This window comes from Pezoporus wallicus, unplaced genomic scaffold, assembly GCF_028554395.1.
Source record: "Pezoporus wallicus isolate ANWC-B61680 ecotype Strahan unplaced genomic scaffold, APGP_CSIRO_Pwel_v1 contig_4322, whole genome shotgun sequence".
NCBI lineage: Eukaryota > Metazoa > Chordata > Aves > Psittaciformes > Psittacidae > Pezoporus > Pezoporus wallicus.
The window spans coordinates 2,238,277-2,814,992 of record NW_026637224.1 but is presented as its reverse complement, the minus strand read 5'-3'; the positions used below and the strand labels follow the sequence as shown (position 1 = coordinate 2,814,992).

The 576,716-nt window shown below is 39.5% G+C and overlaps 6 protein-coding genes and 1 long non-coding RNA gene across 8 annotated transcripts; 4 read left to right on the top strand and 3 right to left on the bottom strand.

Moving 5' to 3' along the window:
* Positions 1 to 62,186: 62,186 nt before the first annotated feature.
* On the top strand, positions 62,187 to 75,137 carry ARRDC3 (arrestin domain containing 3). The gene is made up of 8 exons (XM_057404317.1): positions 62,187 to 62,585; positions 65,715 to 65,796; positions 68,251 to 68,398; positions 69,594 to 69,696; positions 70,019 to 70,275; positions 70,694 to 70,856; positions 71,663 to 71,817; positions 73,229 to 75,137. The coding sequence occupies exons 1-8, from the start codon at positions 62,306 to 62,308 to the stop codon at positions 73,283 to 73,285; spliced, it is 1,245 nt and encodes a 414-aa protein (XP_057260300.1). The 5' UTR covers positions 62,187 to 62,305; the 3' UTR covers positions 73,286 to 75,137.
* Positions 75,138 to 151,099: 75,962 nt separating this feature from the next.
* ADGRV1 (adhesion G protein-coupled receptor V1) lies at positions 151,100 to 431,187 on the bottom strand. Its single transcript, XM_057404316.1, has 90 exons — positions 431,052 to 431,187; positions 419,966 to 420,150; positions 418,129 to 418,278; positions 417,185 to 417,280; positions 416,028 to 416,132; positions 414,781 to 414,894; positions 411,266 to 411,831; positions 409,716 to 409,986; positions 408,633 to 408,962; positions 405,299 to 405,475; positions 403,561 to 403,784; positions 395,237 to 395,363; positions 394,963 to 395,148; positions 393,903 to 394,083; positions 392,862 to 393,025; positions 392,096 to 392,219; positions 391,462 to 391,728; positions 388,938 to 389,064; positions 387,272 to 387,489; positions 385,381 to 386,124; positions 384,004 to 384,377; positions 382,121 to 382,297; positions 380,265 to 380,445; positions 379,441 to 379,643; positions 378,670 to 378,799; positions 377,244 to 377,324; positions 375,608 to 375,747; positions 374,575 to 375,184; positions 373,364 to 373,579; positions 372,620 to 372,835; positions 371,223 to 371,467; positions 370,842 to 371,023; positions 369,311 to 370,122; positions 367,972 to 368,181; positions 364,897 to 365,027; positions 364,524 to 364,623; positions 363,335 to 363,514; positions 362,073 to 362,236; positions 361,510 to 361,603; positions 358,894 to 358,972; positions 357,982 to 358,120; positions 357,175 to 357,316; positions 356,518 to 356,780; positions 354,760 to 354,935; positions 353,700 to 353,824; positions 352,232 to 352,398; positions 352,006 to 352,149; positions 351,363 to 351,470; positions 350,626 to 350,878; positions 349,767 to 349,889; positions 349,435 to 349,657; positions 348,778 to 348,982; positions 347,594 to 347,740; positions 345,566 to 345,821; positions 343,259 to 343,467; positions 342,394 to 342,567; positions 341,780 to 341,962; positions 340,840 to 341,019; positions 340,039 to 340,203; positions 338,580 to 338,697; positions 337,917 to 338,040; positions 336,575 to 336,713; positions 336,252 to 336,437; positions 335,705 to 335,937; positions 335,078 to 335,226; positions 334,777 to 334,978; positions 334,063 to 334,282; positions 332,718 to 332,957; positions 331,606 to 331,755; positions 330,315 to 330,788; positions 329,452 to 329,595; positions 328,022 to 328,193; positions 327,542 to 327,677; positions 325,435 to 326,279; positions 322,931 to 323,048; positions 321,984 to 322,155; positions 319,220 to 319,462; positions 312,205 to 312,612; positions 310,814 to 310,998; positions 309,395 to 309,644; positions 309,082 to 309,221; positions 307,406 to 307,566; positions 304,726 to 304,826; positions 237,516 to 237,632; positions 229,865 to 230,043; positions 201,882 to 202,039; positions 189,862 to 189,983; positions 160,084 to 160,275; positions 159,123 to 159,300; positions 151,100 to 151,561 (listed from the first exon to the last, which is right to left on the bottom strand). Exons 1-90 carry the CDS (start codon positions 431,071 to 431,073, stop codon positions 151,443 to 151,445), a joined length of 18,660 nt encoding a protein of 6,219 aa, XP_057260299.1. The 5' UTR covers positions 431,074 to 431,187; the 3' UTR covers positions 151,100 to 151,442.
* Positions 431,188 to 451,786: 20,599 nt separating this feature from the next.
* Positions 451,787 to 455,802, top strand: LYSMD3 (LysM domain containing 3). The gene is made up of 2 exons (XM_057404315.1): positions 451,787 to 452,075; positions 454,954 to 455,802. The coding sequence occupies exons 1-2, from the start codon at positions 451,812 to 451,814 to the stop codon at positions 455,560 to 455,562; spliced, it is 873 nt and encodes a 290-aa protein (XP_057260298.1). The 5' UTR covers positions 451,787 to 451,811; the 3' UTR covers positions 455,563 to 455,802.
* A 5,374-nt stretch (positions 455,803 to 461,176) lies between these two features.
* POLR3G (RNA polymerase III subunit G) lies at positions 461,177 to 474,186 on the bottom strand. Its single transcript, XM_057404313.1, is given in 13 exon segments — positions 461,177 to 461,662; positions 462,135 to 462,213; positions 462,215 to 462,258; positions 462,437 to 462,520; positions 463,089 to 463,159; positions 466,169 to 466,202; positions 466,204 to 466,277; positions 466,781 to 466,831; positions 467,520 to 467,576; positions 471,589 to 471,718; positions 473,187 to 473,238; positions 473,240 to 473,265; positions 473,794 to 474,186. Coding segments are annotated over 13 exon segments (909 nt in total). The 5' UTR covers positions 473,914 to 474,186; the 3' UTR covers positions 461,177 to 461,575.
* A 3,979-nt stretch (positions 474,187 to 478,165) lies between these two features.
* Positions 478,166 to 485,139, top strand: MBLAC2 (metallo-beta-lactamase domain containing 2). 2 transcript variants are annotated; one of them, XM_057404311.1, is made up of 3 exons: positions 478,166 to 478,627; positions 481,770 to 481,993; positions 483,767 to 485,139. In XM_057404311.1, the coding sequence occupies exons 1-3, from the start codon at positions 478,183 to 478,185 to the stop codon at positions 483,821 to 483,823; spliced, it is 726 nt and encodes a 241-aa protein (XP_057260294.1). In that variant the 5' UTR covers positions 478,166 to 478,182; the 3' UTR covers positions 483,824 to 485,139. The 2 variants fall into 2 exon arrangements, with proteins under 2 accessions (XP_057260294.1, XP_057260293.1); XM_057404310.1 differs by lacking the exon at positions 483,767 to 485,139 and having other exon boundaries at positions 481,770 to 483,551.
* A 2,846-nt stretch (positions 485,140 to 487,985) lies between these two features.
* Positions 487,986 to 499,355, top strand: CETN3 (centrin 3). The gene is made up of 5 exons (XM_057404312.1): positions 487,986 to 488,036; positions 489,481 to 489,616; positions 491,979 to 492,093; positions 494,708 to 494,899; positions 499,181 to 499,355. The coding sequence occupies exons 1-5, from the start codon at positions 488,017 to 488,019 to the stop codon at positions 499,222 to 499,224; spliced, it is 507 nt and encodes a 168-aa protein (XP_057260295.1). The 5' UTR covers positions 487,986 to 488,016; the 3' UTR covers positions 499,225 to 499,355.
* Positions 499,356 to 560,882: 61,527 nt separating this feature from the next.
* LOC130596547 (uncharacterized) lies at positions 560,883 to 564,101 on the bottom strand. Its single transcript, XR_008971547.1, has 2 exons — positions 564,002 to 564,101; positions 560,883 to 561,309 (listed from the first exon to the last, which is right to left on the bottom strand). It is a non-coding gene; the product is annotated as an uncharacterized LOC130596547 (long non-coding RNA).
* Between the last annotated feature and the right edge of the window lie 12,615 nt (positions 564,102 to 576,716).

The window sequence follows — 576,716 nt, the reverse complement described above, 5'->3', positions numbered from 1 at the left end:
TAGCTTCTGATGCAGGGAAAAAGATATTCATTCAGTGAAGAACTGGAAAGAAAAATACACACCAACACCCTGCATTTCACCAGTTCCTAAATGAATTAATGGCAGAGACTAGAACACAAAGGTCAGTAATCTTGTAAGCCAAAGTTACTAGCCTTCAGTTGGGAAAAAGAGGAAAAAGAAAAGAGAAAATGAAAATCACGTGAGGCACTTAATCTTGCTGAAAACATCTCTTGACTGGGGATTGTGTGTATCAGTCTAGTAAATCTAACCACTATAAGCTAGGTATGTAGAAAAAAGGTTTGCTTTCTATTAGCTTATGAAGTCAGCAGTGTGAGTCTGCAAAGTGAACTGCTAGAGAATCCATCTGTGAACCCACTCTTAATAAATATATAACACAAGCTTTTCAGGAACATTCTAATCTTGGAAACAGAAGACAAATTTCTTACATTTTAAGTTTTATGCTTTTCTGCAGAATTTCTTCTAATGTTAAAAAGAACTTCAGCTATTTTGTCCGATGCTGAATTATCACAATTCCAACCTTCCAGGAATCATGCAGTCTGTTCTCTGCAAGAAAACAGTTTCTCTGTGTTTTTCTGTATTTTCTTTTCTGTATTCTCTGCCTTATTGTCAAAATAATTTGAATTATAGACATTTGGAGTTCTTGCAGCTTCCTTTGCCCTCTTCCATTTTTTTTTCTTTTTCACTCTTGCTAAATCTAACCTTTCTTAGGCTGGCATGGAGAGTAAACTGAAGTCCTGCAGTCTTTGGATCACCAGTAATATCCTAGCACTGAAGATATTCACATTTAATTGTGAATCGGAAATACAGCCACTGCTAAAATAGCAGCTCTAATATTCCTTACTGAATCTATCATGGTACTTGGTTGCTGGCCATTTAGTGCTTCCAACACCAAGTGAAGAATTGCTGTGTCATTTCCCGCAAAGGAGAGATTTTGTGTCCAGGCTGCTATTCTACGAACATTAACAGCAGCAACATGTGGAAACTGTTCCAGATTACACTCCCCGGTCACTCCAAGAACAACCAGACAGTCCTCAAATATGAAACTCCTTGATGAGGAGATCAGACTAACTTAACTTTGATAAAATCTCTATATTGCAGTTTCTTCAAAGAGAGTAAAACAGGGTCATTACATTCAGAAAACACTCAGAAAAAGGATAATAAATGCTGTATTTTTTTAACTTCTAATCCGTCAAAGGTGTGATTACAAGCAGAAGAGAGAAGTGAAATTCACGAGGGATTCTGCTTCACACCTTCTTATTCCTGGGGTTTATTATTTTTTGTTGAAGTCCCAGAAAGGATTCTAAAAGTGTGTGGTTTTGGGGAGCCATCCCCCACAAAAGCACACACCTCCATAGTTCATTACATCGCACATTGAAATCCATTAATCTGAAATCTGCAAAATTTACCTTATTTAAACTTTTATGAACTCAATTGTACTGCCTATGAATTATGACAATCTCAAAGAGAAATAGCAGCATCTTCTCCCCCACCCCCCCCTTCCATCAATCTCCCACCTACTCCTTGAAGGAGGGTAAATGGTGAAATTACTAAGCAGTCAGGACTTTAAAATTTTCATTTAAATACTCTGGAGCATAACAGCATTGCTCAACTAAAGGAGGGTTTCTAAGTGAGAAATAGATTACAGTTTCCACAGGACTCTTCAGGCAGATGCTCAGCTCAAAGGTAGCCAGTTCTCAAGTCACTCTCCAGGCAGCCTGGCTACCCTCACAATGCTGGGCTTCCCATGCTGTCAGTGGACTGGAACAGCTGCGCCAGTTTATGGTCAGAAAGTCACACCCTCTGCAAGAATGGAAGAAGAATTTATATATCTTGATAACAGACACTTTCAAACTTCTTCCAGTCAGCAGCTGTAATTTCCCTTGTAGCTTCAAATAGCTTTAGTAGATACCATGGAGCAAATGTGCTCTAGCAGAACTACCCAACAGGTTTCTGTAGCTCAAGGAATTGAAGGGAGCTGAGTTTTCTGTGGATCCCAGTTCACTGAAGTCAGAGGTGTCATCAAAAGCAGCCTGCACCCAGGACTTCGAGTTGCCAAAGGAAACTCCTCACCATTTCCCCAGAAGCACAAGCAAATGCATGCATGCAGTTCCAATAATCGATTCCTGTGATGCAAATTGTTTTGTTTCCTTGTTTTACCTTATTGTGCTTGAATAGCTAGCCCATAGGCAGGACTAAGTAACATCTGTTCAAGGTCTCCTTGCTTCAGAGATACCTAAAACTAATCGACAAGGCTCCTCTAAAAAATGTAATAGCACTGTTTTTTTTCCTTTGTTTGCTTGATTTATTTCTGCTACAGAATAGCCTGGTCCATTTTTAGGCGAGGTGACAAAACCCAAAATGAGTATATTACACCACCAGACTCATGTCTCTCAAGGAGAAAATGATGTGCAAATGCATGCAAAGCCTCTTTGGCTTTTGATAACAAGTGGACTTCTCCCTCAGTTCTCTGGGTAAGTGCTACTAATTTCATTGAGAAAATATACAAGGCTAGTACAAATAATTATTTTGACGCAATTGGAGGGGTGGGGGAATGGTGTCTTCCCACCATTCCTCATTTTCCACTCTTAATATTTTTGCTCTCTCGCTCTTCATTCTTCTCCATGATTTCATTTCAGGCCTTGTTCAACTATTTTAACTAGGGATGATTGTTCACTGTCACTAAAAGAATGCAAAACTTCCTGTGACATGACGTTTTTTGCAGTTCCTTAAAATTTCTGCACTGCTTTAATTCAGAACACGATGAAGTATATTTACTGAAGACAGTAAAGTCACAACTTGCAGAATTACTGCAGATCCCCACTGAGTTACATATTCTTAGAAGCAAAAGAAATACTTAAATAAAATTATTTGGGTAATTTTGTAATCTTTAGTAGAGACTATTACTTGCCAAACTAGAGTAATCAAGCTAAACTATTGCCAATTATTTTCCCCATCAATAAACTTAATTTTATATAGCACAAGTTGTATATATTAAAATAGCAAAGAATTTTGAAAATGTTCAAGTAACATTATGAAACAGGGACAGTACTAGAATGTATATGGATAATATACACATTTTTCTTCAACAGAAAACTAAAGGTTGGATTTTCTATTAAGTTCTCCTCTGCAGCTTATCTATATTATAATGCTTTTTGCCAGAACAGTTTAGAATATATTTATTAGCACTAATTTCACCCCAAAATTATGGAGGTTGGAGATTGGAAGTAATGTTAATTTTGTTCAAAAAATTATCTGGTCCTCCAGGTTGAGCTTAGTTGTTGTGTAGCAGTCTAAATCAGAGACTCTGAAATCAGGTCTAAATCAGTCTTATGGATTATCAAAGAGCTGGAAGAGGACCAGCATTTATTTCCATACATTTCACTTTCACCCATGGGCTGAAAGATAACTTGGTTTTTGCAAATGTTGGGCAGAATTCTCCAATAAGAAGGGAAGGATCAAGTACCCTGGGGATCAAGCATGCTTTATATCCATGGCTCCTTACCTGGCAGGAAGGAAGGGTAGGAACACAACACAAAAAATATGGGCACAAATTTCCCTGGAATTGCAGTGAGAACAAAACATAGATAAACTGCTAATCTTCTTCACTGCAATTTACAAAAAGGCAGGAAAAGGCTATTAAATAAAGCAGAATTCAGTTCATATCAGAACTGAATACAGTCAAAATGATTTCTGCTGTAAATCCATGTCAGGGTCTTGACATCAGAGTCCTGGATGTAACACTTCACAGGTCCCACATTGCTTCTGATGAGGTGTTGTATGCATAAGCACACCATAACTAGATCATATTTGGATTTCTTGTGCCCTGCCCTTATAACTTCCAAGTTTCCAGGATTCTGAATGAAAGGACAGGTGACTGGAAGAGCTTGATTTAACAGCAAACAACCTGAATGGGAAATTGTTTAGTTGCTCTAGCTGGAGAAAAACTTCCCTGATCAAAGGGTCGGGTTAGATTTTCATTGACATCTCTGTCTGTCTTCCATTCATATAACGCACTCATCATAGTTCACATAAAATTATCCCATTCCATCAGAAGATCATATTCCTACCCAGATGGCAGTACTTATTCAGACTGCACAGTTTCAAGAAAGCAGATGGGAAGAGAGGCTCTTAAACCTCTGGAATTATCCCATATACTGTATGCCACAACTGGCAAAAAAAAATGGAAATGAAAGGGTGAGGCAATGGCCAAATAATGGAGAGCCCAAGACAAGTGAATTACAGCCAAAGAATGACTGAGCTAATATAAAATCACCCCAAAATTTAAAAGAAAGTTATTTACAAGCCCTGCACTTCTTTATTTGTATTAAAAAAGCAATGCCATATTCTATAATGTTTGACATGATCAGGAAATGAGGAAGAATAAGGATCTTTAGCTGATTCACAAGACTGTTTACTCACAGATAGCAAGACACTTTACAAACATAAGCAGTCAGGGGTTTCTTCCCAATTTTCTAAAATATCAATCTATTAAAATCAAAATGTTCAGTGAGAACACGTTGGTTGTTGCTAGATCCCAGTAAAACTCAGAAGAATTGGCCCTGGCATTCCTCCAGCCTGTCCATCTGGCCTCATGGCAACCTGTCAGGCAGGCTGCTGCAGAAAAGATGCGACCAAGCTCTTTGCCCCTCAGCACCCCAGGAGCATTGCACAGCACAGGAACCCAAAATCCTTGGGCTTCTAGCTGGCAGGTGACTGGAGATGACCCAGGAAGCCCCAGAAATACTCTCAGTGTTTCACAGTGAAATGTCACTCTGACCTTCTCTAAGGAAAATGTCAGAATTTTCATTACATGGAAAATTTCAAAATGTCATTTTTGTTGTGGTTTTGAACACTACTATTTTTAATTTCCAGAGGATAGGGACTCCAGTGTCTGCTTTAGCTCTAGTCAGTACACATTATTCTTTCTAGAGAAATCTAGCTCTTCTGACTTATTGTCTAGTGTTTAATGACTTTTCTAAACTAATGAGTGAATCAGAAGTCAAGCATACAATTCCCACTTTTATGCTAAAAAAGTTGTCCACCCCTCACGCTTCCTTTGTTTTCAAAATAATTTCCTGCATTTTTCCTAACATTTCCTAACTGTTAGCTTTCCTAACAGTTTCAGAGGAAGAAAATTCTAGTAACAGTTCAAAACTTTTCCACTAAAATTTTCGTAACACTAAAGGAGTTATATAGCAACCATTCCCTCTGCTCGTGGTTAGAAAATGCATCTCATTGCTGGTGTCATTCCAGTTTGTAACCAAAACACCATGCTCAAACTGCATTAAACATATTTAACTAAGCTTAAATTTCTGAGATGCAAAATTATTCAGTTGCCAGATTCAGGAAAGAAAGCAAGTTGAGAAGAAACAGAAAATTATTATTTGACCTCTGTGGCCACATACACGCTATCTACTTGATGCAGTCTTGTCTTGAGAGATACAGCATCTTAGCCACCAGACCTGATATACAAGACAAGGACAGCTTAGTGCCTGAAGAATGTTAATTCATGAAGTGACTGCCACGTTATCATTTGCTGACATACCTCCAGCAGGACTATGCTATTTCAGCATTCACAGTTCCTCCAGTTAATATTCTTTGACATCCATGCTGAACAGATGTTATTACTGAGGTTATCTGTAGTTCTGTCTTCTCTGCTGATTAAATGGGAAGGTTTGGAAGGATGAGCACTTTAGGCAACAGCAGCACTTGTTTTTTGTCTACTCAGGCCTTAAGCAGTTTTATTCCTCATCATCTCATTTCCATGTTTCTTCTCTAGCAGCTACTGGCTTAATATAAAAGGGAAGCTATGAACATCATTTTGCCCCTTCCCTTTTTCTTCAGTCTATAGCCTCAAAAATTGCTGTGACTCTTCAGGGTTTTTTTACCCTTCTCCATTTAAGCTATTCTTCTCATCCCATCCAGTATCACCACTGGCATCGAGATAATAGACAAAGCAGGGACCACATACTATTCTTAATAACTGTGGATGAGGTCATGTTCATGTGATAGAAGAAACAGTGGAAGAGGAATTGACAAGGGAAAGATGTGAAAGATTGCTGGGGGTAGACAAAAGACCACCAGAATGAGACTAACAGTACAAGGAAGTGTTTTGTCTCTGCTCTGATATACACTTTCTGAAGCAGAACAAGAGAAAACCTGTCTTTTTGAACTGTAACTAACAATAGCATCAAGCCCTAACTTCCAAACCACAGAAGATGGAGACACAGAAGACAGTTTTGCAAAATATAATTGTAGGGTTTTGAGTCTAGTTTGCACGTATCAATCATAAAAAGGCACAAGTAAACAGTCAAAAAGGCTCATAAATGCAAATCATTTGCACGTTCACCTACTCGATCTGCAGCAGGTACTTGATCTACTGCAAATGCAATGCAATTCTTATTTACAGCTTTCTTCTTGCTTCTGAAATTTCTTTAAAAAAAAATAAAATGTACCACATGTCTCAAATTACAGAAAACTAGGTTCAGCAGCAACACCACAGCTTGAACGGACTCTTAGAGAAGAATGAAAGCATCGATTTTTACTGCAACCTGTCAAATATATACTACTGAGGCATATGTGTTTCTCTTCCTTTCTTTCTGTGCTAACAATTTGATCAACAAGAAAAACTAGCAGGCTTTCTCTACCTAATCCCCCTCTTCAAGCTCTGAAAGGACTATCATAGAAGGCACTAGAATTCACTGAAATTTCTAGCTTCTTGTTACCACAAAGATAATGATTTTTGATCCTGTTAATTTCCAACAAGATTCCTGAGACTTGAAACCCTCCCATAACCTCATTTTGGTATGCATGCTCTCAGGTATCCAGTAACCAAATGCTTTCTAATTGAGATTGCTCAGTACTGCTGGTGTTCATTCTGTTCTGCAAATTTCAGTGTTTTATTTGCCCACTGTAGAAGCAGAATATATTTTGATTACATAGCATTTGAGCCGACGTCTGCTGGAGTTCAGAGGATACTGCCTGGTTTATCTCTCAGAATCTGCCTTTTCCTCCCAAAGTCTAGGTTAGGGCTGTACTTCTGCCAAATGTAACTTACATCTCAAGGGTATCTAACAAAAAGTGAAGGATTATGTCATGTTCATATTAAAGGCAAAACCTTTCTTTTCTCATGAGCAGAAGAAATGCATAGCTGGGATGCTTAAGTGAAGAAATAAAGCATCTTTAATAAGCAAAACATGAAGTTAGGAAAATACAGATTTTTTAAAAATGTGTGATGTTATCTACAGTTTTATTTCCAAAAAAATATTGATTTGTATGAGAATTAAAAACAGATCCAGCAGAAGACATTCAGAGATCCTATTCCCTAATTTGGGTATCAGCTTCATTCCTGCCTTTCAGGATATACATGCATACACTGATCACAATATAAATGTTACACTGGTTCTTATTGTAGTGGTTTAAGCCCAGCCAGTAACTCAGAACTATGCAGCCACTCACTCACTCCTCTCTTTCTTCCTCCATCCTCTCCTGGAAGGATGAGGAGGAAAATCGAAAGAATGTAACTCCCACAGGTTAAAAGCAGTCCAGTAACTAAGGTATAACACAAACCCACTACTGCTACCACCAATAATAATAATGATAAGGGAAATAACAAGGGGAGAGAATACAACTGCTCACTACCTGCCGAATGAGACCCAGCCCGACCCAGCAGTGATCTAGCCCTTCCAGGTAACTGCCCCCAGTTTATATAGTGGGTATGAAGTGCTGTGGTATGGAATACCTCTTCAGTTAGTTTGGGTCAGGTGTCCTGTCTCTGCTTCCTCCCAACCTCCCCTCCTCCCTGGCAGAGCACGAGACTGAAAAAGTGTTTGGTTGGAGTAAACATTACTGAGCAGCAACTAAAAACACTGGTGTTATCAGCACTGTTCCCAGGCTGAAAGTCAAAACCACAGCACTGCACCAGCTACTAAGAAGGAGAAAAATGACTGCTACTGTTGAACCCAGGACATTATGTATTTCTCATTAATAAATAACTAATGAGAATTAGTTTTCCTTAATTATGTGCTATGAAATAAACAGATCTTTAAAAATGTAGGCAGCAAAAAAAGCTGTTTCACAAAACCATAAACAAGCCTAGCCTATGATTAACCTCACAGCCAACTAAGTGCAAAAATTGATCACTCGACCTGCACGTTAAACCTAGCCAGAAAAAGAAAGAAGGGAAAATGCTGTGGTTTGAGTCACCTTTTTTTCCCCTCTGTGCTAGAAATACCATGAATGCAAAATAGTCTGGATTTTGGGGGTTTTTGTGTTGTTTTTTTCTTGCATCTGGCCTCTAAAATTGATTTTTCTTTTCTTTCTTTCTCACAGTTAAATATATATGTACATTAACAACTTTTATTAGAAAATAACTGAGAAAGGACATCTCAATCCTTCTTTTTCAAGCCCGGCTGTAAGGCTTATCCCTAATACTATCTGCTTGTGCAAGAAGCCTGGCAGACCTAGACACCACTGATGCAATGCCAGAAATAAAAGTGCACTAACACTATATTTTCAATTGTATATTCCCATTTTTGCTTTTACTTTACGAGCTGCATAATGATTTTTTGGTACCTGCCAGCATTGCACAGACAACGGCATTCAACAGCTCTTTAACACCTGCAGTCTTAGCAAGCCGAATTGAGAAATACCAAGCACTGCTGGTGATATGACGTCTACTCCATTAATATAAGTGCTTCTTTAAGTTGCCCTAATTACTTCTGATCAGAAACATATTATTTTTTTTATTGCCTGGCGCTGTGGGAAGGAGTGCCTGCAGCAGCTTGGCTCCCCGTGGTGTGAGAGGGTAGAAGCACTACCTGTCCCCAGCTTTACCCTGCACATCAAGGGTTCACAGTAAAACAGTCCTGACACTGTCCTCTCAAAGACCCAGCAGCTGAAACAGCCTTAACAAGGCTTTAACACAGCAAGCATGGCCCATAAACTATCACCAGCTGCAGGCTGGGGAGGTGAGCCAGAGCAAGATGGGGGAAGGAAGGGAAAACGGGAGAGGGAGAAAGAAAAAGAAGGGAGGTTGAGAAAAAGTGGCTGTTTCACAGATGGAGGAGTCTCAGCAGGTTCTTTTAACCTCTTCTCTGAATTCACCTCATACTGGCATGGCAAGGTGTTCTGAGCTAAGAGTTAGCCATGTCTTACACCTGTACGTCTCGCATAGCCTGGTCTGGTTCTTCTGCTGGTCCCACCGAACCGCACCATACTTCTTTAGCAACAACAAACACACTTAAAACAACACTAGAGAAAGTAGAGCTTATTTGCCTCAATTACAGGTGGCTAGCAGCCTGAGAGCAAAGAGAGAGAAGCAAGTGGAAATATGCCAGCCCCTGCACAATCCCATTAGTGTTTTATGAGTCTAATACATTAAAAAGTATGCTTCTAGTGTAATCCAAATTTACAGTTGGTCTACCTGCAATATATTAATTGAGATAGATTTACTTCATAGTGATTCTGCCTTTGGGACTTTTTGGGCTATATCTCTGCCCTAATCAGAAACTCTTTAAAAACGGAACCTTAACTTCATTTTACATTCAGCTAAGCATATACCATTCTCCACACAGCAGTGAGCAACACAGGATAGTTGCTACAGTGCCCAAAAACATAGTTCAGTGATAGCTGTACCACTGAACTTCAAGGACAACTCACACAGAAGCTAGAGCTGCTTGAACAGTGGCAGACGATGTTATCAAGACTCAGAGAGTTGATATTTAAATCACAGAATTACAGACTGTTTTGGGTTGGAAAAGATCTTAAAGCTCACCAAGTTCTAAGCCCCTGCCACAGGCAGGGACACCTTCCACTAGACGAGGTTGCTCCAAGCCCCATCCAACCTGGCCTTGCACACTGCCAGGGATGGGGCAGCCACAGCTTCTCTGGGCAACCTGTGCCAGGGCCTCAGCACCCTCACAGGGAAGAATTTCTGCCTAAGATCACACCTCAATCTCCCCTCTGTCAGTTTAATTGGCTTATGAAAGTATTGAGAGCTATCATAATAAACATTAAGGTAAAGATTTCTGGAAGGGGATAAAGCCTTGGGTTTCAGGACACATATTTTAGCTTGAGAGAGCAATTTCATAATGCACTCTGATACAAACGATTCTAGGTTCTGCCTTGTCCAGTATCTGCACCCTAACAAAGGCTCCTCTGATACACTCAGGCAATGACAAAAAAACAACCCAAATCCCTTCTCTTTTGAGCTAAAAACTTTTGCATGAATAACAAGCCAAAGAGCTCCAACGTTTTTCTTTTGAGGGGCAAGACAAAGGAAGAGAAGGAGGTGTTCACCCATGAAGTCTTCAAACGAGATGGGAATGGAGCTGTATCCTTATGTGTTACAACTTGGCTCACCCACTGTGTGAGCACAGCTGAATTATTTGTACGCATTATCTCTCATTCTCTGATCAGTTGTCTGGCTGGTGAGCAAAGACAATACCTTGTGCTAGAGGCTAATCAGTAACCCCAATTAATAAAGAACAAATAGCCAAAATGAAAAATTCAATAAAGAGCCTATAGGCATAGAAGATTATGTCCAAACTCTTCTATGTGAAGTTATGAATGAGCAGATATTGGTGGCAGTGTGATAGTGTGGCAATGATGGTCTAAAGAGAAGAAAACCAGGTTTGTAAGGGGATTCGTCCTAAGGATTTGGTAAGTTTGGAAATAATGTGCCAGCCTTGAGGCTTGAACTTTATCAGACATCATGCAGTAAAATCCATGCTGCGTAGACATTAATAGTAATTTTACTTATTTAGTGATTATAATACTGGTTAATCAGCTTGAAAGAAAACTAGTTAGCACTTGCACCATAGATAGATGTTAGCAAGGGAAGAGATCATGAAAATATATATCAGAAGCTATGAACTCAAGGTTTTCATTTGCTCACACATTGTTAGCTTCCACTTGAGTTTGAAATTTCAGCTTCCAGGCTTAGGTCTTTTTTGAAGATACTTTACATGTCTTAAATGAGGCTCAGAACTGAGCAACCAGTTCTGGGAGAGTGCTATGAAACATTTTAAAGACGCATTTTTTCACTCATAACTGGGTGTCCCTACCTTTACAACCCTGTCCTGCGTCATGTGTTCACCGTGATGCCTACTGATTATTCAGTTTCAAGCACCTAAATTGAATGAAGACATTTGGTGAATTCCTGATGTATGCATAGACTCCATGGTTAACAAGGAATAATGAAGTCTTTGAGAGAGGAAACCAGAATCAACTTATAATGGAAACTAGTAAGCAGAGGAGATTGAATTCACAGTTAGGCTGTAAGACATTACTCAAACCAGCTGAACTGGAAAACATAACTTTGCAGTATTTAACTGCAGCCATAGTCAGATCTAACCACAGTGGCAAAAATTCTTAGGCAGGCAGCAGTCTGTCACTGCAAGTCCTTTTCGCCTTGTCCCTGAACTTATGAGAAAAACAAAGAGTCTGAAAGTACACATGCACTTTTTAAAAGAGATGTGTGGTTAGGATGGGAAGAGTTCAGCTGACAAAGACAGAAGAATAAAGGGACAAAACAGGTAAGAAAAAGTAACCAAAAAAATGGCACTCAGAGGAAACACAGAACAGGAGTAAGACAGGAAAAGAAAAGCAAGGGGGGGGAGGAAGAAGAAGGGAGAGAGTAGCTGGATGAACCATGGAAAAAGGTGGGCAGAGTAAAATGTTTAACACAACAGAGTGAAGAGGAACACGACAGAAAAGAGAATCCAGCTGAAAAAAAAATCAAAGTCTAAAGGTCATGTTGCATCCAGCAACAGAACATGGGGGAAAAAGGAGAGAAAAGAAAAGTAGAAAAGAGTGGAAGGGTCTTTTAAAATACTGAAAATGTGCATAAAGAGTGAGTGAGAGTGAATTTTGGTGACGGAAGTGTAGATAGAAAAGATACATGAAAGCATGGCAAATGAAAAGTACAGAATATATGGGGAAAATTAACCAAAACAAAAGAAACCAAACAAAAATAAATAAAATAATGAAACAAAATACAAAATAGAAATAAAAATATATTAGCAAAGAGATAAATAAAATTAAGAATAAAATCATAATAAAAAAAAACAACAACATGGTACAAGCTGAAGACAATTTATTTTTACTTTTGGTAAAATACTATAAATTAAGTTTAAAAAATGGCAAAGCCCCAAATCTTCTCTTTGTCTGTATTGAACACAACATTAAATAAAGGCACTTGTTTCCCATAATTAGTAATTTTGATTTTACCTGAAGAAGTTCTCAGGGACCTAAAAAAAGTAGTATCTTTATAACAGATTTAAACAAATATCTTCTACAAGAATGCTGTTTTGTTGCACTTGCCACCTCCCAGAATTCATCAGTTTCAGGACAGAAGAGTTTCCATCACGGCTTCATGCTGTGGTAGGCATCAACCACCCACAGCTGAACCACACTGCAGGGACAAGGTTGCTCCATCCCCGGCCATGAGGTACAGCAGTGACACCAGCCCTGTCCTGTAGTGACACCAGCAACAGCAGTCCTGTCCAGCAGTGACATCAGTGACATCAGCCCCCTCCTGAGAACATCAGTCCTGTCCAGCAGTGACACCAGTGACACCAACCTTATCCTGGGGTACACCAGTGACACCAGCCCGGTCCTGCAGTGACACCATCCCCTGTCCTGCAGTGACACCAGTGACACCGGCCCTGTCCTGGGGAACACCAGTAGTACGAGATCGGTCCTGCAGTGACACCACAGCGACATCAGCCCTGGTCCTGCAGTGACACCCAGCGTCCAGCCGCGGGAGAGCCTGCTCGGAGCATCCCGCTGCCCTCCAGAGGTCTTTCCCACCGTTGTCAGATCCTGCCAGAGTGGTTTTCCTCCTTGGAAAAAGCACAGAGTGCCAGTGAGGATCGGGATAGAGCTTTCTAAAAAATGGTTACATAAAAAGTAACGTCAGAACTGCAAACTGGCACAGGCAATGCACCGAGACCAAATGCAATCTGTGCAACAGCATGAGCAGAACAAAGGGAACTTAAATAATCAAAAACAGGCAACCTGGTCTGGTGAAAGGTGTCCCTGCCCAGGTCAGGGGGTTGGACCTGGAGGAGCTTTAAGGTCCCTTCCAGACCATTTTGTGATTCTTGATTCTATGAAAATTTACGGAGAATAAGTTCATGAATAAAAGACCTAAATTTTTCCCCATTTAAATCCTTGGATGAACTGTCATTGGTTGTAGTGACAACTGGCCTCATTTCTTTTTTTTTTTTCTTTTTGTTTTTCTTAATGTGATTCTGCATAAAATGGTTGGGAATAGAAGAAACAGCTTCATGACAGCCCATTATAGAAAAGACATTATTTGTAGAACAATGGCATGGTTTGGGTTGGAAAGCACATTAAAGCTCATCCAGTTCTAATCCCCTGCCACGGGCAGAGATACCTTCCACTAGACCAGGTTGCTTCAAGCCCTGTCCAACCTGGCCTTGGATACTGCCAGGGATGGGGCAGCCACAGCCTCTCTACGCAACCAGTGCCAGGGCCTCACCATCCTCACAGGGAAGAACATCCTTATATCTAACCAGAACTTCCTCTGTTTCAGTTTGAACTCATCACCCCTTGTCCTATGACTATAGTCCTTGATGAAATTTTATTTTTAACTTTAGATATTTCTTCCTTCACACTGTTGATGGGATAAATGTGCTGTATAAATACAGAATGCACTGGTCACAATAGGCAAAGTACAGCCTACTTTATAATGCTCAAAACAAATTCTTGGTAAAGGATCTCAAATACCTCAAGTACAGCCCTCCAAAGACAGGCCTGTAACAACCTAGGAGAAATTTAGTGGAAAAAACACTTTTAATCAGATTGCATAGGAGGGAAGGAAGGCTCCTACAAAACAAGACAGCTTTCCAGCCTCCTGCTTTCCTCCACCTACAAGAAATGCTGGCCCCCTAAAACTACTTGCAAAAATAAAAGTATCCGGAGGAGCAGCTGTCATTTTAAACCTTACAGCTTCTACAGGAAATTTGAACATTCCTCCCCCCCTCTGTACATTGAGAAACTCAGTAGTTTCAATTATGAGGTGTCCTTATTGTTTCCCCTTTTAATGAAGTGTACATCTATCTGCGTCAACTGAATGTGAAAGGAAAGAAAAAAATCGTATAAGAGAGGAGCTCACTTTTGGCTGGAGTTGCCACAGATTTAGGCTGTTGAGGTATCTTAAGAAGGCCTTAATAATCTGCCACAATTCACAAACTCTTAGTTTTTTAAGAAGACGGCTACCCAGCTCTTCTGTGTTTAGCAGATGCGATTTGCAAGGGCTTTATTCATGCACAACAGTCTGCAACCTTTGATGTCAAAGAAGCTGTGGAGTGGCTGACTGCAAGCTGCAGAGGGTCACAGATCTCTGCTCCGCACCCAGCCTTATCTATTCATCAGAAATTCATCCAGGCCATGGAAACTTTCTATTTTCCATGCACAGGCCTCAGAAAGCCAAATAGCATGGGAAATTTAATGTAAGTCAGTCTCACATTCCCTGACCATGAATGTGAAAAAAAATAATAATCCTCTGCAGCTAAATACTTTTGTAGTGATTTGGTATAAAAGGCAATGGTCTGTCACTTATATCCTGCACTAAACCAGTAACGAAATCTTGAAAGGGAAGGCAGGAGAGGAGGGGGAATCACCACCACAATGAAGCCAAAATTAGGCTGTTGCTTTCATGCCCCAAACCAATTTGGGAGTTAGCATAATTGAATGCACAGTGTTTTTCTCAGTAGCACAGGATATATGCAGACCTTGCAAAGGCAGGTGTGACAGCAGACATTTTCAGCAGCATCTGCAGAGCTTTGCCCTTGCATTGTGACATTACAATGCATTCCCACCACTGACCAGAGCTCTGCAATGATTCTATATCCCAGTTGTATTCACCTTGTCTCACTGCGCTAACTCCATCATAATAATATTATAAGGCAACAAGGCCTTGAGGGTCTCCATCGGAGACACAAAACCAGCACTTGCCTACTACGGCTCTTCTTGCTTTGCAAGCTCCTTGGGATAGGCAGTCTGGTAAAGGGTAAGAGCCACAGCTGACAAATATGGGTGTTACAGTCGTCTTCCAGCCACAAATGTAGATGGGAAATAAAATAACAATAGGCAAAAAAGTTTTAACTTATCAGCGGGAGGAAATAGGAGCACATGGGCAGGGATAAGGCTCCATGACTGCTGCTTCAGAAAGCACACATGAATTATGACTGTCCTTAGCATCCATGGCACCACTTATGTCTATAAATGGTCATCAAAAATGACAGCAATGAGGCCTTGTAAATATTATGCACTTCATACTCTGAGAAATAAACATGCTGAAAATGTGCTTCATGAAAAAATAGTGTATTTTTATCCTTTTGATTTAAAAGACAGCAAAAGATTGTTACTCTTGTGACATATGGGATATCAGATTCTAATGAAAAATCTAAATGTAAAAAAAATCCACAGCAAAGATCAGAAACATTTATCAGAAGAGTTCATGTTTCTGATAAATATTCAAGTGTGAAAGGCAGAACCACTGAGAACAGTAAATACTTTATAGCTGGCACTTTGTCAAAACTATAAGTGGCTCTGCCTTTGAATTTTATATCATCAGTAAATTTACAGTCGTTTGATAAGTGGCACAAGACAAGAATTACTTCTTTCTAAATCTAAACCAAGTAATAAATCTAACATCAGGATTCCTGTTATTGTCTGTTATTGTCTGATGACAATGCCTTTTACCTTCATTGTCTTGACAGAAATATGATATGTAAAATTGTAATGTCACATCACTCACTATGATTTAACACTATCTGCCCATACCATTTTAATCAATCAAAATTGTCGCTTTTTAGTGTAATGATTTTCTGGTGGATTCCCTGTGTTTAATATGATATATATGTCTTCTCAGCAGTTGATTTACTATTTCATTTCAGAGGCTAACAGCTCAGAAGGCCATTCTTGCCTCCTTCAGACACCACCGGAATTAGCAAACAAGCATCATTGTAGGTACTACCAGAGAACTAATTGTTATGGAAAGCAACTGGAAGACACAAAAGTATTTTTACCACAAAATAAAGGTGTCTGGGACAGGGAAAAGAAAGATGAGTAAATATTGTGAAATAAAGGAATTGGAGGAAAAATCTTCACTAAAGATAATACAGCACAAGCAGGAGCAGTTGTTCCATCTTCTGTATACTGAGATGGGCACAGGCATCCCTAATTGGATAACGCAATTGCTGAGCTTCACAATTTGCTTTTAAAGCAATCTGGACAGCACGGCAGGTTTCTCTAAGGAAATAAGCTCTTTTCATTTTGTTTCTCTGCATATTATATAGTCTTTTTATTTATTATTCACAGAAAACTACAGTGTTTATTTCATTGACAATTGTAAGAAAAACAGTCTGTGCCTGTAAAGCTCTTTTAAACACTATCCAATATATGATTTGAATAACTGACCTACTTTAAAACATGTCTTTGCATTAGGCTGCAGCAAAGCATGGATGCTTAGGGCTATCAGACATACTAAAACAACAAGCTTTACATGCAAATTTTGCTTTCACATTCTCTTGCAGTGTACTAAAAAATCTATGCTCTCTTAAATGGAAAAATGCACATGCCTGGGTAATGAAGAAATGGGTGGAAATAGATTTCAAGATAGGTTTCAAAGCAACAGGTTTATTCTAAGGAGCGGAAGGTATCCCTGCACATGGCAGAGAGGTTGGAACTAGATGACATTTAAGGTCCCTTCTAACCAAAAAATTCTACGAGTTTGCTATTCTATGATTCTCTGTCAGTTAATGTTTGACAATTCATAAGATGTAAAGCGGCAAAATCACTCCAAACTGAATAAACATATCACAAAAAAAAAAAAAAAAAAGAAGAGACAACAAAAACCTTGCTTTGATTGAGGAGTTTAGAGGTCTCATCCTGTCAATTTTCATTCCTGCTAACTAGCATTTACATGAAAAACTGCTGAAGTAAATAAGTTCTGCAAGCATAAACCTGTACCCCTGAGCAGGTCAAAGACTGATAACCCAAATTTTCAAGACTGAATGCATGTGGCTCTGGAACAGCAGAAGGATTACACCGCCACCACTAGACTGTCAGCCCAAGGGGAAATGCACTCTAGAGTGCTGCACACCTACCTTCTTTGAGGGACAAACGTGGGTTGGTCTCCCACATTTGCTGTTGGCAATTTTAAAATCAACAGTTTTGGGGAGGTTTAGACTGGATATCAGGAAGAGTTTTTTCACCAAAAAGTCCAGTCAGGCATTGGAACAGGCTGCCCAGGGCAGTGGTGGAGCCACTGTCCCTGGAAGTGTTCAAAAACCGTGTAGACAAGGCCCTCAGTGACATGGCTTAGCGATGGGCTTGGCAGTGCTGGGGTAATGGTTGGACTTGACGATTTTAAAGGTCTCTTCCAACCTGGTTGATTCTATGATTCTGTGCTGTTGTTCCGTCAAGCAAGGGGCTGAGGGGCCACCTGGTCTTTCTACAAAAGCTAAAAGGGCCTTCCATAGACCAATTGAGATGAATTATTTCTATTCTTCAGGAACAATAAGCCCAATCTCAGTAACAGATAAAGAAACAAAGGTAAGACAAACGGTCTTAAAATAGTATTCACAGGGAAAAGTGACATGGCACATTTAAGTTGCACCACAGATCATGTAGCTAACTGAGAAGACATGAAAGCTCTTTCTTCAGTTTGGAAACAGGTACATACTCAATATCCTATTGAGAATGAGAGAAATTAAACATATTTTTTCCTGTGAAAGAGCAAAAATACTTGGGAATTTTTTCCCACATCACTCATTTTTCACAGTAAGAAAACATGTAAAATAATTTCCCTTTTCAGTGCACTTCTTATTCCGTAAATTCTTGTTCTTCTAAACATCTGATGTAAGTTACTTAACTTAGGACACATGATTTTTTAGAACAATAACTGAAAAAAACCCAACATTGAGAGCTGCCATGAAAGAGGAGAGTCACAGCTGTGTTTTACTGTGCAATGCAGAAATTCATCTACAATGACAGTGTTTGGAGACCACAGAATTCCTTCATAATCCCTACTTGAGTTTTTTTATCCCCATAGGGAATCACAACCAAACTGATAAAGGCTAGTGGCAGGTTACCAAAATCATATTTTCCCTTGCAGGAAAACTCTGCTAAGAACTTCTTAGGTCTTAGTCCACCTCTTTTATGGGAAAACAGCATCCATCTTCCAGCACAAACAGAGATTTCATTAAATAATATTATGTTTTGCCTTTATTTTTTAACTGTCCTTAAAATAATCTGTGTCAATGGTATATCTTACAGCTGTTTAACTGCTTCCTCTGGCCCTTGCAAATACCCTTGTAAATACAAATTCACCTTTTTCATATGTATTTAATGCCTCTTGCAACAAAGATTTATATGAGGGAGGAAGTCATATTCAGCTTCAAAATGGCTCAGATGTGAGAGGCTAAAGTAAATAAAGTGGTAGGGCAATAGAAAAGGAAAATAATCATAGAATTGTAGAATGAAAGGGGCCTTAAAGCTCATCCAGTTTCAACCCTCTGCCAATGGCAGGGACACCTTCCACTAGACCAGGTTGTTCCAAGCCCCACCAACCTGCCTTTGAGCACTGCCAGGGATGGGGCAGCCACAGCTTCTCTGGGCAGCCTGTGCCAGCACCTCACAACCCTCAAGGTGGAATAATAATAGCAAATACTAGGAAAATGACTGGAATTTGAAAAGAAATAAACTTCAAATGTTGAGAATTCTGAACTGGTTTTGTAGCCAAGCATTCAGTCATGGGATAATTCACAGCTTCTGCAAGAAGTATAATTTGTACCTGGACTGCCCTGAGGTTACAGGGTTTTCCTGTGAAGCACACCCCAACTTGCAGCACATTACTGCCTTTTGCACTCATCAAGCGACAAGTGATAGGTCAAGAGGAAACGGCCTCAAGCTACACCAGGGGAGGTTGAGATCGGATATTAAGAACAATTTCTTCACAGAGAGGTTGGTCAGGCATTGGAACAGGCTGTCCAGGGCAGTGTTCACAAACCGTATAGATGAAGCCCCTAGTGACATGGTTTAGTGGTGGTCTTGGCAGTGCTGGGTAATAGTTGGACTCTATGACCTTAAAGGCCTTTTCTAACCCAGTTGGTTCTATGATTCTATGATCAGAACATACTGCTATGTTGTTGCATATACGATTATATTATCATATTATAATATTGCTATCTGATGTTCAATAGCTTGGTCATATGTCCCTGGAAAAACAGATCTGGAAGAAAAGACAAGCTATAACATAAGCCTGGAGAGTATCTTCTTCATAAATTCTTTGCTTTTCTTGTCCTTTAGATTGACAGTATTTCAAAATAGGAACTGCTTTATGCCTATTGCTCCATACATAGCCTATATTTTTAGCTATCCATCATACAGCAATAAAAAAAATAATAGTTGCAACTTAAGTTATGAAGAACCTTTTTAAGTGATCAGGTTAGTCTCTTATTTTCTGTAGTCGACTTACTTCATCTTCCTCCAAAGTCTTTCGTACATCTGCAGTCTTAGTTGTGGCAGAAGTTTGGTCTGGTACAGCAATTCCTGCCATAAATCACATGTTGTATCTGAGGCACAATTACCAGATCTGACTAGGGAATGCAGAAGCCAATCTCTTCTCCCTTGACCCTGGGGATAAATTTACTGCCTGTATCACTCAGTTTTTGCTCAAGAAAGGTGTCTACTGCAAATTTTTAATTAATACATTTCTGGACTAATGCAGCTTCTAAAACCACGTATCCTACAGCTTGATGTATTGCAATTAGTCTGTAGCACTCAAAACTAAATACACCTATGATGCCATTCAGCACAATGCCCTCTGTCTGTGGAGGACATACTCCCATGTCACAATTTCCAAACCACCATTGACTATTTAAAGGGGTTAAGATACTACATGTCATATTCAAGCTTTCCTTAATTTTATGCAAGGCACGGTTTCAAGTCTGAAATGTGTTGTGATAATTTAACTCTTCTTCCTTATTATCTCATTGTTATACTCTTTTTTTGTTATTACTCTTAGTATACTTTCCTTTGGAAATACTTGCTTTGGAAGAGGAGTTTGGCCTAATTTGCAGGCATCTTGCATAGCCTTGTTCAGCCATAACCCCCTGAAACAAAAAATATACATCAGGAGAAAAGTAGAAGATCGTTTCTTCAGGAAGTGGATAATATTTTTATTACATAAAAAAAGCTCCAAAAGCAGTAGATTTGGATTCCATGTTAATAAACCTTTGGATCTTTGCCCTTATGAAGAGCTCAAATAGGCTTAGTCTCTCTGCCTTTTTTTATAATTCTTTGATCCAAGGGTTTTTCTTACACAGTACATAACAAAAGTACTTAAAAATGGCTAATGCAATTAAAAGTGTTAGGGCAGATCAACCTGACAACCCATACACAAGCTGACATACTCATATTAGTGGAAAATAGGATTTTTAAATGATCTGCTAGATCTATTCTTTATGTCCACAACAAAACAGATTGTGTTCTGTATTACCTGTGGCTGGTACAGAGATTCTCTCTTGCTATCTGAATTGAGCAATGCCATCTTAAGTGTTAGAAGATGAAGCCATAGTAATTAACCCAAAAGTTCTGCTCCTGTATTTGAAATATAATTAGGGCAGGGGAAGACTCACATAACTGTCTGTCCAGAGTGTCAGCTTTGAGGTGAAGGAGTCCTGTCCCTTGAAAGATTGCTGTTTGTCCTGGGTTCAGCAGTAGCAGTCATGTTTCTCCTCCTTGGCAGCTGGTGCAGTGCTGTGTTTTCGCTTTCTGCTCGGGAACAGAGCTGATAACAAGGACGTTTTGGTTTGGCCAAGGACTTTGTGAGCCTCATGCTCTGCCAGGGAGGAGGGGAAGCCAGGAGGAAGCAGATTCAGGACACCTGACCCAAACTGACCAAAGAGGTATTCCATACCACAGCACGTCATGCCCAGGAAGTAACTGGGAGTTACCCGGAAGGGCTAAGGCACTGCGGGGTTAGACAAGGCATTGGTTGGTGCTCGGGCGGGCGGGGTGGGGTGAGTTACTGGTCAGCTGGTGCTGAGGTGGTGTATTCTCTTCCCTTATTTCCCTTATCGTTATCATTATTGGTGGTAGCAGTAGTGATCTGTGTTATACCTTAGTTACTAAACTGTTCTTATCTCAACCCGTGGGAGTTGCATTCAATTTTCAATTCTCCTCTCCGTCCCTCCGAGAGTAGGGGGAGGGCAAGAAGGGGGGGAGTGAGTGAACAAGCTGCATGGCTGGGTTTAAACCGCAACACTTATGAATGCAAAATACTTAGCACTTACTCGTATTCGGCATGGGGCACCCCATATGGAAAAATGAAAAGCTACAAGTTTTAAATACTGGATTTTATCCAATATCCAAAGCCGTCTTAAGCACTTTAATTAAGTAGGTGACCATAAAGTCACATAAATTTCAACATTAGATAATGGACAATGCCTATGTTCAGAATCAGATGCATAGGGATGCATCTGATAAGGGACTGAGAAATCTGTTGAAAAAGTATGGGTTTATGGAAGATGATCTCTATCCATACACCAGTGTCGCTCTAATATATATGAATATTTGAAACCAGCAAAGGCAACAAATTCTTTAGTCTAACACTTATTCTATGTTTTAGGAATTACCATAGTCCTTCAATTCTCCTTAAGAAAGTATAAAGATGCTGCTACAGGGGTTAGGTTCACCATTGACACCTCTTTTTCCTTGACCATCCCATCCCTGTCTTTCCCACCTACCCTACACACATGAAAAGTCATGTGTCTCCAGCAAGGTCCCCAGATCATGGCACCAAATGTGCTACACATACTGCATTCAGGGTAATCAGGGAGTCCTACAAGAACTCAGTATGGCTCCCAGAGTTATGAACTGTGCTGGAGCAATAAGAAAAAAAGATTAAAAATATTTTTTTAAAACATCAGGACATTTAAGTCCCATTCATTTCAGTTATTTTGAAGGGTGGGAAAAGCATGTTTGTGTTAAAAACATATTTGAATCATGTCTTGAAAACAATGCCACTCTGTTTTCCATATCACTTGTGTTTCTGAGAAAATCAAAAGGTACATCCTATCTGTTGCCACACACTGTGATTCCTGTCCCCTCCTCAATCAGGGGATGATGCCCCACATGATAGAAACACTCTCAAAGAATTGTTTCTGAAATGGTGGCACATGCTAGCTGTAAGAAGTAGGTTTGTTATTTTTTTTTTCCAGCAATAGAAAAACATTTTATCATAATACAATAAAGCTTTGCCACTGACAAACTAATGAAAAGCATCCAAAGTAATTCCCCATATTCCTCAAGCTAATTTCCTTGTGTAAAAGATGAATTGTAGAATGAATCCTAGAGAGGTTTGGGTTGGAAGGGACCTTAAAGCTCATCCAGCTCCAACCCCCTGCCACGGGAAGGAGCACCTTCTACTAGACCAGATTGCTCCAAGTCTCGTCCAAACTGGCCTTGAGCACTGCCAGGGATGGGGCAGCCACAGCTTCTCTGGGCAATCTGTGCCAGGGCCTCAGCACCCTCACAGGGAAGAACTTCTGCCTAAGAGCTCATCTCAGTCTCCCCTCTGTCAGGTTAAAGCCATTCCCCTTGTCCTGTGTCTACAGGCCTTTGTCCAAAACCCGTTTAGGCACTGGGAGCTGCTCTAAGGTCTTTGTGGAGCCTTCTCTTCTCCAGGCTGAACAAGCCCAGTTCTCTCAGCCTGTCTCCAGAGCAAAGCAGAGCTCAATCCCTCAAGCATCTGCATGGCCTCCTCTAAATCTATAGTTCAATATAAATTTTCATATAGTTCAGTAGAAAAATGTATAGGATTTTTTTTTTTAAAGAAGTGTTTGCTTTGGCTATGAAAACTAAAAATGCAGTAACATAAAACCAGAAAATAGCGTAAGCTTATATGCTGCAACCTTCCAGGCTGAGACATCTGTCAGTTGAGACTGATGGTGCATTGTGATCAAAATCAATGGCTAAAACACCCAGAATGGTAATGGCAATTTCCAGTGGCAATTTTCAGCAATGTTCATTGTTGAACCAGGCTCAGCTCCTTCTGGAGTCCATGGAAGTTTTACTAAAGATATTAGAAAAAGTGTATTTGGACAACTATTCAATACTTGGGAAATGCTGACCAGAAATGACACCTTATTTTGAAGGTTAGCAGTATTGGGAGTACAACCTGAAAATGCTGAAAGTCCTGTAACAAAACCAGAAGTGTGACAAACTATTGTGCTAATCACATATGTTACAATCTTGACCTTATAATAATTAAAAATTGATGTTTAGAGTGTAATACAGCTGTGCAACCATATTTAAACCTACTGATTTCATAGAAAGAAGAAAGTTGTATGAAAAGGTCACAGTCTAATATTATGACTGTATATTTACTTTTTATTCCCACAGTGAAAATGTCTAATTTTCAAAAGAGCAAACCAATAATTACTTCTTAGGAAAGTATTTTCATCAATATCTAATTTCTTAGTATTGATTATTATTTAGACATTTAAAATGTAACCTACAGCACCAACAATATGTTTATCATACCATTCTTCTTACTCGTGCTTGTATTAAAGATATTGTTTAAAAGCAATGGGCTAAAATGCCAAACAGTGTATTCATTATAATATAAATAAATGTTGTTTAGCCATATCAAAAATAGAACTTAATTAGCAAGTAATTTAAACACTCAACAGTTAAAGATATGTTGGTGAAACAATGCAGATTTCTGTTACAAAACGCATTTAGACCTTGATTGGATTAGACATTATGAATTCCAATTTCTGTTTCAGGGTTACGGATACGTACATTACAGATCAGGGAAAGAGTCAGGATTGTTTTTTATTCTGTTTCTTGTTTGTTGGTTCGCTTTGTTTAGTTTTTTTTTCTTTGGGTGGCAAGGCATCTGCCTCCTTAAAGACAAACTTTCAAAAAATTCTGAATAGGAGTTTAATTGAGAGGTTCCTTGAGTATCTCATTTCAAATTACTGGCCTCCCACTATTATACAACTTACTTGTTGTATAATTACATCATTATGTTGTGTGGTAGGTACTCAGAAATTTAGGATCACAAACACAGCTCAGTGAATGAAGCTGAAGGTTCAAGCAAGTAAGAAACCTTCAGGTTGATTTTTTCTCTGAATTTGTGTCTCTGGTGTAAATACTGGGCTGGAAACTCTGCATGAATACTTGGCAAACCAACATGATGAAGAAATCCAAATGGATATGAGGATAGCTTTGTAATTATTACTTCTGAATATTGACCTCAAAATGTGGACAGATGCGCTATTATAAAAAAAAAAAAAAAAGCAAAAAAAAACAAGAACAAAAACAAACTTGGTTTTTAAATGTTAGAGGCCAAAGTGAATTAGTTTAAATGCTGAAAGTTCTCACAAAATCATCACCACCCTGTTTTCTAAGTAAACCATGGCATTGTCCTTGAACTACACAAATCACCTATAGCATTTTCTGGATGCCTTTTGAGACTTGAGTTTACTTCTTACCATTCAATAGACAAAGACCAGAAAGACTATTGCTCATCTATTGTCTCGGAAGACTGCAGAAAGCATTTGGTTTATATGCTTGTATGCACCTCAGCAACCAGTTAAGAAAAATCTGTCTCCCAAATTTTATCTTCATTGATTCCCTTGTTGATCCTGAAGCTATGAAAAGAATGTCCTCAGAGGAGACTCCTCAGATGAGAAATTTCCAGAGCAAGTATGCACACTCCTGCTCTACGGAATAGTGCCAGAAGTTTACATTAGGAATATAGAAAGGAATACGCGTTCAGAAGTGTATGAAGTTGATATACAAATACAAAAATTGTTTGAAGTTCTACCATCTTAAACTAACAGGCAAAAAAGTTCTGGTGTTTTAAAATATTTTTCAGTTGTTACAAATGATTATTGAACTTTCTTCTGCCGCTGAATACCTTCAAGCTTTATTTCTACCTACAGATATAATTAACAGCATTAGTCAGCAATACTGTTTTGTACACTCTGTTTAGGTACAAATTCTACGCCAGAGAAAAATTAATGAGATCAACTCTTTAGCAAGAGACATGCAAAAACAACAGTTTCCATTTCCTAAGAGGGGAGTAGAAAAAGCAGAGATTGCACAGTAAGAGTCTATCTCTAATTGAACGCTGCATATCTTACTCAGTTTTATTTTCTTGTTCTTTCTTCTAGAAATGGATGGTACACAGATTTAAAAAAAAATAAAAATAAATCTTTATATTAAACACAAAGGCAAGGGTTACTTAGTTTTCAAAGGTGCCAGAAATTCAAAAGCTGCATGTTCTTATGGGTATGCTGCGTTTGTGGTGAGGTTAGCAGGACAGGTGTTACATCAACTCTTCAAAGCCAATTTCTAAGCTGTAAACAAACATTCATTTCTCTAAATAAACAGATAGAATAGTTTGGATTGTAAGGGTGTATATACAAAACCAAACATGACTTATGATCACAGGTGATGTTTTACAACATTTTGTATTGAAGTAGAATAGAAAGTAAGTTCTACCTTTTATTTTAGTGATATTTGTGCTTTCTGAAACATGCCAGCCTAACTGCATATCTTTATCCAGAGAAAAGGTAAGAAAGAGGTGTACAGAGTAAGTCATAGCACAGGTGGGTGAACACAGGGGAACAAATGAACCTAAGATTCAGTTAAGATAAATTAGAACCTCTTCTGCAGTTAATCAATAGCTTTGAAGCCTGCCAACTATTCTGATGATAGAATAGTTTAACTTTTAACACTGATACACAAACAGGAACTTAAATCAATAAGCAATTCATAAAGCCACTAAAAAGTAATGAACTATGGATGCTGCTAAGTATGTCTTGAAATAGTAGCTTGAAAGGCTCACATGATCAGGCTAGGAGTCTACAGAGTCAAGTATCTGTCCTCTGTTTTTTTAACTATGTAGCCTATTTTCACTACTGACCCTATTTTAACTATTCAAGTTAGGTCCTCTGTGTAGACATAAAACACTTTTTGGTGTTTTTTTTTTTGTTTGTTTGTTTTTTCTTTTAAAAAAAAAGGAACCTTGAGTCCTATTAATTTACTAAATCATGAATAAACCCAAAGAGGACACAGACAATGTGCCATGCGGAGGGCAAGGCAGAAGGGAGTGTTTAACTTCAAAGCTGAAGGGAAGTCTTTCCATTTACATAAGGTCATATCTTTTAAATCATGGCTTTTCTAATTCTTCCTAAATTTGCACTCTACAAAGGTGGCTTTTGGTTTGGAACAATATTCAGTAGACAGACAGACAGACCAGAGTATGGGGAAAACAGATTTTACATGAGGGAGAGGTCAGGCAGTTAAACCAAAGCAGAAAGCAATTCCAGTGCCTTGCAGACTGTACTATTTATGCAAAAAATTCAAAACTGGAATCTATTTCTCTGCTGCTGGGCAGGTGGGAACCCTGCAGATCAGCTGCTTTATTCATAGTTTTTCAAGAATTCAAGAAATCAAGAATTTTCACTAGGCATCAGCGAGAGATGAAGACTGCAATAAAAACATTGGCATTAACTGCAAAGGTTAGTTAAATATTTCTGCACCAGTAACAACAGTCCACACAAAGTGCTTGTCTGGTCTTCACCAGCTATACACAAAGATATTTAATGCTATAAAATGCTCCACACAATCACAGCCAGTCAGGGAAAATTCCACATTAATGTACAGGAATTTTTATTACAGGTGAATGAGCACGACTACTGAGTTTTGCAAGATGCCCAAAATTTGCTGCGAGTTCATGAAAGGACTCAAGGTTCACAAAAAGAACCAGTCAAGTTATTACAAGTAAATAGTAATTCTGTTTGGTTGCAAAGCTAACCATTCTTCATAGAATCATAGAATCACAGACTGGTTTAGGTTGTCCTATCCTGTCCTATCCTAGCCTCTCCTCTCCTATTCTGCTCCTTCTATCCTATTTTGCTCCTTTTCTCTCCTCTCCTCTCTTCTTCCCTCTCTTCTCTCTTTTCTCTCATTAATTAGCAATGAGACATAAACACATTCCTACAGCATTTTGCAAACATAATTTTATTTCTTTTGCTCTTGGTTGCTCCCAATACATACCTGGCCAGCTAAAACAGATATTTCTATCTGGCATACAGAAATCAAAAGAAAGAAAAGAAAAATAAGGGGTTTAATTTATAAAAAATACTAATAAACACCACATATTGTAGATGGATATCCTACTTCAGCTATAAACAGTGTCATATTTATAAATGGCAAGAACTGACCAAAGCCAATGGAAAATAGGAAATCTCTGTGAAAATAAAAGTAATGGGTAAGATTCAGACGCAGCTGAAAAGGCCAGTCACTCTCTAATACAAACAAATGCTGGCTCATCTATCTTGCTCCATCTGCACAGCTTTCTACAGTAACATTTCCATTTCTTCTCATGTTGTTTACATAACAAAATCTGGCTGAAAAGGGAAAAGGTACCGCTTGTGTTAGGAATAGAAAAGCAACTCTCCTCCTCCACATCACCCTCCCAGACATAAGTCTAACACAGTGAATTATAGGACAGAACAATTGGCAGAACAATTTATATTTCTGAAAACCTATGCAGATCCAAGGTCTTCTGAGACTAAGTCTTTCTGCCTATCCATGTCCCTAAGTATAAGATTTTAACAGGACTTTTAAACAGATGCTAAAGTGAAATATTTGTTTAGGAAGCACAGACAAGGTTATCTGAGCAGGTCTTCTGAGAAAAGGCTCCTCTGGAAGTTGGGAACTTTGAGCAAGACACAGAGTCACAGAATAGTTTGGGCTGGAACAGACTTTTAAAAACCATCTAGTCCAATCCCACTACCATAAGCAGGGACATATTCAATTAGATCAGGATGCTCAGAGCCCTATGCAATATGATGATCACTCTCTTGTTGAAAAATCAGTTCCCTAAGCAGAAAAGATGGTTTGTGGTGGATTTGTCTTGACACTGGGTTTGCCTGAGGTCTAGCAGGTGTTAAGTTCATCTGGAAATGGAGGGCCAATGAAACCCAGTGAAACCCCTTCCCCTCTTCACAGCTGCCTACTGAATCTGTAGATCTCTTCCTTGTTTCTCTGGAGATGTCTGAAGTACCCAAATATCATTATGGAAGGAAAGAAAAAAATGGGGGAAACTGGTACATGAAATTTTGCTATATAAGCTTTAATCCTTAAAGAACAGTACTAGTGATGTTTCCTGTTTCTCACCAGTTTTGATAGATTCATTTTATAAGCATTTCAACACGATAACCAACTCCTGTGTAGGCTTACATTCTCGATTTCATGAAAGGATATCAATACCAGTTGTGCTGTGCTAAGAAAGTAAGTATACAGATAAATATAGGATTATTTTTTTTTAATACTTGTAATTTAATTGCATGAGCCTAAATATGACAAAGAAATAACAGCCAGTCCCATATATATGCAGATTTACCGGTGGCACTGTAAGTGGATTCAGACATATAAAATTAGTGAAATGAAAGAAAAGTATTTAAGTGTGTGAGAAAATTAGTGAACAAATCTTATTTGACAGTGTCTTATCTCAGAAGGAAGAATTAATAGCAGTGGTTGAGGCCTTTGAAGCCTATCAGGGGCAAAAAACTGAGGAGTGTCCTCAAACACAGTGAGCAGACTGATGCGGGAAAGCAACAGTACTCCACCCAAAAGCACCAACCAAAACTGAGTCTTACTTGTGCAGATATTACAATGAAATATTATTTATAATCATGCTTTTAACATGAGTTTCATTAAATCAAGTTCTCTGATATTTTGGATCAGTGCTATTACAGCTCCAAAGGTGCAATATACATGAGCCAGCAATGTGTTCTTGATGCAAAGAAGGCTAGTGGCATCCTGGAAAGTATTCAAAGGAGATGATACTTACCTTCTGCTCAGCACTGGCAAGGCCACACCTGGAGTCCTGTGTCCAGTTCTGGGCTTCCCAATACAAGGGAAACATGGACAAACTTGGACAAAATCCAATGAAGAGTCACCAAGATGAGTAAGGGCTGGAGCATCTCTCCTATGAGGAAAGGCTGAGAGAGATGGGACTGTTCAACCTAAAGAAAAGGCGGCACTGGAGGATCTTATCCAACCACCTGAAGGGAGGATACACAGAGGAGGGTGCCAGGCGGTGCCCTGTAGCAGCACCAGAAGGCATGGGCACAAATTGAAACACAGGAGACTCCATATGAACATCAGGAAACACTTTTTCACTGATGCACTGGCACAGGCTGCCCATAGAGGTTGTGAAGTCTCCATCCTTAGAAATACTCAAAAGCCAACTGGACACAGTACTGTGCAACTGGTTCTATGTGTCCCTGCTTAAACAGGGGGGTTGGAAAAGATAACCTCAGAGGTCCCTTCCAACCTTAACCATCTTGTGATTCTGTGATTCATTGAAAGGTAGTCAGCCTCAGTTTTAACATTTATTTGTAATCAACCAACAAAAAATACCTCAGAGGGAAGCCAATGGCTTCTTGCTCTAAAGGAGCAGGTGGAAAAAGAAGGAACTTGCAGGAAAATCCTACGTTTGCTTTAAGTGGTGATGGCAACATAGACGTCTCTTCCAGTTAATGACCCATCAAATAATTTGTCAAAGCATAATCTCACCTAAAAATCATAAGACAGTAAATTCTTCTGCTATTATTTCAGCAAGCCAAATGCCTGTATGTGGGATACAAGAATATTATTATGTAAGTACTGAGTCTCCAAAGACTATAGTCATAAAATAATAATTCCTTTGAGAAAAGTATCTTTATAAGTACATTTGATAGAAAATATATGCATCTTCTGAGAAGAAATCTAATGCACTGACATCAGACCTGAACTTTACTGTATACCTTATAATAATAGACTTAATCAATTTAAATGTTTCTTGCTATGTAACAACAAGCTGAAAAGTCATATTACAATACTCAATGATCTGAGTATGCTTGTGTATTTTTACATGCTATCTTATTCTATCCCTCAGATATTTATCTTACATCAGTCAGTTTGATTACATTATGTGCAGAACACAAGGAAAGAGTCACAAATATTCAAACATTCATTTCAATACAATGCACATTGGGAGAGGTATTTGTATTATTTTCTCAGAATCACAGAATCCCAAGGATTGGAAGGGACCTCAAAAGATCATCTAGTCCAACCCCCCTGCAAGAGCAGGGTAACCTAGAGTATATCACACAGGAACTTGTCCAAGCGGGCCTTGAATATCTCCAATGTAGGAGACTCCACAACCCCCCTGGGCAACCTGTTCCAGTGATCTGTCACTCTCACAGTAAAGAAATTTTTCCTGATATTCACACGGAACCTCCTATGCTTCTCCATTGCCCCTTGTCCTATCACTGGACATCGCTGAAAAAAACCTAGCTCCATCATCCTGACACTCACCCTTTACATATCTGTAAACATTGATGAGGTCACACCTCAGTCTCCTCCAAGCTAAAGAGACCCAGCTCCCTCAGCCTCTCCTCATAAGGGAGATGCTCCACTCCCTTAATCGTCTTTGTGGCTCTGCACTGGACTCTTTCAAGCAATTCCCTGTCCTTCTTGAACTGAGGGGCCCAGAACTGGACACAATATTCCAGATGTGACCTCACAAAGGCAGAGTAGAGGGGGAGGAGAACCTCTCTTGACCTACTAACCACACCCTTTCTAATGCACCCTGGGATGCCATTGGCCTTCTTGGCCACAAGGGCACATTGCTGGCTCATGATCATCCTCCTATCCACCAGGACCCCCAGGTCCCTTTCCCCTTCACTACTGTCCAGCAGGTCAGCCCCCAACCTGTACTGGTACATGGGGTTGTTCTTCCCCAGATGCAAGACTCTACACTTGCCCTTGTTGAATTTCATCAAGTTTCTCCCCACCCAACCCCCCGGCCTGTCCAGGTCTCACTGAATGGCAACACAGCCCTCTGGTGTGTCAGCCAATTCTCCCACTTTAGTATCATCAGCAAACTTGCTGAGGGTACATTCAGTTCCCTCATCCAAGTTGTTGATGAAAATATTAAACAGCACTGGACCCAGCACTGACCCCTGAGGGACTCCACTAGTCACAGACCTCCAGCTAGATTCTGCCCCATTAACCACAACTCTCTGCCTTCTTCCTTTCAACCAGTTCTTAAGCCACCTCACTACCTGATTATCAAGCCCACACTTCCTTAGCTTATCTATGAGGATGCTGTGGGAGACAGTATCAAATGCCTTACTGAAATCAAGAAAAACCACATCTACCACTCTACCATCATCCAGCCACCTAGTTACTCCCTCATAGAAGGCTATAAGGTTGGTCAAACATGACTTCCCCTTGGTAAAACCATGTTGGCTGCTCTTAATGACCCCCTCATCCTTGATATGTCTAGAGACGGCGTCAAGAATAAATTGTTCCATCACCTTTCCAGGGATGGAGGTAAGGCTGACTGGTGTATAATTACCTGGGAATGCCACAGTTCTTTCAATTATAGCTGTTATGAATTTATGTGTCTCATTATAAAGTCATTCTGGTGGAGTTTGGGGATTAAGAACTGTAGTCACTAGCTGTCTTTTCAGAGGAGAACAACTGTGACCTAAAAAAGGCAAGTTGTAAATAATAATTTCATTTTTAATATGTATTCAATGTTTTATTTACAAGCAATTCTTCTACTTATCTATTAACCAGTCTCTTGAATTTGACTGTTTGCAAAAGATTGACCTAATCCTGATTGTCTTGCGCTTGAATAAATCATGATATCATGCTGGGAACTTGGCAAGTACATCAATGATTTTACATCTGGCATCATGCACAAGTTACATGTTGAGAGAATGAAAAAATTTCTATTTCTTTACCTTGCCTCATTAGTCATCATGTGGTGATATGTGCGTTACCAAGTGCATGCAGCCCGCAGCTCCCATGACAGTTAGAAATCCAACAGTCTCATAAAATTCATGAATTACTCACTGCAGTACTGATCATCTTGTGCAAAACCTAATAAGATTAACAGCTTTGATGAAAAGTGTATTTATAGATCAATATATGCACCATCATAGAGAATATTAACCTACAGTATTTTAGAGGAACCTGTGGAAGAAACAATTAATGTAGGGGTAACCTTTAAGTGTTAAGAGTACTCTGTCAATCCTAAAATAATTGCACAGAAGGCAGCAACAGTCTTTGCAAGTCTGTGTCCACAGATGTAGTCATTTGGTAAACTGAGTTAGATGGATTTGATGAAGTTGTCTTTAAATTCACAGAACAAGCCTTTTTATTTTAACTAGAGACTCAGAGTCTTGAGTTACTGAAAAGCTAAAGGTTACATTTCAAGCTGCAAGTCAAAAGGATTGTAACAGATTATTAGTTGCAAACGGCATGGTTAACTGAGAAATTTCCAGCCTGCACTGTTAATTTTTACATCTACTGTATAAGTCAAAAGATTTGTAAGCACATGTGAGTGTTGTCAACTTATGCTACTGAGGCCTGAAAGATGTTTTGCAACACTACTTCTCCTGTTCTATTTGAAAACTGACGGCATAAAACAGATCGTTTCAGGCCACGCTTTAGTAAGACTAATATTTATAAAACAGTAGTAGTTATTCACATACTTCAACATTTTTCATTGCAGTTCATGTACTAAGTCATCTAGTCTCTTGAAAACTTACTAGACAAAATCCTGTGTTCACTGAAATCAATACTTTTCCATGCTTTCCCACAAGCTGTGTCATTTAAGTACATTACATCAGCTCCGCTGAGAAGTAAATTTTTACCAATTATTGTAAAAAATAGAGGAAAGAATTTAATCAATTCATGTAACTTCATAATTAAAAATACAGCAGTTGCAGGCTCAACAGAATGGTCTCAGCTATGCTCAGTATACTTACTTTTTTTAATTACTTGATCTGTGAATTTTTCACATACTGATATTGATTAAGCTTTGCTGTTGAGTTTCAACTGGTAATGGAGTAGCTTCGGCTTTTCTCTGCATAAGCAAGCACTTTCTAGATGAGTACATGCAAGGATGATGAACTCAAGATGCAGTTCCTATAACTGTTTGCGCATGTGACTGATACTTGCTTCTCTCTGACTCTTGCTAACAAGTCTCACAGCATCTACTGAAAGAAAATATAAAAGAAGAGTGGAGTGAGTTTTAACATGCACATAAATGTTTCTCTGGGATTTAGGGGAGGCAGCTTTTCATGGGAGTGTTGTTTTATTTGGGGGTTTCTTTGTGGGGTTTTTTGTATTATTCACTGAAATCTGCCTGCAAAGAAAGCAAACAGACAAAAGGCCAGATCCTAAGAATGATCCTGGCACAAGGAACCTCCATGACACTCTGCTAATTTGCATCTGCTAAAGAGCCACAGCCCAACAGAGTTTGGGTCATAATTTGTGAATAAGAGGTATGAAAGGGCTGTCAACTGGCAATGGGTGAGGAGAGGATGATTTCCCAGGCTGTTGGGATTGCTGTGTTGAAATTCTGCAATATCAAAGTTTGAGACAAATTCTTCTCTCTCTTTTTGCTTACCCCCTATGCTCTCTGCTAATTCACCTTTGCTAGGGACTGTTTATCATGGCTGCTAATAAAATAGCCCAGAAGACTCATGTTTTAAGCTTTAGTAAAATAAACTACAGACTGTCAAATATTTCCTCCTTTTGCTTCTTTCCTGTCTCTCCTTTCTGGGCTGAACAACCAAACAACCCCAATATTCTAACTGCCGTCACTACTTGAAAGTAAACATGTCAAACATTACTTTAGGTGTTTAAATAGAGTCGTTTTAGGATCCAGGTTCAAAATTCATATTTTTTTTATAAATATAATCAGCATGCTCAACCAAATGAAAATTAAAAATCAGATTTTTTTTTTTCCCCCCAAAACCAGAGCATATTCAAACCATACAATATTGTGGAATTGCTTCTTTTTCTCCTTAAAATGAAATAATATGAACACATAAAAATATGTATAATCTATTTTCAAGTATACTTAACATTTTTATCAGTAGCACTTATTTTCTTCCTAGCTAACACTAAAAAAAGACCAAAAAAAACCCCTTTTCTCATGATGCCCGTGACAACTTACTAATGTGTGCTGTCCACCAATTGTGAGAGAGGGCATTTTTATTCCAAAATTAAGGACTAGGTTACCTAATTCTTCTGTTCTTCTATCTAAAATGAGTTGTACAAATAGTTTAAGGGGCTTTTCATAAGATAGCTGCTCTTCATTAACATAATGCCAGATCTAAATCTATCTGTGCATTGTATGGCCATTTCAGGTTAAAGAAATACTCATTGTGATAATTGACAATAACCACTACCAGTAATAAGGAAAAAGAGTAATTTATAAACCTTACTTTTAATATTCTTGTGGCACTTAATTCAGCCATCAGTATTAAAATCCAGACAACATCTGTGGGAACTCAGAGTGCTCAGCAACCAGAATAAGTACTCAGTAAATTGCTAGATGGAGCCCTAATCCTGCCCATAATCCTTTATGGGTAAAGGAAAACCTAATTATAGTGAGATTATTTTTTTTTCCCCAAGGTTTTATTTACTGCAAAGCAAGATCACACCATTGATCTCAAACTATAATACAATCAAACTCAAGAATGAACTGAAAACTTCCTCATAGTTCTGATATTCTGAAAGTCTTTTACGAATTATGAGTTAAGAAGAGATAAAGAACACTTACAGCTCTTTCAGGAATTAAAAAAAAAAAAAGTGATATTATCGCAAAATTAGACTGTGTAACTGTGACTGGTGAGCTAGCTCAGTGTCTCAGCCACTAGTTGAATGCAGGAATGGAGTTTGCTACAGGCAGCTGAACTTAAACCATGCACAGGATTGATGTTGCATCTATGACCAGTTACACTCTGTGCCATGCAAATTCAACCCAGGAGCTTTGCGGTGCTTGAGCAGCAAGTTTTCCACCTGGTCTCACATGTAAGTCCCCACCAGATGGAGTTAGGAGTTATGCAAAGCTTGTCTCAGTTTGGAGTCGAATTTGCGATGGTTAAGATAAAATCCACTTTATTGCTGGATAAACCAGACATGTAATCATGCTCCCAGATGTGTGTGTCAAAATGAAGCCTGTTCTTCACACTTTTAGCTAGCGCAGTGAAAGAAAGCTTTGGTGGAATATGAAGCACCTTGTCATGGTGCAGCCAAATTTCAGAGAGTATGAATATCAGCTGTCTCATCTGAGCTAACAGAAGCTCACATTTACTTTAATAGATAAACAAGATATAAAAATAAGGGTTAAATCTATTTTCCATAGAAGTAGAAGAAGTTACATATGCAATATTTTTGTTTTATTTGCAAACATTAACAAATAAACTGAGGCCTTGGTTCAGTTACGTTCTTAATCATATGGGTAGTCCCACTGCAATCAAAATGGGAGAAAAACATAGAGACAAGCCATAAAACCAGTAGGTTTTTTTGCACTTACTGACTTAGCAGCAGTGCAGAATTCCCTTACTGAAACTATTATCAGAGCCTTCTTTTCAAAACTTGAAAGAATAACAGTCTTTGGGAGAAAAGCAGTCCAAATGGATAACAGATTTTAAAACCAGATGTTTTTATGCTCTTGCTAACCAGTTTGTCTCCTTACACGAGGCTGACAGTTGTTTGTTGTTTTTTTAAAAAAAATTTATGCACACTGCTACATTTTTATTCTCCTATACTATTCCCCAATTTAATTACATAAATCAAAGTTGAATTATATACAAGTAAAATTCTCCTTAAAATACCTTTTCTTTTCAGTCTTTGAATAATTAAGATGTTTGAGAACACAAATTTAAATATCTGGAGAAAAAATCATGTAAACCTGAGGAATAAAATTTAAAAGGAAACACAAAATAACCAGCCACATGATACCAGTTTTTATCAGCTGAGAGAAGAAATCTTGTTTTGTAGATCACATCACATCTCTTCTAAACAAGTTCTACAAATTAACCTAGTTGTTGGGGTTTAAGTTTCTCATTTTCTATGGAACCACACACATTCACTATATGCATGCTGACCAGGCTGAAGAATGTTGCATGGTAATAACAGGAATGAACCCTTTAAAGGTGAGGCCAAGGTACCAATATCCAGTCCTGACACCCTGTCCATATGAGGCTGTGAAAAAGCACCTGAAAAATATGGAAACCCAAGATATTCTCATGCATCTTACGCTTCTTGAATCATGTATCTACAGCATTAGCTAGGAATTTGGGGGGAATTTTTGGGAATCACAATATGAATTAAATGTGAAAATATGTATTCTCAACCAGCAGGGATGACCACCATCTTTACCACCAGCCTCTTTGCAACCCACTTCTCAACCCATTTCTCCTGCTTCTAAAAAGCATGAGAGTTACTGTAATGAAAGAGTCAACAACATTTCAAAACAAATCCCTTTACAGACTTTAATCTGAGGAAAAGAGATTCAAGGTCTGGTGCCAGTGGTAGGAGATAATCTTGTAGGGGTAGCAGGAAGAAAGTGCCTGAGCTGTAGATAAAAGAGGAACTCCTGCCGCGGAACATTATACAAGTGCTGAAGATGCTGGAAGGATGCCAGAGCTCCCTGGTGATGCAGGCTGGAGATACAAGGTACACAGCCACCATCCCGCCGAGTGGCAAAGGAAAGCAGTCACAGAATTCGATCAAGCACAGCTACAGTAAGTGCCAGTAGGGGCCTTTCATCTTTAGAGCTGTCAGAAAACACGGGCATTCACAGAGAGTCCTCGCCGCGCTGAACCATCCTTTGTTTACCAAGAGTGATGATGACTGAGCCGGGGTCGAAGTATGGGGAAAAGACATAACAGGACAATGCCTTCTTTTCTATAAATCACCCACTTTAATAGCAATGCTTAGCCCATGCAAAACAATCCCACAGCCAAAGCTGACACACTGTGTCACCATCCACTCTGTTAAGAGCTGCTTGCTATAATTTATAGGAAAATGAAGATGTGGGGAAAGGAAAACAGTTAGAGAACTGTACTGAATGAAGGAGCAATTTGTCACTGTCTAATGCAGGTAAAAGGAAAATAGAGTATGTAAAATAAGTTTGCAGATAAGCAAATTCATAAGTACTATGATAAAAAAAATGGAAGCAAGTGACAACGAATTTTTATTGGTAATGGTTTGCTTGCTAACTGTTCAAAAGTCTTTCTGCAGTAACCTTGTGCTAGGCAACACCTCAGAAAAGACAAAAAAGCATGGAAGAAGTAACACCCTTTGGAAATCTTGGCAGATTGATAGCATTCAGAGTTTGTGTTCCAAACTTGAAAGAACTGTTTATGCAGAAAAGTACTGTGCAGATAAGATAAGGCTTAGATTTGGAGATGGGGTGGGGCTGTCAGCAGACAGGTATGCTGGTGAATATGGGAAGATGCTCCTTACACTTATCTTTCCAGAAAATAAATATGCGTTGAACAGAACTCCTTGACCACTTTTTTAAAATAAGATTATTTTATGTGTGATTTGTTTCTTGACTAAAAAAAAAAAAACAAAAACACACTTTAAAAAAAAACAAACACAAAAAAATTAATTACGTTATCTGCTTATTCACCATCATAGTGTTTACGTAGGCCATGCACTACAATCAGGAACTGTATGTACCTTCATTACTCCATTTTTTTATTACCATGCCAGTAGTAATCAACAGTACTTACAGCTCCAGCAAGAGCTTTAGCTCTGTCAGAAACAGCATACAAATGGAAAAGATGCAATACTAAAATATGCATGAACTATGCATGAACATGATATGGGAAAGTTTTTATATTGATTTTAAAATCACATTCATGTACAACGCTGTAAAATCCATTTAGACTCAAACACCTCATTGTCTCAGGCCATTGTGGGGTAGCTGTTGAAGCCTATTAACTCCACTTGAGCACAAGCAGCCATTCTCTGGGCAGTTCATTAAAATCCATCCTTTCTCAAGCTCAAAGGGACTTCTAACTGTTTGGTTCCCATGGGAAATATTAAAAGAAAAGAAAACCCCACACACAAAAAAATCATAGCACGTCACGACAGTTAATAATAGCTACAAATGAAGTAATTTTAAATAGTTTACATTAACTTGATGGGATAAATATTCTGAGTACTCAAGACCCTTAGGGAGAAGTGTTACAGGGATAAGCCATAGTGTGAAAGTGCTGTTTGAGTGCTGAATACCAATTATTTGTGATTTACTGTAATTTACTTTTAAACCCAGGAGCTTACCCAAAAGCAGTTGGTGTATGTTTTAAATGATGCATCAAGGACTTGAGATGTGAAATATCCAGGAACAGGTAGACAATGTTCTAGCTGCTTCCAACCACCATATGACAAAAAAATTATAGGGAAAATGTGGGGAATGAGGCACTGAGAATGATGTGTACGTAGACTACTCTGCATTCGGGAAGCTGCAGTACCGCAAATTAATATACTACATAACCTACCTTTGAGCAAGTTTACTCTTGCAAAGAGCTAATATTCAGGTGGAGTGGGAGCCCACACAGTCACACACATTACATGGCTGCTACACACAGGCAAGAAGCTGAATTTTGTCATTTTTAATGAGCTGACTAATCAGGGTTGGTCAGAAAACAGACTTTCTGCTCTGGAGAACATGCCTGTGCTTGGACCTCTTGAGGTCACTGCATCTTCTTGGCCTTATGACACCTTTCTCATATCAGGAGCCTCCTTCTCCAGCCAACTTCTTGACCAAGGAACTCCGGCATAACCATTTTGCCCACTCTTTTGGAGAGCAGATGATAGTTCCCAGTGGTACTCAGCACACCCAGCTTCAGTCACCCAAACATTAATTATGCTGCCCAAGTGAGCTGTCATAGGCACCCAACACCAGCAGTGGCAAGAGGCAGGTATCAGGAGGAAGTGATGCACTGCAGCTCCTGATAGTAAGACAGAATGAAAGCATGTCTCTCTCCATTAATCACAAAGGTGAGTGACTGGGTGCTAATTACCTGACATGTAGTTGGCTAACTGATTTGAAATTAGGTGAGATGAAAGCACAACCACAGGGTTCTGTGGCGGAGGAAAGACAATCCGGCTTTTAGAAAGGAGGATATAATTTATTTAGAACAAACATACTCATTATGTAACAATTGTCATAGTTCTGTGCTCCAAATGGAAGCTCCTACCCATGAAAAGTCCATATCTTTTCTGTCACCATGTTACAAGAAAACAAACCTTTGACCAGGTACAGGAATTAAGAGTACTGTGGAAATAACTAGTGAGAAATTTCCAGAGCTCTGCTGCCCAAGGCCTGCTAAAGGAACATGACTTCAACAGTGGCCACATTTCAACAATACCATTCAATCTTCAAGGAGCAGCTGAAGGACGCTCTTAGTCATACATTTTTGTTTTAGGCAGTCCTGCAAGGAGCAGGGAGTAAGACTTGATGATCCTTATGGGTCCCTTCCACCCTAAGGTATTCTGTGATTCTATGGATCTTACAACAGGTCATTTGCAGGATGATACAGGTAATGTCCTTTGCAGGTGCAGACCAAAGTCTATAATACTATTAATTCCTCCTATATATGTATATATAAAATACAGTGCTACAATATATATATGCTGTGGTTGGTGACAGCCAGCATAGCTTCACTAAGGGGAAATCCTGCCTGACCAACTTGGTGGCCTTCTATGATGGGGCTATGGAACTGATGGACGGGGGTTAGAGCAGTTGGTATCATCTACCTGGACTTGTGTAAAGCATTTGACACTGTCCCGTACAACATCCTTGTCTCTAAACTGGAGAGACATCAATTTGATAGGTGGACCACTCGGTGGACAAAGAACTGGCTGGATGGCCACATGCAAAGAGTTGTGGTCAATGGCTCAGCTGGAGATCAGTAATGAGTGGTGTCCCTCAGGGATCGGTGTTGGGACCGGTCTTGTTCAACATTTTCATCGCTGACATGGACAGTGGGATTGAGTGTGCCCTCAGCAAGTTTGCCGATGACACCAAGCTGTGTGGTTCGGTTGATACGCTGGAGGGAAGGAATGCCATCCAGAGGGACCTTGACACGCTTGTGAGGTGTGCTGATGCCAACCTTATGAAATTTAACCATGCCAAGGGCAACGTCCTACACCTAGGTCGGAGCAAGCCCAGACACAGCTACAGGTTGGGAAGAGAAGAGATTCAGAGCAGCCCCGAGGAGAAGAATTCAGGGTGCTGGTCAATGAGAAAATGAACATGAGCCAGCAGTGTGCGCTCACAGCCCAGAAAGCCAACTCTATCCTGAGCTGCGTCAAAAGGAGCGTGACCAGCAGGTCAAAGGAGGTGATCCTGCCCCTCTACTCTGCTCTCATGAGACCCCACTTGGAGTATTCTGTACAGTTCTGGTGTCCTCAACTTAAAAAGGACATGGAACTGTTGGAACAAGTAAAGAGGAGGGCCACGAGGATGATCAGGGGACTGGAGCACCTCCCGTATGAAGACGGGCAGAGAAATTTGGGGCTGTTCAGCCTGGGGAAGAGAAGGCTGCATGGACCAGTCTGATATGTTAGACATGAAGTGAAGCAATTTGGAAAGGACCTGAGGCCTGGGTAAGCAAGCCAAACCAAGCCATCAATCTGTCTGGAGAAGGGAGGGCCACAAAGGCAGGGGCTGGAGCACACTAACCATGAGTAAAGGCTAATGAAACTGGAGCTGTATAGCCTGGAGAAGTCTTGAGGGCATCTAACTGCCATCTTCCACAGCCCAAAGCAGAGTTACAAAGAAGGTGGATCCTTCTCAGAAGTGCACAGTAAAAAGGACAAGAGGCAACAGTCACAAGTTACAGCAGAAGGAATTCAAGTTGTACATAAGGAAAAAAGCTCTTTCCCTTGTGAGTGGTTAAGCACTGCAACAGGTTGTCCAGGGTGGCTGCAGTGTCCTCATCCCCAGACATATTCAAAACTAGACAAAGCCCTGGGCAACCTGATCTACTGTTGAAGCAGAAAAGTAGGTTGGATTCCATAATTCCAAGTGGTCCCTTCCAAGCTGTATCTTTTTATTATGATTATTTATTTCTGTTGTCATTATTTCAAGAAGTTAGCACTTTGTCAGACCTCCAGTCAGTTCTATTTCACATATTTTTCCACTGCTAAGCAGTTTTGTCTAAAATGAAAGATACTTTCCTGTGTTCCACAATCTTCACTTCCCATCTGGTTTCAACAGACTGTGTCATTAGTACTTCCTCACATTTTGAAACAAGGGAAACAAAATTCAGTTGTGAGAGGAAAAATCTCCTTTCTTAACACACTATCTTGCCAATAACAGAGGAGTCTCCACCCTCTCAACTCACCAGAAGCCTCATCTGGAGGAGCAGACAGCAATTCTTTAGTTTCATAGCTGCCCATGACAAAATGTCCCTCTCAATGTTACTCCCAGGCTATGTAACATTGGACAGTAGGATTTTACAACTATTTTTGTGTGTTCTGACTAATTTTATAGAAATAGTGGAGGAAGAGAGGTTTGGTAGAGCATTTCTAACTTTCACTGCAACAGAGAAGTTAAACCTCTTCCCCACCAGATTAATTGTAAAATGTCAAAAATACATTTTAAAGTTTCATAAATTTCCCTACCTCTTTTAACTTTTAAGATAGAAATTTGAGCAGATTTTTAATCTGTTCTAATTCAACCAATAGGCTAGAAGTTCTCTCATTCCACAATTTTCCTGAAAATTTTCTATTCTAGGCACTAGCAAATACATTTTTCCCTACACAAATGGTAACTCAGACACATATATGCACACCTATAGGAAGTAAATACATCTTCAATATGGGGAAAACTCACCTAACTCTAAAAAAAAAAGTCCTAATACATTTATAAAAATATATTTTTTACAATTTCACTATTTTCCCAATTTTTTTTCTTTTCAAAATAGCATTTTCATTTAAAAGAATTATATTCAGCTATGATATATTTCTCCCACAGAAAGAAAAGTTATTCTTGGTATTACAATGGATGCTGATTCTCATATTCACAATACAGTTTTGCTGCTATGGATGCAAAAGTGTACTCGCATCACTCCACATTCCACTGCTTCTGAAATAGTGCATGCCCTACAATGTCCCTCTGAAATATTGAACTCTTTTATAAAAAAAAAAAAGCCACAAATGAAACCAAGTTTAATAACTTCTTGTGAAAAAAAAAAACAACACAGTTGTTATTAAATTCTTATATAAGCCATTTTAACCCTGCTATGATCTCTTTACTGTTATCCTGCAGCAGATAGTTTTGTCACCTACAGTAAAAACAGTTTCTCAGTAAAACTGTTCCTTCAACAGGAGTAGCACTGGGAAAGTATTTCATAACACCTCCTGCTATCCAACAATTTTTTTTTCTATCATCTCAGGCTGTAAGTGCCACAAACTGAAGATTTTATATAAACTTATGCTCAATCTTCCCACCTCACTTCAGGCTACCACCCATTCCTGCCTGCTTCCTCAGGCAGCCAGTTTTAATACAATTGCTGTTTGAGTTTTTGGTTCATACCCATGTTTTCCAATTCCTGAAGAAAGGATGGAATCAGGAAGTTTCCTCTGGTCAACAGGGTCAACCAGGGCCACTGCATCTCACCACACTGCTGTTTTGCAACCTCTTTAAAAGGCAAAGCTTCTGACATCCCTGCTTAGGTAACACTCTCGGAGACACCAGCAATATAGATGGACATAGAACAGTATGAGTGAGTCAACATACCATATTTGTTCTCCTCACTGAGGCTTACAAGAGGTTTGCTTAGAAATAGCAAGTAGTGTCCTACACAGTCTGCACAAAGTACGTCTGCTGGCATTAATGCTCCTACAAACACTCTACCAGCAGGCTGGTGGTGGCTGAGCCAGTTCCTCTGCTGAGCAGCAGCATGACTTCAAGCTATCAAAGATTACAGCAGCATGCAGTTCTCACTCTCAGCCCGATGCTAAGCAGAATGAAAAAGGGTACTAGTTTAGCCCCATTGTGGGGGAAAAACACACTGCCATAGACCTACAGTATGGAGGTCTGAGGTAAACATCTAGCTTCTTATTAAGGACCAATAGTGCATTAACACTTTATGCATTACATACATTGCGATACCCAGTGGAGGACTGATTTTTCTTTCACTTAATGGGTCACTTCAAGCATCAGCTCCACTATTTATATAATACGTTACACAAAGTTTCTTTGACCTACCTGATGTGGGAGGAGACTCCACAACTTAAAGATGCTCGCTCCTTATTAGTGACCATAAGAGAGAGGAGGGGACAATTATTCTTCCCTGTGTTGTGCTGGCCCACTCCTCCTCACTGAATATTCCTTCTTGGTCTGTGATCAATTTTTGGTCACCTTTGCTGTAATTTGGCTTACCTTCTAGGGAAATTTTCCCATCAGGAATTAAAGCTCCTTCAATTGTTCTCTCACCTTTTGCTGCTTCTTTTGCCTCTCTATCTGTCAGTTCATTTCCTTCTTCTAATTCTGAGCTCACTTTCTGGTGTGCCTTGATGTGCATAATTGCTACCTTCTCAGGAAATTGGATCACTTCCAACAGTCTCACTATTTCTTGAGTACGTTTGATGCTTTTCCCTTGCGAGTTCAACAGTCCCCTTTCTTTCCAAATGGCTTCATGCACATGTACAACCCCAAATGCATATCCTGAGTCTGTATAGATGTTTATATTTCTAAGGCTCTAGTCAGTGCAGTCAGCTCTGCTTTTTGTGCAGAGGTGTTTATAGGCAAAGGTCCAGGCTCTATTACCTCTCTGCAGGTGGTAACTGCATACCCAGCATGCCATTTTCCACTGATGACATAGCTGCTCCCATCATTAAACTAGGTTTCCATGTCATCTAAAGGGGTATCTCAGATCTAGACAACTGGAATATGTGGCCTCAATAGTCTCCAGGCAGTCGTGGTGTACTGGTTTTCCTTTGTTTCCACTGAGGACTCTGCTGTGAGTCCTAAGGCTGGTGCCAACATCAAGGCATTTTTTTAATTGGTGGAAGGCTCGAGTGGCTTCCTTTGTCCACTAAAGATTCTTGTCTTTTATGATTAGTGCATATAGAGGCTTAACAATTAGTCCATGATTGTAGATCCACAATCTTCACTATCCTGTCATGCTGCCCAGGCCACACAGGCCTCTTCTGTCTGGGTAGCTATTAGGATGTTGTCCATGTACTGCAATAGCTTCCCTTTTTCCGGTGGGGCTTCCCAGTACTCTAAGTCTTTTGAAAGTTGTTCTCCAAATAGGGTGGGACTGTTTGTAAATCCCTGAGGCAGCACCATCCACGTAAGCTGGGTTTTGCGCCCACTCTTAGGGCTTTCCCATTCAAATGCAAAGATTTTCTGTCTGGTTTCGTGGAGAGGGAGGCAAAAGAAAACATCCTTCAAATCTAGAACTGTAAACCAAGTTAGCTCTGGTGTTAAGCATGTTAGTAAAGTATATGGATTTGCTACCACAGGGTAAAGATCCTCAGTTATTTTGTTAATAGCCCATAAGTCCTGTACTACCAGGTATGACCCATCAGGTTTACAAACAGGTAAAATAGGAGTGTTAAAATCAGATTTGCACTCTTTTAGCAGTCCTAGCTATAGGAAATTTTAAATTATTGGACAAATTAGTTCCCTATCTTCCTTTTTTAGGGGGTATTGTTCAATCCTGACTGGCTGTTTTCCCTCCTTGAGCTTAATCTGTATCGGGGGTGCATTTTTGGCTTTTCCAGGTACAATCATGGCCCATACTCCTGGGAAAACCTGATCCAGTATATCTTCCCTGACTTCTTGCTCGACATGATTAGTAACCAAAACTAAGCTTAACATCTCTATATACTATTGGTCATTTATTTTTAAAGTGATCTCGCCTCTTTTGAAAGTGATGGTCACTACTAAGTGTTCTAACAAATCTTTCCCCAAGAGAGCTTTTGGGGAGTTAGGCATATACAAAATCTTATCAATGCCCCATTGTTTTCCCAATTGATATTTCAATGGTTTACTTTCCCTTTCTCTCCCAGTGCTCCTTGGATGCAATTATAAAAATAATATGAGGGCACCTACACACAAGTTTTATGATATTCTCAGGCGGTTCAGTAAAATAATATCTTTGGGTTCTGCAGATCAACTCCCCTGTTGTTAAATCATAGTTTCGGTTCCAGCAAAATTTATACTGTCCTAGTATCCACATCAGGTTCTACTGTTCAAAAGTTATTATGCACCCATATGTGAGGCTACAGTCCTCTGGTACTGAGTGTAAAGTCCAGCTCTCAAGAGTAGGACTACAGATATTAGAGGTTATACTTCTCTTATACAGCCACTGGGGTGCAGACAGGGAACTCTTCTTAACCCCCCCCCATTAGCCACGGTTTACTTTTGTCTACTCCTCCCCCACTGCTTAAACACTGTAATCTTTAACACTAACGATAGACATATACAAGCACAAATAGACAGAACACAAGACAGACTTCATAGCTATGCCACATCTCAGTCACACAAAACACTTTCACACCCACACAGGATCCCACAGACACACTCTACACAGTGGTTCCACTTACCCTTCTCCTGCTTCTTACACAGTCATTAGCAGGTCAGTCCTAGCTCCCAAAACCTGGGATGCAGCAGAGACCCAGGACTCACCTGGTCCATGGCCACTTTATTGGCCAACGAGTCCTTGGACTCACCTGATCCACTCCCAGTATCGCTAGGGGCCGCTCTATTGGTTGACGAGTCCCCAACCCCAGACTTGCCGCTCTATCGGCTGATGAGTACTTGGACTCACCCAATCCACCCTCAGGATTGCTAGCAGCTGCTCTATCGGTTGACAAGTCCCCAGCCTACTGCTTGTAAGCCCTACCTGCCAAGGGGAACTACACTGTGTGCCAGACGTCTCTGCGCGCCTTACGAGCAGCCCCAGGCCACACATATGACTTATAGGTCCCCTAAATTACAAACCTAAATTCTAAGCATACCATTTTCCACAGCCAGCACAGGTTGTTGTCTGTCCCCACAGTGAGCGGACGAGAAGCAGAGCTCCTCCAGGCAAGCGGCCTGGGCCGCCTAGGATGTCCACCCCTCACTCCATCCTGCAGCTGAACAGAGGTCTCCTGCCTGGCTCACCAAATTGGTGCACAGGTAGACTCCACAGCTCGTTAAAGTTGTAAAGGAGGTATGCTTTATTCAGCGCTGAGGCGCATGGGGGATAGCTCCTCCAAAGGCATGGAGGAGCTCCTCAGCACTGTTCTCCTTCATATTCATTCTCTAAACTATTACATATTCATGAAGTTACATAACACACCTATACATATTCATGACCTATCCCCGCTTCATATTATAATGAGGTAAAAGGTCCTTGCTTGCGTAGTGTCTCCTGGTGGTCATGGGCGAAGGTCTCAAAATGAAGGAAACAAGTCTTCCCTGAATTTTTATTCTCTAGTTGTTGCGCATGTTCCCTGATGATTTAGTCACTGTTCAAACCGCAAAGCTGATTTCAGCCAGTTTAAGGGTCCAGAGAACAGGAGTTACTGTTCCTTCCTCCTATCAATAGCCTTGGTCCTCCCACCCTGTTCCGGCAAGCACGACAAGTGTTGAGCACACATTTGTTGAGTAAGCATGAGTAAGCAGTAGCATGTGGCTTTACCCTACCCCCAGTACATTGGTTAACCCTTCGCATCATACCTACTCTGATAATCTTCTATCTCATACCTTTTATCCCTTTTATCCCCTTTTTTATCCTTTTTATTCCCTCCCCTAATGACTCATTACAATTACTCATTTCTCCCTTAGGGCAGGATCTGGAAACAAAAGTGTAGAGCATAACGCTCAAGTCTGACATTCAGGTAGTCAGTATGACTCCTGGTTTTGGCCAGGACACATTTCAGGTAAGAACTGAAGCGCAAGAGCATTTTACTGACTTCTGTATTTTCAATGAAAAGTGATCATCTTCAGTGTGAATGTGAAAGGACCATAACCATCAACAGCACCACAGCTTTCTCTAAAAGTAAAAAAAAAGAAATAGGAGCCCAAAAGTGTTCCACCAGGCAACATAAAGAGATTCTTCATAAGGGTGAAAAAGATTGACAGTGCCCTACGCAAGTAAGTCTTGAAAGGCAAATCAACCTCACCAAATGCCACAGTGAGGGACACAAAGTAAAATCAGTCTGGAAGAGGTGTTTCTGGGAATAATCCTATATCCAACTGCCACCAATTTCACCTGCTCAGCTAAGCTTGCTGCTTTGGAGACATTGCTCTGGGAAGTAACAGATTACCTTTTTTTAAGCATGGAGGGGCATAAAGCCAGGCTTTAAAAACAGTAATGCTCACAACAATCAGAGAAATGCAGACACCCTGTTTGACACCCTCTTTATGACTAGAATGGAATGGCATAAGAGGAAATTCATTGTACAGCACAATTTTTGGTAATGCAGTGTGATAGGAAGGAGTATGATTTAAAAAAAAAAAAAAATAGCAGGAAGATGCCTGTTTCAAAATGTTTCATTGTTTTGGCACTGAATGATTAGAGAACACCAAGATAGGTATTTTTAAAGGATTTGATTTCATAACAGTATCAGATCTAATGGATTATTTTTTTCCAGTTCCTAAAGAAACATGAATGACAATCTAGAGGACAAACTGTGGTAAATGAGGCTTAAAGTACCAAACAGTGCAGACAGTAGCAGAAATAAAGGCAAGAGTTTGCATGCAGGAAAATGGCAGACAGTAACCTCACCGTCAGTGCTGGGAGATAACAACCCAATAAAAACAGCATCACAAACCAAAGAAAGAGCATAGCAAGGACTGTGGACACAGCATCAGCAGAATAACCAAAGCGAAAATTACTAATGGGGTAGTCAAGGCTTTCTTCAATTGCTTTGATGCATTTCAGGTAACACATGCCCACATCCCACATTAGAGATAGACTGCTAATGGCAACACCAGCACTGCACCTCTGCCCAAAGCTTTGCATGCCACTGTGCTTTACTGCAGACATCTGCAGCGGCTACTAGAGGGAGGGAAAAGCCTCTGTGCTCCCCAGCTCCAAACACAAGGCAAACTTTGTGCTCAAGTTTCTGTTTTGTTTGTACTATCCAAACAGAGACACATGTCGTGGGGCAGGCATAAGGAACTCAAAACCATACAAATTACACTTTAAACCTACTTTTATATTTGTCACCTTGAAAGGGGTCTTCCCCTTTGTTTCCCTTCTTACTGTCAGGATGCTTACCTTGCTGGTAGATCAGGGATCATGTTAAATATCCTTCCAAAAGTTTGTGTCCATAGAAAGGAACACAACGTTTTTTGCATTGAAATGAACATCCTTTCCTCTCCTGTCCAAAATACACTTCATAAAACCTGATCAGGATGCTGATCCAAACATTTTCCTGAAGGATTTTCTCTTACCAACACATGGAATAAATATGGCGGACCAGAGAGAAACTGTTAATGACTGCTTTTAACAAGCTATAAAAAAAAAAAAAACAAACACAAACATAAACATTACACAAGAGTAGCACTTGTTTCTGCCTATGCAGAATGAAACTGAAATATCATTTACACTGAAACTTACATTTCTGATAAAAGTACAACCATGTTGTAAATGACACAAAGTAAAATGCATGAATACATCAATGAGATCAACAAATAACACCTATTATTAGCATTTGAGTGTAGCAGACAGGATAGCAACTGAACATGTGGAAGTAGAAATGCAAGCTGAGTTTAAGGAATACTGAAACTTGTCATATACATCCTCATATGAAAAGCAACTAATTCAAACACCACCTCGAGATCTCAAGTACCTTCTTTCCTTTAATGACTGCTGAAATTTTCTTTTGGCCCATATGTCACAATCCTAGAGAACTGCAAATATGCAATGCTGCATAGCAGTATTCCGATTACCACTGAGGTCAACAGGACTTTCATGCTGCATTTGGACATATCTCCTCATCATACAGTATTTAAATCCTGGTATTAGTATATGGTATTCTATATAATATTAGAGTAATTCCTAAACTCAGTTAAAATTGTTTACACAGCTGCTGATTTTATATTTTCTTTCTGAAATTATATGAGTATACCAGCACACATAAGGACAATTCGGCAGAACTCTGTCTGAAATGCAGAGAAGCAGCCACCAGATGGCAATAAAACCCAGCTAATGAACAAAGTTCTGGCTTTACACGATGTTCAAAGTTGCTTTTAACTGTTGCCTTCCTTTCTTAGCACTAGTGGACATGCAGAAAAAATCCACTCACGTAATCCAAGTGCTATTCACAAATTTGGCACTTTACAGAAGCCACATGAGGGTCACCAACAAACTCTGAAGGGGACCTTGGTCTTGAAGGTCTGAGAGTTGTTTGGCCTTAATAAATGAAAATACGTTACAGCAACATTTTTCTGTCCATTATTTAGCTGTCAACACTACCCTTCCCTGCACTGCAGCACTTAATAAGGCCCTTAATGTCCCCTTAATCAGCCCCTACTTAATGTTACCGCTCTACTGCCTTCTTTGAGTTACTCTTCCCCAAAGATAGTAATAGCTGTTTCAAAGATAAAAAATACCGACGACTTCATATGTTATACAGTAGCAAGCTCCTTCCTTGACTGATTTATTTAAGTAGAAAAGTTGCAAAAATCTCTAAGCTGTTGCTGAAAGGCAAATCAACACCCTCTTTCAGTGAAGCGTTGCATCTTTGGGTAACTTCTTCTGTGTACCAGCCACAGTCAATCCAAGAAGTGTATATGTGTGCCCCTTCAGCACAGTGCAGGGAGTTTTTCTTGGTCAAGTTCTCAGCAAGGCCCATGGGTCATTTTCCTTCTTCAGTGGTTGTTTTTAAAGCTTACTCATGCTGGTTGAAAAGGCAGTAGGTAGCAAACCTGTGACTGAGATTTAGCCACAAGGGTGTCAGAAATTCAGTGTAACACTGCTGCACATGGTCCTCCTGAGGAATTTCAAAGGGGAGGCATTTTAGTTCCTGTCTTCAGTGTGAAGGTGATTTTAAGTATCCCCAGCAGGGCAATGAAATAACAATTAACAGTCCCAGCAGAGCACCATCTTCAAGCCTGCTCAGATGAACTCTTTTTCTCAGTGCAATTTTGCCATCCTGCTGAAGAGAACTATTCTTTTGCAATCTTCACTGGGCACAAGATTAAATTGTAAACACTTCAACAGATATGCATTAACAATTTACCTGTAGAATGAGGTTACCCATCTTTACAGAAACTTCAGGGAAAAAAAAAAGAAAAAGTCAAGCTGCAACACTGTCATTGATCTGAACATATGAATGTCATTACAAGTACTGTCACCTAATATTTCACTTCTTTGTAATTTACACGTTCTGTATTCTATTGTGTTGGTTATTTCAGCGAAATGTACATGACTGCACCTGGAAGAAAGCTTTAAACTGCTGTAGCAAGAGGAAAGCCTGAAAAATTTCTTCCATTTCTTACTGACCCTGTCAGGGGAGAAAACACTTCACGTTACCAGCTTCAGCGTATGAGTTCATCTAGATCATCTCAGGTATTCATAAATATGCTTTTCATTTAACTAGAGCATTCTTCAGATTAAAAAAAAAAAACAAAAAAACCAACCCAAATTATCACTTACTTTCCTACTTCCCCCAGCATTGAAGTGAAAAAGTATGGGCAACTACAACTGAGCAAGAAATTCACACTCCAGTAAAATGAATTAATTTGCCAATGATGGTGGTTCCCAGAAAATGAGAGAGAAACTCTAAATACACATTTGACTTCATGCTTAGCTCCAGAATTGAATCCAGGCACTGCTGCCAGATCCAAACACAGTATGTATGGAGAATTAAGCACCTGACAATGAAACTTATAAGAACGTTATGCTGAATCCACATCTATGGTATCTGTGGTGGCCTACAAACAGTCCTGAGGACACAGATTAGTCTTACTTAGCTGAACAACTGCTGAATTGGGTGGCTGGGAAACAAATCCACTTGCTTGGGATCCACAGCCTGGAGAGAGGAAAACTTCAGAAAAAAAAGGTGCATTTTCTGGCATGTCAGGTTGCATGAAAAAATAAGTTGCACACACATCGTGCCACGTAAATGAAATAGTGTAGATTTTCCTGCACAAATTGCATTTGGTACAATTTTACTTCTCTATCCCTATCCCCCTCCTGCTTTCATATTCCCTTTATATGAAAAAAAAAAAAAAACAAAAAACAACCCCAAAACAAAAAGGAAACACACACACACACACATATATATATATATGTATATATATATATATATATAACAAAACAAAGAACTATAAAGGCCAGTCACCTTTTAAAACCAGAGTACCTCAGAGAAACTTGGAAGTAATACTGTCAACAACAGCCTGGAGACATGCAGACATTTCAGGTACATTTCAGGTACCTACAGCATTTCAGGTGCATTTCAGGAGTCACTTGTGGAGACCCACATCGCTCCAGAGTGGTGTCTGACCTCATGAGAATGCAGCACAGTGCCAGGGGCTACTTCCAATGGGAGAATGCAGCATGACAAAGGGCTGTCATCTGCCAGACATTTGCATCAAGCAGAGCAGAGAAGAGAAGCAGCCTCGACTTAAACTGACCATAACAAATGTGACACACAGGGGCCCACAGACATACCTGTACTATGATCAGAATGCCATCAAAGACTAATTGTCAGATGTTTTCAGGGTGTATCCCTTAAGGCTGGTAGCCACAAATGCTTAGTTTCTGAATGCTGACCAGCTGATCTTATTCCAGCTGATCGTGACCAGCTGGAACAAGAGGAAAACCAAGATGAAGTCTGGCAAAAATGAGCCATGCAAAACTTTATCATAAACCTTTGCGGTACCTCTAAAACAGAGTGTCAGGCAGAAATTGGGCACTGATTTTTCCATGATCACAATTTTGCCTAAGCAAAATTCCTAAATTTTTTCTTCCATTAAAACTTCTGTCCTGCAGAACACAAGATGCACAAGGTGTTACATTGAAAGGGACCTTAAAGGTCATTCAGTTCCAAAGCCCTGTCACGAGCAGGGACACCTTCCACTAGACCAGGTTGCCCCAAGCCCCATCCAGCCTGGCCTTGGACACTGCCAATGATGGGGCAGCCACAGCTTCTGTAGGCAGCTTGTGCCAGGGCCTTACCACCCTCACAGGGAAGAGCCTAAGATCTCACCTCAATCTCCCTTCTTTCAGGTTAAAGCCATTCCCCCTTGTCCTGTTCCTAAAGGCCTTTGGCCAAAGCCCCTCTCCAGCTTTCTTGTAGCCCCTTTAGGTACTGGAAGCTGCTCTATGTTTTCCCCTTAAGGAGCCTTCTCTTCCTCAGGCTGAACCAGCCCAGCTCTCTCAGCCTGTCTCCAGAGCAGAGCTGCTCCAGCCCTCGTAGCATCTCCGTGGCCTCCTCTGGACTCACTCCAACAGCTCCATGTCTCTCTTGTGGTGTTGCCCCAAAGCTGGACACAGGACTGCAGGGGGGTCTCCCCAGGGCACAGTAGAGCGGGAGAATCCCCTCCCTCGACATGCTGCTCATGCTCTGGGGATGCAGCCCAGCACGAGGGGTTCTGGGCTCAAGCACACACTGAATCAGTGTCATGGGGAGTTTTTGTCAACCAACATCACCAAGTCCTTCTCCTCAAGGCTGTTCTCTATCCATTCTCCAACCAGCCTGTATTTGTGCTTGGGATTGCCCTGACCCAGGTGTAGGACCTTGCCCAGTGCTCAGCAGACCACCTTGCATCACTACCCTCTTGCACTGTTCTCTTCTGTCTGAGCATCTTCACACGCTGAGGTTCCAGCACAAAGCCACATACGTCTGTCATTCCCACAGCTGTCTCCCCCTGTCAGTCTGGTTTCGGTGTGGGTATGAAGGCTGACTTGCAGTGCAGAGCACACTCTATTTCTTCACACTTGGAAAGACTCCCTGCAGAACTGCTGAGCCAACAAAGGGTACACAGAGTCCATGTTTCACTTCTTAACAGCACTTGCCAGCAAAGAGGAGACAGGCATCACTTTCACATTGCTTATGGGGTCAGGAATAAAGACAGTAGCGTGGTTTTAACCACTAACCTAACAGCCTAACCAATTCCCTAACAGCGATAACCATCACTCTTGTTGCTGAAATGCTTGTCTCAGTAATAAAGTCAGATTGGATGCGTTTATTGGTTTAGCTTAGAAAGTTGAAGCAAAATAGATGGTGTAAAACAGAACTCAGCTCGCTTCGGGGCCACTTTCTTGTTAAAATTACTGCCTTACTAAAGGTTTGAAACAAAGCAAAGGAAAAGCTGGTGTGCTGAAAGCTGCTCTGTTCTTTGTCCAGCATATAAACCAGTCTGCAAATAGAAGATATTCCTTCTCCTACAATCCTTGCTTATGAAAAACTGTAACAGCTTATTTTTGGAGATAAAATCACAGTATATACTTCTCTATTCTGAAATACAAAGCTGGCAGGTGTTCTTTGATGAACCAAAAGAAAGGGGAATAAAAATCTTTTTAGTTTTCTTACAGATCTCTAGTCCAAATATTTTTAAATTCTTTCTTCTGCTTTTGCTGAATATTGGGAAAGATCCTGTAACAAAATCAAAAATCCTGTGGGCATTTTATAGCCACATCTATTACAGGATTTCTCTGCAAACTGTTAGCAAAAAGAGATGTACATAGAAAGAGAGGATGCAAAAGAAGTATGAATGAGATAATGGAGGAGCATGGTCTTTAGCACCACCACAATCAAAGGGTGAAGGCAAGCCCTGCTTCCCTTCTAAACAAGGGGAAAAAAAAAAAAGAAATAAAAGACAAAAAAAAGAAAAGAAATACAAGGGAGAGTTTGTCAGTTTCAGGAAATGGTTTGTTAAGTAAGGTCTAATCTTTATCTCCTTATAGAGGGTAGAATATCCCCTTGCCTTGAAAGAGCCTCTGAGAGGGCAGCGACGTTGCTGCCCACCAGGCGCAGGGAGGAACAAGCAGGTCGTGTTGCTGACCCTGTTGCTGGTGTCCCAGACTGCTGACCAATATGGTCGCCTCCAGAAAGAGAGCTTGCAGTAAGAAGACTGCAGCAACTCAGACAGAGACCCCGTCCCAAACCGTGGCTGTTCAGGTCTCTGGATGCAGGGAGTGCCAGAGCCTGCTGCTGCCAGGGGAGGGAGGACAGCATTCCACCTGCGTGAGTGTGAGCAGGTAGAAGATCTGCTTAGCCTGGTGGCAAAACTTAAGGAGGAGGTTGAGATGCTGAGGACCATCAGGGAGTGTGAAAGGGAGATCGACTGGTGGAGTAACTCCCTGGCGTGCCAGTCGGAACGGTTCCAGGGAGATACCCCCCAAAAGGGGAAGGACCCCCTGACTTCTCACACAGAGGGGGATGGCCCGAGACACCCCCTGCCCTGTAGTTGTTGCGCAGAGGTAGGGGACCAAAAAGACGACGAGGATTGGAAGCGAGTTCCAGTTCGGCGTCATGGGAAACCCTCCCCCCTTCCTGCCCTGCTTCCCCAGGTGTCCCTCCGTAATAGGTTCGAGGCCCTGGATCTTGAAGGAGAGGTAGGTGAGAATGTGGTGCAAGGCCCGCCTACAAGGCCACATAGGAAAAGGCGGTTGACTTTGCACCTCAAGACTGCCTCTGATAAGAAAGAAAGAAGGGTTATTGTAGTAGGCGATTCCCTTCTGAGAGGAACAGAGGGCCCGATATGCAGAGTTGACCCTCATCATAGGAAGTGTGTAGTCCGCCTGGAGCCCAGATCAGGGATATCACTAGGGCACTCCCCAGCCTGGTGCACCCGACGGACTACTACCCGCTGCTGGTCTTCCAGACAGGTGGGGGGGAAGCTGCTTCCCGCAGTCTGAGGGGGATGAAGAAAGACTACAGGGCCTTGGGGCGGATGGTGAAAGAGTCTGGGGCTCAAATGATCTTCTCCTCACTCCTTCCATCTTCCACTGATGATGTGGGAAGGAATGGGAAGATTCAGTCCATAAACGATTGGCTTCGAGACTGGTGCTGCAGGCAGGGCTTTGGATTCTTTGATAACAGCTGGTTTTATACGGCACCAGTCTGGACAATGACAAGTGCGAAAGGTTTATCTCACAGAAGCAAAAGGATGCTGGGACATGAATTAGCAGGGCTCATTTGGAGAGCTTTAAACTAGATTCGAAGGGGGATGGGGTTGTAGCTGGGCTTGCCCCAGTGGGGCAGCACTCCAGAATTGATGAAGACTGGGAGGCCACCTATAATCCTAGGGTGAAATCGGTGTGCTCAACTCGCTCCCTGGAATGTCTGTACACCAACACGCAGCATGGGAAATAAGCAGGAGGAGTTAGAAACCTGTGTTAAGTCAGGAGACTGTGATCTGGTGGCAATTACAGAGACGTGGTGGGACAGCTCACATGACTGGAATATAGTCATGGAGGGCTATGTCCTTTTCAGGAAAGACAGGCCAGCCAGGTGGGGTGGTGGGGTTGCTCTTTATGTGCGGGAGCAACTACAATGCACTGAGTCCTGTCCAGGGACAGATGACGAGCGAGTTGAGAGTCTGTGGGTGAGAATTAAGGGGCAGGCTGGCAGGGGCGATACTATTGTGGGTGTCTGTTACAGGCCACCAGATCAGGGTGAGGAAGTTGACGAGGCCTTCTACAGGCAGCTGAGAGCGGCCTCACAGTCACAGGCCATGGTCGTCGTGGGGGATTTTAACTTCCCTGATGCTTGCTGGAAGGACCACTCGGCAACCCAGCCACAGTCCAGGAGGTTCCTCCAGCGTGTGGATGATAACTTCCTCCTGCAAATGGTGGATGAGCCGACCAGGAGAGGAGCGCTGCTGGATCTCATCCTCACTAACAAGGAGGGTCTGGTCGAAGCGGTAAGGGTTGAGGGCTGCCTTGGTTGCAGAGACCACGAGATGGTGGAATTCAGGATCTTGTGTGGTAGGACCAGTAGAATAGCAAGTAGAATTGCAACCCTGGACTTTAGCTGGGCAAACTTTGGCCTTTTCAAGCAATTGCTAGGGGAAATCCCATGGGCAAGGCTGTTTGAAGGTAAAGGGGCCCAAGATAGTTGGCTGGCATTCAAGGATTGCTTTTTCCGAGCTCAAGATCGGAGCATCCCGACACGTAGGAAGTCAAGGAAGAGGGCCAGGAGACCTGCGTGGCTGAATAGGGAATTGCTGGGTATGCTCAAGTGGAAGAGGAGAGTTTACAGGTCATGGAAGGAGGGGCTGGCCACTTGGGAGGAATATAAGGCTGCTGCTAGAGGATGTAGGAAGGCAGCTAGGATGACTAAGGCCTCCTTAGAATTAAACCTGGGGAGAAGGGTCAAGGACAGCAAAAAGAGCTTTTTCAAATACATGGCAGATAAAACTAACACCAGAGGTAATGTAGGCCCACTGATGAATGGGATGGGTGCCCTGGTGACAGAAGATACAGAGATGGCAGAGTTACTGAATGCCTTCTTTGTCTCTGTCTACTCTGCCAGAGGCAGTCCTGAAGAGCTCTGTACCCCTGAGACCTTAGATGAAGTCAGGTCAACGGAGCGGTTTGCCTTAGTCGATGAGGAATGGGTTAGAGACCAGTTGAGCAACCTGGACATCCATAAATCCATGGGTTCAGATGGGATGCACCCGCGGGTGCTGAGGGAACTTGCGGAAGTCATTGCTAGACCACTCTCCATCATCTTTACCAAGTCTTGGGAAACGGGAGAGGTGCCTGAGGTCTGGAGGAAAGCAAATGTCACTCCAGTCTTCAAAAAGGGCAAGAAGGAGGACCCGGGTAACTATAGACCAGTCAGCCTCACCTCCATCCCTGGGAAAGTGATGGAACACCTTATCCTTGGTGCCATCTTAAGGCATATCAAGGATAAGAGGGTTATTAGGGGCAGTCAACATGGCTTCACCAAGGGGAAATCATGTTTGACCAATCTCTTAGCCTTTTATGAGGAAATAACACGGTGGATGGATGATGGCAGAGTGGTGGATGTGGTCTACTTTGACTTCAGCAAAGCATTTGACACAGTCTCCCACAGCATCCTCACAGCTAAATTGAGGAAGTGTGGTCTGGATGATCAGGTAGTGAGGTGGACTGCAAACTGGCTGAACGAGAGAAGCCAGAGAGTTGTAGTCTATGGGGCTGAGTCTAGTTGGAGGCCTGTAACTAGTGGAGTGCCTCAAGGGTCAGTACTGGGACCAGTATTATTTAATATATTCATCAACGATTTAGATGAGGGAATTGAGTGTACTATCAGCAAGTTTGCTGATGACACTAAGCTGGGAGGAGTGGCTGACACGTCAGAAGGCTGTGCTGCCATCCAGCGAGACCTGGACAGGCTGGAGAGTTGGGCAGGGAATAACTTGATGAAATATAACAAGGGAAAGTGTAGAGTCCTGCATCTGGGCAGGAACAACCCCAGGTTCCAGTATAGGCTGGGGAACGACCTGTTAGAGAGCAGTGTAGGGGAGAGGGACCTGGGGGTCCTAGTGGACAACATGATGACCATGAGCCAACACTGTGCCCTTGTGGCCAAGAAGGCCAATGGCATCCTGGGGTGTATTAGAAGGGGGTGGTTAGTAGGTCGAGAGAGGTCCTCCTTCCCCTCTACTCTGCCCTGGTGAGACCGCATCTGGAATATTGTGTCCAGTTCTAGGCCCCTCAGTTCAAGAAGGACAGGGACCTGCTGGAGAGAGTCCAGCGCAGGGCAACGAAGATGATTAAGGGAGTGGAGCATCTCCCTTATGAGGAAAGACTGAGGGAGCTGGGTCTCTATAGTTTGGAGGAGACTGAGGGGTGACCTTATTAGTGTATATAAATATATAAAGGGGGAGTGTCACGAGGATGGAGCCAGGCTCTACTCAGTGGCAAACAATGATAGGACAAGGGGTAATGGGTACAAACTGGAACACAAGAGGTTCCACTTAAACTTGAGAAGAAACTTCTTCTCAGTGAGGGTGACAGAGCACTGGAACAGGCTGCCCAGGGAGGTTGTGGAGTCTCCTTCCCTGGAGACATTCAAAACTCACCTGGACACATTCCTGTGTAACATTATCTAGGTGTTCCTGCTCCGGCAGGGGGATTGGACTAGATGATATTTCGAGGTCCCTTCCAATCTCTAGCATACTGTGATACTGTGAATATTGCTCTCTTCCTCGGAGCTACCGACTACAGCAATAAATAGAGCATCACCTTCATGGTTTTCATCAGCCAAAGAAAAAAAAAAAAGAAAGAAAATATATATTATTTTTTAAACTTTATGTGGACTTCTACGTGGAGCCTATCATGTACAAGGACTGAGAAAGGTTACTGGAGGCTCCTCACAAACAATAACTACTCTGTGTACAAACTAAGTCTTCATGGCCTATTGTTGATCTAAGATTATAAGACTTGATCATCTTTAATTCAACTTTTAAAATCCCATTTCAGGATCTATTAAAACTTTTAATATGTAACTAAAGGATGGTCCATTTGGAAAAATAAAAACTCCTGAAAACTAGCCAGTATTTACAGTTAACTAAACATCTGAAAATAACTGCTGAATAACTCAGTTACACTTCATAGCATGTTAGCTGTTTAAATAAAAGCAGGATTCATTTTTTTAAGAAAATACTTGATTTTGACAAGCAGTCTTCACCTTTTACTTCTTAAAAGTGAAGGCAGTTCACCCCCTTTGCCACAAGATGGCACGAAACATATAAATGATGAGGACGACACAAAAATGAATAGCATACTATGAGAGACATTGAAAAGGAAAGCTGCCGAGAAGGAGCTTATGTGTGACTTTCTGGCAGGATGTGGGAAATGCATGAATATATAATTCTGCAGAACTGTCTATCTAAAGTTTAGTATTTACCACACAGGCTAATTTGGTGCTCCAGATTTAATTTACATATAAACTCACATAATGGTGTGATGATCTAGAAGATGACTGGAAGCAAGCTGGTGTGGGACCAGAAAGAAGAGCAGCAAAGAGATAGTGGGTGGCATGTCTCGTGGGAAAATAATCTAGAACAAGGGAAATGGCTTTAACCTGACGGAAGGGAGATTGACATGAGATCGTAGGAAGAAATTCTTCCCTGTGAGGGTGCTGAGGCCCTGGAACAGGTTGCCCAGAGAAGCTGTGGCAACAGAATCCCTGGCAGTGTCCAAGGCCATGTTGGACGGGGCTTGGAGCAACCTGCTCTAGTGGAAGGTGTCCCTGTCATTGGCAGGGGGTTGGAACTGGATGAGATTTAAGGTCCCTTCCAACCCAAAGCAGTCTCTGATTCTATGAACCTGGCTATAAGGAGGTGGTGGGCTGGCAGGGAAAAGGGCGGAACAGCAGGCACCCACACAGTCTGAACTGCTCTCAGTTAAACACAGGGGTGTGAGATGGGTGAGAGGGTAAGAGACTGGTAGGAGAGCAACTACAAGTGGGCAAAAGATATTTAAAACGAGAGGGCTTCTGTATTACACAAGAGACCAATATAACAATTCGTGTGCTGTTCTGGTGAACTTGAAACTCTATTCTGAACTCACCAGGTCTAAACCTGTCTGCTAGAGAGGAGCTTCTTACCTTGCCTGAGTCTCAGACTTTAAGTTACCATATGAAACCCTGCCAGATTCATAACAAAATTCTGTGACTCAGGACTTTATAGCTGTGCCCATGATAACCAACAAGATGCAAGACAGGAAGTGCTAGTCCCAGTCCATTCTCTTTGTCCAAAGGACACAAAGCTGAAGTGCTGCAGGAAGGACACTCATGTTTCATGGAAGAGATAACAGAGATTAATTAAAAAAACAAAACAAAACAAAACAAAACAACAGAGGAAAGTTTTCTGCCAGAGGCTCTAGGAAAAAGAGGGTAATTGTTTCATACAAGAACAGAGCTCAGCTCAGCTGCTTGGGTGCACAGCAGAGTGAACATGAAATTGCCTTTCTTTTGTTTGCTTGGGTTTCTTTCCCACCAAGATTTGTAAATGGGATTTGAAATTAGTCTTGAAATCTGGGTCAACTTTAATGTAAATAATTACATCTGATTACTCAGGATATTTTGTAATTAGCTTAGAAAAACAGCATAGCAATATATGCAAATCAGAGAGTTTCACAGATTGTGTGATTTTGTATTGCATAGGTACCTAAATGTCCCACTGATTTCAGCAGACTCATTTTTATGTTTTTGGAAAAACACTCAAGAAGGCTCAACCCTGCCTCCAGTCTTCTGAAGTTGTTCCAAACTCCAGCTATCTCCTTGTTGCACTATCTCACAATTACAGTAGTTCTCAAGATGTCCAGTAGGAGCCAGGCTACCATCCACTGCATTTCCCTCCAAACAGCAGGAACAGGAAAGAGCTGTCTGCTGCTCAGTCTGCTGCATGGTCAGACTTGTAAGTGTCTGCAAAGCAGCAAAACCTAAAATCCTAGAAGATGACCCACAAGCTTGCAGATGGTGTGATGTTCAGCAACCTGCTTGCATGGAACACTTGGTGCACATCCCTCATCCCAACAGCAGCTGTGGTAGCCTCAAGTTGTCTATACAGAAATTGACTGTGCAAAAAGGACAGGAATCCTAGTGACAGAGGAGGCAAGTTAGGGCTACAACGTCTGCAGATGATTCACAGGGGAAGGTCTACAGCAGCTTATTTGATCTTTCTCCTGAGTTTGCGCCAACACAAGCAGTACACAAAGCACATCACATGTATCAGAAAGTAAATGAACACACGCTGTAACCTGATTATGTGCAAATTATAGAATAGTTTGGGTCGAAAGGGACCTTCAAAAGGTCATCTAGTCCAACCCCCCTGCAATGAGCAGGGACATCTTCAACTAGATCAGTTTGCCCAGAACCACATACAACCTAGCCTTGAATGTCACCATGGATGGCGCATCCACCAAATCTTTGGTAAAGGTAACCTTCCTTGAAGGGTCATAGAATGGTTTAGGTTGGAAGGAACCTTAAAGCTCATCCAGTTGCAACCCCTTGCCACAGGCAGGGTCACCTTCCAGTACACCAGGTTGCTCCAACCCCTGTTCAACCTGGCTTTGAACACTGCCAAGGATGGGGCATCCACAGCCTCTCTGGGCAACCTGTGCCAGTGACGAACATGCAATTAAACATATGAATGAAACCAACTGCATCTAAAGATGTGACAGCAATAGCAAAAGCATTAGCAGGAGAGGAACTGAAACGCCTCTGCTTCTCTTATCTTTTTGCAGTTTGATTCGATTCTCTTAAGGGTCTTTTCCAACAAATTCTATGATCTAAGTATGAACTCATACCACAAGATGGTGCAAAAACATAAAAAAAAAAAGTCCTACCAGACTCCCAGGCCACAGTCTTCGGTTGTGAAAAAGCATGAGAACCTCCACCAGGTGTCAGGTCAAGTGAAACACGACTATTTTTGAGAAAACCTGTAAATAAGGGAATATACTTTTGGAATAAGTTACTTAGCAGTGCAAACTCTCAAAGCACTGCAGCTAGAGAGGGGGGATGGTTACCCCCCACTATCCCATCTCATGAAAACTTGGTGTCAGTGGGGAGGGCTGGAGAATTACCAATGCAGCATTAAGTAACTGAATGGAGTTCACCCAAAAAATGGCACCTTGGGGGCAGGTAGGGAAAATAAGCTGGTGAAGGGCCTGGAGCACAAAGCTGATGAGGAACGGCTGAGGGAACTCTCAGAGTTTAGTCTGGAGAAGGCTCAAGGGGGGATCTCATCACTTTCCAGAACTACCTGAAAGGAGGATGGAGCCAGGAGGTGACTGGTCTCTTCTACCAAGGTACAAGTGACAGGACAAGAGGAAACAGCCTCAGACTGCACCACGGGAGGTTTAGGTTGGGTACTAGGCACAATTTCTTCACAGAAAGGGTGGTCAGTCACTGAAACAGGCTGTCGAGGGCAGCGGTGGTCACCCTCCCTGAAGTGTTCACAAGCCGTGCAGGTGGAGCCCCTAATGACGTGGTTTAGTGGTGGACTTAGCAGTGCTGGGATATTTGGACTCGATTATCTTAAAGGTCTTTTCCAACCCAGATGGTTCTGTGAAACAGCAGTGAAAAAGACTTCCGCACTCACACCCAGAACTGATATAATTTAGCAGCACAGCTCCCCAACAACTCCACCCCACCGCAACTGCTGGGCTGTCCCCGCCTCAAGAGGGAGGCAGCTGGCGGTGCGGCGCATGCGCGGCAGGGCTTGTTTGTCAGAAGGCTTATAAGGCGGGTGCGGCGGCGGTGGTAGTGCCTTTGTGGGGTGCGGGCACCGGCGGTGGAGGTACGCCCCGCGCCGGGGTCCACGGCGTCCTCATGCGCGGGCAGTAGAGCACGGGCCGCCCTTCCCCTGAGGCGGTCCTACTCGCCTCTTTATCTTTTTCTCCCTTTTTTACAGTCTATTTTTGTACTCTTTGCTATTAAAAAAAACATGGTGCTGGGAAAGGTGAAGAGTTTGACAATAAGCTTTGACTGTCTGAATGACAGCAATGTCCCCGTGTACTCCAGCGGGGATACAGTCTCAGGAAGGGTCAGTTTAGAAGTGACTGGGGAAATCCGAGTGAAATCGCTCAAAATCCATGCAAGGGGACACGCGAAGGTGCGCTGGACCGAGTCGCGGAATGCTGGATCCAACACTGCCTACACGCAGAACTACACGGAGGAAGTGGAGTATTTCAACCATAAGGACACTCTGGTCGGCCAGGAGAGAGGTGAGCGCTGTCCTGCATAAGCAGTGGGGTCTGTAAATTGGCATATTATTTGTTAGTTATATATGTATACTTACTGTATATATTTTTGTATCGCCTGTGCTTGTCCTTCTCATTTTATGCTAATGAGCCAGTAGCCTTACCGGGGTAATTAATGTTGGAGCTGCCTCTGTAAAGTGCCTGCAAACCAGACTTTGTGGAGCTACCTGCCCTTAAACGACGGAGGCAGTTAGTAACACCTTATATTTATTACCTTTTTAAACACGCTATTTTAATTTTTTTTTAGCCTAGTGAGACTATCAGCATGCCCCTCCGTGGTGAAAGCAGCTCTTAAACAATCCCAGACAGGCAGTAACCGTCTTGTGGGCGGCCTTGGAAAAACAAAAGCACAAAACCAAAGAGTTTCTGACGTATCGGGGTTCAGATTTTCGGGCCAATAATGTGATTATCTATAGTTAAAACTGCTTATTTGCAGATAAAAAATTCCCTGTGGCATATTTTAATACACGTGTAATGGGGAGGGCGGGGGGATTACTCCAGTAAATCGCTTTCCTTCCCCCTTTCTATATATATTCCCTCGGGGGATAGAGGTACGGGGGGAGGGAGTGGGGGGCACCCTGATGTACAGATTTGCTCTGATGGGTAGAAGACGATGGGGTGGGGGTTTGCGTTACGGAGTATCCCTCCCAAAACCGGCAGCTGAGTGCCCCCGCGGGGTTCCTCCGGCCGAGGGGTGCCCCCCCGCCCGCGGGGTGCGGGCCCGGGGGTTGTTTTTTTCACGAAGTTCGCAGCCTTTGTTCGAAGCGGTTCAATCCTGTTTGGGACCGGAGGGGGGGGTCCGTCCGCCCGCCCGCCCGCTCCGCACAGATTGGCCGCACGCGTCAGGTGGTGGCGATGACTTAATTCCCCAGCACAGGAAAATAATGTTAAAGCCGGTTATGTAATTGTGGTGCCGCTCCTGCCGTCTTCTTGCTCCTTAAATATTGCAGCTATGGGATATTTCCCTTCCCTTTGAAGGGAAAAAAAAATGCGATTTTTTTTTAGAGAACTCCGGCTGCACCTAGCCCATTTTCAACCATTTGGGAAACCAACGCTGTTTTAACACCTTTTCACTATTTTCACCTCAGGAACGAAGTCGCTTGTGCTTCTTCCCCTCCTCCGCCTCAGGACTGCTCGCGCGAGCGAAACTTTACCCACCTCCGGGTCGCGGGTGACAGGACCGTGCGGGTACGCACAAGCCTCCCGCAGCGGGGGGACCAAACCCGCTAGTTGAGAGGGGTGTGTTTGCAGGGCGGCATGCCCTAGAGGGGGAACGTTTTCTGGGGATCGAGGAGGAGGTAGGGGACGGGGCCGCGGGGCCCGGCGTCCGCCGCAGACTTCCAATGACTGCTCCTGGGAGCCGTTCCCTTGAGCTGGCAGCACAGGCCCTGCCCCCCGCCCGTGCTCTGATTGGCCGGCCGCGGTTTGTTGGCCTGTTGCTAGGGCGATGCCAGCCTCTGATTGGCGGGGCGAGGGAGCAGGTTCCCCTGCCCGCAGCGGGGCGGGGCGCGGCGGGCAGGGGGCGCTCCCCTGAGGGAAGCCCCTCTCTGTGGGCGGCGCGGCCGGTGAAGTCGCTTCGCTTGTACTTGGTAGTCGGGGGGTGGGGGGTTCTTGGCAGAAGGGGCGAGCAGTGTTCCGCCTTCCTTCTCTCTCTGTGCCGGCAGGGGACGGAGCTGGCTGAGCGAATGTGGCGCGTGTAACGTATACCGTATGTATATGAGCGGCTGGCTGGGATCCGCTCGCGCCGGTTTAGGCCGGTCGGCTCCTGCTCCAGCCTGGCCCCTGATTGACAGCTCAGCACTTGTTTACCACAGCGTGGCCGCCCGGCACGGCGGGACTGCTGAGCTGGCGGGGTGGGGAGGGGGGGGGCAGGACGGGGCTGCGCTGAGGGGAGGAGAGCTGAGGGCCGCGATGGGACCACCCCAAAACCAACCGAGAGCACCCCAAAAAAAACACTGCACACCCCCACGCCAACACACAGCTGCCTCGTCCTTTTCCTGACATTCGTTTCGTGGCGCTGCGCGCTGAAGGTTCATTTGTCTCGGCAGCCTGTTGGTGCGGGTTTTCCTTAATTTTAGGGTTATTTCTCTTTAAAGATCTCTCCGTGTTTGCGGTGCGCTGCAGGAGGGGGGGAGCATTGGCGTTCTCTGTAGGACAGTGGGAACTTAAAAATTATTCTGTGTGTCTCCATTAACGCTTCAGACCATTAAATATAAGTGGTTGCCTTTTGTGCTGTCTCGATGCATCCACCTTGTATTATTCCATCCCTTTTTATGTGGGGTCGCTCAGTTATTTTTCTCTCAACTTTCATTTTGGTGCAGTCAGCGTTTTTCTGGCTTTGTGGTGATCACACAGAATAAACTGCAAATATATTGCCGTGCTCAAAAGCATACAAGAAATTGTGGCTATAAATGAAGGTCAGCTTTCTTGAAGGACCCAGAAAATATCTGGATCTTAATACCTGAAAAATTTAGCTCTGGACTAATCGGGCAGCTCAGCCATTTTTTTGTGCCATTGAATTTGTCTGGTACTTTGCGGGTGGTGGTTGAACACCCGTTGGATTTTTCCCCCCCCCTTTCCACTTCTTTTTTTGGTGATCAATTTGTGGGCACTCTGGCCGGCCAGGAGATAAAAGGAGGCTGAATTTCCAAACGTGATCTTGTGCAGCAAGCTTCATGCAGATCTCTTAATTCTGTTAAAGAGACATCCCTATATCATTTTAACTAGGAGTAACAGTCGAAGGCATGATTTCCATTCCAGATATTGCAGGCAGGCATTGAAATGGCAGCAGTTGAAACTGTCACTGTTTGGAAGCAGGATTATAAATTAATGCATATAAATATGAAGGAATATGAATTAATGGGAATTAATCTTTAGTGAACCTGGCAGTCTTGCATACCCTTCTGTAAGTGAGGTTTGTCCCCACATCCAGCAGTTAATATGAATGGGCCAAAGACCCTTGTTTCTGGGACACCATGTTCTTAAGTGCTATAATAAGTGTGTAAATCTCTTTTATTCTGGAAGAGAAGAGCATGTAAGATCTAAAATGTGTGCAGGTAGAATAGCATGTTGGGGTTTTTTTCCCCCTTCTAGATGATGACAATTCAGAAGAAGGCCTTCACACCATCCATTCAGGAAGGCACGAATATGCATTCAGCTTCGAGCTTCCACAGACGTAAGTGCCCGCATGCAGTCCTGAGGCCCTGCTGCCCACCCTCCTGAGCAAAACTCCTGCTGTGGGTGGAGGGGAAACCTTTTCAATGGTAGTAGGAATTGTGCGCTGACATGCAGTGGAGGACATAATCTCATTAAACTGAAGAGGTTGCTTTTAAACTGGTAATACACTTCCTTTAAGTTCTTAATTTGCACAAAATGTGAGTTCATTGCTGCTCAGTTGGTCACTTTCTTTTGACGAAATCCTGCTACCTTAATAGCTCTTCCAATATTTTATTCCTTTCCAAGAGGAGGGAGAGGAAATTTCAACTTTCACTGGAGTACTGCAGAGTGGCTGAGATGCCTTCTAACCTAACTGTTTACTGGCACTGTACAGACCAGCAGAACTAGAAATGAGATCACAGGTGAACTGTTTGAGCTCAGTCTGGAACAGATGTGGCAAGTTTTACTTGGTTTGAACAAAAGGAGAGGTGGTTCTTGTTTAAATAGGGTCTGTGTACCCAGGCTGGCCTTTATGCAGAAGGCCTGGAACAGAAATAAGCAGAAGGATGGGTGGATGAAGAAAGAAAAATGTCCTGTGCTTAATCCCATTACTCTCAAAAAGCAAAGGTGAAGCGAGAGTAAGAACAGGAGTGCTAAAAGGTTGTCCCACGTGTACCCTGCACACACACCCCCCAGCCTGTAACGTGTGACACTGACATACATGAATTAAAGTTTTGTAGTTGGGGAGCCCCCAGTATGCAAATCATCGAAAAATACAGGTTGCAATAAAATTAACTGCAGAAAAATAGATGGGGTCTCAATGTGGGTGGAAAAAAAGGAGCTGTCTGCTGTAAAAGGCAAGTGGTGAAATCAAAATTGAAAAAAAATTAGTAGTGTTGTATGTGAAATAGCTCTGTACCTAATGTTAAAGCGATAAACAATCTGTTAGAGGTTCTGGTTAGCAGAACCTGCAGATGAGTAAACACTTCTACAGGTCAGTTCGAAGTGGACAGTGCAGGACTTTAAAGTAAACCTTACTGGAAAAGTGAAGACCTGTATATGTGGATAATTTTAAAGGCAATTTAGTATTCTGTGGAAATATGGCTAATACTGATACTCTGTTGAGTTGGAAGGGTCTTTAAATACAAGAAAGCAAAACATGCTTTATACGAATGTGAAATGCTTAGCTTGAAGTGGATAGCTAGCAAAATACTGCCACTGTTGGTCAAAGCTCACCTTTAAGTGACCTGAAGGATTGTGAAAATAGCTGTTGATAATAATACTTGAAAAAGACAAAGGCTGGCATTAGAAGCCTGAAGTTTGACACTGCCTGCCTACTTGCTAGTTTGTGTACTTCCAAAATTTTCTTAAACCACAGAGCAGCCATGGCAACAAAGACAACAAACACTTGGCCTATAGAATATGGGGCCAGGTGAAACATTGAATACAGATTAGAAAAATCCTTTATTTGGATTCTTAAGGGGGTGAGTAAAGGTTTCCGGTGTGCAATTCAAGAAGTTGCACCTGTAACTGAAAGAATCATTCTAGTAAAGTACTAGCATGGCCAGTATTACTCCCTGTGGAGAGTATGGAAGCTTTGCAGATAACTTCTTTTTTGTTTATATATTAGAGTGTAAAACATAGTAAAATCTACTTGCATAGAATGAGAAAAGTTACAGAGAGCTACTGTTGATTAGAGGCAACTGGACTATAAAGATACTTTGTTGTTTATGATGTTACAGGAAAAAAAAAAAAATTGTGATGCTGAAAGGCTTGGAGATCCTTTCTACATGGTTTCTGCTCCAGCTCCCAGAAAAGGACTTTCCTCTGCTAAAGCAGAATAGTCTTGATGATCTGGTGTATATATATCATTATATACATACATGCACATCCTTCTATTATATAAATGTTTCAAGCTGGTCTTATAGGGTAGAGGAGAGTTAGAAGGTATTCAAAATAGCCTTTCTCTTCAGAACTCGAAATATTTACAGTGAAGCAAACTATAAAAGTGCTGACTTGGAGCCAAAATTAACCTGACACTGAGATTCAAACCAGGTAAACAATACCCTGATTTACAAAATACAATATTGAAAACAGTAATTGGTTGATACTAATACTGCTTTTCAGTTGGTAGTCATAATATGGCCTTAAAAGGGCAAACTCTAGATGAGAAAGCGGCCTCTTAAGTTTAAAGGAAAAGTGTACTGTCCTGGCATTTTGTAGTACAATTCCTTGATCAATCCCTAAAATCTATGCAAAACCATAGAAGGATGAATTGGAGATGACTTTTTTCTCCCATCTTTTAATCTTTGATTTTTTCCAAGATATGGAAACTTGGCAAATGAGTTATGCTGCATTAAATACTACAGTGTATTAAAAATGCAATTCTGCATACTAATCCCTGGTCTGATCAACTGTATCATTATTAGACAGAAAAGACTTTACTCAATTTTGACCTTTGTGTCTTGCACAGACCACTTGCTACCTCATTCGAAGGCAGACATGGCAGTGTGCGCTATTGGGTGAAAGCCGAATTGCATAGGCCTTGGTTTCTACCAGTAAAATTAAAGAAGGAATTTACAGTCTTTGAACATATAGATATCAACACTCCTTCATTACTGGTAAGAATTGACAGAATTATTCTTGGTTTCTGGCATAAAAATAAGTATAATTACTGAAACAATATACACATCTAATTTTACATAACATTTATTCGCTGCTTTAGCTACAGCTGATCTTTTAAGTATTATTACATCATTTCAGCAACTCTGTCACTACTGGTATTTTGCAAGCTATGTTTTCCTGTACTTAAAGAGTTGCTTCACTTCTAAAATGTGTAATACGGCTTTGTCAAATTAAATTTACAATATTAAATTGTAAAATGTCACTAAGAATGAAAACTGATAACTGTTCCTCTTTGATTTTGCATAAAGTATAATCTCTGGAAGGAGCAGTGAAACTTAATATTACAGTGAGATTGCTAACTTAAAAATGCAAAGTAAAAAATATACTGGCATGCATAATTCATAATTTCCATATAGATAGCTTTCTACCAGTGGGGAGAAATAATCACAACTCTGTATAATCTTTTTCTGAAATGACATTTCTTTAATTTTAGTATCACAATTGCTTTCAGTGAGGATTTGATTTCAATCTGGCCTGAAATTCCTTACACGCACACGCACCGACGCATACCCCATTTCCAAATTATAATCTGTGGAGGGGAGGGAAATCTCAAAGTCCATTGAAATAGGTTTCTTGTATGTATGGGTGAAAAATCAGACTTGTAAAGGGACATTGGCCTTGCACAAATTCCATTAAAATCAAAGGACTCCCATTTGACTTTAATGGGGTTTGGATCAAGTCCTAAATCCTGATACTGTGTAAAATAGCAGACTCTTTAATACAGATGAAATGGGGTCATTCTGAAACAGAGGAAATGGCAGGAGTTGAGGTTACAGTACTTTAGTTACTGTTTCTGAAATAGTGTAGATGTTCTATTTTACTGCAAAATTAAAAGCTCTGTCAACACTGCATTGGGATATATAGGCTTTATAGTCTTCAGTTATACAGTAGTTTTAACTGTAGCATGAAATGTAGCAGAAAAGGCAGTGTTAATAAGGAATAGAGTTGGACTAAAAATAGGATGTTCGGATGTTCATGGTGCCTTTTAAATTGCTTGAGCTTTTTTTTGCCTCTAAACTATCAATGCTTATCAAAATCCATAAGCAGTACATTCCGAAAATCGCTTATGTTGATTAGAATGAAGAGATTTGTGGAACTTGTAATTAAATAGGCAATGTTCTTTTCTTACAGTCACCCCAAGCAGGCACAAAAGAAAAGACTCTCTGTTGTTGGTTTTGTACCTCAGGCCCAATATCCTTAAGTGCCAAAATTGAAAGGAAGGGCTACACACCAGGTATGTAACAGAAGTAATTATAGGAAATGTTTTGCCTTCCCTTTAAAATGACACTTTGTACTTGCTGCTTTTATATAAGGGAAATACTTAAACTATTTATTAATTTTGTAAACTAATGCTATCTGTGTCTCCAGATTGTTGAGAAACGTACGGTTCTGTTAGATCTTTTCGATTAGCTTGGGCTGATCCTATTAGCATCAATAGATGCTTTTCAAAGTATAGCATTGGTAGCAGTATCCAAGCACATTCTATAACAATACACAGAATGTGGCAATTATGCCTTGTAGATATAAAAAGGGCATGAAATTCTGTTTTATTTTAGGTGAATCGATTCAGATCTTTGCTGAGATTGAGAACTGCTCTTCCCGTGTGGTGGTGCCAAAGGCAGCCATTTACCAAACACAGGCATTTTATGCCAAAGGGAAAATGAAGGAAGTCAAACAGCTTGTTGCTAACCTTCGTGGGGAATCCTTGTCATCTGGCAAAACAGAAACCTGGAATGGCAAACAACTGAAAATTCCACCTGTTTCCCCTTCAATCCTTGACTGTAGTATAATCCGTGTGGAGTACTCGCTGATGGTATGTTGGATGATCTGTTTCACTTGAGCATGAGTAGTTTCCTTGTGAACTGCTAACAGAGCATTCTGTGCTAACCAGTTATTAAACAAGTACATCTCCTGATGTTAGTGTCCTGATGACTTCTGTACATAAATTCAGTTTAAATCCTGCATGTTCTTAAACAGTTGTGGTATGCCAGCTAAATTAGTGTTTTATGAGTAGGCAAAATTTCCATGAGAGGCTCATATTAAGAATCCTGAGCTGCTTTTGACTCTGAGAGCTTTTTGTCCTCATAGGGATATTGGACCTAGAATAGACAATAAGAAACTTAAGTTCCTTTTGGAAATTTCCATGGACAGATAACTTGGTCTAATAATTCTGAAGGGCTCGTATGAGCATACATTTTAATCCTGCACCTCTTCTTGGTTTTGATTTTTAGGTATATGTTGATATTCCAGGCGCCATGGATTTATTTCTTAACTTACCACTGGTCATTGGTACCATTCCTCTACATCCGTTTGGCAGCAGAACATCGAGTGTGAGCAGCCAGTGTAGCATGAACATGAACTGGCTTGGTCTGACACTGCCTGAAAGACCAGAAGGTAAGGTGGCAATAGAAATCCCAATCAATTTGCTAGTTTGTTTCAGTTTTTTGTCTGCTTTATTTATTGCTGTCATGAAGACAGACCCAGATTACATCCTTCATAATAAAGGCCACAGGAAGTCCCATGTGGATGTTTCCTTGCCATCTGCTTGTCCTCTGTGTAAGAGTAGACTTCCCTCTATGCCTTCCTTTCTCAGGGACAAGCAGTGAATTAACAGGTGCTTGGAAGGTGGCACAAGTGGAAGCACAGGATGCCTTTGTACATGTACAGAATTAATTCTGCCTCTAGTATCCCAATTGCATCCTTGGTTAAAAGGCATTGTAACCTGTCAGAATAGCAGCTTGTGGTGTCCTTTGCCAGCCTTAGTAAGTCAAGGATTTTTAGAAAGATAACGTAATTCTTTTCAGTGGGTAAGTCTCTCCTGTCAAAGGAGAAACTGTCTCTCCTTCTCTCTGTTTTCACATAATGAATAAATATCCCTTTTTATATATGAATCACAGGCACAGTTTTTTGGAGACTGCGAGAATGTAACGTTTTATCCTCCGTACCTGTACAGAAATTCAGTTTTCTGAGTATGCTTCAATTTTTAAGGGGATAATTGAGCCACAGTAAGCAGTGTAAGTTAGTCTGCTCTTGGATTTAAGCATAATCTTAAACATTTCATGTTCAATAACTGTTAAAAAGTCACTGAAGTCATTTACCTGCCTGCCTGTGCATTTTACAATGATAGACGTTTTACTGTGTTGCGTATTTTGACATGCATAAGAACTTAATTCAAACTGTGTGTTACCTTTTCCCTGCAGCACCTCCTAGCTATGCAGAAGTGGTCACGGAGGAACAGAGGCAGTCCAGCCTTGCACCCGTAGGTGCTTGTGATGACTTTGAGAGAGCGCTTCCAGGACCATTGTTTGCATATATCCAGGAATTCCGTTTTCTGCCTCCACCCCTCTATTCAGAAGTAGGTGCATCAGAATGTGATTTGCTGTTATTTTTCTGATTTCTCTATGGTGGAATAAATGTAGGAAGTCTCCTCCTTCCTAAAATCAAGAGAAACTACTAAAAGGATGATCAGGGGATAAGGCAGCATTTCTTTTTTTTTTTTTTTTTTTTTTTAGCAAAGTGCCCGGTGAGTTCTAGCAGCAGTTCTTGGGATCCTTCACAATATTAAAATTTTGTAGAAATTTCCAAATGGTTGCGTGCCCTGTTAGCAACTTCATTAAAACCCTGTGTTACACATATATTACATTGCATTGGTGAGCACATTTTGGATCTGTAAATGCACAACGTGTTTTTCAGTTCTACTTTCTGAAACAGCTGTGGGGTGGATTTGCTTCTGTGAATGCTGTGCTTTCAGAAGTTCCATGTAGAGAAATTGCAAGAGTATTTTTCTGTTGAGGGTTTCTGAGGATACACAGCTCAACACTTTTGGCTGTGTTTTTAGTTCTGTGAAAGCCCCTCAGTAACTGTGACATAACTTCAAAAGGTTTCCACGTTAATGCATCTCAGGAAAAAGCAGGGGTGCAGGACCAAAAGTAAAATAGTGTCTTTCGGCTAAATTGTGCCTGAATTCCCCCACTATTTTTTTTCTTTGTTTTGTTTTTTTTTTTCTCCACTTGAAACACTACTCTAATGTTGACTGGGCAGAGAGTGGCATCATTTCTGTATGCTGGAGACCTCTTTGAGGACTCTCCTATGGCTGAAACCTAGCATACAACTCAAGTTGTTTCCATTTTAGGTACTTAAAGAATTGGAAACTTTCTTTGTCCTCAAAAAATGGTTGTATAAAATTTACTGATCAGAACAGTCCACTTAAACTATTCTTACAAACCAGTTTTGGAGACCTAAGTTAGTAAGTTGTTCTTCTTGTTCCTTTTACAGAAAGGAAGGAGAGGAAAGGTATAGAACACATGAACTTCTGAGACATTTTATGGTGCTTAAGGATTATAATTTCAAATTAGAATGACTTTTTACTGATAACTGTCTTCTGAGGCAAAGCATCTTCTGAAATCAATGGAATAATTTTAAGTTACATTTTTAGTGATGAGCGATGTCTTAGTGTACAGTAAATAATTCAAGACTTCTTTGCTACTAAAGTAGGTTTTACAAGTATTTTATTAGTTTTTTGTGCTTATCCCTAAATTACTATCAACTCCTATTTTAAAATTTTTCTCTGTACTTCCATTCAAAGTTTTGTCTAACTGACAAGAGGTTTATCAGTTGCTTTTGAAGAATTTTTGGATTGGGAATGCCATTTATCACTGTGATTGTCTTAATCCCACCAAAACTGACAAGTTTGTGTTTGGATTGGTTTTCTTTCTAGCAGTTAACTCTAAAAATGCCTTGTTGTTGCTCCCCCCACTTTTTTTTAGATTGATCCAAATCCAGATCAGCCCACAAATGACAGACCATCCTGCCCCTCTCGTTGAAGGAATCCACAAAGAGCAGACTTGACTTGGGTTTTGAATCGCACCTGCTGTGTTGAAGGTCAAGGCGTCATAGTGGAGATACCCTTTCAGAGGAAGTGGGTTTGCCCTTGCCTGTATGGTGAATAAATGGAAACAACCTGTGATCATGCTTTAAAGCCTACAGTAACATTGTAGGACTGCTCCACATGCTTGAAGACCTGTTTTTTTTTTTCTTCCTTTTTTCTCTTCCCCCCCTTCTACCCCTCCTTTCTTCTTCTTAAATACTGGCACATACTAGGAGCAGCCTTACTAACTAATCTACAGTCATGTGTGTCAAAACACTCAAACCACATTGTAAGAGAGGAATGGCTTCCTCTTACAACTTGGAAATTTGCACATGCTCATTGCTTACATTGTGCGGTTCAGTGTCACTACAGCTTTTTCTCATTTATGCTGGACTGTTGTTAACCCCTCTTTTCTTTGTGGTCCGCACAGTAAGGAGCAAAGGAAAGCTTTGACAAAAAAGACAAAAAAAAAAGAAAGCAACAGACTTCAACAAATGCACTGACTTTTCTTTTTTTTTTTATTTAATGTAGCCTGGACTTTACCTGCATATGCACATGCTCAGAATTGTCCTAGTAGGCTGATCATATATCACCTCTTCAGCTTGGATCCTATTGTGGATTTATTTACAAACATCAAATGCCTTCAAGCCAATCCTTCTTGCTGTATGTTTTGCAGCCTACTGTAGTAGATAAGCAACAGATGTGGGGCTGGGGTGGGCGGGTGGAGAGTTAATAGAAAGAAACTAATAGACTTCATCAAGATTGTATACCTTCTTGATAACTTTTAACAATTTGTTGCCTTTCTACTATAAACCGCAAAGCAGCATTTTGTTACAGACTGCCTAAAAATCACTTAATCTCAGGTGAACTCATCACTTGCCAAACTGTTGGAATTGCTATTTGTTTTGTTAAGTTGCACTGTTACTACTTTCTTTTCTTTCTTTTTTTGGTGTGGGGTTTTTTTGTTTGGGTTGTTGTTTTTTTTTTTGTGTTCTGTTTTTGTTCTTTATTCAAGATGGGGATCTGGAATAGGGACATACACAAAAGTTAGAAAACCCACCCTCATTCCCATTTCTCTTTCTGAACCATGAAAAAAGATGTTGAAGTTGCGAAGGTTTAAAAAATAAGGACACAGATGAAAGCAACACCAGCAAGTACCAGCGCAGCCCCCAGAGTTTTAAAAGGAAATAGTCGTACACTGTCTAGGGTTCATAGACAGCTCGGTATTTCAAGTAGTAGGGATGGGAAGGGAAAGTAAATTTATTTTTATATATAGTTATCTAATCACCAAAAATTCTATATGTAATGAGTCTCTAGTAGAAAGTATATTTCAAACTGCAGGAAAAGCTTGGACTATGCTAAGAGCTCAGTTTGTGCACTTTGTATTATCTTTAGGGTTCATGATACTGTAAGAATAGTAAGGCTAGAAGTATAATTAAACTGGGCAAGATCAGTGTTACCAGCCATACTCGGAAATGAGTTACCTAGAATTGCTTCCCTTTCTTTTTCTGTGGTACTCTCAAGAAAAAGAATTTTCGTGTATATTCATTCACAATGCAAGAAATCATAGGGAAAGAGAACTTGCCCTTGAGTGTGCCCGAGGAAGGAGAGAGTGCCATGGAGCCATTAGATTTGCAACACAAATACTGGCACTTAAGTGCCAGAGATCTACAACAAAAGTCAACTTTCCTTTTCAGAAGTTGTGTAACACAGACCACTGACAAAGGGATGGGCTTCTGGTCTTGACTACTTAAAAAAATCAAGATGTCATCTGTCAAAGTAGCTCTCTCCTTGTGCAATAAAACAGCTCAGAAAGGAGAGGGGAGGCTGGTGTTGCTGTGTGGTGCTCATTCTTAAAAACCTCTGCCTTGTTTTTTAAGACTTCATAAATGCAACAAAATAGGCTTTTCCATAAGTGGCCTTCATGAGAACATGAATGACAATTCATGTTTCAAATTTGACAACAGGGTGATAAAATACAAATGAGTCGCGTTTTAAGTGATTCAGTTAAAAAGGCTTTGGGCTTTGAGTAAGAGTGTTGGGCGAGAAGAAAATTGGGTGATGTCTTGCATGTTACTAGGCCAATTTTGTGAATGTCCCCTTCTTCTATCCTCTTCAGCCAGACAGTTTAAAAGCTGATGGGATTGTTGGCATTAAAGGGCATTTGGTGGTTTTACTTCCTTTTTGTTTTTTTGTTACTTTAACAGACTAGGGAACAATTGCTGATATACATAGCATTAAAGTACTTGCCACAGTGTAATAGAAGATTGACTATTGAAGCAGGATTGAGCAATATAGTAATTGACATGGCATCACAGCCTTTGTGATAAGAGTGAAAAATTCTGTAAGCTTATAAAATCAAGACTTCTCAGTTCAAATTACATTTTAGTTATTCAGAGGCATTATTCTTGCACAGGTATTGGTCAGTTCTCAGCGTTACAAAATATGAGGTTCATAGTTGTAGCCCAGTATTTGATAGAGAATTCTGATCTGAACTAGGAAAAAATAAGTAAAATCCAAACATTAGAGAAACAAAGTGCAATATTAAATGTTTGCTTTATAGATTATATTCTGTGCCTGTTTGTACTTCTTTTTTGTTTTGTTTTTAGTTTTGGTGCTGAATATGTCCTTGTAGACTCTGTTCCAAGAAAACAATGTGTGGAAAACAGTTTAATTTTTCTTGTTGCTCTTCCTTGTGGAAAATAAACTTTTTTTTTTTTTTTAAAAAAAAAGCCTCTGATGAATGTCATAACGTATAAAATAACAACTGCAAGGATCACACAACACACGAACTTACTCCAGGAACACATGCACTGACCGTCTCAAACTACACAGGGAGAAGCTCCTAGAGCTAAGCAAAACTAAGCCTGTATTACCATGTAGGGCTGGGATGGGGCTCTGTGAAGGGCATAGGGGAAGGGGAGCACCTTCACAAGTCTGGTTTGCAGCTGGGACCCTGCATGTGGGGTGGATCAGGTACCCATGGGCATTCATTTGCTCAGAACACCCGACCAGATGTTTGAAGGTACCTGATCCATGACCTGCTTGTTGGAGCTCAGGTGTTTGGGAAGCTCCCCAGCTGCAAGGTGCTGCCATGGAATGTCTCTTCCTCATGCCACATGCAGTTGAATCCTGGCCAAAGTAGATTGTCGTCACCTTGGGTGTCACTTGTGTCGTTTGACCTAAGAGAAGGTTCAGCAGGCAAGCAGCCAGTGGCTGAGGAGGCATGTTCTCTCGAACTGTGATCATGCTGCTGGGAACCTATGTGTCCCTGTGGTTTGAGACCCTCAGTTCAGTGGTGTGGCTGTTGGTGGGGACAGCCCAAACACCTGATCTGACATAACACTGTAGGACCTCCCTCTCTGAAACATTACATTTCTACTTAATTTTGAGTTTTAACTTTTAATGGTGGAGAGTCTAGGCACCCTTTTTAGGCCTTTTCCCTTGTTTAACCATGTTTTTGCCTGAGTTCTGGTTCAGACCCGTAAGAAACCAAGAGTTATGTCTCTCATTTTGCTCATGTACTTTGAGGTCTTTCGTAGCTGTATGACAATGAGAATGTATTCTTTTTTCCCAATGCCAGCACAACCCTTTCCAGTAACCAAGTTTCTAAAGTGGTGTGGCATTGCTGGAATTTAAATTAACATCAGCATCTGATGCACCTGATGTAGACACACTTCTAGCAGTTCTATGCAAGTTTTCTTGAAATACCTCTACTTGGCAATTAAGCTTATCTTGATTGCATTTGTTTATATGTATTTATATGTTTAACATTATGTTAGAGTTGGAAATTACCAGTTTTATTGAGGTTAGATTTGCTTTTTTTCGAATGCAAATGTTTCTGAATATTACCCGTGAACGCATACAAGTCTGTGCTACACCAGGGTGTAAAGGTAACAGCTCGCCCACATCAACTGTCCATAAAAATGTACAGGAGAGTGGCGAGTTGCAATGCTTGAGCTTCTGAGAGACATAATGCCAAGCTGCAAGACTGATCAGCACCTTTTCTGCCAATTATCTAATGCATGTACCTAGTGCTTTTTAATCCCTTTCTAGATCTAAGCCTTTCTGTGTTTTACAGAAGCAAGCCACTGGCTCGCCATCACCTCTAGCCACCTCAGCTTCCCACAAGCAGGAAGCCCAGGCACAGGACTGAGTGTCTACAGAAGCAGCGTGTGAACCTGGGCATCCACCGAACAGCAGCTTCCCACAAGAACACATCTTCGTTCAGGTGAATGCTGCTACAGCTCCTGGGACTTGAGGTACATGACTGTGGGCAACTCTACATAGAGTCAAGTGCCCAGCATGGGTTTTCAGTAGGGTGGTATTGCAGGAGAATGACTTTCTGGGGACGTTGAGTCCAGACTTCCCACATGGCACAGGTTTTGAGCAGAGACCCCCTTCAGAGGTCCACAGAAACTTGGGGAGATGGCAGGAGTTGTGCTATATGGCTGTTACCTATTTCAGGTCCTAGATTCTGTTTTTTTTTTACTAAAAGCCACTTGCAAAGGCACATTGTCAGGCACATTCCACCTGCCCTCCAGACCATATCCTGGAAACAGGAGATGAGTAACCTATTTTTCCTCCACCTAGCTACAGCATGCTATTTTTAGAACTGGAACTCCATATCTCCTGACCTAGTGGACATGAGGACAGAGCTGTAGCTTCTGAGTAGAGGCCAGGTGCTGCTATGAAATCTGAGTTTGACAGTGTACCTTTCATCTAATCCATCTCCAGATTCAGAGTTCAGAAGGGCACTGCGTTTAGAGTTTGCTTTGGGCACCATGCTGTAACAAATGTTTATCATATTTGCATGAAAGACAATGACCTAGAGCAGAGGTGAACATTTTGGATTCAACAAAAATTTAGTTGTTCAGGAGATAAGATGGAGATAAGAATATGCAATTAAAAAAATAAAAAGCACATCCATAAACTAATAACAAAGTCCAAAACCTGGCACTATGTATTAATTCTCTGCCACTCCAGCACTACGATGTCTTACAGAAGAAAACCAAATTCTCCCTCAGACAGTGCATTCCATCTACCATAAGCAGCTCCCTGCAGGGTCTACTGCTGAAGGCGGTGGAGGGACCAGCCAAAGGATCTGTGGCCCCCATCACTTCTGTACATCACCACAAGGGACTCTCCCCTTCCATATCATGTCTTGCCAGGATAAAGCGTGCCTTCGACTCATTGCCAGCTCTCCACCAAGTGGTCAATGATGGGGACACTGCAACCTGTCAGCTGCTTATTTTTTGGGGGAGAAAATTACTGCAAAACCGAATACGTGCTGTAAGCAGCACATTTTTCTTTGTTAGGATTGTGAAGAGAATAGATAACCATAATAACTCCAGCTCCAATATCTAACACTACTTCAGTATTAAATATGTGGTATAAACAAAGAGAAACCTGCATCAGTCTTTTACAGCTATTTAATTGTCTCCCGCAAATTAAACTAAATGGTCCTCTTACCTATCTTTTTAACAGGCTAAGACAGGAACGACAGTTCTACTGCTGCTCATTATTTTTTTTTAGTACATTAGACACCATGTATTGGGACAGAGCTGCACACCTCTAAAGCAATAAAGCAAATCATCAGTTGTAGCACATAAAGCTATCCACCTAAACAAAACAAATGAAGAAAACCATATGTGGCTTTTGCAGAAGCAGAACAGTGTAGTTTAACTTTCAAACCACAAATCTATCCTTACTTTTCTGATTTTCCCATCTTTTTTCCCGTGGTAATTCAAAGTTGCTCAAAGGAAGTAACAGTCTTCTCTTAATCTCTTTGCTGTCTTCCTTTTCCTGTATTTTATTCAAACTTTTTAATGTTTCAAAACACCCTTCTGCTTTTTGTGCTTGTGTTTGCTCTTACATCCTATGCCACCAATAAAGCCTCACCTAAAGCTGGATTACCTCAAAGAAAATCTTTCATCTACCCTTTTCATAGAATCATAGAATAGTAGGGTTGGAAAGGACCTTAAGATCATCAAGTTCCAGCACCCCTGCCATGGCCAGGGACACCTCACACTAAACCCTATCACCCAAGGCTCTGTCCAACCTAGTCTTGAACACTGCCAGGGATGGAGCATTCACAACCTCCCTGGGCACCCTATTCCAGTGCCTCACCACCCTAACAGAATTTCCTCCTTACATCCAATCTAACCTTCCCCTGTTTAAGTTTTAAACCATTACCCCTTGTCCTATCACTACAGTCCCTAGTGAAGAGTCCCTCCCCAGCATCCTTATAGGCCCACCTTCCGAAACTGGAAGGCTGCTATGAGGTCTCCACACAGCCTTCTCTTCTCCAGGCTGAACAGCCCCAACTTTCTCATCCTATCTTCATGCAGGAGGTGCTCCAGTCCCCTGATCATCCTCGTGGCTCTCCTTTGGACTCATTCCAACAGTTCCATGTCCTTTTTATGTTGAGGACACCAGAACTGCACAGAATGCTCCAATTTAGAGAAAAGGATGTTGTGTGGGACAGTGTAAAACACTTTACACAAGTCCAGATAGATGACATCAACTGCTCTACCTCTGTCCATCAGTTCCCTAGCCCCATCATAGAAGGCCACCAAATTGGTCAGGCAAGATTTCCCCTTAGTGAAGCCGTGCTGGCTGTCACCAAGCACCTTGTTGTTTTTCATGTGCCTTAGCATGCCTTCCAGGAGAATCTCCTCCAAGATATTGCCAGGCACAGAGGTGAGACTGACTGGTCTGTAATTCCCTGGGTCATCTATTTTCCCCTTCTTGAAAATGGGGGTTATATTTCCCTTTTTCCAGTCGTTGGAAACTTCACCTGACTGCCATGATTTTTCAAATATGATGGACAGTGGCTTAGCCACTTCATTTGCCAGCTCCTGCAGGACCCGCAGATGGATTTTATCAAGACCCATGGACTTGTGCATGTTCAGATTTTTAAGGTGGTCTCAGACCAGATCCTCTCCTAGAGTGGGCCCAAGGTCTCCATTCTCACAGTCCCTGCATCTGCCTTCCAAGACTTGGATGGTGCAGTCAGAGCCTTTGCCAGTGAAGACCGAGGCAAAGAAGTCATTCAGAACCTCAGCCTTCTCCAAATCCTGTGTAGCTAGTTCTTTCAAGAGCTTCCTGAGGGGGCCTACATCCTCACTAGTCTGTTTCTTATTTGCTATGTACCTGTAAAATCCCTTCCTGTTATCCTTAATATCCCTAGCCAAGTTTAATTCTAACTGGGCCTTGGCTTTCCTAACCTGGTCTCGAGCTTCATGGACAACATCCCTGTATTCTTCCCAGGCTGCCTGTCCTTGATTCCACTTTTTCTAAACCTCTTTTTTTCATTTGAATTTTCCTCAGCAGCTCCTTATCCACCCAGGGAGGTCTCCTGGCCCTCCTGCTGCACTTCCTTCTAGTTGGGATGCAACACTCCTGAGCTTGTAGCAGGTGATCCTTGAATATCAACCAAGAGTCTTGGGCCCGCCCTGCCCTCTAGGGCTATATCCCATGGAACCTTCCTAAGCAGGTTCCTGAAGAGGCCAAAGTCTGTTCTTGTGAAGTCCAGGGCAGTGAGCTTGCTGCACGCTCTTCTCACTGTCCTGAGGATCTTGCATTCGACCATCTCGTGATCGCTGCATCCAAGGTTGCCCTGGAGTGTCACATTTCCATCCAGCCCTTCCCTGTTGGTGAGCATGAAGTCAAGCATGGCACCTCTCCTTGTCGGCTCCTCTATTACTTGCAGAAGGAAGTTGTCTTCCACACAATCGAGGAACCTCCTGGATTGCTTGTGCCGGGCCATACCGTCCTTCCAACAGATGTCAGGGTGGTTGAAGTCACCCATGAGAACAAGGGCCTGTGATCGTGAGGCTTTTCCTATCTGTCTATGGAGTGCTTCATCCGCAGGTTTTCCTTGATCAGGCAGTCTGTAACAGATCCCCACAGTAATGTCTCCCATAGCTATATTCCCTTTAACCCTGACCCACAAACTCACTGTGGACTGCTCACCTGTCCCCAGATAGAGTTCCATACTCTTCAGTCTATCCCTAACATAAAGGGCAGCTCCCCCACCCCAACTCCCAGGCCTGTCTTTTCTAAAGAGCCTGTAACCTTCCATTCCAGCACTCCACTCATAGGAGCCATCCCACCATGTTTCTGCGATGCCTATTACATCATACCCCTGTAGATGTGCACACATCTGTAATTCCTCTTGTTTGTTCCCCATGCTACAGGCATTTGTATAGAGGCATCTGAGCCGAGCTCCAACTGAAGCCGGCTCATTGGCTGGAATGCCTGGAATATATCTACATTGCTCCGAGCATCTATTATAGGTGCTGGCAACTGACTGGGTGTGTTGGGATGGAATAATGCCCCCCTCCCCACAACACATCTAGTTTAAAGCCTCCTTGACCAGTCTGGCAAGCCTCCTACCAAAACTGCTCTTTCCTTCTTTATCAGAGCAGCTCCAGCAGCCCCCACTAGACCTGGCCTACAAACTTGGGTCCTGTGTTCAAGACACCCAAACCCCTGACTATGATACCACCCTTTTAACCAGTTATTGGCTAATCCTCCTAGCTTTTTTTAGGTCCTCCCCTGTATCCTGGAGAACTGACGAAAAGACTATCTGAGCTCCAGAGCTCCTAACCACCTCCCCCAGGGCTCTGTAGTCCTTCTTTATGTTCCTCTGGCTACTACTATCTATATCCCTAGCACCCACATGTATCACCAGAAGTGGGTAATAGTCTGTGGGACTTAACTAGAGCAGGCAGCCTCTCTGCCACATCCCTGATCCGTGCCCCCGGTAGGCAACACACCTTCCTTTAGACAGGGTCAGGCCGACACACGAGTGCTTCTGTACCTTTTTGACCTGAAATGCCTTCCCAGAGTACACTTGAAAAGTCAATATACATTTTCTCCCCCAAATCCTCTTTTTTATTAAAATGAGGAGGAGTGATTAGATAGAAGACTTGTGTCTTCCTAGTGTAAAACTTTATTTCACGGTGTGGCCTAGCCAATATGCAGTTGCAATATGGGAGCTGTTTTAAGGTATTTTAGCACCATTGCCCTGAGTTATCTTACAATGAACATAACTTACCTTGAAAGAGACTTTATTGCAGATTAAAAGCACACACAGGAACAGCTAATATTGAAGTACACCTCAGTAAACTCGTACCTATCCTACCACTGTATCACAATTACTCCTCCACTCCACCCCCCAGAAAAATTAATTAAGCTTTAAATGTCTTATAAACATCATTTTCATTTAGATAAGATATGGAAGTCCTGCTCTAATGAAGGCTTTATTACCCTACACTCCTGCTGATCATTTTTGCTTACTATACACTATTAGAAAGTTATTTTAAAATACATTAATTTCTCTGGCATACATTTGGTGGTGGTGGTCTATGATTTTGCATGCCTTTATACTAACGAGGCTAGGCTTCTGGCAGTACCAGAAGAAACAAGAAAAAAATACAACTTAGGGTTGAAACAGAGTATATGCATTTATTTGCTGCTGCAAAAGGCAAGCTTTCCTGTACTAAACCTTACTTTCTTGGCAACTAGTTAATAAATACAGAATACTCCAGCAAGCTGTTTCTTTCTCCTTGGCTCACTGTGAGCAGATCCAAAGGGGAAGAAGTTGCTATTATTACAAGTGAAGAGCTGCTCAGGGAGGAGGAAGAAACCCAAAATTTGCACTGGCAACCAGCCACCCTACCCAGAGGATCCAAGCAGCCACTGAGAAAGAAGCCAGACATCTCAACCTGATGAACACATGGATATCTTTAGCTCAGTAGTGCAATCTGCAGTTTCTAAGTGCATTGCAATAGGAAAAGTCCCTTGCTGAATGTAAGCAAGAGCCCTCCACAAACCTCTGATCGAGCAAATTCCCCTTAACCTGCATCACCTGCATGCATCCACAGGAATAACGTGTGCACGCACCCCAAACATGCACACATACGGATCGAGTAGGCTGTGGGTGAGGAACAGCTTTGATTTATGTGATCCAGAAGGCTTGTTGACTGGTTACACAAAACAGAGATCTTGCAAGTTCAGACAAGGACATTTTGGACTTGGACAAGCTGTTGTGTTTTCCAACTTTGTAAGAAGATGTTCTGTTTCTGCAGCCCATAGATCTTTCTCAATATGGTGACAGTTTTAATAAGGGGTTTTAAAATGCTGGTTTAGGATTATTCTAGGATGCTCTGAATTGTACCCGGGAACCGCACTAAATACTTTTATCCAGCCCTCGTGCAAAACAAGTTGTTGACAGGAGGAGCAAGTGCTTTGGTGACCTTTAGGAAGTTTCATAGGTTTTAACCTAGGGCCCCAAGAAGCATTAGGACTAACATTACAAGAAGATAAAGAGAGAAAAAAAGGCAACTAAGAGCACTGAAGCTTGTTGAAAAATAGAAACTACTGGTATTCGGCTGTGGCAGTAGCATGTGCCATCAACGCAGCCAGTGCGATGTGGCAAGGAACCTCATCAGAGTGCTGTCTACTTCATTCTCCTGTACTGGGCACTGGTGAGGCTTCACCTTGAATCCTGTGTTCAGTTCTGGGCCCCTCACTACAAGAGAGACATTGAAGTTCTGCAGCAGGTCCAGGGAGCTGGTGAAGGACCTGGAGCACAAGGGTAATGGGGAATGGCTGAGGAAACTGGGGATGTTTAGTCTGGAGAAGCTCAGGGGGAACCTTATCCCTCTCTACAGCTACCTGAAAGGAGGATGGAACCAGGAGGTGGCTGGTCTCTTCTCCCAAGGAACAAGTGTGATAGGACAAGAGGAAACAGTCTCAAGCTTCACCAGGGGAGATTTAGACTGGACATTAGGAAAAATTTCTTCACAAGAGAGATCAGGCATTGGAACATGCTGCCCAGTCCACTAGTGTAGTCACCGCCCCTGGAAGCGTTCTCAAATCATATAGGTGAAGCCCCAAGTGACATGGTTTAGTGGTGGCCTTGGCAACCCTGGTGTAATGGTTGGACTTGATGATCTTAAAGGTCTTTTCCAACATGGTTGGTTTGGTTCTAGGATCCTATGATTTTCTCCAAAGCAATGGGTGCTGTTACTTGCTTTCAGTTCAGTCCCATGTCACTGGGCACTGCTGAACACAACCCTGAGCAGCAAAAGATTTGTAGTGCAGACAGGGCCACTCCTGGGATGATGCTAACTGCAACACACAAGTCATGGGCTAGTACAGAACACACTACTCCAGGCAGCAAAACACTAACAGGGGTGCGACAGGAACACCGTGTTTCGTCAGCAGACTCCAGTGACTGTCCCCTGGAAACTGGGGTATCGAAAGTGCACCCTCATTGTCAGCAAGGGCTGGCTGACTCTCAGGAGCAGCTGCAATGAAAACCAGCCCCTTGGCTCCCTGTAGAGCATCTGTGAAAGGTACTGCTGGCACCAGCCTGCTCGCCCCATCCAGGGCAACGAAAGGACCGTGTCACCGTGTTCTCTGAGAGGACCAGATCTGTCGACACTGACATGGGCTTTATATTCTTGGCTTCTCCTACAGAATTCACAGCTGACACCAGTTATTTCTAGAAGTTCTTTCCCTCTAAAAGGAAAAAACCGGGGGGGGGGGGGGGGGGGGATGGTTGCAATTGTTTAAATAAATAACGTGTAACCAACTGGTCTTATTAAAGAAACAAATAATAGGCTCAGCCTTTTCACATCTTGTGTGCTTATATAGATTATCATAAGCCCAGTTTTTCACAGTTACTTTTATGAAAACATTTTACTAATACATGGTGGTGCATATAGCTAGCTTTTTTCTTTTTTTTTTTGGGTGGAGGCTCATATTCCATAAACACAGTACATACAAAAGGCAAAAATGGTCATCAAAAGTAGGATTTGTGGTTCACTGACTTTGTTTACTGAGTTAAAAAGCTAAAATTTCTTCCATTCTGTTGATTTCCTTGTAGTTCACTGACTTAATTTACTTTTGGCTCTTATACTCAGTTTCTTCTAGCTGTGATTCATGACTACTATATTACAAAACCTACAGAAAAAGAGATTTTCAGATTCCCCAATCATTTATTTCTCTGGAAGAAAATGGATTGTGGAGTGCTTTACCCAAACCACACAGGGTCAGCACAAAGAAAGACAACCAGAAAAAGGCACCTCAGGGAGAAAGACTGGACACTGATCTATGAAGCAGGTTGTGTTTTCCCCTCCACCAGCATCTAAACAGTCACTGGGAATACACCTAGATATTTTGAATGTTGCATGTCTGTTAAATAAATCAAAGATCCAGATGTAGAATCTGGCAATGAGAACATTCTGCTGGGACTTTCAACCGATAAGCTAGTGAGTAGGACACAGAAAAGCATAAAATATTGTGGGTTTTAATCAGATATGGTTATTTCAGGCAGCTGTGATATTTACAGGAAAACTGACGTTTATTTCTTTCAGTTCATCAAACTGGTATTTCAAATACTTTTTTTTTTTTTAAAGTAAGTTTCTAAGAGGAGACTTCTCTCTCAAATCACAGAGAACAATCATCAAAAATGTGGCATCATTCAGAACATCACCTCCATGGAATAGCACGGAGGAAATTGTTTAAAGATCTGTAAAGGTAATGAAATTTAAGATAGTACTTAACTGAAAAGACTTGCAGTATCCTTCAGAAAGGCTTATTATAAAATTAAGAGACACAGCCTAACTCATTCAGGTTGCAAAATGCAAATTACTGGGTGCATGCTTGTGTTTCAGTTTTGACCCAAGCCTGAGAATTCTGCAACCAAAACTGCAGAAAGCTCTGGCAGACTCACAAGCTCCACGGATCCATCATGGTGTACCTACAACTGCTCTACACTAACCACTGCATGTCTGGTATCTCCCAGCTTGACAGCACACCAATTACGTCATTGGGCACATAGATGCATTTCATAAATGCTCTCCCATGTTCAAAGGAACTTTATTTCATTAGTCATGCATTAGGTTAACATTAAGAGGGTTTGGGTTTTTATAAAAGCAAAACAAACTAAACAATTACTGAAAAATATGCTATATTGCAGAGTTTTGTTGAAGTCTCTGCCAGCCAGCCTGTGCTGATTTTTCTGATACCCTTATTGTCTAAGAGATACTGCTCTAATTTAGACTGCTCTCTAAAGCAACTGGTGCTCCACCAGTAAGTTATTTGTCCTGTCACCCTAGAATGGCAGCAGAGGTGTCCCCCACTCCTAGAGAAGAATTGGATAAAGAAGAGTATGTTGGTAAATTCAGCTAAATCATAAGCATCAGGGAGAATTGCCAGTTTGGAGACCCATTGGTTGAAATTCCATTCACCAGCATTTCTCTGACAATGCTATGCACAAAAATGCTATGATGTTTCCCTGAAAGAGACTGCCAAAGAAAAGAAAGCAGGTACCCTGTATGCTCCACATTCAAGTGTTCAAAGTGCTGCAATTATCTGACAAGTTACCTAAAAAAGTGGCCACAGACCCATTTGACAACTAAATCTTACTGCTTACAATGAAATTGTTATGTTTATAGTATAACATTTTGCTGCCTTTCTCTTCAGAGCCATGAACAGGGTGTGTATTAGCCATGTCTTAGAAAGACATTTCAAAGCACTATCCTGATACCTCTTAATGACTACAGAAGGAAAGGTTAACTATAGTGAACTCTTATAACATAGTATAACCTCACCTCTTTAACCTAATATAAACTACAGTTATGGTCTTGCATTTAATAGAATCACATTGATGTGCATCTTCTCTTTTCATGCATTCTTGGGGTCAAGGTTTTAAGAACTAAGAACTTAAAACATAGTTTTAAGAACTATGCTATCTGTTGGAAACCTGCTTTTCAACAATAATATTTGTTTAAGAAAGCCTTTAGTTATTACTGAGAATATTCAGTATGTGCTGGAGTTCATAAATATGCACACATAAGCAGGAGATAGAAATCAAAATCTCTAACTTGCTCTCTGAATTTACTCCTGGTGACCTGTGTCGTTGGGGAATGGACTTAGAACCAATCCTTATAGCCACATATACAGTTTAAATGGCACTGTCTAATCTAACTGCTGCAGCTATGTGCTAGGTCATCTATCAAATGTTTAGCCTTAATCATTTTTACTAAGTAGAGCATCTAAGCATACACTTTTTTGTGTGAATCCAGAATAATTCTTATGCCCTAAAAGCCTCAGTATGAAGGAAACTCAACATTTGAAAACCATCTTAGTGATCTCATTTTACAGTCTTTATAATAATATATTAAGTATGGTGAAGATGCTTTCCTACTTTCATATACTTTTTCCACTATGATCTCAGTAGAGTCTTCAGACTTTCAAAGCTGAGCAAGCTTAGAAACTTTAAATAGCAATATATTCCACATACTTTCCATCTCCCACATCTTATAGTATGACCATAAAGTGTTAAGTGAAGTCTCAGATAATTTGGGATTTGAATGAGGTTTCATGCAAGTGAATCATAAAACACAAGCAGCACTTTCTGCAAAGAAAAGGAAAGGGATTCTTTTCCAGTGAGATCTATCCAAATGATTTCCTTCATTATGGTTTTTCAAGTCCATGTGCTTCCTTTTAAGTAAAGGAAATCTAGGCAATTGCTATAATCAGCAACACATTCCAGCTATTCTAGTCTAAAAGACTATATCAAACAACTTGTCAAAAAAAACAAAACAAAACTAAGGCAGATTTAATTTCAAGATTAGAAAATAAGATGTTTTTCAAGCAAACAACAGGACAGATACCAGCAATTTACTTTCCATATTTAAAATGCTTTTGCTTCTTCCCCCATTAATGAGTATGGTAGAAAACCCTCTGAAGGCTTAAAACTAAAACTTACTTTCTTACAAAATACTGGTTTACACTGTATATTTTTTTTAATTTTTTAATGTCCATTGAAGCTCTGTCTAGTAAAACATAGGATTTAGAGCTCAGGTTACATAACTGCATATGAAATTTCCTAGTTTCCTGGCTTTATATATGTGCGTGTCACTTGGATAGACACTGAAAAATAGAATTGCCAGATCAGTCTGTTGTTGCAGAGTTTCTTATTGGCATGAACCATTTCAAATTCTTAGGTGTGTATAAAAGAAATGCAAGATGATTCTGGAAACAAACACCATGGATTCAAAGGTCCCTTTATGTTCTTCACTGCTTTCCAAAGGCCGAAACTGTATTTGGGAAGTTACGCACCATAATTCTCAGAGCCCATGGAATGCATCAATTTTCTCACTTCTGTTTTCTTCACACACATTCAATCCATACATTTGAATAGTTTTCAAAAGCCACAATTATTAAATTAATAATATTTATTTTAGGTTAAATGTAGAAATAAGCATAAACCTTGACAAAAAAAAAAAAGTACATTAAAATGAAAGGCCTTGTAAATGACACATGCCTATTTTTGACTTACAAAGCATTCAGGCTTGGAATATTATTTGAATGTAGGAGCAGGAAGACAGCTGGTGTATGCATACCAGAACATACCACTGCTGCCTGAATGACTGTGTTTGTTGTTAAAGACTAGGACAATGCCGGGACATCTCTGAAGGGTTAAACCCTGCAGAACTTGCTCTGACAAAGAGCTGCCCCTTGCAGCCCAGGCCCAACTTTCATGCTGTTCCAACAAATTTTGTTCCTAGCCTACTGTAAACAGGAAATCAGAGTGGGCAAGCCAGGAAAGAAACACGAAATCCTCCATTAAACGTGCTGTGTAATGAGTCAATGAGACGTGCTGGAACAGAGGGCTTACTTAACAGAAGCTGAGTCATGTTCTTGCAAACCAGTGCCTGGATTCCACCCCACCCCCACCCCACCCCAATCTCCCTCCGCATCTGGGTTGTTTTTTTTGTTGTTGTTTCTGAGTCATCCCAGTCAGCCCTGACATATCCCTCCACCGCCTGGCTGATCGAGAGCAGCTGCTCATAGCAATTGTCTTGGTAGCACGGAAGACTGAACTTCTCACAACTTCTCAGAAGCATGAAGGCGAAAGGGAAGGGGAGCACAAAACAATGACATCTAAAAAACATTGACAGTCATTTTCATTAAGCAAAAGCTCTTCTATCATAGGCTGTGTAATTTTTTTTAAGGAGAAGAAGCAGGACAAATTAACCACGAGTGCAACAGGGCATTAGACGCTGCTGTTACAAAGCCTACACCAAGACTGAGGCAATGAATTCATTAACCCACCCTCCAAGCCTTCAAAGATCAACAGTGGACTTATCCTCACATTGCACATGGGGAGCAAGTGACACATCCCAAACTCATTCCACTGCCTGGAGGAGAAATCATAAGTATTTAGTTGTTAAAACTCTGAGCGTTGTCCGGCAAATGTCCCAAAGCTCCAGGCTGCTGATGGAAAGGGGATGGCACAGGCTGCAGGCTGGATTCTGCTGCTAAAACAAACATGGCAGAGCAACTTCACAGCTGGAAAGCAGGTTTTTTTCTTGAATGCAATGATATGACAGGCTGAGAGAGCTGGGCTTGTTCAGCCTGGAGAAGAGAAGGATCCTTAAGGGGAGACCTTAGAGCAGCTCCAGTGCCCAAAAAGGGGCTACAAGAAAGCTGGAGAGGGGCTTTGGACAAGGGCCTGTAGGGACAGGACAAGGGGGAATGGCTTTAACCTGACAGAGGGGAGACTGAGGTGAGCTCTTAGGCAGAAGTTCTTCCCTGTGAGGGTTGTGAGGCCCTGACACAGGGTGCCCAGAGAAGCTGTGGCTGCCCCATCCCTGGCAGTGTTCAAGACCAGGTTGGATGAGGCTTCCAGCAACTTAGTCTAGTGGAAGGTGTCTCTGCCTGTGGCAGAGGGTTGGAACTGGATGAATAAAAGTGGGAATTTATGCACAAGTAGTGGTGAGATTGTGCTGCTTGGGAGAAATATCCGGCAACAGCTAGGTGGTAGAACAGAAAGAAAGACATGGAAAAGGCAATGAGAAAATCCAAGGAGTTGGTCCAGCTTTATCTTGCTTTCTTAGATTAAATTCTGCCACCCATTTATTTTCCAATAAAATGAAAAGGAATTATATTCCTTACCACTGTGAATTTTCTCAGAAAGTAGTGGCAAGTAGTAAACAATTCATATTTTCTTTGTTTGGCTTCCCTCACCTGTGACTGCCTCAGGAAGCTTTCTTTTTCAACTTCCCTTAAAGCTGGTGCTGCACAAGGGAAATGCATCCATCAGTTCTAGCTGGAGCCCTCAGCCACAAGGACAGCAATTTAATTAGTATACAGAATTCTGTTAATCTTCGTTATGACTTGGTTTGATGGGTCATCAGCATCCTCCAGTGAAATGATTTACATACACCGGGGAGCAGCACCACTATATCTGCCCAGAGCTGGGTCATACACCAGCTATCCTGTTTAATAAGGCCCAGATTATTCCTTAGTAAAGGCTCCTGTCTAGGAAAAGCTCAACTTCCAATTAGATTTTTGACCACCTAGCACTTCTAGATGGTCAGTGTGCAGTGAGTCCACCTTCCCTTCAAATACTGCTCAAACCCTCATGCTGCACCACTGTGTGGGGAAAAAAGCCAACACAGCACATCACTGTTCCCCTTGTTTCTTTTTAGGCTTGTTTTGTAAGCAGCAGACATTTTAAGGACAGTGTTCAAGGTCAGGTTGGACAGAGCCTTGGAAGACATGGCCTAGTGTGAGCTGTCACTGTCCATGGCAGTGGGTTGGAAATGTATGATCTCAAGGTCCTTTCCAGCCCAAACTATTCTATGATTCAGTTATTGTTTCTGAAACCTCTCTTAGATAAGGAATACATTTTCAGTGGCACTTATTCTCAAACCCCAATTGTGAGGCTGGGTCTGACCCTCCTAACCGTTAAAAGGGCTCAATGAAGAAGGGTGGGAAGGAGACTAAAGGAATGAAGAGGATAAGAAGGCTGCATCAGACTGAGAGTGGAGGTAGCTGTGGGGTTAACCCAGCCCCAGGAACTCCTTCTGGGAGCTTGTTCCTCTTTCTCTAGCAAGAGGTGCCCATGTATGTGATTTCATCATGTGCCTGCTGGTGCTTCCACAAAAGCTCCAGACCTGGGAGTGAGACAACATAACTATTCCCATGAGAGCCTTGGGGATTTGACTGCAGCAAGTTTCTATCCACTTTTTTGGGGGGGGAGAAAAGCTTGAAACCTGAAAGGTTAAACAAACAAAAAAACTCTCAAAACTCAAGCCACAAAGAAAAGACAAAAAAAAAAACAAAAACAAAACAAAACAAAAAAAAAACTACACCTGGAATTGCTTTTCGAGTCTTACTACAAAAAAAAATCCAGAACAACATTTAGCTCACTGCTCTCCATGAAACTCATATCCTATGCAGTGTATGCCAGTGCACTCATGTGCTCCGATCTGTTTTATTTTGACCTCCATGTTCCCAACAAGCATCTGCCCTGTCCCAGCCCTGCAACAAGACCATGTTCTTGTATGAATTCAGGAGATGCAACCAGGTGAAGAGAACCCAGAATTTTACCCCATAGTGAGTTCATCATTAAGGCTGTAGAACTTGCCAAAAATATTTAATTGATGCTGTCAATTGCCATTAATTTTCTCCGATAATGGACAAATACAGAGTATAGCACATGCTAACCACAGCTTTACATGCTGATGACTCTCCACCTCCACTCCCAGAGTGGGGAAATGGGGAAAATAATCAGTTTGGCACTTACTACACTCCCTGTTCATGAACATATTCCCTTGGGTACTTGACAAATGTTATCTTTCTTTTCATCCTTGTATTTGTCTTCTCTTATACTATAAATAACCTTGCAAGCAATAAAATTCCTTATCTCTTAGGTAAATAAAGCTTAGGCCATTTTATAACCTCCACAATGAAATTTTTCTTTTAAAGGGAAACTTCAATGCAAAAGTAGATATTCATTTTCGTTAAGGTCTCTATGGGATTCACAGTTTCATAACCCTCCTTGTCGTGAAGCCAGCCAAAAAAAGCCAGGACATTCACTGTCATCAGCTGCAACAGGGCTCCTGACATTGTGTGTGTTGGCTTTTTCTGCTCTCCTCCTACCTTTCCATTTTATTCTGAGCCATACAGAGGGAGGGAAATATATTTGTAACACGAAATCAGTGCACAATGGCCAAATGAGTAAAAGGCAGGGACAAACGTGAGGATTCATTTATTTTGGATCCACTCCCATGCTAAGGGAAGAAGTGATGAGGAGTTTGGTGAGTTCAGCATGAAAAAGTGAAGGTGAGAAGGTGCAGAGAAGAAGGAAGAATGCAGTGAGGCAGGGATGGAAAGGAAGGCTCGGACTTTTTTCCTCCTTCATCCTAGGTATTACCTTGAAAGCAAGCAACCTCCTTCCAGCCCTCATGTGCACCTATGTTCACAAAAAGCCCTGATGAAGATACTGAGGAATTACAGGGCAAAATAAAATCTCAGTCACAGCATCAGGATTTGGCCCTACCTTTTAAGATGGCAACTTAAATGAACTTGTCAGTAGCACCAATGAATTAGTCAGTACCATTTTTGGGATTACAATCTGTATCGTTAATTATCCCAATATGCAAGCGAGGAAGTAAATTAACCACAAGGCAGTTCACTTCTGCCCTACTCAGCAAAAGGGAAAAAATTGGTTACTGAATGAAATAGTAGAAAGAATACAGGGAAAGTGGAGGAGAAAGCTTTCTTTAACTTGGTGGTAATAATAGGTGATTTAGTTATCTACAGCTCATTACTGTGTAAAAAGCTTCAGATAGTGCATTTATCCAAATGATCATAACTCTTTCTTCCCCTCCACCCTGTTTAAAAATAACCACTCAGTGGCTAACAAGCAGTTCTCTTGAAAGCAAATTCTCCCACAAGAGAAAAAGGTCTCCAAAAGTATTATATGAAAAACCTACACACTAATAGTAGGTTGTCATTGCATGGACCCATATGTGCTGGGGAGTGCACTATAGTTAGTTCCCAAAGATGCTGAGCTGGTGAGGAATATTTAGGAGGCCTTAAAAAATTAATAATATGCAATATCAATCCCCAAAATACGGAACTAGAAAAATCCTAAAGAAAGCCAGGAAGACTAATTTTTGTCATTTAATGATCGATACACTGCAGTTAATAAAAAGGCTGAAACTGCACTTCATTAAATCTTAGCTAGCACATCCTTATGTTAGGAAAAATCCAGCAACTATCACCATTACGAATTCTCAGTCATCTATTTTCTTGGCTGAACAGTAATTCCTCTATTAGCACAAAATAATTCATACTTCATTATCACTCATTTCATTACTATCCCAGTCCCTCACAGCATTAAGGAATGTACAAAATGTAAGTGAGGTGACTTACCTGAAATTGCAAAAGTTTAAAATCTTTCTAATACTGTATGTGTTAGTCCAGACATGAAAAATATTATAAAGGAGTACAGTTCTTTCTTGAACAGTGTATGGTTGGGTACACCAAGGAAAGACACGAGGAAAAACTCCACAATTCCCTTATCATCTCTGGGTCAGGCTCATGGGAACACTTACCCTCTCACAGAAAATGCTCTCTTGATTTTAAGGATTTATATATATGTACATGGGCAAATCTGGAGAGGTCAGCTCAACTCAGTTAAAATAAACTTTATTGTGAATTAGTGATTGCCTTTCTGTAGTAGCTGACATGAGTGGTGAAACATGCCAGTGCTGCCTGCAGCCCTACTAATGCAGTTTGAGGGTGTGACTACCTTGGAAAGTCCTATAAAGAGGAAATACAGACCCGGATATAAGGACAGCACTAAAAATAGCCTTTTAATAACAAGCAGTCTTTTCCACCCTTGGCTTCTGCTATGATTCAGTCATTACTCAGAAGAGAGAGAGCATCTAGTGAATGAATCACCAGGCTATATCCTGCAGCAATTTTGTGTTCCCTAGTGGTCTTCCATAGAAGAAATGATGAGTCCCAGCCTCTGAAAGCCAGAGAGATCCAGCTGGCAGCAACACTGCCAGAGGAAAATGAGTAAATGAAACAAAGGCAAGGCCACACATGACAACCACTTACGTTCCCCAGCCTTGGCTACACATAATCATGTGCCTCCATGCAACATGTGTAAGTAGTCACACTGTAGTCAATTAGGTTATTCATGTGGAGAAAGTAACTTTTATTTAAATCTTTAGAAAACAGAATGCTTGGTAAAGGGCATCCTTTAGCAACAGAGAAACATATTGGCTAAAATGAGTTACTCATGGAAAAATTCTGTTAACTTTCAGTTGTTCAGTTCACTTTCCACTAGCACAGTCTGATGTGAAATAAAAAAGTGCTGCAACTTGAGTCAGATCACAACTATTTCAAGTGTACTGTCAATCTAAGCATAGCGTTTTACAAAAACTATCTTGAAAATATCCTTTAATCTCAGTAATGGATTTTTTTTTTTTTTTTCTAAAAGCCAGGCAAATTAACAGGAATCTGAGACTGCCAAATTGCAGCACATCTGGTGAAGGTTTAAGGTGTGAAGGGATGCCTTATTTTTCATGACTGAAAATCATGAAGAAGAGGACATAAATTCAGATTTTGCTTTCCTCATCCCAAACAAAACTTCTACTGGGGAGGAAAAGGGGAAAAAAAAAACCCTAACCTACATGAAAAGCTTCATGTGATACTGTCTTTATGTTATCAGCATTAGCAGACTGTTTTCTTGATGTGTAGACATCATAATAGAGTTATTGCAGCTCTTTCTTTCAAGCAGCAACATATGAAACTGTCAATCAAGAAAATTCAGATACTTCCCTTTAAAACAGGTGTACACACACACAGATATAGGTACACATACATATATACATATGCACATACACATACATTAACAAATACATACACACAGTATATACATACAAATTACATACTAAAAATGCAAATACATATGCATACACATACATTAACAAATACATACACACAGTATATACATACAAATTACATACTAAAAATACAAATACATATGCATAGCCTCATAAAGAAAACCTAGAACAGTGTGTTTTATGTAATATTCAGCTTTATACCAGAAACATTATCAAATGGAATTTTAACATAAGGAATAAAGTAATTTTTCATGATAGGTGAAAGTTATCAAGATCTCTGTTGTTCAACATACTCATAAGCAATTTAGATAAAAGAATCAGTGGTGACATGATAGCAACCTCTGATAACACAAAGCTATTCGGGAGAGTCAGAATGAAGCCAATTATGAAGTTCTACAGGAAGATATCTTGGTATTGCATCCCTGAGCAACAAAATGGCAGATGAAATTCTATGTGACAAGTGCGACTTTGATACTCAGGAAGAAAATTATTCTAATTTCACACACCAAGTCACTTATCTGCTTGTGGGTAGACCTCCGAGGACACCAGGTAACAGACCAGGCAGCATATGCTCCTGAAGTCTTGAAACGTAGGAGCCTATGCAGTCTCCCTGGCATTGTGTTGCATATTTGAAGCATATAGGGGATGTCTTTTGACAGGACATAAGAATATATTTTTCAGCTTGTGCATGATCATTTCTTCCTTGAGCAGCCTGTGATCACTGGTCACATCCTTGACATATAATGGTTAATAATTTTTCCCATTCTTAGACTCTTTCTTAAATGTCAACTTTCTCACACTCACTATGATTTCTTCAGATGTTATGAAACCTCCTGAGGCTGAGAGGAAAGGCAATGATGCAACCTCCCTCTGCCAAATGAAATTTCACAATTTGTTCTTCAATGTTTGCTCTGACTTCAAAAAATATACACTATGTATTTCTACATCCATCTTAAATGGAACTTAACATTACTGAGAACCAAGTTACAAAGCCTAAGAAAATATTCTCTGAAGGGATAGGGTGGAGGAGTTTGCTGAGTCTCTGCCAGCTGCTCTCCATTTTGTTTCATCCTGTGTTTATCCTTGGTAGAGATATTAACTACAACATCCAACCAACCATCACTTTGAACCAACAGGAGAGTAAAGGTCCATTGAGTCTAAACTCATTCCTCCCCTGTCTTATTGAGGATAATAAACTCAACAAGCACTGGGGCAGGAATGAAGAAAGGGGCACTCACAGCCAAGGAAGCAGCTATCATCTTTCTCTAGCTCTCAATCTGTGCACATAGACAACCAAAGAAAGATAATGGATGGATGTTAGCCATCTGACAGCATGGCATTAAACACCATGTAACACCACTTTAATCATACTTTCACCCTGTTTTCACAGTAGGTTTCTCCTATTTGCCTTTCTTCTGTAGTTCATTTGGAAGCCAAAATAGCTGGAAAGTACATTGGATGTATGACCAAATAGTGAACAAATATACAGCACTGACAGGTTTTTTTGAAGGAAAGTTACTTCTTGGCCCTGAGACTGCAGAGAGGATGGCTATGTTTGAAGGACATGATATACGTCATGGTTACAATACCTATCCCTATCCCATGCAAGAGAACACCCACAGCTCCATTGGTGGCAGCTGAGGGGGAATGACCACAGCTATGAACACCCAGACAAGAAACTCCAAGTTCCCACAAAATAAAAATGAGCAACACCCACAGATGCCACTTCCCAGGCCAAAATTTTGTAATAATGTCATGAAGTTGTGGCATAAAACATCACAATGGCTTTGCCTTCCTAAAGAGGGTAATTCCTCAAGGAGGAAGCTGGTATGGATATTTATGGATATTTAAATTTAATTAACACTTGTGTAGTCATTAAATGTTCTGTTTTACAGATGCCCTTCCTAAGAATTAAGTATTTTTGCTAAGTACTTCATCAAAAGTCCTGCTGTCCTTACTGATCTCAGTAGAAGGGTCAGACTGTCAAAACCAAGAATTTTTTGCACAGAGTGATACAGAATCATAGAATAGTTAGGGTTGGAAAAGACCTTAAGATCATCAAGTTCCAACACCCCTGCCGTGGGCAGGGACACCTCACACTAAACCATATCACCCAAGGCTCTGTCCAACCTCGCCTTGAACACTGCCAGGGATGGAGCATTCCCAACCTCCATGGGAAACCCATTCCAGTGCCTCACCACCCTACCAGGAGAGATTTTACTCCTTATATCCAATCTAAACTTCCCCTGTTTAAGTTTTAACCCGTTACCCCTCGTCCTATCACTACAGTCCCTAATGAAGAGATCCTCCACAGCATCCCTGTAGGCCCCCTTCAGATACTGGAAGGCTGCTATGAGGTCTCCATGCAGCCTTCTCTTCTCCAGGATGAACAGCCCCAACTTTCTCAGCCTTATCTTCATACGAGAGGTGCTCCAGTGCCCTGATCATCCTCGTGGCCATCCTTTGGACTCATTCCAACAGTTCCATGTCCTTTTTATGTTGAGGACACCAGAACTGCACACAATACTCCAAATGAGGTCTCACAAGAGCAGAGTAGAGGGGCAGGATCACCTCCTTCAACCTGTTGGTCACGCTCCTTTTGATGCAGCCCAGGATATGGTTGGCTTTCCGGGCTGCAAGCGCACACTGCCTGCTCATGTTCATTTTTTCATCAACCAACACCCCCAAGTCCTTCTCTGCAGGGCTGCTCTGAATCTCTTCTCTGCCCAACCTGTAGCTGTGCCTGGGATTGCCCCCACCCAGGTGTAGGACCTTGCACTTGTCATGGTTAAACTTCATAAGGTTGGCATCAGCCCACCTCACAAGCATGTCAAGGTCCCTCTGGATGGCATTCCTTCCCTCCAGCGTATCAACCGAACCACACAGCTTGGTGTCATCGACAAACTTGCTCAGGGCACACTCAATCCCACTGTCCATGTCACCAACAAAGATGTTGGACAAGACTGGTCCCAACACCGATCCCTGAGGGACACCACTTGTTACTGGTCTCCAGCTGGACATGGAGCCATTGACCACAACTCTTTGCGTGCGGCCATCCAGACAGTTCTTTATCCACTGAGTGTGTGAAGATAGCAAACAATTTTTGACCCTAAGGTAACTGAAGCATCTGCATAACTACCAGTTCAACCAAGGAACTGAAGAGAAATATGTCAGGCAGACATTTTTCCACTGCTCATTTCATTCATTATTCCCCATCATAAAACTTTTCAGGAAATTAAAAAGATACCAAGGCTAAAATACAAATTGGATTTACTCAGTTTAAAGGAGATCACTAACACAATAGGAACCTCAAAGCAGAAGCTGTCTGGTAATGAAGTGTAAACTGTAATTGAAACACTGAATAATACAGATTGAAAGGGATCTCTGGAGGTCCTAAGTCAAATCCCATGCTCTATTAGCTAATATCTTAGAGCTACATGGCTATTTTTCCCCATATATGCTGAATCTCTTGCCTTTGACAACTGCTCCTGTAGTCTATAACTAATCCTTAGTATTGCCAGCAGCGAAAGTCCCATTACCTTCTTCTAAAGTAGTATTGTGTTACAAAAAAAACCCTTGATCTGTCTGTATCTGAGGTACCTATTACTGCATCATCCTAGCCAGAGGCTTTAACACTAAGTTTTTGATTGAAGATACCTTGTGATGTTGTTGGGAACGGATTTCTGAATAGAAGCCATGGATATCACAAGGTATATCTTTGTTTTGCAATGCAAGACTTCAAAATAAATAATTGTGCAAAAAGAAAAAACTTGCACATATCACAGCATACACTGGCTATCTAGTTTGTTAGGCAGTCCAGTTACTGAATCTGGTCCCCTTCAGTGAATTTACATCTGGCTTCCTCAGAGTGAAGAGGTTAACATCTGTTCCAGCGCTTTTATTTATTTAGAATTTTCTTGCTGATAAATGTAGGGTTGGAGCAGATGTTTGCACCAGCTGAAAAAATGAAAACAAAAACAAAACATATTTTGCAAAGTACAAGACGTGGACATGTGGATGCTTATTCAAAGTTTCTGTGAAACAACCAAATATACCCTATACCCTAACCTATCATTCTCCAGACTGGAGGTGACATTTTTCCTTATTTCCAATGAAATTCAGTTCATTAATCAAACTCTTTACAAGTCAGGGCTCTTTGGCTTCTCCCCTCAGCTTCTGCAAACCACCAGAAGACTTTGAATGGTATGTAATTCATACTAGAAGTTACTTTTTTAATGAAAACTTATTCCATGTAGCCCACCCAAAACCCAAATGGTAACAGCTTTCAATTACTGTTGACATAAATTGGATATGAAACAGATGTGGAAAGCCTAATGTAAATGTGAATACTGGTTTGCCTGAAATAGAGTTTAATATTTACTGTAGGAGGTATCCTTTACCAGCAAAGCTTTCCTGTCACACTCCCAACAGTATTATGAATTCCTGCTCAAGGAATGCATAGGAATATTGACTTTAATGTAAGCTACTATATGTCACTCATTTCTGCCCGGCTTTATTAAATTAAACCAGCACTTCACTTTACAATGACAATTTTTTTTCCTTCAGGTCTAATCACAGTTTCTTGTGCTGTTTCTGAGATTTGTCACCCTGTCAGCAGTGGTTTCTAATGTTTCTCCCTTCCACAGACTCACCAGTCTTGCTCCCGTCCTTGCATTTGTTACCTGATGCCAAGGAAATCTCCTGGGCCGTGTCCTGGCTTCAGCAGTAGCAGGGTTAAACACACTCTCTGTGTGTCTGTTTTCAGGTGTGGTACACATTGGTTTAGCTTTCTGCTTCCACAGAGGAGTCTAAATGTTCCTTAGACCTATCCTTGATGATAACATGGGGTTACACATACCAGGCACCTTAACATTTTATCTACAATGTCAGCATAACTCTGTGTTGAATATTAACTTTATCATGTTTCCATTCCAAGTTTCTCTGCTGAACGTATTTCCAAAATAATTGCGGCCATTATATTTTCTAGGTCAAATAATTGCAATATGGCAACGTCCTTGCTGAATATTCATCGCAGTTTGACAGCCAGTTAACTTTCACTTCCACAGCTTGCATTCACTTAGATAAGTGCATGACTGAAAACCAAACAACTGGTCAGAAGTTCAATTTCCAAAATTTCAGGTTTAGGGCGTTTTATGTTTTTTGGTTTTTACTTGTTCAAAGCTTTGTTTCTACAGATAGAAACAAAGACAGTCATAGACAGTCATAGACTGTCTGTCCTGGCCCACTCAGGGACATATGGAACCCCCAGGATGAGGATGCTGCCAGGTCTTCAAGACCTACCCCCAATTCACAAAATCATTTTACCCAGATCAGCTCCCTGGTATTGTTGACTGAGCCTGCAAGGTCTTGTTCTCAGCTTGAAGATATTGCTCCACTTAGGTGTTACACAACAGCTTATGAACATCACATGTACTAAATCAGTTCTAAAGTTTCAGGGAAAATAAAAGGGCAAAACTCTACTGCTGTCATTGGGAAAAGCAGAAACGCAGCAGGGTGGAGACATGAGTCTACTGGAATGCGATCATCCAGACTTCAAACTCTAGCAATCCTTGACTTTTTTCCAAGGAAGTTCTTCCGTTTCAGCTCTGTCAACTTTCTAATAGACTTCTGAAAGAACTCACATCCTGAAAGAGGGGGAGGAGAGAGAAAGAGAATGGTAAAAGGCAGAGGCAGGCATAAAAGCACAAAGGAACAGGGGAAGAAAGCACAAACAAGTAGACAGATATATAAAAATCCCAGAGTTGTGGAGAGGAAGTACACAGAGAGAGGCTGACCATCGAAAGAGTAAAAGATGTGAGTTAAATTTTTGGCAATAAGTGTGAGATCTGTCCCTGGAGTTCAGGGTAAGTAGCAAGTGGCACACAGAGAGACTGGGAGGGGAAAAGCAGAGGAACTCAAGAAGCCCTTGGCTATGCACTATGAGTCAGTCCTCTAGAAATAACAGCATGTAGCCCTCCAGTGCATATAAGTTAGACTTTTTGCATAGGACTCTCATAAAATTATGCAGAGCTTTGAAAAGAATAGCTAGTTTCCATTTGGTAGTACATCTTGGTACTTATAATACAATCCTAGCAGAATAAATCTTTCTGCTCTCCACTGACAATGTTGGACTAAAGAAATTGTCAGCTTCATATGTACTAAAATACTTTAAAATACTTCCTTCAGAGCAAAATTGTAACTGAATGCAGCATATATTTTCTATTTGATCAGCTTAAACACAACATTTCTAAAAGGCTAGCAAAAAATAATAATAAAGAGATGAAGAGTGTTGTGAATTTAAAATGTAAAGTACTCGCATTAGTGAGGTCTTAACTCCCTTAACAGTTCTGATCTAACTGAATTTCCACTGAAGCAAAGAGTATTTGAAGGTCCTTGCTGCCTCATTAGAGAGACATATAATTTTACGAGCTTGGGGTCATTATTAGATTGGCCTTACCTTGTTCTAAACACAAGTTTACTACACAAATACATTAAGAAAGAACATAAAGCCACCACTACATAGCACATAGAAAAAACATGAAAGAATGCACTAGTTCAACACAGAGCAGGTCAGAAATAATTCAGTATTATCGAGTTATTCAAGCCCTCCTAAAAGGACGCCCCTGTTACCCAAAGTCTATCCTCAATCATGTTTTCTGAAAGAGCCTCTTTTCTGACAGCCTTCCCAAAAGAGCTGCTGGAAACAGTTGCCTCCCCCCCACCCCGTTTCTATGCCGCATAAACTGGCGAAAGCAGTTCACAGTCGGTTTGGAGAGCACAAAGTGATTGCTATGTTTATGAAATCCTATTCCTGTTAGTCAAGGAAATGAATTTGACTCACCGGCTTGTTTATGAATTTTGCTTTATGCAAGCTACTGCCGACCTCAAACTGCTGACCTGCCAGCCCTGCTCAGAACTTCTGCTCAGAGGGGATTTACACAAGTTTCTGTCTGCAAAGCATTTCTGTTTCTTCAGAGGTAGTGTTTTTCCAGTCTTGAAATATAGTGAAAGTGGGTGACAGACATATGCACATATGGTACAGCCCTGTAACCACAGCAAAGCAGCGCAGCACATCACGTCTGTAATACTCTTAGCTCATTTACCCTGAGAGAGGATACATGTACTCTCTCAGAGCACTCCCTTCCCATGCCAGTCCTTGCCAGAAAATATGCAACAACAGAATTGCGTCTTTAAATTCAAGAGTGACTCCACAGACTTCCAATTTAATCAGTGCCTTAAAGAGAACAATAAAATTAGTCTTTCATATCCGGGCCTGAAGAGCTAGAAGGTGGACACCCAAGGATTCTGAAGGAATTACCATTATTGTTTTGAAACAATCTGAGGACTCAGCATTGGAAGAATAATAAAGTTAGCTTACAGGAGAAAATAGGGGAAAAAATAGTTTAATCACTTGCAGAAATCTTGGGTTAAATGTTTCTTCTATGGCCTTTACTTTCCACTTGATATACACTGGAAAACTTTAATAAGGATTATCCCCTCTCCTTTCCAGGGGTACACAACACATGACTGAGGTTCATGTTCAGGCTATTGTTCTATGTCCCTTTCTTTTAGCAGAGCTTAGCTTGGAAACTGAGGCTAGAAGTTAAAACCAGCAGAACCCATACAAAACAAAATTCAGCATGAGCCACAGATATTTCTTTTTAGTTCAGCTACCCCAAGGGAAGTCAGAGAAGAGGAGAAACCACCCTATATCTTCTGTACACAGAGTTGACTGATGAAGATGTGATAACAAAATTGCACATCTGATGTACAGCTATATAGCTTGTGTATACATGAAAACTTAGACACCATTTGGGTTTGAACCCATTTGCAAATGCTTACTTCTGGGAATTTTAGCTTTAGGTAAGCATAATGTCACCACAGACTGTTGGATAGTATAAAAACAAAGAAACAACAACAAAAAATAAATCAGCAATTGTCAGCTTTATTTGTTTTTTTTGGGATCTGAAATTCTGCTTTCTTTTTCAAAGAATAGAACCTAATTATACTTTTTCTTTCTTCACAAAAGGGGTGTCCTGCATGTGCTGCCAAAAGACATTTAAACTTAAACAAACCTTCTCCTCACCCTCCATATACCAGGCTTCTCTCATTTGTACTTTTCCTTCTGCTTGTTATTTCTATGGGGATAGAAAGACAGTGATGAGCTTCATACTCTTTTGCACAGAGGCATCCCACTTACTCTTCTTCCTCATGCTGGCACTGGCACTCAGATGACCTTACAGTAAAACAACTCAGGGAGTTGAGTTAAACTGGCAAAAAAACAAGCACAGAAAAATAGCCTTTTGCCAGTGTAGCTTACCCACTGGCAGCAGAGGCAAGAACCACAGCACCGTGGCTAACATTCAGCAGGTCAGCTCAAGGGGCATTGCCTGATGACACCCTAAGCCCAGTTACATCGGACCCGTTTGTTGTGTAACATTCATTTTCTGGGACTTACAAGCTTTGATCATGATAGAAATACCCCAAGCACAGCCCCGTTCCTGGCGGCTGCCAGCGGCAGTAAATATAGAACGAATCCAGCCTGCTCACGGTTCATATTGAGGAACTGTGTCAACAGCCTGTGATCTGAGGAATGTTTTCTGGACCACTGTCAAGTTCCTGAAGGACAGTGCAAAAACCAGGTCACAGTGTGCCAGGCTGTCCTTTTCCCAGCTGTTGAATAAAAGGGAAAGAGAGAGCAGGAATTCATTCTGTGTTCTTCTGAACTAACTGCATCCACTGATGCTGGTGCTGCACAGATATTCTCCAGCTGCAAAAAAGGGGGTCATGAGGTCTGCATTGTCCCAGCCTGAGATGACTTTTTGTCAATACCTCCCCTATTGCGAGCTTGGACGGACTTTTAGTGCGATAAGAAACCCAAACGATAAAATGAAACAGCCAAAGAGCACCCTCACACTGCTTGTTCTCTCATTCTTATGAATGACTTAATGTCATTCATGCCATAATTTTTCCCTTCTTTTAGTCCTGTATAGGTCTCTATTGTTACTCTACTTTCAGCTACTGCCTACAGCCTTCTCTGTCCCCATCATCATCAGATGAGCAAGATGCTTTTGTCAGCCTCCTTGCCTTTAGAATAGTCATAGAATCATAGAATACCAGATTAGAAGGGACCTCGAGGATCATCTGGTCCAACCTTTCTTGGCAAAGCATGACCTAGACTAGATGTCCCAGCACCCTGTCCAGCCAGATCTTAGTAGTGTTCAAGGTTGGGGAATCCACCACTTCCCTGGGGAGATTATTCCAATGGCTGATCTTATGATGAAAAATTTCCATCTTGTGTCCAGTCAGAATCTTCCCAGGAGTAACTTGTGCCCATCACCCCTCATCTTTTCCATGTGACTCCTTGTGAAAAGGGAGTCTTCATCTTCTTTGCAGCCACCCTTTACTGGAACATGGTGATAAGTTCTCCCCTGAGCCTTTTTTCCTAAACCCAGCTCCCTCACACTACCTCCTAGTGCTTGGATCATCACTTTGGCCCTTCACTGGACCCTCTCCAGCCCATCCACATCTTTTCTGTATAGCATGGACCAAAACTGAACACAGTTTTCCAGGTGTGGCCTGACAAGCACTGAGTAGAGTCTTCATTCCCCTTCTTCCCCTCCCCTTAAAACCAATTTTGTCTGAAGCTGCCATGGCAAGTTCATCAACATTTCTGCTGAGAAACTGTTGACACATCTTTCAAGTGCTGGGATCTGAAAGTACCTATCATATCCGCAATCTCTAATGAAGCAGTGAAGTCCTTGGGGAATGATTACAGTTGGAGGACAAAGGCAAGGACAGACAAGTGGGGTCATCTAGGCCTAAGAGGATGATCAGGCCTTGAAGAAGGATGCATTCCTGGTTGGAGATAAGAGAAAAGCTGGAATGGAATAAAAAGCCCAGCAGTTAAGAAGGGGCTGGAAGTTACCGACTATGAACATCCAAGAATACTTGAATCCTTGCAGAAGCAGATTAACACTCACCTGCAGAGAAATTTCACTGAAGAAATGCTATTTTAATGAAAGACATCTGCAGAGATTTTAAGGCAAAAAATAAAATGGTAAACCAGCCATTTCCAAATATTAAATCCTGACTAACTTTAAAAAAGTTAGAGAGAAATTGAATACCCTGACTTTAAATTTCTATTTTTTTATTCCATCAGTCTAAAACAACTAACAATTTTTTAGCTCAAAAAAATTGTGCAACATGAATTCAAAGTGAGACATTCCTTGTTATTGTCTTAGCACCCCCACCAAAAAAAAAAAAAAAGAAAAATAAAGATTAACAACAGGCATATCTAACACAGTGCACACTTTCCTTGTGAATCAGACAGACTGAAATACATCCTCACTGGTGATGCAAGCTAATAACAGAATTAGAGACATGCTGAAGAGCATAGCTGAAGATCTGACCATATCCATGGAAGACTGGATTCACATCCTTTAAACAGTTTTTACCTAAGATTGTCTGCAATACATGAAATTCACAAATTAGGTGATCATAGAATCACAGAACCATAGAATGGTTTGGATTGGAAAGGACCTCAAAGCTCATCCAGTTCCAACCCCCTGCCACAGGCAGGGACACCTTCCACTAGACCAGGTTCCTCTAAGCCCCATCCAACCTGGCCGTGACCACTGCCAGGGATGGGGCAGCCACAGCTTCTCTGGGCAACCTGTGCCAGGGCCTCACCACCCTCACAGGGAAAAACTTCTGCCTAAGATCCCTTCCAACCCAAATCTTTATATGAATCTCTGATTATATGATTAAGTCAAAGTTTCTGCTATTGCTAATTCAGTCAGTGATAGCAAACTGGTTTTACAATGAGAAAGGGAACCATGAGATGTGCAAACACTGCTGTACATAAAATGGATGGTCAGGAACTTCCCCATATTAAGCCAAAGGGATTTGGGTTACTTAGCTAATATTGCAAACAAGCATATTCTGACTGCCAGGTTATGCTCCAGATGTAACCAGAAATCCTGAATTTAATTTGGAGTCTTGTGTGAAGCTGGGCATGGACCGGGATTTTATTGACTGTTTCTGCAATCCATACAAATGAAAAGGTAGGTCTCCAGCAGGTCTCACCTTTAAGTCAGCAGACTGATACTACACTTTAAGTCTTCCATGCACACTAAGTATTCACTTTCTACTAGAAGTAATTCTTCCATTTAAAGCCAGGAATTTTTGAAAACAGCAGAGCAGCTGTATGAATTTTTTTTTTTTTTGCATCTTGGGGAGGGAGGTTTGTTTTTGTTTGGGTGGGGAGGAATTTGTTTGGGTGGGTTTTTTGTTGAGTTTTATTTTGGTTTGTTTGGGCTTATATTTTTCCTGTTTGTTTGGTTTTGACGTAATGCTGGGAGCAGAGGAAACACATTGCTTGCAAATATCCTCCATCTCTCCAGCTAGTAGGAAACCAGTGGTCTAGCCACGGGATGTGGCAGTGGCTTCCCACGGCAGCTGGAATGTATAGGAGCTACTGAGGGCATAGCAGTGATACAGTGATGACTCAGGGGATGTCCCTGATTGTGGGGCACTGGTGGGACCTCTGACAGTCCCAAACCCTCTCCAGTATAGCCATTGCACTGGCTTTATAATGTCACTATTTCATTATTTTGCATTTTTAATATTTTACTTTACTATTTTATTATTTAATGGTTTATTATTTCACTATTTTACTGGTTTACGTCAACAGTTTATTATTCCATTATTCCATTTTATTAATATAGTATCTTTATTATTGCTATTGTTATTGTTATGTTATGCTAGTTCTGCCATTATTATAATTATTTTCATTATTATCATCATTATCATTATTATTATTATTCCTCTTGAAGATTTACGAAAAGAGATGAAATGCCCATACATTTGCACCAACCAAAAGAACAGGCAAGCAGCCTCCACAGCAGCCAGCATCTCCATCTATCCATACTACAGAAAATAGAAAGAAATTAAAAAAAAAATAAATCTCATGCCTAGTTCTCTTTTCATTTGCCTCACTGTAAGCTCCAGAGTTATAAGGTTATCATTGCTGTACATCACAAAATTAGTGTCAGGGCAAAATCAGCACAGCGGTGACGCAAATCAAGTCTGCACTTGGCAAGGGCTGCTGGTACTGAGTGGCAAAATTAAGCAAAAAAGGACATTTTAGTTTGATAACCAAGATGCATTTATTCACTTTAGATTGCCATCAAAGTAGATAATATTTCTGGTGTTCTCATTTTTGAAATATCTCTAGTATTTCCCTGAACATGATAAGGGAACACTTATCATACAAATTACATTTAGACATTTAAATAACTTGCACAGAATTTAACAAGATGTTTCACAGTAGCTCAGTTTCTTAATCTGAGAAGAGACTGCCTTAAGAAAGGCTGAGAATCCCCAAGTGTAGGTGCTAAATGCCTTACTGCTATGGAAATGTTGATGCCTGAAGAATGCTGGCCTGAATTTTCTGGGGCAGATAAAACTTCCCACAGTTCCTGGATCTGCACTTCCACTTTAACAGTGTTAAAAGTTACTTGAATTCTCGTTTGGTGATTTCTCTATCTATGCAATGGAGTTAACACTGCAGTGTTAACACGAGCTGAGAAGTGCCTTACAAAACATCAACTGCCAACATCTTCCTGGGATGACTGGAAGGCCAACTCATTTAAAGGTCATGTCAGTATGTTATTAAAATATAATCACAGCACTGGTTCATGTACTTGCAGCCACATTCTTTTGAAGTCATTGTTTCAGTGTTGGAATGGGAGTTGTTTGTTGTTGCTCCACCTGCTTCATCTGGCAGATGTATGATTTAGAGGACCCATGAAGGAGGAGGAAGGGACAGAAGAGTTGAGCAGGCAAAGGAGGTGCATCAGTTATCCCAAGAACTTCCAAAGACTTTAAAAGAGGACCATAGCCATCATTTGTTTTTTTTCACAGCCATCCCTCTCCCAGCAGCAGATCATAGAATCATAGATTTGTTTAGGTTGGAAAAGATCATCAAGTCCAACCATTAACCCAGCACTGCCAAGTCCAACACTAAACCGTATCCCAAAGCACTACATTTACATGTCTTTTAAATACCTCCAGGGATGGTAATGCCACCACCTCCCTGGGCAGCCTATGCCGATACTTGATAATCCTTCTGGGGAAGATGCCCTATTGCAGCTTGAGGCTATTTCCTCTTGTCCTATCACTTGTTACTTGGGAAAAGACTCTGGCACCCAAGATGAAGCCGCTGTTAGAATCATAGAATCCTAGAGCAGTTTGGGTTTGAAAAGACCTTGAGCTCATGCAGTTCAAGCCTCCTGTCATGGCCAGGGACGCCTTCCACTAGACCAGGTTGCTCCAAGCCACATCCAACCTGGCCTTGAGCACTGCCAGGGATGGGGCAGCCACAGCTTCTCTGGGCAACCTGTGCCAGGGCCTCACCACCCTCACAATAAAGAACTTCCTCCTTATATCTAAGCTGAACTTCCCCTGTTTAAGTTTGGATCCATTACCCTTGTCTTGTTGCTACTGTTCCTGATGAAGAGTCCCACTCCAGCAGCCTTGTAGGCCCCCTTCAGGTATTGGAAGGCTGCTATGAGGTCTTCATGCAGAGATCTGTGAAGCTGGAATACATCTCCAGTTCTCTCAGCTTCATAGATCTTCAGACAAAGTGCAGATAGAGGCTCACCTGATGGGTATACATCTCTGTACACTGGATCATGTGTGTGCAGGAGGGAGGAGAAGGGAGAACACACCTACATGGTAAGGCAATGAGGCATGCAGTCAACAGACCTGTGGGTGTGAAGCATCCTCCTCCCTGTTGCAGGGCAATAGCTGAGGAGCAGCTGCTCAGATGAACCTGAGGTCTGAGGCCCTTCCGTAAGGAGGGCTCCATGACACCATTTTGAAATGGCAGCAGCTGCCTTTTCTTCATGCGGTAGGAGAACCGTTGGTCCACTGCGAGGTTTGTAGGCTCATCAGAAACAGGACTGCTATGGAGGTAAGTTGTCTTCCCCCAGCAGGTGTCTTACAGTGGCTTGGTCAGTGGGTGAGCAGCACCCTAAATTCCTTCCTGATAAAAATCCCATTTCTCCCATTCCCCAAACCACCCTAAAAGGTACCTGTGAACCTGTCTAGGAGATTAGAAAAAAAAAAAGGAGCACTGCAATTTCCTAATGTACGGCCATTTCCTCAAAGGGAAACATACCTACATCTCAAACCTTTCAGCTATAGAGCATTTAGCAACCCATTTTCTGAGTTCACAAACTACATCCCTAACATGTACCCCCACACGAATGAAATCAAGGCCGAACAAAATGTCTTATTCAAGCTCCTAAAAACCAGATAAGACTGGTTAGACAGTGTTTACTTTCTGGGACTCAGAGACTGAGTCACTCTCTCTTCCTGTGCTGCCTTTGTGTTAGATCAGGACGTATGAAGATCATTGCCAGAAATCATCACTACTGGGAAGCTAAATATTTTATTGTTACTTTTTTGGACTCACGTGGCCTTCATTATAAAATAGCTACAGAGAAAGAACAAAAAATCACTAAACAAAACAAACAACAAAAAAGCTACAGACAAGTCTCTGTAGCTCATGGAAAAACTTCAAGTGAGACAGCCGTTGCATAAGGCTTCTGGTGTTGCCTCAGGGTACTCTGACAAAAAGTTGCCCTCTTTCTCTCTCCTCCTTATGGGATGGTTGCAACAGCCCACGTGCAATGCTTTGGCACAGGGGGAGGGCTGGAGGCAAGCCTGTGCAGCAGAAACAAACCACCTTTTCTCCAAGAAAAATAGATATAAGAAGTGATACAACCACTATCCTGTTAGCTCTCACTAGCCCATCCACCATGAAGCCCAGGAGAAGGATGCTTATGAGCTGGAGCAGGGAAAAAGGGTTTTCCCACCCTAAAGCTGTAACTGAGTTACACACCTTCCCCATTCACTGCCTGGAAGGGAAGCTCCATGTCTCTGCACGGAGGAGCCTAGGATGGTTTTGATCGGGAGTGATGCTCATCACTGGAACTGCACTGAAGCAGGACATGCATGTTTTCTTTTAGAATAGCCAACTGAGAATTTGGAGTTTTACAGAGTATATTTGTGTTTTCATTGCTTCAGCTAAGAAACACACCAGTTTACAGGATGTCATGAGTCTACAGGACTTGCAATTTAACCTGTTCTTTTAAAATGAGATCTTCCACAAGACTTTGTTTTATTCAAAATTCTTGAGACTGTAATAACATTTTGGCATCACTGGTGTAACAAATGACCTTGCAAGATGGAAACAGTATTGCTCCTTCTTATTTTCTTCTCAGGATGAAAATGCAAGCACTGAATTACCAAATCCATGCTCTATATCCCACATCTAAAGGCAAATGGCTGCTCTGACATTTCTGTCCATCCAGAGCTATGCTTGACAGATCTGGTTGTTTCTTTTTCTGAAAATCATACAGTTTGGCCAGACATTCTGACTTTTTCTCCAAATAGCAGGGTAGCTTCTCAAAAAGATATTATTGAAAGAAAAGAAACAATAGAGATCAGGAAAAACATCTTACCATACCCGGATTCATATGTTCCCTTCTGCATCCTCATTTTAAAACCGGTGAGGTTTTGAATCCAATATAACAACTGCACTTTTCTGCCCAAAATTTATTCTGTAGACAAGCCTTATTGTAACTCTGAGTTTATACCTCAGAGGAATTATTTACTTGCTAATATTAATTATTAATATTAATATGAAATTATGCATTTCAGTTTGTACTTTTGGCTTTTACACTGAAGCTGGATATGTATATGGTCTCCATATAAAAGGATCTTTTTTGGCTAGAACATACCGAAAACTCCAATAAGAATGCATCTAATTGAAACTGCCTCTCAAATTATTAAAAAAAAAAATTAAAAAAGTGTTATTTTATCTTGAATTGTTAAATTGTTTCCCATGTCTTTCTGGAATACCAAAGCCTTTGGATACTGATCTGATCAATATTGACCAAGTGATTTTGGTGGAGGGGATAGGTGAATATGCTATGTCATTGTAACTATCACTTTTATCAATAACCCCAAAGAAACTCTAAGAAATTTGAGCTTTGTTTTCTGCACACTCCACAAAGCCCAAACACCACACCAAAAAATTGCTGGTTTGGATACAAATTGCTAAAGAAAGTATTATATCAACCAATGTACTTAGTTTCAGATTAATTTCAAGAGAAAAGCTAACCATGCCGCTTAGATTACTAAACCATTTCAGTTTTCTGAAACAACCTTTATGACTTGATGTTCTGTTCTGCTGAAGTATTTTATGCTGGTGAAACGGAGAGAGCAGAGTTTAGTGGGTTTAGGAATTAAGGTATGCAAAAGGACACTATGGGAATTAAAGGCTATGCTGATGAGAGAACAGAACATGTGCGTAGCCTAGTCATGGTAGTCAATGCACTTAGCAAAAAACCTTTAAAGTTTTGTATTTTCTAGCCTTATCTTGTTAGGTGCCTCTTGGATCATGCTCCCTGAGCCAGCTGTAGAGAGGAAAACTGAACTACGGATTTAGGTGCCAAGCAGTTGAGCCCTACCTGATGTCTCTTGCACATGCTTAGCGTTCAAGCTGGAAATCTGAAGGCCACAAGGTTAAAGCCATAACATTGAGCTTGGTAAAAATCCGGCTCCCATTTTGGACCTGGCGCTTTCTCAGAGGTGCTGGTTTGCCAAAATAACTCCCTTCACCTTTAGAGAGTGAAGTGGTCCTCTCTGGATACTCCTGTATTCCTGGCTTAGCGGTGCTGAGCATGCTGATAACACACTGTACACAAAAAATTAATAGCATCGATACATTTCCAGCCTTATAAGTAAATATGATCCAGTGTTCCACTCTTCCAGGGTTACTTGATGAACCTTCCATCCCCACATGCACTCACTATAAGTCTTAGTTTTGAGGGCTGCTAAATTCCCACGCCTGAGAGCGGCCCTTTATTTCTCCCATGACAGCGCATGCCATGGAGCTTCCTGCACCCTCCTGTCCTTTGCACCAAGCTGGTTGCCAGCAGAGTTATACAACAGAGAGAGTATTAGCTGAAAGTGGGAAAAGCTTCAATTACCTAAATAGCTGAAGGTCTAAAAATAGTTTCCCAGCAGAAGCTAATACAGCCACCACCAGGATCTTGGCTCTGGCTTCTAGAGAAGTGCTGAGTTACACTGTGCTTTCATGAATCTGCAGAAAGAGTTTACTTTAAACCAGTAAAGTACCCACAACAAGTCTTAATTAATTTCTTTGTATTACATAAGGCAATTACATTTATTAAAGCGTTATAGCTACTAGATTGGGTTATTCAACTGCAGTGTTTAACTGCAGAAGTCTTTGAAATAATACTTCAATGTTAGGTCAGACCTTCACCCCAAGTCTGCTCCCTTTAACTTCTCAAATAGGAAAACCAGCAGGTAGGTTAAAATATAACTAGCAGAAAGACAAGAATTCTTATCAGTGGGGCGTAGTGGAAAAAAAAGCAGCCCAAAGTAAATCTCATCAGTCCCACGATGATGAAAATGTAACGCAGCAGCTGCTTGCTTGGAAACAGTCTCTCAACACGTTTTTATTTCACAGCACTGAATTAATCTTTTCCAGAGCACATGAGAACAGGAGTTCTCCTTGCAGATAGGGTAGATTTTTCTCCCCTTCTGCTACATCTCAATGGCTGCTGTAACATTGCCTACAACCATGCCATGGACACAGTGAGATGGGAGAGGGAAAGTACGTCCAGAGCTCTGAAAAACTTTATAAGGAAGAAGCAAAGTTATGCACTTTAGGTCTGATTATACCCACTAATGAAAAGCAAAATTTTAAATTAGTATCAGAACATTTGCTTGCAAGGTGCATAATTAACCTCTGAAGCTCAAAATGCCATTGGATTTAAGAGCTCAGCTGGAGGTAAGAATGATTATGTATTTATGTTTATAATGCAGACATTTATAGATACATGATGGAAAGGAAGAGAGCTGCCCTCACACTGCAGATTTATGCATATGAACAAGGTTTTGCCAGTAAGATTGAGTCAGTAGAAAACCTGATGTCATTAAATCAGTTAAAATCCCAGGTTATGGCTCTTTGGACATATCATTTTGGTAAATTACTCCGGTATAATCACAGTTTCTTTGCACTTTAAGTTGAAAAATTTTTCACTAGTGAAGTAAGTGCTGTGACAGGGTAATGTCTTAAAAACCATTTCTAGCAATGCTTCTGTAAGGATGATGCTAAAGGTAGACAATGAAGTTTACATGCAAAGAAGCATACTAGAAAGCAAACAAAAGATACCACATTTTCTCTAAACCACAATGATTTTTTATAAACTATCTCAGTTCTTAAAGGGATTTTTTTTTAATATGACTGAACTAAATCAAATTTGAGTGTAGGAATGGAAAAAGTAACTTCACCAGACTATTTCCAGCGCTTCTGGGTTAAGAAACATCAATAAAAGTCAGGGAAGAATGTATGCTGATATTCTCTCAAACATTCAGATATTCTTCACAATTTTTTTTAGCATTTTCTGACAAAGGAAAGCAGAATAAAAATATTATCACCAAATAATTTGCTTTGGCATACTTAGATGAGCTTATTTTCCTCTTGGGATATAGTACAGCAATTTCAAATGGACACTGTAGATGCTACAGCTTTGTAGAAGAATGTTGAAATAAATTTAAGGTTTTTCTAATAATTTCAATTACATTTTATGTATTGTAATTATGTGAAATAATAATAATATTGTAATATTAGCATGTTGCAACATGCTTATAAGTCCACAGCAATTTCTCAGGTGTCTTGTTACCATGGCATTTAAAACTAAAAGACAGATGTGCAAAAATGCTACACAGCAAAATGAATATTCTAAAATGTTCTATGAAAACAGAAGTCTCTTCTCTTAATTACTTATGGAAGGAAAGTTTTTGTGTAACTGCATGTATAACTCTGGAAATCAGGGTCATAAGATGCAAATTTACTAGTGGTAATGGTTTTCTTGAATTCTTCAAATCTATCCTACTTTAGATTGACTAAAGAAAATGGGGTTCAACTTTTATTTTTTACATATACATGCTCACAAAACCTTATCTCTTCCCATTTCCTCTACAAGTGATTTCTTTTATGTGTCAAGACTCTTGCACTAAATGTATTTCAGGAGATAAAGTTTGTTACTTTAATTCTTTAGGAAAGCAAGAAAGGACTACTGCTAAGAATAAGCATGAATGACAAATGTCTACGGCTCTTTATGGCAGCTAGGATAACACTAAAGGGAAGCAGAATCCTTGCAATGTCAGCTTTTGCATCAACACTGTTTGCATTCTCAATAGTTCTTTTTTAGTAGTGTGCTCATTTTCACATATGCATGCTCTGGAACAAGAAAAATCTGATAAACCGCATTTTAAGTCTGTAGAGGAAAGACTACCTTGAGAGAAATATATGCAGACATAAACAGCAGAATCCTGTTGCTTCCCAATGAAACTAGTTCACATTTATCTGTTCATCTGCAGAGACAGCAAACACCCAGAATTATTAGAGAGATGAATAAAGTGCAGAAAATATTCATAAAATGTTCATAATTACAGATTAAGCAAGTTTTCATTCCCATTTTTTGTGCCTTTTAGACCAAAAAGGTAAAATTGAAAAATTGAAAAAGTCTTGCCACTAAGATGCTGAATCATCTACATATGGATAATTGATCTAAAGTGAACAATTGCATGATAAATTAAAGCATAATTTAAGGAATAATGAACTTCTTGCTAAACCAAATGAACTTTCTGCTAAACCAAAGCATGCTGTTTTTAAAAGGAGAAACAGTAAACAAAAAGACTGCTTTTCCCAATCTGTCAATGCTTAATTCAGCAGCTGTATGTACTTTGACATCCACATCACAATATTTCATTCTGTTCTGCACATGAATAAAGTGTGTATGCTTGAGTTTTGGCTGCCATCTACAGTCCTTTGGTTGGGTACCTGTGGTCAGACTGGAAACCACAAAATGAAATAAAATGCCTATTATGCATGAGAGTGGAACAGAAAACTTTGAAAGGACACAATCTTACCTAAACTCCAGGCTCATTTTGCAGATGTCTCCTAGCTCCGGTCCCAGTATACATCCCTGCATTGAGGCTGGCAAGTCAATTTGAACCTTGATTAAAATTTCCCTGACTACTGGTCAATGTCACAGACCAAAAGATATGAAGAAACTGGGTGAGGGCACCTTCCAACCTTGTGACTGAAGCAGGATCAATCAGACATGTCATGCCCGAAGAGCATTTGCCTAAACCATTCTTCACAATTACAACATGCCAACGGTGCTCCTGCAAAATATTTCCTTATTCCTAAGGAAAAACCCTATCTAGTAACCCAAGCTTCCTTTTTGCAAGTTAAACTTTCTGCTGTCTGTTGATCATTAGCATGGGAGAACTTTTGGGGTTTGTCTTCTGCAAGTTTTTTTTTTTTCTTAATGTATTAGGAGGCTTACTTTCTCTTGGTTAGGCAAACATGTAAATAATTTTTATCTTTCCTCTAGAGATCTTTTATTCTAGATCTTTGACAAGATTCTCTCCAGGTTATTTTTCCTTCATGCATGGTACCTAAAACATCTCACTGCCATGAAAACCTTGCAGCACTGAAGGATGAAGAAGAAAGGTTATTTCACCTTGCTCTCACAGGCTATCTTGTAGTTTCACTCCCAGAAGAGTGTTTATTTTCTCACCCAAACAACATTGTTCACTCATCAACCTGTGGACCACAGCCGTTCCTCTTTACAAAATGTTGCTGCCTTGGTTGCTCTTAATTCTGTGCTTGAAAAGATGATGGCTGCTGAGGTGCAGTGGTCTACACTTGTCCTTTCTGGCTTGTAGTTGCCAACTTGTCAAGACCAATCTTTATGCTAAGCCTGTCTACACATTCTCATTCTCTTCCAGCTTAATGTTGCCTCTAAATTTAATGACTGTACTTTTATTTCATCATCCAATCATTAATACGAAGTATTGATGAGTGCCACACACATCATATTCATTGACTTTCAGCCACTGAATTCTGAGTATAGTTGTTCAACTAGTATTGCACCAAGTATTGCACCAAGCCCTCAGAACATGCAGATAATCATGCTTCTTTGCCAAGATGGTGTCAGGTGAAAAAATATAACGTTTTGGACTAAAAACAGAGTATGTAACATCTGCTCTTTGTATCTGTAGAGAAAGAAATCCTTATTTTCAAAGGAGGAAATTAAATTGGTCAGGCAAGGTTTGTTCTTGATAAATCTATGTTGGCTATTTCTCAACACCTTGTTTTCTTCCAGATACCCGGATACTTGCTAACTCTACTGTATTTGTCCAACATTTCTGAAGAATTTTCTAGTAAACAAGGAAACAGTTTGCCACCCAAACCTTTTCTTCCTCCTTAAAAATGAAATAAAGTAGGCAGCAGGTTTCTCCCTTTTTTCACCTTTTCCTCATTCTGCCCATTCTCCACAGGTTTTCAAAAGTAGCTGCAAATGCCACAGAGATGTCAAGATCTACCCCAATAGAGTCCACAAGCAGTGCTGTCTTGAATTTCAGGATCCTTCAGTTTCATCAAAAGAAGCGTGACCAGCAGGTCGAAGGAGGTGATCCTGCCCCTCTACTCTGCTCTTGTGAGACCTCATTTGGAGTATTGTGTGCAGTTCTGGTGTCCTCAACATAAAAAGGACATGGAACTGTTGGAACAAGTCCAGAGGAGGGCCACGAGGATGATCAGGGGACTGGAGCACCTCCCGTATGAAGACAGGCTGTTCAGCCTGGAGAAGAGAAGGCTGGGTGGAGACCTCATAGCAGCCTTCCAGTATCTGAAGGGGCCCTATAGGGATGCGGGGCAGGGACTCTTCATTAGGGACTGTAGTGACAGGACAAGGGGCAACGGGTTAAAAATTAAACAGGGGAAGTTTAGGTTGGATATAAGAAGGAAATTCTGTTAGGGTGATGAGGCACTGGAATGGGTTGCCCAGGGAGGTTGTGAATGCTCCATCCCTGGCAGTGTTCAAGACCAGGTTGGACGAGGCCTTGGGTGATATGATTTAGCGTAAGGTGTCCCTGCCCACAGCAGGGGGGTTGGAATTAGATGATCTTAATGTCCTTTCCAACCCTAACGATTCTATGATTCTATGATTCATTTGGTTGACAGTAAACATGGTCAGTTTTCTTACCTCAGGATGGACTCTGCCCTCCAAAATAAAGCTGCTGGTGAGTGCATTGCATACTACATTGACCCATGCTGGAGCCTGCTGGCTTGCACAGTCCTTGTCTGTGTAAACACACTCATTTTCCTTGTGTCACTCGGCAGCAGCAGCCATATAATCAAAGCACACTGCAATGCTACAAAGCAAATCTCACATTCCTCTTCCTCTGGCTAGGCAGAAGAGTCTGCCTCTCTTTTGGAAATTTGTAGCTATACAGTTCATGTAAATGGATAAATACCATGAGAATATTGCATCCTTTTCCAGAATCCACCCTTTAAAAAAGCTTGAGGGAGAAAACAATATGAAGGGCCAGCTCTTCAGACTTTCCCATGAAGCATGTTTTATTAAGTAATTGTACAATTTTTTTTTATTTTTTTTTTTTTCTGTTTAGAGTTCACACTGTTATTCATGGGGATGAATAGGAATTAAATAAAAATAGGATGACCAGTTCCTACAGGAGAGAAGTCTATGGTAACTCACACTGTTTGGTAACATTCAGGGCCAGAGATAATATCTGCTCCAATCCTCTCCCCAGTATCACTCTGTTCAAAATTTCTTCTTTAACAATGTTTGCAAGAAGTTGATTATGAATTCAATAGAAAAACACTGGTGTTTTCTTTTCATGCCATCTTCTACCTCTACTTGCTGTCCTGGGAAAATAATTTAACACAAAATTAAATGCACTGGAACCAGTTAGAAGTGAACATAAAATATTTTGAATGAAGGAGGACTTTGTTCCTCCAAAGCTTTCTCATGCAACCAAATGAAATAAATCTCTGCTTCTCCAAGTCCTTTTTTCCTCTGTTCAGTCTGTCTCCACTACAATGATGACTATTTTCCAGCTGTGTTCTCACATGAGTTCTGCCTACCCAGACTTTCCACATCGATGAGGAGCCCAATTTCCACAAGACTGAGAGAAATGGTTTGGCTGAGAAAGCAAGCAGCTCTCTGTATAATAACAGTGCTTACAACTAATCAAGGAATTCACTCTTTTCAAATGATGCTGAATGGGAAAACCTGATCCAACTGCAGTAAACCTAAGCCAGCTGCTAGCAGGAATAAGTGTTTTAAGAGGAAGAGGAGATAAAAGAGGAAGGAGACACACACACAGCAAATACATACAGATCCTCTTGAAGGAGAGACAGAGGCATCTCCAAACTGATTTGACTATTCGTGCAAAGCTCAGTAGAAGACAAAATGGAAAAGCTGGCAGGAGAGCAGAAACCAGCTATGTTCAGAACTTACTACACTCATAAATGGAATGATTATCATACATATTTAATACATATATTTGTCTTATTAAAAAGCAAGAGAATAAAAAATTACCCTCTTTGATGGACAGCATATCATTTCACCATGTTTCTTGATTTTGTGAACAGCTGTTGCGTAAATACCTGTTTACAGGATGTCTGCAAAATTACTTGGAGTCATTCAGCTATGCAAGCTGTTTGGAAAATAATTGGTACATCCTACTGCTGTACATGGGCACTTAACTCTGTTCTGTATTTCAGATGTAATATAAAGGCATTGGCCAATATCTTGATATGCTACTTGAGTCATTGCATAATATGAAAAAACCCAACAAACACCAAAACCAATTCCAAACCCAATGAAAAAAGCTGTGACCCAGATTTATTCTTTTTTTCCAAAAATGATCAATTGCATCATAATATACTAAGTGTCTCCTTTTGATACACTAAATGAATTATGTTAAAATGTCTTTTTTCTGAATTCTTTGGAGGGAAGTTAAGAATTAAGTTTATATTAATTACAATTAACTTCATTTATATTGTCTAATCCTGGTCTTTGTTCAGAATCAGACAATCATCACCATCTGCTTTTGAGCAGAGGAGTCTGATGGAAAAGAAATGCAATAATTAGCTGTTCTTGCCCTCATACCTCCAAGGGAAGGACCATGGTCTTCTCACAGATGCATATCATCCTGGGCTCCTTGGCATGTTCCAGGCTTGCTCTTGACCTCACAGCCTCATGAGATCAAATCCAGGATTCCATGTGTTTCTTTTGAAGTCCAAACGAAGGCAGAACATGCTGGCAGAAAATTGGATGCTGATTTTGTTTGTGATGGAATTTGTTGTGTCTTCCTCAGTTACATCCAGCACTTTTTGTGCTTTCTGTGCTTTCTGTACAGCTGTCAGTGCACAGAAAGCAGTTAGCTTTTCACCATTCAATCACTAAACTTTATAAAATTGTTTTTAAGTAGTAGCAATCTAGGCAATCACTATTGCCTCTCACTGTTCCTTCTAGGAAAATCAGATTTTTTTCTTCTTTTAGTGAGGATTTATTCTTTATTTTTTATAGATACACATTTATATGCCACATGCCTAGCAGTGTTCAAGGCCAGGTTTGACAGGGCTTAGAGCAACCTGGTCTAGTGGAAGGTGTCCCTGCCCTTGGACAGGGGGTGGAATTGAATGATCTTTAAGGCCCCTTCCAGTCCAAACCATTCTGTGATTCTATGATTCCATGGGGACGGCTGCCAAGTTAACTCTTCCAAAACCAAATCCCTGGCTGTGAACAGCGGGAACAGGACTCATGTGAGTTATACACAAACTAAGGAAGAGAGAAGAGGCCTATCAGTCCAGGAGGTTATGTCAGCCACTCCAAATAAGCAGCGAGGTCAAGACCTGGCTGTTTGCAGTTGGAGTTTCACTGATTAGATCTCCCCTCTTCACCAGCCTGCTATCAGCAACACTTGCAGAGAGGAGGGACCACTTCACCCAGACATCACCATCACATTTCCTTAGAGGGAGAGCATCAATGCAGAAAGCAGCCGGTGTTAAACTCCAGATGTCTGAAGGACTTCTTATGCCTATCTTTTATGGGCAGAGTCTAGTAACACCCTCCTGCCTCCATCCTGATAAAGGGCAGAGAATAGTTCTTGCCTGCAGCATGGGCTCAGACAGAGTAAACTCAGACAGCATTAGTCACCTTTCTTGATAAAATTCCACAGGATCAAGACTGTTCTTTATCCCAATCCCTCACCTTCAAAGTAAACACATCTGGCTTCTTACTGAAACATATATCTCCTATCTGAGCTATTCTTTGTCCAGAAGTAAAGCCAACAAGAACCAGAACATAGCTGTGTCTGGAAAAACATTTATTTGTCCCACCCATTGTTGTCTCAAGGATGGTACTAGCCTGATCCTAGCTGATGCAAGAATAGTACCTCTATAAAGTGGTAACAAGCAAATAAAATAATTAAGAAAACCATGGTACACTGTTACAGGGAATAGAGCTCATCAGGCTTCTGATGAATTAGTGCTTAGCAGCTTTTTGAAAACAAAAGTTATTTCACCTTAAGTCACCCTCAGTCATCCTACTGTTAGCTCAAGGTGTAGGGACAGAACTATCTAGAACTCTATTTTCTAGCCAGCACTGGGTTTCTCCCATGCACGTCTACATTTTTAGGTGTGAAACAGTGACTCTAACTTAACAGAATTCTGAGCAAACTCCCTAAAGAAAAGGAGAAATAGTTCAAAATACACTGGCCTTTGAGCCCTGCTTGCATAAGGTACATACTGACACTAGTTTCTGAACACTGGCAATGTAACCAAAGCACAGAAAGGCAAAAGCAGCTATTTTGACTCAGAGTTTGGGAGGCAGCAAATCATTTATCTGAGCAAGAAAGAGAAAGCAATCTCATGTGCTGAAGCAGCGGAGAGATGCTCAGTGTTTTCTTCTCTATTTCTTAAATAGACAGTTTAAGAAGGTATTAGATCATCATTAACCTTCCGTATAGGCTTGCCAAAAATGATGAAACAATGAAAAGGAGGGGTTAGAGTCCACATGCATGTAACTTTATAGCTCCTCAGTACCTGAATGATGACTGATCTCATATAAACAGAAGAAATATCAAAGTACCTTTATAATAAGGCATTTGTTTTAACTAAGGAGTCGAATGCTGCTCTGTGGTTTCTTGGTTAGATAAGCTAGATCTCCCATCCCACTAATTGACAATCATGTCAGTTTTTCCATTCAAGTGACTTAATGGAAATTTGAATACCACACATGCTTGCTTGCCTAAAGTTTGCTTAGCTTTGCATGATTGCAAAGCATTTGTACATTTAGTCTATAGTATATTGATTTTTCTTGTTAAGCTTTGCTATTCAAAGTTAGCACAGTCTAGCAAGAAAACAGCCTGATCATCTCCAAGGTCCAAATACCTCACAAACTTCATTAGCTTCATGGTGAACTGAAGGTGTTTGAATCCTCCAAGGGAAGGAAAATCAGGACAGATGTCATTTGCCAAATCCCAACTCTCAAGGTTCTGGCAACAAAATGTGTCAGAAGTGTTAAAGAGAAAACCATCTTTGTACCTTCAAAAAGTCTTCTGTTTGTCAGAAAATTGGAAGTAATGAGATTGTTCCTGACCATTAAGAGGTATGTGAAGGCTGGATTTTCTTTTCAGATAAAGTTTCCAGGGATGTGGTTGCATCTGGATAATCTCCTGGCAATATCTGAGGAGTATTACAGCCTGGAAAAAATATATAGACACTTACACAGGTATGGATAATTTAGGCATTGGCTAAAATAATTTTTTATCTCTTCTGTGAGTTCTATAAGGAAAGCGAATCTCTTACTTGGAAAAAGATTTCTTTCCACAGAGCATCAAAAAAAGAGGGGAAAAAGCAATTTGTTCCCACTTACATTTAGCACCAGTGGTCCCTGTTCAGTAGTGGAACTTGTATGACTAAACTTTAAAGTACTGGAGCAGAGTGGTATGCCCTTGTATCCCAGCAATTTCAGCTCTTTGTGATTTCCATCTTAAAGTTTGGTGGGGTTGTCTGTCTCTGGGTAAGTAATAAAGTCTGCAACAGAAATACCCTTTACTAATTATCTTCTTCAAATAGTCATCAAAGCCAAAGGGTTTTAGGAGACATATGGGAAAGTTTTGAACATAAATTTACCATATACTGGCAGTAAACATATATTAAGACTTGCTGCATATATGCTGCATAAAATATAAGATCAACATAATATTTGAATTTAAATTCCTTAGTTTTGGTAAAGAAAAAAAAAAACCCTCCTTTTCTGCCTTAAACTTCCTGGATCATCTTCAGCATGATGAATTAAATCTGAATAATATGTAGAGTGAATCAGGGACAGAAAAGTTTGTGGTCCACAATAGAAAATAACAAAAGTAATTTCTTGTGGAGCAGCACCATGTGGCCAGCTTGCTGTTTCATTTCCATCAGACTAATTTGGGCACCCAGATTAAAACTGCTTTATATATCAAATGAGTGACATCTCCTCCCAGTTAAGTTTTCCAGAGCTTTATTCATTAATCTTTTGGGAGAGCACACTCTAACTCCACAGATACTGAGCAGGTTGCCACCCTGAAATTCACGCCAAAGGGTTAATAACTTTCCTGGCTGCACCAGACTGGGAGTAGGTCAGAAGTGGCTATCCCATGCTCAGCGAACGCAGGGGGAGAGAGGCCTATTATAGCAGACATTTTGAAAAAGAAATACATCTTGTGTTTTAAGCTCCAACAAAACAACAGAAGCACTGACTGAGATAGGGGCTTGGCAGACACTTGCAAAAATGTTTTATTGTTGATAATAATTTCACATTGTTGACTAAGATGAGAGTTGCCATCTATTTAAACTATTTAAATGAAGGTTAAACAGGTTTGGTCAGTGCATAGTTTCTATGGGCTGTTCTAGATTAATCCATTCTTTTCTTCCCCTGCCTCCTCCCCTAGCCTCAAAAAAAACCCACAACCTGCCCCCAAGAAAAAAAACAAAATATCCCACACTAACAGTTTTAGCAGTTTGGGAAAAAGGTGGCATTTTCTAAGCTCCTGAGGACAGATTTTACTCTCCAAGCTGGGAAAAATGCAACACGACTTCGCTGTTATTTTGGCAAAATATCATAGTTGTTAAGAATAAAATTTAGCTCCTGATGGTTTGTGTTTCTGAAAGAAAATTTTTACCTTTTGGTCTTGTTTATTCTTAAAAAGATAAAAGGGAGTTGAGGCTTCTTTCAAAAAGTTGGCTATTAAAAAGCAAATTTGAGAGCTGGATTTTCATACGCCATTTCTGTTAAAAGTGTGGGATTCAACAGTAAACTCTGGCCCTAAATAAAAGAATAAATGTGTTTACCGTGGTCCTAGTCTGATACCAACTTAATAACCCTAGGCCCTTACAGCAGTTTATGATTCTGTGGCACAATTCTATTTGGAGTGAAAAATAATAATATGTATCAATCTAAAAGTTTGTCTACTGATCTGAAACCCACACTCATGACTTAACCCTGTAAGCCTTGATCTGTGCTGATCTCCATCATCGTAGTGCCTGTCCTGATCTCCATCACGGTAGTGTCTATCCATATCACTGAAGGCTGTTCTGCGATCTTCAGTGTTCAGGGGGGAAAATACTTGAACATGCAGAACATAAGATCCTGTCCTAGCACAGAAAACAAGTTTTGTTTTGACATTGACACCCATTAGAAAGTATATGGAAGAAGGACCAGTTGTTGGTTTGGACAAAACATCAGGCTGATATGCAACAAGGGTGCTGGTGTGTAGACAAAAAGCTGTATGTGACTCAGCATCGAAATCTGATAAGAAATGGGACTGAAGGTTTCTCCAAACACAAACAAAAAGCCCCCAAAGGCCTGTGAACAAGCACTCTGGCTGCTAAACGCCCTCCTGCCTACAGCACAGTGGAAGCCAGTAGTGGTATATATTTAAATACAGAAACCGGTTTTGAAGTCATGTGAAGGCTTGATATAGATTATCTATATCACAGTAGAAACTAATTAAGTGTAGGCAATTGATGCAAAGAAACAAGAGAGTAATTGTGCCACTGCAGCTCACCAGGAAGCGACAAGGTAATGACTATTTTAACAAATTCACACTCTTCAGTGAACCTTAAAAAAGCAATCAAAAACAGTTGTTTCCTCGGGCTTTGAGAACATCAACAAAAAAATTGGTAGTGTATATTTGCTGAGGAATTTCCCCATCTCTCCACTTCCTTCAAGAAAAGTGTTAACCCTGCATACAAAATTGCACCCCCATTCTCTGAAAGTTGCCTATGCAATCTGACAGCTTCTGTATCTCTGAGGAAGTGCAATTCAAAACACAATCAGATGTCACTGTGTCAGCCAACCTACTTCTGCATTTTGTGTGCAGATGACACAGCTTTTTCTCCGAGTGAATCCCTCACTTGCCTTTCCATAGTGGGATCGGGCCATGTACTTGCTCCCTTTGGTGGAAGCCTGGTCATAGGAGGCAGGAAGAGGCCATCTTTTGGAGGATCACTGAATTCCTGGAGTACAGATTTCTCGGGTAAAAAAACCCTTACAAATATATGTATATATACATATATCTATATCTATATCTATATCTATATATAGATATATAAAATAAATGCATATTATATATAAACAGATTTTATATATATTCATATGTATTTATATGATGCACATATATATTGTGTATATATGTGCATGTTTATATATATATTTATTTATATATGATATATATAGAGCATATCTTTGTATATGGCCCAGAGAGAGTGAATGTTTCAGTCAGATGAATTCAGCTGCCCTCTAAGGCTGATGCTGACAAACACGAAGGCTGTCCAAGGAAGCTGTGGCTGTGCCATCTCTGGCAGTGTTCAGGGCCGGGTTGGACAGGGCTTGGAGCAACCTGCTCTAGTGAAATGTGTCCCTGCCTGTTTAGGGGTGCTGGAACTGGATGAGCTTTAAGGTCCCTTTTAACCCAAACCATTCTATGATTCCATGATTCCTTCAGCATAATGACAAATACAGAGGCTGACAGCCAAAAACTGTGCCACCACCAGTCCACGCCTGGAGTCCAAGGAGAAGGATAGTGTCAGCAGGAGGAGTTCCCATTCAACCATTATGAGCTCTTAGCAAGCAGAGGTTAAACTTTTTCAGGTTCATACTTCCCTTCTTGAAGAGAGAAAAAAAAGCAAGAAAAGTGCCATGGCTCATGCTGCAGATGAGGGTAGTGCCACCAGCCCTTAAAAGGACTTTGGAACAGAGCTAAGAGCTTGGCAAGGAGTATTAGCATATTTAAGGCACTCTTGCATGACATTACGACTGCATTACCACAGAGCAGACACCTCCAGATGCCGAGAGACATCCACGCAGCATTGGATGCTACTGAGAGCCTACAGATCACTGAGCACCCTGGAAAATCTTTTCAGACTGTACTGAAATGTAGTAGTTTGGCTGTGTTGATGTTGCTCTGGGAGATGTTCTCTCATATGCTACCCATCACAAATTTATTCTAAGGTGATATGCATTGCTATTGAACTAGAATGCAGGGGACACCTATTTCACATGGGATGGTTTGGAAGCCATTACAATTAAGAGTGTTGCATTAGACAAATAGAATCATAGAATCAACCAGGTTGGAAAAGATCTTTAAGATCTTCAAATCCAGCACTGACAAGGCCACCACTAAACCATGTCACTAAGGGCCTGCTCTACACTGTTTGTGAACACCTCCAAAGACTGTGGCTCCATCACTCCCCTGGGCAGCCTGTTCCGATGCCTGAACACCCTCAATGTGAAAATAATTGTTCCTATCCAGTCTGAACCTCCCCTGGTGCAGCTTGAGGCCATTTCCTCTTGTCCTATCACTTACTCCTTGGGAGCAAGGAACCTCTCTCCATCCTTCTTTCAGGTAGTTGATAGATAAAGTCCCCCCTGAGCCTTCTCTTCTCCAGACTAAATACCCCTCCGGTCCCTCGGCCATTTCTCATCACATGTGTACTCCAGTCCCTTCACCAGCTCCATTGCTCTTTGCTGGACCAGCTCCAGCAGATTTTCAAGGTTGCTTTATAATAAAATGAAGCATTATCCTTGGAGCTAGCAAGAGTTTAAAGATGCTAGGGCATAGTCACAGAGTGCTAGCCTCCTCAGGCCTTCACTCAAAAATGAGCACGGGGTCTTGGAAAATAAAATTACAACTAAATTACAAACCGTTTCATGTGCAAACTCATTAGACATATTGTATTCAACACCATAACACACTATGTCTGTTCCCAACACGTCTTTACAGTCACTCTGTACATGGTGTGCGTATTGACAGCTAGCAGAAACAACACAAAGGGTCAGGATTTGGGTGGGCAGGTGTATATACACAAACAAGGAGATGATTTTTCTGTCTAGCAAAGTCAGGGCTGATGGGAAGAAAGGCCAAGAAGAGCTATGTAATGCAAATCCAGTGGATAAGGCTAAAATATTAGGCAGAGCACTTTACAACAAAATTCTTTCTCTGGTCTTGTTTAAATTCTCAGGCTGCCTGTGGGCTCTGAATTTCTCCTTTTTTTTTTTTTTTGTTTTTTTTTTTCAGTGGCAGGATAACCTATTAACATTTGGTTTTGCTACTTAACCCATTTTTTGAGAATAGTACTGCCTCATAAGTCTTCTTAAATATTTCTTTTCAGGTACCTTACAAAAATTTCCCAAACTCTTTTCCCACCCTTTCCCATGAATGCCATTATCAGTTTTGCTCATGTAGCCTAAGGAGAGCAAAATTGCCTACTCTTTCTTCTCTTCCATGATACACTAACAGCTACAGCAGTGTCTCAGCCCTTCAGCAGTACAAACACTGAATGCCCTGAGACACTGGATACTTAAAAGACTTCACAACTTACGAAGTATCTGTTTATGGTACAAACTGAAATGGCTTCTAACAAGTCCAGCTTGTCTCTGACAGATAACTTTGTAAAACTGAGCAAGAGTCTGAAGTGGGAAAATAAAACACTGTCTTCATTCACAATATATTCAGGGAGAATCTTTAAAATTTAGAATTTTAGATGTTACTTAGTGAATTCTTGTTCTGCAGTAAGGAGTTTGCCTTGTGTATGATGAAGTTGGTTGAAGTAGTCTGGTCCAACAGCCGGTGTGAGCAGAGGTCTGTTTGTAGGTAGTTGTTCATTAATTGACCTTTCTAGCTACATAAGTGTGTATTCACCCAATGCAAACACATTTTCATCTAAGGATTGCTCATCAACACTTTACTTTGGCTTGTTACTTGTGTGAATGCAACTGTCAAATAAATTCTGTCAAATAATTAAAAATAATTATTTTTTAATTTATAAACGCAGACATTAGCACATTATTTGGCTTTTGCAAGTAATAAACTTTTCAGTTTCAGAAAACAATATTTAGTAGCCTGAATTCAGACAAACAACAAATGTGCTCCATGCATATAGTAGCAAAATGAAGGTCCCTTTCAACCATTTAAAGACCAATGCTATCATTTGGCCAGCTCTAGTGTAAAATTTATCTGTAATTCTAGACTAACCACCTTCTAGTGCGACTTTGCTCTCATTTAAGTCATTATCAAAACTGTTCTGCTGGCTCAGATTAGGCCCTGAAATCTTGCACATTTCTTTACTCAGCTGTAAAGTCAATGTGCTTCACTCCCACCACAGTAAGTCAAGTCCTGCTGCCTCAGGACCTACTACTACATATACACATGACTGTGCGGTTAACTTTGCAAATTAAGCTATTCACTGTAACTTAGAGTTGTACATCTGATTTAAAAAAATAAAAGAGAAAGAAATAACACTGACTCAGGAGGAGCTTGTTTAATTTGCTTATTAATGGCCATATGGTTGACTGAGTGCTTATTTCCTATTGGGCAGTAAGCTAACTTCTTGCAGTAACAAAACAATTCACGGAAGATTTCTTAATAACTTTTTTTTCATTTCTTTTTTTTTAAAAAAGGCCAAAATTGCTGCACACCCTGAGATTTGAACTAGACTAAAGATGTTTTTCCTGGTGCCTAAGGTTTGTTTTTTTTTTTTTTTAAATAATGCAATCTTTTAATTTAAAACCACACACACATAAACACATATAATGTGATGAATGAGTGAACAGTATGTACCCAAGAGATCTGCCAAATATGCATATATATTTATAACACACATACACACACTGAATTATAGATATAATAGTTTACCATAAAAAAATTTCAATTCAGCTATTCTAAAACTGAATAGATGTGTGTGAGTGCATACTATTATAACTAGAACCATAAACATTCCTACACAAGTAACAGAGAGTAAGAAGAATTTTGCTGTAGTAAAAGCCCACCATGTACACTGTGACAAAGCCTATCATCAAAGGCAAAGAATATAATTTACTCATTCACTATGTTTATGTAAAAACAAAGTGTGGGACAGTGTGTGTGGGGAAGGCCAAAGAATTCTCAAATTAGAAATTTTCAGTAGCTGAAATTTTATTTCCATTCTTTTTTAAAGCTAGAGTCAAACAAATAAATGAGCAAAGGCAGAATCATGGAATCACAGAACAGTTTGGGTTGGAAGTGACCTTTAAAGGTCATCTGGCCCAACCCACCTGCAATGAACAGGGGCATCTTCAACTAGATTAGGTTGAATCCTTCTTTTGGATCAAACACAATACATGACTAAACATAAACAATTTCCTTCATGACACACATAGAAGGAGGTTAAATTGTAAGAACCAACATTTCGCATTAGTTGAATTTTCAAAAAACAGAAAAAAATGCGCTGGGATGGAACTGCACATGGTGATGTAGGAATAGACTCCACAACTCATTAAAGTTGTAAAGTAGGTATGCGTTTATTCAGCTGAAGGCCTATGGGGGATTACTTGTCCAAAGGCATGCGCGCCTCAGTGTTGTTTTCCTCTACATTTATCCTTTAAAGTACTACATATGCATTAGGTTACCCAATACGCCTATACATATTTATGTCCTATCCCCGCTTCGTATTATAATGAGCTCAAAGGTCTTCTCTTCATGCGCAGTGCCTCCTGGTGGTCATGGGTAGGGGTCTTCAGATGAAGTAAACGAGCCTTCCTCGGACCTGAATTTTTCACCCTTGGTCCTCACGCATGCTCTTTAGGAGCCTGGATGAGTCTGGTCTATGTCCAAATGGTTTTTGCTGAAACTTAAGTAACTGCTTTCCTTATTAGGAGGTTATGTTTTGGTACTGCCTGGTAAAGCACGATAGGTATTTGCTGAGCGATATATTTGTTAAGTAAGCTATGTAACTTAAGTAATACCCCCTTCTACAACCTCCCTGTACAATTTACTTAACCCTCTTGTACAGCCTCCCTGTACATTTCACCTAATCTCCTTGTACAATAGTCCACATCAATGGTATCTCCAGCCCCTCAGAGATGGCTTTCTTCCTGTCTCCAAAAGCAGAGAGAGCTCTCCTTCTTTCCCCGAAACTTTAGATTTTAATAAATACATTTTAAATCATCTGCTAATGTTAATAAGCATGGGTTTGCATCAAAGACTTTTTGCCTACACGCACACACACGCAGATGCATATGTGGTTTCTGTTGAGCTGCTTTAACATCCCAGACCCCCAGAGCTTCATTCTCTGCTTGTCTGAAGGGTCTCATCAGATCTGTCACACAGTTAAGAAGCATCTGTAGCCACACTGATAGGTAGTTTCGCCCTTGTGGCTTTTGCTGACCAGCATAGGAACTAATGGATGTATTTCCAGACATTCACATGCACAAATAACTAAATTAGGAGTTTTTCTAAGGTGGACTAACCTCTTTACACAGAGGAGCACCTGGTGTGCAGGCGCAGGGAAGTAACTGAGCTTGTGCCAGGTCATGATCACGGAATCATAATCATAGAATCATAGAATGAATTAGGTTGGAAAGGACGTTGAAGCTCATCCAGTTCTAAACCCCTGCCATGGGCAGAGACACCTTCCACTAAAACAGGTTGCTCCGAGCCCAATCCAGCCTGGCCTTGAACACTGCCATATCTTCTCTGGGAAACCTGTGCCAGGGCCCCACCAGTGTCAGTTTGTCCCTTGGAGGACTAGGGAAGACTCCTGTTGAACACTCACACTTTGGTTTGTCTAACAGGTAGTTTGCACAAGCCCCATTTTTGAAACTCCCTAGGCAAACTACCTTTGCACTCTTCTGTGTTTTGAGAACTTCATTACATGGTGTGAGCTCCTGACTGCAGCGTTCTGCAGTTTAAAATGCAACAATGAACCTGCAATTGCAATGGCCCCTCTGTGTTTGCTGCATCAGTTGATGGCATTTCTAGTCCCAGCCATGCTCACAGACCTCTTCTCTGACACAAAAGTTAGGTAAGGATTTATAGATAAGTGTTTTTTCTTGATGTCAGGGAATTTTATTAGAGTAGTAAGAACTGACTGAGCCGTTTGGGTTGTTAATATGAAGTTTAAAGCTCCTCCTCATCCCAAGTGTTTTTCCAAAAGCAACTGAATAAACTTGAGAGGGACATTATCACCAGACAAGTAGAACATATCCTGCTGCTGCTAATGGGAAAATTAAGTGACTCAATAAATAATAATGCAAGATATAAGTTTGTCTTGACCCAGTGAGCCATCAGAGAAATCAAAGAACATATTCACTAAACTCTATAAATAATACAGTCTTTCCCTCCAACTGTTCCTTTCTAGAAGAACAGAGCTTTTTCTTTCTTTAGTAAGGTTTAATCTTTACTTTTTATACATAAATTCTGTACCTCATGTTGATAATTAGAACAGTAAGGAAGTCCTCAATAAACAATGCTCTGAAACAATTTTTTCCAGAAATATTGTTGTTATTCTTCCCTGTGGTTTGCATTTGCTTAGGTTTTTTTCCTTGAAATGTCTAAACAATATAAGCATTCCTGGAAAGTATTTATATTCTTCTTTTGCGCACTTCCTCCTTTTAAGTGTCTCACTGGTGACTTGGGAGTTTCCCAGGGCTAGCATGCCAGTCTGCATGCAGCAACAGCCATGGTGTTTACACAAACACGGTCCAGACACGTCTCGGCCACTGTGTCAGCTTTTCTGCGGCCCTCGATACTGATGCTTGTTCGCATGTCCCATTCATCTCTCCTACAGCCTTGCTTCACAATACAGTCTCCTTCAAGGATGACTTCTCAAGCATGGAAGACGCTTGATATGGTTGGCAGCCCTGGATTATCTGATTCTTTACCATACAAGGTCTATCTGTCATGCTAAGTAAGATACTTAGCATTGTTAGATGATCATACATTTGTACTGGGCACTGGTGAGGCTGCATCTCGAATCCTGTGGCCTCAGGGTTCAAGTTCTGGGCTCCTTACTAGAAGAGAGACATAGAGGTGCTGGAGTGGATCCAGAGAAGGGCAACATCGCTGGTGGAGGGCCTGGAGCACAAGTGTGATGAGGAGAGGCTGAGGGAACTGCGGGGTTTAGTTTGGAGAAGGCTGGGGTGGTGGGTGGGGTGGGGGGGCTTATTGCTGTCTACAACTACTTGAAAAGAAGATGGAGCCAGGTACAGGGAGTGTCAGACTCTTCTTTGAGCTAACAAGTGATAGGATAAGAGGAAACGGCCTCAAGCTGCACCAGGGGAGGTTTAGATTGGGCATTAGGAAGAATGCTTTCATTGAAAGGCTTGTCAGCACTGGAACAGGCTGCCCAAGGCAGTGGTGGAGTCACCATCCTTGGAGGAGTTTGAAAGATATGTAAATGTGGCACGTGGGGACCTGGTTCATGGTGGACTTAGCAGTGTTAGGTTAGTGGTTGGACTCAATGATCTTTTCCAGCCCAAATGATTTTATGATTCTCTTTACTTTTTTTGGCATGACAAACACCGAAGATCCTGAGCTATCCCACAGGGAGCATTTTAGGGCCCCTGCACAGTAATGGCAGTTAAACCATTTCGGGAGAGGGGAAAGAAACAAAAGGGTTTAGAGGCTTGAGAATCACAAAAAAAAAATCCCTTCTAAATATCAGCCCTTTCTAAACCCTTTCTAACCGTTAGGTGATTCGGAGAAAACTCCAGGAACAAACTTGCCAGTAGAGTTTCAAGTTGACAAGCAGGTATTCTTTATTGCGGCGCCGGGAGACACGGGGATAGCTCCTCCTAACGTGTGTCCCCGAATTACTATACAGGTCATCTTTATATGGTCACTGAGCATATTACATCATTTTCCAAAAAGTTTACGGCATGCATACAAAAATGTGGTGGCCTTTAAGGGTCGTTTACTTTTCCCAAGAAGCTTAATTAACATTACAGACATAGCGATCATCCTGGCCTTCTGTTTATCAGTTAGTTTAACTGCTCTCATCCTGGACATTTGCTAGTCCCGGATACTCCCTAGTAGATGCTTACACCAGCTTAATGGGTTTATTAACACCCCAAACATAGCAATCATCCTGTCCTTTTACTTACCCTGGACATCTGCTAGTCCCCGATACTCCCCATCCCAGGTCCTGTCCTTCTATTCTGCTTTTCTCACACCTTTTGTACTGAGGTCCAGAGGGCCTGAAACTGTGTCAACTACCTTCAAGCACCGCAGTTATTTTCCATTACAAAGCCATCAAACCTTACATTACTTAGAACTGATTAAATTTTGTACTTTTGTGACTCCTTGTCTCACCAGGAATGTTATTCCAGAGAGTTTGTCCTGCCCTCTTGTAGCTTTAGGAATCCAGTGCTGATGATTTCCTTGACTGTTAATAAAACAACAACAACAAACAAACAAACAAACAAAAAAAAGTTAAAGCAGTGAAGAACCACTGCCAGAAAGCAGCTAATTTAGAGCAAAGAAGAGAGGAAAAAACCTCTGAGCCGTGTTTGCAGTGGCTTCAGAAACATGAGTTTGGGAATATTGATGAAAATATCAGTAATTAGTCGTTAAAAAGAAATGCCTTCTGGCTGGCCAAAATTTAGGCCACATCTAACTTTTGTCGAATGGTTGCAATTATTTATTGCAAAAAACATTTTTATTATTATTTACATTGATTATTTACTTTCTAGCATATGTGCACCAATTTATGTTCAAACATTAACAGGATTAGTTGAATAGAGCATAATATTTTAAAACCCTGATGTTAGATGTCACATTATCAGATTGCTTCACTCAGTATATTTTACTGAAATAGAGCACATTAGAATACTTTTGTGATTATGAATGACTTACTAATGAATAGGCCTAACCAAACTCTTGAATTATAGTTAACAAATTGTTTTGAATTACTTAACCAGTCTGTGGCTTCCTGCTGTTTGTTTTCCACAGTGTGGCAGAAAAGAGGTCAAGGTATGCAGTACAATTATGATTTATTGATTTATACTGTGGAAGGGTAACAGTCTTCTTGGCAAGACTTTACTTTTTTAGTAGCTTAAAAAAAGCTATTAAGCAATGACTAATATTATTATAGCTCTAATTTAACATGATTAAATGGTTGGATTTTATTTGGCAGTGGCTGGTACAGTTTGAGAATCAAGGAATCACTTAATTGCTAGGGTGATGGGTGTCTTGGAAAGCCTAATGGGGGCAGATAGGAAGTTTCATTACTTTTGTTTCAATGTGAACTTAGAAGTGTTGGGTGTTGGAGTTTTCTTTCCATATGAAAATTTATCACATGGAATAATTGATATTTTTGTAGGGAAAAAAAAAGGTTAAAAACACCCATTCATCCGTTTCAAATTAACATGCATTTAAACCCTTAATCTCCTAGCATGCACGACATGCTAATGCTTATGGTATGCTTTACACAAATTTATCCCAAACATTACTGAGACTGCAAAGAAGTGGTAAGGGAGTCTGTATTCCTGGAAAGACCGTGACATCCATTTCAGCAACTGTCTGCTTTTAGTGGCTTTCCTCGGTCATGGCAAGTTGTTCATCCAGCAGGCATCTGCTCTTGATGGAATCCTTCAGGAGGAGCATTTAAGCAGACAAGAATAGGAGAACAGCGCAGCATCCTACTGAAAGCCTAGACGAATCACACTGTCTTGCAACAGCTTTGCATAAGGGGCTGTCAAGGTGTCTTGCTCCCCATCATCGTCATCATCACACTCTTGTGGCACCGTGGCCCCTCCCACAAATCAGACACTTTTCAAAGTGAAACATCTGCAGCCGAATGGAAACTGCAACCAGTTGTCATGTGCTGTGCCTGGACATGCAGCAGGTTCTGACTAAATCCCATCAGACACATATGGAAAGTGCAAGCCAAGTTCTTGTGGGTTGTTTGTTTTGCAAATATTCAATGTTCAATATTCAGGCTAGTTTCCATGGGAAAAACATTCCCTTTTCGTCAAACGCATAGACAACCTCTCTCTTCCTATTCGATCACAAAATCCAAACAAATATTATTACATTACCTCCAAGCAAAAATACAACCTTGATCTTTAGATGATGTTAAAGACCCTGTATTTGTGTAGGATGAAATGCAGCAATGTTCAGTGCTTACTTCAACAAGGATATAGCTGTGTATGAAAGCAAAAACAAGTTAAAAAAAAAAAGACACAACTACACACAAAAAATGGGAACTTAGCATGTTGTCTACCTTTCCTTTCCTTTCCTTTCCTTTCCTTTCCTTTCCTTTCCTTTCCTTTCCTTTCCTTTCCTTTCCTTTCCTTTCCTTTCCTTTCCTTTCCTTTCCTTTCCTTTCCTTTCCTTTCCTTTCCTTTCCTTTCCTTTCCTTTCCTTTCCTTTCCTTTCCTTTCCTTTCCTTTCCCCTTCGCCTTTCCCTTTCCCCTTTCCCTTTCCCCTTTCCCTTTCCCTTTCCCTTTCCCTTTCCCTTTCCCTTTCTCACTTCCTTCTCCTTTAACATGGAGAATCACGTTTGGTTTTAATCAAGGTCAGGTGTTCCGGATTATACTGGTCTTGTGTAAAGACAGTGCACTAGAGCAGCATTTAATCAGACACTAAGAATATGTGTATCTATCTTTGGTTATCTTTCCAGCTTCTTGATGAATAGAAAAACTGTTGGTTTGTATTACTGATAATTTTCACCATTTTTATACAAACTGACAACACTAGTACTCTGGACCTTGAGACAAGGAGGCACAAAAGTACAAAATGCAATCAGTTCTAAGTAATGTAAAGTCTGATGGCTTTGTAATGGAAAATAACTGCGGTGCTTGGAGGTAGTTGGCATAGTTTCAGGCCCTCAGGACCTCAGTACAAAAGGTGTGAGAAAAGCAGAATAGAAGGACAGGACCTGGGATGGGGAGTATCCCGGACTAGCAAATGTCCAGGATGAGAGCAGTTAAACTAACTGATAAGTAGAAAGCCAGGATGATCGCTATGTCTGTAATGTTAATTAAGCTTGTTGGGAAAAGTAAACGACCCTTAAAGACCACCACATTTTTGTATGCGTGCTGGAAACTTTTTGGAAAATGATGTAATATGCTCAGTGACCATATAAAGATGACCTGTATAGCAATTCGGGGACACACGTTAGGAGGAGCTATCCCCCGCGTCTCCCGGCGCCGCAATAAAGAATACCTGCTTGTCAACTTGAAACTCTACTGGCAAGTTTGTTCCTGGAGTTTTCTCAGAATCAGTTTGGCACCCCAGATGGGACCCTCTCTGTTCGCCTGCAGGACCCGCTGAGGACAGGGCTCCCTAGGCCCCGCGGGAGTTTTTCCCGGAGGGACCCCTCGACTCATTCGGATCACTGCAGGAGCAGACAAGGGCCATCTCATAAAAGGTATTCTTTTCTTTTATATATGGTCTTTAAGATGCAGGGTGCATCTCGGTTTGGTAAGCGTACGCATGGTGTGGAAGCCTTCCGTAAATCGATAGGAAATCTCATGGGTAAAGGCGTATACCCGGCTGCTAGCGTCCGTTTGGTATACACCCACAAGAAGCAGGGGGCGTCTTGTGGTTTGGGTCCTGCAGGACACAGTGGGCTGTCTTGTAGAAAAGGTTTGGGTTTTACCGGTATACAATAACAAGAAGCAGAGGGCATCTTGTGGATTGGGTCCAACAAGACACACGTTAGGAGGAGCTATCCCCGTGTCTCCCGGCGCCGCAATAAAGAATACCTGCTTGTCAACTTGAAACTCTGCTGGCAAGTTTGTTCCTGGAGTTTTCTCCGAATCAACCTCTTGCCTGAACAAGGCAGAAGCTTTAGTTTTTCGGAACTAAAGAAAAGTAGCATCTCTGGAAGAAGCTGAAGTCCAAATCAACCGAACTAGAAGGCTCAAATGAGCTTGTCCTTCCTGCCATGGGCAACTGAATCGGGCAGCAACACTGGGCAACTACAGCAGGCAAAGAGCAGGCTCTAACTTACCATCCCCCACCACAGTTCCTTGCAACACACATGCTACCTATCTTTGACTTGCCTCACACACACAATTGTCCCGGGTGAATCAGAGCCTACATACCTTCTTGATAGCAAAATCTCCCTGCAGCGCAAGAAAAAGTAGGCAAACACTGAAAAGAAAGTGCTGTTATAGGGGAAACCTTACCAGGCTGTTCTGTAAAAAAACAAAGGAAGAGAGAAAAGTGCCCAGATCATGACTTGTTCCACCTCTCCCAGTCCTCAGGGGTGTTTTTCTGAGCTTTAGGATCATGCTGTAGGGATGATCTTCCAGAGAACTATTGCTGGCATCCAGATGGCATACCTAGGTGGGACATTGCAGTGCCCATGCTTTGGGTTTCCTGAGCATGAAGATCTTGAAGAACTATTTGCACTTGATTAACCTTCCTTTATGTCTTCTGTTTGTGCTGTCTCATGGATCATAATTCCAGCTATGTTCTGAAAGAAAAGCAGTTCATTGTCTGAACCCCCAGGGCATGACTAGCACTTTGGGAAAGGGCCTTGGAAAATGGTCTGGCACAAGGTAAGAGTGGTAGAGGACATGGGAAGCTCCGGATCTGGGATCTTGAGGCCCAGCAGACAAGGAAGAGGGAGCAGGCTAGCTTGCTGGTATCCGGGGAACTTCCCAGGTCTCAGTGTTAGCCCGCATCAAGGCTGAATTGCACGATGTGGATCGCCTGGGCTCATGGCAGCCCAGCCTACAGCCCAGGATCAGCAAAGTTTGACCTGCTTCCTTGTAAACAGAACCTAGAGAGTATGTGTGAGTGCAGCTACCATGTATTTGCTTAGCTGGATTACATACTCAATAAAGGTCATTTAAAGTCGTGATAAGAAGCTCATCTCTGCAGCTTGGTTAATTTGTCTCTGAGGCCGTAAAAATAGCTATGTTTGATTCCAAGAGGCTGTTGCAGGCATGTTTTTGTTTCTGGATTGAACTTTAACTGGTTTCCAGGAACGCCACAAGGGCAGTCAAGAGCATGAAGCTCCTGCGTTATGGCTCAACGGCTGCGAGTGAACTGGCTCTGCCACATGCATCTGCTTTGCCAGTGCAGGTGGTACCTTTGTCCACCAGAGCCCATCTGAGCTGAGGCATCCCAAGTTCTCCCCTGCCAAGTAAGAGACCAAGGGTATGCCAACACACAGGACTGCAGGCTGAGCACAGGCTCAAGCATCAACACAAATAGTCAGGTAAAGTCTTCTAAAGCTGGGGTGTCAGGCGTTGCATTCTGCTGCCTCTGCTGGGCTTGCATGCAGCCTAGTGTCACGCTGAACTGGATAATACTGCATGCCAGGATTTTATGGGAGATCTGGAGATTCAATTTCTCTACCTGCAAACCAAAAATAGCATATATGCTTACAGCACAACTCATCTAAGACCTGATTTTCACTCCTGCAAATGCAAAATATAAATTCTAGCAAGTGAAATCTAATGTTAAGAAATACAGTCTGAGACCCACTGGATCAGAATCTGACCTTGAGAACCAGTAGAGTGGTCAATGCTGACTGTACCCTGCCAGTACAAATGAAAAAACTCACCCCAGGCAAAATCCTGCAGTTGGTAATGATCAAGCTAAGACAATGACACCCACTGTTTCTAATCTGTTTTCTGTGTTTTTGGTTTTGGCTCAGAACAGGTTTTACCAGGTAGACACTCCTCTTCACTTAATGGGATTAAACACCCCCCATCCTTTCCTGCTCTGCCCTTTTTCTATAGAAATGTAAACATGCAAACATCTCACTTTCAGATCTCCCCTCCCAAACCCAGCAAGTATTATTTCTTTAAAATCTTTCTTTAATATATAAAATACTGAGTTATTTACAGTACAAAAGCTCTCTTCAGCAAAAGGAATTATGAATGCTTTTCTTTCCCTCTGTCCCAGAAAAAATAGAAACAATGGACCTAATTTTGACCAAAACATGTATTGATGTATTGCCACCAGGAATATAAAATGCATATAAGACACACACATAAAAAAGGGCTTTAATTAGTTTCAACAAAACAATTTTCCTTCTAGAGTAGACATCAGATTAATATAAGTAACAAGCAGTTCAATTAAGTTAGAACTAATGAATTCTGAACGCTTGTGGTCTACAGGCACTAACTTTGTGTTTTATGATCTAGATGTTAACTTACTTCATATAATATATGAAACTTCCTGTTGTTGGCTAGTACTTCTGCAAAAAAAGGAGTAATTCTAACAATACTTCTGAAAGTATTTGAACACATCCAGAGAAGATATGAATAGAAATGCACACCCAGTTTCTCTGCTAATTCACATAGTTTCAGAAAGCTATGATATATTTTAATTGTGTTAGCCTCAGTTTTATCAGGAGCAGAAAAATCTCAGCTTCTGCTTCCTTTGCAAGAAAAGACTTTTTTTCATGAACATTCAAGGCTTCTTTTCTCTGTTAGGAAAGCAAGATGATACTGTTTTTCCATTTACTTTCTCCTCTAGAGCATGCAGCTTTCAAAAACAAGGTCTGTGTCCCCGGGGTCGGATGGCATAACTGTGTACACTGTCTCTGAAGATTTAGCTGTCCATCTCCTGAGGCTATGTGGGATTCTTTTCCATGCTCTCAGGATTATCTTTGATATTAATCTCCCAGTGTTTGTAATGAGCTATTCCATTTGCAAGTCAGAAGGCTTGTTAAGTAGCTGCCTGGCATTTGCCCTGCTCGTTCTTGCATTCTACGGCAGAGCATGATTTTTAAGGTGGGCAGACTGTGTCCCAGCTGGTAATACAGCAGTGGTCCACACCACTCCCATGGGTCAGGTCTTACTCTAATCTTTAGTCCATTAAATACCAGGATTAGAGGTCTTCTAATGTGCAGCAGAGGTCTTCTGCCAGCGCTGAATTGAAGGAGTTGATACACTCTTAACTCTGAAAAGCCCCTCAGCATTGTTCTTAGACTGAAGCCAAAACATAGCATTGTACCAGCTACTAGGAAAAAAAATAACTCTACCCTAGCCGAAACCAGGATGGTATCCACCCCTTATTCTATGCCATTCATGTCATGCCAGGTCCCATGCTTAGCACTATCACATTTCCTGTCTTTTGATATATAAATAAAGCAAAAGACAGGACATGTGTATGTGTGTGTACACATATATATATGTGTGTGTGCATATATATATGTGTATGTGTATGGATATGGATATGCACATATATATATGTGTATGTGTGTATATATATATATGCATGTATATCTATATGTGTGTGTATATATGTAAGTGTATGTACATACACACACACACACACACACACAGAGACACATGCAGAGATAGCATTTTCTTAGTCTGTTGACAATCCCTACAAAACTTCACTGAGTTCATTCAGTCCGTAATTTGGGGTTCCTTCTGTCATAACAGTCTCTCAGGGCAAGAAAGATGAATGGTGTGTGGTGTTGAATTAGTGCATGTTAAAGCCGGTTCTGATTCCATCATTGCTGCGCTTGCCTAGTTTTATTGAAGTTCCTTTTGCATTAATGTGGTGGTCAAAACGGAGTCAGGTTCAGATCCTCAAATCCAGAGAGGTGACAGGTGCTGTGAGGTGACCAGTGCAGTCACTGGCATACATCTGCCATGGAAGTGATCATGCTAAGTATTATACAGCATCATACAGTTCAATTCATTGGCTATTTTCACTCAAAATCAAAGCCCCTTGAGGTACACACTGGATTTCCCCACCACAGGTGGGTTTGCCTTTGCCCAAGGAAGGACTAACTCTGACTGTCTTCCCCAGCAAATTCTTTATGTGTACCACAGGAACTTTATCCCCTTCTACAGCATGTAAAAGGTCTAATGGGGCTGGGCAAGCCCTGTTGTCAGATTCCTTCATGTTGACCAACGAGGTGGCTTTTGGTGTGTATCCCAATGTCTGAAAGTCCCACCACCCATTGCTCTCAGTGTAGTTTTTAGAGCCCATTGTATGTTTGATTTTCCCATAGGCTGGTGCATGCTAGGGGATGTGATATACCCACTCAATGCCATGCTCTTTGGCCCAAGTATCTATAAGTTTGTTCTGGAAATGAGTACCATTGCTTGACTCAGTTCTCTCTGGTGTGCTGTGTTGCCACAAGATTTGCTTCTCAAGGTCTAGGACAGTGCTTGAAGTAGTGGCATGGGGCACAGCACATGTTTGTTCTGTACAGGAGAAACTGCTGAAGTCATGGATTGGTGCTTTGGTTCAGCCACAGTGTCTGTTGTTGGAGTCAGAGTAGCTGCAGTCTGTTGCTTTGCCATCAGATCCAGAGACCTTTCCCGCTTGATGATACAGGATAGTGCTGAGCAGGGCTCAGGAGACACGGGCCAGGCCCCAGCACTTTGCAGTGATATGTGCCTTTCTGGTATTGCCAGGTTGACAGCATGCTTTTTCTAACTATTTGACTGGCTTTTCCACACTAGCAACAGGGCCAGGCTGGTTCAACAGCCCGAGAATATTCAAAATTTCCAAAATTCTCAAATGCTGACGTAAATAGCCTGGTGGGGAACGTGTGGGAGGATGTCTTCTCCATAGGTTGGCCCTCTGAGGAGAAAAGGCAAAAGGTATCATTATTAATAGTTCCCATTACAGGGCTCCCAAAGTATACAGGTGATGGCAATGCTGAGTACATGTACCAGCTTAGTTTCATGACTAGCAATTCTATCCTATAACAAGCCACTATTTTATAGTTCAACAAAATGAGAACTTTAGCCCAGGCCAAGGATGACCAGCAACTATTAAAGCAGCAAAATCAATGCTTATACCAAATTTGTAATGACACACTCTAGTCAGATTTATCAGTATCTCAACCCATCATGCCCCACAGTGCGCAACAAAGGAATGTTGTAGCTTAAACCCAGCCAGCAACTAATTACCAGGTGGGATGGGGAGGAGAATCAAGATAATGCAAAGCCCACAGGTTGAGATAAGAACAGTTTCATAACTAAAGTATAGTATAACATCATATACAGTTGAGCCTGAGAGGAAGCTGGACTGCTTGCCCCCGACCCAAACTGTGCAGGGGCCTCAAGCATCCATTGTAATTCAAACAAAAGAAGAAGGGCATTAACCCAGGAAGCTGGGAACTAATAACAAAAAAATACAACAAAAAAAAGAGGAAGAGGACAATTTAAAGCAAAGGGCTTCCTCCTAAATCTGATGTCACCACCCAGAACCACTCTGCAATTCTGCAGGGAGCTAATGAGGAAACACACTTGCGCCATGAACATCCGGCTGATGCGCCAGTAAAGAGGATCACTACTGGTGCTGCCAGGAAAAAGCCGGGGGTTGTAGTAGTAGGGGACTCTTACTTTGAAAGGCACAGAGGCACTCATCTGTCGGCGGGTCCCAGTCTCAAGGGAGGTGTGTTGCCTACCGGGGGCTCAGATCAGGGGTGTTGCAGAGAGGCTGCCTGCTCTAGTAAGTCCCACTGACTATTACCCACTTCTAGTGATACATGTGGGTGCTAGTGATACAGATAGTAGTACCCAGAGAACATAAGGACTACAGAGACCTGGGAGAGCTTGTTAGGGGCTCCGGAGCTCAGATGGTCTTTTCATCAATTCTCCAGGATACAGGGGAGGACCTTAAAAAGGCAAGGTGGATTGGCCAGGTTAATAAATGGTTAGAACAGTGGTGCCATAGTCAAGGGTTTGGGTATCTAGAACATGGAGGTCAATTTGGGAGGGCAGGTCTACTGAAGGCTGATGGAGGTACGTCTATAATTTTGGTAGGTGGCTTGCCAGACTGGTAAAGGATTCTTTAAACTAGATGTGTTGGGGGTGGGGGGCATCATTCCATACCAAAACACCCAGTCAGTTGCCAGAACCTATAATAAATGCTCAGAGAGGTGCAGAGATTATTTCAGCCACTCCAGCCAATGAGCCAGCTTCATTTGGAGCTCAGCTCAGATGCCTCTATAGAAACACCCTTAGTATGGGTAATAAAAAAGAGAAATTAGAGATGTGTGCACGTCTACGGGAATTGATATCATTGACATCACAGAAACATGGTGGGATGGCTCCTATGAGTGGAGTGTTGGAATGGAAGGTTACAGGCTCTTTAGAAAAGACAGGCCTGGGAGTTGGGGTGGGGGAGTTGCTCTTTATGTTGATGATAGGCTGGAGAGTATGGAACTCTGTCTGGGGACAGGTGATCAGGCCGGCTGATGAAGAGGACTCTGTGGATGAAGCACTCTATAGACAGATAGGAAAAGCCTCATGCTCACAGGCCCTTGTTCTCATGGGTGACTTCAACCACCCTGATATCTGTTGGAAGGACGGTATGGCCCGGCACAAGCAATCCAGGAGGTTCCTCAATTGCGTGGAAAACAACTTCCTTCTGCAAGTAACAGAGGAGCCGACAAGGAGAGGTGCCATGCTTGACTTCGTGCTCACCAACAGGGAACAGCTGGTGGGAAATGTGACACTCCAGGGCAACCTTGGATGCAGCGATCACGAGATGGTCGAATGCAAGATCCTCAGGACAGTGAGAAGAGCGTGCAGCAAGCTCACTGCCCTGGACTTCACAAGAACAGACTTTGGCCTCTTCAGGAACCTGCTTAGGAAGGTTCCATGGGATATAGCCCTAGAGGGGAGGGGGGCCCAAGACTCTTGGTTGATGTTCAAGGATCACCTGCTACAAGCCCAGGAGTGTTGCATCCCAACTAGAAGGAAGTGCAGAAGGAGGGCCAGGAGACCTCCTTGGATGCATAAGGAGCTGCTGAGAAAACTCCAAGGGAAAAAAAGAGGCTTATAAAAGATGGAAGCAAGGACAGGCAGCCTGGGAAGAATACAGGGATGTTGTCCATGAAGCTAGGGACCAGGTTAGGAAAGTTAAGGCCCAGTTAGAATTAAATCTAGCAAGGAATATGAAAATAACAAGAAGGGATTCTGTAGGTACATAAGAAAATAAAAGAAAGACTAGGGACAATGTGGGCCCTCTCTGGAAGCTATCAGGAGAACTGCCTACACTGGATTTGGAGAAGGTTGAAGTCCTTAATGACTTCTTTGCCCCAGTTTCCACTGACAAATGCCCTAACCACAGCGCCCATGTCTTGGAAGGCAGATGCAGGGACTGTGAGAATGAAGACCTTGGGCCCACTGTAGGAGAGGATCTGGTTCAAGACCATCTTAAGAATCTGAATGTGCACAAGTCCATGGGACCCAATGAAATCCATCCACAGGTCCTGAAGGAGCTGGCAAATGAAGTTGCTCAGCCACTGTCCATCATATTTGAAAAATCATGGCAGTCAGGTGAAGTTCCTGACGTCTGGCAAAAGGGAAATATAACCCCCATTTTCGAGAAGGGGAAAATGGATGACCCGGGGAATTACAGACCAGTCAGTCTCACCTCTGTGCCTGGCAACATCTTGGAGCAGATTCTCCTGGAAGGCATGCTAAGGCACATGAAAATCAACAAGGTGCTTGGTGACAGCCAGCATGGCTTCACTAAGGGGAAATCCTCCCTGACCAATCTGGTGGCCTTCTATGATGGGGCTGTGGAACTGATGGACAGGGGTAGAGCAGTTGATGTCATCTACCTGGACTTGTGCAAAGCATTCAATACTGTCCTGCACGACATCCTTGTCTCTAAACTGGAGAGACATCAATTTGATGGATGGACCCCTCGGTGGATAAAGAACTGGATGGATGGCCGCACGCAAAGGGTTGTGGTCAATGGCTCAATGTCCAACTGGAGACCAGTAACGAGTGGTGTCCCTCAGGGATCGGTGCTGGGACCGGTCTTGTTCAACATCTTTGTCGGTGACATGGACAGTGGGGTTGAGTGCGCCCTCAGCAAGTTTGCCAATGACACCAAGCTGTGTGGTTCGGTTGATCCGCTGGAGGGAAGGAATGCCATCCAGAGGGACCTTGACACGCTTGTGAGGTGGGCTGATGTCAACCTTATGAAGTTTAACCATGCCAAGTGTAAGGTCCCACACCTGGGTGGGGGCAATCCCAGGCACAGCTACAGGTTGGGCAGAGAATAGATTCAGAGCAGCCCTGAGGAGAAGGATTTGGGGGTGCTGGTTGATGAGAAAATGAACATGAGCAGGCAGTGTGAGCTTGCAGCCCAGAAAGCCAACCGTATCCTGGGCTGCATCAAAAGGATTGTGACCAGCAGGTTGAAGGAGGTGATCCTGCCCCTCTACTCTGCTCTTGTGAGACCTCACCTGGAGTGTTGTGTGCAGTTCTGGTGTCCTCAACATAAAAAGGACAAGGAACTGTTGGAACAAGTAAAGAGGAGGGCCACGAGGATGATCAGGGGACTGGAGCACCTCCTGTATGAAGACAGGCTGAGAATGTTGGGGCTGTTCAGCCTGGAGATGAGAAGGCTGTGTGGAGACCTCATAGCAGCCTTCCAGTATCGGAAGGTGGGCCTATAGGGATGCTGGGGAGGGACTCTTCACTGGGGACTGTAGTGATAGGACAAGGGGTAATGGGTTAAAACTTAAACAGGGAAGTTTAGGTTGGATATAAGGAAGAAGTTATTTCCTGGTGGGGTGGTGAGGCACTGGAATGGGTTGCCCAGGGAAGTTGTGAATGCTCCATCCCTGGCAGTGTTCAAGGCCAGGTGGCATGGTTTAGTGTGAGGTGTCCCTGCCCATGGCAGTGGGGTTGGAACTAGATGATCTTAGGTCCTTTCCAACCCTAACTTTTCTATGATTCTATGATTCTAATATTAACACTAAAGGTACTACTCATAATGAAAAATAACAAGGAAAGTGATATAAAATTAAAAGGGAAAAGAAACCAATAAACACCAGTGATGCACAATACAATTGCTCAACACTTGCTGACCGATACCCAGGCAATCCCAAGCAGTGATCAGCCCCTTCTGGCTCACTCTCCCAGTTTGTACAGTGAGCATGACATACTGTGGTATGGAATACTCCTTTGGCTATTTTGGGTCAGGTGTCCTGACTCTGCTTCCTCCCTGCTTCTTGTGCTCCTCCTCATTGTCAGAGCATGAGACTTGATGCTCACAGTGATGCACAGGGTAAGTGCTACTGAGGAACAATCCATCAGTGTGTTACCAGCATTGTTCTCAGAATAAAGCCAAAACTCAGCACTGCACAGCTACTCAGAAGAAAATTAACTCTATCCTAGCTGAAACCAGGGCAGCCCCTTAGCACTGTAAAACAAAATTTTCTCTCAAGATGAAAGAACCAAAAAGCTGTAGGCAACTGGTCCTTGGAGGAGGACTGCAGTGCTTGGCTCAGTGCCCAGAGCTGCCCAGAAGGCAGAGCAGCATGGTTATGGAAGCAGTACGAAGTGACTGGGTGATGGGAAACCAGAAAAAAAATAAGGCAACTAGCATTCAGAAGTTTTTCTTCTTTGCTTTTGCTCTACAGCTGTGCTTTACATTTTTTTTCTGCCAGAAGTACTACTGTCCCTTTCCATGGAACTGCCCAGAGCACATGTAAGGGATGGCAGAATCTATAGATGCTTTTATACAGTAGGCAGCTGATTGCAGCAGTGCTCACAAACTAGAGCCAGGTTTCAGACCCTCTGCAGCCCCACCAAATTCAAACTCATCTCTTAAACCTGGACACTAGCCTTATGATCAGAGTGGAGAGTTTCCACAGCCTGCACACAGCTGTGCCTCAGTGAAGTCAAGGTTTCAGCATTCACTGGGACATAAAACCTAAGAGAAACCACAAGGGAGCATGCATGTCTCAAAACATGCAGAGAGTTCTGGTTAAAATGCCTATTCCAGCTTTATTAAATATATAACAGACAGTAGCTGGATACATGAATCATGTGGGTGGAGACATGACTGTGTTTTGCCATCCAAATAACCATAGTAGGTATAGCTCTGTGGATGGTCTCAAGCGGTTTTTGCTGGAGTAGGACATTACTTCTTAGGACTTTATCTAGCAGAAAGTATGTGGTGATTGCAGACCAACAAAGATTAAGAAGGAAACCAGTTCCTTCTTAAACAAGAGAAAAGCAGAAAGATCTTAGGTGGTGTTATGTCCTTACAAAGGCCCAGCTGAGGAAAGAGGAGCACAAGCCTATTTGCTATTGAGGCAAATGCTATTAGAAGGAATAAGTGAACAAAAAGCCTCTTTGGGAAGGAATGTGGGCTTGCAGAAGTGACTGAGGTGTTGGACAAGCAGGAGATCAGGGAGAAGAGTCAGTCCTTCAGCACAAGAAATGCAGTCAGTAGTAGAGTATTGTTAGATTGCTGCTGCAAAGGAGTGTTGAACACAATATCTATGGCATGGAGAACAGGTATGAACAGGACTCATTCTGGGGATGAACACCAGAGAACAAGCCCCATTTGATCTTCTAGTGCAGATGATTGTCTGTGTGTTGCAGCAGAGGTGTTACCATCCTGCAGGAAGGACCACCATGCACACACTTGTTGAGGAGCAACTATCTTACTTTATGAGGATTCAACAAGGATTTTGAATTTACTCACTATCTGTTATTTTCCTGCCCTGTATTCTCCTGCCCTGTTCCAGTGTTCAGGATCTGTGGCTGTCCCAAAGAAAAATAAATATGTCCCTGCATGCATGTGGAGTAGATATCCATCTGGTTCTTGCCAGACAGGAAAATCTTTGTTTCTCTTCTTCCCCACCATGGAGAACAGACAGACCCAAGGCAGCAGCATCATGGTGTATAGAGAGGCTGCAGGTGGTGCATCACATGCTTGTGCATTGCAGGAGGCTGACAGCAAAGGCTGATTTCAGGCATCCCCTTTTCTTGCACTCTTGTTGGCAACTGCATATCCCTTGCCTGGATGCATGACTCTTTCCAGTTAGGAAACTGGGAAATCATACGCTTAGCTTCAGTTCAGGAATTGCAAAGCAGGAGCCAAGAAGTTTCCAGGGAAACCTGTTTCACAACCTGGACTGCAAAGTTTTGGCTTCCAGATTGAAACTGAATTCCCTTTTATTATATTAAGTTCTTATGTCCTGCAATTATTTTCCTATCTGTGTGTACACAGTGACACATACCTGTCACTACTTTGAGCCATCAACGTGTAGGCCAGATGCTGCTATTTACTCTGCATGAAGAGTAGAGCCACACTGAGGATGACAGCTTTTGGAAGTTATAGCATCAGTGCATAAAATCACTGTGCTCAGATTGGAGGTACTGCAGCACAGGAGTGACCTTCAAAGCCTACTTGCCGAGTCGGGGAAAATCCTGACAAAAATCTTTCCCTGCACTTTTGATGCCAGTCATTCCTATGAGATATTTTATGAGGGGTTTTGAGGCTACCATTTAAGCCAGTTTACACAACTGTCTTCTCAGATTCAGCACATCATTAGTTCCAGGGATTTCATTCAATAATGTGTATTACATTGCAATTATTTCCATGTATCTATTGCATACAAGAGTGTTATATTGTAATTATTTCAATGTATTTATTGCATAGAAGATGATTTTGAATGTTCAAATGAAAAATGGATTTTTTTTCTGTGAAAATTAGCAGAATAACATATTGAATTGAGCAGATGAGCCTGAACTTGCATATTCTATTTTATCTTCATTACCTGTTACTGCCAGTAGAAGTAACAATTCTGAAGGAACAAATTCTGCTGCCAGCAAACTGGGCACACATTCTGACTTCTTACTGGTTTGCACCAGCGCTGGTGAAGCAGAATCTACAATAGTAGGTTGGGGTGTACAGTACAGGCTGAGCTACAGTGAAATATGACTGAAGGCAGGATATGCCTGAACTTCAGCAATTTTCTAGTCAAACCTCTGCCTTATAAGTCATTTTACCATGATTTGATGTTGATCACATAGGCACTTCATTGCTGTAAAGCTCTCAATATGATTTAACCCTTTGCAGGTCAAAGATCTCACTGTGCAGTTCTCAGCAGCATGATGAATTTGCACATAGGATATTGGAGTACTAAGCATTTGCATGGTAGAGACAGAACAAGGGTATATTGGGGGTTTCAACTAGGTTCTAATGAAAAAACTCTGACTATTTCTACTCAAGTCCCTGACATGAACTGACTTATTTTGGATATGCACTAAGAAAAGTTAAATCAGAATCTTCCACAGTGTCTTTCTCTGAATCACCAAAAAAATGTCTGTTGAACTTAGCATTGTTCATCATTTGTGCACTTGAACATGAAGTAACTTCAGACATCTTTTAAAAAGTGATTCTAATTATGCTGGCATACAAGTGGCAATAAACTTCTGAAACCCATCCATTCATTTACATGATATATATACTCAAGTAGCTCTACCTGAAGCTTTTCTGGGAAAGGAGTCTCCTTCATGCAGAGATCTACAAAGTGTTACATCCATATTAATCACAGCTCCTTCTACCCTTCAAAACATGGGGAGAATGGCCTCTTGTGCAGGAACAATGGCTCCTTTTATAGGGAAAAAAACAGGCAGCAAGCTTCCTGGTGTTCTTCACTATAGGGGACCAAAGCAAAGTGCTGAATGAGTTAGTCACCTCAGCATGGCAGGCCCTGTGGTAGCACTTGGTTTGAAAACTGTTTAGCTGTGGATTCATTCCTCTCACAGAAATGAAGAAATGTTTATACTCTTTACTGCATTTTAAATAATGCCTGAGACCAGGGAACTGCAGGAGGCATTCAGTCTGGTTAGGTTGAGTCCAGCCATCTGTAAAGGTACTTACTCCTCCTGTCCACATGTGGCTATTGGGCACATCTGCCCTGCTCCTGTCTCAGTCTTTTGACTGCTCAAGCAACAGCAAAAAGGAGCTGAGAGAGACCCCTGCTATTAAAACACTGAATTTCCTACAGACAAAGTATTTTCTTAAAAAAAAAAAAAAAAGTAATGTTCTAGAACAATAAAAAAAATCACCTCATTATCTTAAACCATGTGAGCACCACATAGAGATTTAAAACTCAACAAATGCTGGCAGCGGACCTCATCCTACCAATCTGCTCTGAAAATGCTGATGAATTTACAGTAAATCCCTAACAGGGCCAGTTGTGCAACTAGCTGAAGTGACACAAAGTATTAACATTTATGATGGTGAGTCAAAATCAAACAAACATCCTTCTTTTATAAGCTTTCTCACAGCAGGTAGTGGCATGTACTGCAACTAATGAAACATCTATTACTGCCCTTACTCTCACAACTGAGCAAGTGTTGCAATCATTCCGCAGGGCCAGGCTTCACATTAGGGTTTTAGAGAAGAGTCAGATAAGAAGTAACAGCAATGGACAATGCTCACCTCTGTTCATTTAAGGGGAACGAAATAAAACAAAAAAAAAATTCTTCAAGAGCCAGGTTTCCTGTGTAGAAAACAAAAACAAATAGTACTATATTCCAAAGTGTCCCAAACTAATTTTAACTGCAGACTGAGACTTATTTCAATGATACTTGCACTTCATTTAGGTGCCCAGAAAGTCCTTTTTCAGCAGGTGTAGGTATAGGCAGAAAAGTGAATTATAAAATATGCTTAGATGGTTCACCTTTATATAAAGCTGCCCACTGTGCTTCAGAGGCACTGCACACAATTTTAAAAGCTGTCCCTTCTGCACATAGGCGTTGGTCTCCCTGACTGCCCTGTGCTTCTCTATGTTGCCCACAGTGAAGCAAGGCTCATTCCCTTTCCTCCTCAGCCCCTGTAAGCTTTGCTATTAACCACAAAGACTTGACCCTCTTTTCTCTCTGCAGCATAAACAGAGTCAACAGAATCCCTGGCAAATTCCAAGAAACTTAAGACTCAATTCAGCAGAACATGTACTAATTAAATATAGACGTACTCTCATCTCCCATCAATTCAAATGGTACTTGAAAAGCACTTGTTTAAGTGCTCTGCTGACTAGAATTAGTTTTCTCTGTCTGTGAATGCTTTTGCAGCATTAGACCTTAAAGACTATGTCTGCTTTGGATACGAGTGATGACGGTAAGCTATACCAGCTATTAGAGAACTGGGACACAGAAGTAGGGTTTGTTTGTTGGTTTGTTTTTGGCTTGGCACTTTTATTTTTTTTTTTCCCCAGCTCAACAAGTAATAAGATACAGCAAAACTTGTATCAAACTATAGCAAAATTCATGGGGAGATTTCCATAAGAAGTTTTCTTCTAAAGGGAAAGGGTGCTGCTCAGAGCTTGCCTGGCATTAAGCCTTGAGGCAGGTTCCTGAAGAAGGTATGAAAGGCTTACGTTCTCATTGACTGTATTTCTATATTATGCTCATAAACGTTCAGAGGAAAATTCCCTTGGCCTTCTGCTTTAATGTGTTTTCATTCCAGAGTGTCTGTGCAGAAGCAGAGTTAATGATTCCTACAAGATCAGCCTGCTTCCCCCTCTCAGGTCTGAAATGCTTCCTCTGTGTATGTATTTCTTGCTCATTTATAACCCCAGATTACTGATCTAACTCGTTTGTAATGCAATACTTGTACCCTTCAGTCAGAAAAGGGATATCTGTGTGGCACGCAGAGAGATTATTAGAAAATTAAACTCCCTGGAATTCCTCCTTACTTGTGACTGTGAGAAAAGTGAGAGGTTTAATGTTATGAAACCAGCAAGGTAAGGCAGTCAACAGTATGCCAGTGGTTTCACTCTTGTCCCTCATCTCCCCTCTGTTTCTTTCAGATCACTGCATATTTTATCATGTCACAATTCAAATTTCAAGCTCTCTGGCTCAAGACTCTGTCTTTATTTGAATTTGTAAATTTCACAGATTTGCGTACTCAAAGAAACAGTGAGATCAGTTCAGTTTAGGAAACTTTGAGCAACTGTGTAACTAAAAAGCTTTCCTACCCACCAATGTGCATCATCTTCCAGCTGTATATTTCAGCAAGCAGAAGTAACAAAGTTGTTTGTATCAAACGGACTATTGTTTTTATTAATCAGTGTTATACATAAAGGTTAATAAAAAAAGCTATAGTTTGAAATATGCTATCTAGCTACAAGATACAAATCTAGGCTAATTGCTGTGGTATCTATTGATGCTCAGCCACTGTAAAAAAGTTACAGTTTATTTTCTGATATACAAAACCTCAAGCAAACATTCCTTGTTAAATGCTCAGTAAAGCTCACAGCATTCTACTACACAGTTTCATATATAGTGTTTTAGTGCAAAAGGAAGTACAAATATAAAAATACTGAGGCTTGAATTAAAAAAAAAAAAGACAAAAGAACCCAAGCAAGCTGTGGAGTTAGAGGTGGGTGTCTGCTATGGGTATTCTTCTAAGCTCTACGATCTGGGAGTTAGCCATGCTGCCACCATCCTGGCTGCCATGACAAGATTCATTATCGCTGACACTCAGACCTGCACCTGAAACAGCAACACAAAGAAAGCAAATTAAAAAGTGAGAATGAAATCCTGATGCCGAAATGGTGACAGTGTGTCCTGCTCTGCTCTATTCTGGTTGTTGACATACTCCCTACCCCACAACAATGTGGCAAGCTTCTTCTTACTAGCCTATAGTTCTGAATCCACAGATTGTAACATTATCTGACATAGTCTTGTACCATACAGATACACTTTTTCATAATTCCACTGTCAGTCTCTGTCTCAGTAAATGGTACAATAGCTATTCAAAGGTTGTCTTGAAATCACAAAAGCATAAATCAAGGCCTGGCTTAGGCTGGGTTCATGATCTGGCTGTTACAGTCTGGTATTTCCAAGGACTTCTTCATGAAAAATTGATTTTTAATGATACAATTTCCCTGTTAAACTATAATTCCAGTTGGTTTAATAGGATTGCAATTTCAACATGAAAAAAGACACTGACTAAATATTCCTAAACCCACATTTGGCATAGGCTGGTGTATTGTGTTTTTCTTCTGCTGTGAGAGAATACTAGATTTTGGCCCATGGAAACTTCCAAAACATGTCTGGAAGAGACCTCAGGCCACCTCCTCCATCCTTCTGTCACAGGAGTTCTGCTAGCTTGTTGCTTCCTTGTTGTTCTGGGGAGGCTGGGGTTTATTTGTGGGGGAGTTTCAAGTTAAATAACATGTAGATACATAATTCTGCACCAGATTTTATGAAGTATGTACTTTTTCAGACTACTTTTTCAAAGAATATCAGTTGCAACCATAAACTTTAATGCATTTTCAGCTTCTCTCTTTGAGTTGTAGAGCAAATCCTAAAAAATACATGGGTATTATTAGGGTTTAGTGCATCTAGGCTTTAAATTTCTTGAGAAGTACACACCAGTGTGATTAGGCATGGTGATTTCAAGACAAATTTCAGGTCTAGGGAGATGTCACTTACAAATGACTAGGTAAGTTGTTGATGTCATTTCTGTAAGGTCAAAACCCTGAAAGAGCAATTAAATTTGGCTCGTGTAGCTTATTCATTTTTATCTATCTAATATGCCTTACACATAAAATATAAACGATTGAAACATGAGTACAATAGAGAAGATAAATAGAACTGCTGTATTTACCATTTAGGGATAGAAGAACAAGGTAATAACCTTGAAGCAAATACTTTGAATAAAGAAACAAAACAAACTTCTTATAGAGCATCATTAACATTGGAATTTGCTCAAAACATTTATTTAGGGTGAAGAAGGTACAAATTTCAAAGTGAGAAAAAATACACTACTGAAAAATATTTAAAGTCAGATCATATAAACATGATCATTCTGGGTTCAGATTTTAAGGTGAACACTGACTGATGGGATTAGTAAGACATTTGTCTTACCGGTGGTTATACTGCAGTTATTGAGGTGGAGCTTTCTTAAAGAATCTCATGCTGGTCATTACAAAAAGAAAGATACAGATGCTGGTCTAATATGCTATTACATACAGCATATGTACGTATATTCTTTAATGTCATTTACATACTCGCTTTGTGCAAAGTAAGAGGAGATTTTTTTTGTTACAGAGGTTCTTATTAGGAACTTGTTAAACCACTGAAGTGGGCTACTCTGGGTTTACAAGGGCCTTGTTCTGCTGCTGATACAAAGGCAAGCTACGTAAGTGCTGATCCTTTTTAGGAATGAGAGCTGAAATGTAACCAGGATACCAGCTTACCAAACAGCTGGCAGACTGAGAAAGGTACAACTGTTTATATGATGGAGTTTCATAGAGCTCATTATTAACTCAATTTAAACTTAATCTGATCACAAAAAGCATGTAGTCTCCTGGAGACGTTAGCACTGGATGGTAGCTACGTACACAGCAGGAGTATTACTTTTCCCCGATTTATGAAGAAACTATTTTAAGAAAAAGTCGCAGGAAAATGAGGCCTTTCTTCCCTTCTTTTTGCATCAAAGGACTAGTTAGAAACCGGAAAGTTCTCTTATCTCACTTTGCAAACCCAGCAAGATCCCCCCAGTGACATCTACTGGTGGAAGGATTTCATGCGAGCATTCCTACACGCCCCTGAACTCCAGCTGTTAACATTTGTTTGCTCAGATATATCTCAAACTTTCACTAAAACATTTTAAGGATTTTGTAATTACTGTACTCAGATCTCTGGGGAGACTTTATTTTGTAAACACTTCCATCTTGCTCTCTGAATCAATCGTTTATATTTTATGTGTAAGGCATATTAGATAAAAAAGAATCAGCTACACGAGCCAAATTTAATTGCACTTTCAGAGTTTTGACCTTACAGAAATGACATCAACAGACATCCAGACTTCTATTAATGAAGTTCAGATTGGACAAAAAAATGCTTCTTGGATATTATTCAGTCACGTTCAATGGACAAGAAGTAGAATATTTGTGAGTGTTCACAAATGAGAAGTTGAATGAGGATGCAAACTGTCTACTTTCCCTTCCTTTTTTTGAAGGTGAGCCCTTCAAAATGAAAATAACACAGGTTGATAAGGCAGAGCACGAATCTAGTACTTTGCTACTGTCTACAATTTATCTGCCTTGTGACTGACCATCTCCAGGATGTTGCACCGAAAACCTTCCAAAATTTGAAATTTCAAATGTTTCCTCTAGTTCAGGGTGCCCAGAATGAGATGCTTAATTTTTAAATGAGATTCCCAGTGTTCAAAAATACTGGCTTTGGAACCCTAGCTAAATTAGACTGAAAACTATGAGTCGGTTTATATAGCATCATTACTGTAATAGCTGCATTTGTGTGTGGGAAGGGTAATTTACACAGTAGATTTTCCCAGGTTTTCTCCATGTAGAATATTTATTTAGGATTTATTCATGTATGACTCTATTAAACGCAAAAATACACTGAGATGTGGATATAGCAGTATCCTCCATTAATACTATTTAATGTATATTTGAAAAATACCATGTGTTAGGCTGGTATTTTCCACTCTAACCCATAAATATCTCCACAAACATCTTCCTACAAGGGTGGGCCACTAGTCAGTAGTGGAGGGGTTCGGACTTCTCCAAAGGCTTTGTTGCGTCTTCCATTCACATCTCACCCAAAGGAATGAATTGGTTCAGTTTTGTGCATCAAAGAGGAAGGGAGGAGAGGAGCATCTGTAGTAGATGAGAATATGGATGAAAGCTCAGAGACCAGTAAAGCTAGTGTGCATTTATGGTATTTATGCTTTGGAGCAAAGCTGATGGACTGAAGCTGAATCTGCTTTGGGACAGATTCCATCTATTTTTATTCTGTTGGCTGCGTTTTTAACTCCCCAGATCTAACCAGAGTCCTTCGGGAATTCTGTTATATTGGACTTTAGCCTTAATGATGGTAATATGCAACTCGGTGACAATCTGGAAGGTAATGGTCTTATTAAAGTGTCTATCAACACAAACCTTGCACAAGAAATTTGCGGAAAAATGAGATCTAGTCCAAAATAACAGCACTTTTGAAGATAATTAGCACAATTAACAAAAAATTTTTATTAACTAGTTGACCTCAGTACAAGCTAAGCCTTTGATTCATTAAAAAAGCCATAAATTAAATGTAATAAAATGAATAATTTAAGGTAAATTAAAAAATGTAAATAAAAAAAAGTTTTTATTTTAGATAATACATATTATATGTTTATATAATTTATATTTTATTTTTATTTAAGCACATAAAATAGACAGGATATCCCTAAATTATTTTTTCCTACCATAATTGTTCTATAATTTCCTCACATAAACTGCATTTGAGCTGGCTGGCCTCCCAGAAGATATCCACAGTATAAGAGATGAGGTGGTATAGTGGGCATAGTGAATCCTAACTATGTATTTCTGTATAACATGAACATATTAGATGGAAAGGAAGAACTAAGTTATTAGGCATTCAGAGGCTATGACTTTATCATAGAAGAAGTCCAGCTTTTGGATTGCACCAAACAAAAAATTAACTGGCCATGTGATGCAAAGTTTGCAGAAAGCTAGCATAAAAGCTGTCTAAGAAACAGCACACTGTTGTCCACCTAATTTGCTAGAAAAGCAGTTGCATGCCTTCATCTGACCCAGTCCATATTTCAGGTTAATCTGTAATTAGGCCCATGATTAATGATTATGGAACCAAGGGCTAAGTGCATAGTTCTACAGCACGTTTCTTTAGCAATAAGGCCAAGTGTGCCAACGTATCCATTTGTAGAGCTGTGCGGCAAACTGCAAGCTCCTAAATCATTGCAAGTTAAAGTTGTGCTGTGTGGGTTTGTCTGATTTTCTTTAATTTACATCAATCATCCTTCACTTCTACTGCTGAAAGTGGTCAGCTGCAGTGCAAGCGTGAGGCAGGAGGAGAGGAATGGGATTTTAGTTCTGTGGTGGGCTATACTCTCATTCTCACTGATCCTGGCTGCCAGATTAAACCCTGTGGCTACAAATTAAAATAACCTCGAGACAGCTCCAAACTATGTACTCAGAAAGAACAGATGAAGTGCAAAGAGGCATAAAGACATTTTTGCATATTCCTCTGCTAATCAGTGTTGATCCTCAGCCAACCTTCAGAGTAGGAGCTAAGGCTGAGTTTGGTTACAGATTGATAGTTTTAGGGAACAACAGATAGTAGAGCTTTCTGCTTCTGTTAATCAGAGGTAAACTCAAGCAATGGCAGAGCAAGCGTTTCTCTTCTTCCTCTATAGGCCAAAGACACAACATTTAGGAGTGACAAAAACAGCTCATGTGGTGCAAAGTACCTTTCCCCTGCTCTCCCAGGGGCTTGTCTACTTCAGATAAGGAATTCTGAGCCTGCTGAAATAAAGCTTGGTCCAAAAAGGTTGAGAAGCGCTACTTAACAGCAAATGACAGACAAAAGCAAGGCAGCAAAAAGGCATCTCAGCTGCTCATACATTTTAGCCTGTTTAGAGGAGAAGTGCTTGTCTTCCAGTTGCTGATGACCACTGCTTCCTTAGAGCTGGAGCTGGGTCTCAAAGGGCATTAAGCAAACGAAGAGTGAGACAGAGGGGAAGAGGAAGGAGAGGGAGAGGGAGAGGGAGAGGATGAGGGAGAGGAAAAGCCCTAGCCTGACTTGTTGCAGTTTCATACAAGCATGGGTAAAGATGCAAGGGAGGAAGAAGAAATGTGCTGCCAGGAGGGACCCAGGAGACAGGTTCCTTTCAATGCCTGCTAGATTAATGGCATCACAGAATTCCCAACAGACCGAAGCTCAGTGAATACTTTTGCAGAATAAGCCTGTACTGCCAGAGGAGAAATCCCACTTTCATTGTTCCCAAGCACCTTGACTCCTTAGCCATGCACTGTACTAGGCTGAAGAGCAAAAATAGTAACACAAATATGATTTTTAGTTGCAGATAAGCTCATGGTTTTTGGTTTAAAGTATGTGTTAAGCTGCAGCTTGTATGTAAGGCAATTGCTGATAAGCATTTACTTTGGTAGTTTAAGATACTCTAACCTCAACACTGCCTCTTCAGTTTGGCTTGTTCAAATGTTGCTTGAGGGGCTGGAACCAGATAGAACAACTAGTTTGGCTTAGAAATCATCTTATTTTGCTGCTCCAATGCTTCTGGGGACACAGTTCGGGCAAATAAATCTATGTTGGGGCAAAATGGCCAGGTGCTACTTGAATCTATAATGCAAACAAAAGTATTTTTCCCCAACTGTGACCTAAAATCTCTGCTTCAAACCACAGTAATACAAAAGATTCATAAGAACAAATGTTAATGAACAATAAAATATTAATAAAGAAGACAATAATAAAATTCAGGCAAAATAATCAAAAGCAAAAAAGTTGTAGACTTACTGTCTTAGAAGGTCTGAAAACAAATTAACTAAGGGTGGAGCTTGAAGATTTATTAAAATATCATGAAATGCTAAATTGTGATGGATTACATTAACCACAAGTTTTAACTACTGCTGTTGCCTAGCTTGCTCTTCATGATTTAAGACTCATTCTTCCGCAGTGTGTAGAGTTTACTGCTGAAAACAGGCCAACTGATGTTAAGTGAACTGCTTAAGAAGTTAACATTGTGTGCAATGGTGGGAGTGTTAGATATGAATGGGTTCATATCTTACTATCTGTGAATTATCTGGTTTCCTTCAAATTATTCAGGAAATAGTAACAAAGTAAAAGCTACCTTCTTAGGTACTTAGAAAAAAAGGTTTGCAATTCTAAGCTCGTGCACCTAGATTTGAGAGTTTTGACCAAATCTTTAAATAAATAACAAAGTAGAAGTAGTCTGCAGAACATGCAGGAAAATTGATGGGTATAATACAATCTTTATAAAAATTCATATTTCTTAGCAGTAAACCAGTTATTAATAAATCAATTATATTCCTAATTAGAAGAGTTTTCTGCAATGGAAATTGGCTTAAAGGATAAACTATTATGAATATACTAAATAAAGCTACCCCTTCATTAGCAGCATTCACAGTTTTCCAACTAGCTTTACTGCTTTCTTTGGTGTCACTGAAGCCAACAAACTTCTTAAATTATTGGTGCCAGCGTACCTAACCTGCTATTGTCACCAGCACTTTGCTGCTGTCTCTTGTGAAGCTCAATGGTATCCTCAGAGATCATTCAGGCGACCTCCTACTACCAAGCCTGTCTATTTGTATTTCACCCAGTGCCTAAAGGTCAGCTTGGGTTAGCATCTGCCAGGTCTTATCAGCCGGCGCTCCTCTGCCTTTGTGGTCATCTTATCAGATATCCCCATGTTGACCTATCTTTGACCCAGGTGTCACTTCATTTCTTCTGCCTGTGGCCACATCTTGGCCATCTATTTATATCACTATTCAAATAACCTTAAGATTTCTTGGTGGAGTGGGTGAGAAGGCAGAAAAGCAATATATAACTGAGGGCAAAACCTGGGATTTTGAAGACTTGAACTCTAAGGGTATTGAGGGTAATCCGATTACAAGCGTTTTGTTTTGCAGGCATAGTTTGAATGACCTGGAGTGGTCTCCCCTGTTTCTGTTCTCCAGCAGCATAGCGAGCTCATCGCAGTTGGCTCTTGTGTTTGGGCAAAAATCTGTCTTGTTTATCTTTCAAGTGTGCCCCATTTTTCAGGACCAACTGTATTTCATGTAAATATTTTGTCTTACACTTCCTGGGAGAATCAGTATTTATGAAGTTATGCTGTTTCCCATAGATATACATATATAAAAAATAAAGATAGGCATTGTATGTACCCTGTATGTCAATGTGAATAAGAAAAGAAGACAAGAGAGCCAGTGTCTGAAAGTAGCAAGATAGCCATTTAAGCACTTGTGAGAAAATGTCAGAGCCTCCAATCTGCTGCTACTTTCTGTAGGTATGCTTGTCTTCATGATTCAAAATGCATTTTCACAGCCCATTTCTCTGTTATTTTAGATAGCCCTCACAGTATTTGTCATGGAATAGCATTCCAAGGCAAAACAATTTTATTTCAGATTTTCACTGGCAATCAAATTCCATTAATGGATCTCATTAATTGGATCTCATGGCACAATGACACCACTGAGGTGAAAAACAGCAAAACAACCTTTAAGGAACAAGGAGGAGAGTCACCCACCAGTCTTTAAAGCAAATATTAGGTCATCAAACTCCTGTGATTCCTCATCAGCAACCAATGAGCTGACACTAAATCCTCCAGAAGGGTGGAAAACATTGCCATTTTGCGGACTTTGTTTAAAGGCAGCACTAGCCTGACCAGCAGGCTGCAAGGATGCCCTCTCCCAATCTGCAGGCACCTGCAAAGTTTAAAAAGACACAGAAATGCAGTAATCATCAAAACTACAGTATAGAAATTGGAAACTATGACTTGAGCCAAACTGAAGACCATGAGAGTTTGAAAACAGCTATTCTGTCACATCTATAAGAAACAGGTAGCTTTTTTAAAAAATAAACAATATATTTTATATATATATATCCCAACTACATGTCATTTAACTTTGCTTTTATTATGCCTCTCTTCTCTTCTCTTCTCTTCTCTTCTCTTCTCTTCTCTTCTCTTCTCTTCTCTTCTCTTCTCTTCTCTTCTCTTCTCTTCTCTTCTCTTCTCTTCTCTTCTCTCTCTTTTCTCTTCTCTTCTCTTCTCTTCTTGTTCTCTCTTCCATTCCCGTTTATTCTAATTTTATTCTATTCTATTAAATTTTCCATATACTTTGCACAGCATGACTTTGAAAAATTTAAACTCACCTAAGGCCTATAGTAAGTGGAAAGAGTTAACTTGATATATTGATATTTCATGATCCACTTCTGAAAACTTTAACCAGCCTTTATAACAAACTGAAGACTTAAGTAGAAAAAGAGAAATTCTCTAGATGTGATTTACTAGGGAATTGTAAATTCCAAGAATATCACCATAGCTAAAGATAACAATTTTTATGGTAAAAAACTTAAAAAATCCCCCCTCCCCAAAGCCAATCTAAAATGACTAGCAACTTATTCCTGTCTATTACACTTCAGTACTGCCACTTAAAATATCTAGGTATATTTTAATACACAAGGTAATGACTACAGAGCACTGTTACCTCTTCCATAGCACTGATGAGGTTCTGAGTGGACTTGCTGATCTCTCCACCTGCAGCCGGCAGGCCACTGCCATGTGTGAAAAAAGCTGACGCTGGTGTTGTATGCCCATTCATATCTACAGAATAACTTGCTTTCACCGGACAGCAAAGTTGGTTGTGCAGTATAAAATATACCACAAAGACATAAAGACCCTGAAACAGAGAGAGAAAAAGAACATCAGCATTTGAAATGCAGGGAGCTTAGGTCAGAGTTTGAACAGAGTCATGGCAAGGTCCTATATACTGTAGCAGATGCTTTCCCTTACACCAGCAGTCTGTGCTTCAAAGGGCTGTAGCCTATAGAAATTTATGAAAAATAAGAGAAGATGCACTGCCTATCAAAAATCTGGAAGCTAAAAGTTGATATCCTGAGGACTCTAGCTAAACACACACACACACACACACACACACACACAACCATAAAAACAACCAAAAAGTCATTGAAACTGATTATTTGCTTGAAGCCACACAGTTGCAAAGCAAAGCCAAGATCCCAAGAACAGCAAAACCATCTTGAATTTCACAGTTGTCATAATAGTGAAAATGTGGTCAAGGGCTGCCTTTACAATAGGATTTGGCTGCTCTCACCTAGCCACAGTTCCTTATTTCCTTACTAACCTGCTGGCTTTTTGCGTTCTTGCCCCAATTTCAATCTCGTGCAAGCTTCACTGCTGCCGTCAGACACCAAGTTGCAGCTGTAAATTAGATTCTCTATGATATTGACAAATTCAGCACTGCCTTTCACTTGTGATCACTACAAAGGCTCTGAGATATGCTTCTGCAGTTCTCCTTTAAAACTTGTTAATTTTGACCTTCAGACTTAGCCAAGAACAGTATTATAACCATGTCTTTTGTTTGCAAAGAAACCCAGTGACTGAACTTCTGAGTATGAAATCTGACTTTCTCAAATTCTTAAGTTACATTGAGGGAAAATAATCCATTTCAACCGACAAATCAACCAGGTAAATAGTTACTAAAGGGGTTAACCAGAAAAGTACAGAAGGCAGCTTCTGGATTCTTCCTGATTGCTGAAATACAATTACATTTGCAATGTATTCTGTATTTCCTATTGTCTTCAAGACCCCTGAAACCAATTGTACTAAACAAAAGAATTTATGGGAAAGGTACCCATTGGCATGAAAGTAATAACTGCTATTATAAATAGAAAATAGTTTCACCTGATTATATTTATGAATTCCTCATGGAAGGAATTTTGAAAATATATGGAGACTGCAAATACCCAAGAGGTACGTTCATTTCCATCCCTATAAAAAAGGCAACAGCACTTTATGAGCTACAGATTCATAATTTCTAATGCCAAAATGATATGGCAAAAATGCCTGGTCCAAAGTGACACAGAAGTTAAAAGGATTTCAATCTCATCTGGTCGAATACTGGAAATAACCCTCATGCAGCTTCTAAAAAGCCACATGTGCATTCTTTTCTTTAACAGCAAAAGAGCAAACAAAAGTGGAGAACCAACTATTTTCCAGATTATTGTTTTTTGCCATAAGGACCCAGGCAGTTAAGCAACAGAGCTCTCTGTGATACATGTAAGTAAATACATTCCAAAAATCTGATGCAAACACATATTCCACTTAAGAAACACTAAAGAGGAACCAAAATGTCCTTTCATTCTGTAAACAAATCCAAGGACTCTGATGTAGGTCAAGCATAATGGGACCAGAAAATGGATTTCTTTTAATTTGTTTAATGGATACGAAAAGTATAAAAAACCCAAGAAGGACAGATAACAGTGACCACACTGAATTCAGAGCAGCTTCTGGCATTTTGGTCTCTGAGGACAAAGCCACAAAAGCTGCAGGCTTGCTTCAGGTGGTTTTATATTTAAAAACCCCCTCCAACATTAGCTGACAATACTGCACAGCCCTGTCTTTCAGAGTCACTGGTATGTGATGATCATGATTATGTCATTGTCCTGAGCAGCCCCACGTGTGGGAACTCACTCTTCTAGAACAAATAAACATGGAGTAAAGTACCAGAATTCTCTCCTTAACCCAGCCTGATCTAATTGTGTGGTTTGGACAGTGTTTAAGGAACTGTTGCTGTACCAGAACCACAGATAGGCATGTCAACACCTCAGGCACCCTCCCTGCTGCTTCTTCCTGCTTCTGCTCTTTGCTATCATCCAGAGACACAGACCCACGTTCTGGGCAGCAGGAGCCAGCACCCCTGAGATACACTGCCTCCTGTGACACTCCTGCTGCAGCCCTCGTTTTCTCGAGGCTGAGAATGAACTTCAGTATGAGAAGTTTAAAGAACTCCCATGTACTGATGCAGACAGGTGATGAGGCAGCTCCTCTGGCCCTCCTATAACAAGCACACAGACTCGGGGATTATCTGACTGTGTAAGCTAGGAGGAAGCAGAGGCTGAGTTAGCTAACAGAAAAAAAAAAACAAACCAACTCGTTTTTCTTCTCCAACTCTTGTGAAACATTAGGGCAATGCCTTATAAACTGAAGTTTAAACCTAGCAATCCCCAATACTCCTAAGCACTATACATTTATACAGATACTGTGTTGCTGGCTAGATTTCTTGTTTAGACAAACAATGAAACCTTCTTTGACCTATATTCCTATTCAAATCTTGACACTCAAGAAGATATACTTTGTAGAGGTGATTTCCTGTGTGGTTTTATTTGAAGTATCAAAAGACATTTGTGGTCTTATTCTCCCTGTGTCTTTATTAGAAACCGCTGCTATTGAATTTTGAGAAATCAAAACAAGGCAAATGGCCCTGCCCAAACCACACCGAGGTCTAAGGATAAAAGACATGAAGATACCATGGATCAAGTCATGGGAACAGATTGCCCAGAGAAGCTGTGGCTGCCCCATCCCTGGCAGTGCTCAAGGCCAAGTTGGACGGGGCTTGGAGCAACCTGTTCTAGTGGAAGGTGTCCCTGCCTGTGGCAGGGTCTTGGAACTGGGTGCACTTTAAGACCCATTCCAACCCAAACCAGTCTGGGATTCTATGATTCTATGATATGATCTTTGCTTATTTTAGTACCAGCAAGTACCAGGCTATTTACTCTGAAAGAACACAGGCAAGATGCAGATACTTGGGTTGTGTCAGCAACCACAGCTTTCAGTCTCAGTGTTTTTTTCAAAAGCACTAGTTTGAGAATTGACTTGAACCTCATCACACTTTTGACACCCATTATGTTCTTTGTCTTTTTCACTGCTACCTTTAATACTGTAAAAATCATCTTAAAGTACTATGAAAATAAGGCTGTTGGCATTGTAATATGTTTCACTGTGTTTATCATATAAACAACTTAGGCCAAGCTGGCACCAGTTTGCTTTTTCGGAGACACACAGACATTGTCTTTGCCAGCTGGACCCAGTATGAAATGCAGAGAACAGTAGAATAGTCAAGCTCTGTTGACACATCTACCAGTCTTGCAGGATGTTCATAGAAGAAACTTACTCCAAAGGGACCAAAAGAAGATAGGTCTGGGTGTGGACATTAGCTAACATCAGCAATGACATCTCTGTTAAAAATGTGGTAAATACAGACTTTGTATTCTTAAGAAGTTTGCATTTAAAAAAAAGAAAAAAAGCCTCAAAACAACTAAACTCCCAAAACCCAAACCCCAAAACTTCAGCCTAGTACCAATATCCTCTGCTGTTGCATAGAGCTTCAGAGCCATCTTCATCAGCACATAAGCATGTACAAGGAAGCCAAAAGAAACTATTGATCTCAGAGTGAAACAACTGCTAACCTCAGAGCTTGACCTGGGCCCTAAGGAAGAAGATTGAACAACTAAGCTGAAGAACTATGACTCTAGAGGATGTAACTATTATATTAGCTAACTTCTGTAAACTACGCCCACAGGGCTACTTAGAAAACATTCAATCCTGTGTCATTTATGGTTACATGATGGTAGTATTAATACAGTGTCACAGTAAAAGATAAGAGGAAAAATTGTTACTAACACATTTCTCATACAGGAAGATGAAAACTACTTCAAGCAGACAATCAGGCTGTCCCAAAGGAGGGAGCACAGACAGGCAACTTACAGTTCTTCTCAGATGTGGTGACTGTCTGAAAAATGTTTACAAGATATTGTCAGTAAAGACTGATGGTAATTTTACCAATATATACTGATGGAAGACAATTAAGCTTCTGTTATTTCACCTCAGCAAGCTGGCCTATACATCTGATCTTTTGCAGAGTTATGTCAGGGGAAAAAATACCCAGAAAAAACACAGCTTCAACAGTCTGAAGGAAAGCTCACATGCAAAAGAGTCCACTGTGACCTTTTCAGCCACTGAGGTAGGAACAGCCTCAATGCTGCTGTAAATTATACCGATACATCAGCAATCCTCTTTCAGATTTTCGATGGATACTTGACCAACCCGATTGATTGACTTTAACTGGTCCCATGGATAAGGGGAGAGTGGTCAGTAACAGCTGCTGTGAGCTTTGCAAGTCTTTCAGCAAGGTCTCCCACAGCATGTGGGTACCCAAGCTAGAACATTGTCGTCTAGATGGGTAGAGCACCAGATGGGTAAGAAATTGAACAAGTGAACGGCCACCAAGATGGTCAGGGGCTCAAGCACATACCCTGTTAGGACAGGCAGAAGGAATTGGGCTTTTCAGCATTGAATCACAGAATCACAGCATGGTTTGGGTTGGAAGGGAACCTTAAAGCTCATCCAGTTCTAACCCCCTGCCACCGGCAAAGATACCTTCCACTAGACCAGGTTGCTCCAAGCCCCATCCAACCCAGCCTTGAGCACTGCCAGGGATGGGGCAGCCACAGCTTCTCTGGACAACCTGTGCCAGGGCCTCACCATCCTCACAGGGAAGAACTTCTGCCTGAGATCTCATCTCAATCTCCCCTCTGTTAGGTTAAAGTCATCCCCTCTTGTCCTGTCCCTACTTGCTCTTATAAAAGGATACTTAACATGAGGGTAAGTAAGCACTGGAACAACTTGCCCAAAGAGACTGTGGGAAGTTCTCTATTGAAGAAGGGAGGTTTTTTCTGGTATATTTTATAATCTGTGGGAGGGTTTTGTGCATGCATGGGTGTGAGGGAGATTCTCATACACAACAGCTTGATTTATTTATTCTGTGGTGTGACAGCTGCAGGAAACTACTAAATTAACTTCCACAGCTGTCAGTGAAAGGACAAAATACATTTTACACTTCATAAGATCACATGCAGACCAGAAGGACTCATCCATAGAAAGCCTTCATTGCACATTTGATGTTCGTAGTCCCTCTGCCTCTTTATATTCTAATTCCACATGTTCCAACTCACTGTGCTGATACCACAGTATGTCTGAATTTGGAAATATAGGTAACTGCTAATAGTAGTGAGAGAGGATACAACAGACTCTAGGCATCATCAAACCTCTTTATTGTCTCCCTTTTACACACTGAGAAAAAAACCAAGATGCCTACTGTATCCCACAATTTTAAATTGGTCTTGTAAGTGGAAGGATTTTAATTGCTCTAACAGACACAAACACACTAAGTCATTAGATTTAAAATATAAGAAAAACCAAAACAGCCTAAAATAAGTTATACTTCTCACAAAAGTATTTTCATCCATGCCTAAGATACTGTACCCTGAATTTGCAGAACTATATTTTCAAGGAGAAGTGGATTCAGATAGCATCATCTATTTTAGAGCAATGGTATTTTTATTTATAAAATTATTTTAGCAGGACTTCTGGTGAAGAAAAGTAATTTAAACACTCCATTTAAATAGATCCTCCTACTGCTTCAGGGTTTCAACATTAAGTAAAATTCAGTGTACTCGACAGAGGCACTCTTTGAGTCCCAATTTTTACTTGATAACTATCATCATGTGACCGTGTCACCAAGTTATTTTTTCAAAAGTCAACATCTTAAGTGAAATCAAGGCTTGTGAAGAAAGATGCTATCTTGTGTTACACCAAAAAAAGACCTCTGTGTCCAGGACTGGACCATTCTGGTCTTTAGATGGCCATGGTTACAACATCACTATTACTTCTAAAGTTATACGCAAACACCTGCCTCACCCAAAAGGGTTGTCTTCATTCAGATCAGCTTTTGAGACTAGCTGTCTGTAGCCACTGCAGCAGAATTTCTGCTTGCTGTTTAATGCTTCTGTTAGTTTCACTCTATATTTTTTAATCTTATCAGGGTGAGATTTCTTCTTATTCTCTGTCTGGACCATACTAATTTACTGTTGGCAGCCTGTCCTAGAAAGCCCTTGGGTTGTCAATTTAATGATCAGGCTGTCGATGGCTACGGAATGCTCCTGCTCCTGGTGGTGTATGCCTTAATGCCACAGCTGACTTCCTTTGAACTTCCCTGGGGATTTCACTAATTTACTGGAAGTTCTTATGCTATAGACTTCTCTTTTCTCACGTAATTTTCCATCACTGGCCAGCTAAAGTCTGCTGTGGATTTACAACACTTTGCATAACAAGTGCCTACTGCTTTGGAGAAAATTACTGGTCTGATTAATCCAGATAATTTGCATGTTTCACCATGTTCAAGACACTAGTATCTACATAGCAAAAACTGAGTCACAATGTTAAAGGAATCATATTCAGGAAATTATAATCAGGGACATTGTACAATGCATGATATATATCTGATACTGTCATCTTTCCTAATCATTTTTGGAAGAAAATTAGCCATGGAACCAAATGTGCACACACATAATGGCATTGATAATGTTAACCAAGTGACACACATAAAATACCTAATTTTCTACTTCCTTCTGCAAGTTTCCTATTTTCAGAGATAATTATGATAAATTGCAGGCACAGTGTGTGCATGTCTAGATACCAAAAAGCAGAATTTAATGCACATTTTATTTTTCTGTATCTCCTTCAACCATATTCTCCTTTGAGAACAGCTTGAAGATACTTTATTGGTGTCATGATGACAGAAGTATATCAGTCACATGATACTACATCCTAAGCCATCATTTAACATCTCCCACTCATAGCACTCCAGAAATATTAACCTTTGAAATGTAAATCAGATCCTTCTGTTTAAATCTAACTTTTTCTTAGCATTCAGTGACTGTTGTAAAAGCCATGTCCTTAGCAGTGCAATCCTGCCAACTGGTGATTACATTTAATAATGTGACCTTGGACCTGCTGTGTATCATCAAGGATTTGACTGTTTATTTGCCATTGGGTACCAGTTTTGATGAAGCTATTATAATTCTTATCAGTCACATGTTTTTCTTACCACATATCACTTATCACAGTGAATTGGGAACATTCACTGCTTATCTACACTTTGTTTCCTGAGATATTTACTCTCCATTTTGCTCTGCAGGAAAAGATTTGTACCAGTTACAGCTGAAGTTACAAAAATTCACATCAAAAGAAAAAGACAACAATAAATGTAACTGAGGACTGCAAAAGTCATACCATCTTGGTAGGCAATATCATAAGACTACTTGTTGAACCAACCAATTGCCATTAGATACACATACACATATGCCCACATACACATACATGCACAGAAGCCACCATAAAATATGAAGAAAAAATAATAATTCATATATCTATCATTAAATTAAGAATGTATTTACAAGTTTGCACTATAGTTATTTCAAGTGCTTTCTTTTTTGTAAAGTTATCGTTCCACAGATAAACATGTTATGGATATATTCTGTAATAATGCTAAAAGTATGTGCTTTCAGCATTATGAATGCATTGTCCTAATACTAGCATAACACCTGAAACTTAGTCTAAACCACCAACTTTCTCTTTATGCAGAGCCAGTTATGCCAAGACTTTGCTGAATCTTGCAGTTTCCAGCCAAAGCCATAAATTCCTTTCCAGCAAACTGCTTTCAGCCCAAATTTAGTCAAAACTTGGCTCAGGCTTACCTGAAAGGTTCACAGATTTTGGCAAATCTTTAACAAGCAGATTTTCTAAGATAGTCAGAATTCACTATAAATATTTTGCACAGCTCTTAGCACACTTACAGCTACTCCCACGCAACATCCATTTGTACCTCCAATTTCAACCCTGCAAGTGGTGGAGAAGGTTTTGGAGTGGGTTTTTTTCATTGTTGTTTGTTCTAAGAGGACAGATTCAAATTTTAAAAGAGGTTTTCAGCTTGAAGATACACTGAAAATACAGAGTTCAGACAAACTTTCCAGATGTGCACACTGGGCTAGAATAAAATTCTGTTACTTATTTAATGTAGTCATCCTGGAAATATTAAGAAAGCCCTATTTTTGTATTTCAGCTTAGCTGAGGAAGAAACAAACACTGAGTCAGAGACCAAAGATATAAACAGTGGGACAGGCGTGATGTGTGCAGGATAAACATGGGAGAGCCAACATGCAGAAGCAGCTTGCAATTCACCTCCACATTTCTGGCTACAGTCCCTCATTACAGAGCCCTGAAAGATTCAGCAAATCATAGCAACCACACATGGTTGCAGGAGGCTGAGAACAGCCAGGAGCAGACAAAGTAGACTAGCATCCCACTGTTGCCATGCTGCCTCATTTCTGAGCCCATGGCTTTTTCTCCCTCTGCCTTTTTTTTTTTTCTTTCCTGCACAGGCAACAGAAACTGGGGACAGCACCCCTTCAGGTTCTCTTTGATTAGATTCTTCTTGTACTTTGTCCTGTGTGGAGGACCACTCTGTAACCACAGACTGCCAGATCCAATGAAAAAATGACTATTTGCCCACAGATGAACCTTACAATAAAAAAAATAAAAAAAAAGGAAAGATCAAAAGCTTTCAGAATGTTCTTTCACATATTTTTCAACTGCATTGACTATAAAAACCTAGAAATATCATAGGTCATGAATTTGCACACATGGCTTATCAAATTTTGCAAACATTTACTCTCATACTTGCTTTCCAAGGTAAACATTTATAACCCTACATTTCTGCTCACACCTTACAATCTAAGCCTAGTACTGTTTTCATTTCTTTCTCCAACAGACAACAAATAGGGGATGTTAAAGCCGTTGTTACCTCTGCCCCTAGGTCAAGAAGTCCCCTGACTAACAGTGTTAGAGCAGTTAATTCTCCAGTTATATCTGAAAGCTAGCATAGGAAAGCAATACTCCAGAGGGAAGTTATCAATTGAAGAAATTACACTCAGGGACCACAGAAACTGGCATCAATGAATACAGGTCAATCTTTCCCATATGAAAAGTCAAAGAGAGGGCTATTCCTGAAGCATGTTAAAGCATTCTTTTTATCATTATTTTTTATTAAAGCAGTAACTTCCACTTATGTATACCACTGACAAATATGTTTTTTTTTGCTACTTTGTGATATCTGACTGAGAAAACTGGTAGACCATTTATTTAGCAGCATTTTGTTGCAGTGCCATAGAACAGTACAGCTGTAACTGACTGGTGCAACTCCAGAAGCCATACCTTCTGCTTGGGTATTTTAGGGCAGGCTGGTCAGAATAAGATGTTTGTATATTCCAGCACCCTCTTACTGTAGGGAATAGCTTTTGGGGATGTTGCTATCAGTTAGAGACAAAAGCCATGCAGTTCTGTAAAGAACCAAAGTCTCACCATTTTCAGCCTCCCCTGAGTTAAAACTGACGCCAGCAGGTACCTTATAATGAATTTTTATACTTTTTATGCCCAGAATAACAGATTAGATTAGGTTGCAATGCATGGTACTGCAAGAATTTTTGCCAGAGAGCTCTGATGGTCTCAGAAGTAACAGTCTTGTTTAGCAGGCTTTGTGATTAAATGATAATCACAGGAACCTCTCAGTAGTTTACACTCCCTACTCACCTGAATGAAAATTACTGTAGATATTTACTGCCTTTCCACAGTTTTAGAGACAGCAGAAAGCAAGCCTTATTTATAAAGCAGGAAGTTAACACTTTTTTTGGTTAGGGATGCTCCTCAAAGAAAGGGAAATGTGGGCAAAAATGAGGACAAGGACTAGACGCCCTTTCATATCTGACAGGTAGGTGAACAAGAGTAGATGGGGTATATTTGGCTCTGCCATTGAAATCATTCACTTTCTTGCTTAAGACGGCAAGCTGATTTGCTCCCTCAATCCTTGCCCCAGCCTGTGCAAGGAGGGAAAGCTGTGGTTAAATAAATAGTACCTCTAGAGTTAATGAGATCTCTTTTCATAGAGAGCGCTACTCAAAGTAAAATTAAAAACAAACTCACATTACATATGGACATGACGTCAGCCTTGTATTAGAAACTTTTATTTTGATTATTTACTTTTTTCCCCCGCACTGGTAGCTCTAAAGCTTTCTAGAATTTGCATTTCTGGGTTACAATTTTCTGTTTTTTACTGGAAAAATTAATGGCACAAAAAACTGTATCGGTCTTTCTAAACAGACTGAGACAGAAATGCCACCACTAACTGGGCGGGGGGGGGGGGACGGACGGGAAAAAAAGAACCCAAATAAAAAAAAATAAGGGGATATTTGCACAAAATAGAAAGGCAATTAATGATCCTTGAGGCAATTCCATTGTCTGACTCTAAACAGGGACTCAGTACTTCTGAGACAAGAACACCACTTGGGAGAATAATGACTTTGTAGTATTTAGATATTTTCCTATGATTCTGCTTATATTCTGCCTAAACTGAATGTCAAAGCATACCAATGTAATATCAAAGGATATACATACACACATATATATTTCAAAACTAAGCAACTGGAACCATTTGATTTCCATGCCTTGGCATACTTACTGAACTTTGCAGGAATACAGCTCTACCCTTTGTCAGCAACAGATAGTGTAAGTCATGAAACATGTGTCAAATTGTCGGTTCTTCTTGTACTTGGAAAACGAGAAGTTACTTTCCCTCTTGGAAGTTCTCTAGTGGATGACTGCCAGAAGTGACCTCAGATATGTTTGCAGCATTAAACAGAAGGATTTGAACATGACCTGCTCTGTGAACCATTCCTGATATCTGGGGAGTATTTCTCAAGAGGAAAAAATGATAGCAGCTGATGAAGGATGGACTTTCACATAATTGGCAAAGCAATAAGCACCTCAGCTGCTGTTCTGGGTTTTATTTTAGCTTAGTTTCCCCTATTATTTAGCACAAAGTATATGTCTTTTTGAGGTCTCCCTCTTTGTATGAGGGCTGCAGATCACTCTCTGTTCTTTTCCAGCTCCCTTGTATGGTAATAACTGCTGTTTCTGCAGTATCATGTTTTCTCATTGCAAAACCACTGAAAGTGTTTGACAGAGCCGTCTATGCTGTGTGGTGAAGCACGATGTAAAGCAAACACAGACAGCTGCCAACTGCAGAGCTGTGCGGTGGGTTGAGAAGAGATGGACTGGAAGAAGATCTTCACTGTTTCAGACTGTTTTCACCTTACTACTTTTTGACTTTTCTTCCTTTGCACTTTCCTGTCCCCAGTGCAGCAGAGCAGCTACCAGTTCTGCCATTATCCCTGCGCCAGTCAGCCCTGGGAGAAAGAGCCTGATGCTCCCTGCCTGCACAACAACAGGAAGCGTTGGTTCTTCCTGCAGAGCATATGGAGGGCAGCTCCACCAACCTGGAGGTATTTACAGGTCAGACCAGGTTGGGAACACTGACCTAATTAGGCTCCCACCTCCAGACTGTGCATGTTCTGGTGGTTGTAACAGCATTTTGGCAGAAGTTAGCAGAAAAGATGGGCTGATAAATGAGTAATGAAAACCCTGATGAGAGGTAAAAGCAATCTCCTGAGGGAACAAGCAGGAAATTCTGTAGCAAGACAGGGAAACTTTGCCAGGAAGGTGGATTTTGAAGCAATTTATTTTAAGCAGGTAAAACATAAAACCTATAAAACCCAGTTCTACAGGCAAGTACTGGAAGTCTCATAGCCTGTTGTGGCAGTGCCGTGTCACATAACTAGTAATTATAATAATGAATATAATTTAATGAACATGTAAGTCCATAGGGTAGTGTTCACAGTCCCATTCCAGCAAGGACAGGGGAAATGGTAACAAACTGAGAGTGCTTCTGCTTTCTCTGCTGCTAGGTCACACACAGCGTTCCTCCACCGCCTCCACCAGGACAGCGGTTCTTGCACCCTGCTCACTCAGAAAAGTTCAGTTTAATGTAATATAATGACACACCTAAAACTTGACAATCCAGTTTCTCCAAGTGCTGTCAGTGGAAAACTGTAGCTTCCTGTCTCCACATACCCAGTTTCTGCCTGTCACTCCATTCTTTCCTTTACTAGACTTTCAAAGCTACAAACAGCCTGTGAGGGCTTTGTTAAGGTGGTTTCTGTCTTATCTAAGACATAACACATATTTTCTGGGTAACAGAAATACAGACTAATTTGTGTCTGCCCATAACTACCTGTAATTATATAACTATATACCTATAAACATAATTTAATATAAACTAAGCAGAAAATTTAATAAACTAAGCACAGTCAGCAAGTAAGGCAAGTTTTCCAGTGTAGATGAACTTCTGTCTTGGGCTTTAGATAACTGCTGCACACAGACCTACCTCTGAGTTCACATATAAAGCTACTCAAAGCACATGTATTCAATTACTTGTAACTGCACTCACAGTCTTAGGTTAAGCTAGGCTTACTAGATGTAAGACTAGATGTCAAACTAAATGTAGCATTACCTTACCAGGTGTACAATTTTGTGGCAAAGATAATAAGGGGTTTTTATTCTATTAAAAAGTGTAAAGACAAAACAAAGATTATACCTTCCAATATAAATTAAGGCATCAAAATACATTTTCTTTGTGTCATTATTTAGCTCTATGTCACCTTCACTGCAGAAATTGAATGAATTAAGGCTAAACTGAATTTTTTACTTTGAAAGGAATCTAGCAGGAAAATAATAAAAGTACCAGTAGTAGCAATCTCCCCAAACTTCACAGAAACAACAGAGAAAGAATTATAGGTTATGATTTCATCTATTAGTATAGCACATACATCACTAGAACTTGCAAAGAAAATGCAACTATAAAATCCAGGATAAGCATAAAAAGAAGACAAGTTGCTAGTAAAAAAATCACCAAACCATAAAATGCTTGGTAATACATTGGCCTATAAAAGGATGTCACTCATGCATGGCATTTTTATGCTTGCTAAATGGACTCTTGGCGAGTGTAATAATTAATTACTATTAATTCAGAGAAAATTGGCAAAATCTGTTCCAAGATTCTATTTATGCATAGTTTCTAAAGGGTTGCTAAGTCATTAATGTACAATATGGACATAACTATTGACTATTATATTTTGCAGGTGTTAGTAAATGCAGTATTTATAGTATGGCTGTTGTCATAATTATATTCCAACCTGCTGGACATTAACAGACTTTGTGCAACAGAGCACTTACTGCTATTTAGTAAACCTTAATCGTGCATATGAAAATTAAGTTTTAATCCAAAACTGAATTTAACGTAAAACAAAACATGATGTAAACAAATGACCGATCCAAAGGCCATGAAGGATGTGGGTACCTACAGTCATCATCTGAGCAGTGGGTCAACAGCAGCATAGCAGAGTAAGAAACACTGAGCTCAAGCTTGCAAGCTTTTCCTCTCATCACTGTGTTCCCTTGGGTCTGCATTTGTGTTGACACTATTAACTTACTCTTGGCTCCAAAGCAGATGTGGTTTATGTCCCTTTGGGATTATCTGTGTCATATCATATAGCAGATGCATTTCAAATGGCAGCCCAAAAATCCAGCACTTGTGCTTTCAGGATGCACTTTTTTCTTTTTTTTTTTTTTGATAAAGAAAATAAATAAATGTCCTTACATTTTCTGAGCATTTCTGCATTGTGCTAAAAGGAAGGTTTCACTTTCCATGAAAAGACTGGGTTTTTATGTTCTTCGTAGGTTATTAAAATAGAGATTTTATCCAGTTTGCCAATGAAAGCGTCCCATAGGATGTGATATGGGTATAATTTCACTGTTTAATAGCGGAGAATACAGTAATCTTACACGTTGCTTTTTTCTGGGATTATTTTTGTCCTTTTGTATTCTTGGGGTCAGCAATGAAGACAGCAGCAGAAGCATAGGCCTATGGAATTAACTTCTAATCCTCTGGCTCAGCACTGCTGGCGATGGGATTATTCAGTGGGATAGGATGAAGTATCCTACAAAACACATCTAAACTGCAAGTCTTTTTCAACCCCAAAGTCTTTGAGTACTGACATGATGACTGATTCCTTTTTCTTATTAAAAAAAAAAAAAATGACTGAACCATTTAACACCTACTTAAGCACCTTTTTGAAAAGCTGCATGATACAGCACAACTTAGGTTTTATGTGTGTTAAGCCAATAAAGACAATCTTTTGATTCACTAGATGGCTCAATCCATACAAGTCACACACAGAAATCACATTCTTGGCAGAAAGCTATAATCATGACCCCAGGATTTATCTATTTTTTATTTTTGCATTGTTTGTATTGGTACTGTGCAAGGAGAAATTCCCAGGCAATTTTGGTATCACCTAGGGTTAAGCACTGCGTTATTTTCTCCAGTCCATGCCTGGTGTTTTAGCTGTTACAAGTCCTTTTCACAAACTAAGACAAGCTATACCAGCAAAGTGGCTAAACAGTTTATGCTAATGCTCTTTACCAATAGAAAGGAGGGTGGCAATCTGAAGCAGTCCAAAAAGAGATGTTTCCAGGAAGAGGAGGGTCTTTATTTAGACTATGCTGAAAATCATTCATCCCACAGCTCCTTCTGCTCTCCAGTGTTACAGGGATTTAATGAACTAGTAGTACTAAATTTGGATTCCATTTAAAAAATACAATCCATTTGAAAAATCCAGTACTTGTGGCCATGCAGACTAAGAGCCTGGCAGTAATGTGAATTAATAAACTAAGCACAAACCTGAAATGTATGAGACATTAAATTTGCTTCCTATTTAACAAGTGTGCTGGCTCTACACAAGCCATTTATCTTCCCATGGCTTTTATTCCAGCCATTTATAAAACAGTGGTGATAATATTCATCTCAGAAAGATGCTCTGAAGATGATTGACAGGCTGGGAATTCAGGCTGCTGCAGAGCAGACATGATCACTTACAGGCCAGCTGAAATATAAAGAAAGTCATTAATAATGTATTTTCAGTTTTTCATATATTACAACAATCTACTCTACTGTGGTAATTTTCATGAGAAGAAAATGACTGTGAATGCTTTGAAATATCTTTACAATATATGAACTCAAAATTTATATTACCTTCATGAAAACAATGCCTTTCTGAAGTTTTTCTGTATCTTCTGTGTTTTCAAATTTCTACAAATACACCAGATAAGATCCATGTTCTTCTAAAAATACATTTTCTGAGCAGCAAAATTATCAAATTTTTTGTTACTTTAATTATTTCTAAAATTTTGTTAGGGCTACCTTAGACATACTTTCTCAGTTGGTTTTCAAATCTCCTAAAGGAAAGTGGGACAGTTACACTGTTTTTCAAGGAACTGGGATAACAACTTCAGCACACACAGCTAGATCTTGGATAAATTACTCTTTAGACTATTTATTCACTGATTCTTAAGAAAAACTATAAGGGCTCCAAGAATCATTTCATGACTCCATGGAATCACTACATCCTATACTACTGTAGCCTTTGTGGACATAGGATATCTACACTGTACTTATTTGTAAAGCAAAGCTCCTGTGGAAATGTGGATACAAATGATTCATTTCTGCTTTTGAGATCACCCATTTCTCAGTGAAAAATAAAAAAAAAAAAAGGTTTTGAGATAGGCAAAGAAATATTGGAATGTGTGCTAGGCAACTTTCTGTTTTCAAGGTATGCAATCCCTTTATTTAAAACCTACACAGAAGGGGACTAAGGAGCAGGTGTGTAAGGACAGGGTGTCTTTGGGACTAAATTGCAGAAGAGTTTCAATGACAGAACTGGATTCCTGCCATAGGAAGAAAGGGAGAAGCTTCACTCCTCGTTGCAAAGCTCTCTACAGCACTAAACTTCAATGTGGGTTTAGAGTATAGAAACAATCTTTATTCCTCCTTGACCCAGCTCAAAGGTACCTCATGTACTTGAGGTTTATTTCAACTTATTTCCATTTTTTCTTCTCCTCCCACCATGCAGCACTTTTAATAGAGCACTGCTAGTGATGATTTGTATGGACAGTTAAATGTCCAACCTGCTCACCTTCTTGCTGACCTCGTATTATAGAATCATAGACTGGTTTAGGTTGGAAAGGACATTGAAGCTCACCCAGTTCCAAACCCCTGCCACAGGCAGGGACACCTTCCACTAGACCAGGTTGCTCCAAGCCCCATTCAACCCAGCCTTGAGCACTGCCAGGGATGGGGCAGCCACAGCTTCTCTGGGCAACCTGTGCCAGGGTCTCACCACCCTCACAGGGAAGAATTTCTGCCTCAACGGCTAGAAAAGCTTGTGGCCTGCCTGTCATGCTGACCTGTTGTCTAATTGCCTGCTTGTACTCTGTGTCCATTTCATCTTTCACATTTAAGTTTATAGACAAGTTAGGGCACAGAACATCTTTTTGTCCTCTGTATACTATTCAATACAATGGAAGTCTGGCTCATTCATGAACTACATTCCAGAGAACTACAGTTAATATACAATCATAGTTTCTGAATCTATGTAATTGCTAGGCATTAGCATCTACTGAGAAACAAGTTTAACAGGTACCAAGCTAAAGGAGGTAGTCCTAACCTGAGCTTCTCTCTCAAGACTTTATCATGTTCATCAGCTTAAGATGTTCATCAGTAAAAAATACTGTAATAAGGAAAGGACAAAGCACTCTTTATCAGTAAAGGCCACCCTGAAAATTAGCAGTTCCTAAGATGACTTTTAGTTATTTTCACTTTTCTTATCTGTTGTTTTTTTGTTGGCTTTATAGAACACAAAGACGTTTCTATTTAATAAAACAATACAGTATAAATAACTTTAATACTGAAATGTTATACTAACTGAAAGTAAAGCGAAAGCAGGAACCTCACATGTATCTGGTGATGCATGCTCTGGAATCACATTTCTGTCTTTACTGACCACATAAAAAACCTTTTGAAACCAGTGTACTAATTTAGGTGCATAGAGGTGGGGAGGGTGAGTAAACCTGTCTTGTTCATTGATGAAAATGAAACGACAGAACTGGAAATAGACCTATCAGCACACATTCCCTTTATGAAGTAAAAATTCCTGTCACATAGGTTGGCCTATTCAGCTAATAATAGGTGGTTACACAAAAGCTAGTGTGAAAATAACCAAGCTTTGCAAGAAAGCAGCAGTCTTCATGGTGAGAATCACTGTTTCCCTGCCACCTTTTAGAAGTCAGGAATGAGAGAAAGGTCCTCCAAGAGCTGCTCTGCTTCACCCAGAAAGGAATCACTCTGCCTGTTAAAAGGCCATTTTTCTTTACCCTGGAACTCAAAAGATTAATCCTCGGGTGTGCTGGGGCATAACGAATACTGAACTTTCCAAATCCTCTACTGGGTGTGAAGGCTGTCTGAGCACATCTTAAGGTAAGTGTTACCATTTTCAGTCTGCTTCCCTGTTACACATTTGTTGAAGCACAGCCATGGCATTAGGAAGGCTCCAGTAGGCCATGTGTTTTATTCACACAAAGAAAATCAGATGATACACCTACCAAAACAAAGTCTTGTTTCAAGTTTTCTTACTTTTTACAAAGGCATGCAGTGACAGGACAAGGGGGAACAGTTTTGACTTGACTGAGGGGAGACTAAGATGAGATCTTAGGAAGAAGTTTTTCCCTGTAAGGGTGGGTTTATGGTTCTCTTCACCCTCCCTTAAGAAAATTTAAAAAGAACAAATTAAAAATATCAGTGTGGTTCCCCATTTTGCTGTTGAGGATCTAATACGTCTTTACCACTAAAACTTTTCATGAATGTTACAACAGCAAAGCAACATGTCTGAAGATTTAAACAAATAATGAGCAGTACGAGCAGATTTGGTGCTTTTTTAAAATCCAGTTGAACTTTGTTGACACAATGGCAAAAAAGCAACACTTGACATTTGCCTCAAAATAGAGAAAACATAATTTAGCAATTTTGATCCAAATGTGGTTAGCTCCAGCTTCACATTTGCTCAGCTCTTTCCAGACACAAATAATGCACAGTCCTCACATGCATTAGAAGGCGTCTTGAGAGAGTTGATATTAAGTGCTTATATTCAGATCTCACATTTAACTGTCAACATGTTTGTTTTGACATATTCTGCTGAGAAAAAAAATCTGCCTCAAAAATTCAATACAGAAAAGCATTGTCGACATTACACTTAAATACTTTCAAACAAACCGACTTTGGAATGGATTTACAACAGTACAGTTAACTTGTTCCTTAAATTCATGATACTTTGGTTAACAGAAGGAAATACTCAAAATTTCTTTCATGTTATGAGATCACAGCCACACTCTGCATGTCTCAGCAGGTTAACTGTTTAAGCTTGCCCATACAAATTGCAGGTGGCAGAGCACTGTGCTAGTAAATGAACTTTGAAAGTGATGTTCAATGCCTTCTGCATGCCCTCACACCACCTTGCCTCCCGGGCAGAACCATGGTGTTGGAACTCAGAGTTTGTTCTAAGTTAGGGCCAACTCCAAAAAGGGACTGAAGTCTCTAAAAAATGCCTATTGAGTGACAGGATACATTATTTAGTGTGCACCATGACACAAGTGTGATTGTACAGCTGATGATCAAGGCCAGTACACACAGCCAGTAGTGGATTGCTGACATATGAATTACTCTTGGGCTTCTGAAACAAGATTTTCAAATCCCTGATCACCAATAATACTCTTTTTCCTACTCTTACTATACATAGAATTAATCTTTTGGACTGGTAGGCTCAGAAACGTTCACAGGATCCCAAATAATGCATCACCAGTTCACAGTGGCATTTGTGTTGCTGTGGGGTGCAAAATCAGCATTGTGTTTCCTTCTTTCAAGCCTGTATCATACTGTACTTTGTATTTTTCCTGAGAAAGCAATACACACCATTCTCAGCTATATATGACTCACTTAGCAACTTATAGCAGAAATTGTTTCGCCATTAGTATCCTACTGCATAACTCTGTATTTAATGTGGTCAGATCTCATATAATTCCTATCAAGTCATTCCACAGACTGAAAATCATCCATGTCATTATGTAGGATACATCAGTTGTCTGAACCACCATAACCCCTAATTTGTGTAATCAAAAGGTATATTGACATTTTTTCTGTTATGGTTGTAATGAAAATTCAATGTAGTATTGAGATGCAATATTACTATTTTTTTTATTTTTCCCATTTTATTTTTACTGTGTTTTTCCCTTTAGTCTTAATCCCCCAATTTTGTCATGGCACTGTACCAAAACCTCCATAAGAGATTTGCTGTATTTCCTTTATCTGGATTAGCAGATAATGCCTTGAACTAGTATGCCTAACTTCACTACATCCAAATTAGATTTCTTCTTCTAAATATCTGACCTTTAATTGTAAAACTGTTGTCTCAATAACAGGCTTCTAGTTGACAAAATCAAAATATGGTTAGTATATAAGATATAACTGAACCTATGTAGTGGCACAGAAAGGTTTTGCTGTATAGATGACTCCCAGTTTTATTTCAAGGATTCTTTTCTTACTCTATTCCATAATATTTTTGAGTAAAAAGGAAACTATATTTCAATCACTGTTTCAAGGAGTCATTGTTTATTTTGGCAAACTACCCCCTTTAGGCCTAATATGACCTGAGAGTCCTCAACAACACTTCTTTACAAGAAAGCACTTTAAAAAAAAATCCGCCCAACAGTTTCTTTTAGGATAACTCTGTTCTAGTTTGGACACTTCTATTCATTATTCCCTAGGCTAGCAAAATCATTATCAATTGTACTTAAAGAATTGCTCTGACCTCACTGGAAAATACGCTTTTGCAGTTTATGCACCTGTACAAGAATTTATTTATTATTTTTAAAGTACTGTAGGAAAAAGCTGCCAAGGATTGGTCTCACTGATGTTTTCAAGATGATCTTAACTCTGTCTTGCCCACAGTAAAAGAATATTTCACTATATGAGAAAACTTATTAGGTGCTCTGTTTTTTTTACTGTTTGGAACTTGTACTTAACTTACACTGGTTCCTGTATGCAATAACATTTTTACCTACATGAGAGAAGCTCCTTCATGCATTATTCTATAATGACCATATTCCCAGTCTTGTACACATTTTTCATACCCCTTCCTGTCCTCTTCTCTTATCAATTCAACAAATCATCCTATAAATTAAGGTGGTCCTTTAATTCATATTCCTTCAACAATTATCAACTGGATGACATTCCAAAAATCTAAACAATTTCCAACAATGGTACCTGTCTAAAATATATTATATGTCAAGGATAAAATAAGATACAAAGAGGAACTTTAAGTTGTATATTATACTTCAGAAAAAAATCAGTGAGGGCAGTTTTTGCTGAATTCTTGTTATTTCAATAATGCTTCAGAATGAAAACTTATCATGGTTTCTGCTAAAACCACATTCATTAATATGTTAAGTAATAATGAAATTATGAGAGATAATAGCAGTAATACCATTCACTGTTTCTGAAGGAGTTGTTTGAAGTAGTTGCTGAAGCTGTATAGAAAGTACGAGAATAATCTTTAATTTTTTTGAATACAAGTTTTGCAAGGCCCCAAACAAGGACTCATCTGTAGTTGTTATGAAGGAGAAAACATCCTTCTTATTCTGGTGAAACATCAGGCTTGTACAATATAAAGGGTTTTTGTGAAGGAAATGTGTGGGTGGAGGAAAAGGAATGGTTCTTTTCCTGGAGGCTATTAAAACTTCACATGCATTTATTTCCTAGAAACATTCAGCTCAGCATTCATAACATAATGTTGAGCAAGAAGACATGCATGCAGAGAGACTGCTTCCTAGTACTGAAACATGAGAAACTGAATCCCCTGCTCTGAAGTAGTTCCTAAAAATGGCTAATATTTTACCTAAACTTTCTTGCTATATAATTTCCAAGTCTTTGGGTTTTATCATTAGCTCTGTGGTACTTCATGCTTTCCTAAAAATTCATGACCTCAGTGCCCTGTGGCTAGTTTTCCCCACAAATGGGTTGAGAATTGAGCTTCCCGCATGTCACATCATAGAAGCGCAGGAAAACTGGGTGGATAGGACGTCTGAAGGTCATTCAGTCCACTCAGAGGGTCAGCCCACAGATCACGTCAGTATTGATTTGTCTAGCTGAACTATAAAACCCCACAACAGTAAAGATCCGAAACCTCTCTTAGCAACTGTTGCAGTTCTGTACTACTGAATTATTACCTCCTTCTGAATTACTTTTCCTATTTAGAGAACCACAGACTGGTTTGGGTTGGAAGGGACCTTAAAGCTCACCCAGTTACAAACCCCTGCCATGGGCAGGGACACCTTCCACCAGACCGGGTTGCTCCAAGCCCCATATAAACTGGCCTTGAGCACTGCCAGGGGTGGGGCAGCCCCAGCTTTTCTGGCAACTTCATAGTCTCACCATCCTCATATTGAAAATATTCTTCCTAATATCAAACCTAGATCTACCCTTTATTTTAAAGCCATAATGTCCAATCTGAATCTCCCACACCACAAATTTGTGGCCATGCACTGTTGGTATTACCTGGCACTACCAAGAGAGTACAGGGGAAGAAAATGACATCACCATTGTTTTAACTACCTTTCAAATATTAGCATGCTGCTATTACATTTTCCATTAATGTCCTCCTCACCTGACTAAATAAACTTAGCTCTGTGATTGATTTTTCACAGGCCATGTGTTCCAGGCTTCCAACTACCATAGTATCTCTCTTGGACCATCACTAGCTTCTCAACACGCCTCATGAAATGGAAACTCCAAAACTGAATGGATTATTCAATGTGTGGCTTCAGCCCTGAGTAAACGGGCATGATAACTCAATCCACTGGCCAAATACCTCCTAGTGCAGCATGGTATGTGCTTTATCTGTGTCCTGGGCTCAGCAGCAGCAGTCATTTTTTTCCTTCTCAGTAGCTGGTGCAGTGCTGTGTTTTTGACTTTCAGCCTGGGAACAACGCTGGTAACACCGATGGTTTTAGTTGCTGCTCAGTAATGTTTACTCTGACCGAGGGTTTTCTGAGTCTCATGCTCTGCCAGGGAGGAGAGGAAGCTGGGATGAAGCAGAGAAAGGACACCTGACCCAAACTAGCCAAAGGGGTATTCTATACCACAGCACATCATGCCCAGTATAGAAACTGGGGGGAGCTACCTGGAAGGCCCAGATGGCTGCTCGCATCCGGCTGGGTATCATTCGGCAGGTAGTGAGCAGTTGTATTCTCTCCCCTTGTTATTTCCCTTATCGTTATTACTGTTGGTGGTAGCAGTAGTGGGTTTGTGTTATACGTTACTGGACTGTTCTTATCTCAACCCCTGGGAGTTACATTCTTTCAGTTCTCCTTCCCATCCCTCTGGGAGCAGAGGGAAGAATAAGGAAGGGAGTGAGCGAGCAGCTGCATAGTTCTGAGTTACCAGCTGGGCTTAAACCACAACAACCTGATTTCTAAGATGAGTTCAACTTTCCCTAGTTACTGTCAGCCACAAATTTTCCTGTGTTCTTAAAATTTGAGAGTAATCTTATCTTTTACCTTGCCTCCACGTTTATCCTCAGTCGCCATGATGTTCAAAAGCAGGCTCACAAATACATGGCCAGATCTTTCAGCACTTTTGGATGAATCCCTTTCAGTCCCATGTACTTTGCTTTTAGGGCAATGTACAAATTCTTTGAGCTGTGTTTTACTGTGTTTAGTTTATGCACTGAGCTGACAGAAGAGTGTTTGCTGTTGCTTCTACTATTTTGACATGAACGAGCATATGTACTTTTCTTGCTATTCTGCCTGTAGTTCACCTTAGCCTGGCAACACTATGATGACTTCATTTTCTTTTGCTGGGCTTATCTGTAGTGTAGAATCACATCTCTGCAAAATCCTTAGGCAGCCTTTTGCAGTTCACCACATTTACTCACATCTCATATCTGTTTACTACTTGATTTTGTTTGGTTTTGTGTGGCTTCAGTCATCAGAATTGCTGTATGGTATCATCTAGTCCATCTCTGACTCCTTAGGAGGAGACACTTTAGGAGATGCCATAAGAAACAGGAAGTGAACCTATTTATAGCACTCGCCTTCTCAGTGTCTATGTCTCAGGGTTAAACAGTATGTTCTAGGAAAAAGCATATCTTTCATTTGCAACTGGTACTGGCATGATCTTTACAAACTGTATGCTTTTGTTTATTTTCTTTACTGCACTAATATAATATGCTTACAAAACTGCATGGGTTTGGTCTCTTCTTGCTTTCTCAATATGCTGTATTTTTTAACCTCTTTTTTCTTCTAAAACTGTGGCATATTAATTTCTCTTGCTATATTAATTTTCTGTTACTCCATAAACATGGTATTCCTCATTATAATGTGGTTCATTTGGTTTTTTTTTTTGCCACTATATCTCCTAATTTTCTTCTGCATTTTATCTCCTTGGCTAGTTCTTGCTCCTGTTTTAGTTTGCCTCTGCTATTTTAATTAATTTTAGTGAATTATGTCTACTCCAACCAATGCCAGGTTTTGATATGCTTCTGTTCACTCACTTTCGGTACACCCACATTTCTTGTTAAACACACTACAGGCTTTTCAAATGCTTTCTCTAATGCTCCTGAATCTTCTCATCCTGTAATCTACTACAAATATGCTGTCATTAAAATTCATAATATTAGGCATATCGGCCATTTTGCACAGTTTGGAAAATGCACAGTCCACTCTTGCTTCCCGATGTTTCCTGTGTTTCTTGGCAAGATGTATTTTACATGTAGACATGTAATAAAATACCACCTGTCATTATGTGGGCATGAGTCATCCTGGTGTGCTCAAATACTCTTATGTGCATCAGACAAAACCACCACACAAGATCCTTCCGAACACTGTCCTTAATAATGGGCTACCTCCCAGTTTTTATTTATTTTTCTCCTATTTAAAGTTGCTGAAAAAGTTTTGATACTCTTGCAGGTAATGTTTTGGTATTTCATAACAGCAAGGCTTTGATTCAAAATTACTTATTAAAAAAGATAAATGATTTATTGCTGGTGCTAGGGTGTGGTGGAGCACAGGGTACAGAAAACCAGCACAGCAGTAACTATACAGTATCTACTACCTTGTAGTTTTCAGCCTAAATGATAAGATAGAGGGTTGGGGTGTGCAGTGCAGTTTGCTGGAAATATAGTGGAAGAATAATCAAGATTATATTAAGCAAGTCAGCTGCAGGGAAGACCCTGAGATTGGTCTGAAGCCTCATTCCAACCCCTCTGCAAACACCTGGAAGAGATCCACCCATGAACTTTGGATACATCAAACTGAAATATGCTGCTGATAATAACTACACAAACCAGAAACACCCCCCTCACTGCATGAAAAACATAGCAACTGTTTTGGATGAGCATGGCATATGCACAACAACTTGTGAAATCCTCACCTCTAGAGAGAAGTACATAAGACAGCAGGTTATACTTTCACTCCTGACCCCAGCAAACACCTTGTGAATAAATTCATAAAGGCAATCACAAGTAAAAAAAAAAAAAAAAAGAAAAAGAGGTGAATGTTCCTCTTAGTTTTGAAGTGAAAACATAAGGAGCCTAGGGATTTCACATAGAATCACAAAGTGGTTTGGGTTGGAAGGGACCTTGAAGCTCATCCAGTTCCAAACCCCTGCCATGGGCAGGGACACCTTCCACTAAATCAGGTTGCTCCAAGCCCCATCCAACCTGCCCTCGAGCACTGCCAGGGATGGGGCAGCCACAACTTCTCTGGGCAACCTGTGCCAGGGCCTCAGCACCCTCACAGGGAAGAACTGCCTAAGAGCTCACCTCAGTCTCCCCTCTGTCAGGTTAAAGCCATTCCCCATTGTCCTGTCACTACATGTCCTTGAGAGCATGGGGCATGCTTCTGCAACACAGATGCTGCCTGGGTAGGCTAATCAAGAGCATACTGCCAGGGAACCCAAAACATCCGCTATCCCAAACATACTTCTCCTTTTCTTTTTATGCTTTTCTAAATTTAGTTTTTATTTTGTAAATCATCTACTGTCCCCCAATACAGCACTTTGCATGTTTATTCCTGAAGTTACAGGAAAAGGCTTACTTTCCCCTCCATTCACTAGAACAGCTTATTCTATAAACCCATCTATGATGGGAACTGTTTCCCACAGGAAGTGCTCAGAAACAATTTGTCCTTAGTAGATGATTTCTCTATCAAGTTCATTTCCTAGGAAACGTATTTCATAAGGCTAAGCAACCAAACTGAATAACATGTAGTGTCCTTCCAATCTCCTAAGCTGAATCCATTTGGATATCCAGCACATTTTAAGACGTTACGTTCTGCTTCATTACACAGTCTGTATTTCCTGAGCAGCGGGGAAGCAGCTTTCTCATAAACTATTTCATGTTCTCTTCTCCTGTTGGGGAAAACCTCTTAATGAACACCAGCTTTCCAGCTGAAACAGGGCATGTTGTATAATAGAAAAGCCCATCAACAAATACTCAAACCACCTTTTATTGCAAAAAACCAGCCTCATTGTAACAAGCACTATCAATTCTGAGAGCCGATAAAGACATAATGTGTAGAATGAGATACCAACAGCATGTACTAAGATATCTAGATCCTCTCAAATCATTATTTTTAAAATCTGTTACCCACTGCTAAGTCCCATTTTCCTATCCCAAACAGCTGGGCTGAGATTAAAGCTTCAAAGGACACTGGAGATGGTTAACTGCGTCATGGATGAACCTGACTCTGCATGCTGACATTTTCTCTAAAGAAGACAATTTTCTGCACCTAATTATCTGATGAAAATCATAGATTAAGGAACTTTACTGACTCTACACCTTGTTCCGTCCCTGGTTTTCTTTGCATGCTGCAATCTAGTTGCCTGAATCATACATAATTTTTTCCGTTTCCTGATTGGATAAATGGTAACGTTATACCAGGAGAACATATATGGGGTCATTATGTAAAATGTGGGGGTGTTCCAGGAAATATTTTTTAAACTTGTTTTATTTTAGAGATTTACGAAACACTGAAGCAATCACATACTGAAACAAACAAACAAATATAAAACCTGTTGTACTGTGAAAAAGCTAGTCTTTTTTTTTTTTGTAACTGTTCTCAGGGTTTCCAACACAAAAAAGGTATCTTTTCCTTTTAAATATTTAGTAACTTTATAGTTCAAAAAATAATTTCCAATATATAGTAATAAATACTTGATACTGTCTAATATTTCCTATGTAGATGGGTTCTATCTGATTATATTTTATGTCTGAAAACTCCAGCAAAGAATAAAAGATGGGTTTAAAACATGAAGTCTGAAGTTCCTGACCTCCTCACTGTGGAAGGAAAAGTTTTTGTTTACTATTGCTTGAGTTTTAGCTCCAGATCTCCATGTTTTAATTTAAAATATTATCCAGGAAGACAGTATATATTTGAATGGGGTTTTATGTCTTTCAATAAAGGAAAATTTATTTTATATTTGAGGTTTTACAGATTATCTAGGGTTAGGAATAACAAAAATAACATTTCTCATTTTGATGTGGCAGATTGATATGGATGTAATTTGAATGCAGATGCTGCAGTATTTTCTGCAGTCCTATTGATATCTACAGTTATTCCCCAGATATGACCATCTATTACTGATAGGTTCGCAAGAAATCAAATTAATTGATCCCAGCACAAAAGAGATGACATCCAGTGGTGGAGCAGTTGCTTGTGTTGGAAAAGAGTTAAAGGAAGAATTCTGGGCGATTTGGCATCACCACCAGTATGAAACTAAGGCTGTGCTCCATGAATGGTATTGCACATCAATGACAACAACAAAAGCCAAGCTGGCCAGTGGAGGGCAAAGCTTAATTTTTAATTTCCTAGCTTCTCATAAGATTTCAAACGAAGTTTTTGAATATATATTTTCCAGATTTCTGATTGAGGTGGGGATGCAACTGGGGACATGCCTCTGAAAGATTAGAAATGCACTTAACAATAGAGATTAATTGACCTTTGTGCACAGCCTGCTTCAGCATACAGCCTACAGAAGATTATAGCTTTTGATATTGAAAGTTATTTATGTCAGGTCCTTGAGTACAAGAATAGTATATATGAAAATATGTATTCTTTTCTTTAAGCAACCTGCTCTAGTAGAAGGTGCCCCTGCCCATGCCAGAAGATTAGAATTAGATGAGCTTTAAGGCCCCTTCCAAAACCATTCTGTGATTTTTTCAATTGCATGAAATCATGGTGGAAATATTTCTGAAATTATAATACCCCCAAAAAAAAAGTTCAGCAGATGCACAGAAGAGTTATATACTACCTCTGCAAGTCTTACTGGCCTTTAACTTTTTTATGGACAAGCAATGTTGGTAAGAGACCAGTCAAAAATCAAAGAATAGGCAATAAAAGAAAAAAAACCAAAACAACAAAATCCCTAAAGTTCAAAGATTTGAGTGCATGAATGGAAACAAAACTACAGAGAAAGCTTTGAATTTAACCAACTGAAAAACTTCACACAGATTGAGAAATATTTCTGTTATAATCTCACTTTTCATGGAATCATGGAAGGGATTGGGTTGGAAGGGACCTTAAAGCTCATCTAGCTCCAACCCCTGCCACAGGCAGGGACACCTTCCACTAGACCAGGTTGCTCCAAGCCCTGTCCAACCTGGCCTTGAACACTGCCAGGGATGGGGCAGCCACAGCTTTTAGCTGGATCTTTATGAAATCCTAACTTTGGAGTTATTCAGTGGTATGTCTCTAATAGCAGTCATGACTTAAACATTTTTCTAGGAATTTTATTTTATCTGTGTTTTCATGTTACCTGCCATCATACTGGACCACTAGTGCAATAAATCCCCACAAACCTTGTGGGCCTCATATTTTATTCAATTGACTTTCAACAACTTATTTTACTTCTTGATAGTATTACATGAATTGGTGTCTTGAAACTGGCAACATTAATTAAAACAACAATAGTTCTATGGCTTTGAACTTCACTTGAATTTCAACCTATAGATATCCGAGTAATAGAAAGTCTCTCCTGGCAGTTCCACAGAAGGGTCAACATTCTGGCCAAGAATGATATTTTCAGAGTACTCATATCCCTCTTCTCTAAATATGCACTGGCAATAAAGTAGTTTTATTTTAAAGCAAATATCCATGCATACTGCAGTACTCTGACACTGTTTTACCTCTGATAGAAAATCTCAACTATAATGAATTACCCTTTAAAAACATTTATATTGGAGATATAGCTATGTAACACAAACCCAGACCAGGTTGTAGTAATAATTCCTTTCAGGGAGATATTTAGGAAGTACATATAAATATATATCTATATACACGTTTGTGTGTATATATATATACAAGTGTATAGACACAAATATCACCACACATTTGTGCTTTATATCAGTGAATTAGGCTTCACTATAAGGCTGCAGTAGTTGCAGTTGTAGTGCTAAAACTCGCATGGGGATTTGCAGGCACTCTGAGATTTTGCAGGGGGAGAGGAAAGAGAGGTGATGTGCTTTGGTACTACTGCCAGTCCTGCAGCACTGTGGCAGCCTCACTGCAAAGAAGTAATTTTATGTCTATGGTGCAGACCATTAATAGAGTAAATCTATTCACCTAAACTCACAGAAAAAAAAACTAATTTGAGCCAGTATATGCAGAATAGTTAAATAACAACATATACTGAATAATCAAATGTATTACAAGCAGAATAATTGACTTTTTTTTTCTCAGTTTAAAAAAAAAGCTAAGTCTGAGATGCACATGTTAAAAATATTAGACTGCTGCTTAAGAAAGCTCCCAACTTTTGAATTAAATTCTAAAATAAATCTGCTTTGTGAAAATTCACAAATAATTACTTTTTGTTTTATTCAGTATTTTTTTTAAATATTGGAAAATAATACATGGTATCACAGATATTTCTGTTATAACTATGGCAGAGGAATTTGCACACCACAGATTTGGATATATATTTTTAAAATTTCTCTTAATTTCACTGTTTTCAGACATCATTTTCCAATCCATGATATAGTAACCTGCATTCTGTAAACAATTCTGCAGTGTGCAGTGTAGCATTGAATGCAGTGTAATGCAAGTACTGAGTTCAGTGGAAGCACTTACATGTGTAAAATTTTGCAAAGGTCTATTTAATTTTATAACTAAATAATCAACATCCAGTTGTCTGTATTTGACTTTTTCAATGAAAACATATTTTTTTTTATTCTTTTTTAATGCTTTACCAATATGTATGCTGCATGAGAAAAGCTAACCCCCAAGGCTCACCTCTCATAATAAAAATGTCAGTCCTAGGGTTGTATAATTTTAAATCTCTGTGGTTTGTTGATTTTTCTGTTTTGTTTTTATTTGTTTTTTTTTATTAGAGTTAACACAGAAAATTGAAATACCCAGTGTTTTTGCAAAAGCTGCAGTTTACTCAGTAACACATTACATTCAGAAGCAAGCAATTTTCTTCCCCAGTGTATTAGCTATGAAATTAAATCTATGCAATTATACTGCTATTGTTTCAAAACAATGCATCCCTTGCCTTAATATGCATTCTATGCTCATTTGAGAAATAAACAGACTACTTAAGCTAACGTTTCCAGTGTCACAGTGCATTTCTGGATGTTGCTCAGCTGGTGAAGCTGAAATCTCTAGTGTTTTGTGAGCAGTGGAGACAAATCCCCAGCTCTGCAAGAGGACTGAAGGGGAAGTCGCCAACTCTTACTTGCAGGCTGTTGAAGATGATGAAGAAGACTAACATCCAGAGATGCCGGTAAGCCATGTGCAGTCCTCCCCACAGCCAAGTGACGGAAATCAGGGCAAAGAGGTACAGAACCAAGGGGACCTCTGAAAAACACAAACACAACATTTCACCCTGGGAAAAGCACTTTTTGAAGCATTACTGACACAGGACCTGGTTTCGCCATCTCTGTCCAACCTTGGAGTTTGTTCTCCAACTATGGGCAGCCCTTCCCCTGCCCCAGATTCTTCAATATGAGAGTGGCGAGACTATGAGGTTGCCCAGGGAAGCTGTGGCTGCCCCATCCCTGGCAGTGTTCAAGGCCAGGTTGTACAGGGCTTGGAGCAACCTGGTCTAGTGGAAGGTGTCCCTGCCTGTGGCAGGGGGTTGGAACTGGATGAGCTTTAAGGTCCCTTCAAACCTAAACCAGCCTGTGATTCTGTGATATAAATCCACTCCAGTTTGGCCATTTGTAAATAGCGCTGTTTCTGTGCATACGGGATTGCTAGCTTTCTCTCAGTGAATGGGAGCCCTGGGTACCTGGGGAACTCTAGCAAGACTTGAGGTATGAGGACCTGAGGTACCCATTGTGTGGGTATTGGTGCCTTAGCACAGCATCAGACCTAAAGGAGATCAAAAGGATCTGTACCGATCAGTACATACAAAACCGGCCCTTTGGAAGACCAGTTCCTTATGATGAGAAAGCTGGAGGCCAGACTGGATAACCTTAGTTGACAATCAATGTCTATCAAGCACCTGAATCACTTCTTCCATGGCAAGGAGAGGTCTGGCCAAAATTTACTACAGGTCTGAGACTTTCTGACTTCCCAGGGATCCCTGATCCCAAACATTACTCTTAATAATACATGTGTATTTTTCAGAGCAGCATGAGGGGAAGAAGATTAAGACTACATACTTCTGTTATTTATCTGGGAAGAACTTGATTTTGTTAGATGAACAGAACAGTAATGCAATGTATTTGTCACATCACACTCCAGAGCCACTAGTATCCCTTGCACACAAAGCACCTGTCTCAAAATGCCATGTGCAAAATGGAAAAATTCCTTGTGTCACCAGTGGATGTTGAAACAACCTTTACTTTAACAGCTACTAATATACATGAACAACATCACAATGCTTTTACAATAATTAAAAATGCAAAGCCCACTAAAATACCAGGTAGCACAATAAGAAGTAAAGCACAAAGTACTTCTCTTTATCCTACATTCCATACATTAATGAATGCTTATTAGATGTGTAATTACAATGTTCACAAAAAAGAAAAAAAACAGCAAGGAACTGGCTGTTTTTAAGTTTCTAAGGTTGTAATAATGGAACGAATATAAATTTTAAAAAACCCAACCCATACATCAAAAAATGCTGCTTTTTGTAAATGTAATTCTAATGGCAAATTCAGTAATTATCTGTAGAGAAACTCGTTAATTTATTTGTGCATTGATATCAATGGAATGGTATCAGCTTTTGTTTAAATCTCAAAATAATGCAAAATATTTATCTGCCTATGAAATTCAGCTGATATAATGGAGTAGCAATTAATGATCACCTATTAAATTCTAAATGCTGTACACAGACCAAAGTGAACAATGAAGTATTGTCTCCTGTAGCTCAAATAATGATTTGGCTTTGTATTAGTTTGCGGTTCAGTTCAACTCAGATGGGGGCAGGTGAGAGAAGAAAGCAAATTGTGGGAGGACAAACTGCAGGCAGCAGAACATGCCAGAAGCTAACACACCATGATTTCTGCTTTTAGTGCATAAACATTACCTAAGAAAAAAATACCATGATATAAATCATAACCTAGCACCTCAAGAATGTTGCAGCCATAGATTGCTGTTTACATGAAGCTGAAGAAAATGGACCAATATGGTATACAGATCATATACTTTTGATATACAATGATCTGACTTTATTATCTTCAAATGTGTGTGAGAGGAAAATCTGATAAATTCAGTGCCATCTCACCAGAATAAAACTACCACAGGTAAAACCAGAATCAAGCTTACTGAATCTAACAAGACTTCTGTGGAGTGTATCTTAGGTAATGTTCATAAAAATTTATGTAATGAATGTCACTTGTACAACCATGTCAGATTATAGATGCATGCTACCAAGAAAAAGTCTGAAGATACCTGCTTTTTGCTGTATGCTGAACACTGGTACAGTTTACAATTCTGCTTTTATCTTTCTCAGTAAGAATTGCTTTATTGTCAGTATGTAAAGGGTTAGTGCAGGATTGAAACTTTGGCAGTATTTAAAGTCTCAGCTGTTTGAATTCTCATCTATTTTGTTCAAACAATTTGTTCTATTTTGATCAAACAAAATCTCAATGACTAGAACAAACATAACAGAATATCAGCAACAATTTCTTTTAAATCTGTAAAAAGAGCACTGCATAAAGGAAAAGGGTGCCAATAAATAGCCTTGAAATAAACCAGAATAGACAGTCTAGTTATCTGTGGTTTCCTTTATATGGAAAGAAAACCAACAACCCCCTCTCAAACTCCAACTCCGAAAAAAGTTTTTTCTGGGCAGATGAACCTTTACTGACGTGACTTTTAGTCTAAATCCAGTGCAAGCTGCTGCCTTTAGACTACTTGAGTAAACCTTAGCAGATCAAAGACTGCCATGGAATAGTTCCCTCAGTACCAGTGTGATGTAGCTGAGACATAGTCAAGCAGCTCTGTTGGGTATTATATATTCAAACCATCTGAGTCCACATTTTTTTTTTACACCATTACCACACCTTTTTTTTAACACTAGGAATGATGAAAGATTTTATTTAAGCAACAATCAGTCCACTCACTGCTTAAATATATATATGTATGTATGCATCCACATATCGCCATCCTCACTATTCCTCTCCCTGAAATATCTTCCCTTTTCCCCAAATACAAGCTGAAGAAACATTGGCAGAGTTTATAACTCAGTACAGGTAAATGCAGCTCATGCAACTCTAGTTGCAGTTTTCAGGTTTGAAAACTCACCATAGTCAAGCTTGGCATTTGACTAGGCGAAATTACATGCATTCAATTTAACCAAACAACTATGTGCCCACTGTTTCTCATTTCTCCTCCATTGCTGAGAAAACATTACTATTACTAATTCATCTATAAAATTTATTTTTATGCAATACTTACTGTTCTGAGGGCTGCAGTACATTGCAATCAGTTTTTATGGGTGGCAAACCTGTAGTTTTAGTACAGTAGGGGAGTTCTTAGAGTAAACACAAAGGTTTTTTTCAGTGATTTACATAGAAAAAACGCTGGTGAGAACTTGAATAAGAGACTGCAATATTTTCGTTTGGATTATATTACAAAATTAATGAAATGAAAAAGTATTAAAATGATAGAAAAATTCAATTACCTCAGTGCGAACCTAAAAGGAGCTGTTAAGGGGTATGAAACAATATCTATCTGGCCTTCTCAACAAGGGCCAGAAAAGCTGGCCAGATGTGGTACTTCTCCCAGCAAATGTTCCATTTACAGCTCAGGAGGTTCCTAAACCAGTTTCTTTCTCTTTAGCAATCTTCAAAGGACTTCTCTTTCATGAAATCATGTTGAACCAATTTTGGTGAACTAGGATAATGCAGAGTATCCAGTGGCAAGGAACTCCACAGGAACAGCTGAAGATTCAGGTCATAAAATGCCAGACTGCTCAACTGAAACAGCTGTCAGCCTCATGCTTGTTATATGGTTTCCTTGTAACAGAAGCAAGAACAAGAAATAAAAGCAAACAAACCCCCCAGAACTTTGCCAAACAGCTATGCTTTCATCTACAGTGGTTTGAAATCTGTAACAAAATAAACCCACACAATTTTATATTTCTTCAATAAACCTCACCAAGAAAACAAAGGGTATAAGTGACAGTTTTAAGTTTTATCTGCTGCACTGTAAGACATCTGTCCTGACCTATGCAGCTAAATGATCTGATGATGAGGCTTATGTGTCTATACCTACTGCAACCTAAGCAGGCTGCAGCAGCTTACTGAGGTCCACAAAGAAGTTCACTACCATAAGACTGTGGTTCAGACACCCTCTGCATGACTTCAGAAATGAAGTCACATCTAAGAGGGTTGAGGAGCTGTTGGACTGAGTGATAGATGCTGCGAGGGCTGGAGCAGCTCTGCTCTGGAGACAGGCTGAGAGAGCTGGGCTGGTTCAGCCTGGTGAAGAGAAGGATCCTTAAGGGGAGACCTTAGAGCAGCTGCCAGTGCCTAAACGGAGAAACCTCTAGAGGGGCTTTGGACAAGGGCCTGTAGAGACAGGACAAGGGGGAATGGCTTTAACCTGACAGAGGGGAGATTGAGATGAGCTCTTAGGCAGAAGTTCTTCCCTGTGAGGGTGGTGAGACTATAAGGTTGCCCAGAGAAGCTGTGGCTGCCCCATCCCTGGCAGTGTTCAAGGGCAGGTTGGACTGGGCTTGGAGCAACCTGGTCTAGTGGAAGGTGTCCCTGCCTGTGGCAGGGGGTTGGAACTGGATGAGCTTTAAGGTTCCTTTCAGCACAAATTTGTGCTGAAGGAAAGTCAAAAAAATAAGCAATTAAATAATACAGCTTTAATGATCCTTTGAGTTTACCTCTAAATATTTATTACATGCCTTCCCCTTAGGTTGTTAAACTGATAATGCAACTTTAATTGTTTTTAATTGTTCTTGGACAGGCATAAAGACCTACTGCAAACCCTGAAAGATCTCTACAAACATTTTTCCTAAGTGATTGGGAAGAAGGTATAGCTTCACAGAATTTCACAGATTGGTGGGACACCTAAATTAGTAAAACATTTACAGTCTAGTCTATTGGTTAGGAACTCATGGGTTTAAACTTAGCAATAGAACTACAAAAATGCCCCCCCCCCAATTTTCGTTTTTAATAAATTTGAAAAACAGTGCTCCAAATCCTGATGGCTATGTATTCAGTCGCTTTTCACAACTGCTGTAGAAAAAGAGTTTGATAACAGGATTTTGTGGCCAAAAGAAAAAGTCTAACAGATTTCCCCATAGAGTTCAAAGAAGAAAATATCACCACCACCACCACTGACATGCAATCAACCTGTGACTCATGACAAAACTTCTGATTCCAGACTGGAATTTTAAGGATGTGTGTAATTTAACAGTAGGTGATACTGAAGGTCGGACAGCATGTCCATGAAGGTAGGTGCATGTCCATGAAATCTAGTTGGACAAAATTGTTCCTAATTTATAAAAATAATGAGCAACAAACCTGTTAAAATATTATTTCTGGTTCATTTATAATTTTTTTATTTGCTGCTCCCTGTGGCAAGGAAGAGCTTGAAATAAAAAAAAAAAAAAAAACTCCTAAAAGAGAAGCATACCTCCCAATAAGCATGAATACTACACCACAACAACAAAATCTTTTTTTTTTTTTTTGGCAAACTTTCTCATACAACTTTATGGTATAATCAAATGAAAGACCAGGCGTCTTAGTATGGCTTATGCTATTATGGTTATACAGGGAACGTGGCAAATCCCATAACAACAGCAAAAAAAAAAAAAAAAAGATAGAAAAATTGGAAACTACTTATTCCATGTAATAAAATTATTTAGAAGTATTATGCAGAATATTAAATGAGTGCTAACTTCACAACTGCACAGGCATAACTCATGCAAATCAACTTCCTTCTGCAGATTTCTTTAATGGAAGAAAGCTAATTGTAGCATGTGAAGTGAAGAGCAAACAATCTGAACTACATGAGGGAGATGATGCACTTAAGTTACTATGTTATTCAGAGCTTTCTTCTTTATTTCTGCTTGTAATTTTATTTTTGAATTCTTTCTTAGCTGCATTTGTAAAAATCTAGGAGGCAAATATTTGATTTTCTCCTAATTGCAAAAAAGAAAAGGCCCTGGAGCACTATCAGACTAAATTATTGTATCCAGTGTGTGACTGTGATAAATACTGTGAATACTGTACATAACTTTAAGTTCAGAGGTAGCCAACATCTGGTTCTCGATTTCTAGATGCATATTGTCATCTCAAGATGAAAACACTCCTGCAATTCACTGTTCCTTTGATTCTCTGAGGTACACGATATGTATCTTATAATTTGAGATAAAGATTTTAACATATAGCTCACAGGATAAGGAAGACAAGTAACCACAGGTTTAGGTATACACTCTCACTTAGAATCAAAAGCCCTGTCCTCAGCATTGTTTCCTGAGCACAGAAGCATGGTTGGAATGTCTTGTGCTTGTATTTTGTAAGGCTTATTTGTTTCTTGAGAAGATCAGATGGTGGTAGGTACAGGTGGACCATCCAACATGTTGTGTCATGATCAGGAATTGCATACTGCTAAGACAATAAAAATATTAAAGAAATTTATATGAAGGAACACGCAAGAAGGTAGTTAAAATTTTACAGCTAAATATCTAAGGCGTTCTTCATGAAGTTCTACTTTGGCAACATAAGATTTTAATCTTTAAGTTAATTCTGGCACATATACAATGATGAGATCAGAATCAGGTAAATTCTACTGCATATTTAAGTGCAAAGCACAAAACTTATGTTTATATTTAAAACTTATGTTTATGTTGAAGAACTTACATGTTTTTCATCAAATGGAAGTAATCTATTCACAAAGATATTATCAGAAAAAATGCAGCTGATTTTTCAATTCAAAATTTTTCATTATATTTTCAAACCTTTTTGTGAAATTATGAAAGATTAAGCAAACGGAAAATAAAGTAATGTATATTGGATTGCTGTCTCCAATTTTTAAATTTGCATATTAGGACTCTCAAGAAAAAACAATCATCTCTTTTGTTATTTCAGCCAAACACAACCATCCTGCTTTACACCACCTGATTTCTTTCAAAAGCAGTCTTTAGTTCACCCAGAGGCTGTTTAACCAATGCACTCTTCTGACTTGGCCCCTTTCAAGACTATCTTTTGAGAAGAGAGTTTGTATAAATAGCAGAAGAATCAGTCAATGAAACATATATGAGGAAAGGCTGGCAAACTGAATCAGTTCATCACTTCAAATTGAAGTCTCTTCTAGCAAACTATGAAAATATTTGAAAACGTTTATGAGGGGTAGAGCTGACATTCTTTGTAAATCAACTTCCACACTATTTTCCAACAGTCACTTTTGAAGAGGAAATGCTGCCTGCCCTAAGAGATAATTGATTCTTGCCTCTCCCGTTGCACTTTCTTCTAGCCTTATACTATCAAAGGAAATTCTCTTAACTGAGCAAGCGGTATCAATCACAACTATTTAAGAAAACCATGACTAGTATAACAGCAATTCTGGAGCAGTTAAAAAGACTGTGAGAGTGCAATCTCACATATTTGGTGGTCCAGACAGAGCAATGAGAAGCGTATATGTTGCCCAAATTAGGATTTGGAAATTCTATTTATTTGTGTTTATTCTCCACTACAACCTTATTTTAATCATATTCTTTTAAAGTGATATCCCAAACATAAGAAAAGAGTATGATAAGCTCTCTGGTAAGACCACAGCCAAATGAATTAACTATTAATAAAAGGAAAAAATTGCAAAAATGCTAGCTGTCCTTTTTTAAAAGCCTGGAAACCACCAGGACAGTGTATGGGAGATGTGACTCGGGTCAGGAGTACGTAGGGTAAATGCAGAGAACTAGGAAGAATACACGCGTGCCAGAGAAAGAGGTACAACTAATAAATTAGTACCTGTATATAAATATATGCAAAAAAAACCCAATTGTATCCTATAGTTTTCTGAGAAATTATTTAACTATGTATACAAAGACCTTTTTGCAGTTACCAAGGGGCAATTTTTTCTTTTAGATATGTATGGTGAAAACTGGCATTATTACTCTACTTTTAGTAACTAAACTACTTTGGAGACCACTTCAGTGTGGTTAATAAAAAACTCTCTGCTTCTACAGACAAAACAAAATAGTAAAACACTGTAGTGCTACCTATCTTCTGGAAGATGCTTTCAGAGTCAACAATAGCAGAAAAAGAGGGTAAAAAAAAAAATTACCTGATTTTTAACTTAGCCACTTACATATTTGATTTATTTAAAAAAAAAAAAACAACAAACAAACCAACAAAACAACTGTACACTCTACAAATGAGGATAAACTTTACTGTTTCTACTCCTATTAAATTTCTATTAAGGCTAGTAATAGCCTTCCTCAAGGAGAGATCACAAATCAGCATTACCAGTTATAGTTTAAGAGGCTTTTCCTACAACCTATGAAATGATCAAAAGAATGTAAACTCAGAAGCCAGATATCAATTTTTTTTTCTTTCAGGTCTGCACATCCAACCCCTTTTTCTGTTTTATGGTAATATGCAAGCCAATGACCTTGCTATTTTATTTCTCTTGGCAGCTTTCAGTAATGTTTTTAATGAATTACTGAAGAATCCACATGCGGTCATCTGTATCATACTGGAACTTTAGCTATCTTTTGAGTGGAACTTGCCCCTGTTTCAGTGCAGTCTGGATCACTCCATGGCAGATGGTAGGGCTGTGTTACTTGTGCTGCTGCTTTGGCCATTCTGGCCACCACCATTCTGCTTCCCTGCATTGCTACCAGTGCCAGATGCAGTCACAGCCTTCTGGACTGCATGTGTAAATGTTTATCCCAACGTTTGAAAGTCCCACCACCCATTGTTCTCAGCGTAGTTTTTAACAGCCCATTGTACCGTTCAATTTTCCCAGAGGCTGGTGGATGGTAGTGGATGTGATATCCTTACAAAGACTTGGAGGGTGCCAGAATGCAGCCCAGGCACCTTATGCCGGAACAACAGGCACAAGTTGCTGGTCTGAGCCATATGTCCCAACGGCAGGATAAGACGCTACTCTTCCTTCTTTGACTTTGGGGCCAGGGATGGTAAAATGTGTATCCCAGTGTTTGAAAGTCCCACCACCCATTGTTCTCAGTGTAGTTTTTAACAGCCCATTGTACCATTTGATTTTCCCAGAGGCTGGTGCATGGTAGGGGATATGATATCGGTGAGAACCTGGGATGGGTCAGTGAAAAGACAGCTTTCCCAGAAAGGGAATAAGTAGTACTAGTTTAAATATTCACATGCAAACAGGTGTTTGTATGAATATCTATGTATAAATAATAATCACATGCCTATAAAAGCTACTTTTTCTTTCCTGCAATACTCTGCACCCTGGAATTTAAACAAACAGGTATCCACAGTAACTAGCAAAAGGATATTTAAAAATATTTTTGTCTATGTTTCATCTCTCTACACTTGATATGTCAGAATTGCTTACACTGTCATTCAGCTGGAATTTTATTCTCGTTCAGGAAAGGGTAAGTACAGGAAAGTAGACAGCTTTCCAAAGCAGTGATTTGGGTTTTTTTTTCATTACATACTGTGCTGATCAAAGTGGGGAAGGTTTGGGCACTGAACCTCAGGCTTTAAGCTGGGAAAGGTTTTTCTTGCTGTAGGAATTCATTGTTGTGAGTGAGTGAACAGGAAATAAATCAATATGCAGATGACAGCCAGAGAAATAAGCCACTAAGCATAGATAACGGTTGCTTGGTAGCTCCATCCTTCTTCTAGTTTTGGATGAAACAGAGAAAACCTGGCATATTCACTACCATAACAAAACAGCAAAATAATGGGTGCCTGTGCAACTTCTGGAGGCGACGCTGCCAAAAGTCTTCCCTACCCCATAGGACCTTGTAAGTGACATTGAAGCCAGAACTCACTAGGGATGTGATCCTCTCTGTTGCAGAAGCAAGATATCATCATGTCACGACTGCAGGCAACTTTGCCTTTATGAAAGACATTGTTTCCCAGAGCATTCTCTGAGGCTTTTGCAATAACACTACCAAAGCAAAAGCAGGTCCCACTGAGCTTGTAAGAACATGGAGTCAGTGGAGTGAACTTCTCCAAAAAGTGGGTCATATAGTAGCATTCAAACTTTCCAAGTAGTAAAGATTCAAAATTTAAAAGTGGTAATAGGTTTTACCACTGCAAACTCCTTTGAATATGTCTTTAAAAGCACAATATATCAATAAAACATTAAAAATAATGTAAATGCACTACCATCATCTCAAATTTCAGGAGGAAAATATTCAGTCAGAAAGTCAAAGGCCTGTAGTTAGCAGCTAGTACCAAGCTGTGTAATAAGAGACAACATTAGAAACTACATAAATCACCAGCTCTTTTTCCAGAAGCTTACACTTTAAACAGAGCTACACAGAGAGTCCTCATATAACCCCAGGCACCGTAAACCCCAGCACACAGTACTCCATCTCTAAACCAGCCTCTCTCCAACTTGCTCTCACCCACACGGCATGACGTACTTGCATTTCTGCTTGCAAAAGCCTCCTCCTAGCAAAACTCCAGCTTGCCATGCAGGCACATGAGTAGTAAAAGTTACTACCTGCTTCTTTAAAAAAAAATCAAAAAAACCACAAAACTATTACAGACATTTTACAGAACCCAGATTTTTTTATTTTTCCTTCTGCATTCTCTATCCCATGCCTGCACTCTACCAGAGAAAGAAAACACTATGAATCCTATGTTAAATCAAAGTTTTGGTTCAACCCCATTATTTCATATCTTTATGTCACATAGCTAGAATTCATGTTAGTACTTTCTGCTGTTTTGCATGCCAACTTTATTTATGGTATTTTTTCAACATTCAGTATTTTTCTTTCATTGGTTTAACTGCTCTGAGACTAAACTTTAACTTTAACATATAAATCATAGAATCATAGAATCATAGAATAGTTAGGGCTGGAAAGGACCTTAAGATCATCTAGTTTCAACCCCCCTGCTGTGGGCAGGGACACCTTACGCTAAATTATATCACCCAAGGCCTCGTCCAAACTGGTCTTGAACACTGCCAGGGATGGAGCATATGGAATCCCAATCCTTAGAGAGACTAAAACAAAATGTTATTTATAAATAAATAAAATGTATTATCAAGATTGAATAAGGAGCTAACTTTGCAATTGCTCCAGGCAGTCTCCTTTATATCAGAGAGATATGAAAAAGTAAAGTGCAATTAAGGTCTTGGGTATCAAAAGCTGTGTTTATCAGACCTTATGCAAATTCATACAGCTCTTAGTCAAGATGACATATTGTCACTAATATAGAAATTAATACTTTTAAGAACTATCCAGATGATACTTTCATTTTCTCATAAATGAATATATGTCTCATAAATATATTTTCATAATATATTCTCATATATTATTATATTTTCTCATACAGAAATAAGATTTTATAACCCAAACATTATAAATATATTTGCACTTGTTTATAAAACTCAGATTTTTTCCCAAAACACAATGAAAACAAAAGAAATATTCTGTGCTTCCCACAGAGAGTCCTATTATTATGCCATTGGTCTAAACTGCTGCAACTATATTTTGGGGACATTATTGTACTTGAAATTGTTCTGACAGAGGAGACCAATTTCCTGTTTTGCACAAGACAGATCTTTTTTTCTCAAGCACGTTTCAGTTGTGTGTGGTGCTGGGACGTTTCAAAACAGAGCCATTAACTCCGAATACTCCAAGACGCAGTCTGTGCATTAATGTGCAGCCAGCAAGTATGCTGTAAAACACCAGCACCAGGATCTGTGCCGATCCCCTGAGGACAAGCAGAGAAGTAGAGAGTGTGCTCATATTGCTGTCATGTATGCTCCTGACCCTCCAGAGCTCCCCTGGGATGGGGCTGTTCCGTACCCCCACCAAAACCAGCACACAATGCTCCAAGCAAGGCTGTGCTGTGTGTTATCACTTTTCTCTTTACTAGACTAGACATAACCAGTGATAATGACTTCTTGGTTTAGGTTTAACACATTCTCATCCTCCTAAGACAATTAAGAATCTGCATAACTTTCATCATTAAAATACTTTCACAGATTTCAAAGTTGATGCCTAATATTAAACAAATATGTAGGCTCCTATTGAACTGTGGCTTCTAGTGGTGTTTTCTGAACTGGTGAGAACAGTCAGTCTTGAAAGTCTCACTTGTCTGCATAAGGGTAGCCAACCAATCATACCTGCAGCATTTGTTCTTCCTCTGAAAATATCATCGTACGCTTTCCATTGGGGGGTCACCTGGTAGGCGTGGATGAACACCACAAAAACCACTACCAAGCACATTAATGGCACTAGAGCAGCAGTGAAGAGGGCAGCGTAGGCATTTGGAATGAAGCACCTGATGGAAAAATAAATGAAAAACATTGCTATTAATAAACATAAGAGACACCTTGAATGTCCATGAGCGAAATTTCAAAACCAAATGTTTTTGAAGAAGGATATGCTCTCCAAACCACAAATTCTTTAATTCTGTTATCAGAGTAACCTTGATAGGATGCACTGGGTTCTTTTGGTTCTTATCTCTTCGTTATATCTTAAGGAATATAACATTTGCACCTTAAAAGTATGCATGTTATAGTTTAGCCTAATCACTGTTGGAGAGATTTAAACTGTTGCAATGGAACAAATTATGTTTTAACAAACTCCATGCATGTTATATTCATTTAATGTGATCAACTCTTAACCCACCAAAGTCTAAAAAGCCATTATGCAGCTTTCTATATTTAGCTCCTGAAACCACAAATTAACATTTCAGAAATACATCTTAAAAATAAATCAACAAGTCTTAAAGGCAAGATAACTATTCCTCCTCAAGTTGTCAGAAATAATGTCACTCACACACTGAACCCAAATGATTCCTCCCTCTCATTTTTTTTCAATTGTCTTGTCTCTCCTTACCCTTTTCATTTATTAAAGTTAGAATTATTTATAAGAGTTATTCCTGAAAAAGAGTCAAATTATGCATATAAGATGATGACTTGAAGGTATGGAGAAGATAGTTAAAAAGAGCTGTCGATAGCATGCAAGATCACGGTTTTCTGTGAACTCCCTCGAGATCAGTTTGTGCTTTACAGCCACTGACCTATTCTAGAGATGATGCACAACAGAGCAGCCCAAGGGACAGCTTGGGAGTCAGTATGTCTAGAGAGTATGTGGTCACTGATATTCCTATTAAGAGGGTGTAACTTAACCAGCCCTTCTGTTTGTCAGGTCAGCTCTGCTAAATAAGCTTAGAGTCAATGCTGGGAAGTGCTCAAGGCCAGGCTGGATGGGGCTTGGAGCAACCTGCTCAAGTCTAGTGGAAGGCATCCCTGCCCATGGCAGGATGTTGCAATTAGATGGTCTTTAAGGTCCTTTCCAACATGTACCATTCCATGATTCTATGATTGTATGACAACATACAACTGAGAAGAGCCTGGGTACATGTTTCACTGATACACCTGGCATACCTTCAGGGTTTGCTTAGATGGACATGCATACTAAGTCCAGAAAGTCAAGATTACATTCTCTGTCAGCTCTTCCAGAATGTCACTTGGGCATAATCAATGAATCCCAAAATCATTTCCAGCAGAATGTAGATAATTTCTGCAACTCTCTGCAGGAGCTACAGGCTCTGTCAGACACCAAGCTGAGGTACCACCAGATAACATCACCGCACAAGTAATAGAGAAATAGAGAAGGCCAGGCTGGACAGAGCTGAGAACAACCTGGTCTAGTGGAAGGTGTCCCTGCCCATGGCAGGGGGGTGGAACTAAATGAGCTTTAAGGTCCCTTCCAATGCAAACCAGCCTATGATTCTATGACTCTCTACTGCATAACTGGTGTTCTTTTCACAGAATCACAAAATGGATGAGATAGGAAGAGGCTGCTGGAGATCATTTTGTTTGAACCTCCTTCTCAAACACAAACCTAGTGGCCCAGGACTGGGTCTAGATGTTTTTTTTAGTATCTCCAAGGATGGAGACTTCATGGCCTTTCTGGGCAAACTGTTCAAGTGCTCAGTCACCTTCACAGTGAAACCACTGTCTGGGTCTGTCCTCTCTGCACCCTCCCTTCAGGTGTTTATACTCATTAATAAGATCCTCTAGAGGTTCTCCAGGTTGAACAGTCCCATCTCTCTCAGCTTTTCCTCGTAGGATTGATGCTCCAGCCCTTACTCATCTTCCTAGCCCTTTGTTGAACTCTGTCCAGTCAGTCCATGTCTCTCCTGTACTGGGGAGCCCTAAACTGGCCCCAGGACTCCAGCTATGGCCTTACCAGCGCTGAGCAGAGGGTAAGGATCACCTCCACTGACCTGCTGGCAACATGTTCGTTTCCTGAACACAGCATCTGATTCATTTCACCCTTTTAATTTTTAATATTTCTTAGGTATGAAAGTTATTTTTCTTCTTGAGTGGGTCCAACTAGCATTAAGACATGAAAGCACATTGCCATAACCTATCTGCTTTTATGATCAAAATGAAGCCAAGAATCTTAGGACAAGTATAATCTCCTATGAAATCATATTTATGTTCTAAATTCTGTATTTTTTTTTAATTTGATGCATTTTTGTATTTCAGAGAACATGTATCTTCTTCAAAAACATCTGAACATCTCAGAAGTTTTCTATGAACATTATATTGTTAAACAAAAGCAGCGTAAAAATGAAACCCCACAAAGATGGATCAATTTTGCTAATACCCCTAAGCACTCTCTATCAAAAAGACACTGAAAAGTTTTGTATAAATGAAGTACACAAAGACATATTAACAATTTTTTTCTTGAAAGCAATGATGAGCAATTCAATGATGACCACTGCTTTCTGTAAGTTTTATTCACATATAGTAGTGTGATAACACATGTTGAAAGATATGTTTTATGCTGGAAATCATATGGGACATCATTATAGGGACCAACTGAAAATACTTATTATACTTGACACTAGGGGCACATATGTATTGTTCTGTTACCATTACACGTTTGTCACATGGAATTACTGTGTGTCTCATGTTCCTAGCATTGGATGGGAAGAAAAATGTCACAAAACATCAACTAAGTTGCTGTTTCAGAATACAACCACTCTACAGAAAAAGGCCTAGAAAGACTGATGGGGAAACTGGAATGATCCATGAAATTACAAACCTTACTTGTTTAAAGAAGAGCATTATCTCCTGCAGGATAGCCTTCAAGCAAATTCTTTTTTCTCTTTTTAAATGGGCACCCTTTGTAAAGTAAGTATTTAATCCATGAAAGATGGAGCTATTGTGCACAATGAAGTATTTTTTTCTTTCTTTCTTGGGTAAGTAACTGTAAGGTTTTTGTTTTGAACCTGAGTAACAGCAGAAAAAAAAATCACCAAGCTTACAGCTAACATACACACCTTCTGCAATGGGCACAAGAAAAATAAAAACACTGCTAGCTTCTTCAAAGACTGTCATTTTATTACAAAGTTTCTGTGACTTCCTATTAACCAAATTAACAACTGACAAGATGTATACTGGAACTATTTGCTAGTGCCATTGCATAATTAATAATATAAAAAGAAAAAGAAGGAAAAAAAAAAAAGGCAAAAATAACCAAGCAACATTATTAAGGAAATAAGGACTATTAAAAAAAATCAGGAAGTTATAAAATCAAAGAACTGGCATATTGTGTTCCCTACTGAGCAAGAAAGATTTAAAAAAAATCAATGTATTAAAGACAGCTTCATTCCATCATTGCTATGTCTTGAATTCTAAGGACAAGCTCCTCGAAATGCATCTCGAAATTATGAAAAGTTAAGTTTGACCAAAAAATTGGAGGTGATCTTGCCTATTAAATACCCAGTGTTCTCATTAAGTTTTGTCAGCAAAAATCTTTTGACTTTTAACAAGTGACAGTACAAGAGGAAACAGCCTCAAGCTGCATCAGGGGAGATTTAAGTTGGATATTAGGAAAAGTTTTTTCGTTGAGAGGGTGTTCAGGCATTGGGACAGGCTGCCCAGGGACGTGGTGAAGTCACCATCCCTCGAAGCGTTCGCAAACAGTGTAGAACAGGCCCTTAATGACATAGTTCAGTGCTAGCCTTGGCAGAGCTGGGGTAAACGCTGAACTTGATCTTAAAGGTCTTTTCCGACCTAGCTGATTCTGTGACTTACTTTTCATGTGAATATCTCTCCAGAGCTAGACCTAGATTATTATTATTATTAATTTTATTATTAATATTAATATTACTACTATTGTTCTTGCACTTTTTTATTTATTATTTATTTTCATTTTCATTATAATCATTTAATCCTGCACAGAAGGCTCTACGACTCTTGAGCTTCTCCCATGTTTTAGGCACAGCTGTTTGGTGGGCAGCCCAGCACAGAGAACAGGAACTGTGGCACCATGTGAATTTCCTCATATTGCACATTACATCAGCAAAGTAAAAGGCAAAGGTCAGACACCTGAATTTGCACTTACATTTGTACTTCATCATCTCCACACAGAGAAACAAATGTATGTATCTAAAATAATCTAACAAAAAGCAAAGCCTGAATTGCTTATTCATGCTTCCTCAGCAAATTCTTCACAAAGTAGACAGACACTGCTTTAAATTAAAATATGCAAATTGGGTTATAATCTACATACACTTCTACATATTCATATATTCTGGCCTTCCATAAAAAGCAGCTCACTCTCTTCCAGATTTTAGCTTTGTTACATTATCCTTGAGTTAGTATTTCATATTTCTCCTTAGAATGCACAACAATTTTCTGCTAACTGCAGTGAAGGCCAGACAATGGGAACAGATAATTACTTGCTAAAAAGTTGCTAATCTGACAAATTATCTGCAAAAAATTGCATATGACATGTATCTAACCAACAAACCAAAACATCAAATGTCTTTCTTTAATGAATTTATCCTATATAATGATATTTATTATCTGCATCTGATGTTTTGGGCAGCATAATAGTTTTACCATCTACCTGCTTTTGAGAACATTATAGGTATTTATTAGGTGGAAACTCTGGGCTTTTAATTTTGACACAGTTGTTAAGCATTACCCTAAGAACATATGGGTTCTTGTGTTACATCTCAGACTCACCAATAAACTCAGTTCTCTGATATATGTTCATTTGCACATTCAGCTGACAAACTGCTCCTTTGTGGACCTACATCTAGTGCAATAATTCTTACAGGAATTTATGCTGCTCCCTCTGGTCCCTTCTTCGAATTTTGTGCCTGTTTTAGAAGACTGCTGCTCTTCATATCAAATCCCTTTGTACAAACCCAAAGCAGTAAGCATCCAGGTATTGCTGTAGCATTTTATTTCTCTTAGCACTAATTTAGAGGCGCTGATCGAGGTACACTTCACACACAGTTCAGGACTGCCAACATTTTATGCACATGGCCATCTACCACAATTTAACAGCAGTCATATTTCATAAATACATTACGCAAGAAGACTGATGTTTGTTCTGTGTTTTATCTTCCACTCCCCTGACAGGGAAAGAAACATATGGACCATTTTATGTTATGAGTTGGTGGGGTTTGTTTGTTTGTCTTTTTTTTTTTTTTTTTTTAAGGCATTTATATTTCTACTGTGCTATCAGGAGACCCTCCCCCTGCAGTCCTGCATCCAGCTCTGGGGTAACAACACAAGAGGGTCACGGAGCTGTTGGAGTGAGCGAGTCCAGAGGAGGCCATGGAGATGCTACAAGGGCTGGAGCAGCTCTGCTCTGGAGACAGGCTGAGAGAGCTGGGCTTGTTCAGCCTGGAGAAGAGAAGGATCCTTAAGGGGAGACCTTAGAGCAGCTGCCAGTGCCCAAAGAGGCTACAAGAAAGCTGGAAAGGACCTTTGGACAAGGGCATGTAGGGACAGGACAAGGGAGAATGGCTTTAACCTGACAGAGGGTGGATTGAGATGAGCTCTTAGGCAGAAGTTCTTCCCTGTGAGGGTGGTGAGGCCCTGGCACAGGTTGCCCAGAGAAGCTGTGGCTGCCCCATCCCTGGCAGTGTTCAAGGGCAGGTTGGATGGGGCTTGGAGCAACCTGGTCTAGTTGCTAGGAAGGTGCCCCTGCCTGTGGCAAGGGTTTGGAAGCAGGTGAGCTTTAAGGTCCCTTCCAACACAAACCATTCAGTGATTCTATGATTCTATGGATTGATGTGAAGAAAACCATCTTGAAAAGGTATGCTAAGCTTAAAATGGGTAACATTTCAGATGACAGTCACTAGTTCCTGAAGAAATTCAACTCACATTCCCAATGGAGAAATTTCTGTTTCTTGAGTAGATAAGATTCTAGACATATCCACAAGATTATACAGAAATTTCCAGTGCCAAAGGCACATGCTTTTAGATCCATAATTTCATTCTACTTCGTGCAGTTTTCTAGACACTAGTAATAGAGCATGCAACACCCTGAAAACACAGACTTAACACTTATAAATCAGTGGAAGACTGAACTAAAGGCAGGGGCCCAACCAGATATGTTTAATGTCCGCCTTGCACAATGGAAGGTAGTGTAGCATTTATTTGGATGTTTTCTGGGGCTTTACTGCACAGATAGGAAATATACAACCTATATAAAAGACAGCTACATGTGTAACAGATGCTTTCTTGATACTTTGATAACACTGCAGCAAGTGTTGGCCTGCGATGGTATCAAGGATACAGCTACAGGATGGTTCAACATACAACATTTAAAAACGTTTTTGAAGTACCACCAGAAATGACTCACTGCCCATTTGAACCTTTTACTGAAGGAATTTGTACTGCGGCTTACAACTAAACAGCTTTTCTCCCCATGAAAAAGGAGGCTGCTCCTAGAGGATGTAGGAAGGCAGCTAGGATGACTAAGGCCTCCTTAGAATTAAATCTGGCGAGAGTGGTCAAGGGCAGCAGAAAGAGCTTTTTCAAATACATGGCAGATAAAACTAACACCAGAGGTAATGTAGGCCCACTGATGAACGGGATGGGTGCCCTGGTGACAGAAGATACAGAGATGGCAGAGTTACTGAATGCCTTCTTTGTCTCTGTCTACTCTGCCAGAGGCAGTCCTGAAGAGCCCTGTACCCCTGAGACCTTAGATGAAGTCAGGTCAACGGAGCGGTTTGCCTTAGTCGACGAGGAATGGGTTAGAGATCAGTTGAGCAATCTGGACATCCATAAATCCATGGGTCCAGATGGGATGCACCCGCGGGTGCTGAGGGAACTTGCGGAAGTCATTGCTAGACCACTTTCCATCATCTTTACCAAGTCTTGGGAAACGGGAGAGGTGCCTGAGGACTGGAGGAAAGCAAATGTCACTCCAGTCTTCAAAAAGGGCAAGGAGGACCCAGGTAACTATAGACCGGTCAGCCTCACCTCCATCCCTGGGAAAGTGATGGAACACCTTATCCTTGGTGCCATCTTAAGGCATATCAAGGATAAGACGGTTATGAGGGGCAGTCAACATGGCTTCACCAAGGGGAGATCATGTTTGACCAATCTCTTAGCCTTTTATGAGGAAATAACACGGTGGATGGATGATGGCAGAGCGGTGGATGTGGTCTACCTTGACTTCAGCAAAGCATTTGACACAGTCTCCCACAGCATCCTCACAGCTAAATTGAGGAAGTGTGGTCTGGATGATCAGGTAGTGAGGTGGACTGCGAACTGGCTGAACGAGAGAAGCCAGAGAGTTGTAGTCTATGGGGCGGAGTCTAGTTGGAGGCCTGTAACTAGTGGAGTGCCTCAAGGGTCAGTACTGGGACCTCTATAATTTAATATATTCATCAACGATTTAGATGAGGGAATTGAGTGTACTATCAGCAAGTTTGCTGATGACACGCCAGCTGATGACACATCAGCAAGTAAGCTGGGAGGAGTGGCTGACACGCCAGAAGGCTGTGCTGCCATCCAGCGAGACCTGGACAGGCTGGAGAGTTGGGCAGGGAATAACTTGATGAAATATAACAAGGGAAAGTGTAGAGTCCTGCATCTGGGCAGGAACAACCCCAGGTTCCAGTACAGGTTGGGGAACGACCTGTTAGAGAGCAGTGTAGGGGAGAGGGACCTGGGGGTCCTAGTGGACGACAGGATGACCATGAGCCAACGCTGTGCCCTTGTGGCCAAGAAGGCCAATGGCATCCTGGGGTGTATTAGAAGGGCGGTGGTTAGTAGGTCGAGAGAGGTCCTCTTTCCCCTCTACTCTGCCCTGGTGAGACCGCATCTGGAATATTGTGTCCAGTTCTGGGCCCCTCAGTTCAAGAAGGACAGGGAGCTGCTGGAGAGAGTCCAGCGCAGGGCAACGAAGAAGATTAAGGGAGTGGAGCATCTCCCTTATGAGGAAAGACTGAGGGAGCTGGGTCTCTATAGTTTGGAGGAGACTGAGGGGTGACCTTATTAGTGTATATAAATATATAAAGGGGGAGTGTCACGAGGATGGAGCCAGGCTCTACTCAGTGGCAAACAATGATAGGACAAGGGGTAATGGGTACAAACTGGAACACAAGAGGTTCCACTTAAACTTGAGAAGAAACTTCTTCTCAGTGAGGGTGACTGAACACTGGAACAGGCTGCCCAGGGAGGTTGTGGAGTCTCCTTCTCTGGAGACATTCAAAACCCGCCTGGACACATTCCTGTGTAACCTTATCTAGGTGTTCCTGCTCCGGCAGGGGGATTGGACTAGATGATCTTTTGAGGTTCCTTCCAATCTCTAGCATACTATGATACTGTGATACTGTGAAAAGTTCCCTATACTGCAACATATGACATTACTGCCTGATGTCCATCTAGCCTGATAAAGGGCACAAAACTTCCCCAAGAAACCTGCTTCAATGCTTCACACCACTCACCTCTAGAGAGCATTTCCTAGGGTTAAACTTAACTCTTAGTGCAATGTACACACTGCAAAATTTCTTTATCTACTCTTAAATTACTGCAATTTTCCCCTCCAAACTTCTTTTCACTGTCCTAGATCTTTCAGTCTTTCTGAGCATATTTTATATTGAAGACTTTTGCTGCTCTCATTGTTTACACCACTTTGTTAATGTATTGATTCAATCACGAGATCCAGCACCTCTGGTAGCATTTCATCTCAGTACTTCTCAGTGAATCTGAATACTTAGCAGTCAGAACTTCCTTCTGACTACACCAGAAGGAAGTTATGTGTCCTTAAGACTAAGTTACTTTATATATAGACCAATACCATGTCTGCCTTTTGTGCCATAGCACAAAGTTGTTGACTTATGCTCATATTATCATTTACAATAGCACAAGAGCTTTTTGCGAAGAATTGGTAAACAGCCAATAGTCATTCCCAATCCTATTTTTGCATAGCTAATGATTCTTGGCAAGACACAATTCTTTGTACGTGTCTCCACTGAAAACCATATTACTTTTTCAGAGAGATCTGAGATACCAGTAACATTATGAATTATAATTGACATTCAATGTACTTCTTTCCCAGCTTTGTACTGTGGTAAATTTGAATGGAAACTCCCTTTTCCCAGGCTTGTATTATATGAAGCAAATCTAATATTTTCCACTTCATTAGTAACCAAGGAAGAAGTTGAGCAATATTTGAAGGGTATTTTAAAGTCATGATTCCTTGAGAAGTTTCAAATAAGAATTCAGAAAAATTTACCAGAGAACATAGTCTACGGATAGTTTTTTTTATGTCTTGGAATACATAGGGAAATTTGAGATGACTATATATGTACCAACATTGCTCTGAATGTCAGAAGCTAAACAAATATTGGACATGATGAAACATTCAGCCCATAAAGAATTAAAAAGCAAAAATCAAAATGCTTTTCTGGACAATGGATCACAACACTTACTTAAACTTCATTTCATTCTTTCATGAGGTTACAGGTCTGGTTTATAAAAGCACTTGGAAACTTTTGACACTATTTGAATTACACAGTAGGATGCAATACAAGGAAAGCAAATACAAACCTACTACAGACCTACCACAGTCACTGGCTAATTCTTAATTCTGAAGAAAAGAACATGGAAATTACTGGTGATCACATTTAATCAGAAAATGATTTGTAACTTTATGCTGTTCCAAAGAGGCACATGTCATACTTGGATGTATAAGCAGCAGTATATGCTGCCACACATAGGAAGCAACTGTTCTGCTCTAGTCAGCATTACAAATATCACGTTGGCACGCTGTGTCTGGCCTTGGCATTTTTAAAAAACATGAATTAAATGATGAAAGTTCACAGGAGAGCTGTGAAGGCTACCACAGGTTTTATAAATGTGCTCCACTCTGGACAGACTGAAAAAAAATGGTTTGGTTGGCTTGTTTTCTTGTTTCTAAAGGGAAGGGACAAGTACTGACAAACTACAAATAGACAAAGGAAGAGGCAACCTAGGAGTAGGCAAAAAGCAAAAGCAGGATACTTTCTTCATGTTGTAATATATTTTTCTTGCTAGAAAACATAAACCAAGGGGCTCAAACTATTCCAAGACTGGCCACCAGAGTAGTCACAGAAGGGATTAGCTGTATTTAGCAGAACCACAAGGATCAGAGCTAGGTCCCTTAAAAGTGGACACAGACACAAACTAGCAAGGTACTTTCAAGCTCACCAATTGGCTTGAAAAAAGGGAAATACCTAAAGCAAATGCCTTACAATGAAAGATGTTAGGCAGCTCTTGTTCTTGAACTGTTCTTTCCAATGAAGCCCTTACATTTCAGTACTAGTGCAGACAAAGCTTTCTCTTCTGGTGAGCACTTGTTAAACATTTCCTAGGCCATCCACAGAGCCAAACCCAGAACAAGAAAAAGAGGAGATGAGCTGAGCTTTCTTTTTTCACTACTGATAATTTCTCAATTCTATTTCTTTTCTTTTTTTCACTCACCTTGCCTTTCCTTTCTCCCAACACCTGCAAATTATGCCCCTGCACAGGATACCTGCACACATCCAGAGAACATGCCTAGCATGTATTTTATTTACATCCTATTTCCCTCTTTTCTAGGATGTTGGCTGACAAAGCCTCTGATGATAAGAAAACTCATTTATATCCATAACTGACTAAAATATTGCACAATCCACAAACTGCATAGTACGAAAAGCAATCTTTACAATGCCCAAGGATGAAAACCACGGGCATAGTTCCAGTCTAACAATGCAGTGTTTACTTCATCCAGTACCCAAAATAACATTTACCAAAAACTTAACATTCATGGCTATCCTGGTACTGCATCCTGGTCTGGCTAAACAGTCTCTCCGAAGATTTGCCTAAGACACAAACAATAGAATTCTAAAACAACCCATCAGCAAAGGTTGTTCTTTTTCCTTTTGTAAAAGGCAATATAGTAGGCATGGAAGTATCCCTAGCAGTACATTCTTTTTCCTAAGCCTTCAGAAAGCAACCACCGTTTCACGTGTGTGCTGAGTAACAGCATGGCATGCAAAGGATAGTACTGAGTAATGCTTCTATCATCTATACTTATTATATATTAAGCACAGGCCATAAAATTGCAATTTCCAATTTGCAGCATAGAAAGAAAACTTAGCAATGTAAAATAATTTTTACAGGGCTTTTGAGGATGTTAGTGCCAGGTCAAAATGTAGAATATAGGGGATTACAGCTGCCAGGACAGCTCCTAAAGAAACATGTCCCTCTGTCCCTGTGGATGCATTTACATTTAAATATAGCTTGAAACAATATTTTTCAACCAAATATTGGTCCATTGTTGGCACAATGTGTCTGATCAGGTAAGTGAAAAGGAAAAACAAGGATCTAGGAAAAATTCAGTCAATACTGACTTAATGCAGGCCACCAACACTGGCGAATGAAGATCTAGAGATCTATGGTCAAGCATGGGCTCTTAAGATCCAAAATGCCTAACTCTCTTTTGTATTGCTCCAGCTAGTTATTTTCAAAACCATGTCTAGGCAGAGGGAGACCGAGTCAAAAAAGTAATTTCTGATGAAACATGAGATTAGACTCCTTCCATTTTTTACAGTCTATCAACGCTATTTCAGCCCTACTCCAGGCCTTAGGGCTCTGTGGTTAGTTGACCTTGGCTGGACACCAGACGCCTACTCTGTAACTCTCCTCCTCAGTGGGATGGAGAGGGAGTAGAAAATAAGGAGGAAAAAACCTAATAGGTTAAAATAAAGGCATTTAATAAAGTAAAAGCAAAGGCTGCATATAGAAACAAAGGGGAAAAACAGATTTATTCTCTACTTCCCATTAGCAGGTGATGTCCAGCAACTTCCCAAGAAGTAAGGCTTCAGTACATATAGTGGTTGGTCCAGAACACAAACTCTGTGATAATGAATGCTCCTCCTTCCCTTCCCCATTAAGCTGTTTTTGCTGAGCAGATGTCATATGGTATGGAATACCCCTTTGATCAGTTGGGGCATCCTGGTTGTGTCCCCTCCCAACATCTTGCCAAACCCCAGCCTGCTGGTGAGGGGGAATGCGGGAGAGACAGCCTTGATGCTATGCAGCACTACTCAGCAGTAGCCAAAACACTGCTGTGTTATCAGCACCTTGCTAGCTATAAATACACAGCACAGTTCTATGAGGCTGCAGTGGGGAAAATTCATCTCAGCCAGACCCAATACAGCTACCACAAATGCCTGCCTGCCACCTGTGATGACACACCACTCATACCCTCAGTGTTTTTGTTTTAAAAATACTCCCCTGGTTGCTGTCAATGCAGCTCTCATGTTGTTTCAAATACATTGAATTAAAAAAAGAAAACCAACAAAAAACAAACCCAAAAAACCAAAAACACATAAAGCACTACATTTTAATGCTACGAAGCCTCTGCAGAGAACACAGCAGATATAGGACCAAGTGCTGTGTAGGGAGAGAGTTTGAACAGGTAAATAAGAACCAGTCTGTGCCACTTAACCTTCGGACAGTATTAGTCCTTGCAGCTCTGTTATTTGACATGAATGTTTGGCATTTGAGGTGTCATTTTAGGATTTAAAAGTCATTTTAGCATTTAAAAGTTTTCAAAAGTGACAAGCAGCAACCTCTTCAATTCCACATGGCCTAGTGAAGTTGCTAATTTTAGGTGCTAGCAGATACCTCACACTTGGAGGAAAGCAGGCCCCATTGTAGTGTTTCAAGTTGGTCATAAAAACTGACACACCAGAATTTTTATTTCTTTGTCTTGTCTTACAATGAGAAGATCAAACTTATACAGAAAATCCAATGATGATTAGAAGAATGTATCTCCTTACAGTCGTATTACAGTTTATATGTAAACTAAAATCAGCCAGTAATGTATATTGCAATATTAAGATAACACTGTGGTAGTCATATTTCAGTAGTTAACCTAAGAAATTATACATATTAAGGCCTAAATATAAACTGGTCTTTCTGCAAATTTGGATGTTGTAATTTCCCGGCCAAGAAGAGTGAATGCTCATGCCTGTGCTGTTTCAGAAGCTGAGAGCAGTGTATGAGCATCTCTGCCTGCAGCCAAAATCTCCAGTAACTATAGAAAATAAGTTATAATAAAGTACTGCAGCTGCATAATGACCTGCATTAAAAGGCCATGGCAGCTGAATCTAAGCATTAATGGTCAGATGCACTCTGAATTTCTAATGTTTCACTATTCATAGTAATGTCTAAAATCTCTTTTTAGATGTTAGAAATTTCTGCATTTCTAACTTCTTATTATTCATAATAACCTCTGGCCCATGGCAAGGTTTAAAAGCAGAAGTGACATAGCTTGGGTAAGTTGTAAGCAACCACAGGGGTATCATGACTCAGGAAGACACAGTATGTCCCCTCTCTTGAGTCAGTGCTTCAGAAACTTTCATATGAGCACACTGAGAAAGGACCTTCCATCCAACTAGGTTGAGTTTTTCTACAGGACTGAGTAGAGAAGAACAATTTCACACCAGTAAGCATAAATTACAGCCTCCTCAGGGTACTCTAAATTACACTTGGCAGGCCAGAGAGGTTGCTCAGGCAGTGGAGGCAGTAGAGGGCAACTGAAATGTGGCATGGCTCTATATTTTGATTACTCTCCAATATGCAAGACTTTATTTTGGCAAGAGGTTCCTCTCATGAAAAAGATTATTTATTTATTTATTTACTTACTTATTTATTATTTGCTCTGCCTCAAAAAAGGAGCTCAGAATGACAAACAGTACATTGAGATGAGATCTTAGGCAGTTCTTCCCTGTGAGGGTGGTGAGACACTGACACAGGTTGCCCAGAGAAGCTGTGGCTGCCCCATCCCTGGCAGTGTTCAAGGCCAGGTTGGATGGGGCTTGGAGCAACCTGGTCTAGTGGAAGATGTTGTTGTGACAGGGTTGAAACTGAATCAGCTTTAATGTCCCTTCCAAAACAAACCAGTCCATGATCATATGAAACAAACAAAACTCTACATAATGCAAAAGCCTCTGTTAACATTTACACCTGGAGATTCTCTGGCTGTGTTGTTTCTGGTGAGAAATGAGATATGGTTTAAAAAAAAACCCTCAGTAATATAGGGAAGGGTTGCCTGCAGCTCACTTATCAACAGGAACATTTGTTTATATTAGAGTTCTTCATTTATCAGTAACAGCACCAACATGAGCTTATGATGGAAGTTCAGCAAAAACTATTGTTTATGTTTAAAAGAAAAGAGAGAAATCTTTATAAATGCTGATGCATTTTGTTACATTTCTAATTTGTTTTACCATTTTCTTAGCTTTCCTAAATGTCCTATCTTCAGGTAGAAAGCCTTATTTTTAGCAAATTTACTTTTTAAATTACAGAAAGGTTTTGTTGTTTTTTTTTTTTGGTTGTTGTTTGGTTGGTTTATTCTGTTTTTCCAGAATTGGAAGCAACAGGAACTGACATTTAAATAGGTTCAAATACACGTCATGCAGAAAGAAGTATAAATTTACAACTGTTCTGTCTGTCATATTAAATTTCAGAAGTACTTTACACATAACAGATAGCATGATGTGTTCCTGCCCATGGCAGAGATTTGGAAATAGATGAACTTAAGGTCCTTTCCAACCTAAACCATTCTATGATTCTATGATTCAATATGAGTTACAGGGAACCCACTAATATTAGAAAACATTTTGCTTCACAAACTGTAACTCCAACAGAGTGCCAGTGTTCTAAAAATCATCATAAACCTCTTCATTTCAATGCATGCAGTAATTAGGACCCATTGCTTGCAGTTAGGGCACAATTCTCACAGCTGCCTATATGTTTTTATGGAAAGAAATAGGCAAAATAGTTCTAGTAAGAACATGTATATATATATATACCACTTCAAAATCTGAAACTGTCTAGTTAGAAATTTCCAGAGTGCAATGAATACTTTTCCGAGATTTTTTTCTAATAAAACCAGAATTCTATCTAGTTTATAATGCTGTATGACAACTCAATTTACAAAAATCAGAGTTCAGCTTAGAATTTGATACAGGCCACATGATTTAGCCAACATGGGTTAAGCATACAGTTTGCTTGTAAGTCAATTAAAAAAAAAAAAACCCACACCAAAAAAAACCCCACAACAACAACAAAAAAACCCAAAACGAGTGGCAGAGATTTTCCAAAGAAGATAAGAGAGGTGCTGGGCAACCACATCCTGACAGGGCAATGTCAGCGGGATGTGGGCTGTGCCATGCCTCTTTGAAAGCTCCAGTAACACCCTTTGACTCAGTGATAAATCAGTGCTGCTTTCACCTTTACCACAGTGCTAGTGATTGGAGTTACCTGCTCAAAATATGAATCAGATATACCAGACAGTCTCTCCTGGTCATTTTCAAAGAATCAGAGGATGGTTTGTGTTGGAAGGGAACCTTAAAGCTCACCCAGCTCCAACCCCCTGCCACAGGCAGGGACACTTTCCACTAGACCAGGTTGCTCCAAGCCCCGCCCAACCTGGCCTTGAGCACTGCCAGGGATGGGGCAGCCACAGCTTCTCTGGGCAACCTGTGCCAGGGCCTCAGCACTGTCACAGAGAAGAGCTTCTAAGAGCTCATCTCAATCTCTCCTCTGTCACGTTAAAGCCATTCCCCTTGTCCTGTCCCTACAGGCCCTTGTGCAAAGCCCCTCTCCAGGTTCCTTGCAGCCCTATTAGGCACTGGCAGCTGCTCTAAGGTCTCCCTGGAGCCTTCTCTACTCTACCGAAACAGCCCAGCTCCCTAAGCATGCCAAACCCTTCTTTGGAGTTTTCAGGGTGGTTCCCCCTCACAGCAGAAACAGCTCTCAGCACAGTGCGTGCAGGGCAGAAGCTAGCAGTGTTACTGCTCTGGAGGAAGTACTGGTTTCTTTCCTCACCAGCGCTGTGAAAAACATAAACTTGTGAGCCTGCAGAGGGATGTCTGCACGCCTATGCCCCTTATCAAAAGCTGTGCTCTGTTTGGCGTGTGGCAGAAGCAGGCTTTAAGATAAGCTGCTGCTTGCAACCACGCATCCTGAAGCCAACACAGCTCACCAGGCAAGACAAGGCACCTAGCAATGACCTGGCACAGCCCCTTAGCAAACACTGAGCCTCTGCCCTAAAATTACCTGTCTGGCTGGTGCTGTATGTCCACATTACACTTCTGAACACCTTCACAAGAATTCTTATTTTTTTATGATGTGCAAGTTCTTCATAACCCTGTGGCGATGGTGTTCCAAAAGCTGTTTCACAGGTTATCCTACAATTAGATGTGGTCTTGATCCTTGGTGACTTCTACACACTTTGGTGTCAAAATGTAAAAGATGCTTGGCTCAGCATCTTACCTAAGAGATGGGGTGCAAGAACTGGAATCAGGGGGAAGGGGAGGTAAGCTCTTTTCACCCTGCAATTTCAGCAAAACGGTTGATTGAGAAAGTATATACCTATGGAATTCTTTTGGATAAAAATTAGGCGAGTGATTTCCCTACAGCTGCAGCAGGTTCCACCATGATACTACTTTTGCTTTTGTTTAATCACTTTCCCTCTGTTGGGAAGGTTTTAGAGGAAAATAGGAAGTTCTCTGGAAAACTTTAAAAGCAAGTAGGGTTTTTTCTCTGGAACAACATCTGCTCATGGGTCCAAGCAAGCAAATATCAGAAGAACCATAAAAGCTGCCCCAAAGAGTTCAGTATAGATGAGAAACAAGTCACTCCCTTGTATCAGTATATTTGGAGACTTCTGTAGTTAAATGCTGCTGATCAAAGCACAGCACAGCTAAACTGGCCTCCTTTGATACAGTGCTATACTTGACCTCTGCCACCTTACCGGTATGATGGGAAAATGACCAACCCAAGAAATCCCTTCCTGCCCACACCCCTGCTTTTGTGGTGTGAATGCAAATGAAAGCTGTGTTTGTGTCTGATGAATTTAGATCAATTTATACCTCATGCATATTAGCTCAGGGGCAGGTCCTTACCTTTTAGTTCATATATAGAATTCAACATGGGAAAATTTATTCTTTTACTGGTTGTAAGTTTGAAATTAAATACAAAATGTTTAATAACAGCTTTTCCCAATTTCATAGATAATATGGCAGTCAACCCTCTGGCACTATTTAATTTTCTTTCAGTTTCTTTCCTCTATACAGCAAAAGAAAACAGAGAGTGAGGGGAAGAGGAGACGAAGGAGAGGAAAAAAAGGTAATGAAAACTGAATTGGACCATTTTGGTTAAACTCAGAAAGCAGAGGAACTTACAATTGCCAGAAATCAAGCCAAGGCTTGATTGGTTTTGTTCATATTTGGACAGACTGTCCCAGCAATCTTTTGAAAGTCAACATCAGTGGGAATTACTGCTGGAAATCTGACCCGATCACCTTTACTCCCATGTAAAAATTCATTATGAGTAGCACTGTGTTCATTAATGGATTTACTCTCAGAGTAACTATCAACAATAGAAAACAGTGGGTAAAATCCAGTCCACCACAAACAAAGAATGAAGAAGTGCCAAGATGCTGTTTTGAAGCAGCAAAGAACAGAAGATTCTGTTTGAGTCAGCATGAGCAGCAAAAGTCAATAAACCAGACTTATTGCAAAACAAAGCAAAGAACTGTTTCCTTGTTTTTCTCTAGTGCTGCTATTACTGTAGAGTAAACAGCTCAGGAAAGGGGAAAAGTAAAATGCCTAAGCAATGCTCCTCTATAATGCATGTGTCATCTGCTGCTTTAGAATATGGACCACTGTGTTTCAGTCTTCTCATTATACCATCCTCTGGAAATTTCTTTGAATAATTTTATACCTACTTTTTTGCTTTTTTGCTTTTTCCTCCTGTGAAAGTAAATACTAGCAAAGCACCAGTTATGAAAGGAGAAGCAGCAAGGACTTAGCAGAAGCACTGCATTAATACAGCTTGGGCTTCTAGGCACTGGAAGCTCTAGAGTCCCCAGGCAGGTCATCCCAGAAGACTTGTAGCCTTCAGCATTTGACCAGGAAAAAAAGCTGGTGAAAATCTGCTTGGAATCTCTTAGAGCAGGGCTCTTGCTAAAACACTGAAATTTTAAAATTATATGAGCTATGTGTCTGATTTCTGTTAATAATGCTCTTGTTTACATCTAAGATTTCTTCCTTATGTGTGTCAGCTAGCACCAATGGTTTTGAAACGATTATTGGGGGGGGGGTATTACTACTTAATATTTGTTACATTTTCTCATATGCAAGACAATTTTCCCTGTACTAGCTTTTAGGGTAGACACTACCAATTTGCTCACTTTTCCCATCCACTCTTTAACCCAAGGATTTTAGTACAAATCTAGCTGAAAAAGGACATGTTTCCACATGCAAACTCTCAAACATAAACGAAGCATATCTTCACAGTTCTTCCCTTTGGCATGAAGAATAATAAAATGTCATGCAAAGTTTTGGGGTTTTTTCTTCGTGATTAACAGCAGTATTTAGTATGTAAACTTTTTTAATATGTACGCTTTGTTGCAACATAATAAATGTGCAGGATAAGCACACACAACCACTTGCAACTTCTCTATCAGACATGCTGGTTCTAGATAAGCCACACTGATGAATAAATTTAGTACAACTACTACAAATCAATCTGCTAAAGCTGCACTCCTTTTCCTCAGAGGTATCTTAGCATTTAGAAGTATCATTCATCAGTGAGATATGCTTTTAATTACTGGTGCTGTTACTAGCGCAGGCAAGTTTGCCTTCCAAATCACAGCTCCCTGGTCTAAGTACTGTCAGTGTCCGTGGACTTAACTAAAATGTGAGCACAAAATTGACCTATTGCAGAATAATCCTCTGGTGAAGTTAAAAAACAAACAAACTTTTTTTCCTACTTTTTAGGAAGATCAGATACAAGAGGTTAGATATATAAACTTATTATAAACAGCACGTCAGTGTCAATGAAGTAGTTGGAGTCAGCTGCTGGTATTGATCTCACGATTGCTTATTTTAGCATTTCCTGCTATAATATAGCATATCAGATGAAGACTTTTATAAACTGTTGGAAAATAGATAAACTGAGAAGGAGCTTTTTTTTAGTAGCAGTAGGCAGTATTCTGCTAATTAAAGATGATAAAGTAGGAGGGACTATCTTGCTATTTCTTACGCAGTCTGAAAGGAAATATGAAGCTTTTAAAAGCTGTCAGTGGCAGGGATGAAAGCCTTCCTCCTTCAGACATTCTCTGTTACTCTTGCTGTAGTACTACACAGGCTTCAGAGAAGTCTCTGTGGAGTTTTGCTTGAGCACAAAAATCCTGTCATCTGACTGAACCTGCTTGAAGGATCAGGCCCCAGAGCCGTTTGTGGGTGCAGCTTTCACCTATCAAAACCTATCCTTGCAACCCTTTAAAACTACCTTTGGTTGTCAGAATTTAGGAGTGGCTGGGAATTTTACATTAATAACAAGTATGTATCTCTAGTCGCTTTTCAAAATTCCACCACCAAAAATTAAACCAGCCGGAGTTTATCTTTCTTTATTTTAATGCTTTAAAAGCATAACACAGTGGTTATGCCTGTCTTTGATGTGCTAACATTTGCTTAACATGAACAGCAAATATTTACCAAGATACAAAAAGCATTCAACCCCCTGCCCCCAACTATCTTCCTCCACTAAACACATATGTTGGTAATGAGGGATAAATAAAAGGTAATTAAAGCCATCACATTTAGCAGTGTTTTTAAATAATCCTTAGCAGTGGGTAGCACATTAGGCAGCTTCATTTGAAATAATGAAGGAGTTCAGAAAATAAAGCACGATGACAGAATACAAAAAGACCAAACTTCGTATTCTCTTAACTGTTGCTATAGATCAGGGAAGTAGGGCAATTTGGCCAGTCTACATACATATATATGTACATAGGGATGTATGTATTGTGTAGTCATAACCCATGGGCCTCTGGTTCATCAGAAATGTTTCTCCCACACTAGCGCTGAGCTCAGCATGGGCTAATTTACCCTGCTGAGACAGGCAAAACAGTGAATGGTGAGAAATCAGCTGGTGAAAAATGCAGGCTTTCCCCCCCCCGCTGCTTCTTCTGAGTGGTTCATGCAGCATTCAGCCTTGCATCCAGATGTGCAAGCATCTGAGCTCTAGCACTGAGCTCTAGCAATGGTGGCTTGCAGAAGCTCTGAAATCCTAGAGGGTTTGCCAGTGAAGTGCAGAGGAAGGAGGTGGATAAATTGGGATAACAGGAAGCACAGGCTGGAGAGAGAGAGGACAATGCAGAGAGACACTTCCAAGCCCACACAGATTATAAAGCAAGGCTCAGGGGTTAGGGGATAGGAATTCCACAACCACTTGTGGTACAAACCTCTTTCTCTTAGCACATCTGATGGCTCAGTTAAATCCCTGAATGCTTATTCTAACTATTCCTGCCTGTGAAAGTCTGATGTTTCACCATGTTCTTCTAAGACTCAGGAATAAATTCAGTGCTTTTGAAGTAATCTGAGTAGGGGAACATGAGACTTAATCCAAACACTTGCACAGAAATTAGCTCGCTCAAGCTAAAAAATTCCTATTATTGATAGTAGCACAAGTCCTTGGGTTTAAGAAAGCAGAGCTCCATTTTAGGGAACAGCTAGCAAGCCAGGGATCTGTGCCCAGAATGTGTTCCAGCAGTGAGACACATGTGACTTGGTGAGACCCAAAGCAGCATCCAGTATTTCATCTGACCAGATTAAGTGTTGGTGCACCAGTCTGGCAAGTGTTTGGTTAGAGAGAAAGCATGGCTCTATCTGTAACAAATAATTAAGTTTTATGGGATCCTCCTTGTAAGTGCAGGCAGTAGATAATTAGAAGTTGCAGGGTTCTTGCCCTTGAAATAAACCTTAAGAAAAAAAAAAGTAGTGTCTGGAAAACTGCTTCAGGAAGTTTTTTGCCTTATAACAGCATCAAAATGAATTAAACTTAGAGATGTACTTAGGCAACTCATCATGAACTATGATGTCTTATGTTTTCTGTTTAGTTTGGGCCCTGAGCCCAGGCTGTCCCCATCCTCCTACCTATCTCTGTGAGTTCAAACTTATATCCCTGTAAGTTCAAACACATTTAAGATATCTTTGATGAGCCTTATTTTTCAAACTTCCAGTCCTGGCAAGACTTCAAAGTAAACATTTCTCATTGTACCTGACTTTTATGCACTGCCTGTAACACCAAATATACAAGCAAGGCATAACCACTTATAGGTTTGTGCTTCTTTCAAGCCTTCCAGTTCTTCACTACACTCAAAAGTGATGTGAACCCTGCTACCCTACTAGCATTTGTGCTTTACCACACAAGAGTATCTTTGGAAGGTAGAATGTACTTTTGTGCACTGTGTTACGCAAACCAACAAGTAAGACAATACCTTAGAGAATTAGTTGTCTCCATGCTCTACTTTATGACTAGTTGAAACCCAGGAGGGCCTTACATGTTCAAAGAAACTAAGCAGGCAGACAGCAACTGCACTGCTTGTTGTGTCTGAAATCAAGGTCTGACTCCCTCTCAGAGTAAGAACCTTTGCCTTGGGCTGGACTGTAGAGGAGATGACAGAAATGTCTTGGGGGGGGGGTGTCTAGAAAGGAATTTTGCTGTACAAACTTTTTTCATTATTTATCATCATAGCAGATGATATGATACAAAGAAAATATATTTGTGAGAAAAATTATCTTACCCTTTTTCTGCTGGGAGGTGTTATCACTATCACTGAACCTAAATACAGGGATACTTCTGCAATTCTAAAGTTTTGTAATGGTACATGTGGTTATTCTCTGCTCAGATCGATTGCCACAGGGGATGTTAAAGAGGAAAATAAATGAGTCAGGTGGGACCTGCTGAGGGGGCAGATCATTCTTCCTTTGGGCAAATAAATGATACTGCTCTTAAAAGAGACACCTTTAAAATCTGGAGGGATTGGCAGAGGGAAAGAGCTCTTAGAAGTGCAAGGAGCAGATAGCCAAAAGAAATGTACTTGGAACTAGAGGAAACTATACTTTGTTTCAATTAAAAAAGGTAGGCTAAAGCATGACAAAAGCTTTGGAATTTGATTTTAAGCTGAACTCTTCTTTTATTGTAAACTCATCTGTTCATAAGTTTTTCTTTCTCAAGAAGAAAAATTATTCTCAAACGGATAAGGGTGTTAAATAGTTCCTCTAAAGAAACGCAAATTATGTGTTTAGTTTATAATCCTGAAAGAGACAATCAGATAGAAGATAAGAAACCAACCAGGACAAAGGGAAAACAAAGGTTATCCTGAAGCTTTTACTTATGGCATAAACAGAGTCATGGTGAGCTTTCAATGTAATAACAAATTACAAAAGGAAGTACTTTTTTAAAACACTGTACCTAAGAGGTAGAATTTATATTTTTGGAAGATATTTCAGACAGTTATTGCAGGGATTGGAAAATTGTATGTGTGACACAAAATCTCAGAAATACATTAGGTTAATATACTTTTCTTTGGAGTGATTTTACACTGTCTAGTTCAATGCTTAATTCAAACTTTAGTTATTAGCAGGTTGAAAAAAGCTGACACCTCTTATCACTAAAACCCTCTAATGCCTCAGCCATCATGGCAATTCTTAAGCAAGGATGTACAGTTTAGAGCATGGTTTCCAGAGAAATACTTGAAATTCAGAGACACATTAGAAATTTCATTTACAAACACTGACAATCTTTCATGTAAGCCTTTTACCATAACACAGAAAGTAGGCAAATGCCTATGCAAGACCCTTCTACAAGCCAGCTGCACACAGAGAATGACTCTACTTTGAAGTTTCATGACATGACTTAGCCAATGATTATAACACACAGAAATTAAGCAGAGGTACAGTCATGGACACCTGTATCTGAAATAACTTAATAGTTTTTATAAAAGAAGACAAGAGAAATAATGCATATTTTTAAGAGATCAAATTTTACTACTTTCCTTAGTAAAGGTATTGTATCAGATACTCATATAAACCCCATGTTCTTTACAGATACACAGATGGACCATTATTCCTGCATTCAAACAGACCCTATGCAAATGCCTATCTCATTACTTCTTTCATTCAAGGTATGTCAATATGCCTTTCGTCAGCAACTCTTCTGGTCCTGTTCAGCCTTTTACCTCTTCAGTTTAGTGATGGGAGAATTAGCAAAGGGAGGAGTAAAAAAGCCCTTTGTTGGCAGTTAGCTCTTTCATGCGTCACTGAGCTGTGATCTGAAAAAAATTATGCTACTTGTTGGCATACTGATACCAACAAATTCACCAGATTTACTGCAGAAAAAATCATGTAATGCCAAAAAGTGCATTTTTCACACCATACATAAACTCCCCTCATTTTGAAAATAACCAGCAATATGTATACTACTGTTGCCATCATACCAGCCTGTTAGTTTTATACTGTGACATGTTATGGGAGTTATGTACAAAATATGTACATTTGTGTGTAGAAGTTGTCATAACTGAAAGAAGTCTCTGTCATAATACTTCTTTTGAAGCACAAAATTCAACATGGCTCAAATCATTTTTTGTTCAGTACAAGTACAAAATGAAGTTCTTTAAGCATAGCTATCCTGTTGCCTACGAATTGTGCACACGGGATTCTGGTTAGGAATAAAACAGTTGGTCAGACTCCACACTAATGCAAAAATGAGTTGCCTGAAGGAGTGATCACTTAAGGAGAGCGCTAAGATAACAGGCTTCACTGCTTTTATTACTTCAACCATTCTCACTGCTCTCACATGAAATGAACTCCTTAGCAGCACACCATTGTTGTCAAAGTATTTCTGACACTGTTTGTGAAGTTACTATGTGATGACCTTGACTTTGGAAATCTTGTTACTTTTTCCAGTACTATATCCTGTTTTGGAGTAAACAAACTGAGTGATGTAGTTCAATCTGTTCTCATTTCCACATTCTGGCTTTGAAAGTCCTTTTTTGTATAATTCTGAGCCACTTTTAAAGTGCTCTTCAAATTATGAATTAGCATCAGTGATATATAAGAAAATCCTTGCAGATAACTCCATACAGTGTTCACATTTACTGAGCTGGAATAAGCTGCGCACTTACTGAACTTGGGATGATTCCTGGCATTTGCTCACTTTAATAAGATGTTGGAAAAGTTTTATATTTAATTAGGGCAAATGAGTTGGACTGAATAATTTTCCTCTACTTAATAATTTTATCATAACCTAGGGAATTCTTATTTTTTTAAGAATAAGACATGGACACAAACTGTTAAACTGTGGTACTGCATAATGATACCATTAACCCACCATCTGATTGCAATCAGAAGACTTGATTATGCCACACACATTTCTTGTGTTTACTATGCACAGAAGGCATTTTAACATGAAGATAAATACAATACTTGCTTGCCATGTTCTGCAAAAAATTACCTATGTGTATGGAATGGCACAGAGCTATGCAGCACTCCCTTCTGTAGTGTGAATATCAGAAATGGTCTTCCATTGTGGACTTTGGATACTCTTCTGAGTTCAGAGCTGGTGTCTATTATTCTGGGACTAAACCTTGGCTAACACAGCTAGACAGCTTACAGTAGCCAGTGTAGCTCGTTTAGATCTAAATCAGATCGCTGTTTATCGTGCATTGTACATATATATGTATATAGTACATATGCTTAGTAAGGTTCCATTCCATGGAATATAGCCCTAGAGGGCAGGGGGGCCCAAGACTCTTGGTTGATATTCAAGGATCACCTGCTACAAGCCCAGGAGTGTTGCATCCCAACTAGAAGGAAATGCAGCAGGAGGGCCAGGAGACCTCCTTGGATGAATAAGGAGCTGCTGAGGAAACTCCAAGGGAAAAAGGAGGCTTATAAAAGGTGGAAGCAAGGACAGGCAACCTGGGAAGAATAGAGGGATGCTGTCTGGGAAGCTAGGGACTAGGTTAGGAAAGTTAAGGCACAGATAGAATTAAATCTATCAAGGAATATGAAAAATAACAGGAAGGGATTCTGTAGGTACATAAGAAAATAAAAAAAAGACTAGGGACAACATAAGCCCTCTCCAGAAGCTATCAGGAGAACTGCCTACACTGGATTTGGAGAAGGCTGAAGTCCTTAATGACTTCTTTGCCTCAGTTTCCACTGACAAATGCCCTAACCACAGTGCCCATGTCTTGGAAGGCAGATGCAGGGACTGTGAGAATGAAGACCTCAGGCCCACTGTAGGGTAGGATCAGGTCTGAGACCACCTTAAGAATCTGAATGTGCACAAGTCCATGGGACCTGATGAAATCCATCCACAGGTCCTGAAGGAGCTGGCAAATGAAGTTGTTAAGCCACTGGCCATCATATTTGAAGAAATCATGGCAGTCAAGTGAAGTTCCCAATGACTGGAAAAAGGGAAATACAACCCCCATTTTCAAGAAGGGGAAAATGGATGACCCGGGGAATTACAGACCAGTCAGTCTCACCTCTGTGCCTGGTAAAATCTTGGAGCAGATTCTCCTGGAAGGCATGCTAAGACACATGAAAAACAAGAATGGGCTTGGTGACAGCCAGCATGGCTTCACTCAGTGGAAATCCTGCCTGACCAATTTGGTGGCCTTCTGTGATGGGGCTGTGAAACTTATGGACAAGGGTAGAGCAGCTGATGTCATCTACCTGGACTTGTGCAAAGAGTTCTACACTGTCTGCAAAGCGTTCGACACTGTCCCATACGACATCTTTGTCTCTAAATTGGAGAGAAATCAATTTGACAGGTGGACCACTCAGTGGATAAAGAACTGGCTGGATGGCCACATACAAAGAGTTGTGGTCAATGGCTCAATGTCCAGCTGGAGACCAGTAACGAGTGGTGTCCCTCAGGGATCGGTGTTGGGACCGGTCTTGTTCAACATCTTTGTCAGTGACATGGACAGAGGGATTGAGTGCACCCTCAGCAAGTTTGCCAATGACACCAAGCTGTGTGGTTCGGTTGATCCGCTGGAGGGAAGGAATGCCATCCAGAGGGACCTTGACACGCTTGTGAGGTGGGCTGATGTCAACCTTATGAAGTTCAACTATGCCAAGTGCAAGGTCCTACACCTGGGTTGGAGCAATCCCAGGCACAGCTACAGGTTGGGCAGAGAAGAGATTCAGACCAGCCCTGGGCAGAAGGACCTGGGGGGGGTTAGTCAGTGAGAAACTGAACATGAACCCACTTCAGTGTGTGCTTGCAGCCCAGAAAGCCAACCATATCCTGGGCTGCATCAAAAGAAGCATGACCAGCAGGTCGAAGGAAGTGATCCTGCCCCTCTGCTCTGCTCGCGTGAGACCTCACTTGGAGTATTGTGTACAGTTTTGGTGTCCTCAACATAAAAAGGACATAGAACTGTTGGAACAAGCCCAGAGGAGGCCCACGAGGATGATCAGGGGACTGGAGCACCTCCTGTATGAAGACAGGCTGAGGAAGTTGGGGCTGTTCAGCATGGAGAAGAGAAGGCTGCGTGGAGACCTTCATAGCAGCCTTCTAGTATCTGAAGGGGGCCTATAGGGATGATATGGAGGGACTCTTCATTAGGGACTGTAGCGGTAGGACAAGGGGTAATGGGTTCAAACTTAAAACAGGGGAAGTTTAGATTGGATATAAGGAAGAAGTTCTTTACTGTTAGGGTGGTGAGGCACTGGAATGGGTTGCCCAAGGCATCTGTGAATGTGCCATCCCTGAAAGTGTTCAAGACCAGGCTGGACAGAGCCTTGGGTGACATGGTTTAGTGTGAGGTGTCCCTGCCCATGGCAGGGGGGTTGGAACTAGATGATCTTAAGGTCCTTTCCAACCCTAACTATTCTATGATTCTATAATCCTTTATGTGTGCATAAAAGTAGTATCTGTAAGTCCACATATATATGTGTATACTCAAATAGATACTGAATTCCAGTAACTACTTCTCACAGTAATTCCTTTCGTATGACAAAAAAAACACTACTGAATTATGTTCAGCTATAACAGAATTCTATAATATAATATCCTCCTGGTGTGGGTCTACTCTGCAGTCACCCTCAAAAGAAGAATTTGTTCATTCTTCTATTATGTTAGAAAGAAATAATGAAGAATTTTCATTTAAAAGTGTTTATATGCTTTCCCATAAAATCATACAGCATTTAATTATAACATAAAGTAAATAAGCATAATAGCCTCGTATCGTAGAATAACTGTTATCATAGATTTGCCAGAAAGGGGCCAGAGCAAAAGAGGTAGGGAAGGAGAACATAAATATTTATCTATTTATGTTCCCACTCAAACATCTCAGGTTCTATGAAGATGTATTGTTTCAATTGGAACAGTCTTCTGAGGTTATGTATAGCTTTCAAAGGGCTGTGTTAATTATTGGCATTATATCAGTGCTCAAATTTGGAACAGTTTGGAATGTAATATATTCAGTACTCCAAGAGAAACCCTTCAGAAAATATATTTGACATGTTACTATAGTAACATTGTTTAGCAAAGAATATATTTTGCCAACCTGAGAGACAGAGGATTTAGGCTTGGTTTGGTGTGGTGTTTTTTTAAGCACTGGAATTACACGGAAGAAAAACATGCTTCTTCTGCTCACTTCTGCAGCAGTAGCCACTTCTATCCTTTATCCTGGAATTGCAGAGTCTTAGCAAAGAATAAATAATTTACCCACAAAGCAGACACCCTGGAGATGGCACTGCCAATGCTCAGCTCGGGATGGAACTGTGGAGAAACTGGAGCAAAGCCCAAGTGCAGCATTGCATATGGGTGACATTCTTGCTTTATCTCCACCAAACAAGGAATCCTCTCCCCTTACTGCATTTGCCTGTATCTCTATCCCCTTTTCTACATGGAAGCAAATTAGGTATATAACAATATGGAGAGCACAATAGCTAGACCATGCTTTTTTAAGAAAAACTTACAGATCACTGTAGACAAGGCCGTAAATCTGTGCTGTGCTGTGATGATAGATTCCTCTCAGGATGATTAAAAGCAGGATCACAACAAAAGCTGGAAGCCCCCAGCTCAAAAGGAAGTAAAGCAGATAGCGCCGCTCTGTGTGCTCATCATTCATCACCAGGACGTACCAGAAATTAACAGCCTAGAGGACAATGCAGAATATCAATGAGTAGACTTTGTGGGTGATTACCTATCCCCCCCAAAAAATCCCACCCTGGAAGTCATAATACAGCATATTTCTGTCCCAACATATGTGTGTATATATATATATATATATATACACATTTTTCAACATAAATATTCTCCATTTATTAAGTAATCAGAAAAGACTGATTATAAAGGAAGTATGCCTATTTATGTAACTGGTTTGAAATTAGATTATCAGAGAAAATGGGACACCCTGTTTAGTAGAAAATATTATTTCTGTAGTGCAAAAATAGCTTTGTGGTGTAAAAGTAGCTTTTTTCTTGGATTTCCATACCTTCCATACCTTCACAGAAAAGACTGACATATAATATTGCTTTTTTTCTTGGATTTCCATACCTTCCATACCTTCACAGAAAAGACTGACATATAATATTGCTAAATCTGGTCTGTATTAAATCTTCTTATACTACTATTTGGCTCTGCATATCTTCTTGTAGAAAATGCCCAATCTCTGGCAGTGTCCAAGGCCAGGCTGGATGGGGCTTTGAGCAACCTGGTCTAGTAGAGGATGTCCCTGCCTGAGGCAGGGGGTTCGAACTGGATGAGCTTCAAGGTCTCTTCAAACCCAAACCAGTCTGAGACTCTGTGATTCTATTAGATGCACTAACCTCCTTCAACGGTTCTGCTGTGGTCTGGTTCTGGGCTCACTGGTAAAACAAAGACACAGACCCCAGCAAAGGGCCATGAAAGTAAGTGATTAATAGAGCGGAGGGTCTCTCCGAGGAAGAGAGGCTGAGAAAGTTGTGGCTGTTCAACCTGGAGAATATGAGGCCCAGGGGTAACTTATCCACGTGTATAAATGTCTGATGGAAGGGACTGACAAAGAAGGAGCCAGATTCTCCTCAGTGGGGCCCAGTGACAGCACAGGAGGCAATGGGCACAATTAATACATATGAAATTCCATCTGACCAGATGAAAAAGCCTTCTTCCTGTGAAGGTGGTCAGATGCTGGGCTCTCCAGAGAGGTTGTGGAGTCTCTATCCTTAGAGATAATCAAAACGTAACTCAGCACGGTTGTGGGCAACGTGCCCAAGCTGACCCTACTTAATACAGGGTGTTGGACTAGACAGTCCCAAGATGCCCCTTGCAACTTCAATGATTCTGTTTAATATTTGTATAAGAGTTTGAGGAAAAATGTAAATAAGTGAATGTAAATTCACATGCATCTCTACAACAAACAGTGTCTTCTTATGACCAACTTATCATCAAACAGCATAACTAAGACTTTAAAACCATATAGGAATCAAAATTAAAAAGTGGAATAGGTGAAATCTCTTTATGTATTTGTATGATTAAGGAAACCCTTCAAATAAAACAATATGTTTAAGAGATTTGCTTGGATCTTTGCATTTACTTTAAGAGGATAATAGGAGAAACACTTTTCTAGGTGTTATGCATTTTTACTATGTTACAACTTTCTAATAAACACCAAAACTATACATAATAAAAATATTTTGCAAACTATTTCTTTATTTAATCCACTTCAAACATTTCACCAGCTACAGCTTTGCATGCTATGTAGTTATTTATGGCCTTTTTTATGGGGCAAGTAAGGGATTAGTTTTGTCTTTTTTGGCCTAGAGGGCATCTAATTCAAGCTCGTGCTTGTGGCTTGTCTCTACAGTCAATGGAGAGAAGACAGACATCTTCAGGCACTCACTGATCCTTACCCAATCATATGCACCTCTCTCCACTATGTAGACAGCGATTTAATATAATAATGTTGATTTATGTTCTTAGTTTGTAGCTGTCTATTGTTACGAAAGGTATAATCCATTCATGGTGCCAATTGCAAAATTATTATTTGCAATAATCATATTTTGCATAATCTCCTATCCTTTGTGAAATTGCAGATTTACCTCAGCCAAGGCTTTGTCTACCAGTTTGCTCAGAAAAAACTGAATTTTCACAATCAAGTACTTAATTAGTGGTTTGTGGATTCCTTATGTAAGTAAGAAAGTTAATTACAGCTAAAGGGTTTTTTTTTATTTATATAACATGAACATACAATACCTTCTACCATGCATCAGAAAGCACATTGCATATGCTAAGAACTTGTTAAACAAAAATATATATTAGTTTAGTGTGTTAAATGATCCCTTATGGAATGACATTTTATAAATACATCCAGGGTATTTAATGATATACTAATTGTTATGACCTTTTTTATTTTCATTTGGTGATTGGTGTTATGTGAACAAAGGCAAAGTTTGTTTTCCTTAAAAAAAAATACCAGGAAAATCTTAATATATGATTGCAATTGCCCTGTATGTGTTGAGAGAACACACTAGAACTATTAATTCCATTATTCGACATTCACAGGAAGAAAACTAAACAGATTCAAAAGGTAGTTAAGAAAAAATATCCACCATATGTGGAAAGATTTGGTTGTTATTTTATGAAGTCCTTTTCTCTCTTAATTTTTACATGGGCTTGAAAACCTATCCAAGATTCTGTTTGTCACCTTATGTCAAGAAATGTTCTTCAAATTACATGTCCTTGCAGTGCTGACTGGGCTGTGCTTAACTGCAAGCATTTCCAGACAGCAAAAGCCTTGAACTGATTTATGCCATTATGTTCAGAGATTGTTGGTTCAACTAATTCTGACAACCTGGTGAACACTGCTCTCAGTCATCCAACTAAGACTGCTTTCCAAGAAATCGTACCTTACATCCTTGCTCAGGGTTTGCTTAGCCACGTTTACCTATCTCACCTCATTTATCACAGAACACTTTAACAGCAGTGCTGCTGCAAAGCTATAAGTGGGTTTGGATAGTTCACCATGTCCTGCACAGTAACATTTCTGGTTTGATAATTGTAATTTCTTGTCTTCAAACCATTTTGATGAAGCAAAATTTAATCAATGAAATATAAATAGTAGAGATAATTTTAGCAAATCCTTCACTGTTGCCAGGTTGCAACAATAACTACTTCTACAGAAGAATAAAGCATACAGTCCATTTCCCAGCTGCCCAGGTGGAAGAACAATTGTGCAAGTTGTTTTTCTTCTGATGTAGATTGCAAATTAATTACAAATTCAAATAACACTCTAATGAGACAATGCAAACTTCATTGAAATTTCTGTCTTTTAGAATGAGGCAATTAATTGCAATCACCTTCCCAAAAGTAAGAGTGCTTTTGTTTATTTCTTTATTCATTCATTTATCTTTAGTAATAATCTGTGGATATCCAGTAAGTATCTGCTGCAAAATATTTTGAATAACGTCTTTCCTGTCTCAGTGGGAAAACTATTTCCCTGCTTTCTTCTTTTAAGAATGGTCACAGCTTTCCTTTTCAGAATGTTTGCATGCTTTTATATAATTCCTTTTTCAAAGCTATTAAAAAAATCATTCTTAAAAATAAGCATTAAACTCATTATAAGCTAAGTGCTTGTCTTATAAGTCTGCAATAAATTTGACAGAAAATTTAAGGTGCCAGTAAATCCACAGAGGGGGAGGATTCAGATATAGGTGATAGCAAGCTCATGACCTTCACTATGATTTGCTTATTGAACTGCCACTTTTGGTGTTGACTTACTCCAATGTAGCAACAGTTCAAAAAATTATGAGTCCACCTTTTCCCATAATTTTATGTCAGAATTAGCAGTTGAGTACTACACAATTATTTTTTCTTTAAAAATTCTTCTTCAAATTTTTAACTTCTTTTTTCTTAAACATTTTTTTTTCTGTAACAAGTTAAAAAATGCTAAAAGAAGAAAATTATTTTTTCTGATAACTGGTTGTCATAGTGTAGGTTTATCATGGAAAAAGGAACACAGTACAGAAAGACATCTGTACTGTGTGCTCCTAAGATAAAAGCATAGACTACATATGAAATAAAGCCTTATGCTGTAGCAATGTACATATGTATGAAAGGACATTTGTCAAGAAGAAGATTTCTGAATTTCAGATATAAGACAAGTATTTCAGACTAAGCTGTCTTTGTGGGCACAAAGAGTCATTTGCATCTTGGTTACACAGATACTTCTGCAGTCAAGAAAGCCTCATCCTTAAAAAACTGGGTAATATCAACATTTTGCAACTTACAAAAATCTCCATATAAAAGCCAAGAAACAAGACTATGCCATACAGAGAGATAGGAATAATCAAGAAAGGTTGAGTTAATGTGGCCTCTGTTCTGACTCTGAAAATGGACCAGGTGACCCCTGAGGTCCTTTGCATTTCTGCGTTTCAGTCAGTAGGTGGGTAGAAGCTATGTGTGTAGTACAAATACTGATATCAAGTGTAAGCCCACAAATACAAGAAACTAAAAATGAAAAATTATTAGAATATGAAGCTATATAGTTGTTTTAACCACTAATAAAATACGATCAAATGCTATGTATAATTACTATAGCTAGCAATATGCAGAAGATAGAAAAAATAGGACAAAAAGGAAAGGAAGTTGTCCTAGAGTCTAGAAAGTTGAAGATCTTTGATCTAGTCTACAGAACTGAATTTGCATAGCTCCAAATGTAGTGTTAAATCTGTGATTTCTTATAGACTTTCGTTGACTGGAAACATTGCTCCACTACCAAAAAGCGCTTTTAGTCACTTAAAATTGGTTTGGATTTTCTGGATGTTTCAGTTCCACATATCTGCACATACCTGCATGCAGCTGGCACTTCATTTTCACATCTACACACTCCCGTATGAAGAGATCAAGGCCGACACTAGCACATTTGTATAAAATGAGTCAGTGCTCAAGCACATGCCCTACACTGTGCAGCCTCCCAGAGGGCAGAGTGACCTACATGGGGGATGCAGAATCTGCTTACATATTTTTCCTGATCCCAGACAGAGGTATTTAAGTCCCATTTTAAGTATAAATACATTGATAATTCTGCCTTTCAGATCAAGTCATGTGTAATAAGTGTACCGTACTGAGAAATACGACCATTCATTTCCCAGGAATTTAAATCTGACATTTAGACCCAGACTTCTCACATCAGTCTGGTTTTCCCCTGAATCCACCAGCTTTGCTAATACTATCATGGGGACCATTTCAAGCACAGAGATGTCCCAGCACTCTTTTACTGCCCTGGCATTGCTTCCTCACTGTGCAATGATAACTACAATTTCAGGATCTTTTCTCAGTCAAAGGGAGTAAATTGTAGTTGAGGGCTGGGTTGATCTACATTTCAGATTATTTCTTTCCTTTTGGATCTTTCAAACTTCAGGAATTATTCACAGCTGAAGATCTACACCTACAAAAAAGGACATCCCCTTCATTCTAAGTTTTACTCCTGGAAGCTCTTGTCAGCTTATCATTCAGCATTCTATAAAGTATTCCCTCTATGGCACCTTTGTCCCCTCAGATCTGCATGAAGAGTCTTCATGACTAACACAAGCCTGAGGCTCCACTAAATGCAATGGTGACACAAATTCTTAGGACCTGGCCAAAGTCTATTCCAACAAAAATAACAATGGATTTCAACTGCAACCAAAAAAATTACCAACTTTAAACAGTCATACTTTATTTGTTTGTTCTGTCATTCTAACTGATTAATCCTTAGAAGAGCAAGCAATTGAAACAGGAATCCTTTTGCAACTTAACATAATGTAACACACTTAGGATGGGATGATGAAACACTATAAAACACCGAGAAGTCAAAACATGATATACCCCAGTAAACCTGCAACTTAAAAGTATTACTTTGTCTGTCCAAAATAGTGAATTCGCAAGAAACATGATGTGACTTAGGAATGAGGTGAAGGAGCAGCTGTGAAGACGAATATTATTTACTGTTCAAAATATAACCTAGGTTTGTTAACCTGTAAGAATATCATAAACTAAGCTAGGAAAAGAAGTACAGCAGAAATATTTCTGTACTGAGACAGTAGAAAACAACATCCACTGGAAAGAATATTTAGCCTTGCTAAGTGTATAATTTCAGGAAAATGAGAATTAGTATCACTAAAGACAGAGGAGTTTAGATGTCCATCATTACAAGCAGTTGCAGCAGCAGTGTACATGACAGACTACCTACTTGTAGCTTGCTGAGACAATAGGCACATTGGAGCTTTTTAAGAGAAGCTGCTAGGGCTCTCAGAAAAGTGAGCCTGACAAAACCTCAGGAAAATGACAGATACTACATGAATGTCACTGAGGGTGAAAGCTGTGTTTAGATATAGCCTAATTTGCAATTCTCAGTTTGGTCTCACAACTTGCATATTGGATGATTGTCTAGAGCTGAATATACAAAGCTGTATGCAAAAAATAAGGGTGCTATGGATAAATCCTATTAAAATAATAGACAAAAAAAAAACCAAAATGGCATAATCCACACATTAGTGCTAAATATACATTTCTACACGAGTGTGTGATAATGTATTTTCTGCATAACCTCAGAGCCTGTTATTTTGACTAATTTACAATTGGTAATAGTCCATAACAAATTGTTCATGGTGTCCGACATTAATTCAATTGTGTTTACACCATGTTTTAGAATGTATCAAAAGAACAATGAAGCTAGTAAGAAGTCTGGAGAACAAGTGTGATGAGAAATGGCTGAGGAGATTGGGATTTTTTAGGCTCAAGAAAAGTTGGCTTAGGGGAAACCTGATTGCTCTCTACAGCTACCTGAAAGGAGGTTATAGTGAGGCTGCGGTGGGTCAGTCTCTTCTCCCAGGTAACAAGTAATAGGACAAGAGGAAATGGCCTCAAGCTGTGCCAAGAGAGGTTTAGACTGGACATTAGGAACAATTCCTCCACTGAAAGTGTCATAAGCTATTGAAACAAGCTTCCCAGGGAAGTGGTGGAATCACTCTCTCTGGAGGTGTTTAAAAAGACATGTATATGTGGTGCTTAGGGACATGGTTTAGTGGTGGACTTGGCAGTGCTGGGTTAACAGTTGGACTCGATGATCTTAAAGATCTTTTCCAACCTAAATGATTCTATAAATCTATGCAAATTCTGGCAATATTCATAATGTATGTACTCCTTATTTTAATGCAAAATTATGAAGGTATGTTTCTTATATTCTGTGATTCTAATGACTAAAATGTTATTGACTCGAAATATTACAGTGTAGTTTACACTTAATATTCACCTCTAGGAGACTGTTTCAAAAGACCAAGTGAAAGATGCTTAGAGAATCTATTAACTCTAATAAAAATAGTTCTTCATTATTTTTAGACAGTAGTTTTTACAGCTTACTTTAACAAGTGAGAAGTGGGAATTCTTACATAGTTGTAATAGACATTAGTGGGAAAAGTCTATGGTTCAAATATTTACCCTTGCAGATGTAACACTCTAGTTTTAATAAGGACCATCTAATGTTTTGCCTCTCTAGTAGCATTAGATTCAGAAATACATATACTATGCTATAACAGAAACACAGTCTAAGCATCAGCTATTTTTTATAGAGGTTTTGGAAAAGGGTTTAAAAAAGACAAAGAGACCAACCTGAATAAGCATCCAGCTGAACTGGCAGAGGTAAAGGTAATGTGTAATAGATGCAAGGGCAGAGCAGCTTTCCTCTGAGAGATGTTGGCTTATGTAAGCAGAGGCCAGAAATGAAATCTGCAAGGAAAAAAATAATATGCCCATATTGGAATTAAACAAAATTAATTTAATAATAATAATGAGGGAGAAAAAAGTATTTTCCATTTGGAAGTAAAACATACACTCAGTTACCATTCCAGAGATACCTTGGACATTTAATATTTACCCAAAAGAAGTGACCTTTTAACACCATCAGCCACAAAACTAGCTTTAAACTTTTTGCACTCTAGTATCCATTACATCCATACCTGAAAAGACTATAGAGAGACTTCATGTTTATTAATATTGCTTCCCAGACTAATTGCCATGCAACATTAGACACCAGTTTTCCAACTGAGTGGGTATTTTCCTCCATAAAACAAAAAGACAATATCATCTGATCTCAGTAAGGCAAGAAAATTTATCAAGTAATCAGACTCAAGAGGCATTTCCTGTCTTCAGACTGTCAGATATGTAGCAATATTACACTCCATCACATAAGATAGCAACACTGAACAAAAGCGAGTAAGAATTTCTTCTGTTGCCTAAGACCAGACCAGGATTTCACACTCACAAGGCAGGTATAAGTTCTTTTGCAGAGACATGCCCAATGTCAAAGGACTATTCCTTGGCTGGTTAAGCAGCCAATGCATTGTCTAAGGAACAAAGGTATCCTGACTCTGACTGTAATGAACGCTGCTAAACAATTTCAAAATCGGATTTAAAATTAAAACACAACTCAGAAGCTTTTAGCTCTGTCTTCTGTGAACTTCTTTACAGAGTACAGTCTACAAGCAGAGTACAGTCTACAAGCAGACTTCAAAAAAAAAATTGAAGTGTTCACATAAAGAAATGCTCAGTTTACCTACTGAACACCTGCAGTAACTGATGATTTTTTTCTTTCCTTTACAAGGAATACTACTTTGACCAACAGCACATTGACTTGTTAGTCAATAGAGAATATTATCTCACAATGAAATGGAAGAATAAGAATCAGCAACTAGATGACAACTGGACTAAAATCAATTATGAGATGCATTTCATTATCTAAAGGAAAAAAAAAAGCAATTTTATTATTTTAAGTGGTGTTCATCAGTCTTCTGCTGTGAACTGGAATCCAACCACGGCCACATAACTATTCAATTATTAAAAGATTAACACACAGTTTAATATTTTCTTCTACTTGTCAAATTCTGACGCTGCTAACACAAATGCTATTGTCTGGAGTGGGTTAAACGCAATTGAAATGTGTGTGCAATAGCTGGCTTCCATGAGGGATAAACACAAGAAGTATTTGTGTAAACAGCTCCGTAGCACCAGCTAGCTCAAACAGCACCATCAGTATTTTTCCTGAAACTTGAGCAAATGCTTCTACTTACAACAGGAAAAAAACAGCGTTCATCTGGGTGGACAGGCTCTACCACTTTTTGTTATCTGAAGGCCCATGTATGTGCCAACAACAGACTGTTAGGCTAGACAAAGAAGGGATGAAAACACAAAAGCAGACTGACTGAATCCTGGAAACATGGTTTTGCACCTTCTGGACTGAATATTGGCTTTATTACATATGTAATCAAATTATATATATTTCTCATTATTATAACATATATATATAAAATAATATATATTATTCTCATTGTTATAATTGCTCATGTTTTAAGAATTTTTGTTTTTAAACAAAAAATGTATCTTGTTATGGCAACAGTTTTCCAACCAAAACAATGCAAAAAGTCCAAATATTTGCTAAAAATGCATACTTTTCATGGATACCATCTTTTGTTGAAGTAAATCAGCAATACAGCTGAAGTAATCCTTCGGCTAACGATTCATTGAATATAGTGGCATTACAGTGTTTTAGACAAAAGAGAAGGCTAATGATTTAAAAGATGCAAAGACACATAGAATCATAGAATGATTTGGGTTCGAAAGGAATTTCAGATCATCTAGTTTGAACCATGGCAGGGGGCTTCTGTACTTTGCTTCGTTTTTAACTGTAGGGGGCAATCTATAGACTGATTAGGAGGGTGAATCCCTGGCACAGGTTGTCGAGAGAAGCTGTGGCTGCCCCATCCTGGCCCAGTTCAAGGCCAGCTTGGATGGGGCTCGGATCAACCTGGTCTAGTAGAAGGTGTCCCTGCCCATGGCAGGGGGTTGGAACTGGATGAGCTTTAACGTCCCTTACAATCCAACCATTCTATGGTTCTATGATTCTATGATCTTCTGTAATAATGAACTTCTTACTTTAATAAGCAAAACGCATACCATATATTGTAATAAGTTGTTCCTTTTTGGAACATTAAAAAATACATATTAGATGCATTCCTTTTGATACCAATTGTTCAGAGCTCTTTTTACAGAGATAGCATGAAATTAAATACCCCTTTTTCAAACAATCTGTATAACCCGCCATTCTGTTCTATGCCAAGGTTATAACGTAATGCTTCTTCCTGGTAAGACTTGACCAAAATGGTTTATCTAAGGGATAACTAGTGACTGAAGTTATTTAAGTAGCAGGCTGTTACTCTTGATAATTTGTGATAGTTCTGTGCCACATTCAAAATTACAGTGATAGCCTATCAGTCACAGGTTCCTCTTGACAAATTGAAAAAATGAAAGTTAAAAACTAAATTACAATAAATCAATGCACTTCTCCTAAAGAGCAAAAAGGTCTTTGACAGAGTTCCCACCTGACAGTCATTTACTCAGTTAATTAATCAAAGGATACTGCAATCCCTTTGTAACTCTAAGACAATTGCCTAGCAGTTACTTGAAGGAAATTAGCACCTGGGTATTCAACCTAAGCCATCAGCACCAAACTATAAATTAATAAAACCAGGTGATTCACAAAACTGTACATTCCTGTATGACGAAGAGTAATTTTGTACCACATTTTCCAAGCAGCAGGCTGTCTCAGAACATCACTCCTCTGCTATTTAAGAGCTGCCTCCTATTTTCCAGACTGCACTTATTCGTGTTTAATTTATATCTATTTTTTCTTCTTTTGGAAGCCTCTCAGGTTAAACAGGATTTCCTCCTCCTTGAGGTTTGCACTATCATGAATTCACGGAAAGCAGCAGCATTCTTCCCCAGGCTTCATTTTTCAAGGTTAAATAAGCCAACCACTGCACAGCACCGGACTCTGTAGCGAAGCCTAAACTGGGCTGGACAGCAAAAGCAGTTTAGTTCCAGGAATACAGCATCACAGCATCTGCCAAGATGAATTTATCTTGTTTCTCCAAGTAATCCTATGTAGTGCATTGTGAAATGTGTACTCATAAGCGCAAAAACCTATCTTTGTGCAAAAGTCTTTGCAGCTTGTGCATCAAATTCATCATCTTCCCCTATACTGATGCCACTTTGATTCTGTCCTTCATGAACATATTTACCTGAGGTTGGATGGAGAAGAGCTGCAGAGGTTTGTAACATTCTCATCTGGTAGTTTTCTTATCTCCATATATCTCATGCAAAGACTTTTACTGATAAAAGGTAATATCTCAGCGATCATCTGGTACAAACAGTTTTTCTTCTCATTTTCAACTCACTACTTCTTGTCCCAGACTTAAAGCTTTGCTGTTAGCCTACAAGTTACAACTTTTCACCATGTTCTCATGTTCTTGGAAATATGCCTGTATTTCACTCTTCAGTCTTCCAAGATATCCATATCTTCCTACCTGCTACCCCACTATCATTTTGAAGGGTCAGTCCTTCTCTTTCTGCTGTCAGCGCATTTTGCCTGGCACATTATTTTCTGTTCCACAAACAGAACAATGCTTTAGGATCAGTGAAATACCTCTCTTCATAAACCACTCTCCCAAAGCTGTCATTTCCCATTAGTCTGTCTCTTTCCACATCCCAGCTCCTCAACTAATCCTCCTCCATTTTGATTTTAACAATTATGTGACATACCATCCATTTTAATGCATTTATCTCACCAAAGAAAGCTATCAGACTAGCCTGGCACAATCTAAGTATAAACACACAGGAGTATTATTCTCCACTTCATTTACTACTCTGCCTTGGGTAGAATTTTTTCTGTCTGAGACTGAATTGAACGGTCTGAAGTTGCCAGGATTTTTTTTTTTTTGTTATATATATATATCATACTTAAAAGTTCGCTGATTACACTGAGCTGTGTGGTTCAGTTGACTTTTGGGAGGAAGGGATGAGATCCAGAGGGATCTGGACAGGCTGGAGAGGTGGGACCATGTGAACCTCATGAAGTTTAACAAAGCTAAGTGCAAAGTCATGCACCTGGGTCAGGACAATCCCAAGCACAAACACAGACTGGGAGAGACTGGATGGAGCAGCCCTGAGGAGAAGGACTTGGGGGTGTTGGTTGACAAGCAGCTCCCCATGACCCAGCTTCAGTGTGCGCTTGAGCCCAGAACCCCTCCATGTGCTTGGGCTGCATCCGCAGAGCTTGAGCAGCATGTCGAGGGAGGGGATTCTGCTCCTCTGCTGCAGCTCTGGAGAAACACCCCTCCCCCGCCCCCCTTCCCCCCTCCGGACGTCCTGCGTCCAGCTCCAGGGCAGCAACACATGAGGGGTGTGGAGCTGTTGGAATGAGTCCAGAGGAGGCCATGGAGAGGCTGTGAGGGCTGGAGCAGCTCTGCTCTGGAGACAGGCTGAGAGAGCTGGGCTGGTTCAGCCTGGAGAAGAGAAGGATCCTTAAGGGGAGACCTTAGAGCAGCTCCAGTGCCTGAAGGGGCTACAGGAAACCTGGAGAGGGGCTTTGGACAAGGGCCTGTGGGGACAGGACATGGGGTCATGGCTTTAACCTAAAAAAGAATAGATTTAGATTAGATATTAGGAAGCTCTTCCCTGTGAGAGTAGTGAGGCATTTATGGCATGATAAAGGCCAATGATTCCAACGATCCACTGATAAAGGCCAATTCCAATTGAAAATATCAGCAGCACTTCAATTACTTCTGGGTTTAAGACTGCATCTAATCTTACACCAAATGTTTTGAACTTGTTTGGAAAATACTGTATTAAAATGGTTAACAAACATTGTGGCATTCCTTCAGAAAGGTTCTACAGAACTCCAGTGAAACTGGTAAATACTGAAAGAATTGTTTTACAAAGACCTGAGTATATCTGATGCAATATAAGCTACACCACTAGTAGTAAAACACTAGAAATACACCATGCAAAAATAGAACATGTTTTAGAATAGAATCATAGAATGGTTGGGTTGGAAAGGACCTTAGATTATCCAGCCCCATGCCATGGGCAGGGACACCTCACACTAGACCATGTCACCCAAGGCTGTGTCCAAACTGGCCTTGAACACTGGCTGATGTTGTTGGCAACCTGTTCCAGTGCCTCACGACCCTCACAGTAAAGAAATTCTTCCTTATATCTAATGTGAACTTCCCCTGTTTAAGTTTTAACCCGTTACCCCTTGTCCTGTCACCACAGTCCCTAATGAAGAGTCCCTCCACAGCATCCCTATAGGCTCCCTTCAGATACTGGAAGGCTGCTGTGACGTCTCCACGCAGCCTTCTCTTCTCCAGGCTGAACAGCCCCAACTTTCCCAGCCTATCTTCATACAGGAGGTTCTCCAGCCCCCTGATCATCAGTGTGGCCCTCCTCTGGACTTGCTCCAACAGCTCCACATCCTTTTTCCGAGGAGGACACCAGAACTGTACACAGTACTCCAAGTGAGGTCTCATGAGAGCAGAGTAGAAAACAACAACTGATACTGCAAAACTCCCTAAGTAATAAGTAAAATTAAGGGTAAAAGTAAAATAATAAAGTCATAAAGTAAAATCAAAACCTGATTTATAATTTTCAGAATTGCAAAAATGTTTTCACCGGGGGAGGATAAGTCTGAGAGCAATATTCTTGTCCTCTTGCAAGAAGTACCATAAAAGGCAGCCTGTTGTGGTAGTTGAAATAAAAAGAATACACTTTGTTATGATCAAGAGAAAAAGCTGTGGAGAAGGCTAATCAACCCAGGCAGACATATAAGCACCAAGCAGCAGAACAACAGACATTTAGCTCTGTCAGTGTGCGCAGTTAGTGCTTTGAGCATCTGCCCAAAGCAGTTTCACTTTTCCATCGGAGAGGAAGCAGCTTTGCCTCCTGCACTGAGAAAAAGGTCCTTTCCCAGAACCAGTAAGCAACTTCCCTGGAACACCTCAGAGCATGCCAGTGAGGAGCATGTCAGTATACTCGTGTCGTATTTTTGTAATTCCCATAAATCCCTCTTTCACAGTATGACTTGCAAGTGTTTAGACACTATCTTCTTCTAGACAGAAGTCTTCACGTATGTCTTCTAGAATTGGATCTTAATGCTGGTAATTTCATTTCTTTTCACACTAAACATTTGTTGTCTTTTATAAATGTCATTATTTTTGTTTTAACAAATAAAAATTTATTTCTTTGCTCCGGGTAGGAACAGACTGTCTTCCTTATAGAGCCTGTTTACATGCATTCATATTAAAAAAGAAAACAAAACAAAGAGCCCAAATGCATGCTACACGTCATTATATCAACCCAATCTCAAAAAAGTAGTAGTATCAAAGGCATACTTTACAGTGCTGCTCCTTTTGTTGGACTTAATTGCAGTGAACAATAACATAAGAAAATAAACACATTAAAAACTCCCATGTCCTGACCGAACTGCTCTCTTCTGCTTTGAATTTACTTTATATGGATAAAAAAAGGAGTTCCCTCTTTGAACACAGGGACACTGCTTAATACTAGTGCATATGAATCGTACATTTTGTTACTTCTTGGTAGGTCAGGACAGCACTGATGTGAGCCAAGTGTTCCTCTCATGTTTTGTGCTCCGTTATTAAATGGCAGGACCAAAAATACCAACAAAGGATGTACAAATAATTGCAGAGATTTATAGACACTAGCAAAAATTCTAAGCCACTCTTCCTGGAAAAAGTAACAGTACAACATGGATCATGTTTTGGAGCACAGAAGAAAAGGTTATACAATTTGGATAATTCAAAACACAGTGTTAAACAGGGTCAAAAGAAAAATTCTGTAACTAACTTTTAATTTCATATTTATTCTGTAATAGTGATGCTAAAGTAAGCAGTTAAAGTTCTATTTCTGAATTTACACAGACACTAAATAACTTCACAAATCACTAAACTGTTTTAGAAATTACCATACTTCAGAGAGGAGTGCCTTATAACTGACACACCAAAAAACAATACATCTGGGTTTAGCTTTATTTATGGCTTCAGTTAAGCCAGTGAACATACATACTAAAAAATAAGCACCTTATGAACAACTACTCCAAGGTCTTACTCTATAATTTTCAGGAATTGTGTATTTTAGAGGTATCTTTGTGTGTATGAATTATTTACTCAAAATATATTGTTCATCTATCACTGTAAAACAGCACTTTAAGAAAAGCTAAACAGCCAGCTAAAATAAAATCACTTGAAATACTGACAGTATATTTACAACAGTGACTCATGGTGCTTTTGTATAAAGATGTTTACACTTTATTACGCAGCAGCAGAACAGGCAAGCATTGTAAGCAGTGATTAGGCACCAGCAACCATATGTTACTCATTCCCTTCCCTGAGTCGAGCAGGATGGTAGTTAGTTTCATGCTGGGTTCACTCCCATTTTTAGGGCTCAGGGACTTTTCTAGCTTCTCTGAGCAAGGCAGCAGGCACTCTGAGGGTGCAGGGTCCGAGGCAGGAGAGGGAGAGGCACCATGATGTGCAGCAATGCAGCCCACAGCTGGCCAAGCAGCAGGAATTAGCTGTCAGGGAAAGGCTGAGGTAGCCTGCACCTCCACAAAAATATTCTGACACAAGCACCCAGCTGCATGGTCTCCTCTAACACAGTTTCTCCTCTGTTCCAACCATGCTGTCCCTTACAAAGAATGTGTCCATAGAATCCCAGACTGGTTTGGGTTGGAAGAGAACCCAAAGCTCATCCAGTTCTAGCCCCTGCCATGGGTAGGGACACCTTCTACCAGAGGAAGTTGCTCCAAGCCCCATCTAACCTGGCCTTGAAAACTGCCAGGGATGGGGCAGCCACAGCTTCTCTGGGCAATCTGTGCCAGGGCCTCACCACCCTCACAGGGAAGAACTTCTGCTTAAGAGCTCATCTCAATCTCCCCTCTGTCAGGTTAAAGCCATTCCCCTTTGTCCTGTTCCTACAGGCCCTTGTCCAAAGGTCCTTTCCAGGTTTCTTGTAGCCCCTTTAGGCACTGGAAGCTGCTCTAAGGTCTCCCCGTAAGAAGCCTTCTCTTCTCCAGGCTGAACAAGCCCAGCTGTCTCAGCCTGTCCCCGGAGCAGAGCTGCTCCAGCCCTTGTAGCATCTCCATGGCCTCCTCTGGGCTCGCTCACTCCAACAGCTCCATGTCCCTCTTGTACTGGGGGCCCCAGAACTGCAAGGATTGGGTCTCACAAGAGCACAGTAGAGGGGGAAAATCCCCTGAGAAGTGATACTTGATTTTTAATACTGAAAAATAAGTACTAACAGGCTCTTAGCAACTCCTAACCTATTTAGTTTTATATACATATTCAGAACAATTTATCTGGCATATTACCCTGCAAAGACAGTTCATATTATCACCTCCGTTTAGATCTGGGACAAAGATGCATGTTGCTTTGTCACTCCTTATACAACATGACCCATACCTCCTGAGACCCAATGCTAGATCCTCAATAACACCACACTTTTGCTATAATGATGCAAATAGAAGATGAAAAAGCCTTTTTGTAAAACCATCAAAAATTATATCTAGAATCTTTTCCAGTTTCAAGCACCCAGACACAGCTCGGGGCTGTCTGAATTGGATTCTGATTTGGCAGACCCAAAACAAGCTCTTCTGATGGATGCTGACCTTTTGTGATGGGATCTGCTTTTTGTTGGCTCTAGAAGTTTAAGTGTGATCTATACAGACTTAGGGAGTTCACTGGGAAAAACTGTTAATAAAATATGACTTTTCCTCATTTATGTATAGTTCTTCTTAAAATTCAGGTGTAAGCTTTCTGCAGTAAGTGCACACAGATTTGACAGCATGACCATTTATTACCTCTAAACTGAATTTATTACTCTATCCAGGGTCAGTGGTATGTGGTGCTGGGAAAGTAAAATTACTGCACAGAAAACACATCTGTTAACTCCAGATGCTTTATTTAAATAGCTAGAAATGGTCAACGCCCCATGCCTATCAGTGTTTAAGAAGCATTTGGACAATGCCCTTAAAAATATGCTGTAACTATTAGCCCTAAAGTGAACAGGCAGTTGGACTAGATGATTGTTGCAGGTCCCTTCCAACTGTAACTAGTCTATTTATTCTATTCTAGAAATAACCTGAAAATGAGAAAGATAAAATCACTCGCAGCTCTCTTGCCACCTGCATGCCTACAGGAAATTCTCCTGTGGGAATGACAATACAGGGTAGGGCAGACTTACCATAAATTGGGGTCAGGATGCTGTCAGGGTACCCCCTTGGTTGCTATTTTAAGTATGGTAGCAGAGGTCTCCCATGCTTCTCTATATGGCTAGCGGCTAGCCAACTGTGAAGGATAACTTTTTATCTATATTCTTAGAAAAAAAATAATCAAGATGTAATAATTACAGAGCCATGGTGTATCTTCTGGTTTCACTGTGCTTCAGTAGGCAATCTCAGCTGTGAGACCAGTCCCCTTATACTGGTCTGGAGATCCTCTTGAGGGGCTTTTACTTTTCAGTTAAAACGCACTAGGTTAAGCAAAGACCTCCTAGTTCAACTGTTAATGGTAATCTGAGTCAAGTTTACAGAATTAGTGGCTGCGTAATCAGCTCAAAAAGCAGGTACACTAAAAATATAACCTCAAGCAGAAGTGATAATAAATAGTTATGCTTTTCACTCATACCTCTGCTGGATAGACAGTGTGCTGTCTAGTCTCAAGAAAAAAAACAGAGGTTTATGTACAGAAATCAGGATCTTCACAAGCCTATGGGATCTGTCTTAATTTATTAGAAAAGCTGTTCTAAAATGAAGTTTCATGTGATATAAAAGAATATATAATTTAAGCAATTCAAGTCTTGACAGCTTTTAACATATGAAGAAAATTCACTTAACACAACCCAGGCCCTCTTCAACAAGGGCTCACAGGTAAGTTTCTGAGCTCTACCATTATTTGTAACCCGTGATATTAAAGAAATGCTGGACTTACTTAAATATTTGTGGCAATCTTTGATCCAGATTCCTTCTAAATGTCGAAATACAGCCTAGAGAATGCTGAGTTCAGTGATCAGTATTATCCATTGTGATATAGGTATCTTTACTGCTGCTTTCTCTGTGCAAAAGGCTTCATAATTACAGAGCAGAAGGTTTCCCTCCCTAACAAAAATAGAACACAAAACCTTTGGATCCTGTTGTGTTAATGGAAAGATTGAGTTTTGAACCCACAATAATCAATGTGAATTAGTAAATTGCACAGGCTATCAGAAGCAGTAAAGATTTAAGGTGATTCCACTGGAAGACAAGACTTTTCAAATGCCTGTAATAAAGCCATCTAGAGCACGCCAGCTAGATTATTAAATAGCATTAAATGATCTTTTAGTAGCCATTGTTTATCTATTCTGTACAGACTCACCTCGTCTGTAAACACGCGGGGAATGAACTGGGTCACTAGTGCTCTGAGCAATAACTTAGATTAAAAACAGGCAAACAAAGAAAAATGCATTAAATATGCCAGAAAGATAAGGATCCCAGAACTGTGACTAATCTAAAGTAATAACATATGTGAGGTAATAAATAAAATTTTTAGTACACAAACAGACTCGTAACAATAAGCTCCAGTGTGTGGTTCAAGTAATTATACAACTTAGAAGCTGTATCCTGCTGCCACAGACTTTGTTCAAGGGTACAGACTGTATCGCTTTTTCAGACTCAAACACAGAAACTTCCTTATCTAGCTAGAATCTGTGCTCTGTGGCTCTGCCAATACGTGAAAATGAACTGCAGAGCGAGTCACTTACTCCTAAAATAACTGCTATTCTAACTGTCTTCATGCAAAAATGATTTAAAATAAACTGATGTTTATTCTGGAATAGAGCATCTGCATATGAAACTAGTCTGAAAAATTACTCTTTACTGTCTACTTCATTATTCTGATATTTAGTGACTAGAAGTTCAAGTAAACTCTGGAGAATATAATGATTTCTGTAATAGTTTTTCATAGTTTCTCATGTATCATGAGAATGCAGACCACATTAACTTCTTTGTCTAAAGTAAGTGGGCTTGCAGATAGTAGTCAAAACCCAGACTTGGCAAAATTTCTGAAGATAGAAAATGATTCATGTTTAATTCTTGAAAATGACCACTCAGATGTTATTAAAGAGACTTCTGTTAAAACAGTAATGTAGACATAGATTTCTGTATTTAAAAACAATAAATACTGTCTGCACTGTATCTATAGGTTATACAGTCATGGCCAAGGTTGGTCTAAGTAGGTTCATATGGTGTAATTTCTGTTTCTTAGTCAGGATTTCCTAACAAATGCTGAAGGAATCTGACCATGCAGTTCTACACTGTCAAAAAGTCAGCTGCTTTTCACGTGTTCATGTCTTAATTACTCAGAATTTGAAACATTAGTTTGGTAAACTAGTACCAGGGGACCCTGGGAATGAAGCACTTAAACATATTCCGTGCTTTGGGCATCATTTTGATCATACTTGTACTTATTATCACACTTACTAACTTCCAGTTCCTGATGCACATTTATGGAACAGCAAGATCAGTCTGGCTGCCCCTTTAATCAAAGCACAAATAGAAAGGAGGTTTGCTTTCTATGTTTTTCATTTTCCCATCAATATGTGAAATTATTTGTGTAGTTTAAGAAAAAGATGGGAAGAAACCTGGAATGTGAGGCAGTCTTTTCACTTCACAACATTTCAGATATTTCTAAACCATTACTACTATAAAAATCCTCAAACTGTGCATCAGAATTAAAGAGATATTTAATCTCTCATACCCAAAGTATAGCAAATGACCACTGATTTGCACTCACCATAACCAGGTGCAGCTAAATTTTAAGCACTGTAGGTGTTCTGAAGCTACAATAGGTAAAACAAGTTATAATTTTAAAATGCTGGAACTGGAAAGGTGTACTTGTATTCTCTCATTTATACACACTTCTCTCACTAATTCTAACAGTTTTAATGTTGTTATAATAGCTTTAGGTTTTGCTATGCGTAATGGACACAGGATTGACTGGTGATTCATACCTCTCTTGACAGAAGCTGTGGGCCACAGGCCAATCTTTTTTTATCTCAGCTTGTACGAGTCCCCTTGGTCCAAAAGTTTTCAAACTGCATCCCTGATCTTTTACTGAAAACAGACAAAATATCTGAAACACCTCTGCTCTTACTTGAACAGGAACAGAAACACACTGGTAACTCATTTTCCAGGGAATCTATTGACTAGATTAGATCTAGCAGGCAACACACACATTAAATTTAATGCACTAAAGGAAGATTTCCTGCACTAATGGAAATCTTCAGCATTCAAACAGAAAAGTTGGGTTTAAAATATACTTGACTAAAGCAAAAAGGCCTTTCTGTGCCTGGATTACAAGAGGTGTGGGACAAAGTAATACTGCAAATCTCTTGGGAATAATGGCCTCTGGAAAAAGAGCCTAAACCTATGGCTTCAGCATGGATTTCTCAAAGCATCATACTGGTATGAATGAGGCAGCTCACAGCTACCAGGGAAATTTCAAGCTCTCACCTGAATGGGGCAAAAACCCCTATTGTATCAGTATGAAGCCGAAATCATGATTTGGGTCTATTTCAACATCCTCATGTTGTAGGAACGTATAGGAAGTTGTATTATTTAGGAATGTAATTTTAAAATGAAAATTCAGGCTGCAGAGTAGCCATATCCAAATTTTACAGCCTACTGCAAGGATTCACCCTCAGTGGTAGGCAGGTAACAATGGGTCTGCACATCTTTCCCAGCCGTGGCAATCCAACTGGCTGGGCAAATAAGGCCACCTACAGAGAGACCATTACATCAGCTGTGAGCAGCTTCAAGACTTTTACGATTGCTGGGCATCGGTACGGAGGCTGCAGTTACTGCTTACATGTGACTGCAGAGATAGGATGCTGCATGTGAGAAAGACTGCACAGAGCAGTCAAAAGGCAACCACAGGAAAACCAGATTTGTGATAACATGCAGCAGGATCTGAGCCCATACTTTTGTCTTGTTGTGGATTTTTTTTAAAAAAGAACACCTCCCTGAAACAAAGCTGTTATGTGATAAATTGAAAATTATTCCTGTTTTTTTATGTACTGCTTATTTGATCCTCAAGATTTTTTCACTATGATATATCAAACTTTATGGCTTCACAGGAAGAAATATTTAGATACCTCATCTTCAATAACTTTTTAGGATGCTGTTTATTAGATGAAAAAATTATGTCATAAAACCTTAATGTTTTGTGGAGAGATGATGGTCTCTGGCAATGTTTATTCACCCAAATCGCTTCCTTTCTTGCAATAAAAAGTGTTCTTATAGAAAGCATGAAACACAAAATGAGAGTGTAGGAAAGATAGGAGTTAAAACAAAGCACAATATTAAATGCAAGCACAATTGAGAGAACATGGAAAGTGAATGTTAATGTGAGACACCAAGTCTTCTCCCAAAATAGTTTTTTCTCCTTTGTTCTATACACATCTTTCAATACCTAAAGGGGGGCTACCAGAAATCTGGAGAGTGACTTTTTACAATGGGTTTAGACATTAAGAAGAAGTTCTTCCCTGTGACGGTGGTGAGGCCCTGGCACAGGTTGCCCAGAGAAGCTGTGGCTGCCCCATCCCTGGCAGTGTTCAAGGTGAGGCTGGATGGGGCTTGGAGCAACCTGGTCTAGTGGAAGGTGTCACTGCCTGTGGCAGGGGGTTGGAACTGGATGAGCTTTAAGGTCCCTTCTGACACAAATCATTCTATGATTCTAAGATGAACTTCTGGCCTTGATGCAGATTCCACTTATTTTGCCAACAAGAAGCAATAACACCTCTGAAGGGAAGTGGAGGATGAGATTTATACTAATTACAAGATAGAGAGTGAACAAGATTCCTAATCTCAAATTCTTGTTTTACTTTTTTCCTTGTAAAGGGTGAACACTGAGTGACTTCTGTCATCTGATTCTGTCAGCTCATCTTAAAGCAACACAGGACAACATTCAAAAACTCTCCAGGAACTCCAATGGTCTGTTCCACTGCCTAAGGTGGTACCAACCCTCTCCCACTGACTGCAATGCCAGTGACGATGTGGCCAAATGAGAACTTCAATGGGCTCAGTGATGGGTCCCCACTGGTGTGGGGATATTCTGCAGACAGGGATGAGATGCCTCTTCCAGCAAGTGTGGCCCCATACCCAGCACCTCCTCTCCTTGGGTTTTGTTCCCAGCAAAGCACAACCCCACCCCCAGTCACTTACATTTAATCCACTGAAACTGAGTTTTTAATAAATCTAATTATGTGATCCCCTGACCTTCCCTATGAGAAAAGCAAAGCCCATTCCTAATAGGGAAGTAATTTTTGAACAACTCTCTCTTTCATTGTGTCAGACTGAAACCATAAAAAGTAACTGGAAACATTTCAAATTCATTTCCAAATGAACCTCTTTGCACAAAAATTGCTATTAGACCAGAAAGTATTTCACAGCTGATCAAGATGCTATGGGGGTTTTAGGCTTAAAAATGTTTCCTAATGTAGCTTCTGGACCAGTAAAGAAAGCTTGTAGTAATGATGATTCTTTTTTTGTCTGGTTTTTGATGCTAGTTAAATCCAGACTTTTCTATGTACCACTAGCTGACTGACAAATCAAGCTGCAAGAATAGTAACTCTTCTGTGACTTTGAAGGATGTATGCTGTATAATGCAGTGTGATGGAGAATTATCTTCAAATAATAACTCAGATACAGCATTGAGAGTGAGGGGATATCACAGAATCACAGAATCCCAAGGGTTGGAAGGGACCTCAAAAGATCATCTAGTCCAACCCCCCTGCAAGAGCAGGGTAACCTAGAGTACATCACACAGGAACTTGTCTAGGCGGGCCTTGAATATCTCCAATGTAGGAGACTCCACAACCCTCCTAGGCAACCTGTTCCAGTGCTCTGTCACTCTTATCCATAGCTTAATGTTTTTTTTCTGGGATCATTTTAAACACTGAATGTGTTCCTGCCACTCAGAGCACAGAAACCAATTTTCTCGTGGTAGGACAGAGTAAAACAACTGCAGATTTCTTTAGAAAGGTTTTTTGTAAGCTGATAGATGCATTTCTCTGCTGAGGTGACTGCAGCTCCTCTGCAGCTCTGTAAAGCCAGAAGTGTTTGTGTTTATCAGGCCCAAAATGATGAATATTTCTCATGGATGTGTGGTGATTCTGCATGCAAGAAAAGCCAAGACAGAAAACAGAGTTCTGAAAAACAGCTTTGAAGAACTTACTCTTAAATCACATATGCAAGGAAAACAGGCCAAGCAGAATGGCTCTGTGTATGGGTGTATATATAAGGAAGCAAACGCCCTCTCTGGTTAACTAATAGTTCTAAAGCAGTTAATCCCACATTTACTTTTAATATGTGAACAAAAGCACTTTTTTGCAGCCTCTTTTTTTTTCTAGGAACATGGCATTCTCCTCCTTATCTCTTATTGCAACACAAGCCAAACACGAAGTTTGTTTGTCTTAAAACAGTCATACATCTCAAACCTTCCCTCTCTAGAGATCATTTCTGTATTTAGTTTCAACATTTTGCTTGTTCCTACAGAAAAAGGGATGTTTTTGCTGCTACCAAGTGCTTCAAATGCTTCTTATGCTTGACTCTACTAATAATAGCAATGTTCTCCTCAGAACCCTCCCATGTGTTAAATTAATCAACACTAGAAGGTCAAACATGAATAAAGTAGCTTATGCCCATTAACTGAAATGACCTCATCACCACCAGTTTTGCTTTTCTGTTTCTTCTTAATATGTTCATGGAGTCAATTACTATCACTGAATTATCTTCTGAATGCCAAATCTGTACTGGTTCCATGCCATTTCCATACTGCATTTGTGGATGAGCTTGCTTGTGCTTGGCTCTCGACAAAAAAGCAAAACTGGATTTTGTAATTTCAAAGAAAACAACTTAATTTCCTTAGTTTGTTGGTTAACCTCATGTGTACAGGCATATTCCGGCACCCTTTCCCTCTGCATCTCCCCATTCTACTACCCACATCCAGAGGCTATGATTGCAAATAGCTCAACCATGTGTCCCCAGACCCTTTGCTGCAGTGAGGACAGACTTCGTGCTGTGTGTGACCATTACTCAACATTGCTTAATATCAGTTTTAATTTGCATTGTATCTTGAACACAGATGTGACTTCATCTGCCTTATGCTTTAAGTCAGCTAAATATGAGGTAGCTCCAGATCAAAAGCTGTAGATTTTGGCTAACACTATGTAGTATTTGAGAAACTAAATCTTGCTGAGAGGCTGAGCCCTCCATCAGTTAGAATACAAAGCCACTCTAACTGCAGCTTACCAGTTTTGTTCAGAGCTGGCCTGAGTCCAGCTTGAAGCAAGAGAAGTGTATACTTACGTCTGCCAGGAAACAACAACACAGGCATACCCTCGCTCTCCAAGGCCTGATTAATAAAACGTCACTGAATAAGATTAAGTTCATACGCTTCATTGTTTTGCATTGTCCTGCCACTCAGATGGAGTTCAAGGCAAAGTATCAGGTGGAAAAGTAGGGTTCTTCTAAAATTTTCCAGCAATTGAAGGCTGCTGTAATGGCCCCTTTGTGTCACTGACACAATTCACAGTGAAGCAAAGCCATTTGGTGAGGTAGTAAAAAACCATGTGAGTGGAGGACCACCACCCCCTTCCCCAGTTCTTCATCACTAAAAATGTTGGCATATTAGAAGACTTACCAAGTTTCTCCAACTGTGCTATCTGCTGTAATAAAAAATATTATCTTGTCCTACAAATTTTGCTGTGAGCACACTGCACCTGCAGCAGCATTACTACCTGAATCATACTCTTATTTAACGTATCCTTATGAAAACATATAGCTCTCCTTTCTGTTTGAGTGGATGAAGTGTGCAGCATAAAAATACAGAATCAGGCAAATGGACTAAAACCCCAGTGTACAGCCTATACCAGGATGATCCTTTCCTACACAGACCCATATTCCTCACTGCAGATTTTTCCTCTGCTTTCCTGTGTGATATATGCACAGCCGGCAGCCAAGCTTAGAATCTTATCTGGAAGCAATGGGAATGCAATCAAAAAGTTTAAACTCTTCACTCCACATGATCAGTCATTTCCACCATTTCTTATTACAAAGTATAAACTGATACATGAAATAAAGGATCATTTTCCTACGATTTACCATAATTTTGTCTTGAGTGCAAATGTAAAACCTAAAGGTTACAAAACTTAGTATCTATGCAGAACAAATAAGCCCAAAATTCTGCTAATACTTTTTTTCTCCTCACAGTATCAAGCCTGTTTACTTAATAATTTGTTTGCTGGTATCTGTAACATACTGCAGATATTGTGACTGCTCAACATGCAGCATTAATTCAAAATACTTTAGAGACAGCAGTATAGGAATCCCTTTCATTCCCCCCTCTGGTAAATTAATTGTAAAGAAAATCCACAGAGAATAGGTACAAACCCCCCACATGAATGGATTTGAAGAACTTGTGAGCATTCACGTTGGAGCGTGGGTGAAGACTGCCTCTCAGTGGGCATGTCTGTTCACTTCGAAAGTCACTAAGTTGAAATCCCCCATCGTCATACATGTTCAAGTGGTTTTGTCACTGTCCAAACTGAACAGGTCTGAAAGGAGACTGTCATCAAGTACTTCCCCAGAAATACAGCAATTCACATGATTTACTATGCTTTTGTGTGCTATTATGCTTATCATCACTGGAATTCCTATACTGAAAATACAGGAGGCCTTTCTGGGAATAAAAAGGACTTTTATTTTCAGCTGCACACATTAAAAGTGACCTGTTCTGCATATAAAAATACTTTTTAGCTAATTTTATAACTTCTGGTCTTTATTTCTTTGTCAGAAAAGATGGCTGTCAACAGAGGTGTTGACAAAGGTCCCAAACTTAGCATTTTACCAAGACTATCAATTCATTTCGCTCTCATCAAACAGCAACAGGGGCAAACAGTACTGCTCTGCTCTCAAAATCCCAAATTTGCAGCAAGTCTCTTTAAAAATAATTAGAGAACATTGACCAGAAATTGGAAAACTAAAATTAAAAAAATAACACCCCTCAGGAATTAATAACTAAACAAAAAACAGAAGGCAATAATTTCTTTAATACTCTGATAGTGAGTATGTGAAAAAAAAAGACAATTCTGAAGAGATTATGATGAGCTAAAGCAACTGCTTATTACCTTTGGCAGTATATTCTACTACTTGACAGAACAATATATTTTATTTCATGTTGAAGTAAGCAGTTCAACCATAAAACAGAAATGGAAATAAGTACACCTTTATAAACACATTGGCATTGGTCCTGTGTTAATCTTTGTCTCTGAATTTTGATTTTTGTTAGTCATAATTTTATTACACTAACCTCTCTGTTCCAGAAATGTAGAGACTTGCAAACCTTGCATTGCCCTCAATTTCATAAAACTTCCTACTCTCTGGAAGCAATTTTGCAAGTATTTACCTACATTCAAAGCAGCTTTTGGTCTTATATTTAAACAACATGGCAGAACACATCAAACAAAACAAGTACCAGTGTTAGCTTTGGGCTCTGACTAAATGATGCAAGAAGAGTTGGTTGACATAGAGGAGGGAGAGGGAAAGAGGCATTAAGAAGGAGATTAGGGGTGAAATAAAGATGCAGAGGATCAGAGGAATGGTAAACTGAGAGTTTGCAAAGAAACCTTTTTAGAAAGCCTGAATCAGAGCAGAGGTGGAGAGGAAAAGTCATGGTTTAAGCCCCTCAGGAAGATAAAATCTTGGAAGCCCACCTGCTTTCTGTAAGACCAGCTCTTTCTAGGCTCAAGTCTTGTGACTACAAGGAACGCCTTTGATATGGAGTCTGCTTACATTCTTTGCACAGGACTGACATAACCAGTTTATGAATCAGCATTTACAAAGAGGTTAACAAGCCACAGAACTAAAGAAGAACATATTTTTATCATGCACGCACACTAGGACATTGTTGTGGAGTGAAATCTCAAGCTTTATGCTCTAAGAGCTGTCAAACACGCTCCCATTTCTTCTAAAACCTCTTTCCTCTGGGCCTGAACTGACCCTAACAAAGGAATTCAGCCAGACTGGTGAGGCATGAGTCACAGGGGAAGCTGACTAGAACATGAGCATTCTTTGGCTTCCCCTTTTCTCTCCCCTTTCCCACCATCTTCGCTGACTTAAAATTCTCAATTTCTATTCTTACTGATATCCAGCCTAACAATCAGGATATTTTATTAAAAATTGTCTTCATGGACGGAATTGTCTTCTACATGGAAGAATAAAAACACCAGCTGGAAATACAGAAGGGGTTACAAAGAAAGAAGACAGAAGCAACTTCAAATGACACTGAGAATTACTACTGCTCATGTTTTGAGGAGCCACACAAAAAAGATTACCTAGCCCTTAAAATCCATGGCAGTGCTCAGAAGGAGTACAAACAAATGTAACAAGTTAGTATTTTGGAGTCGTGACAGTTAATTTTCATGTGCAAATTAACCCAGAACAGAGTTTATTACTAAACTGATGAAGAGAAAAAGCTCATTTTCAATGTGACAGAGGGTTCAAAACTCTGTTGCAGTTTAGTTAAAAAGTGTAAGAGACCTTCTTCCCCCCCCAAAAATATTCATTAATTATTAGCTGAGCGATAAGTTAAAGTTTAATTCCCAACAATGCTCTTCCACTCTGGCAGAATAATGTTGCAGGACAGCTAAAAGAAAACATTGCCATGCTGACTGCAGCAGTGAGTCTGCACTTGGCACTTATGCTCAGCAGGGACGCGCCAGTCTTTGTATGTAGGGATTGAAAGTATTACACTTGAGAATCTTCAGTGCTTTCTGTAGGAATGAACTGCCAGGTATCAGCCAAATTGAATAGTCTCCACTTGTCTTAAAAGATTTCTGCCAGATAATCACATGAATGAATGAAATGTGATGAAATGCATTTTAAAACTTTAAGCATAGAGGTAATGTTTTAGCTTTATCCAGATGGTATATTTAAATGTTTTCCACATTATTTGCATCACCACAGAGAATTAATTCACACTTGCAGGCTCATTTCTGAGTCTTGAGATGTAATAAATCTGTCACAAGCACCTCCACACAAATACCTTGCATGCTTACATAAACATTCATTTCCTTTCCTTTTGAATTTTGATGTCCTTTTATTTGTTAAAGTAAAGAAGAAGTTATAAAGACCAGTTAAAGGACCTTGGTGGTATTTGCAAGCAGAAGGTGGAAATGACAAGATTATTTACTGCCAGTGGAGAGAGGTTTACTTTGAGCGTAGTGCCTACATGTTCAGTCAGAAAAAGTACAAGTTTTGTCTATTGTTAATAGTACACTGAACTTTTGAAAGTCACACTTAGGCAAGAATATATATTAGCCACCTAATACAAAAATTGTCAGCACTAATTTGTCCATGATCTCATACTGATCTCTCACAGGCCGGGACAGGATGAGGGGGAATGGCTTTAAGCTGACAGAGGGTAGATTTAGATTAGACATTAGGAAGAAATTCTTAAATTAGGAAGTGAAGTGGCAATGGCAAATGGTGTCAGCAATGCAACACAAGAGTTTATCCCATCTACAAATTCAAGTATGCTTGACATTCCTGAAAGGATTTGCATGCAAGTATGATTAGTTTATAAATATACTAAAAATTTAAATATCACTTTTTCATATGGATCTACAAAATATATCACATAGGTCTGATGCTTTTTACACAAGCCGATATAAACAGCAGCTTCCTGATCCCCATTTTCCCCTGACCAGTGCTTTCTATGACAGGTAAGAAATGGTCACTACTCACCAAAGAACAGAGTTGTTTGGTGTGGCAGTGACCACAACCCTCCTAGTTTTGACCTCTGTGGCGCTATTCAATGTACAAATAAGACTTAAATAATAAATTTTCACAAAACTTCATTTCATCCCTGTCCTCAACCTAGTAAATTATAACTGTTCTTCTTTTTTAAGAAAGGAGAAGTGGGAGAGCTCATTTTGCATTCAGCATTAACTAAACATTCACAGTTTCTAATGATTGTATGTGGAGTTCATACACAAAATGCTTTCCAGATTAATCTGGCAACAATTTTCACAATTTTGTACATTCTCATATTGGCATTTAATTTGTTTGGAGAGAGGAGACTATGGCTGTTCCACCCATAAACTACCTCAAGACTTCACTGCTGAGAATGAAAATATGTTTACTTCTTAACATACATAAATTTACTGAAGTAGTTTGTATTTTGGGGGAGGTTTTTTTCATTCCAGCGTATAAGAGACTATCTGCAAAATTCTGTTTGTGAACACAAAATAATGCTCCTTAGAAGTTATTTCCTCCTCCCCTTTTTGCCCCTTTTTACTTTTCTAGATAATAGGAAAGTTACGAGTGTAACCACACAAACCGATCTTGCCTGTTTCTGTTCCAGCTGCTAACAAAAAGGAAAAGCCTTATTTTTGTTACCAGTGGAAAGAGAGTTGAAACTTCTGGCTCCAGCATAATTGTTTATAGCTCCTAAAGGTGTTCAATTACTCGCTTCACTCCTTTGTATATGTGTACATTCAAACAAAAGGAGATATTTATATGTAACTGCAGTGTAATGTTGGCATTGCAATGGCTACTATAGAAAGGACCGTTCCAACTTTATGGTTTCAACCATTCTCAAGGGAGAGATTTTTCAGGAAAATAATTTATTGTTCTAGTGTGGTTAATGGCATTGTTAATTTATAGAAAGGCATCATCAATAGTTTAAGAACTTTTTACTTACCCTGGTCAATCAGTAACAGATAAACCATGTTATGAGGGGGAATTGTGTAAGTGATTAATTCCAAATCTCACATAAACTTCTAAGTAGCACATGGAAAATTACAAAGCGTCTGCCCTGTGATAAGTATTTAGGATCCTATCTGCCATGGAAAAATCAAGGAAAATACAAAGAGAGGACTCTGCAGACAGGCAAGATTTTAAACACTTTGAAGTAAAATGTTTTGAGAAACACAAAAAATAATAATTATATTTACATTTAACTATATAAAATGTAACAGTGGCTACTATCACTTAAGGAACTTTTCTTAAACATTAACATCTTAACAATGAATATATAGCATTGATTTAAAAATAGACAAGAAGAATACCGCTTGCCCAAATACCAACCCAAATAACCCTTCACAGAATTGAATTCGAGCAAGTTACTCTCAGGCAGTGGAACTGCTTTTTAACAGAAAATTCAATAAAGAATTTGAACTGTTGTCAGTGGGCAAGTTTAAGGCAGAATCCTCAGAGGATTTTCAAAGGGAATCCTAATAGCTAGAGGACTAAACTTCTGGAAAAGCAGCTCAGAATGTAGTATAGATCTTAACTTTGGTTAGTGTCTCAAAGAGAAAATGGGACTGTAGAACTGGTAGACAAAATTTAGATTTTTTTACTAAGAATATCCTTCTGTTGTGATTCTTTTCACTTTGGAGTAAACAGATTACTGGACTGTGACTGAAGGGACCTAAGTTTAAATCCTGGCTCTGCCCTGTCCTAATGTAAGGACTCGCAGAAGAGTAAGGTTGCTTCTCTGCTTCTCACTTTCTCCATCTATAAAGTAGAAATTTTAAATGTCTTTTTTTGAGTACTTTTCAATGGGCTATGGAAAATGACACATCTTGTATGCTGTTGCTGTGCTTTTTTCTAAAACCACCTGTCACTTGAAAAAGTAAGAGACAAGTTGTTACGCTTGAGCCATGCAGCTGCATGTCAGACCTTTACTGACCTAAGGCTACAAAGATTAATAAGTAATACCACAATTATGAATGGTGGTTAAACAGCAATCTAGATCCTAAAGCCAAAATATACAGTTCTCTTTCATGTATATAAACTTGCCCCAAATTAAACAAACTAGCTTCAAAGGTCTACAAGACCAGAACTGAACTCTGTCACCTTTGCAGGCCACTTTATTTGAGAACACTGTCCTTGATGTGTTAAAGTTCACTTCACACTGTTTGTTATTAAACATTAAATCTGATTCTGTGGAAAAAAAAATCTTTTTCTGGAATATTACACCCTGTGCCAGAAGCTTACAATTTACAACTCTACTGACACCATTTGAAACAGCAGCCTATAAAAGACTTAGTGTAGTATTTTCTACTGGTGTTTTCACTTCTGTTTTTCCTACCATAGCAATCAGAAGACACCAGAGCCCTTCCACACTGGGAGGGTTTCATGTGCCAACCTTAGCTTCATCAAATTATTTGACTCAGGAGATACCAAGCTGGCTGAAATTTTTCATGCCAACACATATGATAATTTTTTGCCTTGAGGAGTTTTGACTCTCTTTACTATAGTCCCCTAGATATCCCTGCAAAAAGTCTATGCTGACACAGCAATATCAATAAAAAGATATAAATATAATCAGTCATGGCCACTATGAGAGATTAACATTAAATTGCAGCAGAAGCTACTTGTGGAAGCTTTAGTGGTGGAAGACACTGAAAGGACCTCATCCCAGAACTTCCTAGTACACCTCTGGAACTACCCATTACAGAATTCTCAGTTCATTTTAAAGTGGCAAGTGTACAATAGAGTAGGGATTGATAAGGGGAGCAGAACAAACGCTCACACGTTACAAGGAAAGGATCTCAGAGAGAAAATGACACATTTTTGTGGCCAATGTTGTCCACACTGGTACACCTGCCTTATGGGTTCCTCTTGCTGAGTAGTATCAGCAGTCTATAAGGCTTAAGCTTGGCTGTCTCGTTTCATTGCTGTTTGGCTCTCTACAGGTCTGCAGAGTAAGGATGTTGAATTTTTTTTATCTTTCTTTTGCACTCATGAGAAAAGGACCTTAAGAAACCACAGTATACATGATCTTTTAGTAGCTGATCTAGGTGAAATAAACTTCTGAGATCCTTCCATAAAGACTTCCTATAGAGCTTGCCAGGTCTAGATTTCCAGTGGCTGCTCTAGATCAAGAAAAGAAAATGTTTCAGTTCTACCCATTGGAAATGTTGACTGAAATTAAAATTCTGAGCTCAATACTTCTATTTTGTTATAACATGACCTGAAAAGGAGATAATGATTAACTCAAATTTTTCCAGAGAGACCTGCAGTTAAGCTAGAAATGTCTTCTGGAGGAAATTAAGTTAAGCTGATGTTAATCTGCAGAATGGTCATTCAAGGGCAACAAAGCAGCTGTGTCACGTATCTGAGACAAAAGCTGTTGTGCCCTGATGCTGTTTACATGGCTAAATCCTATTAGCAGACAGATTCTCATTATTCCACAACAAAAGAAAAGGCACAGTGAACAGAAGCTCCTCCATCTAAAAATCCATGGTACTGTATTTTGGGTTGAGTGGCCAGAAGTTTCTAAGCAAAATTTGAGTTATTATCCAATTATGGCCTTTATTATTAAGCCAAAGACACTGTCTCCTGCTTCTCCCCATGTTTCAGTAATTCCTTTTTCGCTACCAGGTTGATTCACAGAAAGATTGTTTTTTTTTCCAAGAAAACACTCATATATTATATCCTTATCTGATTTTTAATCTCTGCTATCCCATCTGGGTTTTAATCTTTGCTGTGAATCTCTACTTCATTTCTTTAAAATCTCTGTACAATTTACTTCTGATTTATTGTTGTGCTTTATATTCCTTCTTCATATTCCTTTTGGAAACATAAGCCAGGACCACACAGGAGATACACATAAGGTAGTATCTCCCAACTACACAGGAAGGACTGAAGACATATTCTTGCAAGAGAAGTCAAAATGAGATTCTCTATGTGCCTTGTGAACAAGTGCCTACATTTCTGCTGATTTCCAATAGAAAAGTTATTTTTTGGTATTTGAAGTCTGTAAAAAAAAAGAACAAAAAACAAAAAACAAAACCAAACTTGAATAATGCTTATCATTCAGGGAGCCAAGGAAAAATATCATCATGGGCATACAATGTGCTTTGCTATCGAACACGGTATTCCCAGCTGTTTACTAAACCACTTATTCCACACTGCTTCTGTTTCCTGGGAAACACAGTAAGAATGAACAAAAAGTAGACCTCAGCATGAACCCTGGAAAGACACAAAGGTGACTTGCCCATGCACTCAACACGTGATTGCTGAATGAGAATGTTGGCACATACCTATATTTACTGACAATGAAAAAAAGTTAATGAAGCCAATGCACAACTTCCAACTTCTCTGCCTGTGAATGATGACTTAAGATGCTCTTTTTAATACTTTTTGTTTGTCCTTTTAAAAACTGAACTATTCCAGGCCACAGTATTTACTCCATGCCCCATTTTTATCCCGCTCTGGAGTGTCTGCAATGAAAGTATGACAAAAAGGTTAGCCTCTACACTGCCTGTTTGACCTACTCAGAGATTAGATAACTTTTTTGCTAAAGGACAAACCATTACTGTTATGCAAAATGACAATGTTCTAATGGTACTTTGCTTTGTTTGTGAAAAGGCCCAGTAACAAGTGTATATCACATATAGCACCAGGGAACACGCTTAGTAGTGATGGCCTGAACACGCTTGTGTTTCATTTGCAGATCCCTGTTTGTATCTGCCCAAACATGGAAAAAAATTCTTGCTAACTCTCTCTATTTAGTCCATAAGACTCTGGATTTAGACAGATTAGGGTTTATCAAAGACACCAGAGACAGCACTGCAAAACCAAAATCATCAGAAATAGATGACAACAAAATAATGCTATAAAAGGGGCTGTATAAACTACATTTAGTCTACTAAATAGAGTGCATTTGCCTACTGTCATTACACCCCAAAGTGTAACGCTTTAGGGGTGTACTGACTCAAAAAGCAAAGACAGAAAATGACTTTCCATGGTGGATAGTTCAAATTAGGTTCACAACTGCAAAACAGCAATGTTACAATATATTGTCTCCTTTGTAGTTAAAAGTGCACCTTCCCAGAAAGATCAGATTTTTCTCATTAGTGAAAAACAAGCTGAAACATAATGCTGTTAAAAGTTTAGTACTTCTGCTTGCCACAGTCACTAACACACCTAATCCTCAACAATGGATTTCATTTACTACTTCTGATTAGAGAAACAGAGCACTACTGACAATCATTCCCACTTCTGTAAAATTCTATATGCAGGGATTTTCCATCAGTAAAATATTTAATCAGAAACTCTTATTTATGAAAATCAATACTTAAGCTATATCTGGCAAGAAAAAAAAAAAGAAATGTATCCAAAGATAAATTAATCCCCCCTGTGAAACAGTTAACAAACTAGTAGTTAGGATGCTCAGCTAGAACACATCAGACAAAGGTACAAACATCTTGCTCTTTCCCAGTAAGTGGCACTAATTCATCTGAGGTGAATACACTAATAACAAGGTACAGAACACTATGGAGAGGGGAACAATTTAACCTCAGAGATGAAGAGAAGAATACAACATCAGTTGTACTGTGGTCACTGAATAACAAAAAAAAATAAATTCCTAAGACAAATGCAAAGTAAAAAGTCAATACAAAGGGAGCAACATTTAACTGACGGAATGACAATTATTTGTGGGGTTCTCATGAGCAACTGCTTTAAAGAACTTTTCTAAACTTCAGCTTAACTTTAAATGCTTTCCTTTAAATAATTAAGTAACTTTGCTTTGAACTTCAGCTGGTCATGTCATGATTCAGCTCATTTGCAGTATTTTACATGACATTTTTAAAGCCAAACTGCCACTGTGAAGCTGTAATTATTTCAGTCCTTGAGTATAACGTGTTTCTCAAGTCACCTAAGGCCAGATTTTCAATGTCTCATTCCCCTGTGTGAGTCATCCCACTGGGTTCAGTAGCAAAATCTGCGTGACTAATCTCCTACCAGTATGAGTACGAAGAGCTTAAATTGGCCTTCACTGTTTTATTTATTTGGGATATATATATATGAATTTATGTGTATTTTGCTATCCTTAAATTTATGAATATAATACTGTGGGAAGAACTTAAATGAAATGTGTGGGATTGGGCTACAGAAAGGAGAAAAGTTGCAATGATCTTGTTTAGAGTCCAGTCTCGAAATGGCAAGCCACCTGCTGCTTGATAATACCTCCACCGGAAACTCCCTGTTTCAAACAGATTTCAGCAATTCTGCTCGGACTGCAATAACGTACAATTTTATTACACTGCTTTTTGAAACAACATCAAGTGCAGTAACCTTGAAAGTTACCTTCTGTGAAGCAAATCTGACACACATCTAGATATCAGAGTTATATGCTTCTTTACTTTGTTCTGCCTGCAGGAAAAAAAAAAAGTCTCCAAACTGATTTAATCAAAGAGCCAAAGTATTGCTAGGAACACCTTGGTGCATCTTGGCTTCCCAGCTGGTAAATGGCATTTCATAGACTGGCAGGGCTTTATGAGAGCCTTCTGCTTGCTGTGGCAGGCTGCAGAGTATGATCTTAAGGTGACACATGTTCTAAATCTAATTTTAATCATCAGCTATTTCTATCTACTATCAAAATGAGTGGTGGTAGACTTATCATGCTAAGTCAGCTTTTTAAAGAGCTCTGCAACAGATGAACGGATTAATTTTGGTATTGCTCTTTAGATATATATGTATATTGGGCTGGAGTGTAACTGTTCAAAAAGCTAGACTCCATGGTTTGCAAACAGCTATTGATTTGCAGGTCTTAGTGTCACATGTTCCAACACTCCCTCTACTAAAAACCTAAATCCATTTATACAAAATCTGCTTTGAGAAACTGTAAACTTTGCAGGAAAAGCATGGGCACAATTCAGTTTTAACATTTTTGTATTTAAATTACTTTGCAGTAACATTCATACATGAAGACAAATTTTCTTAAGGATATAATTTATCTGAACTATTTGTATTGATGGATCTCTGTCTCCTCTTTTTGACGAGCTTGGGAGATGAATTCAAAGAATTCACTTACTCAATCTAATAGAAATTTCAGGAAGCAAACTCAGCAACCATTTTTGACAAGATCCTTCCTTCGTAGGACCACCAAAAAAATGCCATGCCTTTCCTGGATTTTTACAGTTTCCAGAAAGAAATCACAAACAGAAGCATATTCTACTTTCAGTCTTGAGCAAGACCAACTAACACATCAAGAAATAATGAAACCACCATATTCATATTTTTCTCAAGAACACTTGATAAATCTAATCAGCTTTTTGCTACATATGCCAGGAAAATGGAGTATGTGCCCTTCATTGGGCAAAGAATCCTACACAGATTTTTCTTCACTCTGAAAGAGAAAAGCCAGCCTAAAGCTTAGCTGTTCACTAGATAGCAGTGTGCAAGACAGGTTGCTTGTAGCCACTGCACAGGGCAACAGAAATTTCAGATTGGCAGCAGATAAATGTGTCCTGTATTTAGATAACTCTGTTCATAAATATAACAAAAAATTGGAGAACCTCTATACATGCAGAAGGGAAATTGTGAATTCTATCAAATCAAAAGCCTGAAGCACAGTAGATTTAGGAAGTACTCTGGTTATTAGAAGTAGAAACTTTAGGAGGCTACCTTCAAACAACTTTTTGAACACTCTGGGATGGCATTCCCAAGTATTTCTATTTATTTTTTTGCTGACACGATTTGCTTCAGTGACATCTGCATGTGTTCTCTTCCTGCCAACAGCAAAAACTCCTGGCCTACGCAATGAATGCACAAAAAACCTGCTAGGTCTTCATAACTGGCTAGATTCCATTGTTTTCAAGCCAGAACCACAATAAAATCCTTGCTTCTGATATGTGGTATACCCATCAGTTGGTAAGCGCACGGGATTTACAGTAAGTTGATTGCCAGTACAGCAAAAAGAATCAGGCCCAACAAGGTACAAGGAAATGGTGGTAAAAGATCCCCTCTATGGGGGCAGAACAGGAAATGTGCACCAAAGCACAGCTTTTTGGAACAGACAGCTGTGGAACTGGAGCTAAGGAGAAGCACTGAAGCAGACTGGGCAAAGTCTAGAGGAAAATGACTTCTTGTCCCTGAACTGCACTTAGACCACTGCAGGCTGTTTTGGAAAATACCATTTTATAACTTCAGAATTTTTATACTGAAAATGCAATCAACATGAAGTTGGTATCCTTGCAATTAAAGCTGGATACATAGAAGCCTTTGGCTAATTAAAGCATCTCCCTTTATACAAGTTTTATACTGTTTGCTTAAAACTAGTTCAACAAATAGCTATTCACTTTAAGGTTATTCTTTAATCTAGAAACACTTTAAAATGTTTTACTTTAGTACCTTACATAAGCATTCTATGAACTAGAATGAGTAGTATTTCCTCCTTCAGATAGGCTTATTGAGAAGCTAATGCAGAGCAAACACCAACCTGAAAACTTCTCTCTCCAGGTCTGGCTCTTTCAAGGATTTCCTCTCCTAGCACTGTACCTACATTCCACCATTCAAATAAGCTATTCTTCCATCTGCTTCCACTGAAATGGGAAAATGAACTGCCAATACCGCAGTGAGCCAGCAGGACCCAATTAGCATCTCTGTAAGCTTTCTACCTGTTACCACCTGGGAAAGTCAGGAAAAGAAGGCAGCTGCACCCATACTTACTTGGGCTATTTCTTGTTTCTTATTTCTTTTGTAACCAGTTTACCAGAGAGGAAAACAAAGTTAATGGACCCAGAATTCCCATAATTGTACTAGGGCTAATGAGTCAGAAAGACTGCATCTAGTTACCTGTAACTCATCCACTCCACCTCATTCTGACAAATACTCAATAGTAAATAATCAACCTAAAGGTGTTTTCTTTTTTTGTTGTTGGGTCATTTTCTGGTTTTGTTTTATTTTTCTTTGTTTTGTTCTTTAATTGTAGGCATGACTAAGACTTTGTATTTAATATCCAGCAATAAAAACATCAAAGTTCGGGAACCGAAGACTTTTGGCCTCAATTGCCAGTTCTGTTTTCTCTGTTCCTTTCTACATTCTCTAACAGTTTAGCTAGCCCAATATTTCTACTCTATGCTTTCTATTACTAAAAAAGATAAACTCAATTTGCTAAGTATTCTCTATGATAGACTCGTCCATGTTCTGAGAAGTTTTTTTCCTCAGATGACCTCAACAGGTCCATTCCAATGTAAATTATTTTCTGATTCTATGATCATATCCCAGTATCGTGTCTAATTTATGACAAAAAAAAGTCTGTTTACTCATCTTCCTTACATATGAGAATGTGTAACTGAAAGGAAGAAAATAAGAAAAGACATCACTCATGGAACAGAATGTGAGAGATACATAATAAGAGAAGAAAAAAAGAATATATGGAGAACTAGGGCTGCATAATGCTGTTCCTAAAAACTCAAAGACAAGAAATATGGGGTCCGTGAGACCCAGAGGAGTGACTCAAAGTACTTTTTTTTTACCTACATGACATGGCATACATAAGATAATATTTTTTTGCAAGAAGAGCTTGATAGACAGGATGCAAGCTCATGCAGATGAGCTCTGGGAAACAAATAAAATAGAAGAGTGTATATGAAGGATTTGGGGCATAATTAACGAATGGATCCTTAGAATGTTAGAAAGAAAACACTTGATCACAGCCTAGATATGCATGACAAGGAGATGGAAGATTTCACAGTAAATCCCAGGTTATACAGCTCACATACAAAGGCTGACAAATAGCAATAAAGATTGGAAGATAAACTTTTAAAAACTGGGTTCCTTAAGCTGAGACAATGTCAGTTAATTCAAGAAACGATTTGGCAGTAATAGGTGAAAACAAACTGGTTTACATAAGTCTGCAGTTATCCACAATCAAAAATACTTACGACATCTACACTGAAATGATATTGTGAATGTTGTTTTCATACTGTGAATTTTTGCCTTACATTAAAAATCCATGCAACATTGCTAATGAGAAAGTGCCATATTTCCCCTAGGCAAATGAATATATACAGTTTTAAGGAACGCCATGCTTGTTCATGGTATATCTAAAAAGACTATCAGCTGGCTGCTGCTAGTACACTCTTACAGTCTGGTTTTTATAACTTCAGCTACAGAATGAAGCCATTTGGCAAGCTGTGTGGTAAATGACAGCAAAGTAATATTTGCCAAACAGTCTCTGTGATGACCTCATTATGACAATGTACCACAATATATGTGTTTTAAAAAGTTTCTAAGAATTGCAGAGATGGGCTTCGAACAGGTAAGAAGCAGGTTGTATTAACCACAGCTTAATGTCTTAGCAACTTAATTGCTGAGCAAATCCCAATCAGAACAACTATTGTGTTCATTATTTAAGAAAGCAAAGATCCATCATAATTAATGTCTAAAGTGATTGAGATACCTCAAATTTTAGTGAAAATGGTAGTATTTCTGATGTTTTCAGAGGAGTATCTCAGACCAAAAAATATAATCATGCCTCTTATAAATCTGTTGAAGGAGGACATGGCCTAGAATAAAAAACAAGGAAGAACAAGAGGAATATTATTAAGTGATCATCCCTCCGTACTGGGCACTGGTGAGGCCACACCTCGAATCCTGTGTTCAGTTCTGGGTCCCTCACTATGGGGGAGACATTGAGGTGCTGGAGTGGGTCCAGAGAAGGGCAGTGAAGCTGGTGAAGGGCAATGGAGCACAAGTGTGATGGGGAACAGTTAAGGGACCTGGGGGGCTTAATCTGGAGAAGAGAAGGCTCAGGGGGAACCTTATCGCTCTCTACAACTGCCTGAAAGGAGAATGGAGCCAGGAGGTGGCTGGTCTCTGCTCCCAGGGAACAAGGCATAGGACAAGAGGAAACAGCATCAAGCTGCACCAGGGGAGATTTACATTGGATATGAGGAATAATTTCTTCACAAAGAGGGTGTTCAGGCATTGGAACAGGCTGCCCAGCGTAGTTGTGGTGTCACCGTCCCTGGAGTGGTAGCCTTAGCAGTGGTGGGGTAACGGTTGGACTCGATAATCTTAAAGGTCTTTTCCAACCTAGCTGATCCTATGTTTCTATGATTCTATATTCATTTGCATGAGAAGAAAACGTTGGGTTGCTTGGCTTTTTTGCTCATTTTCCCCACAGCATTTCATTTTTCAGTAACTTAATTTTCTTTCTAACAAAGTACATTTTAGAACAGAAAATTAATTAAGTGTATTTTCTTTTATATATTGTTTGCTTTTATAGCACAGGGTAACAATCTTATTCTTGATCTTTTATGTTAATATCTGTTCACCGTTTTTTACAAAACTGAAAGTTATCAAAAAAAGCAAGCAAAGAACAAAGCATGAATTTTAATAGCATTCACAATGCTTTTTAATGGCCTAAAAGAATTAAACAGCTACACCTAGTCTACAAAATTCAATGGTCTTCATATCTATCCTATCATGTTCCTACTGGTTTGAGTACAAACAGGAAGAGATGACCCAGGATCTTCTCTCCAGCTCAGAGAACAAAACCTCAACTTTGGCTTCTCAGGTGTATTTTGTTTGTATTTTTTTGTTGTTGCTTAAAGCTTTCTAGAGTTCGTTATTTAATCGCTGATGTGTTAGAGATGAAGCTGGTTCTGATTTTATATATATAAAAAAGTAGCTGCTGAAATGCTTGGATGTAGTTCGTTTAATACAAAACGTATTAAACATGTTTTTTAACAGTTTGCTGTTATTTTGGTGGAGGGAGTTGAGGAGAGTTGGCAACAGCTGAATTATGGCTAAAGGTAGCCTTCATTAATGTGCAGAGGAAACTAGAAACTGAAATCCCCACTGCAAATTAACTGAGATGATCAATTTAAACAGAAAAAAGCAAGTATATATAAAAAACAAAAGCTCCAGAATCTCAAGGTATCTCAATATGCTGTATATGTAAGAAACTTACAGAATGTGTTATATAATTAATAACATTTTATAAACTGTGGAAGCTATTATAGCTCATCATTCAGACTGTTGCCAAACATTCTCAAAACTACACTTGATTACTCTCTTTAATATTCATCAGAGTGTGGAAAGGCAGTCTTTTAAATGCAAATAAAGCTCTGTGCTATAAAGCAAGCACAGTTAAGGTGCCAGTCTGAGGTCTAGGAGTTCAGTGAACTCTCAATATTGCCATAAATGCCTTGAATGATCCTAAGCAGGTAATGTAATATTAAAAACCTAAAATCCTAATTGCAGTCCTAAATTGTAGCTGCCCGCATCTCACAGTGGGTCCCTGCCTTGAACTAGGAATCTGACCTCTCTGTCAGACAGGTTATCTCCAACCAGAGATGCTACAAACAGCTCTCCAAGGTGGACAATCAAGAGACAAGTCAACAAGAACATGTTTCGGTGCACAGAAGGCCACGCTGAGGTGGGTCTCGGTCCCATCACTGCCACAGTCTGCCGTGCACCTACTCTACTGCCCCCAGCAGTTTGAACACGGCCTACATGGAACATTAGCTCCCATCAACAGGGAACACAGACAGGAGAAACCTTCATGAAAACCTGTCTCAGAAATCAGGCTTGCAGTTCAGAGGGAGGTGTTAATATTTAATTAGGGTTTGTAGCCAGAAAATTTCTTCTGGACTTTGGCAAGAGACTTACCATTTTCTTCTAAAAAATACAAACACTTCAGGTGGTAACAATGCTCTTCTTCTATACAACAGGTCACTGGTTGTAAGACGCACCTAAGAAGTGACTTCCATGCCTTCCTCAACCTGTGGGTTGGTGTGAGGGACAGACCCACATGTCTAATAACTTTGGAACATGAGACTCTTGTGCAGTCTTTCGAGCAGAAATCAGAACTGAGATCTTTCCTCTTCTAAATAGCTGCTCCAATCATCTAGCCACAGAATCATGCTCCCTCTTGCTCGCTCCTGCTCCCTCTTGCTCCCTCGCTTTGACCTAAGGAATTCTGATATATTTTTTTCAAGCTGGAATAGCATCAGACGGTGAAGTGGAGGGAGCCTCCCACCGAGACTGGCCTACAGCCTGGTAGTCACGTCCCAAGATGAAATGAACCATCTTTACTCAGGCTGAGAACAGGGCATGCCAAAACATTTCACATTAGGGTGTGTAGTTTATGTGGGACTGTATCTCCATATTAAAGTTTCACTCTTAGGAAACTGACTGTAGCTGACTGTCAAGAACATTCACAAATCCTTACATGGACAAATGCTCCAGTGGTTCTGCTTTAAAAATAGCCCCATTTTCCACAAATGTATTAGCATACAACCTCTATTTGGTTTTCACAAGTTAAAACCAGATTCATATCTCTGGGAGAAAAAGGGAGAGCTTTATACACAGGGACAGTACGCACTTTTTCAGCATGGACACTGTATATAAAATATTGCTAGGAGAGAGCAATGGAAAACCTTCCCAGCCAGTCCAATCATACTCTGCCAAGGTCACTGTACTATGTACTGTATTGATGTTTCACAAGGCTGTGACTTGAATCCAGACATTATAAAGTGAACCTCTTCATTGATAGGCACATGGGCAAGAGGCAGGAGAAATCAAACCGGCACCAGTTCCAATAGCAGCACTGGGACATTAGCATCTTCAGTGCTGTATTTTCCACATACTCCAAGCTTGTTTGATAAAAACGCAGGAATGCAGCATGTTGACAAAGTCCTCCTACAACAGTGCTACTGAGAATGGAAAGAGAGGTAAGTTGAGAACTGGCACATTCTGTCTATGGCAAACATGGCTGAAATACTAGCTCATGTGGCAACAGCCTGAGTAAATAAGAGCTTGGTATGCTAAATCCTAGTGATGTTGGCTGGTGAATACTGCTTGAGGTTTAAGGTGTGGCAACTTTTCTTTACAGACTCTTTACAGGCTCATTGGCACACACACACTGAGCCTTATTACCTCTCATTTACTGAAGCTAGCACACCTTGGGGTGTTTTTTTCAGTTTTTTGTTATTGTTTTTATGGAAAGAAGAACTGAATCATAAGTAGACAAGATGGGAGATGTGAAGTCTAAGGCATATAAATTTAAAAGTCATGAAAAAAGAAACCAAAGTCAAAATCAGATCACTGTATCTCAGCAGTGCATATGAAGTGAAAAACTCAATGAGAAGATGTCTGAATCTGAGATGGGAAAGAAAGATAAAACATAAAAAAAAAAATATGTTTGTAAGTTCCTCTTTGAACTAGATCTCCAGCATGCCCTGTTACGGATAACAAAAATTTTTATATCCGTCATCCATTTTGGTATATTAACACAACATGCTTCAGTGCAGTACAAACTTTCTTTCCAGGCTTGCCTCCTTCTAATTTTCTTCTAAGATGACTGCTATATTATCCAACCTGGACATCTCTGCCAAACAACCCCCCCCCAGTCTCCTCACAGTAACAATACGTATGCAAAGAATGCAACAGAAAAATGCACTTCAAATTCCCTGGCAGAATAAACACCTGATAATAGCAAGCACATGGATAATTTTTAAGCTTCTTTGACATCTGTGGGTCACAAAAAACAGTTAATAAAAAGACAGACTTTTATGTAGAACTCATGGAAAAAAAACACTTTTTTTTTTGCTGAAAAGAAAAAAGATGACAAATCCAAATTAGGATTTAATCTAAAGAGGATCTTAAGTGCTTTCAGAGTGCAAATGAGAGAAAATAATGAGAAACCTTCAACAGAAGTAACAGTTCAAGATATTCAACTGCCTGCTGAGCCATTCTCCGCTATCCCAGAGGGCACCTCAACCAACAAGTCTCTGCTCACACCACACAGGATTCATAGCAGTCTTTCTAGATTAGGCTTTTCATTTTTTAATAACTTCCAGTAAAGCAAGGTTAGTCTCTCTCTCTCCTTCTCTATGACTTGGTCAGAAGTAAATCCAAGGTTATCATTTTGAAAATAAAACAGTAAGTCTTCAGCAAATGTCTCAGCAACAATAATTTTTAGTGAAGATGTATACCAGGAAATTAAGAAAAAATACTGAGGGGTTTTTTTCCTCCCTCAAATACACTGAAGGGTTATTGTTAATTTAATTCCTAAGTCAATTTTATATTCAATGTTTATCGAGCAATTATGGAATTATTTGCAGGTTTCAGAAGTAATGAGAAAAATCTGCATATATCATGTCTGCTATTTTTGCTAAACTTTGTTTTGGTAAACAAGTTTGCAAAACAGGATGCAGAAGTATATCAACCACATCGTAATAAATAACCGAAGAATAAAAACATCACTCTGCAACCTTTACTTTACATCCATTAAACCAAAGCAATGTAAAGGTTAAAATACTAGCGGAGGAAAAAAAAACCAACAAAAAACTGGAGAGTCAGGGAGATTTTCCTCTTCAGGCAGAAACAGACCTTGAAAAAACAAAAAGAACCCCTTTCATTACTCATCTTTAAGGCACAGTTGAGTGAGAGTCAGGGAAAAGATTTCATAAACTTTGGGCAGAGGGAAATCAAGGTAATAGTGACAGGGCTAACCAAATTACAGTAGTATTTGAAATAATACCATAAATATAAAGAGTAAAAGGAGTGTGTGGCCTTTACTCACAAATGACAGGTTTCTTTACTGAAGCAGAAACTTTATTTCTGGGAATTGCAATGTGCATGTCCAAAAGCAGCTGGCAAAAGTCTGGTGAAAAATGTTTTTGAAATTACTTCAAGAAACTGGTATTTGGGTAATTTTTTTCCACTGATACAGATGAAATTTAATCACATATACAATATTAATGAATTTATGAGGATGATTTTTGGTTCTTTTTTTCTAGGCATACACATAAACCACACTTACAGTTTTCATTATAATTTTACTTGGAATCCTGTTTACTTCCAGAAAGTAAATGTAATGTACTTGACACCAACAAGATAATCCTTACTCTGTCAGCAATAGTTGCTTAGGACAAGTATTTCAGTGCTGTTACAGTTGTGCGTTTATAAACAAAACCTTACTATGATGCTTCTCTCCTTCCTAAAAGGAAGGGAACAAAAAGTGATATAAAAGCAATCACTCACTACCTCCTACAAGCAGACAGATGCCCTGCCAGGGTACAAGCAAAACTCCAACCCGCCATCCCTCAGTTTTTGTTCCTAATTATGATGTTCCATGGTACGGAATATCCCTTTGGTCAGTTCAGGTCAGCTATGCTGGCTGTGTCTCCTCCCAGCTTTTGCCTATCAGCAGGCCTCTTGCTGTGCAGGCAGAGTGGGAAAAATAGAAAGCCTCAACTCTGTGCAAGAAGTGATCAGCAACAGCCAAAACACTGGTCTATTATCAGCACTGGACTATAGAGGCTGCTGTCAAAGAAACTAACTTCATCTTTATCACAACCAGTACAGTATGCTAAAAAGAAAACTAACAGAATACACATTGGAAGTATACCTCTTACCTGAGCTGCACAAGCACACACATAAAATTACAGAGACCTTTGTATGATAATGGTAAAAACTCTGCTTTGTAAAAAAAACCTCATAGATAAGAACACATTAGATATATATGTATATATATATAATATCACTGTATATTAAATTGAGAAGTAGCCCAGTTTAGTAGACATCAGGCTCAACAGTTTAGAAATCACAAAGTCCTGACACTGGCACTTTCATAAGTACATGGGTTTTAATTCTTTCTAAGCTGCTTTTATTTGCAAATATGATCATATGTTACCGAAAGATAACATTTACCTAGGAGAGGGCATTAGAGCCTTTCTAAGTATTGAATTGTCCAATCTGGTTACTTAATTAATGATGTAAGTTGCTTTATGCTATTTCTGTTAGCAACAGAAAAACAAGTTGGGGTGCTTCTGTGGACAACGAAAATCGAAGTCAGAGGTTGGTGTAGAACAAGTAAAAACCACAAGCAGATGAGACTGAGTAGAAGTGCATATACTGCACCACACTGCTAATCTGAATGTTACAGATTGAGTCAAAGTGTATTAATGATCCATGCGCATTTGCAACAGCAACTAGCACATGGGTCCTTGACAAAATCAACAGCCATTACGTCCCAACAGCGCAGTGTAGCAGTCTGCACAAATACTGCATGGTGTTCGGAAGAGGAACATTTGCATCAGATTTAGATGGAAACAAATAAGCCTTGTCTCTGGGTGGAACTAATTAGGTTGAGTTGAATGCTACATGAACATAGCTGTCCAGTCTGCAAGTCTAAACCATGTTCAATTAGTGGTAACTTAGAGCTCTCTGTATTTTGCTTGTTACAATGCATAGCATAAAGGGCCCCCTAGGCAGATTTAGGAACACAATTCCACTTGCCAGCCTTTAAAAGGGGAAGCTAAGGTAAGATCTGATCATGTGCTGCAGAACTCTCCCTGGGAAGAAAACTAGTGAGTAGTGATTACTCCATTAACAAACCAACAAAATTCAAGTCCATAAAACTGAAAAAAAACAAACAAACAAACAAACAAACAAAAAAAGCAAACACAGCTCAGACATTAGGTATGAGGACTTACTTTAAAGGAATTGCCTTGCTACACCTCAGATAAAATTGTAGGCTTAGACTACATACTCTATTTGACCCTATTTTTGAAGCAAGGTTTATGTACCTATAAAGTTTAGATAAAGATTATTTTAAATCAGTCATCTGGAAAAACATGCAATGACATTATTTAAGTAATCAATACCATACCTGGTTAATCAAAGAACTAAATTAACAAAATCGGCATGTTAGATTTTTTAAGACTTCAACATGGTTCATAATCAAAAGCAAGCAGGCTAATAAATGAAAACACAGTATTAATTAATAATTAATTCCAAGTATTAAGTATAAAAATACCTTTGCCGTTCTACACCTCTTCTTATGTTTAACTTTACAGCTTCTAAAAAAGAACTGAAAACCGTATCAATTCTGTTAAAAACTTTTTAATTGCCTCATGGTTTCCCACTAAAAAATGTGATAGTCAACAGAGAAAATTCTCTGAAGACAGAAATCACCTAAATGTAGACAATTTAAGGGAAAGATGATTGTTCCTCTCTCTCCAAGCTACTAATGCTTATTAATTCCAAATCTCTGATTCTGGTCAATTTTCAGGTCTCCTCAAAATACCAACCCTCTCCCTCCTGCTATTGCTTCAGTATCTCAATTTAGACAACACATAGGCCTAATGTTCTCTCATCAGAGCTAAAGGTATTCAAAACATGCCTGAACTGTGCACACTGCATTCATCTACACAATTACAGCAGACCAATAGGACAATTCAAAGCAGCAGACTTGTTTACCATGAAACAGAATTGTTTTGGACCTGAATTGTATCCCACTGTGATGTTTCACGGTAAAGGCAGAAACAAGTTTCTCATGTTCACCACCACAGAGAAGGCTTATGTAACTGAGCATATTAAAGAAGTCCCACAACATGGAAGAATAAAGTGAGTACAGTACCCAACAAAACTGGTGAACATTATTTGAAGAGTTAACAAGGGCTACTGGTTCAATAAAAAGGAGAGAGCTCATTAGCTTAGCTAAACCCAAAAAGTTTATGTTGGAACTAGTGTGGGGAGTGACAGAAGTTGCAGGGGGGTATCAAAAGGAGGAAAACTTTTATGAGGAAGCAGCAGAAAACCAAACAGCATCCAATATTCAGTCAGAGCTAAGGACCAGATAGGAAAAGATCATTAATAGTCATGATTAGTGAAGGAGTGAAGTGGGCTTAGACTGCTGAAGAAAGACAGAATGAAGAAATCAAGCAAATACAGAATTTCAGTGTAGCAAGGGTGGGAAGCAGAAGAGGATGGAGAGATGGTTATGATGAGCACAAATGTGATATAAGCATCATATGATTGTTTGGCATCATACGATTGATAAGCATGAGCTGATTAAGACAGAAAAGCAAGCTAAATTCCACTAACTACTGTGGAAGGAAACATACTGGTGTCTCTGTTTATGAAACAAATTTTCTCTAACCTGAAAGAGTAGTAATGCCTCTGTGATTTGAATCAATGTAGGACAATTCAAAAGAAAAGGGTCTATGCCTCATGAATCCGGAAGGCCTACAAAAGGCTAAGTAACTAGATTAACTATGTAACCAGACTCATAAGAGATCATAAAATAAGTAGGAGATTACATTTCTTCAATATAAATCCATTTTGGAACACACATGAAATACTTTGAGCAGTTGGTGTTGCAAAAAACAAAAAGAAAACCAAGTCTTCTGTACAGGTGAGATTTCAGGAATGAGAAAACCCAGGAAGGGACCAGAAGTACACAACCAGCAGGTTCACAAATTTGCTAATGCTTTTATATAAAATATTAAAAAAATATAAATAAAATAATATTTAAATATGCACAATTTCTGTAGTCCAGAATTTTGTATTTATTTTTCTGCTGTATGTCGCACCAGTCCTTGTTTTCAGTTGTCTTCTATTGTGTCTCAGATAGTTCAGTCTAGCTTTTCTGGTCTAGCTAGTCTCTGTCTTTTGCTCTCTCTTTTCTCTGTAATTGTACACATGTATGTATCTCTCCATCTCATATATCTGTATATCCACATATATATATTTATATCCCCACATACGTGCGTACCGATGCATGTATACAAAGATAGGTGAGTTTTACACACACTTCAAAATATGTAGAGTTTTATAGACTTTATACTGGTATACTTTATTTTTCACTAACACAGTGATCCCTGGCAAGTGATATTAATTTACTGAAGATACTCAAAACACCCTTAAGATTAGATCCAATGTCAGCGCACTGTAATCAGATTTTACCAGTTCTGAAAGAGATCCCAGAATTTGATTCTTCCATCCTTATATACTTATTCCTAAGCAGGCCTGACGAAATGAATTCCTGAGCCGAGCAGCTCGAGAGAGGACGCCTTCAACACCTGAGCGGGGGAAGCTCAGCGTCCAGGAGCCTCAACTCAGAGCGGCGTGAGCCACAGAGGCAGCCTCAAGTCCTCCACAGGACCTGCCCAGGAGCCGGCAGCTCAGCTTAAGCGAGCAGGGACTCACACCGGGGGGAGCCAGGAGGGGCGGCACCAGCCCTGACTGGTTAAAAACCTGCCCCAGGGAGCGGGAGCGAGTGGGGCGTTGTGCTGCAGTTGGCGCCGGAGGGGTGGATGGCATTGGTGAGTGCTCGCGCCGGGGCCAGGGCTCGGTCTGCGAGCTCTGCAGTGACCGCCCCGGCGGTGGCAGCATCGTTACCAGACAGAGTCGATGAGAGGGGAGGCTTCCGTGCAGACCTCCACTGGTCTGGTGAGGGGAGGGTGCACAATGGGCAGGGCTGCACTCGGTGCTCCCTGGTGGAGGTCCTCCTGCAACACGGGCTGAGCTGCGGGATGTCGTTAATAGACTGCGAGATGTCAGGGAAGCTGAGAGGAAGCAGGAATGCTTGCTCCATGCCCAAACTGTGCAGGGGCCTCAAGCATCCATCGAAACTCAAACAGGAAAGAAGAAAGGCATTAACCCAGGAAGCTGAGAACTAATAACAAAAAAAAAAAAAAGGGGGGGGGGGGAAAGACAATTTAAAGCAAAGGGCTTCCTCCTAAACCTGATGTTCCCACTAAGAACCACTTCACAGTTCTGCAGGGAGCTAATGAGGAAACACACTTGCCCCATGAACAACCGGCTGATGCACTGCTAAAGAAGATCAATACTGGTGCTGCCAGGAAAAAGCAGAGGGTCACAGTAGCAGGGGACTCTACTTTGAAAGGCACAGAGGCACTCATCTGTCAGCCTGACCCAGTCTCAAGGGAGGTGTGTTGCCTACTGGGGGCATGGATCAGGGGTGTTGCAGAGAGGCTGCCTGCTCTAGTAAGTCCCACTGACTATTACCCACTTCTAGTGATACATGTGGGTGCTAGTGATACAGATAGTAGTGCCCAGAGAACATAAGGACTACAGAGCCCTGGGAGAGCTTGTTAGGGGCTCTGGAGCTCAGATTGTCTCTTCCTCAGTTCTCCAGGATAAAGGGGAGGACCTTAAAAAAGTGAGGCAGATTGGCCAGGTTAATAAACGGTTAGAACAGTGGTGCCATAGTCAAGGGTTTGGGTATCTAGAACATGGGAGTCAATTTGGGAGGCCAGGTCTACGGGAGGCTGATGGAGCTGGTCCCCCAGGCAAAAGAGCGGTTTTGGTAGGTGGCTTGCCAGACTGGTCAAGAAAGCTTTAAACTAGATGTGTTGGGGGAGGGGGCATTATTCCATACCAATACACCCAGTCAGTTGCCAGCACCTATAATAAATGCTCAGAGAGGTGCAGAGATATTTCAGCCACTCCAGCCAATGAGCCAGCTTCATTTGGAGCTCAGCTCAGATGCCTCTATAGAAACACCCTTAGTATGGGTAATAAAAAAGAGAAATTAGAGATGTGTGCATGTCTACAGGGATTGATATCATTGACATCACAGAAACATGGTGAGATGGCTCCTATGAGTGGAGTGTTGGAATGGAAGGCTACAGGCTCTTTAGAAAAGACAGGCCCAGTAGACAGGGAGACGGAGTTTCATCTATGTCAGTGATAGGCTGGAGAGTATGGAACCCTGTCTGGGGATAGGTGATCAGTTAACAGAGAGTTTGTGGGTGAGGGTCAGAGGGAGAACAACAGTGGAGGACATTACTGTGGGGATCTGATCTTGATCCGCCTGATCAAGAGGACTCTGTGCATGAAAGACTCTACAGACAGATAGGAACAGCCTCATGCTCGCAGGCCCTTGTCCTAGTGGAGGGCTTCAACCACCCTGATACCTAGTGGAGGGACGATATGGCCTGGCATGAGCAATCCAGGAGGTTCCCTGATTGTGTGGAAGACAACTTCCTTCTGAAGGAGCTGGTGAATGAAGTTGCTAAGCCACTGGCCATCATATTTGAAAAATCATGGCAGTCAAGTGAAGTTTCTGATGACTGGAAAAAGGGAAATACAACCCCCATTTTCAAGAAGGGGAAAATGGATGACCAGTCAGTCTCACCTCTGTGCCTGGCAAAATCTTGGAGCAGATTCTCCTGGAAGGCATGCTAAGACACATGAAAAACAAGAATGTGCTTGGTGACAGCCAGCATGGCTTCATTAAGGGGAAATCTGCCTGACCAATTTGGTGGCCTTCTATGATGGGGCTAGGGAACTGATGGAGACGGGTAGAGCAGTTGATGTCATCTACCTGGACTTGTGCAAAGCGTTTGACACTGTCCCACACGACATCCTCATCTCTAAAATGGAGGACATCAATTTGATGGATGGACCACTCAGTGGATAAAGAACTGGCTGGATGGCCACACCCAAGGAGCTGCGGTCAACAGGCCAATCCAGTAAAACAGTAATGAGTGGTGTCCCTCAGGGATCAGTGTTGGGACCAGTCTTGTTCAACATCTTTGTTGGTGACATGGACAGTGGGATTGAGTGAGCCCTCAGCAAGTTTGCCGATGACACCAAGCTGTGTGGTTTGGTTGATATGCTGGAGGGAAGGAATGCCATCCAGAGGGACCTTGACATGCTTGTGAGGTGGGCTGATGCCAACCTCATGAAATTTAACTATGCCAAGTGCAAGGTCCTACACCAGGGTGGGTGCAATCCCATTCACAGCTACAGGTTGGGCAGAGAAGAGATTCAGAGCAGCCCTGCAGAGAAGGACTTGGGGGTGTTGGTTGATGAGAAAATGAACATGAGCAGGGTTCAGTGTGCGCTTGCAGCCCAGAAAGCCAACCGTATCCTGGGCTGCATCAAAAGAAACCAGCAGGTCGAAGGAGGTGATCCTGCCCCTCTACTCTGCTCTTGTGAGTCCTCACTTGGAGTATTATGTGCAGTTCTGGTGTCCTCAACATAAAAAGGACATGGAACTGTTGGAACAAGTCCAGAGGAGGGCCACGAGGATGATCAGGGGGCTGGAGCACCTCCCCTGTGAAGACAGGCAGAGAAAGTGGAGCTGTTCAGCCTGGAGAAGAGGAGGCTGCATGGAGACCTCATCTGTATCTGAAGGGGGCCTATAGGGATGACAGGGAAGGACTCTTCATTAGGGACTGTAGTGGTAGGACAAGGGGTAATGGGTAAAAACTTAAACAGGGGAAGTTTAGATTGGATATAAGGAAGAAGTTCTTTACTGTGAGGGTGGTGAGGCACTGGAATGGGTTGTCCAGGGAAGCTGTGAATGCTCCATCCCTGGCAATATTCAGAGCCAGGCTGGACAGAGCCTTGGGTGACATGGTTTAGTGTGAGGTGTCCCTGCCTATGGCAGGGGGGCTGGAACTAGGTGATCTTAAGGTCCTTTCCAACCCTGACTATTCTATGATTCTATCATACAGTAATTTCAAAGAGGACAATGGAACCCGATGAAACTTGTTTTCAGGTTGTTGTATCATCTGAAAGCTACATAATTTTCACTTTCATCAAAGGTTTAAATCCCAGATGTACTGTCTAGATAAAAAAGTTTCAAATTCATAGGGACTGTAGGAAATCTTAACACTGGCTGAATGGAAAAATACAAGATTACAAAACCCCCCACAGTAATTCTTTAATGAAGGTTTTAAATGAACATGAACCTATTAAATAATGTCACATTTAATGAGTACTTAAATAATATCATTAATAATGGAGTAATTGGACCTCTTTACAGAAATAAAATCTATTTAACACGGTCATCATTTCCGTCAATACAAATTATTGAATTGTGTCTTCTTATTCTTATTATTTTTTAAACATAAGTAAGCCAGAAATAATGAGTGAGAGCAACTTTTCCAGGAACTGCATTTAATTTCTGTTCTGTTAAAAATCCCCACACAGTCTCTCTGTGATTATATCAGGTGGAGATACAAAATTACTATTGTGCTTACTGTTGTCTTGGAAATGCCTGCAGCTTGTCCAGCTGACTCAAGCAGGGTGGAATGATATGGAATTTCACAGCAATTATCATCCCAAAGAAGAAATCTATAATGACTTTTTGCCATGTATATATTCACATTCACATATGGCTTTATCATATGTAGTTTCATATATTGTTATCAATAAAATTAATATTCATCATCTAATCTTCAAACAGAGTCATAGCTTACACACTACAATGCCTCTTAGACCAATGTCAAACCAACCAAAATTATCCTTTTTTTATTGTTTTGTTCAGTCAAGGGAAAGAGATTACTTTTGTGAACTAATGCTTTTTAGAGCAATGATGTTGTAATAAATTCTAGAATTTGAATTCACAATGTAATGATGAAAAACTCAACAGCTATGAAAAACAAATGTGTCAATTTCAGTATCTAAATTAGTAACTTTCGGTTAGTCTAAGAACTAACCTTTTTTACTAAATAAGTTTCTTATACATATATTTGACCCCTTAATTTGTTATATAAGGTTTAAATTACTAATCCAAGATGGCTAGACCATCTTCAGATGTCTCATTAAAAAATGGGTTGGCTTTTTACATAACTGACAACAAGAAGCATTGATATTTCTCCCTGTGTATAGTTTTATTCTTATAAAATTTTGGAGGCTACCTTAATTTCCTCATTCGTACTCTGAATTAAAAAAACAAAAAACAAACAAAAAAAGCAGGATATATTTGCTATTGCTAGACATCTCTCTGACTATTGCTCCTTTCTATTTGTATGCTTTAATATTCCAAATGAGATTCTGCTTTGGTTTTAATACTAGCAGGACAAACACCACTAAAGAGAAGTGGAGAAACTCCCCCATGAATCATAGAATCATAGAATAGTTACGGTTGGAAAAAACCTTAAGATCATCTAGTTCCAACCCCCCTGCCATGGGCAGGGACACCTCACACTAAACCATGTCACCCAAGGCTCTATCCAACTGGACTTGAACACTGCCAGGGATGGAGCATTCACAGCTTCCCTGGGCAACCCATTCCAGTTCCTCACCACCCTCACAGTAAAGAACTTCTTCCTTATATCTAATCTAAACCTCCCCTGTTTAAGGTTGAACCCGTTACCCCTTGTCCTATCACTACAGTCCCTAATGAAGAGTCCTTCCCTGTCATCCTTACAGGCCCCCTTCAGATACTGAAAGGTTGCTATGAGGTGTCCACACCACCTTCTCCAGGCTGAATAGCCCCAACTTTCTTAGTGCAAAATTCAACTTAACGAACACAATCTCCCTATAGCCAAGAAAAAGTGATAGATTTCCCCACAAAGCAGTTCAAAGCAGGACTCTAACTCAACTGCTCTGATGCTAAAGAAGACTGCTCACACAGGAAGGGAGCTTGCAGAGAAAGTCGGCCTTTGGGCCAACACTTACATTGGCTGGAATCGCTGCTCAAAAGGTAAAACTTCTGCGACATCTCTAAGAAAAACAGAAGATGCAGGGCAGAAAGTCTATGCTGACACAGGTTACTGTACACTGTTAGTACTTTGAGGCTGTAGAGTTTTTCAGAGATAAAATTTGTGTTTAATTATGGGAAAATGAATTTTGTTCTCATATTGTGTTTTATCAATTACTAACCATACTGGTAACCTTTTGTTGTTGTTTGTAACATATTTGCAAGAGAAAATGTTGGCTTTGGTCTCTGTGAGAAGTTACTGACAATCTGAATAGGACGGTTGACCCTGCAGACTTCAGACCACATTTCAGCAGCATATAGCAGGTGTAACTTGGCAGTAGCAAACTGAAGCCAGGAGTAAATCAAACAGAACTGAGTTATGGCAGGGCTGGATTGCTTTCTTTTTTGTAGTTTCTCACAAAACTGTTTGGAGCCTGTTTCCCATTTAGCTCAGGAGCAGCCAGTTCTAACAGAACCTTCAGTTATCCTGTATATGCTTGGATTTATTAGAAGTCTTTTTTTGTTGTTATTCTTGATCCTATAATAATTTCAAAACAATGTATAAAGCACAGGATCATTTTTTTCCACTTGTTTGCTTTTAAAGGTTTGTTTGTTTTTTTTTTTTTTTAGTAAAGGGAGTATTTTTCCTGCATCATGGTGCATTGCTTCTCTTCACTTTTCTATGTAAAATAAAGACAATATTTTGACCATAATAGGCTTTAAAAGCTTGATATAGGTGAGCTAGCTAACTATCCAGTGCATCTTCATTTTACATGAAGCAGAACACAATTGACAGCAATTAACCTTAGAGTACAGTGCTTGATCTCAATCCATATTCTAAATCAAAATTACTTTTGAGAGGAAAAAGTGATCATATCAATAGAGACCATGTGAAAAAGACAGAGATTAGAAAATTAAATGAGTAGAGATTAGACTTCTAAAGGATTCTGTGGGAGACATGAAGTAGTCCTGCAGTTGGTCAAACCTGGTATGCAAGTAGAACCTGTAGCACAGCACTTCAGCACTCTGTCTTCAGCAGGTAATGGTGACAAGTATGAGTCTCTCAGATACCACTACACAGTTACTCTGCGCAGCTTATTTGGGTGCAAGAGAAAGTCTGGTTTCATTGTTCCACTTGAATTGCTTGAAAACAGTTTAGAAAGCATATTAAAAACTTACTGTGTCTAGTAACTTCATTTTTATATTCTATAAAACTGTTACGTTAAAAACACGTATCTCTGAAACCAAAGTGAGGAAGACTGAATCTTAGCATCACCCAGAATTACGTATCATATGATAAAATACCTGCACTGGAACCGTTGAAATTAACCGAATAAATGTATTTTGTAAAATTCAGCAAGCAGCAGTATGATCTGCCAAGCTAAACCGTCAGAGTATCTTAATTCATGCCTCCAAGTATAATCATTAAATGTAGCATTTTGAAAAATAAATGGTGGTTGGCATTATTCAGACTATTAAGAGCATTTGCACTATTGTTTAATTATAATCCATTTTAATGGAAGGCTTTTGATTTATAATTTGTGACAGTCAGAGTTATTTATGCAAAAACTCTCCAAATCCTGTTTTGAATTTCAAATCCATCAAAAATCACTAGAAATGCAAGAAAGAAGCCATTTCTAAATATGGTTTGATCAGAATGAAATATAAACTGCACGGTTCTCTGTAGATGCTCTTATTTGAAGAGGGGTCTTTGAGCGAGAAGTTGGAGTACATGATCTCTAGAGGCTCTTCAATCCTAATTATTCTGTGATTTTGTTCTATGATTTGTCTATTAATGACCAATTAATTGCTACTGTGACACACATCTACTCAGCAGCTGATTTGGGTCAAAGTTTCTCTCTGTTAAGTCACCTCAAATGTTACTAAGCACTGCACTGATAGAAGGAATTTTATGTCTATCTATCTAGGTAGGAATCTTCTATGATATCTGTCTATCACTACATGATAGAAGGAATCTTCATGGACAGATTTGTTGTTGTAACAAAAACCAGCAAAAAACACAGAGGAGAAATGGCAAGAAACTTGGGGATTCACAACTTTCATCATGGAAGTCTGAAAACAAGAATAACCAAGAAAAAAAGACAGGCCAAAATCTTATCACATAGCCAAAGTGGATTGAGAATCAGTAAGTGCTATACTGATGATCTATAACAACATAAGAAAGTCTGCCAAAGCAAAAACACCTCTGAACCCCTAAAATAAGCAAGTAGTAGGCTTGCTCTGTGCACTTAGAAAGAAACCTCAGTACATTGAGGAAAGGCAAACTATGAAGACAGAGGACATAATTATTTTTCAAATTCTAAAGGAGATCTACAGAACTTTTTCTAACAGACTTCCAGGCTTGCTAAAACTCCAATGAAAAGCTATATTAAAAGCACACTTATTCCTTAATCTACTCCATACCTTTGGCTTTACACATACTAAAGTTAGGAGGGCTATTTTAGCACTTACAGTAAAAATAGGTAAAAATAGACAATAGCAAATAATATGTTCTCCCAGAATTTCTCTGACTACACAGGTTTTAAAAAAATGAAGGAAAATAATCTAGAAAAGAACATGAAAAATTCTACACAGACCAGCAAAGCTCTGTAATCTGATCTATGATATGGTTGTATTATTAACACTGATGGATGGCCATTACAATACCTACAGTCCAAATAGTTGGGTGAGGGGTGGGGGGGTGGTGTGTGCAGGTTTTGACTGGGGTAGAGTTAATTTTCTCCAGAGTAGCTGGCATGGGGATCTGGTTTGGATTTACACTGGAAACAGTGCTGATCACACAGGGATGTTTTCATTACTGCCGATCAGTGCTCACACAGAGCCAAGGCCTTTTCTGCTCCTCACCCCATCCCACCAGCAGGCAAGCTGGGGATGAACAAGGAGTTGGGAAAGACACAGCCAGAACAGCTGATCCCATTGACCCACAGGATATCCCAGACCATAGGACATCATGCTCTGCATTTAGAGCTTGTGGAGAAGAAGGAAGTCTGGAGTAGCGGTATTTGCCTTCCCAAGTACCCATTACACATGATAGAGCCCTGCTGTCCTAGGTATGGCTGAGCACCTGCCTGACCATGGGAAGTGGTGAACGGATTCCTTGCTCTGCTTTGCTTGTGCACCTGGCTTTTGCTTTACCCATTTAACTGTCTTTATCTCAACCCACAAGCTTTCTCACTTTTACTCTTCTAATTCTCTCCTCTATCTCATTGTCAGGGAGCAGGCAAGTGGCTGTGTTATGCTTAATTGCTGGCTGGGGTCAAACCACAACAGGGAGGTAACATGTTAATATCACATAGAAAAAAACAAAACAACTACATAGGCCCAGTCCAAGTTTATCAATACCTGTAGGATAACCTAGGCTTTGTAGAAAACCCATTTGCTTTTCGAATACTGCTGAGCTGTTCAGTGGGACAGTAAACTTATCTCTCCTCTTGTTAAATTTTCCATGTTATCATTCTCAAAAAAATTTAAAGAACAAACATTTCAGGGCAGGGCCTACCCCTCAGGCTACTACTGTAATTGTAGAGTCAGTTCAGGGTAAATATTCAACTCCATCTGACTGAAAGTTAGCAAACCAGAGCTCAGCAGTGGGATTAGGCTTGGAACTGAATTTCAAGCATATGACAACACTAAACACATCCTGAAAGTGGACTACATAAAGTGTATCATTCTTGAATTTAAGATTTGCATTGGTTTTATCAGCACAATAATTCCAAAAGGAACTGTAAAAATAAACAAGCCATACCTGGAGAGGGGCTTTGGACAAGGGCCTGTAGGGACAGGACAAGGGGGAATGGCTTTAACCTGACAGAGGGGAGATTGAGATGAGCTCTTAGGCAGAAGTTCTTCCCTGTGAGGGTGGTGAGGCCCTGGCACAGGTTGCCCAGAGAAGCTGTGGCTGCCCCATCCCTGGCAGTGTTCAAGGCCAGGTTGGATGGGGCTTGGAGCAACCTGGTCTAGTGGAAGGTGTCCCTGCCTGTGGCAGGGGGCTGGAACTGGATGAGCTTTAAGGTGTATTCTAACACAAACCAGTCTGGGATTCTGTGATTCTATAAATGTTAGCAGAGTCCTTTAAAATATTGTAACATTTTGAAGATAATGTGTCAGAATTTCAGAGGTTAGAAAATAAACTGAATCTTTTTTCCTTTGATAAGAAAATTATATATTGGAACCTGACATTTATCAGGCTCACTAATGGTAACTCTGCACCCCAGCATTTCCGAAGAAAGGTGCTTTTTCTTGGGGTGAAAGGACACCTGCCATTGTGAAAGCTGGAGGAAAGAATGACATATGCCTTTGGGCACACTGCTTTAGATCAGCAAGATGAAACGTGTTTCTGCCTTGTGAATGGTCTGGATATAAAGATAAAACCTGAAAGACTAAAGCATTAGCAAATGCCTTGAAAGTTACCACAGCTCTATGTGTGTGGATAAGTGTCACATACTGCAGCAGCACATTCAAACTGATGGTTGTGAACACTTATCTTCAGATAGGTGTCTTATCACATTTTATTATTTTACAGTGCGTGCTTTCTTTGCCTCTAAACAAGTCTGAGCTTAGGAAAATCTTATTATAAATCTGAAGAAAAATCTTCCAGGCAACAAGAGGGTGAGGGTTTGGTGGGAAATTCCCGGTGACTCCTGCTCCTGGCCAGAGCCAAGCTCTGCTGCAGGCTTGGTCCACAGTTATCACTGGATTTCAAATGAGTAACTTCTTATTTGTACTTGTGATTAAAATACCCATTTTTCATTCATGCTTCTAAACAGAAGATCAGCATAGCCTTACATTTACTTTTTATGTCAGGAATGATCTATTAGTAAAATGAAGATCAAGTTCACCTCTGATTTTATCCGTTTAGTAGCACTGAGCATACAGGCACAGAACAAAGAAAGCTTACAATCTAAATGCTAGAAGCCTCAAAGCTACATTAATTTAAAAGTATTAAATAAACACAACCAAGGATGCATTATGGAGGAAAAAGTTCACATAGGTAGGGGAAGATAAATGTGACCTCTAAGTCACTAATTTGTAGGATTTTATAACACAGAAGGTGGCTGAAGAGCTAATGCTTTACACTTAACTAATCACATGGGGAAAAACATTTCATCCAACTTCCTTATTTGCTTCTATTCCACCCCTTTTCTAGCAAAAGCACATTTACACAAGGCTTTAAGAAACCAGTCCAATGTTAACAAAACACATTTTAACAATTGATAGCATTTATGATGAAATATATCCTGAAAGCTTTTTTTCCTCAAAGTTGGGAAACTGTGACACCCAAATTAATAATTATCTTGAAGTGATAAGTGACTGTCATGTCTGATCTCAGCTAAAATTTAGTAATGAACTGCAAAGTATTAATGCTGTATATTGGCCTGCATAAAGTAGAAGGCAAAGTACATGTTTATACAAAATATAAAGATAAATATATGAACATCACTTTAGCCTGCCCCATGTCAAGTGTAAGATTCTACTTATCACGATTAATTAATGACTTGGCAATCATTCAGATGGTGGTTTAAGAGCACATTAACCACCCCTCTACCCAAAATTCTGCTCCGAGGTAACAGACTGCAAGGATCTGTACCAATTAAAGAGTATGATTTAGTGTGCAGGCAGATTTTGTAATAGAGCTCAGTTCTTTATCTCTCATGGACATCTGTTGAAAATGTTCATGTAATTGTATTTGAAGTACACAACTGTATCTTGATCACATATTATACTCAAGCACAGTTTGCAGTATTTTAGAAATAACTTCAGGAGTAACAAACAGCTGTAACTATAAGCCACATCTAAGCATGAATTTACGCAGGACACTTCTGTATCTACACTTTTCAACTATGTCTTTCTCTATTTGCCTGTCACATATTTTGTGCTGAATCATGCACACCTGTGAAAGACAAAATACCCATTAGAGGACTGAATACGTTCACGGGAGACACACTATGACTGCTTGGTCTCTCCCCTACTTTGTTCTCATTTTGGGAACACATTAAAGAGCAGGTCACCTATCATGAACCAGGGATTCACTTTTTGTTTCAGAAATTTTTGCCACCTCAAAAAGATAAATTATTCCCTAACTACTTTCAAGGTTGGCTTTTCTTGAACCTGGACACTGTAGAGCACAATCACCCTCAAAGTACACATAAGGACACCTGTTTGACCTAACAAAACATAGTGAAAATACAAAATGCTGACATGACATACATGGAAGAATAAAAGCATAACCAAAATGAACAGTCTGTCTTGCCTTTGTGTTATGACCTGCTTGTTTGACTCTTAGAAATGCACGTCATTTTATATAGGCAGTTTCTCTACAACAACAGTAGAAACTTACCATGTGAACTCAATCATATCCACCAGTGTATAAAATTCTACTTTAGCCTGATGACTAGACTATCAAAAACTATACAAAGAGTTGTGGTCAATGGCTCAATGTCCGGCTGGAGACCAGTAACAAGAGAAGGACTTGGGGGTGTTGGTTGATGAGAAAATGAACATGAGCTGGCAGTGTGCGCTTGCAGCCCAGAAAGCCAACCGTATCCTGGGCTGCATCAAAAGAAGAGTGACCAGCAGGTCGAAGGAGGTGATCCTGCCCCTCTGCTCTGCTCTTGTGAGACCTCACCTGGAGTATTGTGTGCAGTTCTCGTGTCCTCAACATAAAAAGGACATGGAACTGTTGGAACAAGTCCAGAGAAGGGCCACAAGGATGATCAGGGGGCTGGAGCACCTCCCCTGTGAAGACAGGCAGAGAAAGTCAGAGCTGTTCAGCCTGGAGAAGAGAAGGCTGTGTGGAGAGACCTCATAGCAGCCTTCCAGTATCTGAAGGGGACCTATAGGGATGCTGGAGAGGGACTCTTCATTAGAGACTGTAGTGACAGGACAAGGGGTAACAGGTTAAAACTTAAACAGGGGAAGTTTAGGTTGTATATAAGGAGGAAATTCTTTCCTGTTAGGGTGGTGAGGCACTGGAATAGGTTGCCGAGGGAGGTTGTGAATGCTCCATCCCTGGCAGTGTTCAAGACCAGGTTGGACGAGGCCTTGGGTGATATGATTTAGCGTAAGATGTCCCTGCCCATGGCAGGGAGGTTGGAACTAGATGATCTTATGGTCCTTTACAACCCTAAAGATTCTATGATACTATGATTCTATGATTCTGCAATCATGATTAAACTGGTATTTATTAAAACCTTATTCACTTATTTTCAAATGCAATCAGGAACACAGTGCACCTAAAACTACAGTTGCAGTATTACTCTGACAAGGTCAGGCTCTGGTTTCATTTATACCAATAATTTCTCTAATTAAATCTTGAAAGAGACTTCTTGACCTACTTTGTATGGAACATCAGCTCCCTGGAAGATAAGTAGGTGATCATGGTAAACCTAGCAAAGGTGGAAACAGAAAGACCCTTTAAAAATATTCCTGCATATATTCTTGCACATGGAAGTAAGCAAATAAAGTGACAGTGGTGGAGTAAAACCAGAAGCTAAACATTGAATGGTTAGTACAATTTTAATTAGCTATAAAGGAAAACTATTGAGGCATTATTGTTCATGAAAGCCTATGGATTTCTTCCTCCAGTAGATAAGCTGTTTTGGAAACTTGACATTAAGACTGCACAGCTGTTTTTATGAATTTATGGGTAACTGCAAGGCTTGAATTTATGGGTAACTGCAACCTCTGAGGTTCTTCTCTCAGTAAAGATAGGGCTGAGGAAAGCCTTAGGTAGAGAAGTGAGCAATGGGAGATTTGCTACTTAGAAGTAATAGATATCTGCCCTTTTATTATGGCAGAATGGCACATGTGAGTAGACAGAACAAAGGCAGAGGAAGAAAAGAGGCAGCAAATGGGAGTTTAAATTAATTAATAGTTGAACAATGAAAAGCATGAAGCAGAAAGAGGCAGCAGTATAACCTGGTTCACAGTAAGATATAGAGAAAAGCAACGAATAGGCAACTTGGGAATGTTGCTATCTGTTCCTCTCTGTGTGTGGTCCCAAACTGTTTGTGTTGTTGGGAAAAAATAGGGTAAAACAAAAAAAAAAAAAAAAATGAGCTGGAAGGCATTAACTGAGAGAAATCTCACACTCTTATAATTTAAAGTGATAAACAGAACATTTGACTGCTTGCAATGAGGATAGGAGGTGTGAGATAATATAGCAGCATTCTAACATATGTTATAGTACTGCTCATATAGCTGAGTTTTGGCAAACACCAGGAAATAATCTACAAGAGGATACTAACAGCCTGTGCATTAACATTACATGGTGAATCAACATCAGAAAAGTGAACACGGGTTGTAAAGTAACATTATTCCTATGAAAAGCAACAGTATAAATATAAATAAATGGGTACTGCTGTAGTGTTACCAATGAGAGACCAAAGTTCTATATTGGTGGAAGGAAAAATGTGACATAAAATTTAAATTACATTAAGTATTTCAGATTTATTTCTTACAGGCTCCATCACCTGGCCATGGCTACTGAAGCACTTCTTGCCCTTTTTCCATGGAATAGAGGTATTTCAGCTGGTTATACATCTCCACACTCCTTGACTGAGACCTTAAAGATCCACTCTTACAGCATCTGCACTGCCTTTATTTTTGCCTGAGCTTTAGCTTTATGTTTCTGCAGATGGTGTCATGTTTATATCACGCTTCTCAGAGCGACAGCAATTTGCTATCTGATGAAACTCCAGAGGCAAAATGGGACCCTCTACTGGAAAAAGGAGAAATATACTACAATAAGGTTCAGGGTAACGAAATGCTGCTTTTTTTTATGTAACAGTCTTTCCTCACTGTTGTATTATGCTTAATACTTATCTGATGGTCAAGTGTCCCACTGCTTGAGATAAGGATTTCTTGACCCTCAGATTATATAGGACCTCATACACCTTATCATACACCTGAGGATACCTTACATATACATCTTTAAAATGTGTGCATATATATATGTATATGAAATAACAAAACAGCTTATAAAGTCACTGAAACCTTGAGATAAATGATTATTTCTTCTACTACCCATCCCTGATTAGCTTCACCTTTGTCTAACTGATTCTTCTCGGATATCATGGACTCACAAGTAGTAGTGTAATTTAATAGAGATAGGTCCTTAGAGCATTACTGATCATAAAATTTTACTGCTGTACTAGAAAAGCATTCAATTTAGATTAGTCTACTATGAAATTGTCTTTTATGTAAACTAATCCCCAAATAGTTTGACTTTTTACTAGGTTGAAACTGCTTCTGAAAGAAGTTGCATGAGCTTAACCCCATGCTCTGGGATTGAATTGGGCTCTGAATTGGTGGGAATTACTGAAATTAGCTAATAAATAACTAATTCAATATGAAACCTACTGACATAGTCACTGGAAGAAAAAGTTTATCTGCTAATTCTTCTTGCAAAGGTAACAAAGAAAATCGGAGAGACTCCAAGAAATCATTACATGTTGTATTATTACACTGGAACGTGTTATCAGCAGGACTAGGGTATGTGCATCACATGCCCTGTGTCAATGTGACTGTAAACCAGCTGACATTTATTAACTGTGATCACACAAATGTCACATAAGGAATTCGTGAAAGCAGCTTGCCCTCATAAACATCCTTGCTGATGCAGCTTTCCTTTCTGACATCCCCAACAAGTGCTTTAGCTAGTTGTGCTGTACAGAACTGTAATTTTAACAGAAATACAGCATTTTAAACTGAATTTGCTACATTTTTTATAAAATGAAAATTAATCATAAATGCAAAGTTGCTGGAAAACATAACTGTCATTCTTATGTTTGATCAACCAAGTACATCATATGGTATCAACTGAAATCTAATGCTGCCTCTTGAGTGTGACCCCATCCTCTATAGAATTAAGCAGGACTGCCAAGAGTATTTACTTATTTATTCCTGTGAGATCAAATGATTACCAGATTTGTCTTCCCCTATTAGGAAATATGGCATCAAAAGGCTTAGATGGAAAATCTGTCCATGCTATATGGAAACTACTTTTCCCAGGATGAATGGAATATTCCACAGTTGACTTAACACAAGATGTGCAGGAACAGAAAGATTGCATAACGTCTTTAAGAAATCCCACCTAGGGAGCTAATGGCTGAATACTCATTTGAGAAAGGTTGTGGTCGCTTTAGTGACATCAAATAATCCAAAGTAGAAAGGATATCCAGTTTTATTTAATAAGTTCTAATATTCCTCTAACAGAAGTGGAAATCTTTTCCACTTACCACATTGTAAGTAATACACGCAGAATCTCTCCTTCTCTAAATGAGGATGTTTAAACATTATCCCAAAGACAGGAACACCAACATTAAGGGTGGAAGAACACTACCTGCTACTCATCATTCCTCTTACTGAAACATTTCATATTGGAGAATAACAGGATAAACCATATTAACATGGGGCTGAATTTCTAGATCACTCCAGTTCAATTTTGTTTCTGCTGTGCCCTTTCAAACCCTATGGGTTCCTCAGCTTCATGAAGGGCTGATAGTAGCACATTCAGCATTATTTACTGCTGTCAGTATACAGCAAGGAAATTAGAGCAAGGAAATCTCAGGCCTAGTTGTCCTCAAAGACAGTTAGGTTTTATAAAGCAAATTCCCCCACCTTTCATACATGAAAATATTTGTTGTTTCCTATCCCATGAGTTTCATATTTTATACGGACACAGAGTTTAGTGAAGCTCTGAACCAGGCTTCTTCAGAAACAGCCCTTTAATTAGTATTTCCCATCAGCTGACTAAAACGTGTGGGTAATCCCCCCATAAGGGAGGACTAAACTGACATGAAGGTTTCTCTCTGTTGCCAGGAGAAAGGCCACTCAGCCACTCACTGGCATGGGCTGCCCTGTGGTGGATGGTACAGAGGATTGCTCTGCCCACCACATCCTGGAACAGGCTCTGCTGTGGAGACAGTGTTCTCCCAGGAGAATGGATAATTGGTACATAAACTCTGAATAATCCTGAAAGATACAGCAAGGCCGTGAGAGGCCCAAGGAAGCTTAAGCAAGCAAGATAAGAAGAAGCTGGAATTCACCAAGTTAATGAGAACTGTGGACTGTTGGCAAGCTTTCGAGGTCAAGTTCCCACACCTGTGCTTAACCAATTATATGTTAGTCACTAAGGGTCTTCAAGACATGTATCCAATCATAATATGCCAAATCACTGTAAGTGCATGTAAGAAATAGTATTTAAGGGGTTAAGGCTTTGTAATAAACAGCTTTTGTCTGATCATATTGATCTCTGACTGAGTCCATATATTTTCTGCGGCAAATGGCGCCCGAACAGGGACCCCCCATATTTTTCATATTGAAAGTAAGGAATTAAAGCGCGTGGCACTGAAGAAAGTGGAAAACGCAGAGCTGCAGGGACGTCAGCAGGGTTCGATCCGGCAGGACCAGGATCGGGAGGTAGTCGTCTCGGAACGGAGCCTAGTGAGCCCCAAAGACACTGTGCAGTGCAAATAAGGTAACAGCCGATGGGGTCTGGAAGAGGGTTAGGACGGGGAATCAATTAAGTAAAGAAAAAATGGTCATTCTTAAGCTCTTCCAGCATATCCTCTCAGTGAGAGGGATAGAATATGACAATAATCTGTTAAAAAGATTGTTGCTCTGGAGTAAAGAAAAAGAGCTGATCAAGGGGGTTAATGAAGCTTTTGATCTCGGAAAAAAATTGGGGCATGCCTGTGGGATCAAGTTACTTGTGGGTTTAAAGAGGCGAAGACTCTTGCTGCCCCCCGGTTACTACTAAAAGGGACTCCAGCCACAATGAAGGCTGAGAACTTGGCGGCAAAATCCATTTTTACAGCTCTCTCTGACTCGCCTTCACAACAGCAGGGCTTGGCACCTACGTTAGATTCAGCATCCGGTGCTACAGCCATGGTAGTGTTGTCTGCTTCAGGCATAAAACATTCTGGCCAAAAACTGGCGCGCAGTACAGTACGAAAGTTTGAGGACCCTGCGCCTTTCCCCTATCCTGTGTCAACAATGCCTTTACCGGCAGTAGCTCCAGCTGATACTCGGGAGTCAGTAGCGGCTACTGAGCAACTGAAACAAACTGATGTTAACCCTTTTCGTGCTGCTACTGCCCCTGAACTTAGTCCCCAAGAATTTTTGCCGGGGTGGGAGTCTCCTGAGGAGGAGAGTGTAACTCCTTCACAGCTCCTGCGTTTTAAAAGTGGGTTTGAGGAGCTTGCTGCAAGAGCTGCAGATGAGAATTCAGAGTGTAATCCTCATCACCCTTTGCACGGTGTTTCATCTGAAATGTTATTGGGAAAGGGACAATTTCATCCTGATGGAGTACAAGCTTGTATGAAAATTGAAGTTTTACAGCAAGCATAGCAATTGGCTTTAGCTGCTCTGAAAGCTGTGCTGGAAGCGGGAAAACCTAATCCTTCATATACATCAGTAAAGCAGGGACCTACTGAGCCCTATATGCAATTTATTGACAGATTGACAGAGGCTATCGAAAAGAATATTGATCTGGCATCTAATGCTAAAGAATTCATGCTTATGTCTCTGGCTATGGAAAATGCTAACCCAGCTTGTAAGCCTATTTTGCAGGTTTTGCCAAAATCTGCTGGTCTTCAAGAAATGATGGATGCATGTTCTAAAGTGGGCACAGCAGAGGAAAAGGCTGGATACATGGCTACTGCCTTCGCCGCTGCTGTTAAACCCCTTCTACAACAAGGTCAGGGTGATTGTGGGGGTACTAAAGGACAAGCTATTATTGAACAAACACATCAAACTTTGAAACAACTGCTGGAAAAACAAAAAACAGGGGAAGAAGGACATACACCAGTAGCAAGGATACAGAAAGCTGTATATGTTATGAATTTTGTGCAATTGACAGGAGACTTTAATGACCCCCCTGCTATAATACATGGTCAGGCATTAGGTTCAGGTTATATGACTAAAACTCTGGGTATTTTGGTCCAGTACAAGGATTTGGAAACCAGCATTTGGAAAGGTCCTGTGAAAGCAAAACTAAGTGGTTGAGGTTATATATGTGTAATTACAGATTCCAGTCTGCGGTGGGTGCCGGCTCTATGGGTGAAACCCTGGAAAGAGCCAGCACCACCCCAGGACAACCCCCTTGTCAATGATTGAATTAAGTGAAATTTCAGCTTAGGACTTCCGTTTTATGGATGTTTTCAGTCCTTCTTAAAGTGAAGGGAGCAACCTTTTTTACGTTAAAGAAAAAAAAAAAAAACCACACAAAAAAACAAAACAAAAAAAACCACCATCCACCACCCCCCACCCACGCCCCGAACCTACAGCGAGACAAACACGGGATACAGGCATATATAGGTGTGTTTTCGGTGGTGGGAAGGTCTTTCGTATGCTCTTATCAGGGGTATTGGGCATACGGTGTCTCATTTAATACAGTCTCTCTGTGATGCTTATGAACTAGAAGTTAGTAAAATAAGTATGTCCACGTTTCTGTCGACCTTTGGAGACCTTTGTAGATACTGCTGGCCACTTCTTCCAACATAGGCTGGCCACCTGTGTCGGAATGAGTGTGCATTTTGGTCAGTATAAAAGCCCAAGCCTCATGCGCTGTGGGGGAGGCAGAGCCTCTGCGGGGACGCCTGCTAAGGGTGAGCCTGCCACCTCGCACTGCGATGATGCTTCTCAGAGCTGGTTTGGTGTTAGTCTCCACAGGGTCCTTATGCCACGTTCTGTACGTGGGACTGTGTAGTGGGAGTAATAATTGTATTTTTGTGTTTCAAATATTGTAGTCGTGTGGAGTGTGCTTGTGGGATCCCACACGTGTGTGTGCGTGTTGAGGGCAATCGGTGTTTTGTGTATTGTTGGGTTCATGTAAAAGTTTTTAACGGGTGGCTGTTTAACATTTCGGGCATGAAAGAGTTAATGCAAAAGTGCGGCTGCCGGCAGGTATTTATAGTTGCTGCTGAAGCAGGCAGGCAGCTGTAGCTCCTGCCCAGCAGGCTGGTTTTTGCAGGGTAAAAAAAAAAAAAAAAAAAGTGGGGGGGGAGCGAGAGTAATGATGCTGCAAATATGCAGTTTAACCTGTCTGCTTCTCAAGAACTGATAACCTGGAGGAGGGGCTATATTTGTGTCCTCCTGCCTACAGGTCCATGGCGACTGCCTGCAAAGTTTGTCAAGCCTTGCCATGAGCTGGACAGATGAATGGAAAAACCTGATGCCTCAGCTACAGGAGCCGACCGTGAATACCCCAAGCAGAATGAGATAGAGGAAGAGAAAAAACGAATAACTGCAAAACATCACTTGGGGACAACTGAAAAGTAACATCCTGAATATGTGTGCTTGTAAAGTAGCTATTATTAGAGGCTGTGATTTTGTGTATAAAACCACCTGTATTTTCTAGCCAGTTGCTAATAAGAAACTACACCTTGTATTGTATAGATTTGTCACTTATAAAAGAGATGTTAGAGTATGGAAATTTGCAGTAGCTGCTAGAAAATGCTAAGGCAAAAGCTGGAAAGATTTTAATACAATGGTAGTGTTATAAAGCAGGTGATGGAACAAATTAAGAGGGTGGGAGAATTCTACCTGGCAAGAAATTCCTTTGGCTAGTCCCTCGCTGCCATCAGCATCTTCAACATGCTGCTGCGCCCTGTAATAGTTACTCTGCTAATGTAAATTTGTGTGTGCCTTGCTGTAGTAGCGACTTGTTACTGGATGAAGCAGGTGAAACTCTGCATTGACAACAAGGTGCAAGGACTGAGGCTGACAAAACGCCTGCTACCACAATCAAGGGCAAGACCAGGTTGGCCTCTCTGTTTGCCACCAAGAAGAAGCTTTAGCTCCGCTGTTGGCTGCAACCCAGCAGGCGTGGAGTGGTGGGGACACATGCCGTGCCAGACCTTGATGTGAAGGATGGCCTCCCCTGTTGTCAGAGAGCCATACAGCAGAAAAAAGGGGCAGGCCCAGCAGCCTGTAGTTGGCATATGTTGGAGATATGATCTAGCCCAAATCCCCTGCTCAAGTAGGGTCCCCCAAAACATATATAAAACAAAAAGGGGGAGATGTGGAGACAGTGTTCTCACGGAAGAATGCATAATTGGTACATAAACTCTGAATAATCCTGAAAGATACAGCAAGGCCGTGAGAGGCCCAAGGAAGCTTAAGCAAGCAAGATAAGAAGAAGCTGGAATTCACCAAGTTAATGAGAACTGTGGACTGTTGGCAAGCTTTCGAGGTCAAGTTCCCACACCTGTGCTTAACCAATTATATGTTAGTCACTAAGGGTCTTCAAGACATGTATCCAATCATAATATGCCAAATCACTGTAAGTGCATGTAAGAAATAGTATTTAAGGGGTTAAGGCTTTGTAAGAAACGGCTTTTGTCTGATCATATTGATCTCTGACTGAGTCCATATATTTTCTGTGGCACTCTGCAACCCCCTTCTACCCAGGTATATATGACAATTTCTCTGGGGTTTTGATTATGTAGTGGGGACAGCGAGAATTCCCCTTGTTTGGAAGAGAAGGGTTAAGATTAAAAACAGCAGAAACAACATTCTACAGTTAAAGCAGGAATTTTCATTTTTATATAATGACAGAAGTTACAGGCTCTATGATCGTTCATTTGTATCCTGCTCCTTCATCATCTCTTGGAGATATCATACCATCTTTAAAATTTACTTTAGTTCTGGCAGAATTGTGTTTTCTATCTTTCTCCAAAATTGAGTAAGACCAATTAATAAAACAACAGATATAAAATTTAAAATTGGCAGTTCATCATTTTCAAACAAATGTTTAACAATTTTTAAACTAGGATTGTTTGCACAATTTCTTCTTAGGTAACATGTATGTTTGTATTTTTGCTCAAGTTGAATAATGCACAGCTTTCAAACAGTTAAACACAGTGAGCATAATTCTTCATCACACATTTCTATCAAAGTTAACAGTAGGATGAACTTGGCTTGCCAGCTTGGTCATTGTTACAGATATTACACTGATGGATGATGGTGCTGAGTGCTACTGTACCTTGAGGACTGATTAAATTAGAAAATAAATGCTTTTTAGACAAAAATAGGATGACTCTCCATATGCCTTTTTTTCTATTTAACCATTAAACTTTAATTTTCATTAGCTGCCAGAAGGCCATTTGTACATAATTATTCATAGAATCACGGAATTATTGCTGTAAACAGATTGGGATGCTCAAATATTTCAGGGAAATAGCTACTGCAGTGCACACAAAAAACTAAATGGAGAACTCAGCACATGTTCATGTCATTTGCAATAGTCATCATATGCTGCAGAAATGGTCTATGAAATTTACTGAAACACTGAAATTTAATGTGGACAAGATGCATCAAGCTGAATATACATGCACAAGCCACGTACAGAGTGCTTATTGACGTATTTCTGCCTTGGAATTCCCAAGCAAAGCATGGGAGTCATAAGCAATGGTTCCTATTAAGACTGTAATCTAGGTTTATAGTTGTTTGAAAAGAAGAATTTTATCAATTAGCATGGCTGTATGGAGACACTGTGAAGTATGTTCTCATTATACTTTAACTTTTTAAATATATAAATCTTTACTAAAATTTACTTTGAAACTGAAAATCTCAACCCAGTAATTTTTTGCTTGTGCATTTAAGGTATTGTTGCATGAACTTATGCTGGCTAAACAAACAAAATACCATGACTAACTAATGATTCAAGAAATGTTTGTTGAAGACATCATGATTCTTTGAGTAAACAACAGAATGGAAAGGAATGAAAAACTTTTTAGAAATAATTAACCTCCTGTGTCTTTCCAAGGAGTTTTACAAAACACTTGGTGAAACACCCTTTCTTGAGTACTTTACAAATGCTCCATTAACGCTGAAAGCTCTAGACACACCAACAATTACATGAAGGTCAAATACTGTGAATCACCATTCCCCATCACTGACACAGTAACGAATTACTGTGAGCAACCGCAAAGCAGAAACAGCCTTGGAAGACCAAGTTTCTGAGCAACGTGCTGAAAAGGTTTGACTGCCATCTACAGATAACAGTAATAAGTGCACTGGTAGCAATTCCTACAAGCCTAGTAAACATCCTGTGCAGATATATTGGAGGAAACCTAATTATACAAAAATGTATAAAACAGGTTAGCTAAGCAGAAATATTCTACGGGTTTTGTTTTTTTTTTCTTGTAAAAATATAACTGCACAAAGAAACACCAGTTTCTAGATTTGAGATCTAACAGGTACAAATCTAGAGGCTACTACTACCTATTACTAGACAAAAATGCAAAGTACTAATATTTTCCTTTTATTTAAACTAGGAATTATTAAATGTTGATCTTGACATAGTAAGTTCTCAGTTAACACTGGCTTAAATAAGACCTCATACAGAGTCACTGGTTATCAAAACCACCAAACTTTTAATTATGTTGTAAATATCATACATATGTTATCCGAATACTTGTAGATAGGTATAGCTGTACAAGTATCTTCTATTTAGAGTTTTCTGTTAAACTTAGTCTTCCTAATCAGGCTAGTTTTCTCTAGACAGAACATATGCCAACATAACACAAGCAACTTTTAAAAAGATTTTCCTTCAGGTGTTCAGAACAGTTCACTCTTGTCAAACATATCCCTTCTCTTTTCCTTCTGCCTTAAAGCAACTTTCATTTTTTGAAACAGCTGCTGCCAAGCTGTCTTTCTTTCCTCTCCAAGTCCAAGTTAGCTAACTGGCTAAGCATTTACCCTGCTGAAACCTTCTTTCAAAAGTTTTGTTCTAAACTTGTGGAATAATTGAATGGCAAAAGAAAAAGCAATCATGAAAAGCCATGGATCATTAGGGGTTGAGTATAAATAACAAAAGGACTTAGAACTGTTCTAAGTAGTATCTCTAATTAAACCAAGTTACTATATTTACACACCACATGGAACTATTCTCAAGAATTTTTCTGCACAGAGCAGCATTTCGTATAAAAGTTTAAATGGAGTATTTGTTTTATTAAAATGGAGTATTATAACAAAAAACAACTAGCAGACAGAAAAGGCTATGAGCCCAGCTGAAGTTAACTTTCTCACATTCAAAGTCCTTCAGGAGCTAGAACCAAGCATAGTATTCCAGTAGCCATAAATATCTGACTCCTCAGTACTACTTTTATACATGAAGAAGGAAAGGCAACGATAACATTTTTACACTCTTCTGCCTTTGCAGAAAATCCTTCCTGTCTTAACCTGTTAGCTTCTGTAAACTTTTCCTGCACTGATGATTCCAACATTTTTCCACCCATGAAGTACATGCCTTTCAGATAGTTTTTCTTTACATACAGTTTTACTAATTCTCAAAATATACTCTACTTAGGAGAAGAAAGACTGAAAAATAGAGGCATTTAAACCCTCCCTTCACTCTTACTAGACATCAACATAAAAATGAGAGAGGCTGCCTTTATTTCAGAGCATTGAGTGCACTAATCCACTTTAAAGATCCTGACCCTTCCCAACTGGAGTCTCTACCTACGCCCTCTGCTCCAAGGCCCAGCACCTCTATTTAAACTCAGACCTGGGCTGTTAAGTTTCTACCTGACCATGTCTCCAACACTGCCCATACCCCAGCTCCTGCCCAACCTTGAGAAGAAACATACAAGATTACAGTAGTTACTATTTAAAACCTGGAACTGTCAGCAGATAAGAACTGCTAGGCATACGACCAACAATATGCTTGCACATCAGTATATGAAAATTTAAAAGTGATATCTTTATGACATTTAAATAAAACGGCATTTAACAGAAAATGCAGCAACTTTTAACTTTAGTTTCTGTTCAGCTCAAGCTTTAAGGATGCCTTTGTTTAGGTTCTTCCATACATATTTTGGACATAAGTTGATCTAGACAATGTTCATGAAAACTGAATTTCAGCTTAATATTGAATATACTGTTGAAGTGAAACATTTCCCATAGCTGTACCATAGCTGTACCTGCTTTGACTACATGCTCTTTCGCAAGTGTGTGTGTGATAGTGTGATGTTCATTTTAGAGCAAAGCAGCTACAGCACCAGCTTGAGAATGGAGGAATGTGAGTTTAGTAGATTGTTAAAACAAACCTGAAATTAAAATTATAGCAATAAATCAGGGAAATCATAGAATCATGGAATAGTTGGGGTTGGAAAGGACCTTAAGATCATCTAGTTCCAGCCCCCCTGCCACACCTCACACTAAACCATGTCACCCAAGGCTCTGTCCAACCTGGACTTGAACACCGCCAGGGATGGAGCATTCACAACTTCCCTGGGCAACCTATCACAGTGCCCCACCACGCTAACAGTAAAGAACTTCTTCTTTATATCTAATTTAAACTTCCCCTGTTTAAGTTTTAACCCGCTACCCCTTGTCCTATCACTACAGTCCCTAATGAAGAGTCCCTCCCCAGCATCCCTATAGCCCCCCCTTCAGATACTGGAAAGCTGCTATGAAGTCTCCATGCCGTGTTCTCTTCTCCATGCTGAACAGCCCCACCTTTCTCAGCCTATCTTCATACGGGAGGTGCTCCAGTCCCCTGATCATCCTCGTGGCCCTCCTCTGGACTTGCTCCAACAGTTCCATGTCCTTTTTATGTTGAGGACACCAGAACTGCACACAGTACTCCTATTCAGCGTATCTTCAGAAATAAATTCACTACTACCACAGCTAAGTAACTCTTAGGATGATAAAGACATCTTACAAAATAACTAGGCCAAAACTGAGAATCAAGGTAGATCACACAAAACAATGACTCAAAAAATTCAAATGTAAGGTACAACAAATTTTGATTTGAGATACTATTTAACACTTGACTTATTCGGGGGCTTTCAGAATTTTGAACACACAGTTATTATGCCTCAGCTCTTCACCTAAGTTATGCAGGAATTCTGCTGGTACGAAGTGACATCTGGAAGAGCTGTGAGAACCTTTCCTGCTCCTTCTAAGTCCAGCTGCATGGTGAATATTATCCGCTGTGCAACCAAAAGCTGTATCGCCAGGTAACATGAATAAAATTATATACTAACCAAGTCAGTACACAAAAGGTTGTTTGAGAGAGATGCCAGTCACTAAACTTTTACAGGAAACACAGGGCTATTTCAATTACCCTGAATTTGAGTATTTCCCTGATACCACACATTCCTCTAAGTACCTGCCTGCTAATCTGCTTAACATCTCCCAGTACCCCTGCCTTCAGCCTACATACAAATTTAAATTTACATCATCTTTATAGAATTAAAAATATACATAAAAGCTCCTTCATAAGGAATCTTTCTATAAAGTAATTTTAAAATATTTGAGAGTATTCTCAAAGAGCTGCCTCTTTCACCAGATGTACCAAAGCTGAGGAAGTTATATTTTATAGGACATACAGACATATTCTCCTTTTATATGCTCCTTCAGTTTGCTGATACTATATTACCTATTATTTGAACCAGTATGAGACAACTAGGAAGACTTTCTACAGCTTAATCTCTTTTATTATTTAAATTTTTCATAGTTATACCTTTCTTGAGACAATAGATTACAAAAGAACTTTCATCATGTACTACTCAAACCAAACCTTTCCCACAGAATTAATGATTACTGACACTAATCTACTTCATAAATAATGATGTCAATGATGGAACTCTTTGTCTCAATTATATACCCCATCATTAAAAACATTTATTATTTCCCATATAGAACTATTTTCTCACATTTCAACTGAATTGCCAATATAAGATATGAATATTGGATCAATTGTAAGTATCATAAGCTGAAAGTCTACGTTTTCCAAAAGTGTTTACACTGTGAAAAAGAAAAGGAGGTCTGTTCAGACATGGCCATGAAAGTGAGGTAAAGGAAAGTAAAGATTTATTTGAGACTTCAGCATTTTTTCTTACCTGCGTACCCAAACAAGCAACCATCATGTGAGTGAGAAGTTTAGCTGCAAACATTGCACACCTGGTGCAGAAAAGGTGGGAGAGAATAGCCAAAGTGAAACCTAGACAAAAAACAACCCAAAACAAAAAGGGAAAGATTTAAAGATTAGGCTAATAAACGATGGTAAGTAAGAACAACAGTATTTGGTCTCTTGAAGGTGCAGATGATTACACAAAACATTACAGAGAGATTATGTTCACTTTAGTTCACACTGGCCTCACTTATGAACTTACTGCTCAAGTATTAACATCTATTTAATTTTTTCATAGGTTTGAGAGCTAAAGTAATTGAATAATGTAAACAAGGCATTTTTGCAAAGTTTTTAAAATTTCTTTATGATATGGATGATTGTCATAATAGTTAAATAAAAAGCAAGGTTCAGCATTCATATTACTGCATCCAAAAATGCTTTTAGAAACAAATAAACAAAAAATTGCCTCCACTTGGATAGCATTGTTTTAGGAGATAGTTATAACCTTCTAAGTGGCAGTCTCCCATTTCATTTTGTGTTCAGTGCAGAAATCTATTACATCAGTACTCAGAAAAAGTAATGTCAATTTTATTTCATTAATTCATTGTGAACACGAACAGAACAGAAATGAGAAGGGCCCCTTACCTACCAGTAAGCTGTTCTTGGAAGAAGGACTCTGAGAAAGCTGAGCAACTAAGGAAAACATTGCTAAAGTTCATGTAGAGTTAATTGTTTGTGCACTTCCATAGCCCAGGAAGAGCAGGAATTTGGATACATAAGGCAGATCTTTTACACTCCCTTGAGACAGACTGGTTGCTCAACTACAAGTATTTGTAAGATACAAATGAAATAAACCATTGAAGATAGAATTATTTCTAAACCTTTCAAAAATAAGGTAGTGATACTTATACAACTATCTGCACAAGAATAGTTTGGAAATAATAATATTCTATTTCACTGTACTGTGCTATTTTTTCTTTTTTTTTTTTTTTTTTGTTTGAATTCTTCACACTTAGATGGAAATGTTGGAGAAATAAGTAATATCCCTATTGATGGCTTGGCTTCACAAGCGAAGATTTGGGAAGGGCTTTGCCCATGCTTGTTACAAGCATGATGACCAAGGGCATGTGGGATATGCAGATCTGGTTGGAAAAAAGACAGCTTAGGCAATCAGGAAATGTCTGACCAGGACTGCCAACTCCTGCCAATTGTTAATTACTTGATTTAAATAGATATATCTACAACTGTGTAAGTAAACACCTTCAACCAGCTGAAGAAGCTAAAAGTCATTGAAGTTATATTCAATGCAAACACTTAACCAGGCCAAACTGTTCTAATTTCTAAATACATTATTATGACGCAACTACAATAAACAACCAGTTCTGCACGTCTTTATTTCTCCCAGTTCAGCAAAATATTTCTCTTAGCTTCAGTGTCAACACCATATTTGGTTACTTTGTTGGGTTTTTCTTCAGTTTTTATATAATTTTGCATTCTATTGCATATTTGTCTCATCAATTTACTTTTTTTCTGTAAACCATTAATTAAATCTGTTTATTATACTTTGTCTTTTATTTTACTTTCACTAACACAATCTAAGAAGCTTAGCTGTATTTTAAAATCTGCTTATTTTTATCAGCTAAAAATTTATTACATTATTACATAAAACAATCAATTTGTATGGTGTACATGAAAAACAGAGGGTTTTCTTCCCCGTCTTCTTTTTTATGGCTGTTGTTTAAAAACAGTTAAGGAGCTTAGCTTTAGCCCCTTAAGGCAATTTGCTGGGAGGGCATAAACAGGGGATTCAGGTGATTGTGCTGTTTTTGTTATACAGTGATGGTCTAGTATAGAGGGCATAAACCTCACAAGGAGCTGTCCCAGACTCCATCTGAATGCCTTAAGGTTAGACTAAGAGTCTCTTTAGCATGTTTTCTTAGTGACCATTTTACTCTCAGGTTCCTGCTTCCACAGTGCCTATCAACACAAGATGAAAAATTTACTTTCATGTGGGATTGCCTGAAACATAATAGTAAACTGACTGCAATATGAAAGCTGTAGTTTCCTTCCCCTTAGGAAGCCAAATGGCTTTGTCTGACATTTTGGGACTTCTGCAAATGCTGTTGTACCTGTCAATGGAGTCATGATTCTCACAGGTTAAAATCCCAGGCTTTTACAAAGACATTAGGTAGCAGTTAGGGAGCAGAGCCTAATGGAGCTCTACATGCATGACATGGAATCTATCTCCCTCTAGTTACCACTTCTGAATGTAAATTGCCAACTAAAATTGTCAAAAAACTTTCAGGGTAGGTAGAAAAGCACCTGAAAGATTTGACACCAAGGACAACTGTACTGCTGCTAGAGACACAGGTGAATTTGGGTCTTCTAGGATTCCTCTCCCAAATAAATAACAAATTTCTCTTTTGCATGGTTCAATAAAACATCACAAAGAAACGTACTTGCTGGATTCTTTTTTCCAAAAGTGGCAAAATCTGTCATTGTGCAAATACCAGACCAAATGGCAACTTTAATACCGTGAAGTTAGTTAACATTCCTCCAATAGTCCTCCAGATACAGAGATTGTCATCAGTTAATAAAATTGCTCAAAATCAATCAGCCTTACTTGTCCTCGGTCGTTATGAATGAGAAAACTCCTTAAACCAACTGACCTGAAATGCAGATGAATCCAGATGAGAAAAAAGCCTCGTTGTATGAAGACAAGTTATCTGTTTGGGCATAAACTGCATAAATGGACATGTGAGAACAAGAGCATTCCACGTAGTCTGACGAGTCATCCATCACTTTGCAGAACCCAGTATCAGACAGCCAGCTGCAAAACAAAAGATGAACAAAGCTGGAAATGGATTTGTGTAATTTATATGCTAAGTATGCTTGAAAGCTGTTGTATTTCTGAAATACTAAGTTTTCTAAACTGTAGCGTAGGTGTTTGTGTGATCTTCCAGGTGCAGATAGCTTGTTTTGTTGTTTTTTTTTTTTTTTTAATTTTCATGAGTAAAAATAATTGTAAATATATTATAATATTTTTTCCATACGAGAATTTTTGTGGCCATATTTTTAAAACTTCTGTAAGATTTACAGGTTTGCCTGGCTTTTCAAATAGTTTCTTTCTTAACTTGCACAATACATTATCCCATTATGGAGAACACTTCATTTTATATTGCTATTTGTTGTTTTGAAACTAAAAGTTTTGTCTTCTTTCAATATTGCTGAACTATTTTGAAAAAAGATACTACAGCTGACATCCTAAGCCACTTCTAGTGGAAGTCACATCTTTTCTGTGCTACAGCGTCTAAACAAAAGGAGAGAATACAGGTACATTCTGCTGCATGTCCTTTCTGTAGAGAAATAGTTTACATCGGTAACAGACTGATATAATCCAGCCAGTCTAATGAAATCATATCTAAACCAACTAAATCTCAGCATGACACAGAATATAATTCTCTCCAAATTCATTTACACTGTGTGAACAGGGAAGACAGCCTAATCAAATAATGGGGCATTGAAGAGTATACACAGAAAAAGTTTATTCCGTGGTTTGTAATGGTATGAGTAGCAACAAGAATGAAAAATGACCATCAGCTCACCATTTCTTCTAAAAACCAGAAGACATCAATTTAAGCTAGCAGGCGCAGATGGCTGTCAAAAAATAACAGCCCTGCAGAGCTCATTGCCAAAAGACATGATGAAATTCTGGATGGTGCAAGGCAAAACTGGACAAGTCTGTGACAGATAATCACTTTGGGGATGAAATACACAAAATCACATTCAGCAAATACAGTTAGAGAGTATAGTGTTAGGGGAATTACTATTTATACTTGTCCTGGTCTTATTTTTCCCTGGGAATTTACTTTTAGCCACTACTGGAGGCAGGATACTGGAGGTCTAGATAAGTCCCTAAGATGCCCCTTAACAAGTTTTTTTGGTTCACTTACACAGTGTCTTTCACAGACGCAAATAAAAGACTGGATATCAGCAAATTAGACACATTCTGAGTCAGTGACTTGAGGCAATACCAGAGAGGCAGGTTTAGTTCTCTACTTTTTAAGAGTGGACTGGAGTCATTAATATTAATGAAGTGATACAATTCTGAGATTTGTGGCCTGTTAGCATTGTCTAACACATCATTATAGAATCTACATGGTATTTTGCTGAAAAATGTCAGCAGTAGAAGACTGGGAAACTTCTGAGCTAGAATAACTACGCATTTTATTATATAGAAATTTTTATGTGCTGGTACGAAGGCCAGAAAAAGTAAGGAAAAAACACAGGCAAATACACAGATTCGTGGTAGAAAGTGGATAACTAAAACGGTTAATAAAATAACCTTTCAGCAGCTTGATTCCAGAGGAGACATAGAGACTTTTGTGGAACAATACGACTTCCTGTAGCATAAATCCGATAAATGACTTCATTGTTATCTTTTAAAGGCTGTGAACTCCGACCCTTCAAACTCATAGAAAAAACCTGAAACAACATGCACAACGTAAATACAAATTTAATATTAAAATGCAACAGTTAGTTGCATTTTAATCAGAAACAGAAAAATATTCACATTATTTTACATATATTTAAGATGTTTTGAGCAATATCTAAATTAAACTAATTTCCTGAAAAAATAAATTGCATTATCTTCAAACCTTGTTCTTCAGGGCAAGTTCTTTATCTCCAGTAATGAACCACTGCTGACTGCTGTATTCTGTGAACTGCACAGATTCACAGTTCTCTCGGTGGGGAGGTGATAATGAAACAGGGACGTCTAGTAAATGTTCAGGCACTTGAATAGAATCCCCGTCTTTTCCATCAAATCTGTGTCCATTGATTTGCTGAGGAAACCAGTTGTGAGCCATTATTGCAATGTACGGGCAGCTGTCAAGGATATTTTTACCTCTGTTGAATTGGAAAAGCAATACAGCTGGTTAAGTGGAAATGAGCTTCACTATTCTTCACAGAATAGCTCTAAAATGTGTTTGTAATTAATATTTAATTCCTCTATAATTTTTAGTCTTTAGGATACTTAATTGACAAACAGTTTCAGTTTCTGTGATATAGCCAGGGGCTAAATTATTATGTATTTCAGCTTCTCCATTTCCCTTCCCCTGGGTTTTGCTCACTATGATCTGTAAACAAAACCCTCCATGGTAAACTAGGTTATCATAAGATTCATCTTTATAACTTGATGTAGAGATTAATCTACAAGAATGAGACAATAAAAATAATATGATCTTGCTTTACCTCTTTTTCCTAACCAATGATGCAAAAGACCTTGGAATAAAGAATTTTAACTTTCAAGTTCTGGACACTGTTCAGGACAGTGTTGATATTTATGCCATTTACTGTCTTTTGGCTGAGATGGGATTCATACCCCCTGCAACTCAGGATGTGGCAAGAAAATTTGTATGTTCCAGCTGTGATAGAAATCTAAATTATGTTGATTTTCTGAGGGGGAAAAGGAAGTAATTTTTTTCCTAAATTCAACTACCAGTTGTTTAATAGATTCACAGAAGGAGAAATTCAGAAAGAATTCACCGCTTTAAACCATCTGACTCACAAAAGGGTGTAATGTATTTCTGCAGTCACTTATTTCCCCTGCCCATAAGCCTGACTACAGGGTATTATGCACTACCAAACACAAATACCAATTTGAAACTAAATGTGAAAAGTACACTTAGCATTTAAAAAATTGTGAATAATGTTCAAGTGAGCAAAACAAAACATGCAGAAATTACAAAATGCCAGGAGAAATGTTGGGTTAGTGGTTCTCCTCTAAGTCTTAGAACACAGCTCTCCATCATAGAATTACATAGTATTTTCTTAATAAGAGTAATGAATATTTTCCAGGCAGTATTTGAGCTAAAGCTAACTTAATATGTCCAGATTCCTACTCCCACAGCTACGCTGTATCTTTGTACCAGTTATTTGTGACACCAGCTAATAGCACCAGTATAGTACTGTCTGATTGTGACACATATAATGCATTTCCATGTAGGTGACAGATGACAGCCACCTGTATGTTGTCACATATTTCTAAAACATATTACGAATTCAAGTTTACTAACCTTTCCGCTGGTGATCCGCACATTGTCCCAGTCAACAGGGAAAAAGCAAACTTCTCAGTCACCCCAGCAAGCAGGCTGTATCCTCGTGTGTCCTCACGTTTTGGGCTAGCCAGAGCACAGAGTATCTCATAGAAAAGACTTCTACTTTTATCAGTGAGTAGCTGTTTTTCACCTATGTCTGTAACCTAATGAGAGGAGAAGAAATCAAGCAACACTTCATGTGCAGAAGTCTGCTCATGACATTTCCTCATGTCAAACAGTTTAGTGAGACCTTCAGTTTTATCCCAGTGTTCATTCTGTCAGTTCAGAATATCTTTTCCACCTTCTGATCATGGCTGCCAAGGCACGAGATGCAGCCTATGTCAGAACTACATAAAGATATGCTTACTAATAGGGATTTGGTTATTAAAGAAACCACGTGGCATTTTCATTCTTTCACAAATCAAGGATCGTTGAGTCCTGACAATTTTTGCCCTTATTTCCTGTATTCTGTGTCAAAATAGCAACACAGACAAAACACCATTCAAGAATATTGTTATACTGCTTTGTGTCTATGTATTTAAATGTTTTCCAGCTTCTGTGCATTATTCTGTAAGTGCAGAAGAGCCAGAAAGACATACCTAGTTCCAGAGTTTTGATGCAATGCTGAAGTGCTCAGCTACCCTGCCAACCCGAGTCCCAAAGCTACTGCAGGAAGAAAGGCAAACTGCATGCCTGATTAATAGAACAGCAGACTTCAGCTGGCCCTTGCAGGATTTGGTTGTGTGTTGACTGCAGTGAGCTGTGAAGATACAACCAAACCTTGGGCTCAGCATCTTGTGCCAGGGCTAAAACAAATACAGATGTGGCCTGAAAAATCAAGAAACCATAGTCATAGAATCAGAGACTCATAGAATGGTTTGGGTTGGAATACAGCTTAAAGCTCATCCAGTCAAAACCCCCTGCCAAGAGCAGGGACACCTTGCACTAAACCAGGTTGCTCCAAGCCCCATCCAGCCTGGCCTTGAACACTGCCGGGGATGGGGCAGCCCCAGCTTCTCTGGGCAACCTGTGCCAGGGCTTCAGCACCCTCATAGGGAAGAGCTTCTTCATAAAATCTAGTACGTAACTCTAGCTTCTGTCAGCGTAATGCCATTCCCCCTTGTCCTGTCCCTACAGGCCCTTGTCCATAGTCCCTCTCCAGTTTTCTTGTCTCCAGATTCCTCTCCTTTGATAGTGGGACTTCACAGTTTCTATTGTTACCTTTCTGTTCTGTGCCGCTGACTCACAGGTGAGGATGCTAACCTTGACCTTGTCACAGGACTGTGACACAGGCCAGTTAAAACTAAACACATAGTTTTATACTCTTTTTAAAGCCACTGGTCATTCGGGAAAGAGCAGGAGAGGTTTACCTTCTCTATGATGTGCATCACAGCAGTAAGCTGTTCTTCTGTAGTTTCTGTAGCCACTCTGACATTCAGATTCTGGAGGACTCTACGTAAAATGGTGTCATCAAGAGGCTGATGCAGTTGATCAATCAGCCCCCAGACTGGCAAGGAGTCAAAATCTGAGACAATTGTGATGTTAGCAATACCATACACATCATCCACTCTGGCACTGCCTGTGGGATTAGAAAGTACAACCTGGAAACGTTTAGGAAATGGGTTTAAAGATCCTGTCTTTGGGGTCAGTGTCACATCCAGAAACGCACTTTTTTGTCCAGGTTCAAAAGTCAATAAACCTTCAGATCTTGCAAAATCCTGCCCTGCCACAGCTGGAGATACGAATGTCCGACCAATAGATTCAGGTTTTTGTAGCTCCTTAAAACAAACCAAAAGAGGCTCAGGTAACATTGTGATAGATAAAATTGTTCAAAACCAGCTGCTGTAGAACACACATACTTTAAATGGGTAAAATTTAAATATGTAAAAAAGAAGTCCTCTTTCAAAATGCACTTAAGAATGATATCATAATTGCATTAAATGAAACTGCAATCTGTCACTTGTAGTCAGTGACAGCCTAGGAGAAGAATCATATATATTGGCAATAGTAAACAGGATCCCTCTTTTTCTTTTCCCAAACAAAAATCACAAAGCTTTTCTGGATGAACGGATGTATAAAAAATGTTAGCACATTCATAATGTAAATTAAGGAGGGGTTGATGTAGTTTTGTCTGCAGCATGAACTCCATCAGTTCAAGGTACAGACAGGCATCACAGACACATAAAAACTAAACAAAAGCAGAGCATAGGTTTTGGAAATCTGTGCCCAAACCAATATCAATTCACAATATTTTCAATCTCAGTGTAAATAATTAAAATGAGAACAATCCACTTTGGTCTAAAGGTTAAAAAAAAAAAAAAGCCACTATGGAATTCACATGCAAAGCAGAAAGACGAACTTATTTAGGAATGCTGAACAGCCTCATTTCCCTGTGATTTAGCACTATTTTTACCTTCCATGAGTTTTGCAGATATTGTTTCATTCTTCACATTCTTGTTCTTTTTTGTCAGTTTCCATAACCTTGATATTACATCTGGTAATGTAATAAACTTTTCTTAAGTGGAAACTAACATTCTGGGCTATTATTCAAATGCATGATTTTTTTAATTGTATCTATTCATTTAATAAGTGCAAGTATATACTTATTCTTAAGTAAAGCACTCCTACTGTAAAAAATTAGGATTTTTATTAGGGAAATACTATAATTTTGAAAACATTTAGCTTCAATTAGTAGAGTTTACTTATGGAATAAATCAGACATTTATGAGTTCACAGGAGAACTTGGTAAACCAATGCAGTGTGTGTCTGTTTAAAATTGCCCTAGCACATGATCACATCTTCTATGCCAGTTCCAGTGAGAAGTTTATCCCTTCCAATTTATAATCAAGAAACAGGAAAATAAGTGACAATAACAGAAGTAGTGACAAGAACAATGTTGAATAAACCTTCGTCGGAACGATCTAAACATCTGTTTCTAGTTAGCCTTCATGCTTCCTGTCTGCTGTGACCTCTTATTTTACATGTACCAATACTTTGGTACTTGGCCACTCACCCTTGAAACCTAAAACTGTCCAACTTTAGCCTAAATGTACACTGGACACTAGCAATTTCTTCTCCACTTAAATTATAATGAACTGTTAGCTGGAAACAATGTAAACATTTGTTACTATACAATCCAACTAAAACACTGGCAAGCTACTGTAGAATAAATGCATGGAAACACCATGCAAACCTGTGTAGTGAAAACAGGTATGTATGCAATATAACAATAGAATGCAAAACCGCATAAAATAAAGGGTCAGCACACTGGGCGCAACAACGCTTTGCTATAAAAAGCCTCCCCATAAATAATGCTTTTAGGTCTAATTGAATTCCTGAGCCGAGCAGCTCGAGAGAGGATGCCTTCAACACCTGAGCGGGGGAAGCTCAGCGTCCAGGAGCCTCAACTCAGAGCGGCGTGAGCCACAGAGGCAGCCTCAAGTCCTCCACAGGACCTGCCCAGGAGCCGGCAGCTCAGCTTAAGCGAGCAGGGACTCACACGGGGCGGAACCAGGAGGGGCGGCACCAGCCCTGACTGGTTAAAAACCTGCCCCAGGGAGCGCGGCGAGCAGAGCGGGTCGAGGCAGTTTGCGCAGGTAGGTAAGCAGGATGGTGAGCACTCGATGTACGACCAGGGCCTGGTCTGCGAGCTCTGCGCTGGCTGCCCCGGCGGTGTCCAGCGTAGGCACCCAGACAGAGCCGATGAGAGGGGACGCTGCAGTGCAGAGCTCAGGGTGTAGAGAGTGCCTGCACTGGTCTGGTGAGGGGAGGGTGCACAATGGGCAGGGCTGCACTCGGTGCTCCCTGGTGGAGGCCCTCCTGCAGCAGGTGGCTGAGCTGCGGGATGTCGTTAATAGACTGCGAGATGTCAGGGAAGCTGAGAAGAAGCAGGAATGCTTGCTCCACGCCCAAACTGTGCAGGGGCCTCAAGTGTACCCTGGAGTTCATGGAGAAAGATGGAGGCTGTTAACCCGGGAAGATGGGAAACAGAAACAAAAAATAACAAAAATATGAGGAAGAGGACAATGAAAAGCAAAGGGCTTCCTCCTAAATCTGTTGTCCCCACGCAGAACAGCTTTCCTGTCCTGCAGGGGGCTGATGACGAAACACACTCGCACCATGAGCAACCGGCTGATGCACTGCTAAAGAAGATCTCTACTGGTGCTGCCAGGAAAAAGCAGAGGGTCACAGTAGTAGGGGACTCTACTTTGAAAGGCACAGAGGCACTCATCTGTCGGCCTGACCCTGTCTCAAGGGAGGTGTGTTGCCTACCAGGGGCTCAGATCAGGGATGTTGCAGAGAGGCTGCCTGCTCTAGTAAGTCCCACTGACTATTACCCACTTCTAGTGATACACGTGGGTGCTAGTGATATAGATAGCAGTAGCCTGGAGAACAGCAAGAAGGACTACAGAGCCCTGGGAGAGCTTGTTAGGGGCTCTGGAGCTCAGATTGTCTTTTCGTCAGCTCTCCAGGATACAGGGGAGGACCCTAAAAAGGCTAGGTGGATTGGCTAGGTTAATAAATGGTTAGAACAGTGGTGCCATAGTCAGGGGCTTGGGTGTCTTGAACACGGGACCCAAGCTTGTAGGCCAGGTCTAGTGGGGGCTGGTGGAGCTGCTGATAAAGAAGGGAAAGCAGTTTTGGTAGGAGGCTTGCCAGACTGGTCAAGGAGGCTTTAAATTAGATGTGTTGGGAGGAGGGGGGCATTATTCCATCCCAACGCATCCAGTCAGTTACCAGCACCTATAATAAATGCTCAGCGCAATGTAAATATATTCCAGGTGCTCCAGCCAATGAGCAGGCTTCCTTTGGAGCTCAGCTCAGATGCCTCTATACAACCGCCCGTAGCATGGGGAGCAAACAAGAGGAATTAGAGATGTGTGCACGTCTACAGCGGTATGATATAACAGGCATCACAGAAACATGGTGGGATGGCTCCTATGACTGGAGTGTTAGAATGGAAGGTTACAGGCTCTTTAGAAAAGACAGGCCCGGCAGGCGGGGAGGGGGAGTTGCCCTTTATGTTAGGGATAGGCTGGAGAGTATGGAACTCTGTCTGGGGACAGGTGGGCAGTTAATAGAGAACTTGTGGGTCAGGGTTAAAAGGAGAACAGCTATGGGGCACATTACTGTGGGGATCTGTTACAGACCGCCTGATCAAGAGGACTCTGTGGATGAAGCAGTCTATAGACAGATAGGAAAAGCCTCACGCTCGCAGGCCCTTGTTCTTATGGGTGACTTCAACCACCCTGACATCTGTTGGAAGGACGGTATGGCCCGGCACAAGCAATCCAGGAGGTTCCCCGATTGCGTGGAAGACAACTTCCTTCTGCAAGTAATAGAGGAGCCAACAAGGAGAGGTGCCAAGCTTGACCTTATGCTCACCAACAGGGAACAGCTGGTTGGAAACAACGGTCCAGGGCAGCCTTGATTGCCGTGATCATGAGGTGGTCAAGTTCAAGAACCTCAGGACAGTGAGAAGAGAGTGCAGCAAGCTCACTGCCCTGGACTTCAAGAGAGCAGACTTTGGCCTCTTCAGGAAGCTGCTGAGTAAGGTTCCATGGGATATGGCCCTAGAGGGCAGGGGAGCCCAAGACTGTCAGTTGATATTTGAGGATCACCTGCTACAAGCTCAGGAGTGTTATGTCCCAACTAGAAGGAAGTATAGCAGGAGAGCCAGGAGACCTCCTGGGATGGATAAGGAGCTGCTGAGGAAAATTCAAATGAAAGAAGAGGCTTATAAAAAGTGGAAGCAAGGACAGGCAGCCTGGGAAGAGTACAGGGATGTTGTCCGAGAAGCTAGGGACCAGGTTAGGAAAGCTAAGGCCCAGTTAAAACTAAATCTAGCAAGGAATATGAAAAATAACACGAAGGGATTCTATGGGGACATTGCAAATAAAATACAGACTAGGGACAACATGAGCCCTCTCCAGAAGCTATCAGGAGAACTGGCTACACTGGATTTGGAGAAGGCTGAAGAACTTAATGACTTCTTTGCCTCCATCTCCACTGACAAATGCCCTAACCACAGTGCCCATGTCTTGGAAGGCAGATGCAGGGACTGTGAGAAAGAAGACCTTGGGCCCACTGTAGGGTAGGATCAGGTCTGAGACCATCTTAAGAATCTGAACGTGCACAAGTCCATGGGACCTGATGAAATCCATCCACAGGTCCTGAAGGAGCTGGCAAATGAAGTTGCTCAGCCACTGTCCATCATATTTGAAAAATCATGGCAGTCAGGTGAAGTTCCCAATGACTGGAAAAAGGGAAATACAACCCCCATTTTCAAGAAGGGGAAAATGGATGACCCAGGGAATTACAGACCAGTCAGTTTCATCTCTGTGCCTGGCAAAATCTTGGAGCAGATTCTCCTGAAAGGCATGCTAAGACACATGAAAAACAAGAATGTGCTTGGTGACAGCCAGCATGGCTTCACTCAGTGGAAATCCTGCCTGACCAATTTGGTGGCCTTCTGTGATGGGGCTGTGAAACATCCTTGTCTCTAAGTTGGAGAGACATCAATTTGAAAGGTGGACCACTCAGTGGATAAAGAACTGGCTGGATGGCCGCATGCAAAGAGTTGTGGTCAATGGCTCAATGTCCAACTGGAGACCAGTAACGAGTGGTGTCCCTCAGGGACTGGTGTCAGGACCGGTGTTGGGATCGGTCTTGTTCAACATCTTTGTCAGTGACATGGACAGTGGGATTGAGTGAGCCCTCAGCAAGTTTGCCAATGACACCAAGCTGTGTGGTTCGGTTGATCCGCTGGAGGGAAGGAATGCCATCCAGAGGGACCTTGACACGCTTGTGAGGTGGGCTGATGCCAACCTTATGAAGTTTAACCATGACAAGTGCAAGGTCCTACACCTGGGTCGGAGCAATCGCAGGCACAACTACAGGTTGGGCAGAGAAGAGATTCAGAGCAGCCCTGAGGAGAAGGACTTGGGGGTGTTGGTCGATGAGAAACTGAACATGAGGCAGCAGTGTGCACTTGCAGCCCAGAAAGCCAACCGTACCCTGGGCTGCATCAAAAGAAGCATGACCAGCAGGTCGAAAGAGGTGATCCTGCCCCTCTGCTCTGCTCTTGTGAGACCTCACTTGGAGTATTGTGTGCAGTTCTGGTGTCCTCAACATAAAAAGGACATGGAACTGTTGGAACAAGTCCAGAGAAGGGCCACGAGGATGATCAAGGGACTGGAGCTCCTCCCCTATGAAGATAGGCTGAAAATGTTGGGGCTGTTCAGCCTGGAGAAAGGGAAGGCTGTGTGGAGACCTCATAGCAACCTTCCAGTATTTGGAGAGGGCCTATAAGGATGCGGGTGAGGGACTCTTCATTAGGGACTGAAGTGACAGGACAAGGGGTAATGGGTAAAAACTTAAACAGGGGAAGTTTAAATTGGATATAAGGAAGAAGTTCCTTACTGTGAGCATGGTGAGGCACTGGAATGGGTTGTCCAAGAAAGTTGTGAATGCTCCATCCCTGGCGGTGTTCAGGGCCAGGCTGGACAGAGCCTTGAGTGACATGGTTTAGTTTGAGGTGTCCCTGCCCATGGCAGGGGGGTTGGAACTAGGTGATCTTAAGGTCCTTTCCAACCCTAACTATTCTATTATTCTATAAAATCACACATAGATCAATCTAAGCACTATTCCAGTGTGATAGCAAACTTGGAGGAATCCATCTTGCAGCCAGTGCCCAAGCCCTTGAGCCTGGATTCACAGCTGTAAGGAAGTGGAAGGAATCATGTTTTTGCAGCTGTGTTATTTCAGCTAAAGGAGAATCTTCATCATTGGTCAGTAATTATGAGGTACTTGTTTAGAGATAAAAAGTTTCAGCAGTTAGCATCTGGTGATACAGCTGTAAACATAACAGAATTGAATGGGGATGATAAAATTGACTCTACCACACTGCATTTTCAATCAATCAGTTTAGTACTTCAAGAAAATGGGCTAAAATTTGATGAAAGAGTCTTTGTTCTTAAGTGTGCTCTGAGCATTAATAAATTTGTGAGCAAACACAGACAGTGTGTTGATATACGAATCTTGCAGTCATACCCATCATGGTAAAAGTTAACTTCAGAGAAAGAAGCCTTAAAATAATTGGCATCTTAGAAGAACCTTACAACAAAGAAATGTATTTAATGCCTGACTGACCATGGCCTTTGAGACTCCTGGAAGGGTAGTTTCGATAAAATCTCTCTTGAGAATGCAGTGAGAACAAGGTCTTTTTACTAATGAAAATCCAAGGAAGCTAGACCATCTAGGCCCAGCAAATGTTTGACTATTTCCTGAAAAAAAAGCGCTAATTATAATAACATTTACTTTAGAGAACGAACAATGATTTAATGATACAAATAATAAGTTAAATAATAATAATAAAAGTCTTACCTGCATGCTGTAGCTAACCATTGTGGTTACTGATGTACTAGAATCTCTAAGCGCTTGCAGACTGATTAAAGTTGTCTTCCTATAAGCCACAGCAAAACGAGATCCCACAGCAAAATATATTAAACCATGAGGAGCATCACTTTCCAGAACTTTTACAAAAGCAAATCTGGCACTGCCGTTCAATGCGGCTCCTGTGCTCACAGCATACAGTTCAACAAAAAAATATGCTTCAAATTCAGGAACCTGTAAGTGAGGTGTAATGATTTTCATATCATTATAAGACCTACTAACTACTTTCAGCTTCAAAAAATGTATATATTGTTTTTTATGCACAATGGATTTATGCACAAGCCTGCTTCCTGAAATGTACAGTAAGTACAATAAATATATATCTTAAAATAATATTGCAATGGGCAACACTCTTCATGTACAATAATGAAATCTCAGGTTTTCACATGGAACTTAATTGCAGTAAAGTAGCTATTTATATACTACATGTATTGTGGCTTTAAGTCAGGCATAACACATAACAGTAAACTCTCAAATAGCTCCATATTCCAGTAGATGTACATCTTGTGAAGATTTTTCTCATTCGTTTTCTTTTTGCATTACAAAAAGGCATGTACGCATCTACTCACCCATGGAAAAACAGCACAGAAGTCTAAATGTGCAGTTTTGAAACTAATTGACTATTCAAGTACTGAACTCAAGTAAAGTTCTGAAAACTTTATGATTTTACATACAGCCTTAGTGTTTAAACACTAATATGTTTATGCATGTTTTTTCAAGCAAACCTCAGTAGACTTGAATGTGTAATTGAATTTATTGAAAATCATAAAGCTTAGAACTATGATCTGATGGTTTGGAAAACAAGGTATTGAATTCTAGTGTTCATAAGTAAAAGAATGAGCCTAGTCAATCCTGCATTCATAATGCTTGTTGGCTGAAAATATGGTAGCAGTATTAAATTACAACATGACATTCTACTTCATCCTTGATTTTGTACCTAAAATGCAAACATGTTTAGAAATAGTCTTGTGATTACTAAGATTCCAGAAATCATTGAAAATGTGTTATCTGTACCTATTACATGCAGACATGAAGCAGCAAACTTGCCAAAATTTATTTCTTCAAAAGACAGTAGCATTATAAAAAAAAAAAATTATCACTGAAGCCAACTTTTTTATTTTTTTTAATACAGGTCTTTGTTTTAGCTCTGGATTTTTGGAAATCTTGCTGTAATTCTAGGTAAGCAGGATTTAGCTCTTAGCTAATAAAGTCAGTACAGCTGACCAAGCAAAAACTTTCTAGGTAAAAGCTAGAATATACCATAAAACCATAAAATATTTATTGAATATTTATGACTTCATAATTTTATAGTGTATTTGCTACTGATTTATAAGCTATCTTATGAAAGAACTAGAAGAAAAATTAATAAATATTTGGTGTGTTATATAGCATACATTTTTAATTGAGTTGTTGTTAAGAAATTCTCTAAATGGAATTATCTTGACTAATTGATGACAGGAGCAAATTTACTTGAATGCCACAGGGAACTTAAGCCTTCCATTGGCACCTATTAGAGTGGCACATGCTTGTGCTTCATGTGACACAACTGAATGTCTCTGCAGCTGCTGCACTGCTGTCATTAAATAATGATTCCACTCCCTTGGACTAAATGCTTCGAAATCCCAGTTTAGCCAGAGAGGCAGCTGATGTCTCATCATCTATATATTTTATTCATAAACTCTGTAATGTAAAAATAACATTTGGAGATGAAGAGGGAAGATGGCCCTCTTACTGGATTCAGAGAATGCACCCTATTCTCTAGTTGGATATCACTATTTCCCACATCCTACATCTTGCATTATTTCTATAATGCAATCAGGATCTTGTCCTTTTCTATTCCCCAGACTTCACCTTTGCCGCTAGCCTGTGGCTGTTAAGATAATTTCTTGGAAAGTTTCAGTCTCTCCACTCTGAAAGAATGGCAAGCGTTAATCCTTCCTTTCTTAAGGGACTGCCCTAACCACTGGGTGTTCACACAAAAATATTTTTTTTCCTTCTCTTTTCAGTAAAAATGACTGAATGCTGTGCTTTATGTTAATTCAATGATGTCTGCATTTCTGAGTGCCATCTGGGCCTCTCAAGACTTTAGGCTTAGGCATACCTGACTGACAAATGTCAGACAGCTTTAGTGGATGGCGGCTGCTAAATCGAACTTCACTGCTCACAAGCTGGATGTGCATGGTGACAGATTTTTATGCAGCTTTATGATTGAGTACAGTTTTCACAGATCACTGTGCTAGATTTAGGCATGTAAAATCATGCACAAGTTGCAATAAAAGATTTTTGTTGAATGAGATGTTATACTTAGAGGATGTGTTTTCCATAAGTCAAACTAAGAAGTATTTTCATAGATGAAAGATTTTCTGAGTGAAGGGTGAGAGTCCAGTACTTGAATATGTAACTCGCTAACTCCTTTTTTAACTCCTTTTTTCTTTCACTATTCTATAAAACTCTTGAGATCTGCAGTTTACTCTTTGAACTAAACACTCATCTCCTTCCAAATTTTTTACCTGTCATAATAATGGTAGTACAAGCCTGTAAATAAACATGTTTGCAGAAGAAAATGTGTTTGCAGACATCAGGTTACCATCTTCAGACTGCACACCAGCTCCTCTGAATCAGAGGAGATTTTTCACCTTGATAAATTGCAGTTCAGCCTCATAGTACTGTACGTAAATGAGCAATTGTTACTTACATTATCAGGTTTTATTTGAATGGAGATGTTGCACATTGTTTGTCCTGCCATGCAGGTAGTGGCTCCCAGCACAGATACAAGCTCGTTCTCCAAGTTCATTCCATCCTTCAGAAGGACAACAGCTGATTTATTAAATGTCACACGCCAAAAGATCTTCACATCTTCAAAAGCTCTATAAGCAAATCAAAAGAGTATACATGTACTGAAGAAGGAAACATAAACCACAGAGGTAACACACGTTATTATTCAGAACTTATCACTAGGGAACAAACTGCTTTAAGATGAAAATGTCTCTCTTTTTATTTAAATTCCTTCCTCTAAAATGTTTCAACTGCCAGAAAGTAACAGAGGAAGAAAATATAGCAATTACAGGCACCCAGATCCTTCTCAATTTTTGTTCCAGAAAAACTAAATTAGCTGAATAAAAGACACTGGTGTAACCATGTGCCTAGAAAGACAGGAAGAATTTGTCTTTCCTAAAGCTTCAGGAACTTAGAGTATTTGAGCATATCTGTTTAAAGAACATAAATACGCAACATACATATGTTAATTAGAAAAAAACATAGGATCTGTGTGAGTGAAAACCTAAGTATAGTACTGACTTTTAATTGCTCATTTTAGCATTCATACCTACTTCTATTACAGAGGGATATGAGAATCTGACGCCTTTAGCAATGCAAATACTTTATCATAAGCAAAGTCTTCACATTTGCTGTCTCATGGTGTAAATTGGAAAATATTTGGGTTTTTTTCCATTTTTGTTTTATACCAGTAAGTGACAGACCTAATCACATTCACAACTTAAAAAGCCTATTTGCCAAATTCTGGGAAGTTATTAAAGGAGGTGAAAGGCAAAGAATTTTTATAAAATCTTATCATAACTTCTTCCACTAACAGCAGCATATTACAGAGTGTGGAAGAGCACTTGAATCAGCTTTTGCCTGTACCTGTTTGGTTGCCTTGTGACAATCAGCAGCACCTCTCTGTTTTCTGAGTCTTCATCAAGTACAAGACCACTTTGTACCTCTGGCATGAATCCCAAAATGCCATTCTGGAGATCACTTCCTATATAGGAAACAGACCATGAAGGTAGTTAGCAAGAAAGTTAAGTGGAGACTAAATTATGATTTTAAAATGGATAACTGCAAAAAAAAAAAAAAACCCAAACAAAGCAGCCAAGTATCAAAAGCATGCTGCAAAGTACCACTTGGGAATGCCTCAAGCACATTTTTTTAATATTTTTATTCTTAATTTACAGTTCATATTTATCTAAAACTCCAAATGTTGTCATTTCTAAATTTTATTCTAACCAGTAGAATAAGTGTTATTAAAAGTAAATTCTTTATGAGAGTGCTGGCACGATATATGCACATAACCTTGTATTTTTGGAAGCATTTAGGAAACTGACTGAATTCTTTATCCCTTGATTTCAAGAGACTAGGTGTTACAGTGGTCCAGAAAAGTGTCAGAAGTCTTGCTTGTAATGCCCTAATGAGATGCAACTTCAGCCATATTATTTTACATTTGCTCTATTATGCTTAGTACAAGGGAGAATGGCATTAATGACAGAGGGTAGATTTACATATCAGATCATAGCAAGAAGTTCTCCCCTGCAATAGTGGTGAGGCGCTGGCACAGGTTGCCCAGAGAAGCTGTAGCTGCCCCATCCCTGGCAGGTTGGACAGGGCTTGGAGCAACCTGGTCTAGTGGAAGGTGGGGGTGGAACTGAATGAGCTTTAAGGTCTCTTCCAACCCAAACCAGGCTGTGATTCTATGATAACCCTTAAAACATATCCTTTCTAAACAAGAATGGGCCTCAGCATGCCCCTAGATGGACAGCATTGACATAACAGGTTATGGGGTAAAGATGGGCTTTCAAGGATATGACCTCAGCTTTCCTATTGATCCCACCCCTAATTTATTTTCCCAGATTGTTACATCAGCTTTTCTCGTGCATCTTTAATTCAGTGTGTGAAACTAGGGAGCTGCAAAATACTTCACTGTCCTCATGGGAATGTGAATAACTTCAGCAAAACAGCAGTAGAAATAAAAAAAAAACAGGGTTAATGAGGAGAAACTAATGTCTGCACAGTGTTCCATTAAATCTTGTTTGTAGAGGATTTCTCCTTACAGATAGTGATGGCTTTACTCTGCAATTGAAAAGGCAATCTACATCTGACCCAATGGTTATTAAATGTCAATATATACACTGAAGATTAACAGAAACTGCATGTTTGCTTATATGGATGCACAAATATTCAGCCTATGGTATCTTTCTCTCTATGCAGTTAAATGCAGACACATGCTTTGACCTTTGTGCTTAATGTAAGTTGTCTCCCAGTCTTACTTTATGTGCTCATTGTGCTCAGGGTTTAAATCTAGAGGATGTTAATACACTTCTATGGGATTCAATGCAAGTTCAAATTCCAACCTGTACCCATTCACGTACTTCTTTGGTTAACTTGCACGTACAGGACACTGATTACTTGCATGGTGAATTCTAGAGATGGTGCACGTGAAGGGAACTTGTTTTATACAGTTTGGTTTTGCACACAGTCTTGGTTGCTGCATACACTCATCCAGCAGCACGGTTTCATCTTGGTTGTCAATACCTACCTTGTTTTGTTAAAATTACCTAAATACACAAAACATCAGTAAATGTTGGACCTTACATGTGACTTTCTTGATTAGCCTGAACTGTTCCAATTTCCAACTTGTTTCTAAAACTTGAGCTATATTGTGGTTAAACTTGGTTTATATTCAGTTGATAAGTCTGATGGATATCTAAAAGATAAGTGAAGCTGGAGGTCGGACATCACTTTCTCTCAGTAGCATGCAGTGACTGAAAGAAAAATTCTCACCTGAGTCTATGGTCCATTCCTGCCCTCCATCCTTAGAATCAGAGGACTACACTGCATATATGAACTGCATAGTATCAAAGAACAAAACCAGAAACTGCTTCTTATACTTCATACAAACCCCATACAACATAAAAGTGAAAAGCTCATGGAATCATTAGAGTTGGAAGGGACCTCTGGATATCTTCTGGTCCAACCTCAATGGCAAAGAAATGGCAAAGAAAACACACACACAAACAAAAAAACAACAAAAAAAGAAACAAACAAACAAAAAAAAGAACTGCAAGGCTTACATCTATAAGAAAAAACACTCAATTTTAGCCTTTGCCTTCCTGAAGTAAAGCAGGACTAGAACAGAGATAAGCAGCATCTATAAATACATGTTGAGCTACATTGCTAAGGGATCCAATGGGCTTCGTACATTAGATGCTTCCTCCCTCTGATCTGGAACTCAAGATTTGGAAATAGAAAACCCTGCTTATCATCAAATAGAATCCCAGTCTTTACATGAAAATTGGTATTAGAACATACAGTTATTTACTGTTATTTAACTCAGCTGTACTTACTGCTTTTCTGGGGGAAGAAAATATTACCTGCAATAATCACTGTTGCAAAAGCAGCAAATCCATATTCATCCTTTCCTTCCACAATCTGAGCTCCACATTCAGGATCTGAGAGGAAAACATAAAACAATTCCTGTCCTTCAGGCTCATCATCATCAAAAATTTTAATGGACACATTGCTTTCTCTTTCTCCATCCAGCAAAGTCAAAGAGACTGACTGTTCTTCAAAATCTTCTCCTTCCATTGCCCAGGTGAAGTTTGATTTCCAAGCATTTTCAAAAGGATATGAATCTATTCCACTCTGTGCACTAACTCCCCCAAAGGTTTTAACAGTTACTTCAATATCACCAGTAAACCCCTTGGTCCTTCTGATATGAAGTACCACTGTGTTGGGGCTACTGTTGTTTGCATCTTCTTCAACATAAGTAAACTCTGGCCCCAAACTTAGTATTCCATGAAGAATATCATTAGCCAGGATATTAATTGTTGCAACACTGAAAGCTGGATTCAAACGTGGACTCCAGTCAGGATTAACAGGTGGAACATCCAAAATTTCCACAGCAGTCAAATTTACAAAAAAAAATTCCTCCATTTCAGAGACAGTGTCATCTATTACTGATACTTCTATCACAGCAGTTTTCTGAAAGTGTAAAATCATAAGCTCTCCATTGTAGATGGGTATAAAGTCCTCTAGTGGTTTGGCACTTCCTGGAACAGTCTGATATGTCAATTTAGTGAGATTACTTTGAAAACCAAACAGTCTTTGGACATGTAGTGTGACTGTCTGAACATCTTCTTCAACTGAAATAGATCTTGAGTTAGGAGCAAACTGGAATATCCCCATTGGCTCAATTTCAGCTATAGTAAATCCAGATCTGAAACAGAAAAGATATCAAAGCTGAGAAAGGAAAGGAAAAGTTTGAAAAGTAAAACACCCAAGCAGAATCATTTCCAGTGAACAGTCAGTGATGGCTGTAACAAACGTGTAATAGTAGAGGGAAGCAACAGCAAAAATGAAAAGCAAGATCCAAAGAGGTTTCATTTTTGCCGTGATTGGATCAAATATTTGTCCACAAGCTTGATGCATCCTAAGTGAGCACAGGATACAGAATAAAGGATAAATAAAATAAGGTCTTCCTGAGACAATGGACAGGCAAAGGAAAGTATGATGTCTTTCTATTGGGGACACAATGCAGAGAGACACAATAAATACAGCCACTCTGAGCAATACCAGTTTTAACCACTGAATAAGCTTCCTGTACCAAGGGAAAACTCTGTGGAGCAGACAGATGCTAGCAGATCTTCAGCTTTAGCTAGGAAGCTAGAGAAGGAAGGGAAGTTATTTTAAGACTTACAGTGGGGCTTTGAAATACTAACTGCCCCCCATATCACTCAAGTAATTTTTACCAGATCTGAGCCCTATTATCAGTATCAATTTAAGCTCTACTTTGTTCATATTAAACATATTTCCTTCTTACCAAAATAAGCATAGAGACTAAGACTCTCTGCTAAACCCTGGGTCTTACACTTGTCTATAGAACTGACCCATTATTCAGTGCTAGCAACTACCAAATAGCATTGCAATTACAGTGAGCGATTTTTGTTAACAAACTAGAATCCTTCAACCACTTCAAAATAGAGCCTTCAAAATAATGGTCAGCTTTACCTCCTGTGCTACCTTTTTAAGAATAAAAGGGATGTTTATACAAATCAGGTATTTTCAGAGCATTTCTTGTTTCATTTTATTTATTTTATATAATGTTTATTATCTAAGACCTTCTAAAAATGGATTTTTAGGGACACTAATGAAGACTGTTAGAGTTGCTCTTATTCTTCAACTTACTGGCTAAAACTGTTGATCTTGGTTCTTAAGTGTCTCCATAATCCTAGACACATTCTAGGCACCTTCAATCCTAGTGATATGGAATAGACTGGAATTGGAGAAAAGCCTCTGTTCTGATTAGGTCAGATCTGCAGCACTGACACTATTTCAACCTGAGAGAAGACATACAAATTGATCAAAGAAGTCACAACTTCCTACTGACCTATTATTTAATAGGGATTTGTATGAGGTGTATGCCTGTACCCAGGTTGCAATTCTTGCAGCATCTGTTCAATGCAAAAGTAATATCCTTACCTGAGGCAAGCCCCACCAGACACATTGGTGTGTACTGCTGTTAAAGTGATGGCAAATGACTCATGTTTATTTACATTTGAAATAGCTTGAAATGAAATTACTTTACTTTGTTCACCAGAGGAAAATATAACAGTACCTGAAGGAAAAGAGTGAGAGAGCACAAGTCAAAATCACTAAATAGGAATTGTCTTTAGGTAGGTACTTGAGTCATAATTCCACTCCATTTAGGAAAAAATCCACATTGATAAAGCTGTCCATCAGCTGCCCACAGCATTGTGCCTGCCTCCAAGATATGTCTCAATGAAGCTTAGTTCCTTTTTTACTCATAAACATCCCTCACAAATAAAAATTAAACCATAAAATTTCATTCTAGTAACTTTTCATTAATAGAGGAAGCATGTAGAGGTACAAATAACTAAAAGGTGAAATCATCACTTACGCAACTTTTATAGGTGTTTCCTCCCTAAAACAAGTACTTACCAAATGGAGGAGTAATATTGCCTGGCTGAGCAAAGTCAGTGATTAGGTCTGGTGGGTATCCTGAAATCCAGCTAACTGTTACAGAGCCATAAACTCCTTTTCTGGCTATGACAGCCTGTCCTGTCCCTGCTACAATGTCTCCAAGTCGTAAAATCACAGATTCAAATCCAACCTGTGGAAACACAGTAGATTTTGTTATAGAATATGAAATAAAAATAAGCAATAACATAAGTGAAAGCATACTATATCTTGCAAAAGAGGTATTTTAAACAATAATTATGCATGCATATAGATGTATGTATATAGATGTATTGATATGTGTATATATGGATATGTGTATGTGTGTATATACATATATATGTGTGTGTGTGTGTATGTATACACACATGCTTCCTTTACAACTATTCAACAATACTTCTAAATCTTTAGATTTCTGAGAATTACATCTCATGGAAAAGGAGCCAGTATGACTTACATTTCAGCACTGAAAACACTGGGTATAGCATTCTGTGTCTGTTGTTTAAAAGAAAAACAAACCACCTGCCCTTAATGCTCCCAGGCAATAGCTGTATCATTGTACAGAAATACAAACATAGGTCTAAAATAAATTATTAATTATGTATCCAGTAAAAACCAAGTTGTTGCCACACAACATTGTTCACAAATTATTCTTACTTGATCTACTTTTTGAGTAGCAAATGGGCCTTAAAGGATAATTTGTACATTCTAAAAGCAATGATAAATGTATATATGGTAGTAAACAATGTTTACAGAAGAACTATTTAAGTTCAATTACAAATTAAAAGAACAATGCTTCAAGACAATTAAAAGCATTAAAAATTATTTTATTAGAGCTGTTCACTAGGAGAGAAAAACTCAGCATGCTATGGCCTTTGCTTGACATACAAAATGGGAACTGTAGCACACAGAACAGAAAATTCTGTTTTCTCACTCTTATGCAAAGCAGACAAATGGAGAGTTTTCTGCTCAGGGATTAGCCAAATATATTGTCAACTGCATTAAAACCAGCATGACCTACATCTCATTTTGCACACATTACTGCATACATGTTGCTACCTACTTAGAGGCTGCTGTACTTAAAGAAGTAATGTTGTCCAGAATTAGTCCTTTTAAGCCTGAGAACTTCCATTTCACATAAACAAAAATACAAATTCACCATAGTATTTACACTATTTTCATTTTATAGATGAAGAGACATTTTCAAACTATATTAACACATTTCTGTAAAAATTGTGTCAAAAGAAAATATACAGTACAAATAATAACTGGAAAATTCTTGTCAGTCATTAAATCGGTTACAAAACTGAAAACTTTGAGAAGCCAATTGAATCCTCATGGCATCTACCTTTTGTAACGGAGCATACCATCCTTGTATCGTAGAAACGTTACACTGCAGCCAGTCTACTGACCTGTGAATTGGCAGCTTCCGCAGGAACAAGCAGGATAGTTGACTTTGCTTTTCCTAGTATTTTAGGCACATCCTTGGCACTTCCCCTAACCAGGCTTACATTAGTCAGTTCCAGAGTAAAATTCAAGCCCAGTAGAATAAATGCCTTTTGAGAGAGAGAATTTAAGCAAGGTAGAAATTTAATTCCACTAAAAAACATCATATCCACCAGTTGAATGAATTAAGTATCAGAACAATCTGCAGGTTTTATTCCAGTAGCATAAAAAAAGCAGTGTTTTCAAGGCAAGTGTTTTGTTGATTATGTGTCTCAAAAGAAATACAGCTAAAACATCGATACTGTGAATGTGATTTGCCAGCATTTTTTGGAATGTGAGTTTGTAGACCAACTACTGCCATTTTAATAAACTGTATCTAACACAGTATCCTCAGCTTTATTTAATACTTAGGATTATAAAGACATAAAATGATTGGAAAAGGATGTAAGACACTAATATTAATAGCAACAACCAACCAAGGAACACAGAAAACTGCAGGTAAATTTACCTGCTGCTTCATGACTCAGCAGTGACAGATCACTATTTACAACCCAAAAGGGAAATTTGAGGAAATAGTTGCATACATATACTAATAAAATATTGAACTGATAGTAACACAGAGCAATGATGGAAGGAAAGACTGAATATATGAACAGCTGCATAGCAGTGACTTTACAATTATTATCTGAAAATGTAGTATTTGAACACAGTCCTAATCCATAATGGTGGCTACCATTGAGAGTTTAGTATCTTTTTCCACTACGTTGGTATTGTGATAGACACAAATGGAAACAATAGATATCATAGGAGCTAAAAGGATAATACCGACCTGGTTACTTATTGGCACTCTTTTCACTCCAAACCTGGCACCATCTTTTACTGTGAGGTATCCCTCCTCATTCTCAGGTTCAATTAGCACTTCTTCATGATGAGACATGATATGGTATTCAACTCTCACTTCTCCAAATGCTCCAGCATGCCGAGTTACATTGATATGAACATACCGATCCAGGTTTCTCTCTACAAATACTGACTGATCATCAGAGTACAGGGCAAACACTCCATGAGGATCATCATTTGCAAACACATTGATCTTTGAAATTCTTTTCTCTTGGTCTAAATCTGCTCCACCTTCTACTGAAATCAGCTGCACCACATAGTTTTCATCCAGTTCTGGAACATCATCAGGTAACAGGTAAATAATTATCTCAGCTGTACTCTGCTGGTCAGCAATGACAACAGAGTCCGCTGTTGTAAGGAAGTCACCTGTGATGTCAGATTCACTATGTATTTCCCAGTAAACCTGAAATGAGTTTAGAAAATGTACAAAACGTAAGCAAAATTACACATAGAGTCAGAAACTTTCATATTTAGGATTCAGTACAGATAGGATATGGAACAGACTAGTTTTAAGAGGGTAAAATAAATATTGGTTTAGGTTGGCACAGAAAGAACACAGACAGTCTTACAAAAATGTGTGTTGTTCCTTTAACAGTACTATGAATTTAAAGATGTTCTTTGTATATCTTGAGAATATTTATGTAAAACTATATTGAAACTCAGAATTTTTAAAAATTAATCATTTTTTTACATCAACATATTCTTTGTGTTTTCAAGATTCCTCACATAAAAAAGAAGAGTGAAAACTCATTAAACAAAGCAGATGCTTCTATTAATGGATTTTTTTTTAAATCAAACAAGTACTTGTTAAAATGCTTATTTCTAAACAACATCAAGTAAAAAACGAGAGTGATGGTTCAAAAATCTGTTTCTTAACTTTAAATATGGCAGGAAAAATAAATTGTGATGATCTCCAAGAAAGCTCACTATGAATGGATGGTCTTTTCTGTTCTCCCATCAAAGCACAGGGTAAAGTGAGAAAGAAGCGCTGCAGTACTGGTTTTCTTTTTTTTTCTAACCTGATTAGGGGAGACTGAATTTGACTCTCAAAACTACAAGTACTAGGGCTGAGCCCTTCCTAAATTCAGTCTAACAGGCAAGATGTTGAAAAAGAATTTGAGAAACAAGCAATCGAAAGACACAGAATAAGATATTTCTCCATACATTGATACTGAGGATGATTTCATATTACACTGTTTATTAGGAAAGAGTAAGAATACCGTTATGTTTCCCAGAGTGCCCTGAATTCGTCTGATAAACAGTGTGATGCTTTGTGGCCCTTCCACTGCTGAGGGTTCTGTATAGTTTTTCTCAGTTAAGGATTCAGGAGCAAACTGTACAATTCCATTAGGATCCCCAAACTTCTGTATCTGTAAAAAAGTAAACAATGTATCAGAAATGTATAGTGACTTGTACTCTCATTCGAAACAGCAACACATAAAGAAGATTAAGAAGGATCTAAATTGGAATCAAAATGATATTAAGAGACAGCAAAGGAAGTATGAATTTCCCCTTCTCAGTTCTGTCTCCCTGTCTGAGGAAGAAAGGACAGTTTTATTTCAAATGCTGTATATCATTGTGTGTGAATCACTAGCTGCAACAAGAATTTCTGGTCAACTGACTTAAAATGGAGTTGTAACACCAGTGCCTACTGAGAAGCTAATTCATTGGCATGCAGTGTGAAACATTCCAGCCCAGGGAAAAAAACTGGTTCTCTGTAGGAAAAATTAGGAGCCTGCAGATATAGGAACTAATCCCATCAATGCTTTACAGACCAGGAAAAAAAAAATCCAATTTTTAGGAAAGATTTTTTTTTTTTTTTTTTTTTGCTAGCTTCTTATATCAGCCTTTTAAATATTTCCTTAGTTGCAGTATCCTTAGAGCAATAATTTGGCTTTGACAACTCCCTTTGCCTTCTCCCACAGATTTCTGCATTTCTCTTGCTTTGTGATAGTCAGATTCTCTCATCTATTTAGGAGAGCTGGAGGGGAAGAAGAGGTCAAGAAGGGATGAACGGTGAACTGACATGTAGAAAAGAGGACCCAATCCATGCTGTCTACAAACAGAACCACAGAATTCTGGAAATAAGAGGGCCAAAACAGGGCTTATATACAATTTTTTCTGAAAATTCTATTTTCTTTTTTGAAGAATTGAAGCTGTAACAAGTAGTACTATGACAAAAAGCCAAATGACAAGCTGTGCAATCATTATGATTAATTTTTACAAGCTTTAAGCTTGTAGTGTCAACAGAGTGTCAACAGAGATCTCGGAAAAAAAACAGACCAGTGTCAACAGACATCTCAGAAGGAAAAAAAACCCAACAGTGACTTACTATTAGTGCAATGCTATTTGCCTTAGAATCTATTTCTGTTTCCCCTTCTAGAAGTCTCAGTCTAATAATGAAGGTCTCCTGAACTTCAGCTTCAGTATGAGGATGGATTTGTAGATTAATAGTTCTCAGCCCTCCTTCTCCTTCTCCAAAATAGAATGATCCATTCACAGGGTCACCAATGTCACTATTCATGGGAGATAAAACTTCTTCTGAATTAGGTCCCAAGATGTCCCAATTAATCTGTGGACAATACCAGTTTCAGATTTAGAGCGGTAATATGGCATCCCAGAGGGAGAAATGACAGAATACCACAAGTGACATAAACATTCTTCTATCTGATAACTAGATATGTATAAGTCTTTGCTAATACAGAACACAAAATATTCACACTGAATTCTATGTGGTAAAATATATAGTCATAATAAACATGACACATTCCAAAATGAAATTTTGAAGTTAGTTAAACACAGTACCTGTTTATTAATTTCTAAGTATTAGTATATAAAAAAAATGAAAATTTGATTTCTTTGGCACTTAACAGGAAACACATGGGCCAGTTTGTATTTCTCTCTTCCATCATTTGTGTCACAAAGCCCCACACATGAGTACTCACAATCAAAACTATTCCTGTCGTGTGATATCAAGACTGAGAATTACAAATATTTCCTTCAATAAAAGTTTTTAATATTTTAAATTATGATTCTTACTTTTTCAGAATGATTAAAAGCTACAGTATTTTTTAAATTTCCCATAAATTAGATTGCCTTTGAGGAATTCAAATTCAGCACTTTAAAATTATTAATTTGCCCATTTCACTGTTTTCTAGTTTTCCCCAATGACTTCTAGAATAAGTCAAAGAAGACGAAGGTAATTTTTAAGTGGTGGAGTAGGAGGCTTTAATGCCAATCTTCCAGTCATTTGCCAAGACTGTAGAAGGCCTGCCCTGATTCATATTTATAACTTCACTTTGTCACTCGTCTCTATAGAGTATTAAAAAAAAAAATAAAAATCTAGAGAACACAAAGTAAACAATATACTGAAAAAAATTTGACTAGCTTTACTATGTAATTTGTCTGACTTAAATTAGTAGTGGTGTATTAGATTAATCATATTTTCAACAGGATTAGTCAGCTATTTCCAAAAAAAAAAGCACACAAGACCATAATAAAAGAAAGAAAGCAGAAGAAAGACAGTATTAGAAGGGTAACAACATTTTCTGTTATACTGCAAATATATGCAATTATCCTAGTAGAAATCAGTCACAAATAAGCTCTTGAAGAAAAAAAGCAGGAGCTTTTTGACCTGGTCAGTGGAAAGCATTCAATCTTGGAGAGCCAAAGCCCACCTGTGTCTCCCCCAACAATTTTCCAGTCCTTTCCAGCACTAGGGACACTGTCGTAAGTGTATCAGGGTTTGGAAGAATAATTTGACTTTGGTTGAGAAATCGGATGATCCCCTCAGGGGAGTCACTCTTAGCAATAGTGACCTGGCTCACTAGGTGAGGCCCAAGGACTGCTCCACCAGTGGCTCCTGTCAGGTGGATTTCAAACAGCTCTGCAAATTCACTGCATGAAAAAAGAAAAAGTGTTTCTGAGATATCTGAGAAAGAAAATAATTAAAATTATTCTTAATGATTCAGCCACGCACCCAGCTGGATCTGTTTAAAGGGGTACAGAAATCATCCCCATAAGCATACAGCAGAAGAGTCCTCCCACATGCAAAGAATGGTGATATCCGAAATAAAATTAACGTTCTACTTTTTACTTATGTTAAATTAAATATGGCAGAATATTTTATTATTCACAGCAGTACTATTTACACCCAAGATTTCTGACAATCTAATTTAAAAAATGTATTTTTTTCATAAAATTTAACAAACAGGAATGATGAAACCCTAATAATAGCACTTTTACCCTCCACCTTTTTAAATTAAGATGATTTTTCAGCACTGCATAAATTTGTTTTTTAATTCCAATTCTACACACAGGCATGCTGCACATGCTGAAAAAAAGATTTCTCAGAAGTAAAATGGTGAATAAATATCTGAAAAATGTATTACCTTTCTTCATCATCTATAATAGAGATGTAAATAAAAGTCTGGTTCTGGCCGTGATAAAAAATGACAGAATTATTATGGATGACATAGTCAACACCATTGGGAAGTGCAGAAATACTTCGAGAAAGAAAATCAGCTGTTACATCACCATAAGTTCCACGCTTCCTCACAACTGGAATCGTGATTAATCCAGCATCCTCTTCCACTGCAAGAGTAATTGAGAAAAAGTAATTTTATTTCAAAAGTTATGCCACAGCCACAGACTTATCTTCTAAACCACAGTGAAAACTGGAGGTAAACTGACCCTGTAAGAGGATATACTGCGGATCGAATTCTATGATGCCTTCTGCATTATCACTTTTTGCAATAGTGACTCGAACTGTGGAGATATTTCCTATTACTGGAGGTTGATCTAGCTGTAGACCATTTTCTTTTATGGTAAAATCAAATCCACTTGCAAGAATATAAAAAAAAAATAAAAAGAAAGAACATAAAAATATTATTGTGACAGTATTAAGATGCAGGCATGTCAATTTTTGAATTACCACAAATACTTTTATTTTCTGACAGTTATCATTGAAGACTTTTGGTCACACTTTTTCAAACTATTATATAAGCAGAAAGAGTAATTTATTCACACAAACATGCATATTTCTTTTTTGCTTTCTCATTTGATCTTCTTATTTGAATTTCATGAAACTTGGCAACTTGCATGTAATGTATGGACTTTTAGCTTTAATAAATCTTAATCAGCAAAATCTTTATACTAATATTTAAATAATTTGCTTCCTCATGCACCCAATTTCTATTGCAGTTACCATGCTGGCTGTTTTTCGAAATTTTACAGTAGTGACTTTATGCAGGTAGATTAGATTCCAAATACAGTTTGTTCTTCTGCTTGTAATCAACCAACTGGGAATTTTGTCTTTACCTTCCTTGGAGTTCCACTTTGGTAATCATCACTGAAAAGTCTTCAGGACCTTCAGGAAAGTCATCATCATGGATTTCAACCAAAATTATTTTACTTTCCTCATGTGGTTCAAACAACAGTTCCCTTACTGTGAGAGTAAAATCAGTTCCTTCCTCTGCAGTCCCATTTATTATCTGAAAGCAAAGACGCACTTTGCCATAGGATCCCCTGGAACGCACAATACTGATGTTAACCTGAGGGAAAGAGAACATTTTCTTTAAAAAATAGCTCTATTTTTCTGTGACAGTTGCCTTTAGGGGCTTGTTCTAAAGGCATCTTTTCAATGGTTCTCTCAGGTAACTTTGCTTAGCAAGTACAGAGTGCACTTAATTTTGCAGGTAGCCTTCTTTCTTGGAGTATTAAAAAACTCTAAAAAGTACAGCCAGCCATTCTCAGACTGTGTTGAGAAATGTAGACTTAGATTTTTTTTTTCTAAAGTTAAGCATAAATCTAGCAACAGTATTAACATATATCAATACTTTACATAAAAAGGAATTTTAATTAGTACCCATTTTTCTTCTTCGGTTGTTTGGAGTAGTTCCCGTGTAAATGTAAACTCTCCATATGGAAAATCACTGGCGGCCATAGTAATATTTGCTGTGCTGCTAGATTCATTTATGAGTCCTCCATCACTAATTCCAGTTAGCTGAAACTGGTAGTAATGCTTCTCCTCAGGACTGTTGTCATCGACAGTCTAGGGAGCAGAACAAAAGAAAGCTAAAAGAATTAAAACTATTTCCAGGGAGAGAGGTGTAACTAATTTTAATTAAGATGCTAACAAAATAAAAGGAATTACTTGCAATAGCTAGTCATGTAAAATCTCTCATATACCTGTATCAGAACAACTGCTGCAGACTGCCTGTCTCGCATTGTCAAGGTCCCTGATGTCTCAACAAATTCTGTGTGATGAGAAGGTGTTATATTCCAATGTATTATGATCTCACCAAAAATCCCTGGGCCACGTGTCAGGCTGCAGACAAGAACGCAAACACAGATTTTATTTTCTACATTTCATATTTAATATCCAATCCAGAGACAAACAGTATATGATATTGTTCTGCATGAAAGAAATGTTATCAGCATTGTGAAGCTTGAATTTTAATGTACTAAGCCTACTGAGATTTTAAAGATCTGTAAGGATCTTAAGTACTATTAAGATCTTTAAAATTCCCTCTTCAGAGCAATAACATATCTGCGGTTTTGTTTAATTTACCTGTGTTGGGAGGTATCTAGAGCTGCATTTTTACCAAGAGTTTTTTTAAGGTCTCTTTTAAGGTTTCTTTGCATATGTATAGCCCAAACACAGGGGATGAAACCTGAGATCTCTTAGTTCCATTCTCCTCTTCTGGAATTAGGCACACAAAAAGAAAACGGGATTTAAGGGTAATGCCTAGAGGCAATTTGGGGTTTAAGGCAGAAGGACACTAGAATACTACTGTGAGATCACTTGAGAAATGTTCTGTCTGCTGCTTGTCTAAAAACCTAGAGCCTAATTCTGCTCATGACATCAGTCTTGGTGAACAAAGTCATGGCAAAAAATTTGTCCATACCTAACACAATCTACTACATAATCTACAACAACTGCTGCACAAGGCATCACTTTGTCTTATGGGCTTTTCAGGGTAGCATAAGAAGCTATTCTGTTGCTTTTATTTGCTGGTTCACCAAGGCAAAGTGTTGTAATCCTTTTTCCAGTACTCTTACAAGGTGTGCGAACATCTTTGTTTACTCATCCTCTTTTCAACTGACTGAATGCAGTGAAATAATTACATCTTGTTCCAACTAAAAACCCAGTTCCTGCTTTGGTTAGGCTAGCCATCATAGCAGTGTAGTGAAATACACTTCAGGAACCAATCCTGAAAAGCACGAAGTATCTTCAAATGCCATTGTTTCCCCTTCCTCCTTTCTTTCACTAGAATCCCTTCCTTTAATGCATCAATGTGTAAACAATCTGAAGACTGAAGGTAGTATTTAGAGCTTTCCAGTAATACTGAAAAGACGCATAACATATTCTGCCCTTCTTTAAAAACAAGTATCTAATTTTAAAAATAGTTCTGATTTTAGAAGTGATAATGAAATGCAGCACTCAACAAATTCTTGCCAAATGTGAAGTCATATAGCTGTTGAAATGGTACTCTTGTCCTTCCTTTGGAAAAATGAGTGATGTACCCACCTAATAAGAGCACTTCCATTATAATTTCCTGAAGGTTCTCCAATCAGAACATGCTTGGATGAATGGGCTATCCCAACCACCCCAGAAGCTCCTTCATCACCCACAATAATGACAGTTGCAACACCTATGAAAAGAACAAAGCTTCTCATAGTAAATGAAAACTAAATAATGACCTAACTTCGGTAAATTTTGTGACATGAGTGGTTAGTGCCAGCTTCCAAGAGAGCCCATGGAATTGCCTGTCCTGGAAGACATTCAGAATTTGAGTGGACAAGGCATACAGCAGCCTGATCTAATTGTGAAGTCTGTTACTTGAGCAGGGTTTGCAACTATAACCCCCCTTACAAACAAAATAGTTCTACGATTCAAAAAGGTCTGAACCTGGTTTGCTTATTTTTGTTAAGGAATTCTTTACAATGTTACCCATCTTAACACAAAACTTTACGCCAAAAATTAATTTAGAATAAAAAAGTATGATCTAAGGTTCTATTTGATTTCTTTGGCCGATGAAACAATTTAGGGAAAAAGACTATCAGTCAAAACTGCTACCAAGTAACTGTACACAAAATACATAAGCACTGCAGACTAAAAGAATATGAACAGGCTTACTAGAATTCTCATATGAAATTACTCAAAATTGCAGGTAATGAATTAATTCCTTACCATTTACAGGGGATATCTCTGCATCACCAGTAGAGACTAGCTGTATGGTAAATGTTTCATTACCCTCCAGCAGACCATCTTGTACCGCATGTAAAACAACCAACTTCTGGGATTCAGTCTGTATCATGTAAAATAAGAAGATACATAAATAAAGTATTTATAACTGAACAAAATATGGTATTATAAAAAAGTTTTTTTTTTTATTTAACAAATCAAGTGTTAAACATGCATATGCTTGATATATTCTGTATTTTTTTTAATATGATATTTCTGATCTGGCTGAAATGTTTTCTCACAGCTTAATAAATACTACAAATTTTCTCTCAAACATTGTGTACTCCCCAGAAATATCCTGGCTATTTTCAACTGACTAACAACTGAAATTACTTTGAAATTGTATTCATATAGAAGTTTTCAACCTAGAGGAAAGTTTCTAGACAATTTTTTCCATCAGAAAGTTCATGTTCAATAGTGTGCATACATTCTAAGGACTAACATTATTAAGGTTAGATATATAAGGTCCTAGCAAATTCCTGTCTAATCCACATTTTTGGCAGTGGGCAGCAGCAAATGCCCAAGATAAAAATATAGGAAAAAAGTAGGCACACATTGCATATCTTTAGTACACCATACATACATACTTGTATTCTTACAGCTATACATATACAAGAACTTCAGGGACAAAAAACAATATTTAGCCTATCAGCAGAGAAAGGATAGCAAAAAATGACAGGAAAACTTTCCCAAATACTGGTGAATCTTACCAAAAAAAGCTATTTTCCAGCTGATTAAAAGAAACTACTGGTATGCATATTTATTTTATGCAAAATAGCCTTGTACAGACAGATTATGCTTTATATTAAAACACTTTTCCTCATTAAATATTTTGAGTCGCTTATAAAAGACCAATATTAAGATAACAACAATAGCTTGACAATATTCAGTGTTTCGGCTCCTAACTTCAGAGCTTTTACTTGCCATGAAACACAAATCAAATCACACTGTTCAGTTTGAAAGTCACTAGGGTGTTTTATTATTTATTTTTTAAAATCTGCCAATTTTGAGCATTCTTTCATCCTTCTCACCCTTTCAATATCAATTTTGCTCTTGCAGTTGTCTGACACTGCAATGGAATAAATGTTCCTGTAATCATTCTTCACATTCAGTGCATTTTGTTTCTCTTTCTTATTGAAAAAACAATTCAAATCTGAAAAGCCCATCTTCCTAATGATTACATTGCGCTGCCTTAAAATGAGGCTGTTGGCTTTGTTTGAAAAAAAAAACAAACCATTGCACACTGCTAACCCCACTGGTTCAAACTGGCCTTTTCCTAGTGTTACGATATTTAGCAACACCATGCTGCTATAAACACATAACAGCAACCACAAAACCATGCATAATAAGAGGAAACTATTTATAAATATAATAGCAAATCACTTATTTGCAATATCAGAAATACCTCATTGAAGTGAAGGGTACCATTCAAAGGGGTCAAATCATATCTGGCTGCTTCTTCAAGAATCCATAACACTTTAACAGCTCCTCGTCCTCCATGACTTCGACTTACAGTGAGCAATACAACTGCAGCAGAGTCATCGGGTGTTTGAGGTTCCTTCACTATTACCTGATGAAGAAAGATGAGGAAAAAGAAGGAAAGGCTGTAGCAAAATGCATCAATACTGACTTGAGATGAATGACAAAAAACATCAACGACAATGTGAAATAAGGACAACAGTGCAAATCAACAGGAAGATAACAGATATAAGGGATGTACTGAATTCTGCTATCAAAGATTAGTCACTCGTGTTATTTCTGTATGCTCTATGACTAAAAATAATTACAGACAGTGAGTCACAAACAGGCACAGCATCAGCAAGATTGAGAGCAGAAGAATCATTCACTGACAAAAACTAAGATGAAATACGTTTTGTAATTTCTTATCTTTACTTTCAGCAATACAGATTATTACAAAACCATTTTAATATTCATCAGACTACCAAAATACTACTTTGGGTGCCCTGATTTTTTTTTAGTGAACTGAATTAAATCGATTCAGTAATGCAGAAATCTGCATTTATGCAGCAGTTTTGTTGTTACAGCCATTCTACACAGCTAGATGAGACAAGCACTAACATGGCTTTCAATGAAGTCATGTCTTCCACTGCAATGAATGCTCACCAAAATCACCTATTTGACACCTAGTGACACGAACTCACTATCCAGCTTTAGCAGAAAAGAGTGCAATCCAAATCAAACTCACGTTCTTTTCTTCAAAACCAAATACTCCAACAGGGGAATCATTTGGTGGAATAGCAACAATTACCAGGGTGTCATCCCCAAGTCTTGCACCACCTGTTACCCTCACCAGGGCAATCCTGAATATCTCAAGAAATTCCACTTCATTGTCATCTATGATTTCAACTTCTATTTGTCCTCTAGCCTGCAGAAAACATTATTTAAAAAAAAAAAAAGTAAAAAAAGAGCAACTGAGTTTCATTTATAATATTTTGTGAATAGCTTGACAAAAAAAAATAAAATAAGTAAATTTTATATAAAAAATGATAAACACTCATTATTTAGTTATGCTTGTTTCTTACCATACTTGTATAATAAGATAACAAAAATTCAAGAGGGGTTTTTAAGTCCACCAACATAAACATTGTGTACTAAAAGCAGCAGACTGCTCTGCTTTGGTACTCGGTGGAAAGTGTAAGTAGACAACATTGTATTTAAGCCAAAATTCTGCTCACAAAGTACATCCTACTTGCCAAAGACCAGTTCTGTTCACTTGGAATCAAAACTGCTTGTGTACACTAAGTATTGCCAGGGGCAGCATGACATTTAAAATTATATGTAGAACACAGCTAAGAAAACATACAGCATTTATAGTAAAGACATGTTACATTACAAATTTTCAGTGTTTCAGGCTTTATTATTAGAAATTACGTTGTCGCTTGTGAAAGACACATTTGGCCAACATTTGGTCAACATTTGGTTGACCAAATACAGCCCTATTTGGTCAATGCTCATGAACGTTCTACATTTCCCTGTTAAGGAACTGAAGTCAGGAGCATCATTCACAGACATAAGGCCATAGATAAAATGCTTTCAATGAAAAGACACAAATTCTGCTGGAAGGAAACATGAGAAACTCTTAAACTGGTAACCTAGAGACAGTTAAACTTTCAGAAAGCACATACCTCCCCATCTGCAAATGTAAGGTTTCCAAATGATGGTGTGAAGTCTTCAAAACTAGCAGTTGCATGAATGGCTTCCCAATACAGAGTTGCTGACCCAAACCTCCCAGCCTGTCGAACAACTGGGAGTTTCAGTATATTCTGTGGTGACGGTACCTCATAACCAACAACAGCTCCAGTTATATCCTGTAAAGACAACAAGAAACTGCTGAGCATCACAGCAACTTTGTTTTATGTTGGTTTAGGGTTTTGTTTGTTTGTTTGTTTTTTATTTTGCATATTTACTTGCAGGTAAAACTAAATGAAAAAATACATAATCACTTGTATATTGGTCTGAATTCAGCATTGACCTTGCTCTGAGCGAAAGCCTGGATTAGATGACATCCTGAAGTCCCTTTCAGAACGTTCTATCACACTAGTCCTGGCACTTTCAGCTATCTAATAAATTCCATATATTAATTGTGAAGAATTAAGATTTACTTGTTTGTCTGGTATCTGGCCTTTTTATCCAGAACAATTTAGTGTCATAAAGCTTATTAAAACACCATCAAAACTGGTCTGAAAACAGAGACTCTCCTGCTGGAATGCTACTTTAAGTACTTTTCATTCAGACTTACCCTTGTAACATTGAAACTAAATACTCCTCTGGCATCATCATTTTCTTCAATTGTTATTTCAGCTATTTCTAACCCAAGCCTCTTCATGCTTGGCTGGCCCCCAGAGGGAGAATCAAGCAGTCGCACATTGGTAATATTGATTATAAATCCTTCCTGTAATTCTGGAACATTATCCTGCAAAAATGTCACTTTTTAAATAAAACGTTGTTAAGTTACAACACATGCAGGAAACTCACTACTTGTAGGCTGCTTACTGTTCAAAAACCCTCGGCACATGGGACCATATAAGCAACCCCTTGCTTTACACCATGTGAAAGGAGAAAAAGGCTGCTTTTGCTGAGCTTTAGAAACTGAAGTTGGCAATCAGATTCCAGATCTGTCAGAACAGCGCAAAGCAGTGCTGGCTATCTGTTGTTTCTCTGATCTATAAGAAAGTTGGCTAGATCTTAGAAACTAAACCAGAACTTGAAAAGTAATATCTTCATTCTGAATATATTTAAGGAATATACATATTTTTGGTAAAATATAGCATTTCCTGAACTACAGAATAAATATGTTAAGAGCATGCAAAGTAAAATAAATCTGTAAAAATCTGTAACAAGTTGAAAAAGCAACATTTATGATTTTTTCCTTTGTCATTATTACATGTTAATTTTGGGACTACAACGAAACAAAGAATTTGGTTCATTCTCATTGATGAGTGCTTGAATTCTTCAGAAAGTGACGGCTGCCATCTGATGAGGCAAGAACCCCACCTCAGCCATTTCTAAAATACTAAATCCTATTTCTGGTATAGAAATGGTACTATTTTCCCTTTCCTTAAAAGACTTTATTAGCTAAAGCCTACTAAAGTTAGACTACTCACAGGCAAAATAGTGACTGTGACAAAAGTCATTGTCATGTTCTCTGCCATAATAATTGTCTTCTTTTCCAGTATGTAATCCTCATTCTCTGTTGCTTGGTTGGAGAGGGGCAGTTCAAGGTTAGGTGCAGTGCTCAGCTGAACTGCAATCTTTCCAACAGACCCTTGTTCTCGAACGATTTGTAAATTAAGAGTAGTTGAATTCACTTGCCCTATAACAAGGAGAGGAATGAAACAAGACACGATTATTTTAACCCTGCCTCTGCTTGACTTTCAGTTCACCTAATTGTACTACAGCTGCTTGCTCGAGCCCACTTCAGTTCTTCTTAGAAACACAATACTTGGATAATTCAATGGGTCAGGCAGATGAGCATGCACAAGTGGGGTGAACACACACAGTGGGTACACCTGGAATGCATTTGAAACCTGGATCTAGAGGAAGAGTAAACCACAGAATGTTTCTAGTTTAAAATGTCTGCTACAAAAACTGTTACTTTGATATGGCCTTTATTTTGTGTTTTTTTTTAATTTTCCTTCAAAACTCCCATCTTACTATTTTGTATGGCATTTACATGTCTAGGAGATCACTGTTGATACTAATACAGAAATGAGCATTGGAGGCAATCACTCTGGTTGTAAATCTTACATTTCCTCCATTCAGATTTTGAAGGAAGTTTTCAAGGCCAGGTTGGATGGGGCTTGGATCCCCTGGTCTAGTGGAAGGTGTCCTTGCCTGTTGCAGGGGGTTGGAACTGCATGATTCTTATCATCCCCTCCAACCCAAACTGTCTGTGATTCTATGATTCTATGAAAACAAGATACACTTATATCAGTCAGGCTCAGATCCCTTTTGGGAAAGAAGATTTGCAAGTTTTTTCCAATGAACCACCAAACAGCACTTGGCTGAAAGTGTTGGGTTTGTGGCTGAAGAAATAGATAATAAGCAACCAGCTTTGTGCTCCCACAATACTTACATGTGCTAAAGAAAGGGCAACACTGATTCCCTTTACAATAGAACTGATGAGGAGGTTTTATCTGCAATAATAATATATTCTGATGGAAAAACGTATTTTCCATAAACTTTATTTGTTAATACGGACAGCATATTGAATTGTCAGGAAATTTCAGTTGGGCTTTTGAAGTATGAATAGGCCATCAGGCAGCTGTTGGAAAACTCCCAGGTTATGGCAAGTGCCAGAACTCCTTGAGACATCAGAGAGGGCAGAAGTTGGAGCATCGCAGCAGTCCTCCTCTAGCCAGCTGCCTGGCATATCCTTTACAATTTCACTTAGACCCTGGGAGAAAAACTGACATAACCTATCAAACATGCAGCTGGCAGGCAGGAAAACCCTAATTCAGTTTTCCTGACATGGAATTCACTCTTCCTCTGCTTCCTTCCTTCCCCTGTCCCACAGAACAAAAAGCTTCCCTTTTTGACCCACTTCATGAGGAAAGCCTTGCTATGTAAATTATTTTAAACAATATATTAACACCATTAAATGGGAAAGTTAGGCTTTTAATCTAAATAGAAGAACTTCATGTATTAGCAATTAGCATCACAAGATGCCAAGATTTAAATAATTTACCCCCTAAACAAAAATTACTTGATAATGTTGATATATGTAATGTGAAATACAGCATATAATGTATGTAATGAAATGCCATAGTCATACATTTTAAAGGCTGTTTCTGGTTAAAAAAAAAAATAGAAAAATGCTGATACATATAAAAATAAAATACCTATAAAATAATACATATAACCATATACATGGTTATATATATTATAAATTATCCTATATATTATAACAATTCTAATGATACACTATAAATCATATTACCTACTATATAGTAGGTACATATTATATGATGTGTATCTTATCATATTATATACAATTAAATTATACATTTTATACTATATATTATATAGCATATACTATAGATCTATCATATATTCTGTGTTATATATCATACATCCTAAATTGTGCATATATATTATCATATATAAAACATATAAAATATGTCATGCATCATATATATAATATATTGTATACTATATATTATACATTGCACATTATGTATTTTGCATTATGTCTTATGCCTTATGTATTACATATTACATGCTATGTATTGTAATGATTATAATAATATGGTATTTTATAATGGTTATAAAATATATATATGATATGTATATAATATATAAACATGATACACTATATATATAAAACCAATATTATAGCTTCAAGAATGCTGACTTTGAAAAAGTTGGCGGTGTTTTTTTTTTTTACCTAAAAATGAAGACACAAGACTTACCTTCTGGCTCCATGACTTTAACAAAGAGGGAGTCCATGTGCCACCCAATCACACCATGTGGAGAGTCACTGGGTAAAATGCTAAGTACAGCTCTTGCCCGGTTGGGGTCAATGACAGCTCCTTTCATGGTATTCTTAACACCCACAGTGGTAACACAGGTGAGTGTGATTTCCACAGTCTCTGCAAGCTCTGCAATACTGTCCGCAAGAATTGTCAGGGTGACTGTGGACAGGGCCTGACCTTCTGAAAATGTAATCTGAAGTTCAGAAAGAGGGAAGAAAAGAAGTCAAACTTCTTCTCAATGCTGTTATACCATTTTTATTCTCTATCAATTAAAAATACACACATATATATAACACACTCATACACACACATACATAAATATACACATATGCACGTATATATGTACCATAGAATCATGGAATCCCAGGTTGGAAGAAACCTCAGGATTATCTGGTCCAACTTTTCTAGGCAAAACATGACCTAGACTAGATATCCCAGAACCCTATCCAGTCGAATCTTAAAGCTGCCCAGTACTGGGGAATCCCCTTCTTCTCTGAGAAGATTATTCCAAAATCAGGACAAAATCTATGATTCTATGAAAATTATTTTGGTATCATTTAGCTGCCTATAGCTATCTGCCTTATAAACAGGCATCCAAACCAATACCTTTTTCTGACAGCTACACTCCAATTTGAGGAAAAATGGTTCAACTGTTTCAAAGTGACCACATATCTTCATTACCACAGAATCACAATGGTTGGAAGGGAATTCTGGAGATCACCTGGTCCAACTGTCACTTCTAAGAACAGGTTCAACCAAAGCAAACTGCTCAGGGCCATGTCCAGATAGGTTTTAAGTATCTCTAAGGACAGAGACTTCACAATATCTCTGAGGAAATTTCCTGTATTCTGCCCAATGCAGGCACAAGACACGGTCAAGAAGCATCTGGCTCCATCTTCTTTAACCTTGACCCCATGCCCCTTACACATAGTTGTAAGATCCCCCCTGAGCATCCTCCCATGTATTAAATGCTCCAATCCTTTCATCATTTTCATGTCCCTTTGCTGTATAAATAGTGGGTGGGCCATTTGGTTAGGTCTCTCAAAAAGGAAGATGTGTCTATAAACAGTTAGGCTTAGGAAACACTTTCACTTATGCTGAAAGATAAACAGAAATTTCCTGTGAACAAGGTATACCTTTGCTTTACCATTCCATCTTTTCCTACCTGAAAGAATATGCAGGGAAATCATGCAGTACCAATCTGGAATGCTCAAGGAAAACTTCAATGATTTCAGTATGCTTGTTTTAGCTTCCTCTATTTCCCCTCTGGTGACTTTTTTCTATTTCTTATCTTATTCCAGACCCATTATTTCCAGTTGTAAAGTTTATTTCTAGAGTCTTTGTCCCTATTCCCTCAGCTCGGGTCTGTACTACAGCTCTAATGTCTCAAAGCCTACAGGTTTTTGTATTTTCTACAGATGCCACTAGGTGGAGGCCTTTGAGAGGAAGCACCCAGCATCTGCCTATCCTAAAGCATGTAAGAGCTTTGGCTAGCAGGAAACTGAATTTTAAAGTGGCTGAAAATCTGAATAGTTTTATAAACAGAAAGAACTGGGACGTGTCGTTATTCTCCTGGTCCACTGAAGCTCTCAAGGTGTATTGGCAAGGTCAGGACAAAGATTCCCACCTATGGAAATTATTTGACACCATATCTGGATATCATAGGAGCAAGAAAGGAAGATGGGAACAGGACACTGTGGATATACATTTCTAATTACTGGAAGTCATCCTGGTCCTTGAATTCCTGGTTCTAGAAGAGTGAGAGTGATGGTGCAGTATTATGTGGTTACCAGAAGTGCCAGAATCACAGGAAAGGACCAGGAAGCAGAAATTAACAGAAGAATTGGTCAATCTAACATGTACTATCCTTCTCCCTCAGTATATCTGCATCTATGGTCTGAGACAATACAGTCAGTGCGTCCTCATATCAGTGGTTATGTATATATGTATCAGATTATTACATACCATTCCAGAAGATGGAAATACATCACTTATGCTCCCATTAGCAATCCACTCCACTGTAACTCGTCCATATGTTCCTATTAAACGTTCAATATTCAAGGTAATTAAGCTGTCCTGTTCCATTTCTTCAACTTGCTTAAATAAAGAACTCTGGAAAACATAAAAGAGCAGAGTTATAACATTATTTTCTTATAAAGAAAACTTTCTTTAGGGGCCTGGGTATGCAATGGGGGCCAGTGACACTGGGCATCAAAAAGTTAATATACTATTAAGTAGCTATATACATATGTGCTTATTAAATTTTTATGTCTTAATTTTCAGATCTACTCAATAATCACAGGTTTCATGGATGTAAGAACTTAAAATGTCAGGCCTCTTTATTCTAAGCCAAAACAAAGTTTCTTTTCTTGGTAGTTTTTTTTGTTCGTTTTGTTTGTTTTTTTTGTGGTTTTTTATTTTTTTTAGTGCAGTATTTATATCCAAATCATATGAAGCACATGACAAAAAAGCACACCTTCAAAGAGACATATTTTTACTGCTTTTACTTTATTGTTGTCCATCCTCTTACAGAAGCCCAGATGCCATGTTTCATTTCAGTAATGACTCTTCTGTGGTTTATATTTTCAGTATGTCTTCAGTATAGATGTGTCTAGATAATTTCTACAGTGTCAGATGATTTAAGAATTAACCACTGCAAATAATACCTCCAGTCTGACATTTTTCCAAAAAAAATATTTTGTTCTGGCAGGTTAACTCATTTAGTTAGTACCTTTTTCAGGGGAAAAGGATCTACAGATTTGTTTACTTAATTCCCTTGATTAACCTTGATTAACCAGTAGTGACTCTATGATGAATTCATAAATGCCATCTGGAAACTGAATTTTTAGGCTGCTGATAAACCAATCTGATAAACCAATGTGTTAATCTAAATGTAAGGGGATTATAAAAATCTCATAATAGGGATGGGCCGTGGAACTGGTTTTCTATCAGCTTGTGTTCTCACATTGCTGTGTGTATCATCACATAGGAATGCTAAATGGATGTTAAAAATCTTCTAATTCAGATTGCTACAAGACTTCAGAAAAACAATCCTGTCACATAGCCCAGTTTACAGTTTTTGTATGTTTGTGTTCCATAATTCAGAAATTATTTATACATATTATAATGATTTACCTTAGATGTTTTACCTGAGCAAATGCAATGACTCCGTAGGCATTGTCATTGGAAGGAATAATTATGTTAACAAAACCATGAACACCAATCTCTGCACCTCCCTTAGGGTTTTTCAACCACACTTTGAAGCATTCTTCCTCCTCTGGGATGATGTCATCCAGGATACTGACTGCTATCACAGCTTCCATGTCCCCAGGCTCAAATATCAATTCACCTGAACTAGCATAAAAAAAACACATCTCAAATAATTATAAACTGAGGATAACTGATTAATGAACTTTAAAAGCACTGCTGTAAATTTAATAAGCTTTTTTTGGAGCTGGAATGACTGTTCATATGCCTAAAGAAATAACAGAGGTTTAAAGTTAGTGGGTTTCTGGTATCTTTTGTTTTTTGCGTTTTTTTTTTAATTATAATGGATCGTAGAATAACTGAAGTTAGTTATGAAAATAATTTCATTTATGCTAAATAAAAACTTTTTTAAAAATCAAGTCATAAATGCAAGTCCTTTTTTGCCATGTGTTAAAGCCAGTCATGAGGCTGTTTGTCTTCAGGTTATATTAAACCTATTAAAAATTTAAAAAAGTTATATAAAAGTTATATATATATGTTATAAATATATTATAAAGTTATGGATATATGAAAGTTATATAAAACATAAAAAAACCTACCTAGGTATAAAATCTGACTGGTTGGAGATAGCAGTCAGCTCATAAATCTGGGAGTGGGATTCTACAGACAGAGCAATCAAGTTCTTACTGGAGTTCAGAGACCTTGCAGTAGCTGAAGTGATATGATCTGCAAATGGGGCTTCCAGCATTACAGAGAACTGGTTCTCTTCCGAGTTCCAAGAATACAGTGATGTTGTGTCCTTACCAGATAGGAAGATGTGAACTACATTGTACAAGGAGGGAAAAAGAGAAACATGCAGTGATATATTTAAGTTCTTGTAATGCTAGAAATGCCCTTGGTAGCACAATGATTCTAATAACATCTAAATTACCTAAACCAGAAGGAGGCATAAAAACATGGATGCCTCTTACAGCACAGACTGGAAGAGACTGGAAGTGTCTAAAAGTAGATTGCCCTGTCTCCCAGATGAAAATTTCAGAAGAATTTCCAGATTCTACAAAGGAGAAAAATGAAAAATTTACATTAGTTTGCTGCTTGTTAGCTAAATTACACACTGATGGCTATTCAAAAGGCAGAGTTTGGCAGCTTTAATTACAAAGTGAGACCTATAGTAAGTGAGGTTAAAGCCATTCTCCCTTGTCCTGTCCCTACAGGCCCTTGTCAAAAGCCCCTCTCCAGGTTCGTTGTTGGCCCGTTTAGTCACTGGAAGCTGCTCTAAAGTCTCCATGGAATGATTCATCCACTGACATTTAAGGCCTTTTCTGCACACATTCACATATAAGATTATTAATATTGCCAGTAGACAGCAGCCAATTGCAAAGAAACTACAAAATAAACTTTTCAATAGGCATAGAGATGCACTTACAAAACAATGATTAAAATGCTATATCTATAATAAAAAACACATGTAGTTTGCTGACCAATGATTTTTGCATATCACAAAGCTCAGAAAAGCTTAGAAAGATTGCGATCAGCAGCTACATGAATAGTTATAAATGCCTATCGTTCTTGCAAAAATAATTCATCAGTTTCATAAGTATTTGAGAACAAACAATGCTTCTATTTTTGAGGGACAAACCAGAGATTACTTTGATAAAAGGCTTATCAGTGAGTTGTCACTTCCCTGTAATACTTTAATTCCTAGCTAAACTCCTTTACCCCAGATGCCTTTACTACCAAATAAGCCAGCATATACTTTGCAAACTCAGTGTTTGTCTTCTGCTAAATACCTTTTGCAGTAATTAAATAGATATCCGATCCAGAAATGAAGGTCTCCATATGTTTTATTACTTTTGCTGGTAATTGATGAAGATTCCTAAACTCATTATTCAACCACTGGTACAAGAGCAAGTTCTGGCTGGCATTAGACAAAGAAAGTAACAGGTACATAATGCCTCCTCTATCAAACAATGCTACGTTCAGAGCTCTGTAAAGTGGAAGTTGATGATGCAGCACAAATACATCATTATGCCACTGGAAAACCTGTGGAAAGATGAAACATTTATTTAATTATATATTCATAATTAGCACCTAGAGAAAAGAAATTAGGTGTCATGATGAAAAACTGGGAAGAGTTATAGTGAACTGAATTCCTCATTTCTAAGATGGACCTTAAGGCAGAAGAATGCTGGTAAGAATGACCCTACTGCAAGCAGCTGTGTCTGTTCTTCAGATTCAGAAGTTTAGGATCAGAAGCTATTTCTGTTCTTATAGGTGTTCAACATGCTAGATTTCAAAACAGAAAAAACACTAGCAGTAAAATCAAACCAAATATAAATTATGTGTTAATGCAGAAAGTATTGGTAGAACCCTATAATTTTCAGTCTCAGAAATCCATAATAGAAAAGTAAGCTTTTTTTCCCCAAAAATGTATATTTATAGGGTGTTTTTTTTATTATTACTTCATATTTTGAACTCAAAACAAACCAAACTACCCATATAAAAGGGAAGATAAATGTAGTCTAACCTGGATGGAACTGGAACTGGTTGTGTGACTCACAAAAATCAAATAGTTTTCTTCATCCACAGCAAAATGTTTCACTTGTGTAGTATTCAGAATAGAGAAAGTCTGTATCTGTGAGCAAAATACAACAAAAATGGTGTTTGGAAGTCTCTTCAACTGCCAAGTTTATACATATATACACATATTTTCCCTACCCATGGCAGGGGCTTAGAACTAGAAGATCTTAAAGTCCCTTCGAACACTAATAATTCTATGATTCTGTGACTTTTAAAAATTGTGAAATTACACATAAAACTATATATAAATACATTAAATTACATGTATGTAGTTTCACTTATCTCTCTATATATGTGGGATTAAAAATTTACATAATGTTACACATTTCTCAGAAAATGTTCTGTGACTTGATTGCTCCACAATTTCTTCCTCTCTTCCAGGTCATTTTCCCTACCCCCAAAATATAAATATAAAAACACTTTAGACAACCATTTATTAAAACTTACATCACTGAAATCATGCAGAGTGTTAGGAACACATACTAGCTGAGCACAGAGTGCTGTTTTCTTAAACACAGCTGGACCAGAGGGCCTCCCGAGGCCCTTTCCAACTCCATTATTTTATGTTTTTTCAAGTAAAACAGATTCACCTTCAACAGTCTGTGTCCCGGCATGAATGCATAAACACTGCTGTTGAAAGCTCCCTCACTGGCTCCTCCATGAGTAATCACAAGGTAGGGAGAGGCATGGATTTGGAAAGACAGACAGCTCTTAGGATCCCACATATTTAAATTCTGAGAGAGGAATAAAAAAGTAAAATTGAGAATTAAATTCTTTATTAAGTAGCATGCTTGGTGTCTGCTAGCAAACATTTACCTTGACAGGAACAAAAACTCCTTTCCACTGGTAAACAGTAGAAAACATAGCTGGAGGTGTACGCAGCAGAATACCATACAGGATTTGACCTGATGTAAAGAAACACCAACTAGATGCTGACTCTTCCACAAAACTTTGCAAGACAGACAGGACACTGATACTGCCCCCTGCAATACAGTAAAAGGAAATAGTGCTTATTCCTGAGGTCTTTTTCAATGCCAAAACCAGACCTAGTATCAGAAGTTTTGAAGTAGTCTCTACATAGTTGGTATATATAAATGTACCAGAAATGTAAATGTAACAGAAATGTTATAGTACAGAGGATCTCATGAGAGTTAAACGAGGTGTTCCTGCTCCGGCAGGGGGATTGGACTAGATGATCTTTCGAGGTCCCTTCCAATCTCTAGCATACTGTGATACTGTGATACTGTGATAAATGTATTCTTAATATATTACAATTACATATGGAGGATGCATAGCCAATTTGAGTAGGATTCCGTCTGGAATTCAGCTAGTAAGAAAATTAGCAAGGAGTGACAAAGAAACTACAAAGTGTATATGTTTGTCTTCTTTCCTCCTCTCATCACAACAATCAGTCATGGCACTAAGATTCTTAAACAGCCTAAGCTGTTTGACTGGCTTACAGAAAAAAGTACTGTGTTGTCAGAATTAAACTCCAAAAGCCAAACTCCCAATCCCACAGAGGTTAGATGAGCTGCTGAGCCAGACAGAGTATTCATCCATGTTCAAAACCAGGAATTTTCTTTTTTGCCTTGTTAGTTTCAGTCTGGATTAGTGAGCAGCCGTACATGTATCAGTACTGGAACAAAAAGGTTTAGCATGGAAATGGGTACAATTGGGCAGAGATGGTAGGATAGCTTCCAGTGACAAGTAGTGCTCCCGACACGGTAGCAAAACCAGTGCTGTTTAACAACTTTGTTGGCAACATGGACAATGGGAATGAGAACCCTCAGCAAGTTTTCTGATGACACTGAGCTGTGTGGTGTGGTTAACACACTGGAGGGAAGGAATGGGATCCAGATGGAACTGGACAGCCTGGAGAGATGGTACCATGTGAACCTTACACCTGGGTCATGGCAATCCCAAGCACAAACATAGGCTGGGGGAGACTGTGTGGAGGAGCCCTGAGGAGAAGGACTTCGGGGTGTTGGTTGACGAGAAGCTCCTCATGACCTGGCTTCAGTGTGTGCTTGAGCCCAGAACCCCCCCATGTACGAAAGTGAAACAGAAGTCTAGTGACATATAAGCAGGAAGGAGAGCAATACAGATTATTGAAATTCTGACACAAGTGGCTGATGACAAAGCCACTCTTAAGGAGCTAAACTCTTTTATCTCCTGATTAATCTCACCAAATACATGAATCTACATTCCAAAGTTACATCTCCTGTATTTCTTGATATAACTACTCTGACAAAAGCAGGGGAAATTCTCAATAAAGTGAACGTACCGATGCCAAATGCAGTATCCGACAGTGTCTCCCACTCAACACTCAGAGACACATTAAGCCCATTACTCCGTGAAACTTTCAAATAAACTGTAGTGTTGGCTTCTTCAACTATGAGGAAATTTGTCCTAAATGTGAGAATTGTGAAAAGAAAGAAAGAATATATTATCTTTATGGTAAAGGAATAAGATTCTTACAGTACAATTTCATTGCAGAATACGCAAAAGAAGTAAAATGAAAATACTAGTGATTAGTTTTGCTATCTGATGGACTGATCACTACATTAATTGAGGTTGTCCAATGTTTTCTCACCACAAGACCTTGGCAAAATCACAGGCAATTCAACAAAATCCTAAACCAGCCTGCCTGAAATTTAACACACCAAGTGTATGGTTTAAGCTGAATGATTTTTGCAAATGTCATTACATATGGTTCATTAACTTTTGAAAAACAGCCCTGAGAGACAGTGTATTTCACACAAACTTAAAAACAAAAATGAATTCTAAAATGCATGACTCCTTGGGTACTCATCTGAGGTTTGGAGCTTATAATATGGCTTACTATCAGTGGAATGTTTAGGGACGTATATGAAGTATAGGTTTATGAAAAAATACACTTGAAAATATGATAGAAAAGGTGTGATGCCATTTTTTCAGATTAAGGCTATGTCAGGTTTATGCAAAGTGCACCCTTTATACTGTGCTAGAATAATCCAAAGATAAAAAAAAAGCTTTATTTAAATATTACATTATTATTTAATTTAAATAATATATTTATTGCTATTTATATGTAATATTTTTATCTGTAATATAAATTATGATATTTAAATAATATAAAAAATATATTTCTAATGATGAAGAGTCCATTTGAAGTGGGTTTCTGTTCTTTTGCATAGCAGTAATAGTATTTGACAGACAGGATACTTTTTAAAATTAGAAATGTCTTACAATTGGATTGTTGAATTTCCTTAAAGAGATTCATCAAAAAGGAAGTTGTAGAGAGATACCATCTCTACAACATGAAACATGAAAAATCTCCTTTTAACTGTATCAGTTCTTAGTACCTATTTGTAACTGGATAGATGTTGAAAAGGCCCAGTGGAGCCTGGTTCTGTAATACTGTAATTATAGTTTGCACTCTTGTGCCCAGTCTGGCTCCTCCAGTTGGATTGAACAGGGTAACAACAAAGTGCTCATCCATTTCTGGTTCTTCATCCAGTATTGCGGAAATATGTAATGTCTGACAAGAAAACAAGCACAGAAAGGTGTTGAGAATTGACAGCTAATGATGACATAACCCTATCAGACCATGCTCCTGTTTCTGTTCTTTCAGTGTACGCCTTTGGTTAGCACAGCAGGAGAACAGCAGATCTTGAAACTGAAGAGGACAGATCTGAGGCAGGGATGGCTCAGGATGAGGTTCTAAAGTCATCTGTCTGGTGACCTCCATTGGTGCAACACCAGAACAAGCATAAATATCCACTTAGCTATTTTTTTTCTCATTTTTTCTCCTCTCATCCTAAGGCCCTTTGAAATGCAATAATTTTTGATCCTTTTCTCACACTTTGGTTCTCTACTTACTCCACACACTCCTTGGTCACACTCCCAGTCCCCATACAGCTACCTGATCCTTTAATGTAGCTCAGTGAAGTTGGTTTTAATTTTCTTTAGTTGGCAACTAAATTAGCTCCAGGGAAACAAGATAATTCCACTACTGGTGAGGGTAAGAAAGAAGGAAAAAAAGCAAATATAGAGGAATATGTGAGATACTCTCACTCTTCTTGATGCTTTTTTCCCTTTATTGCACTACTGTGGATGAGAATAGCATCCTCTCAAAGTGACCTGAAAGTAGCAGAGAATTATATAGAGTTACGTGTTTCCATTATCATCTGGGGCTCAGTGTCATCTCTCCCAGCACCCAAACAGCCAGAAGTTACACAGGTTCACAGCTTTGCTATAGAAAAAAAAGTTAGTAATTATGGATCTGGAACTAAACTGGAGCTTACAACCTTTCAGATCTCTATTTACTTCTGCAGTAAACCGTATTTTAGAGACCAATTTAAGAAGTCCTTGGCTTCCCACAGATCTACTACACTACTCAGCACTGTGGTTCCAAATGCATTTAAGGTTCACGAACTGAAAAGCGGTATTTGCAGAGAGTTTTGTTTCAGATTCTATCCAACTAGCCACTACTAACTAGCCCACTAACTTATTATTGACCCTCACCTCACTGACAAAAGAAAATAAAATCTAAAAAGCAAGCTGTCATTTAACTTCAGAGGGGTCAGGATTTAACAAACTTAAGCTGCTCGTTACCTAGCTGACATTCTTGCAGGCACAGTATAGTCAGTGAGTTTAATACTCCCAGAGAATAAGTAATATTTTATTCCTACGACTCTCAGAGGTGTTCACTTTTTGCATTTGCTGAAGTATACTCTGTTCAGTTCAGACCCTCTGAAGTACCATGTTAAAGAATGGGATTTTTACTTCAGCCTTAACTACCATGTGTGTACGTTATCACTTCATTTCAAAGTTTATGTTTCATCTACGTATTGAATACATACAACAAGATGTTCCTGTGCATACATAAACACTATATACCCATTATATTGTTTTCAATTTACCTCATCTACTACAGAGAAATACCTACAGAAGAGCACATTTAAATTTACCTAGTCCCACTCCCATGAGACAATTTACTCTGAGAATGAAGGAAAACAAGAAAAAAATAAACACATGAAAGAAACACACACATTTCTAAAATCTTCCCAACAATTTCACAAAAGCTTTCTTCACTTACTTAGTAATAACTATCATATTACCTTGAATCTGACTCCCTCTTCCAGCACAATATATCCTTGAGAAGGGGTCAAATCCACTGATGGCTTTGAAGAATTAATTTCACTTACAAGATATTGAACAGTCACAGTGCCAAATATTCCCTGAGGAGGTTCTCTAATAATGTTTAATACTGCAATACTTTCCATCAAATGGACAGCTGTTTGCTCTCTTAGGAAGAAGTGATCACTGTTATTGAATGACAAAATTCCATGGCCGTCATCATTGGCAAGTATAGTAATTGTGGCTTTTGAGAAAAAAACACAGTAAACATAGTAAAATATAATTGTACACATAGATAAATGAAATACATATGAAGACAAATCCATTCTTCCTTTAGTGCATACATAATGGTTTTATGTCCATGCTATTACTTGAAAAGAATATGTAAGTAAGAAATATTTCTGGACAGGAAGAATCTAGACTCTTTTATTAAAAAGCTCACTTTTGTACTTTTTGATTCCCCGTTTTACATATTATCTTGTTAATTGAATAGATTTCATAGGGGTGTTTAAGAACTTTCCAAAGGAGCATAACGATCCTAGCAGGGCAATGGTCTTCTCTGAAATACGATTAGTCAGAAGAATAAAATTGACAGCCATAAAATTCCAAAAAGTAAGAACATCAAAACTAAGTTTTACCTGTTGTGTTCTCTCCTAATTCCAGCCCCAGAGAGGGATTTGTTAAAATTAATTGGAATTTCTCATCACCTTCAGGAATATCATCATCAAAAATCATAACAACAACAGATTTATTCCTTTCTCCATCAGCAAAAAAAAGAGTCTAGCAATGAAACACGAAAGCATCAAATACTTAACAGACGTTAATATATACAGAATTTTTCAACTAAGGTAAACATAATTGTCTTCAATAGAAAGTAAGAGGAGGCAGGAAGAGCTATAATCTTTATTTCCCTTATAAATTGGTTGAAACAGAAGTAAAAAGTTCAACACATTGCAGAATGATAACAAGCAAGATTAATTTAATCTGGAAGTTCTGTTGTAAAAAAATATGACACCTTACATGAAATCTTACTTGCGGTTGTCTAAGCAGAACTGTATTTGAGATAAATGTTTGAAAGTTTATAGTGTGCCTTATATTTAAAAATACTTCAGTTTTTAAAAAGAAACAGTAAAATGACTAATTTTATCTCATTCATCAAATATGACACCTTACATGAAATCTTACTTGCGGTTGTCTAAGCAGAACTGTATTTGAGATAAATGTTTGAAAGTTTATAGTGTGCCTTATATTTAAAAATACTTCAGTTTTTAAAAAGAAACAGTAAAATGACTAATTTTATCTCATTCTCTTCAGATGACCAAAGCAGTTGAAACAAGTTGGAAAATTTAGCTGCATTACTGATCATTCTGCAGATTAAACAAAAAAATCTTATTCTGAGGAAGCTGAAGGAATGAAAAGTACTAGATTAAGAATTTCCTTCTTACCCTTGAGGTCATATTAAAATCCAAACCCAGCTGTGCCTCCAAATTTTGGGCATAAAGAAATACAGACACATTTCCATATGATCCCCTGTTCCGGTGTGCCATTATTGTTAGATTCCCGTGAGATTCATTAACTTCAAAGCTGAGACAAAAACAAGAAAAATTACCAGTGCTCACTAATCATGTTCTTTTGAATAAGATGGTAGACAGATGTTAAATTTTTGCATCAAATCACTCCCTCTCTGAAGTATGCTTTATAATGCTTTTCCTTGGCAGTGTTCAAGGCCAGGCTGGTCAGAGCCTTGGGCAACACGGTCTAGTGTGAGTCATCCCTGCCCATGGCAGGCCTAGTTGGAACTAGATGACCTTAAGGTCATTTCCAACCCTAACTATTCTATGATTCTATGAGAAAAAGGCATTATTACAGTATCACCATCACTACAATTGCATAATACAACCTTTTCTCCTTTGTTTCTTATCTAAACGGAATTATGTATAGGAGGTTGTGTTTTTTTCCTGCTTATTAGAGGCAGATTATGCCTGTCTGTGTTCGTGGATGCCTTCTAGAAATTAGTCAGAGAAGATCTGGGAGAAGCCAGTGTATATGCTTACATGGAAGCAGAGGCTGCAATGCTGGACGGAGGCTGGAGGAGTGACACATGTTCACTATATAAAAGGACAGCAGTGAAAGCATGTAGTAGCAAAATATTTCTGATTAAACGTACAGTAAATGCTGGGTTTCAGTGTGAAAATTATCTTACATTTTCTCGTTCTACCGAATTGAATGATGCTTTGCCATCTGAAAGATCTGGCCCTGGTTTTAACAGGACTTTTACTGTTGACTGAAAATGAAAATAATTGGGCAACCACAATCACTGACTGACACAGTGAGCTTTTCAAGGAGACAAGACTTACTTGGTACTTTCCCATTCAATTACTCCGTTTATTCCATCATTAGCATCAATAATAACTTGAGAAGCTAAACCTTCCACATCTAAAATGGAAAACAGAATTACAAAGACAAAAGAACAATAGATTCCATTTTCCTTATTTTCAAGATTAACAGAAGCATTTATAAATCTCTACTAATTTTGTAGAATACATAATTTTCTGTTTCCAAAATGTGGAAGAGAAAATGATAGTCAGCAAGATAACTGGAAAGGCTCAAAGAAAAAGAGCAAAACACAGCACAGAAAAATTAGAACACACCAAAAGCAAGATTTGGCATGGAATCTTGTCTTCATTGTGTGTGTTTATTATGAAGACAATCAACATTTTGCAGATTGTGCCATTCTGAATATGGAGTGAAAATGAGAAGGAAGAATAAAAAACAATCCAGTATTTCATCTCCTGTCATTTTTCAATGCCTGATCATAAACTTTACTGGCATACAGCTCAGATTCTGCTACAAATACAGAATTACCTATTTTCTTTTGTTAGCTGTTTATGTACTGTAACATTCTATTCAAAAAGCCTATTGCTCCATAAATACAGATGTAACTCTGAAATATTACTGTATGTATTGCACTGTGAAAATACTGAATAATTAACTAATGCCAGAAATGACCACTGATTTCAGGAACCAGAACTTGGTAGTCAGAACTTTATTCTTATGAGAAAATAATGTTTTAGCTGTCCAGACAATCTTAAAATATGACTACCTTAATTTACTTCAAATTACTTTTAATAAGACTTTAAAAGAAAGAAAGGATGACAATTTTTACAACCAAACTACCCCACTTAATCCATAGTAAATATAACATATTTAGATTCATACGAAAAATTTCTATCAATTCAGATAAAAATTAATAAAAGGTCTTTGCCATGAATCCAAACCTGTCACTATGAGGTAGTGATGAAAATCAGCAAAACATCTACACAAACAGTAGAAATGTTACCATGGTTTAGAAATCCAGACAGAGTGCTAGTGATTACAGACTTCTCAGCTTCCCTCTAACCCACATTTTCCCTTGCATCATAATCAGACCAGTTCACCCAAAGTCTGTTATACTTTGCCTTCAGCATGAGATTTCTTATTTCATGTCTGGCATTCCTCCCCTTCCCTGATGCACCCCTGCCCACCACCCCAGCTTAGTTCATTCTTGTATCCATTAAGTTTATTCCTTTTTCTTTCATCATTCCTAGCTGTTTATCATTTTCTCTTTCAATTCCTTGCACTTCTGTATTAGATTTCGGTACTTTCTTCTACCTGTTCTAGAAGATGGAAGCAAGAAGACGCATGGAGAAAACAACAGAACTGTCTTTATGCTTGTTGTTTCTGATCCTTGTCAATGGAGCCTCAGATCAGAAATCAAGGCCACTTCAACTCTACATCATGGACATATGAGACTTAATCCACACATTGCACACACATAGCTATGACAGGAACAGCACATGAAATATATTCCAGATGTGTAGGACTGACTGAACATGCCTGCTTCATGTGCAAAACACCCATCTCTGTTGATACGAGACACTTCCTAATAGTACATCAAATACCTCGTATAGAGTATGGGATAGCTACAAATGCTAAAACAAACACTGCACCAATAAGGAGATAAATCATCAATCATAACAAATTAAAATATACCAATATGGAAAACAAGATTAGAACAGAATTTACAGTGACATTTTATAATGAGGACAAGTTTTTGCCTCATGGGTTTAAACAAGTATCTGTTCATCCTAAGTACATTTAACCCAATGCAGATGTCACAGCAGGGTTGAATATCATGATTCAAAGAGACTGCCAACCCCTTACAATAGAAGGTGAGACTATACAACACTCAGCACTAGTTCAGAAAAATCCTCTGTACATATGTTACTCTTTTCATGGTTTAGATTTTAGACTCAACTAATCCCAGCTCAATTTACAAATCAGCATGTTATGAGTCTTGCAAGTTACCTTTCAGTCTGTAATGAATTAACTCTGTCACTTCTATAGGCATGCAAAGAAAAGGAAAAAGAGTCAAGGAAGACGTTAGAAATAATCAGTACGGGTGGTCTAGTATCACAGGATAATCGAATTGCCCTTAAATCTAATGGCAGCAACGCTACTGAATTCAGAAGCAGAATGAGGACCTAACTAAGCAAATGATAAACAAAGTCTACCAGAAGAGTAGGAAAACCACAGGATAGAACTCCTAAAAGTAAATTTGATAAAGAGTAATAAAAAGAGACTCTAAAAAGAGTGAACAAAGTAATCACAAAGAGTAATTTTTTTGAAACGTTTGTTTCCACTATATACTTAGCAATGCTTATAAAACTTTGAAGATAATTGTGCTCTCCAGCTGTTAATTACTAACTCCTCTAAGAAAATTGACTTATAATTTTTAGAGGGCTTAAAAAAGCAAGAAGCAAGTGTAATAATGAGTATGTTTGCTGTTCTACAATGTTTCTTCCAGAATATTCTATCTCATATTGGCATAGTTGGCAAGTAAGTGTAATACTGATAATATGCCAGTGTAGTATGTTCTGCATGCAATTCACATAAGAGGAAAGCCAAAGATAATTCTGTACAAGTTTTTTTACCCAGCCTAGGTGGGGATAAAGTTGAATGGTTCATGATGAGTTCCACTGAAGTTAAATTAACCAAGAAGAATTCTTGCACCTCTGGTACATCATCCTGCAGAACACAAGTTCAGTACAACATTTTTTCATTTTCCTTTAAGAAACTGTCATAGAAGTCACCAAAAAGCAACACAGTCTCTAAGGTTATAGCAACACTAGAATTATGAAGCAAGACATCATATTTCATGAAAATGACTCTCTGGTGACACTAAACTATGCTTGTGAATAATTTTTCCCAAATTTTAAAGGCATAAACACCAATCACGAGAAAGTGTGTTGCAAGCAATGACTTGCACTGTTCTGTATACCAGACAGTAAATTTTTAATGAAACAGCTAAATTTAATTTATGCATAGGTAGAGCTGCTTTCTGTAATCATTTACCCTTCTATGACTTCAACATTAAGATAAAAAACATCTAAGTGACAATGAAATCTTCATGACATATACAGGTTGCATGCTTTAGGTTCCAAATTATTATTCTTCTGATACAGATCAGCACAGAATGAAAGGGTTTAGACTTTACCTCTAGAATAGTAACATTTATGGCAGCTGAAGTTTCTCCTTCTTCCAGAATCAGTGAGCCAGAAACAGCTATATAATCACTTCCTGGTTCAGCCAAGGTCCCTTCTGTCTGATTACTTGAGGTGAGTACTCCTGGAACTGTGGCATATGTAACATTGATATCACCTGTTTAATTTGTGACAAAAAGATTTTTTTTTAATTCTTAGGTATTTTTTTTTTTTTACATAATGCTTACTGGAATAGACAAGAGAGATCACATGCCCATCCAGAAAATGAAAAGCCTAACTGCAAAGTAGAGGGATTAAAAGAGTAATCTGAAGCCAATGGAACTTTGTTACACTTTTTAAAGTGCTTTCAGTCCAGCCTTTGGTGATTTCTCCAACACCACAGGTCTCAAAATGCATTACAACTAAACATATTCAGATAGTTTAAGGTTCTGTGGAATCCAGATATTACACTGCTGTACTACTGGGTCATATATTATTAATACCAGGTTTAGTGCCAAGGGAAGTAGAATGTTTCAGGAATGACTGACATCTAAGAAGGGCTCTAAGAAAATGCTGGAAAAAAAACAGCTTAATAAGTAAAAGTTCCTCCCCAGGCAGATTGACAAACACTTCAATAAGAAATAATAACTGGGCACACACTGATAAATGTTACCGAGCAAAAAATGTAGACATTACTTTTTTATAACAAAGCCATGCCTTGCTGATCTGCCAGGACAGCCAAGCTGAAAATTTATGAAGTGTTTCTGGAGATAAAATAACAGATGGAATTCAAAGCTAGGCTGTATGAAATGAAATGTTATCTCACAATAGAGTTTGAAATTCTCAGGCAACAAACATAAGAAAATATTTTTGCACACAACACATTATTCAATTCTGGAATTATGTACTCTTAATTAAATACCTTGACAGGTTCTGGAATTTAAGAGGGGAATCATACCATACAATCTCCTTTCCTCATATGTTTTTTATTTCTTTTGGAAAGACTAACACTTTGAGACATTAGATATAAAGGTACCAATCCTAACAGCCAACTAGTTAAGTCACAGCTCCAAGATTCCTTGCTGTGGAAATGAGGGCTATGGCTCCAGTTTTATCCAAAACTTAGTTTCCAAACCTGCAGTCAGAAATCTACAATTTCTGAAAACATCACCTGTACCCAAGATTTTTCAAAATTTCCACCCTCCATGTCATGGTTTTTATTTGCCTAATGATTACAAAAACAGGACTTCCCTTCTCCTGGAGTTACTATACAAACCTAGAGATCCAAATTCTCTGTTAATAAAAAGCTGAATTGTTTTGTTTTCCTCTGGCATTAAAACAACCCTGGATGGGGAAGCAAAATTCAGGATTCCATGTGGTTCATCACTAGCTTCAACTGTCAGAACAGCTTCATATCCTTGACTATCCAGAACAGCAGCACCTGAAGAAGACACCCCTGCAAAAGAATCAACGGACTACAGTGAATAAAGTGTTACGCAACTAATTTTTTTGTCTTATATTACTGCTATTATAACATCCAAGTGACAGCCAGTGACAGTACAAATGAAATCAAATTAATGAAATTAAACCAAACACATGATATGCTCACTGAATTTTATGGATGGCGTGGAATATATATATATTTACATTCTGTATCAAACACAGGAACATGCAATCGCAACAGAAATTGTATGCATACTACGTATAGAGTCAGAAAAATCTATTAAGAAATGAGAAAACTTAATGGGCTTGTGCCAAGTATCAACTTTCCTGAATTTCCTCTATTGTAAAAAGAAAGTTTTCCCGGGAATTAACTTCTAAAATTAAAATTATATTAAATTTCTCAGTCATTCCATTAAGAAATTACTTCCTTTTCCCAGTGTTGCTTTGATGAATAATCACTGGTGTATTAATTTATGGTTATCCTGATGGATTACAAGAGTCAACAAATGATTCTGGCAAGTTGGCAAGGCACCTAGCAGCAACACGATCCATGTCAAGTTAGTTTGGTGTTTAGTCATTAATTTCAGTTTAACAAACGATATTAGAGAAGGGATGCAGTCTGTGCTTTTCTTATTCTAATTTGAATGGCAGAACACTGATTTGAATTCAAGAACACTTGAATTTAGAGACAGATCAGAAAGTCAGCTTGCAGCATTACAAGATTGCTTTAAAAAATACCTGTTTATTTTGTGGCAACTGTATCCAGAACACATTAGCTCAGGTTTGTATTCAGTTAAAAAGAAGGAAATAAAATGCATACATGTATGTTCATGTGTATACGTATCTATATACACACGTGTAAGGATTCAAGCCTGTTACAATAAAATACAAATGAACTTTGCATAGTTTACATCAGCTGCAATATGTTTAACCCTACACTTCCAAAATAGATTAATACATATGAAAATATTACGCTATTAAATGGTAGTTTTAAGACATAGCAGGCTACAGCTTCACATTACCTTCTGTTTTGATATTGTATAGGATTATCTGGTATTCTTCTTTTTCTTCAGGAATATGGTCATCCAGCAAGTGAACATACAATGTTGTATTCAATGTCCCCTATTTATTTTATTGATAAATAAATGAGTCATTATTGCACAAAATGCAAGTGATACTAATCTATCATATATATTTTGAACAACACCTTTAAGAAATGTAAAGTTGAAGAATCAACAACTACAAACTCCCCCCAGTTTATAACTCCAAGAGTAAAGGAGAGAATAAACAATTACATCAAGAAACAAAGACTGCTATAAAAACACTTTTATTTTTCTCAGGTCAGTTTTAATTACAGTATTTTCCTGTAGCCATTAGCTTTGCTTATGGACTTACCTCAGGAAAAAAGAGTATTCCAGAAGAGTTTTCAAAATTTTGTTTGACATTATGCCCAACTATCTTCCATTCAACAGTAACATTTCCCAATCCTGGGGCAGTTCTTACAACATGGAATCGCAGTTTTTCTCCTAGGAACAAAGGATAAGATGCAGTATTTTGGGCTTTCATCTACTACATATCAAGTATAAAAATCAGAAGGCAAAAACATCCATCACAGTTGAAATAGTTATCCTGAAAACCATTAATGTTTTCAATAATGAACTTCACAGTAGTTATAGAACATATTTGAGTTTTGTATAAAATACAAAATCCCCAAACCTAAACTCTTTCTTCCTGAGCTTTTCTGGGTTTAGTTCAACTTTGGGAAGAAGTATCAAATATGAGGGAAGCTGACACAGATAAATAACTTAGGAAGTAAGTTACTCATATGCATTAAAACATGCACAAATAAAAGAACAATACTGTCTGTAAACAACACAAAAGAGTAAAATCTGGGAATAATTCCATGTTCTGATTTTTATTACGTACGTGCTTAAAAGCAACCCTATTGAGAGAAACTGAGAAATGTCTATGATAGTGAAAGAGAAGATGTGGTGTTAATGTGGCTTCTTACTCAGTGTCATAAAGAACTGAGCAGCCCAGCTAGTCTCCCTGATTATGTACTTTAAATAGCATGTTCTTTTTTTGGTAATAAATAATTAGAGATGCATATATATTGACTACCAATGAGATGAACAACTAATTGCAAGAGACCTTAATATAACTAATTAAAATATAAAATTGTGAAGACATAACACAAGAATTGTATACACCCATTTTCAAATAAATAAACTACTGTTATTTTAGCCTCAACATTTCAAATTTCAGTTAAGCCATGGAAATACACCGATGTTCATATCTTTGTCTTAAGTTGCTTTACGTTGCTTCTAAGAGAATAAAAGAATCTAAAATTTATTGAAAACACAAGGATTCTGCTTCTACAGTCAGACATCTGAGGGTAGATTGCAGTTTACAGGTTTCCCTGAGGCTAACTTAGCATATCATTTAACACTGCACTGAAACTGATTCTATCTTATTCAATAATTTTGCACATCCATTGCAAACAAATAAATATTTGACAGAAAAAAGGTTACTCTGGTAACATTTCAAAATGCACAGTCTAGACAAAGCTTATTTCAATACAACATGATGTAATATAATGAATTTTCACTGAAGACTGGTACGAAATACTTTATGATGCAGAAGCCTGCACTGAGAAGAAACCTGAAGTATAATTCATCATAATTACAGACATCAGGTAGTTCATTACTGACTCAGAAAGAAATACTAATACAAGCACTAATTGATTTCTGAAGCTTTAAGGTGTTATGAGGCTAATTTCACCATTTTGGTTTAAGTTTTTTTTTTTAAATTTAACTATGTTTTATCCATACCTTTAGATCTCTGCATTTACCAGAGAAGAAGGGGGGCTCAGCCATCCCCCTCTTCTTCCTTATTTCAAACTACTGCAATGTATTTTCCTTTAATACAGTCATAGCCACACAACTGTTGCGTGCCTCTGCAGGCACTATAATGCTACCCTTGTCCCAGTAAGGTGTTAAACAATATGCACAGCTTGAAAACAATATAGATTTGCTAGACAGAAATTGTTCAGTAATACAATTAATATAATCACATTTGGATTTATGTCTGATAAATTTTATTTTCAGAACAAAAAAAGGTATTACTAAAAATGAAGTATAAATACTGAAATATTCTAAAGGCCTTAGCTTATTCTTTCCTTTTTTTATCAAAAGGAATTAGTTTCCTTGGGTTTTCTTGCTGTCATGTATTGTAAAACAATGCACTGCTCTTCACAAGCTAGAGGAATTAGGATCAAGTAATTTATAAACTATAGCAGAGTGTTTCAGCTCCCAATAGGCAACATTTGTTAGCATGCTATGATAATATTTAACCAGTGGAAAGTATTCAGGGTCACTGCAACCTCTGGGAATGAGACGGTTTGTCTTGTGATCATTAACAGTTCTTCTTAGCCTGCCAGATTGCAGCTGGCTTGGCAGAGGGATATGGGCTATTAATGTGGAGGAATAAAGGACAAAAACTGGGCACACATTAGAGCAGAATTAACAAAAACCATATCTAGATAAAAACCCAAAAGGTTATGATGCCCTTTCATTTATAGAAAAAAAAACAACCAACCAACCAACCAACCAGAAGGCATTTGGTTAAAAAAAGACTTCTTTGAACAGAAAATGCATTTCTGAAAGCAAATTTCTGTTTTGTTAACTTTTCCTACCCATCAGTTTATATGTCAGAGAAAAATCATACTGCAATATATTTTGATTCCAGCAAAGGCTGCCAAAAGCAATCACCATTAGTACTGTCATTATCCTACGCACAAATGTATCAAACCTTAGATTGAACACACAACATTCTCTTTTAAAGCACTAGTAGACACCTTTGGGGCTATCAAATTATTACTGTTCTTTCTCAAAGGTCATGACTGAGTAATGACAGCAAGATTCCTACATTCCTAAACTAGCTATCACAAGAAATCATAAACAGAAAATTTTAAAACAGCCAGTTACTGAGTCAGGGAGAGGGAAGATGAGATCCTAATCTTCTTATGGGAATATTTCCTAGTAGATTTAGAGTGAATTTTAAGTCACTGATAGATGAGATTTGCTTATGACTAGTACTAATACGTGTGTATGATGGGAGTTGTATACAGTTCAGGAATACAGTATAAATGAATACAACAAGAAATGCTAAAAGGAGCTTTGAAATACCAATAGAAGCAAGGCATGCTCTTCAGAAGAAAGGAAAGCACAGATGATGATATATAAAATGGTTTTAGAAATGGTACACTTATCTTTCCCATTGATTTAATCTAAGTGCTAAGCTTGTAAGAGTTAAAAATTCAAGGAAATAGATGCCAAGTATGTGGTTATTCTCTGCTTGCTGGCATTCTCTGAACAGTGATAAAAACAGTCACTGTGGGTCACGATCAATAGAAAGCACTGACACAGAAACTAATGTTAAACAGACTGTGATCAATATGAAGAATCCCACCTTCATGACCAATAACAGATCTGGAGGCTGTATGAAAGCTAATAATTCCTGCCACATTGTCACTTGCCAGAATAATCACTGTGACAGTGTCAAAACTGGGCAGAATCCGACTCCCTCCTTCAGTGTTGACCAGGCTGATTATGATACTTTCACTATCCTCTGGCTCCGCATCATCTAAAATGGTCAGTGTGACAATGCTTTTTGTTTCCCCTACAAGAAGAAGAACAGACAGATGATACTTATGTGTGCACATGGAAATCACCTTTTAAAAAGACTTAACAATCTCTTGGAAATACTTTAAAAAATATTAAAAAGAGCATGATGTATATTTATTTGTTCAATTGATTAGAAGTTACTTGTCATTATGAATTGTCATTATGAATTTTTATTCACTTACTACTGAAAAGTTACATTAGGGCAATGTAAATATAAAATTATTAAGTATACTGTGTAGAAATTACCAATGTATGCATGATTAGTGAATGTCTAGAACTCTTCATTTGCATTATAAGTTCTCTGACTTCAAAATTAACTTAGGGGAATATTATTCTTGTAAAAAACTTACCAACTGCATGATAACTTCTGATTAACCATATACACAAGTATGTACACAGTTTACAAAATACATCTATTTTCTTGCTATTGTCTTTCAAAATACTTTGAAAACTTTTTTTTACTGAACTTATAGCCACTAATGTTATTACACATCAGCCTCAGAATCACTGCTGGGAACCCTTCTTTTGTTTTCAGATAGTTCTATTTAGGAAACTAGATAACACACTAGAATTTTTACTACAGTACCATAAATTGCTTTCAGAAGAACTGTTCAATCAACTCAGACTTTGAAAACATAAAATATAAAATATATCTGTCAGTTTCAATGGCATTTAAGTAATATCTCCCATTGACTTGTTCGTCCTGTTTGCAATTTTTTTTTTTAATGTGTCATGTCATGTTCAGAAATTAATACAATCTCAATCTAAAAAAAGACCTCAGGAAAAATTAGTGCTGTACTCACTGAAGATTAACAGAAGACCAGTTAGGCCTGATTCTCATTTTCATTATGCTTAACAAATGCCTTCAGCATTATCATTCCTTATTTATTTGGTAAAAAGGTAATCTTTATAATGCACTCCACACTACCAGTGTATGTTCTGCAACATAATGATATAAGCTAATGAACTAGGTTCTTTTGAAAATGTATTATGAGCATTTAGGGAGGTTTAGCCTAAGAATAAGTCATCACTTATCAAACTACCCATAGGACTGACTGCCTATCAATTCATTTTGCTTTTCTTTAGTTTTATCAAACAGAAGCTAGTGCAAAACCTTGCCTCACCTTCAGCGAATGCGAGAATCTCACCAACACCTACAAAATCCAAGTCCGGGGTAGCAGTTCCACCAACCACACGCCATTCCACTGTCACCTGTCCCAGGCTGCCTTCTGTCCTATGTATCATTAGCTGCACATTGGCCTGAGGGCGTTCTTCTACTTCAATATACAGACCTTTCTCTGTTGCATTGGGACTTACGCTGTAGATCTTAAATACTCCAAACGCATCTCCATTCATCATTATGACAACTGTGGAAGTATTTGGCTGTCCTATAGTTGGTTGATTTTTTAAGCTGGCTGAGATGTTCATTAGCTCAACTTTCAATAGGGATATAGTGAATTGCTCATCCAACTCTGGCAGATTGTCAGGTAGTATGGTAACTGTGAGATTTGCAAACTCTTCCCCTTCCTCCATTATGGCCCACTGTCTTGTAATGGATTCATAATCACTACCAGCAATGGCTTGTGTGCTAAAGAGAGCAGATGCACTGGTTATGTTTTTCCTGTAGGTCCAGAATCCTGAAGTGTTAGTTAATGGGCTGATCTCTGATGTCAGCCAAAGGCAGAGAGGCATCTCAGAGACACTGGAAAATGTAAAGGCTGAACAAGCTTGTTCTTTTAGGCACTGAGTTGCACAGGCATATAGTGGGTCGCTTGCTCCTGACACACTCACTCTGGTCTTGGATGGTTGGTCAGGAATTCCTTGTACTGGAGAATCATAACAGGCCAGGATATCCTGACCTTGCTCAATGGCAAGAGCTATGACGTCAGTCTCAGAAGTGCTGTAAAGTATCTGCAGCTGACCAAACCTGCCCCCACTAGAAGACATTAAAATAAGAAAATAATGTTAGTTGATGAACTATGTCTAATATTCTGTTTCTGGGTTAAGAATAAAAATGAACAAAATTGACAGGCCCTTTCTGAATTGCTGAAAAGTTCCAAATAGCTAATTAAAATGGATTGCCTTGGTAGGAAATTTTTCTGGCTAGCAAGTTTGATTATTTTTAGCTTGGGTAGCAACCTGTTGAAAATGACTGTTTGCAAACCTGTGTTTCTAGGAATTAACTTAGTCTTAGGCCTGGCTAGGAAGGAAAATCCTGTGCTACCCAACTTTGTCATCTTTCCTCCTAGGTACCCTCAGGATATAGTATCACATGCATAAAACCTGTTTTCCTTTTCTTATTCCTTTTCATCCCACAAGCCATTTTGTCCTCCAGTTAAAATCAATGGACCAGGCTGTTGTGCAGCTTTAAATTATTTGATGATTGAATAGGCAAAATGAAACTTCAAATACACTGTGTACATTATGTTTACAGTGCACATTACAATGTATATTACATTTGAGTACTTTATGTACATTTCTAATAAGCTGACATCTAGCTCTAAAACCATGTACATGAAATAAAAATATGTTGAGCTGGCAGATCAAGAAATTGATACAAATACTTATACAAGACAAGCATGACATTTGAAATTATAGCCAAGACAAAGAAAAGGAAAAAATAATAGATATAAACAAATCAAACATCATACAAACCTTCGCCTGACTGTTATATTTGCAAGCATTTTTCTTTCTAGTGGCTCCTGAATTCGATATAAGGATTGATGAAAGAAAACTGTGCCATAAGGATTATCATTGGCAGGTATTACAATATTTGCCACGCCATCTAACCCAATAGCACCACCATTGGAAGCCTGAGTTAATTCTACATGGACAATCTCAAAAAGAAAAAAAAAAGAAAAAGAAATAATGCAGCTAAATGGTTTTTGGTATTTCTAACAATAATCACAAGCAAAGTAATACCTGAACTTCTTGCACCTTCCTGCTAGAGCATTCCTTGCTTTTGTTTGCACACATCTCTGTAACAAGTTAAAACTCTAATACTATTCAAGAAAGATGATAAACTGCTTTACTTACTTCTTCTATTTCTGGAATATCATCAGCCAGGATTTCCAGCAGCAACATGTGAATGGCTTCCCCAGGGGCAAAAGTAATATTACCCAAGGCGACCTGTAAGTCATCGTCAGCAGGATGTCCATTAATGGTAGCAACCCACTGAACTGTAACGTTACCCAGTGTCCCAGCATTGCGGATTATTGGCAGATTTATGGTTACTGATCCAAATTCAGGCTCCTCCACAGTGAATTTAGTCATCTGAAATACTGTAGTACAACACAGAGAGATATATTTACTTTCACTGTTAATGAAATACAACAGCTCCTGAAGTACAGTTTTATTTCACTTGGTTGCATTTACTTGCACAGATAAATCACTTTTAGTCAGGTTTAAACTTAAAAGCAAACTTTCAGTATCAATATTTTCACCTACAGAGGAAATTAGCATGAAAATTAAGACCTCATCCAAGAAGTTTATTCCAGCACACTCTTCTTTGAGGCTAACCATGAGTATGTCTCCAAGCTCTTGGAAGACAATTTCAAAATTATTCTTTAGCAGCTGTCATGCCACTTTCTGAAGAAATAAGTCAACATGTTCCATCTAAAATTCTTTTAAGTAGAAGTCTTCCTTGCATTAAACTTTCAGTTGTTACAAATAAGTTAATTTATTGTCCATCTGGAATTATTTAATTTTGACATTTTTTCTTTCCTCTATCATTTTCTACTGACAAAATGCAACAAGAGGAACTATGTAGGGTACCGAAGGAATAAAAGGGTAAACCAGAGGAAATACACAGAAAAAAAACCCCAAAGAATAAACAAAAATTATAAATTTCTAATATATCGTTAAATTTTTGAAATCACCAAAGCCTTTCTCAAAACCTGTGTAATAAAATAGATTTTGGAATATATACACAATTAATTTTATTGATAATAAAAAGCAGAAGAAAAACTAAAGTACTTTACAGAAAATAAGTGAATGTAATTGAATTTCCCTTTATATTTTACAATTTCCCCAGATTTTTAAATCTGCTTTGGCTGATTATCTACTAAAACAAAGATATCAACATATTTAAGCAATGGATATTAGAATGCAGATTTTGGCTTAAACCTATTGAAGAAATGCAGCACTTCTTAGATAAAAAATAAAAAAGTAAACTAAAATCCATCTATCTCTATTAGGAGAGTCCAAAATCCTTCTATATCAACTGACTAAATACTTTTTTGGTTATATTAAAACACTATTACTCCCTCATTGTTTTAATTCAGTATATCTTATCTTTTCCTTTACTGTAATCATTCAGGCTTCCTCTTTGTCTTTTGAAAGTTTTTATTCAGTTTCCCAGTAACAGTTCACCAAAAAATCTGCAGTAAAACTGTTAACGGAAAATAGAAAATATATAAATAAGACTCATTTACCAAAGGATCCAAACGGGTCATCAGAAGCCTCAATAGTTATGATTGCCTTTGTCAAAGATCCAAGCAAGGCTCCTCCTGTTGTTTGATTCAGCAGCTGAACATAAAATGACTCCTCAACTTCAGGATTGATATCATTAATTATATAAATTGGCACAGCTTTACTTGTTTCCCCTTCGAGTAAAACCACATCTGACGAGGCTACACTATAGTCCTCACCTAGATTTATAGATTAAAAAAAAACAACAAAACAACGAAAACCAGAAAATATTAATGCATTATGGTGCAGTGTATTGAACATCATCATTAACACTTCTCTCTTTCTCCTTCTTATACATGCATTCCTCAATGCTTTTCCTAAACATTGCATGGTGGGTTTAAGTACACAGGACTGAACAGAGCTACGTATACTACTATTGGTTGGTTGGGGGTTTTTTTGTTTGTTTTTTTTTCTGAGGTGGTGGGCTACTAGGGAAATGAATACCCCAATTCCTTCATTCATTTAACTTCCTAGATTCTTCAGTGATGTCTCGGCGTTTTCTAGAAGCTGATGCATGATCTCTCCCATAAGATTCCTATTTGCTAAGTACAGTCAGTAAACGTATCAATAATTCTTTTTTTTTTTTTTTTGTACTTGTTATACAATAGTGCATTCAATACACTTGTTTGCTTTAACTGCTCAAAGCATACAGCATGCTCTTTCCAAGGTAACGCAGACTGTGTACTTCTGTTATTCTGATCACTTACCAGCTGTTGCAGTTATTGGCATGGCTTTAAATTTCACAGAAACATCTGAAAATATTCCCCCAGTCCTGGTCACATTAATGATTGGTCCAACATAATTTTCAGCAACTCGCACAGCTGAAGTTGAAAGCTGAAGTGTTCCAAAAGCATCATCATTGGCACTGATAATTACATGAGCTATTGTCTCATCCACTGATCCAAGTCGAGGAGAATTTATAACTGAAACATAAAGAAAACTTAGTGAGGAGGTGACCAAGATGCTTGCTATCTATGGCTATAGGGTTCACAGACATACATGTAAGTTTAATTGTTAGTCACCACTAGCTTTCAACAAAATTGCCTTTTTTAGAATTGGATGAATTATAACTACTCACTGCACCAACATACTTCTGGTATTTGAAATATATTATGGCAGAAAAATCCGAATTTATAATAATATATTATTCTACCCTTTTGTAAAAGGCAGGCAGTGGAAGGTAGGCTTTGGAAGCCAGGCAGTTATGGCTCTTACAAGCCATAATTTTTTTTTGAAGTGAGGTACTGTTAAGTAATTTATTTATTTATTTGACCATAGAGCCAGTAGCAAGATCAATACAGTTCAGAAGAGCTTCATTTTTACACTTGCTATGATGAAATATAAGTAAGATTTCAAACTCCCAGCAGAATTATATTTGAAGATCTCCTTAATATCAACATTACTAGGGTGGTGCAGCAATTAGACATGCCAAGAAGTTCTGAAGTGCAAATCAAGCTGTAATGACCTAAATTTACCTGAATGAGGTATGAAGCAAACATTATCTACACTAAAAAAGTAACACGAGGCTGTAATTCTATATCACTTTTTTTTTAAATGGCTTTTTTTTGCTTTCAATAAGCAAAACTGGCTTACTTGCTCCCTAATACTGAATTTCAGAGAAACACATTAGCTCTACGGACAGTGCACAAAATCGGTACTGTAACATATCTGGCCTGAAAAACTTTGGCTAAGACAATGCAAAAGGGATAAAGATATACTCATGCATCCCTGTCAAAATACTGTGCTAAAGGAAATGTAAGTCAGAAGCACACAAGACAGGTAACTTGGAGATTTCTTAACCATACAGAGTTTGGTAGAGGTTAAAAGTTTGTCATTTAACTTGTTGCATTTTATCCAATTAAACATAAAATCTACCCTTCATATTTAAATTTTGGTTTTACATACATAAGATACTTACTTGGCCGATCTTGTACTTTCTCGATCAAAACAATACTGCTTAGCTCCACAAAAACAGACTCTGACCTCTCAGGATCATCATCATCCAAAATAGGCAAATATATTGTGGCCTCACTTTCATCAGTTCCAAAGACCGTGTAGCCTGCGATGGGTGTGTAATCTTCTCCCTCTATTGCTCTAACAACATCAGGTGGAAGAAAGGGGGGCTTTTCATCATCGCCCATTGTCCTGTATGTTACCATCACTGTGCCGAGGAGACCACCATGCCTTAATACTGTCAGGGGGATATTTCTTGTTTCTTCCTCAACTTTCATTGGTCTGTTTCGCTCAGAAAAGATAAAGACTCCATACGGATCATCATTAGCTAAAACAGTTAATGTGGCATTAGTGTGATTTCCAAGACGACCACTGGACACATTGATGATTAAAACTGAAAACACCTTATCCAATTCAGGAACTTCATCAGGAGAAACCTGTACTGTAATATTTGCTCTCACTTGACCAACATCAAATGTTACATTCCCACCTGTAGAGATCAGGTCTTTAGTAAGATCACAGTCTATGATCCAATGCAGTGTCACCTGAGACAAGGCTCCATGAGTTCTTACAACCTAAGAGAAAAATAAAAAGATCTGTGTATTTTTGTTCTCTAAGAAAGAAAAACATAAAATTATGAGATAGAATTAAGCAAAGACATTGACATGATGGGTTAAAAATAAATTTGTGTTTTAAATGAACAGTGTAGTCTTTATTACCGCTGTGTTTGTTGTATCACCAACACTGTACCTACTTAAGGTAATAGTACCTCAAATGTAAACACATAGAAGTAATTTTAAATTTATGGATATTATTATAACATCATTTTAGCTTCAAGCTGAATGATGCACATTAGAAAACTCAGTATGGAATGGCAAAAATGCATGATAAAGTAGTTATAAACCCCATAAACTTATAGCAAAAACCTTGCAGAACACCCAGTAAAAACAAAGACAGAAAAGGATTGCACAGCAATATCATACTCAAAGCATTCTAACCTGCAGTACAATACTGCTATCTCCATCTTCAGGCTCAGTTCCATTTACCAACAGCGACTCAGTACTGAACTCAAACACACCATGGGCATCATCAGAAGCCTCAATAGTCACAAGGATGTGTGATGCAACCCCCAAGTTAGCTGTTAAGTGCAAGTGCCAAATGGGTTATTTTTTCTAGAATCTTTTTTACATGAACGTAAACAGCTAAAGAAATATGTTGCAAAAAACACACATGAGAGTATGACTAGAGTATCTGTGCTGTTTTGTCTTTTTTTGAAATGCAGGATAACTATGCACATGGACAAGGAACTGACTTTCTGTAATGCTGTCCTGTTTAGTTCCATAGTTTTATGGAACTATGCAACAAAAAATATAGCAAATATGCACATTTTAAGGGAGGACTAGATTTAATGAATTAAAATTACAGATTTAATGAATGAAAACGAAGCAGAATTTAGGATGGTGGGAGTTACATGGTAAAACACAGTGTAAGCAGATAGACCAGATGAATGCAGGTGTCATCCTAAGATAACCTGGAATGGAAAACAAAGAAAAAACCCAAGTCCTGTAAATCCCACTACTAAAAGATATTGTCTTGGTTTAGATAAATTGCTGCTCAGAGAAAGAGCTTGGCATGGAAAATCTTTTCTGGAAACAAGGAAAAGGGAAACAGCACTTCAAACAGAAAGGGTATCTGGGCATTGGAACAGGCTGCCCAGGGAAGTGGTGGAGTTATCAGCACTGGAGGTATTTAAAAGATGTGTAGATGTGGCACTTAAGGACACTGTTTGGTCATGGACTTGGCAGAGTTATGTTGGTTGGACTGGATGATCTTAATAGTCTTTTCCAACCTAAACGATTCTATGATTCCATGAAAAAAAAAAACCAAGAAGCTCCAAAAAGTGGCTAAACTGCAGACTTGCTCTCAAATTCAAACTGAAATCCACTGTATTTACAAATAAAATTGAAAATCAGGCCATCACAGAGAAATAAATTATACAGTTTGGATAATGGGTGCTTATATTCCATGTTCAGGTCTGTAGGGTTTAATTTGAAGTTGCATATGATCAGGGATTTCCCTCAGATTTTATGCTATTTCCACATCAAGTATCTGTTTTCTGCATGTCTGACATAAATAAAAAAGTTAAAGAGAATAAATAAAAAATAATCAAAACAGTCCTTAAAATATCTAAGACAGCTTACTTTTCTTTAAGAATATTTTTAACATGCAGAAAATAAAAGTAACACAAAGCACATACCAAGCATACACTGAGGTAGTTTTTTTTAATTACTTTCAATTTAAAAAGTGTCTGCTTTTTGCTCTCCAGAAAACTTGACAATTTTCAAACAGAACTAATTTTGCAAATTATACTTCTGGAATTAGCATATTGTGTTTTATAACAATATAGTTTTCATGTATAGAAACCATTATTTTCTGTGCTACACTAAACACTGACCACTATTGAAATTATGCCTAAATTAAAATGGAAAAGAATATTTTGACAGAACTTTATGACAAATTGAAATTAATCACCTGTAGCTGTACAGGTGCACTATGACAAGTTGTGTCAATGTAGTAATTTCTGAGGGATATTAAAATTAGCAACAAAAAATAGGATTAATTGAAAATGCTTACCATGTTGATGGACAGTTGGAAGGAAGAAATCCACGTTCCCATCACCACTACCACTCCCATCATTTCTAAAGAGCTCAGCAACTTTAAGGTGACAGACATACAGATATATACATATATATACATTCATAAATAAAGAGAAAGCAGAAAGTAATTTAAACATTTCTGGACAACACAAAAAGAGAGGAAATATTCTAGGAAGGCATCAATTTTAGATATGAAAGCATACAGTATTCTTGATAAAAGCCAGAAAAAATATTGGATATGTCGCCTCATTTAATTTATAACATTGGATATAGCAATAGTAGGTCAGAAGGAAAGAAAGCACATACACCTCTGTTTTCTCTTTGCTTTCTTTCTCTGTGTCCCCTTTTATATTTCCCTTTTCCCACTCCTAAATGAGGTCTGTCATGCAATTGTGTTGGAAAGGCCCAAAGGGGAGTTTGTGTTAAGAAAGTGTCTACCTAGTGAACAACTGAAGTTAGCTGTAGTTTTTCTGATGAAAGAAAAAAAAAAATTGAAAAGTTTTATTAACAAAACAACTATTCAATCCAAAAGTCCCCATACATGACAGGTCTCAAGATCAAAAGAATCACTACGTTGCACCACAGTGCCATGCTGCACCATAGACATTCAAGGCAGTATGATAAAACTTTCCAGAAGGCATCACACTTTCATTTCTGGATTGCTGAAAAAAAGTCCCATCATTTAAAAAGTTGCTTTATGGCTGCCAAAGTTTCTAATTATTTTTTTCCTCCAACCAGCTTTACAGTCTCCCTTAAAATTTTTCTCCAACAGAAACAAATTCTGGAAGGACTGAGTGGCTTTCTGTGGCAGGAGCGCTGATGGTTGCCATCACACCTCACACCAGGATTTCCACTGAGTACAAGAAAAATTCATTTTTCTTGTTCTTCCACAGAGCTAGCAGCAGCCTCTGCAGCTCAGCTAAACTTCCTATTAGGCCTCTCAACACCCACAGCATCCTACCACTATAAACCAGTTGAATAAATTATGAGCCAGTGTACCCAAATCCTCTGCCACTGAGTGGCAGATAAAAAAAAACATTTTGGCTATTTAGCCTTTAATATTTTATAAATATTGTCAAATTTTTAGTAAACTGAAATTAATGTATTTTTTACATTATTTTAATTTGACTTAACAATTATGAAACTAATGTAAAAGCAGCAACTGCCTTTAAATGACTGTGCATAGTAATAGTACACTTTCTTTAGGATCTGGTGGTTTTCATGAATGATTAACAAAATATCTCAAGAACAGTTTTGAAAAATTACAGCTATTGAGGTGATATGGGGATATTTGCTTGTCTTTAGAAATAATACAGAAATAGGAAATCTAAGAGAAGTAAGATTTTTAGTAGATGAGTAGAGATCATGAAAATACAACCAATGGATTGATGAATGTGCCTTACCTCCTCCCTCTGGGTTCAATAGTTCCACTTTAAAAGTTTTTTCTAATTCAGGAATAGAATTATCAGTGATGTTAACAGTAATGTACTTGTATCTTTCTCCTGGCTGAAATTCCAGTGTGCCCACAACAGCCTGCAATATGAAAGCTATTCATATTTTTGTTCAAGTCTAATGTTTTCATCCATATGAAAAAAGAAATAGAACCTTGATTTTGTTTGCCTTTGTCAAAATATCTACTTTTTTTCAATTAAGCTTTTTAAAAATCTGGTGAATCTTTTGTTATGAGAAAAAGATCTAAATTCACAGAATTAGGAGATCTGCATTAATCTACATTTTTCTGCACAAATGTTAGACAAGCAAACAGATAATATGTACAGGTCATTTTGTTGAATATGTACAAATCATGATATGAACAAACATAATCTTAACCTGTACATGCACCTGAATGATCCCACAGAATTTAATATACTCAACAACAATAGTAAATATCCCTTCCTGGTGCACTGACAGTCCTCTTTAGAAATAAGAAAACCAAAACCAGAGGCTTTTCCTAGGAAATACAGCATGCTGCACAGAAAGGAGGTAAAGGTCGCATAATGATATATATTTTTAAAGAAACTATTACACTTTCATTTATCATGTCACTATATAAAACAAAGTGTATCTGTCAAAAGAATCATGGCTGGGCTAAAATACTCAAACTGAAGGCTATCTCCAAAACCAAAAACTCTAGTTAAACTTGAACATATTACACAACCTGGCAATAGCCATACCTGATAATCTTCAGGACTGAAAGCTGTATGCGGCACTGTTCTGTATTCCACCAGAACTGTTCCAAGAAGGCCTTGTGCACGAACTACCAGTAATCTGATGTGTCCAACTTCTTCTTTAATAGTAATATGGGGCACAGCAGAGGCTGGCAAAATCATTTCATCACCTGGCTGAGGCGGTGGTCCCACTGAGAACTGTAGTAGACCTGGCAGACAAGAAGTACTATTTACATGTCTCCTTGCACCAATCCTAATTCAAATTAGGATTATAAATGGAAAGCAAATTATTGCTAATATTTATATTTAACATTTCTGAAATTAAAACACAATTATTGTATATGTCCTTAGGATTCAATCATATTATTTCCAGGGATGTGCTGTGCACCTTCCCCTCTCTCACTGATATCCATATCAGTCTTGATAAAGTCATAGCACAAAAAGAAATTCAGCTCTTCCCAAAAGAGCCTCAGTATGTCATAGCATTGGGTACTTACTGACATAATAAAAATTCAGAAATGTCTCTCTTCCTCAGGAATTCTCATGTGAGTAAAACTTGCACAGGATCAACTACATGCAACCATTATTTGCTCTCACAGGGAATCATCACCAGTTTGATCTGGGCAGCTTTGATTTTTTTTGTAATATTCTTCAGAATAAGAAACTCAGTTTTCACTTTTGTATCAAAATCGTGAACTACTGTCAAATTAGAGAAAGTGGAATACTCGGCATTGCTTTCTCAAATATCAAGGCTAAGCAAAGTTTTTATCTGTTGAGCTAGAACTGTACAGCTATCTGCAACAACACTGAATCATCTCCATCACTGTTACCATAGGGGTGGTCACTGGCTTTGATGCTGATATCAGTAGTTTCCTTTTCTGGATCTATACTTGCTCCACTGGTAGGAGTTGAACCTAGTTTTCCATCTCCAGGCACTGCAGAGACTAATGTCACACGGAAATATTCATTTAGTTCCGGAATATCATCATCAATAACGTGCAAGTTTAAGACCTAGAGAAGGACCAAATATGGAAAAATCAAGCCATGCAACACAAATCACTTTTGAGTTTCATGACCCTGTTTAACTCCTCAAATTCTTTGATTATTCAGTCAGCTATATCTGCTGTGTTGTTCTGAAAGTAATGTAGACCAAAATTTTGCTTTCCATGTAATGTAAGCTAACTTCTACGATACTATTTTATGTTTAGAATATCCATTTCAAAAACAACTTTACTAAGCTACCAGAGATGGAAGGCATACCTTTTTATGTGCCTCAAATTACACAAACACATAACCAAGCAAGCAATAATTTATTATCTGCCTTAACATAAGCATATGAAAATTGAAAATTTTACATCTGATGGATTTCAAAATCATGAGAAAATTGTGCTTCTGTAGAGACATTAGAGTGATTAATCCAATTAGAGAGCAAGTAAAGCAAGCTTTTTATGCTACCTTGAGATTGCAGATCATACTATTAAATAACATAAACCTACTTAGCACAGGCTAACGTACTGACCTTGGACAATTCCAGCTTTCTATATACTGTGATATAAGTAGACAAACGTACAGAAGGAAAAGGTTACATAGCTGACTGCACTTAGAGGTGTGAGAATGAGTAGCTTACAAACATCATGGAAATTCTCTTAGGGTATCTCATCTGATGAGAAACTGCTCCTGGTTTGTTTCTTAGTGCCATGCCCATTAAGTCCTCCATAGGGAAACAATAAATGGGACGACGCAGCAGCAGAGCAAGCCCCCTTCTGACAGTAGACAAAATAAGGGAGGCCTCATCCATGCCAGACTAGAAAACCTCTCTGCTTTATATGACTGTATGCAATGCAGTAATATGATTCAATGGAGAATTAAACCAGAATGAACAGTGACATGAACAAACTCTTTTCAGACATCACAAGCTTTTCCCAAGCTCTAATCACTTGCATTGTTTAACTGGGACCGGATCCACACTTCTAGTAGAGCCACTGGGATCCTTTCTAAAGGTGTCAGTCTGCATACTGACTTTAGCAGAGTTATAAAAGTGGAACCAAGGCCAAAGAGACATCAATAGAAAACACACATTCACTTTCTACAGTATTGCGGTCACACATCTGTTACAAATAAATGTGAAATTCCTGTCCTGTGAGTCAGGATTGAATTCATAGAAACAAATTAAGTAAAAGGTAAAAAGCACTGCCAACAGTGGTTGCAAGACACCTGATTACAGCAGTGAACTTTGCTGCTGTCTATTGATTTGGAAATTAATCTAATTGATCTAGAGATAAATCCAAGTTTCAAAACTCAGATCAAAACCTGATAATTGTCCAGTTTCAAAAGTAGCTGGATCCATTATTTCAGCCCAGGACTATCTACACTTCAATTATACAAAAGGATATACATAAATCCAACACATACATATTTGTAAAAGTGTTTTATATATTACGCACATTCAAACACATGTGCACACATGGTGACCCCTAAACTGAGATGCGCACAGATACACACAGATCTATAAGCATCTAGCGTATCACTTGTTAGTTGTCATGGACAAAAAACCCTGCAAAGCATAACAAAAGCTATGTGAAGAAAACACTCTCTGGTATCAAAAGCCATCAAGCATCCTCAGAAGGTGTTTTCCAGCAGGTTTGCAAAGAACAGGATGAATAGTTAATAGGAAGGTAGGGTTTACCTCTGATCTCTGCCAAGGATGGAATGTGATAGTGCCACTGCTGTTAGAAAAATCGGTAACAGGGTAACTAATGCCAGTGGAATCAACCTGTGAGATAATGTAATTTATATACACATAGTCTAGGGCTCCCCTTGTACGCTCCACAACACAGGATATAGTGGAACCCTCATCGGCAGTCTGGAGGAAAGCAAGAAATTGAAATTTTTGTTACTGTTAATGTAAATCAAAGTAATAGATATACAAAACATGGAAAACCATAGTCCTTCTCAAATGTTTAGGTAAAAAATTGCTGTCATGTTAGTTTCAGCACTATACCCTGTTTGCTTCAGACACAACCTTTCCTCCCAAACTACATGTCAAAGACAGAATCAGTATGCTTGAAATGTACATGACAAAAGCAACTGGAACTATAATTTTATATTAATGTCAATTATTTTTAGTTTTACTAGCAACAATGTCAAGAAGTATTTGGATTCTCCCTTTCCCCAACTAGAAACACTATGGAAAAAAAAAAAGACATTATACTATAATACATCATTCAGAAAAAACTTTGAAAAATTTTCTGTGCTACAGTAGAAAGTTCACAAAGAACATGACTCCCGTGTCCACAACTTCATGTATTTGGAATAAAATAGGTATTGATACTGCCCATATGTTTTAGACAATCATGATCATAAAATTAAAATAGAAAATAATTTTATTTGAAAATTGCCAATCAGGCTAAAGCCATCTTAAGCCCCAGATACATTTCAGAGCTTCTGTATAACACAGTGCAGATGCTGCACATGCCTTCAGCTGCCTAGCAGACAGATACACACATAAAGCGATTAAAATATGGATACACCAGCACTGTGTATCTGCATCATCACTGAGAGCTCTGATACTTCCCTGGTGAAATGGAAGTCTGATAAGTGCAAAACAATTAACATGACATATAAATTTTTAATTTTGCTTCACGGTCAATTGATGATCCGTGACATTACAGTATTATCAGTGGCATTTGAAACTGAAGAAATCTATAATCATAGCATATGGTAGGTACGTAGAAAGCAAACTGAACAAAACTGAAAGCCAGTATCACTCAGGCAAGATGGTTACTTTCAAACACATCATAAGCACTTTGGTTAGAAAGAATGTACTTAAAAGGTCAGGAGAGTTCCCAAATTGGAAAGTATTCTGAAATTTCTCTTCCAAAATAATCCAACAGAAACAGGTATCATGTCTTTCACCTTTATAATTGATTAAAGAAGTAAAAATTAATTACATTTATTGCAATTCTTCCCAAAATAGTAAGAAGTTTATAGATTGCATATATGGTGATTATCACCAAAGAAAAAAATAATGTTTAAAAAGGATAAGTAATTCACAGCCAGTATCAACTGAATTCACACCAAACATATGCAATTTATACCTTGTAACTTACAGCAGCAAATGATGTGGAAAAATAGATCACACCTTGTCATTGGATGACCTGTGGTAAAGTTCTTTCAAACACATCATGTAACACAGAAATATGAAATAAAAATGTTTGTAATAATCCATTCTCTAAATAAGAAAATCTTATATTTTAATTGGTCACCCAGTCTCAGCTGTGACAGAAGTAAAGGAAAAAATATTCTTCTAGAAAAACTTATGCCTTCAGTTTACCCTACAAGATCAATTTTCTTAAAAAATAATTTGGGGGAATTTTAAAAATTATGTTGTAAATGCCAGTGAGACAGAGGCTGTAGTAACAGAACTGAGACACTTCCACATTCTGGAAAAACTTTGTTTAACTACAAAAAAATAACAATGTGAAATCAGGGGCCCATGCAGGTCAATTGGTCTTGCCATTGATTTTTAGTTCAAAACTTCACCTATAATCTTCTTTATAAACACTTTACCTCAGGAATACATGCTCCAATGAAGCCAAATAAACCATTAGCGTTATCACTCTTCTGTATTCTTAATCTTGCTGTAGCATTTTCTTGTGAAATTCGGGCTCCACCATGCACAGAAATGAGCTTTAGGATGAATAACTCTTCTCCTTCTTCCTCTTTGTCATCCTTTGCAGACACAATGAATGATTTGTTGGTCTCTCCTTCCTGATACTCCAAATACCCAGAGATAGGGTGGACATCATTCTTCGCAGGAGTTGCATGGAGTTCATAAATCTCTGCTCGTGTTAGCTTACGTTCGTAGAGCCTTACATCCTGCATTAGCCCTGTGTACCTACTGCTGCCGTTGATTCCTGCTCCAATTCTCACTGTTCCTGGACCTGAGAAGGAAATTACAATTTTCCTCATGTTATTGTATTTCTGCAAAGTAATAAATACCTGGCTGAATACCTGCAATCGTTAAAAAACAGTGGTAAACTGTGTATTATCCCTGGATTAGGAGTCCTTTTGATCTTGAAATGCAAAACCAGGGCATTCACTGAGCCTCATTTCAGTGTTACAAGTTGATTATCACAGGCCAAACATTCCATCCTACACTGTTCAAGTTTTTTAACCTACTAGTTCTACCCGCACATTGTCACCATCCCTTAATTTAGTGGGGCTTAGAAACTTCTCTCTTTCCACTGGAGATTTGCAGAGCACAACTGCAACCTCTCTCAGCTTTTGTTTTGCTAAACAGATCCCATTTTATCTCTCTCTACTAGGACAGTGGATCTATTCTGATGATACTTATCACCGTTTTATTAGCCCTTCCAGACATGCTTTTCCTCTAGTGCACTGGGAATACGGACTTTAGGAATGTACACCAAATTCCAAAACATTTTTACAACAGTATTAATATTTCTCTGTCTCCAAACAACTATCCTACTCAGCAAATCATATGATCACAGCTGCCTTTTCCACATGTATACTAAGCTGATAGCTCGTTCCTATTGTCTAAAACACATAGATAACTGTTCTTTCCAAAATCTGAGAGAAAAAGATCTGTTTTCAACTACAGTGCTGTAAATCTTATGGAAATCATTAATTTCAAAACATATTTAACTGTATGTATACACGATAAGCCTACATATATAAATATAAATTATTAGTTAATTTTTAAATTATTGTAATCCAAGCTTTGCTACCATTCTGATTTTTTTTTAACTTTCTCAGCTCTAGTTTCCATATGCTTTTTGAAAACAATCAGAATTTTCTATCCACTCAATTAACTAATCAGATATAATAATTTCAGTATCTTGCATACACTTGTAGAGGAGCTAGGCTCTTCTATACATGGCAGAAATTTCCATATTTAAAAAATAATGCAGGCTATTGGCTCACCATCAGCAATTGCTTCTCCTTTAAGACTCTTCATTCCTCCCACAATGGGAATTCCATCCATGTAAAATTCAATTATACTTTCATCCAGAGTAATCAGAAGATGAAGCCAAGTATTTTCATCCAGATATTTCAGGACTGCTGCTCTAGCCATGTATGTCATATTGGATCCTAATGCTGTATAATGAAGCACTACAGAAACATGAGAATCATTTGTCTGGATTTTCACACCATAATATAAGGTCCCATTATCATCATCCTTTTCAACTACATAACCATCAGTACTGAAGTTAGGAATTAACCATGCTGAAAATGTAAAATTGGTTATTCCAGTATTTCCATTGTACAGGTATTCTGGACCAATAATCCCAAATGCATCCTCTTTTCCACTGAAATACAAAGCATCTGTTCCACTGTGGTGACGCCTCATGTGGGGCTGAGATTGTACTGAACTTGGAAATGATCCCAGCAACAAGAGGTCTACCATTGATGGAAGTCCAGCTTGGAACGTACTAGACAGTATTTCCCAACCTAAACGGACAACTCCGAAGGTGCCTTGTTGTCTCCAGATGGTGAAGTCTGTAATATAGGAAAGATCATCTTCAGAAAGAACATCTTCCACTATCTCTGTGTCCTGGCTCTCTGGATCTATAACAAAGACTCCAAAAGGGTCATCACTGAACGGGATCATCACGGTTACAGCAAGGCTTGCTTCAGACAACTGACCTCCAGGACCAGGAAATCCACCTGTATAATGGAAGTTGAAAGAGCAAAGGTTAATGGTCTGAACACAGTCTGAAAAAAAGTTGCTACGTACTGTAAGATTTTTTAATAAAATGCGTTTCTAAAAAAGGCTCAAATCTTTAAAGAGCCTCTGAAATCATAGAAAATGCTCTCATTTAACACTAATATAATTTAACTGTATCATTTTAAAAAGACTATATGACAATTTTCATAGAAAACAAAGCAGACTGTAATTTTTAACAGCAAAACATACATTTTTGCCTTTCAGCTGAAAAAAGATTACCTCCAACTTTTCCATATTAGTCAGACAGGTTACCTTTGGTTCATTTGACAAACATGGGGCCAAATTCAGTTCTCATATTACTCATATTACTCCAAGAATTACACAAATATGGAATGGCAAAATTTGGACCATTGCCTCTGAAACAGAAGCAGAGATACCTTACAAAACCAGGTTGCATACTAAAACTGCTGTCAAGTACTTCCATCCTACCAAGTCATCTCTTCAAAGTAAGAATTCATGATACAAAATCATAACGTGAATATAGAGCCTCTATGCTCAACATGTGCAGTGATGTACTGACCATAGGTATGAAATCTTCTGTACACACATATGGATTTCACTTACAGGAAAGGTCAACACATATTTTCAGTTTTGTCTGGGCACAGAAGACCATAAATAGTACTGAGGTGAAATGAATCCAGCAGATTTGGAACCCTGCTCAGTAGCAGGCCTGTGGTAGTTGTAGTTTAAGTCATATGAAGTGGTAACAAAAAGTGTTTTACCTCCTTTAGAAAAAACAAACAGACCAACCAAACTCCATCATGGTAAACATGCATAGCCTCTAATAGCTTTACTTTGTCTTCAAGTACATGAAGATCTACATCTCTGAAATCACAAGGAGGCATCCTTTTTTAAGGCCAGATCACCAAAATGTGTGTAACAGTAATTCAGGAACTGAATAACTGCATTCATATATCTAAGTTCAGATTAAATGAAAAATAAACCCTAAAACCTTACCAGAAAAGTACAGGGTATCAAGATATGATTCAAGGTAAAGCTCTTTTCAGGATTGGTTTTGTTTTGATTGATTAAACATAATTCTTTCCTATCAGATATTAAAGGACTGGTAATAATAGAAGACAATACCTGAAGCATTCACCAACTTTAGAACATAAAATTCATTGAACTCAGGAATTCCATCCGAAATAGCATGGAGCGTTATTGGTTTTGATCCTTCACCATGTATGAAGCACAGAGTCCCATATGTTTCATAGAACTCTTCTCCTGGCCTCAGTGCAGAGTCATTATCAAACAGCTGCCAGGTCAATGAAACATTGCCAAAGCGTCCTCTGTGTCTCAGAACCCTGTTCAGCGACACAGAAAGAGTGAACATCCTGGCAGGCATGCATCAGCTTTCTTTAACAAGGGAAAACACAATTAAATTAATATTCCTTACTGTGAAAAATAATATACAACATTCTGGGTTACTGTGAAAAATAAACACAGGCATGAACAATAAACAATCATCTTTGAAGGCCCACAATTTCACAGTAGAATTCTACTTCCAGGTATACCACAGGCACTTTAGAAAAAAGTTAACCAACACAGGTCCATGCAAAGTAGCACCGTTAAGCTAAACATACATTCGCCTTGTTTTTATTATGTAAATAATAAATTCCAATGTACAACAGTTCAGCAAATTAATATTAAAAACTGATATACCTGGCCAACCTTGGACAAGGAAGAGGATTATCTACATTTAACCACAAACATTTCTCCCTTTAACCACCAAGTGTCCTTAAACTCTTTCTTATATTGGTATCAAATTCAGATTACACCCTATGTCTTTCAGAAATCTGTGGTTATTCCATGTTAAGAACATAGTAAATAAAAACAGTATTTTTTTTCATAGCTCCCTGATAAGTTAATTTTAGCAGTTTCCAAACGGCAGCATAAATAAAAACTGAGTTTATTAACAGTGTGCTGTACCTAGAAAAAGTGTGCTCCTGTTTGCATAATAAAAAAAAATCCTGTACAAAGAGGCTGAATGCAAAAAGACTGCTTTCCCTATCTGTTCACACTGATCGTGATTTTATATTCTGTCTAGAGCTTCTTAATGAAAACTCAGTGTTTTTACCAAACTGTAATGACATCCCAACTTTTTGGAATGTAACAAGGTAAGATGAGAAACAAACTCATTTCTTAACCCTTCCCATTCCCAAATACATTCCAGTGTCTGGAAGGAAAATATTTTCAGAGATCAGACTAGGGAAGAGTATTTGCAGTCTAGAAGAATGCCACATATGGACTTTGAGTACAGACTTCCATCTGTAAATAACAGATAGAAGAAAACCAAACTAACAGAAGGAATATAGTGATACAGGTCATTTGTAGGAAAAAGCTTCAAAGTAGGATGCAAAAAGAAATTAACACCACAACAATATCTATCTGAATTTTGAAAAGTTTTTTTACTTCTCTGTTAGTCCAAGTTATATTCTGGTCGATCATCTAGATTCTTCTGTATCTAAAGTCTACTGTGACTATAACAAGATAACAATAACAAGATAGAAAAGTCTTATTTTTTACATTTTAACATTAAATTCTGTATGCATTTAAGTATGCACACTCTACTTGATAATATACAATTGATGTCTTCATTATGTTTACAAATCATTTAATCCAAACTTTGGTAATTTTTTTCTTTAATATATTTTTATCAAAGTAAACTTGTGTGGGATTAGGTCAAAGTATTATTCATAAAGTGCCACATACATCAGCTAAAAGTACAAAGTATTATTTGAAGTTTACTTACAAAAAATTGTTACTTTTGCCTTCTTCCACTGCCTTCTCTAAAGGTTCCAAGGAGAAAATTCCATTAGGATCATCATTTGCTTCAATAATAACTGTAGCCACTCCAGCCTTGAAGATAACAGTATCCCCTAAAAAAAAAAAAAAGTGATTAATGTTACCAAAACTGAAATCAGAAATGGAAGGAACTTGAACACTGAGGGTGTTTCTGTCTCACACTGTTTTTATGCAAACAAAGAAATTAACAGTGGAAAAAACAATGAGTGAAAACCAATAATTGAGATATTTGGTAACAGGCAAATAAGAATAAAAGTACTTCAGCAGCATCTTGTGCAAAGAGCAAGACAGGAAAAAAATATGTGACATGACCAGAGATCTGAGCAGAAATGGTTGTATGAGAGGTAGTATTTCATGTTTGACCAATTGGTCAAGTTAAAAGACACAGACTTGTATTCAGAAATCCCAGCCCTCCTTTAGACCTAGAATAGAAATACCGCACTTAAATTAAACACAGGCTAAGGACAATATCTAAGAGTTTATTAAAACCCATATCCCAGCCTATTTGAAAGGAAAAATACAAGATACCTGTGACACATTGTGGAAGGTAGTAGGACTTATGTGTATTAGCACTATACGGACATTGTAACACCCTCCATATGTTCACAGATGTATACTATTTTCCACTCCCATCCCACTTGTTATCTTATTTAAGAGCATCACACTAGCTTTTGTTCCAAAGTACACAATGTGTTCACTGCTTTAATTTCATACACCTGTATATACTGTCCAACATGATTTTCAAAAGGGTTGTAACAACCAAGGTCAGTATATGCAGCAGATCACAGAAAGAATTTATTTGTTTTTTTTTCTTCCAGGAATGTGTATAGAATTGTTCTGTATTCTTAGTGATTTTAGTGAGGCTGCATTATGACATGTTCCTCCTTTCAAAGGGAACCTGCAGCTACCCATTATTGTAGGACCAGTGTGACAGGAGGAAGACATCATCTGCTCCCAGTAAAGCAGTAAGGGAAAATATCAGTAGATCCTGAAGAAAGCTAGTAAAGTGGAAAGAGATCACTGAAGAGAAAATTTGAAAAAGAATGGCTTTGCCCAATAATTTCCATAAGGTTCACTTTGGATACCAGAGTGAATTCTAGCTGACTTCAGCAAACAGATAAACTACTTTATACTCAAATAATTGATAAAAATTCTCCATAATTCTCTTGCTGTCTGCCACAGACTACTAGGGCAGATGCACTTCAAGATCAGTGAAGCCTTGTGAGCAATTCAGATAGGCCACAGGGTGTCTGCTTTCGTGTGACCTGAAGCACTCCCTTAGTCTCACTAACTTTGAATTCTAGATCATCATAGAAATTAGAGCCAAGACACTTCATATGCATGTCTAAGTGAAGAAATATAATTTTACAGTTCCTCATCCCAAACTGAGTCCCTGGTAGGTATTTTACTTTGTGAACGTACTCTAATGTGATGGTATAGTCTTATGGCTAATTGTAATAGTCTTCCTTTTCTTTACTAAATTACAGCCCCTTCAATTCTCACACATTGTTTTGATGACATATTCAGTTCGGGTTTGGTTTGCACTGCAAAGATATGCAGTGCATTCACAGCTGGTTATTACCTTGCAGCTACAGAATAATAGCAACTGAAGGACAGTTTATCATTAAAATTTGCTAACACACCTCAAGATGACTCTGCCACAACCTTCAGTTTTGGGAGGGCTAGAGGTGGAGGGTCTTTATTAAGCAGGCAGACCCCAGGAAATGTTTTTTTATACTTAACTTATTTTTCTTATCAATGATCTTTATTCCAGAAGATACCTATTTCAAAAATAGGAATTTGCTGAATAATTTTCCATCATTTCCTGCTAAATGAAAACTTAAAAAAAATTTAAAAAGACATTATTTCTAAGATAATAAACCCATTCTTTACTTGTGATACACTGCGTAATTTCTATCACACATTTTTCTGTAGATTAAGCCTTTTAAATCAATGTCAAACTGGAAAAAAAAGTATGCTTACATTGCACTAATACAAAAAATAAAAGAGACCGATTTAAAAGGTTTTCCTCTAAAACAAGGCACTTCTGTTTGTTTTTACAAAAATCAGGCAGTTGTGTAGTATACGCTGGAACACAACAAAAATCTAAAATAAGTACTCTTTTCTTAAGACTGCTGCAGTACTAACATTCTTTAGTCTTATGTTTCTGTAGTCAAGTCAAACACACATCTAATTTGGAGTATTTACATTTGAAAAGAGAGCTTCACTCCAGTTATTTTTTGCAGGAAAGGTTTCAGCTGTATCATTTGATTTTTGTTTCCAATTATAAAATTCAAGATGAAAATCCAAACACATTGTATGGGTGCAGTAATTGTATAGAAATACTGAAGCAAAGCTTATTAATACCTGGCATTTATATATTGCTTTATGATAAGACTGAGCTGGTAAAAAAATTGCAAGTGGGGGAAAAGAGGAAAGTTACTAAACAGACATCAAATCATTACTTTTACCTGTAGAATTCAAAAGGAAGATATAAAATGTTTCATCAGTTTCAGGGATATCATCATCATTAATATACACAGATAGGTTCTGCTCTCTTTCTCCAACGTTGAACAAAATGACACTCCCCTTTCCACTAGGAACAAAGTCTCCTTCTTCAGCTGTTGCATCTCCATTAACAGTAATATACTGCGCAGCAACAGTGACGTCTGCAGATCCATTCCTTAGGACTGTGAAGTTTGCAACACTTCCTTCTTTAACGCTCACTGTCAGGGGTTCTGAAAACACACAAGCAACAGATCTGAGTTCAAGCCTGAGCTCCTTGAATGTGGTGGCCCTTTTTCTTAATCCTGCCAAAGAGGATGCTCCTCCTCTGTGAAACAGAAGGCATGTGTGGAAAACGCATGGAAACACTTGTAGGTACAAAAGAATATTGTTGTACTTAGCCACCTAGCCAATCCCAGTATCAACAAAGTGAATAATAAAATAAGAGAAGGTTCTGAAGGAAACAATACAAATTCAACAGAACAAACATAAAAATGCTTTACACTAGTTCCATTGGGATTAGGACTCAATGACCTGGTCTGTCAATAAAATCTCTTTGAGGTAGCATATGTATTCTACATAAAACCAGTAATATCTAACCTGCGAAATAAATGGGATCATCATTCCTTGTAATCTGTAAAATTGCACTGGTTATATTGCCCAGCCTGGCTCCACCAGTAGCATTGAATAAGCTGATGACAAATACTTCCATCTCTTCAGGTACCTGAAGGAGAAAGCATCACCAAATTAATTACTTAGATACAAACCAATTAATTAATTAAAATGCACAGCTAAGGGGGTTAACAAAACAGACATTTCCTAGTGTTGTTTTTATTTACTGATCCTCAAGTGTGTCAAATGACAGTTCATAAGACAGAAATCATCACAGTGTAAAATCCTTGTAATAAGTCCCCTTACTTAATAAGTCCTTGTAATAGGTTTTTTCTGTTGTACAGATGAACTAGAAGTTATCTAAAAGTTTCCGCCTTCTGATACATGTAATTTACTCTCACAGCTTTATTTATTATTAATCATTTGCATTCTTTCTTATATTACTTCAAAAATATCAGCATTAAAATTAGGATTTCTGCTATCAAAATAAGGGTTTTATTCAAATTAATTATCTTTAATTTAACCACATTCAATTACTCTCTGCTTATAACTTTATTTATAGGTATGCATGGATTCTCAATTTTTTTTTGATTTGCTGAAGTAATCTCAGTATTACCCAAGTATTTTGCTTTTCCCTACAAATACTTATCAGGCTTTTAAAACACAGACATCCCTTCTTTCTCCTTAAATTGTAATGTTCTAGCATTTACTCTTTGCCCATATACTCACACAAGAACACTGTAAAAATGTTTACCTCATCTGGCAGTGAGTAAATGGTGATATTTTTTGAAGACTCCAGATTATCAAAGAAAATAGTCCCTTGCTCTGGATAGATGTCATTGGTACATGCTGGGTCAACAACCCAAGACACACTAACATTGCCATAGTTTCCTTGGTTTCTTATAACTCTGTATGCTGCTAAAAAAATCAAACATATACAGTTAGTGCATTTTCAGAAGAACTCAAATGAAAAAGATCAGCAAAGCTGAAACGAAGAAAAAGGAAATAAGTAAATCCACTTCTTGCAAAACTAATAGGTAAGAGCACTGTACAAACGGACAAAGATAGAACATCTAAGCAGTCGAAACTTGCTCAAATTTGTTTTTTGTTATAAGCCTGTAAATATATTTGATAATTGAAAAGAGATAGATAAATTGAAGTCATCCACATGAATCACAAAATCATAGAATGGTTTGGGTTGGAGGGGACCTTAAAGCTCATCCAGTTCCAACCCCTGCCACAGGCAGGAACACCTTCCACTAGACCAGGCTGCTCCAAGCCCCATCCTTGTCCAGTCTGGCCTCACCACCCTCAAAGGGAAAAACTTCTTCTTAAAATCTCATCTCAATCTCCCCTCTGTCAGGTTAAAGCCATTCCCCCTTGTTCTGTCCTTACAAGCGCTTGTCCAAAGCCCCTCTCCAGGTTTCTTGTAGCCCCTTTAGGCATTGGAAGCTGCTCTAAGGTCTCCCCAGATAGTTTATTTTAAATATGAATATTTAACTCTATTCTTCTCTCACATAGCACCCTATGCGTTGTGCTCTGCAAGCAGAGCTACTACCTCCAGGCTGCACTTAGCACACACATCAATACCCTGTCCCTCCTGCCTGGCATATTCTCTAGTCATTTTTTTTACTGGATTGATCCCTCTGGCTTCTCAGGCCCACCGCACTTCATGCTAGCACTGTACCATTATGGAAACTCCCGAGTGAAGACTAGTCAGAGAGGTGAAATGGGGAACAGAAGCCCTGCAGAGGCAGGGAGCAGATAAAGCAGTAACTCTAATAAATAGAATTACCAGCGTGGACGATTTCTCCTTTGCTTTCCTTTATCGTTATTGATAGTTCATCAGGTAGAAACTGAATAACACCATGTGGGTCATCATTCTTCAGAATGGTTATATTGACCCTTGTGGCATTCCCCAACTTGCCTGGCATTTCACTGTAGCCACTGAGGACTACAGAATATATCTCATCCAGCTAGAAGATGGAAAACTCAGTTAGAACAAAAAGACATGTTCAGTATTCACATCCAAAACAAATGGGCAAACGTCCACAGTACCTGGCCTGGCAGAAAGAGGTACAATTTTAAACAAAAGGAAATCACACACACTTTCTACATGCACAACGTGTTTGCACATTGCCAGCAGAACAAAGAAATAGTAACAAATTGCTATCTATCTCTGCTAGCACCATTTCCTCAAAAAATCTATCATTATTGTAGGCAAGGACTTATTTTGTGTACTTAACTTAGAATCACTTAGAATCAATTCACCACTGCGAGTATATTTGAAATGCTCCTGAAATGCATTTTTTTCCATATTTGTTAATTCGTGACTTTATAACAGGGAAAGCAAAGATTTTAAAAGCATTGGCAGCAAGCTAATTCAAGAAGAATGTATCAGCTTGCTTTGTTAGTCTAATGGGTCTTTGTGCATTATCTATTTCCTGAAAAACACTCACAGATAATGCTTCAAGGGACATTAAAACCAGCATAGCATCTATGTAGCTGTATGGCAAATATTAGCTAGACTGGTGAGCACTGAGTGAAACCAGCAGACAATTACTAGAGAAGAAGTAAAAAAGTAAGTGATTCTCCACACAGCTCAAGTGAACAATGGCACTCTTTACTAGACAATATAATAGATAACATATATGGATTCAATATGGAAACATTCGAATTCACAGAAAAAAATCCATTGAGGACATTAAACCCAAAGACATCTTCTGTTCATCCAGATATCTCCGGGAAGGCATTCTGCAGAAAAACCATTACACATGTGTTGTGTTCCTATATATTTGCCTGTGTTTTATATGCCTGTGAACACAATTTGAAGAAAGAAAAATATTAACTTTTACCTCTGGAATCCCATCCATCCTTGTCAAAAGAGTAATTATGATCTCTCTTTCACCAGGTTTAAACTCCAAAATCCCTGTGCTTCCGTAAAACTCATTAGTGTCTCTTGGTTCTACAGTGTAGCGTAGAAACTGCCTTATGAGACTTCCTCTGCTGCGGACAATCTGCAGTTCAACAGACTCCCCTTCCTGTAAGAAAGGAAATGCAGCTTTTTACTAGCACTCTGCTCAAGCTACGTTATCCATAATTATTAAAGGAAACTACTCAGATAGCTACCTTGATACTGTAGGGACCTCTGGAAGAGGGAGAAAATTCAAATAATCCTCCAGGATCATCATTTTCCAAAATAATAATTTCGCAGGTAGTAAACCCATATTTCAGTATTTGATTTTCCACATTAACCCTGAGAAATGAAGGCAAGAGGGTTTTTTGAGTGGCAGTTATTGTTTCGCAAATAAAGACACACCTGTGTGAAGGACATCAGAATATTGATCAATTTTACAAATATATTATTGAAACAATTACCTGCAAATAATAATATTAATTAAGAAAGACATATCAGTATGTTTTATCCATTTGTAAGGAGAACCTTCGCTTCTAAAGAAATTTTGTTTTCTGACTAGTTTTCATAGTTGGCAATTTGGGGGTTTTTTATCAGACACCCACAAAACAAACAAGAAAAGATACAGAATGGGCAGCAAGAAGTTAGAGTCACATTTAGTATTACCTTGCATATGGATCAAAATATAAGGGATAATCCAAAATCACTTACACAAACTGAAATTACATTGACAACTACATATTCTTACCCTTTTCCACAAGATTTACTACTGCTACAAATAGGAAGAGACTTGCTCCTCAATAATGTGGATTTCATGAGTGTTAACCTACTTTTCCTACTACCTGTAGGGTCCCAGCCTGGCTCTAGGAAGTGCTGGACCTACTGTCAGTAGCTCAGACTTATTCCTCTTCTCCTCCCTTACTCACAAACCCTGTATACGCCTAAAATCTATACACCTAAAAGCTTGTGGTGAAGGGTGCAGGTATGATCAGACAGAGCTCCTCCTGGGGGAGGATTTCTCACCCTGGGCTACTGCCACACCATCCTGGTCTTACTCATGGACATGAACAGGCCATATCTGACAGAAGAAGGAAACCCTGTGCATTTCTTGCATTCACTTCCTCAGATGTGGTAATTTTCAATTACATTGTTTTAAGTTCACCGCATAAAAAATGCCAGGACTATTACTGAAGAATGGAGACTGACGGTTTGGATATGGCTTATTATATGGTGGTTTATATATTTAGATTTCTGAGCATCTTCCCTCCTTCCTGAAGAAAATGTCAACGAATTCTTCGTCCAACATATTATAAATACATTTATGGTTTCACTGTACAGCAACCCAGACTTTCATGAAACACTCTTCCATATAGACAGAAATGTAATCTATTATAGCCAATGTTTGAAATCAGTTCCAGAACTGTTTCCACAAACACTCCATAAATAACTGGGACACCCCCATCCACCCCCCCCAAGTTAAACATCAGTGTATCTTGCAGCAAAGCCTAAATTGAAGATACAAGATGGAAAATAGGAAATACCTTTTTAAAAAGGTAAAAAGTCATGTTTACTGTACATAAAAAATAAGTCAGCAGACACAATAACTTATGTTAACATAAACTAAACGTAGGTTATTAAAAAACAAGATAACTACAGAAAACAACCTCTTTATAATTCCAGTCAGTTCAGTCATTTAGTTTGGGCAAATTGTATTTCTGGCAGTTTAAAACAACTAATCCATTATTGCATCAAACGGTTCAATATCAAACACTAAGCCATGCATTCATAACTTTCATCATTCACAGATCCTAAATAAAGAAACACCTTCAAGCAATAACTCCATGCCATCAAATGAAACACCAAAGGGCAAGCATGCATTGTCTGATGAGATGCAGAAGACGTGATTCCTGAGGGGAAAAGAAATGATAAAGGCAGATTCTGTCCAAAGCAAACACTTATAAAACAAAGTATTGATTCACTGAAGACAAACCACAGTTCACTGCACTTACCCAAAGTACACGACAAACCTTTCTGTCTCTACCCTGTCAACACAGAAAGAAAGAAATAAAGAAAGGGGATGGGGGAAGGAAAAGTGCCACTTGCTACAATTTCAATGGTACTAATCTTAGAAAAGAATAATAATAATTAAAAAAACACAACCAAACCACACAAAAGAAAACATAAAGCTTTCTTTTTCCTTTCCAAACACTTATAGCATTCATTTTATGAGAATGCTACTTGCTTGGCATTTTCCTGTTTACAAATGGGAGCAAGTGGGCAGCTCCCACTTAGGAAAAATGATGCCATGACCAATTCAGTATGTCAAGACCCATTCATGGTTCACCCTACCAAGCACTCCTCCAAGAGCTCGATTACTGCCAGCCTCTGTGCCTGCACACAACGGCACCAGAAACTCAGATTTATAAATAGCCCTTCTTTAAAAAAATATAAAGCATCTACATGCCTCCACGACGTGTTGCTTCATCAATCTGCCAAAGTAACTGACAAAAGCAGACAAGCACAGTGGGAGTTGCAATGAGTACATATGAAATATTATTTTGGCACTAAATTACATCAAACTTTATTTTTAACAATTTTTCAATTAACCAAATTATCAAAGTAAAATAGCAATATAAAAATATAATAAACAAAAATACAAAAATAAGAAAAGAGTATTTGCTAATCTCTTAATTGGTCCATTTTGGCCACGCACTTACAATAAACAAGAAGTCAGATAAAGGACAGTATTGTTCTGCAATGGCAACCATGAACTTGTCTTTCTTAATCTAAAATAAAATATATATTACATATAAAACCTGTATCTCCTATCAAAATACTGTAAATGGATTACCACAGCATTTACAAACTGACATACTGACTTCATTAGTCTCAAAAAAGAACTCAGATTCAGAATTCAGTAGAAATAAGAGTTTAACCAAAAGTTTGAGAAAATAAAGCAAAAACACTGCTCTATTCATTCTTTTAAGAGATCTGAGTTAATGGAAATTTCTCTTTGATTTCCAATGTGGCTAGATTTAAAAGACTATATATTGCGACATTCTCCTTTCTTTCAGAAACATATGCAGAAGTGTTACAGAACCATCAAAGCATCAATACAATGAAAAGATTAAAGAGAAAATTCCAGAGCCAAAATTTATGCTAGATTTTTATTATACTGCTTTTAATGCTAAAACTTAATTATATCACTAAGCTCTTAGTAATATAATTTACAACATAGAATACAAACAAGCCATTATGTCAAGTGAGTTCTTGATATGTATGTATAAGTTTAAGCAGCTAAGACATAATCCTTCAGAAAGTGACAGGGCATATCAAAAATAAATGATCCTTCAGCTTTATGAAGTTTCACTGCATGAGTCCAAACAAAGCTGAACACCCTCTCTGTGAAGAAATTGCTCCTAATACCCAATCAAAACCTCCTCTGGTGAAGCTTGATGCCATTTCCTCCTGTCTTATGTCTCATTACATGGGAGCAGAGACCAGCCTCCTCCTGCCTACACCCTCCTTTCAGGTAGTTATAGTGATAAGGCTCCTCTGAGCCTTCCCTCCTCCAGACTAACCCCCCCCCCCCCAGGTCCCTCAGCTGTTCCCTATTACCCTTGTGCTCCAGGCCCTTCACCAGCTCTGTTGCCTTTCTCTGGACCCACTCCAGCACCTCAATGTCTCTCCTGTAGTGAGGGGACCAGAACTGAACACAGGATTCGAGGTGTGGCCTCACCAGTGCCCAGGACAGGGGGATGATCATTGCCCTGGCCATGCTGCCACACTGGTGCTGATACAGGCCAGGATGCTGTTGGCCTTCTTGGCTGACTGTCACAAGCTGGCTCATGTTCAGATGTTAGTCAGTACCCCCATGTCCTTTTTGTGAGCAGCTTTCTCTCTCATTGGGAAAGCCACTTGCCTTTCTTTCTCTTCAGCTTAACTTTTTTCTGTACAATGACCATCTGTTGACATGAAATTTCATTTTATCAGACAGCATAAGCGCTGGCAATGTTTATGATGCTGATATAAGAAATGCAATCTCAAAGTGTTTGTTTAACTGTGCTTTCTGTGATGAAACAGCTGTAATAAAACAGTTCCCATATAACATATCTCATGTGAAACTACTCTTCATTAGGGAAATCATTTATTAAAAAAAAACAACTAATTGTTATTTAGCAAGAACTACAGATTAGTTAGGACAACTAACAGAAGCTTCAAAATGTTTCTTGCACTTTTTTTTTTATGCATAGAGTACTACAAAATAGCAGAAAGAAGATTTCTACTAAGTTTAAAGCAACATGTCAATTTCAATGTTATCAACAAAACACCACTGCAAATAAAATAAGAATTATTAGCAGATGCAATGTCGTCAAATTTGATAGCTTTGAACTAAGGTTTGGAATTCTCCAGAAAACAAATGTTTTGAAAGGCACCTGAGAAACTGATTTGCAATTGTGAATCTGTATTGCTGTTACTCTTACTCTTAAAAACACTCTTCTCTAAAAACTTTCCTTTCTATCAGGGTATCTCAGAAAAGGTGTATTCTGATTGCCTGTGGAATGTGACTCAATATGCTTCCTAGATCTGTAGTCAATGTTCAACCCTTCTTCAATTTTTTCAGGATTATCTGCTGATTTAACTAAGGGCAGGACCTAGCTTTAAAGTAGGATTTGCTACATTATAAAATCCACACTGCTTCTCATCAGAGGGAACACCTTCTCTCCAGGTTTAATCCAACAATTATTTAATTTTGGAGGCTATTTAATTTTTGTTACTCATAGCAGGAGATATTGTTATTCTTCTAAAACTAATAAAAGTTATTGAGCAGCACTCAATTAGACATTCTAGAAAAAGGTCTTATTTAAACATTCAGACAAAAGTCTGATCAAGCCCTTGAAGAAAAAAGACAATGTTTTACAATTAAGAGTTAATTCATATAGCATCACATGTATTACTTAATAGAAAAATTACTTAAGAAAGATAAACACAGTTTTGAAACAGACACTAACCACAGGATATCACAAAGTTAGGAAAAATCTCAGCTCCGTGAAACAGCATATTAGTGTTTCCCTGTATGCCAGTGCAGACAGCAACCCAAAAGATGTAAATATTACTTCAGCTCTGAATTAAGGACCATAGGCAGTATGCACTGCTTTAAACGGGCCTTCTATGATTTGCTAATTTTTTGTCATGAAATAATCTCTTAAAAACTAAAACATTACACTGACATCTCACAATGAAACAGTCAAACCTGTGTTTTGCTTTTGCAATTAAAAAAAAAAAATCTATTCTCTAAATTTACTGAAGATACAATTTAAGCCTTGTATCACATCACAGAAATCACTAGAACTATAAAAATCCCCCCATTACCTTGCTTCAGTTTTGCTTTATTACATATAGTAAACAAGATTTATGTTTCAACATATGTATATGAATCTGTTTTGGTATCCAAAATCACATGAGTCATGACTCAAAGAAAAAAAAATTGAGCATAAGGACAATTTCAACAGTCACCTGTTCATGGATTATCACTTTCACAAATTAAAATCAATGTATTGGTATATTGCTGTTTGCAGATCCCAAGGTCCACAAGCTCTCACTGTCAGCAAACACAACCTGCATGCTATAGAGGTCCTGGCCCTTCACTTGTGCCCATTGACAAATTGATAGTTGTGTATCTGCACTGTACTGAGGGGGAGATGACTGCCAACAGAAGTTGCTGTGCAGAAGGCAAAAACAACAACCAGATTCTTAGAAAAGTGATTTCTATTTGTGGTTACCAGGTAAACTGAACAAAGCTAGTATGTATATATGCTTTCAGAAAGCATGCATATAATTTCCATAGCCTGTTCCACCCACATTCAATAAGAAGACCAAGGCCTCTTCTTTCTTATACAAATTTCACTACAGACATATAGTTTTATTTATGTTTGGTCTCAATGCAGGCCTATTCAAATATGGGCAGGCGTTCAGCCTGAGCTGCTCCAAAAGAAAGAAAATATGAAGAAGCTTCAGCAGGTACAGGATTGTCTTTCATATTTATTACTTATCTGACTTCTTTGGAAGCATATTCTTCATGATATACATTGGCCTCCATTTTGTGGACAGAATTTAGAGTTATTTTTAACATCTATGGCCTACAGACAGAAGCCATAGAGCAAGGAAGAAAATACTGTTTTTAATGGCTTAGTTTCTTTCAAAGCTCATTGAAAATGTAAAATGCCTTAACAACACCACTGAGTTGTAAATAATATAACCTTGTTAAAACTAATTATTTTTATTATTTTATCCATGCTATTACTAATTGCAGTAAATAGAATGCTTATGAACACATGTCTATGTCTCTGGTTCCATTAAGGTTCTTACATGTTCTATTTTCCTACTGACTTATGCTACAATTTATAAAACAGTACAAGCACATCCACAGCACAGTGCCTTTTTGTTTTCATGCTAATTCACTACTGCTGTGAGGTGCTGGCTCCCAGCCCTTGAAAACTGAAATCTTCTGTTCATCCACAAAATAGAAACTGTGCAGAAGGCAATACCACAGGCTTACACACATAACCCTGCCAGTATTCTTCAACATCGATTTGAAGAGTCATCTCCAGTGCTGAAAGGATGATCTTTGCAATCATGTAATTCTTGGCTTCTGCTAATGTTGAAGTTGCCAGGTTTCACTCTTAGCCTTGAGTGACACTAGCCAGGTCTAAAGTTCAGACTTTATCTCCTCCTTGCTTACTTTTTTTCTACAGGCCAGATGACCTGTTCTTTACTTCACTCTCTGACCTTGCCAAGTGCGGGAAAGCTGCTTACTGCTGGTACACTTTTTACCAGCCACCTGCTGCTTCCACCATACACAGTAAAGGCAGAACACTGGTTATGTTTGTTCAGCTGCCAGTTCAATCATCATTGCAGCTATTGTTTTCAAGACACAGGCTAGACTTACTACTCAGAATGAGCAGCAGAAAGCTGTAGTTCCACACACAGAGCTGTCAGAACTTGAAAAGTTATTTTTTTTATGCTGTCCACTTCCTCTATCTACTTATTTGTTTCCTACCCTTTCACTTGAATATTTTGGTCACCATACACAACTTCTTCACAGTCAGGTTGAATGGGGCTTTGGGCAACCTGGTCTAGTGAAAGTGTCCGTGCCTGTTGCAGGGGGTTGGAAATGGATGAGCTTTGAGATCCCTTCCAACCCAAACCATTCCACAATTTCATTATTAGTGTTTCACTTTGTGCCAGAGACTCTAATTAACTCCTTTGGATGAAGCAGTTTCATCCACAGGAAGGAAAGCAGAGAACTGCTGTCAGCAGTCTCCATTTGTTTTTGTCTTGAGCAGGACTGTCTTTCCAATGCAGGGAGTAGTCATGGTAGAATGAAATAACTCATGCTGCACTAGATGTATCCCACAGCCAGCTTTTGCAGAAGCAGGCCAATCCTGTAATGGAATAACATTTTTTCTGTGTGATAGAATGATGATCAAAAACCAGGCTTTCCAAATCAGGATGAGCAACAGTTTGAGGGTGGTTGCTGGTTTGCTAGTATGTAATCAACATGGATATCTGGTGTTGAAAATTCCAAGAACTAGTCTGTGCTTTCTATATAAGAAAAGAATACTTCTGCATAAGATAAGGACTGTATAAGTAGTAGATGTTCAATGCAGATGCTGCAACTGGCAGATCCCTATTAGTATGCTTCCAAAAAAATTGGAAAAATGTATATTAGACTACTAGCAGGTAGTAGAAGAAGTGGTGGTATTTCTAAACTATACAGACAACCAAATTGTTGGAAGCAGCACAGAAGATGCAGCCAAGATTCTCCTTCTAGTAAATCAAAGAGGAAATACAGCCCTGGATATGAACTAATTTAAGTATTCTGAGCAGCGTTCACACACAGATAAAAGCATCTCCTGAGGTCTCTTACAGCCTTAATTATCCTTTAATGCTAATCTCGTACAGAAGGGAGATTAAAACACTGTGCTTCAGAAACACCATCGCCCTCTTTGTAGCCAAAGAGTGTAGTGATAGTCACACTGGAATATTTTGGAAGCCAAGAGCTGTGAGGAAGTATCTAATTACCAAGAGCAAGCAATACTGAACATGCAGATCCAACAAACAAAAACCTGATCCAATTATGCAACAATACCCTAGCTATAAATCTTTTTCTGTCAGAAACACAGTTATGTATTGCTTTCTACTCATATTTTTCCCCATTATCTCACTGAATATTACTTTTCTGAGAAGATACATGTTTTAACCAACAGCTGTAATTAAAGATCAAATCTGAAAGAACTTTCTAAATAGCAGACATTACTTTCATCAAAATATCAACAAAATTAGATAATAAATACCACACAGTTTCTTCCATTGATCTGCCGTCAAAGAAGAAGCCATACACAGGGCATCAAGGGCCTAATATTCATTCAGGCACTTATAAACACAATACAGGCAATGCCTCTAATTAATGCTGCACTAATTTGTTAGATATTCATTATTACAACTGATATATATGAAAAAGGTTAGGGTAAAATACCTGTCCAGAGTTAGCAACACTGTTTCATTCATTTCAGGTATATCATCAGCTTTAACAGTAATGTTGATTGTAGTATCACTTTGTCCAGATAAGAAAACAACAGATCCATTAAAAGGACTTATATCATCATGTGTTACTGCCTTTTGATTGAGACCAGAGGGTTTCAAACTCCAGAACACAGTTGCTTGGCCATCAGTCCCATCTCGATGCAATGCAATGGAAACCTATGAAACACATGAGTTTCTTGTGATTTGTAAAACCAGATAGTTTTTTTTACTCATACCTGTGTATAAAATGTGAAATCAAAGATGGCATATCAACAAAAGTATATACTTTTAACCACTTAAAATATAGTGGACAAGCCAGATTATTAATATGACAAATCACTAAGCAACCATAAACACAAAAAGGGACTGATTTAATCTCATCAAGACACAACCTAGGGTTTAAATGTAACTACAGTAATTTTACTCTGGTGGTTATAGTACAGAGGAAATCTGCTTAAGGAAACTTGCTTAAGGAAATCAGCAGTTTTAACCTGAGAATGAGAAACAAGTTATCTGATTCAGGATTTGTGGGAAGATATCAGTGAAGGCAACTAGGGGAAACAGAGAAAATGTATGAAAAAAACATTTCAAAAAATGTTTCTCAAGCTGGGACTGAAGCACCCAGATGGGTGGCAATGCTCTTGAAAATACTTTTTTGGGTTCTGTCCTGGGTTCAGCAGTAGCAGTCATGTTTCTCCTCCTTGGTAGCTGGTGCAGTGCAGTGTTTTGACTTTCAGCTCGGGAACAGAGCTGATAACAATGATGTTTTGGTTTGGCCAAGGACTTTGTGAGGCTCATGCTCTGCCAAGGAGGAGGGGAAGCCAGGAGGAAGCAGAGACAGAACACCTGACCCAAACTGACCAAAGAGGTATTCCATACCACAGCACGTCATGCCCAGGAGGTAACTGGGAGTTAGCCGGAAGGGCTGGGAGACTGCAGGGTTGGAGGAGGTATCGGTTGGAGCTTGGTCGGGCTGGGGGGGCAAGTTATCGGTCGGCTGGTGGTGAGATGATGTATTCTCTTCCCTTGTTATTTCCTTTATCATTATTATCATTGGTGGTAGCAGTAGTGATTTGTGTTATACCTTAGTTACTAAACTGTTCTTATCTCAACCCGTGGGAGTTGCATTCTTTTCGATTCTCCTCTCCGTCCCTCCGGGAGTAGGGGGAGGGAAAGAACGGGGGGAGTGAGTGAACAAGTTACCTGACTGGGTTTAAACCACGACAGGTTCTCAGAAACCTAAAAAGCACCACTGTTGGAAAACACACCCAGCAAGCTAAATGACATGTTCACATTTATGTAAGTCAGCTATAAGATACAGACATTTACATGAAATTTAGGAGCAGTATCATTACTACCTTTGCAGTTGGTGAGAGAGATTCTCTGCAGCATCTTTAGCTCCTTATAATGATCAAGACCTAACCAGTTTTAGATGCTCAGAGAGAAAGCAAAGCTCAACATTATTTTTCTGATAATGGCTAACAGATTATTTCAGACCTTAGCTTTACAAGCACTTTTTTGCCTTTTTTGTTTGTTTGCAGTTTCTTTATCTGTTTAAAGCAGGGGAATATTTGGGATCAAGCAGAACTAGAGGAAGGATTTTTCTCGATTAACTTTCAAATGTTACACTGAGTATGGCAAACTTTGCTCATCTAAATAAATGTTCTATACTAAGGGACAATATCACTTACCACTGTAGCAGGGGAATCTTCTGGCTCAGAAAGAATAATTGGAAGATTGCTAGTAAAGCCTATTTCTCCATTTGCAATATCTGGAGTAATCCTTAGAGAAACATTTTGAATCTCGCCTAATCTAGGACTCACAGGTGGGACTGGAGGAATTCTATTCACCAGCTCAACAGTTTCCAGCTGTAGGAAAAAGAAAGAAAGAAAAAACAGCTAAATAAGAAGCCTTACTACCAATTAGAACAATTCTGACATTTCAGAATAAGTTTCATATGCAGGGAGCAAAACATTTCCAGAACAACATTTTCTTATGCAAATGTGCAAGTGAATGTCAAAGAAATGAAGTGGGTATCATTTTGTCAGGAGAATGGTATACCTCCCAGACAACGCATGTCTGTGTCCACAACTAGATGTATCCCCACAGAGAATGAACATTCAAGAACGGATAAGTCACTGCTAGAACCTTATTCATATAAGGGTACTGATGTATACTTGGTACAGGCCCAAGATATTGTCCTGAATTTTTTGTGCCATGCATTGAAAATTTTATGAAGTCACTGGATCCATAATAATTTACAGACTTGATGAAGCCAAAGAATGATCTAATCTTTCTTCACTCATACAGTTTCAAGGACTTCTCTATTTATAAGAATTGATACACTCGAACCTGCATTCAGAATTGAAAATCAGTAGAATATTTCAAAACTGTAATCTCCTCTTGTTACTGTATTCCTGATAATTTATTTACTAGTATAAATAAATATATACTATACAATATATGAGAAATAGAAAAATGTTTACCCTTTCTTTAAATGGAACATATCACTCCCTCAACCCAGCAACAGTACTGACATAGCAAGGAAAGCCTGTTTAAATAGTTCTTTCAAATACAGAATCATAGAATCATAGAATAATTAGGGTTGGAAAGGACCTTAAGATCATCTAGTTCCAACCCCCCTGCCATGGGCAGGGACACCTCACACTAAACCATATCACCCAAGGCCTCGTCCAACCTGGTCTTGAACACTGCCAGGGATGGAGCATTCACAACCTCCCTGGGCAACCCATTCCAGTGCCTCACCACCCTAATAGGAAAGAATTTCCTCCTTATATCCAATCTAAACTTCCCCTGTTTAAGTTTTAACCCGTTACCCCTTGTCCTATCACTACAGTCTCTAATGAAGTCTGTCGTGATACCATTTATACCATGTGCTTCTGTCTACATGCATCATTATAATAAATGTTCCCACAACTGATTTGCATATACTTCTGCATACGTTTCACTAGTGCATGAACCACCAATGACAACTACCTTTTAACTCCCACAAGAATGTTTTTTGCTTGGAGTTACCAGATGTTACCGTATAGAAAGGTTTCGCTGGAGGAGGGGAGAGTGGCCTTATCTAAATCCATACAGTGATCATGAATCACCATTTCAACTGATGAGTTTTAAATCCCTTCAATTCTTAAACCCAAGCTATATAAAATAATTGGGCTGTATGATACTTTGTTCTACCATTGCTTGAGTAACACACTAAAATATTCATGACCATTTTATATGATGACAGCTGGAACTGTTATACAAATACTGTATTCAGTAACTGATTCTCAGGCATACTAGCTAGTTACTGAGAGTATGAGGAACATGTGGTGGGTCTGCTCGTTTCACTTGTTTTCAAAGTCTTTTTTTAGACCAGGCACTGATCCTGAATTAACAGTAGGCAGGAGGACCACTGTGTGGTCATTAGCTCAGTAACGTTTCTGAAACACTACACAGCTGAAACGATTCATTTTTGTAAATTATTCTAATCCTGGATAGTAACTTCGAGATTAAAGTAGAAATTAATGAAGAACTAGATTGCTGTTTAGGGATTTTTTTTTTTTTTTAGCTCAGTGTTTCTTTGAAAGCAACTCAGCTCATCAGGAGAAAAGAATATGCTGTGAACTTAATAATGACAAGTAGTCTATTGCATTAGTAAATCTTCCTGCCCATACCAAAAACTGCACTTCAGACTAAAGTATATTATTTAATTGAAGATGTCACTGAAGAATGTTAATCTTGCTTTTCCAGTTCTTCTCTGTTCTCTAGTTGTGTTTAAGCACAATTTCCTCCTCAAATCCTCCCCCGTGATTTGAGTCAATCTTTTACTGTGCCTAGTAGAAACTCTATAATCTCATTCTAAACATGTTCGCTGCGATGATTGTTTATTCACCATATAGAAGGATTGTTATAGTGATAAATTGAGGTATTTTTCTTCCTTCTCCAAATGAATTATTTTTCCTGGAAAGCTCCTCTGATTTTGTTTATTCAAATAAAAAGATTTTTATGCTTCATGGAGAAAGTACAGAACATCCACCACTCCCCGCCCCCCCCCCCCCCCGCAGAAAGCCATAGTTTGAAAAGCTGGACAAACTGCCTGAATTCTGAAATAGTTTTTCTATGTGTGTTTTGTTCACAGTCCACACTGCAATGCTATTTATAATTAATTTGAAAATGGCTTGGAAATAGATATTTCAATTCTTCTGATGATCTTTCATGCAGATGTAAAACATACTAACCTATTCTAGTATTCCAGAAGGCAATTACCTACCTAAATGAATGCAAAAAAGATTAATAACAGTAAAGCAACTACATAATTCTGGTAATATAATTTTTTTTCAGAGAATGAGGGAAGGAGGTAGAATGAAGAAATTTTTCAAGATCCCAGAAGCAATTAAAACATCCCCAGTAGTTCTGTAGTGTGGTTTTCTCCAGTGAAAAATGAAAACCTTCACTGGAAAATGAATTTTTTTCTTTAAATGTTTCTTCTGGAAATACATTTTTTTGTCAAGAACATAGTTTTAGTGACTTTTTCCAGCCAGTTTTAATTGGCAATGTCAGAAGTTATCTTCTTACAAATTAAAAAAAAAAAAAAAAAAGGAAAAAATTGGCTAAATTTATAATTTCTAAAGTTCTGCATGCTTCCGTAATTTAAGAACCTTTGTTGTGTTAAATTGAAAGCCAAGTAGTAGACAGAAAGCGGCAAAGAAATATGCCTCAAAAGGTAACTAACTTCTGCAACACTGGACTCATTTTGTCAAATTCCATGATTAAGACCTGAATACAGTCTACTTTTGAAAAATGGTGTAATTAGTAAATAATTCATAGGAATAAAGATCTTTATGGCATATTCATGGAAGCCGTCTCTAAATAAGGAAGTTTATCTACTGAACTAATCACTTCTGTTTTATTTATTAACAGGTTGGATTATTTTAATTAAATTAAAAGTAAGGAGCCACTACTAAATTATCTCTTTTATATTACACAAGCCAAATAAACCCCAAAACATAACTGCAATACCTGTATGAGGAAATGGGCCCCATTTTGAAGAAATGCATCATTTCTTATTGGTATATTTAAAGTATTTTGTGTTTTTCCTTCTGGAAAGATGAGACTATTACTTCTAGATGTATTTAGAATGCCATCTTTTGCTCTCGCAGGATCTAGAGCTCCAGCTGGAATATACAGTGCAGTATAAACCAACTGCACATCTCCAACCACTCCTCTCTCCCTTCCAAAACTCAAGGATAAAAAGCGTCCAGTAGGATTACTCTCAATCTTCTGATTCTCCAAAGGATAAAATTTTATTAGGCCATAAACATCATCACTGTCCTGAATGTAAAACAGAAGCTGCAAAACAGAAAACAGCATCAATTACTCTATTCTACAGTTAACTACACACCATAGTTTTCATGCTTTCACGAAAGCCTGTGCTGACTGTCATCATACATTTTTCTCTTTAGTGAATTGGCACTCAAGAAACAAATCAGATCTATAGCCCCAAACAATTCTTTGTACACAAGCACACAACAGTGACAGTGGCAACTCTCCCACTATGCATCATCCATAGCAGCCAAAGTGAATTATCTTAAAATGTTTCCAATTGTGAAAAATTTCATTTTATTCACTAAGTCCTTCCCAAGCATTTTTGAGAAAGACAGGGACTTGAGTCATAAAAATGTAAGCAATGCTAGCCACCATTTATTTAAAAAGGTTACAGTTTTAATCACCAAGCCCTCCTCCTGAAGCTGTTACTCTATGTAAAACACTCCAGTAATCATTAAGACAGCAAATGAGGAAATGAAAATAACTTTCTTGCCTTCTCTTAGCAAAATGTCACTTAAGACAGCATTCATGCAATGCTGCGTATACTGGGAACAATCTGATTGCTACTGCATTAAAGGGGTCTGGCTTTGCATAGTCCACCCAGCCGAATACTTTGGCTATGGCTCTGTATATTAAAATTAGATCAAGAATTAATTTGTTTGATTTTTATTGAAGTCCAAACCCTTTAGCAAGTTTAGCCAATCAATCAATGTTATTAAAATTGGCAAAGTCCCTTATTTCCTACTCTTCCCAAAAGAATTCTGAAAGCAGACTTACCTCAGATGGCTCACTGACTTCTGCACCTCCCTGTATTGTATGAGCTAAGAGTTTTAGAAGATAGGGCTCTGCCTCTTCTGGTATATCATCATTAATAATGTTCAGAGGAAGTGTTACCAGCATCTGTCCTTGATGAAAACATATCTCTCCAGTCTCTGGAAATAGGTCTGTAGTCACAGGTGAGGGATCACTGCTATTTCGGATTATAATCCAGGTAACAGAAACATTTCCATGTGTTCCACCACTTCTTATGATTGTGATCCCCTCAAACCTATGTTTTTGAATGAAAACAAAACCCCACAATATGAAAAAATAAATACTGGCTTGCTTAGGTATTGATTCTCTGAAAGATTTACACTGACTTAAGTGGAATAAATGCTAACTGCTGCAACTGATATTTGAGTCTGGCTCAAAGTTTGTGATATCATAACACAGAGGGAAGCCTTTCCTTAGAGTGCTTGTTCATGAGCTCTATGAAATGTCTCTCAAGATATTTTTTAGAACTTCCTTTTTTACAGCAAGAAAGATACTGAGAAATGAAGACTTGATGTTTTACATTTGTCTTGAGAAATACACATCAAATTTCAGAAATCTTTTCCTCTGTTAACTTTCTAAACAATTTTATAAACTATATCAGAACAGTTGTTAGGCATGAACATTTAAATAATGATTCTTAATGGTTCTGAGTAAGCTGACTTATTTGAAGATGTCTCTGCTTGTTGAAAGGGGGTTGGACTAGATGGCCTTTGAAGGTCTCTTCCAACCCAAATAATTCTACTATTCTATAATTTTTTGCTGCTGTATTGAAATATTGTTATCAATATTTATGATACTGGAAACATCATGTTTCCCACATCTGATAATCACATGACTACAGGAAAAAATCTGGGAATCATGACTTACAAAAATTTAGGAACCAAGATTTATTTCTTTACTGTGTATGAGAAAGCAAGATGAATGCTGAAGTGCTGAACTTTACATACTGTAAAGTATTAACTCAAAACTGTTCTTAGTGTGAGACTGTCAATACTGTGTACCAGTTCTGCCTGTAAAGCTTGTACAGAGCTTTGATTTTAATCTCTCTGTAAAATTACAAATATTTAACTTAGTTTTAAGTTTAAACTTTGTATTTCAGGGGAGGTAATTAACTTTTTTCTTTTTTTTTAACCAAAGATTGCTTTTATAGATAGCAAATACAAAGATTTACCAGGGAAGGAAGCTGGGGATCTATTTCCCGCTTGTATAAACTGGTGTGTGGCAGCATCATAACTTTATTGATCCTGCCTTTAGATTCAGGGTTTTTTCAGTATTCTGATATAGTTAATATAGTTTTTACACCCAATAAAGTACTTCCTTTATAATTACACATTCCCACTTCCCTGAAATCTTTGTAGACATAGCTGGTAATAATAACAATACACTAAGTGATTTCTACAGTATATTTTCAGTAGTAATTTTATAATTACTTTCAATGAAATCCTAAGGATGCTTAACAATGCCAATCAAACCCTTTAAACTGATTAGATACTAGATTTGAAGATCTGTAGTACCTTGAAATTTGGTCTTCATCAACAATAACAGTCTGAGCAAACAGGATACTGTTGATTGATAGTACTCCATAGGGTTTATCATTGGGTTGGATGGTGACATGAACAACTGATGGATTAACCAAAACAGCATCTCCGTGCAAAGTGTCCTTAAGAAGCATAATCTGAAAGGTCTCTGCAATTTCTGGTATGGCATCATCAAGGATCTTAAATTTCACATATGTTTCATGAACAAGAGGTGGGAAAATAATAGTTGTATTTGGCTGCAGGTCTAGAAAGTCTACATTAAGCTGTGCGTGTGCTGTTGAATTCCCAGTTATGATGGCATATCTCACAGAGACTTCATGTTCATCAGGTCCAATTAGGTTTCCACTCACATCCTTACCACGAACAACTTGAATTGTTACCACATCAACTTCCTCAGGCACCATATAAGCACTCTGAACAAAACGCACGGGACTGTCATTTTTCATTATATTAATCTGAACAGAATTTTTTGTGTTGTTGATTTCAGCACCTCCCTCCACGCTCCTCAGGTAAACAACAAACAATTCATCATTTTCAGGTACCTGGAAAAATAATGTTAGCAACTGGGTGTAAGTTACATCTTGTATGCCTGCAGAACAGTCTTACCACAAAACATGTTTTACGTGTTTTGCATAAAAGGGAAATAATACAAATTTAACTGCTCATTTCATATGAAAGCAAACAGAAGTCTTCCTTTTAAGTTTGGCTGAAAAGACCTTCTCAATATTGAATGTTTTTATTTTCTAAAATGTACTTTCTGTTCTCTGGCAATAGGAAAAAAGAGTAAAAAAACAAACAAAACAAAACCTAGGCAAGAATCAGAAAAAGTTAGATCTTTCCAACTTGAGACTATGATGAGATCCAAATTCTACTTTTGGAAGCTAGCTCTATTTGGAAACAAATGTTCCTCCCAGTTATTTAGATTTACATCTTGATTTTCTGATGTTGATACTCAGTTACCCCTACACATGCCTGAGAGAATACAGGAACAACTTATGGACACAACTTTCCTTAGAAAAGGAACAATTCCTACATTCACACACCCCCACATCCCCAGAGAAGATTACCATCACAGATCCGAGAAAGTGTTTTCTGGAACTCAGCTATTAATTAGGCTTTGGCATTTCTACAAATGACTGTTTAAAACTACATTTTATTTTTGGCTATTTTTTCTCCAGTATCCCATGCAGCAGACAATAAAGAATGGATTATAAACTGAAAATTACAGAGGTTAAGGATGAGGGGTTTTTCTTCATATTCCTACATTTTATTGCCCACATTTTCATTTTCTAATCATATTTCACTGGAAAATGTGATTATTTTATTGATATGTATTAGTAAAAGTAGATCTTTAAAAATAATTTATGATCTTTGCGTCTCAGCCTTGCTGTGGATTATTTGCTTCTGAGAGGAATTTCAGGACAACACTACTGAATTTTTGCTAATGGTAATACTCTGTTATAAAGTTGACAAATCCTTTTCATGAACTTTTGTTTATTGAACTAAAAGAATTCTGAAAATCCTGCTGTCCAATATTTCTTCTCTTTCACACTCATTTGTTAATTGGCCAACCTCAGATCCTTTTCCAGGGCTAAGAGAGTGGACATGCAACTACCTTTATAGTTGATGCTAATCCAATCCCTTGTTTGGCTTGTGGCAATTAAACTTCCATAATGTAGTTGACTGATGTAGGGGGTTTTGTCAACATGAGAACTATAAGCTCTCAGTCATCTGTTTCTTGTACAGCAGTTATTTTACCATAGAATAGATGTTAACTTACATTTTGTTTAGTTCATTCATTAGTATACCACCTGGCACCATAAAAATGTACATATAAGAGACAGTCAAAATGTATCCACAGTTTGTTGTTTTTGCAGTATACATCATAGTATCTCATATAAATGGGCCATTCTGGAGTTCTTAATGGCATTATGACTGACATTGGAAAACAGTCAAACTTCAAAGACAACAAGGATTTCCAGTGCTGCCTTGCTTCATTCATTTTTTTCTTAACAAAGTTCCCATTATTCCTCACTAAAAAAGGAAATATATACAATCAAATAACTGTAAATGTAGTGCTGTGGAGATCAGATCTGCAGACCCCTAGCTTCTGTAGGAAAAGGGCTACCCGATTCCAAACAAATCTTGTTTTTTCTCCCAACTTCAGATCCTAAAAGCTCAAAGTTCTGAGAGTAACATTGGTTTCTTGCAAATTCCATTATTATCATCATCATCATCATCAATAAAGGGTTGTTACACAAACTTAACCTTTCACGTATAACTGGGAGGACTTCCAGTGGACCAGCCACAGCTGTGCAGACCAAGCCCTGAGAAACAGAACTGAGAGTATTTCCCAAAGGGAAAAAAAAAAAAACATCACATCTTCCCCAAAAGCCTAATTATATCTATCTGTGTATAAGTCACAGAAATACTACATCTAATCTGAAAGAAAGGTTTCTGCACACCAGCCCAGCATACTCTCTTAACATTAAAAACATCTGTATAGATGTGGAAACCCAGGTTTTGCAACTAACAGAAATATGCAATAAAAAAGGCTTACAGGTTGCTACATATAAATGTATTTTTTTCAAAGAACAGTATAAAATTGAAAAATTTTCATTAGCACCTAGTGTTTATATGTTTCACAAGATTGCCTTTCTTTTATGAGTATTATCTATTTTTAGTAATTTTAAAAACATATTTATACCTTGTCTATAAAAAAATATACATTTATTCAATCTATATTTTTGTTGTGAATATTCAGTGTGTTATATTCTTTCATAATGTCTTCTCTTCACATGACTGAGAAACAGGTTAACAAAGAATAAACTGGATTCCTAGGCACTGTTAACTGAAGGCAGAGACGCTGCGCAGGCATCACTGAGGATGTAATAAAAAATGTGTCATGTGAACAACGTTATGATTAAATTCCTTTTGCCTAAACAATTAATAAAGACAAAAAGGATAGCCTGGGTTCATTATGCAAATACAGCCTGAATTTGCAAGGCAGACAATTAGGGAAAAGCAGAGTACATTTAAAAAAGAAAAGAAAAAAGTTTTCTACAGTTTTCTTTCGAAATTAAATAGTTTAATATTAAAAAGGTAAATATAGAAAGGTCAGTCTAGCAGATAAACCTGTATCTAGTCCTTGGCCATACAACAGGGACCTCAGTATTTTGTCTGAAAAAAAAAAAGTATAAAACTTTCCTGATTGTGCATTTACTGCAGTAGCCCCTAACAGGTCTAGTCAGAGCTGCCAGAATATATTTAGAAACTAAAAATATCCACAGATGAGAGCTACAGAGGTAGTAGCATTACAAGGATTAAAAATGACTGCCATAAAGCCAAACTTTAAAATGACCTTATTAAGCAGAAGCACTTTCAACCTTATTTAAACCAAGCATTTTTGTAACTTAGTACTCTAAGTTTCTCCAGAACAGCAGGTAACCTTCTACACATCCAAACCAAAAATGAAGTCAGCTTGCTCTTACCTGATCATCAAGCACTGTTACATTATAAATCAAGATTGACTTTCCAGGAGTAAATGTAATATTTCCTCTAGCTGGACTTAAGTCTTCTTCAGCTGGGTTTGGTCCATCGTTTATCTGCAAAGAATTGATTTTACAATGAGAAATATATAAAACATGAATACAAATCTAGCACAAGTACAATAATCAGTGTGTGACACACATAACAAGCGACTATCAATTCAGTCATCTCCTTCTCATAGGCACAAACATCCAGCTGTGAAAATCTGCTTTTTTTTTTGGCAGATGGAGTAAACAAGAGTGACCACTCTGAAGAATTTATTTATTGCCAGCAAAAAGAGGAAAAAAAATACTTCCATATAGGTCTACAAGGACTCTTTGGAATCTACTGATGTGTAAGTGACTCTTTTATATAACAGAAAGGATATTCATTCTAATTTTATTTAAATGACTAATATTTCATAATAAATACCAAGACAAAATAATAGCAGTTGCTAGTTTTGTGCCTTTTCTATCTTGACCTGTGATATTATGGAAACTATAGTTAATACTGAAACCTACGAGGCAAGGAAGGCACTTAGAAGAAAATGAGAGCAGAGAACTGATAAAAAAATACCCATATGAAAGAATTTATATGTAATTTTAAAGTAGAATCAGACCTAGATAAGAAAAAACAAAGCAAACAAACATAAAGCCCCCCCCAAAACCCCACAAAATAACATTCAAACTAAGTACATAATTAACAGCCTAAATATTCAATGTGCTAAATTATTTTGAAAAGTTTAAGTTTCTGAGAGTTCAAACTGCAGTCTTAAAGAATTTCAGTAAATATCAAGTTCTCATACTTGCATGCTCGAAGTTGGTACAAGCATCAAAGGCTCACTCAGATGTTTCTTTGTAAAATATAGACACATTTTGAAGAAATATTAAATAAGACATTTCTTACACACTTAATACACATTATCTTCTAGTAATAGCAACTAATGCTGTCTCAAATATCTTCCTAAGTGACAGAGAACACTGAATTTTCTCTAATGTCTCTTAATTTTTCTTCAAATTAAACAGTCAGATAATTATAATACTTTCTAATTGACAGGTATTATCTTTTCATTTTATGAAACTATTTTAACAAATGTAGCCATAGGTATTTTGCCCCTCTTTCACTGTAATAAACACTTTGATAAGTTATGATTATAACCTCAAAGATTCATCCAACAGACTAGTGTATTAAGCCTTTTTGATAAACTCACCTCAAAAGTTACGGTGACTGTCCCGTAGGTGCCCCACTCCCTAATTACAGTGAGAGGCACAAATTCATTTCTGCCCCTGGGCTCATTCACTGTGATTAAGGCAGACTAATGAGGAAGAAAAAGGACAGGCAATCAGGCACAGATCAAATATCACAGCAGAAGGAAGAAACTGTTACCATAGAAATACCAAACTCCCACAGACAAGTTAATCCAATCTGCAAACCAGTCCACTGATGACATACATTTCCTAGCAACCAATTAGTTCAGCTAATAAAAAGCATTAAAGATTTCAGATAGAAATCATCACAAGTTATGCAAGTAGAGTAGGGTTTTTTTGTAAATTAACGTAATCAACACACACAAAGCAGTGGCATATTAGCACTGGTATTTATAGGAGTTCCTGATGTCACTACAAATAGGTTTTCTCCATTAAAAAATAATTTATTAGATAACTAGCTAAATGGGGTCTGTCTATTAAACTGTCATGGCTGAAAGATTTTCAAGAATTACACCAATTCATGGAGAAACATGGCTTAGTAGGGCTGAGCCAAAATTTTCTCATGTTCTTGTGCTTTTTCAAGGAAGTCCTCCACAAATATTATAATGCTGACAATAAGGCATAGTTTCTCTTTCTACTAACACAAACTTTGAATTATTGCAAATACCCTTTGCACCACTAGAGTCACACCAGTGTCTTGTTGCAGCTGTTAAAAAACGCATATATCAAGATGCTGTTCTCTCAGCTTGAGAGTAAAGTATGGAATTTCTTACTAAGCAGGGGGAAATGTATACATTCTTAAGATTTCCAAATGGCATTTTTAGCTTTCCTGTAGTGTTACTCCTTACTTATTCTCTATGTATTTAGATCTTGACTTACAGATGTCAGGGGCAGTAGGACTAAAAAACTTTTAAGTTTTATGCTTAACGTGAACACAGATATTCATCCAAGAGTGAAGGTCTCATGCTATGCCTGAACGCCTAAAAACATACGAAGTATTAAAGCTGTATATATGTATGAATTACCTCTAGAGATGTTTTCAAAGATGTAACTCAGAATCAGTTTTCAATGGATTCAGTTGAGTAACTAAACAGCATCTGTGACAATTTCACCTTTATGTTTTCTAAAATTTTCATATATACCATATAAAAAGCCATACCATGTTAAAAGAAATTATTCCAAAGGCATTGTCATTTGATAAGATTGTTACAGTGACAGATTTGGGTGAGCCAAGCTTTATCGTTGCAGACGGTTTCTAAAATTAACAGAACAAAATAAGACATTAAACATGGTGATCAGCAAAACTCACACATTTCAATTCAATTTTAAGAATAAATATTAGCCTGTAACAAATTGTATGCCTTTTTGTTATATATTACAATGAAAATTACTTAAAGCAATAGAATGCACGGAAGTAATTCTTAATTGCTGAGGAAATGCACTCTATACAGTCAACAACAAAGTGCTTGAAATAAACTTTGTAAATGATGAATCATAGTTTGGCAATCTATTAGTAATACCATAGCAATAGGGAACTAGATACAAAGCATGTAGCACTGCCAGAACTCCAAATTTGTTCTTTTTTTCCTAATATTTGAACAAAAGTGGAATTTTGAAGCTATTATACTGATACCAGCTAAAGCACACAAATCTTTAGAGTGTTGTGAAAAAGATCTACATTTACAAATCAAAGAAAGAAGGAAGGAAAATAAGTGGGTTTAAGAATTTGTTTGGTTTAGGTAAGTCCTGTTTATCATCTTCTGAAGGACTGGAAGTCTTTCTTTTGCTACTTCCAGGCATGGTCTATGCAGGAAGACAGGAAAGGCTAAGAGTGTCTTCACAATCTAATGTCCACAGATGAATGCAGTGCCCATTACATTCAGTTTCAGACTATGTCTATATGGCAAAACAACACCACATACAGGAGTGGCAAATCTTTCTAAGGAGCAGTAAGCACCATCCTGGCTACTCTCCAGATTTTAGCTTTTAACTATTAGGATTCAGACTCACAAGATTCCCCTGAAATCTCTGGAATACAATTCATTTCTGTCACATTACCTGCTGTTTTCTGGGGAAGAGATAAATTGAAAAATTCAAACTTACTGGTAGTGTCAAGTAAAATGTGAATGTCTCATCAGCCTCTGGAATATCATCATCACAGACAGATATATATACTGTTCGGTTTGTCTCTGTATCAGGTATAAATGCAGCTGCGTATGTGTCAAAAAAGTCTCCTGTGTTTTCTCCATCAATCTGCAATAAATATACAACTGAATGCCATCTCTTTCTTCCCTCACTATCTTCTATAATATTATTCTGGACTCATTCAACAGACTTCACACACTCTTCTTTGCACATAAATCTCCCTGCAATTTCCCCATACTGCCATACAGTTAATTTCTGGACAGAAGGAATAGATAATAGCCCCTTGTATCCATGTTGTGTAACCAGAAAAACAAAACAAACACAACACTTCATTAAGAATCATTTGTTACTTCCTTCCTTGCAACTGAGTATCTTCTTCATAATGCACCATATGACCAATTTTTTAATGGAAAAGCTATTCCTAGCAGAGATCTGGATACCTCATAATACCCTGCCTGCATTTAACTTACCCTAAGATGTAACTCCGCCTTCCTGCCCCACTCTTGGGACTAGAAGAAGCCTCAGCATTCAATCTACATTAACATTTTAATTGCCAAAATTGGCAAAATTAAGTCTTCTTTAATGAACAGCCCTGCTTTCCTTTCAGTCAGCAAAAAAAACCCAACACTGATTCTACTGTGAGTAAGGTGGCCAGAGGAGAGATTACAAAGGCAGAAGTGTCAAGACAGCAAAGGGTCTAGGCTAAGTTTACAGTTGAAAGCTGAGACTAAATGAAGAGTAGCAATTGAACCAGTACAGCTGCCACACCTGAAACTACCATCCTTACAGGCACTAAAGGTGTGAATGAACCATTCTGAGAAATGCTATTTTTCCTTTGAGAACACTGAAGTCAGAAGTTCAGTGAAGAGGAAACAAAGCATGGCAGGTATTTTTGTGGGTCTCACCTATCATGGGACATAATGGCAATTACTTTTAACATATCTAAGCCAACACAATGCAAATAGCTCTTACAAAAACATCCTCCTAAAAGAGCAGCTCAAAATATTAATGTTACACACAAATTTTGGAATTTCAGGTCCTTAATAAGGAAACTAAATTACTCTGCTTCTTACATCAGTAAAGAGCACTAGTTTCAAAGTACAGCCACGTTTTCTCAAGGTTTTCTCCTCATATATATAAAGTGTGAAATCCTTACAGATCAATTTCTATTCCTTGTAATTTCTAAGACATATGCTTTTCATCTTTAGTTACAGGTGAATAAAATACTGTACAAGAACACAGAGAATTTCTTTTGTCTATAGGCGGTGGAAATTTATAAGCAGTACACTGCTGTGTTCTCATGTCATACCACATAGATCTTGCTCCATATACATATGATCTAGCACACTGAGGGGGTTAAACTTTTAAAGGAAATACAGTTGAGATCATGTAAAAATACTAACTCTGATCTCCAAATGAACTGAAAAATGAATTTTTTAAATTCATACAGAAATCTGACTCAGACTCAAGACTGCAGAATCTACAAGTAATCTGGAATGGGAAAAATTGTTATATATCCACATTTTCACTATGTGCTCACAGACACAAGATCAAATAAGCACATCAGTTTGGACTTCTACATGAACAGCAGGAACTGGCTTCTTGTTATATCATTTTGAAACCATTGATGCAACCAGCAAGAAGTTACAGAAATCGGGTGTTGCTTCTTCAAAGTAAAGCATTGTTCCAGTGAAATACCACCCTTCTTTTCACTGGCTTAATAATGACAGGCAACATTCAAAACTTCTGAAAGATGGTCATATTTACTGAGAATATAACTGGCATAGTTTCTCACCGACACAACTGCTGTGATGTTAGCAGGCTTTCCTCTCCTTTCAATAACAAGACGTAGAACAGTTGTACTTGTTTCATTAACTACAAATTCTGTTTGTCCGCTGAACTTCACTTCTGTTTCTCCAGATGCGAAATGAATGAATAATGCTAAAAGCAAATAAACTAATAAAGAAGAAGAGGGCATCCCTACAGAAAAAGAAAAGAATAATTAGAAATAAACTGTGAATCTAAAACGTAAAACATTCTCGGTTTGCCTTACCAATCCAGCCAACCCCTCTCAACCCTTCAAATACTGTGATTCTCTTGTGAGATTCAGAAATTAGATGAAAATATGCACAGGCCTCAGTTATAATCAAGTCAGATAATGTAATTAACACCTATATCTAATTCTATTGTCATAATTTTAATCTACTGATTTTTAGGCAGCATTTATCAACTTCTTCCAAGTGAAGTTATAAGTAACTTCTTTTAAGAAAAGACAATTACATTGCCACAATTGTTTTCATTTTCAATCAACAAATAATTAGCTTAAAGATTGACAGTTCTAGTTCCACTTTCTTTGCCTCTCTTTCAAAAGAAACAGGAACTGGCAAGAAGAGTGAAGGGCTGGATATCTGCAGTCATCTCATACACCATCTTCTGACATCTTACAGACCACAAAATGTTCTTAAATATTTGCATATTTATTTGAGACTCTTTTCACTGCCTCTCTTATCCCATGATTCTTTCATGTTTTCTTGTAATGGAGAATTACTGCGATGCATTTTAATTTCATTGTAACCTTTGCACAGCCAGAGCTTTATTTTATTTTTTTGTGCATAATGCCTGGTATCTGTTGATAAGACAACTTAAAACTAAAGTAGTTTATGTCTCCTACATTAGATTTATTTCTCCTACATTCTCCTACATTTCTCCTGTATTACAGCTAGGTCATGTAAAATACAAGTTTGAGTTCCAGTGAAGTCCTCAGGTGTTAATAGCATGAAAGACGCATTTTAGTGTGTAGCCACTGTTTCACATTACCTCTTAAGATTTCTGCACAGAAGATACAAACAATATTTTTGTAATTGCATAAATAAATAAAATGTCACTTTGTTTAAAATGATACCTCCAAGTACCTTACCAGACAAATCTGGTAAATAATACCAATAATACCAATACTTCAGAATATATCTGAAGTTCAGAGCAGATTCTGAGTGGTTTATGCGCACAGTCAGGTAGCTTTAATCTCACACTGAACAGGGAATAAGCCTTCAAACCACTAAAGCTAACACAGCTTCAGAAAGACTTCAAGACTTTGATTTATCTTACAATAAATTCTATCTGGACAAGGGTTAATTTTACATTGCAAGAACTTGAAATAAACTGCTTTCTGGCAAGTCCACAGACACGATAGTAACCAACTGTTGCTAGCTGGAAGTACAGTCAAGATAACCATTAGTGTCTTGCAGAATTCCTACAAGCAAAGAATGTCAGGATGACAAAAATAGCTGATATTAATTACTTGTAATAAAAAATTCACCTAATGCTGTACAGAACATCACAGAGGGAACAGGAAAGCAATAAAACCAAGTGCAAAAAATCAGCACCTAACCATTTTCCCTGTGAAAACAACTATCCCTTTAGCAACATATTTGAACAGAGTTCTGTGATTTCTGACAAAAATGTTACATGGTAAAATAATTTTGTTGCAGAACTTCACACTGACATATACTTTTATTGCCATTAATACAGCCCTTCAAGACATCCATTGCTCTTATTGGGAATTTAATATGTAACACTTTCAGGAACAATGCTCGATTTCTGTATATCTATTTAGTAATTCTAGTGCAGAAAAAGATTCCAGTAGGAAGCAACAATAAAACATATATTAAACACCTGGGATTTAAAATTGTCAGCATTTGCAAAGTTGACTGTGTTAACTTGAAAGATGTTTTTGTCAGTTTTACACGGAACTGCTCTGAAAAATGGAGACCTTCAAGATGGAAAGAGAACAGCTGTCTAACCTTTGTAAACCCTGAGACAATTACACTGTCTGCAGATGCAGGCATCATACATACTAAGCTGAGGAATTTGTTGACCTTTTAGCTTCAACTGTTACCTTGTCATAGACTTCACAAATATCTTCCCACAGTACATGCTTCTAGTAAATAATACCGAAAACATGATCCTTGAGGGCAAGAATACAAAGTTTAGAATTACTTGAATTCTATTACTTCTACTAGAGAGCATTCTAAAACTATAGGATTACTCCTGTGGAACAAGAGAGGTTTCATAATCATACCATCAATTATTTAGCTGGTGTGTATTCTTCCTTGTTACATTATTTGTACTAAGATTTACTCTGTGCAGACTTTCAAAAGTAGCTTTTGTTCACTTTATATAAACTCAACTTTGAAAATCACAATTCTTTTTAAAAATTGATGTAATATAGTAAAATTATCATAAATCAAGACTTAGAGAATGCAGAACAAATTTATTAAAATTGCTGAAAAATATACTATAGGTCACAGTATTTTAATTTATTAAATATTAATTTATACACTAAATTCTTACATAAATTTATATGGGTCACAATTTGTTCCTTATTAACTGCACTGCAGAAAGATCAGTAGAAGTCTTTGCAAGATCAGGATATAAAAGATAACTCATCCCACTCTTCCTCACCCCAGTATGTCACTAGTGAGTTTATTTAAAAAAAAAAAAAAAATTAAGCTGAAAGTCTAGTCCTTGTTCACTGCTAAATTTTGGTCAACTTTGCATTTTGTGGATCAAATACTCCCTCTGCTTCAGCTAAATATTATTGCGTTTAGTTCTCTCAATCCAGGATATTCAGTCAAGCTTTAAAATTAATTAATGAGTCAAAGTCATTCAATGTATCTGAAACAACAAGCAGCAATGGAGTATTTTACACCTTCAGGGTATGTACAAGTCAACGGCCCAACTATTCTGTTATCATGTTCTGCCTAAAGCCTTTTCAAAGTAGCTGTAGTTGATGTGTAGGATCTGTGGTAGTTTAAAGCAACACTACATACTGAGGCCTAGTTTGTAAGGGTTTATAATAAAAGTTTTTGGAATCAGGAACAAAAGGAGATATGTCTCAAAAATTATCTAGACATTTTAATGGTATTAAAGAATCTGAAGTCTAAAACTCACATCATTCAACCATATAATTAAAAAAGGTAAAGAAATCTAACTCAGGATTCTGACTGAATATCCTGGATTGAGTGCATTTTATGGCACTTTCTGAAGAGCATCTGTGTTTCCCTGAGGGGAATTCCCCAAATCCTAGTGTAGAAACCAGCAAAGAATATACTGATTACACACAGTAACTTCCACAGTAATGCCACAAATTATGGGAATACCATTTCTATGTGTTGCCTGGTGGGAGTCAAGGAAAGGTGGGTGTATGAAACGTGTTTCTCATAACTGATGAATAAACAAGATTAGTTTACCTTTCTGCTCAGTTTCTGTAACAAATTTCAGATGAAATTTTAAAATTTATAAAGAATGAGAGATCTTTTCTGCAGACTTCTATAAAGAATGAGAAGTCTTTTCTGCAGCTTTTTACACTGGTTTCCATGCTTAATAAATAAAAACACTTAAGAATTAAAAGATCTCCTGGCCCTTTTCACTGAAGAATGAAGGAACCTACAGGCTAGTGGCACATGGAGGAATCAAGAAGGGAAATGAAAGGGCTGCAGGAGATTCCAAACCTAAAATGAAATGAGCATAAGATGCCAGATATAGAATGGAGAATGTTAAAAGAAAGGGGAGTTCTCCAAGAAAGAATCAGATGGAATCGGGGATTAAGTACCCTGCACCTCTGCCACTGCTGATAAGGAGAAGAAACAAGCAGGTATGATGAAGCAGCACCTCTCTCACCTAGTAGCTACAACTAGATTACTACCGCTTATCTTCGCACAACTCGCTGTAGATTGCTGAAGTCCACACAGTGCAGCAGAGCATGTGTAAAGCCCATGCACTTTTCACTGCCTGTCCTTGTCTACTCCTCTTGGTTACAAACACCCAGCCAAGTAGAACATTCAAAAACTGGCACGCCTAGTACTCTGCATTGAGTACAGCATTGCAGCTATCAATGGTTGCCAAAGAGAAGTCTATTCACAGCAGAGATGTCAGCACCCAGCAGCATCTTTGGCTGAATACAATGGGAGAGAGATACCATGTGCTCTTTCATATGTAAAGAGGAGATTCTCTGTGGTACACAAGAACAGCACAGAGCAAGAAGTTTCACAAGGTCATTGTCTTTGCTGCGCCTGTTGTAGATGCCTAATAAACCCCTACGTATATACAGCATTTGTATTTTAAGCATTCCCAGAACCACTGAAATTTACAATAGTATTGGAGAACCATCTAGGAAAACAGAAAGAATTATAAAAGACATGATTTACTAAATTTCTCCTTTCCATGTTGTCATGATCCTAAATTGAGAGAGAAGTATTTTATTTCAGACCGGGGTTTCCTTTCCCTCTAAGTTCACACATATGCGGAGGACAAAACAGCTGTGTTTGCAAAACTAGCACTGGACAGTGGGCATTATCCAAGTCTGCTCTGTTGGTGGTTGTTTCTTCTTTGGGGTTGGGGTTGGGTTTTTGTTTCAGATATGGAATAAGTCCCTAACACAAACTGGAAAAGACAGTGTTCCAAAGGTACCGCTTTAAAATAATATCTTCCGATACCTCCTTTTTGCCTTCAATCTGCTCCAAGGTGCATAAAGCATGATAATTACAGTAAGTCACAAAAAGGACCACTTTGTCTGCACCTCTGGACTGCACCAATAGTTGCAGCCTTTGAGGCAGGAGTCTGTCTCACCAGTTTCCACACACTTCATTCAGTCCCACTGGATGCCAGTGCTTCCAGCTGATCTCTCAGGTTTTCCATCTTCCTCTATTACAAAGACATTCCAGATACCTGCCCACCATCACCCTTCTTATTACTAACACTGGAAAGTGCTAACAAAAACACAGATGCAGACTGCTGGGTGCTGAAAATCCCTTGATCAGCTTTCACTGTCCTGACGTTTTTGGGCTCCGGTGCCAACTTACCTACTCACTACCACCACCATGACAGAACAGCATCACAGAGCAACCTCAGGGACTAAGAATATTTATCTGCATTTGAGATTAATGACACTGACAACAGTCAACAATACCCAGGACCTTTTGCTTTCTAACTGTTGCAATATTTATAGCAAAACCCAAACATCTTATTGTCTATGACTGTATGTATCACTGGGAATGGCAAGTTTAACGTAATCTAAACAACATTTCCACATGAAAACTCTTGCTTATTCAATGAAGATCCCTTGAAAAAGGGCATGGTCTCTTCAGTATCTTTTCTTAAGGAAGAAAAGATGCTGAAGCTGCCTGCTGTTGTATTTACACTTGCTAGTCATAAAAGTAAATCTATCATCACAGCCAGAACCAATACTGAAAATACTAAATCTGCAAGCCCAGGACAAGTCAGAAGCCTGATGAGAAATCCAAATCACCTCATCCTGTTAATGGAGGTCACTGAGAGGTAAAAAGTTTAATAAGCCCACAGTACCCCTTCTAAGTTTTCTTTTTGCTTCCTCAGAAGAGTTTGAGTGGAACTAAATTTTATCCTTAAATTTTAAGTTCTAAAGAATGTAATTGCCACTGGAGAAGCAAATTTTATCTCTTAAACCAGATAATGTCAAAGGATTTGAGATAACCATCCGCCCTGACTATCCTCACTCTGAACAGGGGAAAAAGGGCAAAACCCTTCAGCAGTGTTGAATCTACTGCTGCTGTTTGCCAGCAGCAAGCAGAAAGAACACAAGCCTCTTCTACAAACATTTGCAGTTACTTTATAATTTGGTGGTCAGAGAACCAGACAATCATTTTGACTAGATGTAAGGTCCAGATCAGTTTTACCCAGGATAGTTCTAGTAATAGGACTTGGAGTTACTAAGGTTACTTTATATTTAGAACACAGACCAGAGACTAATGTAAACAAACTTTGGCTGAAATCTACTAATTAACAAATGTTAATGAAATACACCAGTAGGAATCTGAATTTGCCTTAATTTGTACCAATAAAGCAACAGTGATTTCAGCAGCAGAATGTCTAATTTATCTCATGCAATTATAAGAAACTATATATATGCAGTTCTTACTATATACTGAAAAAAAAAAACACCTAACAAACAAACAAACTAACAATATATTGGAATATTTCCACTTAACATATAGTATAGGTTTAAGCAAAAAGTAAATCTAGTTTTCAGCTCCACACTGGAAATCCTTTTCCACCTATATCATTCTAATGAAAAGAGCAGACATATTTCACTAACAGAAGTTATTTAGCAGGGTTTTTACCTAGGCATTTTGCTCAAGTAGGGTTTGAGACACTATGAGCAGTCATACTCCCTCTCAGTTTCTTGCACAAAGAAGCAAGCAGATTAAAAGGAAGAAAAAAACAAACAAACAAAACCACAAAACAACAACAACAAAAAAAAAGCAAAAAAAATCTAAAAAACCCACCAAAAAAAAAAAACAAAAAAAAAAAAGAAAAAAAAACAAAAAGCCACCAAAAAAAAAACCCTACACACACACACACACAAAAAAAAAAAACACAACAAAAACCACCAAAACCCTAAATCCTCACAACTAAACAAAACAAAAACCAAACAACAGAGCCACAAAGCTGCTTAGCACTTTCATCTCATGCTTATTGTAACTGCACAACTGAGACTGCCACAAGATCTGGCTTTTGCAGATACAGAACCAGAAATCCAGCTGAGGAAGGTCTGCAGGCTTCAGGGAGGCACATCCATTTATTTTACTTCAGTAAAGATATGAAGTTCTGCTACAATTTCCACTTGTATCACTGCTTCAAAGGGCTCTCCCATGTCCTCAACACTCTTACTTTATACATTGTTACATGTGAGCTGAGGAAAAAACCATCATAGTTTCAAACACCTAGTACTTGTTCTAAATACTGCACTATGGCCTGAACAAATAGCATGTCAGAAAAAGTAATTACGGGCTTTTGCAGTATAGTGGTTATTTTTTCTAATAGTTTAAACCAAAAATACAACAACCTGTTTTGCAATCGAATTTCACACATAATCTTGCAAGGAAAAAAAAAAACAATCAACAGTAAGGTATATCACAGCAAATTACAGCACCTTGGTGGGGATTAGATGGCATAATTTCAGGTACACTGGCAGAAGAATTACTGCTATCCACCAGAAGAATTACTGCTATCCACAGTGGATTGTTATGGGTTCTTACAAGTTACTACGCAGGTATGAGCCAAACAGAATTTTAATACGTTGCCTAATCATTACAAAAATTGTGTCAGTGAGTTACTGTTCAGTTCGTAAAAGTCTATTACTAAACATGAAAATTTAAGATGTATATCAAATCAATCTTCATTTCTGCAGTTAAACGTGTCCAATTTTGAATCCAACTGCAGCAAACAATGTTTATTACAGATCTGTATTTTACAATGTCCCCCAAAAGCCTTCTTTCTGTGGAAATAATATATTTGTATCATTTTTGAGCAGATGATTAGCATGGGGCCCTCACTCTAATCTATATTGTGAATTAATCCCTTAAATCTGTACAATCCTTTTGTAAATAAAACATGGGATAAAGTATTTATGTGTTGAAGAGAACTCCCCAAGCAAAATTTGTTTGGGTTCAAAGACTTCTTACACTACCTTCACCATTTATTGTGCTTTCCTTGGCTTTCTAAACATTTTAACCTATGTCACAATTTAATAATCACTATTTAATAATTATAATCATTCCCTTATTAACTGGGTATTTCTTTTCATTCTTCTAAGGCCCCCTGTAGTTCAAGACAAGGAAATCTCTTTGTTGATTAGTTATTTAAGACCAGCAACAATAACTATGCTGGAAAGAAAGGTGCTTTGAGAGGATTACACAGAGCTAGTTCTCAACAGCACCAAGCAAAGACCAGCAAATTACAAACCCAAGTACTTCATTGCATGTAACCAAATTGGCTGGTTAAAATGCTAATTGCCTGTCAGCAAAGCTAAAGGCAGACAGGGGACCCTGTGCTTCAGAGAATGCCGTGCATTTTTTTACCCCGCTTCTACACCATTGTCTTGCTGAGAATTACTCAAAATCTGTTCATAAAGGTAGCTCTTTTCATAACCTTTAAAAATGTGGGAAATTTCTAAAGCTCTGACCAATACTACAGATCTCTTGATCTGCCAAACCCATAGCAGATGGCTGAATTAAGGCCATGTTAAATCCTTAACGAAGCAAAGCTTGAAAGAATTCAGAGTAGCAACATATTGGACCAGTCCAAGATAAGTGCCTGAGGAGAAGGAAGTTTCTTTTGTCATCTGAAAATGAAAATCATAACTGTACTTTAGCTAGTAAATCTGTAGTGGATACAAAATGAGATAACCAAATAAAAATTGCCTGGTAGATAAAAAAATATTGCTATAACATTCTAGATGGAATTATGTCTTCAACTTGCTAATAAATCCACAAACACAAAAGCTGTGACGAACATGGAAAGCACCTCTTGTTTAATTTTGCCAGAGAACTCTGGCCTGTCAAAGAAACCTGTTAATAAATAAGTACAACTTTATCTTAATTGCAACCTCAGTTTGGACTTACAAATTGTTTCAGTGAAAGGAATTTAAACACCTTTAACTAGCTTTATAGGAAATATTCATAAGCCAATCCATGAAACAATGCTTTATTATTTTAAGAGTATTTCAGAACTCACAGTTTCCAAATTCCTTCTGTAAACAGTCCTCACTGTGGAGTAAAATCAGTCTCAAACATGTTTATTGCAGTAAGTATTTTCCAGTGACTTAGAGAAGTGAGGTTTTGTATAAACAGTATCATTTGTGATTCAGTAGCTTTTTTCAGAGTAAAAAAAGCTAGTGTGTCTTCACCTGGAGTAAGATAAATAGCCTGTAACACTGATTCCTCCTCTCAATCCTTTTTTTTTTTTTTTTTCCTAGGAAACAGTAACACAGCTCCTATTAGATATAATTCTTGGATTTCTGAAACTTTGACAAATGCCTACAATTGACAGCAATAGTTTTGCAAGCTTTGATTTCATGACAGAGATGTTATATAGAACCTGAGTCTTAAAACACATGGAAAAAAGTTTTCAGATACTGTGTATGCATCTTCCTAAGTGAGGAGAAATGCTATATTCACCATTATGCACAACAGTGACTATACATAAATGCCAGTCCTGTAGAGCTGAAACAAAAGCAAAATTTTTACAAACAAGGAAAACCAATTGATAGCTTTACATGTGTAAAAATAGTTATGCACGTGATTATATCTGTAGGAAGTCAGAGCGTAATACTCCCTAAGCAAAGAACTTCAACGTACTCTTTGTAGTTTCTCTCATGTACCTACACATTTGTATTTCTTAATTAACAACTAAATTGACCTGAAACCACGAACACACAGGAAGAGGCTGGCCAAGAAAGAAAAAAAATATCAGAGAGCACAGTTATTCAGCAATAAAATAATGCTAAACTGCATCAGATACCTTACCTCAAATGACAGCAAGAGATGGACACACAGTTTACTCTTTTGATGCTTCCAAAACCAGCTTAGGCTAAAAACTTCAGATGTAGCTAAGAAGAATTTTAATTCTCCCCTTCTGCAATGCACTTTTGAATGACTAAGGTTGAATGCCTAAGGATCAATCTCATTCACTAGTATCAACTCTTTAAAACCCATCCAGTACTATTTTTCAGCCTTAAAAATGCTGACAGCACAAATAAGATGCCCAGCACTAGCCCTCACAAAAGCAAATACCATTTTTCCCATTGATTTCCATGTGCCCAGGACAGAGACCACAGCTACAAGCTACTAAGCATGTGCTCCCATTATCAATGTTAATTAGTTCAGTCAGATGCAAATTGAGTAAATACCATTGATTTCTTCATGTAACGCTATTGAAACACAGAAGTGTAGTAGAAAGCCAGTAAAGCACAAAACTGTGTGTTAGAAATCAATAGCAAATATTAATAATAACAACAAATTAGAAATTAAAAATCAAGCACCCTTTGAATATGTTAACTTTTACATTATCAAATGTTTGGCCGTTTTAGTTCTAAGCCATAAATTATTTCCTCAGGAATCTGGTTCTCCTTTCTGCACAGACACACTGAATACAATATACTTAGTAGGAAAAAGGTGTTTTTAGGCTTACGGGACAAATGAACTACATATATTACATTCTCCCTTCAGCTAGTGAACTGCCCTGAAGGCAGGCTCTCAAAATGCTTAGCATTTAACTGAGAAAATGTATGTGAAGTATTATCAGAAAAAACACTTTTGGCTTCTATATAATTAATAATATTCTTTAAAAAATCACATGTTATTTCACACTTGCAGTACAAAGCAATTATAGCCTCATTAAAAAACAATGATGGATGTTTGGCAAGCAGTTCTGCATACATTTGATCTTAACTTTATCTGGGCTAGCCAGAGTGAATTACACAATGTCTTATAAAGAATCAGCATATCAAAAGCAAGAAGCACAAGCCATATTTCAAACTTGTAATCACTTACATGTCATATTTTAGTTATTAATGCACTTAAAACACATTTGTCACCAGATGATGATTTGAAAAATTTGTCCTTACTTTTAACTCTCCTTTGCAATACACAATGCATGCACAGCTCCTCCAATTCTTTTATTTTCACCTAATTTAAACACTCAAAGCTTTGTGCATTTTTCAGAGAGTTAAAAATTACCAGCCAGGACACTTCAGACTGAGTTTCATCCAAATATTATCCCACGAATAGGATTTTCCATTGGAAAGACTATTGTCTCCACCTGCCCTGCTGTGCAGAACAGAAAAAGGAGCTGCTGGAACAACAGAAACCTTAGCAGACTCTCGCCATCCAGCAGCCACTCACGGGTGAGCGACATGACACACTCGCTGTCTGCCCTGGTTAAACCCTTTCCCTCTGCAACAGGTGCTGCTGGCAGAACCCTGGAGCTGACCCTTAGCATCCCTCCAGTGGATACAGGATGCTTCCAAAGCAGCAACCACCACAACAGAGAGACAGCAAACCTACCTAGACCCGGGGACGTGGACATCCGCGTCTTATGGACTCAGTCAGCCGCCTGCACACTCTGTCACTCACGCATTATGCATTCCCCTCTCCTACTCCTCCCTCTGCTCCGTGCAGCGTCCAGCACTCTCCTCCCTCTCCTGACTCCTGCTGCTTTCCCGCTGCTGTAGAGATAAAAGTGGGTGGGATGCAAGATGACATAGTTTTTTTTCAAACCAAGCAATTGCCCCTGCCCTGTTGTAGCTGAGACACAGCTAGCCCCTCCACTCACTGAGATTCTTTGGCTGTCCCTCCATTTGGCCAGGGCTGTGCTGCTTTATTACAGAAAGCAGCAAAACTGGCAGGGTTTATTAGTGGATTATGACAGATTTTGGATTCTTCAGCTGCACCAGGGCATGCATCTTAATTCACAGTTATTCAGTGCTCAGCAGGGAGAAATGATTTTCACTCCCAGATTGGGTATTCTGGACTCAGCAATTTTTCTATCTAATATCAAATTCACATATTATGACCACCATCATTCCAAGCGAATCCTGAGTCATGTCAGACATACAAAGACACAAAGACGACACTTAGACCTTGCCAGTGTTGGACCTAAACTTCCCAGTTCCCCCATTTAATGGTTAATTTTTTAGTTATCCCATAAATGTTAATACATCCAGGCCCCAAAACATAGAAAATACTGACTTTTGATGGAATTTCATCTAGTCCCATTTACACAGTCTTCAGTCTGTTTCCAGGTCCTGTGAGACAGCTAACTAGATTTTAAAATGTGGAAATGTAATTGCAAACAAATACAGCAGCAGCACAGTGTCACATAGCTGAGCCCAGTTAGATTCACTAACACCCCCACACTCAATGCATCTTGTACAAATTGAAACCACTCCACCAAAATTTAAAAATGCATTGATTCCAAACCCAAGGAAATCACAGAATCACAAAGTCAACTAGGTTGGAGAAAACCTTTAAGGTCATCAAGTCAAACAGTTGCCCCCACACCTTCAAGGCCACCACTAAACCATGTCAGTAAGAGCCTCATCTACACGGTTTGTGAACAGTTCCAGAGACAATAACCCCACCACTGCCCTGGGCAGCCTGTTCCAATGTCTGAACACCCTCTCTGTGAAGAAATTGCTCCTAATATCCAATCTAAACCTTTCTTGGTGAAGCTTGATGCTGTTTCCTCTTGTCCTATGCCTTGTTCCCTGGGAGCAGAGACCAGCCACCTCCTGGCTTCATTCTCCTCTCAGGCAGTTGTAGAGAGTGATAACATCCCCCCTGAGCCTTCTCTTCTCCAGATTAAATCCCCCAGTTCCCTCAGCCATTCCTTATTACCCTTGTGGTCCAGGCCCTTCACCAGCTCCATCACCCTTCTCTGGACCCGCTCCAACACTTCAATGTCTCTCTTGTAGTGAGGGCCCAGAACTGAACACAGGATTCAAGTTGTGGCCTCACCAGTGCCCAGTACAGGGGGATGATCACTGCCCTGGCCCTGCTGCCACACTATTGCTGATAGAGGCCAGGATGCCGTTGACCTTCTTGGCTGACTGGCACAAGCTGGCTCATGTTCAGCTCCATCAACCAGCAACCTCAGATCCTTTTCCATGACCAGCTTTCCACCCACTCTTCCCCAGGACTGTAGCATTGTGTGGGGTTGTTGTGACCTCAGTGCAGGACCCGGCATTTTGCCTTGCTGAAACTCATACCATTGGCCACAGCCCACCAATCCAGCCTGTCCAGATCAATTCTGGACAGTTGCAGAGTAAAAGACTCAAAGATCCTGAGAAGTACTTTACTTATAAACATAAAAGCAGTGCTTTGAAGTAGAAAGCATTCCACCTAGATCAGCCATGCAGTCTAATCCAGACATTGCCAGGATGAATTACACACACACAGTATACACACAGTATGCTAGAGATTGGAAGGGACCTCGAAAGATCATCTAGTCCAATCCCCCTGCCAGAGCAGGAACACCTAGATAATGTTACACAGGAATGTGACCAGGCGGGTTTTGAATGTCTCCAGGGAAGGAGACTCCACAACCTCCCTGGGCAGCCTGTTCCAGTGTTCCGTCACCCTCACTGAGAAGAAGTTTCTTCTCAAGTTTAAGTGGAACCTCTTGTGTTCCAGTTTGTACCCTGTCATGGTTTAAACCCAGTCAGGTAATTCGTTCGCTCACTTCCCCCCCTTTCTTGCCCTCCCCCTGCTCTCGGAGGGACGGAGAGGAGAATCGAAAAGAATGCAACTCCCACGGGTTGAGATAAGAACAGTTTAGTAACTAAGGTATAACACAGATCACTACTGCTACCACCAATGATAATAATGATAAAGGAAATAACAAGGGAAGAGAATACAACACCTCAGCACCAGCCGACCGATAACTCGCCCCCCAAGCCCGACCAAGCTCCGACCGATACCTCCTCCAACCCTGCAGTCTCCCAGCCCTTCCGGCTAACTCCCAGTTACATCCTGGGCATGACGTGCTGTGGTATGGAATAGCTCTTTGGTCAGTTTGAGTCGGGTGTCCTGTCTCTGCTTCCTCCTGGCTTCCCCTCCTCCCTGGCAGAGCATGAGGCTCACAAAGTCCTTGGCCAAACCAAAACATCGCTATCAGCTCTGTTCCCAGGCCGAAAGTCAAAAGACTGCACTGCACCAGCTACCAAGAAGGAGAAAAATGACTGCTACTGCTGAACCCAGGACATACCCATTACCCCTTGTCCTATCATTGTTTGCCACTGAGTAGAGCCTGGCTCCATCCTCGTGACACTCCCCCTTTGTATATTTATATACACTAATAAGGTCACCCCTCAGTCTCCTCCAAACTATAGAGACCCAGCTCCCTCAGTCTTTCCTCATAAGGGAGATGCTCCACTCCCTTAATCATCTTTGTTGCCCTGCGCTGGACTCTCTCCAGCAGCTCCCTGTCCTTCTTGAACTGAGGGGCCCAGAACTGGACACAATATTCCAGATGCGGTCTCACTAGGGCAGAGTAGAGGGGAAGGAGGACCTCTCTCGACCTACTAACCACCCCCCTTCTAATACACCCCAGGATGCCATTGGCCTTCTTGGCCACAAGGGCACAGTGTTGGCTCATGGTCATCCTGTCGTCCACTAGGACCCCCAGGTCCCTCTCCCCTACACTGCTCTCTAACAGGTCATTCCCCAACCTATACTGGAACCTGGGGTTGTTCCTGCCCAGATGCAGGACTCTACACTTTCCCTTGTTATATTTCATCAAGTTATTCCCTGCCCAACTCTCCAGCCTGTCCAGGTCTCGCTGGATGGCAGCACAGCCTTCTGGCGTGTCAGCCACTCCTCCCAGCTTAGTGTCATCAGCAAACTTGCTGATAGTACACTCAATTCCCTCATCTAAATCGTTGATGAATATATTAAATAATACTGGTCCCAGTACTGACCCTTGAGGCACTCCACTAGTTACAGGCCTCCAACTAGACTCAGCCCCATAGACTACAACTCTCTGGCTTCTCTCGTTCAGCCAGTTTGCAGTCCACCTCACTACCTGATCATCCAGACCACACTTCCTCAATTTAGCTGTGAGGATGCTGTGGGAGACTGTGTCAAATGCTTTGCTGAAGTCAAAGTAGACCACATCCACCACTCTGCCATCATCCATCCACCGTGTTATTTCCTCATAAAAGGCTAAGAGATTGGTCAAACATGATTTCCCCCTGGTGAAGCCACGTTGACTGCCCCTAATAACCCTCTTATCCTTGATATGCCTTAAGATGGCACCAAGGATAAGGTGTTCCATCACTTTCCCAGGGATGGAGGTGAGGCTGACCGGTCTATAGTTACCCAGGTAATCTCTGAAATGTGTTTATTTCTCTCCTCTGTGTAAACATGGAGTCCAAATGACTTTCCAGATCAATTCTGGACAGGCTGGATTCAATTCCCAATACATTCCCAATACATTCCCAGTCTACAGTAGTACACAACCACTTATCACGTACTTTGAGGTTGCTGGATCCTGTCATTGGGTTTTTTTGTCCCAAATACTCAGACCACTCTGTCAAAACAGTGCTCACAGATAGCTCTATAAATCATGCCTCTGACATGACTCAGTGCTACAGCAATGTAAGAACCAACATCCATCAAACTGAAACTTAACAAATGTATTTTTTAAAATCCCATATTGCTTGTTAGTATTGAATACACAGAACCTACTGTAAATGCCTATTTTACTACACATTAGGGTAGGAATTAGATGATCTTAAGGTTCTTTCCAACCTGAACCATTCTATGATTCTGTACTAGCATATATGTATCTAGAAAAAAAGCCAAATATAATTCCAGCCTAATTTTAGATATTAATACTCACAGCTTTATTTCACAGACAGGGCATTTACAAAAAGCACAGAGGGAAATGCTAAGAACAAAACTGGATGTTGCACTGTGTGAAAGCAGAAAGATTTTTAGCTTTGATATAGTTTGAAAAGTCATATTTTCAAATTAACTTCCTTTGCTTTGTTTTTGATATATTTGTAGCATATGGAAAAAAACAATCAGAGAGATAGAAATCACAGAGGGAGGATTCTGCTAAGGCTAATACAATCTTTGAGGATAAAAGGGAGGAATACAGCACAGATGTATTAAAGCCAAAAAAAAAAAAAGACAGGATCTGGAAGATTTTGCCTTCTGATGGCACTTGACCAGTCACTACATCAAACACTGCTGAGTTAGGGTGATCACGAATCGGGAATAATTTGAACAAACAAGAAAGGACAAAGATGATGCTAGAGAATGATAAAAGGTTTGAAAAACTGCAGAGTAAATGACTCAAAGACCTCAAGAAGTATTTTACTTGTGAAAATAAAAGCAGTGCTTTGAAGTAAAAAGTATTCCACCTAAATCAGTCATCCAGTGTAATCCTGGTCACTGCCAGGATGAACTACCTCTGAGAGGTGCTTGTTTCTCTCTGAGTAAACAGGGTGTCCAAATAACTCTCTTAGACTACCACCTCATTCTTGGATAACAATATTAGGTTAATGTTAGGTGAGATGAATCTCCGTACACAGTTGCAGGGAAAATGAACATGGAGAAACAAAAATCTGCAGCACAACACATAAAGGCACAGATAATCCAATATGCAGATGCAAAAGTAGGCATTAATAACCAGCATACCCTCCAGTTCTTAAGAGTGAAGGAAACAACCCACTGGAATGACTCACCAAGCAGAATCATAAAATACCTTTTTTAAAAGCCCCTAAAAATACAAGTGTACTTTTTTCTCCTAAAAAAGTCATGCTGTGCACCCAAATGGAATTCAGGTAGACATGTATGACCATCTGCGATCTGTGTTTGTATGTCTGTAACTTCTTGCACCACCTGGGCTTATTTATGCCAGTATTTTTAATCAGTACTTTATTTTGCAGTATTCCCATATACCAGCTTCCATTTTTCCATACTGAAAAGGGAACAAGAAACAGTCATTAAAAGTCCCTGATATTAGCTGCCATATTTTGCATTATAAGTAGTATGTTTTTCAATATCCTACTGTTATTATTTTCCTATCTCAGCCTCACAATCTAGATCCCATATTGATTTTCCTCTCTGGATCAACAGGTAGAAGGGATACTTGAGGGGTAAGATTATTTTTACCTTTTATTCCATGATGGTGTTTCAGCATTATGGAATAAAATTACATAAATTTTACATAAATTACTTCATGTTGCCCTTCTCTTGGCAGAGAAGTTTGGCTCCCACCAACTCAGCTCAGTAACAGAGGGGCTGCCTTAACAGTCAATTCTCAATTACCGCAGACCTGGGCACATTTAATGCTGCTAATTACTACAGCTAGAAAACAAAGGAGGAGTGAGAGCTCAGATGTGGGCTCACTAATTCACATATCTACTTTCATGGAGTCTTTCAACAAAACAGCATTCAGATCCAAAATGATTGTAGCTTTTACAACTCCTTCCCACTCAAACATTCCATGTTTTCTCCCCGTGCCTGAGGATTTCTCAATTACTTTTTTTCATTTTCACTACTTCAGAGACTTGAGCATCCTGTTTTTACACAGGGTGACAAGACAGAGCTCCCATGGGATTTTGCCAATGTGCTGGAAGGTTGTTGGTGACTGACACAGGACAGACACTCCATGAGCACTGTTAAGGGCTCAACATGCTTCATGCACAGCACTGTCAGCTCTAACAAACACCACAGACAAAAAATCATCAGGCCTGGTATTGGACCTGCAATAGACCTGGCACTGCAGAGACCTGTGCCTCCAGTTCAGCCTTAATTTCTCTTTTCAACAAAAGCAGCAAATAAGGTCTACTAAGTATGCCCCTCAATTCTTGCTTTGTTTGGATTTCCTTTGTTTTGAATTCATTAAAACTCCACAACTTAAAAAATGGCTCTGCTGCGAGTAAACTGATACTGAAAGCAGCAGCAATAGAATCAATGGACTCCAGTTTGTTTGTTTGTTTTGAAATCTTGCCTTTCCCCTTTATTGGCATGATCTGAAAGGAAAGAGCAGAGAAGAGGAAGTTAGAAGAAGAAACAAATCCCTGAGAAGGGAACAGGACATAAAGGAACATGAAAAAGAAAGTCCAAATAAAGGGCTTCAGAAGGGAGTTACTTCCTCTTCTTGTTCACATTTTTGTTTCTATTAAGGAAATTTCTTATGATGCATGAAGACCATTTGATTTTCAATCACAGGTATGGCAAACTTAATCCACTAATATTAGAACGCAAAAATTAATGCTGACAATGAATTCTTCTGAATATCTATAAATGCCACTAAAATTCAGATTTTTTTCACCTGTGCCTTCAAAATGCTAGGCTAAATATTTGTTTGGATGCAAGCAACAAACAAGAAGATTCTGAGAATTCTGAAAATTTGGTCCTGTACAGATTTCCACATCTTTTCCGGTGCTTTGGCTTCAGCTGCACTACTCAATGAGGAACATTAAGCATGTGCATCACTTTTTCACAGATCCTAATTACAACACACCAGACAGAAGTTAATTTTATGGCTTTCCTGTTTATTAAAGAATCACTTCCTATGTGACACAACACTTCAGAAATACATAACATCCATCAGACGATGTTCTGAGTAGTTCTAGTGCCTACCAAGAATACTGATGCTGACCTTTCTCCCCCTTTCACTGAGCAGTTGACAAAATAAAGACTCTTTTCTTGCAAGAAAATAATTCGATTTTGGTGAATGGGTTCGTGGTTTGGGGGTTTTTGTGGTTTGGGTTTTCTGGGGTTTTGCTTGTTTTTTTGAAAAGCTTATTTTCTTTGAATAATGGTCAATGGTGGTGAGCATTTCTGCAAGAGACCATTTTTAAGAACATTACAGACCACCACAGGCACTTGTATTCTTCCCTGTGTGGCTGCAGTTCAATATTTGATTCCGTATAGGTAACTGATTGCTTGGCTGATGTCCAGGATGTCTAGGATGCATTCTCCATGTTCTGATTACTTCTTCTCAATGTGATTCTGTCCTGGGATCAGCTATAGCAGTCATTTTTCTTTGAGGGGGGGGGAGGAAGTTCTAACTGGCAGCGTTGAAAGACACAATGGCCAGAACTACAGAACATGACTTTGACAGCACAGCCTGCAAGGAATTACTCTAAAAGACACGCCTGGAGAGAGGGCACAACAGACCAAGACTCACACCAAAGGGGTGTTTTCACCTCAGAGCCTGACCAGCCTGTATTAGCTTCTGCACACTGATGATCAAGTTTGCGTTGCCTCTTCTTCAACAGGTGAAATGAGTGAGGTTTGTGATCACTTTCCTGCTGCCAACTCACTACACTCCCTGGAGACCCATCCAGCTACCCCACGACAGAGAAACGCACCACCACAGCCAGGGGTCACCCAATGCCTCTTCAGTAGCACCACGTACTTGTGCTGCTCCGTTTCCTGAATTGCTCCATATCCTTCTTGATGAGCGAGGAATGCTTTAGTAGTAAGGTCTTTAATTTAATTTAAATTCACTACTTGTGCTGCAAGGTCATTACTGGCGCTGCCAGGAAAAAGCAGCAGGTTGTAGTAGTAGGGGACTCTACTTTGAAAGGAACAAAGGCACCCATCTGTCGGCCTGACCCAGTCTCAAGGGAGGTGTGTTGCCTACCAGGGGCTCAGATCAGGGATGTTGCAGAGAGGCTGCCTGCTCTAGTAAGTCCCACTGACTATTACCACTTCTAGTGATCCATGTGGGTGCTAGTGATATAGATACCAGTAGCCTGGAGAACAGTAAGAAAGACTGCAGAGCCCTGGGAGTGCTTGTTAGGGGCTCCGGAGCTCAGATGGTCTTTTCATCAATTCTCCAGGATACAGGAGAGGACCTTAAAAAGGCAAGGTGGATTGGCCAGGTTAATAAATGGTTAGAACAGTGGTGCCATAGTCAGGGGTTTGGGTATCTAAAACACAGAAGTCAATCTGGGAGGCCAGGTCTACTGAAGGCTGATAGAGCTGGTCTATGGAAGAGTGGTTTTGGTAGGTGGCTTGCCAGACTGGTCAAGGAGGCTTTAAACTAGATGTGTTGGGGGGAGGGGGGCATCATTCCATACCAAAACACCCAGTCAGTTGCCAGCACCTATAATAAATGCTCAGAGAGGTGCAGAGATATTTCAGCCACTCCAGCCAATGAGCCAGCTTCATTTGGAGCTCAGCTCAGTTGCCCCTATACAAATGCCCGTAGCACGGGGAATAAACAAGAGGAATTACAGATGTGTGCACGTCTACAGGGATTTGCTATAACTGCATCACAGAAACATGGTGAGATGGCTCCTATGAGTGGAGTGTTGGAATGGAAGGCTACAGGCTCTTTAGAAAAGACAGGCCCAGTAGACAGGGAGACGGAGTTTCATCTATGTCAGTGATAGGCTGGAGAGTATGGAACCCTGTCTGGGGATAGGTGATCAGTTAACAGAGAGTTTGTGGGTGAGGGTCAGAGGGAGAACAGCAGTGGAGGACATTACTGTGGGGATCTGATCTTGATCCGCCTGATCAAGAGGACTCTGTGCATGAAGCACTCTATAGACAGATAGGAACAGCCTCACGCACGCAGGCCCTTGTCCTAGTGGAGGACTTCAACCACTCTGATATCTGTTGGAGGGACGATATGGCCTGGCACAAGCAATCCAGGAGGTTCCCTGGTTGCATGGAAGACAACTTCCTTCTGAAGGAGCTGGTGAATGAAGTTGCTCAACCACTGTTCATCGTATTTGAGAAATCATGGCAGTCAAGTAAAGTTCCCGATGACTGGAAAAAGGGAAATATAACCCCCATTTTCAAGAAGGGGAAAATAGATGACCCGGGGAATTACAGACCAGTCAGTTTCATCTCCATGCCTGGCAAAATCTTGGAGCAGATTCTCCTGGAAGGCATGCTAAGACACATGAAAAACAAGAATGTGCTTGGTGACAGCCAGCATGGCTTCACTAAGGGGAAATCCTGCCTGACCAATTTGGTGGCCTTCTATGATGGGGCTAGGGAACCGACGGAGACGGGTAGAGCAGCTGACATCAGCTACCTGGACTTGTGCAAAGCATTCAACACTGTCTCCCACGACATCCTCATCTCTAAATTGGAGAGACATCAATTTGATATGTGGACCACACTGTGGATAAAGAACTGGCTGGATGGCCTCACTCAAGAAGCTGCGGTCAACAGCCCAATGTCCAGTAAAACAGTAATGAGCGGTGTCCTTCAGGGATTGGTGTTGGGACTGGTCTTGCTCAACATCTTTGTCAGTGACGTGGACAGTGGGATTGAGTGCGCCCTCAGCAAGTTTGCCGATGACACCAAGCTGTGTGGTTCGGTTGATACGCTGGAGGGAAGGAATGTCATCCACAGGGACCCTGACACACTTGTGAGGTAGGCTGATGCCAACCTCATGAAGTTTAACCATGCCAAGTGCAAGGTCCTACACCTGGGTCGGAGCAATCGCAGGCACAGCTACAAGTTGGGCAGAGAAGAGATTCAGAGCAGCCCTGAGGAGAAGGACTTGGGCGTGTTGGTTGATGAGAAACTGAACATGAGACAGCTTCAGTGTGTGCTAGCAGCCCAGAAAGCCAACCGTATCCTGGGCTGCATCAAAAGGAGTGTGACCAGCACGTCAAAGGAGGTGATCCTGCCCCTCTACTCTGCTCTTGTGAGACCTCACCTGGACTTTTGTGTGCAGTTCTGGTGTCCTCAACATAAAAAGGACATGGAACTGTTGGAACAAGTCCAGAGGAGGGCCACGAGGATGATCAAGGTGCTGGAGCACCTCCCATGTATGAAGATAGGCTGAGAAATTTGGGGCTGTTCAGCCTGGAGAAGAGAAGGCTGCATGGAGACCTCATAGCAGCCTTCCAGTATCTGAAGATGGCCTGTAAGGATGCTGGAGAGGGACTCTTCATTAGGGACTGTAGTGATAGGACAAGGGGTAACGGGTTCAAAATTAAACAGGGGAAGTTTAAATTGGACATAAGGAAGAAGTTCTTTACTGTAAGGGTGGTGAGGCACTGGAATGGGTTGCCCAGAGAAGTTGTGAATGCGCCATCTCTGGCAGTGTTCAGGGCCAGGCTGGACAGAGCCTTGGGTGACATGGTTTAGTGTGAGACATCCCTGCCCATGGCAGGGGGTTGGAAATGGATGATCTTAAGGTCCTTTCCAACCCTAACTATTCTATGATTCTATGATTTTATAATTTATCTCACAGCTTACAGATGAATGAACAAACACACACAAAAAGGAACATGAGGCAGACAAACACAAACAGCAGTAATAATCTCAAAAGATTGGATGATGAAATTTGAGCATTATGCATCTGACCAGCAGTTTATGCTGGACCGGCTGATGAGCAGATATATGAAGACAAATTCGGGGTTTGACCCTCTATTTTTCAGACATGTCCATGATTTAGAAAAACTCGAAAATGAGAACTTCCAAACAGATTGTGCTTGATGCACAAACATGATTTTTTTTCATGCTTCCTGTGATCAGCTTGGCAATAGTTAACCATCCTATTATCAGGAAATACTTTGGGAAAAAAGTAAATGTTCCTTGGCACCTGCTCACAGGAGGTTGCTACATTTTAACATACAGAATGTTGTGGCAGAAATGGTATTTGTAAGATCATAACCTTTTTATCACTGAACTTAGCTGCACGTTTGACAAGACATTCACAAAAAATGAGATGACTTTCAGAAAATGTTAATTTAAATGTGTTCAAGTGTAAAAGATGGAACAAGTTAATGTGTCACTATGTTGACACAAAATGCCATCTATGAAGAGATGGTTTGGTCTCACAACATTCAGCGGCTCCTTTCAAGCTGCAGTGGACGCTTACTGGATGGAAGGTCACAAGGAGAAGCAGCAAGATGAGAGCTTGGCAAGAACTGTCTGCGTGCTCCTCTTGTGTTGTTATTGGTACTAAATAAAGCTGCAGCCCTGTTTTTTCCAATCAAGTGGGTCCAGCTCTTCATTTGCAGCATGTCACTGACAATGTAGATAGCATATGCAAGAAACCAGAGGCTTTCTCATAAAACATCCATCAGAACACACAATTTCAAAGCACACCAAGTACAAGACTGCAAATTGAAAAAGAATGCTTACCAAAAATGCAGTTTTCTGAAGGTAAAGCATAATAAAAACATTAAAAGCTCTCCATAATCTCTTGCATCTAGATTGCTTTTAATTTTAGTCCGCAAAAAATACTTCTGACTGATGAAGCAGTCAGCAAAAGGGTTCCAGCTGCTGCACACAACTTGCTTTCCCAGTTCTCAGATAGGTTATATTGTTTACTCCCTTTTGAATGAGGGGAAGAAATTGCTCGGAAACACAATCAACCTATGTTCTTCAACTTAAGAGTTGACTCTCTCCTGAAATTCTTTAACCAAAACACTGAAGTCTTTACTCATTTGTTGCTTACTTTTCCTTGAGATCAAAGAGATGTTAGCTGAGTAAATGCGGAACTAAGTACTCATAATAACAGAGACCTTCCAGTGAAAAGCTGTAAGGCCTGAATTTCTGTCTGAGAAGTATCTATCCTCCACACTTAGGAATTTGTTTTCCTGGCTGTAGGGGTAATCCTGGCATACATCATTCCTGAAAAACTGTGTCTACAAAGGGGCACTGGAACATCTTAACATTCTGATGCTGAGACAGTGATCCTGGGGACTGTCAAGCACGTGGAGAAAAATAAATACAATCCAACAGCTGCTAATACAGAGGATAACACATGCTCTCTTCAGAGTGGGTCTGCAACGGAAAAAGACACAGCTACTCTCAATATCAGTTTCATATACACATTGTCCTGAACAAAATCTAAAGCCTTCGCAATTTCCTTCTTTTAATGTAATGCTTGATCTTCAACATTTTTAGTCTAATTAAGTAACTTCATGCCATTACTATTATATTTTTTTAAACTTGACATCATGTTCTTATCTCCCTCTTCCCCATGACCCCTGAAATCCATGTATATTGGATGTAAGGAGATGGAAAATCAAACCACTTCATTACATTATACTGCAAAGCACCCTAAAACACACAGAAGTTCTATACATGGTTTGTTATTTATCATCTAGGTACTGAAGAAGCTTGCATAATTGCAGTAACATTGCTTGATATAAAAGATACTAAACATAACCCATGTAACACTACTATGAAACATACTTTCACACAGCCTTTTAATTTATGGCATTGCAAATCAAAAGCAAGAGGTGATCCAGATAAGAAATAAAAACGTTCCATGAGAAAGTGATACATAAAGGAGAAAGTACTGAAATGCACATTTAGGATACAGAGTATAAATCAATAAAACCCATATTGTTTAAAATCTGTCTAAGATCAGCTAACTTGATCTTTTAAAGTTGTTTCCAGTTTATGCCCATGATGTGTGGTGCTTCCCTGTGGTTTATTATTTTACTTCAATGGCAGAGGGAGGAAACCAACAAAGCTCAGTAACCATACCGCATAGCAGAATGTAACCATGGAAGCATTTGTCCACTTGTCACAGCCTCTACAGAATGATTCAGCCATTCATTTCATTGAATCAATATTGAAGCTTTTAAAATTTATTACTTGAGGGTGGAGGAAAGCTAATAAAACAAATTCCTTGTTGCCTCCCATTAAATACATCTTGTCATAGTAGGCATATTAATACCTTGTAAACACTTTACTAATGTCATGTGGGCTACGTTACCATCTCTCCTCATGGAGAGACATGGAGATTACTCATAAAGTATTTACGTTAACATGCCTGATACTCATTGAAAGAATGTAAAGGTTTCTGACACATTCTGCTGCCAGTATAGAAGCTGAATCAAACAGAAAAGATAAAAATTGTAAGAAAACAGGGGTGGAGTGAATCTGTTTTAAAATTAATGAAAATGCTCCCATCAAAAGACATTCTGTGTCTACTGACCACTCTCTTATTTATGTCACACACAGGACATTTTTAATCGTACTTTAAATGCTTAAAAAAGTGGAAGGGGATGATTTATTTTACAAGTACTTTTATCTTAAAATTATAAGGCACAACTGAAACCAGTATGTTTTTATGAAACACAGCCATTTCTTAAACTCTGTACTGATAAAATACATATTGTAGATTACAGCTAGCTATAGTACATGACAGATTTTTCTTATCAACTTTATGCTGAGAATTTGAAATAAAGCATAGCAAGATGTTTACAGTTACAGTACCACCACTATTACTATTATCAGGAACAGAGACTATTAATTCAGCTGTTTAATTTACACTCACATGCCATTATTGGTGAAAACTGAGGGCACCTTAAATACACAGTTCAAATATTTATCAATATAGCAGGCTGTGAATGCCATATATTAAAGATGCACCTCCTATATTAAAGATTTTCAAGATTCTGCATCAGATCCTCTACCATGAGAGAGTCTCCTTGCTCCTGCCCCCACTCTCTTCTACTATTCCGTCTCCCTTTTGTCAAAGCTATTCAGCATACCCCGCTATTTCAGCCATGAGGAGCTTAAAACAAAAGATGAAAGTAACTACAGGGTATTTCAGACAACTCCCTCAATTGCCTGTAGACCTCTCTTCACATGGGAAGAACAGTGCAAGGGTGGGAGAAGAGGCTGCAGCTGACAGGAAAGCATGGGCATATTGGGGCCTGTGCAAGGGCACTTTCCCACTCGCTGGAATGACATCAAAGGACTGTTTGCCAGTGAAAGATTTTCTCAGTTCTGGGTGCAGGTAGCAGTGTACCAATACAGAATACAGCCACAGTAAAAACTCATGTGCCATTGGGCTTCTAACCAAGGAAAGGTCTTGCATCCATGAAGATGCAAACACACTTACATAGCTGTGCCATCAGCAAAGCCAAATTATCAGTAACAACGAGGCCAACAGCTGAAATCCCAAAGTTTGAAAAATATCACAAAACATTCAACTCCTTCCTGTGAGGGGAAAAACCATCAAAATCCTTAAGCTTTCTATTTACAAAATGAAGAGAGTTTATTAGAGTAAGAAAAGGCCAGTATTCCATAATCAAGAAAAAAAAAACAAAAAAAAAAAACAAACCCTAACATTCAATAAGTATCCATCTTTGTGCAATAGTACAGTAAAAATTCAATCAGAAACAAAATTACAAATAAATCAGTACATGGATTATGGAAAAGGGAACTAGAGAGCAGACAGTTTAAATTACACTGTATAAATTATGGAAGATTAAAGACATAAGGGAAAACCACTGGCTTGGCAAGACAATGGTAAGGTTAATAACTACATTTTACATACCTGTAACAATCAACTCCAAAGATACAAAAGGAAGTTTAGACTATACATGCAGCTTGACAGCAAACCTAGCCAAATAAATGCAAAGGCTGATGTGGGATTTTTACTTAAAAGGAGGCAAAATAAATTAATGGAAGAAAATACGTGATCTTTTACAAACTGTGCAATTTGGTTCAATTCTGAAAGATTATAAATGTAAAGGACAGTAATTGTGCTGGTGTAACAGAACTGAATAGTTGGAGGACTTACTTTTAATCATATTTCCACAGCATAAAAACATAGTGCAATGCTTGTAAGCAGTGCAATGTTGAACACTGGATTAAAAACCAGCTGGTAGGTCTCAAAAAAAACATTCTCCAGTAAAATATTCTGAACAAAATATAGACTTCATCATAAACAAATCAAAATACTTCTATCATGTAGGTTCAACACGGCTTACAAATAGGTCTGCTGCTCTTCAACACTCTCTCCTTGTAAATACAGAAATTACAGCTGGATCTTTGTGATGTCAATATGAGCAGAAAGGAAATTACACTATCACAGTGATACAGCTCACCTGGTAAGCCAGTTCTATTAAAACAAGTCATCATAACACTGCTGAATACCTTCAAAGCTAAAAATACACGTTACACCTTACAAACAATCTTCTGGATCATTCTCATCTGAAGAAACTCTAGCAGAGAAGCAGCTCTCTTTAAGTGGGCCAATGTGATGCTGTGACCAGGACAAAAAAAAACCACAACAGAGTTAGTGTGATCCTTAGATACATCAACAGTAGATTAGTGACAAGTAGCTGGGATGAGGGCACCATTTACCTTTGTATGCAGCACTAATCAGGTGGATACTTGAAACTGCATGAAGTTCCGATGTCCACATTTTAAAAACAACACTGAAGTGCATGGTGGAAGGAAGCAAATAAAATTCCCAAAACCTGAGAAACAGAAAGCAGAGAGCAAAAGTTAACAAACTCAAGTGTTTAATTCATTAAAAAAGAGTGAAAGCCTTAATTACAGCACACAAATTCTAACAGATAAAAACAGAGGATGAGAACAGAAGGGGTTCTTTACTTTACTTAAGGAATACGTATCAAAAACTAACAGTTATTCCTGGACTTAATTACAGATGCATCCAGCTAAAATTGGAAGGAATCTATGACAGTCTATAAAAAAGAATGAACATCAGTTACCACACTACAGAAACATATTCATCAATACAGGTATATGAATAGGAATTCAGAATCTTACAGCAAACTCTGTCTGTGAATAATCTGAAATAAAGTTTCAGGAGTCTACACTCCATTTTTGCATACTGTCTCTACCGTAACCGAATGGCTTCACTGGTGGATTTTCTTACTTAGAGGATGCCTGAACTGAGAAAAGCAAAATGTGAGTCAGAAGCAAATACGCAACTCTTAACAGATTGCTGGAAACTAAGTTTCAAAGAACCAATGCACCCTACTGGCTGTGTTATGGAAGGTACACACCACGTTTCTATTAAGAATACATATTAGATTTAAGTAAAAATAATTAAAATGTAACCAATCTGTGTTATGTAACCAAAGGGTAGCAGCAAATACACGAAATATGAAATTGGGAAGCAATAGTCTGTATCCACAGGTAATTTTTCATTTAGTCTCATTAAAGCCATGACAATACTAAACTGAACAATTAAATTCTGTGGTCATTTCTAACCCATTTTAGAGTGGAATAGTTGGAACTCTGCTAACTAAAAAGGGGTTTCTGCAAGTTTTGAGGATCAAGGCCCAGATTACAATACAAATAGTTAAATATATACATGGAAATACTTGCTTCCTCTATACTTCTGTCCTTAAACAGCTCCTCTAACTTCACTTTACAGATCTTGTACTTAGGCACTGCTTAGTAACTTCACTCTTTGTTTGGGCTCCATTGGAGCTGCAGATCTATCTTGACATTACCATTTCCTAGAATTTTAGTATCTTCCCCCAGTACTAAGCAGGGAATCAGAGACAGACAAAAGCTGTATATTTATTTCTGTGTGAATATTTTTAATGAGTCATAGGTTATTGTGTCATTCAAACAATTAACGCATACATTTAGACACTTGGCACTGGTTATCTAAATGCAAATCTAGCCCTGTGGCCCCAAATCATAGAATGACTTAAAGGCTTATAAGGTGACACATGACATATATGGAATTTCCAGGCAGAAAGAGATATAAGTATGCATATTTTATTAAAAGTGACTAACAAGTTATATCAGGCCTCCAACATCTCCTTTACAGTACATTTCCACTGTTTCCTTAAGATCTTTTTAATATTTCTGTGTGCATGCTTAACTTCTTAGCTCTGATCAAGCCACACTAGATACAACACGACCAACGGGAATGTGATAGAGATCCCTGCAGTTGCTCTTGGAATACCATGGAGTGATTAACACTGACCCTGTTGCTCATTGAGAATGCACTATTAGGATATGCAAAGTAACTTACAAGAGGATGGAGAAAGGCTTTATTCCTATTAGCATTCATGGGAGCTATGCAGCTCCAGTCTTGTTCATCAAGTTTGGAATATACCCTTTTGTCATTGATGGGAAAATGTCACTAGTTACAAACGGTTACACACAGGGGTATAGCAGGGTCAAAGCAAACTCCAGCACTTTCTTTCCTCATCTAAGGCAAGAGTGCTGCTTCAGCAGTTCTTTTTAGACCTGATAGTACACCTCCTTAGATAAAAGAAATGGTGAAATTCCCTGCCCTCACCTCTTCTGCAGCCTCATCACCCAAAGATTAAAGAACAACTCCAAAAGGATATGCCATTAGTGGTATATGATGGGACACTCATCAGGCACTGCTGCAGGCATCGCTGCACATGAAGTCTGCCTTCAAACTCCTCTCCAGGTCCACCCACAGCTCTGACAGGTCTCATAAAACAGTCTTTCAACAACATGAATAGGGTCTGAGTCATCAGTTTCCCAGCTACAGGCAACTACAGTCGTGTCACTTCTACTTCTGAAAGCTCCCTTTAAAAACCAAAACAAAACTGGTGGGTGCTGCAGATATTCTTTGCCAGATATGGCATGACACCTCTTGATAGCTGGAATTCCCATTCACCTCGTTATAATTACTCCTCACCAACTTGGGATCCCACGAGAAAACTTAGGGTTATGGGAAATAAATTCAGTTTTGTAATGTCCAATATAGCTCTTGCTGGAAATGCAGCTTGTGGAAGATTCAATCTACTTTGCATTTTGCCATCCCCTCACATACATAAGATTATTCTGGGACCCCTACAAGTACGTTCACACATTTGTCATGTAACCCAACAACCCCAGATTGTCTGTGTAGGGCAGCAGCTTCTGTGTCAGGCTGTATCCAAGGCCTTTCGTGCAGCTGTGTTAATTAGCACAGGCTGTGCATCTGACCCATGATAAAAATAGAAGGCTTATTTCTGAGCAAGCTTTGGCAGGGAAGGTGCTCAGAAATACTACAAAGAAAATAGAACATCCCTACTTACGCTCCTGAACAGTTTAAAAATAGCCTCCTAACTTGTAAGGAACTTCAGTTTGAGTGAATTCTAATTATGCTTGGCACTTACAGCAATATTTTAACAAATGTAGAATAAGATCTGCTGACAAACATCTTAGACTAACTGTGCCCAGCTTCCTGCTGGAAGGAAATCCTGTTTTTACATTAGTACTGTTACGTGCTTCTCTGCAAAGAGCAGCAACTGGACCTGCCTCATGTGGCCAGCTCATATTTTACCTTTACTGCTGACTTCTGCACCTGAGAATATTTATATATTTTAATGCAAACTTTTCCTTACAGCATGGAACTTCAATGCTCTTGACAGAATTTCTATGTAAAGAAGTTAAAAATAATAAAGAAAATGTATTCCTTTTCTTATCAGGCAAAGGAGACTTAAGAATACTTTATTTTACCCAGTCCACCCCTCATCCACAATAGAGTACTGTTTTAAGGTATGTACTGCAAAATATATACTTACTCTTTAAAAAAAGCTGAGACAGAAGAACACACTGTACCTTAAGAGCTTATTTCATAGTGCCTGCAAATTGGGTTCAAGCTTCTCCAGCTTCTGTGGGTGCGAAGTGTGACACGCAACAGAGCTACATGATCATTAGCTCTTATGTTTATGTCTTTAGACTCAAGTTGTTTAGTTTTTGAAACTAAAGTCATTAAAAAAAATCTGCCTTTGTTAACACCAAATGCATTTCTAACCTCTTTGGTTATTCAGGAAAGCCTGAAAACACGAAAGGGAAAAAGAAGGGAAAAGGGAAAATGAAGGGAAAACAAAAAAATAAAGAGAAAGGGAAAAATAAGGGGAAAGAAAAAGGAAAAATAACAGGGAAACAACACCTTATTTTAAACTACTTTCTTTTTGAAAGATTAATATGTTGAGTAACTAAACTTTCAACTGCATTTGTCTTCAACAACGCAATCACTTGTTACAACATATTCAGCCTAACCTTAGAGCTGTAACCTTTTGTACGAAACACTGCACTTACTCCTGCTGTGACCAAAAAACTCCTTCTATGGCCAAGTCAGAAGAAACCCACACTATAATTAAATTTACTACACAAACTAGGAAGGTTTCCTATTCCAGACTATTGCCTTAGCAACTGCAACAGCTGCTGCCAGTTCTTTGATAGTGAAAATTACTCTATTAGGGAAGCTGAAATATCTACAGGCCTTAATTGATGGTTTCCCTCTTGTGGAAAAAAAAAGTACATCAGCATGGGCTGAACGCCTGTATCGCTGCAGTACGAGTCCCGAGCAGGGAGAAAACAACATGAGGAACTCCCAGCATAAGAGGAACAAGGAGCTGTTGGAGCAAGTTCAGAGGAAATCAGAGAGCTGCTGCAAGGGCTGGAGCAGCTCTGCTCTGGAGACAGGCTGAGAGAGCTGGGCTGGTTCAGCCTGGGGAAGAGAAGGCTCCTTAAGGGGAGACCTTAGAGCAGCTTCCAGTGTCTAAAGGGGCTACAGGAAACCTGGAGAGGGGCTTTAGACAAGGCCTGTAGGGACAGGACAAGGGGGAATGGCTTTAACCTGACAGGGGGGGAGACTGAGATCAGCTCTTAGGCAGAAGTTCTTCCCTGTGAGGATGCTGAGGCCCTGGCACAGGTTGCCCAGAGAAGCTGTGGCTGCCCCATCCCTGGCAGTGTTCAAGGCCAGGTTGGATGGGGCTTGGAGCAACCTGGTCTAGTGGAAGGTGTCCCTGGCCATGGCAGGGGTCTGAAACTGGATGAGGTTTAAGGTCCCAGTCTGTATGAAATGCATGAATGGACAAAAAGAATCTGCCTGGCAACTTCCCAGCAAGCAGTAATGTACAAAGAGCCGCACACCAAAGATACACAGGCTTTGGTGAGCAGCTGCCAACTGCTACAAGTTAAAAGAGCTCTCAGAATGATTATTTTCAGCGTTCCAAAAAGAAGACCGCCTCTGCTCCTTCAGAAACAGGGCCACTCACAAAGGAGTAACCCTCTCGGGCGACCACCCTCCCGGCCCTCGGGCTCCTCCTGGGCCCCCCTCAGGGCTGCTGTGCCACCGGCAGGCCCCCGTCACACGCGGCCCACGGCCCGCCGTCGCATTTCCTCACAGCCCCGCGCGGAAACGGTCACCGGGGCAGCGCCGGCCCCGAAGCGACCTGGGCAAGGGTCGCGGCAAGCGGAGACAGGAAGAGCGGTGTAGAAACGCCCCACAACCCTCGGCAAAGCCCCACAAGACATCCCCAAGAGCCCACTACAGGTCTCAGATCCAATCCCTCAGCAATAAGAGGCGCCCTAGGCCTTTAAGGGCGGTAGGAGGCGGTTCTATGGTGTGGACGTGGCGGGGCTGTTTCGCCGCCATTGTGGACGCCATGAGAAGAACCAGCAAATAGAGAGGCTGCCCCGGGACACGGACCGGAGGTGTGCAGCGAGGGCTGGGCAAGGTACTCCCGTGCCGGCTCCTCCCCGCGCTGGGCGGCGCGGTGCAGTGATCTCGGTGGAGGCAGGCACATCTGCATTGTGTTCCACTGGGCCCCCCAGGGGAGAATGGCCGGCAGAGGCGCCGTGTGCGGCCCGCAGGCGCCGGCCGTAGCGCAGCAGCCCACCGGCGGTCACCTGTACCCGTTCGTGGTCGCGGAGAGCGAGGGGCCGGAGGAGGATGGCGGCGAGGTATCGGAGCTGCGGCCGCGGGGCAGGGAGAAGGTACGGAGGAGCGCGTCGAGGGACAAGCTGGATGATGTAGTCCTGCTCACCAAGGACATCCAGGAAGGGGACACGCTCAACGCCATCGCGCTTCAGTTCTGCTGCTCGGTACGTCCCCAGGCGCTCCACGCTGGTGCCGTGATCCGGGAGTGCGGGGTGTGCCGGGACCCGGCTGGCGGCGGTGGGACGCGGCGCGGTGCTCGCACCTCCTGGCTGGCTGGGTCCCGTTTGCACCGGCTGCGATCCCTAAAAGCAGGTGACAGCGTAAGAAACGAGTGTGTCGATTCTGCTTGCGGCGCTGTTTCTCAAACTGGTGCGTGTTGCAGTGGAAGTTACGCTGGTGCGCAGTCACACTTGGGTGCTTTGCACTGAGAGACTCGGTGATGAGGAGGGTGCTGCTGAACACCTTCAGCACTGGTGTGGCGACTGAATTCCACTAAGGAAGGGGGGAAGAAGAACCCCCATATAGCTTTCTTCTGAATTCTGATAAATTGCCTGAATATTTATCAGCTCGAACCTGTTGTGTTGTTGGGAATGCTCTGCCCATATGCCCCAGTGTTCCCTTCTCAGACCTTCCCGCTTTTCCTGGTTAAGAGGTCTTAAATTTAAGAGTTCTTAAACACTAAATAGAATCATACAATAGTTAGGGTTGGAAAGGACCTTAAGATCATCATTTCCAAACCCTCTGCCATGGGCAGGGACGTCTCACACTAAACCATGTCTCCCAAGGCTCTGTCCAACCTGGCCTTGAATACTACCAGGGATGGAGCATTTACCACTTCCCTGGGCAGCCCATTCCAGTGCCTCACAGTAAAGAACTTCTTCCTTATTTAACCTGAACTATCCCCCTTTAACACGTTTAGGCTGCATCACAACAATTGTGTCTAGCGGGTTGTGGGAGGGGATTCTCCCCTCTGCTGTGGTATGGGGAGAGACACACCCCACCCCCCCGCAGTCCTGTGTCCAGGTCGGAGGCCGCAACACAAGAGGGACATGGAGCTGTTGCAGCAAGTTCAGAGGAGGACACAGAGATGCTGCAATGGGTTGGAACAGCTCTGCTCTGGAGGCAGGCTGAGAGCTGGGGGGATTCAGCCTGGAGAAGAGAAGGCTCCTTAAGGGGAGACCTTAGATCAGCTTCCAGTGCCTAAAGGGGCTACAAGAAACCTGGAGAGGGGCTTTGGACAAGGGCTTGTAGGTACTGGACAAGGGGGAATGGCTTTAACCTGACAGAGGGGAGATTGAGATGAGCTCTTAGGCAGAAGTTCTTCCCTGTGAGGGTGCTGAGGCCCTGGCACAGGTTGCCCAGAGAAGCTGTGGCTGTCCTATCCCTGGCAGTGTTCAAGGCCAGGCTGGACGGGGCTTTGAGCATCCTGGTCTAGTGTAAGGTGTTCCTGCCTGTGACAGGGGTTTGGAATTGGATGATCTTAAGGTCCTTCCCAACACAAACTGTTATATGATTCTGTGAAATTAATACAGTGAGTGTCCTTCTCCCCCAGTACTTTTGGGTGGGCGGTAGTAATTAAGGCAGAGGTTACTGTGTTGGTTGATGTTAACATTTGCATGTACCCAGTTCTGACAGGGAATCATCTGTGTGTGTCAGTGAACTGACTGCTAGCTGTGCAGTTATCAAGAAGGCAAATCCAAAATCCATATTTACAGAAGGCTTCATGTCATCTACTTCTTAAGGTGGAGACAGAAGTAGGTGCCTCCTGTCATGAATTTAAGTACCAATGTCTTGACATAACTATTTCATAATCATGAGAGGCCTTAGCTTCATCTACCAGTTCTTGGCTTCAGAGTGCAGTACAAGTAGGTATTTTGAGCTGGCTAACTAGATCAGACCTCAGGTAAGAAAAAAAGATATCAGAGTCAGACTCTGTCTTGGAAATTCATGGAGAGTTTAAAATAGCAGTCCAGGGCTTTACGCTGGAAGGATAACTTGTGGTTGAATCAGTAATCACTGAGGTATATCCTGTATTTGGCAGTATGTTATGCTCGCCCATTTACCATTATAGGAACTGAAACACTTCTCATACTACAAGGTTAGTACATGCAGCAGGCACTGATCAGTCTAATATATTTCTGGGCACATAGCTGTTTTACATGGAGCCATTGCAGCAGCAAGGGTCTCTTGACAGCCTTGTTTTCTGTCTGTAATTTTTCCTGAGGTAGATGTCCTCCAAGTGAGGACAGGAAGAATCTGAACTCGGGCACTGTGCTTAACATGGGCACAACTCCTGTGTGCTGACCAGGTGCTGCAGAAAACTACCAATCTTTAGGTACTTCCTCATGGTAAGGTTAGTGGCTGGGTCTTCCATGCTAAGGGAGTTACTGTCTCAGAATGAAGGTGCTGATTCTCCAAGGGCACTTAAATCCTTGCAGAGTATTCACTTCAGACTGAAAAGCTGAACTTGCCAAGAGCAAAATGAGATGAATTTTGAGCAAGAATAGGGAAAGGGGAGAGCTGACTTCATAAGGGGAGATGCCAGTTTTAAGTTATGCTCAGTGTTCTGCCTTAGACCCCCAGGAGTAGAAAGTATCTGAACCACAGCTGTGGCTAGGTGAACTGGACACCCATAGGTTTTAATATTCCTTACTCCTAAGTTTTCTATTTAATGAGAAGCTCACAGTAATTTACTTCACTTGAAAGCTCTGGTAAAGTCTCATCTGTTTCACAAAGGTAGTTGCCACTGATAGATGAATACACATTAAGTCAATATGTATGTGTGAAGTGGCTTTCATTCTTCTAACATGAAGTGAGGAGGTTTGTTACCTCATAATTACCTTCTTGCTTTAACATTGTTCAGATTTGTTCCTTGACCCTTTCTCACTTCATACTGTTTGAATCAGTTAAAAATAAAAGGCAGAACAAAGGCCTTGCCTTTGTTTCATTAGGGACAAATAGTATTTCTCAAGGATGCAGTACTCTTTGAACAGTTCCAGTTCAGTGGAGCTTTGACATTTAAACTGTTGTTTTTATTTTTAGGTTGCAGATATCAAGAGAGTTAACAATCTTATCAATGACCAAGATTTTTTTGCCCTGAGATCTATCAGAATTCCAGTAAAAAAGTTCAGTGTCTTGACTGAAACACATGTCTCTCCAAAAGGAAGACTGATTCTTCGGCCTGCTTACTGCTCCGTAGAAGCACAGGAAATGGCACCTCCTGATAAATGCCCTGCTAATGAGACCGCTGGCAACTTCTTAAAGGAAGTGGATCGAGATATAGAGGAAATAGTGAAGTGTAACAATACGAAGAGAGAGAATCTTGATGAAGTTGTTTCTGCATTAGCAGCCCAGCAGATCTCCTTCGAAACCGATGGTAAAGCTAAAAAATGCAAGGATCCTTACTATGGAGCAGATTGGGGTATAGGATGGTGGACAGCTGTAGTGATTATGTTAATCATTGGCATAGTAACTCCAGTGTTTTACCTCCTGTATTACGAAGTTCTAGTGAAAGCAGACATTAGTCACCATTCTACAATGGAATCTTCCCATCTGTTTGTCACAGCAGCATCACACCAGAAGCAAATAGAAAATGGAGTAAATCAGGTGAATATTATAAATGTTGATAATCAAGGAGACCTTCAGCCTTAACGGTAGAAAACACCAAGCAACTGTTACTCACAGACACATAATGTAGCATTAGATAAAGGGGAAAGCACAGAATGCAAAGTGCATCTGGACCAGAGAGAAAACATATGCTGATGTATGACTTGCTTGCATGGGCAGTGTTCCAGCACAAGGATATTTCTGTGGGTCATGTAATCTCTGAATATGCCCAAGACAGGCAATTTTAATGCCAGATTGGGGTACAAATTAAGGTATAAAATTGTCTCTGAAGCGTTGCACTTTTTTTTTTTTTTCTATTTTGGTAGGCATGTTTTTTAATTATTGAGGTGAAAAAAATGTAGGTTGAACTAGCACATGAGGAGTCTCACTGTTATGTTTTTCAGCCCTAAAATGGGCATTTGGGGATATCTAACATTTAAACATCTTTAATTGTAGACTGCATAGGACACTTGACGTTTTAATATCAGGTTTACAGTCGTCAGTTAAAACTGCATTCTCTTTGTCCTATTTTACAGAGTAAGATTATTTTTATTATCATTCCTCAATCATTCCATAATTAATTGCCATGGTGAAGTTTCATCTTACAAGTGACTTCTATAAAGGCAGTAGCCAATGCTTAAGCTGAAGTCTTCAAATCTGGTGCCTGTCATCAACCCGTTCTTGAGAACCTTTCAGTGCAGGCAGTAGTTTGTTTTCTGTGTGTGTGTGACACTGTGCCTCAGTGCAGTCCAGTTGACAGAGTTGCTGAACCTTTACATCCTTCTGTGTACCCTTCTGAAAACAGACTGGACAGGACTGCACTTGTCATTTGGTCAGCTGCATACAGGACAAAGTGTGGATGTGTGGCACCCTGCTGTGACCGCTTCTGTAGTCTTTATTTTCTTCTGCTAATGGGTTGCCTTTTCCCCCCTCCCCCTCCACTTAATCTCAGTTCAGGACCAACTGATTCTTTAGACAGCAGTCAGGTGGGTACCGAGTATGCTAATAGTCATGTGCCCATGAACCTCAAACATTAAAACTGCAAACAAGTTTTAGTGCCTGCTAGCAAGAAACTTAATTGCAGCAGAATAGACCAGTTGTAGTTGCAGACTTGTTCTTTATGTAGTAGTGTATCCATGAACAACTCTGTTCTCAAGTGTTTCACTTGGGCTTTCATGAGCAACCTTGGTTTTCTTCTTTTTTCTTCCCTATCTGAAAATGCTACAAGAGTTAAGAAACCAAAACAAACCTGAAAGAAGGAGGTACTTGTGTACTCAGAATATTTTTAAATAAAAAGTGTGATGCTGCCTGTAATATTTTTGTTATATTTGTCTTGTGGAGTAACATTTCCGTTGCCCTGTTCAAAGTACCATTTGTTACTAAAGCTCAAGATAACTGATGAGTAGGACTTTGAGAAAGAGAAAAATAATCACTGTCCTTTAAACTACTATTGTAAACTTTTCTTTGAGTGTCTTAAGTATATACAATATAAAAAAATCAGATAAAGTGAACGTTTACAAATTATTGGAGGTATTCCAAAGTGCTTTATCAGCTTAAATTTTGAAGGTAAACACACATGCCGATTCTGCTCCTGGGGCCTCTGTTGCCCAGTAAGTAGGGCATGTATTCTTCCACCAAGTGTGTGAATGCAAACAGCATAACTTGTCCTGAGTTATATTGAAACTGAAGCAGGACAAAGCTTGAAAGAAAGTGCAGCACAGTTGGGTATGTGAACTATGATCTGTGGCTTTTAAACCTGCTGATAAAAGTGGTATCTCTGGAGATACTGACACTACTCATAGTTTCCACACTAGATGAGGGATTGCAGACAGGCATGAACTTCATGCAACGCTTGTTTTCCAAGGTCTTTTAAAGTAAGAGTTCTTTCCATGAAAATAATGTGCTGATTAACAGGAGCATGAAGTACCAGTTCTGGGTAACACAGCGTGAAGTTGCAGTGTGAAGTAACGTGTGATGGTTAAAGTGATAGATAGACTTCTCTGACTGGAAGTATAAAAGGCAGCTTGCTCCACTGCAGACCACAAGGCTCTGGCACATCACAACAGACAGTTTTCTGTGTAGGACTGAAATTTGGTACATTATGTGTCAGGTTTTTTGCTACAAGCTTGGTTGCTTCTCTCCCTTTATATTCTGTTTGTGGAACCTCAACATTTTTAATACTTTATCCTTCCATTTCTTACAAAATTGTCAAAAACCAGGAATCAGCTATTGTGATGATGCAGCATAAGCCTAATTTACTGCACATTCCTGGACTGATGGGTATTAAATTGCCATCAGTATAGAAGTGAACTTTGCTTCAGTTGTGATTTGGCTCAGTCAAGGTGGTCTTTATCCTGTTGATGCACAAGTAGAAAGACTGGCTGTTAGCTGCTGTTTTTCATCCCATGATGGTACAGCTAATTCTCTGCTGTTATCTCAGCTTTGGGCTTTTTTTAGGGTTGGCAGGCCTGTGGCTTGCTGTAACCGAGTTATGTGTGATGGACCTCTGCCTACCTTGGGATAAGCAGCCGTTGAACAAACACAAAAAGATAGCTGTTTTATTGGATTATTTTATACTCTAACCAAGAGCTTTGCATGTTTTTACTATTAGGTAGAATATTTTTAATTTAGCAAGTTAACTTTATCAGAGGAGACAGTTTAGGTCTCTTTCCAGGACTGCAGGGCTACCTGTACTGGTAATCTACAAGCAACAGCTGGCTTGGCTTGTTTGCAGGATGCAGGGATCTTTACTGCTTTTTCTGAAGTACAGTACAATTGGCAATGCATCATCACATGTCAGCCCTGAATAAACAGGGTAACTGCTCTGTGTGGAACTTAAGTATGATTTAAGTTAAAATCTTTTAAGTTAGTCTTTTAGAAGCTGACTTGTTTCAAAACCCCCTGACAAAACAACTGAGCAGTAAATCGTGCTTTACATTAATTACAACACATTGTTGATCAGGAAGGTGGTTTAAATTTAAGTGCATATTGCACTGTTGGATCATGTAAAGTGTAAATACTTAAATCTGCTATATTTTGGAGTATGTTGTCACAAATAGTTTTTGTATGACTTTTATGAAGGCTGAAAATATAAGTTTGTAAAGTAATCCTGAATGAGGACACAAGTCTTATTTTAAATACTTCTGCTCCTCTACGTTAAAAGAACATAATATACATAAAATAAAGATTTTATTTCAGACTGCAGTTAAAGTGGTGCTTAAAACATATTTTTAGCTCTGTTACCTTTGCATGTATAGGCCACTACTTGTATTTGTATTGGCTAGTTTTTTTTATGTGACCTAAACCACCAGTCCTTGGCCAGCAAGTATTTTGTTGGCAGTAGTTGCACACAGTATTCACATCTAGTGCACTATAACTGGAGCCTAAATGGTTTATCCTGTGCACGCTTTGTAGAACTTGGATCTTTTCTGCATAAAATTCTGAGAACTTGTTAGTTCTGTGAAACTAGGATTAAAAAATAGGCATGAAAAATTAAGGTAGGAATCAGTAGAGTTCTTAGGTGATGATCTCCCTACACTTGGAAAGCAGTGCCTTCAATTATGAAGAAGTAATGCTCTTCTGCAATGTTGTTAAGATAGGATTTGCATATATGCCTGTACAGACCCAGAGTTTGCCAAGACCCAAAGAATGGTCTTCAGTTTTATCAGCAGTATGGTCTTGTAATAAATTCCAAGCAAGTGGAAAATCAGCTTATTAAAACAGCTGCAAGTGTTAGGCCTCTGTAAGGGCACAATCTCATTTCATTTCAGAAGTGCTTTGGCACAGGTCACTGCAGAACAGCGTGTTTGTAAGCACTGGCCTGATTTGCCATTGTTGAACTAGACCTAAAGGATCCAGCCTGAGACTTTTTAGTTCTCTCTGGAGGACAGAGGTGACAATAGTTCACCTTTTGAAAGGCTTAGAAGGACCCAGTTTCTGCTAGAGCAATGTTTCTGAACAATACAGCAGGGAGGGAGCTGTATTACCCCATTAGCAGTACGGTGAAAGAAGAACGCCATTGGCCCTGAAGAACTAGTGTCACCTTATACCTGTTCAGGAAAGCTACAGCTTGTGACCAAACTTAACTCCTGCAGCAAATACTCTTTGGGTGCTAATCCTCTAGTTCTGCATTTGGCAAAAGCAATCTATTTGCATTCTTTGTGTGAGAGGCAAGGAGTCTGACCTTATGTGGGGGAAGCAGATACTAGTTATGCTAGAGGCAAATTTAATTTTCATTGTGCTTAACTTGTTCACAAGATCTTCATCTCTCTTTTGTGTATCATGCAAGAAACAGTCACACCTGCTCAAGAAACAGCTGCTTGCATGTGTAAAGAAAACAGAGTCTGTTTGCTACACAATGCAGCAGTATGATTATTAAACATTGTCTGCATAGGTACAAACACTTCCAAATAAAATTGGTATACCTCTGGGGTGTGACCTGCATAGCATTTTCTTTACATCAGATATGTATTTTAGCAGAATGCTTGAATGCTACACTTTAATGGTCAAATTCTTACTGCATACAGGTATTCACATAATAATGCAGTACTGTGTTCCAGTAAGCAGTGAGGTAAAGTACTGCTTAACACAACACTGGACTCAAAAGGAAAACTTCTGTAGCTTCCTTTGCCGATACAATAATTGGTTCTGGTTTAAAACTGTTCTTTCATTAGATCTGATAACAGCACTGGTTATCAGGAACAGAATGTTTTAAGAAAGTAAAAGAAAAACCAAATAGCAAAACAAAAAACCCTGATCAAAACTAATATATTAGCACTGAACAATAATATTTTGTACCTAAATGCTACTGCTGAACCCAGGACAACCATCAAATGACAACAGGACACAGAGAATGCTCTCTCACTGTGTTCTTCAAGTATCTAACCCCAGGAATAAGTTTTCTTATTATCTCAGCTGTTTCTACACCTCAGCTGGCTGCTAAGTAAAATGGGTATTTCCAGACATTCTAGTTTTGCTATTCTCAACATTCTTGTTTTGTTTTCCTAATTAAAACCTCATGCACTAAAATACTTCATCACATTCCTTTCCTACCTTTCTGGGTTGTTTACGGGGGTTGGTTTGTTTTCTGTTTGGGTTGGTTGGGGTTTTTTTTTTGTATTGATTTGCTGTCTGTTAAGCTTGTGTCTTTAGGAAGTAAATAAATGCATTAACAGTTACATAGGTACCTATCATGAGCCATCTCACTTAACAGGTAAGAAAGTTAGTATCACCTTTAGGGATGAAGAAACTGAGGCAAAGAAAGGGCTGACATTCTTGTCACTGATCTGTGTGCTACTGGTGAAAACCAGGAGTCTTTTAATTTCTTGAACTTAAAATTCTGCCATATATTCTTTCTAAATGAAATTATCCTTAATTATTACTTAATGCTTATTCCTAAACCTTATTCACATTGTTAAGTACTACAGACTCTTTTTTATCAAGATACAAAAAATAATGAGTTTTCTTAAGTAGAATAATAGCTCTTCAAAATACTCTATCATGTTGTTTGTCCATATTACAAAGGTACATTCAAGCCAGTTTATATTAAAGTGCTTAGTCATTAAATATTCTTAGTCACCTGAATTCAGAAGTTGCATAAATTCCTTTGCAGAAGTAGCTGCCAAATACGAGCAGCTTATGTCCATAAAGGCCAGATCTCTGCTGCAGTCATCAAGAATTTCACTTACTATTTTCATGACTTGACTGCTGAAGCATAGAACTGACTAGTGCAAATGCTTAGGCACAAGTTTGATTGAGATGCATGCATTCTTTTTCTGTGCAGAGGCAATAAAACGGCATATCACTTAATCCATCAGTTGGCATTCCAGAAAGCCTTAAGAATGGGAAAGTCTGTGAAACATTTGGCAAAAGAACAAAACAGGGTCTCATATCCTGTTTTACAGCATAGTGCAACCAAAAACAATTGTCCAACATATTTTTGTAGAGTATACTTAAAACAACAGAGCTGAAGCATTAGTTCAGTTCATACTTGGCCCACTTCCAAAATTCTGCTTCAGGTATTGTATGGCTTGAGCAGGATACCACCCAGGAACAATAGCTAGTATGTTGCTTCATCCATATTGTCATCACTGCCAGCACTAAAGTCATCTCCGTCTTCAAAATATGAAGAAATGTAGTCATTTTCCTAAACAAAATGAAAAAAAACCAAAACATCTATTGCTGTATATGTGGAGGAAACAATCTATGACAGAAACATGCTTGGAACTGCTTGAGCACCCACGTTTTGAAACAGTAATAGTTTTTTTTTCTTTCCTGATTTCTTGGGAAAGAAAGAGGAAAACATCCTAATGAAATCCTGATATCTATGAAACAAGAGGCATCACAGTCTTAGTGATGAAAATGAGTAATTTTATGTATTGATTTGTGGCAGGACACATTCCTGTTTGTGAGATCATTTTTCTGAGCTCTTTAGAAGTAACAAGTCTAACATACCCACTTGAACTACAACAATACAATACAATGAAGAATGTAAAGGAATGCCTCTTACTACAACTCTCCTTTTCAGAGAAGCTCAGGGCTTTTCTTTGTCTGACATTCAACATACTACTTAATGAGTGGGACCAGACTTTGCATAAATAGGAAAATCAACATTATACCTCTTCTTGCTCTTCTTCATCATATTCCTCTGGGTCTTCTGCATCTTCATCATCTTCACCTTCTTTGTCTTTTGTCTTTCTCATCTTCAGATTTTTCTTCTTCATCATCCTTCTTTTCCAACTCCTGTCACAAGGCACTCTCTTTTATAACATTGTTACAGCAACAGCACATCTTCCCCACTACCAAAATGTTATGCTGCAAGTTAACAGCAAGAGAGCCAGCACAACAATGCAGTGCAAATGCTTTTTGGTCAGTATTTAAAACGACATAATGTGAAGCATAAAACTCCACGAGGACTTACTTGATCAAGCATTAGCCATCGGACTTGAAGTCTACAAAAGTATGTCTCGTGTAATAAATTGAGATGATTTCCCTTTACCAGTTGCTGTTAGAATAATTGACAGTAGAAGGCCATGTCACACTTGATAAAGCAATACCACATTCTGATAATCTGTCTGCATCAAACAACTGATGGTTCACCAAGAGAAAAAATACAAGGCTGTTTCACCTTTAAGCTTCCCATTCCCACATGGTGGGTACTCACCTCCAAAACTAAGTCACTAAGTTTCTGTGTGTTTCTTCTCTCTCAACTTCCAAAATTGTTTAATTTCCAACATCAGTAGATTGCCAAAACAATAAATTTAAAAGCTCTGGCACCAGTTCTTCCTTCAAGAAGATCTAGTAGTAACTCTGCTACATCACTACACAGTGCAGAACAACTGGTTGTTGTGAGTCAAACAGAAGCAAAGAAAACAGCTTCTCCATGGCCAGGTTCTACCCTTATCCTCTCCCTTGTGCTACCACATTGCAGAACAGTTGTCTGACAGAGTAACAGGACAAGGCCAGAAAAAGGCTGCTCTGGTTATTTAAGTTGTACCAAAAAACATACTGAAGGTTTCATGTTCCTTCAGCAATTTCTACTGTAGAGTTTAAAAAGAGTATGCACATCTTACCTCAATTTTTTTCAAAATATCCACATTACTTTTAGGCTCAGAGCTTTTTGCCTTTCTTGGTTTTGCACCTCCTGGAATAAACCACATCACTATTATTTTTCTTTTAATATGGAAGAATACAAATTCACTGTTTTACTTCCTCTTAAGAGCCTATATATTGAGTATGTTAAGGAAAACCCATGTCACCTTATTAACATTACCTCAGGCTTTGAGCTACATAATTCACGGATATGTAAATGCCTGATTTATGCAAGTGATGCCTACAGGCCCAGTCTGAAATTTGCTTTAGACAGTTTGCTGACCAAAGGTTTGGCCAAAGTATGATGTTCAGCTTCAGAAAATACTTTTCACTTACCTACATACAATATATTAGGTAACTAGGACAAAACATCAATTGTTATTTTTCACCACTTTGAGAATGAACTCAATAACGTTACCAATTCATGCAACACATTAATAAGAGCTGGATGCATCAGACAGATAATAAAAGGCAGGAGTATATTAGCTCTAACACAGAAGGCATGGTTACTGCAGCAAGATGGCTTTTGGACCACAGCTGGCTTTCATCTAATGAGTCCACAGTATGTATTTCCGCCTGAATTCATAAACATGATTTTCATTAAGTTAATCTCTCCAATCCACCCTCTTCATGCTACTTCACTATATGGTGAAGCGAAGGTCAAAAATAGCATTCCAGGTAAGAGCTACCTGAATGCAGCACCCTAAACTAAGGTTGCCCGAATTCCAAGGAGATGAGAGGAACCAAAGAGCTTCAGAGCAAGAGATGTGACGGCATTTATAGAGCTCTGTGAGAAGTCCTGTTTCTACAATGGAACTGTATTTGTCCTCTCTTGCAGAACTTCTCCTTACATGACCTATTCAACATTTTACACACTTACAACACAGGGCTGTACCTCACACAGATAGCTCTTTTCAGAAGGGTTGAAGTGCCTGTGTAAAGTGCCAAACTGGTATAGCCACACAGCTTCCAATGGATAAGATAGCTCATGTAACTTGCCCTGTTTCTACACTGGACTGCACTAAGTAGCATCAGAAAGAAAAATAAAGGAAGGGATGTCCTTTCTGGGGCAGAGAGTAACCCGATGAGGTTATGTATTTTATCTGGCCTAATACTGAAGGAAGCAGAACACTAAGAGCTGCTAAGAGAACTGTATTCTGTCAAAAGCATTTTTCATAAATAACATTCAGTTCATTTCAGGTTTTGCCTAGGAAGGGATTATGTGACAAAAGCACTGCACAAATCTGAGGGAAGTCAAGCTGCTCTGTAATAACAAAGAAACAGCATCAAAGCAAAAACACCCAGAATGAAGTAGGCTTTTAAGGAAAACAAGTGGAAAGTGTGATTCAAAATTACATCTCTACAGGCATTTAGAGACAATGTGTATAGAACAAACAGCCTGGAAATGGAAACAGACATGCAAGAACTTTCCTTAAATGCTGGGTGTCTCTGGTGTTATCATAAAATTAGAGAATGGCCCATCATTAGTAGAACTTCAAGAAAACCGGTCCCTTACTTCCATGTAGCTTAGGGGCACAATGGAATATAATCTTCCCAAATACCCATTCTCAGAGTACTTGGTCTTAAACGCCTACATCTGATTATTATCCATACATATGGATATAGCTGGCCTACGAGAGTTGAGGTTAAAACATTCAGGGAAACCAGAAAGGGAAAGGGAGAGGTGTGCAGAAAGGAAGCTATGCCTGTAAATGTAACTGTGCAGTGATGCCAAACCCACTCCTGCACTACACTAAGGGAGAACGGTGGTAGGAAGTCTCTTTGAATGTTGGTGCAGATTCTCAACTCCCTCATCATTGTGCCACTTGCTTATAAAGTGTCACCTAAGATGGCTGTCCTCAAAATAGATCTCATATGCGTCACTGCTTAGCCATTTACAAACCTCCTGAGTCACATGGATTTTTTATGGCCTCTGTATCATCAGTATTCAGGTAACAGGATTTAGGTTGCTTTGAGCAACCTGGTGTAGTGGAAGATGTCCCTACCTGTGGCAGAAGGTTGGAATTGGAGGAGCTTTAAGGTCCCTTCCAATCCAACCCAGTCTAGGATTCTGTGATGCCCAGAAAACCACCTAAACCCCCATGATTTTTGTTTTCAGGGGAACCTTTGGGTTTTTCTTTAATCCAATCAAATTCTCGTGGTCAACTGATTTTTGCTATTACAACTATGTAAGAATATGTATTTTTAAGAGCAAATAGAGAAACTGGCACAATAGAAAGACAGAAATCCCCAACAATGTGTAGTGATTCTTTCCTAGTTCATGATAACTTAAGTTCATTCCACTTAAACTTGAGAAGAAACTTCTTCTCAGTGAGGGTGACGGAACACTGGAACAGGCTGCCCAGGGAGGTTGTGGAGTCTCCTTCCCTGGAGACATTCAAAACCCGCCTGGACGCATTCCTGTGTAACATTATCTAGGTGTTCCTGCTCCGGCAGGGGGATTGGACTAGATGATCTTTCGAGGTCCCTTCCAATCTCTAACATACTGTGATACTGTGATACTGTGATAATCACAATATTGTAACGAAAAATAATAAACTGGCATTTATGACTTCATTGGATCTTGGGGAGCCAATTATTGTGTATAAGCTTATAAAATCCAGTCCAGTTTCTTACTAAAAACCAAAACAAACAAAACCAACCAAAAGTAGGTATGTACTGGTTTCACCTTTAGGGATTTTGCAAATAAGTACTAATTTTCAGTTGAAACTTGCAAATAAGTATTTAATTTTCAGTTGAACCTTGCAGTCTGCCTTTAAACCATGCTTCTCAAAGATGCTCTTAGAAGCAACAAAGCTTCCAGCTGAGCTAGTCTGCGTGACTACTGCACATTCCCTTTTCCTTTTCTAATTTATCTTTGAACTGAAAAATGACACATGAAGGACTAGGAAAAAGGGAACAAGAATGTAAACAATTATATACAACAGACAGCTAGATACAGGAGGCCAAGTGCTATTTCACATCGACAGAGAACATACTTCTACACAGAACTTAAAATTGAGAGTCATGCATGCTAGAAAACATTTTGAAAAGCAAATACTTGTATGATGCTGTGTAATAAAAAAGGTGTTTTTTTTTTCCTGTAAGTACAACCAATACCAGCTCCAACTGCTGTTGAAGGATCTGGTTCACAATTCTGCAGAAGCAAGCTGAAAACAAACAAAGTAAAACCACGGAAAATAGAAAATAACCTACATCAAATCACGTATAAAAGGCTTCAAAAAATGCAAAAGTCAACCAAATCATAAACAGATAATTGAGAAACCCAAAATATAAAGAAAATTTGAACAGCCAGCTATTCACTGAATAGAACAGTGAGTATTGACTAAAGGTACAAATTTTCAAACCAAAAAGATCTGTGGGTTTTTTTTTTAATCTTTCACTGTTACTTATCCTATATGTTAATATGGTACATCAATACAAAAGGCAGGAAAGGATTATAAATCTGTTCCAGTAAGTTAAAACATCTTACAGAGGCAAAGCAAAACCTACAAAAGACACGCAGACTTGTAAAATATTTAGAAAAAAATCTGCCAAAAGTCCTGATTATTCAGACTAATAAACATTTCTACCATTTTTTAACCCTAGCCAGCTCCAGTATGTCTTCTATCACTCAACTAGTGCATATTAAATGGTTCTTAAAAATATATACCTTTCTTGGTCTTCTTCCTTGGCTTCATCTCTCTTGGGAGCCTCCTCCAATCTGTACAGAAAATAGCTTCAATATGTATGAATGATGATTTACAGCAGCAGTCCTCCCCCTTCCACCAAGGACTGGCAGGGCCTCCTGCTGTGCTTGCTCCTATTTACATGCATGTCTAAATGTTTTAGCACACAACAGTTTCAGGGAATTCTGGCTGTAGTTTAAATTGAGTACTGCCATTTCACCCACTTCATGTCATGGGCATCTGCCCCAGGGAGGGCAAGGTTCAGCCATTCCAGTGGCCCACATGCTCTTCAATTTACATTCCATTATAAGCCTGCATTAGTGATCTATACAGATATGGTTGTGAAATCTGATATTATAAAACCCAGCTACCTGTGACTGAGACATTGGGTTGGGTTATTTTTAGTTACGTCAATGTCTGCTCCCAGTTCAAAACTAGTATCTGCATGGCAAGTAAGGAAGAAGGAAAGCTAGAGCGAGAGCTAAAAATTCCACTTGTGCTGCTCATCTGTTTCAACTGAGTAAACAAATAAGATCAGACTTTTTTTTTTTTTTTCTTTTTGAGGAAACAATACTTCTTGATCTTAAAACATTCAAAGAACATAACCCTCAACAAGGAATAAATTACTTGTTTATTTTTGCTTGAAAAATAATGAACTAAACATTTAAAAGAGCAGAATATTTCATAGATAAAGAGTTATCCTTTGGTAATCTCAGATATTACCTGGGGTCCATGTTGGATGCTCCTTGTCCTGGTACTTTTTACTGTACCTCTCAATTACTATAAAGGATAGAAAGAGTTAATTGAATTCCGTTAAATAAAATGCAACCCAGGCACAACCCTTCATATTTTCCTGTAACTAAATAGTGTACTTTTTAATTCCACATTGAACGCTTTCTGGTGCTGTTGTCAAACACTTAAAAAATAGTTTAATGTTACTACTCTGAGCAGTTCTTACAGTTCCCAGGACTGACTAATCATTAGCTAAGTACTTGCAAGAGCTGGATTTTACTGGCACCCCAAAAAACGCAAAACCCCTGAATGCTGCATTGCTTTTGTGGACTATCTCCTGTCAATCAAAAAACTATCCCATGCTAAAAAAATCCGCAACAAACCCATCACCACCCAAAATGATTCTATCTTCTATCCTTGGAAAGCAAGAAAACATGAAGTCCTGATACAGTCAAGGAAACTAGGTTGAAAAATCAACTGAATGCTAACTCTTTTCTCAAGAGTTTCACAATAAAACCTTTGCTACAAAAGCAGCCAGTGACATTCACCACCACTGCGCTCATCACAGACAGTACCTGTAATTCCCAGCTCTCAGAATGATCATGATCAGCTAGCTCCCAAAACATTCAGTACTTCTGCAATGGCAAAGCTTTGCAGCATAACACAGAGATGTCCTGAACAGCAGCAACACATTCTAGTCCATTTAACCTCTTTCCAGGCACAGGAATTAAATTGAGAAATGCACTGTAAATGGTACAGTAGTTATACAGTACATCCATTCATACTGCAAGAAAACTTTCTTGTACAATCTCTAATGACAAAAGCAGTATCAAAACTTGCATATTTTTAAATTGGTCCCATTTTTTCTTCTCACATTAGAATGCTCAACCACAAAATCCACTTAATGCAGAATTGCTAGTTCTGATTGCATTAGTAACTCATTATCCAAACAGGGATAGTTTTGTGGGCATGCTACAAAAAGTGTGAAGAAATACAGACTGTGACCTTTACAATCAAAAACTTCTAACATACTCACCAGAGAAAAGGAAGGGAGAAGGAAGAGATTAGAAATGAAGCTCAATTTTAAACTTAGTTAAGTGAAAGCAGAAGACCTACTTAAAACTATGTAACAAAGAGCATGCATTTAAAATGACACTGTTGCAAGTGGCATTTAAAGTAGGTGGCTTTCACAGATGCTGTAAGAAACTGCAGGGAAAGAAAACAATAGTTTTGGTTTCAGCTCAAAGCTCTTAGTGAAGAACTAATTGCTGATGCCATCATAAAAAAAATATGTCTGACTGACTTTGGCCACTCATGGCTAATGTATTAATTCCAAACCACTGCCAAGGTGATAGTCACCCAGACATAGCAGATACACCTACAGGAAAAGTATGTATGATTCACAGGTTATGAAGTGAGGAAAACAGGGAACTTATTATGGAATATGACTACTCCTCACAAAATGAGTGTTGAAATGAATGATGAAAATTTACCCTGTATGTCACACTACAGCATCAAAATTGCCAGGTATTATGAGGCATAGCTTTCATTTACTACCTGAATAATGAAAGGAAGCTAGCTAGCTATGTCCTAACTAATTGTTTCCCTTCTCACACTGCAAAGGACCATTTGGCTCACAGATGTTGTGCTGAAGGTTTAAAACAACCCATTTGCTCTTGTAGCAAAGCAAATTTAAGGAGCTCCTGCCCACAGTCCCCCTCCTGCCTCTTAGTCCTACCAGACATTTTCATGAAATACAAGGGGAGCAAAGGGCTATAAACCAGATCACAGGAAAGATCAGCTAAAAATTATCTACTCTGGGGTAAGAAAGTGATTTTCTTAAAGCTAGGCCCCTTCTGCTACATAATGCAGTTCCAAAGACAACTGCGTACCATGACTGAGATGAAAGCAAGCTTTTTAAGCTGCAGACCACTGCTGATGTAATTATATCCCACCTCTCAGCCAAGGCATTTTTGCACAACTGCAGGTTCAGTGAAAGGCTCCCTCAATGTACCAACCTACCCTTGGGGAGATAATAAGAACATCTGTAGCATTATCTGAGCATTCAGCTGTTTTTCCTGCAACTGCCAGTTTTTGCAGAAGTCTTCAAAGCAGACAGTTCTACTAAGAAGCATACTCAGTTACAGGGAGCGATCACTCGGTCTCAGAAAGAAGGCCGCAGAAAGAGAAGATGATTTTGAGGTGAACAGTAAGAACCATCAGATGAGGCAGAGCTAGAAAAGAGAGATAATATGTTCTCACAAAGTGGTTGGCTCCTTGGAAATAACCCTGACCAGCTCTCAGGCATAGCAGTTTCCTTTTGTGTGCCTGAAAACTGCAAACTTCAAGCCTGACAAAGATCAAGAGCACTGCAAGCCTCTAGTAAGATGAGAACCCAAAGACACTGAAATTTGTTTCCTCAGAAGATGAAAGAGAAGATGTGATAAAAGAGTAATCTGGAATTCATAATAGGGATCTAGAAAGGAAGATCAGATCTCTTCTCCTTGTTCCTAACCAAGCTCTTACCTGGCCGCACCACCAGGGTCCACCATGGGCTATGCCTGAGCTGCACTACGGCTTCCTGCTGCTGACTGCTGGCCTCCAGATGCAGCTCAGAGAAAATACTCTGCCTTTTGTGAGCCACAACATCTGGGCAGCAGCCTGTTCACAGCTTGCACTGCAGAGTGCTGCTCCATTTTAATTAGTGCTTTAGTGTAAGAACAAGTGGACAATCAATAACGTGTTAATCAGTGTTATGTTCAAAGCCTAATAAAAAACCCTGCATGCAGCCTGAAAAACCTCTAGAATTGGCCCCTACCTCATGAACAAAAACTATCAAGAATTCAGAGGGGATTGGAAAATGAACCTGTATCATACTGACATCATGAATATTCAGTCAGAAAATATTCTGATGGTTTTGGTGTGAAAATTAAACCATGTAATTTAGAGTTCAAGTCAGCTCTCATTACTCAACATCAGCACAACACAGAAAAGAAAAGATTATCCAGTGTTTGGCCATTTTGGATTTCTTAAACATTTTATAAAGCTTTTTAATGACTTCATATTGCACTAACTGGAACTAGGGTTCAACACGCGGCACTTCCCACTATGCTGTATTTCCTATTTTCCTGTGACAGGCCTTGCCATTCAGAACATGCAAACATGCACTCAGGTGTATGACACCCATAGGCAAAAGCCACAAATAGAAAGAAGCCCTTCTCACAGTAATAATCTCCTGTAGCTGCTAGATTTACAATATTCCCACATTAAGGGAGACAGACATTAAAGTCTTCTTACCCCGCTCTCAATCTTTCCCCACTAGCTCGGTTTTCTGACTAGAAAGCTTGGATTTTAACAGTATTATAATGTGTGACTGGATGTCAAGTATAGCATAGCATTAAGTATTATCAAACAATAAAAAAGTGGGTAATTTTTAATTATGTGCAGCAAAACACATTCTTAGGTCAAGCAGAGTTAGATCAAGCTTTGGCTTCTAATCCAGCTCTGCTTCTGAAGCCAACCTCAGTAAATCATTTATCCATCTCAATCTTTGTATTTCAGGTGACTTGTCAGTAACACTTACCAGTCTTTCCTGAATGGACATAGGGGGAAAAAAATCAGTACCTTTAAAAATGTCCAGCTATTAAATACAACATTATTTTAAGGATGTGTTTACACATTAAAACAGTATTTACTACGGATTTTTTTTGCTGCAATGCAAAATTTTGGGGTATTTTAACACGTACTTCTGCCTGTTTTGCTTGTATTGGCATATAATTGAAAAGACTGCATATACTTGGTCTAAAAGTTTCTTACTGTGTATCAAATGGAACACATGTTTCATACCTCTCTCTTTCACACAGTAATTGCACTTGTAGGTGTGTGACCTACAACTTCAGTAGTAAAAGCAATAAAGCTCTCTATTATCTTAAACTGCCGACTTTATTCCTCATTATCAGTACAAAATACATCTTCACCACACGCATTTCACTACATCGTCCTTCACAGAATAACAGCTACTGAAGGTAGGTATATAAAAATAAAAAGCACACAAACAAACCTTCACAATCTTCTTCTACTGCCACAAAATATGGCATTTTTTTCATAGTTCCTCTAAGATCTTGTTTTAAGGCCAACATGTAATCTTCATCTTCTCCTGTTTTCAGAGGCACTGGCTTATTGTCTGTACTCTGTACAAATTATATTTATTAATTATAAGGTCTTAATATCCACAAAATACACAGGAACACTAATAAAAGCTACAATAAACACAGCTAATCACAGAAGAGTGCAACTGTGCATTATACTACTTCACAAGTATACTTTATTGCATTCTGACAAGCACAACTATGTTTACAACTAAATTTATACCTTTTATGAATATGTATCTTTATCAAAAAAACATCAAGAAGCCAAGCAAAAGAAAAAAGTATTAAAACTTTAACAGTGCAATAGTCATTCATGGTCATGTTAAGCTCTTAATTGCCAAAAGCAGTTTTACACACCAGCCCAACTTACTCAGAAATCATTGCTTCCCCCCTGGAGTAGTTCTGGCCTTAACCTCTTCTAAAACAGTGGTTTAACTGCATTAAATACGATTGCTTTAAGTAACAGGGACACCCTCTCCATGACTTGTCATGCAAATAGGTTGTGCCATTACATAACCAGGAAGCACACAGGCCCTCACCTTCATGCAGTTCAGTTTCTGTCTGTTGAATTTAAAATTAATTGTTAAGGTTTGGAATTTTTTGTGTTTGTTTTGTTTTTTAACTACGAAGGTTGAAATTGGAAAAGCTATTTAAGCAAAAACAGTTTTAAAAGTATACAGAACACTAGAGCCAGAGACAGAATTAGAGAACGGATTACATTTCGTTCACAACACAGATGATGTGCAGTCAATTCCTGAGTGGTAAGTTGCAATGCATAAAGTGCTACCACAAGTCCCAGAGCTGGATTATGACAGGAATTTATTGCTTGCAGCTATTTGCTATCTTGCCAATGTTTTAAATCACTAATGTTGCTGATGGTAAGCTGATGCTCCTTAATTGGGTTTCTAATTGCATCTACAGGAAATTCACAAGAACTCAGACAATGTGTACTAGAAATATGTAACAATGACAATTCACTGTTTAATTTCACTGTAAGTCAGTCAACAGCTCTAATACAGTTTGAGACACTGCCCATTTATTAAACATAACTCTTGAAGTTTTTATCAATCCTAGTTATGCCACTGGGTTGACTGGGTTCTTTTTTCTTTTTTTAACGGCATTAGACTTCCTTTAGAAGTTTAACTTAGTTCTGAAACTTGATTCACAGAAGCAGAAAAGCATCTTCAGCTTCTCCATGGTCTAAGAGAGTAGAGGCTAATAATTCTCCTACAGGGCTGATTATTGCTGACTATAACTGCAGAAGCTGTAGTTCACACAGAATTCAGTTGACTTGTGCTATCAAGCAGACTGCAACGTTCACATTAGGAACAGACTTAGTACCCAAGAAATCACGTAACTGTGAAGGTGGACTAAGTATACATAACATCTGGCTCAGTAAGTCAAACCTTGGATGAAATAACTATTCAGAGACATCTCAGCACAGCATCAGTTATAAGTCAGACTTGCAAGTCCTGTAACATAACATGAGACTGAGAAAAATTTCACGCACCTTGATCAAATCCTCCCATAGGCGGGAAATTCACTTACACAAAACCACAACTTTCTGCCTCGAGATTGTCTAAATTTCCCTGCATAGCAAACTGCAGTCAGAAAATGCTCTTTCTTCCCCTTTAATTTTAAAATGCATCCCAAATGCCAAAATTCAATTAAGTTTCCTTAATTGCATAAAATACCTTTATTTTCAAATTGGTTTCAAATGCAGCTATTGAGATACAAGATAATCATCAAAATCTTTTATGTTTGCATGAATGATAAATTTCTAAAATCAGCAAATCCATTCATAGCTTCAAATGCTAGTGTAACTGAATTGCAAACAAATTCAGATATCCAGGTTTCTGTTACTGTAATGTCCAGAAAATCAAATTATGATGAGGATTCAAATCAATGAACATCTTGCAATCTAGTTAAATATGTAATTCGACAGTTAGCAAAGGGACAAGAAATAACAGTAAGAAAAATGATTGCTTACATGAAATACTTCAAAACTGACCCAAAGAGCTTAGGTTTGTTCATGTATTTCATTACATTACCTAAACATTAGAGTGTCTCTTTACCTGAACACAGAGAACGTGCTCAAAGATATTTGCTGTACTTACAGGAAAGGGTGGTGGAGGCTGACACGTGACATCAGGCAGAGCAGCACCTTTAGCAAAACCAATGGCCTCAATGTTGAATGTAAATGCAGAACATCCTCTTCCTCTACTTGACCCTGTCATTTGAAGTTACTGAAAATATGACAGATATTTAAAGATTTCTTTTTGCTACATATATCAAATGCATGTATACCTATGACATTAATGTCTAATAAATATTATACAGTACTTTTAAAACCAAAGATAATTTTAAATAATTTTTTTTTCCCACCCTCTATAAATCTGGTACATGACTAAAATCAACTCCCCCTCATTTCTGGTAGCCACCTCTGTGTGCCTGAAATTACATCCTAACCTAGGGATTTTAAAATTCTTCTTCTAAACCTTAGATGCACTGACTTCAGTTCCATGAGGGTGGAAGAATGAGAAAGAAGATGAAAAAAAAACAGCAGAAGTTCAAGGACCCAGATATAGGTGGAAGGTGTCCCTGCCCCATGCCAGAGTCAGGGGGTTGGAACTAGGTGATTTCTAAGGTCCCTCCCAACTCAAACCACTCCATCATTCTATGATTCCATGAACCTGAACTGCTTGTGAATATATTCTGCAGTTTCTGAACTTTCCTCAAAAAAAACATTTTGTGTTTGTCACACATGGCTTCTTCCTCCTTCAGATTATTCCCCCCCTCCAACCTCCCTCTATGTGTGTAACTAGTTTTGGGTACTGATAAAAAGAACAAAAGCAAAGAGGTTTGATGTAAAAGCATCAAAGGACTCCAGTATGTCTGCAAGCTGATCGAAGAAGGTTATTGCTAACTGAAGCGTTTCACCAAGGATGCAAAAGGAAAATAGATTACAAAACTACATTTACAGTCAGATCTTGCCACCTTCACCGTTAGGACAATTGTCATCACAGGATTTTATGGCCAGTAGGTTGGCAAGCAAAGCAAAATGTGAGCGACACTTCTTACAGGGAAGATGTCAAGAAATGGGACACAAGAGAAGCCCAGCTGAAGCAGTATGCTACTGCTCCTTCCCAAGACCACAGCAAGACCAATTTGAGGCCCCAGTCTAGAAATCATAGAATCATAGAATAATTAGGGTTGGAAAGGACCTTAAGATCATCCAGTTCCAACCCCCTGCCATGGGCAGGGACACCTCACACTAAACCATCTCACCCAAGGCCTTGTCCAACCTGGACTGCCAGGGATGGAGCATTCACAACCTCCCTGGGCAACCCATTCCAGTGCCTCACCACCCTAACAGTAAAGAACTTCTTCCTTATATCCAATCTAAACTTCTGCTGTTTAAGTTTTAACCTGTTACCCCTTGTCCTATCACTACAGTGATACATGAAGAGTCCCTTCCCTACATCCTTATAGGCCCCCATCAGATGCTAGAAGGCTGCTATGAGGTCTCCACGCAGCCTTCTCTTCTCCAGGCTGAACAGCCCCAACTTCCTCAGCCTGTCTGCATACAGGAGGTGCTCCAGTCCCCTGATCATCCTAGTAGCCTCCCCTGGACTTGTTCCAACAGTTCCATGTCCTTTTTATGCTGAGAACACCAGAACTGCACACAATACTCCAGGTGAGGTCTCATGACAGCAGAGTAGAGGGGCAGTATCTGCTCCTTTGACCTGCTGGTCACGCTTCTTTTGATGCAGCCCAAGATATCGTTGGCTTTCTGGGCTGTGAGCACACATGGAAGCTGGGTCATGTTCATTTTCTCATCGACCAGCACCCCCAAGTCCTTCTGCCCAGGGCTGCTCTGAATCTCTTCTCTGTCCACCCTGTAGCTGTGCCTGGGATTGCTCCAACCCAGGTGTAGGACCTTGCACTTCGCATGGTTAAACTTCATAAGGTTGGCATCAGCCCACCTCACAAGTGTGTCAAGGTCCCTCTGGATGGCATTCCTTCCCTCCAGCGTACCAACCGAACCACACAGCTTGGTGTCATTGGCAAACTTGCTGAGGGCTCACTCAATCCCACTGTCCATGTCACCAACAAAGATGTTGAACAAGACCAGTCCCAACACCAATCCCTGAGGGACACCACTTGTTACTGGTCTCCAGCTGGACATTGAGCCATTGACCACAACTCTTTGCGTGCGGCCATCCAGCCAGTTCTTTATCCACAGAGTGGTCCATCCATCAAATTGATGTCTCTCCAATTTAGAGACAAGGATGTAATATGGGACAGTGTGGAATGCTTTGCACAAGTCCAGGTAGATGACGTCAACTGCTCTACCCTTCTCCATCAGTTCCGTAGCCCCATCATAGAAGGCCACCAAATTGGTCAGGCAGGATTTCCCCTTAGTGAAGCCATGCTGGCTGTCACCAAGCACATTCTTGTTTTTCATGTGCCTTAGCATGCCTTCCAGGAGAATCTGCTCCAAGATTTTGCCTATGTGCTGTTTACCATTAACTGCAAGGTTACTATTTTGTACCCTGTTGGTAAGAGTGAGTCTGTTCTAGGCTTACTGCTGTATTATCAAAATCTATTCCCTGTATTATCAAATCTATTCCCACCATTAGTGGGCAGGTGAGATAACAAGTTCAAACAGGAAACAAGAAACAGCACAATACCTACAGTTTCTCATATGCTTGTCTAGAATAACAAGAAATGTGGACAAGAGTTATTATTAGAAGCAAAGAAATGCATACTTAAGATCTTTTAAGGTTTTACAGACGGAAGCAATGGCCTTTATTATCAAATGCCATTGAGAAACTGATTGATGCAAGTACTGTCCTACTTATGATTTTCAACACAAATAAGCTCTGCTTGGAAATTACATTACATATTTCCACATCACTCAGCAGCATATAAGACTGTCTAAAAATAAAGACAGACCTAAATAAATCATTTTAAGAATGACAACAAAGCACAAACAAAGTCTGAGCATTTAATTACCTGGAAATTAAAAAGAAATAGCAAACTCAGTTGAAGAGAGAATGAAAAGCAAGATGTGAGCCTGACAAAAAGGAGAAATATAAAAGATATAGTAAACCCCCAAACACAAGCAATTACATTATCCATGTGTGAAAAAAAAGGGAGTGAACAACAGAAAACAGAAATATAAAAAAAGGTAAGGGAAATGTCCAGCTAGCAAGGAGAGGCACACTGTTTACATTATTACGGTGAATGTACAGGTCCATTTCTTAAAAGCTGCTCTAAAATTAATTTTCAGTAAGACTGTCTTGAAACAACAGCACATTAGTGTGATGAGAAGTAACAAATTTCAAAGTAGAGGTATTTCAACTCCACATTTTTAGTGAGAATTGTGGCATTTTCAAGCATACCAGCTTAGGTTTATGTCTAAGGACACCATGAAGTGACACTGACGGATGACTGAAGAAATAATGAAGGAAACGCTGAGCTGTAGAACTAAGTCACCAAGCATGACAAAGTTACCACAATGACTAGCATTTTGGCTACCACAAGGGATGCTGAATGGAATGGCTGGGCCCATTTTTGTGCCTGTGGATGATGTGCGTGTCACTCTACAAATGAGGAGAATTTCAGGTTTAAGCTTTTAAATTTTGTTCAAAACTATGTACGCTGTGGCTCAGGCAGTCAGCAGGGAATGAAAAGCAGCCAGTGGGATGGCGGCCGGTGTGACGAGACTTAGTGCCGGGATGAGCTCTCCTTATTTTTCTCAGAGCAAAAGTCTCAATAGTGTTTGGATCCTTGATTTTCAGAAACAAGTGCAGCTGGTGGAAGGGAAGAGCATATAAAGGAGAAAGGACTGAAATACAAAGATTGGGGGGGGGGGGGGGGGGGGGGGGATGTGTTTGTTGGAGTTTTTTTTTTGTTCTTTTCTTTCTTTTTTTTTTTTCTTTTCACCTAATGACCCTCAAGGTAAAAATTACAGAATCCCAGACTGGTTTGTGTTGGAAGGGACCTTAAAGCTCATCCAGTTCCAGTCCCCTGTCACAGGCAGGGACACCTTCCAGTAGACCAGGTTGCTCCAAGCCCCGTCCAACCTGGCCTTGAACAGTGCCAGGGGTGGGGCAGCCACAGCTTTTCTGGGCAACCTGTGCCAGTTATTGATGAAAGTGCTAAAAGAAGGCGTTATTTACCGGATGAAAGCACTTATCACCGGCCGATGTCGTATGCGGATACACCCGGCCGGCTCCTCCCTCGCCCGTCCCGCTCCCTCATCCCGCGCTGTCGGTCCCCCGCGCCTCATGCCTCTGTTTCCCCCGTCGCAGACGGGTCTCAGCCGCCTCCGCCCGGCCCTGTCACGACAGAAGAGGCGGCTTCACCTCTTCCGTCCTCTCGCAGGTCCCACTCAGGCCTTCCTCCCCGCCGTTCTCCGCCCGCGGGTGCCGCAGTGGGCCGGGCCCGGCGCTACCCCGCCCCGCCGCGGTGAGGTGAGGTGAGCCGCCGGCGGGACCATGGCGGCGCTAGAGTGGTTTGCGCACAAGCCCCTAGGCGGTGGCATCTTCTGGATCCAAGAGCGCTTCTACGAGTCGGGAAACAGGGCGAACATCTGGCTGGTGCGGGGCTCGCAGCGGGACGTGGTGATCGACGCGGGTCTGGGGCTGCGCAGCCTTCCCGACTACCTGCGCGCCGCAGGGCTGCTGGCCCCGGCGGACGCGGCCGAGCCGCGACCGCTGCTGGCCGTGGCTACACACGTCCACTTCGACCACTCGGGCGGGCTGCAGCACTTCGAGGAGGTGGCGGTGCACAGCGCCGAAGCTGCGGCCCTGCTGCGCGGAGATAACTACGAGGCCGTCACCTGGCTGTCGGACCGGGAGGTGGCGCGGCCGCCGCGGCCCGGCTGGCGGGCTCGGCAGTTCCGCGTCCCCCCGGTCCGGCCCAGCCGCCTGCTGCAGGAGGGTAAGCGGCATTCACTCGAGGGTGGAGTGGTGCGCAGTGTTTGTGAGTCGCGTGGCACAGCGGCCGCCCTCTTGCCGCTGCGCTCGTTCTGCTTTATGCGTTTCCTCGTGTTGCGTAGACTCGTATTGAGGTTTAGGTTGGAAGGGACCTTACAGCTGATCCAGTTCTAACCTCTTGCCATGGGCAGAGACACCTTTCAACCAGATGTGATGCTTAAACTGATGTTTTCTTCTTCGCTTACTGTCTCTGCAACCCTCTTTGCAGAATCTAAAAGCCATCCGATGTCATCAACATGGGACAACAAAGCCCCCACGTAGTGGGTTATATTCTTAAACGATTGTTTCTACCACTTAAAGTATTGATGGGACCTGGTAAACAGACACCGTTCAGCCTGGAGAAGAGAAGGCTCTGAGGAGACCTCAGAGTAGCTCCAGTGCCTAAGGGGGCTACAGGAAACCTGGAGAGGGCCTTTGGACAAGGGCCTGAAGGGACAGGACAAGGGGAATGGCTTTAACCTGACAGAGGAGAGATTGAGATGAGCTCTTAGGCAGAAGTTCTTCCCTGTGAGGGTGCTGAGGCCCTGGCACAGGCTGCCCAGAGAAGCTATGGCTGCCCCATCCCTGGCAGTGTCCAAGGCCAGGTTGGATGGGGCTTGGAGCAACCTGGTCTAGTGGAAGGTGTCCCTGCCCTTGGCAGGGGGTTGGAACTGGGTGAGATTTAAAAAGTCCCTTCCAGTCCAAACCGTTCTGTGAAATACCCTGTGCATGCCTGATCTGTTTGCCCACTGATGCAGGTATTTTTTTCCTTAGACTGAGAATCACTCAGTGGTAATTCAAGTGACTAACTGAGCAGGTTTCGCCTTAGGCTTCTAACAGTATGTTACCATGTCAATCAGCTCTAGTATCTGGTGGCCCTTATTATTTACAAGCTGACAAGGCATTACAGTGTAAAGAACAAAGCAATTTATTGAAAGAGGTATTTCAGACAACAGGGGTTTTGTTTTACAGAATTTACATAAATGTAACTTCTACTGAAGTGGCTTTTACCGATAGAAATCCATTTAGCCTCTTGCAGCAAACAATGACTAGGTTATTTTAGCAACAACCCACCTAATAGTACAGTATGGTAAAGAAGGAGTTATAGGGTAACTATCTGACAGACAGGTGACACCTTTTGCTGGGGTCTTGCTGTCTTCTTGATAAGTTAGGCCATCCTGCATAGATGCTTGGAAAACCAGAACTGAAGGCTTCAGAGATCTGGTATGAGTTTTAACAGTGGTCAGTCAACAGAAGTTTAAGTGGTATTATCTTTAAAAGGGAGGAATTATTAAAAAGATAATCTTATAAAAGATGAAGCAAACTCGCTGTCAAAGTAACATCAAGGTTTCTAAGACAACATTCACTGAGACAGGCTGTGTGGAAGTGACATATCATAGTGCACATGGAAGGCTGTAGGGCAAGGATATCCAGCAGTGCTGAAAATACAGGTGACAGTACTCTGTTACAGTCCAAAGCCACAGCTTTTTTTTTTTGTACATTGCCTGCCTCACTTGTTTAGGTTTTGCATTATCTTAACCGTACCAGATCTTTCACTGTAGCTATTCTGGCTAAAATTGCATTTATTTGTATTGTGCCTTACCATTTAGTGTTTTCTAGTCACTTGCATCTCGTAAGACTCAAGAGCTTCCTTCAGCTGTCCCTTCAAGACAGGTTCAGAATGTAAGAATTGTTCTTAAATTCTGTGCGCATCTTTAACTTTTGGATGCCATATTCTGTCTCTTTGTATTTTTTCAGTGCCAGGAGCAGTTTGAAACCCACCTACACACTCTCCTCCATTAACTTCACCTTCACTGTGGTTTCCTTCACCAATACAGGCATTTTCAGCATAATCTTCTCAATGTCAAGTCTGTTTCTTTCTCCTGCCAAGGCTGCCCAACATTTCCCTGAAAGAGAATTTGTCTGAAAATTCCCTTTTATAATTTTGAGACTAGCTACTTGTGCAAATGTGGGGATCTGTGCCCCTGTTGGATACAGCATGGTCAGACGTTACCTCTCCAGTGACTTCTCAAAGCTGTTGTAGCATGTTCAGTACTCCTTTTCAATTGAACACCAAAAATCCTGTCACAAAAGGTATGACTTCCAGTACTTAAGTACCTCTAGGCTTGGTGAATCGTGAGGAAATCTGTGGCATGCCTGTCTCTGGTGTGAGGCAGATCAGTAACTTTCAGATTTCTAGTAGTAGCAGAGGTCTGGTAACTTTCTTGTTCTCCTTGGCAACTGAAGTAAAGGTTATCTTAATTATTAAGATGGTACTGGATGTTATCTTTTAGAACTCTTTCATGTAGTTTGGCAGCTGCTTGCGAGAAGGCAGCTTGTATGTTGGTCTTCCGTCCCTACGTAGTACGTATTTGCCACTTCTTAATTAGTGGGGTTTGCTCATTTATAATTAAGCTGGCATTACAGTTTAAAATCAGCAGCTGACTTACTTGGCCAGTTCTTCATCCCTAGGCTGAAAGGACTGGTTCAGTGGCTAGAACAGTGAAAAGACATCTAGGTTTCAGCTGGAAAAAAAATTACTTCATGTTAAGGAAGTGCTGTTTTTATGTATGTGACCGAATGAGATGAAGAAAGTGCATGGAGGCTAGTCCTGCAATTCATGTCCTGTCCTTTTGCCTTTCAGAAGTATCAGCAGTGCAATTCTAGGCAAATTAAATGATAGTAAAATGATAATAAATTGTAAAATACTTACTTTTTAAACTTTAAATACTTACTTTTTAAACTTTAAAACTTACTTTTTAAACTTTAAATTGTAAAATACTTACTTTTTAAACTTTAAAAGGAGACCTGGTTTACTGTTTGTTTCCTGTTTTATTTTGTCTATTACATTCCTTTCCACATTGTTTAGTTTATTAGCAAATAGATTGAATTAATATAGCCCAAGCTTGTGTTAACTATTACCATCATTGGAAAATACCCGTTTGTCAAGCCTGTCTTTCAGTTTCTTCTTTGGCACTCACCAAGAAAATAAATGTCCTGCTCCCACTGTGGATATATAGTATGTTTAAACTCTCAGTGTATGGGTAGGTCGTACTCTTTGTGGTGTCTATCATACATATATTTTCCTGTAACACATTTGTTTGCAGGGGATGAGATCAGCCTTGGAGACCGACAGCTTACTGTCATGCACATGCCTGGTCATTCCAGAGGCAGCATTTGCTTACACGACAAAGAACGGAAGATTTTGTTCAGCGGGGACGTGGTGTATGATGGATCCATGATTGACTGGCTTCCCTACAGCAAAATCAGCGACTATGTTGCAAGCTGCCAGCGCCTCTTGGAGTTAGTGGACAGAGGTCTCGTGGAGAAGGTGCTGCCTGGGCACTTCAACATCTTTGGGGCAGAAAGGCTGTATTGGTTAGCTTCCAACTACATTTCCCAAGCTGGGATCTGTCACAAGGTTTCTACTTGCGCCATGAAGTCCATTGCAAGCATAGCACTTCGCATTACAAATCCCAGAGTCACTTCCTAGTGTTTCTTAGTGTGTTTTGTGTGGTCTGCTCACTGTTGAAAAACCAAATGGCTTGTGAAAGCATTGATACAAGCAAAAGCAATATGCCTAAGTAAAAAGCTGGCAAATTGATACAGATGAGCTGCAAAAGTTCTCCTACTTTATTCCTACTTTTATAAAAAGTGTGTCAGTTGGTTGCTTCAGCCCAAGCTGCTGATTTTCTGTCTATTTCAGGGCATGATTGCACACATACTGGGATTGAAATATATTCTTTTATTTTTGTTACGATTCTGACAGGTGCACATATGCCAAAACAAGAGGTTTCATATTTATGCCTGAAACCTTGTTGATGTAGCACTAGACTTGTGACCATCCACTCAACTCCTGCTGAGGTTTTGGCGTAACACAGCCTGTGCCAAGAGCTGGTGTGCTGGTGGGAGCAGTACATGCATGGGACTCGTTGGGCAGAAAGAGGTGAAGGACGTCCTGCAGCCATTGTCACCTGCTTAGTGCGTGCTGCACTCCTGCATCTTTGCAGAGTAGCTGTCTGGCAGTGTCTTTAGAATCCACTAACATACAGATGTGCTGCAGACCAGACTTCCAAGTTGGAAGGTATATAGATACATCAGCTTACCCCAAAAGCTTGTGATGCAGATCTAGCATCAGATGGACTGTTGAGGCTATCATGCCTCCCAGTGGGGTGCAGGGAATACCTGTGCCTTGACGGAGAAGCAGGAAGGAACGCTCTTGCTGTTGCCTAGGGAACTGTTTGGTTATAGATGTGCAAGTTAGGAACTGGAGAATTCGTAAGCTAATACATTAATGTGTTAAACTAGCCTGTACAAAGTGGTTTGAGCCCTTGCTTGATATGTTTGATTTTTTTCTGATGAGCTCATTAAAAAATTACTTACAGAGTATGTTTTTCTGTAAATCTGAGCAAACTGGACTGTAATAAACTTAAAGGCTTTATTTGCAAGTAAAAGTATTTTTATGTGACTGGATTGTAACTCGGTTCTTAATGCTCTGTGGTAGGGGAAGGAGGGAGGCTTTACCATTATCTTGCCCTACTGCAGGTGCTGGATTAAACAGCCCATATGCTTGTTATTACAAAGTGAATGTAGCTTGAGCTGTTTACTGTCTGCTTATAAAGTGTTTTCTGCATATGTTTTATATTAAAAGTGAATTGCATTTGAGTCTGTTCCAAAAAAAAGTTATGTACAGTGAGAAATGCTAAATGATGTTGTAACTTGCATATAAAAATTGAATGTCTGATACTTAAAAGCTGTTGAAATGGGTAAAGTTTATGTAATTATTCTAACAGTATATTTAACTTTTTTAAAAGGACACTGTCTGATGTTATTTTTGTATATGGACATATATACTTTACTAAAAAGAGTGCATAAGTTTCTCCCAAATTTTAGTGGTTTGATTTTATGGGGAAGGTTCCTCCTCACCCCTCATCATGCCCAGCAGAGATGGAGTCCAAAGACTAGGCTCCATCTGAGGCATGGGGGAGTGGAAGTTGAAGCCTTCTTAACTGCTGCGAATTCTGTTGGAAAACAGCAATTGCAAAATAAAAAGTATCTCTGTAAAAAATATGAAAGAAAATGTCTTGCTTTTCTCCTTTCACAGATCACAGCACTCCTGCCTTTACTATTTGAGTATATTCTTGACCAGGATTTATACTGATAGGTTGTGCCTAGCTCTTGTTAGCAGTGCCTGTCTCCAAGCTGAAGCACAATGGCAAGTGGGCAGACCAGGTGCAGCAATGCAGTGCTTGAAAGACCTGCTACCACTCATGTCATTGTCTTTTTTTTTGGAGAAACCCAAAAATGTCAGTGTATTTCATGAGGGAGTGTTTAATCAGCAGGTAGACTTCTGTCATAAATGAAGCCAAGAGCTTTTTGTCTTGGCTCGTTTGGCCATAGGAAGAAACACAAAAAGTTAGCCTGGGAAGCAAAACAGCTGTTTAGTGAAGAGGCCCAGAACAAACTCCACTGTGTCATTTTCCTTTTTAGCCTGCTGATACATGCTGCTATTCACACAGTAGTCCAGGCACTGTTCAGGATAGCCAAGGGTTCACAGTGGGCAATCGCAGATACGAGGTGGCTGAAGTCCGAGTGGCCAAAGAAACACACAGCACCAAAGCTTACCAGTTATCCAGGTGAAGCTGTGGTGTCACAGGTTACCCAACAATAATTGAATTCCTTCAAATTAGCCATCTGTGGCATAATACCAGTAGTAATCTTGCTCTATCCTATCAGTAAGGCTGTAGGAGCACTGGTGCTAAGCCCTGTGCAGTAACACAGAGACCTCTTCTGCCCCAAAGCCTGCCAGCTGCTAAAATTTTGAGAATGTTCATTAGGAAAGTGAGAGCATGTTGAACTAGCATTTTGTGTTATACAGCCATTAGTTTATTTTACCCAATATTGATAGACTTGAAACCCTTTTGAGCTCCTAAGAGAAGGCTCACATGCGTGCCAATTCAGAAGAGAAGATACCCGTCATCATTACTTTAAATTTGTGCTCAGTATCAGGTACAACATCCTCACATGTCAAAATGCCCTATTAAGGCATGCTTAAGTCCATTAAGTATATGTAGATAACAGCAATTGCCTGGGTTTTTTTTTTACCTTGACCAAAATCTAGGAATGATTTCTCAGCTCAGAATTATGCTTTACATGAACAAAGCCCAAAATGGAGAGTAAACTGCTGCTATGATCCCATTGAAAGTAGTTTTTGAAGGTCCCAGAATTATTTTTGTGTTGTAAGAAATACACTACTAGATCAATGATATATCTTAAGTGTAAAGAACTGTCTGTGACTATTGTTAAGAATTAGCCAAGTTTTAGAGTTTGGCAGTGGCCTTGTAACACTTCTTGGATTGAATATTTAAAACATACATTGTAAGTTTAAATATTGCAACATCTTGGGTATTAGAACTTTGTTGATTTACTCGTAAAATCTAAATGTATGGGAAGTTTTGCTTCATAATGTGTCAAGACTTATGTTAACAGTTGACACATAAAAAAAATATTTTATCATAATAAAGATATAATCCTGTGCAGTTCAGTCATAATTTCTAGGTGTTTTTCAAGAGAAGCACTTTTTGATTCTAAATGGAGTATAAAGTCGTTAAAAGTTGCTAGCAGTGTTCTGAACAGGAAACTGCGTTATAAATGTTTATGTATCATGGACAAATGCTGCAAAGTTTGTATAAAACCATGAGTGGTACTTCTTGGAAAAAAAAAATCCACATTTTAACACAAATCAGAATTAGGTTTTCAGCAGAATTTGTACACAGAAAAAATGGATGTGATGAAAATTTGTATTTGGGGCTCAGTTTCAGTTTGTGGTGACATAGATTATTATTGCCACACAAGACAGTAGCTAATGACAGCTGTTTACTTGAAACAAAAACAGATCACATAGCTTCTGTTTGGCATATAACTGGAGCTTTAAGTAATCCTTAGCATACTTGATGACTAGTTTCTGGTAAAAGATAAAATTTCTTAGTAACTGATAAACCGTAGAAGTATGTGGAAATTAGTCCATGGATAACAAAGGCAGCTACTGTCATGAAAGCCAGCGGAAAAGAAATGTCCTTATATAATGGCAAGAATAAATGAAGAAGGTAATCATCTCTTCATCCAAAGACGAAGGTACTCTTCCTTCCAGACAATGGATAACTAGACTTCAGGGATATCACATTTAATGTGATGTGTTTTCTCCCAGGAGTTTCAGTGTTAATGTGTAGTCCTCATGTCAATCTTTTTGCATGCTAGCACAAACACAATCTTACTTTCAAAACTAGTTAAACTTGTTAAATTTTGAATTTTATGTGGTGAAGAGGATAGAATTTCAAGGCAGATACAGAAATAAGATGATTTTATGAAGAAAATAAAGCAATTAAAATAATTTAAAAAGTACTACAATGTTGGCTTTAGCTAAAGAATAAAACAAATCAGCTTGGGAGCAGCCAGCTGGGAGGCTTCACTTCTTAGGTTGTTACTGGGGTCTCACACCCAGCCTTGCTCCTCTGTACTTATTGGTGCAGGGGCATCAGGGGCATCTTTTGTTATACAGCTCAACAGTTACAGCTAACCTAGTCGATCCAGAGTGAAATGTGATATATTACTGCTGTCATATTAAGCTACACCTTGTATTTCACAATAGATGCTATGTTGTGAGGTAACCATGTCAGATGATTGAGGGGTCTTTGTAATCATCTTTCAACCACACGTGGAACAGTCACTTTAATGACTTCAGTACTACAGCATCTAATTTTTTCCATCAGTGAACATCTCTATGTGCCTTAATGTCACCATGAAAGAAATGTGGGATGTTTCTGCTACAAAGAACATTTACAAGGGTGCCAGGGGTGGGGGGGGTGGGGAGAAATATTACTGATAAATCTTAGTCTGTAGGATGGTATATGGCAGAACTCAGAATGAGCTTTTAAACAGGTACTGTTAAAGCCTATAGCAACAACTTGTCCTTGAGGAGCAGACATCCATAGCCAAAGAAAACAAAAAATGGAGAACTGTTAGGAAAGAGGGAGGGAAATAAAGGCAGCAAAATATATGGCAAAAGAGGAATTATGAGTATTTAACGTCTAAAATCTAGATCAAAGAATTCAGCCAAAGGTGTTTCCAAGTTATAATTCATATGCATATTACTGAAATCATTAAGCAGTACCCCTTGTGTCTAAAAATTTACCGTAAGACAACAAGCTTCACTGGATAATTACAGATTAAATTAGAAACTAAGTGTTAACCTGCTCTCTGCTTCTGCTGTCCTGTCCAAAACCATTTTTCAGCACATGGTTCCTCCAACTACCGTGATTTTACTGGACAGGCTGAGTTCTCCAATTTAGTAAGTGACTTTGTATGTTCGTGTATGTACCCAGCAGTGTGTAGGAAAAGCTATGAGGCTTTCAACAGCAATTAAAATTGGAAAAAACAAACAAAGGATTCCTGACAAAAGGTCCTTGGCGACACTTTTGTGAACGAACTAGTGATCGAAAGTAAGGTGTCACAGAATCACAGTTTAGTTTGTGTTGGAAAGGACCTCAAATCTCATCCAGTTCCAACCCCTGCCACGGGCAGGGACACCTTCCACTGAGACCAGGTTGCTCCTGGCCTTCAACACTGCCAGGGATGGGGCAGCCACAGCTTCTCTGGGCAACCTGTGCCAGGGCCTCACCACCCTCACAGGGAAGAACTTCTGCCTAAGAGCTCATCTCAGTCTCCCCTCTGTCAAGGTAAAGCCATTCCTCCTTGTCCTGTCCCTACAGGCCCTTGTCCAAAGCCCCTCTTCAGCTTTCTTGTAGCCCCTTCAGGCGCAAAGACTCTGTAAGGTCTCCCCTGAGCCTCCTCCAAGCAGTTTGATGCAGATGTACACAGCAGTGCGTTTCCAACCATGCGGACGCGGGGAGCTCGTCCACTACAGGCACGGCACACGGAGGCTGGACAGGACCGAGCGCAGGCGGCTCTCACGGAACCCTCAGGCTGTGCTCTGACCTCACTAGAGCGGCCGCTAGAGTCCGCCGACCCCCTTCCTTCCGCCCGCGCCGCACGGCACTCTGGGTAGCGGCACCTAGAGAAACACGGCCCCCCGCCTTCAATGGCAACCCTTCAGCCAATAGGCAGGCGTTCCGCGTTCGGAGGCGGGAAGATCTCCGCTAACGTCCAATCAGACGGCGGTGGCATGGCAAAGAGGGCGCGGGCTGGCGGGCCTCGTCTCGTGCCGCGTTTCCAAGGGGAAGGCAGCGCGGTCGGTTGTATACCGTCCCGTTCAGTCCCGTCCCGCTCTGCGTGGTGCGGTGCAGCCCAGCCCGTCCTGTCCCGTCCCGTCCCGTCCCGCTGCATCCCGGCGGCACCATGAGCTTGGCCGTGAGTCGGTATGAGCCGTGCGGTGTTTCCCGTTGTCCCTTCGGGCTCTGTAGCGCGGGCGGGCTGCTTTGCTAAAGGGGTGGCCATCGCCGCTCTACGGCCCCTTAGGGCCTCGCCGTCCGCTCAGGGGACACCATGACGGGGAACGGGGTCCGGTGGTCAGTGGCTGGGGCCTGATCACGGCAGTCTCCAGCCACTAGGCTGATCCTTTCCGGGGGGTGTGGGGGTCAGACCCGGCACCTCCTGTTCTACCAGGGAGGGCTTAGAGAGGCTCGCCTCTCTAAGGTTTGTCTGAGGTGATGCAGCTTGACGGCGCTTTTAACAAGCGTTAGGGTAGGCGGTTGAGTTTCGCTTTTAGGTCCAGTGCTGTAACTGTTGTGTAATGGGACCGGTCTTATGAATTGTATACCTGGCACAACCTCTTCAGGTGTAATTAATAGGCTTGTATGGCATACGTGATCCCTGATTTTCAAGTCCGAGAATTTTGTGCTTCATGTGGTAAAAGTGGCTGTAGAAGAGGTGATGCTCAGCTCCTTGCACTTAAGTACTGCTTTGTCTTTGGAGGAAAAAAAAAACAACCCTCCACAAAGTTGTTTTATGCGAAACACTAAATAAACATTGCGTAGTCACATTCTTCTTCCAGCAGAGTTTGGCATTAATCTGCTTTCAGATTTCTAGGTTAGCAGCTTCACATGGTCCCATGGTGTAATGGTAAGCACTCTGGTCTCTTCCCATAGGGACTGAAAATTTTTTTCTCCCTTGGGGCTTTCTGAGCATGCTTATACCCTGACAGCCTTACTTTTATCCTGAGAAGAGAAGGCTGCCAAGGAAAAGAGGGCTGTCTTTGAGCAAGATTTGGTGATTTGGGGCGCTTGTCTCTTTTGCATGTACCAAAACAAAGCAGGAGGTCTTATGAACAGTGCCTGTATGTGTGATTGAGGGGATTTTAAAACAATCCGTAAATTATCAGTAAGAACTGTTACTGGCAACAAAGCTGATTTGTAACACCCAACACCCACATTAGTAACCAGACAACCCAGATGTCTTGCTTAGATAAGCTTCCCGCTGCATGTCTCTAAATTCTTTTTTTCTAAGCTACAGTTCACTAATAAAGCATTTTTATGAGTATCATTTCAGCTGTGCATTGGGTTTGTAAGGTCAAGTATTCTTTTTAACTGGCAGTTTTTCTGCCCTCTTTTTTATTGCTATTTTATTAACCAGAATGCCTGTGCTGATTTTATTTTGTGTGAGTAAACGGCAAGTCATTCAGCTTTCACAGTGGAATTTTCCATTCCAAGTGTTGGTTTAAGTTTGGAGGAGGAGCTGAGAAAAGATTGAATGGGTATGGTAGTAATCTATGCCATTATGGAGGGTTTCTTATTGGTAGAAAATACTGTTTACAGTAGTATCTTCTGAGTAGAAATCAATTATGCTGGATTTCTTTTTACACAGGAATGAGCTTTCAGTAGATAAAACTAAAAAGAAGAAAAGAAGAGAACTAACTGAGGAACAGAGGCAAGAAATCAAAGATGCCTTTGAGTTGTTTGATACAGACAAAGACAGAGCAATAAATTATCATGAATTAAAGGTAAAAGTGTGTTTTTTCTTTTAAACAATTTTATGGAAGATAATATGTATCTGCTTCATACTGAGTTTTTAAGATGTTGGCTGTATCTTTAAAAAACACTGCATGTTCAAGTTCTCTTGCAGGGCTAAAGGTCTAAGGACATTCAGGGGCATAAAAAACCTAAACCCCTGCACTGTTGTTAAGAGTGTGTACTGGGTTCAGCAGTAGCAGTTATATTTCTGCTTCTTAGTAGCTGGTGCAGTGCTGTGTTAGTGACTTTCAGCCTGGGGACAACGCTGATAACACCGATGGTTTTAGTTGTTGCTAAGTAATGTTTATTCTGACCAAGGACTTTCTGAGTCTCATGCTCTGCCAGGGAGGAGGGGAAGCCAGGAGGAAGAAGAGACAGGACACCTGACCCAAACTAACCAAAGAGGTGTTCTGTACCACAGCATGTAATGCCCAGTACATAAACTGGGGGCAGTTACCCAGAAGGGCTAGATCACTGCTCGAGTCAGGCTGGGTATCGGTGGGCGAGTGGTGAGTGGTTGTATTCTCTTTCTTTGTTATTTCCTTTATCATTATTATTGGTGGTAGCAGCAGTGGTTTTGTGTTATACCTCAGTTACTGGACTGTTCTTATCTCAACTTGTGGGAGTTACATTCTTTTGATTTCTTCTCACCATCCCTCTGGGAGCATGGGGAGAAAGTGTGGGGGGAGTGAGTCAGTGGCTACATGATTTTGGGTTGTCAGCTGGGCTTAAACTGCGGCAGAGTGAGATTTTCTTCCTACACTATATACTTGACACAATAACAGAATTGCTGTAGCATCCCACGTAACACTGGTTTGAATGCTCCAAGGGTTTACCTTGTATCAGTGACTTAAATGGGAAAAGCTCTTGAAAAGCTGTTTGCTTCTTTTTAAAGGCACTGTATAATCTGAAACTTGATGGTGTGAAAATCCACAGGTTTCAGATGCTTAGGTAGAAGTTGTAAATCAAGTTTGTAAAGCTGTTGACTAGAAGCCAGAGTTTACTCACTTGTATTTTTCTACAGGGAAGCCACGGATTGTAGGAATGAGGTGTGCTATTTGCTGTGCATGTGGAGGCTCAGCAGTTGCCACTGAAGGCTTCTCCTATTACTAGCTGTCAGCAAATAGAGGTTCTGTCAGTCATTCCTAGAGAGTCCTCCCATCTGGAAGTCTCTAGAAGGAGAACATGAAGTTTATTAAAGTCTCTTTAAATCTTTTTATGAATTTTTATTCTAATCATACTGCATCAAGAACAAAAAGGTTTTGGAGAGGCCAGTGTGTCTGACATGTATTGGGTGAGATTCTTTTGGGAAGGAATGCCTAAATCAATCTGCTGGCTTCATGTTCTGTCTCTACCAAGTAACTCAAAGAGGGTGGTGGGAAAAAACAAGAGAGTCTTATTTTTACTTTAATTGCTGTTTCAGGAATGTCTTAGGTACAGCAGTTCCCTTCTCTTTATTTCAGGGTTCAGGTATTTTATCTCTGCTGGAACCCGAGAACAGTGCTAGGGACTGTTTGGGTAACTTTTCCCACTTAGATGTGCTCTGAATTTCCAGCTGTCATAATTACTTGCGAAGCTGTTTTCTTAGCTGTCGAAATAAATTTTGTGGCCCTGAAGGTAATACTATAGAGGAACAGAAATGAAAAAAAAAATTATCTCCTCTACAAAATTAGTGGTTTCCCACTTCTGGTTTAGTATGTTTGTTGGTTTAGCGGAAGTCATTGTAGTGTGTGCTGAGAATTTGCCATCTCAGTTGAAATGGGAAACTAAAGGTGTACTCTTAGTCAATGGAAAAAGTTTTTTTTAAAAAAAAAAAGGTGGTTGGTTTTATGTTGCTCACTGGAAAAGCAGTAAAGTAAATTGTAAACCCATAAACATGTATACCTGCCCATGGCAGGGGGTTGGAATTAGATGATCTTAAGGTCCTTTCCAACCCAAACTATTGTGTGAATCTATATGCACTTAATTTGAATACTGAGTAAGAATAATTTGCAGAATGTTTTTCAATTTTATCTTTAAAAAGTGTCAGTACTTGAAATGTTTTAGAAGTGAGGAAAATAGATCTATTTGTCCTGAGAACTATGTAGTTGAGTCTATAAAATCCCTGAAAATGCAAAGACTATTTTTTTTCACTGTAACTTCATGTGTCATTTGCTACTCGCAGTTTTAGGTGGTTTTTAAATGCAAAGCTTTTCTTTTTTTTTTTTTAATTAATTTTATTTACTATTGTTGCTAAATCTCTGATATACATCCTCTTTTTTCGGCAAGAGGGTGACTACTGAAAATAAAAAGAAATCTTAAATCTGTATTTTAATCTTCATCTATGGTGGCACTTCCATTTTATTCCAAAAGGTGGCAATGAGAGCCTTGGGTTTTGATGTGAAAAAAGCTGATGTCCTGAAAATACTTAAAGATTATGATCGAGAAGCGACGGGCAAGATCACTTTTGAAGATTTTAATGAAGTTGGTATGTGTTTGATTGTGTATCTTTAGAGAAATTTAGTCTATAGAAGTGGCTACAGTTTTGAAGCAGTACTTTGTGTACTCTTTTAGTTATCTATTAAGAAATAGAAGTGGGAGATTTCATAATTTTCTTAATAAACGTCAGTACTGGAGGAAAACAAATCTTTGTATTCTGAATACTCAGTTTGATCTGTAGAGATGAATGTATAAAAGGAAATAAGTGTAGAGAGTCCTAAACTTTTTCAAACTTGCACAAAGGAATAAATACTAACTGAAAGTGTACATAATTCTTGTGTTGCTTATGGATGTTGTAAGATTCTCCTTCCTGCTGTGGAAAAAATGTTTGACATAGTATTTTGTGGGAAGGAGGCATACTTCCTCCACGAAAACACAGACAAACTGCAAACTGAGTACAGACTTCACACATATCAAAGATATGAGAAGTTGAAGCAGATATTAAATATTGTACTTCAAGGATTTTCAACTGTTGATAAAATCAGTGGAATTTCATTAGGCTGCTCTTTTCATCTGAAGATTGCATATTGCACAGTTTGACATACTTTGAGTATGTAGTGATTGCAGGATTTTTAAAGATAAATCTACAAAGAAAGTTGAACTTATACAATTTGTTTACCAGAGGGAAAAAAAAAAAGCCATGTGGGATTACTCAGTGTATGGCTTTATGTCTCAGTTTTATTCTTCCAGTCTATGTGTTCAAGGTATTAGATTCCTGTAAATCTTCTGAAAAAATACCCTCGGTGTAGTGCATATGTATTTGATCTTGCTGATGAGTAACAATCTTTTTAAAGTGGCAAAACAGTTACTGGTTGAAATGTGACAAATTTTAATGACCTCACAGGTTAGGGTTGGACAAAATGTGCTGTTAACGGCAGGTAATATTTTTGTAGTTGTGCCCAAGGCTAGAGCAAGTTGTATGTCAGAAAAGAACCAAAAATAAAGCCGTTGGGGAAATACACGTGACCAATCCTGATTTAATTAAAACAAAACAACAGGTAAACAAATAAAGCATATTAATAGTAATTAAGTTATAATTACATCATTATGCTATAATATCATAGGATTGAATATACTGTAGTTACTGTGTAATTACTTTTTAATTCCTGATGTTCAGTCATGTCGTTGTTCATTGTTTCCTGTTCATTTTTCATTGTCCCTTGCTTCACTATGGGCAGTCAATACTTGCTCTGAGAAGCTAGGAAAATTCTTATAGGAAGCACAATATATACTGGGAAGGTGGTCAAACCTGTCCCAAAACTTGGATTGGATTTGCTGTGATGCAATATGACCTTGACACAGAATTAAACATGATACCACTTGTAGCAAAAAGGTTGGAGAGTTAGATAATATACGTTATAGAAGCTTTAATTGTGAAAAGCTGCTGAATAGAGCTAAGCAATTTTTGAGCTGTCATTTTTTCACAATCTAATGTTCTTCATGCCTTTAAATGTAGGAATAACCCATCTGAAATGTATAAAGATGTAATTACATTTTGTCTGGTTTTATATTGATTATGTTACCTGTAGTATTTAGAGACACAGCATTTTATTGTTCTTCAGCTAACATTACAGTTGTCTTTTTGCACACAAAAGGTAGAATTTTTCCAATGGCATAATACTGTCATGCAGTGTAGTTGTTTTAAATGAAAATACTCAAATTTAGTATAAATCTGAGGGATTTATGTAGACATACAAACTTCATTGGTGTAGTGAGCTTGTGTGAGCTTGGATCAAATTCTTTCCTGTCAAGTTTGCCACGCCAGAGCAGGTGTTCATCTGCAAACAGTAGCAGATGCTAAGTGGTTCTCCAGCCCCTTCCAGACACGGTTGATGTGTTTTTAATGCCTTGATGAAAGTCAGAAATAGTAAGCTCTGTAATCAAGACTAACGTAAAACGTGAAAATTTATTACAGTTGAGTCATCTGAAATAATCACTAGGAAAATATTTGATGTGGCAAGTTTGTCTTTTCTGTTACAGAAACTGACAAGTGGTTGTGATAAAAGGAAAAATAAAGACCAATTAATCCTTTCAAAATTAATATCTTGTAATTCATGACAGTCCCCTTTTCATAACCCCTGGGCTTAGGGGTTTGGATTTTGGGGGTGTTTTTTGTTAATTTGGATTTGTATTTAAAAGAGGCGTTCTATGTGAATGGTTTTCCTTTCTTAGTGTTTCAGTGTTCTCTCCAGGTCAAAAGCCTATCCTGATCAAAACATGAAATAAAAAAGTAATTGCATGTTTTCATCTGTCGAAGGTGATGGTCTTTTTTTCGAAAAGGTAAGTTTGGAACAGAGGAGGCATGTTTATACTTCTAATTCCTATTGAAAAGTGTGTTGAAAGCATGGCTGTGCCTATGTTGCCTTGTAGATTTCCACTGCAAACAGGTATGTCCAAAGAGAAGCTCTTTTGAGAGCTGGGGAAAAGAGAGATGAGAAAGAGAGATCAAGTATCAGCAAAACGCGTATTGAATTGAAATATGTAAAGCTGAAAGAAAGGGTGAAATCAGAAGAATATGTTCATCATATTGCTTTAGTCTGTTAAGGTCATTCTGAGTTTATCCTTTAGAGTATTTTAATCTAACTTAAGTATCCTTCTTACAGTGACAGACTGGATATTGGACAGAGATCCACAAGAAGAAATTCTCAAGGCATTCAGATTGTTTGATGATGATGACTCTGGTAAAATAAGTCTGAGAAACCTGCGTCGAGTTGCTAGAGAACTGGGTGAAAACATGTCTGATGAAGAACTACGGGCTATGATTGAAGAATTTGATAAGGATGGAGACGGAGAAAGTATGTGTTGGCAAACAAAAACCCAAATAGTCTGCTCTTAATTTTGTGCACTTTTTAAATATGGTCATGTCCTTTTAGATTTTCTTCTAAATAACTTTCAGCTCAAACTTAATTTACCTTACAAATAATGGAAATTTCTAAGTTTGGCAGCTACTAGTCCTGGAAACACATATTTGAGTCTAAAGTTGACTCGTCAGTAACTCTTATTCAGCCAATTATTAAAAAATTGGTGACAATGTACTTGAAAGTAGCTGAACCAGTACATGGGAGGTTCAGTGGACCTACATCACATTTTAATTTCCTTATAAATCAGTGAAAGGACTAAAGTGTTAAAAAAACCCTTTTGAATACCTAGTCAGTATTTCTCAGGTGATGTGCCACTGTGGTGATTTCAGCATGTTAGTCAGATATGAAGTATTGAGCTAATAAGTTGTGGTGGATGTACCTGTCTATGCAGGATCAGCTGGGATGGGTCTTCATAGTAGTTCTGAACCTCAAAGTTCTGAAGAGCATAGCATGAAAAATGGGTCTGGCAGCTGACTAGGTCCGTACAGAGTTGGAAGGGATCTGTTAACTAGATAAAGAATGAGTTAACAAATCCAGTTTATGCTTGTTAAATTTTCACTAAATTTTCACACTAAAACATAGGTTGTTTTCATTACACTGAAAGCACCCTTATGTTTATGTCAGAGTTTCAAGGACTACTTATTTGAGACCATGTACGTGAACACTGCACTTCTGACAGTCATCAAATCTTACTTCCAAGTTTTTCTTTCAGGATGGTGACTCATGTCTGAGCTTTCACAAGCATTTCATAAACTTTACCAGTTACAATAGTTTTTCTGCCTGTGAGCTGCTGCATCTGTTGGGCTCTACCTTCTCTTCTAGTGGAAAAAAAATTGTGTTCTCAGCCTTGTGACAGACACTCGTTCCTTCTAAACTGTTTGCTGTAGATGTTATTCCATACTTGTGAATACAATTGCTTAAGTGCTGAAATGACCCCTTTTCTTTCAAGAGGTCAGTGGTGTGGTATTGCAAACCTTTTGGAGACAAAGGTAGTGAAAGGCCAGTGATTCAACTGCCAGAGATGTGTTAAAGTTGACACTGTTTTTTCTAAAGTAAGTGCTGAGGTCAAGCGTGTGATTTCTTTCCTTATGGAGCTGTTGTTTTCTGGTGTCGGTCTGTGGTCTGAGGCCATGGTTCCTTAATAAATCCATACTGCATAATTGCAGTGTTCCTCCACACTCCCAGCTGTGTTTTCCCACCCATTTCTCATACTGACAGGATCTGATCCCACAGGTGAGATATCTTAAGGAAGCTAAGCCAGGAGATAACTATTCATTCACGTTTTTAAGTGTCATTTTTCTTGCTGGTTAGATCCCTGAACTGTCTCACTGCTTGATCAGATTTTCTTGGAGCTGCATTTGAGAAAACAGATTTGAGGGTTTTTTTTGGTGTTTCCTATAGGATAATTGAAGCAGGTCAGTGTAGTGAAAGCTGGAAATCCTTTTTTTAGGGACCTGTCTGAGTGCAGTGACACGCAGGATTGCAGCTGTGAATTCTGGTAGACAATAGGATGCTGTTTACTTACTTGCCTGTAGCAGGCAAGGAGTGATGTCTGTTTTCTCAATCCATTAGATAGATTGCTGGTCTAGGTAAGTACTTTAATTTTGACCTTGTTCTGCTTTTGAAAGGAAGAGTTGTATTGCTGGCTTTCCTGTATTTTAAAGTGTAGTTGTGAGGTGAGAGAGTAGAAATAATCTGCCATCTGAGATGTCAGAATCATGGATCAAGGGGGTTTATTTTGTCGTGGCTATTTGGTCACTACCAATTGAATGTAGACCATTAGCTCTTTTCAGGAAGTTTACCGAATCATAATTATTTTGCATCAGTGCTACATTTTTGAAATCAGGTTGATCAGCTACGAGTGGGTGGCTCAGTCTCCTCTTACTCATTCATCCATTCCTTCTCTTTGTTAGGGCAATCAAGCATGAGATCGAATGTGGAAGATTGACAGCATAATGTTTGTATATGGTGCTGTTTATCCTTAAGATTCTGTGTGTTTTCTGTACTTTAAAGGAAACTGATGCTGTTTCTAGCTTTTTAAGATTTGTTCTAAAAAATTGAACAATCCTGTGAATCGCTGCTCCATTTAGCTTCAAACATCTGGGCCATGTAACAAAATCTTGCTGTCATCTAGCTCTCCTTGTTTTCCTACCCCTCCCCCCCAAAACAAAACAAAACAACCCCAAAAAAACAAACAAAAAAACAAAAGCAAAACCCTGAAACTGTTAGTTGGTAGCATTGTCTTCAAATACAGGAATAATACCACTTTTGGTTTAGCACCCTCCTTAGATTTGATTTACTCATAGTAAAATCAGGTCTGTTGTGTGATACCCAGGCTAGTTGAACCCTTGGGTTTTCAGCAAAACCTCTGAACTGTACTGGTACACTCTAGGTAGGTAAATTTCTACAGAAATAAGTATTTTTTACGTATTTCTGTCTGCCTTAAAAATGTAAGTACTCTTATTTTTGTATTTCTGGTCTTAGGAATGACTTCTGTTTTGTAGTATGAGTATTTTTAGAAACTCCATGCTGTCAGTTCATGCAGCTTTTATTGTCTTGTGTGGATGCATCTGAGGAAATAGCGTCCAGTTTTAGGTCTCAGATTTTGGCACAGAATTAGGAAAAAAAAAACGAACAACAAAACCCTTCACTGGAATAATATGCTCTTTTAACCCCCCAGAGCCTAGGTCAACATCTTCTTTATATTATCTGTGATACTAGTTTGTTCTGTTGTGATCATTTATGTCATGGAGCTCAGGGAAATCTGACACTAGGAAAGATGGTGGTTGCTTTTTATTTTATTGTGCCTAACTTGTGAACAGATCCGAAGGCTGAGCAGGATTTACTGGGTTACTGGAATTTGTAACTACACTTTTCTTTGCAGTTGGTTTGAATGTTATTAAATTTGCTTTCATTATAATGCTGTATTTCCACTTTGTGGCATTTTTTAACAGTGATGTTTTAAGCCAGAGAATATTTTGGGGAGGATGTTTGTGCTGTTATTGTGCTGTTATTGTGATAAAACTGTGGAAATGCATTTCAAAGTCATGCAGTCAACATTATGCTTATGTGTAGTAGAACGTGATGTAGCTACATGATGGACTTACATTTCACAGCATAGAGGCCTCACCTAGACTAAATCTACTCATTTGATATTTTTTTACGTATGTTGTAACAGGGCAGATTTAGATTTATTTTTTATTTATTCTTTAACATAGTTGTATTTGTTTGATTTTCTTCTAGCTGTAGATGTAGTTCTTACTAGTGTTTTGTTTAGGAATAGTTTGGGCACGTTGGCTGGGACAAGTAATTGTCAGGGAAAATTCTTCGTGCATGTCTGGTCTTTTCCATACTGCTGACTTTAGTCATTCTCACTACAGTAATTAGTTACAGACTGACCATGTTCATTGGTTAACTCTTTTAAGGTGGCTCTGTTTTACATATGAGCAAGGTCAATAGCTTAGGTATAAGTGCAGCAAAATAATTAATGACTGCTAATTAATTTATTATTATGACTTAATTTCTTCAACTATGTTTGTGTGAAATTTCAGTTAATTATAACTGAAGAATGAAGCAAGTTCACATGGGGAAAAGCTTTTCAAAAGTCCATTTAATTCTATCAAATTTATGGAATCATTAGTAAATTATCTTAAAAATCATTTTGTATTTGGCAAGTGTTACAGGTTTAAGACAGAATTTCATGGTTTGGGTGGGTGATTTGAACATAAATGAATCATGATTTCAAGAATAAAACTGAATTTGATCATAACTGGAGCTTCAGTGTTGTTGCTTGAGAGGCACTTATTAAATAAAACGTTAATGGTAGATAAATTTTTATACTACCTAAAAAGTTATAGTATTAAAGTATGTTTTTGAAAAGCCATCTTATGACATACTTTTTTGAGTGCTTTGGTTTTCTTTCTATCTTGTTTTACTTTTCTAATATTTTTACTTTCCTAATTATGAGTAATAGCTTGTTAGATGTGAGATTCTGGCTTAAGTTTTTAAGCTTGCATTCTGACCTTCGCATGCTAAAAAACAGTGTGGTTCTAGAAACAAAAAAAAACAGACTTGTTAACTCTAACTAGTAATGGATCAGGCACGATTAATACTGATTGGGAAATGTTTTAAGCAAAATGCGTAATACAAAAATGCATTATTTTATGGTTTGTGGATATTTGCAGTTTGTCTAACAGATTTTCTCCTTTTCTACAGTCAATCAAGAGGAGTTCATTGCTATTATGACTGGAGATATATAGCATTAGAAGAAAAGAAGTGAACTCAGCACATAAGGGAGGAATCATTGGCAGCTTCCATTACAGTGTTTTCTACTTCCATTCATTTCTGTAGCTGGAGTGATGCAGAAAGTTACTTTCCTCACAGGACCAAATAAATACAGGCTATACACATTGATAGTTCGGTACTTTGTATCATAATTGATACATCATTTTAGAACAAGTAAACAAATGCCGCATTTCAGAATGTTTGAGTAGTCATTTGTAAAATAGCTTTGTATAAGATTTCTAAATTGTATCATAAGAACCTTTTGAAGTTGATTGTGTTAGCATTAGCTGTGGACTTACTTTTGATACATAAGGTTTGACAAGCTTCCATTTTAATAAAATGTTCTTTTGCTACTTGAAAGTAGGTGCTTTTTGTAGTTTTATCTGAACTGGACTAACGTAAAATCCTATAGGGAAAATAATACTTTTTTCACTTACAGGCTTGTACTTCCACTGTTCTAGATGAATGGCAACATTAAATGAGCAAGCATTTACGTCTTCAAAGATGCAGTTTTTTAACTCTGTATTACGCCTGTGTGATAGCAAAGCACAGGCAATATAGAATCATAGAATAGTTGGGGTTGGAAAGGACCTTAAGATCATTTAGTTCCAACCCCCCAACTAGACATGATGATAAACTGCATCAAGTTGACTTGAGATGTCAGCCAACAGATTTGATAGCTATGGAGACAATGACAACTGTTTATGATGAGTAGGTGCACTTTCTGCTGTATTGAGTTAGAAGAAAAGCATCACAAGGAATGAACTTTTAAAGTAGTTGAGACTGAATGTGTTTCTGGTTTACCAGATGTCTTCCAGAACAATTGTTATGGGTTGCTCTTCTAGATTTTCTGTATATTGGTTGTAGTTTCTTATTTTTAAAATTTCTCTCCTACATAAAAAAAAGAACAGCATACCTTTAAATCTTTGTCAGTCCTATGTTTATTGTCAGAAAAACAGCTGCTTTTAACTGTCAATAATCCTGGGGTTATGAACAGGCTTGCCCTGCACAGACAGTTGACACTTGGAAATTATTGAAGACAAAAGTTGAGGTCATCAAAGTTAATAGATTTTTCCTGTTATTTGTGAGTGGGTGTTGTGCCGTTCTTGTCTGTGAAATACTGTGTAGCTCTCTATTAAGCCATCAATACCAATCATACAGAAAGTTGCAGCAATTCAAAATGACTAGCAATGGTTCTGTGGAAGTATAGAATCACAGAATGGCTTGGGTTGGAAAGGACCTTAAAGCTCATCCAGTTCCAGCTCCCTGCCACAGGCAGGGACACCTTCCACTAGACCAGGTTGCTCCAAACCCTGTTCAACCTGGCCTTGAACACTGCCAGGGATGGGGTAGCCACAGCTTCTCTGTGCCAGGGCCTTATCACCCTCACAGAGAAGAATTTCTACCTAAGAGCTCATCTCAGTCTCCCTTCTGTCAGGTTAAAGCCATTCCCCATTGTCCTGTCCCTACAGGCCCTTGTCCAAAGCCCCCCTCCAGCTTTCTTGTGGCCCCTTTAGGCACTGGAAGCTGCTCTAAGGTCTTTCCTTAAGGAACCTTCTCTTCTCCAGGTTGAACCAGCCCAGCTCTCTCAGTCTGTCTCCAGATCAGAGCTGCTTCAGCCCTCGCAGCATCTCTGTGGCCTCCTTTGGACTCGCTCCAACAGCTCCATGTCCCTCTTGTGTTGTTGTCCCAGAGCTAGATGCAGGACTGCAGTGGGGGTGCTTTAGAAGCCTTGCTTTATATTTGCGGATGTGGCAGCGCTTTATGGGCTAGATAGCAACAGTGCAAAGCTTCATAAGCACAGGCCAGTGAACTGGAGACATCCCGTAAGTCGCTCAGACTAGGAGTAGCACAGAAAAAAACAATTATTATAGTGTTTAGTGATATTGTTTTAATGTTTGGCTTTGCTTTTCCCCTGCGTTTGTTTGGAAGATATTTTTACATTCCAAACCCATACTTGTGCTGCTGACTGGTGAGCTTCTTGCTGTTTTATGTACTGGCTTAACTGCAATTTCTGTTAGTTTTTCTTCATATTCACTAACCGTTTGTGATAGATTGAAATCCCCAGTGTGGTAAGATCTAATCTCTGATTTTAGCACTGTCTGCTTGGTCCCAGCATCGACATGTGTTCAGCTGTTTTGTGGGGCTCACACCCATCCTAGTGCTTTTTGATAGTTTGCTTGGTGTGTCATGGGATAGAGTTCCCAATTTTTTACTTTTTATTCTTTGTCAGGAAGAGAGTAATTTGGCAGCTCATTTAAATTTTGCCTGAGACGGGACAGTGTCAAGGTTTAGCAGTCATTGTGCATTTAAAAGCTGTGCTGTGAACGTGTGCCTCATTTCCATACTTGCAAAGGTGGGTTGGGGACTGGTCTGGAGTACCTGGGACAAATGCTTCTCTGTTGCCTCTGCTATCGAGGGCAGTGACGTCTGGTAGTAGTAAAAAGATGGCAGCTAAGGGAATGTCATAAAGCACTGCACTGAAATCCACTGGAGACTCTGGGATCTTATAGCAACAACAGTTTAATTGTGCCAACTAGTCTATACTTCCTTAATTAATCCCATGCAACTTTGAGGGAATTGAGGACCTCTAAACAAGTAAGAACACTACATCAGAGTGCAGTGTATACCAAATGTTGCTCTGCTGACTTTCTTTTAGAACAGTCTTTTCAATGCTAATTTTGTCACATCAGACATTTTTGGTTTGTATTTATTCACAGGAAGGTTTCTGTGGCAAAGTTAGGTCATCAGGAGCCAGAAAATGCCAGTGTGACAGTTGCATGTGCCTCATCGTATGGAGGCTCTGCCTGAGTTGGGAGACACCTCTGGAGCACTCTGGTGACATAGCTTTCTTCACCACATGAGTTGTTTCCCTTGCAGCTCGTTAAAGAGGAAAAGGAAAACCAAGACATCTTGGCTGGCTATAGAATGGAGGCAGTTTGTGAAGGGAAACGTGAGCAGAGGCACTGGGAAGAGACCTAGCTGACCCCAAGCTCGGAACTGGACCAGGGATCCATGCTGAGCCACACTAGTGCCTGTGCAAGGAGAAAAGCAACCTGAAGGTCAGGGCATCTGTGTCCATGTTGATCTCTCTCCCCCGTGTGTGGTGGTTATAGTGTGAAGCTGTGTGTGGAGAAATCCTTCAACTTTTAAAATTGTCTGAAACAAATTTTGCAGGTTATGTGGCCCCCAACACAAGAGGGATGTGGAGCTGTGGGAGCGAGTCCAGAGGAGGCCATGGAGATGCTGCAACGGCTTCAGCAGCTCTGCTCTGCTTGAAGACAGGCTGAGAGAGCTGGGCTTGTTCAGCCTGGGGAAGGGAAGGCTCCAGGAGACCTTAGAGCAGCTTCCAGTGCCTAAAGGGGCTACAAGGAAGCTGGACAGCGGCTTTAGACAAGGGTCCACTGGGACAGGACAAGGGGTGTGGCTTTAACCTCACAGAAGGGAGATTGAGATGAGCTCTTAGGCAAAAGTTCTTCCCTGTGAGGGTGGTGGTGCCCTGGCACAGGTTGCCCAGAGAAACAAATACATGGAGAAGAAATACGTGGAGTTCTGGGATGTTGCACCTTAGTAAACTTGGTTAGCAGAGCTTTTATCACAGATTACACAAGAACAGAGAACAAGGACAGCTGCACTAAATCCAGTTGCCACATGTGTTGCTTGTAGTAGCTCAGAACCATTCACAGCATCAGAATTTTTTATCACCTTGCCTCTAGTGGACACACTGCTTGCATCAGTAACCCTAACTTTTGTTTGTCAAGCCAGTTCCTACTGAGTAAACTGCTATTAAGCAGATAACAGCTGTGGCTGCTACTTGCCTTGCTGCATACAGAACTGGATCTGAAGTTAGAGCTGCACTTCTCTGACTTTTCCTTTAGGTCAAGAGTTTATAGAAGATAGTGGCTGGTACTAGGAAAGCTTCTGCAGAAGTCATTTTCTGTAGTGCTCTTAGGGGAGGGATAATTGTCACTGAAGTAAGTCTCTAGGGATGCTGAGAATGTTTTCATTTTTGCGTAACAAAGAAAAACGATTCCACAGAGGTAAGTTCAGTGTTTTGAGTGTACCTTCACTGCGGTACACTAAGGGACAATCTAGTCAAATCTGTTCAGAGAGTTCCACTAAGGTGTCTCACACATTCAGAGAAAATCAGTAGAAACATCATAAACACATAGAGAATCTGCAAGTATCTTACATTTATAATAGCGCAAATGGTTCATCTGCTGTAAAACTGTTGCTAAGCAAACGGAACATGTTGGCAATTACCAGCAGCCAGAAGTGATCACTCTGAGAATATATAATAAGTAGGAACTTTCCATATGTAGGACTTTGTGAAACGACACATGAATGTTTAGCCAATGGATTCCATGTGTAGGTCTTTGTGAAATGACACATGAATGTTTAGCCAATGGAGGTTGTATGTACCACTTTTTAGCCCCTTCTCTTTAGAAAACTACTCACTTATAATGGAGTATTTAAAGGAATTCCAAAGGAATAAATTAATAAATCTAAAGGAATACTTCATTTAAAATACTCCCCTTAATGGAGTAAAGAATGGGCTTCACAGGAAAGGCTGCTTTATTAGGAGAGATCCATTTAGAGCTATGTAGCTAGACAACACTTTATAAGTAAGATTGCCTAGAACGTTTCGTAGAAATGCATTTTATAATGTTGGAATAAACTTATTTTATTGCAGAGCTTAACTATAAATGTATTATTTTAATCGTACTTTCATAAAATTAACTTCTGAAAGGGTCTTTTATTTTCTTTTTTCTTGTCTATTTTTTTTTTTTTCTTTTGAGGAAGTGGCCTTGAAGTTTGACTGACAGTATAGCCTGCTTTATTGGTATGAGTTGGATTGGAACAATTTGTGTTGGCAGAAGCCTGCAGTCATTTGCACCAAATTCTGTAACCTTTTCTTGCTAGAAAGGCTTCCCCATGTTCTGAAAGGAGCGGTTTGCCAGCTCTCACTGGGGGACAGATAAGTGTCCCTTTGTTCCCACTGGAGACAGAGAAGTATGCCCTTGTTCCCACTGGGGACAGAAGTGTCCTGTTGTTCCCACTGGGAACAGAGAAGTATCCCCTTGTTCCCACTGGGAATGGAGAGGTGGCAACACAGCAACGGTCCCAGCTGTAAATGAAAGTGTGGCGTAAGGAAGAAATGTCTTAGTATACAGTTACACATTGAGACAGGAGTTGTGCAAGCTCATAAAATAAATAGATCTATTTTAATTCAATTTGATGGGGGAAACCCCCCCAGCCATCTATTGTTCTCTTGGTTAGTGAAGGGCAGAGCTACAATAATACAGGCCAAAACTATGCAGTAATGTGCTGTACCAAGGAAAGGAAAAAGGAAAGCAGTAAAATAACTGTATGGTATTTGTGATTGCTGTATGTAAAAAGCAAAGTAAAACAAAACAGAAGCAAACAAGCAAAGCAAAATGAAATCTGTAAGACCTGCTAGTTAACATAGCTCAGACTACAGATTTACTTTAAAAAGGCATCTGGAAAAAAACGCAAAACTTTCTGAAGGCTGAAATATGATTTGTGCCCCCTTGCTCACCCTTTCTTCAGGGTACCTTAATGCTGAGGGATAATCCTGCTGAAGATTTTGCAGTTTGAAGGATGCATTAAACAAGTCAGTTCTTCAGTCCCCATTGGAAGATGGATGATGCCCTGATATTTTCAAAAGAGAAAAATCTTACTCCTGCTATTCTACCTGAGACTTCTTCATCTACTAAAATAGGTACCGATATCTGGCGCTATGTGAGTGAATTAATTATACATGTTTATAATGGCTGCCACGTTTATATAAATAGTAGAAGTGCCAACAGCATTTAATTCTTTACTTTGTGAAACACTGAATATGTTGACTTGGAAAAGTGTTAGGGTGACTCGCTTTTGCAAAACAAAAAAAAAACCCAAAACCAACCTTAAGACAATAAAAGGTAATACTTGTTGTCTTTCCCACAGAGTTCTTTCTGACAAATTGATTACACCCTAGCCAGGGCAACCTCAACAGAAAAGATTGATTTATATTATTATTTTTGTTTATTTATTATTTATTTAAACCTAGGTATTTAGGTGCAGTTTCTGCAGTTCAGGTGCAGCCTGAGGTGCAGGTTCTGTGCCACATTAGTGATCCACTAGAAGGATCAATCAAATCATTTGACTGATTAGTGAAACAACACAGGAGTATGTATCACTGTAGCATATATATATGTAGTGTACATATTAGATATACTGTAGATATCTATATAACTAGATATAGATATCTATATATCAATATATGCTTTAGATATCAATATATGCTATAGGTATCAATATGTGCTTTATGTTTTAAAAATGCTTCGCAGAAGTTAGCTCTGCCTATTTGTGTTCACCTTTTTACCAGTAGGCAGCCTCCACTTGGCGTTCAAATGCCTCGCATTATTCGTTAGACAAATATCGTCAGTTTTGCTTTTGTCCACTAGAGGGGCCCATTGTTACGACTAAGAAGTGGGATCTGAAGTTATAAAAAAGCGAAAACCAGCATAATCAAATGTCAGGGGGAATTTTTATACCAGAATCTTCTCACTGCCTTGGTGTGTACACACACCTTAAAAACCTGTGGGCCTCTTCCACCCGTGTGACAGCGATTTGCCAACTCAGATGCAGCTGCTATGCAACAGAAACAAGAACTTGCATGCACAAAAAGCTCACATTTCTATATTGTCTATATTGCTGCATTCCAAAATAAAAACGATAGAAAAATTGCAAAGATTTAACTGCTTGTGATATGGAGGATTTACTTTTTCAAAGATGGCAGCATTCAAGGCTAGGTGGGACAGAGCCTTGGGTGACACGATCTAGTGTTAGGCATCTCTGCAGGGGCTTAGAACTAGATGGTCTTAAAGTCCTTCCCAACCCAAACCAGTCTGTGATTCTATGATTTAATTTTCTTTTATTCTTGGCTGGGAGAACTGTGCAATTTTTTGTCCTGACAACTAAAGAGCTCACCCATGTCTGAATTATTTCTGCCTCCAGCATGCACTCTACTTTGGGTTTGCATGTCCTGGTCTTCAGAGGCTCCTTGCAAAATCACCTTATGCTCACATCTACCCCACGCTGGGCTTGCTCTGCTTCAACCCACTGCACTGCCATGCCTCAAGGTGCTCCAGTGAACGAGATCTGTGACCATGCCTGTCCCTGTCCCTGAGCTCACGATCTGTCCCTTCCATGGAGCCACCTCTTGCCTCCTGCAAGTACCCTTGAACACTGGTTTCTGTGTGATTGTCTCCCCATCATTTCACTAGCCGCATTGCAACCCTCACCCTGCTTAGGTAAGAGAGGGTGGACTGAAAAAAAACCATCAGCAATAAAATGATCTGATAGTTTCTGCATTCAACAGGGTTTGATCAGTAGTCACATCATCGTGTGATGTTAGTTCTCTTCTTCTCCTCTTCCTTTGCCCCTGTCTGGGTCCTCTTGCTCTTTTGACTCTCTTGTTGTCTTGCATCAAGATGAATTTGGCACCTGAGCTCTAACAAGTTGGGGACAGCACAATTCTTGGGTGTGCCAAAATAAAAAGCAATGGAAATTATTGCTTTCATCTTCATTCCAGGCAGAAAGTACCTAAAGGGGGCTACAAGAAAGCTGGAAAGGGGCTTAGGACAAGGGCCTGGAGGACAGGACAACAGGAATGGCTTTAACTTGACAGACTGAGATGAGCTCTTGGGCAGAAGTTCTTCCCTGTGAGGGTGCTGAGGCCCTGGCACAGGTTGCCCAGAGAAGCTGTGGCTGGCCCATCCCTGGCAGTGTTCAAGGCCAGGTTGGATGGGGCTTGGAGCAACCTGGTCTAGTGGGAGGTGTCCCTGCCTGTAGCAGGTGGTTTGGAACTGGATGAGCTTTAAGATCCTTTCCAACTCAAACCAGTCTGGGATTCTATGGTTTTATGTTCTGAATACTGTTTTCAATGATACCAGCAACCATGTTTTTTTTTTTTCTGCAGAAAGAATGCAAAGCTTTTTTAGTTCGTGTTATTTCACACATTTAATATTTTTAATTCTTCTCCTAGGTGTGATGGAGATACCATGCAGTAACATTTTATTTTTAACAAAGAGCAGTTTTTAGTTAAATACACTCAAATGAGTGAAAAATTATCTTGCATTTGTGTTTATTTAAGTATTTTTTTTTCTTCTGCATAAAAGACTGATTAGCAATTGTGCTATGTGACCATTTAAAAGGTTATTTCAGAAAATTTCAGCGAAGTGCCTACTTGGTTCCTTTCAATTGCCCTTTTTGACCCATTGTGCAGTGCTTTGGGATAAAATATTCAGATTATATTCAAGCAGCTAATGGATCTGCAGCTTGATTTCCACAGTGAACCACAGGAGGTGGCCATCTCAGTCATCAGGGTCCCGGCCTTTGAACCTACTGGACTTTCAAATCCCTCTACTCCATAGGAAAATAAGCACCCACGTGCCCTTCGGAAGTGACTTTAACTTTCTAAATCATGTAGCTGTTTTTGCAATTACTACCCTCATCCTGAGCAGGAATCTTGATGTCCTATGTGTGAGAGATGTCCAGGTATTTTTATTTTACTTATTTATTTACTGTATTTATTATTTATGCAAGTTTATAGAGGGGATAACAACAACTGAATTGCAGAAAATTTTGTGAGGTTGAGATAAGGCTGAAGGATAAATTTACATCCCCTTCTCCCCTATTGATACTAAGGTACCATGCAGTGAGGAACTTGGTGTTGACTGTTCTGTGCTAGTCCTTGTGCATCCTAATAATGTCAAACACAGGGTGGAAGGCTCACTTCAGTGAGATGAAACACAATGGGTGGTAGAAATACAGAAAAGGCATTTTGATAGTATTTTTCAAATAGAGTGGAAATGAAATGCTTACAGTTTGTGTAGTCCTGTAGTGCGGGATCTATGCAGAGACCTGCCCCACGAGGCAGTGTCAGGACAGAGCACAGAGAGTGAGGTTTTGTACCAACAGGTGGTGTGGGCTCCACAGCAGATGCCAGCAGGGGCGACATCATCTTCTTCATCATCTTCTTCCCACTGGTCTTGTATTTCTGTGCTCCCCCAACTTTTCATGGCGTATTAAGCCAGATAAGGTACAGACTCGCATTCCTTCTGCATCTTTTGTGATGGTAGCACTTGGCTTTGGCACAGGAGTTTCAGAGACGGAAGGGACGTTTACACCTGAAATTACTGCATCTTTGCATGGGCCTGAAACCTCTCTGTGGAAACCTTGTGTTGTGCTAATTAAAGTTTCAGCTCATTGATTAAGCTAGTACCTGTAGTCTCTCTTCTTCAGGTCCATGGAAGGCAGTGGAGCTGATGCACCTCCTGTTGCATCCCCAGGAAGTACTCAAAGTGGGGGTCTCAGTTTTGGTATGGCAGTAGTTTTTGGGGCCTTCTGTGGCATCCTTGTGCAGGCAATATTTGGCAGTGAGTTCATGGCACTTCACAGAGCACATCAGGCTAGGTTGTGTTAGGCTGCGTGCTTATATACAAAGAGATGTGTTAATTCAGTTTGTTCTCAAAAAAAAAGGACAACATATGCACTCTAGTAGGAAATTACTAACTGTGGAAACTGTTTTTAAGCAGGTGTAAAGATCTGTGATCAATAAGAATATGCAATGTAAAAGCATTAACAAACTATAATAACCCAATAATACTACTGGTCTTATTTTAATCCAGCACAAGCTAGTAGTATTTCATTTCATGTTGCTCCTGATTGCTAAATGACCACCTAAAAATGTGCAGGGGGTAGGTATTTAGGCCAGATTTACAGTCATTGAAAGGTTATTTTTTATTTGCATTGCAGATGTAACATATCAAAATTACCTAAATGTGCTGTTAACCTACTTTGATTGCAGTCTGTAAAATGTGTGGTTTAAAAAACCCAGGAACCTGGTGGCTGCTTTTGAGGCTGTTTTTCTTTTCAGGTTTGTGAAAAAGTATTTACATGGAAGGGTAATGATGCTAAAATTAATAAACTAAGGAATCTTTGCTCTGGAGGGACCAAAAGAAATTTGTGTGCTCTGAAATTGATTAAAATGCATTCTCTTTGGCTAGGACTGAGTTGGTGCCAAAAGAGCAGACTCCAACTTCTGTGGAAGATTTACTTCATTATTTATTTGTTTGTTTGTTTGTTTTCATAGCTTACAAAATCTCTGTGCAAATAAACAATTTACCCAAAATTCAAACTCACCAGACCAAGAGCACTGTTCGTTCAGCCCAATGTGTCCAACTAAAAAATAACCCAAACAACTGATACAAACAAGAATGTAATTATTACAAGTTCTCACTGTTTTCTTTTTTTGTAAACTATTCCTGGTGCCTGACAGTTTCCTACTCTTATTTCATATTCTGAGACATATTAATATGGCTCTAGAGTCCCTCATTTTAATTGCTGTAATGTTAACTGCATTTTGGAATAAATATAAAGTTTAATAAACTGTAGAATTACTTAAAATTTGCTGGTTTTCCATGAACACCTGCATTTCCTGCTCATTAGAAGCAAGCTTTGTGAATACTAATTGGCATCCTTACTCAGCCCCAGCGCTTGATCCAGGAGCATATGAGGGATTTTACTTCTTTGATATACTTGCATTTTAAAAACCTACCTTATGAAAGAAAAACAAGCTTAAAGAGTGGGGATTCAGTGAAAGGAATCCAGAAAATCCATCAGGATCTACTAACTTGCCATTTCATCTAAATATAAAATATGAACTGCGGTTGTACAACTGTATGTTTATATGCAGTTCTGCATTTTTGACTGAAAAAGAGAGCTTTCTTAATATAGCCTAAAGTGTGATTTCACTTGGAAAAGTGAATCTGTAAACTTAGCATCATGTTTATTGTCTTAATGACTTTTCAAATTCCAGACTTGATTTGTACGCTGGCACAGCAACTTGTTTATCCTGACTACAAGCTCAATCTAAGGTCAGCAAGTCTAGCTGTGTTCAGGGGCCTGAAATTAATGTGATAGTCCGTCTGTGGGTATGGCTGCGTAACTCACCATCTTATCAACTCACCACATCAATCTGGGGTTGTGGTATGCCGGACTATAAAAATACTGCTGCCTTTCCCCAAGTTTCTCCACCCTGCGTTGTATTTTCCTGTCCTCCTCCCTTCTGTTTTCCACTCAAAAGGGAGTTCACTGAAACGCCTGGTTTGCCCCCAAACCTTTGAAAGACAGCAGCAAGGCTTTCAAGGGAAGGAGTTGCTTAACTTGTCTTGTTTCTGACCTGAGGCTAGTCTGTGTTAAAGGCGTCGTTCAACAGGAGCAGCATCCTGTTCCTTGCAGCTTTCCCGTCCTGCAGGTGGAGCAGATGCTTGAGCACTGGCTCACTACAATTGCAGCTACAGTATAAACATCAACAATTTTATTTTATTTTATTTTATTTTATTTTATTTTATTTTATTTATTTTTTTATTTTTTTTTAATTTTATTTTATTTTTTAATAAATGCGTTTTGAATGACATCACAGGGTGCTGCTTTAGCATTGTGTAGTGACATTATTTGGTTCCAGCTAGCAGGAGCTAAGTACCTGTTATACTGTGGCACAACTCAGTGGATGTCCTGCTAACACCTACACAAACTGCTTTTCCATTCTGCAAAGTTTGCTTGTATTGATGGAAGGGGGTTTGTGTAATGCTTTTCATTAATTTTTACATACCTTTATTTTGGAGTGCTGAAAAATCTGAGAAGAAATTAAGTTGTTGCTGAAAAACCAAACAGGCTGCCATCTCTTTTTTTCTTTTCTGGGCTAAAGTCCAATTTTGCACAGCAGTTGCAAAGAAAAAGCAAATGCAAAACTAGGTTCAGTGAGAAATATTTTACCAGTATGTAATCTCTGTCAAGATAAAATTACTTTGTGATTTACATTACAATATATCCTGACCTTTAAGTGCTGCAGGCTAAGCTAATCTGTGACGTACTTTATTCTATAACAGAATCAGTGTGTGAAGCTGAAGCAAAGTGGCTGTGTTCGTCCCACTGTGGTGCTGCTGAAGAGTGAATAGGAAGGCAGATTGCAGTGCACCATTCCATGTGCATCACAACATATATCACAACTAGGTATTTCAATGTCTAGTGTGGGTTAATAGAGTTATGTGCTACTGGTGTAGGAAGTAGAAATTAATCTTTTAATAAATATAGATCACATTATATTTAAATATATAAATCAGGATGCTTAGAATTAAGCATAAAAATCTGGGCATATTTTCTAACATTGATTTGCTAATCGCTCATTGCCCCCTCTCATTTTTATTACCTTTGTTTTTAAGGAAAACAACTTGTTTGTCAGCATGGATAATTCAGCCTTAACATAAATTTGATGGCCTTTGTCTCACAAAGTCTCACTCTGTTTTTTTTTTGTAGTTTGTGTCACCTCTGACACTTAAGTTAGTCTTCTGTTCTTTGGGGTTTGGACTAGATGACCTCTGAAGGTCCCTTCCAACCCAAACTATTCAGTGATTCTTTTTTTGATGGAAATAATCAAAAAAGTCCCAGAATAAATATTTCAGGGATTCTTTAATTATGTATTTACCCAATGGTCCTCACCAGAAAACATGTAATATCCACCAGATTGAGTAAGTAGGTAATCAAGTAATTATTAAAACAGGAATTCTTCACACATTATCCCATAACACAGCAGTTGAATTTATTGTGTCATGGTCTACTTGGAGCATTTTTAGCCTATGTATGTATATGCATACTTAGAGGCAATCTTACTATAAAGCACTTAGGTCTACTGAGCCAATCAGATTTCCAGACTATGAATGTATTATAAACACTGTGATTTTGCATACAAGACATCTCATGCTGTGAAAATAACTGCTCTTAAAGCTCTATGTTACTATTAGATCACCTCGCTTTAATGTCTGCTGAAACGTTGGGAAGAACCTAATATGGATGGAAAAATGTTTATTTGGGTCTTTTTCCAGTCTTCAGGTCACACCACATATTCCTCTTTAATTTCATCATACGTAGTGTTCTGAGATCAGCTGGATTGCCTGATACATGTCAATGTATGTCCATTATCTTGGAGCTTTTGTTTGTCTATGTATCATTCATTGCATGCTTTGAATGGGATACATGTATATATATATTGTAAATTTTTATGTATACGTACCATACATTATGTTATACGTACATATACGCATGTATTTATGCACATACATATTTAACTTCTTTGTTGCTTGTACATGTATGTGTCTACATATACATATATATGTGTATAAAAACATACGTATAGATGTATGTATACACATATATATGTGTACACATATATGTGTATAAAAATATATATATGTGTATATGTGTATATTCACATATAAGTAAAAAAATCCACTAGGATTACTCAAACCTGAATCTGGGTTTGATAATCTAGGACAAGACAGGAAGGAAGAAGGGAGGCTGGTAGGAAACAGATACTGAAGACAAAGATGGGCACTGGTGTGCAGTATAACGGAGAAGGATTAAAAGAAGTTAAATGGTGGAAGAACAGGGTAAAAAACAATGTCATGACAGAAAGAGCTGCAAAAGATTAATATTCTAAACTATACAAATGAGATTGGTGATACAAGGTTTCCAGTTTTTCCCAAATGAATATGAAGAATATTTTACTCTTATTTTGCAGCTAAATACATACAAGTTATGGCAGAATCTCTTTGTGTCTCTGGGAAACTAGAGGGAAAAGAGGAGGTATTAGACAGAGGTGTTTTTTTTATGTAATGTTCCTAGCATTTTGATTTGAAGTCACCTGGATGTCTCTAACCACAGAAGTTATAAACCTCTTAAACCATGGACTTCCTGTGTTGATCTGTCTGAAAAACATGTCAGTTCATTTGATTTTTTCACTGCTGAATGTGTGGGGTTGTCTGTTATATTTAGTTATGGAAAATGTCCATGGAAGCCTCTGACCTGTCCATAATGTCCTGGGTAGTCCAGGGCAATAGCACAAACATAATCCCCACATGGATCCAAAATGCAAGGTGGAACAAAGCTCTGTGCAGATAGGTGGAATCATTGTATATATAACACAACACGCCTGCCATAGTGGACAGAATACCAAACAGTTCATTGAGGATTTGATATTTACTTTTTTTTTTTTTTTTTTCCTTAAGACAGGTTTAGAAGGTGTTTAAATCAGTGTTTTTGCAACAAAACGATTTTCTGAAAAGGATTTCTTTCAGTTACATTTTAATTAAGAAATGCCTTTGACAGAAAGTTATGAAATTACTAGACTAAAACAGTTTGAGATTTTTTTTAATTAAAAAATCTAAGTTCCAAACAGCTTTTTTAGAAACTTAAGGTAGTTATCTTAAGTAACTATTAGCTTAAAAGCAGCCAATATTAAAATGGAAGAAATCTTTGAAAGGGGAGAATTAGAAAAAATTCTCAGATATCAATGGCTGGTTTGTTTTCTTTGTTCCTTTGCTCTTGCCTTTGAGGGTTTCCATTGATATTTCACAGGTTTGACTGCCAGATCATTAGGGATACCTTTACATCCAGCAACTGTCCCTGATAACACCCATCTCTGAGGTAGCAGCAGTGATGTCCAGATTACATTTATACTGATGAACATGTCAGAGTGACACTGAATCACTAATATATATTACAGGAATATTGTTAATTTCAAACAGTTCAGATATGCTGTTCTGGATGCTTAGGGATGTTTTCTTGGGTGCTAGGTTGCCTGGGGGACTTCATTAAGAGGAAAAAGATAAGGGGTCTTGTGATGGGAAGTCCTACTCAGTCTGTTTATTCATAGAATCATGGAATGGTTTGTCTTAGAAGGGACCTTAAAGCTCATCCAGTTGCAACCCCTGGCCATGGGCAGGGACACCTTCTGCTAGACCAAGTTACTCCAAGCCTCATCTCTCCTTAAGGAGCCTTCTCTTCCCCAGGCTGAACAAGCCCAGCTATCTTAGCCTGTCTCCAAGCAGACATGCTGCTATTCCTTCTCCTTCCCTATTATTCTGTGCCTATTCATTAAGCTCCTATGGTCAATAGCTGTGTATTCAGTACCTCCAGGTGAAACTCACCTGTATCCCTCCTTGCCAGTTCTGTAGCTAGTTTCCAAGAAAATTACGTAACAGCCTTCTCTTAACCTTGGTCTTCCGAACAAAATATTTCTCATCATCTGAAATGGCCCTGCAAAGCAGTTTTCTCAAAATAATATGTGTCAAAATCTCTCTGGACTAGTGGTTGTGCCTGTCCATTTACATGCTGGTTTTGCAACAGCTTGTCCTGAGATGTTCTTGTGCTTCCTTTCAATGTGACCTTAAATATTTTATCAGGACTTAAGATACAGGACTCTATCCATTTACTAAAAGTTCTGTCCCACCCCCTTTCTATTAATCCTCACTCTCTACTGCACAGGAGCTGCATATTTTGCAAGTTTCTGGATTTTTATTCTTTTAAACTGATTTTCAAGCAAGCAAAAGCCTGAATGTCAAACACTAAGTGTTACCCCCTATATTTAAAGCTCCTCAGTCACCTCCAAGTGCTAGCTAATGCCAGCAGATATCTGGCGTCCTAAATTACACCATCAGCTTCCTGCCAGTTCACGTGGGTATTGTTCCTGGGCACAAAACCCCAGAATGAGTCATTTCTCACAATAACAAAGGAGCAGCTTTGTGGAACAGAGGAAACTTAAGTCCCCCATGAAGGGAACAGCTGTGTACTTCTGTTAACCTCAGTGATCTGCTTGCGAAGGTTCAGAGACCTATCACTGGAAGGAAAAGGTCTAGACTTTTTGTCTTTTTTCCACTTAATTCTCCCCAGGATGAAAAGAGGTATTTAGTTTTCCAGAGAACAAATGCTTGTCCATGCAGCCATAAGCCTCCTCCTGTTCATCGGTGGTTTGGGAGGGATGAATACAGAGGTCTGTGTTGTTTGCTGGCCTGTCTCTCCCTGTGAGTGGTTTGGTGGAGCTCCATCCCTTGGCCAGGACTGAATATCTAAGTGGATGTGTGATTTTCACCCACTGGGCCAGGCTGGGCAGCATCTATTGCAGGCAACGTGGCATTGGCTTGCAAAATGGGTTTTGAGTGCCGTATGAGCAGAGGGGAGCAGCTCCCTGTTGGGGAGAAAACAAAGTCAAAATTAAATCCCCTGCATGCCAGATAAGGGCATGATTAGTAAGGAAGTGCAAACCGTTCTCTCCTTCTGTTTATTGTTCTGCTGGTGCCTCTGCAGTCCCACTAATGATGGCTAAATGCCTCCTGAAACACTAAATTTTCTACCTAGCCATGATTGCTTTTGATGGTGTTGAAGGTCCAGGTCATTCATTAAATTGGATGTCCCCCTGTTCCCTGAGAAGGCATCCACCCTCGCTGGCATGCCATGCTTCTTCCTCATCCTTACCTTCACAAGCTTGGCCCAAGTCTCTCCACCCCCATAAATGGCCACCCCCATCTGCAGCTGATCCACAACCCCACCATGGCATTTTGGGCAAATGATTTTTAGGTTTCTTTTCTGACTTGCAAAAGGTAAAAACCTCTTAACATAATTCAACTTTTTTTTTTTTTTTTTTTGTACATCCCTTTCTCCTCTTTTTTAGAGTCTGTGATTTCATCCCTTTTCTTGACCAAGAAGCTGCAGTTGTTTCCTTCCTCCTGGCATAACCAGGTGTGATGGTGTTCCTGAGCAGAATCATAGAATCACAGAATCCCAGACTGGTTTGTGTTGGAAGGGACCTTAAAACTCATCCAGTTGCAACCCCTGGCCATGCCCAGGGACACCTTCCACTAGACCAGGTTGCTCCAAGCCCCGTCCAAACTGGCCTTGAACACTGGCAGGGATGGGGCAGCCACAGCTTCTCTGGGCAACCTGTGCCAGGGCCTCAGCATCCTCACAGGGAAGAACTTCTGCCTAAGATCTCATCTCAATCTCTCCTCTGTCAGGTTAAAGGCATTCCTCTTTATCCTGTCCCTACAGGCCCTTGCCCAAAGCCCCTCTCCAGCTTTCTTGCAGCCCCTTTAGGCCCTGGCAGCTGCTCTAAGGTCTCCCCTTAAGGATCCTTCTCTTCTCCAGGCTGAACCAGCCCAGCTCTCTCAGCCTGTCTCCAGAGCAGAGCTGCTCCAGCCCTCGCAGCATCTCTGTGGCCTCCTCTGGACTCCCTGTAACAGCTCCATGTCCCTCTTGTGTTGTTGCCCCAGAGCTGGATGCAGGACTGTAGAAGGGGTCTCCCCAGAGCGCAGCAGAGAGGAAGTAGTATCAAGCCCGTGCGTGTTGTGCTCCAACTGCCCCATTGCATGGTGGTGAAGTAAAGAATTGTAGGCACTAGAAGGGTTGTACCCATGTATGTTGCTGTCCCTACTGGGCACATTTGGCTCCTTCCCCTTCTGCTCCTGCACAGACCAGCAGCAGATGTTCCCACATTACCTCCATGGGATTGGGTCCCATAGGAGCCTCTGAAATTCTTCCCCCTGTCCCTTTCCTACATCTTAAAATTATCTGACATAAATTCAGGCTGTTCCCTCTTTTACTTTTTTTTTTGTTTGTTTGTTTGTTTTGTTTTGTTTTTTTGCTGGGGGGAGACACACAGGATGAAAGTGTTGCAACAGAAATAAATCTGAGGTCATAAAAAGAGTCCACTGCAGGAAAGAATGAATCCAGTTATATTTTTAAGCCTCCATGAATCCATTTCTATGGGCCTCTATTTGATATCTGGGGATTAGGATAGACATACCAACAGTTTGTAGTATTGTTAGGAAGGGAAACAAAAAACAAAACCCAAACCATCCCTGTGCATGCTCAGGAAACAAATGATTGAGGTCTATTCATTTTAGAAATAGTGTTGGATAGATTGCACACAGCTTGAAATGAACAAACATACACAATAGCAATTTAGATACAATTGTCTCTCCTTTTTTATTTAGATTTATACAATATTAACTGTATGAAGACCAAGAATGTCAAGAACTGTGGAAAAATATTTTTCACTAGGAAAAGAATACTGGAAATTTATTCTGTCCCTGAGTTCTGTGAACATGCTGGCAGCTCAGTATAAAGCAAAGCAAATACTCAGGTTGTGAAAGCTTGTTTTCTTTCTCCAACTTTCTGAATGTTACCCAAACTGGATTTTCAGATTGGTTTCTGTGGTCTGCAGCTATGCACAGCAGAAAAAATTGCAGGCATCTCTTAAGCTGAAAGAATATTTTTAGATGTTTTGTGGGCTGTGTATCAGTTACTTTATAACATAGAGTTAGTAAGGAATGTATGAAATATGTTTAGTGTCTTTCAAGAGTATTTTAGGAACATTTGATTCTGACACATGGAGTATAATTTACAGAGATGCAAGTTGCATCATTATAAAATTATATATTGAGAAAGCACTGCCACACACACAAAGCCAACAAAAAAACCCATGAAGAAAATCCTTTGAGCCATGCCTTGAAGTATCCACCCCTGAAAAAAAGTGGAAGTTTTCACTGAAGAGTGTTTGCTTTCCATTCAAAGAAAGCTTTTGGAGGGTTATACAACCTGTGATTTCTCTATAGATTATTGTTGCATCTGTAGCTATGCTAATGCCAGTTGCATTACTAGCTGACTGTTTCTTTAGCCATAAAACCTTTCATCTTTCAGTTTCCTTGGCTTGACCTGTCTCTCGGCTTGTGGGGAAAGCGGAGGTAGGAGAAGGGACCTGCTTTTCCCTTTCACTTTTTTTCTTCTAGTAATTACAGAAAAAGGTATAATGTTTTGTTACTATAAGATTTTATGATTGATTTGATTAAAAAAGAAATAATTACTCTGTGTTTCTTAATTTGAATAACAGAGTGGTTACACCCAGGCTCTAATATTTTCCTAAATGTCATTGCAGTGAATACATTGGCAGGAGGGAATTAACACCTTTCCTTCTGCTTTTATTGGTGACTATTGACTGTGGGTTGTATGGGTGAAACTATAGCTTTTTACTGGAAGAGTTAGAAAAAAATTTAAATGCCTTGCCTCCTCCCTAAGAACAGCTGAGGACATAAAAACCTTCCCCATAATGTACCATATTATACCCATATTATAATATGTGTATTGCTGGAGTTGCCAACATGGGCAGCACAGATGAGCCCCAACAAAATACCCAGGAGGGTATATGCCACAGTTTATATAATACCTATAATTTCCTCTATGATCTTTCCTGCAGGCTCAGTCCAAACAGATTTGATGATCTTCAGGATTAAGTTCAGATACCTGATGGGCAACAGAAGCTGGCCTATGGACCTTACAGAGAATTCTGTATCTCTGAAGTTTCTTACATAGAGGTAAATTAGACGTATTGCTTTCCAGCAGCCCCAGATTATTTTGAATGTGTAACCATGACTTGATTTTGAAACCAGTCTGAAAGAAATGTCAAACTGTTTTTCTCCTTTTAAATAAATATGAAGTGCTGTGAGCCTGGAAAGGCTGTACATTAGGAGGCAGGGAGGAGACCTTCTTAGCTCATCACCTTTTTGTGTGACTTTTACCAGAAGGACCTGGTGATTTGCCCAGAAGGATCCCATAAGGAGAGAGAGTTTGACAAGGACGTGTAGTGACAAAGGGAAATGTCTTTAAACTGACAGAGGGGAGATTGAGGTGAGATCTTAGGAAGAAGGTGTGATGCACACTGTCCCTGCCCATGGCAGAGTGTTGAGTGACCTTTGAGGTCCCTTCCAACCCAAACCACTCTGTGATTCTGTGATTATATGATCTCTTAGCTTCCTGAGATTCAGCCATCCTTCAGAGAAGGGAGGTGCAGTGGGAGGGTTCGCTGGTGATGGAAGGCATCATTTCCACCTACATGAACCATATACCAAATTTACACCTGTTCTTGCAAATTTAGTCGGAGTGTACAGGTGCCTGAGACAGATTGGAGAGACAATCCCCCTTTCAACCTACTTATGCAAACTCTGAGCAGATGTGCACTTTGCAGTCACCATTCAGACAATGAAGCTCTGGTAAGAAAGAACATCTCTTGGCTGAAAATTTTCCACCCAGACCTCAAGAGATGTCTAATAGTGACTGCTTCTAGTTGGAAACAACTATTCTTAGATCCTTTTAAAATTTCTGCTTTCAAAATAAGCCATACTATTTCAGATGTTTAAAGAAAAAAAAAAAAAAGCTGTTAAAAACGTAGTTACTCTGTCAAACCTCACTTAGTTTCCAGATAGTTATTCTTCTAACCAGTGCAACTGACCCATCCCTTCTGATGACCACTGAAGAAGCTGAAAATGCCTACTACAAAGACTTAAGGAGGAGGCTGAAACGCTGAGGACCATCAGGGAGTGTGAAAGGGAGATCGACTGGTGGAGTAACTCCCTGGCGTGCCAGTCGGAACGGTTCCAGGGAGATACCCCCCAAAAGGGGAAGGACCCCCTGACTTCTCACACAGAGGGGGATGGCCCGAGACACCCCCTGTCCTGTAGCTGTTGTGCAGAGGTAGGGGACCAAAAAGACGACGAGGGTTGGAAGCGAGTTCCAGTTCGGCGTCGTGGGAAACCCTCCCCCCTTCCTGCCCTGCTTCCCCAGGTGTCCCTCCGTAATAGGTTCGAGGCCCTGGATCTTGAAGGAGAGGTAGGTGAGAATGTGGGGCAAGGCCCGCCCACAAGGCCACATAGGAAAAGGGGGTCGACTTTGCACCTCAAGACTGCCTCTGATAAGAAAGAAAGAAGGGTTATTGTAGTAGGGGATTCCCTTCTGAGAGGAACAGAGGGCCCGATATGCAGAGTTGACCCTCATCATAGGAAGTGTGTAGTCCGCCTGGAGCCCAGATCAGGGATATCACTAGGGCACTCCCCAGCCTGGTGCACCCGATGGACTACTACCCGCTGCTGGTCTTCCAGACAGGTGGGGGGGAAGCTGCTTCCCGCAGTCTGAGGGGGATGAAGAAAGACTACAGGGCCTTGGGGCGGATGGTGAAAGACTCTGGGGCTCAAGTGATCTCCTCTCTCCTACCATCTTCCACTGATGATGTGGGAAGGAATGGGAAGATTCAGTTCATGAACAATTGGCTTTGAAACTGGTGCTACAGGCAGGGCTTTGGATTCTTTGATAACAGCTGGTTTTATAGGGCACCAGTCTGGACAATGACAAGTGAGAAAGGTTTGTCTCACAGAGGCAAAAGGATGCTGGGGCACGAATTAGCAGGGCTCATTTGGAGAGCTTTAAACTAGATTCGAAGGGGGATGGGGTTGTAGCTGGGCTTGCCCCAGTGGGGCAGCACTCCAGAACTGATGAAGACTGGGAGGCCACCTATAATCCTAGGGTGAAATCGGTGTGCTCAGCTCGCTCCCTGGAATGTCTGTACACCAACGCGCAGCATGGGAAATCAGGAGGAGTTAGAAACCTGTGTTAAGTCAGGAGACTGTGATCTGGTGGCAATTACAGAGACGTGGTGGGACAGCTCACATGACTGGAATATAGTCATGGAGGGCTATGTCCTTTTCAGGAAAGACAGGCCAGCCAGGTGGGGTGGTGGGGTTGCTCTTTATGTGCGGGAGCAACTACAATGCACTGAGTCCTGTCCAGGGACAGATGACGAGCGAGTTGAGAGTCTGTGGGTGAGAATTAAGGGGCAGGCTGGCAGGGGCGATGCTGTTGTGGGTGTCTGTTACAGACCACCAGATCAGGGTGAGGAAGTTGATGAGGCCTTCTACAGGCAGCTGAGAGCGGCCTCACAGTCACAGGCCGTGGTCGTCGTGGGGGATTTTAACTTCCCTGATGCTTGCTGGAAGGACCACTCAGCAACCCAGCCACAGTCCAGGAGGTTCCTCCAGTGTATGGATGATAACTTCCTCCTGCAAATGGTGGATGAGCCGACCAGGAGAGGAGCGCTGCTGGATCTCATCCTCACTAACAAGGAGGGTCTGGTTGAAGCGGTAAGGGTTGAGGGCTGCCTTGGTTGCAGAGACCACGAGATGGTGGAATTCAGGATCTTGTGTGGTAGGACTAGTAGAATACCAAGTAGAATTGCAACCCTGGACTTTAGCAGGGCAAACTTTGGCCTTTTCAAGCAATTGCTAGGGGAAATCCCATGGGCAAGGCTGCTTGAAGGTAAAGGGGCCCAAGATAGTTGGTTGACATTCAAGGACTGCTTTTTCCGAGCTCAAGATCGGAGCATCCCGACACGTAGGAAGTCACGGAAGAGGGCCAGGAGACCTGCATGGCTGAATAGGGAATTGCTGGGTATGCTCAAGTGGAAGAGGAGAGTTTACAGGTCATGGAAGGAGGGGCTGGCCACTTGGGAGGAATATAAGGCTGCTGCTAGAGGATGTAGGAAGGCAGCTAGGATGACTAAGGCCTCCTTAGAATTAAACCTGGCAAGAAGGTTCAAGGACAGCAAAAAGAGCTTTTTCAAATACATGGCAGACAAAACTAACACCAGAGGCAATGTAGGCCCACTGATGAATGGGATGGGTGCCCTGGTGACAGAAGATACAGAGATGGCAGAGTTACTGAATGCCTTCTTTGTCTCTGTCTACTCTGCTGCAGGCAGTCCTGAAGAGCCCTGTACCCCTGAGACCTTAGATGAAGTCAGGTCAACGGAGCGGTTTGCCTTAGTCGATGAGGAATGGGTTAGAGATCAGTTGAGCAACCTGGACATCCATAAATCCATGGGTCCAGATGGGATGCACCTGCAGGTGCTGAGGGAACTGGCGGAAGTCATTGCTAGACCACTCTCCATCATCTTTACCAAGTCTTGGGAAACGGGAGAGGTGCCTGAGGACTGGAGGAAAGCAAATGTCACTCCAGTCTTCAAAAAGGGCAAGAAGGAGGACCCAGGTAACTATAGACCGGTCAGCCTCACCTCCATCCCTGGGAAAGTGATGGAACACCTTATCCTTGGTGCCATCTTAAGGCATATCAAGGATAAGAGGGTTATGAGGGGCAGTCAACGTGGCTTCACCAAGGGGGAAATCATGTTTGACCAATCTCTTAGCCTTTTATGAGGAAATAACACGGTGGATGGATGATGGCAGAGCGGTGGATGTGGTCTACCTTGACTTCAGCAAAGCATTTGACACAGTCTCCCACAGCATCCTCACAGCTAAATTGAGGAAGTGTGGTCTGGATGATCAGGTAGTGAGGTGGACTGTGAACTGGCTGAACGAGAGAAGCCAGAGAGTTGTAGTCTATGGGGCGGAGCCTAGTTGGAGGCCTGTAACTAGTGGAGTGCCTCAAGGGTCAGTACTGGGACCTCTATTATTTAATATATTCATCAACGATTTAGATGAGGGAATTGAGTGTACTATCAGCAAGTTTGCTGATGACACTAAGCTGGGAGGAGTGGCTGACACGTCAGAAGGCTGTGCTGCCATCCAGCGAGACCTGGACAGGCTGGAGAGTTGGGCAGGGAATAACTTGATGAAATATAACAAGGGAAAGTGTAGAGTCCTGCATCTGGGCAGGAACAACCCCAGGTTCCAGTACAGGTTGGGGAACGACCTGTTAGAGAGCAGTGTAGGGGAGAGGGACCTGGGGGTCCTAGTGGACGACAGGATGACCATGAGCCAACACTGTGCCCTTGTGGCTAAGAAGGCCAATGGCATCCTGGGGTGTATTAGAAGGGCGGTGGTTAGTAGGTCGAGAGAGGTCCTCCTTCCCCTCTACTCTGCCCTGGTGAGACCGCATCTGGAATATTGTGTCCAGTTCTGGGCCCCTCAGTTCAAGAAGGACAGGGACCTGCTGGAGAGAGTCCAGCGCAGGACAACGAAGATGATTAAGGGAGTGGAGCATCTCCCTTATGAGGAAAGACTGAGGGAGCTGGGTCTCTATAGTTTGGAGAAGAGGAGACTGAGGGGTGACCTTATAAGTGTCTATAAATATATAAAGGGGGAGTGTCAGGATGATGGAGCCAGGCTCTACTCAATGGCAAACGATGATAGGACAAGGGGTAATGGGTACAAACTGGAACACAAGAGGTTCCACTTAAACTTGAGAAGAAACTTCTTCTCAGTGAGGGTGACTGAACACTGGAAGAGGCTGCCCAGGGAGGTTGTGGAGTCTCCTCCCTGGAGACATTCAAAACCCACCTGGACACGTTCCTGTGTAACATTATCTAGGTGTTCCTGCTCCGGCAGGGGGATTGGACTAGGTGATCTTTCGAGGTCCCTTCCAATCTCTAGCATACTGTGATACTGTGATACTGTGACTTCCTTATCCTGAAGGGTTGTGCTTCCCCTGTTAAGACTATGTCTGAGCTATAAGCACTTAGGTCTGGCCTGTAAAGCTTTGTTAGGCTGTTGTGCTGCTGCCAAGCAATCTCAGCACAGTCCCATCTTGTGGAATGAACCTACAGTGACTTATAGACTACTAGGAACTGTCAGCTTCATAAAACCTGAGTCCAAAACCGATCTGAGAAAAGTGTTGTGAGAATATATTTATTTCAGTGAAGGGCTCAGACACCCTGATAAAATCATACTGTAGAGGTCACATACAAATCACAGTAAGCCATTTGTCCTTCTCACTGTATTCCTTCTCTATTAAAAATACCAATATCTCCTGTTTGCATAACACAGGACGAGATTTTCTTTGATTAATATAATGAAGATTCACAACATTTCTCACTGACTCCTGTACAGTGCCACTCTTCAATGAAAATCATGGAATTTGGTGATATTCTTCCACAGTCTCTGCAGATTTTGACAAACAGAAACCAAAGGCTTTGATTTTGTAATTTTAAATTTTTATTTAATTAGAAGAAATTAGCGTGACCCATTTTCAAATGAAACTGACAATATGTTAAACTCTGAAGCTTGCTGATTGCAATTTTAATGTACAGCAGCATTACTGTGTACTTTGGCAGTGGCCTAGAAGGGATTGCTAAAGGACCAACAGCAAGAGAATAAAAACACAGAGCAAATACTGGAGATTCCTACTTATTATTACCCCATGTGGCATGCTAGTTCAGATGGTGATGTGCAGGAGACATGATAGAAATACACACCAGCATTGTCCCAACCAGCAGAGAAGAAGCTCATGCAATCAAAGAAGAGTGTTGAGCACTGAATAAAGACTGCATAAAGACCAGTATTATGCATAAGCACCAGCTTGAGTCTATGTTATCCCAGCAAGACGTTGGCCTGGCTTCTGGGACAGTAAAACATGCACGATCATGGTTCTTGAATAATTTCAGTTTTTGCATTTTGTCTTCACACTCCCTGAGGATGGTCCAGCTGAAAACCTAATTAAAAGTGTGGAGTGTAGTCTGCAGAACTTGAGTAGACAAGGTATGTGCAGCTGCTGGCAAGAGAACATTAGCACATATTATTGGCAGGTTGTAGACGGAACAAAGCTACATGCATCTGTCCTACAACCTTCCCTTTACCATAGGACACTTGGAAATAGGTTTATTTGTCTACATTTGGAGCTTTCCAGTTATCTACCTTTTACAGAATATTGTAACAGTAATAAGGAAAGGTGTCTCCAAACCAATTTGATACATTTTGGGTTGCTTCCTCAGAAAACCTATTGCTGCTTCTTAATATTTCTGCTGCAGCTAAACAAGCAGCGTTTCTAGTTGTAGTATCAGCTCTTCATTTTACAGGACATTAGCAGAGAAACTTGGACCACGCCCTCCTCTTCTTTCTCTCATCCAATTTTTTAGGAGTTAACCGAGTGTCAGGAGAGGTGAGAGAACGTGTACTTTTTAGGTGCAGGAAAATGTCTCTATCAACATGCCTGGCCTCGCTTCAGGGTAAGAGCAAGTGTCTTTAAAGGAGAAAATGAAAATAAAAATAGAAATACAGGAACTTAAAGGAATTGTTCCTTTCTGAGTGATTTATTTTCTATTAGTGAAAATCTGAGCTGTGAACTCAAAAGACAAATAATGGTTTAGAAGATGACCTAGTCTACTCAGAAAGTTGTTTTTGTTGATATTATGGTTATGTGTTTGTGCTCTTTTCTGTGTTTTCCAAACATACTGAAGAGTTAGCCTCTTTCTACCTCTGGTTTAAGTCATATAGCAGTTCATGGAAATGTACAGGCTTTGGTAGGCTTTAACACCCATCTTCAGAAGAAGCATTTCAGACAGAAGAAGTTTAACACAAAGACACATTTGTGACTTGGAGCAAGTAGGAGATAGAAGAAGATTTGTCAGGCACTGAGTATGATGGTTTATTTAGCTGTTTAGTGTCCTAGTTGGATTCATTGGTCCCTAGTTAGATACATCACAGATAAAATGACAAGTAGTATACAACAATGCTGAAAAAGATGAATATCATATATTGTCTCCACAGGGATCTATCCAAGAGCTAGTTTCACAAATATTCACTTATCAGGATGCTAGATATAATCTCTGTCATAAAGAAATTAGTTCAGTCATGACAGCATTTTGTCCTGGGACAGAACAGGTCAGTTCTGTCTGGTCAGGGCTTTCTTGGAGATACATGCAAAGATAATATATACTCCATACGACACATTAGCTATGTTGAATTAAAATACTACGATGACCTCAAACATACTGAAATGTTGAAAAAGCACCTATTCCCCCTTGGTTGTTATTTTGGTCTTTAAGATATAAAGACCAGCATCTCAAGTAAAACAACGTATCTGTGGTATGTGATAGATGTATTTGTCAGAAAGTAAACACAGTGTTCAAATTCTTTCTGAAACTTGGAGTTTTGAGCAGCAGCAACATCAACAGAGGCCTCAGGGCAAGGAGCTGTGTCCCAGCGTGGTGACCAGCTGGATGGCATGGTCCCATCTCCATCAGCATTACTGCTGACCACAGGGCTCCAGGTGTGACATGATTAAGGGGCATCCGTGGCTGCTGTGCCCATGCCTGCTGCACTGCCTCAACCCCTGCTGACATAGGGAGCGAACTCTGGGGTGCAGGACGCTCTGCAGCTGGTGAAGGGAGCCCAGGTACCTCTCCAGGCAGCATTCCCAGCTGGCACAGCTGCTCCGCTTCATCCTCTGATGGTGGAGACCTGCTGCTGTGCTGGCACCACTGTGCTCTGCATCACTGGCCTGCTGTTCTCATGGCTGTAGAACTTAAGGCAGGCAATTAGATTTAGCAAGTAAACTGGGGAAACGTAGAGCATAGAATGGTTTGGGTTGGAAAGGACCTTAAAGCTCATCCAGTTACAACACTCTGCCACAGGCAGGGACACCTTCCACTAGACCAGGTTGCTCCAAGCCCCATCCAACCTGGTCTTGAACGCTGCCAGGGATGGGGCAGCCACAGCTTCTCTGGGCAACCTGTGCCAGGGCCTCACCACCCTCACAGGGAAGAACTTCTGCCTAAGAGCTCATCTCAGTCTCCCCTCTGTCAGGTTAAAGCCATTCCCCCTTGTCCTGCCCCTACAGGCCCTTGCCCGAAGCCCCTCTCCAGCTTTCTTGTAGCCCCTTCAGGCACTGGAGCTGCTCTAAGGTCTTTGTGGAGGCTTCTCTTCTCCAGGCTGAACCAGCCCAGCTCTCTCAGCCCATCTCCAGGGCAAAGCTTCTCCAGCCCTCACAGTATCTCTGTGGCCTCCTCTGGACTCCCTCCAACAGCTCCATGTCCCTCTTGTGTTGTTGCCCCAGAGCTGGATGCAGGACTGCAGCAGTCATCTCCCCAGAGCGCAGCAGAGGGGCAGTGTTTCCTTTTCTCCAAACAGTCCCAATATTAAGAGACCTGGGACTTGCCTTCCTGGACTCATTGGACAGCACAGTGCTTGCAGCATGCCCCTCACAGGATTGCCCTCATTGCCTGATATATCCAGATTAATGCTGGCTGAGGCAGGTGCAGTTCAGGTCTGGACCAAATATTGCATCCGCTGATGAAATACTAGCCATCTCCTTGACTCCTGGTCTAGATATTATAGGATGGGTGGCACTTTCCTAACTGGAAGAGGTACAAACAATCAGACATGGGTTCCACATTCCTTATCATGTACTGAATGCATGCCTGTGACCTCTGAGGGACTTTAGAATCACACACAGGACTAGGAGTGGAAAATGGCAAAGTTATTCCTTCCTTGTTTGAAAGATGGAAAAAAAAAAATACAGCTCCACAAGTGCCAAAACCCCTGGACTTGTTGAGGATATATGGGGAAAGCAGTAATGGTTCTTCTCTGCGGGTGCCACCAGAAAAGAGCACAATAATAAAGGGTTACATTGTTTTGACACGACTTGGTTTGGAAGTACTTCATCTGGTAAAAATGTTTCATAAAGTGAGACAGCAGTTACTAACAGCAGAGCTGTCACAGAACTCCAGAACCTACTCCATGAACATGAAGTGTGCACTTGACACAGCTTTACGCAGATAAGGCAGAGAGAAGGTAAAAACACAGAGGAATTTGTAGATAGTCTGGTGTTGATGAGCCAATTTCCCATTTTTAGAGAGCTCACTGCTATCTACTATTAGAACATAACACTGGAGGAAAAAAGAAGTAAGTGAGGCAGGCAGACAGAAAAAGAAAAAAAGTAGAATTTGTCAGACTACCAGGTACACAAAAGCTCTGATATTGAAGCAATGCTGGGCATACAAGAGGTCACCAAAAATCTAATTTCATAAAAATTAGAAGATTTTAGGTGGGGAATAACAAAAGACATCTTCACATGTTAAAAAAAAAAAAACATCAAGAAATTCAATGCATGTCATCACTTTCCAAGGGTTTGAAACATGAGGAGGAAGAGAAGAGCTAATAGTTACTGAGGAATTGCAGCCTGATTGAATGGGCTCTACCAGCTTAGGAACTTTTACCAAGTTCAATTGTATATGAACTAAATGTATAGTTGAAAACATACTGTAGAAGTTTTGGGGGATTTTTTCAAACAATGGAACATTAAAATGCAGGTATTATTTGTTAAAGAATGAAGTGAATGAGATGGCTTCATGCTTGTACATCCATTGCAAAGGTAGGAGTACATCCAGTTGAAGTAGAGGTTAAAGATGTCCAGGAGAACAGAGGATATTTCATCATCTGCTGCATCATGACCACAATTTCCTCCCCACTATGTTATGATTGAAAAGGGAGCACTTTCTACCACCTACTGAGGAACATTTTTGAAGAAATGGGCACCAAATATTCCCCAGTGATGGACGTATCAGCAGAATTATGGCTTGTGTCTTTGGGAAAAAAAAAAAAAAAAGAGGTCAGATCCCTTAAATTGGTTTTGTAGAAAGGGCTGTGTCAAACATCTTGCTGCTGAGGTGGGTCCCAAGAAACCCTACCCCATTTATGTGGTTAGAAAGTGGGAATGTGGAGCTTTGGGCTGCTTAAGGGCTGTTTGCTGCCTCCTGCCCTTCCAATTCATGCACTTAGCTACCAGGCTGGTTTATTTGGATTATTTCCATCATTCCCTTCTGCAGGGCTGGGAAAGGTGGGTAGCACAAACATGGTTATGGGAAGGGTCTTGCTGCAGGTGAGCATGACACAGAGAGATCAGGAATTACACAGGCTCTTGTAGATGACTTCTGTGGCTGGCTCAGGGTGCATATAATTTGTTTGGTGCCCAAAAGTGCCTGCACCAGTGTCTTGACCCTGGAAGCAGCATGCTTGCATTTAATTAGGGAACCTTATGTGGAATCAGTCCATCATCAGGATAATCCACTGTTTTACCACATTTCCAGAACTCATGAATGATAGTCTCCACCCCTGTCACTGCCCTGAAGCAGAGACCAACTCTCACACCTTCTTTTGCACTTCAGCCCTAAATTGTGCCCCACCACATGTTGGTTGTCACCAACACCCCATCTACTCCCCATCTTGTGTCTACTCCTCTCCCACCTATGTGTCCTCCTTCCCTCTCTTCCCCACTCCTCTGCCCCACTGGGTTACTATCCTCTACCTCGATGTCCTCTGCCCTCTGCTAACTTTTCACTTTGCCTTCTTGGACAACCACATTTATTTCTCTTACAAAAAGGGAGAAGGAAAGACTTAAAAGTTGTTCTTGCTCCCCCTTTTCTTCTCGTTTTCTGGTCCCAAGTAAACAAGGCAAATAATCTGGTGTTTTCTATATTGCATGGGGTTTGTCAGGGAAGAGATAGAAAAGCTGTGAGGATGGTCATTCTTGCACATGTAAGGGACAAACCCAATAGTTGATAGTTTTAGCCCTTCAAGTATTTCTGCCATGCTGGTCAGAAAACACAGAATTCTCACCATTTATAGCTAATCCCCTACAACATAGGTTATTTCCTGACATTGACAGTTTTGTCTGGTTTTACCCTTCTTTAGATTTTTATAGTTGACAGATACCAGCTAAATGTAATTGAATGTGCAACACTGCAGGTTTATCTCTTCATTCTTTAAAACATTTTTAATTACAAGAATGTAATTTTATATCCCTTTTAATGGAGATCCTAGAAACAGAAACCATTATTTAAAAGTTTCTTTTTCTTTTTTTTCTACTGAGAAATAATGAAATGGACCTGATGGCAGGTGTCCATCCATCCCACCCCTCTGAGACCAGCTGTACTGTTTCCATGTCTTTTGTGTTCAAAAATCCTGCCTGAAATTGAACTGTCCGATATTAAGAAAAGGTATCAGGGATGTGGTCATAATGCTGCATCCTGCCCTGTGGTCAATGTCCTTCATGGGACAGAGGCCTTGTTGAAGGCTCTGGGTGGTGACTCAGAACATGTTTACTAAATACATGTCTCTGCAGCAGACTTCCCATTTGTCTTTAGGCCAGTCACTAAGGGTATTGTTATTGAAAGTAAAAGGATTGAAAATCACTTCAATTATTTAAAAAAACTTAATCACTTGTCTCTCTCTGTGATTCATTTCCATGTTTTCTCCTATCTTTTACCTTGTGCATTTAAGGCTTGTCATGACAGGTGCTGTCTCTTACTATATGTTTGTAGAATATGAAGGATAGTGGGAAATTGCCTATGTGGAACTCATGACATATCACTAAACTAGAAATAATGAATGAGTTTTAGTAATTATAATAGATGGCAGAGCGCACCCAATTTTCATGTATTCTCTGAAGAACTATATTTGTTTTTGAAGGCATACATCAATTTCTAAGCTGCTTTTCTGATATTTCACTTTCCAACACTATTCGGGTTGGAAGCTTCTTTTAGGATTTACTTTTGCCCATTTATTGAGTTAGGTGCATATTTTCACTCTTTATTCTCTACATCAAGACTGTATTTGTTCTCTCTGTTTTGCGTGCTCACTGTAATCATGCATAAAGTCCTTGGGAAAGTTCGGCTTTACAGCAGTGAAGGGCTCCATCGGCAGAAGTATAACCAGCAGACTAGGGATGTGATTATTCCACTCTGCTTGGCACTTTTCAGATCATTCCATGGAAAACTATCTTGGTCCCTTTGGTCCCACCAAAAGAAAGATAAAGGCCACCAGACCCAGAAGAAGACCACCAGGATGAAAAATGTGTTGGAAAACTCAATGTATGGAGACAGAATGAGTTTTATCAGTCTGGAGAGAAGGCAGTCTAGGAATTTCTGATCAATCTTCCACTTCCTTAAAGGTGATAATGGAGAATAAGTTAGGCTTATTTCACAAGGGCACATGGTGCATCTTTGCACCATGAGGTGACATGAGGCAACAGGCACAAGTTGCTTGATATAAAATTCCGTCTGGATATTAAAAGTACTCTTTACAGTGAGAATACTCAAACAATGGATATTTTACCCAGCAAAGTACTGGGATCCCAACTGATAGATATATTGAAGGCTTGGTGTGGCCCTGGATAACCTAATCCAAGGCCCTGCTTTCAGTGAAAGAGTGGATCTATGAACTACAGAGAATTTTTTCAACCTGGAATTTTCTGTGGTTCTGTGATTCTATATTTCTTTTATTTTCCCCACTGTAAAATTCATTCATACCCTGACTTCATGCCTAAATAGAGCTATGATTTTTTCAATATACTGGCAGTACAGGCATATTTCTATAAAATTCACTTTCCTTGAAGGAACTATTGAATTAATTTTTTTTTTCAGAAGGAATTAATGTGATAGCACCTCTACATTTCTTGAGGAAGGTGTAATGCTAAACCAATATGCTGTGTTGATTTTTTTGTATTACCAAGCTGCTTATCTCCCTGTTTTACAAAAAGATGTACTCTGCAGTCATCCATGTTTCATCTATGTAATCTGTGTTCCAGTCTCTGCCTGGGGGTGAATTAAGTGGTCTTCTGATGGGACACACAGAATGGCACTTGCTATATCCAGCATGGATATAACTGCAGCAGACATGGCCCAACACTCCAAAAACACCTTGGTAGCCTTCTTTCTTTCTCCAATCTTTCTCCCCATTCCTCCACTTAAGTAGGGTAAGTGTTACAAAGTGGGGCATGATAGAAAAGCTCTTGGTCCATATGTCAATATGCAGTATGGATACATGCTCTTTCCCCTTGACTGCAAGCTCTTTCCCCTGAAGAAAGAAGCATGTGATCAAGCTGGTCTGTGTCCCTTCATCTTTGAGGTGCTCTTTAAGACAGTCTAGCCTGAATCTGCATATTGATGAGGGGAAGATATTTGGATCAGCAGCATACTTCTCATGACTGTAGGAGAAGATGAAACTGAGAACAAAAAATGTTTTTTGTACATTAAAACAGTAGATGCTAGGGAAACACTTTATAATTTTTTATGTATATTATTGCCCTGATATACTAGGCAAAGAAACTACTGCTGAGGGTTTATGTATAAGAAAGTTTTGAAGCAGTAGTGGGGAGTATTACTCTGTTTCATGTCAGATGACACCACTGCAATGGGGAAATATGTCAAGGCCATAACTTTGGGTTGCCTCTTGTGTTTCTGACAAAAAAAACCCTGAAAAGCGAACACTTCTTTAAAGCCTTTTAAAGTGCCCAGTTTGTCCTAATATATGGGTATTCCAGGTATTTAGGTTATAGGCACACCAGCATCATCACCCATGAGTAATACATTCTTTACAGTGAGAAAAGCTTTTCTAAGTACAGGACTGGATAGTAAAGTGTTCCTGGAGTGAAGACATTTGAAAGACATTTTAATTTGGTGGCACCATGCAGAGGGCATTAATCTTTCTTGTGATTTCCTCTATTGTAATAGAGAAAAAGATTTTTAATATGCAAACCTGTTAAATCAATCATCCTTGGGAATTTAGATGCACAGCGTGATAAAGGCAACAACTTCCAATACCTAGAGGCAATTTTTTCCATATGGTTTGGATGTTGAGGTTTAGGAAAAATAAGCATTTTAATGAATTTTGGTCCTATTAAAAAAACAAACAACCAACAAAACCCCTTCTAATTTAATGTAAAGATGTCCTACTTTAAGATAGATAATATAAAAAAAGTTTACAGTTATTACAATGGAATATCAACCTGTATTGTGCAAACTTTGCGGTGTTTTCAGTGTAAAATCAGGGTGGGTTTGGAGAGAATGGTCTAAATTATCTACCATCTAGTGTTGCAGTAATATGATATAAACCTGAGGCAAATATTGAAAGAAAACATAAGTTTTTAGACATTCTTGAATTTATTGAAAATTAAAGCAAGTCTTTGAGTTATTATGTTTCTTCTGTTCCTGAGATTTAGCAAGACATCTTCATTCAATATCAAATTTATACCATCTAAACTGTTTGCAAACCTGGAATCGGGTTCTTTATTTGGAGAAAGTAGAAGTGTAATACTATTTGAAAAAGTCAATGATTATGTCATTTTGCATCACAAAGAGATGGCTATGACTAATCCTCAGGCAAGCCTAGGCTTCCCATGGGATAGGATTTTTACTAAGCACCATAGCCTTTAGAGCAACCTAGGACATTTGATGTATTTCCACATGGATAACAGCATTACATGACATCTAAGTAAACTTAGATTATGTATTAATTGACAGGTTAGATCTGCCTGGCTCAAGGGGAACAGACAACTGTGTGAAGGCTGAGGTAAGGTTAGAGGACAAAATGTCAATTGTCACTGGGTTATATCTCTGGAGACAACTAGCAGTCCAGATTTAGAACTTGGATTTAGGTTTATGGCTTGAACATTTTCCATTATGTCCTCTTGAGAAACATATTTTTTGCAAATAGGAAAGACCACACACACTCAGAGAAGATGGCTTTTTTTTTTCTTTAATTATATAGCTAATATAGCATAATTTCAGAAAATTTTAAGAAATGCTTGGTGTATTTGCATCATCAGGTTCTTTAGACTATTCTGCAGCTCCACTATATAAGAGAGAAGAAGCTCAGGAGGCTTTATATTTCTCTGATGTCTGTTTGTCTCCCTGAAACAAAGCACCTCATTTACAATGCACGAAAAGAAAAAAAGAAAGGGGTAAGAAAAGACTAATAGATTGTTTGCACACAATTTAAAATGCCACCATTGGGCCTGGTGAATTACTGAGTAGAGATCTTTTTGAGAAAACTTGACCATTTTAGTCAATGCCTCCATATGAATTTGAAAGATAAACTTTGTATAACCTTCATCTTCATCACCTCCTGCCTTTGTTTATCAAGGACTGTCTTAAGGGACTAACTGGTGTCAGAGCACTTAACACAGTCTTCTTACAGTCTTTGTGCAGTTTTGGAGATGACAAGCACAATGAATTGGATGAGAAGGCAGGTAAAAATTACCCAAGACACTGGAATTCTTTTTAAAGAAAAAAAGTTGTCCCTCCAACCTCACTCAGTTTTTGGGTCTGACTAGGTTGTCTCTTTCATCTATGACTGAAGGTGAAACCTGTCCACTTCTGCTCTCAGGCATCAATAAGCTCACGTATAATGGTATAGGAAAGAGAGAAGATTCACAAATTTGGAGCTCGAGCAATGTCTCCAGGTCATCTCCATCCTGGCTACCTCCTGAGGCCATGGAAACACCTGGCAAGAAGACCTAGCTATTTAGACTAATTGCCCTTCACACTGGATGAGCAAGTACAGCATTCATCATCCTCCTCCTAGTGGAAGAAGGTGCATTATCTGTTTGGTCAGAAAGTCTGGACATGGCAGGGATAGAGCAAACAAATGCAGTTCTGAAAAGAAAATCTACTGAGAAATTTGCCACCAAAACACTGGGTGACACCAGTGAGGGCCTCTTGCCTCGGCTCCAAGAGCAAAGAAAGATTATTTCTGATGATAGAGCCTTCCATAAAAGCATTAAGCCTTTCTTTCTGCACAGGGATATGGAGGGTAAGACTATGGACGTGGGCAGCATCTGTGAAGCAGCTGATGTGTTTACAGTTCAAACCCAAAGTCACCGTCTGGATGGTTATTTGTGGGCTCACACTTTTGTGACTTTACAAAAACAATAAGCCTAGAGCAGGCCTAAAATACAATTTTAGAGCAAGCCTAAAATAGTAATTTAGTCTCTCTCAGTATCTTTAACTGTTAATTTATTATTACTTATTAACTGAAAAGCAATAGCCATGACTAATTGAATTAAACTAAGATTCAGTTACTTCCTTAAATTTATTTTATTAAACTTTGAAATGAAATCAATTACAAATGTCAATATTTTCACCAGTAGTGGTGAAAATATGTTGGGTATAAATTACGTTTTATGAATATATTCTGTAGTCATTAAGGCATAGATATTAACTTATTCTAATTAAAAAAAAAAAAAAAGTGAGAAAGAATAGATGCCACTGTCTGAGCTTGCCATGTGTCCTTGGCGATGGATGCAGGTGGTGTGTGACCCCCAAAGAAAAAGGAGGGTGCAGGAAGTGCTTTGGGCATACAACCCCTCCACAGCCACACCTCATCTGCAACACTGTTCAGCAGCATTGTTCAGTGAGAAAAGAGAGAGAAATAAAGAAGAGGGTCCTGTAAATGTTATTTCCCCCCAATATATGTACCCAGGAATATATTGAACTACCTCTGCTGCGATTTCCTGGGTGCTCCATACATCAGCTGCTCTCCACACCCAAGAAGCAGTCAGAGGACAACACATACACACATATATTCTCCCTCTTATCATAGGCCCACTCTCAGCTCAGAGATCTTTAATGTGACTTTAGGAGGTAAAACACTGTCGTACAGAAATAAAAACAGTAAAAAGGGTCAGGCTGCAAATTCAGGTTTAGTAATGTGAAGATACTTTCATTAAATCTTCAATTTTGCCAGAATTCACAGGCAATTCTAAACCTGGATTTCAGCACATGTTAGCCTGGGGAGGCTATTAATTTAATAACTGTGCACTTACATGCATGGTTTTTTACTAAGTCAAACTATAATGTCTTGCAGACATGTAGGAAAACAGTGGATTTTTTAGGATCTGAGAAAGTACAAGTTGTAAACATAGTGCAGTAAAAATGCCTTCTCTGTTTCCCATTGGCTGTTTGTCAATTTGTTGCTTTCCCACACTCTCCCAGCACTTGGTGTATCCCTCCTTAAGCCAGTGACTCTAAAATGCATGGGGTCTAGGCATTTCACTCAGCCACTCTTGTGCTACAGTGCAAAGAGAAATGTGTAATGCTAGCTAGAAAACTATTCTGCTATACCCCACCATATGCTACGGCATCCAAGCATTTGTTCAAGTTTTAGCACTCTAGGGAAAACAGTAAATCAACCTTGCTACAAATACTATAAAGGCAACAATTAAAAGATGTACTTTTTCCAAAATAGGTATGCTGGTTTGGGGCATATATTTGTTTTCCTTTAAATCATAATCTTTAATCACACTAACCTTGCAGACAGCCTGTATAAGCTACACAACTTACTATAAATATTCCATATTGACTTTCTCTTGTGTCCTTTTCCTGCAGTAAAAAGAAACAACAGGTGTGGAGTTTGTCCTGTCTACTGCCATGCTATCTTATTTGTTATTGAAATATGAAGGACTGCCTTGAAAACACAGAGTTACAAGGCTCAGAATTTATCGATAAACTTTTTGGGCTGTGCTCCTGCAGCAGCAAATATTATACCTTATGCAGAGGTCCCTAGGAAAAGGTGTAGGTGTGCATGGCATGGTCGAAGTGATGGTAGAGGAGATGTGCACATAATCTTCTTCCTTCCCAGAAGTCTCATGGCTTACTTGCACAAAAGAGTTTCTGTAGAAAGAGTGAAAATCCAGTATTTCAGCTGCACCATGCCCATTCTCTTTCTGCTGTGGATGACACGTACTGAGGTTATGTCCAGCTAGCTATATAGTGGTCATTGGCCTGAAAAGGCTCAAATAAGCTACCACATTAAGCACCATGTCTCATACTTTGAAGAGATTTTAGGCAGATAGTGGAAAAAAAAGTCTGTCTCCCATGTTACCCATTTGAGGTGGTTTGTTTTTCCACAACACTGGCATGATTGGCCATGCCTGCCCTGTTGTATAAGAACATTTTTGGTGAGACCCTGAAGTTACCTAAGCTCTGCCAAGATACCAAGTCCAGTGAAGTTTACGTTATTAACATCCGTTATCTGAGCTAATGCCTTATTGCCACATGGAGGCAGTTTACAGCTCTCAGGCATATTGTTTCTTGCTTTCTGCTACTTCTTAATCTAAAATTCTCCTTAACAAATGCTTCAAATATAGAAATTCTGAAGACCATCATGGAACTATAATGAAGGTTGAGAGAAGTGGATTTGCTCAGCCTTGAGAAAAAAAAATCTCAGGAGAGACCTTATCACCATGTTCCAGTATTTAAAAGGCAGCTACAAAGAAGACAGAGACTCCTTTTTCAGAAGGAGTCACATGAAAAAGATGAGGGGTGATGAACATAAGTTACTCCTGGGGAGATTCCTATTGGACACAAGAGGGAAATATTGCAGAATGAGAAAAAGCAGCCATTGGAATAATCTCTCAGAGAAGTGGTAGACTCCCCAACACTGGACACTAAGATTTGGCTGGACAAAGTGCTGGAACATCTAGTCTAGGTCATGCATTGTCTAGAAAGGTTGGACCAGATGATCCTTCAGGTTTCTTTCAGCCTGTTATTGATGATCGAAGGACACAGCTTCTCCCTCCCACCCACCCAGCCACTTACATGGGATACAGGAGATTTAATGTGTGTTGAATTACAATTCACAAAGGCTGGACAAAATATCCACTTTTTGCTGTCTTTTGAGTCTGGGTAGTAAAGACTATTGAGGCAATATTCAGCCTTCAGTCAGCAGTTACCCAGGCTCGGTTTTTTTGTTTACATATGTAGCCCATGAAGTAACGTGTCATGCCTGAAGAAGAGATGGAGATACACTGCACAGACACTTTCCCCCTTGCTCCATAAATTCATTTATCAGGTTAGACTTGCACTCAAAAGCAAGTACTTATTTGTATGCCTGTACACTTCTGCTTATCAGCATTGTAAAAGTTCACAGTCCGGCAAGGCTGATAACGATTAAAGCAGTCTGAAGCACTACAGACTGTTTGATAAGATCTGACACCCAGGGCTAGTGCTGTACTCCTTACTCCTTAACATGCGCACCTCCCATTTTCAGTCGCATTTTCTTCAGCTTAGCGGGAAACAAGCAAGGAACGCAGGTCAATGTGGAACATCAAAAGGCCACTGCTCTCCCCAGGGGTGAGGAGAAAAAGAAAAAAAATCCCAACCCCAAATCACTTTTTTTTTTTCTAGAAGCTTTCAAGAAAAACAAAAGCTGCAGCTCTATTTTACAAAACACACTTAAACAACCTAACACTGAATTATTCATGCCTGTTCTGAAATACAAGCTTTATAACCCTGAATTAATTGCCCTTGGTGGTGAGTATATCTAGTCTCATTGTAAATACTTCACCAATTGAAATACAAACATGTTCTGCACAAAAAAAATATGTTAACACAAACAGTGTCATAAGCTTAATAATATTGTCACCTCCTTCTTTGGACCAAGTTTCACATTTGGAGGTGCCGGTAGACTGACTGGATTTTTGCTGTAGCTCAGATCGGAATTTTTCCCACTGACCACATTTCTGGGGGGAGTTCACAGGTCCTGCCAGCTTGCAGACACAATCTAATATTCCATTTGTCTCACCAATCTCCCTTTGCTGGGAGTCTTCTGCAGGTAATAACCTTTTTGTAGGATTTTAAGATGGGACATTTTCCCTTAGAGCCATGTTCCTAGACAGGCAGTCATCCAACATCTGTGACAAGATACCCTTTCTTGGAACACATTCCTGAAATCAGTGTCATGCCTACAAACGAGGTGTCCATAACAGCTTGCCTCTGGAGTGGTATGATGTGAAAAAAAAAAAAACTGATCCCAAATAACAAAGTGAAAAATAGATTGTGGTTTTTCTGAAGCAAAAGCAACCCCCTGCCTTTTGCAGTAATGGTAAACAACTTCTTTGCAATGAATCTTTTCGTCTGCCTGCATTCTTGATTGGGTGCAAAATGCTTTCTCCATTGATGCCTAAAACGCAAGTGCATTTTTTGTAAATACCAACCTCTGCAATTGCTTGCAGAGATTAGATGATTATATTCTAAAGCAATCCCTGTTATTCAGTGCTTCCTCTTATGGGGAAGTTGTTCCTCATAAGAAATAAAGAAAACTTAAACTTAAAGCTCAAACAAACCACCTGTTCTCTGTTTCCTTTAACTGGGCTTTGGAGAGACACAAGTCAAAATTTAACCTCTCCACAGAAATCAGGGTAAGTGACTTCCTGATAATGGCCTGAATCCTCAGCTGCCTTGAGCTCCTGCTCAGCACTTTTGTCAGGGGTAGCAGGAGAAGGGCAGCTTGTTCATTTTCAGGCATTTCTGATCCCATGACTGTCATTTAAGCTTTAGGGTCCTCCTGGCAACAATCTGGGTAGGCAAACTTCCACTGCTCACTTCCGGGGAGGGAAGGAAATATTGGAGAGCCAGAGCCAGATGAGGAACACAAAGGGTTTCTTTGCTGGATAGCGACCTTCTGCTGCCCCAGCAGCTTCTGTTTAAATGTTTGACAGGCCTGCATTAAGGTTCTGCTCTGTTGCTTAACACTGGAATATTGGTGTAGAAGGGGAAATGAGAGTCAGGGGCTGGTTGCTGTGCTCCTCCATCAGTCAGGACCATGGAGACATGGCTCTGCTCCCTCTTGGCTCTTCTTTGCAATCCCCTGCAGCAGCCTTTGTGGCTGAACATTTGTCCTTTTGTGTCTAAGACAACTTCAGGTATAGTCTTGACCGTTGCTCCAGTCTTTTAGTGTTTCCCGCAGCCAAAACCTGTAGAGGGGAGGAATGGCATGGCCCTGAGCTGATCCTGACATCTGCACACCCAGATATGCCCTTTGTTTGTAGTGCAACTTGACACTGCATTGGTCCTCTCCTCCTTAAATTCCTTCCTTCTCTCTGCACAAACTCACATCCAAAGGGATGTGGAGGTTCATGTCAGATTTGGGCAAGGTTAATGAAAATAAATGATTTTAGTGTGTGATGAAGCTTCAACTTACTCTCCTGGGAGGCTCACACAGAGTTTTTATGATCTTATCTGCCTGGAAAGGCTTTGGAGGGGGCAGAAGCTGACGGCAGGTGAGCATCCTAATCCGTTTGCGTAATTTGGAAACTACAGCTTGAAGTCAGTTGATAGCAATCTACAGTCTTAGTTTGGTGACTGTTTTTCTTCCCTATATAGGGAGGGCAAAACACTTTCCACATGCACTTAACTCACTGGCAGCTCAGGTCACCTGGTGAGTGTCATGGTTATCCACAAACATGGGGGACACAAAGGAATGTGACACTACTGACAGGGATGCAAAAGACATACCATCCTTCTATTTTCTGTTTTTCTGTTTGGTTGTTTTTCTGTTTGTTTTTTTTTTGAGCATTGACATACTATATCCTATGTGGCAGGTGGCATGACACAGATGAGAAGCCAGAGTGAGAAATGGCTTTCCTCTCACTCTGAAGCATGACATATGCTCGGAGATGCTGTGAACCTTATTAAGGCTTTTATTATTATGCTACCTAATGACTAGTATATATATATATAATATTATTGTGTTTTACAGAGACGCTCAAATGTTCAAGAGCAGCTAATGGGTTTGGACATGCAACTGGCAGCTGATTCCCCTGTCTTTAAAAAATCAGGCTGCTTCAAAATTTTTCAGAGGCAAGGCAGCTAAAATCTAGTGCCTTTGAAAAGGTAAGTTATTTTTTACCAATTAGGTATTATGGCCCATATGCACTTTAAAACTAAGGATTTTATTCCTCAAAAAAAAGTACTAGTAATTATCTGATGGTATATTTTTCTGGTAAGGGAAAGCCACACTAGATGTGGCAGCAGGTGGACAGAAAAACGTGTAAACTTAGGGCCAGGAAATGATACAGTTAGAGGTCCAAGAGGAAGCAGAAATATAAGGTGGTACTTGCAGCGTTCATTGAAGTCAGAAAGATATAGCAGTGTGTCAGAGCTGCACACACAGGGCAGAGTCGAGGCACTAAGAATAAACACCACTGCTGTGTATTTCAGTTTTTGTACATTATAATTGCAAACTTAATCTAAATGTCATGAAAGAATGCTACGGACAGGTTTCTCCGCATATAAAAGTAAGGCTTTTCTCTCTCCATTTTGTACAGATAACAAAGCCACTGGGTAAGACAAGATACTTGTAATTAAGGCTTTCCATATCTTGCATGTAAGTTATCCTGCACATGTAGGCTATGGGTTTATGTACAGAATGATAGAGGAAGCAAAATACTTGCACATAATCATATAAAATTGTCTTATTTCTGCTATTGCTGACTACTCTAAACATTGTGCAATGAAATTGGTGTCTAAAGAGGCATTGAAGACAGGCATGAAAACGGGCATAACAAAGCAGAAGGCATGGAACAACTGTATTTTCCTTCTCTCTCGATGGCAATGCTGTTCACCCAGAAGGGGGAGATCTCAGCCCGCAGTGAACACCCAGCTTGGATTTCTGCTCCATCTCGGAGCTTGTTTGACAGGGAGATTTCGACATAAACCATGCAATTTGGTGCTGGAGCACACTGGACCTCATCTGCTTAAAAAGATGCACAGATATAGTCATCACACTTCATAATTTAATAAACTGCTAAAAAATTGCACACGTTTTCATTTTAGCAACTTAGGTCCCACAACTAAACTCACGATGCTACAAAGACATTTGAATTTTTCACTAATATGTCATGAGCACTGCACCCATTGCAAATTAATGAGTCTCTGAATAGCACTGTGCATTTGTCATTTGAATTTATGCTAATGAACTGAGGTCTCCTGATGATGTTGATAGTCCACAGCAGCTGCTCAAACTATAGAATATACATGCATGTTCTCCATTTTTTATTTATCTTTCCTTGGATTTTTCTGGTCTATCATTTGGGCTGCAGTCCTGCAGCTGATTATTGATAGGGCTGCTAATTCTCTTTGACTTTACACTACAGGCTTGACCCACAACCCTCAGCAGAAGTAATGGACCAGTGTTGAGAGAATTATGTACATCACACAGCAAAAACCTCAGATCAGCAGGTCAAAAGGAGTTCATTGAGAACCAATGAAGTTTACAAAGAGTGTTGGCATGGTAACTGATAACTTTATTTTGTTTGGTTTTTTTTGTTTATTTTATTTTGTTCCCAATGCCCCACCCCCCCTCCCCACCCCAATGAATTATACCAAGTATAGTTTATTTCAATAAGTCAGTCTGAGGCTGTGACTCCGCTCACATAAATTACATATCGTGGTAGATGGCATTTGTTTCTTTCTGCATGTACAAAGAAGTAAAGGTCTGTCATTTAACCCTTCCTGCCCAGAAGAGGAGAGTGCGCAACAGCCAGTGTATGGTAGCCACTGCAAGACCCTGACCAAAGGCTGGATGACAGCCTTTCCATCCAGAGTTCAGGCAGTGCTGCTGGGTAATGAAGAACAATGTCAGACCTAATCCATCTGGGGTCCTGTCAAAGAAACAAAGAAAAGGACTACTCGGAAAACTAGGAATAGAAGTTTCAAAATGTTTAGCTGTGAGCTGTTGTATATTGGAAGCTAGAATATTCCAGAGCAGACTACAGTCTCTACCAACTTTAGCTCTAAACATGACAATTATAGTGCTGCTAATATACCCAGGAAACAATTATTTGAGCTGCCTAATCATTTTCAAATGACTCAGAAAACTCAAGCACAGAGATGAAATAAGTAACACAGACACAGAAAATGCAGTTTGCTAAGAGTCACTCCATTTTTCATACTCTTCCAGGTTTCACAGGGCTGGGGAGGCTTTAGTAGTTTAATTTCGAAACATCTGGAAGCAGCGATGCTGTACAATACATTATGGCCTTTTGTTTGCAGCAGGTTCTTTTCAAGGGAATAAAGCTGTGTCACATGAGGGAACTTGACTGAATTATCTGATAAATGTCAAAATTAGACAGATGCATTCTGCCGTCTCTTAAATACTATCAGGAAAGGTTTTTTAAAAATTAACCAGTTCATCTCTAATATCAGATAGAAGCTCTGGATCTGAACAGCGGCATATACAAAGGGAAAAGAGAACAGACTGACTCCACAGTCTTAAAGCAGCTCCAAGCAGAACTCTCAGGAGAGCTGCTTAATATATATATATCTATATCTATACATGCCAGCACCCTTCCGAGGGTTAAAGGAACACTTCAGAAAAATATGTTTCACTAAGAAGCGGCAAATAGCTACTTTCTTGTAGCACTGCAGTTTCCCCATCAAAGAGGTAAAGACATTTTCACTGCTCTCAAAAAACTTTGAAATGTAAACTTGCTCGATTGATGGCTCCTTCTGGTCCTGGCAGCCTTTTTGATAGCTGGTGCTCTTTCTGGAATACTTGTTAAAAATGTCTCTGTAGCAAAGATGTTGTGTTTTTTGTTGTGGTTCTTTTTCCCCAGTGTGATAGATATGTACATTTTTCTTAAAGTCAGTGCATGGGAGAGTGGAGATCAGCTCTTGTCTTCGTTGCAGCAGACTGACAGGTGAACACCTACTCCCTCTGCCCTTGTACATTGTGATACTTTATGAGATTAGACTGCCTGAAAGCTGGTTTTTTTTCAGTCCAAACCTTCAACCCTCTTTGAACACAACCACTCACTGACTTCTGCAGGGGAAAACTGGCCGTAGCATTGCAGGCTGTGCCCGAAGTTGTGAGGGTGACAAGGTCGGAGGCTACTATGTGCACCAACATCGTTTTAAGCCAGTGCCATCTACACCTATTAACTCCTCTCTTCACAGACACTGACCAAAATCTGGGACTGGGAGGTGTCCCCAGCCTAAAAGATAACATCTCAGGTTCTCTCCTCTGCTGGTGCCTATAGGAACCTCACTCCTGACCTTTACTGGCAAATCAACCTCTCTTCTGATTTGGTGGCTGCTTGTCTGTTTGAAGCAACCGAGCTTTCAAAGTGACTGCACTTGCATACTTGCTTGTCAAGCTCGTGTGGCTCTTAGTTTTGGGAACATTTTGCTTCGCTCACGTAAATCATCTCCTGGAGGTTTTTGCATATGCTTGTTTCTCATCTCTCATGCTACCTCCTATGACCCTGCTAATTCCATCATTGCAGTGTAATTGTAAAGGAAATCTTCCCAGTTGAAACAACAAGCAGGGTGTTCTGGGAGTATCTTTTGGAGTAATATCTTGATGCTAACCACTGTTCACAGATCTGGGGAGGATTAAAGCTGCTCCATGTGAAGAATTTTATACTTAAGATGCAATAAAAAATAATTTGGCTTCTAGAAAAAAATAATCTGAGGCAGACAGCTTTTTCCTTTCATTGCAATAAGCATAGCTATTAATGAGCTATCATCTTTATTAAAGATTATTCTTCTGTGTAATAGCTGGGATTGTTTACCACGTCAATACACAAGAATCTGCAAAGTGCCTCCTGGCATGTTTTGCAGAAGAATTCTTGTCCCTCATTCCCCCTGCAACAGACTCACTAGCGCCCCTTTCTTATTCCTTCTGAAGGACTTGTGCAAACTCTGCCACTCAGATAGCAGACAGTGAATAATTCAGCACACTGGCATATGAAGCCATGGCAGAGCAAGTAGCTGGTGTGATCCACACAGGCTACAATGTGCTTACAAAGAAAAGGCAGCTAATCCCGATAATTTGCTGTGCTAGCCATGGCTGTTGGTAAATTATACAGCACTCAATAGTTTCTCAAGACTCAGAGGAGGCTGTGCTTCTCAAAAGTGATAAAAACATTGCCATGCTCCTATAGCCTTTTGCCTTAAAAACACTTACAGTGATTTTATACCAGTGTGCTTGGTGCTGGTTTATTGAAGTGAAAGAATATTTGGCTTTACTTTGACTCTTTTTCAACTACAACAACAAGTTCTCTGACCATTTTTCTAACATTTCAGTTTTCTGTAAAGGTAGCTTGCTCTTTTCTGAATGATTGTCTCAAAAGAGGTGTGGGGGATGGTGATAGTAGTGCAGATGAGCTTCACATCTTCAAGTTAAAAATCTACAGAGGAAAGGTTAATTTGAGTCAAAACCTGAGTGTCCCAGGCCTCAGGTTCTCAGTGTCATTGGACATCCAGGGAATTTTGAATAGGGTTCCTAGATAATGTGGGTCAGCCTACCCTGCTGGTACCAAGGGGCTGATTTATAGGGGCAGGTGATCCGTCTCTTTGCATGATTTCCTTGCAGTTCCAGACAGAGATGCTGCCTGCAGGTGATTACCATCCCTGAATGCCCAGCTTGCATTTGGTCTCTGCCTCAGCATGTACTACAGAAGGCTCAAAAGTATCCTAAAATCAAAGAATATGAATGTGTTGATTATATTTCTTCTCGTCTATGTTAGCAAAAAAGTCATGTTCAAATCCATATTTAAGGGCACAGTTAAGAGATTTTGGTTCTTTCCAGCGGTCTGGACACAAGAAATACCTGCTATCTGGCTAGCATAGCACAGGCAGGGCCAAGCTGTGAACAACACTGAGCACCAGGGGCAGAAGATAGGGGCTGGAGGACTCAGCTGGGAGAACTTCACTGCAGCCCTTGCTGCACCTCTGACAGCTGCTCACAGCTTTTCATAAGATGCCATCCACTGAAGAATGAACCAAGGAGCTAGGTCAAGCCCACAGAAGATCTTTGGAAGTGTAAATTTGTCTTTACAGGAAAAAATGCATGCTGTGAGATGGCAGTTTGAAGTGGTTGAGGTGTATATGTGTTGTACCTTCTCTGTTACCTCCTAGAGACATGGTGATGAATGCCTGCTGGCCTTCCTGGTGTCACAATGCATTTTTGTACTGGTAGGAAAACAAATAGAAAGACAGGGAATGGCATTCAAATATCCATACTCTCAAAGGCAATTGATCCCAAATTTGGCCCTTAGTTCTGAACGCTATAGGTATTCTCAGATGGCAAATTTTGGACTCAAGACAATCCTGAATGAAACCTGGTGCTGTAAATGGTAGACATATCTCTGCTCTAAATGAAACATTTTCTCCAAAGCTGTTTATTTGAATTTCTATATGCGTCATGCCCAGATGCCGTGTGCATTTTTGAAAGCAGATTCTTGCTTTTAAATTCCATATGTGGAACTAGTGTTTATTAACATATCAAATTGGATAGAATCCTAACTCTGAGGGAAAAATAAGGTTTCCAAGAGGCAATTGTTTGGTGTGCTGATCTTCTCAGGACTCACTCCTCAGCAAAGCTTAATAGCTGAAGAGAAGTGTGGCAACACCAGCAGCACCTTTTCTCCAGATCCCTCAGTGCTGACATTACCCTGTGAATGGTATGCTGGATCAACAGCTCTAATGACTCAAGGGCTGTCCCTGGGGGTTTTGTCCTTTCCCTTCCAGAGCCACTCCCTTGCATGGTTCCCACGTGCTGTGTGGATGCTCAGAAACCTGCCTGCTTAGCAGGCTTGAAATCTCAGCACAAAGTAGACCACCTGCCATGGTAATCAAGTCTCTACGGCTGTTTTCCTTTATAAGGCAGAGGAATCCCACATCTTATAAGTCTGTATTTACCTACAGATAAAACTCAGTAATGCCATTATGCACTACTTTGTAGGACAGGTCTTTTATACGTGTGTGGGAGTGAATCAAGCTTTCTTTTCAAGTATGAGCGCCTCTCATTTCATGTTCTTTTTTACCCCCATAACCAAGCTCCCAGGTTGCAAAGATTCTGCTTTGCACAGAGGGACTTGTGTTTAACTGCAAAGGAAAAAAAAAACTATATTTAAAAAAATCACACCATACTTCTTAGTGAGTTCTCGTGTCTCTTTCAACTAGTCAGCATAAAAACCTTTTCTCCAGGCCTGTACAGTCTTTTAAAGTACTAACAAGTGTTCAGTGGTTTCTAAGAGATATTTTTTTTTCCCCCCTTTCATAGCTCCAGGGTTACCACCATGGTAGGTGTGGAAAATCTTTGTTCACTTCATTATAAGACACTTTTGTGTACCATCTAACTGGATTCAGTCAGCAAAGGAGACCAGATATGTCATATGCTGATGCTTTCTTCCTCGTCCCTAACATCCTAGGATATTGCACACTTTCATGTTCTGATGGAGGTTTCTTTTACCAATGACCAACATTTTCCTCTGCTCTCTAACGCTCCTACAAGTTTCTGACCTGTTATACTTTCCCTGCAGTGCAGTTTCAGTCAATATTCCTGTTGAGTACTGAGGAAATTAATGTGCTAGAAGAATCACCTTCAGGTTTAGAAAATCTGTATGCCAGAGAATGTTAACTTGTCTACACTAACATCTCAAGTGATCTCTATCATATATGTGTAAGAACTACAACGGAAATAAGCGAAAAGGGTCAAATCAGCTCATATAAGAAATTTTACTACAGCCTTTCACACAAACATTAGCCCACTGTCAATGAGCAGCACCTTAACCTTGCCAGTGGTAGATGGAGATAAGAAGTGCTCCAGAGCAATGAAAATAAATCTGTATATTGAAAACAGTGCATATACTATTTGTGTGTGACAGTGAAAAAAATGCCCAAGCACATTTCAAACATGCATTTTCTCAGTAACGTATTCTTATTACTCAGTTCTCTACCTGGGCTATTTTCAGAAACTGAAAGCACTGCTTCTCTTTTAAAGCTAGCCACTTCCTCTTTGACCATCTTCCCACTCCAAACATAAAACAGGTGCATCAGCAGTATTTGGCGTGTTCATAGCTAAAGAAGTTCTGTCTTTAATTCCCTGTGTTTCATGTAGCTTGCCTTATCTCAGCCATCAGCACTGATTCAAAGCTATTGAGTATCACAGCACTGACTACAAAGACAAATTTGACGAGAGCTGGCTGGGGTTACAGCTGTGGGAGGACCTGCAGGAGGAGGCAATAGCTGCCTCTGGAAGCCAAGAGATGCCTGTTATAATGCTTCCTTCATCTTTCCCATTTGCTAAAGCTCAGTTTTCTTTGTTCTTTTATGAAAGGTGACTGGACTTATTAAGATTTCCAGATGCAAACAGAGAAATCATCTGACATCACTGGCAAGGAAAATGAAACAACCTATTTCATAGTGAAAGATTAATACAAATGTCTTTGGCAGAGTTATAAACAGTTGAAAACAGGGTCTTACACTGCAGAGGCTGAGGGAACTGTAGCTGTAGGCTGTGCTGACCATGCTACCTACAGCAAATGAAGCATTGACACAAGTAGCAGATGCTGCCTGTTACAGGAATGTAGCATCAGACAATATGGCCTTCTGCAAATTATGTTTTAACATGCCAAGGTAACCATGCTTTGTATCGCATTAGAGAACAAAGGCAAGCAAGAGGTGATGTTAGAAAACATAGTATTTCAAATGTCATTGTAAAATAAAACTCCTGCCAAATTTGAAATCAGAGCAAGCTGAAGGAAGAACTGTCATGAGCTGAACTTTTGAAAAAGATCCCCCTCACCTCCTGAGGATCTATAGTAAAAGATCACAGGTTGCTGACTTACAGTGTCATGGGCTGCAAGCAGAAGATGAAGTATACAAGTCCAGAACTGATGCCCCCTTCTCTTCCCTTGTCACAGTCTGAATGTTCACCCCAGTAAAACCCACTCCATTTTCCTCTCTTATTTACTCTTATAGTGCCTGTCCCTTCCCTGTTTGCCATCAGGAGAGTAGGTGTTTTCCATCAGGTGTGGTAGGCTGAAGTTATACTGTTTTATTACCTGTCACCACAGAGTTATAGAATCATAGAATTGTTTAGGTTGAAAAAGACCTTTAAGGTCATCAAGACCAACCACAAAACAAATATGTTCTGAGCTGAATAAACACTTCAAAGATGTTTTTTCTTAAAAACAAAACCATTAAAAACAATTATGTGAGAGCTATAGGTAGTCTGTGTCATAACCATCTGGCACAGGAAACCTCAGAGTAATTCCACATTCATCTTCTAACTTCAGAATTAGAGGTCCTGAGCACAGAAGCTGGAAGAGACGTAGCGTGACGTTCGTATTAGGAGGCATATATAAGTTTTAGGATATGTAATTGCTAACTGTGATTTTGGTTGAGTCTGCAATTGTCTCATGCTTATCTAGTGAGATAGACGCAAAAGGCATTCTCAAGAGAAGGCTACAGATTGAGAGGTTTTTCAGACACATGTTGGCTTGCACAGTATGCATTCAAACCATCCTATTCACTACAGTTTTCAATGCGAGATGTCGATTGTCTTGCTTTTCCTGCACCATTTATGGGAAAACTATTTATATTCTGAAGATAATTGGGATACTTCACCTCCAAATCATACTTTAGCAATGCCTTGATATTGTTTCCCAGTGTTCTCCCATAGAAAATGGCTACTCGAGGGTTGGAAGGGCGTACCCTTTGCTATGTAAAAAACTGGCTGGGTGGCTGAGCACGAAGAGTGGTGGCGAATGGAATTAAATCCATTGTCTGGTAGCTGGTCACAGGTGGTGTTCCCAGGGCTCAATATGGGGGCCAGTTCTCTTTAATACCTTTATCAATGATGTGGACAATTAGATCAAGTGAACCCTCAGTAAGTGTGCAGATGACACAAGTTGGCTGGGAGTGTTGATGTGCTGGATGGCAGGAAGGCTCTGCAGAGGGAGCTGGACAGTCTGGATCCGTGGGTTGTGGCCAATGGGGTGCGGTTCAACAGAGCAAAATGCTCGGTCATGTGCCTGGGCCACAACCCCACACAATACTCCAGGCTTGGCAAAGGGTGGTTGGAAAGCTGCTCATGGAAAAGGGCCTGGGGGTGCTGATTGTCAGAGCTGAACATGAGCCAGCTTGTGTCAGGCAACCAAGAAGGCCAACGGCAATGATCATCCCCCTGTACTGGGCACTGGTGAGGCCACACCTCGAATCCTGTGTTCAGTTCTGGTCCCCTCACTACAAGAGAGACATTGAAGTGTTGGAGCGGGCCCGGAGAAGGGCAATGGAGCTGGTGAAGGGCCTGGATCGCAAGTGTGATGAGGAACAGCTGAGAGACCTGCGGGGCTTGGTGTGGAGAAAAGAAGGCTCAGGGGGGATGTTATCACTCTCTACAACTGCCTGACAGCATGGTGGAGCCAGGAGGTGGCTGGTCTCTGCTCCCAGGGAGCAAGGCATAGGACAAGAGGATATGGCCTCAAGCTGCACCAAGGGGGGTTTAGGCTGGATATTAGGAACAATTTCCTCCAAAAGAGTGGTCAGGCACTGGCACAGGCTGCCCAGGGCAGTGGTGGTGTCACTGTCCCTGAAGCTATATAAAAGTTCTTTAGATGTTGCCCTTGGGGATATGCTTTAGTGGTGGACCTTGCAGGGATGGTTAACAGTTGGTTGCGATAATCTTAAAGGACTTTTCCACACAAATGATTCTATGATCCTGTGATTTGTATTTTTCTGCATTAATAGGTAATGTCTGTCACATTTAAGACCATGGACAAATTCAGTGTGGTGGATAATCCAGTCCTGTTGGTTTTCCCAGAATATTCAATTGAGTTGTATCCACAGCATTACTACCCTGCTGCTTAAGAGCATCAAGAGTTTGCTAATTATTACTCTTTTAACGAGTAAAGGAGAAATAAACTGTACAAATGAAAGAGGTAGGATTAAATAAGAATTACTAAGGCTAATTTCAGCTACCACATTTATTATTATTATTCAGCCTCCCAGTTAGGGATTTTTTTTTTTTTTTTACTTAGAAACAGCTTCTGGAAGGTGTTTCACTTTGGCAAGTGGGAACTATCTTGGTTTTGCCAGCACTAATGATGGTTTTTATTTTAAATAAAAACTTTTACAAATCTCATTTCTTCTTATTTAAAGAATCCTGAACTCAGAAGTCATGTGATTATAGCAATCTTTCTTTTTTATTATAACTTAATAGTAATTTTTATTTGCAGATTTTTCAGGACTGAATGTTTGGATATAAACCTTGAAACAAATAAAGTTAAAAAAATTAATATGCAACAAAAAGGCTGACAAATACCCGCATATTTTGTGGAAATAGATAAAAATCCATCTGTATATGCTGCCATATTTAGATGTTGGGTGGTGGTGGGGCATTAGCATAATCTGAAATCCTGTCCCCCCCAAGAATATAGGTGGGAGAGAGCTCTTCTATGTGTGTATACCCGAGGAAAAGCTTAATGAGGAGTTCACATATTAGGTATGAAAGTAAGTCAAAGAAGATAAACAAATGAGTCATCTTTTTCAGTTTCAGTACTGATTGAACTATTTATTGAACCCTTATGGTCAGAGACACAAATAACTTACAAAGAACTGAAACAATCTCCAGGGTGGTTGTTTTGGAGAGCAAAGTGCCTGTAACTGGGCAATTTTTCTATGTGAATTTTATCACAGCATGGAGCAAAGACACCCTCTCTCTTGCATTGCTTTACTGCCTGAACCAGGAAATGAATAATAGACAGACACCAGTTTTACTCCATGTGGGTCAGCAGAAAATTAAGATGCTACAGGTATTATGCATTAATGCACCACGGGGCTCTTTCCTTTCATAATGTTAATATTATTTCATTTTATAACATTAATTGTAATATTAATTGAATCTAATTGCTGCCTGCATGCCTTTTTGGCTTAATTCTCTCTTTTTTGTCCACACACACCTTCAGATATGCCCTGCAGAGAAGCTAGTGTCTACATTGTGCTGGAAAACAGAATCATTATGTATCTTTATCCAATTCAGACTCCCATTTGTGAGAACATGAACCCTGAGGGGGGATTCGCTTAACTCTCATTTTGCCTTTTTTAAAGCATAGCTGTTTAAATAGGAGACCCTTTCCAATGTGGCTGCTTTCTCAGCTATCTCTTCTTTATATGGCTCTTTTTCCCTTAGCTTTGATTTGTACATGGGGAATATTTTAGATCAGATAACACCCACTGGATATGTTGCTGTCTTTGTTCAGGACATTGGTTTTGTAAGCTGCAAAGCTGATAAACCCTTATATGTGCCTTGTTTCCTTTTCTGCATAAAGATTCTATTGAGACATAAGCACATCTGGGGAAAACATGTTTTTTAATATCATAGTTGTTGTTATTAATTTTAAATTCAACACTATCACATTTGATGTCTGCATCTTCAAAAAATGCAAAATGATGCCTTGTTGTCAATAATGAATACAAGCCTAACAGAGAAGAAAGAGAATCTGCCTTAAGATTCTTTTGTTATAAAATTCTTATCTGAAAAAAGGACCTCTGAGAATATTAAATCTTGACTTTTTTTCTGTTACCCTCTTGAAAGATTGAACTCTTGTTAAACTTGCGTTGCTTCGTTGTCTCCACAGTTCTGATGCCTTACACAACAGTTTTCCCTTTAAAATAAATCTTTGGGACAGAAGATAAAATAAATGCCATGCTCTAGTGACTGGCATGTACCAACTAGAGTCATATTCACATGAGAAAACTGCTTGACAAATATTTCATCTATCTGAGATATTTTCCATCTGAGTTGCCTTGTTATTCTGTTCCCACAGCATTCTCTGCATTGCACAGTGGAAAAGCAAAGACATTTAACTTCTGCAGTGGACTGGGAGCTTCAGATGTTAAAAACCAGGTCTTTATTTTTTTTTCAGGTCTTTTTTTTTTTTTTTTTTCCTGTTGGCATAGAATAATGGAAACAAACTTAATAGCATCACTTTTCTCTGAATACGTCTGTATAAAAGGAGAAAATCTGGAAGAGGTTAGCTATATAACTCAAAAGCCCTTGCATACAATAGCTAAAAATTCCCATGAACTCAGACTATTTATGTATTTTTTGTAAAATCATGAAAAGGACACAAAACCATCTTTCTCGTCATTAACGGAGGAATCTAACTTGCCTAACTATACAAAAGTACAACTGACAGAAAATAAGCAAAACATTCAGAAATATCTGTATTCCAAGTCATGAGGACATTGAAATAATTTTATGCAGGTCAATTTATTGGAAACCCTTGTTACAATTAACCGAGCAGGTAACTTTTAACATAAATTTATAATGACAGTTCTTGTCTAGTGCCAGCCATAAGGGCAGTATGCCAGCATGGTGGGCACAATGCATTCCTTCATCCTTATAGAAAACAAACAAAAAATATATTAACTGTATAAGAACATTAAAAATAAACCACTTATTTAAATAAGAACAATTTTAGAGTATGTTGAGTGGTTCCTTCTTCAGTTTAAAAAAATGGAACCTAGGACAATTCATTTCACTCTTCTTCATGGATTTAGAAAAACTAGCACAGCTTTAATAAAAATGCACCACTCTCAGAAAAAAAAGGAGGAAATGGTGGAAGGTTACACAAGTTGTTCCTGATCTTTCACACAAAAAGTAAGGCTAAAACTCTCAGTTAATCAGATAGAGTTAAAACAGCACAGATCCACCTTTTAAGAATTAATCATCTAATATGCCTGTAGAGCTATTTGTGTTCCACCATGAAGTAACCAAACAACTGCGCAGCCTGCATTCGATAAACTCAAAGAGAATTTCACTTGAAAAATTACTATTTGCTTGCAGAGCAGAAGAAAATGCTATTTTTGTGTGTGTGTTATTTATTGCAAAATTTTAACTCAGCTCTTGCTATGAGTAGGATTGGCAAAGTAAGTCAAAAGGCACCATGTAAGGGAAAATCTTCAGCAGTTAAATGCTGGATTTCTGTCTCTAACACACTGCCTACATCTACTTGGAAATCCCAGGTAAAAACGAGGCTGATTTCAGCCTAATGACACGTTACATAGTTTTGGCATGTTCCAAAGCTCTACCTTTGGATCGCGTTAACACAAGTGTGTTAACACTCAGCATCCTTTGGAGCATGATCTTGTAATTTTCATTGACTCTCTGCTACAATAAACAATAGATTTCAGTTTTCAGTGCTGCCAGCTCTTTAATCTTCCTAAGGACAAAAAGTTCATTCAAGATAAATCGAACTGATGGGTACTCACAGTACTCAAATTGGATTAGGCTTGAGTTTTTTCTATTCTAGGAAAACTGAGTATAAAGTTGTGTAGTACCATGCATATCAGTGTTTCTGGGCAGGCAACAGAAATTGTGCCTCAGTTTAGGAGGGTTACTCTTGCCTGGGCTACAGTATGAAATGAAATGGAGTGACAGATATCAGAGAACACTGTATTTACTTTATATTTTCTTAAGGCAATATTTCAGGAAAAATAAAAATCATACGGAAATCCCGCATTTTTTACAGACAATAGCTAATGCAAGATTTTTTCAAGAGCAGGAGTCTTAATTTTTTGTTCCTAAATCCTTGTTAGATTCTTAAGTAAATGACTGATTTCTAACAGTGCTGATCACCCAGCACAGCAATCAGGGTCCCATGAGAAAACAGCTTTGTAAACAGTGAATCCATCTGAAACGTTTTCTAGCTGGCTTCCTGTGCTTGAGCTCAGTTGGAGCTTGACATAAGCTTTGCTTTTGAAAATCAGACTACTTATTTTGGTGCCAAAATTTGGGAAACATACTCTACAGTCACATTTGTACCTGTGAAGGTCCATTAATTTCTCTTGGAAAGAAGAAACACATGGGGTAAAAAGAAAAATACGTAATAAAATTCAACTGCCTTCATTAGCACAGCCAGAAATTTTCAAGAAAAAAACAGATTGGGGTAAGGATCATGATATTTCACCAGACCGCAGACTAGGCAAAATTATGAACTTCTGATTGTTAATCTTTTGCTAAAACCTGTCAGTATCTCCTTAATTAAACAGAGCTTTTCTTCAGTGAAACTTTTCATGTCAGAATTATACAGACTTCCAATTCTGACATTCAAACTAGTTCTTGGCAGGTGTTAATGAGGTACCTTAGTTTGTTTTAATGAGGAACAATGCACAGCTTCATTTATACATGAGAAGAGAAACAGGAAGATTTTTGAACAGGTTTTGCTCTGTAATCCAAGCAAAACCTACAGACTCTGCTACTCACCATTAATAGGATGACATAAAGAGTTAGCAGCATTTTTTCCTGCCAAATACCCTAACCTCATGTGGCTACATTTGAAAAGTGGAAAATCATTGTTATCTCATATAGATCCTTGCAATGTACCATATGTATCTGGTGAATGAGCATCAAACTGACCCTGTGGGTGTATGCTGCACATCCTGCCAGTCCATTGATTTTGGGACCAAACAGAAAACAAAAGGTTGGCTTTGAGAAAGGGCCATGAACTCACATTTAGGGGTATAATTTTGCACAAGTCACAACAGAGGAGAGACAAAACTGTCTTCCAGACAATATGCTTCAGTATGGGGAATGCTAATTATAATGTTGGAGAGCTATGGGGTCACGCTCTTTCCACTATTCCGTAATTATGCTCCAGGAAGCGCAGCAAACTAGAGGTTAACTTCTTTGGTTCACTTTTTATTATGCTTGGGAATTTCATGCAGATGCAATGCATAATTCCATAAGAATTATATTGTTGGTTATCATTAATGGCTGCTTGTTATGAAGTGCGATATTCCTACCTTTTAAAATTCAACAGCATTCTAGACAGGCCTTTCGTCTGTTAGGATCTTGCCCAATAAATTACTCAATAGGTTGCATACAGTGGCTGGAGCAATATAATAGCATCACCCTTGGAAACTGTGTGGAACAGTATTGGTAACCACAGGAGCAAAGGGGCACTGCTTCACAAGGATGTCTTTCACTGGTGCAGACGGTCAACCAGAGGGCAAAACACCATGTTTCAGGCTAGATATAGATTTCAAATGGGGCAGATATTTGGCAGGCGGGAATCATATACATAAAGCTGACTTTGAAAAAATGTCATGCAAAAAAGAAAGATCCACTGTTACCACAGGAATCTGAATATATTATATAATGCTTTATTGGCTGGGTCTCGTTTGAGGAGGAAAAACAAGTTGAACTGACCCAAACTGAAGCCTTTGGGAGCAGGACATCACTTCTGGGCTGGCTTCTTCTCATTTACCATTTGGTTTCTACTGAGTGCAATCCTGGCAGCATTTCCTAGGTGGAGAATGCCTTCCTTAATAACTGGTTAGTATCAGATCTCATTCCAGTTCAACATGCTTGAGACGGTTTAAGTAGCTTCATATATAAGATGTTGCTGGAATTCACCATACTGCTTTTATGGTTAATCCTATAAACTCCATTTACCTGCCAGGTCATGAGAGAAAAACATTATGTATGCATGTATGCATCTATCTATCTATCTATCTATCTATCTATCTATCTATCTATCTATCTATCTATCTATCTATCTATCTCTCTCTCCATCTATCATTTATTGCTGGGGCCTGTTCTCTGAGGGAAGTGAAAGGAGGGAGTTTGCTGTGGAGCCCTGTTTCTGTGGGATCCCTGATGTGCACAGTGAATTTGCTGTGAAAGCAAACCAAGTCTTTTTCAGGTAGGAAAACATCCTCTCTGGGAGACACCTATTCTGGAATAGATTTTCACACAAGATGTTCTCATGTTTTAAATATTACCTCCTGTAACATGTTAGAACATGTTCATCGTTATATTAAAACAAAGTCTCACCTGAGGCTAGTGCCACAGAACAGTTTCTGAAGTCTCCTTAAGTAAATGCATGAAGAAGGGACACAGCTTTTTGTTTTCTATCCAAAATAACCCCTAACTCTTTGCAGTTGAATTGATAAGACGTTAGGGCTGGCTTCAGAGTGAGTCTGAGGCACGGCTTGAGTTAGTTTCTGGATCTGCAGCAAGATGCCTTAAAGGCTGGCGGCACCAGCTTTACTATGTGATGCTTTGCCTGTATATTACTGTTTATGTACATTCCCAAAGATGTCTGACAGTGTCTCAGCTACCAATTCAACATATATCTGCACTATGGCAGAAGCAGTCTTAAATAACCATGAATAGCCTGTACATACCCTTCATGTGCTCCATACACTCACTTATAGATATGTGCCTGTGTAATATTTACATCCTTAATGTACCTCATTATAGTCAAGGACAACTTATATGCAGTTAGAAGCAAAAATTGCTGCTATCAAATAAGAAGTGCAGTCACTCCTTAAAAATTGAGAAGATTATCTCTGAAAAGCCTTTTCAAAAAACTCTCTCCTCTGTTATTAACACCCTAAGAAAAGATCTTAAGAAAAATGGGATAATTTTCCAAATGTAAAGGACAATATAAAATGATGTTTTTTGTGAAATTTTTAGACTAAAACAGGTCCTCTCTTATTAAGCAACAGCTCATGTTGCATGCTAGAGACTCTAAACGCTCTTATGGCACTTCTACGTATTAATTGTCCGATTTTATCAAAGTTAGTAATAATTTACTTATTATCAGCACTGGGGTCTGAATAATATTTTCCTTTCCATTAAGTTTATTTCCTAGGATTTTTTGACAGTTATATCCTTTCATCATTAATGTTACTTCTCATCACAGACTGAACATTCACATGAAAGATCAAATCACTGTTATTTTGACTTGTTACTATTTTTCCATCTGGATTGTTAACCCATCATTTTTATGGCATTTTACAGTAGTTGCTATATTTATAGCATATCTGCTAGCCCAATTCATTGTATAGACTAGCATTTCGGAGGATAATTTTAAAAGAAAACCTCTTTATAAACTCATACATAGTAACAATAATCTGTCTCCCATTTCTTCTCCTTTAGTGCTTCCTGATATCCTAAGAGTATTATTTCCTTACTTTCCAACTGAAATTTTTCTGTTTTTTATTTTCCAGTCAATAAAAAGGCTTCGAGCAGCCTTGCTGCAACTAACACCAGATTTCAGTTTCACAAAAGAAGGGACCGTGATCTTACAACTGAAGTCAGAAATTCATGTGATAGGAAAATTAAGCTCTATTTTTGATAGGCTTTCTCTATGAAGATCATACAAAGATCATTCTCATTAACAGAGAGCTTCATGAACATGATAGGATGACTACTGATAGTCTTTTTATAAGGTAAAAATTTTTTTTTCTTTCCCTTTTTTTTTCTGTATAGACACAGAAACTCGGGTATAAGAGTTTATGGGCTTTGCCTGAATACTTGACAAATGTTCCCAAAGCAATGCCACTTTTTCTTTATTATCCTGAAGTGTCTTATTCCCAAAGAGCCCTATGTGACCCTGGGACAAACCCTCTCTCATATAGGAGAACTGAGTCCATCTCACATTACCCCAGTGGGACTCATATGAAACCTATGGTTATTGTAACACCTTGGTATCTGGAAGCATTAAGATCATTAGAAACAACAAGAGGCCAAGGAAGAGTTAAGGATCTAAATAGATGGGAGAGAAAGAAGAAAAGATTTTTATGCCACTTTCAAAGATGAGAAGCAGAGTCAGTGAGAAATGAAATTAATTTCCAAGAGCACGCAAGGATTTACTGGCAAAATTGAGAATTTAACTTAGATGTCCTCTTTCTAAGTGCAGTCTGTTGCTCTTTTAAGAGAAAGAAGCAAATAAACCCTCAATCTCGATTTTTCATACCTGGCTAATTTACGTGTAAAGTCAATCTAAGACATTTTTTAGATAAGGTTGTAATATTAAAGCAACTGATAGAATAAATTGAGCTATATTCATCTGTACGCTGAACATGAAGATTTAAATTCTTCTATAAATAAAATGGGATGGCACTGAGATAAAAGAAAAATCTGATTAACAAAAATCTACATAGGTTATATAGTTTTTTGGTTTTATGACTCACTTCTGCACATTTTGTGCCCAGCACAACAGGACTCTGGCTTAAGTGTTATGTAGGTAATAAAGATGTTTGCAGTGGTGGTATAGTTTTATAAAACTAAAAGGAGCCTCATAATTTGCATGCATGTCAGTAAGGTGAGATCAGATGACTGTAGCCCCCTTTTAAAAAATAAGGTTTATCCTGTTATGACAGTTGAGCAGCCACATGCTTTTAGTCTGCTTCTGACATAGAAATCAATGGGATTTTGTCTATGATGCTGAACAGAGCAGAACTGGACCCTGAATCTTCATACAGAAATGCTACAATTACCTGTGTAAGCTGGGTAGTTGTACTCACTGCTGGACAGATGCTTAATTCTGAAGACCAGTTTAAAAAATGCTGTGAAAACCAAATGCCAAATTATCATGTTCAGCTGATTCCACCCACAAAATTGTAGGTGCAGGTACAAGTGACTGTGTGTACAGCCTTAATCTATGTATGTTTGATTTGGAACAAAATTTTTATTTTGCTTTGAAAAAACAACATTCCAAGCAATTAAACAAACCAGTGAAGATTCTAAAAATATAGCAAATGTTGTAAAAATGCCATTAAAATGACAGGTCAGCAGCAGTCAATCTGAAAATCATAAGACAAATTAATGGTGATTTGAGCTACATGTGAATATTCTGTTCTGCCTCTGAGGGAAAGTAAGAAACAAACTTAATGGAAAGAAAACACGATTTTCAGAATCCTTTGCTGATAATTAATAAATTATACCATCTCCATTAAAATATGAAGATGATCTTGGAGGTCTCTTATATGAGACACCATTGACAAATAGACCAAAACTTCTGCTGAAAGAGGAAGATGTCCTGACTGAGTCATCCAAAGATGCACTGCAATCAAGAAGCTGTCTTCCTGTCAAGGACCCTCATTCCGAAAAGTACTGTTATTTGTCTTAGCAAAATGTTGCCTTGTACAAATAATAAGGTAAAAATTTAGAAGTTAAAAAGAAATAATGCTTGAGATGTGGGTTCAACATCTGCAACACCTTTTCCCATGGCTCCTTCTCTGTTGGAGCGAGTCCAGGAAAGGCCATGAGGATGCAGCAAGGGCTGGAGCAGCTCTGCTCTGGAGACAGGCTGAGAGAGTTGGGCTGGTTCAGCTTGGGGAAGAGAAGGTTCCTTAAGGGGAGGCCTTAGAGCAGCTCCAGTGCCTGAAGGGGCTACAAGAAAGCTGGAGAGGGGCTTTGGACAAGGGCCTCTAGGGACAGGACAAGGGGGAATGGCTTTAACCTGACAGAGGAGAGATTGAGATGAGCTCTTAGGCAGAAGTTCTACCCTGTGAGGGTGGTGAGGCCCTGGCACAGGTTGCCCAGAGAAGCTGTGGCTGCCCCATCCCTGGCAGTGTTCAAGGCCAGGTTGGATGGGGCTTGGAGCAACCTGGTCTAGATTTTGAAGGAGATATTAACTGTGAAGGCCTACCTGTGATTGTGAGGGCTGTCAGTTTGGCAGACGCTTGAGTCTTCTGAGTACCTCAGTTTCTCTCCTATCCTCAGCAACAAGCCATAAGGGCATCACTGGAAGTGGTGATGGAAACACGATGTTTGCAGGTTGTGTACTTCCATGTACCTCATGTGAGAGCAACATGCTTCTACAGGGCTGTTTCTGACTGTGAGTATGGAGCCCATGAGGCCAGGGCAGTCCCTACTGTGAAGATTGTGCCAGCCTCAAACACGTTATGGGAAGCCTTTGGTGCATTGCCCAATCCCACGCTACCCTCATAAGCCATATTTTCCAGACCACTTCTTAAACACACAAGAGATATTCTTGTGCTGCTGCAGCATAGGACTCCTCCTTCTGTCAGGAGTTAGTATTGCTGTGATGAACTGCCAGGATTTAGGGTAGCTGCTCATCCCTGGAATGCCAGTGACTGCTTGGTATGGCAGTGCCATCAGGAAGCTCCCCAAAATCTGATAATCCAGCTCTGTTGCCAAAAATTTTGGCTGTTTTTGCCAAAATATCAGGATGCTCACAGACGACCAGGAGGACAACATCTGCCTGTTAGACTTACACTGATGCTAAGACAATATGGAGTTCTTGTTTCAATAATTGCTGTGACTTCCAGAAGCTGTAACACACTGTCCTCCTGTGCAATACAGTGCTGCCTGCCCAGAGAAATGCTTACTGAGTTATTTATTGTCTTTCTACAGGTCTAAAAATCTGTGGAGTTTATGACATCCTTCTCGCTTTGAGCCGTACTCTGCACTTCTGGCCACAGCTCCTTCAAGCTGTGGAGCAATGTATCAGAGGGGCCATAGCTGCAGGGAGCAATGTATCAGAGGGGCCATAGCTGCAGGGATCAATTTCGGGAGCATATTTTATGTTACTGAACTAAATCTTTGGGAATGGGAGCTTCAGTGCAGGCAACATTTCTTAATGGCCACCCAGCATGCCCAAAAGGTTGTATTTCATGTTCACTGCCACATGCTCATCCACAATACAGCTTTTTGCCTCCTTCTTCCATGGAGTATAGGGAAGCTGCAATAACCCTTAAAACCACAGCCTTTAAACATACCCTATTGGAGCAGGATTTGTTCATTGGACGAGAACTGTACCCCCACCTGCTACAGATTTGCAAGTAGCTTTTTCTGCAACAGCACAGGGCTCTGCTGGAGTGGCTTCCAGATATATTTTCCCATGGATACATCAACAGGCATCCCTTGCTCCCACCCCCGTCCCCCAGCCTCCTGCACCTTCTGCATGCCAGTTTTGTAGAGTCTGGGAACTATCTCTGTGTTTGATTACCTAGCAGTTAAGGAATATAGCTATCTGAATTGGTTATGTAAAGAAAAAAATAAAATTAAAAGAGAAAGATTTTATTCTGAATTCTCTTCCCAGTCCCTAGTGAGAACTCAGTTACTTGCACGCCACACTTCTGAGCTTTACTCCTGCAGTCATAATATACATGTTCAGCAGTCCCTGAGCGACAGCTTCAAGAATGTGAGTTCCTGGGTCTGCTGTTGCCTTTGAGGCATAGATAACCTTTGCAACATTTCCTTCGTTGTCAGCCACAAGCAGGATGCTTGCAAGAGTCCATCCAGGAGCTGGGGTTCAACTTGCTGCAGCTGGTGCTCAGTATTTCATGTCAATGCAGAAGGAGTGTTTTGGGGTTCTGGTGGGTCAGCACAAACAAGTTAGTCCCTTTTGCAGACCCTGTAAACCCTGCAGCTTGTGCTAATAATCAGGCAACAGTGTCAGACACTGCCAGTTGTCTGGTTTGGTGCTCACTGAGCAGAAAAGTAAAAAACCCCAATAAATTAGACCAAGAGGAAAACCAGAAATTATTTTGTATACAAGACTTCTGTGATTAAGAAAGTTTCTAAGCTCAATACTGAGGTAATAAAGCCATTAGTATTAGAAAGACCTTATTTTACAAAGCTGTCTCTGCATACTGTATTGCCTATTCTGCTCTTACTGCTTCAGTCCAGTCACGCAGTTAGCTTATGAAACGCGAACTCTGAAAGCCCAAACCTATTAAAAATGCTTCCCATTGCCAAACAAAGCAAAAATCTTTCCACTTTGGAATGAGCAACTTTCTGTGATCAACTAAGTCTGTTCTCTGATGAAAATAAATGTAGAATTCAGATCAATGAAGCGTGTGTGAAAGGGAAAGAAAGAGAGAGTGGGTGACTGGAAGTGAGAAATGGAAGGAGCTGTGTATCCTTCAGTTTCCATATCTGCACATTCTAGCTAATAAAAAAAAATATATAATAGCTTGTAGTACTTCCAGCAGAAATGGGAAGCTGTGACTGTACAGTCTGCAGCGAGCTTGAATCATGTGAACCAAATGGAATATCCTGTAGATTTTCTATAGATCTGCTCTCCACACACTTTCAAATAACCTTTAACAAAAGCAATGAATCTCTGCTGCATTGTAAAAATCTCAGTGTGTTGTGCTAACATGACATTAATGAGAAGTATCTTAAAGGATTTATCTTAAAGTATCTTAAAGAAGGTTACAGAACTTCAGTAAATAAATCTAATTGTCCACCTGTATAATTTTGCTGGGGTGTGTTTTTTCATTGGTTTTTAAAGAGAAGCGGGGGTGGGGTGACTAGTTCAAGCTGCAAAACCAAAAAGTTGTGTGGCTTGCTGCTTCTGTGATCTCTCTTCCCCACCCTCTGAGCTCTGCAATATTTTGGCAAAGATTCAGCTCCTGTATGAGGTATGACATAGCTAATATAGGCCAGTATATTAGACAGACTATTAAGTAAGGTGAGAAGACAAAAAAGCAGGTGCACTAACTCCTCACAGAGTTCCATTACTGAACCGTTCCCAGGAACTACATTAACTTTGGAAAAAAAGAGAAAAAAAAAAAATTATCCAAACAGACTGCTGAAGGCTAAGTACATGGGGCAGCCGGTAAGTGCTACCTGCAAGGATGTCCACTCAACCCACAGGACTCATTCCTGCATTATATTCTGCCCATGAGATACTTTCTCTCTGCTAATTCTTAGGTGTATCAGGCGACATTCCTCCTGGGTGTCGCTCAGTCCCCTTTTAGGTCATGGCATTCTAGCTCCAGCTTCATCCAGCTGAGATACACGTTGGCACCCTGCTACAAAATTATTAGAGGCCTGACTAAGTGCAAGGGTAGATTGTGTTTATCATATTCTTGTCAGGAATTTGCCACTGAAGTCCAGGCAGATGTATGTAAGAAGTATGCAATGTAGAGCTCTAATGGCGTGTACAGAATAGGAAAATCTTTTTGTTGTTTTTTATCCTGGAGTGGAGGGAGGACTGACATCCCATTAAACTGATGCTATTAAAACATGACCTGCAATCCTAATAAAGTCCTTTATTCATCCATTTTTTGTTTCAAGAAGCCATTTTATATCCATTGCCTCCCAGGACCTTGTCTGAAGAAGGACGAGGGAAGATGCAGAGACTACGATGCTCTGAGCAAAGAGGCGAGACACTGCTCATCCAGATCATACTTGGAGTTTGTGGTTCTGACTTTCTGGAGTGCTTGCTGTGAAACTCATTTTGCATGGGGTGATAAATTTCCCACTGACTTTGCAGTGGTTGTTCTGAAAAGTATGTCTCATGCAAACAGAAATGTAGCGCAAATCTTCCGTTCTTGAACTGGTGGCTGCAACCCTGCTCCGGAGCTGATCATTCCCTCTACAGAACCAGCTGCAATGCTATCAGTGCAAGTGCCTATATAATATGCCTCTCTTAAACAGTTATGGCTTTCCTCTCTTTTATCCAACCTCTTCTTTTCCTTGAGAACATATTTCACCCATGCTGGTAATGCTAGTAACTCTGAAGGGGACATGTTCTTTTATATTTCAGAAGCTTTCACATTGTGCAGATACTGAAGAGTCCTGAAGCTATAAAAGTTATATATAAGGGAAATTCTGGTAACATTATTAATGCCTGTCATTTTCAAGATAAAAGCATTTCCCCAGTCTCCTTGTGATCTGATGGATTTATTGGCACATAAAATTAGTACCTTTCAGTCTTTGAAACCAAATTACGTCTTAGTGACCTGATTCTCCCCCAGATCAGCAGACAGCCCCATGCAGGTGTGAATACTTTACAGGGACTAGATTCTGCCTTGGTGGGATTCGCTATCCCTTGCATGTATGGAGAGAAAAAATCTTGAGGATAATGACTACTTTTTGAGTACAGTACAGGGAAAATGCAAATTGCTACTCTCTAAGCTTCACACACCTTGTATTACAAATCATACAGCATCTTGCCAATGCCTCTTGTTTCATTCTGGGTTGTATATTATAAGCACTGAGTATGTCTGAATGCCCCTGACTAATTATTGCTGAAATATCCACTGTTAACTAAGAGTATTACCATGAGGAAACCATTATTAATACATAATACCATTGTGCTATTACTAATATTGCTATAATTCTTTTATTCTTCAACCCCCATTTTCAGTGGTTTTCATAGTAAAATTACCTTTGAGGCTAAAATCTGACATTTTTTCTTCTCAAACCAGAGGAAACGAAAAAATAAACAGCTGAATAAAATCCATGCAGTCATTTCAGAACAATGAAGCTGGGGAAATATTATGGGGCTTTTATCAATTAAGTGCATCTTCCTCCCTCCCTCCTTCCTTCCTTCCTTCCTTCCTTCCTTCCTTCCTTCCTTCCTTCCTTCCTTCCTTCCTTCCTTCCTTCCTTCCTTCCTTCCTTCCTTCCTTCCTTCCTTCCTTCCTTCCTTCCTTCCTTCCTTCCTTCCTTCCTTCCTCTCTGTCCTTCCTTTCTTCTTCCTTCTGCCCTTCCTTCTTTTCTTCCTTTCTTGCTTCCTTTCTCTATTTCTTTCTCTCTCTCTTTCTTTCTTTCTTTTCTTGCTTTCTTTTCTTTTTTCTTTTCTTGCTTTCTTTCTTTTCTTTCTTTCTTTTCTTGCTTTCTTTCTTTCTTTTCTTGCTTTCTTTCTTTTCTTTCTTTTCCATTACACACTCTCTCAAATAAGTAGTTTTAATTTAGAGATCTAAATTTAGCATGTGCAGAGTTTTCAATGAAGATCACATGCTTTTGTAAGTTTGGAAAAAATGGTTAAGAAGCACATTATATGCACAGTATATATTATTTTTCCATCCTGCTTCATCCAGCTCAATCCTCTGGGACACAAAGACTGCCTGAGAAATGGGCAATGCTGTTGATTCCCAATGAAACCACTATGAGCAGAGAACTTCTAAGAGCCCAGGGACATGTATGTGTAAGCTTCATGTCCCTCCCACCTTTACGATGGCTGCAAAGCTTTAAACCTCTCTGCATGTGAAAGCTAGGGCTTCTCTTCAGCTAGATTCACAAAAATCCACTTTGGCTGCCTTTAATAACCTAGAGTACAGCCTAAACTCTGTCCTTCCCAAGCTATATTCTCCAGCTCTTTCTTTCACCATGGACTCTGTCCCTCTGTGTAATTAGCTCAGGCCAGACCCATGGTGTACTGGTTATTCTGCTTCCACCCTGGGAACCAGCTCATCCCCTCCCCTTGCTGCTGTCCTGAGCCAATCTCGCAGCCCTCTGTACTCCCACTGTGTTGGTGACATGCCCTACAGTTTGGGAATGGCTGCCACAATTAAACTGTTCAAAACTGAGGACCCTGCAGGGTTTGATTTATGGGGAAAAGCCATAAACTAAATATAGCTTTGTTAAATGATGAATAAGTTGGGATTAATAGTTTTACAGAAATAAATGGCATGTATGTTCACCAGAACAGAGAAAATTATTAAACAGGAATGTAGAGATAGAAGTGAGGAGGTTTCTTTGTGCCTCCACCTCCTCTCCTCCTTGCTCCATTGCCCTTTCTGCTTCCCACGTTGCCTCTGGCGAGGATTCTCCAGATGGGTGGTGCAGCCAGGGGTTGCAGGCAGAGTTGTGTGGAGCCCCACATGCCTGGCTGCTCCATGTGATGCTGGAGTGCCTCTTTAGGCTCTCTTGTAAGCTGGCACATGTCCTGGTGCTGACTTCTTGATAGTCATTCTGGGATGGCAAACCTGCAATGCTCCATTGATAGAACTAACAGGCTGGAGATTGCTCAAGGCAGATGTTGTCGTGAGGCCTAATTTTGCTGGCATTAAATGCCAATTCATTTTTTTTTAATCACTTTTTTTTTTTTTTGGGTGCTAAATTGCACTGTTTTAAAACAGGAAGTCTACGTTAAAAAGTTGTGTAAAACCATTATGTTGTAGCCAACACTCCAGGCTTTTCTAATTAGGTCATTTGGAAAAAAAGATGACCTTTTAGTTTCTGTGCTGCTTTTTCAGGGTCACATGTTCCTAATTATCATTTGTATTTTACTTCACTAAAGCTGTTGACAAGCTGTGACTCTGTGTGCGTGTGTGTGTGTCTGTGTGTCTGTGTTTTTGTTTGTGTGAGGGAGGAAAAAAGGTCAAAAAAGAGAGACAGTACACATGCTTCATAGGGTTGCTGTCTGCAAGCGTTCAGCCAGCAGAAGAGAACATGTATGCATTAATTTTAAGCTGGTCCAAGTGGAAGCCTGAGAACCTATAAGGTGAAGAAACCCAAAAGAGTTTTCCAGAGCCTATGTCCTTTTCAGTCAGCTTCCCCTGAGCTTGTCCAAAGTCCCTTCATGAGTGTTTGCTCTCTCTTGGGCTTAGCATCATGGGAAGCAGACCGCGAGGGACAAGCAAGAGGCTTTTCAGCTTCTTTACAAATGTTAGAAGAAAGGCAGTGAGGAAACAGCTCTACGACTGGGACAATACAGAAAGACAAATTTTTAAAAGGAAGAAAATCTGCATTTTTTTGAGCTGCATTTTGAGTATAGAAAATCTGCCATCAGAAGAAGACATCTATTACAGTTGCTTGATTCATTCTGTGTCTTACACTGAGCCTTATAGTGAGCACAACTGTAGACCAACACACGCTTCTTGCAGAACAGTAGGAAAGTATAAGAAAGGGCCTTGATCTCTTCATGAACTGGTCTATTCATGGCTGACAGCACAGAGACATACACGGAGAGGCTGAGAGAGCTGGGCTTGTTCAGCCTGGAGAAGAGAAGGCTCCGGGGAGAACTTAGAGCAGCTCCAGTGCCTAAAGGGGCTACAAGAAACCTGGAGAGGAACTTTGGACAAAGACCTGGAGGGACAGAACTTGGGGGAATGGCCTTAACCAGGGGAGATCCCCTTAACCAGAGGGGAGATTGAGATGAGCTCTTAGGCAGAAGTTCTTCCCTGTAAGGGTTGTGAGGCCCTGGCACAGGGTGCCCAGAGAAGCTGTGGCTGCCCCATCCCTGCCAGTGCTCAAGGCCAGGTTGAACAGGGCTTGGAACAACCTGGTCTAGTGGAAGGTGTCCTTTTCTGTCACAAGGGGTTGTAGCTGGATGAGCTTTAAGGTCCTTTCCAACCCAAACCATTTTGTGATTCTATGATTCTGTGATATTGGAGTTGCATGGTCATGGGCAAGGGCAGCATGTCAGGTCCTAGGCATGGAGGCGAAATGAAAGTGGAACTCAGACATGCACTTTTGAGTGCAGATAGCAGTGGAAGGAAAGGAGTGCTGTGCTTGGGGAAGCTGTGAGGTCCATTCTGGAGCAGCAAAGCTATGGGCACAACTTTCTGCTGCAGGCACAAGGGTACTGGTGTGCACGGGTTGGTGGGCTGGCTTCTCTACAAAAATGTTTGCTGCAGAGCAATGTACAGCTGCTGTCCAGAGCTCCAACAGAGCCACATTGTTGTTGGAATGAAAAACAGTGAAAGAGACTTCCAGGATATTCTCTCAAAGAAGACAACATATATAATGCATATTCTAAGATCCACTCAATATTCCAATCTGTTGCACTAGAACTGACTTCATCCATTGATTCTGCTGCTTGAAAATAAAAGGTACTCTGAACCGCCCACCCATTAATGAACTTTGGATTTAGACCACCAGCTTGTCTAAAAAAGAGTTTAGTCCTTTGTTAGCTAATCTTTTGTGCACTCCTGCTTAAACTGTGGTAGGTAGTAGTAAATTTTGTGGTGCAACGAACTGTTAAGAATTTAGATCTTCTGACTCAGCATAGCTGCTCACTGGGCACTCATGATTATTTCAATTGTACAGTAACTGGAAAATGAAATCAAGATCCTTGAGATCTGACACCGGGTTGTACTCACTGTTCCAGGAATGTATTTCATCTGATCATTTCTCATAGGAAAAATCTGTTTACAAAGAATACTGAGAAGGGGAAAGAATTCCCATCTGTGATTGCTGCTTTCTGAAGATTATGCTATAGCTTCATGTGAAACAGAGGGAGCATTTTTCACTTCAGCAAAGATCATGAAGCAGTTCTTAATGAGAACATGGTTGGGTGAATTTTTACTGAGAATGTATCCCATGGGTTAAAAATTGATTGTGCTGTGAGAGCATGGGCAAACATCTACCTTTGTGAATGGCCCTGATTTAGAAAAACACCAAACAGGTGCTGGATGTTAAATTTGAATTTTTGGATGTCAGTTTTGAAACAAGGCACCAGTGTTGCACAGGCTTCCCAACTGCAATCTGAAAGGTTGCTATGACAGTTTTCAAGGTTTCTTTAGTTCTTGGCTATCTGTAGGTGGTTTCCAGGAAGAGGCACAAATTAGCATTTGCAGAAAGACAACTTACCTATAAATTGATGTTAAAATATATCTGGCATTTAGCTTTTATGTGTGTGATTATCTCCGTGTACACACACCCAGGCACAAACACACATACATGTGAATCGCTAACTTTCATGTGAATTTGGTGTCTTGTGGTGCTAGTCCTACCATCAACAAGTGTAGGCTTAGAAAAACATTTCATGCACAGCATGAATATCTAGCACAAGTGTGCAAATGGTGGCACTTGCCTTGTGATCATCATTTACAACACTTGTGATGATGTTGTATGTGGGTTTGCAGTTGTGTAACATCATCGGCTCTCCTTATGTCTGGCTGCTTGAGCAAGCACCTTGATTTCAAAGCGAAAAAGAACTTATTTCCAGGAAAAGATTATACCTGACATGTTGCAGAACCAACCTGAAAACTAACCAACCATGTCACAAAAAACAAAAAAAGACCTTTTAACCATAGTCTGAAAAAAGTTTTTCAAAATTGCTGGAAAAGTAACTTTAGTTACAGATCTCCAGCCTGGAACAATGGCATAATGGTACCTTTTCAGTGTGAAACCTCTAGTGTTCAAAGGAAAATAAATTCATTAGGCAAATCATGCATAACTTGCTTTCTTATCTTTGAGACTAACAGCAAAGGTTTGGTGATAATCAAGGGGTGGGAACACTGCCCAATCAGTGTTTTGAGGATTTCTGTTGTGAATAAGATAACAAACTGCTGATGAGGTCCACTCATGTTGTGTGTCAGACTGCGCAGTCGTCATGTGCAATCAGTTCAGTCCAAATCTCCGTGGGGATGCTTTGAAGGCATCTGAGCTTCACCAGGACCCCTTCATGCTTAAAGGGAATTGCACATTCAAACACTTCACTCAGCACCATGATTACTTGGACTCTTGGACTCAAATCAGCTGTCGTCTAAGCAAAGCAAAAAAGCAAGCCAGCACAGTGAATACTGCAAGGTGGGGAGTCTGCTCTTGGAGGACAAAGCCCTATGCAACCAAACCAGTTCTGAGCCTGGGACCCCGTCCAACCCAAATTATTCTGTGATTATACATTGTATCCACTGTTTTGTATTTTCATGTACAAGGTTGTGCTGACCTAGGTTTGCACATGTAGCTTCTGCACCATCCCCATGTTGGGTCAGCAGAAGCTTGGTTGCACTCAGTGTTGCCAGGACCACTAAACTTCTGCCATTGAAACCAAGCTAATGATATGGCAGCTGATACCATGCATAGGCAGACAGAAAGACACAGGGCACAGGGTTTTTCTATCTACCAAAGTGAATGGGTCTGAAAACTGCAGAAAGGCATTAAGTACTGGTTTCATATATATTGTCTGGGCTCTTTCCTAATGCTAGTCTAGCACCTAATCCCTGGCTTTTCATTCCCTTTTTCTCCTCTCACCATTCCTACAGCTACATTATTAGTCCTGTCATCTCGAGATCTATATAAGAAGAGTTACAATTAACCAAGCATTTTGATAACCTAAGAGCAGCAGGAGGAAAAGTTCTGGTCTGTGCTTTAATTTTGGGTCGGACCCTTTCTGTCAGTGTTAACTTCTATGACGCATTGCCTTGAGCAAACATAGTAAGTAATAAGAAGTTCCTGAGTTTATAATTGAGTTTGTTGAATATCTTCCAAGTCTTCTCTGCTCTGTTTCCTACACAGAAGAAGCAAAATACACCCAGTGCATATGACTAAAAAAACACCAGAAAACCTAGAAAGAAGTGGTTAAATTGACCTACATACTAGCAATTTTGCTGACCAGATTACTTAAAAGGCTAAAGGGCTGCAGCTGTCAAATCCATATATGTATCAGTAAAATGATCATGATAATCACAGCTTATAAAACAGAGCTGAAATGCTTCATTAGGTACTGACAGTTTCTAAACCATGTTGTCACTTTCTGAAAATATGTCACACTGGCATTTATTATTTTTTTTCTAGATATGGAGAAAAAGAAATAGAGAATTGCACTGTGAAGCATGGATGAGTTGAAAGCAAATCAAAGAGGTCTCTTTTGAGCCAATGGTGAAATCACCGTTCTCTTTCAGCAAAGCAGGACAATGTATTAAATAAAACTGCTCTTAACCTGAATCCCTTGGGTTTCCTGTAGTTATTCTATTGAAAAGCAGGTTTAAGAAGTACAGATTTCAACAGCTTTAAATTGCCAGTAGCTCCATGTAAGGAAATGTAAAATTTAAAAGTAAAGCGAATTCATTGCTGCAATCATATTATGATAACCTGCACTTGAGATTGTTCATTTTTAAAAACTTTTGGTTTGGCTTTATTTTCTTTTTTTTAAGTTGTATTCTGGGAAATTTGTTTTATGCTTTGTCCCATATAATTTACCTGTTATTTTTCAGATAATTCTAAGAAAGAGAGGAATAATTTACTCAGAAATGTGACACAAGCGTTTGGGAAAAATATGTTGTTGTGTAGTCTAAGTGAATGGTGCACTTAACCCTCCTTTTCAGAATGTAATTTGAGTAATACTTTAATAATGACTATGCTTATTCCTGCATATTTTAATAATGGTACCTTTCACGGAAGCTCTTTATAATAAAGTAAGATCATAGAATCATAGAATCATAGAATAATTAGGGTTGGAAAGGACCTTAAGATCAGCTAGGTCCAACCCCCCTGCCGTGGGCAGGGACACCTTACGCTAAACCATATCATCCAAGGCTTCGTCCAACCTGGTCTTGAACACTGCCAGGGATGGAGCATTCACAACCTCCCTGGGCAACCCATTCCAGTGCCTCACCACCCTAACAGGAAAGAATTTCCTTCTTATATCTAACCTAAACTTCCCCTGTTTAAGTTTTAACCTGTTACCCCTTGTCCTATCACTACAGTCTCTAATGAAGAGTCCCTCCCCAGCATCCCTATAGTCCCCCTTCAGATACTGGAAGGCTGCTATGAGGTCTCCATGCAGCCTTCTCTTCTCCAGGCTGAACAGACCCAACTTTCTCAGCCTGTCTTCATACAGGAGGTGCTCCAGTGCCCTGATCATCCTCGTGACTCTTCTCTGGACTTGTTCCAACAGTTCCATGTCCTTTTTATGTTGAGGACACCAGAACTGCTCACAATACTCCAGGTGAGGTCTCACAAGAGCAGAGTAGAGGGGCAGGATCACCTCCTTCGACCTGCTGGTCATGCTTCTTTTGATGCAGCCCAGGATATGGTTGGTTTCTGGGCTGCAAGCGCACACTGCCGGCCCATGTTCATTTTCTCATCCACCAGCACCCAAGTCCTTCTCCTCAGGGCTGCTCAGAATCTCTTCTCTGCCCAACCTGTAGTTGTGCCTGCGATTGCTCCAACCCAGGTGTACGACCTTGCACTTGGCATGGTTAAACTTCATGAGGTTGGCATCAGCCCACCTCACAAGTGTGTCAAGGTCCCTCTGGATGGCATTCCTTCCCTCCAGCGGATCAACCGAACCACACAGCTTGGTGTCATTGGCAAACTTGCTGAGGGCTCACTCAATCCCACTGTCCATGTCAGCGACAAAGATGTTGAACAAGACCGATCCCAGCACCGATCCCTGAGGGACACCACTCATTACTGGTCTCCAGCTGGACATTGAGCCATTGACCACAACTCTTTGTGTGCTGCCATCCAGCCAGTTCTTTATCCACAGAGTGGTCCATCTATCAAATTGATGTCGCTCCAATTTAGAGACAAGGATGTCATGTGGGACAGTGTAGAACGCTTTGCACAAGTCCAGGTGACATCAACTGCTGTACCCCTGTCCATCAGTTCTGCAGCCAAATCATAGAAGGCCACCAAATTGGTCAGGCAGGATTTCCCCTTAGTGAAGCCATGCTGGCTGTCTCCAAGCACCTTGTTGTTTTTCATGTGCCTTAGCATGCCTTCCAGGAGAATCTGCTCCAAGATTTTGCCAGGCTCAGAGGTGAGACTGACTGGTCTGTAGTTCCTTGGATCATCCATTTTCCCCTTCTTGAAAATGGGGGTTATATTTCCCTTTTTCCAGTCATCGGGAACTTCACCTGACTGCCATGATTTCTCAAATATGATGGACAGTGGCTTCGCAACTTCATTTGCCAGCTCCTTCAGGACCCGCAGATGGATCTCATCAGGACCCATGGACTTGTGCACAAGTTTGAATCTACAGATACGCAGCATGCATACCAATACACACCATACATATCAACACATACCATATCCACCAAACTGATCTGTAAAGTCCCTCCTGTGAAGGATTTTCTAGCAAGAAGAGCTTTTCAAGTGATCCAGAAAGTCTGGTGGAAGTGGCCCAAGTAACCAGTTTTCATTTATTACATGTAACCACCAAAATAATTAACCTTGTAATATGGAGAAATAATGAGGCTGCTCTGGAGTACAACCCTTTAATTTGTCTCATAAGGATTCATACAGATTCTTCTTCTTTTTCTCTTCTTCATGTGTTTTGTCGTCACTGCAGCATTGCTCTGCCACCAGCCCTAGGAAGCAAGAATGGGTTGGCATAAATGATTTACAGATGTACAAATACACAATACTCACCATCTAGGTAAAGATAGTGGCAAGGAGACTTCAGCTATAGCAGCACCAGAAAGAATCAGACTGGACTTAATCCTCAAAGTAAGGATGAGAATAAAATAATCATCTGAGAGGTGGTCAGAGGTCATGTAAGAGTAGGGTGAGATCATCTTATATTTTAAGCTATTAAATGAAAAAAAGGAGAACATTTACTTATTAATATCATTTCCTAATCATTCTTATAAGATTTTAATGAGTGACAAACTGACTCTGGATACAAATTTATGATTTCCCAAAATAACAATTTGATTGGTTTGAGTGATGTCTTGCATCAGTTAATCACAGTTAATTTTGCTTCTGAAGCGATTTGACTTTGCCAGTCTATCACAGCTTCCATGTGCACAGCTATATTTCCACAGCTGTATCTCTTTCCTTTGTCTACTGTAACCCCCAGGACCCAGGGAGACACTCTTCTCCAACCTTCCTTCCTGTTCTATGCATGGACCAGCTCACACATACTTACCTGTTTGTCTAGCTATTTTCTTCTTTTTGTGTGAGTCTTCCCCACCCTATGCTCAACTTCTAGCCTTGGTTTCTTAGCAGAGTCAGAAAGCAGAAATAATACAATGAGAAGACTAACCTGTAGCAGTCTGTGTGTTGGCTTCCTCCCATTCTATTATATTAAAAAAAGCCCAGAGAGGAAGAAATCTTTGCAAAGGCCTGTAGAGACAGAACAAGGGAGAATGGCTTTAACCTTGCAAAGGTCTTAGGCAGAAGTTCTTCCCTGTGAGGGTGGTGAGGCCTTGGTACAGGTTATCCAGAGAAGCTGTGGCTGCCCCATCCCTGGCAGTGCTCAAGGCCAGGTTGGATGAGGCTTGGAGCAACCTGGTCTAGTGGAAGGTGTCCCTGCCTGTGGCAGGGGGCTGGAACTGGATGAGCTTTAAGGCCCCTTCTAATAGAAACCATTCTATGGTTCTATATCATAATTGTCCCTAGCTACTTTCCTGATACCATAATAATAGAATAAAGGGAAAGGATATGTGCCATGCCTGCCTTAGTGAGGTTAATCTGAGAAGGGGAGTTCTTCTGTTTTCTTACACTTACACAGCCACAGCTTGCCCAAGAAGTAATGTTAATATAGATCTTGTGCTGTACCTGGAAGTACTGAAGCCACAGTTTTCAACTTTAATGCCAAAGTCAGGCCTGCAAAATGGTGTTACACATCTAAATAAATATGGTTTGCCTTGAAGGGAACAGCCTTAGGAGCCAAAGGTATTTAGTGCTTAGATAAAGCACTGATATCAAATTCTCTGATGCAAATGACTCCCTCTCCAATGCAATCACCCTGAGTTCAACTGTTATGTATGTATGTGTGGATGAAGGCTGTAGTGAGCAGGGAAGCAAAGATGAAATAGTGACAGCAGTATTGCTTGCTGAAGAATGAACCTATTACAAAGGAAAAGTTAAGGGTAAACCACTCTACAACAATGGCAGAGAACTCACTTAGATATGTGGATGCTGTTGGCTGACTCGCAGTGCAAAACCAGGCAACTGCTCACCAGATGTGTTCCTCTATATGCGTGCTACCCTGTCCCCGTACACAGCCTGTTGCATACCACAAATGCATTGCTTAGGGTGGGCTGTGAGAAGCAGAAAGGAAGGCCAGAGCACAGCTGACATTTTTATTTTTACTGTTTGTTTTATATCCTCCCACTCTTCATTTTCCTCCTCCTACAACCTGGTGCTGCATACTGATGAGAAAATACTTGGTTCAGACCCCAGCAGTTATTTTTGGTTATTAAGGTTGGTGCTGGCTGCCCAACCTACACTTTTTAACTTGCCAGAGTTGCATGGAACCATTGGGTTTGCATTATCAGCATTTAAGGGGGCATTTAAAAAGGATTCTGAAAACACTCACACGTGTGCATGAATCCAGGTACAAATGCATGTACAGAGCCTTCCACCCCAAGCATTACATTAGGCAGAAGAAACTATCTTTGGACAGGTTTCACAGATATTCTGTCTTTTCCAGCATTTATAAGTAACTCTTGTAAAAATAAAGAAAAATAACAAATGAAGGTGCTGGATGATGAAATAAGAAAGTATGTTGTTAGGAAAAGAATATGCAACTGAAAGGATATGGGGACATGTGGCATCACAGAAGTACATATATGTTTCTGTCCACTTGGAAAGTGAGGTCTGTAAATTTATATAAAAAAAATATTAGGGAGAAACCCTGGGATTAAGTGATCTGAACAGTGAGCTTCTTCCTCATCGTTTGTGGAAGGACAAGAAATCAAAGAATACTCCTGTCACTAAACGGAGCACTCAACTCCCATGTTACACAGTTCATATGGCAAAAAGCAAACCATTTCCCAAATCCAGAGCAGTTCAGCATCTTTGCTTTCCCCAAGAGAGCTCTGACTGAGACATTTTCACTAATGGCATCACAGCAGGGCTCATGGTCCAAGTAGATTCAGGCTGAAGCCTGCTTTAGACTAATGCTTGACACTGATTTCCTGGTGGGGGTGAGAATAGTGAGGAGCATGACCATGATGGTGACACACTGTATGGCCATTGTGCTTTGGTCTTTTTTATTTTCTGGACTTGTGCCACAGGGGTTGGGTGGCTATGGCCTATGAGACAAGAAATGCAGCAAAAGGAGCTGTGGCACCCTGTGACATTTTGTAGTTACCCCATTCACCAGTCCTCCAGACCTTGAGATGGTTTCCAGATAATTTTCTTGTATGAATTTTTGAACCAAAAGCTACCAGATTGTCAGGTTCTTTTGTCTTTCTAGTGGAGGTGATCACTGCAACAATCCTTGGCTTGGACACAGACCATGTCAGCCTGCTGCAGTCATGTTAGGAAGCTAATGAAGCTGGCCAGTAGTGAGCTTGAGCAAAAATATGTGCTAACCTGTTACTGTAACACATGCTGTGATTTATTTTATGTAAGCTGTCTCAGGAAAACCTGTTTGAGTGCTCACTGCTATTGCCAACTGCCTTCTACAGTCAAGGAACAACCATGTGCTCCTTCTGAAACTGCAGGCCTGGATGCTGGCAGGAGCACTGTCTTTAAGGTATCTTGCTTTAGGAAGTCCTGCAGTGGCGATCACGCTAGTGCTGGTGTTCGTTGTGCCCCCCAGACAAGGAGTGCACTGGGGATGCCGGTGTTGGCAGCTGAGTATTTTGGTTTAGGCATCTTGCTGGTCTTCCTTCACATTTTTCTGCGATATATACTCAAGGATCCCCTGCAACAGGGTGAGTCAGTCACTTCACATCATAGTGCATGAAGCAGAAGGCAGCTCCATCCGCCCAGGAGCTGTAATGCATGACAGCTGAGATAGCAGCTAAGGCTCTGTCCTCCTGGCTGTGGGAAAAGGGCCTGGAAAGAGGTAAGCAAATCTGTACAGAGATGTTGTCGTGATGCTCATCTTTTTCTGCAACAACTGACCTTTTTTTGCTCAACATTTTAAAGCCAGACTTTGGGCACAACTTGCTCTGAAGAAAGTCACTGCCACTATTTTTTTTTTTTTTTGCCCTGATAGTGATTGTACCATGAGTGTCACAGGGAAGGGAGAAATTAACCTCTCAGAACGACAACAAATGGACAGAAATGCTGGCCTTGAGCTGGGAACACACACACACAGATGATGAGGCCAGTGCAACAAGTAAGAAGATACCTGGAGAAGACTCTGGGTAGACCTTATAACACTAGTCTTTCAATACCTAAAGGGGGCCAACAAGACAGCTAGAGAAGGGCTTTGGACAAGGGCCTGTAGGGGCAAGAAAAGGGGGAATGGCTTTAACCTGACAGAGGGGGAGCCTGAGATCAGCTCTTAGGCAGAAGTTCTTCCCTGAGAGGTTGGTGAGGCCCTGGCACAGGTTGCCCAGAGAAGCTGTGGCTGCCCCATCCCTGGCAGTGCTCAAGGCCAGGTTGGATGGGGCTTGGAGTAAGCACCTCTAGTGGAAGGTGTCCCTGCCTGTGGCAGGGGGCTGCAACTGGATGACCTTTAAGGTCCCTTCCAACCCATACCATTCCATGATTCTATGATTACAATCACAGGTCAGCTGCTT

Bases quoted from the DNA above. Each gene is read 5' to 3' on its own strand.
- MBLAC2 (XM_057404310.1), top strand. From the start codon at position 478,183: ATGGCGGCGCTAGAGTGGTTTGCGCACAAGCCCCTAGGCGGTGGCATC. The intron at 478,628-481,769 runs GTAAGCGGCATT...ATTTGTTTGCAG, and splicing joins CAGCCGCCTGCTGCAGGAGG to GGGATGAGATCAGCCTTGGA.
- ARRDC3 (XM_057404317.1), top strand. From the start codon at position 62,306: ATGGTGCTGGGAAAGGTGAAGAGTTTGACAATAAGCTTTGACTGTCTG. The intron at 65,797-68,250 runs GTAAGTGCCCGC...TGTCTTGCACAG, and splicing joins AGCTTCGAGCTTCCACAGAC to ACCACTTGCTACCTCATTCG. The intron at 69,697-70,018 runs GTATGTAACAGA...GTTTTATTTTAG, and splicing joins AAGGAAGGGCTACACACCAG to GTGAATCGATTCAGATCTTT.
- ADGRV1 (XM_057404316.1), bottom strand. From the start codon at position 431,073: ATGTCCACGTCCCCGGGTCTAG. The intron at 345,822-347,593 runs GTATGTAATAAT...TCTGAACTTCAG, and splicing joins TATTTCCATCTTCTGGAATG to ATTACATTTTCAGAAGGTCA. The intron at 310,999-312,204 runs GTAAACCTCTCC...TCCTCTCATTAG, and splicing joins TGATGCACATCATAGAGAAG to GTTACAGACATAGGTGAAAA.
- CETN3 (XM_057404312.1), top strand. From the start codon at position 488,017: ATGAGCTTGGCCGTGAGTCG. The intron at 488,037-489,480 runs GTATGAGCCGTG...CTTTTTACACAG, and splicing joins ATGAGCTTGGCCGTGAGTCG to GAATGAGCTTTCAGTAGATA. The intron at 494,900-499,180 runs GTATGTGTTGGC...CCTTTTCTACAG, and splicing joins TAAGGATGGAGACGGAGAAA to TCAATCAAGAGGAGTTCATT.
- LYSMD3 (XM_057404315.1), top strand. From the start codon at position 451,812: ATGGCCGGCAGAGGCGCCGTGTGCGGCCCGCAGGCGCCGGCCGTAGCG. The intron at 452,076-454,953 runs GTACGTCCCCAG...TTTTATTTTTAG, and splicing joins CGCTTCAGTTCTGCTGCTCG to GTTGCAGATATCAAGAGAGT.